Source organism: Schistocerca serialis, chromosome 11 (assembly GCF_023864345.2).
Source record: "Schistocerca serialis cubense isolate TAMUIC-IGC-003099 chromosome 11, iqSchSeri2.2, whole genome shotgun sequence".
Lineage (NCBI taxonomy): Eukaryota > Metazoa > Arthropoda > Insecta > Orthoptera > Acrididae > Schistocerca > Schistocerca serialis.
Genome location: NC_064648.1, coordinates 209,193,299 through 209,770,014, shown reverse-complemented (window position 1 = coordinate 209,770,014; position 576,716 = coordinate 209,193,299). Strand labels below are relative to the sequence as shown.

The following is a 576,716-nucleotide window of genomic DNA, read 5'->3' as shown; positions in this document are numbered from 1 at the left end:
GTAAGACTAGTATCGTCGAATCAAGCGAATGTGAATGATGTATTCTTTCGAGGAACAAGTCGATACGCTTCTCATTCACGGAGAATGCTGACGAAATTCAGTGAGACCTAGAGACTTACACGCGGAAAGATATCATCAATGTACTCACTCTATACCTCGTACATTTAAATATGTGTATGATAAATTGAGGACAAATGGATCTTTAACGCGTCGGAAACATATCCGTCAAAGGAAAGTTACTAACGAGAAAACGGAAATTTGTACTCTTGGCAGTGTGGTTCGAGATCCTTGAGTGAGTTCGCGTCAAATCGCAAGGTAATCCGTCATGAGCCAGAGTAATGTTGTTCGTGTTCTGCATCGCCATAAATATCATCCTTACCATATCAGTCTCCACCAAGAATTAACTGTTACTGGTTGTATGAGTCGCATTGCCTATGGGCTCCACTTCAGACTCAGAGGGATGACACATTTATTAATTTGATTTTATTTACTGACGAGGCTACATTCACGAACCACGGAAATGTTAATTTGCATGACATGCATTATAGGGCAACTGAAAATCCATGTTGGCTGCGTCAAGTTGCACACCAAAAACAGTGGTCGGTGAATGCATGGTGTGGGATTCTGGAGGACGGAATTATAGGCCCCTATTTAATCGAAGGAAATTTCAATGGTAGCAAGTACACGACATTCCCGCAAGAAACGTTAGGTCTGTTATTGGAAGAAATATTTTTAGGGACAAGTAACGGAATGTGGTATCAACACGATGGGTGTCCGGCACATGTCTAGAAATGAGTTGCAGAGACAATCCCCAAATCGTTGGGCTGGACGCGGAGGAGATGTGTCGTGGACGGCTCGTTCGCCAGACTTGACGCCTCTGGATTTTTTTCTTGTGGGGATTCGTAAAAGACATTATTTATAAAGACGGTCCAACGACACCTGAAGATATGCGAGAGAGAATTGTCAGAGCATGTGCTTCGGTAAGTGCCGATGTGACAAGGAATACCACTCAGTCCATGATAAGAAGATTGCAGCAATCCACTGATACCAATGGTCATCACTTGGAACACCTTCCGTAAATGGACGTTGATTCCACCTTTGTGACCTTCGTTGACCTTCAAAGACCTTGCTGTTACACATCATTGGATTCGTCTCGATAGCCGCTATCAGATAATAAGTACAAAACTGCAACATCCCATTTAAAAGAAAAGAAACCAAAGTTGACCTTCATATCTGTGACCGCACCTAGCAATAAAAAGCCAACGTCGTATTATGGCCCCCGTTGTCAAAAAAATGGTTCAAATGGCTCTGAGCACTATGGGACTTAAGATCTGTGGTCATCAGTCCCCTAGACTTAGAACTACTTAAACCTAACTAACCTAAGGACAGCACACACATCCATGCCCGAGGCAGGATTCGAACCTGCGACCGTAGCAGTCGCGCGGTTCCGGACTGAGCGCCTAGAACCGCGAGACCACCTCGGCCGGCCCCCCGTTGTCCCACGCAACATTTATGCCAGAAACTTTTCTGCTACTATCATATTTCCGGAGTTATTCTAGGTGGCAATATTGAGATGTATAGAAGGATGGCGATGTAGAAAAAGTTGGCTGTTGCCGATGGGCTCGGTACCACGCTTGATGAGGCGTACAAAAACTTCCCGAGTCTCCGAAGCCATGCCAAATGCGATGTACAAAAGTTCCATAGGAAGTGTGGAAGCGCATGTGGCTCTTCATCCACGTGGTTTGAATCTCACGCCACGATTTCCGTGCTACCTCAAGACGCCCCTGAAGCAGGGGCCGATAGCATGAATAACCGTGATGTGTACGGGAACAAAAATAAAAATAAAAAATTTTATTTTATTTCATTCCTTCTATTAAAGCACTACACACTCCTAGTGCCGTGAGGCTTATTGATGAATACTGAAACTTCTGTACGAATCACCAGTAGCTGAAAACCGAATTGTGATCGCCAGTCAGGTTGTAATTGGCGTACACTTTCTCACATTTTTCAGTTCGACTACCTAAATTTTCTGACGAATTCCGCTTACTTAAAAAAGGCATACACGCACGTACTCCGAATACTGTTGCTCTTTCCAACTTTATTTCTTGTGCGATGTAAAATCAAGAGCGCCGAACTCATTCCACTGCATCATGTTCGACCATTTTGTGGCAATAGTGTCCCCCCACGTAAACAGTGCTGGCCCGGAAACGTACTGCCGAAAACACTGCCGGGCTATAATGATTGATAACGTTGCAAAATGTGGCTGCAATTCGCGTTTTATGGTCCATTGAGCAAAAACATGTGCTGTACCATTGTACAGAGGCAAGCGAGTGTGCAGGGACTTAAATGGCTCTGAGCACTATGGAACTTGACATCTGAGGTCATCAGTCCTCTAGAGCTTAGAACTACCTAAACCTAACTAACCTAAGGACATCACACATACATCCTTGCCCAAGGCAGGATTCGAACCTACGACCGTAGCAGCAGCGCGGTTCCAGACTGAAGCGCCTAGAACCGCTCGGCCACAGCGGCCGGCGCAGCGACTTACCCCAGTTCACTATGTAAGTAGGCTGTTTAGGTTTTTATGTTGGTAACGCCACGTAGCGCTCTGTATGAAAATCACTGGCTGTGCTGTGTGCAGTCTGAGGCTGGTTGGACTCATTGTTGGAATATTCGCTATTGTAGCGTTGGGCAGTTGGCTGTTAACAGCGCGTAGCGTTGGGCAGTTGGAGGTGAACCGCTAGCAGTGGTGGATGTGGGGGGAGAGATGGCGGAGTTTTGAGAGCGGATGATCTGGACGTGTGTCGATCAGAGAGAGTAAATCTGTAATATTGGATATCATGGACTGATATATTACGACTTTTGAACACTATTAAGGTAAATACATTGTTTGTTCTTTATCAAAATCTTTCATTTGCTAACTATGCCTATCAGTAGTTAGTGACTTCAGTAGTTAGTTATTTAGCTGGCAGTATTGGCGCTCACTGTATTGCAGTAGTTCGAATAATGTAGATTTTTGTGAGGTAAGTGATTCATGAAAGGTATAGGTTATTGTTAGTCAGGGCCATTCTTTTGTAGGGATTATTAAAAGTCAGATTGCGCTGCGCTAAAAATATTGTGTGTCAGTTTAGTGATGATCAGAATAAGTAAAGAGAGAAATGTCTGATCCTGGCAGGGTCGCCATATCAAACATCCCCTTAGAAAAATTAGTCAATTACTGCGCTGATAAACCCCTTACGTTATTTGATTTTCAAACAGCTGAGCAGAACTGAACGTGCTCAGACATTTCTCTGTTTAGTTATTCCTTTTTTTTTTTTTTTTTTTTTTTTTTTTTTTAGCGCAACATAATTTGACTTTCAATAATCACTACAAAAGAATCGCTCTGACTATCAATAACCTATACCTTTCATGAATCACCTACCTCACAAAAATCTACATTATTCGAACTACTGCAATACAGTGAGCGCCAATACTGCCAGCTAAATAACTAACTACTGAAGTCACTAACTACTGATAGGCATAGTTAGCAAATGAAAGATTTTGATAAAGAACAAACAATGTATTTACCTTAATAGTGTTCAAAAGTCGTAATATATCAGTCCATGATATCCAATATTACAAATTTACTCTCTTTGATGGACACACGTCCAGATCATCCGCTCTCAAAACTCCGCCGTCTCTCCCCCCACATCCACCACTGCTGGCGGCTCACCTCAAACTGCGCAACACTACGCGCTGTTAACAGCCAACTGCCCAACACTACAATAGCGACTATTGCAACAATGCATACTAGCCACAGACTGCACACAGCACAGCCAGTGATTTTCATACAGAGCGCTACGTGGCGTTACCAACATAAAAACCTAAACAGCCTACTTACAACTACTACCAGCGTTAGTAACAATGTTAAGGTCTCACAATGACAAAATGAATACATTAGGCAAAATACATATGAAACTTTCTGGCAGATTAAAACTGTGTGACGGACTGAGACTCGAACTCGGGACCTTTCGCTTTCGCGGGCTAATGATCGGGACGGACGTCTCGTGACACCGGTGCAGGTTGTTCGTTGATGCGTTTACTCAGTTTTTTTATTACAGAGGGCAACTAAACCCTCTGACCGAACACGCTAACGCTAAGCTACCGTGCCGGCTAGCGTCTGAGCTACCCAAGCACGACTCACGCCTCGTCCTCACAGCTTTGCTTCCTGCAGTACCTCGTCTCCTACCTTCCAAACTTTACCTCGCAGGAGAGCTTCTGTGAAGTTTGGAAGGTAGGAGACGAGGTACTGCAAGAAGCAAAGCTGTGAGGACGGGGCGTGAGTCGTGCTTGGGTAGCTCAGTTGGTAGAGCACTTGCCCGCGAAAGGCAAAATCCTGACTTCGAGTCTCGGTCCAGCACACAATTTTAATCTGCCAGGGAGTTTCATATCAGTGCACACTCCGCTGCAGAGTGAAAATCTCATTCTGAAAATACATATGATCTTAAGAAAAAATAAGTGGCACTGAATGATAATACTACAAAGCTAAAAATTGTTCAGAATATGCAAAAGTATGTCGCAATAAAAAGTTAACGAGTCTCGTCTTGGTCAGAGCAATATTTTGGTCGAAATCTGCATTTCTTCGAAAAACTGAAGCCGCTTATATATTAGACTCAGAAATTGTAAATTCGTAGGTAACCTCAGTTTGATGCACGAAGGTGATTTGAAAAGTTCTCGGAACGGAATAGAAAAAAAGTACTTACATCACTGAAACTTTTTTATTTTTCTATGTAGTCTTCTTGTAGATTAAAGCACTTCGTCCAAAGATGTTCCAGTGCCTTGATCCCATCTCAAAAATGAGTTTCCTCCAGGCCTGCAAAATAGCTGTCAACTCCTGCTATCAGTGGTTCCTTTGGAGTGAATCTTCGTCCACGGAGAAAAATTTTCGGTTTTGGGAAGAGATGGAAGTCTGACGGAGCCGTATCAGGTGAATAAGGCGGGTGTGGCAACAAGTCATACCTTAGTTTGAGTGATTTTTGCCATGGCGACGCCACATGTGTGCGGGCGCGCATTGTCTTGATGGAAGATGACTTTCTTCCTTGTTAAACCTGGCCTTTATTGCGTATCTTTTATTGTAACTTGTCCAGCAGGTTAGCATAGTATTGTCCAGTAGTTGTTTGCCCAGTGGGGAGATAATCTACAAACAGAATCCCCTTCGCATCCCAGAACACCGTCTTTTCCCGCCGAAGGAATTGACTTTTCTTTGTTTGGTGGCGGAGAATCAGCATGCTTCCACTGTTTTGACTGCTGTTTTGTCTCTGGAGTAGAAATACTGCTCCAAAGTTTCGTCTGTGGTCACAAACCGGCGCAAAAAATCTTGTTCGTGTCTCCTAAAACGGGACAAACATTATTCCAAATCGTTCAAATGGCTCTGAGCACTATGGGACTTAACATCGATGGTCATCAGTCCCCTAGAACTTAGAACTACTTAAACCTAACTAACCTACGGACAGCACACACACCCAGCCATCACGAGGCAGAGAAAATCCCTGACCCCGCCGGGAATCGAACCCGGGAACCCGGGCGTGGGAAGCGAGAACGCTACCGCACGACCACGAGATGCGGGCATTATTCCAATATGTCGATTCTCGCGCGTTTTTGGTCCAACGTCAAGAGTCGCGGCACCCATCTTGCTGATATTTTTTTCATTTCTAATTCTTCAATTAAAATGTGATGTACAGTTTTAGGTGACATCTGGCAAGCGTGAGCAATTTCACGCACTTTCAATCGGCGATCCTCCATGACCGTTTTGTGCAGTTTTGCAGTCATTTCTGCAGTAGTGGGACATCTTGCACGACCAGTGCGCATATCATCATCTAAGTTCTCCCAACCAGATTTAAATTCATTTGACCACTTTGCAACAGTTTAATATGAAGGAGCAAAGTCCCCCAGTGTGTTCTGGAAATGGGCTCGAATGTCCTTTGCTTTCATACCTTTCTTTACGAAGTACTTAATCACTACTCGAATCTCCATTTTTTCCACCTTCGCAAATGAGTACGTGGGAACAACAACAGAGCCACGTCAACGCCACAACTCTCTTCCAAGAACACTGACGTGGCACATGTTTACAGGCAACAGTCCAATGAATATCACGTCAACAACTCGTTACGCTAGCGCTGACCTCTCGTGGTGATTCCGAGAACTTTCCAAACCACCTTCGTAAAAACATTAAATAGGTGACACCAATAAGCTACCTCTATTACCTTTCAATTTTTTAACTAAAAACCAAATTTGGAACAAGAATGTCCTTATTCATGATAGATTAAATATATTTGTAATAGAAAGTTCTAATTCCAGAAGTCGATTAGACTCGTACTATAATACACCTGTACCAAGTTTACAGAATGTATTGTAAATGATAATAATAATAATAATAATTACAAGGACTCATAAAAAAACCCAATTTAGACGTCATGTTCTACTGTCTGTACGAAAGCAAACTTAACTCTGTTTGCATAAAAATTAACAAGATGGTAAATAGTTAAACGACAGTGATATTAATTAATACGTGCTCGAGAAAGGGACCATTTAGATCTGCTTCCTGTGCCTATGGCAGATTGATTGCAGATGTTCCGTTTGGCGGTCCGATTGCCCATATTCAGAATGGTCCATTGATAGTGACCGGGCCAAATATCTGCCGGCCGCGGTGGTCTAGCGGTTCTAGGCGCTCAGCCCGGAACCGTGCGACTGCTGCGGTCGCAGGTTCGAATCCTGCCTCGGGCATGGATGTATGTGATGTCCTTAGGTTAGTTAGGTTTAACTAGTTCTAAGTTCTAGGGGACTAATGACCTCAGAAGTTGAGTCCCATAGTGCTCAGAGCCATTTGAACCATTTTTGAAGCCAAATATCTCACGAAATAGGCGTCAAACGAAAAAACTACAAAGAACGAAAATCGTCTAGCTTCAAGGGGGAAACCAAATGGCGCTATGGTTGGCCCGCTGGATGGCGCCGCTATAGGTCAAACGAATATCAACTGCTTTTTTTTTTTATATAGGAACCCCAATTTTTTATTACATATCCGTATAGTACGTAAAGAAATATGAATGTTTTAGTTGCAACACTTTCTCCGCTTTGTGATAGATGGCACTGTAATAGCCACAAAAATACGGCTCACAATTTTAGACGAACAGTTGGTAACAGGTAGGTTTTTAAATTAAAATACAGAACGTAGGTACGTTTGAAGATTTTATTTCAGTTGTTCCAGTGTGATACATGTACCTTTGTGAACTTATCATTTCTGAGAACGCATACTGTTACAGCGTGATTACCTGTAAATACCACATTAATGCAATAAATCCTCAAAATTATGTCCGTCAACCTCAATGCATTTGGCAATACGTGTAACGACATTCCTCTCAACAGCGAGTAGTTCGCCTTCCGTAACGTTCGCACATGCATTGACAATGCGCTGACGCATGTTGTCAGGCATTGTCGGTGGATCGCGATGGTAAATATCTTTCAACTTTCCCCACAGAAGGAAATCCGGGGACGTCAGATCCGGTGAACGTGCGGGCCACGGTATGGTGCTTCGACGACCAATCCACCTGTCATGAAATATGCTATTCAGTACCGCTTCAATCGCACGCGAGCTATGTGCCGGACATCCATCATGTTAGAAGTACATCGCCATTCTGTCATGCAGTGAAACATCTTGTAGTAACATCGGTAGAACATTACGTAGGAAATCAGCATACATTGCACCATTTAGATTGCCATCGATAAAATGGGGGCCAATTATCCTTCCTCCCATAAAGTCGCACCATACATTAACCCGCCAAGGTCGCTGATGTTCCACTTATCGCAGCCATCGTGGATTTTCCGTTGCCCAATAGCGCATGTTATTGCCGGTTTACGATACCGCTGTTGGCGAATGACGCTTCGTCGCTAAATAGAACGGGTGCAAAAAATCTGTCATCGTCCCGTAATTTCTCTTGTGCCCAGTGGCAGAACTGTACACGACATTCAAAGTCGTCGCCATGCAATTCCTGGTGCATAGAAATATGGTACGGGTGCAATCGATATTGATGTAGCATTCTCAAGACCTTCGTTTTTCAGATTCCTGATTCTCGGGCAATTTGTCTGCAACTGATGTGAGGATTAGCCGCGACAGCAGCTAAAACACCTACTTGGGGACCATCATTTGTTGCAGGTCGTGGTTGACGTTTCACACGTGGCTGAACACTTCCTGTTTCCTTAAATAACGCAACTATCTGGCGAACGGTCCGGACACTTGGATGGTGTCGTCCAGGATACCGAGCAGCATACATAGCACACGCCCGTTGGGCATTTTGATCACAATAGCCATACATCAACACGATATCGACCTTTTCCGCAATTGGTAAACGGTCCATTTTAACACGGGTAATGTATCACGAAGCAAATACCTTCCGCACTGGCGGAATGCTACGTGATACCACGTACTTCTACGTTTGTGACTATTACAGCGCCATCTATCACAAAGCTAAAGAAGTGGTTCAGCTAAAACATTCATATTTCTTTATTTACTACACGAATATGTAATAAAAATGGGGTTCCTATGTAAAAAAACGCAGTTGATATCCGTTTGACCTATGGCAGCGCCTTCTAGCTGGCAAAACATAGCGCCATCTGGTTTCCCCCTTCAAGCTGGACGAGTTTCGTTCTTTGTAGTTTTCTTGTTTGATGCTTATTTCGTGAGATATTTGGTCCTTTCACTATCAATAGACCACCCTGCATAAATACGGCCAGCGAGGCAGTTGTCAGAAATACTTCGTATCGAGATATCAATCTGCCCGTATAAGGTAAACGCCGCCATTCGCTGTGTCTCGGATGACGTCAGACCTAGACACCTATCAAAGACATGTTTTCGGTAAAGTAGAAAGTGAACTAGCAAGGACTGTACACCGTCCTGGATCGTTTATATTTCACGGAAGCTACTGTTCGTGTGCCGCGTGTAATGTTGACAAATCCGCGAGGCAAGTAGCGGGATTATTTTCCACTTTTCAAGGCGAGCGATTAACTTTCCGTGGTTAGAAGTCAGGGCGGTAGACCATTGTACTTGAAACTTCTCGTAGAGGTCGCCTCTTAACCGTTAATAATTCTGTTTCCGATAGAGATATTATTATCTTTATTAGGGATGCTATTATATTACGTGCTTCTGAACTTTTACTGAACTCGAATCCGTTGAAACTCAAAACTTTTATTTTTACACTTCCTGATTCCCGCTGAGTAAATAGCTAGTAGAAACATTTTCTTTCACTGAGCACGAAGAGTAATGCGGACTTGCAGACTGGAAATTATGGTCAGTACGTTCTCCTTCGCTTTCTGGGTGACCGCAAAAATAGTTTTCAGGCTCTTGCAAACGGCGAAGGTAGGTATCAAGCACGCACAGATGATTTAAGTATCTTTCTATAAATATGTAGCACAAGTATCGACCATTTAGATTGTTTACCGACTGCCCCAAACATTGTGAAGGTACCTTTAGCAGAATAAAAAACGCTCCTGCCACAGCACAAAAAAAGGCAGATATGTCCTGAGCAGAGTTAGGAATGTAAAAGTAGTGAACTAGCTTTTCAACTTTAATTGACAGATACATTTAAGTCAAAACATCCTGACATATTTGCGCCTTTTTACTTGTTACTAATAGCACTAATGTCATACAATACAATGCATAATGTCAAGTAAAGTAATACGGTAGATCTCATCTTGTCGTAGACCATGATACATCCCATCGTGGCATATTTACTACGGCTGACGAATCTTCTAAATTTTTTTTCATTGTGGTTCCCAGATTTTACTCTACCATAATTTTGACATTAGACTGCCATAGCTTGGAAACTGGCGTACGTTTTTTTTTTTTTTTGTTTTTTTTTTTTTTTTTTTTTTTTTTTTTCGGAAGACCACTGCTCCGCTACAGGTATTTTTATTGTCTTTCGAACTATGTTGCCTTTATCGTGGCAACGTATAAAGCTTTCACAAAACAACCGGACGACCAATAGGTACACTATCTGCCTACCAAGTTTGAACTGATTCGGACAAATGTGAAACATAAAGTGGAGCGCGTAAAACAGTCACAAATACCTGTTTCTCGCACGTAAAATCCGAATGAAAGTAGGTTACTGAAAGCTAGTTTTCAATTTTATTGTAAGAATACATTTTTTATGTATCCGATTTACTTTAAATCGTTTTCGTGCATCCAGTTCGCATAAGAACAATTTTTACGTGCTACAGTTATGTCAACTTTCAGCCATCGTATCTAGGGATGAAAAAATTTGGTTTTGCCTTTATCCATTTATTTACTTTCGTACAAAGTTCAAACCGACTCGTACAAGTTTAAAGAATACAAGTGGCGCGCTTCAAAAGCCTCGCACGTATTTACACGTCAAATCCGAACGGTGCGCATAAAAATCGTGCCATTAGCCGAGCATCAATTTCCGAGTAATTAAAATCTTTTGCGAAAGCAATTAATCGATTCGCACAATTTGCGTGGACGCCAGCTCCGGATCGTCTTTCAAAGCTCGTTGAATACACTGCCACATAGCTATAGAAAGACAGGTATTCGCATGGCTCTAAAAATGCCTGCTGTTTCGGGCTAAGCGAAAAACGTTTTACTCCAGGCACCCAGCTCAAATGGGAACCGAGCAGAAAGACACCCCCAAACCGCGATTTCGCGCGCAGCCCTCTCATATATATCTATTACAGCCCTTCCGCGCTATAATGACATTTTACGACATTGTTTGGCTACAGTAGTGTTGCCGTCAGCATTTCTGTCATATCGCTGCAATACATCGCAATATTGGGGTATGGGTGCGCAATATTGCTACCGGAATAGGCTACTGCAGGTACTTCCCGAGGTACTGCCGAGGTGGTGTTTGTGTTGTCCACCAAGGTAAATACAGGAACTAAAGCAAACTTAACTCTATTTGTAAAAAAAATTAAGAAGATTGTAAATTTTTAAAAGATCGACCTATTAATTACGTATCGACTTCATAGGAGATTTTTCAAGCGAAGAAAAGACTCCACCAGAAGTCTCCTTTCATGTCTTCTTCCTTCCACTCCACGGCCCGTCTTTAACACTGCAAAAACAAAAAAAAAAAAAAAAAAAAAAAAAGAAGGCTCTGACCACTATGCGACTTAACGTCTGAGGTCATCAGTCCCCTATAACTTAGAACTACTTAAACCTAACTAACCGAAGGACATCACACACATCCATGCCCGAGGCAGGATTCGAACCTGCGACCGTAACGGTCTCGCGGTTCCAGACTGAAGCGCCTAGAACCGCTCGGCCACACCGGCCGGCACTGCAGTAGCAGAAGCACGTCTTGCCCTCTCCAGAAGTGTTGCCTTTCGCGCTGGAGCCTCATTAAACCTTTACTGGAGCGCTACCATAATCATGCATTAATAAGTGATGGTACTGTTCCCCCATGGTACAGAAATCGGTTCAGATTGCTGTTGCAGAAGCAACGAAAAAAAGCATACATTTAAAAGAATGCAAAATCCCAAAGGCTGGCAACGTTTTGCAGGAGTTGGAAATAAAGCGCGTACTTCAATGCGAGATGCCTTTTAATAATTTCCACAACGAAACTCTGTCGCGGAATCTGTCAGAAACCCCAAAGAGATGCTGGTGACACATAAAGCACACCAGTGGCAAGACGCAATCGATACCTTCACTGCGAGATAACAACGGGAAAGTCACAGATGACAGTACCACTAAAGCAGAGTTTTCCCAAACACTTCCACCAAAGGCGACGAAGTAAATATTCTGAATTCCAATCAAGAACAACTGCCAAGATGAGAAACACAGAAGTAGATATCCTCGGTGCAGTAAAGCAGCTTAAATCAATAAAGGGAAGGCCTCTGGTCCAGATTGTATACCAGTCAGGTTCCTCTCAGAGTATGCTGATAAAATAGCTCCATATTTAGCAATTATATACAACTACTCGCTTACAGAAAGATCCGTACCTAAAGACTGGAAAATTGCTCAAGTCACACCAATACCTAAAAAGGGAAGTAGGACTAATCGCTTGAACGTCGATTTGGAGCAGGGTTTTGGAACATATACTGTGTTCGAACATTATGAATTACCTGGAAGAGAACGATTTATTGACACATATCACGGATTCAGAAAACATCGTTCTTGTGAAACACAACTAGCTCTTTATACTCATGAAGCAATGAGTGCTATCTACACGGGATGTCAAATTAATTCCACATTTTTAGATTTCCAGAAGGCTTTCGACACCGTTCCTCACAAGCGTCTTCTAACCAAACTGCGTGCCTACGGAGTATCGCCTCAGTTGTGCGACTGGATTCATGATTTCCTGTCAGAAAGGTCACAGTTCGCAGTAATAGACGGAAAGTCATCGAGTAAAACCGAAGTAATATCCGGCGTTCCCCAAGGAAGTTCTATAGGCGCTCTATTGTTACTGAACTATATTAACGACATAGGGGACAATCTGAGTAGCCGTCTTCGATTGTTTGCAGATGATGCTGTCATTTATGGTAAAGTCATCATATGATCAAAACAATTTGCAAAATGATTTAGATAACATATCTGTGTGGTGCGAAAAGCGGCAATTGACCCTGAATAAAGAAAAGTGTAAAGTTATTCACAAGAGTACTTAAAGAAATCCGTTACATTTCGATTTCGCGGTAAGTCACATAAATTCAACTAAAAAGTTAGGAATTACAGTTAATTACAAATAACCTAAACTGGAACTATCGCATGGATAATGTAGGTAGAGCCAACCAAAGACTGCGATTCATTGCCAGAAGAATTGGAAGGTGCAACAGGTATACAACAGGTATACTTAAGAGACTGCTTACACCACGCTTGTCCGCCCTATTCTCGAGTGTTGCTGTGCAGTGTGGGATCCGCATCAGGTGGGACTCACGGATGACATCGAAAAAGTACAAAGAAGGGCAGCTCGTTTCGTATTATCGCGAAGTAGGAGAGGTAGTGTCACAGAGATGATACGTGGATTGGAGTGGCAATCATTAAATCAAAGGCGTTTTTCGTTCCGACGGGATCTTCTCATGAAATTTCAATCACCAGTTTTCTCCTCCGGTTGCGAAAACATTCTGTTGCCACCCACGTACATAGGAAGAAATGATCATCACGATAAAATAACAGAAATCAGGGCTCGCACAGAGAAATTTAAGCGCTCGTTTTTCCCGCGCGCCGTTGGAGAGTGGAACGGTAGACAGACAGCTTGAAGGTGGTTCATTGTGAGAGGCACCCACATGCCTTGCTCATACTGTGGCATCAAGCAGTCAGGCCTGCAAGATAAGTGGTCTGCCAAGCGAGTGGATTCATTCTTATTTATCGAGTAACATGAACTCTAGTACTAACAATTAAGTTACAAGTTATCCTCCTGTATGAATATTACGCAACGGAAACGCACATCTGACTATTAGTAATTTACACAACTCTGACTGTTCACTACGCACTGGCAATACCACATTTTCTTTTTTTTTTAATTTTTTTTTATTTAACGGTTTTATCAACACGTGGCTATCGCACTGAATATGAGTGGCGCACACATTATAAATTCTGGGTATCATGACAACATACTATTCGAAGGAAAAGGCCACCAATATTTTTCTTTTCACTATCTTATTTATTCCGATAAATTCCATAACCTAAACACACAAATTCTATAACCTACAACAATAACACATGAGAAATTCCGCCCAGTGGGCATGGCTTTACATTGGTGATTCTCTATCTTATGGTCTCGTAATTATTTAATGCTACAGTGCACTTTCTGGACAGGATGGTGGATCTTTTTCTTTTTCTATATCTCACACTTCGACTCTCACAACCATCATCACGAAACTTTCCTCCAGACCGCGCGGTACAAAAGGAACACGCATAACCCACTACCTCTGAAACTACCTTGCTACTCTCCCATGCCAACCACACATGCTTAAATTACATGACTTACACCACACTGCAGCATGAAATACAAGACAGGGAATAGTCACAACATTATCACTTTCACCTTTCCCACTTCAATTAGTATTTATCCCAGTTTCACACGACACTGCCCCACTTCATAATTCTACTTTCCTACTATGAACTCTGGAGATATTTGCACGTCTTCCTGTGCAATGCAAGCCAAATGGCGTTGCTGGATAGACGGCTGACTCACCTTGTTTCTCTCTCAGAGTATTATAGTTTGAATCAAGCGTCACACGGAAACATATCACGCAAAGTAATATTAAGAACATATTCGTCACACACGCGAGTTCTCAACTGATACCATGGACGAGTACTTCTCTTTATCCTTTGTCTCATACACAGATTGAGACTCACACAGTACTCACCACGTGGAAGTACTCGTCTCTAATTTCAAGTCCTGCACACGCCATTTCTTAAATATTTCCAACTTATAGTACACACGCTAGTAATTCAGCTTAACTTAAGCACTCGGAAGTATTTCAACTTATTGCTACACGTGGTTTCATTGTGACCGTTGGTCATTTCCGAAGATTACTACAATCCCATTAATATTACCTGCCTGACATTTAATTCTCCCCACAAAAGTTCCTGAAATAGAGAAATTATTATTCTAAACTACTCTTAAGTATTTCACATGCATACCATGACTCCACTCTTTTGTCCTTACGGAGCACGCCTAAGACAGGTCTTACCAACACTAGATCCGGCGGCAGAGTGCCGAAACATGGCCGTTCTTCAGGTCCTCTCACACCTCTGCCGAAGTGGGGGAGCACCTTGCTACCATATTGGTCAGCCACATTTCAGGCGCTCAAAGCTCAGGTAAAATTTCATCTCTTTGGTCCCACCAAAGGTGACCCAAGTACCGTCTCAAAGATGATCATATATTCACATTCACTATCCGCAGTTAGCAGATGACCATACATTCATTCATTTCACAGATCTCACCAAACTGGATGTAGGGATTTATTTTGTGGGAGTGCACATGTGATCAATTAAATAAATAGCCATTCTTTCCCATGCTGGTATCCGGCTTCACTGTATTAATTGAAATTGAGTTATTATTAGAAAAAATGTGTTGTTCTGACAAAAATAATGAAGTATGTTGTACTTATTTTCAATGTCGGGCGGTACTGTACCCTTTCAATTGTACCCTCTGCCAGGCACTTACTTGTGAATAGCAGAGTAAGCATGTATTTGTAGATGCAGATGCCCTGTGTGTTGTCGTCCGTACACCCACACACTTGTCACTAAGAGTTCCGAAACAGTGTAACTATGACCGCTCACATCTGCCATGGCTACAGATTATAACTTGACTGCGAAAACATGTAGACATAGATTCCAACAACGGAGCCCAACAACTGTTAAGAAGTAACATAGCTATCAACACACACAACATTTTATACTCAACAGGGTTACGTGGGTTACAGAACGAGGGCTTTCATGATCGGATGACGTTGCTGCTAGTAAACATTTCGGGGTATGAGGCCGCTGTAGGTGTTCAGCGCAGACGAACCGTTAGGAGCAGAAGAGTTTCATGGTCCACGAGCTTATACCTCGAAAGGTTTATAGTTTTGTCTGGAGACATAGCCTATAAAATTAAAAAAAAATTATGGCAAGTGTTACATTACGTCATAGTGGACAGCCAATACCCTCTATTTTTATTGCCCATTTGTAAAAGAATGTATTAACGCAAATTTTTGTGCATACATGCAATACAGTGAATTCAAATTTACCCGTTCTTTTAAATATGGGCAACAGAAGTAGAGGGGACGGTTGCCCAGTATGACGTAATGTAACACTTTTCATAATGATTTTTTTCATATGCCCCCAGACACAATTGTATTTTATTATATGGATTTTCCTTATCTTTATGTTCAAAACATTTTTGTAGTTTAACCTATTCCTTCGGAATAACTAGAGGGCGTTGACCATCCGGTATGACGAACAGTAAGATTAGTTGCGTGGATCTGTAAAGATCGGCTTCAGTCGGACTACGTTCATCGTAAAGCCTAGTTTACACGACGACACTAGGTTTCAGGCAACTGCGCAATCGGCCTCTGCGCATGCGCGCCGCGCGTTTGCGCAACTCGTTGGTGAAACTAAACGCTTTCGGCGTGTTCCAACTTTGGGGACACCAGTTGCATGAGTGTTGAGGTTGTGTGTGTCCGTAGAGTGTAGACAAACTGAAATATGAAGTAGGGAATGGAAAACAATGTTCGCCTTTTGGATGTCTATGCTTTGCATAGCTGTGGGATTTGACTGATGCTGACTGCAAAAATAAGCAACTTACTGCTTGCGGTTGAGACCGTCATGTGCGATCATAACATAGGTGGTTTGACAATATCTGAGCTGCAGGGCAAAATTTATTGAATTAGGGGCACATATACAATTAAGAAAAATACAAGCAAGTGTAATTCTAGCTGTGGCAACGCTATCGTCCGAGTTGGCCAACTCTTTGTTACGGAATATTGTTGACAGGAGGGAAGGCTATACAGATTCAAGAAGCTGCGTTCTTTATTCGATATTCATCTGTTTAAAACGTCGCACCGCCGGCCGCGTTGGCCGTGCGGTTCTGGGCGCTTCAGTCCGGAACCGCGGGACTGCTACGGTCGCAGGTTCGAATCCTGCCTCTGGCATGGATGTGTGTGCTGTCCTTAGGTTAGTTAGGTTTAAGTAGTTCTAAGTTCTAGGGGACTGATGACCTAAGATGTTAAGTCCCATAGTGATCAGAGCCAAAACGTCGCACCAGTGCTTCACATTCAGATATGTTCGAATTTTGAAATATTGCCACTGTACAGATCTGTCTTAATGCGGCCTGCTTCGAATAATTATTGTTGCTAATGTTAATAATCATTACTGTTAAAGTTAATAATTATTGGTGTTAATGAAAAATCATCACCAACTGCTGCTGTTGTTGTGGTGGTCTGCAGTCCTGGGACTGGTCTGATGCAGCTCTCCATGCTGTTCTATCCTGTGCAAGCTTCTTCATCTCCCAGTACCTACTGCAACCTACATCCTTCTGAATCTGCTTAATGTATTCATCTCTTGGTCTCCCTCTACGATTTTACACTCCACGCTGCCCTCCAATACTAAATTAGTGATCCCTCGATGACTCAGAACATGTCCTACCAACCGATCCCTCCTTCTAATCATTTTGTGCCACAAACTTCTCTTCTCCCCAATCCTATTCAATACCTCCTCATTAGTTATGTGGTCTACCCATCTAATCTTCAGCATTCTTCTGTAGCACCACATTTCGAAAGCTTCTTTTCTCTTCTTGTCCAAACTATTTATCGTCCATGTTTCACTTCCATACATGCGTACACTCCATACTTACACTTTCAGAAACGACTTCCTGACACTTAAATCTATACTCGATGTTAACAAATTTCTCTTCTTCAGAAACGCTTTCCTTGCCATTGCCAGTCTACATTTTATATCGTCTCTACTTCGACCATCATCAGTTGTTTTGCTCCCCAAATAGCAAAACTCCTTTACTACTTTAAGTGTATCTTTTCCTAATCTAATTCCCTCAGCATCACCCGACTTAATTCGACTACATTCCATTTTCCTCGTTTTGCTTTTGTTGACGTTCATCTTATATCCTCCTCCAGCTACTGTCCATTCCATTCAGCTGCTCTTCCAGGTGCTTTGCTGTCTCTGACAGAATTACAATGTCATCGGCGAACCTCAAAGTTTTTATTTCCTCTCCATAGATTTTAATTCCTACTCCGAATTTTTGTTTCGTTTACAGATGATGGGTACGAAACTGACTGAAACGTTTCGACAAGACGACACCACCAATCGGCTGATAACCCGAGAAGAATTCATCATGGAATACGCCAAGAAAGACTGCAATTGATATATCGATATGAAAAAAATATTACTGTCGTCTCTCCAGAAATCAAAGGAAACATCGATATGTTGTCGGAAAAGAATATCGGCGTACCGGCCTATAAAAATGTTGGATGCACATTGTAAATATACTGCAGCTATTAGAGCTGTATATTTATTGTGTTATATTACTAGAGAAGGCCGAAATGCACGCTATAAGCTCACGCAGGCTGGCGTGAGGTCTGAAACAGGATACGTAATGAATGCTATAAGGAAAAGTACGTAGCTGCTGCAATACTTAACTTTAATCCATCATTGGTGTACATCGCTCTTGGCGATACAAGTTAGACTCTTTAGATACATGCAATACACTGTTAATGGCGCCTTGCTAGGTCGTAGCCATTGACTTAGCTGAAGGCTATGCTATCTATATTCTCGGCAAATGAGAGAGTCTTCGTCCGTGTAGTCGCTAGCAAAGTCGTCCGTACAACTGGGACGAGTGCTAGTCCGTATCTCGAGACCTGCCGTGTGGTGGCGCTCGGTCTGCGATCTCACAGTGGCGACACGCGGGTCCGACATGTACTAATGGACCGCGGCCGATTTAAAGGCTACCACCTGGCAAGTGTGGTGTCTGGCGGCGACACCACATATTGATTTATTATTAGTCGTTGTGTACATCAACTAGCAGCTTGCGTATTCCCCTCATAGCAAGAACTGAGAGGAATGCTATTCACGTTCACGCTTGGCGATGACCACTTTGCTAACAAAGGTAACTGCGTGGAAGTGGCACAATAAAAGGTGTCCGATGGATTCGCCGTTCGGATTCCTCACATATTTTCCGGAACAATTCGTGTCGACTTCCCTGGATTTTTCATTTCTGCAGACGCCGGCGACCTAGCAGTTGTAGAGGTGAAGCTAAACGCTGCGGTTTCTGTTGGTAGCGCCGAGCGCCGATAACGTCAGCATTTCCCGTCTCACGTCTCCGCCCGCCGTAAAGACTAGTCTTATCTTTTATAGTTTTGTTTATCACTTTCAACAACTGTTGTTTGAAGAATGCCGGTGTGAAGAAAAAGACTCGACATATTGAAAGGTGGCTACACTGAGTCACAGCCCCAGAGATTGCGCCAAAGATTATTATTCCGCCGCCTCCACTGGCGCAGTAGTTGTTCAGAGAATGTCGAGGGCAGTTGTAATTCAGAGGTTGCCGTGGGCAGTGCTTGTTGAGACTACGTCGTGTGCAGTTGTTGTTCTATTGGGCGAGAGAGTAGATGCTGTTCGGTTGGTGTAATGTATAGATGGAAGATGTTGCAATGATCACAGTGTATTTTTCGTCAATATGTATGGAGGTAACAAAAAAAAATTTATTTCACATTTCCTTAATGACAATGCCTCTTGGTCACAGGTTCAGTTAACAAACCATCTGGCTCGTGTTAGACTTGTAATTCTGGTTTCTATATGCAATTATAGTATTTCTGGTTTTTCAATTTGTTCATTGTAAATAGTGTTTAAAATATCTTGTCGTATTGAGGAAGAACCGAGCCAGATACATGTACGTTGTGTCACACTACCACACACAGAACAGTTACACTTGTGCTGTGTTGTTTCGTAGCTTTTATAGTTGCAAGGGACTTAATTAATCAACTGTGTTAACGGAAATTTCTAGTCATTCTTTATTTTTATTTTATGCAGTCAGATTGCGTACTAAAATTTTTTTCCTACTACTCAGGGCCAACCGGTTACGAGACTTCGTAACCGGACACACAGCTACTAAAATTATTGCATTTTAATTAAGCCCCCATGCAGTATTAAATCTCAAAAACTAGAAAGATTCATTCACACCGAGAAAGTAAAATTGTTCTACTACAGTTTCCAAAGGAGAACTTCAAATATTAACTGAAAATTCTAAAAAAAATATAAAATGAGAATATCGGTTCAAAAATGGTTGAAATGGCTCTGAGCACTATGGGACTTAACTGCTGAGGTCATCAGTCCCCTAGAACTTAGAACTACTTAAACCTAACTAACCTAAGGAGGTCACACACATCCACGCCCGAGGCAGGATTCGAACCTGCGACCGTAGCGGTCGCGCGGTTCCAGACTGTAGCGCCTAGAACCGCTCGGCCACAACGGCCGGCGAAAATATCGGCACTAGATTTTGCGGATTTGTTATCGATAAATAGCGTGCAAAAACGAGTCAGGTGTATATCGATTATTTTTTGAATAAGTATGTATATATGGATGTATCGAATTTTATCAATGTCCACTTCATCATACACAGGAAACGTACTGAGCCCATTTTCCCGCCTCACTTAGAAAAACTAAAGTCCTCTTATTCCACAAGATTTCGGGACTGCAGCCGGATCTCATCGACTTCTTTCCACGATATTTCGGCTGACAACCTTACAGCCATCTTCAGGCGAGTGTTTGACACTCTTCAAAACATTGCATGTTCACCGGCGGACAACGGTGCCCTCGGAGGCATCTCTATACAGGGTGGTCCATTGATCGTAACCGGGACAAATATCTCACGAAATAAACGTCAAACGAAAAAACTACAAAGAACGAAACTCGTCGAGCTTGAAGGGCAAAACCAGATGGCGCTATGCTTGGCCCGCTACATGGACTGGAAAGGGATGTTGTTGTTGTTGTTGTGGTCTTCAGTCCTGAGACTGGTCTGATGCAGCTCTCCATGCTACTCTATCCTGTGCAAGCTTTTTCATCTCCCAGTACCTACTGCAACCTACATCCTTCTGAATCTGCTTAGTGTATTCATCTCTTGGTCTCCCTCTACGATTTTTACCCTCCACACTGCCCTCCAATACTAAATTGGTGATCCCTTGATGCCTCAGAACATGTCCTATCAACCGATCCCTTCGTCTGGTCAAGTTGTGCCACAAACTTCTCTTCTCCCCAATCCTATTCAATACTTCCTCATTAGTTATGTGATCTACCCATCTAATCTTCAGCATTCTTCTGTAGCACCACATTTCGAAAGCTTCTATTCTCTTCTTGTCCAAACTATTTATCGTCCATGTTTCACTTCCATACATGGCTACACTCCATACAAATACTTTCAGAAATGACTTCCTGACACTTAAATCAATACTGGACGTTAACAAATTTCTCTTCTTCAGAAACGCTTTCTTTGCCATTGCCAGTCTACATTTTATATCCTCTCTACTTCGACCATCATCAGTTATTTTGCTCCCCAAATAGCAAAACTCCTTTACTACTTTAAGTGCCTCATTTCCTAATCTAATTCCCTCAGCATCACCCGACTTAATTAGACTACATTCCATTATCCTTGTTTTGCTTTTGTTGATTTTCATCTTATATCCTCCTTTCAAGTCACTGTCCATTCCGTTCAACTGCTCTTCCAAGTCCTTTGCTGTCTCTGACAGAATTACAATGTCATCGGCGAACTTCAAAGTTTTTACTTCTTCTCCATGAATTTTAATACCTACTCCGAATTTTTCTTTTGTTTCTGCTTGATCAATATACGGATTCAACAACATCGGGGAGAGGCTACAACCCTGTCTTACTCCCTTCCCAACCACTGCTTCCCTTTCATGTCCCTCGACTCTTATAACTGCCATCTGGTTTCTGTACAAATTGTAAATAGCCTTTCGCTCCCTGTATTTTACCCCTGCCACCTTTAGAATTTGAAAGAGAGTATTCCAGTCAACATTGTCAAAAGCTTTCCCTAAGTCTACAAATGCTAGAAACGTAGGTTTGCCTTTCCTTAATCTTTCTTCTAAGATAAGTCATGGGGTCAGTATTGCCTCACGTGTTCCAGTGTTTCTACGGAATCCAAAGTCCGCCCCGGTAGCTGAGTGGTCAGCGTGACAGACTGTCAATCCTAAGGGCCCGAGTTCGATTCCCGGCTGGGTCGGAGATTTTCTCCGCTCAGGGACTGGGTGTTGTGTTGTCCTAATCATCATCATTTCATCCCCATCGACACGCAGGTCGCCGAAGTGGCGTCAAATCGAAAGACCTGCACCAGGCGAACGGTCTACCCGATGGGAGGCCCCAGCCACACGACATTTCCATTTACGGAATCCAAACTGATCTTCCCCGAGGTTGGCTTCTACTAGTTTTTCCATTCGTCTGTAAAGAATTCGTGTTAGTATTTTGCAGCTGTGACTTATTAAACTGATAGTTCGGTAATTTTCACATCTGTCAACACCTGCTTTCTTTGGGATTGGAATTATTATAGTCTGAGGGTATTTCGCCTGTTTCATACATCTTGCTCACCAGATGGTAGAGTTTTGTCAGGACTGGCTCTCCCAAGGCGGTCAGTAGTTCCAATGGAATGTTGCCTACTCCGGGGGCCTTGTTTCGACTCAGGTCTTTCAGTGCTCTGTCAAACTCATCACGGAGTATCATATCTCCCATTTCATCTTCATCTACATCCTCTTCCATTTCCATAATATTGTCCTCAAGTACATCGCCCTTGTATAGACCCTCTAGGGATATCAACTGGGAAAGGGGTATCAACTGCGTTTTTTTAAATAGGAACTCACATTTTTTGTTACATATTCGCTTAGCAGGTAAAGAAACATGAATGTTTTAGTTGGACCACTTTTTTCCCTTTGTGATAGATGGCGCTGTAATGGTCACAAACATATGGCTCACAATTTTAGACCAACAGTTGGTAACAGGTAGGTTTTCTAAATTAAAATACAGAACGTAGCTACGTTTGAACATTTTATTTCGGTTGTTCCAATTTGACACGTGTACCTTTGTGAACTTATCATTTCAGAGAACAAATGTTGTTACAGCGTGGTTACCTGTAAATACCACATTAATGCAATAAATGCTCAAAATGATATCCGTCAACCTCAATGCATTTGGCAATACGTGTAACGACATTCCTCTCAACAGCGAGAAGTTCGCCTTCCGTAATGTTCGCACATGCATTGACAATGCGCTGACTCATGTTGTCAGGCGTTGTCGGTGGATCACGTTAGCAAATATCCTTCAACTTTCCCCACAGAAAGAAATCCGGGGACGTCAGATCCGGTGAACGTCCGGGCCACGGTATGGTGCTTCGATGACCAATCTACTTGTCACGAAATATGCTATTCAATACCGCTTCAACCGCACGCGAGCTATGTGCCGGACATCCATTATGTAGGAAGTACATCGCCGTTCGGTCATGCAGTGACACAACTTGTAGTAACATCGGTTGAAGATTACGTAGGAAATCAGCATACATTGCACCATTTAGATTGCCATCGATAAAATGGGGAACAATTATCCTTCCTCCCATAAAGTCGCACCATACATTAACCCGCTAAGGTAGCTGATGTTCCACTTGTCGCAGCCATCGTGGATTTTCCGTTGCCCAATAGTGCATATTGTTACCGGTTCACGTTAATGCTGTTGGCGAATGACGCTTAATCGTTAAACAGAACGGGTGCAAAAAATCTGTCATCGTCCCGTAATTTCTCTTGTGCCCAGTGGCAGAACTGTACACGACGTTCAAAGTCGTCGCCATGCAATTCCTGGTGCACAGAAATATGGTACGGGTGCAATCGATGTTGATGTAGCATTCTCAACACCGACGTTTTTGAGATTCCCGATTCTCGCGCAATTTGTCTGCTACGGATGTGCGGATTAGCCGCGACAGCAGCTAAAACACCTACTCGGGAATCATCATTTGTTGCAGGTCGTGGTTCACGTTTCACACTTGGCTGAACACGTCCTGTTTCCTTAAATAACGCAACTATCCGGCGGTCGGTCCGGACACTTCGATGATGTCGTCCAGGATACCGAGCAGCATACATAGCACACGCCCGTTGGCCATTTTGATCACAATAGCCGTACATCGACACGATATCGACCTTTTCCGCAATTGGTAAACGGTCCATTTTAACACGGGTAATGTACAACGAAGCAAATACCGTCCGCACTGGCGGAATGCTACGTGATACCACGTACTTATACGTTTGTGACTATTACAGCGCCATCTATCACGAAGCGAAAATAGTGGTCCAAGTAAAACATTCATATATCTTTACGTACTACACGAATATGTAGTAAAAAGGGGGTTCCTATTTTTAAAAAACGCAGTTCATATCCGTTTGGTCTATGGCAGCGCCATCTAGCTGGCCAACCGTAGCGCCATCTGGTTTCCCCCTTCAAGCTAGACGAGTTTCGTTCTTTGTCGTTTTATCGTTTGATGCTTATTTCTTGAGATATTTGGCCCGGTCATTATCAATGGACCACCATGTATAATATAGTTACCACGATGGAGTCAATGAGACACACAGCCAGAATAGCGTACAAACATGGCAGGTCGTTTCCCAGTCTCCTGGGGCTAGGTAAAGGTAAGCGGCAATGCTGCCCTCAGAATTCAGCTTCAGCTTCCTACAACCACGAGACACCTTCAAAACAAACCCAAGCTTTCTGCTATATGTTTATCCCTCGCCGAGAATAAGTTACTTTAGAAAAATCTCGAGAACTTTATTTTGAGTGATTGTCCACTACCAATATAAGTGCCTATAACCTATTAAAATTTCATTAACATCAGACAAATACATTCCAGGTTGTATAGTCTTAAAGCGAGCAGTTCCTAGTGAAGACACCCACAACCAGACAATCCTTGTTACAATAAAAAATAATATATATTTAGCTTTAGAACCAAATTTCTCCATATTGCTAACGCACAAGAAAAGAGGACAAATATTGGCATAACTCACTTTGCGATGGGCTTGTTGGTCCTTTGTAATTAAATCTTGAACTCGAGTCCCCATAGTAAAAATACCCGGTACTATTTCGTGGTTTAGTAAAAGACCTACAAATACTAAATGCCATTTACCTTTCATCGTATTAAAAATAACTGCTCGAAAAAAAAAATTGTCTTTGTGAAGTTTAGTTAGGGGGCTTATGTTATTGATTGCCAATCAGTCTAATAATAACATTAATAGTAATAATACTGTGCACAGAACAGTAATAGCCCTTACTTAATTACTGCTGAATCGTACTGTCAGTTCATTCATGCTTGTAAAGAGGCAATTTGGTTGGTTGGTTGAGTATTTTTTTTTTTTTTTGGGGGGGGGGGGGGGGGGGGGTGAGAGAGACCAAACAGCGAGGTTATCAGGCTTAACGGATTAGAAAGGATGGGGAAGCAAATCGGCCGTGGTCTTTCAAAGGAATCATCCCAGCATTTGCCTGAAGCCATTTAGGGAAATCACTGAAAACCTAAATCAGGGTGGCCGGACGCGGGTTTGAACCGCCGTCCTCCCGAATGCGAGTCCAGCGTGCTACCCACTGCGCCACCTCGGTCGAGGAGGCGATTTCTGGACTACTGCAGCTACTATCTACAACTGGAGAAGACATTTTCTTGAGATATTTAGTATTCGTGTATGTCTCACTTTTTGTCACCAGCGACGTACGGGACAGGGCACAACGTATGTGAGCAGTGGTTGGACTGTGGGAAGAACCTCCAACCTCCATCACATTAATGCTACTAACTGAGAAAAAGTAATTATGGGTAACTTGTATAATCAATACTGAAGTCTTACAAAATTGTGATAATTTAAATGATCTTTTCAAAATACACTCCTGGAAATTGAAATAAGAACACCGTGAATTCATTGTCCCAGGAAGGGGAAACTTTATTGACACATTCCTGGGGTCGGATACATCACATGATCACACTGACAGAACCACAGGCACATAGACACAGGCAACAGAGCATGCACAATGTCGGCACTAGTACAGTGTATATCCACCTTTCGCAGCAATGCAGGCTGCTATTCTCCCATGGAGACGATCGTAGAAATGCTGGATGTAGTCCTGTGGAACGGCTTGCCATGCCATTTCCACCTGGCGCCTCAGTTGGACCAGCGTTCGTGCTGGACGTGCAGACCGCGTGAGACGACGCTTCATCCAGTCCCAAACATGCTCAATGGGGGACAGATCCGGAGATCTTGCTGGCCAGGGTAGTTGACTTACACCTTCTAGAGCACGTTGGGTGGCACGGGATACATGCGGACGTGCATTGTCCTGTTGGAACAGCAAGTTCCCTTGCCGGTCTAGGAATGGTAGAACGATGGGTTCGATGACGGTTTGGATGTACCGTGCACTATTCAGTGTCCCCTCGACGATCACCAGTGGTGTACGGCAAGTGTAGGAGATCGCTCCCCACACCATGATGCCGGATGTTGGCCCTGTGTGCCTCGGTCGTATGCAGTCCTGATTGTGGCGCTCACCTGCACGGCGCCAAACACGCATACGTCCATCATTGGCACCAAGGCAGAAGCGACTCTCATCGCTGAAGACGACACGTCTCCATTCGTCCCTCCATTCACGCCTGTCGCGACACCACTGGAGGCGGGCTGCACGATGTTGGGGCGTGAGCGGAAGACGGCCTAACGGTGTGCGGGACCGTAGCCCAGCTTCATGGAGACGGTTGCGAATGGTCCTCGCCGATACCCCAGGAGCAACAGTGTCCCTAATTTGCTGGGAAGTGGCGGTGCGGTCCCCTACGGCACTGCGTAGGATCCTACGGTCTTGGCGTGCATCCGTGCGTCGCTGCGGTCCGGTCCCAGGTCGACGGGCACGTGCACCTTCCGCCGACCACTGGCGACAACATCGATGTACTGTGGAGACCTCACGCCCCACGTGTTGAGCAATTCGGCGGTACGTCCACCCGGCCTCCCGCATGCCCACTATACGCCCTCGCTCAATGTCCGTCAACTGCACATACGGTTCACGTCCACGCTGTCGCGGCATGCTACCAGTGTTAAAGACTGCGATGGAGCTCCGTATGCCACGGCAAACTGGCAGACACTGACGGCGGCGGTGCACAAATGTTGCGCAGCTGGCGCCATTCGACGGCCAACACCGCGGTTCCTGGTGTGTCCGCTGTGCCGTGCGTGTGATCATTGCTTGTACAGCCCTCTCGCAGTGTCCGGAGCAAGTATGGTGGGTCTGACACACCGGTGTCAATGTGTTCTTTTTTCCATTTCCAGGAGTGTAATTTGGTTTTGTGACTGTAACAGAATCGAATCGTTTATAGTTTTGACCCCGCAGAAAATTTCATTTTACCCCTCAGGGGGTAATTACCGACAGGTTGGGGACCACTGGCTTGCATTCTCAGTAAGGCAGGGAACCACGGCTCTAGACAGAGAGAGAGAGAGAGAGAGGCGCGGTTTTCGTTGCTCAGACGAGCAGCGCTGACTCCGAACTGAATGTCGTAATCCGTCCGGATGTTTATACGCACGCAGTTCGGTAAACGACCGTTGCGAACAAGCGTCGAATGTCTGGCCACAAGGAACGCCCTTCTCAGCGGCCGCCCACACAAAACTCTCTTATTTCCGCCTCTGCTCTTGGCGAAGCCTCTCTGCACACACACACACACACACACACACACACACACACACAGAGCGCGACACAGACGGGAAAGAATACGTAAATAAATCACGCTCGCTTCCCTGTCGCTATCGGGTGTCACGAGAAACCTTAAACCGGCGCAGAAGGCTGCATTAGACCGAGCACAAACAAACGCGCCCGGGAATATTGTCTACCAGTCCACTAGGACACTACCTTTTTAAATTTTTTTTTTCTTTTCTTCCTCTTTCTTCCCGGCAAACTCGCCAAACGTTTATTGCCCCGGTTCCTTTTTTTTTATCCTCCGAAAAATAATATAAATCACAAGCCGCCTAGTGGCTGCCTTAGGAAGGAGCAGGATGAGAAGAAAAAGTAACCAAAAGGAAAAAAGAAACGACCAACTTGCGGGACGGTTATACACTCGTCTTGTTTACAATTTGGCGCGCTTGTTGTGACAGATGCGCTTCGACGGCGCCATATACTTGTAGGTCGGGCCGGCAGATGGCAGGACGTTTCGGATACGGGATCTCCGTAGAGACGGCAGCACCGGCGCCAGCACTTACAATGCCCGCTGCATTTGCGTTCCGCTGAAATTAAGTTTGGCTAGTAAGCTTTCAGTGCTGCTATTTGCTAACTAAATGACAACACTTAAAGAACAATGAGGTGTTTACATATCCTCGATGAACTACATACATTTTTAGTCTACATTACTATACGCCTCAGCTTTTTTTTCTTCACGCTCTGTGCCATTTGCGGTATTACAGACCGACATATTTAAATAGCCATAAAAATCGCATTCAACAATTTCAGTGAAGCAGTTCAGTTTTTTTTGCAAAACGTTGCATTAATACCACCAATAACTATATTGAAATAAATTTTAAAGTTTATTTCTACGATAAAAACGCGCTTTAAAAGGAAACTGACAATGATGGTTCAAATGGATCTGAGCACTATGGGACTTAACTGCTGAGGTCATCAGTCCCCTAGCACTTAGAACTACTTAAACCTAACTAACCTAAGGACATCACACACATCCACACCCGAGGCAGGATTCGAACCTGCGACCGTAGCGGTCGCGCGGTTCCAGACTGTCGGCACGGTAGCTCAGCGTGCTCTCTGTAATAAAAAAAAACTGACAACGATCAACTTGAACGAATGTCTTGTGACGTCCAGACCAAACGCAACGAACTATATCAAACAAAAAAAAGACTGTAGCGCCTAGAACCGCTCGGACTGACAATGAACATAATATATTACATGACAGTGTCAATGCTATGAAAATGCTTTAAACGCATTCAATAATCTACTCATTAACTGGTACAAATGTTACTTCACGTTACATTTTCATCGTTTATTATACATGTAATGATAAAAACGTACTCTCATAAACGATTAAAAAAAATGAAAATTACACTAGTACTTTCTAGATTCTTTGTTTCCTTATTCGAGCTTTTCTTTGCACTCGCTGCTTTTTTTTTTTTTTTTTTTTTTTTTTTTTTTTTTTTTTTTTTGAGAATTCGAATTAGTTTGCGTTTCTCCAACTGTTCTACGACTTCTCTTATATTCTGCTACACGCAAAACAGTGAATGGGTGAACAAAGTTCACGGGTTATGTGATACTTGATAACTCGCTTTCTGTGTGTGGCATCACCAACGAGTTTGCATGTTTCTCCAAAAAATTAAAGCGGTTCACCTGAGTATCATCTTTGTAGGACAAACACATTTACCCCTCATACGTCCAACGTGTGGAAAAATAATCGGCCACCACCGGAAAAAGTTTCGACCTAATATATTTGTAGCAGAACCTTTAGCCAAAGATTCAGTCTCTACACTTCTGTTTTCATCACGTTCATCGCTCGTTTCATTCAAGGGATGGACGCGCGGTTTGAGGCGCCATGTCACGGTTTGCACGCCCCCCTCCCGCCGGAGGTTCGAATCCTCCTTCGAGCATGGGTGTATGTGTCGTTCTTAGCATAAGTTACTGTAAGTGGTGTGTAAGTCTAGGGACCGATGACCTCAGCAGTTTGGTCCCTTATGAATTCCCACACATTTGAACATTTTGAACATTCAAGGAATTCATACACAGGTGGCAAAACAAATTCGTCTTCATCTTCGCACTATTCCTGTTCTGATTTATATTTACTTTCAATTTCTTTCTCACTTTCACTTTGACTCTTTTTGAGCCAGCATCAATTCCTAAACTGTCCTCAAACCATTTTAAAACAGTACCATTAAGATCAGAGTTCGTAACACGAACAGTAGACAAAAAGATTTTGCTGCTGAATCTGTACTGTAAAAGGTGCTACCTCAGAGAGCGCTAGCACTAAACAGTCAGCAATAGTATTAAGTCCACGTCACGTCCAAGGGGCTACTGACAAAGGAAATCACGGCAACCTCGGGAAAGAACAACTAGACAATGCTGTAGTCTGCTACACCGTCCCTACGTGTTAGTGAAATGAAATGAAATGTCGTGTGGCTGGGGCCTCCCATCGGGTAGACCGTTCGCCTGGTGCAGGTCTTTCGATTTGACGCCACTTCGGCGACCTGCGCGTCGATGGGGATGAAATGATGATGATTAGGACAACACAACACCCAGTCCCTGAGTGAAGAAAATCTCCGACCCAGCCGGGAATCGAACCCGGGCCCTTTGGATTGACAGTCTGTCGCGCTGACCACTGAGCTACCGGGGCAGACTACGTGTTAGTTAGTAACAGAGTAAGAATATACGTTAGCGGTCTTTGAGAAGGCACCTGGGACGTTATGATCGTTTGACCGAACTTATAATGCTGTCATAACCTACTCATTAACTGGAACAATCTTACGTTAAAAGTAGGGTGTCCATTCGTCCCGTTTTTCCCGGGACAGGCTCGTTTTTTACCAAAATGTCCCGCTGTCCTGAAAGTTTTTTTGGGGACGCTCAAATGTCCCGTTTTTTTATGATTCCGCTTGGCTAGAGTACAGGGTGATTCAAAAAGAATACCACAACTTTAGGAATTTAAAACTCTGCAACGACAAAAGGCAGAGCTAAGCACTATCTGTCGGCGAATTAAGGGAGCTATAAAGTTTCATTTAGTTGTACATTTGTTCGCTCGAGGCGCTGTTGACTAGGCGTCAGCGTCAGTTGATGCTAAGATGGCGACCGCTCAACAGAAAGCTTTTTGTGTTATTGAGTACGGCAGAAGTGAATCGACGACAGTTGTTCAGCGTGCATTTCGAACGAAGTATGGTGTTAAACCTCCTGATAGGTGGTGTATTAAACGTTGGTATAAACAGTTTACAGAGAATGGGTGTTTGTGCAAAGGGAAAAGTTCTGAACGGCCGAGAACGAGTGATGAAAATGTAGCACGCATCCCGCAAGCATTTGTTCGCAGCCCAGGAAAATCGACTCGCAGAGCTAGCAGAGAGCTGCAAATTCCACAGTCAACTGTATGGAGAGTCCTACGAAAAAGGTTAGTTATGAAACCTGAACGTCAACTACCCGAGGCGATGGATCGGCCGCCAGGCAGCCCGTGACAGAGCACTTCATCACTGGCCTCCAAGAAGCCCTGATCCTACCCCCTGCGATTTTTTCTTATGGGGGTCTGTTAGGGATATGGTGTTTCGGCCACCTCTTCCAGCCACCATTGATGATTTGAAACGAGAAATAACAGCAGCTATCCAAACTGTTACGCCTGATATGCTACAGAGAGTGTGGAACGAGTTGGAGTATCGGGTTGATATTGCTCGAGTGTCTGGAGGGGGCCATGTTGAACATCTCTGAACTTGTTTTTAAGTGAAAAAAAAACCTTTTTAAATACTCTTTGTAATGATGTATAACAGAAGGTTATATTATGTTTCTTTCATTAAATACACATTTTTAAAGTTGTGGTATTCTTTTTGAATCACCCTGTATTTTACGCGACTGGTTGTTTGACTTTCTATTAACTGCGCAATTATTTACGCTAGGAAGCATGTGATGACTTTCAGCATACTCCAAACATGTACCGAACTGTCAAAAATCGGAAGTAATTTTTAAACGCACTATAGGTTACGAATAAGAACGAAGATTCTTCTCTTCTAAATCGATCCACTGAATCCGTCCTTTCGTTCCAGAGATATTCTACGCCAATGATACTTGCTCTGTGGCTTTCGTCACCACACCGTTAATGTTTTGCACTGTGCAATCACTGTTTCATTATGCCAAAACGAAAGTGTAATTTTAACAGCAATATAAAAAGCGAGTTTCCTTTTATCACTGGTAGTGGAGAAACCGTAGAATGTACGTTGTGCAGATCAAAATTTGATATTGGTCACGGTGGAAGGTCTGACATTGTGAATCACATTAAGACGAGGAAACATCGCATGAGTGATCAAACGAAAAGATCAAATAGTTCCGTGAGTGACTACTATGTAAACTTAAAATCAGTAGCAGAAATGGACAGGCAGTTGGCAGCACAAGAAGCTACGTTTGCATACCACAGTGCAACGTATAGTCATAGCTTTAAGTCAATGGACTGTACTGCAGCAGTTATTAAGAAACTTTTCAATCCTAAATTCACATGTGGACACACAAAATGTAATGCAATCATTTCAAATGTTATTGCACCGTATGCAGCTCAGCAGGTTTTAAATGAACTGGAAAGTGCTCGATTCATTTCTGTAATGACGGATACATCGAATCATCTGGATTTGAAGTTGGTTCCTCTGCTTATCAGATATTTTCACCCTGAAAATGGCATCACGGTGAAAGTGCTCGAATTGGTTAATTTAGCTGTAGAAACTTCAGACTTACTTCAGAATTATGTGCTGGGGGTTTTAAAGAAATATGATCTTGAGGGAGAGGTGATTGCAGTTTCTGCAGACAACACTAACACCAATTTTGGTGGTAAGCAGAGGAAAGGAAAAAACAATTTGTTCTATAAACTGCAACAGAACACAGTGAATAATATAGTAGGTGTTGGCTGTCCAGCACTTGTGGTGCACAATTCCTTACAGACTGGCTTAGATTGCCTACCCATCGACTGCCAATAAATAGTAAACAAAATCTATCACCATTTCCACATATATACAGTAAAGGTTGAATCTCTGAAGTCATTCTGTAAGTTTACTGTAGCAGAATACAAAACTGTACTTGGACACAGCAAGGCAAGGTGGCCATCTCTGCTACCGGCATTTGAAAGAATTGTAGAAATATTTCCTGCTTTGAAGTCATATTTCATTTCCCTTGATAAGTGTCCTGCTATCCGTAAACAATTCTTTGATAACCCTGTGTCTATTGTTCTCCAACATTTTCTTGTTAGCCAGCTAAAATCTTTCTCCTCAACAACTAAATGTATTGAGAAAGAAGAAATCACAATAGTGGACGTTTATCAAGAAATAAACAAATTATTGGGCAAATTACAATGTAGAAAATCTGAAAGATTTCTCACATCCTTTGTTCATGACATTCTAAGAAATCTGGAAGAAGAGGGTGAAATTACTGTAGAACAATTTCATATTTATGCTGACATCTTCTATGACTCTTGCATTGAGTATATTAAAGAATGGTGTTTACCATTTCTCACACCTTTTAAAGCATTTGACTGGGTTAATTCTGAAAAGGAGCAGCTACAGTGGAAGGATATTCAGGACTGTTGTGTTTTTGTTAAAAGTATTGTACCAAATTTTCCTGTTGATCAAGACGAACTGTTCGATGAATTTTCATGTGCACAGAACTTCAAAAAAAGTGAAGAAGGAGACAAAGAAAGTGCTAGTGCAACGCGGTGCAAAATATTTGCTTATTTCAAAAGTAAAAACATTAACATGAAAAACATGATTCATTTGGTGGAGTTTCGTCTGGCAATTCCTGGGTCAAATGCTGCAGTGGAACGTGTGTTTTCGTAAGTGAACTCTTTGTGGTCAGATGGAAAAAACAGAATGAAAGTTGAAACAGTGAGGACCTTGCTCATTGTCAAAACACACTTTAATGCTGTATCGTGTAGGCCTACTGACTTTTGTTATACAATTTCAAACGAAAATGCACTTCTTTATAAAGTACATAAAAGTGAAAAGAACGGTGATAGTGTGGCAGAATAATTGTAAAAAGTGATTTGAGATCATCTGAGTGTACGATGTAAAGATAAACTTGTATGTATATTAAATTTAGTGAATACAATATTTGTCCCGTTTTTTTTTTTTTTTTCTTCATTGTCCCAGGTTTTTCTCTAATTTGTTTTAAATTTCCCCTTTTTCAATGAAAATGAAATGGACACGCTAGTTAAACGTTTAACACAGTAACTCAAGCACTACAGTTACCTGCACTTGTTGTTGTGGTCTTCAGTCCTGAGACTGGTTTGATGCAGCTCTCCATGCTACTCTATCCTGTGCAAGCTTCTTCATCTCCCAGTACCTACTGCAACCTACATCCTTCTGAATCTGCTTGGTGTATTCATCTCTTGGTCTCCCTCTACGATTTTTACCCTCCATGCTGCCCTCCAATACTAAATTGGTGATCCCTTGATGCCTCAACACATGTCCTACCAACCGATCCCTTCTTCTAGTCAAGTTGTGCCACAAACTTCTCTTCTCCCCAATCCTATTCAATACCTCCTCATTAGTTATATGATCTACCCATCTAATCTTCAGCATTCTTCTGTAGCACCACATTTCGAAAGCTTCTATTCTCTTCTTGTCTAAACTATTTATCGTCCATATTTCACTTCCACACATGGCCACACTCCATACAAATACTTTCAGAAACGACTTCCTGACACTTGAATCTATATTCGATGTTAACAAATTTCTCTTATTCAGAAAGGTTTTCCTTGCCGTTGCCAGTCTACATTTTATATCCTCTGTACTTCGACCATCATCAGTTATTTTGCTCCCCAAATAGCAAAACTCCTTTACTACTTTAAGTGTATCTTTTCCTAGTCTAATTCCCTCAGCATCACCCGACCTAATTCGACTACATTCCATTATCCTCGTTTTGCTTTTGTTGATGTTCATCTTATATCCTCCCTTCAAGACACTATCCATTCCGTTCAACTGCTCTTCCAGGTCCTCTGCTGTCTCTGACAGAATAACAGGTTCATCGACGAACCTCAAAGTTTTTAATTCTCCTCCATGGATTTTAATTCCTACTCCGAATTTCCTTTTGTTTCCTTTACTGCTTGCTCAATATACGGATTGAATAACATCGGGGAGAGGCTACAACCCTGTCTCACTCCCTTCCCAACCACTGCTTCCCTTTCATGCCTCTCTACTCTTATAACTGCCATCTAGTTTCTGTACAAATTGTAAATAGCCTTTCTCTCCCTGTATTTTACCCCTGCCACCTTCAGAATTTGAAATAGAGTATTCCAGTCAACATTGTCAAAAGCTTTCTCCAAGTCTACAAATGCTAGAAACGTAGGTTTGCCTTTCCTTAATCTAGCTTCTAAGATAAGTCGTAGGGTCAGTTTTGCCTCACGTGTTCCAATATTTTTACGAAATCCAAACTAATCTTCCCCGAGGTCGGCTTCTACTAGTTTTTCCATTCGTCTGTAAAGAATTCGCGTCAGTATTTTGCAGCTGTGACTTATTAAACTGATAGTTCGGTAATTTTCACATCTGTCAACACCTGATTTCTTTGGGATTGGAATTATTATATTCTTCTTGAAGTCTGAGGGTATTTCGCCTGTCTCATACATCTTGTTCACCAGATGGTAGAGTTTTGTCAGGACTGGCTCTCCCAAGGCGGTCAGTAGTTCTAAGGGAATGTTGTCTACTCCCGGGGCCTTGTTTCGACTCAGGTCTTTCAGTGCTCTGTGAAACTCTTCAAGCAGAATCATATCCCCCCATTTCATCTTCATCTCCATCTACATCCTCTTCCATTTCCATAATATTGTCCTCAAGAGTATTGTCCTCAAGTATTGCCAAGTATCGTACCAGAATGCTTCGCAGCCATTGCGCATGCGCAAAGAGGTGCTGCACAGCGCTAATACCTTTGGCTGCCTTTAGTTTGGTATTTGTATTACTAGTGTGCTGTGATTCCAGATTGAAACTTGACGGCTATTAACACTTCAAAACTGAAAGGCAGAAAACTTGGTAGTCAGTCTCGGAAGATTGGAGATAACATTTTAATGTTTACTAGGATCGCCTGTGGTCGGAATTCGACCAACTGAGTCACTGGAGTAGATCTGTGATAAAAATTGTTACGCATCTTAGTGTTACATTCCATGTAAAACTGTGTCTGAACTTTTAGCCTCATAACCGACCCATAGCAAATGTCGCAGGTATCTGCGAGTATTCCTGAAGCAATTCTTTGTTTTCTCTTTAATTGTTCTATCATTTGAAGCGGGTCTTTTTGGTGTTAACGGCGGAAACTTAACTTTTCTCTTATTACCACATATACTACTGGCCATTAAAATTGCTACACCACGATGATGACGTACTACAGACGCGAAATTTAACCAACAGGAAGAAGATGCTGTGATATGCAAATGATTAGATTTTCAGAGCATTCACACAAGGTTGGCGCCGGCGGCGACACATACAACGTGCTGACATGAGGAAAGTTTCCAACCGATTTCTCATACACAAACAGCAGTTGACCGGCGTTGCCTGGTGAAACGTTATTGTGATGTCTCGTGTAAGGAGGAGAAATGCGTGTCATCACGTTTCTGACTTTGATAAAGGTCGGATTGTAGCCTATCGCGATTGCGGTTTATCGTATCGCCACATTGCTGCTCGCGTTGGTCGAGATCCAATGATTGTTAGCAGAATATGGAATCTGTGGGTTCAGGAGGGTAATACGGAACGCCGTGCTGGATCCCAACGGCCTCGTATCACTAGCAGTCGAGATGACAGGCATCTTATCCGCACGGCTGTAACCGTGGCTGCGGTTACCCCTGACGCTGCATCACAGACAGGAGCGCCTGCGATGGTGTACTCGACGACGAACCTGGGTGCACGAATGGCAAAACGTCATTTTTTCGGATGAATGCAGGTTCTGTTTACAGCATCACGATGGTCGCATCCGTGTTTGGCGACATCGCGGTGAACACACATTAGAAGCGTGTATTCGTCATCGCCAACTGGCGTATCACCCGGCGTGATGGTATGGGGTGCCATTGGTTACACGTCTCGGTCACCTCTTGTTCGCATAGACGGCACTTTGAACAGTGGACGTTACATTTCAGATGTGTTACGACACGTGGCTCTACCCTTCATTCGATTCCTGCGAAACCCTACATTTCAGCAGGATAATGCACGACCGTATGTTGCAGGTCCTGTACGGGCCTTTCTGGATACAGAAAATGTTCGACTGCTGCCCTGGCCAGCACGTTCTCCAGATCTCTCACCAATTGAAAACGGCTGGTCAATGGTGGCCGAGCAACTGGCTCGTCACAATACGCCAGTCACTACTCTCGACGAACTGTGGTATCGTGTAGAAGCTGTACCTGTACACGCCATCCAAACTCCGTTTGACTCAATGCCCAGGCGTATCAAGGCCGTTACTACGGGCAGAGGTGGTTGTTCTGGGTACTGATTTCTCAGGATCTATGCACCCAAACTGCGTGAAAATGTAATCACATGTCAGTTCTAGTATATTTGTCCAGTGAATACCCGTTATCATCTGCATTTCTTCTTGGTGTAGCAATTTTAATGGCCAGTGGTGTTTTATGAATTCCACTGCACCGCATAAAGTAACGTCAGATGCGAAATGTTTTGCACTACAAAATCTGCACTGTAAATTCAACAACCCACGACTACAACAGTCAAACCTATTTGAAATTACGTTCAGTGCACATTTCAATTTGTCTTTCAGAACAACAGTAGAATTAATATTATTCCTATTGTTACGTGTAAAAAAAAGTTCGTCTTTCAGTCCGACGCGCACCCTTATATATAATAAGGGAATTCGTAGCTATTCAAAATGAAGACACTGGAAATTAGAAACACTTCAAATCTTATGGTGACCGCGGCGGCGTTTACTCTTACACGAAAGTTAAGTGAAAAAAAGGCGCTAATAATGTTTGTTGTCCCCAACAGTTTTGCCATTACGTTTCGTTTCCACTGTTGACAGCATGAACGATTTAACAGTTGTGGCTTTTTAGCTGCCCAGTGTGTGTGTGTGTGTGTGTGTGTGTGTGTGTGTGTGTGTGTGTTAGTTACTGCGAATGAACTAACTGGACCAATGAAACATGAACGACCCTAGAATACGATCTCTCGAATCGCTGTTATTTTTTTGTCTCATTTTTACCATAGCACCTGATCGGCACGTAAGGCAGATTTTGGTAGCACTCCAGTTTTCGATGTACGCATATTGGAGATTTAAATGTGTAATAGAGAAGATATCAGCAGAGTTACGAATATAAAACAATTTACTTCAGTTTTATAACTCTCAACGGCTATGGACGCACATTTTTTGTCCTTTGTGCACATGTACGGCGAAGTATCTTCCAATTACGAGGGACGTTTCAAATATCCGTGCAGAAATAAAAACTAATTATGTGTTTGGTGTAAACCTTTTTTATTTTTCTACATAGTCTCCTCTTTGGACTTATACACTTCGTCCAACGCTGTTCTAATTTGTTGATCCCTTCCGAATAATAGGAATTGTCCAAGTCTGCAAAATAGCTATCAATTGCTGCAGTCAACTCCTCGTCTGAATAAAATCTTTGTCCCGCCAGGAATTTCTTCAAATCGGGGAACAAATACTAGCCTGAGAGAGGCAAGTCCGGAGAATAGGGGGGATGTGAAACGAGTTCGAATCTTATTTCCATTAATTTTGCGACCACAACTGCTGAGGTGTGTGCTGGTGCATTGTCGTGATGGAAAAAGAATTTTTTGCGGTCCAATCGCCGGCGTTTTTCTTGCAGCTCGGTTTCGAAAGGGTCCAATAACTATGAATAATATGGACCTGTAGTAGTTTTACCCTTTTCCAGATAGTCGATGGGGATTATCCCTTACGAATCCCAAAAGACAGTCGCCATAACGTTTCCGGCCGAAGGAATGGTCTTCGCCTTTATTTGGGCACATTCTCCCTTGTTAACCCATTGTTTAGATTGTTGTTTGGTCTCAGGAGTATAGTAATGTATCCATGTTTCATCCGCAATGACGAAACGACGCTTAAAGTCCTGCAGATTCTTCCTGAACAGCTACAAACCATCCTTGCAACACTTCACACGATTCCGTTTTTGGTCAAACATGAGCAATCGCGGAACCCATCTTGCGGGTAGCTTACTCATGTCCAAATGTTTATGCAAAATATTATATACCAGTTCATTCGAGATGCCCACAGCACTAGCAATCTCACACACCTTCACTCTTCTGTCACCCATCACCGTATCATGGATTTTATCAATGATTTCTGGAGTCGTAACCTCCACAGGGCTTCCAGAACGTTAAACATCACTTGTGCCCATATGGCCACTCCGAAAATTTGAAACCACTTATAAACTGTTCTAATCGAGAGTGCAGAGTCACCGTAATGTTTATCAAGCTTCTCTTTAGTCTCCTGAGGCGTTTTGCCACTCATAAAGTAATGTTTAATGACTAGACGAAATTCTTTTTCGTCCGTTTTTTGACAATCACTCGACTTCCTTGATTCACACAAATGATAAACACAAATAAATAGACCAATATGGCTGAAACATGGTGTGCGTTCTTTCCACAGAGTAAATATCTCTGGAGTGAGCATTGCATTCTGCGCATGTTGTCAACATTAAACCAGGACTGTCACATGTTTTCGGGACTTCGCTGTGCATGTGTGATTTCTGCAGCGTTTGAAGTTTATAATATCAAGAGTTTTTGTTGTGTTTCACCGTTTGTTGATAATGTAATAGCGGTGGTGAATTACTGTTGTTGCTACGGATGCAAAGAAAAATATGTGAAAGGAAGGATAGTAACTTTTCATGGGTACTATGTTTAAAAATTTCGAGACGCATTACAATTAAGGCTTGATTCTGTAGACCTCTTTTTCTACAATTTTATCACTATATAATAGATATTATGGCTCGTACAAAAGCTTACAAACAATCGCTTCCTCTCGTAAATTTGCTAGTAGAACAGGAAAGGGAATGGTTAGTTGTTTCAGAAAATACTATCCTCCATGCATTTATCAGTGACTTGTCGATTATGTATATAGATTTAAAAGACGGGAGACAGATTAATTCAATAGAGTGCGAGTCTGTAAATGTCTTCGTATAATATGTGTGTCCAAACCTTTTTTTGTACTATAAAGTTACAGTAGGAGACCATGTTAAGTGTGTCAAGGACATGGAGAATGACTGTGTGTGATTTGTATTTTAGTTTCCCAAAGGAAGAACAACGAGTAAATATGTGGCTCCAGAAAATAAGGAGTAATTTTGTCCCCACAAAATATTCCAAAGTATGTTCAAAAGACTTTGAAGAGGAATATTTAGACAGAGAAAAATTTGGATGTGTGTGGCTGAAGGTAGATACCATACCAACTACTTTTAATTTTCCACAGCACCTACTACCAGTTTCTGCATTCAGCTTAAATACATTTTCTGCACAAATCAAATACAAAACACAATAGTGTAGCTAATCAAAGTACACATTCATCTTCTTTATTGTATTTTGGCTTACATTTATTTTCTTCACCATTTCATTAAGAAGCGTAAAATATTACAAAACATGTCCCCAAACTCTTTGTGTCACTTTCCACTTCCGTTAATGATGTTATGTGGGATGACTGTTACGTGACCAACTGTATTTGCTTCACAGTACATTTATTCTCCGATCGCCTCCCCCCCCCCCCCCCCTTCTTACTCAGTCTACTATTTATTTAATAAACTGGGAACAAGTACGTAAAATGCGTTAAATAAACACTTCAAAGTGTCACCAGTAAGAAAAATGTGCTTTAGGTCGCAAAAACGAGAAAACAAATACGCAGAAATAGCAGAAAAAAGGACGAATTAGCAGGGATATAATCGCTAATGTGTGGCAAATTCGGTGTTTTTCGGACGCTTAGAAAAGTACTAGCGTACTGTCAAGTCATTTTGCAAGACTATCACTGCAAAAATGTACGTCAGGCTTTGTAATACTATAAACTACTGTATCATACCAAAAACTACCAAACATAGAGTGCATCTGAACTGTGACACCTATGGAAAAGAAGCAGAATGCAATATCACTTGCCCTTAAAAGTTACGTAGCTGTTTTATTCCCGGTATCGAATGGATACTGTTAAAATGTCTGCGCAACATATATAAATAATCCACGACACGTACGAAAAGAATCCATCTGTACTAGGGATGTCGTGACATTCTAAATATACAGGGCGCTATACGGTCAAACACACGACGTCCCGAGAACACGTGACCAGGCCGGCAATGTATGTTGACAACACAAAATCTGTTCCGCGCATGTGAATGCTCACTCCAGAGATATTTACTTTATGGTTCTTTCCAATGACCTCGATACGCGCCCGTGGTGCCATCTCTCGGACTTTGCACGGACTTTTCAAACGCCCCTCGTATATTCTTTCAGTGGCCTCTCAGTACAATTAATATCAAAAATCGGTACGTTAGTTTGCGTGTTCACGTATCAGTCCTCTCAGGGAAGCAGCATTTCGGTGCAGCAAATTCAACCGAGAGCCCAAGTAGCAACTGGCGTTTCGCGTGGCACTATTCAGAAAATTAAAAGGGAACACAGGCTATCCGAATCTGGCGGAGGGAGGACATTTGTAACTCCACATACAAGACGTAACCGCAAAACAATACAGACACTGATAGTTATGTCGAGGCCGTTGTCAGAAGAATTGCTAACAACTTTTATTTGACAGAAAAACTAGTGCCTACAGTGGAAGGAATTAAACAGAAGTTGAAAGAAGCTACAGACATTCAGTGTAGCAAAAGTAATGTTAAGCGGTTATTAAAGAATATAGGTGTCTGCCGGAAAAAAAGCAGGGTTGTACTGTTAGAGAGAAGCGACATCCGAGAAATAATAATTGCGCGTTTGAAGCAGATAAAAAAATGTAGGGAGGAAAACAGAGACATCGTTTACTTTGATGAAACTTTCACTTTTTGCATGGTACGTAAGTTGGAAATCATAGCGCGATAGCTGTCTTCTCAAGTCGGTATGAAACCGACACCTCCTGATAATAATTCGCGCATGCCGTGAAAATAGTTCTGTTCGTTAGGCGCTTGTCATCTGGAAGTCATACCAAGCCATGCGGGAGATTACCACAACCACAAGAAGCAACAAAATTATGCTAAGTGGTTGGTTCACAGAGAAGGTTATTCCCAATTAAAAGACTAAACAAAGGAACGCATCCCATTCTCGGATGACATGCTGAATCCTATTCTACCGGATGTGCGGGTTGCATATAGTCTGGGTCAGGCGCGGTTCGTAATTAAAGGCCAGGAGGCGGAACCACCCCAAAATGTATATTAAAAAATTGTCAGTAACGTAACATAGAATGTAAATTATCAGAATGCATTTTCGCGTGTTGCTCATACATGTTTAATTAATGGCGGTCAACGTTGTTGTGTGCGCCTTGTCACTGGAAATGCACATTTTTGTAATACCCAAGTGCAAATACGACAAATATGATGTGTAAATTTCCGTGGCTATTTCTCACGTAGCTCATAGTCTCACACAGCACAAGACCAGTGACGTCACGGAAACATCACTGTTTCGCCACAAACGCCACGTCACGTCGCGCGGGGTTACCGCGTAGTCTCACAGGAACTTAGCACAAATTTCGCCGGCCGCTGTGGCCGAGCGGTTCTAGGCGCTACAGCCTGGAACCACGTGACTGCTACGGTCGCAGGTTCGAATCCTGCCTCGGCCATGGCTGTGTGTGATGTCCTTAGGTTAGTTAGGTTTAAGTAGTTCTAAGTTCTAGGGGACTGATGACCACAGCAGTTAAGTCCCATAGTGCTCAGAGCCATTTGAACCATGTTACCACAAATTTCCAAAATTTTTCAAACGTCACAGTCTAAGCACACACAAAACACTGAACATTTGAAGTTCAGAAATGAAAATACCAAAAACATTAAGCATGCATCGAAGCCAACATACGCCGCATTAAAGATCTCTCCAAAACACGCCTTTTAATATGATTTGTGGTGGTAAACTGCCGGACAAAGAGATATTTTATATTCGAGTCATCTTTTGTTGTTATTTTATAGTTGATTTGGCAGTATGGAAACGACGAGGCGCGCCTGGTGTGGATAACTTGCGCGTCGTGAGTTGAACTCTAGCTGAGAACATCTTATTGCTTTCTACACTCCGCGCCAATGTCTGAAAGCGTGGGTGACGTCACGGAGATAACTGCCGTGGAGTACGGTGCAAGTGTATACGCGCTGAACAGAAAACATTGACCTTTAACCACTATCAGGTCGCACGCTTACTCCTTCCAGTTCTCCATGATCTTCAGAGGAGGACTGTGGTTATTTTTAAAAATATCTGGAATCCTATATATTTAAAAGAATATAGTTGTCAGGCCTTGATTCTTGTTGTTGTGGTCTTCAGTCCAGAGACTGGTTTGATGCAGATCTCCATGCTACCCTATTCTATGCAACCTTCTTCATCTCTCAGTACTTACTGCAACCTACATCCTTCTGAATCTGCTTAGTGTATTCATCTCTTAGTCTCCCTCTACGATTTTTACCCTCCACGCTGCCCTCCAATACTATATTGGTGATCCCTCGCTGTCTCAGAACATGTCCTACCAACTGGTCCCTACTTCTAATTAAGTTGTGCCACAAACTCCTCCCCAATTCTATACAATACCTCCTCATTAGTTATTTGATCTACCCATCTAATCTTCGCCATTGTTCTGTAGCACCACATTTAGAGGGCTTCTATTCTCTTCTTTTCTAAATTATTTATCGTCCATGTTTCACTTCCCTACATGGCTACACTCCATACAAATACTTTCAGAAACGACTTCCTGACGCTTAAATCTATACACGGTGTTAAAAAATTTCTCTTCTTCAGAAACGCTTTCCTTCCCATTGCCAGTCTATACTTTATATCCTCTCTACTTCGACCGTCATCAGTTTTTTTACTCCCCAAATAGCAAAACTCCTTCACTAGTTTAAGTGTCACATTTCATAATCTAATTCCCTCAGCATCGCCCGACTTAATTCGACTACATTCAATTATCCTCGTTTTGCTTTTGTTGATGTTCATCTTATATGCTCCTTTCAAGACGCTGTCCATTCCGTTCAACTGCTCTTCCAGGTCCTCTGCTGTCTCCGAAAGAATATCGCCGAACCTCAAAGTTTTTATTTATTTTCCACGGATTTTAATTCCTACTCACAGGCCACGATGACCGAGCGGTTCTAGGCGCTTCAGTCCGGAACCACGCGACTGCTACAGTCGCAGGTTCCTGCCCCGGGCACGGATGCGTGTGGTGTCCGTAGGTTAGTTAGGTTTAAGTAGTTCTAAGTTCTAGGAGACTGATGACCTCAGATGTTAAGCCCCATAATGCTCAGAGCCATTTGAATTCCTACTCCGAATTTTTCTTTTGTTTCCTTTACTGCTTGCTCAATATACAGATTGAACAACATCGGGGAGAGGATACAACCCTGTCTCACTCCCTTCCCAACCACTGCTTCCCTTTCATGTCCCTCGATTCTTCTAACTGCCATCTGGTTTCTGTACATATTGTAAATACCCTTTCGCTCCCTGTGTTTTACACCTGCCACTTTCAGAATTTGAAAGAGGGTATTTCAATCAACATTGTCAAAAGCTTTCTCTAAGTCTACAAATGCTAGAAATGTAGGTTTGCCTTTCCTTGATCTATTCTCTAAGGTGAGTCGTAGGGTCAGTATTGCCTCACATGTTCCAACATTTCTACGCAATCCAAATTGAACTTCCGCGAGGTCGGCTTCTACCATTTTTTCCATTCGTCTGTAAAGAATTCGCGTCAGTATTTTGCAGCTGTGACTTATTAAACTGATAGTTCGGTAATTTTCACATCTGTCAACACCTGCTTTCTTTGGGATTGGAATTATTATATTCTTCTTGAAGTCTGAGGGTATTTCGCCTGTCTCATACATCTCGCTCACCAGATGGTAGAGTTTTGTCAGGACTGGCTCTCCCAAGTCTGTCAGTAGTTCTAATGGAATGTTGTCCACTCCCGGTGCCTTGTTTCGACTTAGGTCTTTCAGTGCTCTGTGTGGTGGTATATCGAATAAAGTACCGATTTATCGACGGTAAAAATATGAAGTACTGTCCTATAAAAATATCGGCTGCCCATTGTAAATATACTGCCGATGTTAGAGCTGTGTATTTAAGTATTGATTTATTATTAGATATTCTGTACATCGAAAAGCTAGCAGCCTACCTGTTCCCTTAGAGCAATAATTGGAAGGAAAACGATGTACGTTCACAATTTGCGATAGCCACTTTGCTAAGAATGGTAACTGTATGTAAGTGTCGCAATAAAAGGTGTCCGATTGGCCCGTCGTTCGGTTTCATCACACATCGGATTTGTCCGGAACACAAGTCGATTTCCCTGTTTTTTTTTTTTTTCTGCAAATGCCAGCGACCTAGCATTTGTAGTGTAAAAATTGTGTGGTGAAGCTAAACGTCGCAGTTTTTGCTGGTAGCGCCGATTACGTCATCATTTCCCCTCACAGGTCTCCACCCACGTCATTATAGTGTTTTAGCCGGTTTTTTTGTTTCTGCCATTGGCTATTCTGTCCACCGTTGGGAAATGAGTTTGCAAATGTTTCGCCAGAGCACACTAGAGGACGCCTAACGTATCAGCACCAGGCGAGAATTTCACGAATGATTAGAGGAAAAAGGGCGAAATACGCCCGTTTACCTTAATGTCCTCGCTTTCTGACAGCGGATAACGTATATTATTAGAAAGTTTCATTTTGTAAGTGTATTATGCACTGGTTGAGTGAAGCATACCTTGAGTTCGATCACAATAGTGATAATGTTGGAACATGCGTTTAGCATGAAAGTGAAGGAATTTGGTGCCCCCAGATCCGACGTGAACACGAAATCAAGAACTAAAGTTCTCCCTTAACTTTAAATAGGGTTTCCTCGAGAAATGACTTTTCAAAACTACTTGCAACATAAAATAAAAACAGTGCAACATATTAGCGTCTATCTTTGACCTCCAAAAAGTAAACACTTTTCTTGGGGGCTTCTTCCTATAATTTACGAAATTTGCTAATATTAACTATTTTTTTGTAAAGTGAAACAAACCCCCATACACCGAACTCAAAGTTCGAGTTAACGCCATATCGTTAAATGTAAGGTAATTTCTTTGTGGTTTGGTATAAGCCCCCATAAATTTAATGTAGAATTGACTGATGTTATCCGGTTTTGATTTTAGATAACTCCTGAGGGGATACACTGCGCGCAGTCTGCGTACTTCAATCTCGCAGGCCCTCGATCAAACCATATTTACGGGCGCCATATTGTTTTCTTTGTTTTGTGTTCAAAATCCAAATTAAAGTAAAAGTATGATCAATCATAATCGCAAACAGATGCTTTGTACATATTGTCATTGTCTCAAAAAAAGTTTCCAAACTGTGTGTATTTTTTGCTCATTTGAATGAGAACCTGGTCTTCAGAGGAAAAGTAACGGAAAATGTACACATGTATGTAAAAATCATTACAGCCATATTTATTAATGTACAAATCTAAAATTTTGCATGCGTAAAGCAAAAAAGCTGGGTTTTGACAGAAATATAATAAAACATGCAGGATTAATATTTTGACAGAAATTTGAATTTTTTAATGTCTTTTTTGTAAAAAAGCCATAAATCAAATTCTGATCATGCAATTAATCTGAAAATTTTATTGTAGTGTCCTGAGAATGTTATAAGACCACTGAACTACAGTTATTAATTTATGGTACAAATCGTATCATTAATAGAGTTTTTAATTTTGTACATCTAAAATTAAGTTTTTTTCTACATACAATCATCTAAAAATCAGAATCTAATTCCAGGATCTCGTATTTTTTTAATTCCAGGGAAACAGCAACACATTGCGAACAGTTCTTGCCAATTTTATAGCATTAGCGCATATACGTTTTGAGAAATGGCTTCTAATAACGTAAAAATTGTAAAACAGAGAAAATGAGCTCCAAGGATTATCTTGTCACACTTCTACATGTAATAAGCTTACCTCAATTTTAAAATCCTCCATACTAATACTCTTCATCCTCCAGGTTCTCTTCTCTACTCTTCGAGTCTGCCTGGCGTGTATTTGCAGATAAGACAGTGATCTCGTCGAAGGTGTAAAATGCTTTTGCTGTAAACGCACCAGGATCTATACCAACTCTCTTCAGCACTTCAATTCTGCCATTATTTCCGTTATTGTAACATAAACCTGCATCATAGACACCCATTTTGAGTACTTCAAGTCCACAGAATGTTCTTTTTCAGCATGTCATCCAAATTACATTATTGATGCTTTCATTTGCATTTTGTGTCTTTCTGTCAAAACACTTTCTCAGTAAATTGGGGTTTGTAAGAAACCTGAATGTGGGCTTAATTGCATTCATGACAGGTTCTGGTAATGAGTGTTTATGTGAATACGTCTCATTTCGTATTTGGGACACAAATTGTGCATTAGTGTTTGGTCAGTGGACAGTTTGTGGAAACAAATTGCCCACACAGCACGCCTCATTGCCTCTAAATTATGTGTGTTTTGCCTGATAGTTCTCCCATAAAATAACTGAAGAGAATTAGTTTCAGAGTAAGCCTGCCTTTTCCTCCTAGTTGTTTTCCATTCTCAAGTACTTTTCTTCTCTTTCAGCAAGCGACGAAACCTACCACCAAGCCTCTTCTGGATGTGGCCAACACATTCCAGCTTTTCTATTGGTGTATTGTACGGAGAGAAGCTCAAGTCTAAATCCAGTGGAATCCATATGAACATCATTCATGCACCTGTACAATTCCCCTGTCCCAAGTTTCGATGCTGAAGCTCAGAGCTTATGTTCATTTCGAGCTGCTTCGTCTTTTTTGTGGTAAACCGATTTCCATGAAACCTCCGTTTCCTAAACACAGTATTTCTACCACCCATTATGGATAAATCTTTACTTACACGTAAAGGTTTGCGAATTCAACCTTCCACCTACTAATACGTGTTAGTATTGCCAAAACGTTAATAAACCACACGCAAGAAAGTTTTCCGGCAAAGATATAGATGTCAGCCAGAGATATAGAGGTCAGCTAAAGATATCGAAAGAAAATAGTCTCCACACTGACAAAAATTCCTCTGAAGCAAGCAGTTTCCCAAATGACGGAAAAGGTGGGAGTGGCTACCAGTGCAGAGTTAATCAGTTTAACAGTTTAAAGGCATTTCTAAAGCTGCAATCACGATAAAATTCACGCACAACATAGGTTAAACTGTGTAGATAAAGAAATATTATTTTTGAAAAACCTATTTTTTGGACCAAAATCCACTCTATCACCCCTTAAAACGGAAAAGAAAGAAAAAAAAGCACACGTTTCCAACATGTAAGGGGACTGGATACACGTCCTAATCTCCTTCTCTGCCCTGTCTCTGTTCACTTCCTCCTCCGTCTTTTCTTTGTCTGACTCTTCCTCCTCCTCCTCCCTCCCTCCCTCCCTCCCTCCCTCTCTCTCTCTCTCTCTCTCTCTCTCTCTCTCTCTCTCTCTCTCTCTCTCTCTCTCACACACACACACACACACACACACACACACACACACACACACACCTTGAGCGTTGTTTGTTGTTACTTCAAATTCAGACTCTGTAGAAGTATTCTTATCATAACTCGATAAGCCATGAATGCAAGTTTCCTGTTTGTATACTTTTTAATACGTAGTGACACATTGTTAGCAAACTCTGTCTGTTCGATTGTTTTAATAAGAGTGTTCTGCAAAAATTTGAAGTAAATAGATGTTGAACTTTTCAAGATTTTTGGTAATAACATTTTCCTTGTATATATTGCAAATTTATTTAAATATATTTGAAAATACGTTTGTAAAAGCACGTGCGTATTCAAACGCAACGTCGTGTCAAATTTTCGAAGCAATCGGTCAAGAACTTCTGGAGAATTAAGGCTGTGAACAAATGAACATTCACATTTTTATATAGATTTCCGCCATAATTATTAGATATACATTAATACTTTACACGTGGCGCTTTATTAGGTATATAAAAACGCGCGTCTATTCGAATACAATGTTGTGTCAAAATTTCGAAGCAACCGGTGAAGGCCTTTCCGCGTTTTAAGATTTTCATCAAACGAAAATTCACATATTTACTTACAATGAAACGCTAAAGAAACGTATGGGCATGCGTATTCAAATACAGGCATATGTAAACAGACAGAATACGGCGCTACGGACGGCAACGCCTATATAACACAACGAGTGTCTGGCGCAGTTGTTGGATCGGTTACTGCTGCTGCAATGGCAGTTTATGAAGATGCGAGTTTGAACGCGGTGTTACAGTCGGTGCACGAGCGATGGAGCACAGGATCTCCGAGGTAGCGATGAAGCGGGATTTTCCCGTATGTCCGTTTCACGAGTGTATCGTGACTATCAGGAATTCGGTAAAACATCAAATATCCGACATCGTTGCGGCCGGAAAAAGATCCTGCAAGAACGGGACCAACGACGAATCGTTCAACGTGACAGAAGCGCAACCCTTTCGCAGATTCCTGCAGATTTCATTGCTGGATCATCAAGAAGTGCCAGCGTGCGAACCATTCAACGAAACATCATCGATATGGGCTTTCGGAGCAGAAGGCCCACTCGTGTATCCTCGATCACTGCACAACAGAAAGCTGTACACTTCATCTGGACCCGTCAACACCGACGTTGGACTGTTGATGACTGGAAACATGTTGGCTGGTCGGACGAGTCTCGTTTCAAATTGTATCGAGCGGATGGACGCTACGGGTATGTAGACAACCTCATGAATCCGAGAACCTTGCATGTCAGCAGGGGACTCTTCAAGCTGGTGGAGGCTCTGTAATGGTGTGGGGCGTGTGCCGTTGGAGTAATATGGGACCCCTAATACCTGTAGATACGACTCTGACAGGTGACACGTACGTTAGCATCCTGTCTGATCACCTGCATCCATTCGTGTCCATTGTGCATTCCGACGGACTGGGGAAATTCCAGCAGGACAATGCGTCACCCCACACGTCCAGAATTGCTGCACAGTGGCTACAGGAATACTCTTTTGTGTTTACACTTTCGCAGGCCACCAAACCCCCCAGACATGAACGTTATTGAGCATATCTGGGATGCCTTTTAACGTGCTTTGCAGAAGAGATCTCCATCCCTCGTATTCTTACGGGTTTACAGGCAGTCTTGCAGCATTCATGGCGTCACTTCCCTGCAGCACTACTTCGGACATCAGTCGAGTCCCTGCCGCGTCGAGCTGCGGCACTTCTGAGTGCTCGCGGGGGCCCTGCGCGATATTAGGCAGGTGTACCAGTTTCTGTGGCTCTTCACTGTATATAGATTACTACCGCGAAAGTGACTAGCATATTTCTGAATGATTTTGCATGACATATACTACTACATTATTTAATTATATTCTGTGCGATGAATTCTAACAAGGGAACCTCCCCATCGCACCCCCCTCAGATTTAGTTATAAGTTGGCACAGTGGATAGGCCTTAATAAACTGAACACAGATCAATTGAGAAAACAGGAAGAAGTTGTGTGGAACTGTGAAAAAATAATCAAAATATACAAACTGAGTAGTCCATGGGCCACATAAGCAACATCATGGACCAAGCGTGCTTAGAAGCGCCGTGGTCCCGTGGTAGCGTGAGCAGCTACTGAATAAGAGATCCTTGGTTCAAGTCTTCCCTCGACTGAAAATTTTACTTTCTTTATTTTTGCATAGTTATTATCTGTCCGTTCGTTCATTGACATCTCTGTTCACTGTAATAAGTTTAGTGTCTGTGTTTTACGGCCGCACTGCAAACCCGTGCGATTAGTGGACGAAAGGACGTGCCTCTCCAATGGGAACCGAAAACTTTTGATCGTAAGGTCATAGGTCAACCGATTCCTCCACAGGAAAACACGTCTGATATATTCTATACGACACTGGTGACGGCATGTGCGTCACATGGCAGGAATATGTTGTCGACCCACCTAACTTGTACACTTGGCGAATGGGTAAAAAGATTCTTCTACCTTGCCTGATTTAGGTTTTCTTGTGGATGTGATAATCACTCCCAAAAAAGTGATGAAAACATAAGAGTTTGTCACATAAACTGAAAATAAAAAATTAAAATTTACACTTGATGGAAGAATTGAACCTAGGACCTTTCATTCCTCAGCTGCTCACGTTACCAAGAGACCACGGCGCTCCTGCGTTTCTATCGTCCTAATTGTTGCTTATCTTTCGTTGAACTACTCAGTTTGTATATTTTGCTTATTTTTTCACAGTTCTACACAACTTCTTCCTGTTTTCTCAATTGATCTGTGTTCAGTTTTTCAAGGCCTATCCACTGTGCCAACTTATAACTAAATCTGAGGGGGGTGAGATGGGGAGGTTCCCTTGTAAGAAAGTACCAACTTCATGGGGGCCGTGGACTGGGAGTTTTGATATTTTTAAAAATATCGGTAATCCGGTGTATCGATGTGTAAGAGTAGGCCATTGTCGTCTCTCGATATATCTAAATCAGTATCGATATACAGTCGGCGAAAAGGTCGAATTGTCGGCCTATAAAAGTATTGGCTGCAAATTGTTAATATACTACAGGTTTTAGACCAGTATATTTAAGATTTGTTTTGTTATTGAATATTCTGTACATCAACAAGGCAGCAGGTTGCCTACCCCCTTAGAACAAGAATTGAAAGGAAAAGAACGTGCGTTGATGCTTGGCGATAACAACATTGCTAACAGTGGTAACTAAAATGTAAACTTCCACGGCCGGAAATATCATGTCCATTATAATTATCCGGGCTGTTATGCCGTGGTCGGTTGATGAATTCTGTCTCAATTCCCAACGTTTCGTCTCCGACTGCGGGAGACATCTTCAAGGGGGTCCGTAGGTCGATGGGAGGTCCAACACACCCACTGGCTCGCTACTGACTGCCGCTAAATTCCGTGTCCGCGCGCTCCCGCGCCGCGGCGTGACGTCACGTGTTTTGAAAACGTCAGTGCAATTGGCCGCTGTCCGTCGCCGTCGATCGCCGTTGCCATCACCCAGTAGTGGACGGGTGGTACACACAACAGCTGATCGTTCCGTTTCTCCTCTTCTACAATTTCCCTTGTGATCTTCCAAACGTTCAGAAACAGTTCTTTTAGTGGTACCCACATAAACATCACCACAGCTGCATGGGATCCTATACACTACTGTTGCGGAGCATGCTTTCCAGCCAGGGAACCACGATATTCATTTCGAGGAGGCGCAAGTACTAGCGGCCACAAGCGGATATTACGAAAGGCTCTACAGGGAGGCAATCGAAATCACTAAGCACCCAAATAATTTCAACCGAAAGGAGGAGGGCGTCAAATTAAACGGTATATGGATGCCGGTGTTAAAGAAGATGTGTACCACTCGTCCACTACTGGGTGATGGCAACGGCGATCGACGGCGACGGACAGCGGCCAACTGCACTGACGTTTTCAAAACACGTGACGTCACGCCACGGCGCGGGAGCGCGCGGACACGGAATTTAGCGGCAGTCAGTAGCGAGCCAGCGGGTTTGTTGGACCTTCCATTGAGCTACGGACCCGCTTGAAGATGTCTCCCGCCTTCGGAGACGAAACGTTGGGAATTGAGACAAAATTCATCAACCGACCACGGCATAACAGCCCGGATAATTATTATGGATATAATGGACATGACGAGACAAAATTCATCAACCGACCACGGCATAACAGCCCGGATAATTATTATGGATATAATGGACACGGCAGTGGTAACTGCATGTAAGTGGCACAATAAAAGGTGGACGATGGGTGCGTCATTCGATTTCGTCATATTTCGGATTTGTCCGGGGTAGCGACAGGAAGGGCATCCGGCGACCCCTTAAAATTAACACACTAATTCCGGTTATCCGTAACAGCAGACCCCGCAAGTCGGGAATAATTGTTGGAAAGAGAGAGAGAGAGAGACAGACACAGTCCCTTTGACAGTTCAGGGCAGTCACTAAACCCGCCCAAAGATGTAAACAACCGTGCATGAGCAGCGCCTATTAGACAGAGGGGGTCCGACAGCCGATCAGTTCCAGTCATTCCGCCAGGAAGGAAGTACAAGGCTCGTATTGTCTGTAGTTGAACCGTGCCTAGACGGTCAATACCGCGGTTCGATCGCGTCCGCATTGTTACTTTGTGCCAGGAAGGGCTCTCAACAAGGGAAGTGTCCAGGCGTCTCGGAGTGAACCAAAGCGATGTTGTTCGGACATGGAGGAGATACAGAGAGACAGGAACTGTCGATGACATGCCTCGCTCAGGCAACCCGAGGGCTCCTACTGCAGTGGATGACCGCTGCCTACGGATTATGGCTCGGAGGAACCCTGACAGCAACGCCACCATGTTGAATAATGCTTCACATGCAGCCACAGGGCGTCGTGTTACGACTCAGACTGTACGCAATAGGCTGCACGATGCGCAACTTCATGTCAGACGTCTACGGCGACGTCCATCTTTACAACGACGACACCACGCAGCGCGGTACAGATGGGCCCAACAACATGGCTAATGGACCGCTCAGGATTGGCACCATGTTCTCTTTGCCGATGAGTCTCGCATATGCCTTCAACCAGACAATCGTCGGAGACGTGTTTGGAGGCAACCCGATCAGGCTGAACGCCTTAGACACACTGTCCAGCGAGTGCAGCAAGGTGCAGGTTCCCTGCTGTTTTAGGGCGACGTTATGTGGGGCCGACGTATGCCGCCGATGCTTGACTTGAGTGGCCAGCATGTTCTCCAGATCGAACATCCCTGGGATAGATTCAAAGGGCTGTTTATGGACTATGTGACCCACCAACCACTGTGAGGGATCTACGCCGAATAGCCGTTGAAAAGTGGAACAATCTGGACCAACAGTGCCTTGATGAACTTGAGGATAGTATGCCACGAATACAGGCATGCATCAATGCAAGAGGACGTGTTACTGGGTATTAGAGGTACCGGTGTGTACAGCAATCTGGACCACCACCTCCGAAGGTAACGCTGTATGGTGGTACAACAGGCGATTTGTGGTATTCATGAGCAATAAAAAGGGCGGAAATGATGTTTATATTGATGTCTATTCCATTTTCTGTACAGGTTCCGGAACTATCGGAACCGAGGTCATGGAAATTTTTTTTTTATGTGTAGATATCATCTCGAATACATGGTTTACTGGAAACCATCTGTTTGGAACAACTTCTAAACTGAATTAATGCTTCTACCGACGAAATGAGATTTTTCCATTGCTCTATAGTCCACGTTTTATGGTTTCGGTACCACATATTCCTGTCAAGGGCATTTGCATCGCTGGTGAGTGATTTTTGGCATTCCAGCGCGCCCTGCTTGTGGAGATGATTTTGTGTTGTTTTGGTGCTGACAGGATTCGCGAGTGCGACCTTCACCTCTGCAGTGACTTTTTACAGCTGTCGTCCCCTTATTTTTCGTCAGAGCCCTCTTCCTCAGAACTATCAATCCAATAAGTCACGGTTGCAAAATACTAACACGAATTGTTTACAGACGAATGGAAAACTGATAGAACTCGGGGAAGATCATTTTGGATTCCGTAGAAATGTTGGAGCACGTGAGGCAATACTGACCCTACGACTTACCTTAGAGAATAGGTTAAGGAAACGCAAACCTACGTTTCTAGCATTTGTAAACTTAGAGAAAGCTTTTGACAATGTTGATTGGAATACTCTCTTTCAGATTCTGAAATTGGCAGGGAAAAATACAGGGAGCGAAAGGCTATTTACAATTTGTACAGAAACCAGATGGCAGTTATAAGAGTCGAGGGGAAGCAGTGGATGGGAAGGTAGTGAGATAGGGTTCTATCCTATCCCCGATGTTAGTCACTCTGTATATTGAGCGACCAGTAACGGAAACAAAAGAAAAAAATTGCAGTAGGAATTAAAGTATAGGGAGAAGAAATAAAAACTTTGAGGTTTGCCTATGAGATTGTATTTCTGAGATTGAACGGAATGGACAGTGTCTTGAAAGGGGGATATACAGGGTGTTTCAAAAATGACCGGTATATTTGAAACGGCAATAAAAACTAAACGAGCAGCGATAGAAATACACCGTTTGTTGCAATATGCTTGGGACAACAGTACATTTTCAGGCGGACAAACTTTCGAAATTACAGTAGTTACAATTTTCAACAACAGATGGCGCTGCAAGTGATGTGAAAGGTATAGAAGACAACGCAGTCTGTGGGTGCGCCATTCTGTACGTCGTCTTTCTGCTGTAAGCGTGTGCTGTTCACAACGTGCAAGTGTGCTGTAGACAACATGGTTTATTCCTTAGAACAGAGGATTTTTCTGGTGTTGGAATTCCACTGCCTAGAACACAGTGTTGTTGCAACAAGACGAAGTTTTCAACGGAGGTTTAATGTAACCAAAGGACCGAAAAACGATACAATAAAGGATCTGTTTGAAAAATTTCAACGGACTGGGAACGTGACGGATGAACGTGCTGGAAAGGTAGGGCGACCGCGTACCGCAACCACAGAGGGCAACGCGCAGCTAGTGCAGCAGGTGATCCGACAGCGGCCTCGGGTTTCCGTTCGCCGTGTTGCAGCTGCGGTCCAAATGACGCCAACGTCCACGTATCGTCTCATGCGCCAGAGTTTACACCTCTATCCGTACAAAATTCAAATGCGGCAACCCCTCATCGCCGCTACCGTTGCTGCACGAGAGACATCCGCTAACGATATAGTGCACAGGATTGATGACGGCAATATGCATGTGGGCAGCATTTGGTTTACTGACGAAGCTTATTTTTACCTGGACGGCTTCGTCAATAAACAGAAGTGGCGCATATGGGGAACCGAAAAGCCCCACGTTGCCGTCCCATCGTCCCTGCATCCTCAAAAAGTACTGGTCTGGGCCGCCATTTCTTCCAAAGGAATCATTGGCCCATTTTTCAGATCCGAAACGATTACTGCATCACGCTATCTGGACATTCTTCGTGAATTTGTGGCGGTACAAACTGCCTTAGACGACACTGCGAACACCTCGTGGTTTATGCAAGATGGTGCCCGGCCACATCGCACGGCCGACGTTTTTAATTTCCTGAATGAATATTTCGATGATCGTGTGATTGCTTTGGGCTGTCCGAAACATACAGGAGGCGGCGTGGATTGGCCTTCCTATTCGCCAGACATGAACCCCTGTGACTTCTTTCTGTGGGGACACTTGAAAGACCAGGTGTACCGCCAGAATCCAGAAACAATTGAACAGCTGAAGCAGTACATGTCATCTGCATGTGAAGCCATTCCGCCAGACACGTTGTCAAAGGTTTCGGGTAATTTCATTCAGAGATACGCCATATTATTGCTGCGCATGGTGGATATGTGGAAAATATCGTACTATAGAGTTTCCCAGACCGCAGCGCCATCTGTTGTTGAAAATTGTAACTACTATAATTTCGAAAGTTTGTCTGCCTGAAAATGTACTGTTGTCCCAAGCATATTGCAACAAACGGTGTATTTCTATCGCTGCTCGTTTAGTTTTTATTGCCGTTTCAAATATACCGGTCATTTTTGAAACACCCTGTAAGACGAACATCAACAAAAGCAAAACTAGGAGAATGGAATATAGTCGAATTAAATCAGGTGATGCCGAGGGAATTATATTAGGAAATGAGATATTTAAAGTAGTAGATGAATTTTGCTATTTGGGGAACAAAATAACTGATGATGGTCGAAGCAGAGAGGATATAAAATGTAGACGAAAGCGTCTCTGAAGAAGAGAAATTTGTTAACATCGAGCATAGATTTTAATGTTAGGAAGTGTTTTCTGAAATGATTACTATGGAGTGTAGCCATGTATGGAAGTGAAAAATGGACGATAAGCAGTTTGGACAAGAAATTCTCGAAATGTGGTACTACAGAAGAATGCTGAAGATTAGATGGGTAGATCACGTAACTAATGACGAGGTACTGAATTGGGGGGGGGGGGGGGGGGAGAGGATTTTGTTGTACAATCTGACCAAAAGAAGGGACCGGTTGGTAGGACATGTTCTGAGGCATCAAGGGATCACCAGTTTAGTACTGGCAGGAAGCGTGTGGGGTAAAAATCGTAGAGGGAGACCAAGAGATGAATACACTAAGCAGATTCAGAAGGATGTAGGTTGCAGTAGGTACTGGGAGATGAAGAAGCTTGCACAGGATAGAGTAGCATGGAGAGCTGCATCAAACCAGTCTCAGGACTGAAGACCACTGAGCTGTGCTGCGGCTTGCGTTGGGGCCGTCGCTATGTTGGCATCGTTTAGTTGGTATAGTTACGGTTGACGTCTTATTTTTGTGTTCATTGGCGCCACTCCGTTTCCAAGCGTTGTCTGTCCGCTAGTGGCAGCAGCGGCGGTAAACGATATCTAGTAACGGCGGTATTATCTTTGGGGCGACGTTATGGTGTTTCCGGGAGGTGTAAGTCAGTAGTTCAGGTGGGGACGGACGCGTAGCCAGGTCCGTGCAGCGCGAGAACACGCTGGGACCACTGGCGGCACGCATGCGCTGGGCTGTAGTCGCGAGGGACACGGCCTCGTTGTCGACCGGACCCAGGAAGTTTAAGTTGACCGGGCCTTAATTCAAGTAGTGAAACCTCCACCATTGTGAGATCTCGCCATTTGCTTGCGTGCTGCTGGTCACAGTGTGGCCGAGACGAAGACCAGCGAGTGGAGCGTTTGGAGAAGGCGAACCTAATAGCCTTCCTCCTAATTATTAATTGTTGCATTCTATATGTTATTGTCTGTGAAGTTCAATCAGTGGTACTGCCTAGAGGCCGCTAACGCCCCAGATACCTGCCATGGGGGTCAGAGTGTGCCGCTGCTGTCCGGTAAGGCGAGTAGTTTTGACAGCTTTCTTGATTTGTGGCCCAGGCAGTGTGTGTGTGTGTGTGTGTGTGTGTGTGTGTGTGTGTGTGTGTTTCCTACTGTGGTAGTAGTGGTTCCTTCCTCCTTCCAGATGCTCTCAACACCGGAGTCTGAAGACGTAGTGCTGACTGACAGTTCCAGCTTGGGTGTGTTATTCCGTCGTTGCATTGGTCATCGGACGTTTGGTAGATTCGCCAAATGATTTTTGGTCATGTGTTTAACCTGCCACTAGTCTGAGTTACCATCTCGTGAAGTAAATGCAACACTTGGCTACCTGTCTCATCGCTTGCGAAGTTTTGAGGGATTTTCCCAGGTTGATCCTTGAAGCAATGTCTGCCCCCCCCTCCCCCCCCCCCCCTCCTTGGTCTGGTCACATTTGATGATTGCTTTTTTTAAAAAAATTAATAACTGTAATTTCAAGTTGAAGAAGTTAACTGGTTCTTAAAAGATTGCTATTCGGGCGTTCAGCCGTGAAACAGTTTTTAAATTATTGCTGTTGAGGCCTTCAGCCGAGAAATAGTTTGAATTTGTTGTCATTAAGGCCTTCAGCCGTGGGTGTTACGTGTCTTAAAATTTTAATTAGACGGTTGTATTCTAGCAGCGAGATTTTGATGATTGTTCTTTTAAAAATATTTTTACAACTGTAATAGCTGGTTGAAGTAGTTTAACTGGTTCTTAAGATTGCTATTCATGCCTTCAGCCAGCCGTGAAACAGTTTTCAATTGTCACCATTGGGGCCTTCAGCCGAGAAATAGTTTGAATCTGTTATCATTAAGGCCTTCAGCCGTGGAACACTCATTAATTCATTGTCACCTTTTATTGTTGTTGTTTCCAAATAAAGTGTACGTGATTGAAAAAATAAACTAGCCAACAGTAATTGATTACAGCCCCGTCCACAATCGCAACCCAATCCCGCCTTCTCAACCACAACAACAACATTACGAAAACATACAGTTTCAATGATACACCGCATTAAAGATCTGTCCAAAATGCGTCGTGTGTGTCTTGACGTACGAAACGTTCAGGAAGACGTAATGGATAATTTACGTGATCGAAGTATATTACGAGGGCGTGCTGAAAAGTACTGGCTCTGAATATTTCATCTTGTTCTCAATATCGGTTGAGGTGTTACACGTCACGCATATAACTCTGTTGACTATTCCACTTTGCTGACGCGAGCTGTAACCCTCTGCCCCTGGGGGGCTCCGAATTGCAGCGTGTAACTTGGCAGTGCATGAGAGAACATGCTGATGCGTGAGAAACACCCAGCTGTAATTGCGTTTCTAGCCGCAGAAGAATTCCTCCACACACGGAGCACCCTTTCCTTCAGTAGGACAATGCTTGACCACACAAGAGTGCTGCGGTAATCCCAACAATCCGAATCCTTCGGTCCACAGTCATCGATTGTCGTCCATACAGTCCGGAGTTGGCCGCAGGCGAGTTTCATTTGTTTCCAAAACTTGAAGAACGCCCTCGAGGAGAAATCGCACAAATCTAAGGGCCGTAAATTCGACTAAATACCTACGAGTTACAATTACGAGCAACTTAAATTGGAAAGACCACATAGACAATATTGTGGGGAAGTCGAAACAGACTGCGCTTTGTTGGCAGAACACTTAGAAGATGCGACAAACCCACTAAAGAGACAGCCTACATTACACGTGTCCGTCCTCTGCTGGAATATTGCTGCGCGGTATGGGATCCTTACCAGGTAGGATTGACGGAGGACATCGAAAAAGTGCAAGGAAGGGCAGCTCGTTTCGTGTTATCGCGCAATAGGGGTGAGAGCGTCACTGATATGATACGCGAGTTGGGGTGGCAGTCACTGAAACAAAGGCGGTTTTCTTTGCGGCGAGATATATTTACGAAATTTCAATCACCTACTTTCTCTTCCGGATGCGAAAATATTTTTGTTGACACCCATCTACGTAGTGAGAAATGATCATCACAATAAAATAAGAGAAATCAGAGCTCGAACGGAAAGGTTTAGGTGTTCCTTTTCCCCCACACTCCATTCGAGATTGGAATGGTAGAGAAGTAGTATGAAAATGGTTCGATGAACCCTCTGCCAGGCATTTAAGTGTGAATTGTAAAGTAACCATGCAGGTGTAGATGTAGAGGACTTCACTTTGATAGTGATGAAGCGGTGCAGCAGAGGTGAGGTTATGAATCCGTCAACAAAGTGAAACATTCTACAGTGACGGCGTCAACAAACAGGTCTCTCGTTGGGAGACTACATTGAGAAATAAATATGTAGACATGAGGAGTACAGATCTAGAAAGTTAATAATTTTTTTTATTTGAAAAGCATTAAGATTTTTCACATAAAATACACGCAGGCATTACTTTTCAGCACATCTTCGTATCCTTTTAATTAGGATGCGTGGGTAGGATTTGTATGTAAGTAAGTAATATTGAGTAATTAGCGAAATGAGTACACAATATGGATTGAGAGTAAGTCGAAGAGCCTGCCGCTGTGACAGAGCGGTTCTAGGCGCTTCAGTCCGGAACCGCGCTGCTGCTACGGTCGCAGGTTCGAACCCTGCCTCGGGCATGGATGTGTAGGATGTCCTTCGGTTAGTTAATTTAAGCAGTTCTAAGTCTAGGGGACTGATGACCTCAGATGTTAAGTCCCACAGTGCTTAGAGCCATTTGAACCATTTTAAGTGGAAGAAAGACGAAAGTAATGAGAAGTAGCAGAAATGAGAACAGCGAGAAACTTGACATCAGCATTGATGGTCACGAAATAGATTAAGTTAAGGAATTCTGCTACGTAGGCACTAAAATAACCAATGGCGAGCGGAGCAAGGAGGACATCAAAAGCAGACTAGCACTGGCAGAAAGGACATTACTGGCCAAGAGAACTCTACTAGTTCCAAACATGGGCCTTAATTCGAGGAAGAAATTTCTGAGAATGTACGTTTGGAGCACAGCACAGCATTGTACGGTAGTGAAACGTGTACTGTCGGAGAACCGGAAGAGAAGAGAATCGAAGCATTTGAGATGCAGTGCTATAGAACAATGTTCAAAATTAGGTGGAGTGATAAGGTAAGGAATGAGGAGGTTCTACACAGAATCGGAGAGGAAAGGAATATGTGGAAAACACTGATAAGGAGAAGGGTCAGGATGATAGGGCATCTGCTAAGACGTGAGGGAATGACTTCCATGGTACTAGAGGGAGCTGTAGAGGGCAAAAGCTGTAGGGGAAGACAGAGATTGGAATACGTCAAGCAAATAAATGAGGACGTAGGTTGCAAGTGCTACTCTGAGATGAAGAGGTTAGCACAGGAAAGGAATTCGTGGCTGGCAGCATCAAACCAGTCAGAAGACTGGAGACCCAAACAAAAAAGTATACTGGCACATCCAGTACTCTTGTCCAGTGAATTTTAGAAACGAAGTAACAAAGTTTCTGGTAGCTTTTAATAAAGGAAAGAACTTACATTACAGTGTCTTTTACTGCATTTGTACAAAATGTAACTCGTTAATTCGGTATAGAATAAGTTTAATATTTCGTCGTATTTGACTGATTTGCAATGGAAGAATGAAGGTGTTAGCTTTCAAATGTGTCCTCAGGGCACTGTGAACAGCGACCAAGACATCACACAAGAACACTGAAAATATATGAAGGCATTCGCAGATACGAGGGATGGAACTTAAATAGTGGCAATAATATTCACAACCGATACAAAATAGTTACGTGTTTGCTCCTGTTGCTGTCCTTCAAAGTAGTCACCGGCGTTGTGTAGAACCCGTTGCCCGCGATGTGGAAGGCGTAGCATACCGTTAGCACAGCCTGTTCTGTTGACGGTGCGAACGGAGCGGACTACTGCCCGTCGAATCTCTGCAACAGTTTTGAAGCGAATGCCACGAAGTGGTTCCTTCGGAATCAAATCAAAGTCGCAAGGACTCAAGTGTGGGGAGTATGGTGGACGGTACAGTACTTCCCAGTCCCATCGACCGAACAGAGCAGCCACAGCTTGCGCTGTATGCGCCTGCGCATTGTCGTGCAAAATGATGGGAGGGTTGCGCAGAAAGTGTCGCCGCTTCTTTCGCAAAGCTGGTCGCACATGATGCTCCAAAAACGAACAGTAATACTGTGCACTGACGGTCTGCCGTTGAGGAACGTAAAGTGTTAGGATAACACCGTCACAGTCGTACACGAGAATCACCATAACTTTAGACCGTTCCATTCGCACCATCAACATAACAGGCTCTGCTAACGGTATGCTACGCCTTCCACATTGCTGGCAACCTACACCACGCTGGTGACTACTTTGAAGGACAGTAACAGGTGCAAACATGTAACTCTTTTGTATCGTACTAAAATGTAAACTTTCACGGCCGGAAATATCATGTCCATTATAATTATCCGGGCTGTTATGCCGTGGTCGGTTGATGAATTCTGTGGTGATTCCCAACGTTTCGTCTCCGACTGCGGGAGACATCTTCAAGGGGGTCCGTAGCTCGATGGAAGGTCCAACACACCCACTGGCTCGCTACTGACTGCCGCTAAATTCCGTGTCCGCGCGCCCCCGCGCCGCGGCGTGACGTCACGTGTTTTGAAAACGTCAGTGCAGTTGGCCGCTGTCCGTCGCCGTCGATCGTCAACGGAACGGAAAGAATAGGGAGGATCTTGACGAAGCGGAATATTACCGTAATTTACAAGCCCACCAGGAAGATACAGGAATACCTTAGGCCTGCCGAGGACGCTCGCAAACCATTGGAAAAATCTGGAGTGTATAGGATCCCATGCAGCTGTGGTGATGTTTATGTGGGTACCACCAAAAGAACTGTTTCTAAACGTTTGGAAGTGCACAAGGGAAATTGTAGAAGAGGAGAAACGGAACGATCAGCTGTTCCGGAGCATGCTTTCCAGCCAGGGAACCACAATATTCGTTTCGGCTACGAGCGGATACTACGAAAGGCTCTACAGGGAGGCAATCGAAATCGCTAAACACCCAAATAATTTCAACCGAAAGGAGGAGGGCGTCAAATTAAACGGTATATGGATGCCGGTGTTAAAGAAGATGTGTACCACCCGCCCACTACTGGGTGATGGCAACGGCGATCGACGGCGACGGACAGCGGCCAATTGCACTGACGTTTCCAAAACACGTGACGTCACGCCGCGGCGCGGGGGCGCGCGGACACGGAACTTAGCGGCAGTCAGTAGCGAGCCAGTGGGTGTGTTGGACCTTCCATCGAGCTATGGACCCCCTTGAAGATGTCTCCCGCAGTCGGAGACGAAACGTTGGGAATCGACACAGAATTCGTCAACCGACCACGGCATAACAGCCCGGATAATTATAATGGACATCTTTTGTATCGGTTGTGAATATTATTGCCACTATATAAGTTCCAACCCTCGTACTGCGAATTTTTTATGTGAAAACTGTAATCTCCCTATCGAATTTAGTTTCTATCAATATTTCCATTTCCGTCGCGTCTTGACAACATTGCTGCAGGACTCTCAAAAGCACAACAGCAGACAGCAAGCAAGGAATGGCTAAGCTAGATTTGTATTTCTAAATAATATTTTAGACTGTTACATACCACGTGTGGTAATGCACAGTGATAATCAGTGGGGTGGGCAGAGTTAACTATTCCTATGAAATGATGTTCCAAGACAACGACTTAAAATGAAGTATACATTCAAAAAGAGTAAACCTTCGCGTGATCTTCAGACAAAACATAGGTCTGTATAATACTATGCTTAAGAAAGTGAACAATGATTTAGAAAGGGTACAATATTAACAGGATTTTTATAAAAAATCGAATAGCTTAATAGTTAATATGTTAATGCATGACTTAAGGAAGTGAGGTGGTCTTTCAGCTGTGAGCAATTAAGCCAAGTTAACTAGCTCCCAGTAATCGTTTCTAGAAAGTAGGTCGGCAGTGCTAAAGTTTTACCTCAAACTTCTTCTCTTCCAAAAGTTAACATTATTCGATATTTATATTCTCTTCGATTTCTAATATATACATCTTATTTATCCTTGCTGTTCTTTAAGATCAATCTTTCTTTATCTAAAAGATGTAATCACAAGACAAGACAGCTCTACCACATAGTCCATCACGTACCACACTTCAACTAAGAATTTATCAGACTGCGCGGAGGCAAAGACAGTGCAGCGACAACACCAAAGATTGTTTAACAATAACGTAACTAGCTATCTCTCTGACGTGCACATCGTTAACATATAACATAGAAAATCAAAATGACGTGTTCACCTTACAAAACTCCTGAAGTTTTTTAAAATAAGACATATTGAAGTATCATTCTACATCTTTTTCTTCGCGTCTACAAATTTATTTCTTAACATAGGCATCCTGGCGAAAAACAAATTTCGGTAATTTCCAAGAATGATGTCGCTGGGTCGAAACGGTACATATCAAACGTGCGATCGCGAATCGATCATGCGACTCCGGTGGCGGGCCTCGTTGTCAATTATTTGTGATCGTCATTTTTATCTGTTTGCCGTTGTTCCCGTAGTTGCTCTAAATTACATACCTCCGCGAATTATTCGCGAGTTACTAGGGAAACCCAGACGATTTATGTCGTTAGTGAGCGGGATGTGTGGTGTTCTTTATGCTTCTTCGGTGGATTCTCTCACATGGAAAAATCTAATTACATGTTTATCCAGCGTAGAAAATTGTTTCACTTTTTGTCGCAAATATTGAGTAATACCGGACGAGAAAAGAAGGGACTGTGTTGACTGTGGTGGTGCGAAGTGTGTAAAGCTTCGTAAGAACAGTTTCGGTGCTAAAATACCGTTACAATTTCATTGCGGACTGTGCGGAAAACGAACGAGATCAGGAAGAATACATGGTTCGACTCTTCCAAATTATCCATCCAGACCACGGTAATGGACTTTCACATGACGACAACACCGATGACGAGTAAGGTAAGTCGCCTCCTTTGCTATTACCAGTATTTTTGTAACGCTCTTCTTTTGTCGTTGCTGTAGGGACCACCGTAAACATACTCATAACGCCCGCCACCAGAGTCGCCTGATCGATTTACGATCGCACGTTCGATATGTATCGTTTGGACCCAGCGACTTCGATAGGCAATAATTCTTGGAAATTACCCAAATTTCGCCCAGCTGGAAACTAGTTTGTTGACGCTGTGAGTGTAGAAAGTTTGACGGAGCCACAACCCTCTGCTTGCATTGCGTCAACACTATGAAAGTGAAGGACTCGAAGGTGTTCCTTAAGTTTTCAGAACAGATGGAAATCGGATGGGGCCAAGCCGGGTCTGTGTAGAGGATGACGGATGACAAGTGAACCCAAGGGTCAAATTGTTGCAAATGTCGCAGCGCTCGTGTGCGATCTGGCATTGTTATGCTGAAGGAGAACGTGCTTATATCACTATACTGCGTCACATGTTATATCAACATAACAGTGTATTACCAATTATGGTATTACGATGCAGTTAATGTTACCCTCTGGGAGGATTTAAGTAAAATTGACTGTGAGTTGCCTAATGGGTTTGGCTTATCGAATCTGAATTCAGAACTACAGAAGAAACCAGAAAACTAAAGATAGAAATTTGGAAAATGTTTTAATTAACCAAATTTACTTAAATGGAATAGAAAACGGTCGCCAGCCTAATTAGGGATAGTAATATGAAACATTACTTTTACATAATACGAGGGCCGTTCAGAAAGTAACCTCCGGTTGATTTAAAAAAATACACCAAGTTAAATAAAAATATTTTAATATATACATCTTACAACTACATCTTTGCACTATTTTTCTGCATAGTCTCCATAGCGATTGAGGCACTTATCGTATCTCTTCACAAGCTTTGAAATTCCTTCTGCATAAAAATCACCCGCTTGTGCCTGGAGCCAGCCTGTGACCGCATCTTTGAGCTCTTCGTCGTCATCAAACCGTTGTGACCCGAGCCATTTCTTCAAATGCATGAAGAGGTGATAATCACTTGGCGCCAGGTCTGGGCTGTAAGGTGGATGGTTGATAACGTCCCACTTGAAGGACTCAAGAAGGGCCGTTGTTCTGCGAGCAGAGTGAGGACGGGCGTTATCGTGCAAAAAAACGATACCGGAAGTCAGCATACCACGGCGTTTGTTCTGTATAGCCCGTCGTAACTTTTTTATTGTTTCACAGTACACGTCTTGATTAATGGTCGTACCACGTTCCATGAATTCAACCAACAACACCCCTTTGGCATCCCAAAACACCGTTGCCATCAGTTTTCTGGCAGAAAAATCTTGCGAGGCTTTTCTTGGTTTGGTAGGCGAATTTGAATGTGCCCACATCTTTGATTGTTCTTTTGTCTCAGGGTTCACGTACTTAATCCAGGTTTCGTCACCGGTCACGATTCTGTTTAACAATGGTTCTCCTTCGTCCTCACAACGTGACAGAAAGTCTAATGCAGAGGCCATTCTTTGAGTTTTGTGGTGGTCGGTAAGAATTTTGGCACCCATCGTGCACAGAACTTACGGTAACCCAATCTTGCTGTCACTATCTCGTACAAGAGAGTCTTAGAAATCTGTGGAAAACCAGTAGACAACTCCGACATTGAGAAACGTCGATTTTCACGAACTTTTGCATCAACTGTCTGAACGAGTTCGTCAGTCACCAATGATGGTCTACCACTCCTCTCTTCATCATGAACGTTTTCTCGTCCACTTTTAAATAAACGTACCCATTCACGGACAACTCCTTCACTCATAACTCTTGGTCCGTACACGGCACAAAGCTCACGATGAATAGCTGCTGCAGAATATCCTTTGGCTGTAAAAAACCTTATGACAGCACGCACTTCACATTTGGCGGGGTTTTCTATTGCAGCACACATTTCAAACTGCCACAAAAACTAAACTAGCGCAGGTACGACGTTCACTCGACCACGGCTTGATGCCGACTGACCTGTTGAGTGCGTGAACGCACAGATGGCGTCGCTACTCCCCCCACAACCCGCACTGTGACCAATCGGAGGTTACTTTCTGAACCGCCCTCGTATGTATAGAGGTATGACAAAGGATAGCTACCATTACTTCTTTCCCAGAGAAGTGCAACGAACTCTACCATAACCAGTCAAGTGCTACAGTGATGCTAGCAGCTATAAATACTATATGCAAGTTCTCAACAGAAACCGTTAACGGCTTATTTCTTCTCAATAGTAATTACTTTCTTATATATGAATTATATGATCACAAAAAGTTATGAAAGTCAGTTCTAAACCAGAAATTGGACATGGAATTAATCCTATTTCAACAGTTACTCTCCAGATAGTACAAATATAATTAAAAGTGTCTTGCAATAGCATTTTTACACTCGTTAAGAAGTAATATTGTTTCTATTTTTATGGATAAGGACAATTACAGTAACTTTGTTTCATAGACAAAGACTTAGGTAGGAGCCCTCAAGCTGTATTTCCAAATTTTGTTACTCAAAGTACGCAAAACTATAGAATTTCTTCAAAATGCAATTAGTAAACTAATTGTTTCTCATATTAAGTAAACAAAAGTGAGGAACCTTAAACTGTCCATTACCATAAAGCAAACTAAACACACTTTTCTGAGACAAATTGTGAGATACAATTTTTATATTATTCTTTGACTAATTTTACCCACCTTAGAGGACTATTAAAACAGTTAATGTCAGTGATCTTTTATACAGGTCCTTAAGTATGACTTTAAATGCAGTTTTACTCTAACCAACCTCAAAATAACGTGCTTCCTTTTGTTATTAGCACAACCAGTAATTTTCACTGACAGAATTAAATACAGTTAATCTTTGAAGCACAAGTACTTTGAATTAAAAACAAATCAAACATTACAGAAGTTTTCATAAATGTAATACTAACTACCTCCCGTGATTTCAGTGAAACCCACAGTATTTCTACATATCTTATTGCATTCAGAATTAAGCAAATAATCAACCTTTTATTTACATTAGAGTCTAACACCCAGGATACACGGATGCCAGTATTTATGTGGAGTGGATCCTAAGAGGTATTATGAGAGGAACCAGATCAAGGATCGGACACAGATTTCACAGAATTTGCCTTATTGTTGCAAATTAAACAACACTTAAATGTACTGGTCCATTCTTTGAAATAAATCTGACCTCTTAGATTTGCTGAAGTGATGGCTCAATATTAGAGGCGAGTGCAGAGTGGCTACCTGGTCTATCCTCTGGATCTAATTGGCTGTATTGTCTTCTTCTTGGCGACGACGTTTCCAACATTAGAGCCTTTTCCATTAATATAGCACCATTTTATAGCCGTACACACATCTGAGGCCTTTCCCTATTACATCCAGGTACTGGATGCCACCCTCGGCGATTGCGCAGTTCACTCACTAGCTGCTCAGACCAGAACTGTCCACTAGCTAGCTGCCGACTGACTGGGCTGTCTCACTTGGCGCCCAGACTGAGCACCACATCCACCTTTTAGCCCGCGCCAACCACATTTTGGCTCGCGCCAGCTCACTTCCGTTACAAATGGGAAGTACTGTTGCTTTTCAATTTATACAATGCAAGTCCCTAGGTATGCACCTGCTTGTACATAGTTGTAAACAAACATATTTTTAAAAAACTTACTATTTAAATATATTAACTTGTCAACACAAAAGCCACATATTTATACAGGGTGTTACAAAAAGGTACGGCCAAACTTTCAGGAAACATTCCTCACACACAAATAAAGAAAATATTTTATGTGGACATTTGTCCGGAAAAGGTTAATTTCCATGTTAGAGCTCATTTTATTTTTGTCAGTATGTTCTGTACTTCCTCGATTCACCGCCAGTTGGCCCAATTGAAGGGAGGTAATGTTGACTTCGGTGCTTGTGTTGACATGCGACTCACTGAACTACAGTACTAGCATCAAGCACATCAGTACGTAGCATCAGCAGGTTAGTGTTCACCACGAACGTGGTTTTGCAGTCAGTGCAATGTTCACAAATGCGGAGTTGGCAGATGCCCATTTGATGTATGGATTAGCACGGGGCAATAGCCGTGGCGCGGTACGCTCGTATCGAGACAGATTTCCAGAACGAAGGTGTCCCGACAGGAAGACGTTCGAAGCAATTGATCGGCGTCCTAGGGAGCACGGAACATTCCAGCCTATGACTTGCGACTGGGGAAGACCTAGGACACCTGCAATGGACGAGGCAATACTTCGTGCAGTTGACGATAACCCTAATGTCAGCGTCAGAGAAGTTGTTGCTGTACAAGGTAACGTTGACCACGTCACTGTATGGAGAGTGCTACGGGAGAACCAGTTGTTTCCGTACCGTGTACAGCGTGTGCAGGCTCTATCGGCAGCTGATTGGCCTCCACGGGTACACTTCTGCGAATGGTTCATCCGACAATGTGTCAATCCTCATTTCAGTGCAAATGTTCTCTTTACGGATGAGGCTTCATTCCAACGTGATCAAATTGTAAATTTTCACAATCAACATGTGTGGGCTGACGAGAATCCGCACGAAATTGTGCAATCACGTCATCAACACAGATTTTCTGTGAACGTTTGGGCAGGCATTGTTGGTGATGTCTCGATTGGGCCCCATGTTCTTCCAACAAGCTCAATGGAGCACGTTATCACGGTTTCGTACGGGACACACTACCTGTGCTGCTATAACATGTGCCTTTACAAGTACGACACAACATGTGGTTCATGCACGATGGAGCTCCTGCACATTTCAGTCGAAGTGTTCGTACGCTTCTCGACAGCAGATTCGGTGACCGACGGATTGGTAGAGGCGGACCAATTCCGTGGCCTCCACGCTCTCCTGACCTCAACCCTCTCGACTTTCATTTATGGGAGCATTTGAAAGCTCTCGTCTACACAACCCCGGTACCAAATGTAGAGACTCTTCGTTCTCGTATTGTGGACGGCTGTGATACAATACGCCATTCTCCAGGGCTGCATCAGCGCATCAGGGATTCCATGCGACTGAGAGTGGATGCACGTATCCTCGCTAACGGAGGACATTTTGAACGTTTCCTGTAACAAAGTGTTTGAAGTCACGCTAGTACGTCCTGTTGCTGTATGTTTCCATTCCATGATTAATGCGATTTGAAGAGAAGTAATAAAATGAGCTCTGACTTTGAAAGTAAGCGTTTCTGGACACACGTCCACATAACATATTTTCTTTTTTTGTGTGTGAGGAATGTTTCCTGAAAGTTTGTCCGTACCTTTTTGTAACACCCTGTATAACATTTTCCTCCAATTAACACAAAGAATTTAAATAGTAAAGAGAAAACATTTTACACAATTTTCCATTCCACTACAATAGGTCAAAGACATTACATGGTGAAAATTCCTACTTGGCACTGATCAGAATTAATCAGTTCAAAATATTTGTAGTATTAATTATGGTGTTACATGTCCGCCACTTGTGGTCTCGCAGTAGCGTTCTAGCTTCCCGAACACCGGGTCCCGCGTTCGATTCCCGGCGGGGTCTGGGATTTTCACCTGCATCGAGATGACTGGGTGTTGTGTCGTCTTCATCATCATCATTCGCCCCATTACGGTCGGAGAAAGACAACTACAAACCACCTCCATTAGGACCTTGCCTACGCTCTGTAAAGGAGCATGGGACTTCATTGCCATTTCAAGGTGTTACATGCTCTATGTGTGGACGAACTCTTCCAATTCGTGCTTTGAGTTTTTTGGGATCTTGCAGTACCTGGCAGAGTTTGTGGTGGTGATTTTGGAATCCCAGGACACTGTCAGCATGAATTTGCCTGCTGATGGCGTGTTCTTGAACTTTTTTTTTGTCTTCACTGACCTCTTTTGGCGGAACTCCATTGATGGTGTCTTGTTTTTAACCCAACTGTTATCACCTGTCACAATCTCATTCAGGAACACATCAGCCTCAGACTCAATTCGCAGCAGAAGTTGTTGACAGATCACTTCTGTTTCGCACGGTTAGGAACGCATTGCAACACGCTGGTTCTCGCGCACCGACGTAGTAATGTTCCACACCGCCCTGTTACACGCTACAGTGCTGAGCCCCCTAGCGGCAGAAGGTTGCAACTTACGTCAACGAACTAGAAGAGTAGAGCTATTAATGTGCATGACATATAATACCTCGGCCGTTGGTGAGAAGAGCCAAGGGCCTGGCCGCACTGGTAACACCGTTTCCCGTCAGATCACCGTAGTTAAGCGCTGTCGGGCTGGGCTAGCACTTGGATGGGTGACCATCCGGTCTGCCGAGTGCTGTTGGCAAGCGGGGAGCACTCAACCCTGGTGAGGCAAACTGAGGAGCTACTTGACTGAGAAGTTGCAGCTCCGGTGTCGGAAACTGACATACGGCCGGGAGAGCGATGTGCTGACCACATGCCCCTCCGTATCCGCATCCCGTGACGCCTATGGGCTGAGGATGACATGGTGGTCGGACGTTACTGTTGGGCGTACCGAGGCTTCGCCAGACAAAATTTACTTCAGTTTTAGATATTAAGAACAAATTAAAGAAATAGAAGGCATCACTTTCCAGGCTACTTTGTTAGTTTTGAGGATGTGATACAAAATATTGTAGAAATGACAAGTAATCGCCATACGCTAGAAGACTACTGCACCTGTAATGTATCTGATTTTTTAATGCCGTTCAAAAATTTTCTTTCATTAACCGAAAGTCATTTAAGGTTGTATTTTCATTGGCGTGTGTTTGATGCCCCTGTATTGTTGCTGCACAAAATCCAGTTCAAATGCAATAGCTATGCTTTCTCTTCTGCTTATTGGATTATAGCTTCAATTCTGATGCCTTAAAGTGAATGGCGACACCATTGTACACTGTTGTTGTTGTTGTTGTTGTTGTTGTTGTTGTGGTCTTCAGTCCTGAGACTGGTTTGATGCAGCTCTCCATGCTACTCTATCCTGTGCAAGCTTCTTCATCTCCCAGTACTTACTGCAACCTACATCCTTCTGTATCTGCTTAGTGTATTCATCTCTTGGTCTCCCTCTACGATTTTTACCCTCCACTCTGTCCTCCAATGCTAAATTTGTGATCCCTTGATGCCTCAGAACATGTCCTACCAACCGATCCCTTCTTCTAGTCAAGTTGTGCTACAAACTCCTCTTCTCCCCAATTCAATTCAATACCTCCTCATTCGTTATGTGATCTACCCGTATAATCTTCAGCATTCTTCTATGTGATCAAAAGTGTCCTGACACCCGCAAAAACATAGGTTTTTCATATTAGGTGCATTGTGCTGCCACCTACTACAAGGTGCTCCATATCAGCGACCTCAGTAGTCATCAGACATCGTGAGAGAGCAGAATGTGGTCCTCCACGGAACTCAGGGTGTTCTAACGTGGTCAGGTGATTGGGTGTCACTTGTATCATATGTCTGTACGCGAGATTTCTAGACTCCTAAACATCCCTAGGTCCACTGTTTCCGATGTGATAGTGAATTGGAAACGTGAAGGGACACGTACTGCACAAAAGCATACAGGCCGACCTCGTCTGTTGACTGACAGAGACCCCGACAGTCGAAGAGGGTCGTAATGTGTAATAGATAGATATCTATCGAGATCGTCACACAGCAATTCCAAACTGCATCACGATCCACTGCAAGTACTATGACAGTTAGGCGGGAGGTGAGGAAACTTGGATTTCATGGTCGAGCGGCTGCTCATAAGCCACACATCACGCCAGTAAGTGCCAAATGACGCCTCGCTTGTTGTAAGGAGCGCAAAGAGTGGACGATTGAACAGTGGGAAAACGTTGTGTGCAGTGACAAATCGCGATACACAATGCGGCGATCCGATGGTAGGGTGTGGGTATGGCAAGTGCCCGGTGAACGTCATCTGGGAGCGTGTGTAGTGCCAACAGTAAAATTCGGAGGCGGTGGTATTACGGTGTGGTCGCGTTTTTCATGGAGGGGGCTCGCACCACTTTTTGTTTTGCGTGGCACTATCACAGCACAGACCTACATTGATGTCTCAAGCACCTTCTTGCTTCCAACTGTTGCAGAGCAATTCGGGGATGGCGACTGCATCTTTCAACACGATCGAGCACCTGTTCATAACGAATGGCGTGTGGCGGAGTGGTTACACGACAATAACACCCCTGTAATGGACTGGCCTGCATAGAGTCCTGACCTGAATCGCATAGAACACCTTTTCGATGTTTTGGAACGCAGGCCTCACCGATGTTGATACCTCTCCTCAGTGCAGCACTCCGTGAAGAATGGGCTGCCATTCCCCAAGAAACCTTCCAGCATCAGGCTAAACGTATGCCTGCGAGAGTGGGAGGCTGTCATCAAAGCTAAGGGTGGGCCAACACCATACTGAATTCCAGCAACGCCGATGAAGGGCGACACGAACTTGTAAGTCATTTTCAGCCAGGTGTCCGGATACTTTTGATCGCACAGTGTATGTTGGCATATTGAAAGCTGTACAACTAGAATCTTGACAGGAGCGTGTGAAGACAGCAAGACACGGCGCCGTGTGGCTTGCTGTGGCGTCATTCTAAAGTGCGCGTCATTTATGTTGGCGGCCGAGTTTAGGTTCGTTCTGCGCATCTGACGTCACAAAACACAGTCAGCCAATGAACAGAGAACGACGTTGCCAGATCTCGACTGCAGTGCATAGCATGGACGAGTGTCTTCAGTATTAGAAATGTTCAGTCATAAATAAAGTAATAGAACAAAAGCAATGTCTTGATAGCAGACTTTCTTTTATAGAAAGTTTGGAAAAAGCGTTCTTTATACCAATTGCTTCATATTCTATTAATTAATTAAACCAAACAAGCAATAAGACTCCTAATTCAGGCGATAGGAAGGAAAGGTGTTTGTATCAATCTGACGAACCGCTTTTTCGCACTAAAGAACAGCGGTAATTGTTTATTTCCTTTTGTACTTCGACGAAGCGTGAGTAATTCATAGTCATACAAAAAGTGTTTGTCAGTATTTTGCGTGACGTGTTAGAGTCCTCACTGTGTTCTGTAGGCAGATGGTCTGCGTTAGCGTAATGGTTAAGGTGTTGGAATTCTATGTGAGAGGTTATGAGTTCAAACCTTGTGCGGAACTTAATATTTTAATTATTTAAAAACAATATCGAAGTGCCTTACTTCATGAATTATATTCGTTTGAATGCAATTTTTTGAAATTTCTAGTGCTTTGTCTCTTCATTAACCCTTTCGCTGCTGCAGACACGTGCTCCCTGCATTCCGTGCTGTGCGCGATTTTGTCACTGCACTGCTCGCCTGTGCAGACACATGGTGTTCCCACTGCTTTGACACACTTATCATCCGATTTCACAAAAGCTGTTTGGCCCAAAAATTTGATTTTTACACGTCTTCTTGACTGATACTTCCCCCCATAAATGACTTAATTTTGTTTCGATGTTCAACGCAGTGATTATGCAGCATTAACTGTAGTAAACCATTGCACGAAATTTTGAAGAGTTTGCAGAGGTAGAAGTCCATAGCGTATACTTTCCGTATGGTCGATTTTAGTTGCCACAATGTTGAGAATGAAATGTGGACAAGATACCTAAATTACATATAAAATTTACTGTATAAAAATATCTCATTTAATTTAAGTACCACATAGGTGTCGTATGTAATATTGATAAATATTCCGTCTTTCGCGACTGTAATAAAAGTTTTATTTACACCGAACGCGTTTGGCTTTATTTTAAAGCACTTCAATCAATGAAAGGTATGGCACATACACAATGGTACTCATGTTCTGTTTCTTGTTTTTGTTCCACAGTCGCGGTTTCACCTACGGTACTGAAATATATTCCTCTTCTGCAACTGTAATAAGCGACTTATTTAGACCAGACGCGTTTCTCTCTTTTGAAGCATCTTCAGTGGACAGTATTTTGTCTCCTCCATTGTCAAGTCACCTTTCGTAGTTTTGTGCTGCGGTAACACAATATTCAACGTTTGTGTTGGCTGATCAGTGTTTTAGCAAATAAATGAGGTTTGTGTGTGCCACACACAAAAATTATATTTGGCATAGCTCAGAGCACTTCACTGATAGACGATATATTCAAGTCCTAATGTTTTTGTAAGTCCATAGTTTTGTTTAATGTATTTTGTCTACTTCCTTTTGATTCATTGAAGTGCTTTAAAATAAAGCCAAACGTGTTCAGTGTAAACAAAACTTTTGTTACAGTCGCGAAAGACGGAACATTTCTCAATATTACGTACGACACCTATGTGGTACTTAAATGAGATATTGTTACACAGTGAATTTTATATGAAATTTAGGTATCTTGTCCACATTTCATTCTCAACATTGTGGCAACTAAAATCGACCATACGGAAATATACGCTATGGACTTCTACCTCCGCAAACTCTTCAAAATTTCGTGCAATGGTTTACTACAGTTAATGCTGCATAATAACTGCGTTGAACATAGAAACAAAATTAAGTCATTTATGGGGGGAAGGTATCAGTCAAGAAGACATGTAAAAATCGAATTTTTGGACCAAATAGTTTTTGTGGAATCGAATGATAAGTGTGTCAAAGCAGTGGGAACACCGTGTGTCTGCACAGGCGAGCAGTGCAGTGATGACAAAATCGCGCACAGCACGGAATGCGGGGAGCACGTCTCTGTAGCAGCGAAAGGGTTAATGCGGCCGTGGTGGCTTTACTTCATGAACTGCGCGCTCCCCCCTAAACGTAAGCTTGCAAACTAGCTATACTATGGTGCTGCTTCTATTGACGCGTGCGTCGTGTGCAACTGACAACGCAGCACTCTCCCGCGTCTGGGCGGGCATGCGCGAACCGCCAAGATAAAAGAATTGAACTATAGTAGAATGTGGATACTCGGGGCCAGAGCTTCCCCTCCAACTGGGTACTCACAGGCACTGAGGTGCTGGTCGCTCCGCGCAACTCGTATCGCACGATTCACGCAGACTGAAATTTCGAGTCATCCGATTTGCCTCAAAAAATTTGCTTTATGTAGTTCAACAAAACTGCATCTGCCTCTGTAGTTAGTTTCTCACAGGGGAAAATCCGCATCGCACCCTCCCCCCGCCCTCGCCCCTCAGATTTAATGGTAAGACAGCCCAGTGCACAGAACATAAAAAACTGAACACAGATCAAGCATGAAAACACGCTTTTATCTGTGTCCAGTTTTTTATGTCCTTTGCACTGGGCCGTCTTACCACTAAATCTGATGGTGGTGCGCTAGGGAGTTTCCCTTGCCAGAATATCTTTTATTTTTCGCATAAAAAAAATACAAAGCACTGTTCTGTGATCCGATATGCTGTCCTTCTTATTCGAATTGGGGTTGTAAGAGGTCCGTGACTGAGGAATTCATTGCTAGCGCACTCGAGCAGATGAAATTTCGATGGATTGCTCACGCGCTGCCTGCGATATGTAAGCTGTAAGAGAATCTCAGACCAGAGAGCAGTGTTGTCAGCAGTAGGAACTGTGTAGCAATAGGAGTTTGTAGTTACTAGCAGTCTGGTGTATCGAGTTGGCTGGGCCGGTCGTGGGGAGCGATGGCGGTGCCTGAGCGATGTAGTATAATGTAAAAGCAGCGGCGCGCATATGTAATTTGTTACAACTAAATTCGTACTATTGTTATGTCAAGTCCCATGTAAATTTTTCAACAAAAATCTTTTAATAATAACCTTTTTTTATAAAATTAATTTTTGACAATCATTCATCTGAATTTAAAGAATTTACTAATTTCTCCAATCCATGGTCATCCTGATTATCGTAAAGAAAAATCAGTGGTTTCCTTTTATACATGACAAATCTATCGGCCAGCGTTGCACTGGACTGTGTCAGAAAAATTTCTTATAGGAGCAGAAATATGCGCGTTATCCGCCGACTTCATTGAGGTAAGAATTCTCAATTTATTCAGAATGATCATTCAGGGCCATGAGGCAGCACTGCTGACATCCAAAATTTACCAGTTTAAATTCACAGTCAATTATTGAAACGTTATAAGTGAGCCACAATTTTATCGAGAAATTAGTCACATTTTAATATTGATAGGTTACGAAATTTATCTGAAGGGAGGTTACAAGGTAACTATTCGTTAAAAAAGTTTTTTTTTCATCTTACAGCAAAGCGTGACAGCTTAATAATGCACTTGTTTTCTTTTCGTAGCTACTGTGACACTTCAGAGTAAAGTACAACACGATGCAATTTTTGAAAACTTTGCCGTCAACAATGCGGTAGGCCACCAGTTTACGCTTGTTGCCGTCATGCCATACACTCAGCATACGAAATGCAGCCGATAAATCAAAACTGTTTGATTCTGGAAGGAGATTCATACCTCTTTACGTTCACACCTGTGTGTGATGTACTTAGGTTAGTTAGGTTTAAGTAGTTCTAGGGGACTGATGACCTCAGATGTTAAGTCCCATAGTGCTCAGAGCCATTTTTTTTGACGTCCCAAGACACCCGTCCAAGTTCAGCGCTGATCCATTTATATATACGAGTGTCACTCCAAAAGAAATGCACACTGTTTTTTGTAAAAATACAGTTTTCATTCTGCATATTGAAAGTTTTACAGTGTGTAGATACATCCTTCCCGCTTGTTTTCAAACTTAGTTCAACCTGTTCCCGTGGGTGGCGCCATCACAGCATGTCTTCAAGATCGCTGGTACACTTGACGTTCGTCAGAAGCAACGTGCTGTCACAGAATTTCTGTGCTGTGAAAACGAGACAGTGGGAAACATCCACAAGAGGTTGAAAAAGGTGTACGGAGATGCTGCTGTCGATCGCAGTACAGTTAGTCGGTGGGCAAGCAGGTTACGTGATGAAAGCGGGCACGGCAATATTGAGGATTGTCCTCGCAGCGGCAGGCCTCGTACTGCACACACTCCAGACAATGTGCAGAGAGTTAACGAATTGGTGACTGCTGACAGACGCATCACAGTGAACGAATTGTCACGCTACGCTGGGATAGGGGAGGGAAGTGTTTGCAGAATACTGGAAGTGTTGGCGTTAAAAAAGGTTTGTGCTAGGTAGGTCCCTAGGATGTTGACAGTGGCTCACACAGAAACAAGAAAAACGGTATGCAGCGAACTTTTGGAACAGTACGAGAATGGTGGAGATGAATTTCTTGGAAGAATTGTGACAGGTGATGAAACGTGGCTCCGTCATTTTTCAGCAGAGACGAAGAGGCACTCAGTGGAGTGGCATCGTGCAAATTCACCCAAGAAAAAAAATTCAAAACCACACCTTCTGCTGGAAAAGTTATGACTACGGTGTTTTTCGATTCCGAAGGACTCTCGCTTGTGGAGATAATGCCAAGTGGAACCACCATAAATTCTGATGCGTATGTGACGACACTGAAGAAACTTCGAGCTCGACTGAGTCTTGTTCGACTACATCGGCAAAAGCAGGACGTTTTGCTGTTGCACGACAATGCACGGCCACATGTCAGTCAAAAAACCGTGGAAGCGATCAGAAAACTCGGATGGACAACACTGGAACACCCGCCTTACAGTCCTGACCTGGCTACGTGTGACTATCATCTCTTTGGGAAACTGAAAGACTCTCTCCGTAGAACGAGGTTTGAAGATGATGACTCCCTTGTGCACGCTGCCAAACAGTGGCTCCAACAGGTTGGTCCAGAATTTTACCGTGCGGGTATACAGGCGCTGGCTCCAAGATGGCGTAAGGCAGTTGAGAGGGATCGAAATCGTGTGGAGAAGTGAAAATATTGTTCCTAAAGGATGTATGTAGCCACTGTAAAACTTTCAAACATGTAGAATAAAAGATGGATTTTAAAAAAACTTAGTGTGCATTTATTTTGAAGTGATATGAGGTGGAGCCCCTCCACGCTGTCGTGTCCTGCCGGCCTCGGTGGTCGTGCGGTTCTAGGCGCTGCAGTCCGGAACCGCGGGACTGCTACGGTCGCAGGTTCGAATCCTGCCTCGGGCATGGATGTGTGTGATGTCCTTAGGTTAGTTAGGTTTAATTAGATCTAAGTTCCAGGGGACTGATGACCTAAGATGTTAAGTCCCATAGTGCTCAGAACCATTTGAACCATTTTTTTTTGTCGTGTCCTGACATAGGTGGGAGAGGGAGGAAGGAGTTGCTGGTCAGTCTGCGCTCCCGAGTGGTACAGAGCACGAGGCAGAAGGACAATTTACAGTGAAGGCGTTTGATTCTTTTGTTCTGCCTGAGCCAACACTGGTACAGGCATTTACTAGAAATGCAAGTGGTGAGACTCGGTAGGGAACTCGTTGTGGAGACTCTTGGACAAACAGGGTTTTAAAATAATTGTTTATTCCAGACAGGACTAACTAATACACTGGAGGCTAGTTCTAAGGTTAGAAAAAGCGTAAATAGCACTGTTACAACAGAAGCCAGTGCAGAAGTTCCAGGAGTGGATGCTAACCACAGTAGCAAACTCTAGCATCATCTTAAGGCAACAACTTACAAGGGAACCTCCCCATCGCACCCCCCTCAGATTTAGTTATAAGCTGGCAGAGTGGATAGGCCTTGAAAAACTGAACACAGATCAATCGAGAAAACAGGAAGAAGTTGTGTGGAACTATAAAAATATAAGCAAAATATACAAACTGAGTAGTCGACGCGAAGATAGGCAACATCATGGACATTCCGAGATAAGGAGCGCCGTGGTCCCGTGGTTAGCATGAGCAGCTGCGAAACGCGAGGTCCTCGGTTCAAGTCTCTCCTCAAGCGAAAAATTTTTCTTTATTTTAACAAAGTTATGATCTATCCATTCGTTCATTGACGTCTCTGTTCACTGTAATAAGTTTAGTGTCTGTGTTTTGCGGCCGCACCGCAAAACCGTGCGATTAGTAGACGAAAGGACGTGCCTCTCCAATGGGAACCGAAAACTTTTGATCGCAAGGTCATAGGTCAACCGATTCCTCCACAGGAAAACACGTCTGATATATTCTATACGACACTGGTGACGGGATGTGCGTCACATGACAGGAATATGTTGGCGACCCACCTAACTTGTACACTTGGCGAATGGGTAAAAAGATTCTTCTACGTTGCCCGATTTAGGTTTTCTTGTGGATGTGATAATTACTCCCAAAAAAGTGATGAAAACATAAGAGTTTGTCACATAAACTGCAACAAATGAATCCAAAAGTCTCACACTCGCACACTTTTCCCTGTGCTCTGTCAAAACATATGTTTCTTACGTTTTCAAATTTTTCCGTGTGTAGACCGTCAAATCCTGCATATGTCCAAGCAAATCTGAACGTGTCCTGGAATTTTGGAGAGCGAAGTTGATCATGTGTCAGTGCCTGAACTTTGATAATTGTCTGAAAATAAAAAATTAAACTTTTTACCCAAAGGAAGACTTGAACCAAGGACTCCTAGTTCCGCAGCTCCTCGCGCTAACCACGGGACCACGGCGCTCCTGCGCTCTGTCGGTCCTTGATGTTGCCTATCTTGCGCATGGACTACTCGGTTTGTATATTTTGTTTATTTTTTCATAGTTCCACACAACTTCTTCCTGTTTTCTCGATTGATCTGTGTTCAGTTTTTCAGGGTCTATCCACTGTGGCAACTTATAACTAAATATGAGGGGGGTGCGATGGGGAGGTTCCCTTGTTAGTTGCAAAACAAAACATACTGAATTTGACACTGTTCACTGAGGCACTCCAAGTGAGAGAGGAGACTAGGCTAGGCGCAAATTGAGAAGCGTGTAGCACGTGTGACGTGACACTAGACTACAGCGCGACACGCACGTGCCGCACGGGTCGCGCGGGTCCAGCGCATATTGCGACGCGTACAACATACATACTTCGCACGCGCCGACTGGCGACGCTCTGCGCTGACAGAACTGAAGCGCGCGCAACCTGTTATCTTCCTCAAACGATTTGACAGGAACTATTCACTGAAGTTATTTGATTTTTGCCTTACTTGTAGCGTTATATGTCACCTTCGTGGCGAAGTGCCCATGATCTCGCTAATGACCATTCTTAATTGTGATGTACACATTTTAGTAAGACACTACGCAATACTCAAAAAGTTCCCTACGAAAATTAGGGGTCGCTATGATTTTGCGTTTGGTGGGTATTACACCATATGTTGCTGTGTATGAAATTTAGCTAACATGCTGAATTTTTTTTTTTTACTTGGGAGGAGGTCTCTATCTGCCTCCGATCTCGAGAAAATGGATCCTGTGCAGCGCGCTCATTTCCGATCTCACGCCCGCAAGAATGAAATACTCGCAACATCTCTCATATCTCCTAAACCGCTCGAGATATCGAAACGAAAGTTTGGCAAATGATAGCGCACAAGGAAGAGAGTGTTTTGCCAATTCTTAAACATACGGAACTTTCTTATCTATGGCGATGTATCAGTACTTATACTTCCCTAATTATTTATTTCACTCCAGTGCTGTAATTTTTTAAGGGTTATCGACAGCTATAGTGCACATCATTTACGACGGTGGCCGAGTTTTGGTTCGTGAAAATCAGGCGCTTGTATTGACTATACGGGAGCTGGTGATGTAAAATTACATTTGTGATTGAGCCTCACTTGTACTGTGACAATTTAGAGGCGAAAACTGTGGTGGCTTCATTAGGTCTGGTTCTTTGCTGTGCAACTAAGGGAGTCAGTTATTTGGGCTAACTGAGTGAGCATCATTATGTTGGTCTAAGTGATACGTTCTCCACGTTTTGTCTATGGCCTTACGAATCGAAATCGTGGGGGAGTACACGTGTGAGTAATTTGCTATTATATTGATGGTTATGTTGTAAAGACTGTTCACTGGTGTGTTAAATCACGCGCTGATTTGTAGCCAATAAAATGGTTCAAATGGCTCTGAGCACTATGGGACTTAACATCTTAGGTCATCAGTCCCCTAGAACTTAGAACTACTTAAACCTAACTAACCTAAGGACATCACACACATCCATGCCCGAGGCAGGATTCGAACCTGCGACCGTAGCGGGCGCGCGGCTTCAGACTGTAGCGCCTAGAACCGCTCGGCCACACAGGTCGGCACTACCTCTTCACTCTGTGCTGTTCACGTGTTGTTGTTACTGGTGCTTTAAAGTAGTGACTGTTTCCTTGTGCTGTGAATCTGTTTTATGGACAAAGGACAATGGTTACCAGAGGATGTATTAACTCGCCAGATTGTTTCTGCCACCTTTGTGGTAACTATACCGTTAAGAAGCAACAAATAAACATTTCTGATTTTGTTGAAAAACTATATTTCGCCAAGTTTGGTATTAAGTTAGGCGATCAAGGTAAGCCTTGGGCCCCACACAAAGTTTGTTCAGTATGTGTGGAAGAACTGAGGCAATGGTTTCAATGTAAAAAGCAGTCCTCACGTTTTGGAATACCAGTGGTTTGGAGGGAGCCCAAAAATCATAGTGATGACTGCTGTTTTGTTCTTGCAACGTACTAGGTTTCAATCTGAAAAACAAAAAGGATATTTCTTACCCTAACGTTCAATCACCCATTCGCCCTGTTTCTCGTGTACCTGAAGTACCAATACCCTCTCCTCCAGATTGGTTGGCTGATATAGATGATCACGAGCCATTGGCTCAGCAAGGTGACAGTGAAGAAGACACAGATTGAAACTTCCTGGCAGATTAAAACTGTGTGCCCGACCGAGACTCGAACTCGGGACCTTTGCCTTTCGCGGGCAAGTGCTCTACCAACTGAGCTACCGAAGCACGACTCACGCCCGGTAGTCACAGCTTTACTTCTGCCAGCACTTGCCCGCGAAAGGCAAAGGTCCCGAGTTCGAGTCTCGGTCGGGCACACAGTTTTAATCTGCCAGGAAGTTTCATATCAGCGCACACTCCGCTGCAGAGTGAAAATCTCATATTGGAAACATCCCCCAGGCTGTGGCTAAGCCATGTCTCCGCAATATCCTTTCTTTCAGGAGTGCTAGTTCTGCAAGGTTCGCAGGAGAGCTTCTGTAAAGTTTGGAAGGTAGGAGACGAGGTACTGGCAGAAGTAAAGCTGTGAGTACCGGGCGTGAGTCGTGCCTCGGTAGCTCAGTTGGTAGAGCACTTGCCCGCGAAAGGCAAAGGTCCCGAGTTCGAGTCTCGGTCGGGCACACAGTTTTAATCTGCCAGGAAGTTTCATATCAGCGCACACTCCGCTGCAGAGTGAAAATCTCATTCTGAAGACACAGATTGCTACGATCCTGGCACAACCGGTCCTATTCCATTCTCACAATCTGAACTGAACGATTTAGTTAGAGACCTAGGCCTTTCTAAAGAATCGCCAGAGGTTTTAGGATCTAGATTGAAAGATAAACATATGTTGGCTCCGGATACATCCTTTTCTTGGTATCGATCGAGGGAAAAGGAGTCTGTATCTTTCTTCTCTCAAGAAGGTGACCTTGTGTTTTGCAATCATGTTCCTGCACTTATGGCACGTTTCAAAATAGAATATGCTCCTGATGAGTGGAGACTTTTTATTGATTCTTCAAAAAGAAGCCTTAAAGCAGTACTTCTACACAGTGGCAGTAAGTATGCTTCTGTACCAGATGGACACTCGGTTCACTTAAAAGAATGTTACGAAAACCTTGAAATGATTTTAAGCAAACTCTGTTATTGAGACCACAAATGGACACTAAGTTGTGATTTAAAAGTCATTTCAATGCTGCTCGGTCAACAAAGTGGCTACACAAAGTTCCCTTGCTTTCTCTGTGAATGGTACAGTAGAGACAGAAAGCAACACTACATTAAAAAAAACTTGGCCCTTGAGAAAACCTTACAGGTAGGGGTTAAAAATGTTGAGAGGAAAAGCCTTGTGGATCCCAAAAAGGTGTTACTTCCACCACTTCACATTAAGGGGCTCCGGAACGCCCTACACTTGCAATGTTAAAATAACGCTTATAAATTACATATTTCCTCACAAAGTATTTGAGGTAGGAAGTTGAACTTTTTACAGTTTATTTATTGGAATATGGGCTACAACTTAACACAGGGATTTTACAAAATTTTAGTTCAGTTATTAAAGATGATTTTTTTTCAATTGTAATGAAAATTCACAACATTTTTTTGCAATTTTTTATTTATATATTCAAAAATATACAGTTTTTTGGAAAAAGGCTGTGTTAAATTATGCAGAAAGTACTGTGTAACATTTATTGAAAGTTTGAAACAAATATGTTTGGAAGATGCTGAGAAAACATGTAATTAGCATGAGATAATAAAAGTTTTGGGAATCGAGCGACAAAGATTGGATTAACTTTTTAGTGCATTCCAGGTCCATAGGATGGATTATCTTCACCCTCTGCAAACTCCTCCTCCAGCTTCCTCTTGTTCCTCCTCCTGTTTACTCTTGCTTGTATTTCTAGACTTTTTACAGCCCTGTCTGCAGCCCGAAGGCGTTCCTTGTCTAAAGCAAGCATCGCTCGTACCATGTTAGAACCTATCTTCATTCCCATATTTCTAAATACCTTGCACCTTACAATGTTGCCATCACTGAAAGTCGCAACAGCATCATACACACCAAAGTGAAGTGTTTCTATTCCAACAAATACAGTCTTGGGGATTCTCGACCATATAACACTATTTACACTTTCATTGGGATTTTGAGTTTTTCCGTGAATACACTTTTTCAACAGTTCAGGTGCTGCTAAGTCTCTGAAAATAGGTTTTATCACATCCATTATTGCATGAGGCAGACTATGCTTATGAGTGTACACTTCACCAGTTAGCAATCCTTTGTTATATTTACACCAACTGTCTTCTTCTTTGGGACACAAGCTATGTTGGGGATTTTCATCGGTTGAAGAAGTATGAAAAAAAAAGAGCCCAAACAGCCTTCTTCATTTCGTCGACACTTTGTGTATTTTGCCTAATAGCAATTCCATAATAGTTCTGTATTTTGTCAATTACACTGTCAGTTAACCTTCCCTTCCCATCCAACCCTTTACCAACACTGAGTTTTTGTTTTTTGTACGAAGCTTTCAGTCGCCGAAGTCTTGTTCCCATTCGCTTCTGTACGTGTCCAATACACTCAAATTTCTGCACTACAACATCATCACCATAGGGCTTCAGTCCTTGAACATGTTTGAAACTTTTAGAATCACCGTCACCAAGGTAATTAACATATCGCACTTTATCACACGCCTCAGAACGCTGGAATATACTGGCAACACCAGCCACTTCCATTCCTCCACTACTGCCACTATAGTTAGCTTTGCAATTATTTTCATGTGTACCTTTATATTTTTGTGGACATCTACAATACTTTGATATTACTGCTACATCTAAAACTTTCCCTGTATACATACTGGTGGCAGATACTACACCATGAAGAGATGTGTGTCCCCGTTTATGCCAGGTACCATCGAACGCTGCAGTCAAATCTCTGTTACCATTATTTTCTATTACTGCCTCTTCCACAGCGTTCTTCATAGATTCTATACAGACATCTTCTACTTTAGACCCTATTAATTTATTATAGGTCGTAAACTTGGTTGGGGGATTTGGAAGATTCATAATGCCACAGAAAATTGCACCTGCAGTAGCACCCTTACCAACTGAACGCAAGGAATAAACAAATCTAATGTTGTGTTCGTAGATTTTGCTACCATTTTCTTCAGTTGCAGTTACTGCAACACTGTTCCAAAAGGTGGTCATGTATGAACACTTATCACATTTCAGTTGTATTTCACTAGCAAGTCCTACGTGCTTTATTATGGAGAGTTCCAGACCAACTTCACTACAATGAGTACATCTTACACAGTTTGAAAAAATTCCTTTGAGAACCGACATATCAAATATTTCATTCACATCCGATTCGCCCATAAAACATTCATGTACCTGATGAACACGGACGTTAATAATAACACCATTTGACAGCAGTTTAACAGGGCCACAGTGGGTCACGCCCATGTAGAACACATTTCAAAAAAAAATTAAAAATAGTTGTAGTCTTCGGAATTGAATAAATTATGTATCTATTAAAAGGTAATAGTCTGCAGATTCAGAAAACGCAAAAAAGTAAAAATTGAACTTTTCATGATTTTGAGCCTTTCCGGACTGGGACTGGGACTGATGAAACATTTGTTAAGGCATTCCCAAAAGAAGGAGAGTGTTTCAGACATCTTTGTGGACAGTTTCCTGGCTTATCCGAGGCAAAGCTACAGGAAGGAATCTCTGTCGGACCAGACATTAGAAAACTAATGACAGATCCCAGCTTTGTGGACAAAATGGAAACAAAAGGTAGCATGTACATCTTTTAAATTAGTTGTTACCGGTTTCCTAGGAAACAAAAGAGATCCAAACTACAAGACAATCGTCGCAGACATGGTCGACAACTTTAAGAAGCTGGGCTGTAACATGAGCACTCAGATCTTGACTACTTCCCTGCAAACCTTGGTGATGAAAGTGAAGAGCAGGGCGAAAGATTCCACCAAGACATCAAAGAAATGGAAAGAAGACGAACGTCAGCATGATGGCGGACTACTGCTGGATGATAAGAAGAGATGATCCTCAACGAGTCCACAGCCGCAAAAGCAATAAAAGAAGCTTCGACAGAAAGCGAAGGCGTTATTATAAGGACTTATGAGCTTAAAGAGAAATGGAAGTGTACAGGAAATGTAGTTTAGAACACGATTTATAAATAAAATAAAATTTTATAACGTTGGAAAAAATGTGATAAATTGCTTAAATTTTGTTGTTACACCCAAAAATACTCCCTTTCTTGTGAGAAAACCTGACGTGATAGGATTGCAATTTTGAAATCAGCGCTGAAAAGTGCGTAAAAGTCAGCTATCAAACTTCAAACAACTTTAAAAAATATTTTTTTGCAGACCTGTCTTATTTACGTATTTGGTACATAAAAATACAGTCGATGTATAACAAACCACCAAGCAGCCCTAGTCAATCTCAAACACTTCACTATAGGATGCCTCCTTTTAACCTAGAATCATGAAATTTGTCAAGAATTATGGGGATCAGGGCAAGTATTGGGAAAAATTCGAAAAATGTTAATTTGTGATTATATCGCCCAAAAAAACATTTTTTCCTCAATTGTTATCCGACTGTCTTCGCCTGTCTGTTAAGACCTAGTTTTTTCAGGAACGGGTAGACGTGTCAAATTGAAATATACGTCAGAGACTGACTTCTACAGTCTCCCGACGATGTAAAAAAAGTTAGGTTCAGCGTAAATGCAGTTAAAAGGTACAGCGCGGCGCGGTATAGCCGTGTGGTCAAGAGCGCATTGTCACGGTCCGCGCGGCTTCCCCCGTTGGAGGTTCGAGTCCTCCCTCGGGCATGGATGTGTGTGTTGTCCTTAGCGTAACTTAGTTTAAGTTAGTTGAAGTAGTGTATAAGCTTAGGGACCGATGACCTCAGCAGTTTGGTCCCATAAGACCTTACCACAAATTTATGTTACATGTTATGATACATGTTATGTTACATGTTATGATATTTTGCCAGTACCGATATCGATAACAGGCAAAAATCGTCGAAGAATTCCTATTGTAGATGAACTATCTGTCACAATATTAATACGAGAGCACGAAAATTGAAGTACCGATTTTTACACTACTGGCCATTAAAATTGCTACGCCACGAAGGTGACGCGAAATTTAACCGACAGGAAGAAGATGCTGTGATATGCAAATGATTAACTTTTCAGAGCATTCACACAAGGTTGGCGCCGGTGGTGACACCTACAACGTGCTGACATGAGGAAAGTTTCCAATCGATTCGTCATACTGAAACAGCAGTTGACCGGCGTTGCCTGGTGAAACGTTATTGTGATGTCTCGTGTGAGGAGAAATTCGTCCCACCACATTTCCGACTTTGATGAAGGTCGGATTGCAGCCTATCGCAATTGCGCTTGATCGTATCGCGACATTGCTGCTCGCGTCGGTCGAGATCAAATGACTGTTAGCAGAATATGGAATCGGTGGGTTCAGGAGGGTAACAAGGAACGCCGTGCTGGATCCCAACGGCCTCGTATCACTAGCAGTCGAGGTGACAGGCATCTTATCTGCACGGCTGTAACGGATCGTGCAGCCACGTCTCGATCCCTGAGTCGACAGATGGGGACGTTTGCAAGACAACAACCATCTGCACGAACAGTTCGACGACGTTTGGAGCAACATGGACTATCAGCTCGGAGACCGTGGATGCGGTTACCCTTGACGCTACATCACAGACAGGAGCGCCTGCGATGGTGCACTCGACGACGAACTTGGGTGCACGAATGACAAAACATCATTTTCTCGTATGAATCCAGGTTCTGTTTACAGCATCGTGATGGTCGCATCCGTGTTTACCGACATCGCGGTGAGTGCACACTGGAAGCGTGAATTCGTCATCGCCATACTGGCATATCACCCGGTGTGATGGTATGGGGTGCCATTGGTTACACGTCTCGGTCACCTCTTGTTCGCATTGACGGCACTTTGAACAGTGGACGTTACATTTCAGATGTGTTACGACCCGTGGCTCTACCCTTCATTCGATTCCTGCGAAACCCCACATTTCAGCAGGATAATGCACGAGCGCATGTTGGAGGTCCTGTACGGGCCTTTCTGGATACAGAAAATGTTCGACTGTTGCCCTGGCCGGCACATTCTCCAGATCTCCAACCACTTGAAACGTCTGGTCTATGGTGGCCGAGCAATTGGCTCGTCACAATACGCCAGTCACTACTCTTGATGAACTGTGGTATCGTGTTGAAGCTGCATAGGCAGCTGTACCTGTACACACCATCCAAGCTCTGTTTGACTCAATGCCCAGGCGTATCAAGGCCGTTATTATGGCCAGAGGTGGTTGTTCTGGGTACAGATTTCTCAGGATCTATGCACCCAAATTGCGTGAAAATGTAATCACATGTCAGTTCTGGTATAATATATTCGTCCAGTGAATACCCGTTTATCGTCTGCATTTCTTCTTGGTGTAGCAATTTTAATGGCCTGTAGTGTAATAGTAATTGTACAAGGAGGCAAATGATCCTCGTATCATTAGAAACGTACTTTGGCATAGATATAAAACTAAACTAAACTCGGCCCGAACAGGCCATGAAGGCCCAACGTTACCGACCGGCCGCCGTGTCATCCTCAGCCCACAGGGGTCACTGGATGCGGATATGGAGGAGCATGTGGTCAGCACACCGCTCTCTCGACTTAATGTCAGTTTCCGGGACCGGAGCCGCTACTTCTCAGTCAGGTAGCTCCTCAGTTTGCCTCACAAGGCTTGAGTGCAGCCCGCTTGCCAACAGCGCTCGGCAGACCAGATGGTCACCCATCCAAGTGCTAGCCCAGCCCGACAGCGCTTAACTTCAGTGATCTGACGGGAACCGTTGGCATTGACGTGCACAAAGGAAATGTGTGTAACCGTTAAGGTTGGTAAAACAAAGTAGAAGTTTTCACGTTCAAAACATTGATGTCATATACTCTACTATGCATTAAAATGTGCAATACCTGAAAATCGAAAATTGAAGAGCTACCAACCTCTGCCCTGCGTACCGGTCAAGTGCTATCGTATAAATGACACAAGACACTAACAACCATTCTAGGGGCTTTCTTGTTTATGTGGTTCATGTGTAGTAGAACACGCATGCCGGGCAGCTACAGTGCAAGAACTGCCAGGTCGATGATGTTGTCAGCAGTGAAAATCAACGTATCGTAGTAACTATGTCTGTGAACAACGTTGTATATTGGAGTCCTTATTTAGCTTACTTTTCTCTGATAGTAGCTGTGTGGTCATTTGCTGCCTTTACCAGATAATTTGATGTAACTTCCTAATTTTTAATTATTTCATTTTCAATAACTACGATTTCCCTTATTATGCGGAAAATATATTTGTTTTGGGGTATGCCTAGAAGGAGAATGCTAACAAAATGGCTCTGAGCACTATGGGACTCAACTGCTGAGGTCATTAGTCCCCTAGAACTTAGAACTAGTTAAACCTATCTAACCTAAGGACATCACAAACATCCATGCCCGAGGCAGGATTCGAACCTGCGACCGTAGCGGTCTTGCGGTTCCAGACTGCAGCGCCTTTAACCGCACGGCCACTTCGGCCGGCAGAATGCTAACAGATCAGAGTGAAAGACGCATATGTTTTATTTAACGATCATAGTATTAATACCCGAGCATCGGAAATTGAAGAACCGATTTTCAAAACTAATTACACAAAAAATCGTTCAAATGGCTCTGAGCACTATGGAACTTAACTTCTAAGGTCATCAGTCCTCTAGACCTTAGAACTACTTAAACCTAACTAACCTAAGGACATCACACACATCCACGCCCGAGGCAGGATTCGAACCTGCGACCGTAGTGTCGCGCGCTTCCAGACCGTAGCGCCTAGAACCGCTCGGCCACCCCGGCCGGCCTAATTACACAAAAAGGCCAACGAAACTTATATAATTGGAAAGGTACTTTGCGGTAGATGTTTGCCCCTAAGAAAAAAACTCATGTGTATACATAGTCATTAGGAGAGGTAAAAGGAAATAGTCACACATATGAAAAGTTTTCCTGCGTCTCTGACATTGCTACCAATTGCGTAGCATTCATCTCACGCTAGGTGGAGGTGAACCGTACGTCATAGTGACGTAACGCTACGTCACCCTGACGAAGGAACCATAACAACAACTAAAGAAAAAAAAGCGTAGCTATTTTTTAAAAAATCCGATTAACTGTGCATAAATCATGTGGATAGAAACGTGAAATAGGACGAAATTAAAGTGTATTTTTATAAAAGCCAATGGATTGTACAAAATTCTTCTGGGCAGAAACGTTAAACCGAGAAATTAATGTGGTTCCAAAGATAATTCCGAATGTTGCTGTACTTTTAATTTTGCCTTCATGTGTCAGATCAACTCAGAAAATTTTGGTCTTCAGAAATAAATTACTGCTGATGATTATAATGTACTGACCTGGTTATAACACACGTAATTATTTCCCTTCGTACCCTGTACGTTGTGAAAAAATGATATTTCGTGTATAATTGTTGCTTACATTTTAATATTTAAGCAGTATCAACTATAAAAAAATTACTTTCCTAGTAGTAGCCAAATGATGTTGAACACTGACTGTCGCAATGGATGAAGATAAATATAACATAAGAAAATAACCTCAACAGCCCTCTGTTTTTAGCAGCACGAAGTGATGTTTCATACGCGATGGTCGAATACCGTGTTTGTTTATTCTCTCAATAGACATGGTATAAATTTTGGTGGTGTTTGGCATGATTACAACAACTATTTCGATGTTGGCTAAGAGCCATACAAAAAGTAGCTGAAAATGGCGACAGCACTCACTGCTTTCATTCGCTTAAAATGCTGGTAAATGTGAATTGCATGTCATTGTTTTTTCACAGTATACAACGTATAAAGAAAAATAATGATGATGTGTATTATAAACATTTCAGTACATTATAATCATCAGCAACAATTTATCCGTGAGGAGCAAAAGTGTATGAGTTGATCTGCAGCATGAAGGCAAAATTAAAATTCCAGCAATATTCCGAATTATCTTTGGAACCACATTAATTTCTCGGTTTAACGCTTCTGCCCAGTAGAATTATGTGCCGGCAGCTGTGACCGAACGGTTCTAGGCGTTTCAGTCTGGAACCGCACGGCCTCTACAGTCGCAGGTTCGAATCCTGCCTCGGGCGTGGATGTGATGTCCTTAGGTTAGTTACCTTTAAGTAGTTCTAAGTTTAGGGGACTGATGACCACAGACGTTAAGTCCTATAGCGCTTAGAGCCGTTTGAACCATTTGAAGAATTACGCACAATCTATTGGCTTTTATAAAAACACGAAACACTTTAATTTCACTCTATTTCACGTTTCTAGCCACATGATTTATGCACTATTAATCGGATTTAAAAAAAAAAAATGATTAGACGCTATTTTTGACTTTCGTTATTGTTACGTTCCTTCGTTCAGACATCCATTACATTCAAGAAACACACAATAAAATCCAATATTTTTGGGATTACAGCTTAATAAGTAATTAAACTGGGATGAGCATACCACATAACTTCCGTCACTTCGTTCGTACACGTCTATTTACATTTAACTTTCACGTTATCGCTGCAACATCTATGGCACAACTGCAAAGACAGGTATACGTACTCGTGTAGTAGATCTAGGTTATTTACGTCAGCGTTACGTCGCTATGCCGTAAGGTTCTCCTCACTTAGCATGAGGTGAATTCTGCCTCCCGTAACTATTGGGTGCTGTGGTAGAAACGAACACGATAGCGACAACGTTTCGTGAAGTCGCATTCTAGGGATGTTCATGTTTGAGTGTTGCAGTTAGTTCGTTTGCTACATCATTTCTTCTGTCGACAGTGGAAAACGAAACGTAGTAACGAAGCCGTGGGGGACAACAAACGTTGTTTATTAGCGTCGTTTTTTCACTTAGTCTGGTAAGAGTAAACGGAACTATGCGTTAGTTAGTCGCCGTCACCACAATATTTAGAGTGTTTCTAATTTTCACCATCTTCATTTTGAGTACCTACAACATCCCTCATTACAAGGGAACTATATTTGTTTTAGGCTATGCGTCGAAGAAAAAGATTAACGTGTTGGGCTGAAAGACGAATGGCTAGAGATACACACAGTTTGTGTGAAGGGAATGTATTAGGTATACTGCAGATGTTGATAATGACAATTCTACTGTCGTTCTGCAAGATATATTTAAATCTATACTGAACATAATTACAAATAATTTTCAGAGATGTAACTGCGGTTTGATGAATTTGCAGTTCATATTACGTAGTGCAAATCATTTCGTATCTGAGGTGAAACAACGGCATTCATATCCTGTTGTCATGAGGGTAAAGTTAATTTGCCTCCATTAACACAAAATTTATTTTTCAACGCAGTGTATGGGAGACTCCCATCAAACACTCGAACAATTAAAGAGAAATCAAAGAATTATTTCAAGAATACGCGTACCTATAATGCAGCATTTGCCACGGATCAGTTCTGCGGCTAAAATTTCAGATGCTTTATGGCACATTACATTTGCCATCACACACCAGGTCCACTGACGAAATTGTTCGAATTTCGACCACAGACGATACTAGTTAGTATAAATAAGTTTGCACGTAACGCTTCATGCACGAGTGTTTCTTGAAATCCGAATGAGTGCGTGTAGCAATGTTCCCTACATCAGTTTCTTCCCAAAGTTACCTACACTACTGGCCACTAAAATTGCTACACTAAGAAGAAATGCAGACGATAAACAGGTATTCACTGGACAAATATATTATACCAGAACTGACATGTGATTACATTTTCACGCAAGTTGGGTGCATAGATCCTGAGAAATCAGTACCCAGAACAACCACCTCTGCCCGCAATAACGGCCTCGATACGCCTGGGCATTGAGTCAAACAGAGCTCGGATGGCGTGTACAGGTACAGCTGACCATGCAGCTTCAACACGATACCACAGTTCATCAAGAGTAGTGACTGGCGTATTGTGACGAGCCAGTTGCTCGGCCACCATTGACCAGACGTTTTCAATTGGTGAGAGATCTGGAGAATGTGCTGGCCAGGGCAGCAGTCGAACATTTTCTGTATCCAGAAAGGCCCGTACAGGACCTGCAGTATGCGGTCGTGCATCATCCTGCTGAAATGTAGGGTTTCGCAGGAATCGAATGAAGGGTAGAACCATGGGTCCTAACACATCTGAAACGTAACGTCCACTGTTCAAAGTGCCGTCAGTGCGAACAAGAGGTGACCGAGACGTGTAACCAATGGCACCCCATACCGTCACGCCCGGTGATATGCCAGTATGGCGATGACGAATACACGCTTCCAATGTGCGTTCACCGCGATGTCGCCAAACACGGATGCGACCATCATGATGCTGTAAGGAGAACCTGGATTCGTCTGAAAAAATGACGTTTTGCCATTCGTGCACCCGGGTTCGTCGTCGAGTACACCATCGCAGACGCTCTTGTCTGTGATGCAGGGCCAGCCGGTGTGGCCGTTCGGATGTAGGCGCTTCAGTCTTGAAACGCGTGACCGCTATGGTCTCAGGTTCGAATCCTGCCTCGGGCATGGATGTGTGTGATGTCCTTAGGTTAGTTAGGTTTAAGTAGTTGTAAGTTCTAGGAGACTGATGACCACAGAAGTTAAGTCCCATAGTGCGCAGTCATTTGACCCATTTTGTCATGCAGCGTCAAGGGTAACCGCAGCCACGGTCTCCGAGCTGATAGTCCGTGCTGCTGCAAACGTCGTCGAACTGTTCTTGCACATGGTTGTTGTCTTGCAAACGTCCCCATCTGTTGACTCAGGGATCGAGACATGGCTGCACGATCCGTTACAGCCGTGCGGATAAGATGCCTGTCATCTCGACTGCTAGTGATACGAGGCCGTTGGGATCCAGAACGGCGTTCCGTATTACCCTCCTGAACGCACCGATTCCATATTCTGCTAACAGTCATTGGATCTCGACCGACGCGAGCAGCAATGTCGCGATACGATAAACCGCAATCGCTATAGGCTACAATCCGATCTTTATCAAAGTCGGAAACGTGATGGTACGCATTTCTCCTCCTTACATGAGGAGAAATCGGTTGGAAACTTTCCTCATGTGAGCACGTTGTAGGTGTCGCTACCGGCGCCAGCCTTGTGTGAATGCTCTAATCATTTGCATATCACAGTATCTTCTTCCTGTCGGTTAAATTTCGCATCTGTAGCACATCATCTTCGTGGTGTAGCAATTGTAATGGCCAGTGGTGTATATTAATCTCTTTATTCGTTCACGTATGCAATTAACTTGAAAACTAACCAATCTAGAGTAAACCCGATAGGAAAACGAGCTGGGACTGTGAATAAACAAGTAGACACAGAGGAAACAACAGCGTGGATGGTGCTCCCGTAGGCGCTGAAGGTACTCGAGGGGTGGACGGTCGGGGCACACGCCCTCCGGTCCTCGCCCACAGGAAGGGCAAACGCCCCTTCATTCTGTGCTCTTTGGCGCCTGGGTTTTGTGTAGCCTCGCAAAGGTCAAGCAGCTGGTTGATTCATTCCGCACGAAGTTCAAAATTGAATTTCAACTGCCTAGGCCGCTTACGTAGTTCTTAGGGTCTAGAGTTTAAGGTAATGAAGACCTTTACAAAAAAATTCTTCGAAAATATGTCCCACTCCCTAAAACATAAGAAAGCTCTCCCGAAACTACGAGTAATTTTTCACGAGAACGGTATTTCAGTTCTTGTTATCTTTAATGTACACATAGTACACATTTCTGACTGAAGAGGGCTACCCAAACTGATCTGAATGCTGTGTTTATTGCTGATGGCTGCGCAAATGTCACGGTCACGGGTTGCCTTCATTAACCTGGAGCTGAATCTTATCTTTGTGTAGCGGAACTTCATGTACGAGGGTAATCCCAAAAGTAAGGTCTCCAGTTTTTTTTATAAGTACATAGACCTGTTTATTTCTAGAATGGTTTACAAGTGTAATGTGCTGCGAATACACAGAAAGATAGATCCTTTATCATTTAGCTACAAAATAGCAGGTCAGCAACTGGAAGCAGTTAATACCATAAATTATCTGGGAGTACGCATTAGGAGTGATTTAAAATGGAATTATCATATAAAGTTGATCGTCGGTAAAGCAGATGCCAGACTGAGATTCATTGGAAGAATCCTAAAGAAATGCAATCCGAAAACAAAGGAAGTAGGTTACAGTACGCTTGTTCGCCCACTGCTTGAATACTGCTCTGCAGTGTGGGATCCGTACCAGATAGGGTTGATAGAAGAGATAGAGAAGATCCAACGGAGAGCAGCGCGCTTCCTTACAGGATCATTTAGTAATCGCGAAAGCGTTACGGAGATGATAGATAAACTCCAGTGGAAGACTCTGCAGGAGAGACGCTCAGTAGCTCGGTACGGGCTTTTGTCAAAGTTTCGAGAACATACCTTCACCGAAGAGTCAAGCAGTATATTGCTCCCTCCTACGTATATCTCACGAAGAGACCATGAGGATAAAATCAGAGAGATTAGAGCCCACACAGAGGCATACCGACAATCCTTCTTTCCACGAACAATACGAGAATGGAATAGAAGGGAGAACCGATAGAGGTACTCAAGGTACCCTCCGCCACAAACCGTCATGTAGCTTGCGGTGTATGGATGTAGATGTAGATGTAGACATCAGTTTACAGCTTGAACATTTCGCTATTTTTCGACATAATCACCATTTCTGTCGATGCATTTTTGTAGACGCTGTGGCAGTTTTTGTATGCCCATGTCATACCAGCTCTGCGCCGTGCTGTTCAGAAAGTTATGAACCTCTTCTTTCACCTCGTCGTCGGAGCTGAATCTCTGGGACCACAATTAACGCTGACAGGTGCTGTGAGACTCTGAAAAAACTCAAACGGGCAATTCAGAACCGGAGAAGAGGAATGTTGAGCAAAGGCGTACGCGTTCTCCATGACAACGCTCGCCCACACATCGCTCGGCAAACCGTTGCCCTCCTGACTACAGTTTCAGTGGAACATGATCACCCACCCTACAGTCCTGACTTGGCGCCCAGTGACTATCACCTGTTCCCTAGGTTAAAAGAACATTTGGCCGGAATGTGATTCAGCTCCGAGGACGAGATGAGAGAAGAGGTTCATAACTTTCTGAACAGCATGGCGGCGAGCTGGTATGACGTGGGCATACAAAAACTGCCGCAGCGTCTACAAAAATGCATCGACAGAAATGGTGATTATGTCGAAAAATAGCTAAATGTTCAAGCTGTAAACTGATGTAAACCATTGTAGAAATAAACAGGTCTATGTACTTATTAAAAGAATAGGAGACCTTACTTTTGAGATTGCCCTGGTAGTTTCCTTGAGAAGCTCATATCCAACTAAAGCAGTTTACAAGTAGCTTCGTATTCGTATGTAACGTTCCTATCAGTGGACTGAATCTACCAATAACACGAAGACTGTTGTAAATATTTTTCACAGTCCTGGAGATGCAATTGCATTTATTAATGTACCAGTGTTGCACTAGAGTGGAGAATCAGCTGACAGGCTTTGTGATATAACCTAATTAGCTTACTGAGCAAGAGCTGTACTGTACCAGCGTTTATGTAATTTTTATCTTTGCATGAAATATTTTGAAATTTGGGCAAACTGTTTTGTAGTACATAGTCTCGCTAATAGAACTACGAAATTTTCTTGTTAAACACGTTCAGGTGAAGAAATTCGCAGTAACGTGTAAACATTGTTGTATAAATTCAAGAGTACTGATTGTTAAGGCTACTTTAGCACCATACAACAGTGTGAGTTTAGAATAAAGCAAATGAAAATAGTCATTGCTAATGACGATAAGTTTAAAAAGTAAAGCAAATTGTCCAGCCATATATATTTTTGTGAGAACTATAGCAAAGTAGGTGGCAGTATGTTTCTTTGATGCGATTTGTAAACTAATATATGTTTCAGAAAAGATATATCATATTACACGTATATCAAATGAGACATTCTAAATCAGATTGCTCAAATAAATAAATTTATTATTTTATCACATTCGATTTTCATGAAATTTTGTATAAATTCCACATATGAGCAGCCTAATATTTGGTATGAGAGTAGAAGAACGTTCTGGCAACACCGTTCTTTCCATAATTTTCTGGATAGCTACGTCTGAGCCAATGAAGATTGAAAGTTAGGCAGTATGATGCTGAAATGTAATATGTAATAAGGATTTGCAGGTTAAGTAGAAAGTTGAATTCCTTGTCTCGTCAACTTATTTTCACTCTCCTCCATAATCATTTAACAGTTCCAGTTTCCCGGATACAGGTAATAGGCCTCTTGCACTTTGTCGTGTCCAAATACACCTGTTCACAGAGAACATCATCCACTGCCCATCCACTAGATCAGCTTTAATCAAGTCCATCCATCGGGTTCGAGTTCTTCCTTGAGGTCTTTTCCCATCCACCTGTCTTTCCCAATTTATTTTGGCTGTTCTAGTTGGTTCCATTCTTATCCTTTCCTCACTTCCTCATTCCTTAACAGGTTCATCTTGGTCTTCTGGACGGTTGATCCAAGATATTTCATCTCTGATGCTTACAGTCTTGATGATTCTCTTTTTGTGAGGATACGTGTTTCAATACCATACGCCAATATTGGTATTGTAACACTTTTGATACTAAATGTAACTGGGTTTTCTCTTTTGATGCTAGTCAATTGTCAGGATGAGCATTACTGCAAAGGGCATTTGATTCTAAAGCTACAATGAAACAGCATTTTTACATAAGATAACTTTTATTGAAAGTTTTGTATAACTGTTTCTGTACTGGATGTTCTGGCTCGGAGAGCGGCAGCTGTGTCGTTTGCGAAGCCTTCTGCTGCGGCAGCGGCGGCGTCTGATTACGTGTGGTAGTGTGCATCTCGTGTTGCCGTCTCGCCCAGTTCACTGGAGACGCGCAGCGCAAGGTGGCCCGTTTAATTATTGAGAACGAGGTCGTGCATCGGATGGTGATACCTTGGATGTGGCGTCCCAGTGTTTCTCTTCTCTAAGCGGCCGCGTGTGTTGTGCGTCGGCCAGCGGAGCGGCGCGGCGGGGGAAGGCCAGTGTCCCGGACTCGAACAAAGGACTCCCACTTGCCAATCTTCGGCTGTCAGATCTTCATCCCAGCTCACAGGTGACTGCTGGTGTGAGGCCGTCTCCTTCCCGTCCTGACGAGTCACCCGGGTACATAAAAATCAGACTTCAAATACCTTCTGACTTCTGTCTTCGGGCGGCGAGGCTGCTGCTTGCTATTCCATTACAGCGGCGGACTTGGTGCTTCTGTGTACGATGTCGTCTCTTCCTGCATGACTTTCTTCAGCACCGACTGAACTGTACTGGAACTGAACTGAACTGAAAACTACTGTCGGGCCCACTGTGTCTCGTGTGTTTATTTACTTCAGTTCACTGGAAGTGAACGACTTCACGGTCATTGCCTCTTCTGTCACGTTGAAAAGCTTCTCAAAGAATTTTCTTAACGTCGGTCATTGGCTCTTGGAATGTAGGCGAGGGCCTTTGATCACATGTGAGAATTGAGAAACACGTGAGCCGGTCATTGCCTCTTCTGTCACGTTGAAAAGCTTCTCGAAGAATCTTCTTAACGTCGGTCATTGGCTCTTGGACTGTAGGCGAGGGCCTTTGATCACATGTGACAACTCAGAAACACGTGAGCCGGTCAGATGATGCCCTGACGGCTGAATTGACAGCATCCGCTTATGTGGAGAGGGGGATGGCTTCTCCTGAACTTGCTGGCTTCACGGTCATTGCCTCTTCCGCTCTGCCCACTGTTTGCCAGTATTAACTCTCTAAGCTAAACCAAGTTTTTCATTTATTTTCTCATTTCTACTTCACTTTGATTTCACTAATTTATTCACTTAAGTACCACTCAACAGTATGAAATAGCTATTAAACATCATCAGTTTGCCCAGTTTTGTAATTTAGTCATCCCATAAAAGTGATCTTACTTGTCGGTAGAAAGGAAAGTTGTGGTAAGGTCTTATAGGACCAAACTGCTGAGGCCATCGTTCCCTAAGCTTACACACTATTTAATCGAACTAATTTACGTTAAGGACGACACACACACACACACACACACACACACACACACACACACACACACACACACACATTCTCGAGGGAGGACTGGAACCTCCAACAGGGGGAGCCGCACAGACTGTGACAAGATGCCCTAGACCGTGTGGCTACCCCGCACAGCACTTGCCGGTAGAATTCAGGTCCTTTTTGCACCCTGTTGGTGATTTCATTTCTGACCAAATTACACTTCCAAGGTAAGGAAAACTGTCCACACCCTCTACTTGGTGGTCCCTTAGTTTTACACTTGCTGGTTGTCCATCTCTGTTGACTGCCATCACCACTGTCTTTGTCTTGCTGATGTTGAGCTTATATTTCTGGAACTCAGATTTCCATTCATCAAGTCTGATCTGTACGTCCTCTTCAGTTTCACCCCAAATCATGAGGTCATCAGCGAAGGCAAATACATTCACTTAACCTGACTTCTCCTTGACATTCTTCATAATAACAGTGATGAGTAGTATTGGGGATAGTGCTCTTCCTTGCTGAACTCCACTCTCGGTCTCAAACCATGACAATCGTCCTTCCCCAATTTGTACGCAGCTGTTACAGTCTTTGTACAACATCTGAATTTTTCTTATTAGTCCTTCAGGCACATTCTTTATCCTCAGCCAATCCCACATCTTCTATATCCAGGAATACAATGACCAGGTTCTTGCACCCAATACTTTTCGGTCAACAAGCGGGTGCTAAAAATTAGATCTATTGTTGATCTGTTACCGTACTTCTGAAGCCGTATTCTTCCTCCTCCAGCTGTGGTTCTATGATAGTTCTCAGTCTCTTTTCTATGATCTTCTCAAGTATTTTCTGCCCATGAGACAATGAAGTTATTCCTCTATAGTTCGTGGGTTTCCACTTGCTACCTTTCTTAAACAGGGGAATTATTACACCCTTGCTCCAAGCTGGAGGTATTTTGTTATCTCCCCATGTGGCATTGAGCACTCGGTGCAGCCATTGTATGCCTTGGATACCTGCTGCCTTTATCATGTCTGCGTTCACTTCATCTACACCTGAAGATTTTTCCTTTAGGCATAGATTTTAAGGCTGCCTCTGTTGCTGTCCAGGTGATGGGAGTTTCCTCATTGCGAGTGGGGATTTCCAGTTCTGTATTTGGCTCTTCAACTGATCTATTTAATAGGTGGTCAATATCGTTTTTCAGGACTTCTCTCATGTCACTTTCTGTTCTGACCAAATTTTCGCTCTCCCAAAGGAATGAAAAGAGTAATGGCCATTTGTAAATATTATTTATATTTAAAGGTATCTTAAATTACCAAAACGAGTCACAAATTTGTCAACTATTGTATTACTTTTTTATTTAAAAAAACCTTTACATATTTGTTGAGGCAGTCACAGTCGAAAAATAGTCAAATGGGCTTCAAATTATTTACATTTTTGGAAATTTAGATTATCATGCACAATTTGGCAATGTAAGCTTCTATTACTGCCGCATGTTGCGGTGTACAAATTGCAACCATATATTTATAGTTTTCTAATGAGAGCTGTATCAACATAAACAAACGTGTAACAACCAAAACACGCGAACAGTACACAAAAGACTACGGTAAGCTGACTTTACCACGCAATGAGGTACAAATCCGAGGTTAGCTGAACGCATCTATCCAATCGGCACCAAGACTTGCCGTCCTCTACTCCCTGGACACAAGTGCTGTTAGAGGTGGCAAAAAATAACGTAACTGATAGAAATAACCGGTTACTGAGAAGTAACGGTTACTGCGATAACCGTTCCTCTGATTCTGGCAGTTATTTCAATAACTGTTTAGTGTCAACAGTGCCTCGCGCCATCTGTTGACCGAAGATCGTACTGCGCATTTGGAGGCGTTCTATAGACCATGGGAATAACTGTGAGACTGCGCGCCATCTGTTGATAAGAACTGTGTACTATTTCGTGGGCCTTCGTTACTTTTAGCATAAACAATTAAATAAAGTTAATGTCCGAGCCGTGGCTGATAGGAGCTGCAGTACAGGCATTAACAAGTACGGTCGTTCCCTTAAGCCACCGCCTTACGTGTTAATTTAGCTTGGACGGGTAGTACAAGGAAAGTTACTAAGGAATTCGAGCGACTATGGAAATAACTGTCAGAGCCGGTATTCTCCTGTGGCAGTTATCGTTATTGGCTCGTAGTTCTAGTTCTCTGGTAGTTATCGGGCTACCACCACAGATAACCTGGAAGCTGGTAACGGAATAACTGTGTGTCTAGACGTTCCTGACTCGGTGACTCCAGTTAAAGGTCGTAGTTCCAGGTGATATTTCCAGAGAGGATAGTAACTGGAGCGAACAAATATTTTCGTACTGCTACGGAAATAGCCGCTGGCCATCACGAATGACAAATAACATGTCAGAAAGTATAACATAATACAGTGGAATATAATAATTATTATCCTCATCATTTGTCAGGAGATTGTCAAAATACGTGAATATATCACAGTAACTGCTAATATTTACAGAATTGGTACACTGACAAAATAAAACACAGTTACGTACTTTTAATAAATTTATCGTACACAGAATACCCGACCTTGACTGTTGCAACCAAGTGCTGTCAAAACTGAAATATAGCAGAATTTTTACCTAAGCTGGTCTATCAGTCTCTGTTACGATATTCATCTACAGAGTAGAAGGAGGGGTCACTGGAAGCGTCTGATTCCACCCGTCTGCTTCGACGTAAAGGTGTTGTGGTGTGTGAATGTCATTACGGCACGGTGTTTATGAGTTGGTTTTTGTGTGTGTGTGTGTGTGGGGGGGGGGGGGGGGGGGCTGTCGATCTACGTTGCAGTGCCGGAATTTGCTGGTGGTAATGAATTTTTTTTTTTTTTTTCTAGCTGTGTTGTTTTGTGTATTTATGAAGTATTGAATGTGATTTAATTTATGTAGGGATGATTGATTTGTGGACTTTTGGGATTGTGGTTTTATTTTTCGCAGTTGTAGGTGTTGGTTTTTTGGCATCAGTAGCTGTGGTGGACCTATATAGGTCACCGGATAATGACCGATTCCCATTTTCATAATTGTGTGTGTTGATGTTTTAGTATCGTCATCTGAGGTTGACCTATGTAGGTCAAAGGAAATGCCTGATTCCAATTTTCGTACTTTTAGTTGTGGGTATTGGTGTTTTGGTATGGTCACCTATAGTTGACCTATATTGTTCAAGGGAAGTGTCCGATTCCTGCAGATTTTTGTTGGTGTAGCAGAATGCTGTATTTTTTTTTTCTTTTTGTTCTTCATTTTGTGTTTTGGGATCATGGTGTGTTTTTTTTACTAGCTTGTCCTCACCCTAAAACCCCCAACTTCCCGCAGTTGTCCCATTGGTTTGATTGTATTTTTGGTGGGAAATGTTATTGTATTATTTATATGTATCTTCGTGTTTGTTGCCATGTGTATGTAGTGACGTCATAGACACACTTAAAATAGACATTTCCGGCATATTGATGATGGGTGGAATCAGACACTTATGTATCAAATAGTCATTCAAACACACTGTAAACCGTGCCTTATCTGAAACCAAGTTTTTAATGGTTGCTGACTTGCTGGCAGCTTATTGAAAATGCATGTTCCTGAATATTGGACCCCTTTTGGACCAAGGTAAGTAATTTTAGGTCTTTATGTAGATTGCTGTTCCCATTTCTAGTACTGATATTATGTATTAAGCTATTGGTTGGAAATACTTGTAACAAATTTCATTAAGGAATAAATATACTAGGAAGCAGTGGTTAGAATACAAAGTTCCTTGAACAGGTTCCTACATGATGTTCTTGAATTGATACCACAAACGATTTTTATTACACGCTTTTACATGCGAAAAACTTTTGCTACGTTTGATGAGTTACCACAGAATATGTTCCCTTATGAAATAATAGAATGAAAAAATGTGGTATGCCCTTTCCAACTGAATTTATTATCGAGTTGTAATCCCAGAAATGTAACACTGTCAACCTTTTCGATCTGCATGTCTTCATATGTTATAAACATGCTGTCGCTGGAGAAATCGAGCAGTTTGCAAATCTGACATAAAACTTGGATTAGCGTACTCACACTTTCCCCAATAGGACTAGCTTTTACAGCACAGGAGTAAACGAATCTGTCACATTACGTATATTTTTTGTTGTATTACAAGGCTGTACACTTTATTCTATTATGTGAGCAGCACAAGAAATTAAGCTTCGAATTTAACCTACAGTACTCAGTTTACATATTACTTCATACTTAAAAACGCACGTTGTTAACATTTTACTTAAACAGTGCTTTGGCGAAGTTCCGCGTACTTTCTGTCGCAGCTGCGAAGATAATATTTCTAATAGCGACCGATAACCTACAAACATATAATCTGAAACACTAATAATCGTTCTAACATCAACTAAAATGTACCCGGAGTTAATAAGCTGAGGTTATGACACGATTCATACGACATTCCTGCTATTTCACACTACTCGCAGTTATACTGATAACTAAACTGATGGATTCCAACTATGTCGTTATTTAACTGTCGGAGTTATCGGTATTCGCTAGTGAAAAATAACTTGGCAGTTATTAATAACCGTTAACGATAACGGTTATCAAAGAATAACTGGAACTGTGATAACGGTTACTCCAGAATAACCGTTTGGCCCACCTCTAAGTGCTGTGCATTGGGAGCGTCACTCGTCACTGTAGGGGCAAATCGGCCACCTTCGGCCTCCTTCGGCTGATCGGCCGATCAGCTGCCCAGCGTTGCAGCACATCGTAGCGGCTGTGATCACAGGCTAGCAAGCAGGCGGAAGAGGTGGCGAGAACGTACTGCAATCAGCGCCATCTGCACGCCAAGTAGTACAGCCATCGGCTCAAGAGATGGCGCTAGCAGCGGTATTCAGCCTCGGCACCAGGGACCCCCACACACTAGCGACAGATCGCAGCTGAGAGTCGCGAGCGATATTGCCCGCTATCAGCCGCCCGCCTCGACACCCCACACACGAGTAGTTAAACCAAGCAATTCCAATCAGTATTGCGAGAATCACCGAGTCTAGAAGCTATGGAAAGCTGACTGCTATGTTTAGTAGCAGTTGCAGATGATTTTCGTATCCGCACGAATACTTGCAAGCCATAGATCCACACATGTTATATAAATTACACAAATTCCTCCTAAACCATTGGATGGGTTTCAACCAAACTTGGTATACACATCCGTTACAGCCAGGCAACAATCGCTGTTGGTGTAAGAAGCACCTGCTTATCATAGTTCAAGAGATATGACGTCATAAGCAATGAGATCCGTGAAAAACTACCGCATCTTCCATGCCGCTTAAGTTTATTACTTCTTTCCTACTGTCATCTCGCAACAGTATCCAGATATGTCGTAGAATGTACCTACAAAATCAGATGACTGTATGACACACAGGTCAGGAGAGATGACGTCGTAAACACTGAGTGCATGAAAAACTCCCGCATCTTGCACGGCAAGCTAACTTTCGCAGGAGTGACACTTCCTAAAAAAAATTCTAATTCATGGACATAAGCTTCTCAGTCTCAAGAAATTTTATTACATTCGAACTGAGTATATGTTCAAGGATAGTGCAGCAAACCGAAGATTGTGATATTGGTCTGTAATTTTGCGGGTCCGTGCTTTTACTCTTCTTATACAGAGAGACTGACGACGATACGAAAATATTTTAATATGTTATTCTACAAGTAAAACTGAGGAAAAAATTTCAAATAAACGTAGGTCCGCAAATGTTTAGTTACAGAGTTAGGGCTAACAGAAGATTTTGCCCGAAATTTAGCCATTTCGCTAATACGAAGACATCGCAAAACTGTGCGACGTTAAAGTGAAGCACGATTTCCATTTATTTTGTTGTTATTGGTCTGGCCAATCTCATAAAACACGTCCCAGACGTGTATCTGCAGTAGTTTTCCAGAACATACAGAGAAGCAAAGATTAGTATACAACTAAATTTGTTTACTTTCCATTAAGAATGTAGATACGTTTACGTCACTGTTAGTGACTTGTTTCAGTCCTTTCCTAACATAGTTTATGAGGACAAAGTCAAATACACATGAGACATTACTTGCTCGCATTATGAATGCAACAGATGAAATTAAGAACAACACTGTGAAACTAAAACGAGCAACAAAATCTGTTTGTACACATGCAGCTAAATGCATTGAGCTCGGTGGAGAGATTGTAATGTGAAATTATGTGTACACTGTGCAACTTGCATAACACTGAGCTTTTTTTTTCAGTTTAACATGAATTCACGTGTGCAATGGTATTAATAAAAACAGATTATCTGACACTTTCATACATTTTCAGTCAACGTTATTACCATCAGTCTTCCAAAATTAAATTCTCTACTACTTGTGTTGAAAACTTTGTGCAATTGTGTGGAATTTAAAAAACAAATTGGGCGATGTCGTTAATAAATTTAAAATTTTTGGAAATTACTTCTTTGCTTCTGTGGATATTCTGGAAAACTACTGCAGGAACACGTTGGCTCTGCCGCTGCCGTAGCCGTTAGTCTCAGTCACTATCAGAGTTGGCGCCTGTCAGTTCACGTCACCGGCTACGAGAGTAGTGTTTATAGTGTGACGCTAATGTCGACTATGATTCGAGGAGCTTGTACCACAACACATGGACTCTCTTAAAGATGACTACCTTCCTGTATATGGAAATAAAGAACCCTGTTAATAGATGGGTGCAGTTGTATTGTAGTACCAGTCTGATCTGTACGTCCTCTTCAGTTTCACCCCAAATCATGAGGTCATCAGCGAAGGCAAATACATTCACTTAACCTGACTTCTGGTGAATGCCGGACATTTGCCACGCCGGACATTGGCCACACTCGCCCCTTCGCCAGGTAGCGAGCCCTCAGGTAAGGGACGCCCTTCCTCGCACTTCTTCTGTCCGCTTTCAAACCGCCGTCTCCACATCTTACTCGATACAACCAGTACGTAAGGGACCTTCTTCTTCGACATCTTGGCCAAATACAGAGCTTCTTTTCCGAAATCGAAATATTTATAACTTTTGGGAAACGAAAGCAATATCGACGATTATGTCAGTATGTAATTAGTTCTGCCAAGGGCTAATAGAAATCCTTGGGTAACAGAAGAAATATTGAATTTAATTGATGAAAGGAGAAAATATAAAAATGCAGTAAATGAAGCAGGCAAAAAGGAATACAAACGTCTCTAAAATGAGATCGACAGGAAGTGCAAAATGGCTAAGCAGCGATGGCTAGAGGACAAATGTAAGGATGTAGAGGCTTGTCTCACTAGGGGGAAGATAGATACTGCCTACAGGAAAATTAAAGAGACCTTTGGAGATAAGAGAACCACTTGTATGAACATCAAGAGCTCAGATGGCAACCCACTTCTAAGCAGAGAAGGGAAGGCAGAAAGGTGGAAGGAGTATATAGAGGGTTTATACAAGGGCAATGTACTTGAGTACAATATTATGGAAATGGAAGAGGATGTAGGTGAAGACGAAATGGGAGATAAGATACTGCGTGAAGAGTTTGACAGAGCGCTGAAAGACCTGAGTCGAAACAAGGCCCCGGGAGTAGACAACATTCCATTAGAACTACTGATGGCCTTGGGAGAGCCAGTCCTGACAAAACTCTACCATCTGGTGAGCAAGATGTATGAGACAGGCGAAATACCCTCCGACTTCAAGAAGAATATAATAATTCCAATCCCAAAGAAAGCAGGTGTTGACAGATGTGAAAATTACCGAACTATCAGTTTAATAAGTCACAGCTGCAAAATACTAACGCGAATTCTTTACAGACGAATGGAAAAACTGGTACAAACGGACCTCGGGGAAGATCAGTTTGGATTCCGTAGAAATGTTGGAACACGTGAGGCAATACTAACCTTACGACTTATCTTAGAAGAAAGATTAAGAAAAGGCAAACCTACGTTTCTAGCATTTGTAGACTTAGAGAAAGCTTTTGACAATGTTGACTGGAATACTCTCTTTCAAATTCTGAAGGTGGCAGGAGTAAAATACAGGGAGCGAAAGGCTATTTACAATTTGTACAGAAACCAGATGGCAGTTATAAGAGTCGAGGGGCATGAAAGGGAAGCAGTGGTTGGGAAGGGAGTGAGACAGGGTTGTAGCCTCTCCCCGATGTTATTCAATCTGTATATTGAGCAAGCAGTGAAGGAAACAAAAGAAAAATTCGGAGTAGGTATCAAAATTCATGGAGAAGAAATAAAAACCTTGAGGTTCGCCGATGACATTGTAATTGTGTCAGAGACAGCAAAGGACTTGGAAGAGCAGTTGAACGGAATGGATACTGTCTTGAAAGGAGGATATAAGATGAACATCAACAAAAGCAAAACGAGGATAATGGAATGTAGTGAACTTAAATCGGGTGATGCTGCGGGAATTAGATTAGGAAATGAGACACTTAAAGTAGTAAAGGAGTTTTGCTATTTGGGGAGCAAAATAACTGATGATGGTCGAAGTAGAGAGGATATAAAATGTAGACTGGCAATGGCAAGGAAATCGTTTTTGAAGAAGAGAAATTTGTTAATATCGAGTATAGATTTAAGTGTCAGGAAGTCGTTTCTGAAAGTATTTGTATGGAGTGTAGCCCTGTATGTAAGTGAAACATGGACTATAACTAGTTTGGACAAGAAGAGAATAGAAGCTTTCGAAATGTGGTGCTACAGAAGAATGCTGAAGATAAGGTGGGTAGATCACGTAACTAATGAGGTATTGAATAGGATTGGGGAGAAGAGAACTTTGTGGCACAACTTGACTAGAAGAAGGGATCAGTTGGTAGGACATGTTCTGAGGCATCAAGGGATTACAAATTTAGCATTGGAGGGCAGCGTGGTGGGCAAAAATCGTAGAGGGAGACCAAGAGATGAATAGACTAAGCAGATTCAGAAGGATGTAGGCTGCAGTAGGTACTGGGAGATGAAGAAGCTTGCACAGGATAGAGTAGCATGGAGAGCTGCATCAAACCAGTCTCAGGACTGAAGACCACAACAACAAGAAGTATAAATATAGATCCCTCTGTCTGTACGGTAGCTTCCTTTCACGCCTACCGATTGCGATAGAAACAGTCCATCGGCATGGGAGCAACAAGAAAGGAACGATGACACAAGAATACAAATGTACGCTAATCATTTCTTTTTTGTCACTGCATTTGTGCCTACTTTAATTACTACAACTGCATACCCAAAAGACAATAGGGAAAGAATAAATGGGTTTGTGAATGTTTGAAAAGAAGAACGACATACTCCATGTTAATTTACTCTCTGGAAACATCAGTTAATAAAGTGTAGCGGGACAATGTTCAAAACATGACTGAAAACGCGTTCACTAAATAGAGATAAGAACATCTATGATTGACATCTCATCTAAAGTCGACTTACAATTTTAAAATGTTAGAAACAAGGAAATGAAGTAATACAGAATGCTACGCTTGTAACGTACATTGTTGTTCTACATTGTTTAGCTCTGGTATTTACAGGGTCACAGAGAAAGCATCTTAGGTTCTGGAGGGAAAAGCAGTAAATGTAATTTTCTGCACTACAACAGAAACAAGGAGGACAACTTAAGGAAAAATAACGTAAGCTCACAATCGACTTTGATGCAGATAGTTCCTGTGACATAGTATGGGCAGAGGTTAAATTACGAGGGCAGTTCAATAAGTAATGCAACACATTTTTTTTCTCGGCCAATTTTGGTTTAAAAAACCGGAAATTTCTTGTGGAATATTTTCAAACATTCCCGCTTCGTCTCGTATAGTTTCATTGACTTCCGACAGGTGGCAGCGCTGTACGGAGCTGTTAAAATGGCGTCTGTAACGGATGTGCGTTGCAAACAACGGGCAGTGATCGAGTTTCTTTTGGCGGAAAACCAGGGCATCTCAGATATTCATAGGCGCTTACAGAATGTCTACGGTGATCTGGCAGTGGACAACAGCACGGTGAGTCGTTGGGCAAAGCGTGTGTCATCATCGCCGCAAGGTCAAGCAAGACTGTCTGATCTCCCGCGTGCGGGCCGGCCGTGCACAGCTGTGACTCCTGCAATGGCGGAGCGTGCGAACACACTCGTTCGAGATGATCGACGGATCACCATCAAACAACTCAGTGCTCAACTTGACATCTCTGTTGGTAGTGCTGTCACAATTGTTCACCAGTTGGGATATTCAAAGGTTTGCTCCCGCTGGGTCCCTCGTTGTCTAACCGAACACCATAAAGAGCAAAGGAGAACCATCTGTGCGGAATTGCTTGCTCGTCATGTGGCTGAGGGTGACAATTTCTTGTCAAAGATTGTTACAGGCGATGAAACATGGGTTCATCACTTCGAACCTGAAACAAAACGGCAATCAATGGAGTGGCGCCACACCCACTCCCCTACCAAGAAAAAGTTTAAAGCCATACCCTCAGCCGGTAAAGTCATGGTTACAGTCTTCTGGGACACTGAAGGGGTTATTCTGTTTGATGTCCTTTCCCATGGTCAAACGATCAGCTCTGAAGTGTATTGTGCTACTCTTCAGAAATTGAAGAAACGACTTCAGCGTGTTCGTAGGCACAAAAATCTGAATGAACTTCTCCTTCTTCGTGGCAACGCAAGACCTCACACAAGTCTTCGCACCCGAGAGGAGCTCACAAAACTTCAGTGGACTGTTCTTCCTCATGCACCCTACAGCCCCGATCTCGCACCGTCGGATTTCCATATGTTTGGCCCAATGAAGGACGCAATCCGTGGGAGGCACTACGCGGATGATGAAGAAGTTATTGATGCAGTACGACGTTGGCTCCGACATCGACCAGTGGAATGGTACCGTGCAGGCATACAGGCCCTCATTTCAAGGTGGCGTAAGGCCGTAGCATTGAATGGAGATTACGTTGAAAAATAGTGTTGTGTAGCTAAAAGATTGGGGAATAACCTGGTGTATTTCAATGCTGAATAAAACAACCCCTGTTGCAGAAAAAAAATGTGTTGCATTACTTATTGAACTGCCCTCGTATATTCGACAACCGGAATAAATTAATAACTGGCTCCTTTTACCGACCCACGGCCTGAGATAAAACAGTTGCTGAACAGTTCAAAGAAAACTCGAGTCTCACCACAAACAGGTACGCTACTCATACAATTATAGTTGGCAGTTACTTCAATCTACCTTCCGTATGTTGACAAAAATACGTTTTCAGACCCTACTGTAGATAGGAAACAACTTCCGTAATTGTTCTAAATGCTTTTTTTAAAATTATTTTTAACAATTAGTTCACGAGGCCATTCAAATTGTAAATGGTTACGAAAACACACTTGACCTCTCAGCCACAAATAAACCTGAGCATCACGACGGATACAGGGATTAGTGAACACGCAGTCGTAGCGAGGCTCAATTCCGCAACAAAGAAATTCACCAAAACTAAACGCAAAATATATCTATTTATAAAAGCAGCTAAAAATTCGGTTGACGTCTTTCTAAGAGATAGTCTCCAATCCTTCCAAACTATGTAAGTGAAGACCATATGTGGCTAAATTTCAAAGAAATAGTATCAACGGCACTCGAGATATTCATACCAAATAAATTAATAAGAGACGGAACTGATCCCCCATGGTACACAAAACACGACAGAAAGCTGTTGCAGGAGCACTGCAAAAGGCAAGTATAATTTAGACGAACGTAAAATCTCCAAGATTGGTGAAGTTTTACTGAGGCTCGAAATTTGGTGCGGATTTCAATGCGCGATGCATTTAATAGTTTTCACAACGAAACTCGCACAATAAATGTGGCGGAAAATCCAAAGAGATACTGGTCCCATGTTAAGTAAACCAGCGGAAAGGCTCGGTAAGTACCTTTACTGCGCGACAGCGACGGTAATGTTACTGATGACAGTGCCACGTAAGTGGAATTAGCAAATGCATTTTCCGAAATTCCTCCACCAAAGAAGACGAAGTAAATATTCTAGAATTCGAAATGAGAACAGTTGCAAACATAATTTAGAAGTAGATATCCCTGGTGTTGCAAAGCAACTGAAATTACACTGTCAGTGACAGAGGAAATGATCAAATATCTTTTCAAAAAGTCTCTAATGCATAAGAAAAGTAGGTCTAATACATTTGTTTCTGATGTTCTTTAGTAACAATTAATTTTCAGTAGCAAGCTCCTTGCTTTTACTGATCTATTTAAAGATAGTCAACAATTTAGTAAGAAATTTTAATTTTTAAAGGACTATATCTAAATGTACTTAAGTAGATTTAAACCTACTATAAATTTTTGCAGCTAAACTTAAATAAAAAATATTTGAGGTGCCAAAATTGTCAACATTAGTTTCAGATCAGTTTTGGGATGTCAATTTTAGGGGCAATTCAAAGGTTCAGTTCCCATTTTCTTTTACGAAAGCGTATACTATCAGTTTAATAAATCATGATATTTTAGGTGATAGCTGCGATTCTGAAGCTTCAGAAAACTATTTTAAAACTCACAATTATTTAATAGTATGGCCATAATATTGGAAGGTAGAAAAAAGTTATCTTAACGTGACAACAATAGGGATACTTTTGTGAGGCTTGAAACACTTTTTAATTTTTACATTAAAGGCTGATTCGCATCACACTTTGCATAGGCTTTGGACCGTGATCTAGCATTCTGGCGTGTGTAAAATCAGCCTAAACGCGCTGAACTAATGTACACTCTATTTACAATTACAACTTAATATTAGCTCCGATAATGCTGCTTCAATGTTTTAATAATTTTATCTGAGTAACGTGCAAGGACTCGGTGGTCTTCATAGTTTTTAATACATTATTTTTAACGTATTTTAGTCCAGTTTCTGAATATGGGCAATGGCTTTCAAGCAAGGCCTAATGTTGCCAGTCTCTTCATAATTCTTTACGATTCTCTCTATCCTGTCGTCCAGGTTCAAGTACTTCTTCTTCCTCTTCTTACCTTCAAGATTCATTTCCAATTTCATGTACATGCAGTTTGTAGGCTCTGCTTCCTTTTTCAAGCACTCCACCAAATAGTTGATTTTAGGGTGAGGGTTTGCAATAATACTATTTATTTTGTTGTGCCACCCTTCAACAGCATTCGTCGTTCGGTGCCTTTTTCCGTAACAGTCCCACATTTCTGTTGCGATATCCTCATTCTCTAGCCAGTTATCCACAAAGTAGTCCAAAAATTGAGAGAACCTTCCGTTATCAGGAGCTTCTGCATGAATCTCAATCCATCCATTGCTTACGTCCTCCGGTATTACAACTGCCAGCGCTGCACACATGCTGTCGTGAAGTCTTAAATCCTCGCTCTAGCGGTACTCCTCAGTTAGACCGAGAACACGAATTCTTCTCCATAAACTCTTCTTCATATGGAAATAGAATCCATTTATTTCAGTTGTGGGAAGAACTTGACGAATGGCCGATATCGCAGCTGCCTCAAAAGTCCACCTTTACTTGTTCACTCAGAGGCTGCCTGTTTTATCAGACGAAACAGACGAACGTACGTGTCTTTCTTCTTATTAGGGAGCAGTGCAAATACAGTAGGAAGAATGTTTGTTTCTTTAACAAGCCTCCTAAGTCTACGTGTATGGTGTGGTTCTGTGCAAACTGCTTGCTGCATCTCTTAAATGTTCCATCCATAAAAAAATGGGAACATGTTTTTAAACTTTCTTTCCTTTGCTTCCACTAAAAATCATTATTCTCACCTCTAATCTATCGTCTTCCAGAAGAAAACTACTGCCATCTCCCATTTTTAATAGATCTTCATGAAGATCAATTTCATAAGAGTTCTTACGCTCTTGTTGGTTCCCCCACTCTTGACTCCATCGACGACGCGTGGTTCTCTTCATAGATTCTGAATTAGGCATCTCTGTAACAAAGTCATAAACTTTATTATGTAGATCTCCCATTTCATCCGCGTATATCTCCGATAACTGTGTAGTTTCTTCTCGAGACCTTCTCTCGACCCTTTCCACTTGCTTTCTCACTTTCAGAGCTGCATCGTCAGGTGGTCCACAGAGATGTTCTAATACGTTCAACACTTCTCCGTTCCTCGAAAGCAGCTTTCCCTTGCAATGATCCGCTTTTCGGCGTAAGCACATCCATGTAACAACACCTTCTTTAGATTCCCTCTGTTTAAGATACGCGCAACCTTTGTAATGAGCAGGAGGCCGGCCCTTGTTCGTTGTAATAACTTCCATACTGATGGTCACGTTAGGAACTTCGAAAGCAAACTGGGCGGGCGGGTGAGGAGGAGAAGGAGGAGGAGGAGGAGGAGGAGGTGGGGGGGGGGGGGGGACAAGGGACCCAACCCTTCGGAGCAGGTAAAACCGTGGCAAATGTCCAGCGTGGCAACTGTCCGGACTTCGATACTGGTCACCAAAGAAAATCCTTTACCTTGATTCCTGTGGAACCGTACAAGATACCACAGTGGCAACGAGGACACAACAGGTTCAAAATCCGCGTCCAGTCATCCTAATATAGTTTTCCGTGTTTTCCCTAAATTGTTTAAGGCAAATGCCGGGATGATTCCTCCGAAAGGCTACGGCCGCTTTCCTTCTCGATACTTCCCTATTCCCAGCTTGTACTCCGTCTTTAATAACCTTCTTGTCGACGAGACGTTAAACACTAATTTCCTTCTCCTGCGGCCACAGTTTCTCGACGGTCTGCCACCCATCCTCCACGACAATGCTCGCCCACGTGTCGGCAGTGTTGTAGCCCAAAAACTGCACGAATACGGATGGCAAGTGTTGCCGTATCCTCCTTACAGCCTGGAGTCCACCAGACTTCGATTAGTTCCCGAAGTTGAAAAAACCTGTGCGTGGACGTCGCCATTTTTCTCTGGAAGAGCTTTCTACCACTGTTACACGAGTCATTCGGCGGACGAACAGAAGAACAGAGCTTTCGAGACATTGGGATTCAGTCATACATTAGCAGGAAGACTATATTGAAGGACTGTAAAGAGATATTTTTAAAAAACGTGTAAGTGGAAAAAAATAGTGTTCATTATTTATGAAATTCCCGTCTTATCAAAACTCGTCATTCTTGGTACGGTTGAGCAGTAGTAAAGTTAGCTTTGAAAAGCGCGCCGCAGCGCGTAGCGTGAAGCAGTCGCCTTCCGTTTTCTGGTGGTGGCGCGGTTGTCGCAATTGAAGGCTTCGGTAGCTCCCTCTAGCGGGAAAGGGGAAAGGTGGGCTGTTCGCGTGGGTTTAAGAATTGGCTGTAGAGATGGGCAAACTGAAACACGCAACTGTTTCGAAACAAATGAAACAGTACAATGTAATGTTCCGATGCGCTGTTTCGAAACAGTGAAACACTTTGTGTCTTGTAATCTAATAAACCTACACATTTTATCATCTTGAATGTCTACTGGATAAGTATGTCCATATAAACACAAATGAGGTGCGAGAGCGCTAATCATATCGCAGAAGGTATGAAACTATCACTTAGGCATCTTGGCAGTTTCGTATTTCCTGCAGCAAATGCGGTGCTTTCTTGTCGTGTGACTTTCATACTTTCCAATTGGCTGAGGACAGCCATAGCTGAAGGCAGAAGAACCACCACGAACGGAGCTGGAGGTGGGAGCAAAGTACAGAAACAACGGATATGCTACTGGGATTCCCACATTCCGTTAGTGTGGGTAATATACCCATCCTGCTAATTTCCATGCACACATAGGGAATCATTGTGGATAATAGGCACACTGACTATAGACTCACAAATAATGCCAAATAATTCGAATAAATAACAAACTGTAACAGAAAATTTTTTGTCTTTCAAGGTGTTTCGAACCGTTATTATAAATTCACCATGCTTCCCAGCCCTTCCCGTTCACCATTACACTATCAGTGATATGTCAAAGAGATTGCTTGCAATTATACCTACATCAAATTTATGTATATGTCTAATAACTGTCACTCTACGCCTTTTTTTATTCAAAATGTTGTAGGCTTACTTGCGTTTCTTAATACGATTACTGTACGTGAAAAGACAAGCGTATGTTATAAAAAAGTGTAATTTCATCGAATGATTTTCACATATTTATTATTTTGAATGTGAATAGTATGCGTTGTTTTATTGTTTGGTTAGTGTGTATAAAGCAGATGTTACGCCATTTCGGAATAGGACAGTCAGCTAGTCACGAAGCTTTATTTCCGGATATCTTAAGCTTCATGCTACTGATTGTCAAAAAGATTTCGACACTCTTGAAAGTGTTTCACGAAGTGGTATGTTGTGTTTCAGTACCTGTGCCGAGCCCGAATCTCGTCCGACACAGAGCGGAATGAAACATCACTGTTTCGATACAATTAGTCCGTTCCAAGCACAGGTGCACTGAAACAGCCTTATTTTGAAACAACGATACAGTTTCTGTGTCTGTCTGGCTCGAGATCGAATCTGGTCCCGTTATCCGAGACAGGGGCGGAATGAAACACCACTGTTTCGAAACAGTGAACCACAGCCGTTCCGAAACACTGAAACAGTTCCACGTATCGATACACTGTATCGGGCCGGCCGGTGTGGCCAAGCGGTTAAAGGCGCTACAGTCTGGAACCGCGTGACCGCTACGGTCGCAGGTTCGAATCCTGCCTCGGGCATGGATTCGTGTGATGTCCTTAGGTTAGTTAGGTTTAAGTAGTTCTAAGTTCTAGGGGACTGATGACCTTAGAAGTTAAGTCCCATAGTGCTCAGAACCAACCACACTGTATCGAAACATAGAAACAGTGGCCAAGTCTAATTGGCTGTGTGGGCTCTCTTGGAGAGCTGGCAGTCGGAGGCATCGAGAAGCGACTTCTCTGCCGGTGCTAGAGGGACAGCACGCAGACTGCGGCATCAGCGTAAGCGACGCGAGCAGCGGCTCCGTGGTATGGGGCGTTGACGTGCTCGTCGCGAAAGCAATCTTCCTGAACGCAAGGGGCCTAATCTGCAGTTCGGCCGTATGCTGTCGACCGGCGAGGAGGTTCTGGAAATCGGCGCGCCTTCCTGCGTCCGTAGAAACGGCTGGCAGCGGTCGGCTCGGCAGAGCATTTGGAGGCCCTTGCTTTGGATCAGTCCTGGGAGTCGTAACACACCAGAAGTTGAGTATTGATTGTTAACAGATTTTATGAAGTTTAATTGAATTCAATTTACTTATTCTTGTTAATTATACCAGCCGTATATTTTGGGGGTTTCTCGCCATTCATTCTCGTCTGCCCACCCGCGAGAAGGTGGTAATGTTAGAAAGGGTGGTCCATTTGTCCCCTTTTGAGGACGAAAGGGGGGGGGGGGGGGGGAATCAGAGTAAATCTGTCGTTCGGGTTGCTTCTTTCCCCTCCCAGCTTACCAACGGGTTTATTCGACTGTTAGCCTCTGCCATGTCTGTGAAAGTCTAAGGCACCGCATTCGAATCCTGCCTCAGGCATGGATGTGTGTGATGTCCTTAGGTTAGTTAGGTTTAAGTAGTTCTAAGTTCTAGGGAACTGATGACATCCGATGTTAAGTCCCACAGTGCTCAGCGCCATTTGAACCACTTTTTAAGGCACCAATGACTGTACTGTTTAAAATGCGAGGCACTAAGACCTGATCTATTCTCTCGCCTGCCATAACTAGTATTACTAGACTCACGTGTAAAAGGTACTCTAAGAAAGGAGAAAAATTCCTTTCGCCTCGTGGCAAGAACTAGTCAATTGCATAAAGAATTCCTGCTCATCTGGAAGCTGTACCTTACGTAAATTTGTGTTTATGTGTATTTGGCTATAATCAACTAAGGTTAATGTACGCCGTAGTGGATTTTTTTATATTGTTTCTAATCAGCAAAAACTGTTGTGTGTTTTTCAAATGGCTCTGAGCACTATGGGACTTAACTGCTGTGGTCATCAGTCCTCTAGAACTAAGAACTACTTAAACCTAACTAACCTAAGGACATCACACACAGCCATGCTCGAGGCAGGATTCGAACCTGCGTCTGAAGCGGTCGCGCGGTTCCAGACTGTAGCACCTTGAACCGCTCGGCCACTTCGGCCGGCGTGTGTTTTTCCAATTAAATACCTTTTAAGGCTTTTACTCAACCCGCTTATGTGTTTTATACAGGTAGTTGGTTATTAGTGTGTTTTCTTGCCATACAAAAGTTTGCCATTTCATTACGGGTGGAAATTGTAGCCTTGAAAGAAGAATGTTTTAAAAGTTCGCAAGCCCTACCTGGCGAGTGTTTGTGTTTGCCGTAAATTGTCAGAAATTTGTAAAATTTGTTTTTTATATACACTCCTGGTAATGGAAAAAAGAACACATTGACACCGGTGTGTCAGACCCACCATACTTGCTCCAGACACTGCGAGAGGGCTGTACAAGCAATGATCACACGCACGGCACAGCGGACACACCAGGAACCGCGGTGTTGGCCGTCGAATGGCGCTGGCTGCGCAGCATTTGTGCACCGCCGCCGTCAGTGTCAGCCAGTTTGCCGTGGCATACGGAGCTCCATCGCAGTCTTTAACACTGGTAGCATGCCGCGACAGCGTGGACGTGAACCGTATGTGCAGTTGACGGACTTTGAGCGAGGGCGTATAGTGGGCATGCGGGAGGCCGGGTGGACGTACCGCCGAATTGCTCAACACGTGGGGCGTGAGGTCTCCACAGTACATCGATGTTGTCGCCAGTGGTCGGCGGAAGGTGCACGTGCCCGTCGACCTGGGACCGGACCGCAGCGACGCACGGATGCACGCCAAGACCGTAGGATCCAACGCAGTGCCGTAGGGGACCGCACCGCCACTTCCCAGCAAATTAGGGACACTGTTGCTCCTGGGGTATCGGCGACGACCATTCGCAACCGTCTCCATGAAGCTGGGCTACGGTCCCGCACACCGTTAGGCCGTCTTCCGCTCACGCCCCAACATCGTGCAGCCCGCCTCGTGGTGTCGCGACAGGCGTGAATGGAGGGACGAATGGAGACGTGTCGTCTTCAGCGATGAGAGTCGCTTCTGCCTTGGTGCCAATGATGGTCGTATGCGTGTTTGGCGCCGTGCAGGTGAGCGCCACAATCAGGACTGCATACGACCGAGGCACACAGGGCCAACACCCGGCATCATGGTGTGGGGAGCGATCTCCTACACTGGCCGTACACCACTGGTGATCGTCGAGGGGACACTGAATAGTGCACGGTACATCCAAACCGTCATCGAACCCATCGTTCTACCATTCCTAGACCGGCAAGGGAACTTGCTGTTCCAACAGGACAATGCACGTCCGCATGTATCCCGTGCCACCCAACGTGCTCTAGAAGGTGTAAGTCAACTACCCTGGCCAGCAAGATCTCCGGATCTGTCCCCCATTGAGCATGTTTGGGACTGGATGAAGCGTCGTCTCACGCGGTCTGCACGTCCAGCACGAACGCTGGTCCAACTGAGGCGCCAGGTGGAAATGGCATGGCAAGCCGTTGCACAGGACTACATCCAGCATCTCTACGATCGTCTCCATGGGAGAATAGCAGCCTGCATTGCTGCGAAAGGTGGATATACACTGTACTAGTGCCGACATTGTGCATGCTCTGTTGCCTGTGTCTATGTGCCTGTGGTTCTGTCAGTGTGATCATGTGATGTATCTGACCCCAGGAATGTGTCAATAAAGTTTCCCCTTCCTGGGAAAATGAATTCACGGTGTTCTTATTTCAATTTCCAGGAGTGTATGTTTCAGAAAAGAGATATCATATTACACGTATATCAAATGAGACATTCTAAATAACATTGCTCCAATAAATAAATTTATTATTTTATCACTTTCGATTTTGATGAAATTTTGTATAAATTCCGTATATGAGCAGCCTAATATTTGGTATGAAAGTAGAAGAACGTTCTGGCAACACTGTTCTTTCCATAATTTTCTGGATAGCTAAGTCTGAGCCAATGAAGATTGAAAGTTAGGCAGTATGATGCTGAAATGTAATATGTAATAAGGATTTGCAGGTTAAATAGAAAGTTGAATTCCTTGCCTCGTCAACTGATTTTCACTCTCCTCCATAATCATTTAACAGTTCCAGTTTCCCGGATACAGGTAATGGGCCTCTTGCACTTTGTCGTGTCCAAATACACCTGTTCACAGAGATCAACATCCACTGCCCATCCACTAGATGAGCTTTAATCAAGTCCATCCATCGGGTTCGAGTTCTTCCTTGAGGCCTTTTCCCATCCACCTGTCTTTCCAAATTTATTTTGGCTGTTCTAGTTGGCTCCATTCTTATCCTTTCCTCACTTCCTCATTCCTTAACATGTTCATCTTGGTCTTCTGGACGGTGGATCTAAGATATTTCATTTCTGATGCTTACAGCCTTGATGATTCTCTTTTTGTGAGGATACGTGTTTCAATACCATACGCCAATATTGGTATTGTAACACTTTTGATACTAAATGTAACTGGGTTTTCTCTTTTGATGCTAGTCAATTGTCAGGATGAACATTACTGCAAAGTGCGTTTGATTCTAAAGCATTATGTCAGGGTGAAAATACTAAATTAATTAATTTTTTCTCTCTTAGCAACATGTGGGCAGGGTGGGTTGTTCCTTGGCTCGGGTATGAGGGAGAATGAAACAGCATTTTTACATAAGACAACTTTTATTGAAAGTTTTGTATAACTGTTTCCTTACTGGATGTTCTGGCTCGGAGAGCGGCAGCTGTGTCGTTTGCGAAGCCTTCTGCTGCGGCAGCGGCGGCGTCTGATTACGCGTGGCAGTGTGTATCTCGTGTCGCCGTCTCGCCCGGTTCACTGGAGATGCGCAGCGCGAGGTGGCCCATTTAATTATTGAGAACGAAGTCGTGCATCGGATGGTGATACCTTGGATGTGGCGTCCCAGTGTTTCTCTTCTCTAAGCGGCCGCGTGTGTTGTGCGTTGGCCAGCGGAGCGAAGCAGCGGGGGAAGGCCAGTGTCCCGGACTCGAACAACGGACTCCCGCTTGCCAATCTTCGGCCAGCTCACAGGTGACTGCTGGTGTGAGGCTGTGTCCTTCCCGTCCTGACAAGTCACCCGGGTACGTAAAAATCAGACTTCAAATACCTTCTGACTTCTGTCTTCTGGCGGCGAGGCTGCTGCTTGCTATTCCATTACAGCGGCGGACTTTGTGCTTCTGTGTACGATGTAGTCTCTTCCTGCATGACTGTCTTCAGCACCGACTGAACTGTACCGGAACTGAACTGAACTGAAAACTACTGTCAGGCCCACTGCGTCTCGTGTGTTTATTTACTTCAGTTCACTGGAGGTGAACGACTTCACGGTCATTGCCTCTTCTGTCACGTTGAAAAGCTTCTCAAAGAATTTTCTTAACGTCGGTCATTGGCTCTTGGAATGTAGGCGAGGGCCTTTGATCACATGTGACAATTAAGAAACACGTGAGCTGGTCATTGCCTCTTCTGTCACGTTGAAAAGCTTCTCAAAGAATTTTCTTAACGTCGGTCATTGGCTCTTGGAATGTAGGCGAGGACCTTTGATCACATGTGACAATTGAGGACCCGTGAGCCGGTCATTGCTTCTTCTGTCACGTTGAAAAGCTTCTCGAAGAATCTTCTTAACGTCGGTCATTGGCTCTTGGAATGTAGGCGAGGGCCTTTGATCACATGTGACAACTGAGAAACACGTGAGCCAGTCAGATGATGCCCTGACGGCTGAATTGACAGCATCCGCTTATGTGGAGAGGGGGATGGCTTCTCCTGAACTTGCTGACTTCACGGTCATTGCCTCTTCTGCTCTGCCCACTGTTTGCCAGTATGTAACTCTCTAAGCTAAACCAAGTTTTTCATTTATTTTCTCATTTCTACTTCACTTTGATTTCACTAATTTATTCACTTAAGTACCACTCAACAGTATGAAATAGCTATTAAACATCATCAGTTTGGCCAGTTTTGTAATTTAGTCATCCCATAAAAGTGATCTTACTTGTCGGTAGAAAGGAAAGTTGTGGTAAGGTCTTATAGGACCAAACTGCTGAGGCCATCGTTCCCTAAGCTTACATACTATTTAATCAATCTAATTTACGTTAAGGACGACATACACACACACACACACACACACACACACACACACACACACACACACACACACACACACACACACACACACACACACACACACACATTCTCGAGGGAGGACTCGAACCTCCAACAGGGGGAGCCGCACAGACTGTGACAAGATGCCCTAGACCGCGTGGCTACCCCGCACGGCACTTGTCGGTAGAATTCAGGTCCTTTTTGCACCCTGTTGGTGATTTCATTTCTGACCAAATTACACTTCCAAGGTAAGGAAAACTGTCCACACCCTCTACTTGGTGGTCCCTTAGTTTTACACTTGCTGGTTGTCCATCTCTGTTGACTGCCATCACCACTGTCTTTGTCTTGCTGATGTTGAGCTTATATTTCTGGAACTCAGATTTCCATTCATCAAGTCTGATCTGTACGTCCTCTTCAGTTTCACCCCAAATCATGAGGTCATCAGCGAAGGCAAATACATTCACTTAACCTGACTTCTCCTTGACATTCTTCATTATAACAGTGATGAGTAGTATTGGGGATAGTGCTCTTCCTTGCTGAACTCCACTCTCGGTCTCAAACCATGACAATCGTCCTTCCCCAATTTGTACGCAGCTGTTACAGTCTTTGTACAACATCTGAATTTTTCTTATTAGTCCTTCAGGCACATTCTTTTTCCTCAGCCAGTCGCACATCTTCTATATCCAGGAATACAATGACTAGGTTCTTGCCTTTCTCCCAATACTTTTCGATCAACAAGCGGGTGCTAAAAATTAGATCTATTGTTGATCTGTTACCGTACTTCTGAAGCCGTATTCTTCCTCCTCCAGCTGTGGTTCTATGATAGTTCTCAGTCTCTTTTTTATGATCTTCTCAAGTATTTTCTGCCCATGAGACAATAAAGTTATTTCTCTATAGTTGGTGGGTTTCCACTTGCTACCTTTCTTAAACAGGGGAATTATTAAACCCTTGCTCCAAGCTTGAGGTATTTTGTTATCTCCCCATGTGGCATTGAGCACTCGGTGCAGCCATTGTATGCCTTGGATACCTGCTGCCTTTATCATGTCTGTGTTCACTTCATCTACACCTGAAGATTTTTCCTTTAGGCATAGATTTTAAGGCTGCCTCTGTTGCTGTCCAGGTGATGGGAGTTTCCTCATTGCGAGTGGGGCTTTCCAGTTCTGTATTTGGCTCTTCAACTGATCTATTTAATAGGTGGTCAATATCGTTTTTCAGGACTTCTCTCATGTTCCTTTGTGTTCTAACCAAATTTTCGCTCAACCAAATTTTCGCTCTCCCAAAGAAATGAAAAGAGTAATGGCCATTTGTAAATATTATTTATATTTAAAGGTATCTTAAATTACCAAAACGAGTCACAAATTTGTCAACTATTGTATTACTTTTTTATTTAAAAAAACCTTTACATATTTGTTGAGACAGTCACAGTCGAAAATAGTCAAAAGGGCTTCAAATTATTTACATTTTTGGAAATTTAGATTATCGTGCACAATTCGGCAATGTAAGCTTCTATTACTGCCGCATGTTGCGGTGTACAAATTGCAACCATATATTTATAGTTTTCTAATGAGAGCTGTATTAACATAAACATACGTGTAACAACCAAAACACGCGAACAGTACACAAAAGACTACGGTAAGCTGACTTTACCACGCTATGAGGTACAAATCCGAGGTTAGCTGAACGCATCCATCCGATCGGCACCAAGACTTGCCGTCGTCCTCTACTCCCTGGACACAAGCGTTGTGCATTGGGAGCGTCACTCGTCACTGTAGGGGCAAATCGGCCACCTTCGGCCAGCCTTCGGCCTCCTTCGGCTGATCGGCCGATCAGCTGCCCAGCGTTGCAGCACATCGTAGCGGCTGTGATCACAGGCTAGCAAGCAGGCGGAAGAGGTGGCGAGAACGTACTGCAATCAGCGCCATCTGCACGCCAAGTAGTACAGCCATCGGCTCAAGAGATGGCGCTAGCAGCGGTATTCAGCCTCGGCACCAGGGACCCCCACAGTCCCACACACTGGCGACAGATCGCAGCTGAGAGTCGCGAGCGATATTGCCCGCTATCAGCCGCCCGCCTCGACACCCCACACACGAGTAGTTAAACCAAGCAATTCCAATCAGTATTGCGAGAATCACTGAGTCTAGATGCTATGGAAAACTGACTGCTATGTTTAGTAGCAGTTGCAGATGATTTTCGTATCCGCACGAATACTTGCAAGCCATAGATCCACACATGTTATATAAATTACACAAATTTCTCCTAAACCATTGGATGGATTTCAACCAAACTTGGTATACACATCCGTTACAGCCAGGCAACAATCGCTGTTGGTGTAAGAAGCACCTGCTTATCATAGTTCAAGAGATATGACGTCATAAGCAATGAGATCCGTGAAAAACTACCGCATCTTGCATGCCGCTTAAGTTTATTACTCCTTTCCTACTGTCATCTCGCAACAGTATCCAGATATGTCGTAGAATGTACCTACAAAATCAGATGACTGTATGACACACAGGTCAGGAGAGATGACGTCGTAAACACTGAGTGCATGAAAAACTCCCGCATCTTGCACGGCAAGCTAAGTTTCGCAGGAGTGACACTTCCTAAAAAAAATTCTGATTCATGGACATAAGCTTCTCAGTCTCAAGAAATGTTATTACATTCGAACTGAGTATATGTTCAAGGATAGTGCAGCAAACCGAAGTTTGTGATATAGGTCTGTAATTTTGCGGGTCCGTGCGTTTACTCTTCTTATACAGAGAGACTGACGACGATATGCAAATATTTTAATATGTTATTCTACAAGTAAAACTAAGGAAAAAATTTCAAATAAACGTAGGTCCGCAAATGTTTAGTTACAGAGTTACGGCTAACAGAAGATTTTGCCCGAAATTTAGCCACTTCGCTAATACGAAGACATCGCAAAACTGTGCGAGATTAAAGTAAAGCACGATTTCCATTTATTTTGTTGTTATTGGTCTGGCCAATCTCATAAAAACGCGTCCCAGACGTGTATCTGCAGTAGTTGTCCAGAACATACAGAGAAGCAAAGATTAGTATACAACTAAATTTGTTTACTTTCCATTAAGAATGTAGAAACGTTTACGTCACTGTTAGTGACTTGTTTCAGTCCTTTCCTAACATAGTTTATGTGGACAAAGTCAAATACACGTGAGACATTACTTGCTCGCATTATGAATGCAACAGATGAGATTAAGAACAACACTGTGAAACTGAAACGGGCAACAAAATCTGTTTGTACACATGCAGCTAAATGCATTGAAGTCGGTGGAGAGATTTTTGAACATTTATTGTGAATGTATTGTGAAATTATGTGTACACTGTGCAACTTGCATAACACTGAGCTTTTTTTTCCAGTTTAACATGAAATCACGTGTGCAATGTTGTTAATAAAAAAAGATTATCTGACACTTTCATACATTTTCAGTCAACGTTATTACCGTCATTTTTCCAAAATTAAATTCTCTACTACTTGTGCAATTGTGGTGAATCTAAAAAACAAATTGGGCGATGTCGTCAATAAATTTAAAATTTTTCTAAATTACTTCTTTGCTTCTGTGGATATTCTGGAAAACTACTGCAGGAACACGCTGGCTCAGCCGCTGCCGTAGCCGTCGTCTCAGTCACTATCAGAGTTGGCGCCTGTCGGTTCACATCACCGGCTACGAGAGTAGTGTTTATAGTGTGAGGCTAGTGTCGACTATGATTCGAAGAGCTTGTACCACAACACATGGACTCTCTTAAAGATGACTACCTTCCTGTATATGTAAATAAAGAACCCTGTTAATAGATGGGTGCAGTTGTATTGTAGTAAGATAATATTGGTGAATGCCGGACATTTGCCACGCCGGACTTTGCCACACTCGCCCCTTCGCCAGGTAGCTTGAGTAGCGATCCCTCAGGTAGGGGACGCCCTTCCTCGTACTACTTCTGTCCGCTTTCAAACCGCCGTCTCCACATCTTACTCGATACAACCAGTACGTAAGGGACCTTCTTCTTCGACATCTTGGCCAAATACAGAGCTTCTTTTCCGAAATCGAAATATTTATAACTTTTGGGAAACGAAAGCAATATCGACGATTATGTCAGTATGTAATTAGTTCTGCCAAGGGCTAATAGAAATCCTTGGGTAACAGAAGAAATATTGAATTTAATTGATGAAAGGAGAAAATATAAAAATGCAGTAAATGAAGCAGGCAAAAAGGAATACAAACGTCTCAAAAATAAGATCGACAGGAAGTGCAAAATGGCTACGCAGGGATGGCTAGAGGACAAATGCAAGGATGTAGAGGCTTGTCTCACTAGGGGTAAGATAGACACTGCCTACAGGAAAATTAAAGAGACCTTGGGAAGAAAAGAGAACCACTTGTATGAACATCAAGAGCTCAGATGGCAACCCACTTCTAAGCAGAGAAGGGAAGGCAGAAAGGTGGAAGGAGTATATAGAGGGTTTATACAAGGGCAATGTACTTGAGGACAATATTATGGAAATGGAAGAGGATGTAGGTGAAGACGAAATGGGAGATAAGATACTGTGTGAAGAGTTTGACAGAGCACTGAAAGGCCTGAGTCGAGACAAGGCCCCGGGAGTAGACAACATTCCATTAGAACTACTGATGGCCTTAGGGGAGCCAGTCCTGACAAAACTCTACCATCTGGTGAGCAAGATATATGAGACAGGCGAAATACCCTCAGACTTCAAGAAGAATATAATAATTCCAATCCCAAAGAAAGCAGGTGTTGACAGATGTGAAAATTACCGAACTATCAGTTTAATAAGTCACAGCTGCAAAATACTAACGCGAATTCTTTACAGACGAATGGAAAAACTGGTACAAACGGACCTCGGGGAAGATCACTTTGGATTCCGTAGAAATGTTGGAACACGTGAGGCAATACTAACCTTACGACTTATCTTAGAAGAAAGATTAAGAAAAGGCAAACCTACGTTTCTAGCATTTGTAGACTTAGAGAAAGCTTTTGACAATGTTGACTGGAATACTCTCTTTCAAATTCTGAAGGTGGCAGGAGTAAAATACAGGGAGCGAAAGGCTATTTACAATTTGTACAGAAACCAGATGGCAGTTATAAGAGTCGAGGGGCATGAAAGGGAAGCAGTGGTTGGGAAGGGAGTGAGACAGGGTTGTAGCCTCTCCCCGATGTTATTCAATCTGTATATTGAGCAAGCAGTGAAGGAAACAAAAGAAAAATTCGGAGTAGGTATCAAAATTCATGGAGAAGAAATAAAAACCTTGAGGTTCGCCGATGACATTGTAATTATGTCAGAGACAGCAAAGGACTTGGAAGAGCAGTTGAACGGAATGGATACTGTCTTGAAAGGAGGATATAAGATGAACATCAACAAAAGCAAAACGAGGATAATGGAATGTAGTCAACTTAAATCGGGTGATGCTGCGGGAATTAGATTAGGAAATGAGACACTTAAAGTAGTAAAGGAGTTTTGCTATTTGGGGAGCAAAATAACTGATGATGGTCGAAGTAGAGAGGATATAAAATGTAGACTGGCAATGGCAAGGAAATCGTTTTTGAAGAAGAGAAATTTGTTAATATCGAGTATAGATTTAAGTGTCAGGAAGTCGTTTCTGAAAGTATTTGTATGGAGTGTAGCCCTGTATGTAAGTGAAACATGGACTATAACTAGTTTGGACAAGAAGAGAATAGAAGCTTTCGAAATGTGGTGCTACAGAAGAATGCTGAAGATAAGGTGGGTAGATCACGTAACTAATGAGGTATTGAATAGGATTGGGGAGAAGAGAACTTTGTGGCACAACTTGACTAGAAGAAGGGATCAGTTGGTAGGACATGTTCTGAGGCATCAAGGGATTACAAATTTAGCATTGGAGGGCAGCGTGGTGGGCAAAAATCGTAGAGGGAGACCAAGAGATGAATAGACTAAGCAGATTCAGAAGGATGTAGGCTGCAGTAGGTACTGGGAGATGAAGAAGCTTGCACAGGATAGAGTAGCATGGAGAGCTGCATCAAACCAGTCTCAGGACTGAAGACCACAACAACAAGAAGTATAAATATAGATCCCTCTGTCTGTACGGTAGCTTCCTTTCACGCCTACCGATTGCGATAGAAACAGTCCATCGGCATGGGAGCAACAAGAAAGGAACGATGACACAAGAATACAAATGTACGCTAATCATTTCTTTTTTGTCACTGCATTTGTGCCTACTTTAATTACTACAACTGCATACCCAAAAGACAATAGGGAAAGAATAAATGGGTTTGTGAATGTTTGAAAAGAAGAACGACATACTCCATGTTAATTTACTCTCTGGAAACATCAGTTAATAAAGTGTAGCGGGACAATGTTCAAAACATGACTGAAAACGCGTTCACTAAATAGAGATAAGAACATCTATGATTGACATCTCATCTAAAGTCGACTTACAATTTTAAAATGTTAGAAACAAGGAAATGAAGTAATACAGAATGCTACGCTTGTAACGTACATTGTTGTTCTACATTGTTTAGCTCTGGTATTTACAGGGTCACAGAGAAAGCATCTTAGGTTCTGGAGGGAAAAGCAGTAAATGTAATTTTCTGCACTACAACAGAAACAAGGAGGACAACTTAAGGAAAAATAACGTAAGCTCACAATCGACTTTGATGCAGATAGTTCCTGTGACATAGTATGGGCAGAGGTTAAATTACGAGGGCAGTTCAATAAGTAATGCAACACATTTTTTTTCTCGGCCAATTTTGGTTTAAAAAACCGGAAATTTCTTGTGGAATATTTTCAAACATTCCCGCTTCGTCTCGTATAGTTTCATTGACTTCCGACAGGTGGCAGCGCTGTACGGAGCTGTTAAAATGGCGTCTGTAACGGATGTGCGTTGCAAACAACGGGCAGTGATCGAGTTTCTTTTGGCGGAAAACCAGGGCATCTCAGATATTCATAGGCGCTTACAGAATGTCTACGGTGATCTGGCAGTGGACAACAGCACGGTGAGTCGTTGGGCAAAGCGTGTGTCATCATCGCCGCAAGGTCAAGCAAGACTGTCTGATCTCCCGCGTGCGGGCCGGCCGTGCACAGCTGTGACTCCTGCAATGGCGGAGCGTGCGAACACACTCGTTCGAGATGATCGACGGATCACCATCAAACAACTCAGTGCTCAACTTGACATCTCTGTTGGTAGTGCTGTCACAATTGTTCACCAGTTGGGATATTCAAAGGTTTGCTCCCGCTGGGTCCCTCGTTGTCTAACCGAACACCATAAAGAGCAAAGGAGATCCATCTGTGCGGAATTGCTTGCTCGTCATGTGGCTGAGGGTGACAATTTCTTGTCAAAGATTGTTACAGGCGATGAAACATGGGTTCATCACTTCGAACCTGAAACAAAACGGCAATCAATGGAGTGGCGCCACACCCACTCCCCTACCAAGAAAAAGTTTAAAGCCATACCCTCAGCCGGTAAAGTCATGGTTACAGTCTTCTGGGACACTGAAGGGGTTATTCTGTTTGATGTCCTTTCCCATGGTCAAACGATCAGCTCTGAAGTGTATTGTGCTACTCTTCAGAAATTGAAGAAACGACTTCAGCGTGTTCGTAGGCACAAAAATCTGAACGAACTTCTCCTTCTTCATGACAACGCAAGACCTCACACAAGTCTTCGCACCTGAGAGGAGCTCACAAAACTTCAGTGGACTGTTCTTCCTCATGCACCCTACAGCCCCGATCTCGCACCATCGGATTTCCATATGTTTGGCCCAATGAAGGACGCAATCCGTGGGAGGCACTACGCGGATGATGAAGAAGTTATTGATGCAGTACGACGTTGGCTCAGACATCGACCAGTGGAATGGTACCGTGCAGGCATACAGGCCCTCATTTCAAGGCGGCGTAAGGCCGTAGCATTGAATGGAGATTACGTTGATAAATAGTGTTGTGTAGCTAAAAGATTGGGGAATAACCTGGTGTATTTCAATGCTGAATAAAACAACCCCTGTTGCAGAAAAAAAAGTGTTGCATTACTTATTGAACTGCCCTCGTATATTCGACAACCGGAATAAATTAATAACTGGCTCCTTTTACCGACCCACGGCCTGAGATAAAACAGTTGCTGAACAGTTCAAAGAAAACTCGAGTCTCACCACAAACAGGTACGCTACTCATACAATTATAGTTGGCAGTTACTTCAATCTACCTTCCGTATGTTGACAAAAATACGTTTTCAGACCCTACTGTAGATAGGAAACAACTTCCGTAATTGTTCTAAATGCTTTTTTTAAAATTATTTTTAACAATTAGTTCACGAGGCCATTCAAATTGTAAATGGTTACGAAAACACACTTGACCTCTCAGCCACAAATAAACCTGAGCATCACGACGGATACAGGGATTAGTGAACACGCAGTCGTAGCGAGGCTCAATTCCGCAACAAAGAAATTCACCAAAACTAAACGCAAAATATATCTATTTATAAAAGCAGCTAAAAATTCGGTTGACGTCTTTCTAAGAGATAGTCTCCAATCCTTCCAAACTATGTAAGTGAAGACCATATGTGGCTAAATTTCAAAGAAATAGTATCAACGGCACTCGAGATATTCATACCAAATAAATTAATAAGAGACGGAACTGATCCCCCATGGTACACAAAACACGACAGAAAGCTGTTGCAGGAGCACTGCAAAAGGCAAGTATAATTTAGACGAACGTAAAATCTCCAAGATTGGTGAAGTTTTACTGAGGCTCGAAATTTGGTGCGGATTTCAATGCGAGATGCATTTAATAGTTTTCACAACGAAACTCGCACAATAAATGTGGCGGAAAATCCAAAGAGATACTGGTCCCATGTTAAGTAAACCAGCGGAAAGGCTCGGTAAGTACCTTTACTGCGCGACAGCGACGGTAATGTTACTGATGACAGTGCCACGTAAGTGGAATTAGCAAATGCATTTTCCGAAATTCCTCCACCAAAGAAGACGAAGTAAATATTCTAGAATTCGAAATGAGAACAGTTGCAAACATAATTTAGAAGTAGATATCCCTGGTGTTGCAAAGCAACTGAAATTACACTGTCAGTGACAGAGGAAATGATCAAATATCTTTTCAAAAAGTCTCTAATGTATAAGAAAAGTAGGTCTAATACATTTGTTTCTGATGTTCTTTAGTAACAATTAATTTTCAGTAGCAAGCTCCTTGCTTTTACTGATCTATTTAAAGATAGTCAACAATTTAGTAAGAAATTTTAATTTTTAAAGGACTATATCTAAATGTACTTAAGTAGATTTAAACCTACTATAAATTTTTGCAGCTAAACTTAAATAAAAAATATTTGAGGTGCCAAAATTGTCAACATTAGTTTCAGATCAGTTTTGGGATGTCAATTTTAGGGGCAATTCAAAGGTTCAGTTCCCATTTTCTTTTACGAAAGCGTATACTATCAGTTTAATAAATCATGATATTTTAGGTGATAGCTGCGATTCTGAAGCTTCAGAAAACTATTTTAAAACTCACAATTATTTAATAGTATGGCCATAATATTGGAAGGTAGAAAAAAGTTATCTTAACGTGACAACAATAGGGATACTTTTGTGAGGCTTGAAACACTTTTTAATTTTTACATTAAAGGCTGATTCGCATCACACTTTGCACAGGCTTTGGACCGTGATCTAGCATTCTGGCGTGTGTAAAATCAGCCTAAACGCGCTGAACTAATGTACACTCTATTTACAATTACAACTTAATATTAGCTCCGATAATGCTGCTTCAATGTTTTAATAATTTTATCTGAGTAACGTGCAAGGACTCGGTGGTCTTCATAGTTTTTAATACATTATTTTTAACGTATTTTAGTCCAGTTTCTGAATATGGGCAATGGCTTTCAAGCAAGGCCTAATGTTGCCAGTCTCTTCATAATTCTTTACGATTCTCTCTATCCTGTCGTCCAGGTTCAAGTACTTCTTCTTCCTCTTCTTACCTTCAAGATTCATTTCCAATTTCATGTACATGCAGTTTGTAGGCTCTGCTTCCTTTTTCAAGCACTCCACCAAATAGTTGATTTTAGGGTGAGGGTTTGCAATAATACTATTTATTTTGTTGTGCCACCCTTCAACAGCATTCGTCGTTCGGTGCCTTTTTCCGTAACAGTCCCACATTTCTGTTGCGATATCCTCATTCTCTAGCCAGTTATCCACAAAGTAGTCCAAAAATTGAGAGAACCTTCCGTTATCAGGAGCTTCTGCATGAATCTCAATCCATCCATTGCTTACGTCCTCCGGTATTACAACTGCCAGCGCTGCACACATGCTGTCGTGAAGTCTTAAATCCTCGCTCTAGCGGTACTCCTCAGTTAGACCGAGAACACGAATTCTTCTCCATAAACTCTTCTTCATATGGAAATAGAATCCATATATTTCAGTTGTGGGAAGAACTTGACGAATGGCCGATATCGCAGCTGCCTCAAAGTCCACCTTTACTTGTTCACTCAGAGGCTGCCTGTTTTATCAGACGAAACAGACGAACGTACGTGTCTTTCTTCTTATTAGGGAGCAGTGCAAATACAGTAGGAAGAATGTTTGTTTCTTTAACAAGCCTCCTAAGTCTACGTGTATGGTGTGGTTCTGTGCAAACTGCTTGCTGCATCTCTTAAATGTTCCATCCATAAAAAAATGGGAACATGTTTTTAAACTTTCTTTCCTTTGCTTCCACTAAAAATCATTATTCTCACCTCTAATCTATCGTCTTCCAGAAGAAAACTACTGCCATCTCCCATTTTTAATAGATCTTCATGAAGATCAATTTCATAAGAGTTCTTACGCTCTTGTTGGTTCCCCCACTCTTGACTCCATCGACGACGCGTGGTTCTCTTCATAGATTCTGAATTAGGCATCTCTGTAACAAAGTCATAAACTTTATTATGTAGATCTCCCATTTCATCCGCGTATATCTCCGATAACTGTGTAGTTTCTTCTCGAGACCTTCTCTCGACCCTTTCCACTTGCTTTCTCACTTTCAGAGCTGCATCGTCAGGTGGTCCACAGAGATGTTCTAATACGTTCAACACTTCTCCGTTCCTCGAAAGCAGCTTTCCCTTGCAATGATCCGCTTTTCGGCGTAAGCACATCCATGTAACAACACCTTCTTTAGATTCCCTCTGTTTAAGATACGCGCAACCTTTGTAATGAGCAGGAGGCCGGCCCTTGTTCGTTGTAATAACTTCCATACTGATGGTCACGTTAGGAACTTCGAAAGCAAACTGGGCGGGCGGGTGAGGAGGAGAAGGAGGAGGAGGAGGAGGAGGAGGAGGAGGTGGGGGGGGGGGGACAAGGGACCCAACCCTTCGGAGCAGGTAAAACCGTGGCAAATGTCCAGCGTGGCAACTGTCCGGACTTCGATACTGGTCACCAAAGAAAATCCTTTACCTTGTTTCCTGTGGAACCGTACAAGATACCACAGTGGCAACGAGGACACAACAGGTTCAAAATCCGCGTCCAGTCATCCTAATATAGTTTTCCGTGTTTTCCCTAAATTGTTTAAGGCAAATGCCGGGATGTTTCCTCCGAAAGGCTACGGCCGCTTTCCTTCTCGATACTTCCCTATTCCCAGCTTGTACTCCGTCTTTAATAACCTCCTTGTCGACGAGACGTTAAACACTAATTTCCTTCTCCTGCGGCCACAGTTTCTCGACGGTCTGCCACCCATCCTCCACGACAATGCTCGCCCACGTGTCGGCAGTGTTGTAGCCCAAAAACTGCACGAATACGGATGGCAAGTGTTGCCGTATCCTCCTTACAGCCTGGAGTCCACCAGACTTCGATTAGTTCCCGAAGTTGAAAAAACCTGTGCGTGGACGTCGCCATTTTTCTCTGGAAGAGCTTTCTACCACTGTTACACGAGTCATTCGGCGGACGAACAGAAGAACAGAGCTTTCGAGACATTGGGATTCAGTCATACATTAGCAGGAAGACTATATTGAAGGACTGTAAAGAGATATTTTTAAAAAACGTGTAAGTGGAAAAAAATAGTGTTCATTATTTATGAAATTCCCGTCTTATCAAAACTCGTCATTCTTGGTACGGTTGAGCAGTAGTAAAGTTAGCTTTGAAAAGCGCGCCGCAGCGCGTAGCGTGAAGCAGTCGCCTTCCGTTTTCTGGTGGTGGCGCGGTTGTCGCAATTGAAGGCTTCGGTAGCTCCCTCTAGCGGGAAAGGGGAAAGGTGGGCTGTTCGCGTGGGTTTAAGAATTGGCTGTAGAGATGGGCAAACTGAAACACGCAACTGTTTCGAAACAAATGAAACAGTACAATGTAATGTTCCGATGCGCTGTTTCGAAACAGTGAAACACTTTGTGTCTTGTAATCTAATAAACCTACACATTTTATCATCTTGAATGTCTACTGGATAAGTATGTCCATATAAACACAAATGAGGTGCGAGAGCGCTAATCATGTCGCAGAAAGTATGAAACTATCACTTAGGCATCTTGGCAGTTTCGTATTTCCTGCAGCAAATGCGGTGCTTTCTTGTCGTGTGACTTTCATACTTTCCAATTGGCTGAGGACAGCCATAGCTGAAGGCGGAAGAACCACCACGAACGGAGCTGGAGGTGGGAGCAAAGTACAGAAACAACGGATATGCTACTGGGATTCCCACATTCCGTTAGTGTGGGTAATATACCCATCCTGCTAATTTCCATGCACACATAGGGAATCATTGTGGATAATAGGCACACTGACTATAGACTCACAAATAATGCCAAATAATTCGAATAAATAACAAACTGTAACAGAAAATTTTTTGTCTTTCAAGGTGTTTCGAACCGTTATTATAAATTCACCATGCTTCCCAGCCCTTCCCGTTCACCATTACACTATCAGTGATATGTCAAAGAGATTGCTTGCAATTATACCTACATCAAATTTATGTATATGTCTAATAACTGTCACTCTACGCCTTTTTTTATTCAAAATGTTGTAGGCTTACTTGCGTTTCTTAATACGATTACTGTACGTGAAAAGACAAGCGTATGTTATAAAAAAGTGTAATTTCATCGAATGATTTTCACATATTTATTATTTTGAATGTGAATAGTATGCGTTGTTTTATTGTTTGGTTAGTGTGTATAAAGCAGATGTTACGCCATTTCGGAATAGGACAGTCAGCTAGAAACGAAGCTTTATTTCCGGATATCTTAAGCTTCATGCTATTGCTTGTCAAAAAGATTTCGACACTCTTGAAAGTGTTTCACGAAGTGGTATGTTGTGTTTCAGTACCTGTGCCGAGCCCGAATCTCGTCCGACACAGAGCGGAATGAAACATCACTGTTTCGATACAATTAGTCCGTTCCAAGCACAGGTGCACTGAAACAGCCTTATTTTGAAACAACGATACAGTTTCTGTGTCTGTCTGGCTCGAGATCGAATCTGGTCCCGTTATCCGAGACAGGGGCGGAATGAAACACCACTGTTTCGAAACAGTGAACCACAGCCGTTCCGAAACACAGAAACAGTTCCACGTATCGATACACTGTATCGAAACATAGAAATTAGAAACAGTGGCCAAGTCTAATTGGCTGTGTGGGCTCTCGTGGAGAGCTGGCAGTCGGAGGCATCGAGAAGCGACTTCTCTGCCGGTGCTAGAGGGACAGCACGCAGACCGCGGCATCAGCGTAAGTGACGCGAGCAGCGGCTCCGTGGTATGGGGCATTGACTGCTCGTCGCGAAAGCAATCTTCCTGAGCGTGGGCCGGCGACGGGGCTTATCTGCAGTTCGGCCGTATGTTGTCGACCGGCGAGGAGGTTCTGGAAATCGGCGCGCCTTCCTGCGTCCGTAGAAACGGCTGGCGGCGGTCGGCTCGGCAGAGCATTTGGAGGCGCTGCGTTGGTTCAGTCCTGGGAGTCGTAACACACCAGAAGTTGAGTATTGATTGTTAACAGATTTTATGAAACTTCCTGGCAGATTAAAACTGTGTGCCCGACCGAGACTCGAACTCGGGACCTTTGCCTTTCGCGGGCAAATGCTCTACTTGCCCGCGAAAGGCAAAGGTCCCGAGTTCGAGTCTCGGTCGGGCACACAGTTTTAATCTGCCAGGAAGTTTCATATCAGCGCACACTCCGCTACAGAGTGAAAATCTCATTCTGGAGATTTTATGAAGTTTAATTGAATTCAATTTACTTATTCTTGTTAATTATACCAGCCGTATATTTTGGGGGTTTCTCGCCATTCATTCTCGTCTGCCCACCCGCGAGAAGGTGGTAATGTTAGAAAGGGTGGTCCATTTGTCCCCTTTTGAGGACGAAAGGGGGGGGGGGGGTGGAGTCAGAGTAAATCTGTCGTTAGGATTGCTTCTTTCCCCTCCCAGCTTACCAACGGGTTTATTCGACTGTTAGCCTCTGCCATGTCTGTGAAAGTCTAAGGCACCGCGTTCGAATCCTGCCTCAGGCATGGATGTGTGTGATGTCCTTAGGTTAGTTAGGTTAAAGTAGTTCTAAGTTCTAGGGGACTGATGACCTAAGATGTTAAGTCCCATAGTGCTCAGAGCCATTTGAACCATTTTTTATTACGGGCACAGGTTCGAATCCTGCATCGGGCATCGATGTGTGTGATGTTCTTAGTTAGGTTTAAGTAGTTCTAAGTCTAGGGGACTGATGACCTCAGATGTTAAGTCCCATAGTGCTCAGAGCCATTTGAACCATTTTTTATTACGGGCACAGGATCGAATCCTGCATCGGGCATCGATGTGTGTGGTGTCCTTGGGTTAGTTAGGTTTAAGTAGTTCTAAGTTCTAAGGGACTGATGACATCCGATGTTAAGTCCCACAGTGCTCAGCGCCATTTGAACCACTTTTTAAGGCACCAATGACTGTACTGTTTAAAATGCAAGGCACTAAGACCTGATCCATTCTCTCTAGAAAGAAGAAAAATTCCTTTCGCCTCGTGGCAAGAACTAGTCAATTGCATAACGAATTCCTGCTCATCTGGAAGCTGTAACTTACGTAAATTTGTGTTTATGTATATTTGGCTATAATCAACTAAGGTTAATGTACGCCGTAGTGGATTTTTTTATATTGTTTCTAATCAGCAAAAACTGTTGTGTGTTTTTCAAATGGCTCTGAGCACTATGGGACTTAACTTCTGTGGTCATCAGTCCTCTAGAACTTAGAACTACTTAAACCTAACTAACCTAAGGACATCACACACAGCCATGCTCGATGCAGGATTCGAACCTGCGACCGAAGCGGTCGCGCGGTTCCAGACTGTAGCACCTTGAACCGCTCGGCCACTTCGGCCGGCGTGTGTTTTTCCAATTAAATACCTTTTAAGGCTTTTACTCAACCCGCTTATGTGTTTTATACAGGTAGTTGGTTATTAGTGTGTTTTCTTGCCATACAAAAGTTTGCCATTTCATTACGGGTAGAAATTGTTGCCTTGAAAGAAGAATGTTTTAAAAGTTCGCAAACCCTACCTGGCGAGTGTGTTTGTTTGCCGTAAATTGTCAGAAATTTGTAAAATTTGTTTTTTATATACACTCCTGGTAATGGAAAAAAGAACACATTGACACCAGTGTGTCAGACCCACCATACTTGCTCCGGACACTGCGAGAGGGCTGTACAAGCAATGATCACACGCACGGCACAGCGGACACACCAGGAACCGCGGTGTTGGCCGTCGAATGGCGCTAGCTGCGCAGCATTTGTGCACCGCCGCCGTCAGTGTCAGCCAGTTTGCCGTGGCATACGGAGCTCCATCGCAGTCTTTAACACTGGTAGCATGCCGCGACAGCGTGGACGTGAACCGTATTTGCAGTTGACGGACTTTGAGCGAGGGCGTATAGTGGGCATGCGGGAGGCCGGGTGGACGTACCGCCGAATTGCTCAACACGTGGGGCGTGAGGTCTCCACAGTACATCGATGTTGTCGCCAGTGGTCGGCGGAAGGTGCACGTGCCCGTCGACCTGGGACCGGACCGCAGCGACGCACGGATGCACACCAAGACCGTAGGATCCTACGCAGTGCCGTAGGGGACCGCACCGCCACTTCGCAGCAAATTAGGGACACTGTTGCTCCTGGGGTATCGGCGAGGACCATTCGCAACCGTCTCCATGAAGCTGGGCTACGGTCCCGCACACCGTTAGGCCGTCTTCCGCTCACGCCCCAACATCGTGCAGCCCGCCTCCAGTGGTGTCGCGACAGGCGTGAATGAAGGGACGAATGGAGACGTGTCGTCTTCAGCGATGAGAGTCGCTTCTGCCTTGGTGCCAATGATGGTCGTATGCGTGTTTGGCGCCGTGCAGGTGAGCGCCACAATCAGGACTGCATACGACCGAGGCACACAGGGCCAACACCCGCCATCATGGTGTGGGGAGCGATCTCCTACACTGGCCGTACACCACTGGTGATCGTCGAGGGGACACTGAATAGTGCACGGTACATCCAAACCGTCATCGAACCCATCGTTCTACCATTACTAGACCGGCAAGGGAACTTGCTGTTCCAACAGGACAATGCACGTCCGCATGTATCCTGTGCCACCCAACGTGCTCTAGAAGGTGTAAGTCAACTACCCTGGCCAGCAAGATCTCCGGATCTGTCCCCCATTGAGCATGTTTGGGACTGGATGAAGCGTCGTCTCACGCGGTCTGCACGTCCAGCACGAACGCTGGTCCAACTGAGGCGCCAGGTGGAAATGGCATGGCAAGCCGTTCCACAGGACTACATCCAGCATCTCTACGATCGTCTCCATGGGAGAATAGCAGCCTGGATTGCTGCGAAAGGTGGATATACACTGTACTAGTGCCGACATTGTGCATGCTCTGTTGCCTGTGTCTATGTGCCTGTGGTTCTGTCAGTGTGATCATGTGATGTATCTGACCCCAGGAATGTGTCAATAAAGTTTCCCCTTCCTGGGACAATGAATTCACGGTGTTCTTATTTCAATTTCCAGGAGTGTATTTTGGAAATATTAATGTTATTAACTGTCAGTGTCCCCTGGTGTGCATGGCTCATGCGTTTCTATTTTGAGAACTTTTGTAAACAGGATTATCTTTACATGTTGCAGACAAGTTAGATTCTGCGCCATTTAATGAATCGAGTGAAATTCACCTGTAATTTAGCTGACCTTGAAATATTATACAGCGTCGCGTTGGATACGTCAAATTGCTTTGCCTCTACTTGCGTAAAATTTTTTAGAATAATTTAATAATTCAAAAGTCCTTTCCTATCGTAAATTGTGACTTATTTGTTAAATGATTGTATTTTTTTAAAATATCGTTAAGTCTTGCACCAAATTTGAATAAACAGTGTTACTGATAATTGTGTGTAATTTCACCAGTTATTCTTTGGCACCTACTTCCACTTTACATTTTGTGTACTGATTGAGATTAATAACCTTTGGTGAACCAATAGTAATTTTACGGTTCAACGGTTTTTAGAGTAGCAAGATAGCAGGTTCGCGTCCTGCTAGGTCTAAAAAAAATGGTTTCTAAAAGGTTCTGGGACTACCTTATTAAGTTAATAGAAGTATGGTCTGTATAGTGTCCCATTTCCTTATCGGAAATGAGCATTCAGCGTGTGTGTGAGTATTTGTTAGTAATTACGTGTATTGGCCGACAGTAGTCGACCAACGATTGTGTACCTATTTTAAATGTACTACACGATCTGTGCACGTAGGTTTCTGCACGAATGTTGAATCGGGTTGTGGTAGATTCTGAATTGTGAAGAGAGAGAGAGAGAGAGAGAGAGAGAGAGAGAGAGAGAGAGAGAGAGAGAGATATGAAATACAAAGTTGCCATCACCAGATTGCTGGTGAGCCTGCAGTCAGTTCAAGACAGATTAGGGCTCGTACAAGAGAGATTAGGGCTCGTACAGAGGCATATAGGCAGTCATTTTTCCCTCGTTCTGTTTGGAAGTGGAACAGGGAGAGAAGATGGTAGTTGTGGTGCGAGGTACCCTCCGCCACGCACCGTGTGGTGGATTGCGGAGTGTGTATGTAGATGTAGTAGATCATCTATTCATTTTATTAATCAAGAAGTCAATTTTGACGTTGTGCGGATCCTGTACGAAGTTAGCTGTAGCACGTCCGATACTGTTTCACATCGCTGCAGGGCTGTCCACCCTCGCTATCTGGGCCCGCACTGCACTTTGCGGAGTCCCTCCGACCATAAATTAGTCTCTGTTTACAACAGTTCCTGCTGACTCGCCTGGAGATTCTGTGGAGCATTGTAGGCTGGATTAGAAACTAAATCTAATGTTCGTAATAACAGGCAACACACTACGAGATAATTCATCTGTAATATTCGATATCTTTGAAATTATGAGAGTGGTCTGTCATTGTCAACGATTTAAAAATTAAGCATGAAATAATCAAATGCGAATAAATATTCAAAACACGCTGATCCTGCGGTGAAACAAACTGGCACTCGGAGTAAAAAGCATAGACAAGACTGATACATTTCCAAAAGAATCAAAAGGGATGTTAGTGTCAGCAATACACAAAGCATAAAAGAAAATTTACGACCTAGTTGTTTTAAGACGTTTCTTCGGCAAACAAAAATGGTTGCAGTAACGTACGTCTTTACCCACAAATGTGACGTTTTTCGTAATCTTGTTATAACAAATTTTACCAATATCGACGCGCTTTTTTTTTTTTTTTTTTTTTTTTTTTTTTTTTTTTTTTTTTTTTTTTTTTTGGGAATAGCATTTATTCATTGTTCGTAAGATAAATGAGCTGCTGCTTTAATTCCTTAATTCGTCTGCTGGAATCCTTTGCAATTACGGGCTAACTCCTGAAACTAGACTGAAGAGCCAAAGAAAGTCGCACACCTGTCTAATATCGTATGGCACCTTCGCGAGCACACAGAAGTGCTGCAACACAACGTGGCGTGGACTCGACTAATCTCTGAAGTAGTGCTGGAGGCAACTGGCACCATGAATCCTGCAGGGCTGTCCATAAATCCGTAAGCGTACAACGGGGTGGAAATCTGTTCTGAACAGCACGCTGCAAGGCATCTCAGATATACTCAGTAATGTTCACGTCTGGGGAGTTTGGTGGCCAGCGGAAGTGTTTGAACTCAGAAGAGTGTTCCTGGAGCCACTCTGGAGCAATTGTGGACGTGTCGCCTGTCGCATTGTCCTAATGGAATTGGCCAAGTCTTCGCAGTGCACAATGCACACGAATGGATGCAGGTGACCAGACAGGATCCTTACGTACGTCTCACCTGTTAGAGTCGTATCTAGACCTATCAGGGGTCCCATATCACTCCAACTGCAAACGCCCCACACCATTACAGAGCCTCCAGCAGCTTGAACAGTCCCCTGCTGAAATGGGGGGTCCGTGGATCCTTGACGTTGTCTCCATACCCGACACGTCCATCCCCTCGACACAATTTGAAACGAGACTCGGCCGACCAGGCAACATGTTTCCAGTCATCAACAGTCCGATGTCAGTGTTGATGGGCCCAGGCGAGGCGTAAAGCTTTGCGTCGTGCAGTGACTGAGGTTACACGAGTGGTCCTTCGGCTCCAAAAGCCCATATCGATGATGTTTCGTCCAATGGTTACCACGCTGACACTTGTTGACGATCCACCAATGAAACCTGCGGAAGGGTTGCGCTTCTGTCACGTTGAACGATTCTCTTCACTCGTCGTTGGTCCCGTTCTTGCAGGATCTTTTCCCTGCCACTGCGATGTCGGAGATTTGATGTTTTACAGGATTCCTGATATTCACGGTACAGTTGTGAAATGGACGTACGGGAAAATCCCCATTCATCGCTACCTCGAAGATGCTGTGTCCCATCGCCCTTGCGCCGACTATAACAACACGTTCAAACACAGTTAAATCTTGATAGTCTGCCATTGTAGCAACAGTAACCGATCTAACAACTGCGCCAGACACTTGATGCCTTAAATAGGCATTGCCGGCCGCAGCGCTCCATCCTGCCTCTTTACACATATATGTATTTGAATGCGCATGCCTATACCACTTTCTCTAGCCATTCAGTGTAGTTTCCAGATTTTGTAATGATGATGATAATGTCCCATACTCTTTGACAGAGCGTAGGGGACGATGCGGGAGACCCGCACCGCCGTACTGGGCAAGGTCCTAGCGGAGGTGGTTTGCCATTGCCTTCCTCCGACCGTAATGAGGATGAATGATGATGATGACACAACAACACCCAGTCATCTCGAGGCAGCTGAAAGTCCATGACCCCGGCCGGCCGCCGGTGGCCGAGCGGCTCTAGGCGCTTCAGTCTGGTTCGAATCCTGCCTCGGGCATGGATGTGTGTGATGTCCTTAGTTTAGTTAGGTTTAAGTAGTTCTAAGTTCCAGGGGACTGATGACCTGAGATGTCAAGTATCATAGTGCTCAGAGCCATTTGAACCATTTGAATCCCTGACCCCGCCGGGAATCGAACCCGGGACCCCGTGCTCGGGAAGCGAAAATGCAACCGCGAGATCACGAGCTGTGGACACAGTTTGTAAAAATAAGCTTATTTTGTTGGGGTGCATTAGTGACCACTGTTGAATATGCAGGGTGGCCCATTGATCGTGACCGAGCCAGATATCTCACGAAATAGGCGTCAAACGAAGAAACTACAAACAACGAAACTCGTCTAGCTTGAAGGGGGAAACCAGATGGCGCTACGGTTGGCCTGCTAGATGGCGCTGCCATAGGTCAAACGGATAACAACTGCGTTTTTCTTTAAATAGGAGCCCCAATTTTTTATTACATATTCGTGTAGCACGCAAAGATATATGAATGTTTTAGTTGGACCACTTTTTTCACTTTGTGATAGACGGCGTTGTAATAGTCACAAACGTATAAGTACGTGGTATCACGTAACATTCCGCCAGTGGGGACGGTATTTGCTTCGTGATACATTACCCGTGTTAAAATGGACCGTTTATGAATTGCGGAAAAGGTTGATATCGTGTTGATGTATGGCTATTGTGATCAAAATGGCCAACGGGCGTGTGCTATGTATGCTGCTCGGTATCCTGGACAACATCCAAGTGTCCGGACCGTTCGCCGGATAGTTACGTTATTTAAAGAAACAGGAAGTGTTCAACCACATGTGAAACGTCAACTACGACCTGCAACAAATGATGATGCCCAAGTAGGTGTTTTAGCTGCTGTCGCAGCTAATCCGCACATCAGTAGCAGACAAATTGCGCAAGAATCGGCAATCTCATAAACGTCGGTATTGAGAATGCTACATCAACATCGATTGCATCCGTACCATATTTCTATGCACCAGAAATTGCATGGCGACGACTTTGAACGTCGTGTACAGTTCTGCCACTGGGCACAAGACAAATTACGGGACGATGACAGATTTTTTGCACGCGTTCTATTTAGTGACGAAGCATCATTCACCAACAGCGGTAACGTAAACCGACATAATGTGCACTATTGGGCAACGGAAAATCCACGACGGCTGCGACAAGTGGAACATCAGCGACTTTGGCGGGTTAGTGTATGGTGCGGCATTATGGGAGGAAGGATAATTGGCCCCCATTTTATCGATAACAATCTAAATGGTGCAATGTATGCTGATTTCCTACGTAATGTTCTACCGATGTTACCACAAGATGTTGCACTCCATGACAGAATGGCGATGTACTTCCAACATGGTGAATGTCCGGCACATAGCTCGCGTGCGGTTGAAGCTGTATTGAATAGCATATTTCCTGACAGGTGGATTGGTCGTCGAAGCACCATACCGTGGCCCGCACGTTCACCGGATCTGACGTCCCCGGATTTCTTTCTGTGGGGAAAGTTGAAGGATATTTGCTATCGTGATCCACCGACAACGCCTGACAACATGCGTCAGCGCATTGTCAATGCATGTGCGAACATTACGGAAGGCGAACTACTAGCTGTTGATAGGAATGTCGTTACATGTATTGCCAAATGCATTGGGGTTGACGGACATCATTTTGAGCATTTATTGCATTAATGTGGTACTTACAGGTAATCACGCTGTAACATCATGCGTTCTCAGAAATGATAAGTTCACGAAGGTACATGTATCACACTGGAACAACCGAAATAAAATGTTCAAACGTACCTACGTTCTGTATTTTTATTTAAAAACCTACCTGTTACCAACTGTTCGTGTAAAATTGTGAGCCATACGTTTGTGACTATTACAGCGCCATCTATCACAAAGCGAAAAAAGTGGTCCAACTAAAACATTCATATTTCTTTACGTACTAAATGAATATGTAATAAAAATGGGGGTTCCTATTTAAAAAAACGCAGTTGATATCCGTTCGACCTATGTTGTCAGGCGTTGTCGGTGGATTACGATAGCAAATGTCCTTCAACTTTCCCCACAGAAAGAAATCCGGTGAACGTGCGGGCCACGGTATTGTGCTTCGACGACCAATCCACCTGTCACGAAATATGCTATTCAGTACCGCTTCACCCGCACGCGAGCTATCTGCCGGACATCCACCACGTTGGAATTACATCGCCATTCTGTCATGCAGTAAAACATCTTGTAGTAACATCGGTAGAACATACACCTATGTGCGGATGGATGTGTGTGTGTGTGTGTGTGTGTGTGTGTGTGTGTGAGAGAGTGTATACCTGTCCTTTTTTCCCCCTAAGGTAAGTCTTTCCGCTCCCGGGATTAGAATGACTCCTTACCCTCTCCCTTAAAACCCACATCCTTTCGTCTTTCCCTCTCCTTCCCTCGTTCCTGACGAAGCAGCCATTGGTTGCGAAAGCTAGAATTTTGTGTGTATGTATGTGTCTGTTTGTGTTTCTATCGACCTGCCAGCGCTTTCGTATGGTAAGTCACATCATCTTTGTTTATATATATATATATATATATATATATATATATATATATATATATATATATATATATATAAAATAGGGGAAACATTCCACGTGGGAAAAATATATTTGAAAACAAAGATGATGTGACTTACCATACGAAAGCGCTGGCAGGACGATAGAAACACAAACAGACACATGCATACACACAAAATTCTAGCTTTCGCAACCAATGGTTGCTTCGTCAGGAAAGAGGGAAGGAGAGGGAAAGACGAAAGGATGTGGGTTTTAAGGGAGAGAGTAAGGAGCCATTCCAATCCCGGGAGCGGAAAGACTTACCTTAGGGGGGAAAAAGGACAGGTATACACTCGCATACACACACATATCCATCCGCACATACACAGACACAAGCAGATATTTGTAAAGGCCAGGCAAAATGATATTTCCAGCAGAGAGTACGAGTGTAGGACAGTAAATCTTTGACAAGGGCTGTTTGGTTGAATCTGGGAGTGGGGCTGAAGGTGAGGCCTTTGGATAGGACAGAGGTTTCGGATTGGGAGAGAGGTTTGGAGGAAAGGTTAACTACTGAATTGGGGTGTTGTGGTTCCAGATTGCGTTGATTGGAATTTTGAGGTTTTGGAGGGAGTGGAGCTGGAAGTGGGAGATTGAGTGGATGGGAGAGACTGGGTTTGTGTGCAATGAGAGGAGGTTGAGGTTTGCTGGAAAGCTTGTGAAGGGTGAGTGAGTTGCCTTTCCGGAGGTGGGAAACCAGGAGATTGGATAATTTTTTGAGGTGGAGGGTGGCATGCTGTTCTAATTTGCAGTTGGTCTGTAGGAGGATACTTTGAACAGCCGGCGTGGATGCGGGAGAGGAAAGATTGAGGACTTTTATTAAGGATAAGAGTTGACGGGTGTGTTCATTGGCTGAGTTGATGTGTAGGTGAAGGATTAGGTGGGTGAGGACAATGGATTGTTCAGTTTGGAACTGGTATGGGGACTGATGGAAAGAAGGGTTGCAGCCAGAGATGGGGACTTTAAGTGTGAGGCCTTTGGGGGTAATGCCAAATGTCAGACAAGCCTGAGAAAATAAAACACGGGAGCGTAATCTGGCTAGGGCGAAGGCATGTTTGCGGAGGGAATGTAAATAAAACGTAATGGGGTCGTTGTGGGGGTGTTGTGAGAGTGACATGGTATTAGAAGGTGGAAAGTGTAACATGAGGCTGAAATGAAAATGAAAAAAATATATATATGGGGAGAGATAAAGGTGAACTAGAAAGCAACTGGAGATCTGGTGTGAAAAAAGGCGAAAAAGTGTTGGTTGTGTTGATCCTGTGGTGAACTTGGGTTGGTAGACAACGATGTGCATAAAGGTTAGGTGGTTGTGTTGCCGCCAAAACACGTTAAAGGGTGGAGAAATTCGGGAAAATTTCGAAAAAACTACGTGTAAATGTATTAAAAGGAGTGGTTTTGTGGTGGCAGATTATGAGAATGAGGCTAACAATTGTCTGACGAAGAAATAATGACGTTAAAACCTGTGGGAAGCGGCTAAAAATGATCAATGATGTGTGAAAAAATGGAAATAAAGCGAAAGTTATTAGAACTAGCCGAAATGGTTGTTTAATAGGTGAAAGGAACTGTTTGTGAACTAGAAACGGTGTATTTTATAGCGGCGGTAATGTTGAAAGCGGAAAAAAACAATTTTTTTGGTTATGGTTTGGAAGTAGGTTACGTATTATTACGTATTATTGAGTATATATCGGCGGGATAAAATTGTATAGTAAATTACGCTAAAAAGGAGAAGGTGAACACAAAGTGAAACTACTGGCAGAACACAGAAAGAGAAAATAAGACGACAGAAAAGATTTCGAAATGCAACAGTGACAATAATAAACGTGATTTGGGTTCATATTAATGATATGAATATAATAGGGAAACATTCCACGTGGGAAAAATATATTTAAAAACAAAGATGATGTGACTTACCACACAGTCTAATATAATTAGACTGTGACTTACCATACGAAAGCGCTGGCAAGTCGATAGAAAAACAGACGGACACATAAATACACACATTTACAAATGTCTGCTTGTGACTGTGTATGTGCGGATGGATATGTGTGTGTGTGTGTGTGCGCGAGTGTATACCTGTCCTTTTTTCCCCCTAAGGTAAGTCTTTCGGCTCCCGGGATTGGAATGACTCCTTACCCTCTCCCTTAAAACCCACATCCTTTCGTCTTTCCCCTCTCCTTCCCTCTTTCCTGAAGAAGTAACCATTGGTTGCGAAAGCTAGAATTTTGTGTGTATGTATGTGTCTGTTTGTGTTTCTATCGACCTGCCAGCGCTTTCGTATGGTAAGTCACATATATATGAGAGAGACAGACTCTGATAGGCCTGTTTAGCCAAAAACTTTGTTTACAGTCTTTCTGTTGCACCTATCTATAGCTCAGCATTTCTGCTACATGGTGAGTAGCAGTTATCCTTTTTATAATATTGTCATCATTTCATCCTGGATTTTCCATCGTTTGGTAGAGAACTTTTAGCTGTTTATGAGTGTGTGAAGCAATTCCTCACACTAGTAGAAGCCAGACCACTAAGAGTCTATACTGATCACAGACCTATTGTCTCTGCATTTCGGAATGTGAGTTACATGTGTTCCACACATTAGTGTAGGCACAATGAAGATTAGATTAGATTAGATTAGTATTTCGTTTCATAGATCCGTGCTGAGGAGATCCTCATGGATGTGGAACACGTCATTTTTTTTTTTTTTTAAGCTGAAATAACAATACTAATAGGATGAATATATACATCATTTGTTTCTATTAAAAAATTCGTCGATGCAGTAGAAGGAGTTGGCCACTAGTAAGTCTTTCAGGCTCCTTTTAAACTGATCTTTATTTGTAACTAAATTTTTTATGTTTGCTGGCAAATTGTTGAAGATGAGTGTTCCTGAGTAGTGGACCCCTTTTTGAACTAAAGTAAGTGCTTTTAAGTCCTTGTGCAGATCATTTTTGTTCCTGGTATTGTATGTATGAACTGAGCTGTTTGTTGGAAAAAGAGATATATTATTTAGGACAAATTTCATTAAGGGGTAAATATACTGAGAGGCAGTTGTTAGTATACCCAGTTCTTTCAAGAGGTTTCTACAGGACATCAGGTAATTCACAACGGACAATCATGATTTTAAAGGTGCAGATAATGTGGTCTCCAATCAGCAGCTTGGTGAATGTTTTGATCTGTACTGACTTCACGAAAGCTCAAGTGGCAGCTCATTAACTACAACTAGTACCGAATGATACTTCCTCGGCATTAACCCACAGCAGGTTGGGATACCGGGTGGCTACAAAAAAATGTGGTGCGACATCTCACAACACTGGCCGAGACCCTACGTCTCGTCACCATTTCGAAAGACAGCTCTCGACTGCGTACGTAACCTGTTAAATCCAGGGGCCAATGGCACGGTAACATTACTTACTAACCAATTCATTTAGCCGTAGCCTCTGGTCCCCACATTGCAAATTGGGATGCCACGTACCTGCCTTAGTTGGTCAGCTCCCTGAATTGCTGGCAAGCTTGAGCCACATTGACCATGAGTTACCATCTGGTCAGCAATAGTACGGTCGAGATGTGACATGTTGAAGGCTGCTTGGATACAAGCACCCTCTCTGGTCATATGAACAGCATATAAAACCGACCTCGGAACATCAGCCGTGGTGACAGTTGATGGTGAGCTTTTAAGAATTCCAGCAGGCTTCCCCATTCTGGCACCACTACCAAATGATTTGCAGCTATCTCAGTTGCTGCAACAACTTATGAGACATATCTGCAACATCCAATGGCCCCCAGCTTCATGCCATGGCCTTGCAACTTCCACACACTAGCCCTTCTCTGGGTTTGTGTTGTAGGGATCACAGTAGTGAGTACTATAGAACAGTAAATGCAACAGTATGTCCATAGAGGCTTAAGCCTTCATGGGTTGTACAGGCACCTTATGAGGACAGCACACCTAAAAGTACATCCACTGACGCGCAGTGCATTACCACACCCATTTGCTCTGTCGACACACGGATCCTACTCACCGGGCATGCCCACATCACCTACTGGACACCCTTCATGGCCAGCCATCCAGATGAGAAGCAGCTGTGTAGTGAAGTTCAAATACCCCTTCATCCCCAGTGCTCTGCAGTTAAGGAGGGTGGGGGGATGGGCGGCTCTGTGGCAGTAAGACAATTAATTAATCGAGTGTCATTAATGAAGTATCTTTTTTTTCTGTTTTTGTTTCGTTTTTAGAATATTCGCCTTGTACATTTTGTTTGTGATAAGTAAAAGCAGTTTCAGTGTGTCTGAAATTAGTGTATGTCTTTGTATGTAGGTTATAGTGTCCCTGCAGATGTAACCCAAGTACATACATTTTACTTTTTTTTCTTTTCTGCTTCCTGTTCCACACATAATACATATAACATGCATTTATGAAATATCCAAATTACTGCCCCAGTCTTATTTGTTATCAGGCTGGAACATAGCTAAGTAAAATTCCTGCACTTGCTGTAATGCCTTTCCTTGTACAAATACTATTTTTTTTATGTAAAACATTCTCAGTTTTCTTGTCATGTCAATTTGGGATAAAATGCCTTTAAGATGATATTCTCGAAACTATTGTCAGTATCACTGCCCGTTACAGAGATCCAGAGGTTTGAAGTTACCGTACTTATACAGAAAATAGCAAAAAGCACTGTGGGCCGAATTACCTTAATAACTAACCATAGCAAATAGCTCAAATTTTAACTGCACCTTCTTTCGACATTCATCGAGAAACACCTATTTCCTATTTTCGAGAACCTGTATCCGTTATCAAGATACACCTGAAAAACCATAATTTTTTGTGCCAAATGTATCATTGTGAGGCTGACCATTTCTGTACTGCCTGTTCATGATGAATCATCAAAATTTGTATTGTACATTCTTAAGATGATGATCTCAAATAACATTGAAACAATTTTTTGATATCTTCAGCTATTACCAAGATCCTGAGGTTCCAATTTACCACAGTTATGCATGTAAAATATGCATGTTATATCCCATCTGAGTAGTTTTAAGACATAGAGAACACATTGCAATGGTTATAGGGTTATCGCATGGATTCTGGGGTCCTATATTTTCAGTCAGTATTTTTACACTACTAAAACTTGATGTTGTAATGGCTGTGTAATGAACACTTCAAGCCTATACAAATATGCCCCAAGTGGTACTGCAATGACAAAAAGTGGGCTGAAAAGGGTCTTACCACGTCTTAAAGAACTGCAAAAAATTATTATTTAAGACTGCAAAACCTTATGTTATGCATACTTATATGATGTTTATATGTGTCAAAGTATATAAATGAAGTGTCAAAAATTTACTCACCTATAGAAGTTGTATATAAGCAGCACACACTGCTGTAGCAGGGAAAAGGAGAGAACCAGCAGAAAAATGCTCCTGTTGAAGCATATAAAAATCGAATGTTTCCTCTTTAAAACAGACTGACAGAACAGTTAGGAAACACCTGCCTCAATCCTCATTCCACATTCCTCGTTGTTCTGTGTCTCTTAAAGAACAACATACCTGCTTTTTTTGTGCTCCAACAGGAGCACTTTTCTGCTGGTTGCTGATATGCTCAGCCATTCTTACATTACCTTTTCCAAAACTTTTGACAAGAAGTTAATAGTGAAACAAACTGATATTATTGTGTGTCCTAATACCTTTCCGAAGGAAATGTCTAACAATGGTATAATTCAGGATCTCTGGACAGATGCCATGTGAAAGTAATGCATTAAATATATGGATAAGTACAGTAAATATATCAGAAGAACATGATTTTATATGTTGCTTGATTATTATCAACTCCATTAGATTTTTCACTTTTAAGGGAATTAGAGATTGTTAAAGAGGCTTGCTATATGTTTGGTGTAATAGAACATTTGGTCGTTATCTTCAATAGCTAGTTCTGTGATATACTTTCCTATTATACCTTCCATGCCCCATATTGTTATGATTTTATTTTCGGAATTATTAATCCTTGGCATGACGTGGAGGCACTTCGAATTTTTTATCGTTCTATTTAATGAAGAAGAATATTTCCTGTAACATGAAAGCAGCTGCTCATCTGTGTTTATCTTGACCATTAGGTATAGTTCTCTCTTTCTGTATCATGATACTTTAATGCAATCTCTCATTCACATTTTTTGATACACCACTAGTGCCAGACTCACATTTTTCATCTGGAAAGAGCTGTTAAGAGCACAAGCAAATTTATTTAGAAATACATTATATTTATAATTTACACCCCCACTGCTTCATATACCTCATCCCAGCTGATGCTTTCAAAGCTGTCTGTCTGAGTTTGTTAACTAGCCTAATGTTTATCATAATTAACATGTGATTTGTAGTTGGCATGACTAATTTATTTATTTCCCAGAGTCAGAAGCATAGGCCACTAAAAATTTACAATTTTAGATACACAGCCCAAAAAAAAATCACAACACCGAGGAGGAGCTGGGCGTCATAAACAAAAATTGATTGGTGTGTTGCTACAACTGAAGGATGATGTCCATTCAAATTTTGCAGCAGTTCCATAATGATACTATAAGGGTGCCAATCAGGTTTTCTTTAAATACATTCTGTAAAGGTCATGAGTGTTAGTTACCTTTGAGATGGTGTGCTAAGTTGATGTTAGTGAAGAATACCTTTAAAATGATAGATACCATTATCAGCACCTCGCTGAGTTTGAACAAAGTTGTGCAATAGGGCTACGAGAAGCTGGCTGTTCCTTCTGCAATACTGCAGAAAGACTTGGCAGGAATGTAGTCGTTGTACATGATTGCTGGCAGTGATGGTCACGGATCCGAACAGTCACAAGAGGACCGTGCTCCGAATGGCCGTGTGTCACACTGAACCTATATTTGGAGTTACAGCCTGGGATGCAATTTCGTATGACAGCAGGAACACTTTAATGGTTATCCCATGCACTCTGAATGCAAATTTGTATATCACTCTGGTGTTTCACCTGTTGTGCTGCCATTCATGAATAGCACTCCAGGAGGAGCTTTCCAAAAGGATAACTCTCACCCACATATCACTGTTGTAACTCAACATGCTCTACAGAATCAGCAAGTTACCTCGGTCTGCTCGATCACCAGATGTGTATCCAGTCATCGAACGATGACTCCAGCATCGTGTACAAACACCGTTAAGTGTCCCTGTATTGACCGGCCTAGTGCAGCAGGCATAGAGCTCCAACACATAAAATGACTTCTGGCATCAATACAGCACAATTCATGCACATTTGCATGCTTGCATTCAACAGTCTGGTGGTTACACCGATTATTAATGTACCAGAATTTCACATTTGTAATGGCTTACCTCGCACTTAGATCAACTTGTGATCTTGCAATATTGATCACTTAAATATGTTACCTATTACTGTAATTTGATTAGTCTAAATTAATTATTTTTTGATGTTGCAATTTTTTTCCATCCATGTAGAGTGAATTTACACATACACAAAATTGGGGCAATATTAAACAGAGGTTAAATGTTTTGGTGTCTGTACTTCTCCATGTTTACAGTTTTGACCCTTGTAAGTATCCCAATTTTATTAGATTGTTCTTAGAGTTGCCAATGCCCATTTGTAACCTGATCAGTGATCACCATGTGGTCTTGTGTGTGTTGTGTCCAGCTGGTGAGCATTCTACTGGCTTTGCCCCTTATGTACTTATCTCTGATGCCCACAATTTTTCACTGACTTCCTAGGCCGATGTATTTAGTGCAAATGCTGACTGTGAAAAGCTCATCCTATGTCATGGTGGAGTATGTCCTTGTAGTTGGTATAATCAATTTTCTTCCTTTTGGCATTTACAGCTACTTTCCAGCATATTTCAGGAGGAGCAATACCTGCCACGCAGCACAGTTCATCAACAGGTGGTGGTTTCAGGCATCCAGTAACTACCTTTTCAGTTTCATTAAGGGCTACATCTACTTGAACGGGATATCTGTGAATATAGAAGGAATATCTGGAACCAAAAAGGAATTGCTCCAAAGCCAATGTCAATAATACCAGTGTGGTATCTTATGCCCCCAGGAGACTCGTAGGGACACAAATCTAAGATCAAAGGTACAACGCATCAGTCTTGTAATAGACAGAACCCATCAGGAATATCATAGTGGAGTATTTGCTAAACATGCCTTATTGATGCTATCTACAGCATCTACTGGGGAAACTAGTACTGAAACCTTGAATGATGAGCTAAATGACTATTATGAAAAAGATAGATGGCTACTCACCATATAGTGGAGAGGTTGAGTCTCAGATAGGTGCAAGAAAAAGACTGCTAAACAAATAAGCTTTTGAACCAAAGGTCTTCTTCAGAATTAGACAACATACACGCACACACACACATTCACGTAAACATCAGTCATACACATGTGACCACTATTTTGGCTGCCAAGGCCAGTTACGTTTGCATGAATGTGTTCAAAAGGCCTACTGGCTAAAAGCTTATTTGTTCAGCAGTCTTTTTCTTGTACCTGCCTGAGACTCAACATTTCCTTTATGTGGTAAGTAGCAAGCTATTCTTTTCATAATAGTCATTGTTTCATCTTGGATTTTCCGTTGTTTGAACTAAATGACTGTGTAGTCAACTCAATATACAAACCACCTAGTGCACCATTAACCACTAACATGGTCTGATAACCCATTTGTTGGCTACATCCTCATACACAAAAATATTTGTTATTCAGGTGCTAGTTTCATATGGGAAAGTACACATCTAAAATTACACAGTATGTGTTATGTGAAGTTTGTGTGTCATGCTTTTGTTGAGACATCCTGAAAAAATTAATGCTGAAGTCACCACAAATTATCATTTGTCTTCTTTTGTCAGACAGATGACATAACAGTGTTTCAAATTTTTGTAAGGGCTTCTGAAAATTTCCTACTGATAACCTGTAAATTGTGTTGTTGAGCAGTATGACTTTACATGCATGTACACATTTTTCTGTGTAGAAATACTTGTGCCTGTAGTTCTGAATTTGTGATCATTTCTTACATGACAACTCTTCCTGTCTCTCTATTGTTTCTGCAAGAGAAAACAGCTAATTTGCAATCTTCACCATTTAAAATTTCTGTTCCTATATTTATATGGTGCTCAGACATGCAAAGTACAGGACAATTCAGAAAGAATGCCACAATTTTGAAAATCAAGAAGAAAAGGAGATCTACGCTCTTTCTTTCATCTATGGTAGGAAGCTCTTAAGTTTCATTTGGTCGCTAAGAGGACTATTGGCCATGTAACCTTCATTTCTGTTGTTAGTGCAAAGATGGTGACTGCTCAACAAAATGCATTTTGTGTTATCGAGTATGGCAGAAATGAATCGGTGACAGTTGTTCAACACACATTTCAACCAAGTATGGGGCTGAACCTCCTGATAGGTGGTGTATCGTATGTTGGTATAGGACAATTCACAAAGAAAGGATGTTTGTGCAAAGGTGAAAGTTCCAAACAGCCATGCACGAGCGAAGAAAATGTTGGCCACACTCAGGAAGAATTTGCTCACAGTCCAGCAAAATTGGCTGTCCAAGCTCCCAGAGAGCTGCAAATTCCGCAATCAACCATTTGGTGAGTCCTACAGAAAAGGTTAGTAATGAAACCTTATCGTCTACAATTGGTTTGAGCCCTTTCCGAAGGTGATAAGGTGAAAAGAAATGAGCTCTGCAAGTCTGTCTGTGAGCAAATGGAAATAGATGACCAGTTCATTTCAAAGCTAGTGTTTAGTCATGAAGCAACATGTCAAGTTTTTGGTCCTTTCCTCTTCAAAGGTGCAACTGTAACTGGGAAAATCCATTTGGAAATGTTGCAGAATTGGCTGTTCCCTCATATCAAAGAAGAAGCACATCAATTCATATTTCAGGAGGATGGGGCCAACCCCACTGGCATTTATCTGTCCATGCCTATTTGAACGATTAGTCGCCAGGCAGCCCCATGACAGAGCACTTCATCACTGGCCTTCAAGAAGACCTGACCTCAGCCCCTGTGATTTATTTTTATGTAGTTACGTCAAAGATACAGTGTTTGACCACCTCTACCAGCTAATATTGAGGAACTAAAAGAAGGAATAACTGCAGCTATCCAAACTGTTACACCGGAGATACTACAGAGAGTGTGGAATGATTTCGAGTATCGGATTGATGCCACTCAAGAGTCTGTAGAGTGTCATATTGAACATTTATGAACTTGTTTGTCATGTACTCTTCACATTGGTTAATTACCCAAGGTTCCATCATGTTTCTTTGATTAAATACAGTTTTCAAGGTTCTGGTATCCTTTTTGAGTCACCCTGTACTCAACCTGAATTTCCTGTTCCTAGTTTGTTTAGGTGAATGATATGAGTATTAACTTTTGCTTTTAAGTCACCAACACCTTGATAAATTATACTAAATGTACTTCAAATTTCCTCATTCTTGCAGTATTTGGGACTTCAGTTATTCCAATCTTTTTCTGTATTAACCTAAAACAGGTGCCCTTCTCACACCAAATATTACAGGGGTTTTAACTTTTACTGCAGCTGTTGGCCTACACCCCTCCCATGATATTTACCTAGCAGCAAGACTTTTGTTTTCCCATCTGACTTCACCTACCTGATGTAACAGATCATCTTTATTATTCAGTCTGTCACTGAATGAGCTTCTTTGCCCCTGCCTCTAGTTCTGCCTGAAAGACACAATTTCTAGTCTCCATTTTAGCATTTTTCTGTCTCTATTGCAAATCCTACATGCCCATAGAAGAGCTTTACCGCTAGTCTACTGTATTAACACATATGAAAACACAAGTTACAGTTCCCACAGAACACCCACCCTCTCACCAACGTGCAGCTAAATTCGCATTCCTAATTTATGGCAGAACAGTTTTTAAAGTGAAACTAATATTAAGGAATTAACAAAATTTAAATTGAACTTTAAATTAAGACACAATGATAACAAAAGGACTCCTCTTGAGTGTACTGGTATGTACGCAACTCTTTCCTTTCTCTTATGGATAACTGTTATAAACTGCACAAAAACAAATTTTCATCATCATCTATTTCTACAGTTTCCAGCATGTGGCTGGGTCTGCTTGGAACATGAGCTTCTCCATATTTTCCTGTTCCAGTCCTCTTCACACAGGCATTCACTCCAATGTTCCACCTGTCACTCAGTCTTCCTCTAGGCTCCTAGCCTCCTGCTGTCATTTCATAAGCCTGTCTTAGTATCCTGCTAACTACAATTCTTTTAACACATCCATGCCTCATAGTCCTGTCTTTTCTATGGTCCCTTGCACTCCATTTCTCTCACTGTCTAATTCCTTACTCCAAGCATTCTTGTTAGTTCTATCCTACTTCTCTTAAATTTCATCCCACAAGCCTGTATCCTGTTCATTTTCCTCTTCTTCATTACCCACCTTTCCAAGGCATATGTGAGTACTGGAGCAAGAACTAATTTTAATTGACTAAAAGATAGTCCACACCTCTATACGAATTCAGATGTATTTCTTAATGTGCAACATGACCAAATTATGCCAAGTGACATGACCAACTGGGTGCAGAATAAACTGCTGTTTCCTACTGATAATGAAATTAGTACAGATAAACCTTCAGTAAAGTGACTACTATGTGTACAAAAGAAAACTTGCAATGAATAACATATAAAATAACACACAAAACAAGAACTTGTATTGGTCACTCGCAAAACACAAAGAAAAACATTGCTTCTACTCCATAGAGAACTACTGAAAGTATATTGGTATTGTGTGTGTGTGTGATACAGTGAGAGAACATGTTAACTATAAATGCATACAGGAAAAAATGTAACTTAAAAAAATCATGTAAATGGTCAGCATCGAGCCATATTTTTCACTGAGAAAGTTCACTATAATTTTAAAATTGGATTATTACACACCATACTGAGAAGTTACAATTATGATCACACACCAGTTAGCATCCTTCTTAGAAATTATTCCTACCATTAGTAACATTTACTGGAAGTCAGAACCATTTCATTCATTGTGACATAATAGGTTTTGTGAGGCACAGCTTCCATGGGCTAGTCCCACAAAGGACTGCTCAGCTTATTTTTCACTACTCTGTTTAAAAAATGGTTTGAAGCCTGGCAGTTCAACGTCTGAGCAGTTGCTGAGGAAGTTTTTTAATAATAATTTGTTTCCTTATAGATAGCACTACTGATTTTTGTGTAGCTACATTCTGGATCACTTTATGTACTAGGAAGTTATAGTTTGATGATATTATGTAATTTGAAATGGATCATACAAATTAGATACCATCACTAAAACAGCTGAATGGATTTCTACCATGTTTCATAGTTGTCTAGTACTGACCTTAGTATAACATGTTTACTGTTATTTACTCATTACAAATTATGGTGACATTGATAGCATGTATAATGTTTGCACATGAATTCAAGTGTTTATAAAAATGTAACAATATCAGTTCCAGTAAAATGGAGAGAGACAGAAGTATACAGTGCAAAACTGAGATCTTTTTTCTTAAACACATTAGGATACTGAATTTTGCATGGTGTGTAGGGTAGCTTGGACCAGAGGTGAACCGTAGCAATGGTGAATGAGTCTGCAAATGTGTTTATTGTGCATATCGACACATTTAGGGAACTAGATAAGTGGGAACTTTTGTCTCAGTTATGAGACCATAGATACTTGATTTGTGGTCTGGGGTACTGCGGGCCTTGTACACTGAGGATGATGAGGCAGACTTGTCTTTTAAATGTCTGGTCATAACAATTGAAACTGGGAGCATCAGGCACTGACATTGCCTGACAGGTCAATGTTTCATACACAATGCATTAATACACAATAAGTTCTAACTGGCTTGACTTTTGACAGGGGGTTTTGGCATAACTAGTGACTGCTCCTGTTTCAGTTTCACATCCAGTGGAAAGCAGAGAGGCAAGTATCCCTGCAAGTGGCAGCAATATTTTGTGCCCAGCTGAGTTACTCATCCAAAGTTACACCCGAGTTTTTGCATCTTCTGAACTGGGATTGAGATGCTGTCAAGAACACGGGGACTTTGTTTATGGAATTCTGGGATAATTAATTTCTGACAAGGTATCATTAAATGACTTGGGATTTCTTAGCAGTTAGTTTTATGTCAGATTTACATGTATTCAGAAAAGTTGTTGCACACTTTATACATTTATTAAGGATTTTTACTGTTCCTTGTGCATGTGGAATGTGGAGGGGATGACTGCTCATATGCCCCTGTGTGAGCATGTTCTTGTCAACTTGCATAAGTTTCAATAGGCGGTGGATGCTATAAATCACTCTCTCCTCAAGAAGGTTTGGAAAGAGACAGTACAAAAATTTTAGAATGTGATGTCAGTACTAGTTCTAATGTAAGGATCAGAGACTTGGACTCTAAATCGCCAGTCAATGGAGGATTGAAGAAGCAGAGATGAGACTCCTAAATTCGCTTGTTACAAAGCTATGTGAGAAAATGAATAATGAGATTAGAATTGAACTGGGTGTCAAAAGTATATGTTACAAAATAAAGAAGTGCAGAAAGAAATGCATGAACACATTCAAAGGATGTCATATGAATGAATACCTAAATTAATATACAACATACACCTAAGGAAAAAGGAATGCTGGGGAAGATCAGTTGTAGTCTCCTTGCAACTGAATAGCCAGGAATGCATAAACCAAAACTGGATATGACTATAAGCTTTTTAATTTCTTTTAGAATGACGACAAGGTTATTAGAGATGGAGCTCAAGCTCAGCCTACATATGAGAAAGGAAGTGGGCCATCACTCCCAAAGGAACCATCATGGCATTTCCCTGGAGTGATTTAGGGAAATCATGGAAAAGATAAATCAGGATGGCCGGATGGGGATCTGAACTGTCCTCACAAATGCAAATCCAGTGTGCTAACCACAGCACCACCTCACACTGAAAAATCCTAATAGATTTGTCTTACTTCTTAAGTACCAGTATTGCAGATCTAGGGTGCACTTGCATAGCAGAATGCTTTTTTGTTTTTGAAGCTACAATGTACAAGCATTGTGAGTCTTGTTCATGTACTGAAATTTGAATACGGTTGCCAACATTTGATGTGAGTAGTATACGCTTACCGACAATAATTTGCCATGTCTGTCTGTCTGAACACACTAATCTACAAAATAGTAGATCAATTTTCACAGGGTTTTCTCAGGTAGCTTCAGTATAGCTTGAGGAGCTGTGTTGCTTTATTTCATCAAAATCTGATCAAAGAAAAAATTGTATTGTGATTTAATGTCTTATCTAAAACTGTCATAACTGCCTGATTCTCTGTTTGAATGTGAAAGTAACTCTGTCTGTTACTTTTTCACAACCAAGACACTGAACTGATTTCAGTGAAATTTGGTATGGAGAATACTTGAGGCCTGGGAAAGAAAGTGTGTAATACAGCATACTTATTGATTTTAGGAATTAGGGAAAATATTTACTCTTTGAAAAAGCTAGTTGCTCTTTAACTTTTCATCTTTATCAATTTTGTAAAATGTGCAGATGCAAGCTCCTGTCCGTGCCCCTGTGTCGCACTGCTCAGCAGCTATGCTGCACATGCCAATGCACTGTGCGATGGGACAGCTTGGGAAGGGTGAGAGCAGGGTGAGCATCATGAACAGTACTTACCTGAACAGGCAGACAGGTGAGAGCAACTGATGTTATTGCACATACAGTAGTTTACTAACTCCCCCTCACTCATCATAACAAAGCTACTGATATGCAAATGTAGCTGTGGCTAACAGTAAGTCTAAAATAAAGTTTCAACTCTGATGAGGATTAAAAAAGAAATTACATACAGTTTCCATTCAGATGACTTTTTTTTACTTGGTTAATTACAAACATTTACAATTAACTCTGAACAACAAGTGAAATTTAATTATAAATTAAAAACATTTTTGGGAGGTTGCTTAACTATCCCAGTATATCTTAAGTCATTTGTTAGGATCTCAACAAACCAAGCGCAGGCACATGACATATTAAATGCAAAACACTAAAGAAGACTGCAGAAACTGAAGCACATAATAATATTTGTAGAAACCATTCCTGTTACATATTAAATATCAGTGGAAAAAGTAGAAAGCACAATGGTGACAAACACACTTTCGCAAAAAAAGAGAATATCTAAAGGAACCCTCAAGCACTGAAAATATATCTGAGACAATCAGTGATATACTCTCCAATATTTGAAAGACAGTTGTAATATACTGACATGAAAACATGAACACAAACACATTACTTGTTTCATTAAGAAAGAATACAAACAGGGGTGGCTGTTCAGTTATATCATCATCCCAAACTTTATTACACTGTTCTTTTTTTCTTTTTCTTTTTTTTTTAGTTTTAGCACTAGGAAAAACCACAACTTCATTTGGCCACTGGGATTCTAACAAGACAAATTTAATACTTAAGAAATTCACTTTTATTGCAGGAACTCTTGTTTTTCTTTTTTTTTGTAGTAAATACACTTATACATTTCTTTTCTTAGTATACATGGTGTTAGGGGGCTACAACATCACTGAAACCAATATTTTAAGTGTACACTTAAAAACTTTGTATAGAAGTTGCATTATGCTTCAGGATTTAATTTTTGCTTTTATTATCACCTGATACATGGAAGCATTTTCTTTTCCCGAGGGAAACTGCGAACTACTAGTTTTAATGTTGTTCACTGCAGGTACCTAATACCCTTTATGGTCTGAACAAAGCGCATTTGTTAGTCAGTATATCCTACTCCAAAAATAAGGCAACAAAAATATTCACAGGAAAGTTCCTCTTATGCTTGGTCAGCAGGAGGAATTAATTTGTTTCACAATTTTATTCATCAGCTCAAGCAAGTTGCAACTTTCATTTTCACTGTAAGAAGTACCTGCACTGAAATGGTTTACTTTATACTCAGTGTAAAGAAATCACTGCAGTCTACCGATCAAAGATAGGTCCAACGCAATTCCAAATTAAGTACATTGTGATAATAGTGACAAACTAACCTGAACAAAATACAAGCAAAAATGTTGATTAACTATACCCACATACAGCATTCAATGTAGAAGAGAAACATGATTAAAAATAAGACAAAAAAATTTTCAGTGTTCCAAAATAAATAAATAAAAGCTGTTCATGTATAACAAAAAAGGTGAGACCAGAAAATTATTTGGGACATCCTTTCATTTGTGATCACATGCACATGGAATAAAAATTAGTACATTTCTGCAATGGCAAGAAACATGTATGTTCTGAAATAGTTGTGAATTGCTACTGGAGTAAAATAGGGTCACACTTTCATGTATAGAGCAGTTTATGGTTATTGAGCAAATGTTCTCATAGTATCCATGATCCTCACAATCAAATTCCATAAAGTAAGATCAGTGCGGAGTAACTGCAGATCCCTTTACCATAAGTTCTATGTTCACTATTTTTAATCAAATGCTTCACATAAGATACAAAGTATACCTCCGAAATTGATATTAAAACACGATTACACACAGTTTATGCTCTCTCAGGAGGTGAAACCTACAGAAATAGTTTCTTTTTCAAATCCTTTCAAACAAAATATGAAAGGTCACTGAAATAATTACATAAAAAGAGCGGTCAGATCTAATTTGGTGTATTAGGTGTTGTGTTTAATTCAAAACACATTTTGATAAATGGCAGTTTATGTAACTCTCTTCCTTTACTTTTAAATATTTAAACTAGATGAGAACTTACGTTCTTATGTCACTGACACACTTGTGGAATGCCACAACTTTTCAGTTTCTGAGAAATCCTGACAAAGGACACACCCATGCGACACATTTGCTCACAAATGATGTGGTAAGGCAAGTTCCTCAATTACATTTTCAATAACTGATGGCAGCTGTCATCAGTTCAGTTTCATACTAGAGTCTTTTTTCAGAATATAAGCTCACTGAGCCTTCCCATATTTTTATGTCCACTTGAGCAACATGAAAAAGATGTGTACTTTTATAGCCGGTTACAAGAGAAACGAACAAAACTTTATGACAGATGGAATACACTTATGAGACCTCAGATTACAACAATACAAAAATTAAGCATGTTTAAATTTATTTGTGTCTATGGCTTTGTCCTGCAGCCCTGATAATATATACATAATGACTAAATGTATTTTCAACCATAACCTACAAGACATTGTTATAAGTTTAAGGATAATAATCGATTTATTTCATAACATCCTATGGCCATGGGCATCCTACTTTCAACACAATCACCTTAGCCTGGAGAGCAATTTACTTCCAGCATCCCACCAGAATCTGCATGAAATCACTTAAGTACAATTCATATCATATTCTTCTGCCATAGCAAAATCACTTCATACAATTTCTTTCAGTAATAACACTTATTTTTTTCCTCATCTTTGGTTATAATTTCATCACACAATATTTACAATGGAAAGAAGTAGGGAGTGGAATGGGATGGGATGAGGAGTGTGAAGTCAACAATTCATTTGTTGTCCCAGTTTCCTGACTGCCAGTTTTTATCGTAATCCCCTGCAATTATTTTGTGGATTGTAGCAACTATAACACCCTGAACATAGTTAAATAGTTGCCTTACATATCACTTGACTGAAGGACTACCAATAGTAAATATTACATCATCTTACACAGAAAGAAACATGAGATAGTTGGCACAGTTCTATTTTACAGCCCTCCACCCATAATCAGGCATAACAGTTTCTTATATGGTACAGAGGTTCTAACATTTTTTGGTATTAAATCTTAATGTAAAATAAAGCAGATATTTTCCTGTCTTTCCAGGTGATATATTTCTTACAAACTGCAAGCTAAACATGATGATAAATATACAGATAAAACTTCAGAGAGAATGTCAGGAAAAGAGCGATAGAAAGTGAGAGATGCCTATAATTATTATATTCATTAATTTAATATAGAGATGTACAAACATCTGAAATTTATGAGTTTCATTAAGGTGAGGCCTCCATTCACAAAATGACTCTTAATTAACAGTTGATAGTACCACAGATACTGAACTACAGAAATGGTGTTCACCAATTTACGTATTTACATCTTTGCAAAAAAGTGAAATGCCAATCCAGAGATTCTTCATGTACTGTAACAATTACTCGCTGATACATTACAAGCACAGAAATTATCAACTAATAACAGTCTCATGATTTACAATTCTATCTGGGGTCACTATGCTCATTTCTGCCACGTGCTTCTTAATACATTGATCTGAAAAAAACCTCCTATAGATACTGGTATTTAGTACTGCAATGGTGGCTTACATTTGGAAGAAGAATGATGCATACAACAGTGGTGAGAGAGCGTGAATTTGGTCTGCACAAAGCTTTATTAAGGTGACAGGCTGGTCTGCAACATTTTATTGGCCACAATCAAATCATAATATGACACAGTCAGTAGTAGTAGTCAGTAGCGACTTCTGGACAGACACATGTATTTGCATGTTTCAGAAGCTCATTTGATGATATTCTTCACACCAAGGGTTGTAATGTGCCACTGAAATGAGGTAAAGTGAATGCATGAAGGCAATTTGAAATAATGCATGAAGGTTACTACTTCTCACTGTTGTGACAGTGGAGGGGAAGCAAGAAAATGAAACCAGTTGCAGGTTCACAGCACTCACCTGTTAACAGCTAATACGTGACACACAGATGATTTAGTACTGTAAGAAGACAATTAACAAAAGCACAAAATCAACAAGACAATCACTTTGCCAACAGGATATGAATCTCCAGCCTAAAATATCCTCAGAAATGACCACATAAAAATAGCCATAGTCCTCAAATTTCTTTTACAGATATTTTCTCTTCCTCACAGAATTCAATAGCAAAAACACAACCCACAGTAGTTGTGAACACCCTGAGTAGAAAATACAACAATGAAAACTAAGAAATAGTATACAAGAAACAGTCAGTTTTCCACTATGCTGTAGAATTTCAAAAGCTCAACATCTTACCACTGTAAAGTGCAACACTATAGCTATTCAGCCATCACATACTTGGAATAATCTGTTAATGTAAACAAAGATAGTGTTGTAACCATAATTACGAATTTGCAATGCTTATGCTCTTTTTTTTAAAAAAAATGATAAACATATGAGAGAAAGCAGAACTGTGACAGAGATTGTAGGGTAGTACTGGGGGTGGGTAGGAGTGGAGAAAGTAGGATTTTGGAATGTAGTAGATGCCTTAAGAACAAGTATGATGAACCCACCATGCACAATTGACTCAAAGACACTTTAAAAAAAGGTTCTTACAGAAACCTAACAATAAAACAGAGATACAAAACAATTTGTCAATTCTGGGGTTGGTCAATCTTCTTGAATTATTCCCAACACATATCATTTTGGCTGCTTCTTATTCATTTATAAAGCAGTGCTTGAATACAGATAACATCACTGACCAGTTCTCAGCTTTCCTCTGTTCAAAGGGAATAACTGTAACAAAATCATTATGGCGCAAAATTAACTTTCCCTGAGTCTGTATATGCCAAGTATACAGTCGAGAAAGTGGCTGTCGTCATAAATAATGAAATGATAATAATAAGAGTAAAAATTGTATCACTTATAAAGTGAGTGCAACACACTCTTTTCAAAGTGGAAAATGTTAATAGCATCTCCAGTGCTGTTAATACTTGGTATGCATAACGAGAGAATGTGTTTATGGTTGTTTAACAGTTGGTGCAAGAAAGACAAACTAACTGCTCTACAAGCTTTTTACATTCTGTCACCAGAAATAAAACTAAGCTTCATAGAACTGGTTACTTTTTCATCAGCATTAGTTCAACTGACCATGATAGCTTCTACACATATGATAGCCTGTCAGGGATGGGATATGTTGGCTTCTTCACATTGTGTGCGATAAACTACATTAAATGAAGTAGCTTTGAATAAGGCAGCACAGACCTGTCTTACTATAGTAGTAAATTCATAGCCTGCAGACTATAATGTATTTCTCACACTGATGCTCCAAATGTGTGGCTGAGACAATAATAATACTATTTCATTTTTATGGAGGAAGATTTTCAAATACTTTGATGATAAAAGTAGGAAGGGCTTATTTCTAGAAAACCTACAGTAATGTATTATGATTTTACAAATGACAAGAGTTCTTCTACCTGGCTTTATGATGTTACTTTTTAAAAGGAAATGAATATGTGTATGGGTATTCTGCACGCTCCTTTAGAAAGTTATTATTGCTTCTGCTGGAATGTGAATGTGTAAAGAGTCCTGATCTGTGACTAGTATAATATGTGCTTGCCAACATACATGGCAGGAAACTTGGAAATCAAGATTATAATTGGTTGGCAATTCAAGTTACAAACTATTAAAAAGGTATAAAAAAGGATAGACTATATGGTTCAGGTAATCCACTTATAGAATTCAAGATGGTGGTGATGTTTACTATAATGCACAAAATTAACTGAGACTCAGAGGCATGAATCATGTTACTGACCAGTTAAAAAGACTGGAACAGAAATTTCATCAAAACTAAGAACCAAAGGAAAATTAACTTGGGAAAATTTTGAATCTATTCCACTCATCGCGACAGGTGGTCCTTATCACCCTGGGATCTGAGTGGCCTGCACAAGTCCACTGAATGTACTGGAACTGTAACTCCTGCATGTAACTATTGACCAGCCACACTGCATTTGTGTGTGTTAGGGAAAAAGAAATGAACAAGATGAAAACTGGAATAGGAAATATGGAAAAATAGCACTTGATGCAGATTTAAAATGTTACCAGTTGCTCCAAGTAAAGACTTGTTGAAAACAACAATCATATACATGCTCTAATACATGATTACCTATGGCTGGTGTTTACTCTTTGTTAATGGAGGACTGTTATGTGGCAGAGGATGATTTCACTCCTATTGTTCCCCATGAACAGCAGAGGAGAACAAATATTCAATCAGGCTTCTTAGCCATAGTGCTGCACTTTCTCCATTCTATTACCTACTGTTACACATGCATTTATTTTTCATGGGTGGTAACACTAGAAATCAAGTCAGGAGGCAGCTCCAGACAGTCCCTGAGGGGTCACAGGATGTCTGTCTCGTATATTTTGCCGGTCATCGCAGGAGTCGTTGTCGTGGCTGGGGCAGCTGTCGACGGCACAGTGTCTGATGTGGAAGCTGGAGGTTTCTCCTGCTGCTGCTGCTGCTGCTGTTGTTGTTGTTGGACACTGGTCCTGGGCTGTGGGACTGGTGTGGCAGCAGATGGAGGAGCTGAGGCGAGGTGTGTGAGTGACCCAGACATGGTGGCGAGGCCGGCCCCAAGGCCCATCTTCGCGAGGAGGTTGCTCTCACTGCCTGTCTTCTTCAGGAGGAGGAGGTCAGGTGTAGCACCACCTGCAGGCGGCACGACGGCCAAGGTTGCTGCACCACCCCTCTGCAGCTGCTGCAGGCGGGCGTACTGTTCCTGCAGAGCTCGCTGCTTCCTGAGCAGCTCCTGGTGACGTTGCTCCAACAGTTCCTTCCTCCCTCGTGCCGCTACAGCTGCTGCCGCCACTTGCTGGGCTGTCTGTGGCTGCTGTGGAGTTGACTGCTGGGAGATGAGACCCTCCTGTGAGTTTACTGACTCGCAGCTGGAGCTGTTGCTGGCAGGATCGAAGCGCTGCCTACCGTCGGTGGATGACGAGAGGTCCATTCCGGAATCTGGTGCCAGGGACAGGGCAGTGCCACTCCCACCTCGTGCGGGTTCCCTGAGGCTGCCCCGCCCAGGCGCACCCCTTCTCAGTGTACCTGCCGACCCTGCACTGCCGTGCTGGGCCCTCGGTGGCAGCGAGGGGCTGGTGGGCGATGCCAGAGGTGACCGTGACGATGTTCGTGGAGGAGGAGGGGGCGGAACGCGCCTGCCAGCGAGCTGCGAGAGCAGCTCCGCATTGCGTTCAGGGACGGGTGGCTTTGGAGAGACGGGAGGTGGGCGCTGTTGCTGCTGTGACGAATCTGTAAGCGCGCCTCCCATGCCCCCGGCAGATACCTGCAGCCGTGAGACGAGGCCAGACTGGCCGCTTCCATCACCTGCACTGTCGGAGCTGCTCGGATAGGAGTGTAGTCGGCGGAGCCCTACGCCGCCTGGTGTGGACGTCAGGGAGGTGCTGGAATCGACACTACCCTTGCGTCCGGTCTCGCCGAGGCTCGAGGAGCCCACTCCTGTAGGAGGGGGCGGGCGAGCAAATGTCTGCAGTTCGTCTAGCAGAGCGTCGAGTGCGTTCTCCGGACGGGCGCGAGAGGCGTCGTCCCCGATGGCACGTCCGCCGCCGACGGTGGCCGCCATGACACCGCGCGCTGGAACGGTGCAGGCCTGCTCGTGTCGAGGGAGGAGGAGTGTGAGCAGGAGGTGGCAGTTTGTGTTATCATGGAGAATGAGGCGATGGACAGGAGTAAAGGAGATTTTGTGAAATTGTCAAATTGAAAAGTTTGTCGGAGAAGGATTTACAGTAAATTGTAAGGGATAGGATGGGCAAAGAAGAATAGAAATAATATCAGGTTTGATTCAAGAGTGATGCAACAAATAAAAAATAGCGATTCAGTTCAGAAATAGTAAGTGGACAAAAGTTGAGAAGTTCATATTTGCAGTTTGACACAGATGATGTGAAATAGTGTGAATTGAGCATGCAGAAATAAAATAAAAAGTGACAACACTTATAGAAGAGTTATGTATTGTGAACAAAATATTTGGCAATAAAAGGTTCATATTATATCAAAGAATCAGAAGATTGCAGCATGGATGAAGCAGACCATGACAAAATGTGGCCACATAAAGGCGTGCGCAACGAAATTGTGATAATTTCAGCAAATGACCCCGTCAATTCCATTGAGCAATTGCCATCAAAGGCCAGATGAGGTTACATGTTAGTTTGTATACATATATATTTATATATTATTCAGGCCAGTATAGAGAAATGGACAGAAATTTCATTTGCATAAAGTTTTAACAGTTATAAAAATTTAAAGATTGCCATTATACAAGTATATAAAGACAATTGACATTAATTCCAGCACCCGAAATTGAGCAATCAGATGCACCATTTTTGGTAAACCAGGCATCAATTGGTTTCACATAATAAGACATTAAGAAATGGACGTCCATCATGCAACAGATAGGGCCCAAATCAATTCCCAATTGAGCAACCACATATAATGATAATGTAATTGAAACAGTTCAACAACATCAGTTTCATGAAGAAAGAGATCAAACATGATGCAAAATTGTACAGCAGAAATGAAGTTGTAAAAGACAAAGTCATATTTTAATGATATTAATTTTTCCGCATTTAATTAAAATTTGTGCATAAAGTAATAGAAATTTGCAACACATTTTTTCAGTAGGGAGTTAGATAGCGAATTACGTGACAAAATGTGATTCACGACGTAAAGTGATACGAGAATATCAGAGTCGAGTTAAATTTTGAGACAAAAGGGTGATAGATGATTGTCAGTATGATTAGTGAGGCAATATTCATAGTAATATATTCATATGTATATATAGGGATAAAAATTTTCATTTGTCAAAATGTGCAATAAATTACAAGTCATTGACATAAATTATAGTGAGAAAGAGGGATTTGAATCAATAGTGACAACGGTAATGAATAACTCAAAGTTTGAAGGGTGCACCAAAACGAGCAGTCAATTTTGGAGGTGTGAAAAGGTGTCAATAAAGACCAGATTGTGGAAAAGAATAGATTAGAAGGGGAATTGAAAAAAATTGGGATGAATTAAAGTTACACCACAGTCCACCGTATAGACAATTATTGGTAGCGGTGATGGTGATGGCACCAACATTCGTCAGCAGACGAATCGTCATTGCCGTCATCACAGAAATCGGCGTCACCATCAAAATGACGGTGGTTCCCATCGACGTAAGGTGTCGACGGGACAGACCGTCGTCAGAGAGGCGGGGGGGTCGGTGACAGTGGGGTGGCCCACCCATCACGGTAGCGGTCGAGGGTGAGTCGCACGTGGTGGTCACAGCATTCAGCACAGTGGGGAGTCGCATCACCCGGCCACCAGTAGTGGCAGTCGGCGGATGGAGGGGGGTACACAGGGCCAGAAGGGCCAGGGGGCCACGGCCCGCACGCCCAACCACACCGCCCGCAGGGAGAGTGCAGTGATGGGTGTGGCACAAGAATGAAAGGTGCGTGGGAAGACAGATTTCCCAGTGCAGTGACAAGGGCGGGTCGATAAACGTGGATGTCGGTGCCATTTGGCGACAGTGAGTCCAGTGATTTAGTGTGGCGGATAAAGTTAGCAGACACATAATGAAATTGTGGAAGGCAAAAAATAAAAAGAATGTCCAAATCAAAATTAATGTTCAAATGAAGTTTTCAATACCAAACAAAGAAGACAGAGGTAATGAAGTAAGTTTAATACAGAGTTTAGAAGAAGGTTCCAAATAAGAAAAGCAATTCACACAGTAACACGGAAATATTTATTGGTATCATGAGTATTTGCAGTGGAGACAGGAAATGGAAGGAAAGTGAGAAAAAGAAGAGAGAAAAAGAAAATTATAAGATTAGCTGTGTAGGGGAAGTGTAAATTCATTTTTTTCTCTAAAAAGAAATGTACTTTTCCAAACTGATACCTCACAACATATGCTATCCATTGTGATACACACAAAAATTATTCAATTCAAAATTACTATTGATTATTAATCAATTTGCATTTTTTCAGAAGTAAGACATTTCTATTTCCCTAAAACAAACTGTGCAGAAATATTTCCAATACCTCAGGCAGTTTTTTAATGAAGTGGTAATTTTTCTGCCAATAAAAATGCCACACCTATACAAATATAACCAATTTTGTTTGAAAAGAGAGAAAAAAGCAAAATGAAATTTTCAGTAATACCAAGCACAAAGTATCAGAGAAATTATGAGTGCAATGACTAGAAAAACATTACAGTCAAGTTCATGCCATAACGTAAAATATGTATACGTAATATCTATCATGCCAGTCTGTATAGAAAAGAATGGTGTATTCAGTGGGTTCTCATTCATTTTCTGTCCCAATATGTTTACACTTTAGCAACTTGAATTTGCCATTTTTGTGATTTTTATTTTAGGTGGACTGTTACTGTTACTGACATGTATTCTTACCTCTAGGAGTCACTGAGAAGCGGTAAGTATGAGCTGAATCTCAATAATAGGCAGTATGATTGATCAATTAACATCTTACTGGGAAAAACTGTTGAAGAATCTGGTTCTGGAGCACTCCAGCTGCATGCATTAATGTGTACCATAAACTAGGTCCTGGAATATGACAACTCCATATTTCATGTCGAAAATACATCAGTAGCTCTTCCATCTATCATTTCAAGTGACGACTAATGAATTTCTTTGATGGTTTGCTTGTTCAATCATGTCAGCACCTACCATTCTTGTAGAAGAACCACTGTCTCTCCCTGACTCTCATGTGTTGACAAAAATAATTGAGTGATTTATTGTTCTGTTTACAGACATTGCATTCTCCTTTCACAAGTAAGTATTATTACAGATTTTACATTTTACTGCTCATTACTGGGGTTCACACATTTAACCACTTGGACATACTGTGTGACATTAAAGTTGTTGATCTGGCATTATATGTTTATCTTTCGATGGCCTTTTTTCTCTTACTCTTTTCTTTCTGCTGTCCATTATCTCCATATTCTACATTCATATATGCACTTTGCATCTTCTCGTTCTTTCTGATCTTGCTGATAAGGGAAGAAGGAACCCGCTGCTATCACATTTGGTGACAAATTATGGGCACTTTTATGCACCACAGTACCTTATGCATCTCTCCCTTCCTCCTCCTCCCAGCAAGAGGAATTACACAGTGTTCTGTCTGTAAACTTATTTACCTTACTTTGTATTTTATTACTAGCTGTGTAGTTTGCAGAAGAGTATAAATCTGTGAGTTTGCTCATTGCCACGAGGAGAAAAAAGTTTCAACGTCCTGTGAAATGTGGCCCCCTTTTTCTGACACTGTAACATGAAAAGCTGAATTTATTTTATATGAGGTTATTCAGAAAGAAAGATCATACTCCAAAATTTTATTTTGTGCAAACTAGAGCATTAAATACAAAATACCAACATCACTGTCCAGAGAAAGGTTAAAAGCTTTGAATCTTCTGCCTATATGATCTACGCTCGTTTCTTGGAAAACTAAGAGGGCATTATAGAAATGATGCTTTATTGTGTCGAAAGTTTGAAACTGTGAGTAAACAGTTAAGTCACAATGTCTTTCCTGACTCCAGGTTCGCAGCTACCTTGTATAACAACTTTCTGATTACTCTGAAAATTTGTTGAAAATGGTAGTGCATGCAAACCGAAAAAGTATAAGTTGTGCATCTAGATTGATTTCATCCTATTAATGGACACTTGTATTATTGGGCTCAAATTGGAAGTTGCTTGTTTGATTTCCTATGGTGTAAAAAATTTGTATCACCATAATTTGGATGGAAAGGTGTTGGTTTACACTTATGATCACCGGACTTTTTGCCTGTATCCTAAGTTAACTTCCAAACTTGTTCACAGTGTCCTATGGAGTGAGGGGAATGTGAGATTGTTGGTGGAGATCTGTCAATGGAATGGGAATGTTAAGCTCAGTGGCGTTCCTTGGTGCTTTTCAAGCAGGGTAGGCCTCTCCCTTCTTCCACTACCACCACCATCATCATCATAAACATCAACAACAAACATCAAACTAAATGCATTCATTATATTGTAAGGGACTGTAACCACAGTAAATATAGTATTATTTATTCTGTATTTGGTTATTATTTTTTAACACAGATTCTGAACGGTCATCAATGTTAGGTCTGTGATGGGAGATAGAATAATATAGAGTAGTTGAAACAATAAGAGAAGCATATCACTGGCCCCTGAAAACGGGTCATAGAGAAGCAGTGTCCGAGCTGCCCGTTAATGGAAGACAAGAAGTCTTAACAGAGGTTTGCAACCATAATGCACTTGTTTGTCTAGATCACACTCTATTACTTCAACGTGTTTCAGCAGACTGCCATAATCAGATCAAAACAAAATCATGACACTATATTACATTGAATAGTGTACAATTGTACTGAGTATGACTGATGTACTATTTGGTGTAATATGATGTACAGATTCTTCAAGTTCTGATCTGACAATGGCAGCCTGCTGTTTAAATAAATGAAGGTGTGATAAAAATGGACAATTCTTGTAGAAGTGCCTGTGTTCATAATACTGCATTTTGAACCTCGGTGCTGTGCAATCACTGAAAGGTTAGGCTTGTATGCCTATCTTACCTATCTTACACTCTGAAATGCAATGCTGTGAATTCATGGAAAACAGTTGTGCTTGTAAGTCTGTCTGATGAAAGGATTAATATTTGAACGTTTAATAATGGCTATAGCACAGGAGAACAACTGTCAAATTATAAAACAAAATTGCACATCTGAGTAGAGACAGATAAGCAAGAATACCAATGTGGGAGTTTTAGTAGAACTTCACTGCACACACGCCATGGGATTTTATTGTGAAACTGTGTTGAGCACTGGATGATGAACAAATTAATAAAATAATGTTGACAAGCCTAGGTGTTAATGTTCCAGTATTAGAAACTTCACTATCCCAGCCATTACTCATTTTTCAATGGGTACCCTGATGTCATGGAAGAACCATTGATTCGATGTGGAGGAGGAGGAGTAGGAGGAACATATTGGTGTGTCACCAATACATGTGAGGTGAGGTGTGTCACAAGACATATAATGTCTTCTAATCTTCCATAGATTAAAAATCTAGAACATAAAAAATCTGTTCCTTTCAAGAGTCTTACATAACAAATTTGTATCTCATAGTTGTTCTATAGCAAAAAAATCACATATAAAGCTGTCCTCAAAGTTTGAAACATACTTTGGTGTGGTTCTTATCCTGGAGTCTGAGTGATCTGACCTTCCTTGTTAATCTTCCTCAACAAATCCCTCTCTAATTCCCAATGAATGAACTATTAGTTCTGAAAGCTAGGATAGGGTACATATTTTTGTGTTTCCTATTGGCAGTATTGACACATTTCTCGCAAAGGTAAGTAATGGTCAGTACTTCTGCCTGATAATGTAATATATTAATTGATTTAGCTGTTGAGCATATACAAGCAGCCTAGCGCATATGTGGTAAAATATAAATGACCATTTTGATATGTGCTGCGTCACACAAAATTATAATCTTTAATGCACAAAATGTACAACTGCTCAGCTTCCAGCATTATTTCTATCTTTAGTCATTACTGAGAAATAACATTTGAAAGTCTAGTCTTTCTTTTTGAATATCCCTCTGTTTCTATGCTGGTTTCAACTGGTTACTTCCTGTATGTTACCTTAGTTATCCAGCAGATACTAGAAACATGAGGAAGTGAAGAGCATTTTTGAAACCTGTTTGATAAGTATTGAATACATAATATTTCATTTATCTCATAAAAACTGTACTCATCATATACAAAAATGCAAAATAGTGGGTAGCTGCACAAGAACTCCCATTTGTAGACGAATTTACACTGGTATATTAAAACAATTACCTCAGATGTCTTGTGAAGATGCGAGGGCTGCCAGTTATTTAGTTCTTGCTGCCCGAGGTAAATGCCTGCTCACCTTTGATGCCTACACCAAGAAAACAGCTGTTGAAAAGATAGTTCAGATGTCTGTATTGTGCATGTTCATGTTTCACCTCCCTTTAATTTGGTGCAGCAAGCTGTTCACTGCAAGCTCGTAGCTTACAATTCTCATATTGTATTAACCTGGGGTCTACAGAGTATATTGCGGTGAATACCAACCCGAATCTACATTCTACATTTATGTATACATGGTGCAAGCCACTGTAGAGTGTGTAGTGGAAATTACTTTGTGCCAATATTAGCCACTTTCTGCACTAATAAATTTGTGTATTTGTGACAAAATTGCCTCCTTTCTTCTGAAGAGGCCCACTTACTTTCCTGAGCTTCTCTGTTACAATTATGTATGGGCTGTAGTAATCTGAATATTTTCACTGTTTGCTGTCATGCCTACTTGATAAGGAATCCAAGTCGCAGATCAACATTTAAGAATTGGTAACTCTAGTGTCTCATATGGTAATTCCTTTATAGAAATATCAGTTCTTAGCATTACCCCTGATTATCTGAGCAGTGTCATGAGCTTCCAGATGTTGATCACAAACCATGTAATCAGATACTAAAAGGTTCTCTTTCTTTGCATTGTTCACACTCATTCTAAAATGGAGCCTGTTTTTTCGTCTTGTACTGGAATGCTTTGATATGAATTTTAAAGTGAGTTTAGCCTTTAAAGAGTTAAGTCCTTTTTGGAAGCATTTGGAATGAAAGGCATTTTTAACTAGGGCATATCACTGGGAGTAATTTGCAAAGGAAAAACTACATATCCACATGAAAAGTCCAACTGGTCAATAATATAAAGCTGAACAAACTGAAGATAAAAATCATCATCTTGGTAGTGAAACAAAATGATTAATTTGCAGTGTTGCTCAATGTTCAACAGCAGAAAGTTCATTTTTAGTTTTTTGTTTGAATGTACTGAATTAATTATATATTTCTATACTCATCTAGTTGTACTTCTTAGAGGGCACTTCCACAGCTTCCAATGTTCCTCAGAAAGAAGTGTACAGCCATATCCTGCCTTTGGTTCCAGTATATTGTAACCATCAAGGCATTTGAAAAGTCCTACACTGGAGACAATATCACAGTATTTGTCCATAGACACCTTTGTGAATATTTAAAAATATTCCAGATATGACGGGCATAAGTCGTGCCAAATAAAGACAAGCCATATTATGCATCTTCAAACTTTACAACAGAAATCTGACCCCCCCCCCCCCCCCCAATATGAAGCATAATTTATTGGATTTATTTAAGATCAGTGAATGTCAGGCCTTTTTAGCAGATTCTGTGAAAAACAAATCCAGTTTTCCATAAATTTGGTGTACAAGTCAGCTTTTGATATGGATGTGCTATGTATCTACACTTTATAAGCCGAGTTCTTCATATCTTTAACTGTTCTGCGCATTCTGTATCTGAAGCTGAAGTTAAGAATTCCCTGGTACCTGCCTTATGAATATGGAGGACAACCTAATACCAATTTCCTGGCTTTACCATCTACAGGTTCAATCTGCGTCTGTTGGGTTCACATCCAGAATCCTTGGAATGAGATCTCCACACACTACACTTTCTGAGTGCTTTATGGATGTACCTCCTGTACTGTATCCCAGATTCAAATACCTCTTGTACCACAGAAAAGAAAGATGATAAAAATGTCATATGGGTAACTCGCCCTCATGAACTGTTGTTAAATTGGCAGTCCTCAATAAATGCATAACATTTAATCTGCTTTCTCAACATCATTCCTCATAATAAGCTTTTTAATGTTCATCCATTTTATATAATTGTTCAGAATGCTCTTCTTCTAACATCCATGAGTAGTTTGTGGATTTCCCTCTGAGCATTATCATAAGACTGATCTCTCATTTCCCCCTTGCATACAGTGTCCAGAAAACAGCTTTACATCAACCACTTGAATTGTTTCTGAAATGCCTGTTGCAAATTAATGTTGTTCATACTTAAGTCAGTGCAGTTCACAGTGGCATACAGCCATAAGGTTGATATGAAATATAGCCTGTGGAAAACTAACTTATTGTAATCATGTTACAGGAAAGTTCTTGTGGAATGTAAATACTTTAAGATTAAGGGATACCACTCATCGAAAAGCAGAAAGACAGAATTGTCAATAGGCTAGGCACACACAAAAGAAAAAAAATTGCTATCTTTCAAAGTTATTCTTTGACAAGCTATAGTAAAATGCAAGCTTGCTCGCACGCACGCGCCCACACACACACACACACACACACACACACACACACACACACACACACACACACACACACGCGCGCGTGCGCAAAACCTATTTATGCGCCTACACTCTAGCAGGCACCATGATGTAAGTGCACAGGCACTGAGTGTGTGTTTGTGTTGTAGAGTAACTTGTCAGAAGATAACTCCAAAATCTAGCACGTTTTCATTCTCTTGTGTGTGCCCAACAACAACTCAACACTTCCACTTTTCAGAGAGTGGTCTCCGTTAATCCTGGAGTACTTACTGTAATTAGGTTTCTTCAATTTTCTGGGTCTAGTAATATTTCCTACATATTTTCTAATTAAAATTTTTTACAAAGAACTCCTGGCACTTATGACATCAATAGCTTCATGCTGTTATAGAAATTCACATTTCACTTTTGAACTCACACACAGTTTAAACATTTGGTACAGGTAACCCATCATTTCCTGAGTTAACTGATCTTTCAGGTACATTAGTAGTACCAATTTGTGAGCTGGAGGAAGATGTGTTTCACATAGTAACAAAATGCTATCTTGTAATGAAGCACTATCTGTGACTGGTGTTTGAATTCAGACTAAGTGCTTTTGTGCAAGTAGAATGAGAATACCGAGTTTTTGTTAAATGTAACATGCTGGGTACAGAACAGCCACAAAAAAGAACAGAATTAGCAAGGCTTGCTCCACAACTGTAGTAAAGACACTAAAACTGTTTAATCAGGGAGAATGGGCCTAGAAAACCAGAACAAAAACAGGAAGCAACAAAAATAAGGGAAAGTAAACTTGAACATGCACAAAACAAACTCTACTGTTACACTACAACAATTATAAAGGAAAACATTAGCTGCAGTCATAAAGACAGTCATCACTACACCCTATTGAACATGCTGAAAAAAAAAAAAAGACAAGCAGAGAAAAAATTGAGAACACAAAATTCAAACAACAAGTACGTGATTTCATGGTAAAACTCAATAAACAGCATTTACAACAACAATTAACTATGAGGAGTTAAGGTTAAAATTACATCAAATCATAAAATAAATAATGCGTTTCTAAATTGTAAGTAATTAAAAATCTTGCCTTTGCACTATTAAAAAGTGGGAATACAGATTCTATAATATGATAGACTGAATGGTAGCACACGTACAGCTTTTGGATGAGATGAAAAACAACAGCCATTAAGCCACTCTCTCTTTTTTCTATTTGCAATAGTTCACATAAGTTATATGCCAGTGTAACAATTCAAACTATTACTCAAAGGTTTACATAAAACATAAGAATCTATACTTTCCTTTCAATGCAGAGGAAAAAACGCTTTTCTCACCCTCTTTTTACTCTGTATTCAAAATTCCTCCTTCAGAAACTCTTCTGAACAAGGACAATATGAATTATATTAAAAAAGTTCAACTTTGAAACTTATAAACATTTACCTTTGACAATTGTCTATAGATTAGATTGGTATTTCAAAACAACCTTATAAAGTAATATTTGTGGAATATATTTTAGACAAATGGATTATTACTTACCTATCACATGAACATTTGAAGAGTGCAAAAAGAATTTTGTACAACTAACTTTGGAAGCAAAGGCAAACTACCTTTAATGTCACCGCATTATGGTGCAGTCAATGGCACCAAACTTTTCGTCAGGTATCAGCCAATAAGAATGACTGGCTGCTTAGTCACTGTACATCCAACTGCTTTGATCAGTAGTTGGCAGAATGAATACTTCCACATTTCTGATTATTGTACTTCAGCTTTTATGCTTTTATAATAATAATAATAATTATTATTATTATTATTATTATTCATATCCAATCACTGGTGAACTCAGATAACACTGTCATTTCAAGCTCAAAAACATTTACATACTTTCAGATAACTTCTCTCTGAAATAACATTTAGCCTAAAATTAACCAACATGAATGAGCAAGTGATGATATTTTTCGATACATTATTGAATCAAGTGCACATACTTGTCCATTGGCAAGTTTTCATGTTGAAATAATAACTACTTATATTCTTTGCCATTCGTAAAATAAATAATATGTTTCAAGTAAATCACTTTTTAATTTTGAGTATGGAACATTGCTGCACTTAAATTAAAATTAGAAGTTCTACTCTGTTTACTAGAACACTAACTCCAGGAAAAATGTGAAGTGTACTCTTACTTAGAAATTTTTTTCCTACAAAAACTGTTCACGATCTATCTGCTGCCACAATGTAATTTGAATCAGTTGATTGCACTTAGGCTGTACACATGCATGATACTGTGAGTCTCTGGGCAATGTCCATTGTTGACCAAATCTCTGATTTCGGTGCCACTGTGACAGCATTATTACGGTATTGTGTGCAATCTTACAGTATTTTCAGCAGTTTCAGATAAGCATCCATGCTTATTGATAGTGTTAAGAAATATTTTATTGTACTGTCAATTTAACCATCTCCATAACCATTGTGGTTATTGAATGAATGCAATCTTACTGGGAAGCAGCAGACATTTGACAGTGTAGGGAGGAATTATCACTAAGAGAATTTGGTCAACAAGAGGAGGAGAGATGACAAAATAACTTTTCTGTATGCCAGACTGTTACACAAATGTTCTTGTGTGGTGCAGTATGAATAGTATGATTTGTAGGCTCTCAATATTTTCTTCTTCAGTATATGAGAGGGGGGGGGGGGGGGAGGAGAAATTTCAAACATTTTATGGACTGAAGACAGTCTGGGGCATTAAGCATCATGTACTTTAAGAGAAAAACATCACTGATATTCATCTTCTCTAGAATTACAAAACACATTTTATATTTGTCAATTGTTACTTTCCAGAGAATGAAAACCAATCGACAGGACGCAACAGGGATTTCACTAACAGCAGGACTGGGATACTGAACTGAATATGTTTTTCCACGAGACACATTGTACACAAGCAAGTGCCTGGTCTGATGCTTATCCCTCACTTCTGGAAGGCATTTGACACAGTTCTTCATTGTCACCAAATGAACACAATACAAGCTTTCTTGATATCAAAATAGACTTGTTATTGGAGTCAAGAGTTTCTAGCATTTTAACTCAACAGACTGTCCTTAAGAGCAATTTCAGGAATAATCCAATGTAGTGTTGTAGGAACATCACTCTTCAAGATATGAATGATGTGACAGATAATGTCGGAAGCTTTATGAGGCTGTTTACAGATGTTCCTGTCCTACATAGGAAAGTTGCACTGCTAAATGTAGGCAGATGTGCCAAGGATCAACACTTTATTCAGGATCGGCAATTGACTCTCATCATAAATAGGTGTAATGTACTGTACATAAAAAACACAATTATCTATTACTACTGTATTATCTGACTGGCAATAACTCACTGGAAACAGCAACAGTAGTAAAATATCTGGGAGTGACTGGACTGACTGACAAGTGGGAATGAATGCATAAACCAGGTTGTAAGAAAAACTACTAGAATGCATAAAAAAAAGTTGTAAGAAAAACAGCTACCCGACTGAGACCCAGTAAAGAAGTCCTAAGAAAATGTAATTCATGCATGAAACAGGTAGCTTACAGTAAATACCCTTCAAGTGTTCCCTGAATACTTCTTATCAGTCTGGGACCTTTAGCAGGCAGGATTAACAGGAGACAGTGTGGAATGTAGCCACATTTTGCACTTCCACATGTTTCTGTCAAAATGTCATTTGGCCAAGTAATTTTCAACAGAATCTAAGCCCATTTATGTGTAAGCTAATTTAGCATTGTCCTATGTGCCTTCCCCCCTGCTTCCACATTTTCTATGGTGTGACATGTCTGGTGCCATGGAGAGCAATTCACAAAGGGTGCATCATACTAGATATTGGGTATAAGGAAGATATCGGTTATAGGTGGCACCAACATTCCATTGCAATGTAAGCACACATCCTTAGTACTCACAATTTAAGCAACAAATCGAGGAGAAACAAATGCAGTTGACCAAATATATGTTGAAGAGTAAATCCCCAATGTGACTGAATGGGAGTCAGTGTCGAACTATCAATCCATTGTCTTGAGTTTCTGTTCTTAATCCATCCTAATGTTTTTGTCACCTATGCATGCTTTTGCTTACAGCAATTCTTTGTATGTGCGTGAGGAATGCTAAGTTGCAATGTGATTCATAATTCATGTTTAAGTGGAGGTTCCTTAATAACTGACTAGGGTGACTATTATGAAGTTGGAGAAAGGCACAGGCTTAGTAAAACACCAAAATAACCTCCATGTTGTGACTGTTTTATCTTTTACACTTCTTTATGACAGAGGTGGATTTAGAGAGATATATGAGTACATACAGAAATACATCAACGTGGAAAATAAGTTTTGTAAAGTTGGCATCATGTCTCCACAGTTAAATGTATAGGAAATGTCTGCTGACTTAAATTTACATTGGGCTTGCTTTTAATTTTCTCCTGACCCAAACAATATAATTAATTTTGTTACTCCACTTAAAATATTTTTTTCCAAAATTAATTGTTTGCCCATTGTAAATAGGCAAAGATCTGTCTTAATTTCAGTGTCAAACATACAGAACATAACTGTATCATCCCATACAAAAATGCCTCTCAATTACAAGAATTTTAAAAATACAACTGTATGTTTCACATTGTATTAAGGTTTATCATACTTACTTTTTCACATGAACCCTTTCACTGTAATTATACAAAATCTTAATTTTCTCATTGCTGTTGTCCCCTGATATTTAGCATATGAACATTAACAATTGCACCAAGTATATCTGATGAACACCAATCTGCAACATTCACATACTGTACTGCATTGCAGATGTTGTCAAATTACTAAAATGTGTTACTGCTTACAAAATTGATGCACAGATTTAGTAGCAAACTCTTGCAATTTTGATTTCCATTGCATTCACAAGAAAGAATTTTTTTATGATTATTTTTCATAATGCGGGGGCACAGTCATAATTAGGGCCCGGATTTTAATGACAAGTCATATTTTTTTCTGAACTATAGGCTGAACTTTAGAACAATTTATACACAAATCTAGGCATTTTAGTGTCGAAAAATGTATTTTGATTGTGCATATAAAGTCATATTTCAACAAATTTTAGTAATAGGTCATATTGCGGCTAACTTTTAATATAATAGGTCATATTTCCGTCAACTTTTGCCACAAATGCAACTATCGTTTTTCTCGTATCTTACAGGACACACGAATAAGAAAATGAATATGTTGCTCATGAGACAATATTTAACATAATATTATGAAAGATAAACAGATAAATTAGTACACAGCTTTATTTCTCAGGACTGTAGCAGAATCGGTGTACCACAACAGTTGTTTTGCGAACATAAAACATTGTTGCACAGAGTCAACAATACGCTCTCTGAGCCAACAAAGGCGGCTTCTGCCGTAATAATCATCGCAGTCGCACAGGTGTTCCCAGTAACCAGTTTGAATACAGCCTTTGCCTTGTTCAACATGCCTAAAGCAAAGTGCTCCGACAGTGTGAAGTTGCGAGAGAAGTTCTTTAGTGCTGATGGGAAAATATTATTTTGTAAACTGTGTGAAGTTAAAGTTAGTGCAGAAAAATCCTACTACACTTTAATGTGCAACAACACTGTAATACCGCTAACCACAGCAGATGTGTGAGATGAAGTGCTGAAAATAACATGATGCAAACGCTGTTATTTGAATAGACAGGTCAATCGTCAACCGTGCAATCATTCTGCAAAGATTTGTGTGAGATGGTGTCCTGCAACATCCCTTTGAAAAGCTGAAGAATCCACGCTTCAGACGGTTCTTGGAGAAGTACACAACACATCCAGTTCCAGATGAATCTACACTGAGAAAGAACTATTTATCCGTATGCTACAATGATGTGCTCAACAAATACGAATTACTATTGCTGAGCAAAAGATCTGGCTGTCGATAAATGAAACAATGGATATTAGTGGGCGATATATTGCAAATGTTGTTGTTGGTGTTCTAAAAGTTGATGGCCCTGGAGATATGTTCCTACTAACATGTGAAGCTCTCGATAGAGTAAACAATTCGCCAATTGCTATTTTGTTTGACAACTTTCTGAAGCTACTGTGGCCGGATGGCATGAAAAGAGACAATGTTTTGCTGCTTGTAAAAGATGGTGCTTCATATATGGCTAAAGCAGCCAAAGGGCTTCAGATTCTCTACCCCAGTATGGTGTACACCACTTGCCTTGCACATATGTTGCACAGAGTTGCCGAAGAGGTGCGATCAAATTACCCTGACGTGGACAAATTAATTTCCTGTGGCAAGAAAATCTATGTGAAAGCTCCGCTACGGGTGCAGAAATTCAAGGAACAAGCACCTCCAACGCCCCTCCCACTTAAACCTGTTCTTACACGATGGGGTTCTTGGCTTAATGCTGCTGAGTATTACTGCACCAACTACACCCAAACAAAGACAATCTTCTGTGAGCTTGATAGCGATGAATCAAGTGCTATCAAAATTGTGAAAGAAGTTTGTACAGACTGGAAGCTGTTGGCACTCAGCTATGTGAAGCCCTGAGTATTGTGCAACATATGAAGAGTGAGTTGGGTTGAACTCGTGGTCATATGGCTGACAAACTGAAAACCGAATTGCAAAGTGTTCTCCAACGGAAGCAACATTTGAAGATACTGAAACAAAGCTGACCTCTAGTGACCTGGGTGCCTTCAAATACACTCCACTGACGTCTTGTGAAGTGGAGACGAGCTTTTCCAGGTACAAAACTATCCTCAGTGACAACCGTAGATCTTTGACAATGGAAAACCTGAAAATGCATTTTTGTGATCCAGTGCAACTTTGCAGATACTGAAGGTTGACATACGGTACTAAATAATGTGAAATGCTGTAAATACTATATAGAAATAAAAACACTGTTTTACTGTTTCAATAGATGAACTTTTCACTGTACTTTGTGTTTAGAAAATAAAACATTCAGACATTCAAAAAAATAGGTGCAAATTAGCCACAAACCCTACAGAAAGAAAGAACTATACTTACAATATTTTGAGAAGTGAATTTTGTATTACTTGATGGTGAATAAAAAATTAAATAAACAAACAAGAATGCTTTAAATAAACTTCTATTAAGTCATATTTTAGTTTTTATGGTCATATTTATGTAAGTTTTAGGTCATAAATGCTACATATTTCACTGTTTTTTAGCTAATTAAAATCCGGGCCCTAGTCATAATATATTTATTTAAAGTCAGTAATGCCATTAGACTGTTTTTTATTTGCAGTGTTACATTTACACTTACACGATCATGATTTCGGCTTCAAAGTGCCATTATCAAGTGTTTTAAGTGTTATACAGTGCCTAAGATGGCATACTGTCGTATTTAAAATACACTATTAGACACATTGTCTAAGGGTCGATATTTCTGGTAAAGCCTAGTGCTCTGCTTCACTCGGGTCAAGATGGTATACTCAGTCAGACTTGAGTCAAGATGGTATATTCAGTGATGAAACAAAGCAGTAGGCTTTACCAGAAATATTGGCGCTTAGGCAATGTGTCTAATAGTGTATTTTAAATATGACAGTATGCCATCTTAGGCACTGTATAACACTTAAAACACTTGATAATAGCACTTTGAAGCCGAAATTATGATCGTGTAAGTGTAAATATAACACTGCAAATAAACAACAGTCTAATGGCGGGTACTGACTTCAAAGGAATTTTTTTATGCTTCTATTACTATTATCTCAGGTTCAAAATAAAGAATTTAATTTTGCATTGTGATAGTCTACAATGCAGGTAAAGTCAGAATCCTACTCACCTTAAAGGAGAAACGTTAAGAAACGTTAACTTGCAGACAGGCACAATTAAAGGACACTTACACAAATCTTTTGGTCATAGCCTTCATGAGCAAAAGAGAAACATACACCACACAAGCAAGCACACATGACTGCCAACTCCAGCAATTCGGGCCAGAATGCAGCTGTTACATGGGATGGAAGCAGCAGTCTGCAGGGGGCACAGAAGGAGAAAGGATAGTAGTGTACGGGTGCGGAGTGGGGGGGGGGGGGGGGGGAGGGGGGGGGGTGGGAGGGTCACTGCCTGGTGGAGTGTACAGGGGCTATAATGTCAACAGGTGCAGTGTCAGGAGCTTGTGGGGCAGGGAGATGGAGCAAAAAGAAGTGAAAAAGGAGAGGAGTGGGAAAAGGTGGGCAGATACACTGATAAAGAGCAGCAAACAAAGAGGGTGAGAGATGAAAATGGGGAGGAGATGATAGGTCAGATAGGGTGCAAACTGCTGTGTCGAGGTTGTGGGGACAGTATTTCACCATAGGTTGAGGCCGGGATAGTTACGGGAATGGACAATGTGTTGTAAGGATAACTCCTATTTGTGCAGTTCAAAAAAGCTGTTGGCCAGCTGGTTGGTAGTCATACCAATATAAAAAGCTATGCAATGTTCACAGCATAGCTGGTAAATGACATGGCTGCTTTCACAGGTGGTCCACACCCTGATGGGTCAGGATAAACCTGTGACAGGACTAGAATAGGAAATGCTGTCCACCAGGATGTATGGCCACTGCCAAACTGTGGCAAGAGCAAAATAGACCACCCTATGGCACAACATGCAGCTCAATATACACATGCTTGAGTTTAATGACAGCTTAAATAACAAAGCCCTCTGGACTCTCCCCTTCACCACGAGCTTTTCTATACTGCTCAGATGGGAGTTATGCTTACAACACATGTTCCACTCCCACAATTACCCTGGCCTCAAACTAAAGTAACATACTACCCGCACAACCTTGGGATTGGGAGTGATTTAGGGCTGTACTAGGATACTGTGGAGTTTGGGTGGGCGACAGAACAGAACAGAAGGATATCGAGTAGGATGTCCCTCATTTCAGGGTATGAGTAATCGGAGTCCTGGCAAAGGATGTGGTTTAGTTGCTGCGGTCCAGTATGGTACTGGGTGATGAAGGGAGCACTTATTTGTGTCTAATTCTTGGGGGTGGTGGAAGAATTGGTGATGCGAGGCGAAATGGCATGGAAGATCTGTATGGGGGCTAGGTCTGGGGAATAGTGCCTGTTTATAAGGCATTAGTGAGACTCTCAGCATACTGAGCAAGGCAGTTCGTATCGGGTGGACAGGCTGTAAGGGAGGGGTGACAGCTGTGAAAGGGGTGACAGCTGTTGAAATGCAGCTTTTCGGCAGCTATCATACGTTTCACACAAGAAAATCCCTCTCATACAGCCCAGCCACCCAGGGACAGCAAATCTGCAGTGACAAGAACTACCTTTCTCAGTGTGCTGGGGCTCTCAGCAAGACCTTCACAGACAGACATTATCATCCAGACTTAGCCCGCAAACGTATTTCCTGTGCCGTTTCCCCTCACACCCTCAATCCTACCACTACCCCCGCAGAACCAGTCACAAAGAAGTGCACTCTTCATCACCAGTATCATCCTGGAATGGAACAACTGATCCACATCCTTTGCCAAGGCTTTGATTAGCAATCATCATTCCCTGAAATGAGGGACATCCCACCAGATATCCTTCCCAATCCTACTGAAGTTGTATTCCATCTCTCACCCAAACTCCAGAACATCCTAGTCCAGCCCTATGTCACTCCCAATCCCAACCCCTAGTCACAAGGATCATAATATCCCTGTAGAAGACCCAGGTGCAAGACCTGCACAATCTACCCACCCAGGACTTCCTGTTCCAGTGCTGTCACAGTTAATTGTCCCCATCAGGGTCCGTGTCACCAGTGACATTTACCTACACTGCTGCAGTCACTGTACACCTTTTCATAGTGGTATGACTACCAACCAGCTGTCCACCAGGATGAACGGCTACTGCCAAACGGTGGCAAGAGCAAAATAGACTACCCTATGGCACAACATGCAGCTGAACACAAACATGCTTGATTTCAATGACTGCTTCTATAACCAAGCCATCTGGATCCTCCCCTCCACCACCAGCTTTTCTGAACTGCTCAGATTGGAGTCATCCTTACAACGCGTGCTCCTATCCCGTAATTATCCCAGCCTCAACCTAAGGTAACATATTACGCACTTAACCTCCACACAACAGTTTCGACCCCTCTTTGTTTGCCGCACTCTGGCAATGCACTCTCCCATCTTTCCCTGCTCCTCTCCTTTTTCGCTTCTTTTTTCTCCACCTCCCAGACCCCTACCTCCTGATGCTATGGCTTTTGGGATTCTAATCCCTGTACACAACACCAGCAGTGTTCCTCCCCCCCCCCCCCCCCCCCTCCCCATCCACTGCTATCCCTTCCTCTTCCCCATCCCCTCCGGACTGTTGCTTCCATCACATGTGACAGCTGCATTCTGAGCCAAGTTGCCGTTGCCGGAGTTGGCAGTCGTGTGCTTGCTTGTGTGTACGAATGGCATGTGTTTCTCTTTTGCTGATGAAGGCTGTGACTGAAAGGTTTGTGTAAGTGTCTTTTAATTGTGCCTGGCTGCAAGTTAATACTTCTTTACAATAAGTAGCAATCTATCTTTTCCTACGCTACTGACATTCCTACCTGGAGTCTCAATTGTTTGATATCACTGTAATAATCTCGTAAACAGCCGGCCAGAGTGGCCGAGCAGTTCTAGGCACTACAGTCTGGAACAGCGAGGACCGCTACGGGCTACGGTCGCAGGTTAGAATCCTGCCTTGGGCATGGATGTGTGTGATGTCCTTAGATTAGTTAGGTTTAAGTAGTTCTAAGTTCTAGGGGACTGATGACCTCAGCAGTTACGTCCCATAGTGCTCAGAGCCATTTGAACCATTTTTTCTCGTAAACAGGGTATATTTCTAACAAACATAAACTTTTTAGCTGACTCATCCATGAAATGATTACTTATCCAGTGTGTGTGTGTGTGTGTGTGTGTGTGTGTGTGTGTGTGTGTGTGTGTGGTTGGAGGGGGGGTTGGGGTAAAACAAGTCAAGAAGTTCCTATCCAAGCACTAACCCATCAGCTACAACTGCACTGCCAATGGAAATGAGAGAGTCTACCCGTCAAAAGTGTTTTAATTCTCATACTACAAGAAGACACCTTACAACTCTTTCAACTTCATCAATCCTAAACACACCCTTGCCAGTAAACTTACCTGTAGTGGCAAGTGTCAAATGCAATGAACTACACTGAATATTTATTTGGATTATTGTTCTTTAACATCTGGATGCATAACATTAACATGCTGATGCCAATAAACCATTTTATGAGATATGAACAATCAATGCTAGTTGCAACCAACAATACTGACTTACACTAAATAGCAGTGTTCATTAACAACTGTGTCACACAGTCACACGAAAACAATTTCTTAAAAAGCAAACCACTACAGAATGTGACATTTTTAAAGGCCAGAAAACCAAATAGATATTTTTTATATAAAAATAACTTTCCTTACCTCAAAAATGCAGAAGTAAAGTGAACCTTCAAAGCTTATTTACAATCACAGTCACTGGTTATAAATATTTACAAATAATGTATCCAAATTCTGAAAGTCTACCCGAGACTTAGTAACTCATGTATCACTCATCTGATAATGTAAGACCATAACACTACTGTACATCGATAACATTTCATTCTTTTCAGGATTAATATGCAGCAATGAAACATTGGATGAAAAACAGAACTGGAACCCCAAAACACATGCAAAATATTAGGATTTTGTTACAAATGAATGGGATTCTTGAGTTAAGCACCAGGTAATTGTGTACTTGAGATATTAATTCTGACAGGTACTAAATACAACCAGTCAAGGAGTTGATTTCTTGCAACCAGTTCTGTCTTTACACAAGGAGAAATTTATGTACATGGAGGATATTATGCCACAAAAACTTGAGTACTATGTACATACAAACATCAGAACAATTCAAACACAGACTGCATAATTTTAAAATTATGTTAAGGAAAAAAAGTCAAGCAAAGAAGTACCCAAAAGGCAGAAAACATAAACCAAATAGCGAAATAGCGATGCGGTTGGAAAAAAAAAGATAGAAACACAGCAAAGGAGAAAAACAAATTTGGGATGACTAAACATTTCCCTTCCCTTTGATATCAAATTTAGGACAGAGGATTGAGACAGGTGGCATCCACATCACAAAAGGCTAAAAATCAAATAAATGATTGTGATATGCAGTATCAGCTACTTTCATTTCATTAAATTTTTATTAAAACAAAAACTTAAAACTCAAGATGAAGATGGCAACTAGGTGGAAAACGTTTGACTTAACCATTCCACAGCAGTCAGTACAGTTGACAAAAGAAATTTATGAAACAAATACACGAATAAGACAGCCACAGAAATAAAAATGGAGAGGAAAAAGGGCACAGCTAGCTGGCAAACAGCATTTCTGAACTGAAGAAAACCGACTTATTCAAACAATATAAGTCATCATAAATAAATGATAAAAAAGCTTTTCTTATTTCCTTATCTGTTTCCTTTTATCCAAGATCCCCATATCAAACACAGCATTAGCAATACAGGAAAGGATACACACAACCACAGACAGATATGTATATATGTAACATTTATATAACATATTTAAACATTCCACACAGGTATCACTGCTAATCTAATAATATTCAGTTTATGCCTTAGACTCTAAAAAGTCAAAATGCAAGCAGTGAGCATTCACAAACCAAATCAACAATGCAAACCAAGATTCAACACCATCTCTTCCCAATACACTCACTGAAACTACATGTTCCACTAAAATATTGACCTCATCTAAATTCACTCATGTAATTATCAAAAAAACTGTGAAGCTGACAAATTCAAATGTTATCCATTTGTGGCAATATTTAACATGCAGACCCACCCTCCACTTTTTTTTACTGTATTCTCGAATATATAAACCAGTAAAAGATTGTAGCCATGACAGGGAGTGTAGAATCACATTTCTTTCACTTGAAAAAATGTTAATTACTGGCAGTAATAAGGCAAACTTATGTAGTTAAAGCCACAGGCCACTGCTGTCCACCATACATTTTGTTCAGAAAATTCCCAAGCAAGTGTCAACATACTATCACTCTATTATGGTACTCTATGAATTTCAAAAATCGCAAACTTATGCCAATAGCAAATATGGCGCATTGCTGCCTACATATATTACTACACCTTTTTCCTCCATGCTCAAAGTATGGTATGCACACCCAACATCTGTATCTAAAACAAATTTTAGGTTTGTGCCACAGTCTAGGCTTACATTAGATTCTCAACGTGTGCATTTACACAGAAATATTAGTGTGTCACAAGGTGCTCACACTTTCGATTAAGATAAACTATGTAACTTTCAACACTGACAAGCATATACAAGCCAAAGCTTTGTTGGTTGGCATTTGCTCCCCTCCAGTGTTACGAAGAAAATCTTTGATTCAGCTACACATTACATAAAGGTGGGAATGAAAAAACCTAACAATAACACAATGCACACAAAACTTCAATCAAACTGTTTTAGTGCCAATGAGACATCAAAATGCACTTAGTGATTGCAACAATTGGTATGTCCTCAAATGCAGTCTCAATCATATATAAAACATGCTACATGGAATCTGAAATGCTTGAGAAGGGCAAAGAAAAGGGATATCCAATGCATGGTGAATGGCACACAGCACATTTATGATCCATTTCAAACACTGCTTAAGAAATGTACTAAGAATAAAAGGGATGAAGTTGTTCAAGTTCCTCATCCATGTCTCCAAGAACATGCAGGCTTGACATGCTCAAACAGACACACTTACCATACATCAGAACTGTAAGCCGTTTGTGTGTGGAGTTGAAATAATATCCTTGTGCATGTGCTTAAGAGCAGTTTCAAACTGGCAATAGCCACAATGTGACACAGAAACTACTTAGATAGAGCATAACTTACTTTCCAGAACTGACTACAGTGTGAGGTTCTCCCTGCTCTCACAACAGGTAAATTACCCTTAACCTGAGTGAGGTCTGAAAGATGTTTCCTTCTCCCCAAACTGATCCCTTTTTTCCTGCATGAGAAAGAAACGTAAACTTCTGAATGCTTTGAATATCCCCCCATCCCCCTGGTTGTTTCTTGAGGGGACCTACATATGAACAGGTAGCATTTTCACTCAAATTTTCAGACTGCATTACTCTTTATGTGTTGTGGTTTTATGACATGAGGTAAAGTAGTATTACAAACTTATTAATTACTGCAGCAATTTGTCTACAAGATGAATTTTGAAGCCACATTTAGCTTTTGGTACAACTATCATGCATCTAGTATCATTCAAATGGAGGCAGGCTCCTCTCAATATCCATAGAATTATGCTATGCCCCACATAACACAGTTTGGAGTGTACTAAAAATCACTGCTGATGATACCTATAAAGAAAGTAATGACTAGGTGAAAATTTCTTTTGTTACTTCCCAAGACATATTTCAAACTATAAAATATTAGACATAAAATAATTTCATGAATGCTGAGAGAAGTCTGTCACAGTCTGAGTGATATTAAGACACCCCAGATAATGCTACCAAAAACTTAATGCATATTCTTCTCATACACGAACTATTGTAGTAATTAAACTTTGACAGATAAAGAAATACACCTTATAACAATGCTTTACCTAATGCCACTCACTGTTAACATAAAATCGTAACATCCAAAGTATTTTAGATCAAGAGTAATGAACTTTGAAAGTAGGGGATGAAAATGCTACATGTTCACATGCAGATTCGCTTAAGTGTTTCTATTGGATTTTGCCTTATGCAGTAAGTGTTGGCTGCCCATTTTGTCTCATTGTAATTTAATTGTAGTGTTTTGAAGTATAATGAAACATGGCCATATAGATTAAGCCAAGTTGAAGCACCCACTCTTAAGGATATTCTGACAAGTGTCTATAATTATCTTTTGGGAAAAGGCTGCACCATATAATTTTCATCCTCAAAAGCTGTACTGAAATGAAAATTGCTTTACAGAATGTGACAACTATAAAGTTACAAAGAAACACAATGGCTGGCAAGTATTTAGGAGGTGAAATACCAGTGCTACCAATGGGCACATTTAAAAACGAAACCTGTCAGGTCAGTTAGTTCCTTCCTTCCTAAAAACAGGTGAGTTCCTCTCAACCTGGGGTCTTTTTTAACCTTCCCCAAAATAACCCTCTTTTCTCCTTGGGGAAAGAACTGGTAGTTTTGAAAGCTTTCACTTTTAAATTTGTCTATTGACAGAATTTTAACTTCTGAGAGTACTGACCAACAATTCTGGCTCTCAAAGTGATATTTTTTTGCATAGATGGTGAGAAACCCAAAACAATTCAACCCATGTACACCAACAACACACATTTTAGGTGGTCTGAACAATTTCAACTAGTAAAATAAGCCTTATAAATATTCATTCATTTTTTAATATATGTGGAATTGCAGAAGTTTGATTTTGACACCTACACTTTGAAGGTGCTTATAAGTATGGAGCAGGTGATGCCACTGTTTTAAACACATTTTTTTGTAACTGTGTTTAATACTGTCTCAATGGAGAAAGAAAACCGAATGGATGGCCAGTATACACCACAAGGGCCGGCCGGTGTGGCCGTGCGGTTAAAGGCGCTTCAGTCTGGAACCGCGTGACCGCTGCGGTCGCAGGTTCGAATCCTGCCTCGGGCATGGATGTGTGTGATGTCCTTAGGTTAGTTAGGTTTAATCAGTTCTAAGTTCTAGGCGACTGATGACCTTAGAAGTTGAGTCGCATAGTGCTCAGAGCCATTTTTGAACACCACAAGGAATGTTCCTTCCTCAGAGAAAAGAAGAATACGTTGGGGAGGTTGGAAAGGAGCGTCACATTCCTCAGACCACCAGATAAGATGGGACTACATCTTATGAGGTAGAGGGAGTCAAAGATCTTTGTGTCACCTGTATGCTGCTGATAAAGTTGCTAGAGTTTTTATGAAATGACAAAATTTTCATCATACATCTGGGAGGTACATGATGTCCAATTTTTCCGTTATGAATACTTCGCCACATATGCCTATCTCAAGTGGTTTTATAGCACACATGCCATTATCAACTGTGGAATACACTTGACACTGTATCCTTTACAGTTAACTGGTGGAAATGCTGCCCTTTCATAAACACAATATCAGTTAAGAGCTAACCACAGTGAAGAATGAAAACATTTTTATTTTTGAATCACATATTGCAGCTGTAGTTCCTTACTGGTACTGACTGCAACTGGGACAGGCATTTCTGCACAAAATTTTTCGATTTTATAACCTATTCTTGAAACAGAATTTATAATGGAGACCTGACTGTCATCGGTCTCAAAAGCAACAGACTCATTTCAGTTTTGTCTCTCTTATTACGCAAGTAAAATACACGTATTCCCCTACCAAGTCCCTCCCATTTATCCACCAAAAAATATGTTGATTCAAAAGCTGAAATCTATTTCCAATGCATACTTTTATCTTATGTTTCATTTTGTTGTTAATACTGCTATCAACCTCTGCTACTTGTCTTTGTGGCCATACAGTTATGAGTAGAGTAGAACTAAATAAACACAGTGGTGGCAAAGTCCTGTTCTTGAATCTTCAAACTGGTGAAGATATGTGTCAAGTAGTATAAAACAAACTTGAGATTTATTACTCACTGGCTGCACACTATTCTGTCACAAAATAACTCTAAATATCAAAAAACTGATGCCAAAAAGCAAAGAATCCATCTCTTCCTGAAGTTGCAAAAATGTGGTGCTGTCACATGTTTTGGATATCCCTCATGCATTAAACTATAATTTTTTAAAAAGGAAAAGAAAAGAGCATGAACAGATACTTTAGCACAAGGCAGTATGAAAAAAAGCAAAAAAACAGCAAAAACAATGATAAACTTGGGTATTTTTGATACAGGCAGGGGTTTGAAGTAACTTGGGCAAAAGAATCACTAAGCACTGCAGAGACATGCTTTCAAGATTTAGACCCCCAAACAAAACAAAAAAAAAAAAAAAATAAATAAATAAATAAATAAATAAAATATATGAAAATTACAAGAACTGCAACTTCCCTCCTTAGAGTAAGGCTTTTTTTCCTTATTTTTCATTAACTGTCTTTTTTGTCAATAACTGAGAATGCTGTTCTGCATAGATATATATACTTTTGCAGAAATATTGTAAAATGTAGTATTTTAATTACCCTCAGCATCCTTATTCAATTTACAAAAATAAAGAAACCGGTGCAAAAATATAATCCTAAGTATTCAAGAACATTTTCAATAAAAATTTTCTATCTATATGATTGTGTTGCTATGAAATTATATATTTTTAGTAAATACACCAATCTGATGATGGCCATCTGTAACAGAGGCCAGAACAGTGGTCTATGTAACAAATTGAAGCACAATCACATACCTAGAAAAGTTTTAATGAAGAAAAAAACAGATATGAAAGCCTACATTCACACATTTAAAGAACAATCTGAAACTGACGACTATACGAGTTACTATGTTAACTATTGTATGTCTCCTTTCATGTATACTTTTGTTGTTACTTTGTTAGTAGAAATGATAGCTAATTGTGTGAAGAAAATCTCATACACTGCTATCATTCACAAAAACATCATTCTGAAAAAAATCTAGAATTTTTTTGGTAACAATCATGACTTTATTCTTAGGGATGGATTTTCTTTCTTATGAACAGAAAATGTACCGGAAGAAAATAGTTTTGTAATCTAATACAGGAAGGACTGTTAAATTTATAGAAATCTTCATTTTACTGGCAGCCTGAGACGTAAATGTGGCACTGTATCAGTTGTAATGAAAAACAGTTGTGATGCCACAAAATGTTACTGGCAATACGCTTCTATTTTTCCACTGTTTCCCAAATGTTCCATTTGTTACACACCAAATTTTCATGTAGGTGTTTAAAATGACGTCTCTCATAAAAGTTGATATTTTTGTTTCAAATACAGAGTGTAACAAAAAGACATGGCCAAATGTTCAAGGTACAGTCATCACACATAGAAGAAGAAAATATGCTTGATGAACACAAGTCCAGAAATGGTTTATTTTGTGTTAAAATTTATTTCCTATAACTATTCAGAGTAATTTAACCAGGTGAAATACAGAACATATTAGCATATCACATGAAACTCTTTCTTGCATGGAGTGTTCAAACAGCCCTCTTGGTTGCATCTGGTTAAGTGTTTTGCCAAAGTGTTTTACATCATTTTCATCAAAGGTAATGTTCATTAGTGACCTCCTTCATTGCTTATGTTCATAAGTGACTCACTTCATTGTCTTAACTTACATGTAGCATCAACTGTTTACTAGTGTCCATAAAGGACTTGGTTTCTACTACAGTGCAATGGAAGTGTACACAGTGTGGAGTTGTCAGATGCTCCATTTATGTATGGATTAGTATTCTCTTAGAGGATGTTCCTTTAAAGTGCGGCAAACTATTACATGAACAAAGGATCCTCTTGTCATGCCAAAGGTAATGACTGTCAGCTTTAAAATAACAGATTCTGTGACAGATGGATCGGAAGATGTGGATCAATTTCCTGGCCCCTATGTTTTCTGGACTTAGACTCAACAGACTTTATTTGTAAGGGTGTTTGAAAGTTTGTGAGCATTGAACTCCATTAGAAGATGCAGAGAATCTTCAAGCTTGTTTTGTGGAAGTCTGTGAAACCATATGCAAAACTCTAGGGATACAACAGTAAATCTGGGATTCTGTGTGATGGTGGGTTGATGCACATATCAATGTTAATAGAAATAATTTTGAACATTTCATGTAAGAGAGAGTTCCATATGGTGTGCTGATATGTCCTGTTCCTAGATATTTTGCATGATTAGTGTACTATAAACACATGCACAAAGTTAGTTCTAACAACGAAATAAAGTGTTTCCGGACTGATATGCATATAACATATTTTGTTCTACGATGTTTGAACAATGTGTCTTGAAAGTCTGCCACACATTTCTGTCACACCCCATAAACTGTACAATGAACAAAAAAGTGAGTTTCATTAGGTAGCTTTTGTATATGGGAAGCTTTTATATATTAGAACACTTACTTGGCTGTAATGTGCAGTCCCAAAAGGGGGAAATGTGAATAGCATACCACAGAAATGAAACTAAAGTTGGAGAAGTTAAGAGAAAAAGTCACTGTAATCAAGTGCAGTATAGTTATTCAACAAATATAGATGGTACTACTAGTAGATGTAAAGAAAAATCAATTTACAGTAACTGAAAAGATGAAACTGCACCAACAAACTAAAAAGCTAAAGTTTTATAAGTCCCTTAGAATTCTTAAGTATTACAAATGCCTTGTGTTTCTTACTATTTTAAGAACCAATATTATCCTTTGCCAACAGCAGTGGTCCACCCCCCCCCCCCCTCCCCCCACCAAACTCATCAATTATTCTTCCTTAAATTTTACTTTTTACCCCTTCATAAGAAATAAAACAGCATGCAGAAATACTCTGAGACAGAAACTGCAATGCCAAATGATGGAGGAGTCTTGTAAGCATGCATTAACTTGAGTCAAGTGTATTAACGTCCCAAAATACAACATAGCCTCAAAAGAGCTAGTTAGGGTTTTTTTTCACACATTCATTCACACCAAGACAATTTTTAGTTACTAGTAGGATTTATTGGCTGGGAAACCGTGGACCTTGTTCAATAAGATTTAATGGTTGTGAACATTTACGGTTCTTGAAAATACTCCATCAGTCCCATGGCTGTAAGGCTTTTGCAGGAAAAACACAACAACATCACATATTTCTGGAGACTTCCTGTTTTCTGTTCTCTGGTCCCACAGACAGTATTTGCTCAAAATGAGTGAACAAAATATGAGCAGAAAAATGTGTTTCTGGATTTTACCTCTGTAGAACTTAATATGGCAAGAAGTCCATATGAAAAGTGTATGCGAAATATAACAGTAAAAAAATAACGTTAATTTTTTTTATTGCTACTACTTTTAGAATCTGCTAGGTTGGAAGATTTTCTTTAATAATCGATCATCCTCTTGGTGCTATATTTAGTTCACTCATGAATCTGAGTTCAAATAAAATGCAGTCTTGCAATGCGGGTAAAAGTTTTTTGGAAAAAAAAAAGATCACTACATATTTGACATACCCAATTAGACAACTGTTGCACCTCAAGAGTCATGTGCCGCATCAGTTTGTATATCATATTTGCCAAGCCCATTTTTTGTAAATTGTCTGCTGTGTTTGAATGGCAGATATGAATAAAAGGAACACATTTTGTGCACAACAGGGCCACCAAGACGTAAACAAAACAAAAGCATTTGTTGAACAGAACAGCGAAAGTGGTTTTTAGAAGGTCACTGTACAAAAACAAATAAAGTATAAAGTAATCTTGCTCAGTACTATCAATGATGCAATACAAGCCAGTTCCATTATTTTAAATGGCTATTTTATATCAGAAGATTTTATGTGAAAGAAACATCAGTGTCCTGCTATTCATTTTTTTAATTTTTTTAAGTGCAGCATATTTCCAATGAGTAAAAAACCTTACTTTAAGGTGAGGAAAGAGACCATAAATAATTTAAAAGCCTTTATATCTTTAAAACTCCAGAAATTAGAATGAAATAAAATTACAATTCTTCAAGGAAGGAAAAGAAAACTGCATGACTCAGGCCACTCGTGTGTTGGGATAAAAAACAATGTTGTTTATTTACTGTGTTATGGTTGCATCATATACTACAGAAACAACTTCCTATCATATTAGCAGTGAGTTCGCCTGGTTGAATATTTATGACATTAAAACTACACAGGGTTGAAATAAAATGCCTGTTCTAGCTTCTCCTGCCTTCATGTTACAAAGCCATTTGGTCTGCATTGACCTGTACATCAAACTTGGAACAGTGTCTAGCAAAAAATATTCACACAGACTATGTTGCTCAGAGACTGAAACTAACACTATTATATGATACAAACAAAGAGGATATTCACTATCCATCTTTTTCATATTATAGAAACATTCACAAAAAAGCTCTGTCGTTTGCCAGCAAAATGAAAGCAGGAACAGCAAAAAGTTAAAGTCAGTGGTAAATATAACTTGTACTGAAACAGTATTTCCTTTAGTTGTCACCCCCCCCCCTCTCCCCACACAGATTTATTTGCCTGATATGCTGCAATTTAAATGCTTACACAACTTAATAGTTTCTTTGTAAGAATTGTATAAACCTCACTTAATGCTGACATGAATTATCTATTTGTCTAGGAATCATAGATATTGAGAAAACTTTTGAGTCAATTTCAATATAATCTCTACTGACAGCCCTCAAGAAACAGGGCACTGACTGAACAAATTTTTGCCTACTGAAGAATATACACATCAATCCTATAGCTTCTACCACACTTTATCGCTATAGCAGGAAATTCAGAATTGAAAGAGGAATCAGATAAATATATTATATATCACCGAAAGTATCCCAGCAGTCCTAGAGTAAGTTTTTAAAGTATTAAACTGGGTAAAATGAAGGATACCAGACTAATGGTACATATCTGAAGCACATTCATTTTGTTGGCAACAGTGTGATTATTGCCCCTAGTGCACACGAACTTTTGACAACATATGGAAGAATTTAATAGGGCGGGCCCGAAAGTAACTCTGAAAATGAATTACAATTAATATTAAAATTATGTAGAATGGACAGATTCAATCGAGAATTGTACATGTTAACAATGTGGTAACACAATTTGTTGATTAGGTTTTTGTATTTAGCAGATGAACAAGATGACCAGATTACCTAAAAAAGAAAGAAAAAAGATAAAAATCGCTTGGAATGCTTTTGGGAAACTACATGGATTCTCAATGTCAAACTTCCAATGTGTGTGAAAAATCTTAGGATTGTTGTGTAAAAACAGACTTGGGCCGAGCATTAGAAACAAAATTTTCCCAAAGAACCAAAACTAAAAACTTAATCTTGAAGGCAAGTGGTGGTACTGGGGGCAGTCTCCATTCTCCAGAAATACAACTATGATTTTATGTGCTGCCATTTCATATGAATGGCACACATTACCAGATGTTTATTTGAGACATTTCCACGCAGCTACTGGAGACTGTACCATTTGTTGTCTGTGGAAGGATACAGTTTCAATGTAAAATTGCAGCATTATGTTTTGATAGAAGCACCTGAACAACTCTTAAACTCCAACTGTTGAAACGTAACTTGGAGTCCTGTCCCACTCCTATTCTAGAATTTACATGAAGTTGTCGATGCATGAACATCAGTACAAAGAGAAAAGGTACTCAATGGTAGCTGCCTGTAACTTTGAACACTGAAGATACATGGATATTTGGGAAAGGTGAACAAAAATTTATGCCATCATAATTCATGCACTAGGACTGGTGGCCATCACTTTGAACAGCCACTACAAGCTTAAGTTGTTTATGTTAATAAAAAACTAAATATTCATTTCTGACCATTCAATTAGTCTCTCAAAGTACTCAGTATATGGTAAAGTAGTGAGAGTGACTCAATAGAAGTGCCAGACTATGGATCCAAAGGTCTCTGTTTCTATCCCTGGTCAGTGCTACAATTTTTGTCTACCACTTACATTTTCTTTCACATCTGGCAATGATTGTCAAGGTGAAAAATTATGAACTGCACTGTGATTTGAAGTCCACATAAAACTGTAGGTCCCCCTAAAAGGGGCTAGGAAAGACAGTCCAAAGGTCGGGCATAATCAATGGCAAAAAAATTCCAGTAGCACCATGCCCCATGCCTTGTCTACATATACATGACTATTCTGCAGTTCGCAACTAAGTGCCTGCCAGAGTGTTTATCAAACCACCTTCAAACTATTTCTCTACCATTCCAATCTTGAATAGCACAATGGGAAAAATGAACACTTACATCTTTCCGCACAATTTCTGATTTCTCTTACTTTAACAGTATGGTCATTTCTCCCAGTGTAGGCGAGTGCCGATAAACTATTTTCTCATTTGGAGGAAAAAGTAGGTGATTGAAATTTTGTCAAAAGATTTCTTGGCAACAAAACATCTCTGTTTTAATGATTGCCACCCCAACTAGCGCACCATATCTGCAACGCTCTCTCACCTTTTTCGTGATAATGAGCTGCCCTTCTTTGCACATTTTTGATTTACTCTGTCAATCCCATCTGATGCGGATCCCATACCGTGCAGCAACACTCTAGAAAAAGGGTGGACAAGTCTCTTTGACAGACCTAAGTGTTCTGGCAGTAAAACACAGTCTTTGTTTCATTTTACCCACAACATTATCTAGCAGGATTCATTTAGTATGTGAGTGGATGACTTCACACATTTCATTATTTAGAGTCAATTACCACTTTTCACAGCATACAGATACATATCTAAATCATTATGCAAGTGCTTCTGATGAGTTATAACAGTGGCATCTGCAAATAATCTAAGAGGGCTGCTCAGATTGCCTCCTAAATTCTCTATATAAATTAGAAACAGCAGAGGGCCTGTAACACTTCCCTGGGCAATGCCAGATGTCACTTCCATTTTACTTGATGATTTTCTATCAATTACAATGAACTGTGACCTTTCTGTCACGAAATCAAGAATCCAGATACTCTACAGGCATGCAATATGATTAGAAGATTTTGCTCCTGTGGGGATCCACAGCCTCAAAGAGTTTAATATATGAATACACTGTCCATTGTAGGCTGTATCATGCTTTCTTAAGATTGTGCTATTAGCTAATTTTGGCCTTGAGCCATTATCAAGCACCTTAGTATCACCTTGTTTTGCAGACACTTCTTATTAAACTGTATACATTCATTCACATTTAACAGTTTTATCGAAACACATTAGTATTTAATGACATTATCCAATACCATAATAGGCAGAGTCATGAAGATTTTGTGTCGGCGGCGAGGATCCACAGCCTCTAAGCATTTAATAACGACTCATGACCCAAATTAGATATTAGCACAATTTTAATAAAGTACAATACAGCCCACAACAGACAATCTATTATTTTATTATTATGACTAGAAATCATGTGTGAAGAATGGTGTCAAAAATTTTCTGGAAATCTAAGAAATATGGAATCAATTTGAGATATCGTGACACAAACACTCATTATTTCACAAGAACAACATTTCCTGAATATGTGCTGACTATTCGTCAACAGAGCATTTTCTTCGAGATAATTCATAATATTCCAACACAGTATATGATGCAATCTCGTACTGTAAATTAGCATCAGTGATATAGGTCACTGGATTGCTGCTATTTCCTTTCTTGAGTATTGGTGTGATCTGTGCAACTTTCCAGTCTTTAGGTATATATCTCTTGTCAGGCAAGTGGTTGCATATAACTGCAAAGCATGGCGCTATTGTTTCCTTGTACACTGAAAGGAGCGTAATTGGTATACAATCTGAAGTGGAGGACTTGCCCTTACTAAGTGATCTAAGCTGTTTCACTGAATTGAAGATACATACTTATAAAGTTCTCTTGTTGGCAGTTGTTCTTGATTCAAATTCTGCAACATTTACTTTGTATTCTTTGATTAAGGAATTTCAGAAAACTGAGTTTAGTAACTCCACTTTAGTGGCACTGTCACTGGTAACATTACTGTTGCTTTTGCGCAGTGAAGGTACCATGTATCGCCATTAGCTTACTCTATATATCACCAGAATCTCTTTAGATTTTCAGCCAGATTTTGAGATAGAGTTATGTTGTAGAAACTACTAAAAGCCCATTGCATTGAAGACTGCACTAAATTTTGAGTTTCAGTAAAACCCTGCAAGTCTTGGAGATTTTGTGTTATTTTAACTTTGTCATGCATTTTTCATTATTTACCAATAGCGTTCTCACCTGTTTTTTGTACCGTGAAGAATCAGTATCATCTCTTGTTAATATGGTGTGTATGGGTTTGTGAACCTATATATACTCCACTGCTGCCAATAATATCAAATTTAAGCCACATATGGTCTATGCTTACATCTTTAGTCTGGAAGGAGTGAAGACTGTATCTAATGAAAGTGTCAAGTGAATTTATATCTGCTTTTTAAATAGATATATTTTGAGTTGATTTTTCATGGATTTGGATGTTATGGAATTCAGTCTTGGTATAACATATTTGTGGTCACTAATCCTTGTATTCGTCATGATACTATCTATCTGCTCAGGATTATTTGTTGCTAAGATGGTAAGTATGTTTTTGCAACAATATCCAATTAGAATGGGCTCCTAAAAATTGTTTAAAATAATTTTTGAAGAGAATATTCAGTACAATTTCAGATGATGTTTTATGCCTATCATCAACTTTAAACACGTATTCTCACCAAGATATCAAGGATAGATTGATAGTAAAGTTCAAATAACCCGCCGGGAAGATGACAGCATAAATATCTGAGTAATTTTAACCCTAAAGTTTGGCACACCTTGTATGTGCAGTCACAACATGTCACCACAACTGACATGTTTTCTGTCAGAATATTTCTACAGGCACCATTGATGAGTTCAGTAGTGTCATGAGTGAAGGGACTCAGCCTATCACAGAGATCACCCAGCTGCAACCTATGCCCTCGTTTATTGTCATTACTGTGAATGGGAATTATAAAGGGAACTTTAGCTCTAATACAGAAACCAGTGAAAAAAGGGACATTGTCCTTATGAACACTGTAGGAATTTGATTGCTGTGGCACAACCTGCAACAGGGCAGTTCTAATCATATAACAGTCCTCACTGCAAGGCACACAAAAGGAGACTAAATTTCAGTGGCTTCCAGCATACGACAGAACATTTCAAACTTGGGCCATCTACGAATATGGCCTAAGACATATTGTTTGAACCAGTAATCTCTGCAGGATAAAGGTACCAAGATCAGCGACAGAATAATCTGGCAAAACTGTTTGCAAGGTTATGCTGCCACTCATGTCAGTTATCAAGAGAATAGATGAGTGAAGTTTTTTTTAAAAAGGTTACAAACAAAGCTGTAATTGTAATTCTTGAAATTTTCATGGCAGACAGAATACTCCATCATTCCTTGGGCATGCATCCAGGACATCACTATTTTCTTTTCTTATATTTTTGCTGAGAGCTTGCTCGTCACTGACAATGTGAGTTGCTGACTGTCTCCTAAGGTTGACAACAATTTCTGCCATCACTGAATCAGAACATACCAGAAAGGCTTTTTTGATTAAGAAATACTTTAACAATAGGAGAGAAAGTTCACTCACATTATTAGTTACATGTCCTGTGTCTTTGGAACTTTATAAGTGTCAATGATAATAGGAATGGAGCATCACTATCTGAAGCTGGCAATATAAGTTCAAGCAACCAAATGTGTATTCTGTAGAGTCAAAAAACTTGAATAAGTGAAGCTCAGCAGGCACCATTTACATGTGGTACATGTTCTTGATGACTACCGTCCCAGTGCATGAAATAAAGCACAAGGAGTATATCATTAATTCCAGAAAGCTCAGTGTGAATTTTCACAGTGGTAATAAATATGTATGTAGCAAAGGACTAGTAATTTAGAAATCAAGAGACAGTAGTTCTATCTCAGACAAGAGACAGCAATTTCTGTGAATAGTAGCTTGTTTGAAAGAGCAACATAATAAACAGCACAGCAAAACAAAATTTGGATTTCAGGGTCTAGTGAAACACTAGTGTAATGTTTTCAGAAAGAGGAAAAAATTTAAGATATTGGATACAGGAGGGAACTGCCCCCCCCCCCTCCCAATACCTGACTATACAATTCATTCCATGAATAGCTTGTAGAGTCTATAATATAAGGTAAAAAAAAGGTAACTGTATGAATTACGTTACAGTGGTTTAGTTGCTGAGTACACATCCATTAACAGAATATCCACATTTAGGTTTCTTATTGATTTCATGTTCCTTGACACTGAAGTCATTTCTTTCTCCACATTTACTGTGTATGTGTTACCTCTATATGACAGAGTTGAACTGAGGTGAAAAAATGCAACACAGACACATACACACACACAAACACACAGAGAAAGAGAAAAAAAGAGAGAGAAAAAGAGAGAATTGGGAGAGGAGGGGTGGGGGAGCAGAGGAGGGGAAGGGGGGCAACCTTCTGAACCAGTGGTAGTGGAAGAATATATATCAACATTGCAGCTTCCCGAACAGTATGTGCAACGAGAAGTGATAAAACAAACAATGGAGTTCTCTGGGAAAAAGATGTATAGTGTGATGAACCAACTTGGGACCAAAAACAGTAATTAAGACAGTAGCAAAACACTGAAGGTGTATTACATTATGCATATTATACCAGCAGTACATAATTACTGTTGTGCAATATGCATAATTTGTTATTATTAAATTTCCCTACAACAATGACTTACCCAACAAACTTAATTCCTGGTTTCTTTCTGTAGTTTTATCAACATGAGGTAAACCAAAATTTCCAGAAGCAAACTAAATAACTTTTAGATATGAACAATGACGAATGCAAAGTAAACCAGCTGGCTACAGTATCAGATGTGTGTATTATTGCAAACAAAGAAGGTTAATTAATCGGTTTTAATGGCTATTGAGGAAATATATTCTGAAATGGGGCATTATGAGATGGATATTAACGACATGACAGTGTACTTTTTTTGTTGGCTTCAATGAGGGCATGACATATCACTCGATTACAAGGCCACAAATTCTAGCAGTAATCAACAAATTTCAAAAGACCTGATGTAAGCTGTGCTTGTTACGAAACTATTATGCATGATACAAGAACATCGTACGTGAAACTCAATAATAATGAAAAAATGTACTAGAAAACACTTCAGACATCTGTAAAATAAACTGGCTATGATAGCACACAACATATCTTTTTGTAATATGAATGCTATACAGTTATAAAAACAAATCACTATTTCAGTACAAGAGATTCCACGGACAATACAATTACTGGCAAATAATTCCACTTTGTTTTTGCAGTTAAAAAAAAATGTTGGTTTTGAAGCACCACACTTTCTAATGGTACACACAACACAACAATAATAATCATAATGCAAAATGAATTTTAGATTCACGGAGCTTCACTGACTTAAAAGCACAAAGCACCGTTCCACATCACCAGCAAGTTTCTGATGGAAGTCACGTGGGATGAGAGCTTTCACTAAGTCATACATCAACACACATCAATTTAAACTATATGACTGTGTTACTGAGACCAACCCTTGAAATCATGCGTAGCAGGAATGTTATACATATGTCAGCTAGCCTTCATTATAAAATCTGTATGTAATGTCATTTTTATGTTAGTATAGGTAAGTTTAAGTGTTCTCAATAAAGTACACCGATCTTGAAAGATACAGTGAGAAGCATTAAGCAACAGAGTGGCCTTAAGCATCAAGCAGCCTTTTCCATCCTCAAAATGTCTTTTCACAAAAAACGGAAATAATAAATAATATAATACTGGTTATGGATTCAAAAAAGTAAAAGAAAGTCAACAACTCACATTGGAGCCCAAGCGAGAATTTAAAGTGGAGGAATATATATATATATATATATATATATGTATATCATTATGTATATAATAATAACAATAATAATAAAATTTGAGCTAACACAATCAAAAGAATGTAACAGACAACCAATCAACCAATAATATTATATATATATATATAATAAGATAAATCTGAGAAACAAAGCAAGCATTAAGAAATGTTGAATAATTGCTTTTTTTACTCATGAATTGTAATTGCTTCTTTGAAGTTGGTACTCCACTTCCAGTTATACTGAATGGAAGAGACAAAACAGAAAGAAAAAACAAAAGTTGCAAGTCAGTAAAACTTGACCATCTGACAAGCACAAGTTTCTTTTTTTCTTTGTTCTGTTTAAAATAAAAGCTGGATACGCCTGGAAAAACACAAAGATACCTATACAGTGGCCACAATATGCAATTCTGGATCGCTATGCTTGCTAAGTTATATATTTCCAAAATTCCGTATATCAAAATTCTTGATTTTAGAATTTGATGTCAATGAAACACAACTTTAAAGATCACAATTTGCGCACCATTCAAATAATGCAAACTTTTATTTTTCACAGGACAATACTAACTACAACGACCTGAGTTCCTATATCACAATGCCTCATTGCAACATCATTGCTACTGTGGCCACAGTAAATGAAAAACTGAGAATAATGACTGGGACACATTTGGCAAGGAGGAAACTACAATGGAGAGTACAACGACACTATTAGACAATCTGCAAATGCACATCAAAATCCTTGGCCTTGTCAAAAGAGTAGCAAGACACAGTTCTGTACTTTTTGAGTAGCAGCAAAATATGTGGGCAATTAAGTGATTAAGATGAGTATGGCAGATCATACTCCACATCACACTCAAACATCAATACACGAAATTAATAACATAAAATCATGCTGTATGACTGCTTATAGAAAAAAAAGTTAATGTACAATACAGTAGTTTACTTGTTAATCATTCTAAGATATTCAGAAAGTAAAAGCTGCTAAAAGGGATTATATAATAAGCTAAAACTGGCAGTTACTTCCTTAACTTTACAAATTACTGAAATGGGGAGAAAAGTTTACTTCATATGCACAAACAACTGCCAAATGTGTCCTCAGGCCTTTCATCCTTCCACCTCATACAAAAAAACTGTATTTCAAAGCACCATTTGATGGAATCACACTTTCAGTTTTCTCAAATCAGTTGTAGTCAAGACAGGGGATAACCATTGTAGTAATACAAATTGGCACTATACAGCAAGGTATTGCTGCAAATATTTTTCACATGGTCTCTCAAAAAAATTGTGCATTCACCAATCTGTCCTGTTCCTACAATGACTAGCATTAACATTCCAAAGGGCAACATGGCATACACAGCCCTTTCCCATAATTTAACAAGATGATCTGAATTTTTCTCACAGCATTACTGAATAATTAGACTGGTACAGTTGCTTCTAACCCATACTCAAATCATACCTGTTTGACGATGACTTCAGTCATTTTGTGTGTGTGTGTGTGTGTGTGTGTGTGTGTGTGTGTGTGTGTGTGTGTCATGCAATGGTCAGCACACTGTCTGTCATAGTTTTCACTGAGAAACAGCATTATGATTGCAAACTGACATGTTCCACATCAGAGTGAGACATAACAGTAATGATTCATGTAAAATTCAAGTAATAAATTAACTAACAGAACTTTTGTGACAGACCCAAAAAGCTAGATGTGCTACAGTCCTTAACTCAAGGAAAAGTGCTCCTCTCCCAGCAAGTTAGATTGTTAGCCAAAAATGATAAATGGAATCTGTTGTTTTCAAACAATACAAGAAAAACACAGTATTTCATAATCCACTTTTGTTGTTTGTGAAACTTCAGAACAATTTTGGGGTTGGAACATCAAGAACACACAGGACTAGAAGCTGGAAATCAGAGGACTGACGGGATAAAGTATGGTGAGAGGAAGTATGATATAAATCTCTTACTTAAAATAATCACAGTGTAATGTTCGATCAACAATCACAAGAAATGCGAAAAGAGTGCTACCTCTCTCCAGTAAGAGATAAATAGAAACTTGTGACCTGAGGAATCATTATGGTCTCATGTCATCAAATAAACATTTCAACACGGTCAGTTACACAACCAAGAATCTAGAAAGAAACACAAGCACGACTAGCAGAACTTAGCACATTACAGTATGATGGCTTGTAATGCACAAGTAATTACACAGCAACTTTGAATTCCTGTGATCATAGCATTCCACCCATATGCTCTTTGTGTATGGTAAGATGTCACTGTACCCACTGGAGTGCTGTGATTTTTGAGGTGAAACCAGTACACTTATCCAGCTACAGGTGATGTGAATGACGCATCAAGTTCCCCTTGAGCAACAGATTTTCAAATTAAATTATACTCACTCTAGCAACAGAAAATCCGGAATGGAAGTTCACCATATAGAGGAGACACTGAGCAGCAGAGAGGTACACTGAAACGTTATCCCAGATCGTAGTACCAAATGCAGCATATGGTCAACAAAAACATGATTTTCAATATTTCACATGATTATTGACTGAATTTAAAAATGCAGTCATAATCTACTAATTAAGAGGTATTATACATTAAAAGTTTAACAAGGTAAGAAAAGTATTACAGTTAGAAACAGTATGTTTGTCTTGAGGTAGTGTAACTGACAGCAAATTTGACAATGGGAACACTAAGTGGCTTCCCACAAAGTTAACACAGATACCTTTATGACACCTTTCCTCGCTGGTATCTCCCACAAAATGATGAAAGGGAAGAAGTGTATCACTCACTACATTTTTGCTGTTCGTGCAGTCAGACTTCAACATCAAGCATGATGCTTAATTTATGACTTCTTTACTACTAACTCTATTGATAAAACTCTTTGTATACAGTATCTACATAATCACTTAATGTACCTGTAAAATTATATCATTGTATAACATATAGTTCAGAATATATGATATCATAAACATTGGAGTGCATGAAGAACTTAGCTTTTGCTTAAAAAGGAGTGCAAATTACCCCGTTTATATTCATTCTCTGTGTCAAAATGAGAGCTCTTAGTGACTTACAACAAACTTTACGCATGATTTATAACCTTTCCTAAACTTTTTCTCACTTACATGCTGAAAGGCAAAATTTACTACATTTGTAAAGTAATAAGATGTGTGAAACTGTTTTATACGTGGGACTTCAATTCCTTAAAGAACTGGGGGTTTACTGGTTATAAGCTATGGAGTAGAGTTCTTTTTCAGATGTAGAAAAGCACATGCACACACTCATACACATTTCAGTTGTACAGTTATGAAAGTATATGCACATTTTTCTACAGGTGAAGAAAAACTCTGTTTAATAGCTTATAATATCAGTCCTCTACGTGGTTTGTAGAGATATGTTCTATTTCATTTTGTTATTATGCTAAACTTTAAGATTGTAACTTGTGCCCATAGTACCATGATTATATCACATACTCACTTTTCATAGGAAGGCCAGCACAGCGTGTATATTCCTTGCACAAAATTGGATAACATCTTAATGGGCAATGGACACAGGTTCCAGTCATAACAGGTGCGACCCTTCCATCCAGAGGTCTGAGTTACCTGCCCTTCCTTTTTAACCTCCTCCAATCTATCCCTCTCTTCTCCCTCAAGAAAGAAGAACTATTAGATTTATACCAGTAAACCCCCGAGTCCTTAAAAAATTGAACTCCTATGTATAAAACATCTTCAAGCATTTGATTACTTTACAAACATGTTAATGTGCTAAATATTTGTCTTTAAGCATGTGAGCGGGAAGTAGTTTCAAAAAGGTTTGAAATTATGCTTAACGTTTGTTGGAAGTCCCTAATTGTTCTTATTACGACACACTGGATGAATATAAACAGGGTAATTTGCTCTCCATTTTAAGCAAATGCTAGTTTTTCACACATCTCAATGTTTACAATGTCATAGCTCTTGAACTACATGTTATGCTGAACTACATGTTATGCTATCATATAATTTTCCAGGTACATTCAGTCATATTTATAGATACTGTGTATTTTGAGCAGAGTAAGCAGTAAAGATGTACTAAATTAAAATGTCGTGCCCGATGCTGAAGTTTGAAGAGTGAAAATAAAATGAACAATAAATTTTGTTTTTGTTTTTTCCTTTCATCATTTTGTTGGGACGAGCAGAAGGTTCTCAGAAAAAAAAGTTTCTTAAAAATTTGTAACTGTGTATAAACTTTGTTGGGAGTTACTAAGTGCACTCATTCTCAAATACTGCATGAATGGGGTCTGTGTATTTGCATGCCGCCAGTCATGCTGCCTCCATACAAACACGCAGTTTCTAACTGTAATGCTTGTCCCATTGTGTTCAACTTTTAACATAAGATTATCCTCTTAATGAGTAGATTATAACATCATTTTAATTTTTAAATTTGGTCAATAATTACACCAAATACTGAAAATTGAATTTTTATTGCTCTATGCTGCAACTGCTACCAGGTTATGGGAAAACATTTTAGGAATATAGATGTGTCTATCAGCAGTAATCATATTTTTCTTGAAGATACATACTGGCTAGCAATTCTGTCTCACAAGTTACAGTTTTCTCAAGAGAATGTTCCTTTTGATATACACAAGATCATTATTAATATGTCATGACTAATGAAAATCTGTGCCTAAATAGGAATAGAAACCTGATTTTGAGCATTCTGTAAGCAGTTACCTTAACCATTACACTATCTACAAATATTCCGATGGCCCCTAGACAGAAACATCGGTGACAATGAAAGTAAGTGAGGCTGAGAGTTGTGCCCGAATAATCTTAAAATGGTATTAATGGGTATTACACAACAATCTGCCACAAACTGAACAGGTCTAGTACAACTGCCACATTGCATTAGAATGGGTGGAACTAACAGAATTAGCAGACACATTATCGGTGCACGGATATATGCAGTATTTCTAAACTCCCATGAATCTGTGCATTATAATAGACAGCAATAATGCACATGTGCAAAAGGGATTACTCTGAGTGTGCTTTATGCTTATTATTGTTCACTGTTTACTGTTATTCGTGACATCAGTAGTCAGCTGCTCACATCAGGCTTTTGTATTGGATCTTTCGCTTTTTTTCAATGAGTAAATTTTGTAAATGCAGTAATTAAACAAATACAATATTTTTTAATGGTAGACTTTCTGTTAGTGTCATTGCACTTGCAACAAGCATTATTCATACTGATTTCTTTGTATTCTAAAAATGGAATGCAACAAGCAAGACCTGCAATTTCAAATCCAGGCTCCCATATGACCCACTGTATCGTAATAAGGTACCTCAAAAGTAATTTATTTTTGAGTAAATATGCCTACAAATTTACTTGTGTGATTTTTTATTTGTATACACAGTGTCTTAATTGAAAAAACTTCATGTTTGATTTGATTACATTTTTTGCTTTACTTCAGTATGCCAAGGAGATCACAAACTGTATAATCAAATGGTTCAATTCCTACTTCTGACTTGGTGAAACTGCTTCCCACATGACTGTGTGACTTGAGAATATTCCTTCTCGTATCACTGACAACAGTTTGTCAAAACAAGTCATGTCCATCCCTCATGAAGTTCCAAAATTTCCACAGATCTTCGGATCTCAGATCTTTCATTAATAGGGAGTTCTCTGCCTTTGTCCCAACCAGAGTCAAGCCTAACTACGTCCCACTTTTCATTGTCACTGGTGTTTTGCTTTTCTCTTAATGGTTATGGTAACTGTGCAGGCAATAGCTGCCAAGATAACTGCATCCTCCAGGAGCAAAATGCTGTATAAATGCAAATTTAGTTAAAAATATGCCTGAGCAAGCTAGTGTCATGATATAAAGGCAAAGTTGAGTCCATACTTCAGTACCATAATAACATAATTCCATGATAGCTAAGAACATTGGGCTCTTACATGAATGACCCATTGATTTTACATTGCTCAAACTTCCTAGCAGGCTAAAACTGTGTGCCAGACTGAGATTCAAACTCGGGACCTTGCATGCTGGTGATAAGGATGAACTCTTCTGAGTTGAGTTACCCAAGCAAGGCTCACAACCCTTCATTACAGTATTACTTAAGCTCTCATGTGAGCTGTGAGGAAAGGTTGTGAGTCGTACTTGGATAGCTCAGGGGTACTGCTGCAAAAGTATACACCTTAGTGCATCATGTAACATGGGCTGAATAGCTGCAATACCAAGGGGGTGTGGCACACTTTATGCCCAGCTATTGAAAATATTATAGTCACGTACTTTACATTTTAAATTTTTCAAAAAAATATTTTGTTGTTTTTAATGAAGTCTTTCACCAGATTCCATGCATCTTTTAAGTTTTTCAGTCAAGTTTAACCCAAAAATTTGTATGACTTTTCTCAATGAATGAGATATTCTATATTTTCGGGTTCAGGAAAAAACTTACACATCAATACCTCTACAAGAAGTATGTTGAGAGTAAATGTCAACAACAACTAAAGATATTTTTTTATCTTTTTTAAATTTTTTTCTGTGTAGTACACATTACTGAAAGTATGTTGGTACTGCTGAGGCTGCGCTAAAATATATTTTCAAGTTCTGGACCACACTTACAATTCAGTACCTCTTTAAAAAGTATGTTGTTAATTTAAGTCAGCAACAAGCAACAATATTAAAAAAAATTTAAGGTAAGCATAAACTCCCCCCCCACCTCCCCCCCATGACCATTACTGAAAATGTGTTAGTAGTGTGAGGGTTGGTGATTAGAGGTAGCTGCTCACTTAAAGCAGAAAATCTGGGTTTGAGTCGTCGTCCAGACAAAGTTGGATAAATAATGATGTATTACACTACACATTCAGCTTTTTGGCCTGTTTTCATTTATATCATTTCATGTCATGTCATTGATTGCCCGCCTGCTTAGCTGGGTGGTAATGTGCTTGCCACCAATACAGCGGGCCCAGGTTTGATTCCCAGGCAGGTGGGACATTTTCTCCATTCGTGGACTGGGTGTTGTCTTGTCCTCATCATCATTTCATCCTTATCACCAGCATGCAAGTCACCCAATGTGGTGTAGACTGCAATAAGACTTGCACTTGGTAGCTGAACTTCCCCAGATGGGGCCTCCTGGCCAACAGTGCCATACACTCACTTCCATTTTTTATGTCATTGAGTCTTCACTGATTTCATCCCCAATGATCCAGTGAACCCCTGCTATGTTGTTGTTGTTGTTGTGGTCTTCAGTCCTGAGACTGGTTTGATGAAGCTCTCCAAGCTACTCTATCCTGTGCAAGCTACTTCATCTCCCAGTAGCTACTGCAACCTACATCCTTCTGAATCTGCTTAGTGTATTCATCTCTTGGTCTCCCTCTACGATTTTTACCCTCCACGCTGCCCTCCAGCACTAAATTGGTGATCCCTTGATGTCTCAGGACATGTCCTACCAACCGATCCCTTCTTCTAGTCAAGTTGTGCCACAAACTTTTCTTCTCCCCAATCCTATTCAATACCTCCTCATTAGTTATGTGATCTACCCATCTAATCTTCAGCATTCTTCTGTAGCACCAAATTTCGAAAGCTTCTATTCTCTTCTTGTCCAAACTATTTATCGTCCATGTTTCACTTCCATACATGGCTACATTCCATACAAATACTTTCAGAAATGACTTCCTGACACTTAAATCTATATTCGATGTTAACAAATTTCTCTTCTTCAGAAACGCCTTCCGTGCCATTGCCAGTCTACACTTTATATCCTCTCTACTTCAACCATCATCAGTTATTTTGCTCCCCAAATAACAAAACTCCTTTACTACTTTAAGTGTCTCATTTCCTAATCTAATTCCCTCAGCAGCACCTGACTTAATTCGACTACATTCCATTATCCTTGTTTTGCTTTTGTTGATGTTCATCTTATATCCTCCTTTCAAGACACTGTCCGTTCCATTCAACTGCTCGTTCAGGTCCTTTGCTGTCTCTGACAGAATTACAATGTCATCGGCAAACCTCAAAGTTTTTATTACTTCTCCATGGATTTTAATACCTACTCCGAATTTTTCTTTTGTTTCCTTCACTGCTTGCTCAATAAAAAGATTGAATAACATCGGGGAAAGGCTACAACCCTGTTTCACTCCCTTCCCAACCACTGCTTCCCTTTCATGTCCCTCGACTCTTATAACTGCCATCTAGTTTCTGTACAAATTGTAAATAGCCTTTTGCTCCCTGTATTTTACCCCTGTCACCCTCAGAATTTGAAAGAGAGTAATCCAGTCAACATTGTCAAATGCTTTCTCTACATCTACAAATGCTAGAAACATAGGTTTGACTTTCCTTAATCTAGCTTCTAAGATAAGTCGTAGGGTCTGTATTGCCTCATGTGTTCCAATATTTCTACGGAATCCAAACTGATCTTCCCAGAGGTCAGCTTCTACTAGTTTTTCCATTAACATCTTAATAACCTGCTAAGGCAGCACAAAATGCCTCAAAGGTTTCTCAAGCAACACCAGCTAGTTTTATCTCAAATCCACAATCAGAACTTAGTTCTGAATATTACATTTTTACTAAATAGGGCATAATAATCATATGGAAGCACTTGTGATTGGTATATTTGCTAAAAAATTTAGTTCTTATCTGTCACAATCATGTTTATATTATTATATGACCAATTTCAACTATTTAATGGTGTACTTCCAAGTGTTCATCTGATGTTTCGACAACTAACCCAGTCACCTTCATCAGGTGCTGTGAGTTGCACTGTTAAAAGTATTCATTGCCTGGACTCCACCTGGACTGCGAACTATTCTTGGTCTCACCCTGCTATTTGTAGCTAATTGTGAGCTCAACCCCTGATACCCTTTACAGCCTCTGATGCTTGTTCGTTTTTTGGAGGTCGCATTGCCATTCTTTATACAGTTACCTGTTTTGGTGGATGTGATAGTAGGTGTGATCTTAATAACCTCAAGCTTTATTTAAATTGAAGCCCCATCCCTGCTTATCAGGTTTTCTGACAGCTTTATTTCGATAGACTCATTAATTACGCTATCCCAGAAACTTTGCATTTGCACCACAATACTAGTTTCACAACCTCATGAAAAGATGACAGTGACAATGGCTGCTTCTACCAGCTGATGTATAATTTAACTCATTCTACATTCCTGAACACCCTCTTTCATTATGAGAATTATGGAACACAAGGTACGAGTGAATGAATGAAGCCACATAATATTGAACTTTTCAGAAATTCTCGACTGGTATGTCTATTAACAGTGTGTGTGTGTGTGTGTGTGTGTGTGTGTGTGTGTGTGTGTGTGCGCGCGCGCGTGCGCACACGCGTATGTGTGCTTGTTATATCCCCAAACATCTGGACATTTAATCTATGAATGAATAAGTGAAACACATTTTTTGAGGAAGAACACACTGCATAGTGTGAAGAAAAACTTCTTTTTTTAAAGAAAGAAACTGAAATGTCATACTTATTTCATAACACTGTAAGAAAGTTGCCACTACAATGGTTATCCTTCAAGTATTTTTATTCAGTCTGATTAGTCAGAAGATACCTATTCAGTGAGTATAAAACAATACTTAATTGGCTTTGATTGCTGATTAAATTCATGAGGATGGAGGTAGTAGTTAAATTAAATTTTTATAAGATATTACATTAAGTTTTTTTTTTTCCTTTTTTCATTTCTATATATTACGGAAGAAAATAATTAAAGGGACTTAAATAATTTACAATTTATAATTCATGCCACACATAATGATACTGTTTTTACTTTCAAATACACACAATGGTTCATACACATTACAAAATTATCCTGCTTTAGTGTTGCATACGAAATATTAATTTGGTAGCATGAATCACAAATATTACAGGGAGAATCACAAAACAGGGAAGAGACATTCTGATCTCATTAGTGGAGAAGGTCATTAATACTGTATTATAAAAAGCCTAGTGCTAGAGGAAGTGGACTTATTTTACGTAATATTTATCATTATTTATTGCTGGTGTAATCTAGAAGTGGGTATGCAGTATGTACATCATGAAGAAAAATTAAAAATAAATTCACACAGATAGTTCAATCCAGAAAGAGAACAGAGAGAGAAAGGGGATATATTTAGGAAAACACATACATACAGATCTCTGAGATGCAAGAGATGCCCTTCTAATATTGACTACACACTTAGCAGTCACTCAGTATGGGAAAGGCAATTTTGCATTCAAGGGATTTAACAAACGCAGCACAGAGCAGGTAGTTGTACAAAAGACTTAACTAAAGAGGTAAGAGTTTGTAGCACAATATCTTATACAGGGAGAACTGTAAAGTAACAATTTACTCACAGCGACTGAACTTTCATATTTTTTTCTGAAACTGTTTCCTCAGTCACACTGTAGGACAAAATTTGTTCTTGTTATTTTCAGTCTTTTGTTTCCTGTCTCAAATTTCTCTGCAACAAATGTCACGTCTGTGTACAGATTAATGGAAAAGGTTGGGTGTGCTCTTGTTTTGTGACTTTTAAGTGAAATATATTTGTGGTGGCAGCAGAAGAGGTGTACTACCACAGGTGTATAATAAATGTCACCAGCTTCACAAGATTCCTGGTGTCATTATTTTTTAACATCCACTTACAGTTAAATCATTTTTCAAATTATACTCTGAATACTGATTCCCACAATCGAGTATACAATTCAAACTTTTAACATAATCCATTTTCTTACTTATTAGGCATCAAATGAAATGAAACAGGGTTTCAGGACTTTTTAAATAAATGTTTCAACCTGTTTAAGACCCTACATTAAGTTCTGAGCTTGGAGCTGTTGTGATAATAGACTTAAAAAAATTATTAAATAAAACAGCACTCTGACAATAAATGTATTTAGGAACTGCTGTGTTACTCCACAAGGTATACAAAATAAGTTAGCACGTAAACTAAAAAGTTACCTGGTGATGAATGGGAAGCTTTTGGAATTAAGAGATGAAAACAAAACCAGCAAATGAGAAATTTTTAAAACTAACTGGCAATTCTATGTATTTGATTTACAATATTAATGATCAAACAGTTTCATCATGTCAAAATCTAAAATGACGTTTATTTTAATAATTAAGCTCAAAAAAGTATAATGTTTTGTTAGTTGAACAACAAAACTTAGGTGATGGAAATCTCACGATTCTCATTCAGATAATAATGTTTAAATTTTTTTAGTCTCTACTATTTTTGGTAGTTATACCCCATATCAAGAGGGATGGCACAGAGGATTTATTAATATTAGCAAAGGAAACATATCCCCAATATCAATCTATGATTTTAATACCCTCTACAAATAACAGAGTGTAGACTGCTTAATAACTTTTTATTACATTTACAGTGTGCTCAATTTCTTGTGCAAAGATGCCAAAAGCTGAAACCTTGAATAATATATCTAAAAAATCTATATGCCATCTGTATGGAATTATTCATAAAGGTGCAATACTTAGCACACAAGACTCATCGTTCTGCTGGTGTCGACTGAAATCATTCTCCAGCTAACCAGCTTTAGGTTTATCTGTGGTGCCCTTATCAAGGAAAATGCCAGGATGGTTCCTTTGAAAAGGAAATGTCTGATTTTCTTGTCACTTGTGAGAGGTTTTTCACTCTAAACTATCCATTCCAGTAATATTCTGAGTAATGTAGGCAATTACACTGTACTGTGGCATTGGTATTTGTATCTTTCAACGCTTGCCTAAGTGAGTAAGGATTAAGCCACAAATTAAAAAGACTTGGGGTCAATTCTTAGTTACTCCTAAGGTTTTTTGCCACTTCTTTTTTCTTCGTTCATCTCTGCCAAGTAAAAATTTCAATTTGCTCTATGGTTTGTAGTTCACATTAAACAGTAGGTTTTCCTATAACAACCTAAGTGACTTAGTTCAAATGCTGGAGAAAGACAAGGGCATACAACCTCCGATAGAACTGAGCACAGTGGTATTCAAAGCTTCGGTTACATTCAGCGCATCTTACTTTTCAACAGCCATCACCCTTCTTTAAAACTTGTTTCAACAGTACATTGAGGCATCACTGTTTGTGTGCAATAAATCTCAGAAGATTTCCTGTAGCAACATTTTGCTGAATATCTTTATTGCTTGGATATCAGTTGCCTCCAATAGGATTCTCAGGGTAGAAAGAAGGGAAATCACTGTGTCACAGTTTAAAGGTGCAAGAAAGACTGTCGACAGGAAAAGGAATCTCATGTTTTAACATCTCGTTGATGATGAGGTCATTACTGGCAGAAAGACTGTAAAGTATCTCATCCAATAAGCCACAATTATGCATGTGTGGAATAATTTACAAGGCATGTAGTGGTATTCATCTCTTCAGATCATTGCAGAGGAATTTTCACGATAGGCAATTCACAGCTGATAGATTTCAGGACACCATCATCATATGGTAACAGAAGTTTTTTCAATGCAGACAGCATTAAACACTGATTCAGAAATGAAGCAGAGTAGGACCAAGGCCCCCACCCCCACCCTTTTTTTGTGCTTATGTTCCAACTTGTGATCTATTAACCATATGACTGTGAAATCTGTCCTTGCTCCACATAATGCCATTTCTTGCTTTAAAGGGAGCAATCTGCTTTTGCCACTTCATCACATTAGCTGTGTAAAACTCCTCCTTTATGTAAGGTTACCAGACAAAAAGTTAGTTATATATCGTGAGATAGAGCAGGGGGAAGAGTGGAAATGCTTGGAGGGAAGTGTAAATTGAAGTTCAGTGTGGCTTTGGAGGTTGTAAAATGATGTGTAAATATACTGGTGAGTTGTACAGTGATGTGGTAGAACTGAGAAATCCAGTTTCAGAAAAAATTTCAAAAACTGATTTATTTAAGCTTCAAAATTGCCTAAAATTTGGCATTTTTGATTCTGCGGGATAGACCAGAGTATAATCGTTGCACAGATTATTTCCTCTCACATATGGTAAGCTCAATTTACACACAAGCAGTGAAATCGTTGGTTTAAATCTGCAAGTGTAAAACCTATGTCACAAAAGAATGTTACCCATAAAATTCCACATCATTATCACTGAGACCCTGCAAATGCACAAAGAGATGCCATAAACCACATAATATGGAATACACATACCAAGATCTGATAAGCTACAAGACAGCATGAGGTTTTCTGAAAAGGATAAAAGTACTACTAGCAATAATATTATAAGCAATAATTTTCTTTTGAAAGAATTAGGTGTTAAATGTGATACGAAGTTAGTATCCATCATGATTCCACTTGGGGAAGTGCATAAAAATTTTAGATTAGTAGCATCTTCATGCTGTTTTAGACGATGTTCACAGAAACGTGAGGGGAAAAAGCGTGTGCCAGCACACAGGCTGCTGCTCTGGAATAGCATCTAACAGGCCACAGAGCTTAATGTCCAGTCTGATGGGGCTGATCATTATCGAACTACGGAGAGTTTTGGAAGTTAACCAAGATGCTGGTGAAATAGGGTGATTAGGAATTTTACATCACTGCCGCTTCTCCCCTTTTTGGCCAACCACTGGCTATGAAATCTCTTTTTTACGATCAGTAGTCAAACTGCCTACCTTCAAGTGATTAACCATCACTCTGGTAGGCATTAACAGTCTCATCTATGGAAGTGGGTAATTTATGGTTATTCTAGCACTACTAGAGGGGCGAAGAAAAATTTATACAGTTGTAACTCCTGACATGATTATTTACATAGTTGTAATACAAAAATTTCTTTACCAAAATTTTGTCCAGTACATATTTTTGGCATCATGTGGTCACTAAAGGGCAGTGCTTTAATAATGTATCAAAAGAAGATACTTGTACACGTGATTACAGTGTTGACATACTGGCATTCTTTGACAAACTGAAAATTAGCTGAAGTGCACATTGCCAGAACTAGGGGTTTCTTAATTCTCCAACTGAATGTAATGCACTAACAGCAGGAAAGTACCTTGTAATCTTAGTTGGACTGTAGCAGGAGAAGTGGTTTTATGCAACATACTTGAAATATATGGGGATATGTGTAGGAGAAGTATCAGTCAACAGAGAAAAACAAGAGTAAGCGAGATAGGCACAAAAGGTCATGATTTTTTATTTTTTATTTTATTTTGTGAGACAGATATAACTGAAGTAGCGGTAAGTGATGCTGAGAATAAACAGGAAATCACAGAGTAGGGAATTGCATGGTAAAAGGACAAGGTGAATGCTGAAGACAGAATACATATTTAAAAGCAAAATAATAACCACAATTCTTCTCTCATTTCTGCATTAGAACACCTCGCAAAAAGAAAAGATTACAATTTTAGAATAATTGGATGATTTATTTAAGAGAAAGAGCTTCACAAATTGAGAAGGTCAATAGTGAGTTGGTCCATCTCTGCCCCTATACTAGCAGTTATTTGACTCGGCATCAATTGAAAGGATAGAGTTGCCGTATGTCCTCCTGAGGGATATCGTGCCAAATTCTATCCAACTGGCGTGTCAGATTGTCAAAATCCCAAGATGGTTAGAGGACCCTGCCCATGACGCTCCAAACATTCTCAACTGGGAAGAGATCTGGTGACCTTGCTGGCCGAGGTAGGGTTTGACAAGCATGAAGACAAGCAGTAGAAGCTCTCGGCATATGCGGCTGGACGTTGCCTCACTAACGTGTAAGCCCAAGAAAGCTTTCTATGAAGGACAACAAAACTGGACGTAAAATATCATCAATATATTGCAAGTGTGATGACAATAAAAGGGGTCTTGCTATGAAAAGTAATGGCACTCCAGACAAGTCAGTCCTAGTTGTCAGGCCGTATGGCAGGCAACAATCAGGTTGGTATCCCATTGCTGTCCAGTACACGTCCATACATACTCTTCGGCTAGAGTTTTCATGAACTGGATGAGAACTGTTTTCAGTGACGAGTCCTCCTTCAAAATGTGTCCTGGTGAACAGTGAAGCTGTGTGTGGAGACACCCAGAAAGCAGTGGGGTACCATCCTGTCTGTCACCCACCATGTGACCTGACAGCCAGAAGTGAAGGTTTGGGGTGCCATTTATTTTCATAGCACAGTCTCTATGGTTTTCATCCGCTACCTTGGGCAGCACGGCCACTGGATCTCTCCCCAATCGAGAATGTTCTGAACATTATGGACAGGGTCCTCCAACCACTTCAGGATTCTGACTATCCAACGTGCCAACTGGACAGAATTTGCCACAATATCCCTCAGGAGGTCATCCGACGACTCTATCGATACATCTCAAGCTGAGTAACTACTTGCATAAGGGCCAGAAATGGATCAACGTGTTATTGACTTGCTTAATTTGTGAAGCTCTTTCTCAAATCGAATAAATCAACCAATTTTTCTGAAATCATAATAGTAATCATTTGCTTGTCTGAACATGTACATCACTTTTATTGATTTCCATCCCATTCAGGTAATTCCTTCATGGTGCGTCTTTTTTTATTCTTATTTTTTCAAGAGTGTATGAAGTTATGACAAGTGTATGTTCTTTACAAGACTATCTGCAATTAAGGTATATGGATTAAAAGCTAGATACTATACCACACAGATGAAAATTAGTGAATGGAAACAAATACACCTACATCTCGATTTGAAATCTCTACCTCAAACATTTTAGCCTGACACACTACTCACTACACTACGTGACCACCATTGTCATGCTGTACAAGATGAAGGACCTCGTTGTGCATGTGATTACAATAATGCACAATTGCCATTTTTGATGTCCAGGTGCACAAGATGAGAAAATGTATATATTCCTTCAGCCTTTATATTAACATCATAATGCAAAAATAGCAATCAACGGGCTTAGCTTTTGAAAGTGAAAACAGGTAAACAACGAATGAGTCATTTGTAGCATTCTCTGAACATACAGTGGCCAACAGCTGATAGCACATCAGTCAAAATAATTTCATAAACAGGCGTATCTACCCTGTGAACTCTCCAGCCAAAATACAGAATGAAATGATGTAAATCCACATATAATTTACATCAAAGGAAGAGCTATTTAGAATGAACATCTGTCGGTTACAGCTTAAGAAATTCTGTTTACAAATAGAATTATGCAGTATGACCATAAATCAAATGGCATGTAAAAAGGTTACTACAAGGAAACTCATATATTTCACAAAACTAACACAAATTAGTGCCACAACCACATCATTTAAATAAGAAATTGTAACATATTCAGTTTCGGCCATTGCTACTGCAATATTAACTGCAAACTTCCTGTGAAGAAGGACTGATAGGATAACACGAAACCTAAGAATGAGTGCCATTTGAAGTGAATAAGATTTTGCTGAAGAACAAAGGTGAAACAAAATCAGCAGACCAGTAAACATATTTTGAGTGCATCATTGGTGAAATAAAAAATCATAGAAGGGAAGAGGATGAAGAGTGAGATACTGCCAAATAAAAGATACCTTACAGACCAGAAGAGGAAGTGATTCATTTTGTTCATTATTAAGTACAATTTCCAAGATTACTTTATACTTATTTGTGGGTGTCATTAACTATCCTAGTGTACTATACTATGGCATAAGGCTCTTATCATTATTTGCCTCTTCCTTCCCTGTTCCTTTTCCAGATGACTGAGTAAAAATTGTTAAAATCAACATTATCTCTTATCCTTGTATGACTTACACAATGGGGACAGTAACACTGTTTTTTAATCTTACTCAGAATAATGGTTCTAGAAATTTAACCAGCAACTTTTTGCATGATCATATTGTATAAAAAATTTGAGTATATTTACCAAACATTTCCATGACACTCCAATGTGGATTCAACATGACACTTAGAATATTATATTCACATTTGTACTCTGAAAATTACCGTTAAGTATGTGGCAGAAGGGATTTTTTTAATGCAGTGTAGAAAGAATAACTGTTTATTTGCCTTTATGTGAGTGTGAGTATTTATAAGCCTAATTTTATCTTGTCACAGTGGAAACAACACACAAGGAGCTGAAGAATTTACTTAGGTTGAATCTTAAAAACGTTGTTTGCAGAATTTCTTGACCAGGAGATAGGAAAGGTACAATCAAGCTTTCAGGACACGTTGCTCACATATAGTAGATGAGAAGTCTTATACAGAGAGTGCTTTTATTTCCATGTTAGGAAATATTTTCTACAACTCTTCACTGTGCATCAATTATGAGGAACGCATAAGAACGCTCTTTTTTATATGAGATGTTCAAAGTGCTCACCAGTAGCATTGATATGACCATTAACCCACTGTCACAATGAATCCCAGATGTGCTGTGTTGCATGTTGTTTTGTAGCCTTCTACAATGCAATTCTTGGGGGTTTAAGTGTGGAGAATGTGGAGACCATGGGACTGGCCCATCCTGTCAACAGACAAACTTACAAGGCACCCTTATAGAGTAATCTACATCACACGCTTGTAGATGTGCCGTTATCAGAATGACCAAACATGTACTTCATGCCAAATGAAACTCCTTGTTATTTACGTTTTAATGTTTGTTCTTCTTTTTCTTCTCCTTCTACTACTTCAAGTGCCTTGTCCTCCAAGAACACTGGTGATCGATAGCAAGACCTGCATTCATGCTGAAGTTTTCTCTGGGGAATAAGTATGAGGTGGTTTCCTGTTGCCTTCCTTTGAGACTGCTTGTACCATTATGACTACACTCTCAAATGTGTATTACACCACTGTATCAGCTGATGAGATCTACACTCGTGCCAATGTGCACTAATACTGATGCTGATGCTCTCCATCATCATGGATTATAGTGGCATTGCCTCCACTGAGGGACCATATCCCTCCCTAAACACTCACCTGCCCAATGCTGTTGCCCGTCTAAGGTTGTCAGGAAATATCCTACTATCAAACACCTAAATAACAGGATTAATGTGGATGGGCCAGATCCATAGCCCCACATTCTCTAGACCTGAAACACCCCAGACTTTTACTTAAGGAGGCATTCCGGAGCTCTCATGTATCGAATTGCAGTGCAAGAGGCACAGTGTCCTTTTGCCCATATTATGAATGGCTGCAAAACCAAACACAATACTTCCGGGATACATCAGTGTTTCCAGAGTTCAGTGATACATGTATCGGTACTAACAGAGAGCTTTTTAAATATTTCATCTAAGAAAAGAGTTTCACATGGTGTGATGGGCCATTCTGTTCTTGTGTGTTTCCTTTGAGTAATATATTAAGAAGTTAGTCTATAAGCCTGTGATCTTTTCAACTGCCTTTCTACATACAAATCCAATTCCTCCTATTACTTCAACCAAATTTAGAGCAGCTACATTTGAGCATTTTTAGTGTGATTTCTTTATAAAACAATCTCTTTCCTACACAACCTACAGTTGGAAAAGACATGAATATCCTTGCCAGTATCAAAACTGAAAGTGATATTTTCTACTTAAAAGGGTGAATGCATGTCAAGATGACGTATGATGAACAATGGGGAACATGCATAAAGCATACATTAAAGGAAAACCATTAGGTAGTGGAAGCATTGTAAAGGCATGTGGACTCTTCTATTTTTATTCTTTACAATGATTAAATTCGTATAGAAGACATACTTAATTAATTTCCTTTCCTGGTGGTTATTTTCATCCACAAAAAACTGATCCTCTCTTCCCCTACCTGAAAGAGTGTAGCCTCTTTCAGCAGCATAATATGCCTTCAATGAAAATTTTCCAGATACGTGACTGTATCATGTTAAACAGACCAATATTTTGGCAAGCACTGCAAATGGCCTTCAGCAGGGTGGGGTGGGTGGTTATTACTGAATGAGTGGCAAATTCAGACTTAACATATTATTATTTTATCTCACTCCGGAAGTCAACTTGTGAGGAACGTCAGTGACTCTATTGTTGATTGGTTGGTGATTGGTTGGCAAGAGTGGGGAGGTGGAGAGACTGATGCCCTTAACTAACAACAGTTTTTAATTTTATTTTAATTCTTTTGGCCAGTTTGATAAATCAAAGGCATAACAGTATAGTGAGGTAGTACTGTTCCCATATAGCCTGGTGCTGGCTGAGACAACACAGTGGGTCATGTGTCTTCAGCCACTATTTTTAATGCCATGTCTGACAGGGCAGCCTTGCAAGCACTGCTGACAGCCTAGATGACGGAAGTCTTATTTGTCATGATGACTTATTTTGGTAGGCAGTTTCAAAGTCTCAATCTCATCTCATCTCATCTCTCTTTTCCTGAAGATTCACCGTCAGTCCAAAAATTTCCAAGACTGATTTTGTTCCTGGCGTATAAGTGACGTCTGTGCAGTAACTACATTGGCAGCTTGAACTAACAACTGTAAGCAATAGATGTGCAACTGACCAGCCAGTAGTGAGCCAACAATGTTACATAGCGGATGCGTGACCATAGTGGGTTAACACAGCGTCTCAAATCACCAAGAAACGACATCTATAAATCAAGTGTTCCAGACATTCTTCAGAATCTTTTGAAGAAGAGAAAAGTGTGTGAGAGGTTTGTCCCCCTCCTCCCGTGATATACACCTGTTGTTACTTGACTGAAATGCAAAATGCAGAACTCTTTTCTGGAAATATTCATCACATGTGACAAGACTTGATGTTAGCAATATGAACATATCACAAAACAACAAAGTGCAGAAATTCAAATGAAGGGTCAACACTTTGACAATAATTGACATTTGAGTCAGTGTGATGTGCTAGTTGAACAACGTTCCAAAGAAGGACTTTTCTAACAGTTTCACATGGTTGTATCAATGTTCTGTGTGCTGTATTCCAAGGCGACAGGGGGAGGAGGGGGGGGGGGGGGGGGAATATGTAGAAAACCTGGAGCATCAGAACCATAGTCTTAACTTTTCCCTCTTTTTTTATTAATCCAACACAAAAACTTTTTGTACTGATGGTGAAAGTGACTATCTAACTATTATGCTGTTTTCTTGGAAATGTTTGGTGTGATGTCCTGCACACATCCTTCTCTCTGACAGGGAGCTTTCTGTTTAGACTCATTTTAAATTACTTTGAGTTTTATTTAGCTGACTGATTAAGGTTTCATTTGGAGCCCATATTTTTGTTATTATATCTGCTGTTACTAAAGCAGAGATATAAACAACCAACTGTAGACTTTTCAGTGCAAATCTGTGTTGAGTTTTTGTAAAAAAGTGGAATCATGTCTTTCAACATGCAACCACATGAGAGACAAAATGACTGAAATCATCAGGACAGGCAAAAAATAATTGTTAAGTGCCATTTTATTAAAGTGAAAAATTTTTTAATTCAATTCTTTTAAATATATGACTAGTATATGTAAAATCAAAACTGTATACTATTACAGAAGAGCACTGAAGATGCCTTTTGTGTAAAGGCAAAACACGAAGTTTTTTATTTATATACAAATGGTCTAACCAAATATTAATGGGAAATATCCTCATCTCCATAACATTATTGTGGTAAACACGTATACTGTAATATGTGACATGTCTGAATAAAATAAGCATTCTCTATAGTTTCAAATGGATTTCACTGCTTGTGTATTATTTGTATTGTAATTGCCAAATCTGAATCTTGTTCACTAAGTTTAGCTTCTGATTCACTGCAAATATGCACACAGAGGAATTACACTGTACCTAACTAAATAGGGAGAGAAAGAATGAAACAAGAAGAGAGCAAAGAGGGAAAATGGCGTTAATCAAAATATTCACTATGGAAGCACATTTGAGCAAACAAAATGTTTCCTTCATCATTGCTACCAACACAGCAGCAGTTCCCATAAAACCTGATAGGGAGTGGGTATCGGCTGATTACTTAATGAGTCCTTACAAAATAAACCAAATGGAAAACACACACATACTGTAAGAATCACCACAAAATCAGATAACCAGAGCACGTGAAAACTAAGAAAACCAGAGGATACATAAAATCTGCATATATTTATTAATGGTTCTACCAGTTATCTATATTATAGTGAACATAAAACCTTTGAGTTGGCTCTACCATACACATCCCTAGAGAGTTTCCAGCCTGATTACATCAACTTTTGCTATCTATTTCATCCTTCACGCTGCAATGAAATATCTAGCAAAAAAATATTGATTCAAACTATATGAGAAGGTGATAATTGATTATTATTATTATTATTATTATTATTAGAGAGAGAGAGAGAGAGAGAGAGAAGGAAAAGGTCAATATTAATTTGCAGAAAATTTATGAGTGTTGCATACACAAATATAATAGGTCATAAAATTGGACTAGTTTCATAGTTCCCCTTCTTCTATCATGGATTGTATAGAAAAATAGAAAGGGAGAAACTCTGTTGTAATACTTGACTTCTCTTTGTTCAATATCCTTGTCCATATAGCTGTATTCTTTGAAAGTTTATTAATTAACTAGTAATCGACTTCCAAATACTTAAATCCCGTATAATGACAGTCAAGAACCCAAACCTGCACAGCTCACAAGACTGCAGCAACCTTTGGCCAATGACTGCTGACACGCCGTTCAGTGTGGCATCTGGATTATGAATAGTAGTTTACCAAAACAGATACAAGTACCTGCACAGTAAGATAAACTCATCATACTGTTTTATCAGTTCATATACTATTTATCAAATTGTGGAGCAAAATGTATCTGCATTGTGATGAACTTGTGTTCATCATGATCAGTGTAGTTCGCCTATACACAACTGTTTTCTCTAGCTTTGGTTGAAAACTTCTTGTGAATATTCATACCATAACTGTTGAAGACAGTAATTTGCTGAAACTAGTAATAAGAACATTGTTGTACTAATTAATGATCCAGAGTAAATAATAATAATAATAATAATGTTAAAAAAGTTACTGAAGAAAATATCGATCACATGATTTCCAAGTGACACTATGATGATCCATGACCTCCAACTGACACTGTGATGATTCTTGTGGGGTCATTTGAAGCATATCATTCTTGACTGGAGAGACAATTAGGTACGCCCTATTCAAAGAAACCAATTCCAGCATTTGCCTTTCAGTAGTTTATGGGAAACCATGGAAACCCAAATCCAGATGGTCGGACAGACCTGAACTGCTGCCTTCTTGTATGTGAGTTATCAGGTCCACATGATTTAATCCACATATAATGAACTTTTTTTTTGAATTTACACAAAAATGTAAAACCTGCTTGAAATATGTAGATAAAGATTAGTAGTTGATGCAGGATGGCTTTTGTATTATTCAACATATTAATTTTTTTAACATTGCCATTTCAGCTGTTATAAATAACTTTTAAGATACCTCACTACTGAAAATGACTGTAACTAAAGAATTGTTAATCACCAGCTCTTGGTGATCGAAACTTGACTTTTTCAAGTGCTGAGTCCAAGTTCTCAGTCAGACTACATCAAAAGGAAGTGACGCAGTATTATATTGGTACCCATGTGTTAAAAGTCCAATATCAAAATGATCAGACACAGTCAGGCAATAAGAAACTAAAACAGTGGTGCATACCTATGAGGGAGACCTACATGCAAGACTTATCCTAAGCACCCGTGCAGTGCATCCTATACAAATCCTGTTATATTCTATCAAGGCAGTCATACACTAGACCGACAAAGGCCAATGAACAACAACCAACTGCCTCATTGGCTGAGATTTGCTTAATGTGTATGTGTAGCAAATCAGAACCAACAAAGCAGTTGGGCTCAGTTGCAGTTCAGACTGCCAGTGGTAACATCAATGCCGGATAGAATGTCCACTGATTCAGTAGTCATTTGCTGCGCCTGTTGCATGGATGTGTGTTTATTGCGTCTAAAAATACTGAAGTATAGAGTGGAATATGGAGACAGCACTGAAGCTGATAATTTTATCATGAATGGGAATGTTTACCGGACCCTAAAAACTGCAAATATAAAAACAAATTGAAGAGATCAGGTTCTTGGAAGGAAACAAGTGAGCTGTTAGAAAATGATGCGAACGATGTGGAAAAGAAAACGGAATCTTTATGGATATCTTTTTACAGCAAGTACATCTCTCCTAAAAGAAATTTTAGGGTTTATGTAATGCAATAACAATTCAATATCTGCAGATCTCATTTGCAAAAAATTATGAAATAGCCCATATTCCAATTTAGCCTTAAGGTAAGACACAAATTTTGTCCCACCATGCTGCTCCTTACTTTTTAAAAGAGTGGTAATCCACGAGCATCGTTTCTTCCTCTATTTCTTCATCTGATGATCAGCTTCTTGAAGTAAATGGCAGCTAAATGCTCTCCTTCCCTCATAATATCATCTGGTGAAACTGTTATTAAAACGCTACTTTATAACAATAACAAAATGACAGCAACCTCAACAAGCCATCAGAATCAACTGAGATTCCACGTGGTTGAATCCCCTGATCCCAACCCCTTCGTTGGTGAAGGTGACAGGCCAAATGCCAATGCGTCGGCAACCATTTTTGCCAAAGTCCACTGGCTGTTGTTTGTTTGACTTTGTTGGGCTAGTGTGTGCCCACCTTCAGAGGCAGGGCCACATTGTGAAAGCAGCCACATCATATACTGATTCTACAATAACTTCAACACAGCCTTTCGTGTCGGCACAATGACTGATCAGCTGCTCACTTCAATGAATGGCCACCGCCAAACGGCAGCCTAGAGCAGAGTTGACCAACCTGTGGCAGGACATGCCGCTGAGCACAATGTGATTTATTTCAATGGTGTTTCCCAACCAGTGTAATTTCAATCGCTCACCCAGACTTGCTCCTCCTAGTCTACTCCTCTGTGTCATCATGTTCTACACATGACAACCCCTGTCTGCACCAGAGCAAGCTCACCAGTGCAACATTACTGTCCTGTGCACCTGCTACCCCCCCCCCCCCCCACTCTCAACTTCTTCTCCTATCACCCACACAACGACTGCAGTCAGCTGCAGGGCAGGTACAACTTAGTTGGTCAGGTGGTCAGGATTATACAGTAATGCTTGTGCACACATATATATTTGTATTCTGTGTTACTTATTTCTGGAGACTTGCATCATCAGACAACTTAGAAAAGTTTTCAATCTTTCTTGAAGTTTCCCGTCATATTTCAGGAATGTATCTGAAGTAATATTTTCCTATTCCAATATTTCAGCTGATAATCTTACAGCCATTTTCAAGATGGATTGCTGGCAGAATTTAGTAATGTGTGTGTGTCAGTGGTAACGCTGCCAGAACAAAAGCACCAGATGTTGACAAAACATTATGTCTCTCGGAGGAAAGAAAAGTCAGTACAGAGTCAGCAAATCCACAGGCTTGTGAATTATGTGATCAATCATTACAGTGTATGGCATTTGTTGAAAGACAGTGAAAACTGAGAGCAGTAATTCCTCTGAGAGAGCAGATATCAAACAAATGATTTTCAAGATTTGTCAAGCTGGAAATCCATGTCTTGGTTAAGCATGTTGTCTGCTAATTGCATTTCCACAACTTCCTTGATAACTGGAACTCAATAGGATGATGTTGACATCAGTATCTTGATTTTCCCTTAATCCTTGGAATGAACAGCTACTATGTTCAGCAATTGCAGATTTGTTGAACTGTATGAGTCTGAAGTGACGCTGGTGTTCGGTGCACTCAAAAAGTCTGCGGTGGCTGAACATTGTAATTTCACTATGCATTTCATGGATTCCTGGCTACATACTCATCCTATTCTGGTAGACAACTTCTCAACTGAGAAACCACTCATTTCACATCTGCACTCTCAGATCAACTATTGTTCTGAGTCTCTGCTGGCTAATGTTTCAATGCATGTCATCCGTTTTAATAATCAAACACATAATTTGTAAGCACTGTGTGTTTGCTGACTCTGCACTTCCTTTCTTTTACTCTTAGGCACACAATGTTTTATCTACAAGTGGCACTCTTGTTGCTGACAGTGTTATCTCTGGCGCAACTAACCTTGAAAATGGCGGTAAGGTTATCAGCCAAAATATTGGAAGAAAAAATAATACTAACTTGGATGTACCCATGAAAGATTATGCAATAGCTTTCAGTCTTGCTTATGATCCTATCAGCCGCTCAATGCCTCAAGTACACAGTGGGCTGCAATATTTACTTTTTGCATTATTTATACTCAACAATAGTTTTCATTAACATATTTAAACTGAACAATAAGTCATATTAAAAATAAAACATGGGAGATTAGGGTAATTGTGCATGTGGATGAATAACATCATTCAAGCCACAATATAGTAGCCTCAGATGAGGCTACTACATCAGAAATAAAAGAATTACGCACAGAAGCTATTAGTACAATGCAAAAAGTAAATAAGTATATTTGCAAAGAAAATGTGACAACTATAAAAACTGTGACAACAGTTTGTGTAAAACAGATAGAAAATACAAAACAGGATTGATTACGCAAACATGTTGTGGAGTTTTAGCAGATATGAGTAGCTGTTGGACTGAAGTAATTCCAAAAGCTGTAATTTTGAGTGGTAGGGCTGAAGATGGAATTGTGTGGGGGCAGGGGGTGGGGTGGAATGGAAGGAGGGAATTAACATCTTGTTGACATGAACATCTTTAGGGCAACATACTAGCTGAGTAAAACAAAAATGGGGCAAGACACTCTGAAAACCTTGAGGATTTTGGGATGGAGATTTAAATCCTACTACTTCCCTTCCTCCCCCTTCAAAAGTACAAGATGATAGAAGGGCAGGAGGAAGGAGAGAGAGAATCCGAATTTTCTTGTTAAAGTGAAAAAAATGGATTTATCAGGTTTGATTCCATAGGTAAATTGTACTCAGCCTCTGAGATGAATATTCCAGTTGGGACTATGTGCACATACAAGAGTTTGTAATGTTTTAAATTACATTTACTGCACTGGAGATTGTCACACACTGGCCAAAATCTGGATATGCAATAAATATCACTTGAGACTGATTGCTGTATAATCTTTACTGCTTGGAATAAAATAGACGTCTCATTCATAACTACTGAGACTACTCATTTCTTCAAAAGCTTCCTGGAAATACTATAAATTTTAATACTGACTAGTGTTATTCAAGAGTTGCCCCATTAAGCTAGGCACAGTCATTACAAAGATAACCATTCAGATCATGGGCTGATAGCACATGATGATTACAATACATTGATAGGATAGGCTAGTTTTGTGAATATCTCTTTGGTGGTTAGTTCCTCGTAGTTTAGGGTAAATATGAGGTAGCTTAGCTGAATTGGTGTTGTGCATGTGTGTTGTAGGCACTGTTGCTGGATAGATAGACAAGCTGTTCGAAGCTGTGACAAGTTAAATAATAAATGCTACAATTAAATAGAGTGCATGGTCACAATGGAGATGGTGGCTGACAAGAGGACTGGCAATGTCGGTAAACAAAGACAATTTTGGTAAAAAATCTTTTCTACTTATGAATTGATTTGCAGCTTTCTTTCAGTGAGGCATTCTGATTCTTGTAATGATGAGTGTCTGAAGATAGCAGCTGATCAAAATTATGAATGTGGTAGAGCAGAAATATTCTCTTAAATTGCCATCAGCATCTTTTACACAATTTTGATCCCCCAAAACAAAATTTTATTTGGTGTTAACACTACATCTTTCATCTTGACAAAAGGATGAAAGTCTGGAAACATAATTAAAATATAATTATTGCTAAATTGTGGTGATGATGGTATCTTCTGTCATCAACGCTCCCTGTCACAGTGGGGCAAAAAGCTGTTTATTTATTCCTACAAGCAATCTTAGATCTTATAATGAAGTTTTAAAAAAATCATTACTCAATAAAGATGCTCTAGCTGAACTCCCACTTGAATGCCTAAATAAGCGAAGATCAGGCTGGAAACTCAACCTTCAGATTTCCTGAATTAGAAAACCTTTCTAGTCAACAAACAGCAGATTCAGAATGGAAGTAGCACTTCTTGTTGCATAGAGCATGTACCCTCTGGTTTTCAATCTGATAAGACAGTTTTCTCGATGGGCTCCAGGTGTTAATGAATTACACTTCACTTTTGCATACACTTTATTTTAGCATACTGCCTATCTCATGCTTCTTTTCCTTGCAGAGCTCATGTTATTTGTCTGCAAGGTGTGGACTGAAAAAGAAGCTGTCTGCTTGAGATTAATGTTCCTCTTTGTAAGGGCTTTACACATTGGAAATGTGAAATACAGATAAATTTTGCACTTAAAAATGCCTCAAGTTTGGACAACAAAAAGTAACGTATAGTGGGAAGATTAATAATAGACTTAAGAACCAAAAAAAACATTGTGTGAAATGTGGTTTAATAAGCTAGAAAAAAAAAGTGAAACTTTACCCAATACTGCCATTCAGAAGGCATGTATTTTACTTTACTTTTGGACACTTCTTCAATTTTAGAGATATATGGTGGTAAGGCCACTACAGGCATAGGAAGAATGGGTCTGATAAGGATTTTCCAAAAACAGATACAGAAAAGAGCATACAGAAGTAGAAGAGAGAAACCTACAAAGAGAAACACTGAAGCAGAAAGCCAAGATACTACAGTAAAAAGAAGTACAGGTAATAGAACAAAATACAGTAAGAAGAAAGAGAAGCCACACAGTTTTACAAAGACAATACATATCAATAGGAATAGGCTAGAAGCAACACTCAGAATGATTAATAAGTATATACACCAACAGAGGAGGCTGTAAGATAGAAATAGTGAAGTGATGGAAAGTGTTACTGGAGAGTGCAGTGGAGTCTGTCATTTCAGCTGCCAGAATTCTGTTGTCCCTTTCAGCTTTGATCCACTTAGCAGTCATAGCTCTAGGCGCAGTGGTGAAATACAGAACTTAACAAATTAAATAAACTATCACTCAGAGGATAAAATGTCACTACTCTTTCCTGTTCATATCAATGAAATCTATATTAAAGAAAAATGTATGATGGTACAACCGCTTTTTAATTTAAACAAATAAATGCATTTCGTAAACAGTCTGCTGTTGGAAAATGCCTACAATTTTTGGCACATGCGATGTTCACAGTCCCTATAAGTGGTTCTTTTTTTGCACTCTTTGAAAGCTGAGATCCATGTCAGAGCATCTCCTTGTTAGTCTCAGCGTCCTCTGCATGCACCACTGTCATTTGCTTTAATGCCAACTCAAGCCTGTTCCACCAAAAACTGTTTACTTGTCAAACCAGGTACCAACTCTTCTGTGGGGCTTTCCTTGTCTAACAGAATTTCATCTTCACAGTGGCCTCAGTGTTCACTTCTGAGAAATGGTGACGGCTCATGGCATGTTGATAAAGGCTGGCATGACTCAATGTCTTACAGACAGGTCCAGGAAGCTACCCACTCTTTTTCTGTCAACACAATGAGCAAAGATACATATCCATATTTTTTCCTAATATCACCTTGAATTAAACATTAACATGGAACATGTTAAGTTGTTATTATATATTTAAATTTTTCTACATAATCTGATCATACTAAAAACTTACCATCTCATTACAGAAACACGCCAGTCATGACGACACAGATTCTGGTGTAATTTTCTCAAAATGTACCATAGACACATTTGACCACAGAGGCATGAATATATAATATTAACTTATATCCTTCTACTGGCAACAGAACTTAGAAGATGCTGAATAGAATGTGTAACAACAAATTAGATGGTGCGTAAGCTACAGTGCTGAGTGTACTCTATTACCCTCACTCGCATTTGATGAAGACAATTAGATTAATAGATTAATCATCACAGCGTTATGCACAAAAATGGAGTCATCAGTTTGTACCATACTGGGAAAAAGGTCACAAATCAAATATTCTGCATCGACGCCAGGGCCCGATGGTGCCCCTATTGGATTCTGTTCCTGAATTAGCCTCATTTTAATCATGATATGTTGTAGATCCCTTGGATAAAAAAAACTGCCCGATAGTTGAAAGAAAGCAGTATCGTCAGATTAAAAGTCTGTGGCTGACTTTTGGTGCTACAGTGTTGCTACATCATCTACCTCTCAGTTAAAGGTGACACAAAACACAGTGGGTCCCTTCACAAGTGCTGAAATGCTGTTCATGTAACATGGAGCAGTGTTGGCAGCTGCTGCCATCAGGTATGGAAGGAACACAAGATGCACTGTCCACAGCTGATTTATGATCAATGACTGAACTGTGTCAGACAATGTGTTTTGTAGCCCTGAATTTACACTTGTGTCCTAACCTAACCAGAACCTCTTGATGTGCAATGTATTCGAGAAAATGGTGGTCAGCAACCTGCGGCAGAATTATTAATCGTGCCTGCTTTGCTCATGGCAATTACAGCTGACCTGTATGGACATTTCAGCATTAAAAGTTAACTGTAGCATCTCGCTTTTGCAACATGAGCTGACACAATACCGGCTGATGAGCAGTCCTGCTTAGAACTCACCTATAGGTTATAGGCAACACTAGCAGATTCCAAACAAAAAAACAATGATACGAAGAAACATAAGAGCAAATAAAAATCAATACAATGATGAAAGTGATGCAACGGAAGATTAAAATAAAAAATTACACTGAAACCAATTAATTGAAAATAATAATTAAAAAAAAATTAAAATATAATCACCCAATGAGATTGATAGCACACCCTTCTGCACAACAGACTGTAACTATACCATAGCACTACGGAAGACCTTTACTTTGTACTTTTATGCGCTTTTATTTATAAAACCAGTTGCAATGATCATTTGCTGCCTTCAAAAAGCTTGGTTTTATGCCGTATTGTATGAAGTTGGTCTACTGTTGGCTGATATCTGAACATAATAACTGAACATGTGAAGCCAAATCATGTCTTGTGCTAAAGAATCCAGTAGCCTTTGGCAAGTGGTACAAAATGTGCATATTTTGTTACTGTCGTTTTGTTTACGTGGATTCCACTGTGTTTATCATGCTGAATTTTTACGACCTGACAGACAATATTAACAGTAAACTCGGATTTTTTGCGGATGGTGGTAGTTACATAAAATGAAGTACTGTCTGAAGGAAGCTGGACAAATATTCAACCAGCTCTTGATAAATTTTCAATGTGGGATAAAGATGCGCTACTTGCTTTAAATGTCCAGAAATGCAAGATTGTGCACTTCACTAAATGAGAAAATATCACGTCCTATGAAAACACTATCAATGACTTGCAACTGAAACCACTCAACTTATACAAACTGGGTATAACATTTTGTAGGGATACGAAACGGAATTATCACATAGGGCAGTGGGTGGCAGACTTTATTCATTAGCAGCACATTGGGAAATTGCCGTCAGTCTACAAAGGAGCTTGCTTACAAAAATACATCCTGAAATATTGCATAATTGTGAGAGACCCATGTGAAACAGCACTAACAGAGTATACTGAATGTATACAAATTAAGGGCAGCACATATGGTCACTGTTGACTCATGGGAGAGCACTGTGGAGATGCTGAGAAACCTGAACTTGCAGATACTTGAAGACTTATACCAACCATCCTGTGAAAGCCTACTTTTAGTATTTGTTATGTGCAGAAATTTCTGGGAAAATTTTTAAAGGTGCTGAGGAAGGGAGAACGAGGCACCTGGTATCATATTTTTCAGTCTTTTAAACAGGAGCATATTTGCCTTCTTTGTGCTCCAATAGATGTATTTTTCCACTAGGCCACATCTATATTGTGGTAGAGGGTATTCCTTATCATCATAGTCTAATTTTATGATCACAACCTCGACAGGATAGATAACAAAAGGCTGAAGAATATTCATTATTTGTGCTTTGAAACATGGTTCTTGAAGTTTTCTATGTATGTTCTCACAAGATGTATAGGACATTTTTCACAATATATATAGGGAATTTTTCTGTTAGTGTCAGTCAATTAAGACTTTTCAACAATTCTGTTACACTTTCTCACCAGTCAAACATGCCTGTGATCATTTGCTCTACCCCTTTGTGTACATGCCTCATATCACCTGTTATTTTGTCCTGACATGCATCCCATACACTTCAAATTCATGAAATATAAGTATTTTGCATGTCTGCCACTTGCTTTGGCTATGACTGAGCCTACATGGTCAACCAATTTACATCTGTACACATTGTTACTCCCAAACATTTCTGTGACATGACCGATTCCAATCAGGACTCATTTATCCCGCAGCTAAAGGATACAAACCTTTTACATTTCTTTAAGTCCACAACTTTGCATTTTTCTATGTCAAAATACATGGTCTCTATACCAAGGTGATATTTTATTGAGAAATATTTAGATATTATGCAACTTTTATCAAACAGAATTTCCTCTTACATGACCGTTTCAATTACCAAAAGGCCTGACAGTGCAACTAACACTATGTGCCAAGCTATTAATGTATAACATAAACAGTGAAGGTCCTATCATTCCAGTATCTGTAGATGACTCTCCATCTGGGATACCATGCTGTATCCTGTCTGTCAGGAAAAGCTGTTGATCTGGCAGCCTGGACAGTTTCACTTCCAGCTGTATCAGTTGATACTATATGCTATGTGGCAACACACTGATCTGAATCGTATACAACCTCCACTGCACCAACCAATAAGTTTAAGGAGAAAGACACAGAAGGAGACAAAAATTATGAAGGAGGTAAGTGTGCAAAGGACAGAGCTAGAAGAGAAAGAGACAGAGATAGAGAGAAATGGAGACTGACAGATGAAAGAGTATTTGGGTTCTACAAATGGTGAAATCACTACCAATACACTTAGTCTACTGCAACATCTACTCAACTATGGCAGCTTCTCTCGCCGATCTGTCCCTTACCTTCCCGTGCGCTGGTGGTGTGATAGGAGTGTCCGAGTCAGCACCGCCTCCCCCAGGAGTCGGAGAGAGCCGTGAGTCTGGCGTCGTAGATGGGGGGAGGCGCTGCTCTTGTACAGAGGCCAGCCTACAACAAAATGTGACAGATCAGGTCTGTGGCATACAGGTCACCCAGCTAATCTAACTTTAGTTCCTGATTTTTTTTAAAAATGTCCAATTTTTTCTGTGGTCTATGTGCTACTTAAGTATTGTTGCCTCAGCAAAGTAAGTTTGTTCCCAGAGCTGCTGGACAAAAATTTGTCAGCTGGGCACTCAATGAGCAACAGATGGAGAGCTAGGGGGAGGGTAATCTGCTGCCTGCTTGCTGCCAGAAAGTTTTGGAGTTCTCTCTTGTACATGCACCCAGCTAATGAGGACATATCTCCTTTCTGACTCCTTAATAAACCCAGATATTAGATGGGCAAAGTTAGAGTTCTATGGGGATCACTAGAGATGGATACAAATATTATCTACAGAGTAACACTAATGTTGGCTGTAACATACGGCCACTTGGAAAGCACAGATGCTTTGTTAACATCTGAAGGGCTAAATATGACAAAATGCCTTGTTCCTACTTTTCCGCACAATTAGATGTGCCTCCTACTTACATCCTAGCAAGTTTTGCCTTATCTCTGAGTCACACCTGTTTCACTTGCATTAACCATTGCCAAGTATGCAATTAATGAAAACTGCAACAAAATAATGTGAAGGCTGTTCTAGAACACTCTGTCCTTTTGAACCTTCTCTCCACATTAGGACTCATCTTTGTTGTACTGGATAGCAAAAGATTTCCAGTTATGTGTATCACACTGAATATTGCCACAGAAATTATTCCCAATGATGACTTCTACATAAATATGAGTGCAGCAACGAGACTGCAGCTATGGAAAGAATTCACACACTTAAATGACTCTTACATTTGTTTAGTTAAAATGAATAATTTTATGTACACTGGAATAATTTATATACACAGAATTATTAAAGAGTGAGAACAAGCACACAAATTTAGTCTGCCATATACTGCCTTAAAAAGAAGGACATCTACCAAATCTGATGTGCAATGTCTAGAAGAGGAAATGTAAAAAACATACAATAATTTAGGGTAACTCATCAATCTACGCTGAATTTTGCCTTTGAATTGCTTGTGGTATGAATTGGGAATGTCTTACAGTAACCTTTTCAAAGAACTTACTTGTTGCAGATAATACATATCTCTTTGAAATCACTGGCTCTGATCATGAAAGCAATACTAGAAATATGTATAATTTACACAAATATTTAAAATCACTTACTTTAGTGCAGAAAGATCTCCATTATTAATTGCCAAGCAGTTTCAATAATTTGACAGCAATTGCAGACATTTACATGTTTGTATAAATTATGATGTTTTGTATCAATTTATAAAGTAAAATATGTTTTAAAAAATCTACTCACTAAGTGGTGGCAGTAGAACACACATGAAAGTTAATGAAATTTGCAAGCTTTTAGAGCCAATGGCTCCTTCTTCTTGTGAAAGAGTCATAAGAGAGGAAAGAGGGATGAAGGATGAAGGAAAAGAACTGGCAAGGTTTAGAAAATAGGAGAATTACAGAGAAGTCACACAGAACTCCAGGTTAGGGAAGACTTACCAGATAGGATGAGAAGAAAAGGCTGATTGTTGGGGACTGCATGAAACAAGATTCAAAAACCTGAGAGCTTAAAGGTGAACGATAGAGTAATAAGCAATCATCAATCATCAGTAATCTCTGTCTTCCTTATTACCCAGCTAACCTGTCTTCCACCTATAAGCTCTCAGCTTTTCAAATATTGTTTGGTGCAGTCCTTCCTTCTCATCCCGTCTGGTAAGTCTTCTCTGATCTGGGGTTCAGGATGACATTTCTGTAATTCTCGCCATTTCCTAAGCCTTGGCGGTCTTTTCTTTCACCCTTCTCCCCTCCCTTACAATCCTTCTGGCAGGAGGAGGATCCCCTGGCTCCGAAAGCTTGTGGATATTTCATGTGTGTTCTCCTGCCGCTGCTTGGTGAGTAGCTTTTTTATCCCCCTAATTACATTACATTTTCAAAAACTGACAACTCTCATTAAAATATGTTTAAGAGTTTTTTTTCTGGTTCCACATCCTCCAGCAGTTTCACTGAGGGTTTTTGGAAGGAATATTAGCATATCAGTTCTTTCGTAGATTACGAATACATACAAGGTGTGTCCAAAAAGTCATGAAATATATTTTCTGCTGCACCACTATAGGTTGCAGCATGCAGTTGGACCAGTTGGATTAGGTCGGGGTGACCCCCAGCTTTACAGCACACTGAAAGCCAGTCTGCTCCAAACAACAGTAGCATCAGCATCATTGAATAAGTGGACCTCATGTTCATGAATTTTTGAATTTTGACCACTGACTGAGTGTTCAGTTTTTAGCTGACACTCGGAACAGTCCAAAAAGTTCCATGTTCAATGTTGTTATGGAGGAGTTGCACATGAGCAATTACACCAAGCTGGTGCCAAAAATTCTGTTAGACAAACACAAGGTCAATCAAGTGTTGATCGCAAGTGAACTAGTGGAACGTATGGACACTGAAATGGGTTATTTGGACAATGTTATTACTGGTGATGAGACTTCGACTTTTTCATATGACCCGGAAACAAAGTAGCAAAGTTCAGAATGGCACGCTCAGTATCCCCAAAACCCAAGAAGGCGAGAATGAGCAAATCTTTTTCAACAGCAATGGTGTGGTCCTGATCTAACACTGAATACAATATAGTCTAAATTTCAACAATGCTTTTTTCAGCATGGATGTTGTCAGTGAGTAAGACACCAACATCAGACTTTATAACAGGCAACAGTTCCAAGGACTGAATGCAGAGTGCAAATATGGAGTAGTAAGTTGTTAAAAATTAAAAAAATTCCAAAATATATTACTCAAACCAAATAGATGCTAACTTTATTATAGGTCTTGACTCTGGGGTTAAAGTTGATATACTGTTTATTTTTTCAAGAGCCTTTTAAGTCCGAATGACAGCAACATTTCTTTGTTTCCAGTGTCATTCATAAGTAATTCAAAAAGAACTTAATGAAACATCCTTATTTACTACTTACCTAACAGGTCTTAATGTTACGTGAAAATGGCAGTGGGAAACACATCAGTTACCTTTTGAGCGTGACCAGGGTGCCGGTGAGTTTTTTGCAGCGTCGGAGTGCACTTTCTAATCTTTCTGGTTCTTCCTTAAGGAACCTATGGGCAGGAAATTTCAGTATGATCGTGACTGAAAAGACATGGAAATCGAAACAGTTACAATTAAAACCATAGACCTTCTCCTCACAGACTTCACACTGCATCCACTAGCTTCCACTTCTGTTAATAGGTTTGGCGATAACCAAACCTAATGTTAACACACTTCCTTTCTTTTCTTTCAGATGCAATCTAAGAACATAGTTTTAATCGAGACTGGTTTCAGCCATACAGTGACCATATTCAGAATTTACAATGGATTTTTAAATCAAATTAGATAAATTGTCAATATATTAAAAAAATTGTGAACTTTCGGCATTTGGCTTTCTTGATGTCTGTTTCTGTTAATACAGAAATTAAGCATTTTCTTTTCATGCCGCTTCTTATTTAAATCCAGCTCCTTATCAAGATGATCACTCACACTCCATACATTTGAAACTTAATGCAATTTTGGTTTGTTCATTTCATGATGAACATTTATGAGCCATTTGGTTTGTTTACTGTATACATTTTAGAAAATCACACTACAGTTACAACAATTTTGAAGCCAATAAAGATTATAATACCGAAATTATATGTCTACGAATGAACAGTTACAAGTTTCATGCAGCTCAAATTACCAATTCATTCCTCACGAACTCTTCCACTAAATAATAGCATCCTGTTATTGGTGCCCCTTGTAACTTTCTTTCTGGTTGATCTTGTATCATCTGTACTATTTTGTTCCCTTTTAATTTAATATAAATCTTCATTCCACATATTGAGGCACCTAGATACTAGATATTGAGGCACTTAGGCATACTGTTTATGAGTCAGTCAATGGGAATCATAAAGTTTTCTTTCTCTCTTGTGTTTATCTGAACACAATGATTTGCTCCAAAACAAATAATTACTGTGTGGTGCACAAGAAGATTGTATTTTTATAAACATACAAAGAGTAGACATAAAGTTGTAATTATCAGTACCTAAAATAAAGTTATGCAATTAATTTTTTGTTTATTTGTTAAGTACATGTTGCAGGTTTGCAACCCACTGAAATCTCCATGCCACAGTACCATAGCATGCAGCAGTAAGAGCCAAAAGAATATGGCACAGCCCACTGAAAAAGGGGTCTATTGTGCAATAATTCATTTTTGATAGCAGTGGAAATGTTGCAGCAGTGTCAGGCCAATTAAATTGACTTCCCGAGTTAGTCTCACTTATTGAAGGCAATAACGTCCATGTAGTATTAGGAGCAGAAACCTGGCTAAAACCAGAAGAGAACAGCGGGAATATGTTAAATTCAGATTGGAATATATATCCAGGATAGTATAGTCGACAATGGTGGTAGCATATTTATTGCCATAAAGAAGTCAGTAATATCTACTGAGATTATTACAGATTCTAAACCTGAAATAATGTGCATGAAGATAAGCATCAAAGGTGGGCCAAACGTGGCTTTTCACATACTTCATGAGCTGTGGTGGCAACACATTTCAGAGGAAACTTGTAAACTAAAGCAGATAATTTTTCTGAACAAGCTATTGTTACTGGGGAGTCTTCAGTGTGACGGAACCAGTCATGATTAATAATACGTTCTATGATGTGTCTAAAAGAAAAGTGTTTACCTGCCATTCATTTTACTCTATAGACAGAATGTCGTTACTATCATAAGTGCCTAGTTTATACAGTTCCTGCAGCACTACTTTCACACACCTCCAGGTGTGTATTAGGCTCATTAGTCACTTCTGTAGCAGCAGTCTTCTAATCAGAAGATAACAGAAATTTTTAATATCCCCCAGCCATTCACAAAGATTCGTTTTTCTCCCATTGTAGTGTTTATGAGACCAAATTTCACCACGTTCTCCACATGCAACCATGACACCAGATACAGTAGCTCGAGATACCCCCACAGATTTGCAATTGCTGTCATGCAAACAAGGCCTAAATACAGCATTGGAAATTTCCCCTTGTCAAAGGGCTTTCAAGTCTGACGTAGCAGGAACTCGATGATAACAGATGTACTGGCATCTCAGATTATTGGCAAAACTGGTATACAAGAAAGAAAATGGAAAAGACAATACCAGTGCACTACACATAAGTCAGAAGGAAAGCTCCTGTAACCCCCACATTTATAGCCGTGTATTCACATATTTTTTCCCAATCCCCACATTTCTTCTATGTACCAGCACTGGTAAACAAATGCGACATCATGTACTTGTATGCACATATGTTTACATATAAAAAAGTTACCCATAATATATGCCCAGCATTTTCTAATGGCTTAAAAATATCTTCAAATGGATCTTAGTAACACTGACACGAATAACTCAACAAAAATGAAACCTCAAAAAACAAAATGACCTATCAATAGGATGTGATGCTATTGCAATCAATCCAAGTGATTTTGTATCTTTTTATTGATAGTAGTTGACATGCGAATTCACTGTAATCAGTGTCAAACAAGTGCAGACTGAGGGACTTGTTCTGGAAGCAGTTGTACAAGGGATAGTCAGTAACGTCTCCTACTTTTTCACTCCTTTATTAAGTTGATAATGTAGTAATCATGAATTTGGCACAGTTAGCCTAATATTCTTCTATAGGCCACTCCAGCAACAGTGTTCTACATCAACAGATGGAAGCACTAGAAAATGGCTGACACTGACAAACATGTAAGACTGTTCCGTGTTTGAATTCCTTACTGCAGAATGTGAAACATCCACACATTCATGAATTCATGAAAGACTGCAGATGGTGTATGGAGATGATACGGTGGACCATTAAACAGGGAGTTTGTTGCTGTAGAGAAGCTGGAGGGCAAACACAGTTGGCTGATGCAAAATGGATCAGCCGGTGAGCAAGACCAGTGACTTCACACAGCACCCAATGTGTCGACAACATCATCCATGATGACTGCTGGTTAACAACAGATTAATTGTATTACCACTTGTTCACTAGTAAAGGCAATGTGATGGCCATTATTGAAAAACTAGGCTATTGCAACATCTGTGCACGCTGGGTACCAAAAATGTTGATCGAACAGTATACAGAAGCAAGGAAAACAGTTGCATCGAATCTGTTACAGCACTGCAATGTGAACTGTAACTAGAGATGAGTCTTAGGTTCATTTTTATGAACCTGGATCCCAGGGGCAATCAATGGAATGGCATCACAAAACATCACTGACAATAAAAACATTCAAAACAAAACATTCCACTACGAAGGTTATGGCTACATTCTTTTGGGATACAGAGAGTGTGTTTGTGGTTGATTTTGTGGGGACAGATTTCACAATAAACTCTATTCAATATGCAAAAATGCTTAAGAAGCTGAAAGCATATCTTCAGGGAGTCTATCCATCAAAAGTAATGGCAGCTGCTCTTCTTTTGCACGACAATGCACAACCACACACCTGTCACTCCACAAATGGCGAAACTACATAAACTGCTTCATCTACCATGCAGCCTTGACCTCGTACTATTGGTCTTCCATATGTTTGGCCCACTCAAAAAAGCTCATCACCTTGAAGATGCAAAGACCCTGCAAAATGCAGTGTGCCAATGGCTGAGGAAGCAGGACAATGATTTTTATCGCACAGGTATAATGCTTTTGTTTCAATGTGGGGGGGAATGGGGAAAGAGAGAGAGAAGTGAATTACTTTGTAAGAAAGTACCCGTAACTAACTTAGAAAAAAAATCACATAAATTTTGCTGAAGTTTAAAGCTTGAGAAAAGGCATGTTGAGTACTGGACAGTGAATAATGTTCACAAGGAGTTCAAAAAAACAACACATTATTTCAAATAAGTAAAATGCATTTGGGAGCATTGAATGTTCTCAAAATTTAACAGTTATTAGTGAATATCATTTGCTGATATGATGACACTAAAGAAAAGAGTGTCACAGTAAGAATAGCATCCTTAGTGCTGATTCACCCTAAAAATAAATGTTCTACACACATTCCAAGTGAGTTCAGGACACTGAACTTAGTCATTATCTTGTCACCAAGTATTCATGGTCAGGGCAATTTCAAAAGGAACAGAACACCGTTCTAATGCAAGAATACAGTACTTGTTTTGACAGGCAGGAGTTTGAAACTGGATTAATACCTATGTGGTCCCAAATTCTTTTTGGTCAGAGTTGCCCCTCAGTCTGCAAGATCCGGGCAGTTGCAGAGGGTGGGCTTACTGGTAGTTGGGAGCTCCAACGTCAGGCGCGTAATGGGGCCCCTTAGGGAAATGGCAGCAAGAGAGGGGAAGAAAACCAATGTGCACTCCATGTGCATACCGGGGGGAGTCATTCCAGATGTGGAAAGGGTCCTTCCGGATGCCATGAAGGGTACGGGGTGCACCCATCTGCAGGTGGTCGCTCATGTCGGCACCAATGATGTGTGTCGCTATGGATCGGAGGAAATCCTCTCTGGCTTCCGGCGGCTATCTGTTTTGGTGAAGACTGCCAGTCTCGCTAACGGGATGAAAGCAGAGCTCACCATCTGCAGCATCGTCGACAGGACTGACTGCGGACCTTTGGTACAGAGCCGAGTGGAGGGTCTGAATCAGAGGCTGAGACGGTTCTGCGACCGTGTGGGCTCCAGATTCCTCGAGTTGCGCCATAGGGTGGTGGGGTTTCGGGTTCCGCTGGATAGGTCAGGAGTCCACTACACGCAACATGCGGCTACACGGGTAGCAGGGGTTGTGTGGCGTGGGCTGGGCGGTTTTTTAGGTTAGATGGCCTTGGGCAAGTACAGAAAGGGCAACAGCCTCAACGGGTGCGGGGCAAAGTCAGGACATGCGGGGACCAAGCAGCAATCGGTATTGTAATTGTCAACTGTCGAAGCTGCGTTGGTAAAGTACCGGAACTTCAAGCGCTGATAGACAGCACCGAAGCTGAAATCGTTATAGGTACAGAAAGCTGGCTTAAGCCAGAGATAAATTCTGCCGGTGTTTAGAAAGGATAGATTGCATGCAACCGGTGGTGGAGTGTTCGTCGCTGTTAGTAGTAGTTTATCCTGTAGTGAAGTAGAAGTGGATAGTTCCTGTGAATTATTATGAGTGGAGGTTACACTAAACAACCGAACTAGGTTAATAATTGGCTCCTTTTACCAACCTCCCGACTCAGCAGCATTAGTGGCAGAACAACTGAGAGAAAATTTGGAATACATTTCACATAAATTTTCTCAGCATGTTATAGTCTTAGGTGGAAATTTCAATTTACCAGATATAGACTGGGACACTCAGATGTTTAGGACGGGTGGTAGGGACAGAGCATCGAGTGACATTATACTGAGTGCACTATCCGAAAATTACCTCGAGCAATTAAACAGAGAACCGACTCGTGGAGATAACATCTTGGACCTACTGATAACAAACAGACCCGAACTTTTCGACTCTGTAGTATGCACAGAACAGGGAATCAGTGATCATAAGGCCGTTGCAGCATCCCTGAATATGGAAGTTAATAGGAATATAAAAAAAGGGAGGAAGGTTTATCTGTTTAGCAAGAGTAATAGAAGGCAGATTTCAGACTACCTAACAGATCAAAACGAAAATTTCTGTTCCGACACTGACAATGTTGAGTGTTTATGGAAAAAGTTCAAGGCAATCGTAAAATGCGTTTTAGACAGGTACGTGCCGAGTAAAACTGTGAAGGACAGGAAAAACCCACCGTGGTACAACAACAAAGTTAGGAAACTACTGCGAAAGCAAAGAGAGCTCCACTCCAAGTTTAAACGCAGCCAAAACCTCTCAGACAAACAGAAGCTAAACGATGTCAAAGTTAGCGTAAGGAGGGCTATGCGTGAAGCGTTCAGTGAATTCGAAAGTAAAATTCTATGTACCGACTTGACAGAAAATCCTAGGAAGTTCTGGTCTTATGTTAAATCAGTAAGTGGCTCGAAACAGCATATCCAGACACTACGGGATGATGATGGCATTGAAACAGAGGATGACACGCGTAAAGCTGAAATACTAAACACCTTTTTCCAAAGCTGTTTCACAGAGGAAGACCGCACTGCAGTTCCATCTCTAAATCCTCGCACAAACGAAAAAATGGCTGACATCGAAATAAATGTCCAAGGAATAGAAAAGCAACTGGAATCACTCAATAGAGGAAAGTCCACTGGACCTGACGGGATACAAATTCGATTCTACACAGAGTACGCGAAAGAACTTGCCCCCCTTCTAACAGCCGTGTACCGCAAGTCTCTAGAGGAACGGAGGGTTCCAAATGATTGGAAAAGAGCACAGATAGTCCCAGTCTTCAAGAAGGGTCGTCGAGCAGATGCGCAAAACTATAGACCTATATCTCTTACGTCGATCTCTTGTAGAATTTTAGAACATGTTTTTTGCTCGCGTATCATGTCATTTCTGGAAACCCAGAATCTACTATGTAGGAATCAACATGGATTCCGGAAACAGCGATCGTGTGAGATCCAGCTCGCCTTATTTGTTCATGAGACCCAGAAATTATTAGATACAGGCTCCCAGGTAGATGCTATCTTTCTTGACTTCCGGAAGGCGTTCGATACAGTTCCGCACTGTCACCTGATAAACAAAGTAAGAGCCTACGGAATATCAGACCAGCTGTGTGGCTGGATTGAAGAGTTTTTAGCAAACAGAACACAGCATGTTGTTATCAATGGAGAGACGTCTACAGAAGTTAAAGTAATCTCTGGCGTGCCACAGGGGAGTGTTATGGGACCATTGCTTTTCACAATATATATAAATGACTTAGTAGATAGTGTCGGAAGTTCCATGCGGCTTTTCGTGGATGATGCTGTAGTATACAGAGAAGTTGCAGCATTAGAAAATTGTAGCGAAATGCAGGAAGATCTGCAGCGGATAGGCACTTGGTGCAGGGAGTGGCAACTGACCCTTAACATAGACAAATGTAATGTATTGCGAATACATAGAAAGAAGGATCCTTTATTGTATGATTATATGATAGCGGAACAAACACTGGTAGCAGTTACTTCTTAAAATATCTGGGAGTATGCATGCGGAACGATTTGAAGTGGAATGATCATATAAAATTAATTGTTGGTAAGGCGGGTACCAGGTTGAGATTCATTGGGAGAGTGCTTAGAAAATGTAGTCCATCAACAAAGGAGGTGGCTTACAAAACACTCGTTCGACCTATACTTGAGTATTGCTCATCAGTGTGGGATCCGTACCAGATCGGTCTGACGGAGGAGATAGAGAAGATCCAAAGAAGAGCGGCGCGTTTCGTCACAGGGTTATTTGGTAACCGTGATAGCGTTACGGATATGTTTAATAAACTCAAGTGGCAGACTCTGCAAGAGAGGCGCTCTGCATCGCGGTGTAGCTTGCTCGCCAGGTTTCGAGAGGGTGCGTTTCTGGATGAGGTATCGAATATATTGCTTCCCCCTACTTATACCTCCCGAGGAGATCACGAATGTAAAATTAGAGAGATTAGAGCGCGCACGGAGGCTTTCAGACAGTCGTTCTTCCCGCGAACCATACGCGACTGGAACAGGAAAGGGAGGTAATGACAGTGGCACGTAAAGTGCCCTCCGCCACACACCGTTGGGTGGCTTGCGGAGTATCAATGTAGATGTAGATGTAGATGAATGTCTTGCAGCACAAAGCCTGATTTACATACCAACCTACAATCAGGAATAAAGGTGGCACAGCACAGGTGAGTCTCCATGTGTGGGACGAGCGTCTCTGATATGAAGTGTATCGCCACTTGGCATGTCTCTCACAGTGCATGCATGGCGCTGAAATTAGATGTTGTCACCGCGAAGGGAAGATCCGAACTGAGGATGAGGTTAGGGCTACAGTAGCTTAGCTAGGTCTGGTGCTACTCTCTAGGTCCTAGCAGTCAGTGATCGTATCAGATGGATGTTTAGCCGCACAGCAGAATTGAGACCTTTAGGTGGAAATAGGTGCATGAAGACAGAAACTCACTCTGTTGGCAGATGACTGTAGTGAGCTAAGCATGTAGCAGTCAGTGATCATATCAGATGGATGTTCAGTTGCACAGCAGAATTGAGACCTTTAGGTGGAAATAGGTGCATGAAGACAGAAGCTCACTGTGTTAGCAGATGACTGTAGTGAGCTAAGCATGTATAGAACTGGGCCGAACTGCTCAGACTGATGTGAGGTGAATGGCCATCACTATTACTGGCAATGTTTGATGCTAGCAGACATCTTTGTCTGGGAATTTTTTCTTTGGCAGTACTCATTTTTTCTGCCACTGCTAGTCTGCTTTTTACACCAATCTTGCTTCGCTCATCCCATATTAATTTGCTTCCAAGGTAAGAGAATTTATTAACTTTGTCTACTTTGTGGCTCCCAAATTTGATGGTAAGTTTCCCCACAGGTGTCAGTTCTGATATTTCTCATTGCTTTTGCCTTTCTTCAGTTTACTCTCAATCCATATTCTGTGCTCAGCAGACTGTTTATCCATCCAATATGCCATGTATATTTCCTCACATCGACTGAGGATAACAATGTCATCAGTGAATCTTATCATTGGTATTATTTCACTGTGAAGTGTAACCCCAGTCCCAAATCTTTCTTTTATTATCATTATCACTGCTTCTTTGCTGTACAGATTGAAAAACATGGAAGAAAGAATGCATTCCTGTCCTACACACTTTTAACCCTAGCATTTTGTTCTTAGCCTTCCATGATTAGTGTTCTTTCTTGATTATTGTACATTACCGTATATTACCTGTCTTTCCCTGTATCTTACACTTCTTTTTTTTTTTTCTGAGAATTTTGAACATTTTATACCATTTTAAATCAACACATCCTATGAAGATATTTCAGTTTCCCTTAAGTCTTCTTGCAATGCCAGAACTGCCTCGCTGGTGTCTCTAGCTTTCCTAAAGCCAAACTTATAGTCAGCTAAGAGAGTCTCAACTTTCTTTTCCATTCTTCTGTGTTAGAAGTGTATTAAAAATATTCCTTATCCTTTCTTGTTTGGCACAGGCATGACTCTCCAGTCTCTAACCTAAAAAAATGACCTAAGGAAGCAGAAAAAGACAGCAGTCATAGAATAATTTTGGAAACAAATGTTTAGCTGGGGTTTTGATGAGGCGCATTAAATAAATGGTACTAAAAAATGTTGGATAAGTTTTTCAAGTTCAAGGATGACTCTACCCTGAAATGAATTCTTTTTCTTTCATGGAAGAAAAATGAAGTCTTAAAGCCAGGTTGTTGGCGTATTTAACTAAACACTGCTTCTACAGCTCAGAGGAACTTCTCAGCAGGCAACCCATATGAATATTTAGGGATTTCTTAAAAACTGTTTAACATTTCGCAGTAATTCTATAAATTTTCCAGGAATAAACTGTGTAGAGCCTATGAATTTCAGACACATACTGACTGACACTATGCACTGAAATATAAATCTAAAATGTTTCATGTTATTTAACATGATCCATCATATCATTTCCCGACTTGCGTATCCTATGTCTCAGTGTACCTTGAATGAAAAATGAAGAATGAGGATCAATAAAATATGATAAAACAGTCCTCTCACTGAAGTCAATTTAGGTGAGTTTGATAATAAAAGTTTTAAAAAAGAATTTAAGTGCAATTCCCTGTATTAATTTTTTTCCAACAGCACAAAAATCATATGTTATTGTTACTAAAAACCAGATCATATTCATATAAGGATACTCACTTTTCTTCCCTGACAACTTTCTCCATCTCAGATGACAAAAGGCTCTTCATTCCCTCCTGTAGACTTGGGAAACGCACTTTGAGGTCTGCAACAGTCTTACTGGAAATATATCAAAAAAATCATTATTAACTTCATACTGGTGTCCTTTCTTCCCCTGTAGAAAGGAGAAATAAATAACTCGGTAATGTGACATATTGTTGGTTGGATATTGGTCCAATATTTTAATAAATGATTACAGTTTCAGGTACAAAACTGTATATTGACAAGGAAACATCATGCTGGTTACAGACCTTTAGGTGAAATTGGAAAGGCCAAGTTGCACAGACCCAGGTCAGCAAATACATGGAATCCTAAAGTGGATACATACACAGAGTACCCACATCATTTTTAAGTAAATTTTCAAAATTATGCATAAAACTTCAGGACAAACAAGTAAAAACCAGGACACAGAATTATTGTTCATATAGGTATAATAATAATTTATTTTCGTGTGACTTAGTGTACCAGTGATGGAAGATTAACAGCAGTACTGCATTTACAATTTAGTTGTAAATATAAACATACATTTCACACATTTTACATTGAAGCCTATGGCACTGACTCATAGCATGTAACTGTCCTACAAGTACACTTTTATTAAGTAGCAAGTCTATACGAGGGAGGCTAACAGGTGTAAATTTTATCATTGCATGTTACCTATTGCACATTGTTGTGTGGATCATGACATGCTGACAAATTACATAACTTTGTGTGATGTTGTTTGACAATGCCCAAAGGGACAAAATTTGCTGACCAGCTATTAAATAAATAAATAACAAACAGAAAAATGACTTCCTTCAAGAACAGTGTGTATACTAGGCAGCCCTACTATCAATACGTAATTGGTTAGTTGGGTGTTAAGGGGCTGAAAAGGAAGGTCATCAGTCCTCTGTCAAGAGGTAGTTCATCTGGAGTTAGCGATGTCCACCAGAAATGTGACTGAATGATGAACGTGTGTAGATGTGGTAATATTGAAGCACTGAAGGCACTATAGATGACAGAGCCGAGAAATAATTTATGGAGAAGATTGGGCTGGTAAATAGATTACAGCAGATGAGAGTCCTCCCAGGCCTTGTCTATGGCAAGAAAATCCCCACCTCACACCCCAACCCAATTAAGGGCAGAGACGGTTACAGAATAAAGAATGCCGTCTATTCAGGAGATTGGTAACAGTAAAACTGAGAAGCCTAAAAACATAAAGAACATCAGTCGGACTGACAATAATGAAAGAAAGTCAGAGAAATAACCAACATAGTAGGCAGGTGGGGGCCAGTCATTTGACAACTGGTGCTCTGAAAGCAATGGGGGCTGTTCCTCTCATGGGAATCCAACCCCAAATCCATTATAAGCAAAGCATTAAAAAGGGAAGCAGCACCTACTATTTAACACAGCGCTCCCTCTAAAATGGAAAATAGGGTGCAGCAGAAAAAGGAGTAGACCACATCTAAAAGCAATTAAAACAGTGTAAAAAAGGGATTTCAGGGACATCTGGCAAAGCAAGTAGGGTTGAGGGTCCACCCAAACCCAGTATGCAGTGGAACCCCAACCACTCCACACCCACTTTGAAGATAGTTTAAAGCATTGTATATGGGAATAAAAACCACTTTCATGGAAAAATGGAGAATATGTCCAACTGCCCATAAGTCCACAATCAATGTTAAGAGGCAAAGAATCCAGAAAACCACGCTTAGCTCGGAGAGCCAGAAAGAGAGACCATTCCATCAGGATGTGAGCTACTGTCTGCAGGGCACTGCAGCCATAACGTAGGGGTGGTTCATTACATAAAGTAACACTATGGGTTAATCTGGTATGAGAAATGTAGAGGCGATACATGGCAGTAGATTCCTTCCAGGAAGGATTATCTCTAAACGTAAGTTGTCCATTTTAAGTATATTTAGGTCACCCTTTAGTTTCCTAAGGTAACATGAAATGATTTGCAAAATCTTGAGTGATATTTGTCTGCATGTTTGGTTTTGATTAAGTAAGTAGTAAGCTGAGTGTGAACTACGTATTCCAATGTTCTGTGAGTGTTAGATAACCATTGCTACATGCAAGAGACTAACCTTGATTTACTGAGAATAAGAGCCATATTCTCAACATCAGACATGTTGACCCGTGTCTTCCGGTTGATCACATTACCCCTCAGTTCTTCAACTGTGCTCTCCAGCTCCCTAAAATAAATGTAAACTTAAAACAATATTATTTCAACTAAACTGCAATACTAACATTAATTTAGTGGTGAACCTGACAGACCCATAGCAGATCGATTTTTTGGGAGAAAAAAGCTTGCTTCTCATTTGTTTTTTCTTTGGTTCCACATCAATAAAATTTTCTCTAAAAATAGACGTGCTCGGAAATTTCAAAAGATATAGACTGAATTACTGTTATAATTAACAAAGACACATTTTTGCCTTTGGGAATTTCTGATGTCAGTGCAACAATTTGTCTCTATAACTGCCTGGTGTTCCCAATGATAGGATTAACATGTTTTCTCTCCTTTCGTAGTTCTACACGATTATGACTGTTTTCCAAGTTTCAATGATCTCGCGTATTGACAGCAATGTGAGATAATTGCCATAATTTTTCTCTTCATGAATTTGCAAATTCTATCATTTTTGTTGATATAAAAGGAAGAACAGTTCCTAGAAAAACTAATGTTTTCATTAAGTAGAAATGTCCTGTAGCTAGTCAGTCAATACAGCTGCCACTTGTTTCTATTAAACATTCTGAATTTCCTCAACACAATATTCAGAAATTCACATTCAAGCCACCAATGGAAACTTGTTTGTGTTGTAGACATGCTTCTTGCAGTCTTCACAACATGTTTGCTTTTTGTTAAGGACTCTGTTCACACTGGCAACAAGTAATTCTCATAGTATATCAGAATCAGCAGCTATCTTGTGATTGGGACAACATACTGGCACATAGTGCTGTGCTATTAATGCTCAAAGGTTTGAACAAACAAAGAGAAGGACAGGAGGAGCCATACTACCAAAGAAGTGGCGGGGATAACCTGCTACTGAAGCCAAATATGGAAGATGGCATAGGTTTCAGTAACTTCATTATGATTTAATTCAACAACTTTGATGAAATTATGCTACCACCATTTGTTTCAAAGAAAGACATAAATATCTGCAAAGAAATTGCAGTGAACCAAAGATTTATCATTACACTTTGTTTTCTGCTAAGAGAAAAGCCATTCAGGGGTGTATATTTATTTCACATTTAAAAAAAAAAAAACAATGTCTTAAATACTATGTGAAGTTTTTAGAACACCAAATGCCTGAAGGATTAGGAAAAGGTATAGGCAACTGAAAAAAAAGAAGAAGAAGAAGAACGCAGAATTCATGGAATTTTTAGTTGAAATTACACTACCATGTTGTCATGATGTTTCGTAAATGGTGTCCACGCCACTCCTCCACTTCCTTCGCCTAGTGTTGGTACAGTGCTACTAGCAAACAGATTTTCTTCTCAACACAGTTTGTTGCTTCTGTTGAACACAGCAACAATTTTCTGCACCAACTACTGTTTTCTTTTTTTTTTTTTTTACTATTTCTGTTCATCTTAAAGTGCCATAGACAATCCTCTGATTCAAACAAAGATGCCATTTTGATAATTCCTTGCTATTTCATTTTTGTATTGGATGCTAAAGAATCTCAATGAAATTATTACTCAAAGTATGATGAGTGCAGCAAAATGCAGTAGCTGGCCAGAAACATTCTTTCTCTTGATCTGTGCTGAGACTGCCACAGACAACTGTTTCTAGAAACATTGTACAGGGTGTATACGCGGAGAAGGAAACAAAATTCCCGGATCTCCTGGTTAAAAATACACTTCTTCTGTGTTAAGTGACAGTATACTTTCCCTAGGAACTGTAAAACTTATCAATCCTTTGAATGGTTAAGGTTTTATACACTGGCGTAGAACTTCCCGGGACATTAGGAAACAAACCTCAGGAAAAAAAAATGTGTTTTGGAAAGATCTTTGATATGCAGCAACATGTATGCTGCGTATTTTCATATTACTTAAGTACATAGTCGAATTCCGCCAAACACAGAACATTAGTTTCTTAAGTATTGAAATCAAGATTGAGATGGGCTTTTGAAAGCCAATCATAGCTCGTGTCACGTGATCTCGCCAGCCAATGATAGCAGATATTTGCCGCATTTACATGGGGCTCCAGCTCCCAAAACCAGATTTCATAAACTGATTTCCCAATACCACTTTGGGCGATCATGTAAAAACTTGAAAATCAATTCCAGAAATCTGCTTCTGGTTGTTGGTTTTCCAATTCTGCAATCAATTTTCACTCTCTTGTAAACACAGCCAGTATTTAAACATGCTCGGGCTGTCAGGTTTCGTCTTCTTTTTAAAAATTTTCGGCTAATACTGGTGGAGTGGCTTTTTTAAAGTGGTTTCCAAAATTTGGTTTTCGTCTTTCAGAAAATGTGTCACAAGTAAACGTAGTGATTCAGAGCACAGGACACACAATGTAATCAGCCTATAGCAATATCACTGCTAAGTAGCACGCACACACACACACACACACACACACACACACACACACACACACACACAAAAATAGGAAAAGTCAATGGTTTTAATTATGTAAACAGTGTTGCTACAAGAAAAGCTAAGCTTTCACATATAATATTTGTGTTTTATGTGTGTGTTACACTTCGATAAATCACACAAATGAGCCAGTAAAATTTTAAGCACCGACATAAATGTCTGGTCTTCCGGGTTTGAAATTCTTCTAAGTGACTAGCCCTCACAGTGTTAAGCTTTAAATGAGATTCAAACACTCTGTCATTTAAGAAATTCAAAGTACGTTCACACACATAACATAATTCACATTGTGTAAAATAAAATGTACTTTGAAAGTAATGCTTTTCAAACCACCAATTACAATATTTTCCCACGATTGTCAGAATACATCATTTCAGCAGTTGTCAGAGAGCCCTAAAAAACGGTGTTACTGTACACGCGCAGCTACGATGATGAAGGTAGCCCATATGTTCATACATATAAAGCTTTATGAGATCTTACATTACATCATAAACGAAACAGGACATCAGAGGATACTCCAACAGCATCGGAATTTCGTAAACTATACTAAAATGCATGATTCGGCTTAAAGGGTACATTCGTATGTCCAGATTAACAAAGAAGTAGGCCCCAACCTGATATTAAGCTTTTTGGGTGTTGTTTTTGGGATGCAATTTTTTTTTTTTTTTTTGAGTATTAGTATTGTTATTATCTAATGTTTAGTTCTTTATTATGGCATAATGCCATACATCCCAGAAGATAAAAACATGCACTTGAAATTCTGCAAACAGTTGACAATAGCAAATACTGTTTCAAATAAATTGACTGCCTCTGTGGAAAAGATTTTAATTAAAATCATTTTTTTATCAAATCAACAAAATAACTACATTGTTCTGCAAGGCAAGTAATGCCCGACTTCCAAAATCCTGGAAAAAAATGAAATCAGAAAACTGAAACTAATAACATATTTTAGCTTTCCATATTTATGTGAATGTATTTTAATCCACTTTATAGCTCCTGGCCACAGAAATACGTTTTGCTTTCATTTGGCTTGAGAGCTGTAAATGAAGAGGAAACAACAAAATCACCAAATGTAAACACGGTTCATGTGGAGACTACTACTCACCCCACTACAACTCAAGACTGCTCTGTGCATGTGCGAGTCTGGCAACTTGGGTGCGCCAGAAAATGTTTTCCGGTTAGCATCTGGCTGTCTGCTGCTACTGCTGATACAGCTAAGAACCGCACTTCCAGCAGCCACAAGTGGAAGAAGGTACTGCTCATACACGACACTACTGCTCACATGTGCATACGCCCACTGGTACCTACTCAAACTAACCTAATGTAAACCGTTTGTGACGTCACGCTTGCTGAAAGCAGTTTGTTGTTACAAAGTATTGCATAGTCTTCGTCCTAAAGCCTTTGATACATTTTGCTGTTGGCAGCCGCTTGTGTGTGCACTGTGTTTTGTTGTCCTAAATGGTGCATTTACTCTGTAACTTAGGTTTTATTTTGTTTTTTCCCTCGTTTATGTTTCATTGCTGCAGTAATATTTTGCAGTAGTGGGCTAAAGTAAAATTCATTGTTATAGTATCAGTTCTTACCAGTCAAAACCACAAAAATTTAACTGAAAACTAAAACAATGAAAATTCCAAGATTTATCCCAGATTTCCCAGTTGTCCTGGGGCGTATACACCCTGCTGTAAGAAACATGCCACAACTCAGTGTGTAGGTAGCTTCAGATAAACATTTTGTCCCAATGAATTGCTAAGGTGCTGGGAGGCAACGGAGCACTTAATGAGTCAGAGATGATCACGAACTTGTTCAGTCCAAGAAAAGAAGCAGGAGTCCACTGAACTGGAGAGATTACGTGATACCCATGATTTGGAAACATACACTCCTGGAAATGGAAAAAAGAACACATTGACACCGGTGTGTCAGACCCACCATACTTGCTCCGGACACTGCGAGAGGGCTGTACAAGCAATGATCACACGCACGGCACAGCGGACACACCAGGAACCGCGGTGTTGGCCGTCGAATGGCGCTAGCTGCGCAGCATTTGTGCACCGCCGCCGTCAGTGTCAGCCAGTTTGCCGTGGCATACGGAGCTCCATCGCAGTCTTTAACACTGGTAGCATGCCGCGACAGCGTGGACGTGAATCGTATGTGCAGTTGACGGACTTTGACCGAGGGCGTATAGTGGGCATGCGGGAGGCCGGATGGACGTAACGCCGAATTGCTCAACACGTGGGGCGTGAGGTCTCCACAGTACATCGATGTTGTCGCCAGTGGTCGGCGGAAGTTGCACGTGCCCGGCGACCTGGGACCGGACCGCAGCGGCGCACGGATGCACGCCAAGACCGTAGGATCCTACGCAGTGCCGTAGGGGACCGCACCGCCACTTCCCAGCAAATTAGGGACACTGTTGCTCCTGGGGTATCGGCGAGGACCATTCGCAACCGTCTCCATGAAGCTGGGCTACGGTCCCGCACACCGTTAGGCCGTCTTCCGCTCACGCCCCAACATCGTGCAGCCCGCCTCCAGTGGTGTCGCGACAGGCGTGAATGGAGGGACGAATGGAGACGTGTCGTCTTCAGCGATGAGAGTCGCTTCTGCCTTGGTGCCAATGATGGTCGTATGCGTGTTTGGCGCCGTGCAGGTGAGCGCCACAATCGGGACTGCATACGACCGAGGCACACAGGGCCAACACTCGGCATCATGGTGTGGGGAGCGATCTCCTACACTGGCCGTACACCACTGGTGATCGTCGAGGGGACACTGAATAGTGCACGGTACATCCAAACCGTCATCGAACCCATCGTTGTACCATTCCTAGACCGGCAAGGGAACTTGCTGTTCCAACAGGACAATGCACGTCCGCATGTATCCCGTGCCACCCAACGTGCTCTAGAAGGTGTAAGTCAACTACCCTGGCCAGCAAGATCTCCGGATCTGTCCCCCATTGAGCATGTTTGGGACTGGAAGAAGCGTCGTCTCACGCGGTCTGCACGTCCAGCACGAACGCTGGTCCAACTGAGGCGCCAGGTGGAAATGGCATGGCAAGCCGTTCCACAGGACTACATCCAGGATCTCTACGATCGTCTCCATGGGAGAATAGCAGCCTGCATTGCTGCGAAAGGTGGATATACACTGTACTAGTGCCGACATTGTGCATGCTCTGTTGCCTGTGTCTATGTGCCTGTGGTTCTGTCAGTGTGATCATGTGATGTATCTGACCCCAGGAATGTGTCAATAAAGTTTCCCCTTCCTGGGACAATGAATTCACGGTGTTCTTATTTCAATTTCCAGGAGTGTATTAAATGCTAAAAGATGTTGCGTGGAATCTGCTGAAAAGGATGTGTGGTGAATAGTTAATCAAAGTAATCTTCAGATACAGTGTTATTGCATGAGGTAGACCAAAAGCATTTTGATCTTATATCTAATTCCAACCATCAGACCGCCAGTTTCAACTATGCTCAGGTATCCACAAGGAATGGCAACTCACGTAAGGTCTTTCTCAAGACGCAGCATCTCCTGCTTGTAGAGGTCCTCTTCCCTACTAAGACGCAGCTTCTCAGCATCACCACCTGCTGCCCAAACTTCTTCCCCACCTGACAACAGCATTGCTCTGCCAAAAAAAGGAGATAATTTTATTGCTCTGGCACAAGAAACAAGAGGATATGTTATGCATACAACAACACCACTTGCCACAGAAACCACTGTAACAAAGAAAGAGGAGAGCAATTTCAATATAAATCACACTTTTCAATTAACTGAAGCTTTCAATAGCACTTCATAAACACAAACCCAAACTGTCACTTTTCAATGTAACCTAGCCCTCCGACTATGTTACAAATCATTGTCTCGTATCTTAAGATTTTGTATTCACATTTGTTGGTTTTGCCAACTTACAATCAAATTGTCAATTTTCAACTTAACTACATATTGACTTATGCTGCAGATCAGTCTGCCGCCACAACTTAGATCCCAAAACAATATAGACACAAAAAGATATAGTCACTTTTATTTTCACACACATCACATTCTGACATGGCAAAGCCTCCATTCAGTATCAGTAGCTTCAGCTGAGCCACATTTTCATAAAAATACAAACAACAGAAGGATTCAGTCGCACTTTAATTTTGCTTTTTAATACTATAAACACTTTAATTTTGCTTATTAATACTAAACCAATCAGTCTAACCACAGTCCACAATAATGAATGTTCTCTGTGGCAATCAAAAGTTGTCCTGGAAGCAATTAATTTTAGGAGTGCAATGTGAATCAGCTCTTGGTCCAATGTTTTCTTGCATGCCAATATATCTTGTCAGTTCTATTAAATCATCTTTAGGCAGGTCAGTGACCTCCAGCTTCACTCAAGTACCTGACCAGAAGATATCAATACTGCCTTTGTTCACAATAGGAAATCACAAGTAATTTTAGTATCCCATCTAAAATAAATTACCCGATTGCGCAAAAAAACTGCCTCCCATTCTTGTCAACGGTATCACAACAGCACATTGGAAAATAGTGAAGAACTTGAGTGTATTCACTGGGCAGGTAACACCTTCACCACGTGCAGGAAGAATTCCCTTCCCTTCCCTACATTCCCTTCAGAAGTTTGGGAACATTTTTCCGCAGGATGTGAAAAATGAAGTTGTGCACTCACTCATTCTTCCATGGTTGTGATGTAAACCAACACAGTACACATAGTGTAAACTCTAAACAGTTAAAAGTAACAACAAATGTTTGTGTGAATTACACTGCAACATTATCATCTGATTAAAATTACTGGAGCAAGAGCTCAATGTCATTCTCAAACTGTTTGTTGTCATCAGACTGCCACAGCAATTGGTCAGATCAACTTCAATTCCTTCTCCGACTTTTTTCCTTCATTTATTGGAATCCTGAATCATGAGTCATCCCCTGTTATTTCACATTTCATTGGTCATGATAACCACACCAAAAAGAACACACACATAACAACGGTAATGGAATATGCATATTTCACACACAGCACAAAACGCAATTCGACATCACATATGCAATTGTTATCATCATCATTATAGAGATAATCCTATGTTAAGTAAGCTATATTAGATAAGCTTCGTAAGATCGTAAGACATTGCATGAGGTTGAACTTTTTGAAGGTAGCAAATCATTATTGCGATTAGTTCTGGATAGTGACGAATATAGTGGCCTGGTGTAGTGGTCAAGATATTTGCCTCTCGTGCTGGTGATTGTGGTTTCGAATCTCATCAGACACTTTCAAATTTTTTATTTTTTGTCTTATCAAAATGATTGATTACTATTTTTATTCAGTGAATTGGCTTAAATGTATTTTTTTATTTCTAATACTTTGCCGAGTCATTTTTATCATCATACGGACTTTTTTATTTGTCCTTATTTTTTCTTCCTGTAATTCTTTTTCACTTGGAATCCTTCTGTGTCATCTATAACCTGTAGCCAAGTGCCGAACAGGGCTGTTCATTGGTTATTAAAGTGGCAGCACATGTAGCCCATGTGAGGAGAGTTTCAGGTAATTAATGAAAGTGAGAACCTTTTATCGCTGGATCTGAAATTTTTGTCTTGTGTTTGCTTGTGGAGGTTAGCTTTAACAGTGAGCATTATTAACAGTCATGCTGCAGATTGCTGACCATCGTTTTCTCTGATACATTGCACATCACTAGGTTTTGGTTAGGCTAGTGTGAATTTCAATTCAGGGCTTCAAAATGTGTCACCCGCCACAGTTCAGTCACTGGTCACTGAAGTTCAGCTGCTGACAGAGCATCTCACTATCTCATCATACCTCGCTTCTAGCACTGATCCGCATTACACATTTTAAGCAATAGCAATTATGAAGTGATCCACCACATATAAGTGTCACTTATAACCGAGCAGTAGATGTAGCTGACGTAGCAACACTGTACTGGCAAGTGATAGAAATCAACTAACAAGTAATTATAATCAGGCTATAGTCTAATCATTTCAGTACTTCATACAGCCAGACCAGTTAATATAGCAATACACTACCTGTATTTTACTAGCTCCCTCAGTGCACGTGTACCCCAGTATCTCACATGAGAGATTAAGTACCTATAACCTCATGGTTATCACAACATGACATCTCACATACCTACTGCCCATGTTTCAGTTGCATGTTCTGCCCATCTGTGCCCGTGGGTGCCAAGCTGTCACTCTGTGGACACTTAACCGGAAACAGACTGGTCTAATTTATAAATCAGTGCTAGGCATTCATTTGCATAAAGGAACTGAAGAACATTTTTTCAATAATTGCTCAATTTTTCAAAATACAAAAAATATACTTCAATCTGGATTTGGATTTTCCCCAAATAGTAACCAAGTGGCCTCTCCTCTACCAGATTCTCTCAAAAAACTTGAGGCGTCTCAGCCAGAAATTGGTACATATTAAATTGATTTATTTTGTGACTCCTGTACCAGTCAAAATAAAAATAGAGTAATGATGACCACACCAATGAGGAAAGCAGAAAATTTAATAAGCTGGTAATTTATTTCAATAGAATGAACAAGGATATATCACTGCTTGTGTGTGTGTGTTGTCTAATTCCAATGAAGTGCTTTTTGGCCAGTCTGTTCCTGTTTTCCATTCCTCCTAAGAGAATGTACGGAAAATGGCTCATTCTTCTTAGCTGTCCATAAATAGGAGAAGAGAGAGGAAGAATCAATACAGACTGATTTCACCAATAAAAGCTGTTCAATCCACACCTTATCTTGATGAAAGTGTCCCGGATCGTCTCACGCACTGAATGGGCCTGTGCTTGGGACATGCGTCTCAGGTTGCGCACCTCCTGGCGGAGGTCCTTTGCTTTCTTCTGCAATCCACGTAACTGGTTGTACATCTCTGGCGTCAGCTGCAGGTCGGCTGTGGCAGTAAAATGCAAGTTATATATCACCTTGAAACATCAAGAGATAATGTTACAGCAGGCATTAATATGATCAGCAGAAAAGACAATCTGCAGCAGACACTGATATTATCAGCAGAAGAGCAAAACCCCAAACATTAAAGCCTACTTTAAAAATATTCAAACAGGCTCTAGGAAAAATTTAGGCCTCTCATATATTTACTTCATAGTCTGCTCTTGTGTATTAAGTTCCCATGATAATTTGCAAGATCCATCTGATGTTTTTGGGGATATGTAATCCTCTTCTTTTTCTTCATGGAGTCAGCTTGTTATTCTGGAATTGGCAACTTTAATCATATAAGATAGCAGATGCCGTTCCTGTCATCACCCCCTGCCCTTCCCCTTCCTGCACAGAAATTTTGTACCCCCAACTGCCTGTGTCTTAATGTTTTCAGAATGTTTGTGAGTCATGTAACAGAAATGGGACATAGCAGCCTGGCATTCACCTAATCAGAGAAACGGCCTAAAAACCACATCTAGGACGGCCAGCATACTGGCCCTCGTTGGTTCAGTGCAGTGAGTGCTCATTCCAGTTAGCAAAAATATTGTCTATACTGAGGTCAAATTTGAATGTGACAATGAAGTTATCAGGTTATACATAACAGGTCTAGGTGAAATCAAGTCCCCCCCCCCCCCTCCCCCCCAGCTACCCAATTCCATTGTGACAGTTTTAGGGTCATTCAAAGAAAGTCTATAGTCAGTAATCAGTCAGTTATCTGGTTCCGAGATACATGAATGGCCTGGAGACTTCTTAAGTAATATAACACAGTGCGTTGTCCTCGACAGTGAGTGTTCATCAGAGACACGGTATTATCATGACTGCCCAGTGAAATCGGACCACTATTACATTCAATATACATAAATGATATGGTGGACAGGGTGGGCAGTAATCTGCAGCTGTTTGTTAATGGCACAGAGGTGAAAGGGAAGGTTTATTGTTAAGTGACTGTAGAAGGAGGCAATACAGCTCACGACAAAATTTCTAGCTGGTGTGATGAATGGCAGCTAGCTCTGAATGTGGAAAAATGTAAGACAATGCCAACAAGTAGAAAGAACAAACCTGTAATGTTCAGATACAGAATTATTAGTGTCCTGCTGGACACAGTCAAGTTGTTTCTGGCCGTAACATTGCAAAGCGACATGAAATGCAATGAGTGGTTCTTTATTACAAGAATTTTAGGAAAGAGTGGTTCACCTGTAAACTGTTCGAGTGTTTGGGGTCCGTCCCAAGCTGGACTGAAGGAAGACATCAAAGCATCTCAGAAGTGGGCTGCTACATTTGTTACTGGTAGGTTCGAACAACACGTAAGTGTTACAGTGAACTCAAATGGAGGGAAGGCAACATTCTTTTCACAGAACACTATTGAAAAATTTAAAGAAACGGCATTTGGAGCTGACTGCAGAACGATTCTACTGCCACCAACATACATTTTGTATAAGGACCATGAAGATAAGATAAGAGAACTTAGGGCTCTGGCCTTCAGACAATTGTTTTTCTCTGGTTCTCTTTGCAAGAGGAAGAGGAAAGGGAATGACTAGTAGTGGTACAGAGTAACCTACACCATGCACTGTATGGTGGCTTAAGGAGTATGTATGCAGATGTAGATGTTAATCCACCAGGCGAATTCGATCCGGAGCTGACGCACATCCCCAAACCCTGGAGCAAGGTGTTAACGTGCAAGGCTATCCAGGTAGGTTTTACAAAAATGTAATTGCATACGAGGTGCTAATGCAGTTTATTCTACAACATGATTCCACTGTCTAGAGTCCTTATCAAATAAGGACGACAACAAACGTTGAACGAACACAGAGACACATTGCTAGTCATAACAGGGCAATATAGGAAATGAGAAAGCATAACAAAAATGTGCAGCAAAATTAACTGGGAGAAAGGTAGGTGTTCTCTCTACATCCTGTAAGATAAATTCAGAGAGGTAGTAACCCGTGGCATTGCCTGAAGATCGAGGTACCATGACAAAGTAAAAAATATGAGAGACGTCGGATAGACACGACCTCAAGAATTTCTTTACATTACAGTTGCTTGAGACTGACTTACGTCACAGCGGAGTGCTGCTCAGGCCCACTCTGCAGTCATCACCAAAGACAACGGCAGCTTGTAAGGTAACAGGGGATAACATGGAGCTCTTTCAAGTAGTTCATAATTTGAATTTAAAGCACAGCAGCAGAGATAGTATGCTGGGCAAAGCAGACCGGAAAGTACTTGTTTTGTGTTTTGATGGGCATTGTAGTTCCGTTGCATAGTGTTTTGGTTTTCTTTTAATTGCAATGAATTATACAAGTGTGGTGATAAATGTGTAAAATTATATAATGTATTTGGATTTAAGTATTTAAATATTATAAAATATTGTAAATGAATTGTGGCCATGTTTAGGGAATATTTTGACTAATGTGGTGTCATGTGACCCGACTCAGGACTGTGGATATGAGCGGGAAAATAGGGTCTTTGTTCGTTGTCCGTTGTGGTGGCATGTTGGGAGCGGAAAAGTGCCGCGAGTGCAAGCATGGACGCCAGTGTATGCAAAGGAACAAAGTGAAAGTGTGTGGGTGTGAGACAAACAGTGTATGAATTGCACCGATTATTATTTGTGAACTTAAAAATGCATGGCCACAAAGTTAAAGTGTTTCTTTTGAATAAATAAGTTTCACTCTGAATGTGTATAATTCAATTCACTGCTGTTAAAAAGCTAGCCAATATCAGACTCAATAATAGGGGCACAAATGCAACCGTTCACTACCAACCCCCTTTGCAGATGAGCCACGTGAAAAATAGGTAGTAAACGAGCCCGAGTTCAGTTGCAATTGGAGGCTCGTCCGCGTTAGGACTTTCTTCTCTATTCTATAGTATTTCGAAATCGGGTGTCCGTCCGATGGTTAGAATTTGAACAGTCAGTGTGGGGGCTCTGAGCTAAATCAGTGCATTAGCAGTAGCGGAGTGTTTGTGCTGGACGAGATACGCGTTGCCCCTTGGATACGCCGATATAAGGCCGCCATGATTGTGAGGCAGTCATTTACACAGTCTGATGAGTTGACCACGTGTTGCCACGGGTAAAACCGCCGTTCGTGCTGTGTCTACGTGTTCCCGCGGGTAAAACAGTCGTCCGTGCCGTGTCCACGTGTCGCCGCGGGAAAAAACCGTCGTCTGTGCCGTGCCCGTGTGTTGCTACGGGTAAAGCAGTCGAAGCTGTTGTATCCATGTGCTGCTATGATCAATGCCGTCGTCCGTGCCACCGACAAACAATGCTGCCAGCGGCCCACGCAACGTGTTCTCGATCCTGATCGAGTTTGCTGCATGTCCACGCCGCCGACTACGATTCATTGCATAGCTGTACTGCGGAGCTCACTGCAGACATTGCGTAACACGAGGATATAAAAGATAAATACAGCCAGCAGCTACATTGCAAAATTGTGCCCTTTCATTAGCCATGGCCGAGGAGATGTGTGAATCTCAAAGTGAAGGCGAATCAGTGGATGTTAGGAGTAACTGTAGTAGCCCTAGCATGCCAAAAGAAATAGGCTTGATGCCAGGAAGTGACCTGAGTACATTTTTTGTAAAACTTACTAGTAAATTAGGAGAAATAGACTCAAAAATAGGGAATATAAAAACTGCAATATTTGGAGAAATGGATTCGAAAATAGGGGATATGGAATAGAGGCTAAGTGATACAATAAAGACAGTGAGTGAAAAATTTGATGTCTATCGGAAATAGTATGGAGAATTGTGGAAAAGGTGAGGAGAGGGTTATTCAGTGTGATGTAAAGGCTAATATGAGCGGTGTATTTGACAATGTGGGAAATGCTGGTCAATTACCTACTGATACTGTTACGGTGCTTGTGGGTGCAGGTGTTAACTGTGGTAGTGATAATGACTTCAATGTGGATATGGAAATGTGTAATGATATGGAGAATGTTGCTGTAGGTTGCCCAGAAGATAAAATTGAAACCTATGTTTCTTAACTGATGAGGATGCAAGCCTGAAAGATGTTAATTGTGAATGGTTAGGAAAGGAGGAGGCTGATTGTAATTTGAGTGATTGGGTGTCCTATGCAAAATTACACAATGCTTTGATGCCTGAAGAATGGGGTAAAATAAAATTTAAAATTGCCAGAAAATTGGAAGAATTAAGTGAAGAAGAGAATGTTGAGTTTGCTATTAAGGATCTGTTTGAAGGGGATACTGATGTATGTTTTGGAGAAAGATCTAAAGATATTTGCATTATGCAAGAGGAAAGCAGGTGTGAAGTAGAAAGAGATTTATTACAAGAATCAGGGCTGAACAGAGTAGAAACAGAGGTGATACAGCCAATAACTGATATAAATGTGGGAAGAATTACAGATATTGCATTATTAGACTCTGGCTCAAGTTTATCTGCAATTTCTGAATCTTTCTGGCAGCAAATTGAAGGTTTAGGATTAATAGAATTACCAGTTACAGGAGTCAAAATTAAGACAGCAACTGGGACATGTAGCAAGCCCATCAGCAGAGAAGTATTACTGGAAAAAATAGCTAGTAAACGAGCCCGTGTTCAGTTGCTAGCTTCTCACTACAGAGCCAGCAGTGCAAGAGTTGTATTGTACAGAACTATGTATCAAGCTCATAGTCTGTTGTACAATGAGACAACAGACTCTTATTCTGTACTGTATCAAGTGATAAATTAGTGTTCAGTGCCATATACCTAGACAGTCCGGTGGACATGGATTGTTTCAAAGTATTTCATCTTGTTCAAATTGTAATTACGTGATCAATTATTTTCAATGTTTTGAAGTATCCGCTCGGCCTCCTTCAGATTTAAATCTAAGAATCCACCAGAGTGCCAATGATTTATTTATTTATTTTTTCATCTGGCACAATGTAATTGAGGGAAACTGCGCACTAATTCTGTTACCACCATCATAAATCACACATAGATCATGAAAATGAGAACAGAGAAATGATGCTGCATAGAGAGGCATACACCATCTGGTCAGTACCTGGACACACCTATGTAATGCGGAACTGACAACTAGATGCTTCTATAAATGGAGGCTGGGACTATTGTGTTGTCAGTAGACAAGCAGTAATAGTCAAATGGTTCCATCAGGAGAACTCAGGGACTTTAAACATGGACTAGTCATTGGATCTCATCTGAGAAACAAATTCATTAGATACATTTAAACACTTCTAAAGCTGCCCAAGTCAACTGTCGGTAATGTGACAGTGAAGTGGAAACATTACGGAACAACTACACCTAAACTGAGACCAGGTAGACCTCATGCACTGAGGGGTGGGGACCGTCAAGCACTGTGGAAGGGATCACTCCTGTCTGTGGGGAGCTAACAAGAATGGGATATAATAGTCGAGTAGCTCCCCATAAACCACGTACTTCTGTAGTCAGTGCTAAGTGACACTTACACTGATGTAAAGCGTGACACCACTTGATAGTGGAGGACTGGAAAAGTGTGATTTGGGTTGATAGATCATAGATAGAGAATGTTACCTGCCATCATGCGTAGTGCTAACAGTGAAGCACGGACAAGCTGGTGTTACGATATTAGGGTGTTGTACCCTTATTGCGCTTAAGGAAATATTAAATGAACAGGTTTCACAGCACTGTGTACTGCTCACAGTTGACAAATAGTTAGGGATAATGTCTGTTTGTACAAGCATGACAATGAACCCTATCATAAAGGAGCACCTCTGAAGCAATGGTTTGTGGACAATAAGATTCCTGAAATGAACTAGCCTGCCCAGAGTATCGACCTAAGCCAATGGAACACTTTTGATACAAGTTAAAATATCGACTTTGCTCCAGACTTGTGTGCAACATCCCTACCATTTCTGTTTTGACCCTTGACGAAGGATGGACTGCCTTTCCTCCACATATATTCACTCATCCCACTGTAAGATTTCCCAGCCACATATATTCACTCATTTCACTGAAAGATTTCCCAGCAGAGTACAAGCCATTGTAAAATGAAGAACAGATACACTATTTATTAATGTCCTCTAATAGGTGTCCAGATACTTTTGATAAGACAGTGTATTTCGAGAATGATGGGAGACCTCAAGGGGATCCTCCTTTTAATGTGTTACTGTTTGTCATTATTATATCTATTTTTGTCTCCCTTTGTTTCAAAATAAAAGGATTCCTGTCATCCAGGGGTCCAAATGATCTGTCCTTCCTGTTTAACCTTTCCCAATCTCTCCCCCTCTCCTCCTCCCAACAAGGAAACTACTGGTTCTGAAAGCTAGGAACAGGGTTCATTCCTGGGTCCATTCCTGTTCTTACCATACATACGTAAAAGTCCTCCCAATGACTTTATAGGCCTGTTCAAAAACTGCAATGTTAGTACTGTACTACATTTGGTAATAGCTGAAGCGGATACTAGAGAGGAAAGTAAAGTATCTGCTTCACAAAATTTGGCATCCCCACCAACTATAATCACCTACTGTCACATCTTTTCCTTGTACTCAGTTGACAGGATTCTTAGGCCATCAGCAAAGTAGTGTTTATGCCTCAGCACCCACCTGCCTTTCTTTGAGACTCAATACTACCTCACCAGTGAATATGAGCGGCCCACAGAGGTTGCAGTTGAACATACAAGCACAATGTTGTCTCATAAAGCATGCTGTGTTGTCCCACAACACATCAGTCAGAAGTATAGTGGGGTGGACACGCAGACAAGAAAAAAAAATTCCCGAGTTTCCCATTTAAAAATACACTCTTTTGTGGGTTAAAAACATTTTTTTCCATGTTAAATGACAATATACAATACTGGCTATTAAAATTGCTACACCAACAAGATGACATGCTACAGACGCGAAATTTAACCGACAAGAAGAAGATGCTGTGATATGCAAATGATTAGCTTTTCAAAGCATTCACACAAGGTTGGCGCCAGTGGTGACACCTACAACGGCTTACATGAGGAAAGTTTCCAACCGATTTCTCAAACACAAATAGCAGTTGATTGGCATTGCTTAGTGAAATGTTGTTGTGATGCCTCATGTAAGGAGGAGAAATACGTACCATCATGTTTCCGACTTTGGTAAAGGTCGGATTGCAACCTATCGCAATTGCGGTTTATCGTATCATGACATTGCTGCTCGCATTGGTCGAGATCCAAAGACAGTTAGCAGAATATGGAATTGGTGGGTTCAGGGGGGTAATACGGAACCCCGTGCTGGATCCCAACGGCCTCGTATCACTAGCAGCCGAGATGACAGGCATCTTATCCACATGGCTGTAACGCATCATGCAGCCAAGTCTCGATCCCACAGTCAACAGATGGGGACGTTTGCAAGACAACAACCATCTGCACGAACAGTTCGACGACGTTTGCAGCAGCACGGACTATCAGCTCAGAGACCACGTCTGTGGTTACCCTTGACGCTGCATCACAGACAGTAGCGCCCGCGATGGTGTACTCGACGATGAACCTGGGTGCACGAATGCTAAAACGTCATTTTTTTGGATGAATCCAGGTTCTGTTTAGAGCATCATGATGGTCGCATCCGTGTTTGGCGACATCACGGTAAACGCACATTGGAAGCGTGTATTCGTCATCGCCAAACTGTCGTATCACCCGGTATGATGGTATGGGGTGCCATTGGTTACACATCTCGGTCACCTCTTGTTCGCATTGACGGCACTTTGAACAGTGGACGTTACATTTCAGACGTGTTATGACCCGTGGCTCTACCCTTCATTCGATCCCTGCAAAACCCTACATTTCAGCAGGATAATGACCGACCGCATGTTGCAGGTCCTGTACGGGCCTTTCTGGATACAGAAAATGTTTGACTGCTGCCCTGGCCACCACATTCTCCAGATCTCTCACCAATTGAAAACGTCTGATCAATGGTGGTCACGCAACTGGTTCGTCACAATACGCCAGTCACTACTCTCGATGAACTGTAGTATCACGTTGAAGCTGCATGGGCAGCTGTACCTGCACAGGCCATCCAAGCTCTATTTGACTCAGTGCCCAGACGTATCAAGGCCGTTAGTATGGCCAGAAGTGGTTGTTCTGGGTACTGATTTCTCAGGATCTATGCACCCAAATTGCGTGAAAATGTAATCACATGTCAGTTCTAATATAATATATTTGTCCAATGAATACCCATTAATCATCTGCATTTCTTCTTGGTGTAGCAATTTTAATGGCAAGTAGTGTGCTATCCCTCAGACCTGTTGAAACTTTTCAATCCTTAGAATTGTAAAGATTTTATATGCCGATGTAGAACTTCTTAACACTTTAGGAAACAAAAAATGTGCTATGGAAAGATCTTTGCTGTGTGGCAAGATTTAAGCTGCGTATTTTTGTATAATGAAAGTATAAACACGAAATCGTTTTTTAGTGTATGTTACCCTTTAAGATCCTATATTCTTTTCCTCAATCTATTAGAAATGTAAATAGTTGTGACATCACTCTCATTGAATGCAGTTTGTTGTTAGAAAGTATTACATAGTCTTTGTTTTAAATTGATTGACACATTTTGCTGTCAGTAGATGGTTGTGTGTGCAATGTGTTCTGTTGTTGTAAGTGATGCATTTTCTTTGCAACTTAAGTTTTATTCAGTGTTATTCTCTCATTTATCTTTCATTGCTGCAGTACTATTCTGCAGAAGAGGGATAAAGCAAAATCCTTTGATAGAGTATCAGTTCTTAGTTACTGCTGCAGTATTATTCTGCAGTGGCAGACTAAAGTAAAGTTCTTTGCTACAGTAACACCCAGAATTCTTAAAAATTCCTGCGATTTTCCCCGATTTTTTTCGGATGAAAAAATTCCTGCATTTTTCCAGGGAGTATATATGATCCATTGATTTACTATGATGAGGTGCTGGGGAAAATGCTTCTCACTTGTGCAGATGAGAAAATGTTGGACAGATAATCTGATGTTCCTCTTTCAGCCATTACTTTTGTTACTCCACAGTACAATCAAGGGCCCAAAGCTCGACTACGGGGTGTTCCAAACCTTTAAGGCCAAAATTATAATCACTGTTGAAGATCTTAAACCAAGTATTCTGTAATTACACTCCTGGAAATTGAAATAAGAACACCGTGAATTCATTGTCCCAGGAAGGGGAAACTTTATTGACACATTCCTGGGGTCAGATACATCACATGATCACACTGACAGAACCACAGGCACATAGACACAGGCAACAAAGCATGCACAATGTCGGCACTAGTACAGTGTATATCCACCTTTCGCAGCAATGCAGGCTGCTATTCTCCCATGGAGACGATCGTAGAGATGCTGGATGTAGTCCTGTGGAACGGCTTGCCATGCCATTTCCACCTGGCGCCTCAGTTGGACCAGCGTTCGTGCTGGACGTGCAGACCGCGTGAGACGACGCTTCATCCAGTCCCAAACATGCTCAATGGGGGACTGATCCGGAGATCTTGCTGGCCAGGATAGTTGACTTACACCTTCTAGAGCACGTTGGGTGGCACGGGATACATGCGGACGTGCATTGTCCTGTTGGAACAGCAAGTTCCCTTGCCGGTCTAGGAATGGTAGAACGATGGGTTCGATGACGGTTTGGATGTACCGTGCACTATTCAGTGTCCCCTCGACGATCACCAGTGGTGTACGGCCAGTGTAGGAGATCGCTCCCCACACCATGATGCCGGGTGTTGGCCCTGTGTGCCTCGGTCGTATGCAGTCCTGATTGTGGCGCTCACCTGCACGGCGCCAAACACGCATACGACCATCATTGGCACCAAGGCAGAAGCGACTCTCATCGCTGAAGACGACACGTCTCCATTCGTCCCTCCATTCACGCCTGTCGCGTCACCACTGGAGGCGGGCTGCACGATGTTGGGGCGTGAGCGGAAGACGGCCTAACGGTGTGCGGGACCGTAGCCCAGCTTCATGGAGACGGTTGCGAATGGTCCTCGCCGATACCCCAGGAGCAACAGTGTCCCTAATTTGCTGGGAAGTGGCGGTGCGGTCCCCTACGGCACTGCGTAGGATCCTACGGTCTTGGCGTGCATCCGTGCGTCGCTGCGGTCCGGTCCCAGGTCGACGGGCACATGCACCTTCCGCCGACCACTGGCGACAACATCGATGTACTGTGGAGACCTCACGCCCCACGTGTTGAGCAATTCGGCGGTACGTCCACCCGGCCTCCCGCATGCCCACTATACGCCCTCGCTCAAAGTCCGTCAACTGCACATACGGTTCACGTCCACGCTGTCGCGGCATGCTACCAGTGTTAAAGACTGCGATGGAGCTCCGTATGCCACGGCAAACTGGCTGACACTGACGGCGGCGGTGCACAAATGCTGCGCAGCTAGCGCCATTCGACGGCCAACACCGCGGTTCCTGGTGTGTCCGCTGTGCCGTGCGTGTGATCATTGCTTGTACAGCCCTCTCGCAGTGTCCGGAGCAAGTATGGTGGGTCTGACACACCGGTGTAATGTGTTCTTTTTCCATTTCCAGGAGTGTAAAAATGGAATATACAATACAATGTGACTTCTACAGTATTAATTTATTTTTTAACCAATTTTTGGTTTATGAGGCCATAATCCAATTTTAATCGACTACTGTCATCCAAAAAAGGTACAATATTCATGAACAACATTGCAAAAATCTTACACATCATCAAGAGTGAGATATGAACACAAAGTAAATGTAATATTTGACAGTATAGTGGTATTGCAATTAACACATTAAACAGTAAATAAACATCAAGGGAACGAGGAAAACATTAACATGAAACCTTGCACAAACAGTGCCTGTATACCAATTTAAATTAAACTGAATTAAATTAAGAATTGGGGAGAAGAGGAGTTTGTGGCACATCTTGACCAGAAGAAGGGATCGGTTGGTAGGACATGTTCTGAGGCATCAATGGATTACCAATTTAGTACTGGAGGGCAGTGTGGAGGGTAAAAATTGTAGAGGGAGACCAAGAGAAGAATACACTAAGCAGATTCAGAAGGATGTAGGTTGCAGTAGGTACTGGGAGATGAAGAAGCTTGCACAGGATAGAGTAGCATGGAGAGCTGCATCAAACCAGTCTCAGGACTGAAGACCACAACAACAACAACAACAACGACAAATTAAGAACTATAATAAATAAAATTGGTGCAAGACAAGAGTACTGAAGAATATCTTGAATAAGTACAAGTGGAAGATGGATCAATATGTCTTATGTACAGAAGATGTACATACTGTGAAACATCAGAATATGGATAGCACATAGACAATCACAACAAGATAAATAATTACAGGAAAAAATTGAGGAACAAATGGAAGAGATGGTATGGGAGTATTGGAAAACTTTGAAGATCAAATGATGTATAGAATGGTGGAAGTACTGAGCCGTTTTTGGTCATTTAATAATAAATCAGGACTGTGGGCCGGCTGTCTGTTGATTTCTACGGCTTCCAACAGATTAAGTTTTTGGTCTTTGTTTGCCCAGTGGAGGTCATTGGACTTGCCAGTAGCTATGGCCATCATTCTCTATATGCTTAGAAAATGTACTTCTACAACTTCCAGCTCCATTCATGCTCAGTAGAAGAGCATTTGAGCATTCAATGTCTGCCACATACAGAATAATGCTACAACCTCTTCAAAGGGCATACCTACTGTTAAACAATTCTGAACATTTAACTGAAGGATTTTTCACATATCAGGCATTGTGAGAGTCATTTTCCAAACATTCAACCATATTTGAGGCAAAAATATTCAATAAACTTAATGATAATACTGCTCACTTCCTGTGAAATTTTAACAGATTTTTTAAAAAAAACAAAAGGTACATGAGACCCACATATAAGTGATCACATAAATTATGGTTGATATTTGATGGAAGTGATCACTTGTGCAACATTTCACAATTAAGTATAACAATAAACACTTCTTAGCTATTACAAGAAAAATTTACATATTTGAGATAAATGGGTAGCATCTATTACTTGTCACAAGAACTATACCTATCCACACACACACACACACACACACACACACACACACACACACAAGCTGATTACCCGGTGTTGCCTGGTTGTGTGTTTATTCCAATCTTCTGTTAGTCCATCTCCTCCTGCCCCCACTCTCTGTACATCTCTGCCTACTCCTCTCACTGCTCATCTCTTGGTCCCTTCCCTCTCTGTCAATCTGTTCCTTCCCCACTACCCACCTGCTATTCCCCCCTCTGTCCATTTCCTCCTTCCCACTCTCTGCCTGTCCATATCCACCTCCTCCCTTCTCTCTCCACATTATCACACTCACCTCAGTATGAGGCTGATGCTTCTTACACCTAGTATTTCATCCCAGATTGTAACTAATATGTATACCAAATATGATTTAAATCATTCCAAGGGTTAAGATGAGCTTTGTACCCATGGTTTTGCTTGCACACAAGCATCAAATGTATTTTACACATATTTAAGGTACTTCATATGTACTTATACACATATTTCACTTGTATGTCTAGCGAATTTTGCCCTACAGTTTCATTTTCATGCAGCGCAATGTTTATGATGTCATACCTCGTGGTCTATGGCTGTACAATGATATAATTTTGCAAACACATCCAGCGGTATATGTAGCTATTGTCAGGAAAATGTACTGAGAATAGAATTACTACCAAAAAAGTAATAAATCAAAACGTCAAGCACAATGTGACAGTTTTTTCTCGCATCTCAGTATTTCACATCGTATCTCCTGAACTGTGTGTCGTACAATGGTACATATTTGTATGTACATTCAACAGCAAGTTGTATACTGCCTGCAAAAACTTTGCATGTAGAGGGAGTAGTTAATCGTCTTGCACGATGTGGTATTTTTTCACACATTTAGTGTTTATGACATATCTCCAGAACTAAGCTTCATACAATTAAATAATTTTTCTGGTACATTCTGTAGTATATGTGAATACTGTCTGCAAAATGTGTCACATATACAGTTAGTAGTAAAGAAGTATTAAGTTAAAATGTTATGCTCCATTTGGCAGTTTTACTGCACGAACAGCGAAATGAAGTATGAAATAAAATTTTCTCTTTTCATCATCTTATGGAGGTTGTAATTTTCAAATAACGTGTAAAGTCTGTTGCAACTCTCTGCATCTCTAAGTGCTCTCATTCTCCAGTACCATTGGCTACACCACTTTTTCACCCCCACCTCTTTTGATAGGTGGGTGGTTCTTGCCCGACAGTGATTCTTTTCACTTAGTAAATGATGTGTGTACTAAGTTTGGCTGAAATTGGTCCAGTGGTTTAGGAGGAGATACGGAACATACGTATATAAGCATATATATATTATATATATATAATTTTTCCCACGTGGAATGTTTCCCTCTATATATATATATATATATATATATATATATATATATATATATATATATAGCCAATTTTATAAGTTGTATGCTTCAGAACTATTAAGCATTTCCAAAAAAAAAATTAAAAAAGGAAAGGCAGCAACAAACAAGAAAAGGTACAGATGACAAACAAATAAATATAGTAATATTATTCCCAAATTGGATCACAAATTGCAGGAAAAGTTCGAAGCAATGAGCACGATAAGAAAGCCTGTCCTCCTCTTTGTGTGTTTGTGTGTGTGTGTGTGTGTGTGTGTGTGTGTGTGTGTGCGCGCGCGCGCTTGAAGCCCCATTTTCATCAGTGCGAACAGGAATAAATGTAAGTGGACAAACATTTAGAAAACAATGCACCAGTATACATTATTACTAACGTCTGTCAGTGAGCAAATGATTGCAGTGGAAGGAATGGAAGAGAACCTGACAGAATAAGCATCAAAGCATGCGAACAATGTATTGCTGTTTTTCTTATGCTTATGTCACCAGCATATAGGTTTCATTCGATACCACATTATAGTGCCGTGCAGGTAAGAAGGTAAGTGGTGAGGCAATGCACAGTCTCAAGTAATAGTGTACCACATAATGCTACAACCCACAGTATCATTTGCCACATCATCCTGCAGCATGGCCTTTGGAGTGCATGTAGAACATGTAACTTTGATTTTTATCTTAGTTTAAATATGGTGAGGTTACTAGTCACTATAGGGTTCATTATCAGTGGCACAAAGCGAACACAACACGTATTACATTAAGAAGTTTTATAGTGATATATTTCCAAGCATATAAACTGCTTTAGGTGTAGTCAGAAGCAGTGGCTCGGTGTAACGCTTATCCCAGCATTGCCAGTCACCACAGAAGTCATCAGTTGAAGCATGAGACCTGCGATAAAATCAGAAAGCACATCGGTGCCACCACAAAGTATTTTCCATCCCTCTCTGTGCAGAACACAATAATGCAGTCCTCGTCTTGCATGCACATTACTACAGTATGTTGTGATGCAACATTATGATATTCAGATGGGATTATTTTGTATCATTTGATTTACAGTTCCAAGCTTCCTTATCCTTGTTCCAAGACTACACGTATGTTGGTAGACAACTTTGCCGCCTGCTCACTGCAACTGTGTGGAAAGCTGCGAATCAGGGCACTACCTAACAATAATGTCAGTCCAAGAAAGGCATCGCTTATACTTTGGTTCTTAACAATGTAACAGTTAGACTAACTTCTGAACTTGCGCCTTTTTGTTGTTGTCTTCAGTCCTGAGGCTGGTTTGATGCAGCTCTCCATGCTACTCTATCCTGTGCAAGCTTCTTCATCTCTCAGTACTTACTGCAACCTACATCCTTCTGAATCTGCTTAGTGTATTCATCTCTTGGTCTCCCTCTACGATTTTTACCCTCCATGCTGCCCTCCAATGCTAAATTCGTGATCCCTTGATGCCTCAGAACATGTCCTACCAACCGATCCCTTCTTCTGGTCAAGTTGTGCCACAAACTCCTCTTCTCCCCAATTCTATTCAATACCTCCTCATTAGTTATGTGATCTACCCATCTAATCTTCAGCATTCTTCTGTAGCACCACATTTCGAAAGCTTCTATTCTCTTCTTGTCCAAACTATTTATCGCCGTGTTTCACTTCCATACATGGCTACACTCCATACAAATACTTTCAGAAACGACTTCCTGACACTTAAATCTATACTCGATGTTAACAAATTTATGGTCTTCAGAAATGCTTTCCTTGCCATTGCCAGTCTACATTTTATATCCTCTCTACTTCGACCATCATCAGTTATTTTGCTCCCCAAATAGCAAAACTCCTTTACTATTTTAAGTGTCTCATTTCCTAATCTAATTCCCTCAGCATCACCCGACTTAATTCGACTACATTCCATTTTCCTCGTTTTGCTTTTGTTGATGTTCATCTTATATCCTCCTTTCAAGACACTGTCCATTCCGTTCAACTGCTCTTCCAGGTCCTTTGCTGTCTCTGACAGAATTACAATGTCATCAGCGAACCTCAAAGTTTTTATTTCTTCTCCATGGACTTTAATACCTACTCCAAATTTTTCTTTTGTTTCCTTTACTGCTTGCTCAATATATGGATTGAATAGCATCAGGGACAGGCTACAACCCTGTCTCACTCCCTTCCCAACCGCTGCTTCCCTTTCATGCCCCTCGATTCTTATAACTGCCATCTGGTTTCTTTACAAATTGTAAATAGCCTTTCGCTCCCTGTGTTATACCCCTGCCACCTTCAGAATTTGAAAGAGAGTATTCCAGTCAACATTGTCAAAAGCTTTCTCTATGTCCACAAATGCTAGAAATGTAGGTTTGCCTTTCCTTAATCTATTTTCTAAGATAAGTTGTAGGGTCAGTATTGCCTCACGTGTTCCAACATTTGTGCAGAATCCAAACTGATCTTCGCCGAGGTCGGCTTCTACCAGTTTTTCCATTCGTCTGTAAAGAATTCGCGTTAGTGTTTTGCAGCTGTGACTTATTAAACTGATAGTTCGGTAATTTTCACATCTGTCAACACCTGCTTTCTTTGGGATTGGAATTATTATATTCTTCTTGAAGTCTGAGGGTATTTCGCCTGTCTCATACATCTTGCTCACCAGATGATAAGAGTTTTGTCAGGACTGGCTCTCCCAAGACCGTCAGTAGTTCCAATGGAATGTTGTCTACTCCCGGGGCCTTGTTTCGACTCAGGTCTTTCAGTGCTCTGTCAAACTCTTCACGCAGTATCGTATCTCCCATTTCATCTTCATCTACATCCTCTTCCATTTTTTTTACTTTGTCCTATGTGAAGCAAGCAAGCAATACATTTATCTTGTTCAAATGTCAAACTGAGGAAGCTAACCATCATTTGCACTCTCACTCTTCTCGACCCCTTACCACCTGCTTAATGTGCTGCAGAGCCCTTGAATCCCACAACCGCTTGTGATATCTCTATTCACTGATTAGCAACACTGCATTGAAGGGCACTCCATTTCTCACACATTTCAGTTTTAATACCAAGGGAAGTTTATGTGAGAAAATAAAAATAAATAAATAAGTAGACTGTGTGTTTCCTTTAAAAGCAGACTTTGGAAAATAAATTAAACCACAGCAGCACAGTGTTACATGAAATAACAGTCAATTAAATTGTACACTATAAAATATCTTAATTACTTTACACTGATCAATGTGTCTTCAGAGGAGTGACATGTATCTGAAACTCCAGGGCATCTTTAATTTCTCCTGTGTAATACGAGGCATATTCGAAAAGTAATGGTCGTTTGATATAAGTTGTCACCTCAGAACAATGTTGTACAAATGCAGTGCCATCTACTGACTGTTTACATTCACTGGAATGTGGATGAAGGCAACAACAATGCCTACAAAACTGTTGCTGCCCCCAGTTTTGGTGTTGTACCACTGGCTTTTTTTTTTTTTTTTAATGAGGTGACACCAAAGTTTGAAGGTATTTTTGCATAAGGATATGGCACACAGCTCTTCAAACACTGTCTCACATCAACTTACTATCAATGGGACAACAAATTCCCTCAGGAAAATGACAGTGTGGCTGTGGGGAACCCACTTCATGCAGTTATAGTGAATTTCTATTCGAAAAATTTGAAGAACTAGTCCTTCAGATGACCAAGTAAGCTGTTCGTGACAGTTCTACCGTGTATCAAGGGAAAAACCCTGAATTCATTAATTTTTAAATGATGTTAATTCTAATATAAAGCTTAATACATAGTAAAATATGGAAAATGAGAAAGAATGTCATATTTCACTTCCGGATGTACTTGTACTCAGAAAACTTGGTGGAACTTTAGGGAACAAAGTTTGCAGTAAGTCCACTCATACAAATAGATACAATACCTTCACAAAAATTCAACTCACAAAAGAGAAGTGGTCCAAAAATCAGTGGATCAGGCTAAAAGATTTTGTGAATGACAGTACATGGAGAAAGAAATTGTTAGTTTAAGAACTACTTTCAGAAGAAATGGATACTCTGACAAAGAGATAAACAGAGCACTACATCCTAAATGGTTTCAAACTTCTAGTGAAAAAGAACCAATTAAAGGGAAAGTGTTCCTTCAATTCATAAAAGGAGCGCAGATCACGACAGCAGAAAACTAGGAAGAAAAGAGCACTGTGTAAGTACACAAAAAATTGCATGGATATTCAACACTGTAAAAGACCTACGCCCATCGCTTGCCACAACAAGAGTATATGAAGACCCTTGCACATGCGGTCAAGTTATGCCAGGTGTCCCTCCTTAGAGTTGTCATGTGCATTTTCTCTGGTGTTTCGACAAATATTTGCAATTTTGTTTTTGCATTATGTAGCTGGAGTCAGCCCAAACATTTACTACTTGTTACATCTTTCATGTGATGCATGGTGTCAACACAAAGCGTCGGTTTGTTTCCCCTTGCAAACGAAATTATTTTTAAATCGGAATTTTATGTGCTCACTCGACAGAGCACTCGAAAACTAATCTAGTCTGATGTTTGTTTTATTGATATGTATTAATGGGGACAGTAAAACATGAAGAATAAGCAGCTGCTCAATAGCACTGCATGCTTGGTGGCAGCAGTTAGTGCAGGCCATGGGGACGCTGTTGCAGCTTGGGTACTGGTTATTCTTCAAGTTTTACTGTCCTTGTCAATATGTATCGATAAAATGTCTCCAGGGGACTCGCACCTAGTGAGTACGTGGCTGGCAACCACGTGACTCCGAGCTGAGCCCTGGCATTGATTCCACTTACTTATGCCAGGCTCCTCACTTTTATCTTTCCTGTCTGGCCATCCTCAGCCAACTCTTGTTTTTTCCAACCCTGATGCTACTAGTTTTCGAGGGCTAGGGGTCTTTCTTTTCCCAATCCTATACTTCCTCTGGTACCAGGCAGCAGCAGGCACCAGTATCGAATTGATGCACAGAGCAAATGATGCTTCAGATGGATCAAGATCGAAGACTCATGGGCGAAACCAACCATAGTCTGGTTCTTCGGCCATGATACTGCAACGTGGAAAGGAAATGGAAAGACTACCACATTACTATATTTCCTGAACGTTGGAAGACGGAGGATAATGATGGCATTTCCTGGAGTAAAATATTCCGGGGATAATCTAATCCCCCATTCGGGTCTCCGGTGGGGAGTATTTCAGGTGGTATCATCAAAAGAGATGAACATTTTAATTTCAGGATTGGAACATGGAACGTGAGGACACTTCAAAGAGCAGGAAAACTGGAAAATCTGAAGAGAGAAATGGACAAATGTGAAGTGAACATAATGGGTTTAAGTGAAGTGAGGTGGACAGATAGTGGTGAAATAGTATCAGGTAATTACACAATGTTTTGTTCTGGTGGTAAAAGTTTTGAACGTGGTGTAGCAATAGTGATGGGAAATGAATTAGTGCAAAGTGTGAATAAAGTCATATGTCATAGTGACCATTTAATGCTTGTGAAAATAAGTACAAAACCAGTAGACATTCTAATAGTCCAAGTGTACATGCCAACATCAGATCACGATGACGAAGAAGCGAAGAAAATGTATGATGAAATAGAAGACATCATTCAGTCCGAAGGAACAGGAAAAGTAAATACCAGAATCATGGGTGACTGGAATAGTGTGGTTGGACAAGGCAATGAAGCAAACATTGTTGGACAGTATGGATTAGCAAAAAGAAACAACAGAGGAGGAATGCTAGTGGAATTCTGTCACCGAAATAATTTGGTAGTGATGAACGCTTGGTTCAAGAAAAGGAAAAGTAAACTGTACACATGGAAGAGCCCAGGAGATATGAACAGATATCAGATAGACTACATACTCGTCAAACAGAGGTTTAGGGGCAGTGTGAAGGACCCCAAGACTATGCCAGCTGCCAACATCAACTCGGATCACAACCTTTTGGTTGCAGATATCAGCACAAGGCTGAAGAAGATCCAACAGCATGGGAGGGGAAAACAGAGATGGGACTTGGAAAAGCTAAGAGAGAAAAACATGGCAGTAAGAGAATCGCTAGAGAAAAAATTTAACAAAGTGAGACACAAAAATACAAGTGCAAATGCGGAAGATCAGTTGCAAAATGTTAAAATGGTTTTGTTAAATACTCTGAAGAGTGAAGTTGGGAGGGAAACAAAGAGTGTGAGAAAACCCTGGATCACCCATGAGATGCTGGAGAAGATGGAGGAAAGTGTAAAAATGTTAATGAAGAAGAATACAGAACACTTAACAAGGCTCTCAAGGGGGAAACAGACAAGGCGAAGGAAAAGTACTTAGAAGAAATGTGTGACGAAATAAAAGAACAACAAAGAAGAAGAAGGTACGACCTCATGTACCAGAAAACAAAGGAACTGGGAGGAAGAGAGAACAAAAGTGTGAGGACGTTCGGAATAGAAGATTCTAGAGGACAAGTAGTGACTGAACAAGTGGAAGTGCTGAAAACATGGGAAGAATATATAAGGAAACTATATGATACAGAACATCACCCAGATGACATCGACGTAGAGCCAGAGGAAGCTGTTGATGAAGATGAAAAAGGGCCCAGTATACTGACAAGGGAAGTAGAGAAGGCGATAAAGGACATGAAGAGTAGGAAAGCTACAGGGGATGACGGGAAACCAGTGGATTTGCTTAAAGAAATCGGAAATGAAAGTTTGAAAGTTCTGACACAACTCATAAACAAAATCTAAAATCTATGAAACTGGAGAACGGTCTGAAGACTTTTTGGATGTCACAGTGGTTACTCTTGAGAAGAAAAAGCAAGCCAAGAAGTGTAGTGATTATAGAACAATTAGTCTGATATCGCATGTGGCAAAGATCATTGCAAGAATACTAAATAGACAGTTGGAAAACAAAATTGAAGAAGTGATAGGAGAAGAACATTTGGCTTCAGGAAAGGAAAAGGAACCAGAGACACCATTGGCATGATGAGGATATTGTCAGAGAGAGTTTTGGCTGTTAACAAAGAAGTTAGCGCTTGTTTTATAGACTGGCAGAAGGCCTTCGACAGAGTCAATTAGAATATATTGATGAACATCCTTAAGGAAATACGAATCAACTGGAGAGATTGGAGACTTATAAGGAACTTGTACCTAGGACAAAGGGTAAAGGTACGACCGAACTATTGAGAAACGAAGTGTGAGGAAATAGGAAGGGGAGTGAGACAAGGATGTTGTCTGTCGCCAAACCTCTTCAACCTGTATGGAGAAATGCTGGAAAGGATGCAGAAACTTCAAAGTAGGAGGACGTCTCATCAACACCACAAGTATGCAGACGACCTGGTCGTGCTTGCTAAAAATCAGAGACAGCTGCAACACATGATGAACAATTTGGTGGAAACGAGAAGAAAATACACATGGAAAGCAACATAAAAAAATCAAAAGTGATGCGCATATCAAAACATGAGAAACATTTGAAGATAACTGTTGACAATCAGGAACTGGAAAATGTGATTCAGTTCAAGTACTTGGGAAGTTTTATCACAAAGGATGCCCACTGCACCAACGAAATCCGAGCACGAATCACCATAGCCAAAGCTGCTTTCAAGAAGAAGAGGACTCTGCTGACCAGCAAGCTGAGTTTGGCATTGAGAAAAAAACTGATAAAGTGCTACATTTGGAGCATTTCACTGTATAGAGCTGAGTCATGGACCATGAGAAAGAAGGAGAAAAAATACTTAGAGAGCTTTGAAATGTGGTGCTGGAGGAGAATGGGAAAAATCAAGTGGACAGATCACATAAAAAATGATGATTTACTGCAAAGAGTAGGAGAGAAGTATTCTGCGTACAATTCTTCAGAGAAAGGCCAACTGGATTGGACATGTACTTAGACACAAGGGACTCATACATGATGTCATTGAAGGGACTCTGAGGAAACGCAGGACGATGAAAAAGAAGAATTCAACGTCTGGACGACATGAAAGATGGAAGGAGATACAACAGACTGAAGGAAGAAGCTGAGGACAGGGAACAGTGGAATCCGAAATTCTCCGTACGAAGACATGGAGCTGCCACTAGGCAGAATACTACATAATGACATCGACAAAACAAACATTGCACTAGATAATCTGGGACTGCTCTTATCAAATGGGCACATAAAATTCCACTTCCAAAAAAATTCTGCTTGCAACAGGAAACTAACCAACACTTTCCTTCAACATTGTGTGTCATATGAAAGGTATGTTAAGCACTATTTGTTTGGGCTGACTCCAACTAAAAAATCCAAAAACGAAATTGGAAATTTTTGATGAAACACCAGAGAAAGTGTGCCTAACTACTCATAGGAGAGAGACCACGAACACAGGAAGCACAAAATGAAGCATCAATGCCCGACTTAAGGAACACAGAACAATTGTCATCTGGGAAACATGGATAAATTGGCAGTATTAGATTATGCACTGGAGCCAGAGAACCATCAAACGTGTTTCTCCTGTATTATGGTTGTAACAAGATCAATTATCCTATCACTATGCTAGGATGTACAGAGAGGCTACAGAAATACAAAAATAGGAAAGAAAAAGGAATGAAATTAGACAAGTCATGGGCCTTAGAGCTAAACAAAGCAAACACCTTCATAACACACATCGGCATGACCCGACTGTTGCACAGATACACATAAACAGTTCCACCTCTGGAGGTTGTTTATATCTAACATTGCTATCTTGAGCTTTCACGGGCTTTGATAATATCGTTACTATTAGGAGAGGAAACGTTAGGCACAGAAATATCCTTTGATCATGGCCTAATGTTTGTTGTTGTTATGGTCTTCAGTCTGAAGACTGGTTTGATGCAGCTCTCCATGCTACTCTATCCTGTGCAAGCTTCTTCATCTCCCAGTACCTACTGCAGCCTACATCCTTCTGAATCTGCTTAGTGTATTCATCTCTTGGCCTCCCTCTTCAATTTTTACCCTCCACGCTGCCCTCCAATCCTAAACTGGTGATCCCTTGATGCCTCAGAACATGTCCTACCAACCGATCCCTTCTTCTTGTCAAGTTGTGCCACAAATTTCTCTTCTCCCCAATTCTATTCAATACCTCCTCATTAGTTACGTGATCTATCCATCTAATCTTCAGCATTCTCCTGTAGCACCACATTTCGAAAGCTTCTATTCTCTTTTTGTCTAAACTATTTATTGTCCACGTTTCTCTTCCATACATGGCTACACTCCATACAAATACTTTCAGAAAAGACTTCCTGACACTTAAATCTATACTCGATGTTAACAAATTTCTCTTCTTCAGAAACTTACATTTCTTATTTACATGGGGAATATGCATGTGTAAGAAATGTTTTTCTAGTGCTGATTGTGTGAACGAAGGTATTTTGTAACGGTTTTAAATAACCTATAAGACATATAAAGCACAAGTATTGAAGTTTATTTTAAAAGCTGTGTGGGACTATAAGCAGGAGAACATGAAAATTTCTGTATATTGCCCACAATACAATTAGTGAAATAGAGTAATGTCATTCAGAGAGGTGAGAAATCACTTTCCGGACTTCAGAAGAATAGAAAAGAAAACATGACATATAAACAAATAAAATTATTTTATTTCCCAACGCTGCTAAACATTATGAATCAGGATAATCTTCTTGGCATTGCCAGTCTACATTTTATATCCTCTCTGCTTCGACCATCATCAGTTATTTTGCTCCCCAAATAGCAAAACTCCTTTACTACTTTAAGTGTCTTATTTCCTAATCTAATTCCCGCAGCATCACTTGATTTTAATTTGACTACATTCCATTATCCTCGTTTTGCTTTTGTTGATGTTCATCTTATATGCTCCTTTCAAGACACTGTCCAATCCATTCAGCTGCTCTTCCAGGTCCTTTCCTCTGTCTGACAGAATTACAAAGTCATCAGCCAACCTCAAAGTTTTAATTTCTTCTACATGGATTTTAATTTTCTTTTGTTTCCTTTACTGCTTGCTCAATGTACAGATTAAATAACATCGGGGATAGGCTACAACCCTGTCTCACTCCCTTCCCACCCCACTGCTTCCCTTTCATGCCCCTCGACCCTTATAACTGCTATCTGGTTTCTGAAAGAATTGTAAATAGCCATTTGCTCCCTGTATTTTACCCCTGCCATCTTCAGAATTTGAAAGAGAGTATTCCAGTCGACATTGTCAAAAGCTTTCTCTAAGTCTACAAATGCTATAAACGTAGGTTTGCCTTTCCTTAATCTATTTTCTAACCTCACGTGTTCCAACATTTCTACGGAATCCAAACTGATCTTCCCCGAGGTTAGCTTCTACCAGTTTTTCCATTCATCTGTAAAGAATTCATGTTAGTATTTTGCAGCCGTGGGTTATTAAACTGATAGTTCGGTAATTTTCACATCTGTCAACACCTGCTTTCATTGGGATTGGGATTTCACCTGTCTCATACATCTTGCTCACCAGATGGTAGAGTTTTGTCAGGGCTGGCTCTCCCAAGGCTATCAGTATTTCTAATACTATTTGTATCGACTTAGGTCTTTCAGTGTTCTGTCAAACTCTTCACGCAGTATCATATCTCCCATTTCATCTTCATCTACATCCTCTTCCATTTTCATAATATTGTCCTCAAGAACGTCGCCCTTGTATAGACCCTCTATATACTCCTTCCACCTTTCTGCTTTCCTTTCTTTGCTTAGAACTGGGTTTCCATCTCAGCTCTTGATATTCATGCAAGTGGCTCTCTTTTCTCCAAAGGTCTCTTTAATTTTCCTGTAGGCAGTATCTATCTTACCCCTAGTGATATACGCCTCTACATCCTTACATTTGTCCCTCTAGCCATCCCTGCTTAGCCATTTTGCACTTCTGTCGATCTCATTTTTGAGACGTTTGTATTCCTTTTTGTCTGCTTATTTACTGTATTTTTATATTTTCTGCTTTCATCAATTAAATTCAATATTTCTTCTGTTACCCAAGGATTTCTACTAGTCCTTGTATTTTTACCTACTTGATCTTCGGCTGCCGTCATTACTTCATCCCTCAAAGCTACCCATTCTTCCTCTACTGTATTTCTTTCCCCCATTCCTGTCAGTTGTTCCCTTATGTTCTCCCTGAAACTCTGTACAACCTCTAGTTTAGTCAGTTTATCCAGGTCCCATCTCCTTAAATTCCCACCTTTTTGCAGTTTCTTTAGTTTTATTCTACAGTTCATAACCGATAGATTGTGGTCAGAGTCCACATCTGCCCCTGGAAATGTCTTACAATTTAAAACCTGGTTCCTAAATCTCTGTCTTACAATTGTATAATCTATCTGAAACCTGTCAGTATCTCCAGGCTTCTTCCATGTATACAACCTTCTTTTACGATTCTTGAACTAAGTGTTAGCTATGATTAAGTTATGCTCTGTGCACAATTCTACCGGGCGGCTTCCTCTTTCATTCCTTACCCGCATTCCATATTCACCTACTACGTTTACTTCTCTTCCTTTTCCTAATATCGAATTCCAGTCACCCATGACTATTAAATTTTCGTCTCCCCTTCACCATCTGAATAATTTCTTTTATTTCATCATACATTTCATCATACGTCTCATGTTTATAAAACAAAATGCACCTAGGATGCAAGCTGTGATTTAATTCTTGGATGCAAAAGTATCTACAGCTGCTGAAATACATCAGGAGTTGCAACTTGTTTATGAGCCTACAGTAACAAGGGAAGAAAAATTACTAGGCAATGGTGTCAATCTTTCAATAGCACCTGTACAAATGTTCCTGACGGCCCGTGTCCAGAACAATGAAATCATACAAGTGGACCACAACCTTGGATCTGTATATAAATCAATACTTACTGCTCCAGCTTATGAATTCTTTATACTAGACACACTCACAACTGTCACAGATCAGCTGGGATTTTGTAATTTGTGAGCAATGTGGGAACCAAAAATGCGTACTGATCAACACAGTGAGCAGAGGATACAAGCAAATAAATATTTCTGAACTACTATAAACAAGACAGAGATGATTTTGTTTCACACATTTACATTATTATAGGTGGCAATGCATTAAGCCTGTTAAACCACTGCTGAATCAAAACAACATTCAGTGTGTTATCATCATTCAGCTTCCACAAAAGCGAAAAAATCCAAGCTAGTCAAAACATGATGGCCACCATTTTCTAGGTTGCAAAGTGTGATGTTTTGATTGACATCATAGAGCATGGGTCAATTACAAATTATGTGTACTGTGAAATGCTTGCTAAACTGAGACATGCCATCCAAAACCAACTATGGGGGCAGCTTTTGTCCGAGATAATCCCCCTCTCAACTATGTGTGTCTATACACTGCCCACTGCCACATGTATCAAATGTAAGATGCAACATTTCTCTTGGCAACTTTCTGATGACCTAATCCACAGTCCTGACCTAGCACTCCGTGACTATTATGTCTCCTTGCATTTGAAACAATGGCTTGGTGGACAATAGTCAAATGGTTCAGTTCTCTGGTGGAGAACTTCCAACATCACAAAAAGCATTTAGAAGTGAATGGTAATTAAGTTGAAAATGAAATTGCATGTTTGTAGAAAACTAAAGCTGCCAACAACAGTGATTCATAGCAAACATATTTTTCATGATCAAACTGCCCAGTTACTTTTTTGAATACACCTCACAGATTTCTCTTATGGTAAGTCAAGTGTTAAATAACATACTCTTTGGGTGGGATATGTGTATTACAATAGATGTATAACACAAAAATTGTTTATGCATCTTACCTAATGTCCAAACAACATTAATTTTGCTACAGATAGCTATTAAACGTAGGATAAGTCTTAATAAAATAATGGAAACCCCAGGTTGGAATAGCAACAATATAAGTAAAGGATAGATGGCTACTTATCGTAAAGATAACATGTTAAGTTGCAGGCAGGTACAACAAAAAGAAACTTTTTTAACAAAGGCTTTGGCCAAAAGCTAATGCGTAAGTTTCTTTTCACTGTGCCTGTCTGCAACTTAATGTGTCATCTTTGCAGTAAGTAGGAATCTATCTTTTCCTTACAATGAGTTTTAATAATATCTTCAGAATGAGTGCTTGTAGAATATTTACTTACAGCTGATTCTGTAGCACCTTATGTAGTAATCATGCACAAATAATGGAGAGAGGACTGGGATAATTACAGCATGTACAGAATCTTATGTTCAATTCCTTTCTCCATGCTCCATTCATGAATGGAAGAGGCGTAAATCCAATAAAACTGGAATATAATAAATAAATCTCTCTCTCCCATGCACTTCGAAGCAACTAGAGTCAGTGCTGCCAATGGTTCAAAAAATCAGAAACTGATATATACCAGCATTTCTTCGGTGCAGAGAGTTTTTTGGTACAATGGAACACAAAGAGTGCAATGGTTCTCTTTATCTCTGTCAGAGGAACAGTTTCACCAATGGAAAGAAAACAGTTTCATCAGTGATTACTGCTGACTATTCCTATTATTATGCATTAACTGATAAGGACAATGCTGCCACATCAGATACATGTCATATGACCACTGAATGGCAAGTTATTTTGAGGACAAAGGAAACAAAATCTTTTGAACTTGGCAAGTTCGAAGTATTTTGACGTTATCTATTAACAATTACTTATCATGAAGATAAATGATGTTCAAACATGTAATAAACCTTGTAGGCTTCGTACCTACTACTAGCAGCTTATGAAAAGGATACTATCAAACAATGAGAATAAGAGTTCGCATAAATGTGGTTCTCATAACAGGTTTAGATGCCTTGCTCGACTTGAAATTGATGAAAGAGAAGCAAATGCAATTATATATGTTTAAGTTCTATATTTATGCAATTACTACTGTAGTTACATGGACATTTGGACTTGAATAGGGATATTTGTTGTGTGCGGCATTGTTGTGACAAAAGTATGATTGGCGACATAGTGCACAGCATAAATGTAGATGTAGAGACAACACAAACCTCTATAGACATGCCGACCATCATACTGGCCAGGAGACAATGAAACCGGTTTTGGTGGAGGGGCTGGTTTATGTCGATCTCTCTCTGTAATCAAAATGAACACCACATCTATTTGTATTTGCATCTATACAGTGTCAAATTTCTACAACAGACAGGTACTGCAACTGCATCTAACTTAAATCATTTTTGATGAGAATACTTTGTGCTATTTACTATTCTGGCTACTGTGGCAGACATTTTCATAGAAATTCTAACAGTTGTGACAACACTAGTTTCAAGCAGGCAACGACCACAAAAGAAACTATCCAATTCTACGCTCTACGTAAATAGGATTGAACAGTGTGAAAATCATGTTTCACAGTTGCACCAACAACTGATGAAAGCTAAAATAACACACCCTCACTCCATTCGTAACACAAACTAGTGTGATGCTCGAAGCATGACCATCTACTATGTTCTGCTGATATGGCATTCTTCCACATGTCTACTATCAATATACTTACATATACCAAGATGCTGAACACTATGGACCTTTGAACTGCATAAAAGTTACGTAGATCAACACATAAAACTAAAACGCCTAAACAGATATCAAACCATTCATAGCAGTTACATTCCCTTATAAAAAACACATGTTGATCTTCACTATGGCATGGATAAAAACGTCCTTGGAAGATCCTACAGTGATGTACATTTCGGTGATGTTCATTTTAAGAACTTCAATCACCCTTTTAAGGTTCGTATAAATGAATAGCCAAAGTGAAGTGCAAACTGCTTAGCACAATGAGATGCAATCAGTAGACCTACACGCTTTTACATTTTGTTACTGTACATCTCTGCATTGATTGGGTACAAGAGAATGAAATTACCCACAAAACCTGTATTTTTCATACTGGCAGCTCACAACTGTTCCTAATACCTGAGTAGTGCCTGTTGGTTACTGCAATATTCCTGTGAGGCTGAAAAGTGATGTTCCCATGATCGCTATTACTGTAATGAAATTGTGATACACTTTAACTTGGTGATAAATAATCTACTGCGGCTAAAGGCACTACGCAAAATAAACTTATGAAATTACGAAATATTTTACAAACTGCTACTTGATGCAACTAATGAAATAGGCGTTTTTCACATGCATATTTGTATAGATGCAGACACTGCTTCGCTGGCCTAGCAAACTGTAATGTCTGCAGCTTTCGAAACACGTTTATATTTTCTTCTAATCTACGGATGCATTGGTTTCATTTACTCGAGCCGAACAAGTTTTCCATATAGGTTAACATCCATAATGGCAAACTCATATGCGATTCAGTTTCTAATGCTTTTTTACAATAATTCAGGTGCTGGAATACATTCATAATTGACATTAACTCAATCATATTTAATGGCTACATAACGGGTTAACTTTTGCGAAAATAAAAAAAAATCAGAAACAATGTACAATACGAATGCAACAATGGAAATTACGAAATTACAAAAAAAATATATATATATATCTGGAAGTACATAAATCCATTCTACTCGAATAGCATCAAGGCAATATAATACATAACAATGAAAGAACAACAATGAAATACTTAATTTACGGAAAATTTCGAGCTTTTCCCCTTTCTAAATTTGCCTTTACCTTGTGAAGACATTCTAGGAAGCGTTGACGATTTAATGGCTGGTTTAGTTGGTTTCGAATCCGCTGCATTTTGAGAAAATTAGCAAACAAAACCGTTAGTTCCAACAATGCGATAGACATTTGCGCACACAAGACAAATGAAAGATTAAATATCTGACGTTAAAACAAAGTTTAAAATCAGTTGTAAATAGACTACAGAAAATTAGCAAAATAGTTCTAAATAGTGCTACGTATTCCAGAACCGTTAAAATTGAGTAATTAATTAAGAAGAACCCTTGGCCAAAGGTTATATTAATATTCTTCGTACAAAAAATTAAGTCTACGAATTAGCAGTAAGCAAAAGATGGAAAAAGATATGCCAATATTCTCGTAAATGTTTATTACGAACTAAAATACATTAATATTAGTTATAGTGTAATAACTACAACAGTATTGTTTTAATAATAAAAGTTTATGGTATAGCAAAGCTGTCACCAACGTTTTCCGTAACAAATTTTAGACTACTGTTTAATAAGACAATCGAAGTAGAAAAGACGAACAATTCGAAATGCAATTACGCGTGTCGCGTAGGAAAAAACTTAAATTTGGTAAGCTACTGTTTTAAATATACTATGTTTGAGTTAATTACACCACATCCCTGAGGACTAAATGAAAATAATACCTTTTTCCATCGCCTATGTCTGGGGGTTCTTGGTCGGAGATATTTCTTGGCTGAAGCCATTCTATCCCACTTAATATAAGAAAATGTAGGACGCGACCCAAGACAAATTAATTCTCGGAGCCACAGAAATTTGCTGTGTACTCCGGATTCGGGCGCGGTTGCCGAATCGAAATGAATTGATGTAACGCATGAGCGTTGATCAGTGACGTAATGGTAATGAATGCTGTGGCGTCACTTTGATGCTTATTATGAATTCTAGCTACATCTATATAATCTGCAACCCACCGTGAAGTGCATGGCAGACAGAACGTCCCATTGTACCAGTTTAATGTTACATTCACGTACGGTTTGGAGCGTGGGAAGAATGATTGTTTGACTAGCTTTGGCGTGCAGTAGTTATTTTATTCTTATCCTCACGATCCCAATGTAAGCGATACAGAGGGGGGTTGTCGTATATTCATAGCGTATTCATTTTAAGCCGGTTCTTGAAACTTTGTTAATAGACTTTTTCGGGACAGTTTACGGCTATCTTCAAGAATCTTCCAGTTCAATTCTTTCAGTATACCTGTGACAACTCTCCTACGGAGTAAACAAATCTGTGGCCACTCGTGCTGCTCTTCTCTGTATGTTTGCCTATAGCTTGGTTAATCTTTATATTTTATTATTTTCGAAAGAAATTACCTACCTACCTACCATTCTGTAAAGCGTTCTAACATACTAACCAACAACATAAATTGATTTTTATATATTTTTCTCAACATTATTATTTTTTTTCTGGTAACTTGTTATACCCTTCGTTTAATAATTTGTGTTTTTCCATTACCATAAAAGTTGTTGCACTTAAGATGAAGTGAGTCTTAACTGGTGAAGTGGTCCTATATATCCCTCAAAAGCCATCTAAGGGTATTTAGCTAGTACTAGGCTCCACATTGTGTAATCCAGACCTTCCTCATGTGGAGTTATTCTGTTCATTCATGAGAAGAGGTGAAATGAAGGTGAGTTGAAAATAGAGAGTGTTTCGTGATTTCAGTGGAAATGTTGAACAGTACGTTTTCACGCAATGAGAATACCAAAAACCATTTTGAAAGATTCTGAAAATTAAAGCACAGTGTAAAACTTTGTTACTTTTCATGCATATTGTGACAATAGTTGTTTGTAATAGCATTCAGATAATTTTTTGTAACAATCAACTCTTGCTGAGAACGTGATTTCTGTAATATGGAACAACAGAATCCACTTAAAAAATTAGATATTATTATTATCATCATAGCACTGGGGTAGTGCACCACTCTGATGTTGCAGAGTTTGTCAGCCGCATTGCGTATTCCTCCTAGCACATAGCAGAAGCTGTCTTTTCCTGTATGTGAACAGAGTGCTCAAACAAGCTGTTATTGTACCAGAAAAGTTGAGTGGTCATATATTCCCTTGGTTCATTTTTCATTTTTACTTTTTCTTTGGTTTCATGGTCCAACCATCTAAGCAAAATCAACTTTCACATGGTACATGTTACTATGTGCATCGCTAACCAATTTTCCCATAAACATTTCCACGGACTCACTTTCTCACTGCACATAATTAAAAACATCTAAATTCTAGAACACTTTATGTACCAGTAACTGTAATAATAATAATAATAATAATAATAATACTGAAGTATGGCTATCCTCAATGTTTTACTAATCTAGTTCCTCTTGGGATTACTTTCATTACTGTTTTAGTTTGCTTCCAGCTTGCAAACTGCTTCAGTTGTCAAAGTAATCATTTGGGAGGTTTGAGATCAGAGGGACCCCACCCCTTCTGCAGAGTGCTACTTTTTATTTTTCAGGCATACAGCAAAGCATGCATCAATGCAAATATCCATCCTATACCGTAGTGCTTTGCTACATTCAGTTGATAATTACTTCAGAATTGACAGCTATGAAGAAATTCAGAATTGACAGCTATGAAGAAAATAGTGGAGAGAGATTTACATGAGAGGCATGTCATTAAGCCACGCATTTATCCAATTACACGGGACATGTTACTTCACAGTTGCCTATCACAGTGAAACTACAATAATGTCCCACTAGCTATCTGGTATGGCTGTTTGCTTTGATTTTCTTTGTTACCTGCTTTGATTTTCTTTGTTCTTGTTTTTTATGCATAGGATTATGTGCTGTTACTATTGTTTGTAGGTGTGTTATGTCAGGTTTGAACAGTATCATGTGTAAGTTCATTAAGTATTGTAAGTGGAAAATGTAATCTGACCTTGCATTCTCGGCTATGAGATTGCTGTAAAAAATTGGCTTGACTACACTGGTTGCAGTGTAACTGCAAAGATATACGCAAGAGGGTGCTATGTTGAAAATTTTTGATTATTTGTACGAATATATTCAGTAAATGATTTTTTATGAATTTGGTCTCATTACTTATGGAACGCACCTCGGATGTCAGGGTACAATTGTTGCTGGCTGCTCAATGCAACTGAGTGGAAGTTGCAGAGCAGGACACTGACTGCTGAAGAATAATTTCAGCTGTAGAAAGATTAACACTTACGTGCTGGTTTTTAACAACTGGAGACAAATGCCCTACTCTTAACTACTCCGGGCGCTGATAACCTCGTTGTTGTGCGCCCTAAAACACTAATCATCATCATCATTATCATCATCTTAACTACTCATTTTGCTTTTCACCTTTTCCTGAGCTTTGGCCTCCTTTCTCACTCCCCAGTTTGAATGCAAAAAATGCTAACCAGCACAGATTCCAAAAATATACATCGTATGAAACACAACTTACAATTTTCCACATGACATCATGAAAGCCATGGATCTTGGGAGTCATGTAGATGCAAAATTTTGTGACTTCCGAAAAGCATATCATTCAGCATCACACCCACGCTTATTGTCAAAAGTATGACTGTATGGAGCACCACACAAAATTTTTGACTGTATTGAGGATTTCTTGGTAGGGAGCATACAGGATGTTATTTTCGATGGAGAGTCACAGACAAATGTAAATAAGTAACTTCAGGTTGCCTTACGGATATGTGTTGAGACACTTGCTGTTCATATGGTAGATTAATGACTTTACAGACAATTTAATAATAACCGTAGACTTTTTGTAAGTGGTGTGGTTATCTGTAATGAAGTACTGCTTGAAAAAAGGATGAACAAGTAATCCATCAGATCTTGATAAGATTACAAAGTGACACCAAGATTGACAACTTGTTTTAAATGTTCAGAAATGGTAAATTGTGTACTTCACAAAACAAAAAAATGTAATTTCCTCTGACATCAAAGAGCCACAATTGAAATTCATAAACTTAAACAAATACCTGGCTGTAACAGTTTGTAGGAATATGAAAAGGAAGGATCACATAGGCTCAGTTCCAGGTAAAGGCAGTGCCTGACTTATCATTCATTCATAGGATACTAGGGAAACGCAGTCAATCTACAAAGGAGATCGCTTATAAAATATACATCTGACCCATCCTAGAATTTGCTCAAATGTATGGGACCTGTACCAAATAGGACTAATCGGGGATATTGAATGTACACAAAGAAGGCCAGCGCATTTGTTTAACCAACTGGAGAATGCCATGGAGACATTGAAAAATTTGAAGTGGCAGACACTTGAAGATAAGAAACCAACTACTCCACGAAAGTCTGTTTTCATTGTTTAAAGAAACAGCATTGCATCATGATTCTAGGAATGCACTGCAAACCCCTATATATCAGTCTTTTGGGGATTGTGAGTACAATATTAGAGTATTTCCAGTATGCAGAGAGACATTTAAACTATCATTCTTCCTGCACTCAATATGTGAATAGATTGGGATGAAGCCCTACTGACTGGCGCAATGAGAAGTACATCCACCATGCATATCATATTGGTTAGCAAAGTATGAATGTGGATGTTAACCAAACATGACCAGATGTTGCTCATTTGAGTTTGCCTACCCATTTACATCTGAAAGAATGCTTGTTCACCTGAATTTTGTTCCCTGGTGTTCATTTCAGTATAAACACAGTTTGTAGCCTATTTATATTACTGTGCATGCAAGAAGCAAATTAATACATTTATATGAAATAGATGCAATGGACATCTATAGATCTTACCATCGAGGAATAATATTGGTGACAGCTATTATACAAAACTCACAGATGTGGGGCCTTTGATTCAACAAAATTGTAGCAAGAATAATGAAGAAATTTCTGACTGTACTCACCAGAATGTTGTGGTGAATGCTGCTTCGGGGAATTCATGTCGGGTGGTTCATCGGAGAAGGACACAGACTTCTCAAAAGACACGGATTTGTCTGCAGGAGCACAAGAAATGGAGGGGAGTGACCCCAGGTGTTAGTACATTGACAACACAGACAACACAAAAAGGATGACGAGAGGCATGACAAAGGACTGAAGTCCAAAAGCAAGCAAAGTAAGCAGATGCAAAGCGCAAGCAGAACGTTCTCGACATTCCAGTGGAATACAGTTACCTGTGCACTACATCTTTCACATCTGAGATTAGAAATACGCAGGTGGTACCACTATTTTATCTGTTCTTGTTCCACAGTTTCCAAATTTCTTTATTTGCAATTTAACTTCTCTCTACATGCCAATGCCTCCTTTCACATTGCATCTAGGAAATGCCATGGGACTCTCTTAAAGTTATTACTATAAATGTCAATTTATGACATGCCTTTGGAGTCCCCATATAAATTTGATTTTGTGCCCATTTTTCATGCAGAACTTTGTACTGGCACTGCACAGCAAATTTTCAAATTATTTATAATAAATTTAATGGACACCAAGGACATTTACTGCATGCCACATGGAAGTCTCGCTGTGGCCCAAGAGACAAGTTACATAGTATCAAAACTGTTTGAACAGATATGGGGACAGCGGCAGGGCATCATCTTCTGACTGTGAGAACCTTTCCTATGCATACTGTCATCTCTTACAGGTATAAGAAACTTTCCTTTTTCTATGTTTCTCAAGTGACATGTTCCAAAACATAGTGAGAGGTCATGGACACGATCCAGTGTCAAAAAACTACTAAATCTTATATCCCTTCCTTTGTTGTAGACATTAGTGGTAGATTTACTCTAGCAAAAAACCTAATTTCTATATTACTCTCACTTACAAGTAAAATTGCTCCCTTCTAAATACTCAGATTGTTTGAGTGCATGGCTAGTCTATTCTAGTCATAAATGCATGATTTAAAAGAAGATATGTTTTCATGACCTCTATAGCATAGTGACCATATTTTGTATCTTATGTGCAGATGCTGTTAACTGTAATACTGAACTCTGGAAACTGTATGTCCGTGTCTGTTGTCTATGAGAATAAGAGGGTTTTCATTTAACTTTTCCATAGATGAAACCCAGTTGGAAATCATATAGGCATTAATTTGTATATAGCACTGCCATTTTATAGCTTCAAGCTACAGAAAAAGTTTCCATGCAGTTTGAACAAAAATGTAGATGACAAAAATGCACAGTTAAGCTTTAAACCATGAGCAACATAATATTTAGTGACATGTGACAGACTGCTTAGCTCACATAAAGAAAACTGACAGAACATGGTCAGAGATATTTTGAAGGGACTGGAGTTGGAACTTATATAACAGAGACGATTACACATACTTGGAAGATGAGGTTACACTTTAGGCGGTGTAAATGTCTCACAGTATACATTAGATTTGTCATTACCTTAGACCATATAAAATATGAGAATGTCTGCTAATGTTATTTAATACATGCTTTCAGTTCTTCACCAAGTATCTTACCGAATATTATATCACAATAGGCTGACAAAGAGCAAAATGGTCAAGTACCTGTTACTAAGTCTTCCATGAGGGTCATATTATAGCTGCCATTCTGCAGTATTGTGTAACAGTGTTACACAGATGGTATACTGTAACACGATCATTTCCGTTCAAGAACTTTTAATATACCACAAAAATGTTCACTCATATTTATCGGTTCCTAACCAACTTGTAACCTCTGTACCAGTACAATTTGGCTTACAGGGAAAGGTTTTCTGTAGAGCTCTGCTCAAACTCTTCACTATGCAATGTGCATTGGATTTTACAACCAAAATGCCATCCTTCAAAATGTTGTACGATACATCACTTTTGAGGAAAATTCTTATGAGGTATGCGATGTGGCAGCGCTGTGGGATGGAGAGCTATGTATAGCTAAGGCAAATTATTTTTTAAAAAATGTTAACAGTTGACATCACTTTGCGTACAGAACACATATGTTTAACATTAACAGTTTTGAGAGCGTTCATCTAGGCAGGATAGCCACTGGTGCTGATACATTACAAAAGATACCATCTCACGTTTTTCGACTTTTGAAACTACTATCACAGTGCAGATGGCATACCGTGACACGGGGGAATGTCGAGGCATAGTGATCCGACAACATCCCGAAAGGCATATGGCTGATGACTTGCCCAACATGTTAACCTCCTCTGGGATTACATCAACTTGTGGCGAGACTCATGTAACTAGGTGAAGACACAGCCTTGCACCATCGCCAGTGCATTCCACCGCTGCCAGACAGCAAAACAACTCGGCCCAAAAGACATTATCAATAGACAGGCACGATGATGACCCAGGAGGGAAGAGTTTGTCAACAGAACTCATTAGCCTGCATATTGTGTCAAAGAGCCTCTGCCAGGCAGCTGCCGGCCACACTCCTTGGGATCCAAGGTTTGACGTCACTGGGCTTTTCGTGGGATCCTGGGAATGCAGCAGGCCATCGGTAGGCCATGCCTACCAGACGAGTGCACATATCTGTGTCTCCTGTAGCTCAATACTTCAATATAGAATTGTACTGAAACCCGTCTTGCTGGAACCACCCTCACCTCTGATGGACTTCTTCGCTTGCCAATCAGACTCGAAATGGCTTCGTGGGGGAGCAGCTACTCCACCCCGAAAGACCAAAGAGACACTCCCCCTCCCTTCAACAACAGTCTGTGCGAATGGCCTATTAAAATATGTACTGGTGCCCATAGAAACCATTTTGAACAACAGTTCATGGAAATACTTTCATTCTAAGAGGATACACTGCCCTAGTTACAGTAATATTGAACTTTTATGTGTATAATTTTTTATGTACCACAACCAAAGAGTGATGAATAGTAAGCTTAAGTTCAATAATAAATTCAATTCACATGTAGTAGTAAGGTAAACTTAAGAAATAAATAACAATCATTGGTACTGGCTCAGTTCAAACTCTGACATTTTAGTGGTTGGAACTAATTCAGTGATGAGAACAAGCTGACTTGGTGTGCGCAACTCCTGAGACAAGTGTAAATCACGCTCTCCATCTTAGAGTGTTACCACATTGCACATTTGCCAGACTTTTCTCATAAACAATGGATCATTCAGCATTTTGCAGGAGTATTTTTATTTTAAAATCTAATGCTGTATCTGACAGTTGAAGAGTTCATGTGTTAATTTCGGAACATCCTGTATGTATTTGGGAATACCTGAATGAACATTTGGGAATACCTGAATGAAACTGCAGTCAAAGAAAAAAGATGTTCTACTTACCAGATGGTAAAGTGTCCCCCCTCCCCTGCCACACACACACACACACACACACACACACACACACACACACACACACACACACACAGAGAGAGAGAGAGAGAGAGAGAGAGAGAGAGAGAGAGAGAGAGAGAGAGAGAGAGAGAGAGATATATGCGACACTAATGTGAGACCATTGTTGATGGGACATTAAATGTTACATTTACTTGCTTCTTTTATAACTTTTGAGTTTCCAGTAACATAATTTTCTTTATCTCATGAATAATATGAAAAGCTTGGAGTGAATGGAACTATTGAGGGCTTAAATAGGAATGCCACAAAAATTGTGGGTCAAGAAAGGCTGAGCGGAGTAGCCCGAGAATAAATTAGTTATAAAAGCCACTTTTCTATGTGATGTAAGCTAAGTAGAGACTTTTCCCCAATCTTCAGTGGAAATCAGACTAAATATATATGTAGAATGCATTAGGGGAGACAAGAAAACGAGTGAAGAAAAAATTCAGTGCCCATGATAAGAAATAAAGAACAGATGCACAAAACATGGAAGAGTCCATCACCCATTAAACTACACAAGAAAACATTAATTACAACACAATATTGGGATAAATGAGGGAAAGATGGGTCTGAAGGAATGATTAGTGGCTTATAGAGTCCCTTATTTCCACTGTTGTTGTGCTGGAACTCTGAGGAGACTGACTTATGGGATACATCCCTGTAAAAATGTTGTTAATGGAAAAGAATTAGTTAATTCACACACAAAAACAAAAGAGTGAGCCATATTTCACTATTTCCCCAGCCATTACTTGTCAAAAGCCATGTAAAAATACTAATCCCTCTGGCATGCACAAATCAGAATGGCATCACTGTAATGAGTAGATAATACATACAACAGCAAAACTTTTCTAATAAAAAAATTAGTTTTAATTTTTGCTAGTTATTTGAAATGTTGCATCTGTCAAAACATTTTATATGTACATTTAATTTAGCACATCCACATGCCTTTTTTACAGTATTAAGTGTGTTCAGGAAGTAATAACTGCAGAATGTAATGCCACACTGGTCTTATCTAGGACACTAGGCTTTCTGTTCACACGGGCCGACTTTGTGGTGATACACTCCTGGAAATGGAAAAAAAGAACACATTGACACCGGTGTGTCAGACCCACCATACTTGCTCCGGACACTGCGAGAGGGCTGTACAAGCAATGATCACACGCACGGCACAGCGGACACACCAGGAACCGCGGTGTTGGCCGTCGAATGGCGCTAGCTGCGCAGCATTTGTGCACCGCCGCCGTCAGTGTCAGCCAGTTTGCCGTGGCATACGGAGCTCCATCGCAGTCTTTAACACTGGTAGCATGCCGCGACAGCGTGGACGTGAACCGTATGTGCAGTTGACGGACTTTGAGCGAGGGCGTATAGTGGGCATGCGGGAGGCCGGGTGGACGTACCGCCGAATTGCTCAACACGTGGGGCGTGAGGTCTCCACAGTACATCGATGTTGTCGCCAGTGGTCGGCGGAAGGTGCACGTGCCCGTCGACCTGGGACCGGACCGCAGCGACGCACGGATGCACGCCAAGACCGTAGGATCCTACACAGTGCCGTAGGGGACCGCACCGCCACTTCCCAGCAAATTAGGGACACTGTTGCTCCTGGGGTATCGGTGAGGACCATTCGCAACCGTCTCCATGAAGCTGGGCTACGGTCCCGCACACCGTTAGGCCGTCTTCCGCTCACGCCCCAACATCGTGCAGCCCGCCTCCAGTGGTGTCGCGACAGGCGTGAATGGAGGGACGAATGGAGACGTGTCGTCTTCAGCGATGAGAGTCGCTTCTGCCTTGGTGCCAATGATGGTCATATGCGTGTTTGGCGCCGTGCAGGTGAGCGCCACAATCAGGACTGCATACGACCGAGGCACACAGGGCCAACACCCGGCATCATGGTGTGGGGAGCGATCTCCTACACTGGCCGTACACCACTGGTGATCATCGAGAGGACACTGAATAGTGCACGGTACATCCAAACCGTCATCGAACCCATCGTTCTACCATTCCTAGACCGGCAAGGGAACTTGCTGTTCCAACAGGACAATGCACGTCCGCATGTATCCCGTGCCACCCAACGTGCTCTAGAAGGTGTAAGTCAACTACCCTGGCCAGCAAGATCTCCGGATCTGTCCCCCATTGAGCATGTTTGGGACTGGATGAAGCGTCGTCTCACGCGGTCTGCACGTCCAGCACGAACGCTGGTCCATCTGAGGCGCCAGGTGGAAATGGCATGGCAAGCCGTTCCACAGGACTACATCCAGCATCTCTACGATCGTCTCCATGGGAGAATAGCAGCCTGCATTGCTGCGAAAGGTGGATATACACTGTACTAGTGCCGACATTGTGCATGCTCTGTTGCCTGTGTCTATGTGCCTGTGGTTCTGTCAGTGTGATCATGTGATGTATCTGACCCCAGGAATGTGTCAATAAAGTTTCCCCTTCCTGGGACAATGAATTCACGGTGTTCTTATTTCAATTTCCAGGAGTGTATTATTTTCCCTCTCTTCTGCAGATACATCACTAAACATATTTCACTTGTCTCACTGGACAAAGCTCTACACTGATGATAGCCAGCTGAGTTGATGTTTGAATTAAACTACTGCATTGGACTATCTTCTAGTTCACTGAAACACATTAGGCCTCCACTCTTTTTTGTTTATCTTTGCAGTCATCTTGGCCTTCAGTTTTAAAATGTTTTGATATGGCAGTTACTGAATCAATGAATGGAAGGTGAGATATGTTGCAATAAATCTGATTATTGCACTTTATTTATCTATTGTGTGCTCCAGTTCCATGTTTGGTGATATAAATACATTGAGGGGTGTATATATATATATATATATATATATATATATATATATATATATATATATATATATATATAAAAAACAAAGATGATGTGACTTACCAAACGAAAGTGCTGGCACGTCGATAGACACACAAACAAACACAAACATACACACAAAATTCAAGCTTTCGCAACAGACTGTTGCCTCATCAGGAAAGAGCGAAGGAGAGGGAAAGACGAAAGGATGTGGGTTTTAAGGGAGAGGGTAAGGAGTCATTCCAATCCCGGGAGCGGAAAGACTTACTTTAGGGGGAAAAAAGGACAGGTATACACTCGCACACACACTCATATCCATCCGCACATACACAGACGCAAGCAGACATTTTAAAACCCACATCCTTTCGTCTTTCCCTCTCCTTCCCTCTTTCCTGATGAGGCAACAGTTTGTTGCGAAAGCTTGAATTTTGTGTGTATGTTTGTGTTTGTTTGTGTGTCTATCGACGTGCCAGCGCTTTTGTTTGGTAAGTCACATCATCTTTGTTTTTAGGTATATTTTTCCCATGTGGAATGTTTCCCTCTATTAATATATGAAGCCAATGGCTACACTTCTGATTATAACTGCGTCTGCTGTGACAATTAAGTCCACAACTCTTAGACTGCATAAGAAATGTGGAACAACAGGTGGCACAAGGAAGAATTACAGAAACACCCTTCTAGGATTGTAAGAAATGGAATGAGAAAATCTTAATTTTGCGATTTTGATGGTAAGAATGTTAATAATTATAGAGATAAGAACGTAAATAATTTCAGAGACAGCCACATCTTATGTAGCAGTATTTCAGCTGGCTTATACCATCAGTTTGGCAAGAATGCCATTGAACTCGATTTTCGGTTGGAAAGCAGGAGTGGGGAGGTGATATTGACGTATGTTATGGACTGAAGCTTTCTCTTATGCACTATATAACTTTCTGAACACACTTGCTTTTTAATTTTACGTAACTGTATTAATATATACATTTAAACCACTACAGAGTACAAATGTACCTTTAAAATTAAATTAATATCACCACAAACATCTTTTTAGTGTATGCACATTTCAGAAATAGAGAAGCTATTGCAATCTCTAAAAAATGAAAGTGAAAATTAGAGCTACAGACTAAGCTAAAGGCAGAAAACACAATTTCACATTACAGAAATGTAAGATGACCTCTTAACCAGCAGCAACACATGAACGGATATTCTGAGTCTAAAGACTAAATAGAGAAAGATTCAATGAATAAGGAGTGCAGGGCAAGAGAGAGTGTTGGCAATGGTATTGCTACAAGTCAATTCACTATTTACATTACTTCCACCTATTAACACACTTGCTGAAAATCTCCCAATATGGATATCCCTTCTTTAATCATTACCCTCTACTATTCCATTTGTTTGTTTTTCAGTTTTTTCTGGAATTTAAGAATGGAATAAGTGAAGACAACCACTCACCATGAAGGATGAGGCACTGAAAATGAATAACCAAATAAACCAGAAGTTTAACATGTAGCTTGACGTACAAACAGGCATTCTTCTTCAAATGGCAAGGCGTATGCGCTTGTGCGTGCGTGCGCGCCGACGCACCCACCCACCCTCCCACCCACCCACCCACCCACCCACACACACACACACACATTCCAGACCACAGTGCTTCAATGAAGTATCTGAGTGTAGTTTTGTGTGCCTTATGTATAGGATTGTCTTTACTCATTTCATCTCTTTTATTCCACCCAAGAGTTCTCATTATAATATTAAAGATCAGAATTTAATTATTATTTTAATTTTACCCTTTTTACTGAACAAGAGGTTGTAGTTCTACCAAGATTACACACAATGGAATTTTGGGAGATCATACTCTCATCATCAGCCAAAACCAATAGAATGCTCTCACAAACACAAGATGAATAAAACTGAATGAAATCTAGCATAATATCTTATGGTGTGACAGGATTGATATTATTCACTCTTATTCATGTAGTTTGAATTTTTTGAATGATTGCACACTGCTTGTAACCATCAATTTTAGGTTTATAAAAAATTGATTGTGACAGGTGGTATGGAATCATTCAAGAAATTCTTAACATCTATAGATCCCAAGTTCAAATAAAACCATTCTGTAAGTTTGTAAGATTCTTGTACAAGTTTTGCCTGGTGGTGGGAGCATGACCTCTCAAAATGTATGTAATTACATGATTAGTATCACTGAACATTGTGGCTGAAGCCGACAGATAACTTAAAAAAATATATAATAATGATTATGTTCAGTTTTCCAGTAAGGTTAACTAATATGACATCCTCTGGTCTGCAGCCCACAAGGTCTGTCTAAAAGGTGCCACATTTTCAGAAGATTACTCCTTGTTCATCTTCTAAGTTGGAGGTGTATGAGAAAAGTTCTAGTTCTGATAACTGGCAAAGTCCCATGTGTTGCTGCTTATTGTTCAGGAGATGAAATCAGTCTTTTTATCTGTCACTGTAATAATTTATTTGTGTAAAATGAAGAATTATGGAATGAAACCTTGTAGCTTATTATTATTTGACATGCCCTGCCCAGCTTTTTAATATAGAGAAAAGGAAATGCCAGAACTACAAATATCAATACTATCACTAACAGAAACACATAACTAACTATTCTATTGTAAGTTCTAATAAATGTTTTCTAATGTCTAAATCATAAACAAAAATATTTCACAACTTCTTTTGCAGTTCAGCACTTATTCGCAAAACTTGGTAAATAGACCTGGGTAAGGTTTTTTTAGAAATTTTATTTTGAAAGTTTAAGTTTCTTTGTTTAATTTGTATTTGCATTAAACCATGTATCTTAGTCCCTGAAAATTAAAGGAAAAGAAAGTTACACAGATACAAGAAGAATATTGATAAATAAAAGTTCATCTCAGAATTTCTGTAAAGAAAAAAAAAATACATCCATGCATTGTAGGAATGTTCTTCCGCAATGTGAATTTGCAGGAAAAGCAAGACATCCACTTAAAAATGTTTAATTTGACAAATGAAATATGCATACGCGCAAACCGCATCTTCATGCAGGAAAAAAATGCAGAAAACAATCTTCCAAACAAACGAACACATTTTGTGCAACTTTCATGGTGCTTGTATTATGAACCTAATGTTTTCCCTTAGAAATGACAGTCACTTGTTTCTCAGTCTTATTAATGCAACAGAAATCCTTGCCCATACCCTCACCCCCAACCTCCCTCAATCCACCAAGCTGCTGACAATATGGGGTCCATATTACATTATAAGGTAGATACATTTCAAATTTGCTGCGAATTGTCTCCAGAATTGTGACAAACCTAGGCAGTTTATGACAAAGGTCACATTTTAGTAAACTGTGTTTCATCTACCATCAACATGTTAGGCTTGGGCAAACTGTGCCTGCACAGGTGCTCTAAACAACATAAGAACCCACTGTTTTTCTCCAATACTTATATATTCTGGAACATAGGTAAGGAAACAAGAGCAGGTGAATGAGGATGGAGGGGGGAGGGTGTGGGGTGGGGAATGGAGGGAGGGGGAGGGGCAAGTATCACAGCACTGCTTCAACACTACCCCCTTTTCCTCATGAAACACATTTCTATATAAGGCATTACTAATAAATATACTCATCCAAGATTACAAAAGAAAGGAAATGAAGAGTAGTAGCTTGCTTTTTCAACTTCAGCTGTAGTGTATGATAGTAAATTCGTTGCCCCATATCAACTGCTAATGCCACAAATTTTCTTTTGGCGTAAGTATTGTTTATGTTGAACATTCACGAGAGGTTAAAACACTGGACGAGGACTCTCCAAAAATGAGAGATTTCAGTACAACAAGCAGGGACACAGTGGAACTCACATTGTCAAATTTCTTCACTGTAACAAGGACTAGTTCTGAAGGATTAGCTAGAGAGACTTTTCAGAGAAAAATAAAATAGTTGTTGAAACAAAACTTCTGGCGATACTGTTACCAGGGCAACTTACTGATCACTTGCCCTCTTTGGTTTTCTTCATTTTATAGGATTTTTAGGTGGTGCCCAGACATCAGTTTCTTAAAGTATTATGATACAATTAAAAATACTCTTCGAATAATTGTTGCTGAAGATTTTAATATTACCAAGTGCTGTAAGTACAAAACATTTCAAGCTTATTGATGTTGTTGTTGTTGTGGTCTTCAGTCCTGAGACTGGTTTGATGCAGCTCTCCATGCTACTCTATCCTGTGCAAGCTTCTTCATCTCCCAGTACCTACTGCAACCTACATCCTTCTGAATCTGCTTGGTGTTTTCATCTCTTGGTCTCCCTCTACAATTTTTACCCTCCACGCTGCCCTTGATGCCTCAGAACATGTCCTACCAACCGATCCCTTCTTCTAGTCAAGTTGTGCCACAAACTTCTCTTCTCCACAATCCTATTCAACACCTCCTCATTAGTTACGTTATCTACCCATCTAATCTTCAGCATTCTTCTGTAGCACCACATTTCGAAAGCTTCTATTCTCTTCTTGTCTAAACTATTTATCGTCCGTGTTTCACTTCCATACATGGCTACACTCCATACAAATACTTTCAGAAAGGACTTCCTGACACTTAAATCTATACTCGATGTTAACAAATTTCTCTTCTTCAGAAACGCTTTCCTTCCCATCGCCAGTCTACATTTTATATCCTCTCTACTTCAACCATCATCAGTTATTTTGCTCCCCAAATAGCTAAACTCCTTTACTACTTTAAGTGTCTCATTTCCTAATCTAATACACTCAGCTTATTGATATAATTGTGGTAACTGAATATGTACTGTGAAAGTCTTGTAATTGTGAAGACAGTGGTTTGATTGTTGCTAGAAGAAACTTTCTTTACTTTCATTTGAATCTCACATTCAAATAAAATCTTCTTGGTTTTCAAGAGGCGTCAGTTTGAATAAAATACACGAGCTTTCGATCACTATCAGTTCCACCACCATTGTCATCAGGAGTAAAAACTATTGACTGCCATAGCTGGCATGGTTTTCCACATATATAGCTATGATTGCAGCCTCTGGCAACTAGCAGAGAGAGTCAAAAATTATGTGTGCACGAATTGGGCAGTTCGTAGCATATCCAGCCCACTGTGGCCTGAGTGACACCAAGTAATGTGAGGCGCCAGTGCCACATTTGAAACTGCTGCTCCTGTTTCCCTACAATCATCAACCATCTGTCTTTGCTTGATTTTGATATCAGATACGTCTGGGGGTTCAAGCTGTGCCAATACATGGCGTACAGGTCACGGTAAACAGTGTTGCAGTCACAGACACCTTTATTGCTTCTGTGCGGTCGCATATTCACGTGACACCGTACCTGTATTCGTCCACGGATGGGTACTTAGGTTGCTGCTTAGACCCTCGATTGCGAATTCTAATCTGAGCTCCAGACTGACTGTCAACCGCCGACAAGTCACCTCTTCAGACCTCAATGCCCACTGCTGCCACTACCTGTCAGACAGTGCCTGCCTTCGCCAGGGTCATCAGCTGATGGATGTCCGTCAGTCACTACTGAAGACCGAACTTGCATTTTGACAGCCGATGAGTTCGCAGCCATGTGGTACAGTGCTGCCTACGACCATCAGCACCTCCCGACTCTTCACCACTACTGACGATTGTGGACTTCGTCACAGGGGGCACCTGCTACGCAATGTCACAGACGGACCTTTCAGTTCTACTCGGGTGTGGACCTTTGTCTTCTAGAGCTGTATTATTGAGTTTAGTTCATGGTCAATAAACAAACAGTTGTTACTGCAATGTGTGATTTCCATCACTACCTGTTACACCGCTTGGCTGGAGGGTATAACATTTATTAAACAATATATTTCAGTATTTGTCTTAAACATTTCTATTTATTAGTATTTATGGAATTTAAATAAAAGTAAAAAAGGTGTCACTAGGAAGATTTTCCAATTACAAGACTTTTATGATACTCATTCAGTTATCAGCAATTATACTGGGAACTCGAAATTTTTGTACTTAACATTGCTTTGAAATAGTTTGATCTCCAAAGACAATTCTTTTAGGCTTTTTGATAACTGTATTGTACTGCTTTAGGAAATTGATGTCTGGGCACTGATGTTCAGATTCAATACCAATGAAGAAAATCAAAGTGGGCCAGCGAACAAGATCGCATTGTAATTGCAGCAGTTATTGTGGGAAAAGATCATTACATACAATAATACTGATGAACCTTACTGGGAGAAAGTGTTTTTCTACATACGTCTTGTCATCGCTAGTGATTTCCTAATTAGTGACAGCGAAACAGAAGGCTCAGAGAGCGGTTTCATCTTGGAATCAACTGTAGCAGTAACTCCATCTTTTATTTATCTCAATCAGCACTAGACCCAAATCAAAAGTGTAGTGAGATAATGTTTTGCGGCCAACAAACTTGAGTTCATCTGTTTCTGCATCTACATGGATGCTCTGCAAACCACATTTAAGTGCGTGGCAGAGGGAGTTTATGATTGCTCATCTGTTACAAATGCCCTTCAGCCATCTACTGGTCAGCAGCAAACAATTCATATTAGGGAAATTGAAGCCTGTCGGTTCATCCCTCCCCCCTGCTTGCTCTCCCCATCCTCCCACCTCCCTCCCACACACACTTTTTGTTTCTTTTCTTCACAAGAACTGTGTGACGAGACTGACTGTGACTGTCATTTTACACTTCTGCATAACAGGAAAGCTGCACAAAATGTGCCGACTTCTAGGAAAGCTCGGAGGCATTTCCTAGCAAAATTTCTCCTAACCTTTTCCTAGTTTTGGCGGCTTCGTATCACTCCTTAGGTAAGAATCATCTGAAATGACAACAACATGGAAAACGGTTAACACTTTCAGAGCAGCAGAAGTTAAAACTCGAGAAACTGAGAGTAACTGGAAGTAAGGACATGATTGAGAGGTTCCTAGTGCACATGAACAGCTATTACTGATGCATCAGAATTACCTGTTGCTGACTGAATTGAGAAATATATTCTCTTCTCAGCACTGGAGAAGATACTATAGCATAGTTGCAAAGTTACAGTTTAAAATGATAGAAGGAAAAGATTAAATAAAGAATAGTAGTAAGTTCAGAGGATTTAAAAGGATCACACACTGTAACCTAATAAAAACAGTAAAGAATAACTTAAATGTATCTACTTCACAAAAACAATAGAAGATAACACAATAAAAGCCATACGGACAAAGTACGAAAAACAACAACACAGTTCTCTGTGATGACAAAGACAGATAAAAATTGGGTTTTCCCAGTCCTCTGCAGAAGTAGTGAGCCCCACTTCGGGTGTTTATTTCCTGCTTTTCTTGCATTAACATGAATCCTGGCCTTAAGTAACAACTTTGGAATGTGGCTCACAGTTTTGTGCAATCTCTTTTGATGCTACAATACCACTTTAACAGTTTGTGTGTCAGTGCCACTGCTTATTTCTTCAAGAATACAAATAATGGAAGCTGTACAGGTAATTCACTGTATAGTTGAGGCATTGGGTGCTTGACAGCCATATAAAAATTTAAAACATTGCTAAGCATAGAAGCAATGTCCTTTTGAGCTAGTAAACAAAACATGCACACACACTTGATTGGTTTCATTGTCCCGGTTGACTGCAATATCCATGAAAAGCTGGTTTTCCCGAACCTCTGACACCTGCACTGACCAGCTTGATTGTGGTGAGGGGTTTTGCTGAGTAAAGAGGGAGAGGGTTGGAGGAAAGAGTTCTTGGGAAGGAATTTCTCCAAAACCTCAGGAAATTTTTTCTGTCTTGTTTATGTGCCTGTGGGTCACTCAACTTTTCAGGGAGTGATCACCTACACTTCTTCCATTATTTGTATTCCACCCAGAAATTTCCTGTATCATATTAAATTTGAAAGCTCTTATCACAAGGGTGAGTAGATCCCATTCCAGATCTTAACACAAACATGCCTGTAAATCTTGACATTAGTAACTAGTCAAGTTAGCCACTAGCCCATGAAGGCTCAATGAGACAGAATAATGCTATAAATGAAGAGCCAAACACTAGGGAGCAGAAAAATAAAAACATACAGAAAACATGACAACAGGGAATTTGTTAGTTAAGCAAGGAAAGAAACAAGTTTGCACATGAAGTTACACATGAGGATCTATTGCTTTGTGAGATTTGAATGTCTCACAGCAGGAATGCCATTTGGTTCCTATGGGACACCTCATAGATCTGAGCATGCATGAAACAGCTCAGCTTTCACATTCTTCTTGGGTTTCCAGACATTTCTTGTTTAAAAATATACAGAACTCCAAAATAAATCACTGCCATTGTTGCACACATGCAAGAGTACAACTGTCAGCCTAAACTAATAATATTTCAAGCTACACTTTCTAAGTGAAAACATAGCAGCAAGAACCTATCGGAAACCCAAGGGTACTGAAAAATAGCCATTATCCATCTTGATTGCAACAAAGAGCTTCAGAATTTTTTAATGTTAAAATCATTTTGCCATCTTTGGCTTCCTACATTTTTTGAAATGGATGTTTATTTATTCACTTTTACATTATCAGCTAATTTTGGCATGCACCCATTATCAGGTGATTAAAATATGAAAGCTCCATCTACGCATCACCGTCATTGGAATAACATGGAATTGCAAACAAATTTCAAGTACTGCATCGTTGACAACATAAATTGAGCCATCACTGTAGTGAATATGGCTAGCACACATTGTGTTAGTGACAAAAAAGTGATAAATGGTCACTTTTCCTTATATACACTCCTATCTTACTCCAGTGGTGTGAAGTGTGAATGGAGCATTGCATTTTTAGTTCTTGATCATGATGATGCATTGAAATCGCTTGATAGGCACAGCTAACTATTAAAGAAATATTACTTTTAAACTTTCCAAACAGTTGAAAGTGGTAAAACAGCTTCAAAAAGTTTTATCTTTAGAACTATGTGTCTGTGCTGGAAATAGCACATGAAAATATGCTCACGTAATTGAGCACGTCAGAAATGAAGCGAATGATGTGCTATCTCAAACAATCAAAATACAGTGTGCTGTTTCCAGTATAAGGTTATACATATGTCTGAAAATAATAATACCATTCCAGGATTGGTAATTCTTGTACACATTGTTGCACTCAACATAAATAGAAGAGTAATAATGAATGCAGTTTCTGCACTCTCTATCTTGCTATATTATTGTTTGCCAAACACTTGATATGTGGAGAAAAATCTTAATGTCCATCTGTTACAATGTCATGTGCTTTTTGACTTGCAAGGGGATATTGGCAAGAATCAGTTTTGAGCATCTCCAAATATTGAACAGAACAATTTGTTTTAAATGTATCCATGGCCTCTACAAAGTTGTTAAGTGGAATCGCTTTTGTTTTCTTTGTTTATCTGTAGTAATTAAATGTCTGTATGAGCTACGCAAGCAGCTGCCATTTTCAAGAGATCAGTATGTGCATGTAACTCAGAAACATGCATACGTAATGTGCTAGGTGCATCTGCACTTAGATGTATCAGGTTTCCACACATATTCTGAAGCTGATTTAATAGTAAACATTGCACTCCATAACGTATAACCAGATGTTGGTGAAGTAACATTCATACAAGTCAGCCTTGGGGAAGATCAGCTCGGATTCAGGCAAAATTTTGGAATACATGTAACGGTACTGACTGTATAACTTATATTAGGAGATAGACCGAAGAAAGGCAGACCTGCATTTATAGCATTTGTAGACATAGAAAACGTTTTTGCCAGTGTTAACTGGAGTACGTTCTTTGACACTTTGAAGTTTTCAGAGATAAAATACATGGAGCAAGAGGTTATCTGCAACCTGTACAGAAAACAGACTGCAGATATAAGAATCAAAGGATATTAAGTGGAATAAGACAATGTTGTTGTCTATTTCCCACGATATTCAAAATGTACACTGCGTGAGTAGTACACTGGACTGAGGAGAGGTTTGGGAAAGGAATTAAAGGTTAGGGAGAAGAAATAAAAACTTAAAGGTTTCCCAATGACACTGATTCTCTCAGAGGCTGCAAAGGGCTTGGAAGCTGAATGGTGTGAATGATGTCTTGAAAAAGAGTTTAGAAAACAAACACCAGCATAAGTGAAAGGAGTACAATGGGATGCAGTCAAATCAGGTGATACTGAAAGAATTAGGAAATGAGATACTAACAGCAGTAGATGAGTTTTGTTACCTGGATAGCAAAGTAACTGACAATGGCAAAAGTAAAGCGTACAAAATTCCCACTGGCAACAGAAAGAAGCTTTTGTAAAAAAAGGAAATATATTGACATCCAACATGAATTTAAGTGTGATCCGAGGCTTTCCTGGCACTTCTATAATTCCATGCTGCTTCTATAATTCCCGGGTGAACAAACCCGACTGTCTAAAGTTGACAATATCTCAACAGGCAACTGTTCTGCCATCATCAGGTGGTGCTGACAGCCTCGCAATATTTGTACCTGGCAGCCCAGAGTGCAAACGTTGCTGGAGCCACACTGTGCTCGATGGTGAGGCTGCATGTAACTGCGATGGCGAAGGGAAGAGGCTCAGTTGCCACCTCCCCTCCAACCCTGTCGCATCTCACTCCCAGGTTTCACATTTTGCATTGATGGAGCCTGGTATTGTCGCCTACGCCTTACTCAATTGGAAGCCATTGTCCCTGTTGGTAAAATTACCAGTCACACCCATTTCAACTGCTTCTTTGAAAACGCAGTCCCACAATTTATCGGTGGTAGGCACAATTTCGTTTGTTGGTAATTCATTATATGTCCATTTTCAGTGCAGTGTGCTGCTGTTGTAGACTTGTTGGGCTGCAATAAGCAGGTGTTTTCTATACACCGATCTTCAATTACACAGACTGTTTGTCCAGTATAAGTTTTTTCACATTCACACAGAACTTAGTGCAACCCTGCATTTTTGGGATCTGGGTCATCCGTCCCTAATGAAGGCTCTTACTTTTCCTGGTGGGTGGGAAACTGGCATTATGTGGTGTTTTCGTAGCAGTCTGGCAGTGGTTTCTACATACTCTGCAAGCCACCTAATGGTGTGTGGCGGAGGGTACCTTTGGTACCACTATCTGATCCCTCCAATTCTGTTCCACTCGTGAATAGTGTGTGGGAAGAACGATTGTCGGTAAGCCTCTGAATGGCTCTAATTTCTCGAATTCTCACATCGTGGTCATTACGCGAGATGTATGTGGGAAGAAGTAATATGTTGTCTGACCAAAATTTCACATCATCTCTCTTGTAAAGTCTGCCAGTCGAGTTTGTTTAGCATCTCCATCACATTCTCTCACCATCTAAACGATCCCGTGATCAAACGCGCTGCTCTTCGCTGGATCTTCTCTCTCTCCTCTATCAGTCCTACTTTACAGGGATCCCACACAGATGGACAATACTCAATAATCGGATGAACAAGCACCTTATAAGCCACTTCTTTCGTGGATGAGTTACATTTCCTTAAGATTCTTCCAATGAATCTGAGTCTTGTGTCTGCTTTTCCAACTATCTGTTTTATATGGTCATTCCACGTAAGGTCGCTTTGGATAGTTACGCCTAGATATTTTATGGCTTTCATGCCATTTGATGGCAATATATCATCAGAAATTGGCATACAACTGTGAAAACAGCAGTTCTCTGCCTCCCAAGTCTGCAATAGCAGAACACTGTACTGAAAATGAGCATAAGATGTATTACACAAGTCGTTGCTGCCAATGATAAAATAAACCAGCAATTGAAATTGGTGCAACTGAAAATTTAACCAACAGGGACTTTGTCTTCCAACTGAGCAAGGCACAGGAGCCAATACTAAGCAAAACGTGACACTTGGATGTGAGGTGTGACAGGGGTGGAGTGCAGAAGGCAACTGAGATTCTCCTCTCCACTGTCGCAGCTGCACATAGCTCTGCCAGCGAGCACGGTGCAGTGTCAGCGGGGTCTGAACTATGGACCGACAGATATAAGTACTGAAAGCCCACAATGATTGTCCACCAAAATATTGTGGATTTTTGACAACTGGACCCAGCAGTACCCCTGAGAACTATGGAAGCACAAATTTAAGTCCTAGGAAATCTTGTCTGAAAGTATTTGGAGGGTAATCTCATATGGAAGTGAATCGTGGACGATAAACAGTGCAGACAAGAGGAGAGTAGAAGCTTCTGAAATGTTATGTTACAGAATAGAGATGGACAAACTCGTTCATCTTTGGGAACTAGTTCACTGGTGAACGATCTTTTTTGAGAACCATACATTTTTACTCATTCACTGTTCATTTGTGCAGGGTATATGATTCTTATGAAAAATTGAAAATTAGTAGAATAGGTGACTGAAGATGGAAGGTGCCAAGAGGGGCACTTGTCTCCCCCCTGGAGTACAGAACTTTTATTCATTACAGAATTCTCACACACTTGTAGAAGTAATTTTCGTGATTCTGCAGAACCTCTCGTTTAGTCAACTGTAGTGTTAGGTGGCTGATCACAGTGAAATAATATGAGTACAGACTGCTCGCCAACCGTTGACCACTATGAGCAGAATAGATAAACATGTAATAATTAGGAAGTAAAGAAATAACAAATAAGCTAATGCAAACAACAACTTCAAAGCAATAGATGACGATTGGTGTGCGACAGTGACCAGTTGAGTACTCGGGGCTGATTTTTGTGCGCCACCCTGTACCAGTGAAAAAATATTATAGAAGTCACCACATTCTCTTTACAAAATGTGACACCAGACACTCGATTATGGAGCACGGGCTTCGTTCAGTTGTAAATCGGTCCGCCTTCCATAACAATGAACTTGCTGTTTTACCTTGGATCAAAAAAAGGCAGAAAATGACCACTAGTGTGTGCCACGCCGACTTCCTTTGCATGTGTAATAACATGCCTTTTTATAGGTATGTCTTCTGCCGTTTATCAAAACAGTGAAGTAAGCTGATATGCCCTTTTGTTACCTGAAAATATGTATATATTACATACCTTGTAATTTTTGTAATTATAAGATACATTTTAATTACCGGTCGTGGACGCTGAATACAATATGAAAAGAACCAGAAGTTCAGAGTACAAAAAATGTTTGAAATATATCTATAATGGGCGTGTGCAGTCAACAAAACAAACAACTACTCAATATTGAACTAACTAGGAGCAGTCAGCAGTGGACGAGGGAGACCGAGACCGAGACATAGATGGGAATGGGACCGAGGCTGGAATGAGGCCGGCTGACTTGCCATTGCGGGAACGAGACCGACCATTTCCTGTTCCCGGGAACTATAAGTAGAAAGCCACGACCAAAGTGAGTTATGAAAGACTGTTCCTTAGAATTTGTTCCTCACTCCTTCCGTTCATCTTGGTGAACCGTTCCCTCGGACCCATTCATTTGCGAATGATCCATCTCTATTACAGAAGAGTACTGGAGATTAGATGGGTAGCTTGAGTAACTAGAAGAAGGGGGCAGGGGGGAGGGTGCTTTATGCCATAAGTAGACAAGTGGAAGGGATAGACTGATAGGGCAGATCCTACTAATGAAGGGAAATGTGAGTGGGAAGGGAGAGGGGGAGGGGCATTGTGGAGGGAGAGACCTATGCTTGACTGCAGTAAGTCACAACATCACTCTTTACTTCTAAATCAGCTTCTGAACATGCATGGGCTGATATTTGTGTACAGATGCAAATATAAGGCTGCAGCTACAGTGGCACCAATATGAGTGGATTCCACCAATGACTATGGGTAGCGCTGATATGAGCGGATAGCGCCAACGACTGACATTGGCTGAAAATGGCCAGTATTTTCAAATCAGTTCAGCACTACATGTGTGGTTACACTGCAGCTGATCTCATCATCAGTATGTACGGGCTACGGACAACAATCAATTAAATTCAAATCAGTTTTTCCTCTTTGGTCAGATTGACCAATGTTCTCACACACAAGCTGTGAGAAACTGGTGAGTTTAGTCCAAGAAACAGTGAGTTTGTGGCATCGTGTGGATGAAAAATATCACAATTGGAATATAGTTCATAATCTATGGACTGAAATTGCAAGTTTATTGGAAACCACAAATAGGGAAAATCTTTATTGGAAATTTTAGGTGTGAATTTTATAAATCCAAAAAATAATTTGTGCAAGTGACAAGGGTGGCGTATATTATGCTAATAATTACTGTTGTTGTTGTGGTCTTCAGTCCAGAGACCGGTTTGATGCAGCATTCCATGCAACTCTATCCTGTGCAAGCTTCTTCATCTCCCAGTACCTACTGCAACCTACATCCTTCTGAATCCGCTTAGTCTCCCTCTATGATTTTTACCCTCCACACTGCTTTCCAATACTAAATTGGTGATCCCTTGATGCCTCAGAACATGTCCTACCAAACAATCCCTTCTTCTAGTCAAGTTGTGCTACAAATCTCTCTTCTCCCCAATTCTTTTCAATACCTCATCATTAGTTATGTGATCTACCCATCACTTACTGTAGTGGATCTATTTTGGGTTTCGATAGGTGGGTGTTAGCTGTCTACATATTATTGTAACTGCTTATCAGTATTTTTATGCCAGTATAGTGGTGATTCTCTTATACAAAGTGGTTTGCAACTGTCGTGCATGTGTTTCCACTTTTCAGTGTTTCACCTGTCTTGTACAGGTGTGCTGAATGACAGTCATTGAAGGTTGATTGACGTATGGATGCACAACTTCAAATATATACAGAAAACCAATTTTTAACCTTCCTTTTCAAGGTCACAACAAATCTTGAGTACGTAAAAAAACGTTTCTCCCTTCATCTCATATATTTGTAAAACTCATCTGGCTGTACCAATAACTGAGGAGTGTACAGTACTTGCCATGTTGTTTCTGAGACACATCAGCTCATTCACATGCATTTGGCATCTTTTTAATATCAAGAGCCACCGTGTGGCACTCTTCTCCAAGCACAGAAGCACTGCGACACCTATCTTACCCTAGGAGGTCAAAATCTAACCTACTTCATACGTGGAATAAGTTCTAATCTAATCTTCTTGACTCTGCCAGCAACTGCTGAAGGGGATCGGACACACTGTGATCAAGCAGTGGGATTATTTTATTAGGTGACCTCTGGTGATAGTGTCTGGCAGCTGTTGTTGGCGGCTCTTTGAAAGGAGCCTAACTTAGGAACTACAAGCATATTTGTGTGTTACTTGCACATATTAATCTCTTTAGGGACCTTGGGATTCTTTCCACACACATGCCAATACATTTACTCCCTAATGGCATTTGTGGTTAATAACATGAGTGAATTTAGGATGCACTGTGCAGTTTAGAAATACAGAACTATCAGTGTGGTGCTGGGGCACATACATAGCTTAGAACCACATCCATTCTGCTGCATCATAAAGCACCAGAAATGCAAGGAATAACAGGGATTAAAAAGAATGAATTTACTGTAATGACACAATGCATTTTGGAAACATCATGCTGTCATTTTTCCTCATCCAAATATGTTGTATTTTCTGCTAGCATGACAATTACCTCAGTGCAATTTTGTATTTGAGATAAGTGGCAGCACTAAGATACTTTTGATCCAAAAAGAACATGTGTGTTGTTTTAAATGTTTGTTTCTGATACTGCAGAGCAAAATGTCTGCGCTTGTATGTCAATATTATTTACTAATGTGAGCCTAATGCCATACATACACAAAACAAGAACAAAACTATATAACCCAGTAGTTCGTAAACAGCACAGAGGTATTATTTTGTGTATAGAATTTTCAACAATATACTTTTAACTTTGTGCTGTTTGCTTATCTGTTGCACTCACATTCTACACTAATATACAGGATGATTCAAAAGTTTGTACATATGCTGAAGTAGCAAATGGTGATGTAAAAAGGAACACAAATACTCAACTAAGAATGTATACATTAGGTCACTGGTAGTAAACCTTGTCCCTACTGTCCAGTAGTGGGCATTCCAGTTTTTATGGTGAGTGGTGGGGGTTTTAAAAATATTTTCATTAGGTTTCCATAACATTTCGAAATAAACTACTTGGTAAGTTATTATTATTATATGCCTTAGCTTACTGTAACTCTGCTTTATAAATTTTACAGTGTAAAGTTACTTCCCTCCTTTATAAATCAGTATTACTGTGGAACTGGTGAGCAGTTAGAAAATCTTACTATTATAAGGACACAAAAGTGGACAGTAGGTTTAGGTCATGTCAGGAACACACTCTGTTTAAATCATCATATTTGCGTGTTTTTGCTTGTCTTGCATATGTAAAAGAACAAGTTGAGTTCAGTAACAGACTGACATTAAACCAGATGCTGTAAAGCAAAATCAACCAAAGATGACAGTTAAAACTTTGAAAAGTGTCATACGGTATGATTAAAAACCTTTCGTGAATTGTTGGAGATATTAATTTTTTGATACCCTTGCTTGCTTTTACTCAATTACTTGCATGTATCAGGTGTATTCACTTAGCTGTTTATTTTTATCATCATCATCATCATCATCACACTGGCATAGTAATTTAAGGCATGTCAAATCAAGCGCATAATGCTGATCAGTTACTACAAGTTGGCAACTGTAAAACATCTTTCAAAAGTCAAATACACACATCAAAATATACAAAGGACCAAATCAGTTCAGCAAAGTGTGTTCCCTGATGTTCTCTTGGTATTACTTTACATTGTAGGCTGTCTGTTCCTACTCAAATGTTCTCATACTTTGACAGCACTAATGGGTACTTTGATTTCTGTACAAACTTACGAGCCACCCTGTATGTCCATAAACAGAAATTCTTCTAAGTCATTTGCATGTGACATACACGTGTCTGTGAAAACAGCTTTTATTGTTTCAGAGAACAAATGCTATTCTGCTACCACTTAGAACTGGAGATGATAGACTGCACAGATTCTGTCTTTGTGGAAAATGTTAACAGCACATGAAGAAAGAAAAGTGCCAGGTCGGCAAAATACATCAACAGTAGAGTCTGAAGCAGTCGCTTTGCACTTATTTATTGTTTGTAATTAAAAAGAGTACATGACATCAAAAGAGAAATAAGAAGGGAAAAGGGAAGCCCATTTCATTGTTGGTGACTTACAACATGCAGCATAGATGAGTGTGTTGAGCAGGTGACAGGCACGTAAACAGTACTGAATACTGATTAACTTTCTGTGGCTGGGGTGCACAGTCAAGTAAAATATTTTAAAGGACATTGTCACCTTTGACTACAAATATTTATTCATAAAATGTACTACTGAAATGTATGACTACTGTCTATTGGAGTTTTCTGAAAATTGTTGTTCAGCAGATGTCAAATTTAAAAAAAATATCTGACATGTATATACGTACATGTATATGTGATGGATATTTATTGGTAACAAATCTTGGTAACACTTAATACCCAGCATACAACAAGCATACACTGATTAGCCAAAACATTATGACCACTGACCACGACTATGTTGGATGCCACCTTGTGGCATTGCAGGCGTGTGACAGAGGCATGTGAGTGGAGCAGACATGGATGGGGGATCATCCTAGAGGAGATACAGGCTACAGATGGGGAAATCCATTGGGAGTGACTCTGACAAAGGGCAGATTACACAGGCCAACGATGGAATAACTTTTTTGCTGAAAATACCTTATTCTTTGTTTTTTAGGGTGGGAAATCCAAATATGATACTTAAAATCTGTATCGCCCACCATTTAAGCAGTTTTTTAAAGAATTTAACAGCTTTTATATAGTTAAAATAATGTCAAAAGGAGGGGTAATGAATCTATACCTGTTGGACATTCTGTACATATGAAAGGAAGCTATGAAAACCTAGAAGTAGTGCTAAATAAAATAGGCTGTTCCGCTCATGGTTGGATGATATGTGGCAATCTAAAACTAACATGCATGCTCCTTGGTCAGCAATGTGGCTTTACCAAATTTCCATGTTTCTCGCATGAATGGGACAGTAGGGCTAGGGATCAAAACTGGTGCAGAAAGAACTGGCCTGCGAAGGAGTCTTTAAAACCTGGTGAGAACATTCTATGCAAAAACCTTGTAGATCTTACCACCTCTACATATAAAGTTAGGCCTAATGAAACAGTTTGTAAAGGCTTTGCCTAAAGTTGGACCACATTTCAAGTATCTGTGCCAAAAGTTTCCACGTCTTTCAAAAGCTAAACTACAATAAGGTGTTTTTATCGGACCTGACATTAGATAATTGATGTTTGATGTTAACTTTGAATCTACAGTGCCCTTAAATGAGAAAGAAGCATGGGTATCATTCAAGCAAGTTGTTACAAAGTTCTTAGGACATGAAAAAGACCCAGAATATGTTTCTATTATAGCTACAATGTTAAAGAAGTTTAAACTTTAGGATGCTTAATGAGCCTGAAAGTTTACTTTTTGAACAGTCACCTTGATTACTTCCCAGACAATATGGAAGATGTTAGTGAGGAGCAAGGAGAGCATTTTCACCAGGACATTAAAGTGATGGAAAAACGCTACAAAGGCCGCTGTAACACCATCATGACGGCGGACTACTGTTGGTCACTTCACCGAGAAGTTCAGCAAGTGACTCATTGTAGAAAAAGCTACACAAGAAGCTTCAAAGAAAAAGGAGAAAGAAAATACAAACCAACTCCAGCTGACAAGTAAAATCTCTATTTACACATATCATTGTTTTAAGTAGCTTACTGTAAATACAAACCATGCTTATGTTGTAACAAAGCGTTTCATTAACTTCCCTGTTTACCGTATAGCATAAGATTTTTATACTATATAGTAAAAAGCATATTGCTCGAAAACTGTGGGTGATACAAAAAGACTAAGGTTAGATTTGGATGCAGCTTATAACAATCTATAAAGAACAGCTATCAAAGTAAAAAAAAGTTTTTAATTATTACGCAGAGCCAGTGAATGAGTATTTTGAAAACGGTGAATCTGGTCGAATGTTCACATGGTGCTGTCATGAGCATCTAGAGAAAAAGGTAGAAGAACAGTGAAACTACCACTAGGCACTAAATGGTTGGATGTCCACAACTCTTCACAGAATGTGGGGTTTGGAGGCTTGACTGCTGTAAAACAGGATAGGTGGTAAGCTGTGGAATCTCTGCCTAAAGAGCAGATACTGGTGCATGCACCAGTGTTTCAGAGCACACCGTTCATCATGCATTGTTGAACACGGACCACCACAGCAGACCATCCTATGTTTTCACATGTTGACCCAACAACATCTTCAGTTACGATTACAGTGGAGGACCATCAGCATTCGACTGTCAATCAATGGTAATATGTCAGCCCTTTGAGCAAATCACATTTTTGCAGCACTAGGTCGACAGTTGTCTCCACAAACGCCATCATTGAGGCGAACAGCAGCTCAAAATGTGCAGCATGCCACAGACGCAAGCTGCTGGGAGCATTACGATGCTATGGGAGACATTCTCTTGCTCTTGCACGGGACCTATGGTGGTAATCAAAGACATGCTGAGAGCTGCAGACCACCTGCATCCCTTCACGCTCGATATCTTCCTCGATGGCGATGTCATCTTTAAGCAGTATAACCATTCGTGTCTTACGGTAATCAAGAAACGTCCTATAGTGGTTTGAGCATTACAGTGAACTCAAGTTGATGCTGCAGTGACCAAATATGCCTGATGTAAATTCCTGTGGAACCATAACAGCGTACACAAATCAGGACCCTTTATTTAAGAGAATCATGTGACTTATGCATAGACATCTAGTGCCACATATCTCCAAAAAGCTACCAACAAACTGTCGGATTCCTGATATGCAGAATCAGTGATGTATTTTGTTCCAAAGACGGACAAACAAGCTATTAAGTGGGTGGTTATAATGCTTTGGCTCATCATAGTGTATACCTGTCACATATTTTTTTGAAAGTTCGGCGTCCCTTGAAACACAATTTTCACAGTACTCCAATTGATAATGGGCAAAACTGCAGTGTCGGTAGTGTGCTTTTTGAATAAATAGCTTTTATGTCAAAAGGTGACCACAATGTCCTTCAAAAAATACTGAATCGCAGCTAACCTTTGGAACTATGTACTTCCACCATACATTTTTAATAAAAATAAATAAATAGCTATATTGCATTAGTAGGACTGCAGTGCCAGGTAGGTGCATATTTGTGTTTTCTTCCCCTTTTTTTTGTCTCCTCTCTCTGACTGTTTGGGTCCAAGGAAACACACTGTTTGATGGCTGCAGGTCCAGTCTTGTTTTTGTGCCGACCTGCCATTCAAAGCCTCACTCATTACTTACGTCATTACATTTAGTACTGCAGTGATTTGTATTTCACCGACAACTTTACAGTATCATATTAACTTACTACACGGGTTGCTGAAAACCACTGTTCTAAGTAGCTCAAATATGACGACAATCCAGGTTTCTGTGACAGTGGTTTAACTGTTCTACCTAAAGGTTATTGACACTGCAGTGAACTAATTCCTCTTGCTGAGGATCACATTATATCCCCCCCCCCCCCCCCAAACCCCATTTCTGTAATTTGTCATCACAGAGAAGCGCAGTAGACAGCAACGGGAACAACACATACTGCACAACCACAACAGTGACAAAAACAACAGCACATCAACAGTAACAACAACAACAACAAGAGTACTGGTAGTAAGAAACAACGGTCAGCCGCGACCTGTTTGGTTCTTTTTTTTTATGGGCACCAACCTGGGATTGAGGCAGAGCTGGAACTTGAGTGCTTATCGTACTCGTCCGCAGCTTGTCGGGGGAGCAAAGGCACCAAGTTAACACACGGCATGAGCAGCAGAGAGCAAGAGACAGAGAAGGAAAAGGAAACATGAGAACAAGCGGCCCAGCCAGGGGAGCGCCGCCACTGTCAACGCCACCCCGGCAGGGCGAACCGTGCACAGAAGTGTCAGTTTTTGGAGCCGAGATCTGTCCGGAGCACAACTGGGAAATGTTGTACTCGTGATCTAATATCACAATTTTTTCTCGAGTATTATGCTGTCTTCACTACTGCACTACCAGATTTCTTCCGTAGTTTGTAAACAGAGGTGACTGGGGGATGGAAGCCGACAAATTAGCTTCTTTTTGCCCAATCATTTTGGTATTTCCAATTTTCATTCCACTGAATAAACATTCCACAAGAGCCAGACAGCTGGTCCCTCGAATTTTCCTACGTCCTTTAAAAAGTGCATCACTCAAAGATAACCGAGCTGCCATTTTCTGTGAGTCACTAAATTAGGGATTTACAAACTTACAGGGCCTGAATAAGATTGCAATTACATCTCATTTCTTTAAGAACAAAGACATATTATCTGTCTATAGTGTCAGTGATTTATTTTTATTTGATGACTGTTGTTTATGGGATAATTTAAGGGTGGATCCAGTAGTGGAAACAGTCTTCAATAGATTAAGTGTATTACTTCTGCAAGAAATTGATGATCCAAATGAGCAAAAAGAGAGATATAGTAGTCATATTGAAGCAGTAGTATTAACAATGGTTTTGAGAATGTCATTTTGTACTTTTGGCCATACGTGGTTTTATTCTGCTATTAACTGGAAAGGACCCACTTTACTTGGTCTTTTTCCCATCTGTTTTCCAAATTTGGAAAAGTCAAATTAATCATTTCATTTGTATAGCATCTAACTTAATTCGGAGTATGTTCTTATAAACTACATTTCATGTTTTGCTTTTATGTGGAAAGAAGGCTAGTTTTGTGGTTTTCCAACACACTACGTATAGCTGTCCTTGTGGAAAGTGTGAATATCTTAAATTCTCTTAACAACATTGGAATGTTATTTATAGTCATCCTGTACACTAATGTCACCAGAAACTGGAGATTTTAGCCAGTTAATGTTAAGTTAGTTGAAATGGGTGGAATTTGTGTCGTGAATACTGACTTTGCTTTGTCTTTTACAGTTAATATTCTTGCTTTTATGATGATGTTTAGAAACCTTTTTGGTGAGGACATACTGGGAACATTGAACTAATTAAGAATTCTGTTGGGAAATTTATCTTTCATCTTAGTTCATCAATATACTAATGGAATTAAATATTTTTTCTTCCCTTGCTATCATATTCTATATCAATTAACTAGGCAAACACTGTTTTTGGCTTGTTTCACAAATTTTATTATTGTTATTGCACAACCTAGGTTTTGGATTATGAGCCCATTTTCAAGTACATTACTGATTCCCAAAGATGATAATGCGAAGATAAACATGACAATAAGGCAAAGATAGTCATCTCAACTTCTTCATATATCAATCCATGGCTTAATGTAAAATTACTTCAGTAACCATTTTTGAACAAATTACATATGGAATTACACAATTCAGAAATTACACTAACATGACTAAACATGCCTGGGAATAAACTTATGCATTAGCTAACAACTTTTTATCTACTGATGGATTGAGGCCCAAAATTTTACTTCTATCCTAGAGCTGTAACATCATCTAAAAAGAGGCAAATAATTGAATTGGGTTTGCTCATTTAATAACAGGTGTGAGAATGTACACATCTGTTTTTTTTTTTTTTTTTTTTTTTAATTTCTAAAATTTCTAACTGGCTTAGTTTAGCCCCCTTTTCCTTTGTGTGTAAGACTTGTGCATCTATTATGTATTTGTGATTATTGTTAAGGCAATGTTTGGCAGACCCAGTTCAATTATCCACCTCTTTTAGATGATATCACAACTCCAGGATAGAAGTAAAGCTATTAGCCTTAATCCTTCGTAGATAAAAAGTTGTTGGCTAATGCGTAAGTTTATTCCCAGGTATGTTTAATCATGTTAGTGTAATTTCTGAATTGTGTAATTCCATATGTAATTTGTTAAAAAATGGTCACTGAAGTAATTTTACGTTCAGCCATGGATTGATATATTAAGAACTTTTGCCTCATCATCATGTTTATCTTTCCATTATCATCTTTGGGAATCAATAACGTATTTGAAAATTGACTTGTAACCCGAAACCTATGTTGTGCAGTAACAATAATAAAATTTGTGAAACAAGGCAAAAAATAGTGTTTGTTTAGTTAATTGACAATATTTCCACCAAGAACCCACAGCTGATTATCTGTGATTTGTGTGTTAAACTACACCATTTTTGTTGTGGAAATTGTTCACTCATACAACCATTCTTTGTTTATGTAGTTTGTCTCTATAGACAGAGTTTTGATGAGCTGTTTGCACAACTCGTTGCTCAAGATGATTTTGTGAGAGTGCAGATGAATGTGAAGCATGCCATTTTGAAGTTCATGTTCTAGAACATTTGTTAGCATTCAAATATATTCCTAAAAGCTTGAGAACATTATGGAACAACCTTGAATCTTTTTCCTCTGAAACATGGATTGATGTGAAAGAGACAGAAGATGTCCTGGTGACCAACACGATACGGTGGCCACCACTTTAAACACTCATATCTGCTCAACCACAGTAACTATTGTGCAAGATGTGCGGGGGGAGAGGGGGGGGGGGGGGGGAGAGAGAGAGAGAAGGGGAGAGAGAAGCAACGCTAGCATCTGACACAAAAACCAGAAATTGGCAGCATGTGGTATTGAAAGCAGTGCCCATTTCACCCACAACAACATAGATATGAGTTATAAGAAATGGTATGATATGAGTTATAAGAAATGGTACCATTGCAGGGGCGTATCCCACATTATAGTAATGGTTAAAAACCATTCAAAAGCTGAGATCGCACAAAATATTTTTTGTTTATTCAAGACAACAACTTTCAACAATCTTCGCTGTCATCTTCAGGTCTTAAACATTTTTTTGTAGTAAAACACATTCATTTTACACTGACCTCATGCACAAGATGTCAAGTGGATAAAACTCAGCACATTATAAATGGGACAGAGGGGTGTCTCTTCCATAAGACAGAAGAACACCACCCAAATAATTGCGAAGAAGTAGGAGCGGTAGGAACCTTAAAGATCCTCCTGTGGAATATAGAAGGTCTAAAACGTGCAATAAACATAGCTCCAAGAGATTTTCTACAAGGATGTGATACTGCAATCATATCAGAAACATTTTTAACCAAAAACTGGCAACACCCAGAATTTTACTGCACTCATCTCCATGCAAGCAAGGTGACAAAGGAAGATCCAGTGGAGAAATAACTGTACTCATAAAACTGGAATTAACACCAATAACAGCAACTGTCATACACAAACATACACTCCTCACATAGACAAAACACATTACAATGGTATCAGCAAAATAATATCAGCATACTTCCAACTGAACAAAACAGCCATTGATATAATAGATGAAACAGACCAGCTGATCACTCAGATCAAGCATAATAAACCACCAATTATTTCTAGGGACTTAAACTGCAGAAAGGATATACAAAACTATAAAGCAAAAATAATGGTGGAAAAGTTGCAGGAAGAAGGCTTTATCCTAAACAATCCCACCCACATATATTTCCCACAATGGCAGAAGCACAACAGACATTGCATCTATAGCGATACCAACTAGGGGCAGCATATCACCTCTATGGACTGCAGACCACACACCACTTCGGAAACATATCCGTCTGGAAATAAATATCCAGTGAGCATGGTGGAAAGTCCAAAAAAAACAGGAAGGGCCACATAGACATTGGGAAAGTAGAAATAAAATCAGACAACATAAAACAAATATACATGCTAATAGACAATTCAAGACTAGAGAAATCAACAGAAGTGATAGGAGAACTCCTAAGACAAGCCGGTAATCCCAGGTACAAAAGAAGAGGGAAAAAATGGTTCCACACAGAGTATTACAGTCTAAAATGGTACATGTACAACAAAACTCCAAAAGAAAAGCAGAGAACATTCTGGGCAAGTGAAGGAAAGAAACTAGTGGATGAAGCCCTAAAAGACCCATATATTGCACTACATTGCAGAAAACGAGCTGAAATGCCATTACACAAGTATGAAAATATGGGAGGTGCACTTTGACAACATACTGAACAAGGAAGGACTAAATGGGAGACTAGAGGGCAGACAGTATACATGCCACAAACAACTATGGAATGGGTCCCCATTGGCTATAGAAGAGCTCAAAGACGCCATTAACAGCACCAAGAACAATAAAAAGCTGCAGGCCCTGACAGAATTTGTAACAAATATGTAAAAGACACTGCCCTACAATAAGTGCATAGAAACAGCCTCCATTCCAGAACAGTGGAAACAGTCAATAGTACAAGTGCTATACAAAGGGAGGGAGACCCCAAGAACCCTAGCAGATACCTTTCAAAGTGTTGGCAAAAATAATAACAGGAAGAATAAAGTAAACAATCAACAAACACTTCACCAAAAGCCAGATGGGATACAGGAAAGAAAGATCAACTCTGACTGCAATAGAATTCCTGCTAAAGAGTGTATAGGAAGCCCTTGAAGACCGAGAAAAGTTTTCTGTAGTATTTATAGACTTCTAAAAGCCTTTGACTTTATAAACAGAAAATTAGTGACCAAACACTAGAGAAAACCCTAAGAGAAAACAACATACGGACACGAATCATAAGTGCAATGCTGCGAGGGAACAAAATAAGGATCTCGGACAACAATTCTCTCTATCAGAGCCAATACTCCAATCAAATGGTGTACTTCAGGGAGACCCATCGAGTCCTTGCAATGGAAGAAATTGAAAGAATATCTCGAAGGGAGAGGTAACTGCATATGCACATGCAGGCGATATTGTAATAGATACAGAGGACATTGCAAAGTTACAAGAAGCTAAACAATGTGGAAAATTAGTGTGTCGAACATGCTTTGAAATAAATGCAGTGAAAACGGAAATGATGATACTCCGAAATGGAGCAATAGCACCTGCATCAGCCAAGATCTTCATATGAGAGAGAAAACTGACAATCATTCCAGACTGCAAGTACCTAGGGGTCAAATAGAAACAACTGCAAAATGTCTCACAAAATATGTAACAGAGAAAGCAGTGCAAGCAATAATGGCAATCTATGAAATACCATACATTAGATCCCACAGCCTGCAGATAGTGATGGCAACTATTCAGACCCAAAATCTTCCCAATACTTACATATGGCATAGAAATTATCAGACCACATCTTACATTGAAAAACCTAATGACACTAGAAAGAGTAAAGGCAACTTATATAAAGAAAGCAATAGGAGTGCCCAAAACAACACGATCCAGACTTGTATACCTGCTAGCGAGGGAACCTTTCCTCATTGAAGACCTATGGGCAAACCTGATGCTACCCAGCACAGCTGCTTCAGAAAGTCTACTTAAAACATTGAAGGAAAAAAGGGAAGACATGCCTCCAGAATTCTACATTACAGGTGCCATGATTGACTGAACATGGACTAAGGAAAACTTCAAAATGAGATGCAAGATCATCAGAATGGCAGTTCATGGTTTCCACCACCTTATTTGCAGAAACACCTCACATACTGAACCAAATGCAATGTGTAAGTGTAAACTGTGTCATCAAATATGCAAACATTGCCATATAGAACTCTGTACCAAAAGGACGCAGTCAATAAGAGACTACGCAAATCACAATATGTAAAATTTCTGATTTCGTGTATTATTATCATTGTACTTTGAACTTGTATGCCTATTTAGCTGCAATACACTTATTATTATAATTATTATTCTTATTATTATTATCTGCTTGTACAGCCTCATTGCACCACTTTACTCAATCATTTCCTGGTCCTCTTCTTCAGTAAGTGCAACTGCGGTGGAACAAAATAAGGATCTCGGACAACCTCTACCTAAGCCATGTCCATATACATATCGCTCACAGATGCTTGTTACATGATACATGAGCAATATGTATGTGGGCGTGCTCTTTTGGACAATATGCTGTGTGTTTTTAAATATTTTAACGATCACAAATGTTTATAATGTACTGAGCTTTATCCCTCCTCCCATAAACCATGGACCTTGCCGTTGGTGGGGAGGCTTGCGTGCCTCAACGATACAGATAGCCGTACCGTAGGTGCAACCACAACGGAGGGGTATCTGTTGAGAGGCCAGACAAACGTGTGGTTCCTGAAGAGGGGCAGCAGCCTTTTCAGTAGTTGCAGGGGCAACAGTCTGGATGACCTGGCCTTGTAACATTAACCAAAACGGCCTTCCTGTTGTGGTACTGCGAACAGCTGAAAGCAAGGGGAAACTACAGCCGTAATTTTTCCCGAGGGCATGCAGCTTTACTGTACGGGGAATACAAACGTCTCAAAAATGAGATCGACAGGAAGTGCAAAATGGCTAAGCAGGCATGGCTAGAGGACAAATGTAAGGATGTAGAGGCTTATCTCACTAGGGATAAGATAGATACAGCCTACAGGAAAATTAAAGAGACCTTTGGAGAAAAGAGAGCCACTTGTATGAATATCAAGAGCTCAGATGGAAACGCAGTTCCAAGCAAAGAGGGGAAAGCAGAAAGATGGAAGGAGTATATAGAGGGTCTATACAAGGGCGATGTACTTGAGGACAATATTATGGAAATGGAAGAGGATGTAGATGAAGATGAAATGGGAGATACGACACTGCGTGAAGAGTTTGACAGAGCACTGAAAGACCTGAGTCGAAACAAGGCCCTGGAAGTAGACAACATTCCATTAGAACTACTGACAGCCTTGGGAGAGCCAGTCCTGACAAAACTCTACCATCTGGTGAGCAAGATGTATGAGACAGGCGAAATACCCTCAGACTTCAAGAAGAATATAATAATTCCAATCCCAAAGAAAGCAGGTATTGACAGATGTGAAAATTACCGAACTATCAGTTTAATAAGTCACAGCTGCAAAATACTAACGCGAATTCTTTACAGACGAATGGAAAAACTGGTAGAAGCCGACCTCGGGGAAGATCAGTTTGGATTCCGTAGAAATATTGGAACACGGGGAGCAATCCTGACCCTACGACTTATCTTAGAAGAAAGATTAAGGAAAGGCAAACCTACATTTCTAGCATTTGTAGACTTAGAGAAAGCTTTTGACAATGTTGACTGGAATACTCTCTTTCAAATTCTGAAGGTGGCAGGAGTAAGATACAGGGAGCGAAAGGCTATTTACAATTTGTACAGAAACCAGGTGGCAGTTATAAGAGTCGAGGGGCATGAAAGGGAAGCAGTGGTTGGGAAGGGAGTGAGACAGGGTTGTAGCCTGTCCCCGATGTTATTCAATCTGTATATTGAGCAAGCAGTAAAGGAAACAAAAGAAAAATTTGGAGTAGGTATTAAAATCGATGGAGAAGAAATAAAAACTCTGAGGTTCGCCGATGACATTGTAATTCTGTCAGAGACAGCAAAGGACTTGGAAGAGCAGTTGAACGGAATGGACAGTATCTTGAAAGGAGGGTATAAGATGAACATCAACAAAAGCAAAACGAGGATAATGGAATGTAGTCGAATTAAGTCGGGTGATGCTGAGGGAATTAGATTAGGAAATGAGACGCTTAATGTAGTAAAGGAGTTTTGCTATTTGGGGAGCAAAATAACTGATGATGGTCGAAGTAGAGAGGATATAAAATGTAGACTGGCAATGGCAAGGAAAGCGTTTCTGAAGAAGAGAAATTTGTTAACATCGAGTATAGATTTAAGTGTCAGGAAGTCGTTTTTGAAAGTATTTGTATGGAGTGTAGCCATGTATGGAAGTGAAACATGGACAATAAATAATTTGGACAAGAAGAGAATAGAAGCTTTCGAAATGTGGTGCTACAGAAGAATGTTGAAGATTAGGTGGGTAGATCACGTAACTAATGATGAGGATAGGATTGGGGAGAAGAGAAGTTTGTGGCACAACTTGACTAGAAGAAGGGATCGGTTGGTAGGACATGTCCTGAGGCATCAAGGGATCACTAATTTAGTATTGGAGAGCTGCATCAAACCAGTCTCAGGACTGAAGACCACAACAACAACAACGAGCTTTATCCATTTAACATCTTGTGCATAAGGTGAGCATTAAATGGATATGTTTTACTACAAAAAAATGTTTAAGACTTGAAGATGACAGGTAAGACTATTGAAACCGGTTATCTTGAATAAAAAAAAAAGAAAGGAAAAAAGAAAATCTCAGTGGAGAAAGAGCCATTAGCATGGGAAAAGATTTTAAAATATTGATTCCATTACACACAACTTGCAGGTGTGAAAGATTTTCAACTAATGGAGCCTTACACATGGAACTTAATTAATTTGGAGCATAACGTTTGATGTGCCATGGCTGATACCAGACTGAATATAAAAAAAGATTGTTAGAAATTAAGTGTACACATCATCTTATTAGTTCATTACTTCTTGGTTTAATTAAAACCTACAAATACAAATTAAATGAATTTTTTGAATGTTAATTAAGTAAAATTTATCTTTTGTTATTTTAAAAATAAGAGTGTTAATTTCTTTCCAATCTATGATTTAGTTTGGTGGGAAATTTTGTTAATGTTATTGGCTGACGTATTGTGTTATGCTGGGTCTCAGAAAGGTTGGGAACCAGCATGTTATACTGAGTAACAAACAAATAGAGCAATCTTAATAGACATGTGACCAGCATCAGCTCCATTATTACTCCTCATTCTGCTTAGGAAATCGAGTGGCCAAATATTATGTGAAACCCCATTTCAGATAAAGTTTAGTCCTTATAATAGCTTTACAGATATTTTGCCCACAGAAAAAAACGGCTCAGTAGCTAGAAGGAACAGATTTGTCCTGGATTATCATAGTGGTTATATCTGCCTATAAGGTTCGAATTGAATACTTGTGCATTGGAATTCGATTTGTTCCTGCTGATTCACACTATGCTTCGTTAGCGTCAAACTGACAGGACACTTCTGTGCACGTATATTTCACTATGATAAGATCTTGTGAATGACAGAAATGGGAAACAGTATAGCCACAAAAAACAACAAAAGGGGATGTTCTGAGAAAGCATATAAAGACTGGATCATCAGGTTGATGCACAATTTATATACAAGTTACTCTCACAGTACTTAGTCTGTGAAAAAACAACTGGGAGAATAATTGTAGAAAGACAGTTGTATGTACATAGCATAAATGATAGCCAATATGGTAAACTTTTAGCATGTTCTTACAGTGTTCCTGAAATGCAATATCTAGTTCAAAAGAGTAACCAAAAGAAACAAGTGCATTTTATACAAATTACAGGAAATGAATCATTTGTGGTAAAACAATATTACCTTATACTAATAGTAGTTTTAGAAAGTCAGAATATACAAATAGATTAAACCAAAAGAAAAGATAACATACTGTCAAAGAGGCCTAATAATTACCATAAATATTCACTCTTATATAGCATTTTTGGTATTAGCACATATTAGTGTGAATGTTTTACATTTCTGTGTTCTTATTTACAAAACTATCAAGGAAATCATTTTAATATACACTACAGTCTGCTAATCACTATGAAGAAAGTAAAATACAGTAATAAATTCAGTTATTAATTTCTTTAAGCTCTTTTGTCATAACTACATTTAAATTTGTGACTTTCACTAGTTTCTTTTTGTCACTTTCATCTCAGTTATTATTATTATTGTAAAGTTATTTTCTTTATAATTTAACTGGTGGTAAAACAGCCTTTGTCATGCAATATTTAGTGTTTTAAAACATGCCAAATCACTAAATATTTTATTTTATGACTGTAGTCATTTAATACTGCTGATTGCTTTCCTTCATACACAAAAATAGTTTGAGCTTGATTGTAAGACAAATAGAGTGGCAAATAAAATCATAAATTTGGATTAGAAAATGCTCTGTTGTTGTTTGTCACTGTTTATGTGTTATACAATACAGAAGTAATTTGTTTAACTTATTTTTCTTCTTCACCATGACAGCATATTCTGCACTTTGATAAAATTGGAAAATTGTGTGCCTTATTTACAGTGCTTCTTGTTTGGGAGTCTTGATATATATGAAGTAGCAAATCCATTTTGCAATTATTAAATTATTCCATGCTACTGGGCTATGGCAAAACGAATTTCTTTCACACCCTCCTCATTCTGATTCAAACTATTGGTGTGTTTAATAATCTCTTTCACCCCTTTGTACAGCCTATCATAGTAATTGCTTATGGGAGCCAGGACATGAATCTTACCACATCAAATCTGATAGTCTCCTGGTTGCAAAGCATGTTCCACTACAGCTAATTTATCTGTTTCTCCCCTCCTTTAGTTGCCTTTGTGTTCTTCTAATAATTTTCCTCGAGTTTTTTTGTATAAAACTTTGCATCTCTCCAAGAAATTCATTTGACCACTGCACAATAGCCCAGACTATTTTAATAAATGTGACATTTCTGGCAATGAAAATTTACATTTTGCAAGTTCATTTTAAACACAAACCACTGGCCTGGTGCCCTTCATTTCTGTCCTAAGAGTAAAAGTTTGTCATCTTTCCCACAGCCTCCCTCATCACCCTTACACCTATTTCTTGTACTGACTTGTAATTGTCATTACAGTTAACTTTTCAATTTTGTAGCTATAATTACTGTTGTTTTTACTGCGGGTAACATATCAGTATCATTTGTACCACTCAGGTCCAAGAATAAAGGTCACATTACAAAGATCTCTATTAATGGCCATTAGAGAAAACAGTTCTTAAATGAGGCATCTACTGGTGTTGCCAGTGGATTTGAAGTAGTCCTTTGCCTGTTGCTTTTATCTGAAACTGGAATGGCAAAGAAAAAGGCAAAATAATAATTCCTGCTTTATGCATCAACATGAATTGAACTTGGCACTTACTCTGGCCCAATGTGTATCTGTACTGTACATAGACTCCAATTTAATGTGGTTTATGTGTAGCTTTCCATTTAACAAAAGGCAATTTCACATCTCAGTTATTAAAACAATTTACATAATTACACACACTCATTCCACAAGGATTTCTTTTAGCTTTGACAATCATCACACGTTTCACCAGCATGTGGTATGTCCACCACGTTACTGATTGAATGATGTATTGCATGTAGCAGAAGTAATTCACAGCCATTTCTCCACTGAATGTTTATCTCCAGGTATCTTAGTATTGTCACCGCATTATTGGCCATTATGTTAATGGCAGGCAGGCCTGCCACAGTTGTGGAACTTTTCATCACTGTTTTTCTTGTGTGTCATTTGCTTGTTAATCTGTACAGAAATGCAAAATGTGTTTGATTTACTTACCTTTAACCAAAGTTGCATTTAGCATTTCTGGGAAGAATGTACAGTGCTACATTTCTCTGCATTTTGCAACAATATATCACAACTTTTTCAAAAAGGTTGTCATGGAGTGATACAAACACTTTTTTTCTGCAACTACTGCCAGTCTTAAGATGAGCTTATGGAGGACATATCATACTGACAATATTGGGTGAAAACAGTGAACTCTGTGACATCTGATGTGTTATTGTATAATACTGGTTCCATGTCCATAAAAGGATAGAAATCGGCAGTGTGATAACACATAGCCAATACTAGTTAACCAGCTGACTGACAGTAACATGATACTAAGAATTTCTAACTGTGAAGGGTGTACTTTATGATCAAAACAATCTGTCAGACTAGCTGGGCATTAAGTAATACATTCATTCATAGTACAAATATGTTGGATTTGTCAGTTTCTTCATGTATATCAGCTACATATAATCACTTCTGTATCCCTAGACAAACATGGAATCTGATTTATACGATAGCACATCAAACATCATAGTATTTTTCTTTATCATCACATAGTGTTAGCGAGCAAATGGTATTGTCGCTAGAGCTTGTTACAAAATAAATTATTATTGTTGTTAAAAAGAAGCTTTGACTGATGCCCATTACAATTGAGTGAAATGTTGTGGTGGTTAAGGCTGCTCCAACACATGGAGGGCCAGTTATTCAAAGCCCTGTCTCACTATGCACATTCAGGTTTTATATGGTTCCACTCAATCATGTAAGGTAAACAACAGGATAGTTCCAGAATGAAATTTCATTCTGCAGCGGCATGAGCACTAATATGGAACTTCCTGGCAGATTAAAACTGTGTCCTGGACTGAGACTTGAACTCAAGACCTTTATCTTTCATGGGCAAATGCTCTACAGACTGAGCTACCCAAACACAACTCACAACCAGCCCTCACAGCTTAACTTCAGACAGTACCTCATCTCCTACCTTCCAAGCTTCACAGCAGTTCTCCTGCAAATGTTGGTAGCTTTGCACTCCTGGAAGAGGTGTTGGTGAAAGTAAAGCTGTGAGAACAGGCCGTCAGTCATGCTTGGGTAACTCAGTTGGTAAGAATTTGCCGATGATAAGCAATGGTCACGAGTTCAAGTTTATCTGCCAGGAAGTTTCAGACCGGTACAGTTGCACTGAAAGGGATATAGCCTATTTCCTTTCCCAGTCTGAGCATGTGCTCCATCTCACGACCTCATTGCCAACCGATGATTAAACTCCAATCTCTCTTTTTGTCCTTCTTTATGTCAGATTTAAATATATTTGAGCTGCGGAAGACAGGTTATGAAAACCTTTCTCCTTCCTCAGAAAACTTACAAGAAAGGAAGGCTGGGGTTTAATGCCCTGTCAACGACAAGGTCCCTAGAGATGGTGCACACACAAAGATTGCAGAAGTGAATTAGCCATGACTTTTTCAAACAAACCACGTCAACAAAACTTCCTGGCGGATTAAAACTGTGTGCCGGACCAAGACTCGAACTCGGGACCTTTGCCTTTCGCGGGCAAGTGCTCTAACAACTGAGTTACCCAAGCACGACTCACGCCCCGTCCTCGCAGCTTTACTTCTGCCAGTACCTCGTCTCCTACCTTCCAAACTTTACAGAAGCTCTCCTGCGAACCTCGCTACAGGAGAGCTTCTGTAAAGTTTGGAAGGTAGGAGACGATGTACTGGCAGAAGTAAAGCTGTGAGGACGGGGCGTGAGTCGTGCTTGGGTAGCTCAGTTGGTAGAGCACTTGCCCGCGAAAGGCAAAGGTCCCGAGTTTGAGTCTCGGTGTGGCACACAGTTTTAATCTGCCATGAAGTTTCATATCAGCGCACACTCCACTGTAGAGTGAAAATTTCATTCTCTTAAAACCACCTCAACATTTGCCTTTGTGATTTAGTGAAATCTCGAAAACATAATTCTGGATGGCTGTGTGAGGATTTGAACCACTCCTGTGAATGTGGCTCTTGTGTCTTAATGCAGCACTCACTTGGTTATAACCCCCTCACCTGCTTCCTATTATCTTCAAATTTGTTAGAGTTATTTGATACAGACACAGAACATTAATGTCCATTATGTAAAATAGGTGAGGAAACTAATAAAAATAATTGCAATTTTTTTGAGGGGTCACCTTCTCAATTAGGCTATTTGGACACAACTCCCCAGACTACCATCCTGAATTCCATTGTCACTGATGTTTCCCTCTACAAAATCTATTCCCAAAGTGGCACTATTTCCACATACCCCTTGGGAAACCCTCTGGTAGATGAATGACATGTCTGAATAGACAGGAACAAGGCTAGTTGTTTCATTGTTTATTTTTATTGTAGCCAGATCAGTATTGGGGTACATGCTCATTTTCAGCAGTCCTACAAATATACAGTACATAATACTATATGCTATGACACGTGTTCACAATTTTGCATTAGGCTGCCTCAGAACTTGCATATAATTTATTATTTCCCTCATAGAATTTCTGCAGAATTTTTTTCTTCGATTTTCAACTGGTTATCAGCACGTCTTTATTGTGTTACAGATGAAGCAGGCTACTTTACAATACAAGCAATGTATTTTGTCATCAGTGATATGTAGTTCATGAGGTTACTTCATTTCTTGACGAGTTCTCTACGCAGGACGACATTTGTGAAAGTTTTTATAAAATTCTTTTTTTGTAGGTCTATTTGTTCATGTAGAATATTATTCAGATCTTTTTTCATGTGAGCAATGATTTCTATTTCTTCAAGGCTGCTGAGATATCTGCCTCTGTGTGTAAAATCAGCTGGCTCTGCGATATGTCAGTCATTTCATGATTTTACATACACTTTACTATTAATAACTGAAACAATCGAAGTAATTAAATAACATGCATCCCCTAAATAACAGAAAATAATGTTCATGAACCTACAATGCTGACATCTTTGATGACAAAACACATCACTGGTGATATAAAGGACGCTACCTCATCTCGTGTGTGAGATGCATGTGCATGAATGTGTGTGTGTATCTGTTGTCTATTTCAGAACAAGGCCTTCTGGCCAAAAGCTTGTGTGTTTAGTAGTCTTTTTGTTTGCCTGTCTGAGAGTCAACATCTCCACTACGCAGTGAATAGCAATCTATCCTTTTCATAATATTGCCATTTTTCACTCCTGGATTTTCCCTCGTTTGATTTTGACACTATCTCATTTGTAACACAATAAGGATGCACTGAAACCCAGTAAAAATTGAAGTAAAACTGCCCCATCCCCAAAGCAATCTAACACAAAATTACGAGATGTCTTGCAGCATATTCTATTATGTATTATATATACACTCCTGGAAATGGAAAAAAGAACACATTGACACCGGTGTGTCAGACCCACCATACTTGCTCCGGACACTGCGAGAGGGCTGTACAAGCAATGATCACACGCACGGCACAGCGGACACACCAGGAACCGCGGTGTTGGCCGTCGAATGGCGCTAGCAGTGCAGCATTTGTGCACCGCCGCCATCAGTGTCAGCCAGTTTGCCGTGGCATACGGAGCTCCATCGCAGTCTTTAACACTGGTAGCATGCCGCGACAGTGTGGATGTGAACCGTATGTGCAGTTGACGGACTTTGAGCGAGGGCGTATAGTGGGCATGCGGGAGGCCGGGTGGATGTACCGCCGAATTGCTCAACACGTGGGGCGTGAGGTCTCCACAGTACATCGATGTTGTCGCCAGTGGTCGGCGGAAGGTGCACGTGCCCGTTGACCTGGGACCGGACCGCAGCGACGCACGGATGCACGCCAAGACCGTAGGATCCTACGCAGTGCCGTAGGGGACCGCACCGCCACTTCCCAGCAAATTAGGGACACTGTTGCTCCTGGGGTATCGGCGAGGACCATTCGCAACCGTCTCCATGAAGCTGGGTTACGGTCCCGCACACCGTTAGGCTGTCTTCCACTCACGCCCCAACATCGTGCAGCCCGCCTCCAGTGGTGTCGCGACAGGCGTGAATGGAGGGACGAATGGAGACGTGTCGTCTTCAGCGATGAGAGTCACTTCTGCCTTGGTGCCAATGATGGTCGTATGCGTGTTTGGCGCCGTGCAGGTGAGCGCCACAATCAGGACTGCATACGACCGAGGCACACAGGGCCAACACCCGGCATCATGGTGTGGGGAGCGATCTCCTACACCGGCCGTACACCACTGGTGATCGTCGAGGGGACACTGAATAGTGCACGGTACATCCAAACCGTCATCGAACCCATCGTTCTACCATTCCTAGACCGGCAAGGGAACTTGCTGTTCCAACAGGACAATGCACGTCCGCATGTATCCCGTGCCACCCAACGTGCTCTAGAAGGTGTAAGTCAACTACCCTGGCCAGCAAGATCTCCGGATCTGTCCCCCATTGAGCATGTTTGGGACTGGATGAAGCGTCGTCTCACGCTGTCTGCACGTCCAGCACGAACGCTGGTCCAACTGAGGCGCCAGGTGGAAATGGCATGGCAAGCCGTTCCACAGGACTACATCCAGCATCTCTACGATCGTCTCCATGGGAGAATAGCAGCCTGCATTGCTGCGAAAGGTGGATATACACTGTACTAGTGCCGACATTGTGCATGCTCTGTTGCCTGTGTCTATGTGCCTGTGGTTCTGTCAGTGTGATCATGTGATGTATCTGACCCCAGGAATGTGTCAATAAAGTTTCCCCTTCCTGGGACAACGAATTCACGGTGTTCTTATTTCAATTTCCAGGAGTGTAGTTTATTGTCTATTATTTCTGGGACTGCTGAAGATGGACCTGTAGCCTGGTACTGGAGCAGCCTAAATAAAAATAAACAATAAAAGGAACAGCTTTGTCTGTGTACACGCAAACGTGTCATTTATCAACTTCATAAGGGCTTCAGGACACTGTGAATACAAGACCTCTGGTAGTAGTGTTTGGAAATTATTGGTGACAATAAAAGTTTGAGTCAGACATGATGGTGTGCTCAGGAAGCCTGCTTGTAAAAAGCAAGAAATTTCATTTCGAGTCCAGGTCTCGCACAAGTTTTCATTTATGATGACACACAACAGGAATAATCATAAAGGTTACGCCCTTGCTATTTCAACTGTATAGAGACTAAATTTGTTTGAAATACTTTCTTAAATCTATCTATAAATGTGACACGGAATACATCAGACCATCAGTAACGTTGTCATCTACATTACTGGAACAGTATTTCTTGTTAAACATAATGCTAGCAATTATCACAAAAACCTTAGAGACTAATTGTCTGCTTCACACAGAGTGGATATTACAGTACACTTTCAGGTACTGTCTCCTTGTACTCTTATGCCAACTATCTGCTTACCATTCCTGTATCCACCAGAGCTCGTGTCCCTGCCTCCAGCTTGTGAGGCCGTGGAGGCAGCAGACGTCCCTGCGGAGACGGCATTCGATCCTGCACCCGTGCCGGACTGCACGCCCGTTCCTACTGCGTAGTCCCGTGGTGCGGGTGTGGGTCCCCCTGCCGAGGTGCTCCCCACAGCTGTCGGAGTCTGCGTCAGCGCCTTCTGAACTAGGCCTGTCAGGTTTGCCAGCTGCCGCTCCATGTGCTCCACTCGGATCCTGTGCCAGCCGTGAAACCGTATTAGGGACTGATGAAGGGTCTCTACGTAAGGTCCTGTTCTCCTATCACAGGTATGCTCAGCGACCGAGAATGACCTACAGTATGTCGCACGTGTCAATATCTGTTAAGAATTGTAAGAGATCGAGCTATACGGCCACTGTGCACAATATGTCTGCACAGTTCCAATTCTGCCAGTACCTCACTCCTACTGTCTACAACATCTCTCCTTCATCTTTGCCTTCCTCATCTTCACAACAAGCAAGTCCATTTCAACCTGGGCTCTGAGTAACCTGCCCTTCCTTTTCAACCTTCCCCAACCTATTCCTCTCCCCTCCCAGGGGAAGGAACTAATAGTTCTGAGAGCTAAGACGTGTCATCACTTTCATTTATAATGATTTGCAGCAGTACTACACATTTTACCTTCCGAAAAAAATTACTGGCCAGTAAATCTGTCTCATAATTTATTAGTTTTCTCAACTGAATTTTCTTTTCATACACATACCACTGTATGTGTAATTTTAAGAGCTTTCAAATGCTGAACAAATTATTATGGCCTGTTAATGATGCAATTAAAAAAAACATATACTTGCTTCAGTACAAGGTGTTTGATTATTGTCGGTAAAAATGAAAGGGATGAGTAGAAAACAATGAAACAAACAAATCATCCTAATAAGCGTAAGTCCAGAAACCGATGGTTTACTCGATACAATATATTACAAATGAGTATGTGAACACCTTGTAACAGAGTCCCCAAGGAAACTGCAGATATATTCTTGGAGGACAAGCACATTACAGGTGTTCCATGTGACCACCATTTGTGTAAAGGCAGCCTTCAGCAGGCCGCCTCATTGATGCCTGTACATGCTCAAAAGTCCCTGGAATGTCCTAAATGCATTGACAAGCATCCACAGTGCCTTGCTGGAGTTCATTGACACTCTCAATAGGAGTGGTATACACCAAAGCTTTTAATATCCCCACACAAAAAAGCTCCACAGCTTCAAATTGGGGGAGGGGGAGGGGGGGGGGGGGCACCATATTGACAAACCCCAAACATTACACAAGTTGCCAAAACAATATTTCTAGTACTTATTTGTCCAGAATAATGATAAAATCAAATGAGGACAATGTATCACTTTGTACTTTATGCTTCACACGTAATTTTTTGAAATAAATGTAGCCTTAGATATTAACAGGGTTGTAACATTGCACGACTACAGTTGTGCGTACATTGTATTAGGAAAACCATTGGTTTCTAGACCTTTGTTTATTAGTATTATTTGCTAGTTTCAGAGTCCTCTACTTGTCCGTTTTGTTTGTGCCTATGATAGTCAAACAAACTTTATACTGAAAAAACAAAGATGATGTGACTTACCATACGAAAGCGCTGGCAGGTCGATAGAAAAACAAACAAACACATACATACACACAAAATTCTAGCTTTCGCAAGCAATGGTTGCTTCGTCAGGAAAGAGGGAAGGAGAGGGAAAGACGAAAGGATGTGGGTTTTAAGGGAGAGGGTAAGGAGTCATTCCAATCCCGGGAGTGGAAAGACTTACCTTAGGGGGAAAAAAGGACAGGTATACACTCGCACACACACACACACACACACATATCCATCCGCAGTTGTGTCCGTGTATGTGTGGATGGATATGTGTGTGTGTGCGAGTGTATACCTGTCCTTTTTTCCCCCTAAGGTAAGTCTTTCCGCTCCCGGGATTGGAATGACTCCTTACCCTCTCCCTTAAAATCCACATCCTTTCGTCTTTCCCTCTCCTTCCCTCTTTCCTGACGAAGCAACCATTGGTTGTGAAAGCTAGAATTTTGTGTGTATGTATATGTTTGTTTGTTTTTCTATCGACCTGCCAGCGCTTTCGAATGGTAAGTCACATCATCATTGTTTTTAAATATATTTTTCCCACGTGGAATGTTTCCCTATTATATTCAAACTTTATACTGATTGATAAAAGTTGATAGTATTAATCATATAATAAAATTGTGTGTCCCACAGCTCACTATTAGTTCCCAAAAACCTAATTCCATTATCTTGAACAATTCAGGAAGTAAGAGAGATGTTCTGTCATGTGTTCAAGTGACCCTCTATGGTAGGTTGTTCCAGCTCAAGTGTCAAGCTCCAGTTAACAATGCAACCATCTTTTCTCTCTAACCTCTTTTAAGTTGTGCATTATATGATACACTCCAGTTAACAATGCAACCATCTTTTCTCTCTAACCTCTTTTAAGTTGTGCATTATATGATACACATACATGGAATGATATGATACACAGTTCTTTAGTGACTGTATTTCTTAGAAAACCAGTGCATGGTAGTTATTTGTGATTTCTACAAATATCTGCAGCATTAGCTCTAAATCAGAAGACTGTCTGTTTTAGAGACACTTTTCTTCCTTAATCAGCTCCAACGTCTATTTCTTTATCTAGTTGACATTCTAGAGATTCCAGGCCTGTTTCTAGCTGTGGTAATTTTTGTTGTGACTCAGTTTTGGATTTTAAAACAATTTTCCAGTATTCCACTTAAAGTTTAGAATGTATTTCTAGGTGTTACAGTCTATAACTGAAAATATGAAATGTTTATTGCATTAGCACATAATGTCTTAGGGAGTGATGCGTTATCTTCCTGAGATGAGAATTATTGCATTCAATACAAACTAATATGCAAATTTATGTATTGAGGATAATACTATTTTAAGGACAATTTTTCACAACACAAAATTATATGACACACAATGACCATGTTACCTCTGTAAAACAGTTCCTTTGAGCTGTAAAGCTCCAAACTCTTTCAGTAAAATAGGTACTATGGTGTAAAGAAAATTACACTGTCCTATTAAAGACTACATTGTAACAACTGTGCAAACTTTTGTGTAATTTTGTAATTTATACTACAGCAGAGATGTTTAATAATTATAGTGGTGCATGCTAGTTATACCCAAAAAGTTAATGTTGGAGTTAGAAAAAGTTGTTGTAAACAAGAATTTCATGCTAACTGTGGTAAGCATTACAAGAAGTTTCCTTGCAATTGTGATAGCTTCCAAAGTATCATACACTAACTTCTTTCTAACAGGGACATTTAACCACAAAAATAATGAAACTCACAAATTATTTGTAAATTCTGCAAAATACTAATTGCATTCAAATTCCTGTTATCCAGAACTCACTTAAAAGCTTAATTCTCATTTCACTGTTGTAATACTGAGCATGCCTAACGTCTCAAAATGCTATAAATTAGCATGCAGTTTACTTTTTTATCCATTATTACATGTTCTGTTAATAGCACAGACATTCTATATCAGCACTACATGCACAACGCAACATCTTCATGTTGCAGGCAAACTTCATTTTGAATCTATGTATTTGCTGTGGTGTTCCTTCTCGGACTCCTTGCCACATTTGAAACTTGCTACATGTTAGTGGTTTGAGAGATTTGTAGGTAAGCTGTTAACATCAGAGGAATATGTTGTACACAATATTAGGCAGCGGCATACATAAGAAATTGTTTTCAATAGCTGTCAATATTCCTAAATAAAAACTTTTGAGAATCATTCTTACACCACATTTGAAATATTTTGCTCAAAATAACATTAATTATGGAGCCACATCTTTCATGAAAACAAAAATAACTATAAAGTCTAGAATGACCAATAGACACTTAAATACACTGAATGTACCAGCAGCATCACAAGAAAGCTGATACTTGATATCACATTTACAAAAATTAGACCGCGCAAGGAAAACAGAACAGAAAAATAGAATGAAACATAATGATGGACAAAGGTATTTCAATTATATTTATAACCAGTGTTCATTAAGTATTATTTGCTACTTCTAAAACAGTTCTAGTAACTTGCAATGATCGGCAGATCACAGAAGCAAATCACATGAAGTTTTTAGGCCTAAATCTTGATAAAAAAAATTAAATTGGAAGGCACATCTAGGCTACTTGGCAAATAAATGCAATAGCTTAGCATCAGCAATTTGTATTTTGTCAGGTGCCACTAATATTGTCACCAGAAATATACTGCATCACTTTATGTTTGTGAGCTCTTGATTTTTATGTAAAAAAAAAAAAGCAACATATATTTGAAACATTCATTTCTAGTCCAATTACTGCACTAGCCACAGAGACAATTTTAAATTTCCTATGCACCATTTAAAACTCCATGCTCAGACATCACAGTATATGAGGTTAAAAACTTGGAATAAATGAAAAGTTGGAGAGAGGTTTGCTACCACCGCATATTGACATGGAGTTCAAAAAGAAGTTCCTGAAATTGTATATTTGAGGTACAGCATTGGTTACGAATGAAATATGGGTCATAAGAAAAAGAGAGAACAAACTGGAAGTAATTGAAATGTTCTGTGAGTAGATGATAAAAATAAAGTGAAAATTTGCAAAATTAAGAAGAAATAATAAATGTTGTAATACAAGTGCTGCAAAGACAATTTTACTCTGAAATGTCATGCTGTTTTGATGTACACGTTTTTAAGCTTGTCATTGGCTTGAAGCCTCTCTCCGAAACTTGGAGCAAATGGTTTCTACTCTCTTTCTTTTAATTCACTCCTAAAGCTTTATTTACAATTGTACTTAAGTATATATTCCAGATTTCCTCACTTGTACCACTGAGCAAACGACTGGGAACATAAACTGTTCTGCTTAAAGGATATGTTTGTCTAAACTTTCATTAATTACACAGCACTTGATTTCAGGGTTATTATTATATAACTTGTCTACATAGTTAGTGAATTGCATTAAACAAATATGTCAAAACATGTATTTTGTAGCAGCAAGTGATCAGTCAAACACAGATAGAAGTATTACGACAATTATCTCTGTCATATTCAACGAGGCCAGTTTTTGTTACAGGGCTCTTTATATAACAGAAGTAAAGGCTAATGTCATTTCACAATTACTAAAATAAAAAAAATAGGGAAAATCTGATCCATTGAAATTTAAACTACAAGTTATGGGATGATACTATCCCTAAGCATGAATAAGTTGGTGTCGGTGCCAAAATATCTTGTGTGCAGCACTCATCTGCCAACACAAGTGCCTCTTAAGAAGCGGACAAAAAGCAGTAATTAAAACCCCTATTCAATATTAGAGTCGGTGATAAAAATAAAGACAGTGGTTTGAAACATTCATTTCGACTTCCTTTATATACACATTGTTGGTTCTCTCTTTTGGGCAGATGTTTTTCAGTTATTAAGAGAGAAGATGAATAGTGTAAATGCAATTTATGATTGATGAGCTAACAGTTGCGAGAATATGAAGTGTAACTATTTATAGAAATCGAAGTTATCTGCCAGTCTTTGAGAGTGCTTGGTCAAATAAGATGGAAAAAATAACCAAATGATGTTGCTTTGTTTGAAAGAATTGTAGACAAATCTTTCAATGATATTGTGTGTGTGTGTGTGTGTGTGTGTGTGTGTGTATGATGGCGGCAGGTGTGCACAAATTATCTTAGTGTGACTAAAATCGCCATTAAACGAGATTTTCATACTGTGTCTTCAAAATTGTGACTAATAAGCTTCTCTTCACCAAGAGCTGAATTAATAAAAAGTTCACTGGTTTCTGGTAAACAGTAAACATCTGCAGCATTAATGCAAGTGTGGGCTGTGGTATATTGGACAGATACAACAGTATGTTTCACACCACTGCTTGGAGCACACCACGTATGTGTGCCTCAGAGAGCAGTGCTGTGCAGCACCAGTAGATTTTCGGGCATCACAGTAAAGGAAGTAATTAAATAAGTGCTAGTAATGGCCTCGTAAGCAGAGATGAAGTGTGGTTATTGAGTTATGCTTCAGGTCTATTACTGGCACAGTCCACTGCAAATGTCCCCTCCACAGCTGAGAGATGTGTGAGGTGAACTCAGACTGGTCATCCTGAGTCTCGAGGCCAGCTGTGCCACCCTCTCACCCTCCATCTACCTGCCCATCTCACTGGACCGGAATTGATCACCATGAAGCGTAACCCGTATAAAGTCATTGAGGACGTTGTTTTGACATTTTGTCAGAAGTTTATGGAAGTGATACTGATTGAAATACCTTGATATTTTGACAAACACAACCAACTAGAAACACAAGGGATTTCTATTAATTGAGACAAGTTGCTTAGTTTTGTGAAGGTTCTGAAGAAAAAAGTATGCAGTGTAAGCCCAAGTAAAAGATTAAAACAGGCAGACATTAAGAGGAAAAAGTGTGAGTGTGAGGTGGTGGGGATAATGAAAATGGGCTACGAAGGGCTCAACTGCCTATAACTGAATGACAGAGCTTCTTACTGTTCCACGGAGATAGTAGAGAAAGAGAAAACAAACCATGAAGTGTCATCTGATCAGTGCGAATACAACTGTCGTGAAGTTGAAAAAGAGAAAGAACGCACAGATGGACAGTTCCCTAGCAAGCTCATCAGGTACTTTGGTGTCTCAACATCTTTTGATCAATAATTGTCAGAGATGGTGACACATTTCACTTTATGCCTTGTAGTGTAAAAATGCAATTGTTTCAGCCAAATTTCACAAACCATAAAACAAAACATTGTGTGGTGTAGAAGTTTTAACCAAGAATTAATTACGATTTTAAATAATGAGATCTGTGAAATAAAGAAATACTCCTGCTGTTCATTTGAGGTCATCACATGTAAGAATATGCAGAGCACAGCTGTGGAAGACCAATGGTGCAAACCTTGCAAAACATATGCCAACACAATGATGACATTACTATAAATGCATGGTACCTTGCATGAACTATTCCAGACAAGAAAGTTTTGTACACATGAGTGCTGCAGTTCCTGATTTTTGAGAAGAAATTGAAATAAAGAAACATTTCTGAATCAGTGTCTTCTGTGTATGGCTGATCCTCACAGCTGTTCAATTTCATTTTTGAGAAAGTTGTACGAAAATGGCAAAAAGAAAAGTTGTCTTCATTGAGCAGTATTTGCTAAAAACATTGCAATCCTTTACAGTAACAGACAATCAGTAATGCTGTTCATAGTAAAACTTTATGAAATAGTGGCAACAATCAGAATACCAAATTTAAACTTAGAATGTTCATTACATGGAAGGTACCAGATTGGGGTTTAACAATCAAATGTTAACAAGTGGATTTAGGAAATCCTGTCTTCAAGTGTTTAGGTGAGGTTACTGAACTGGCAGGGCTAAATCAGGTACTAACAAAGAAAGAACTGGTAAACTACAAAGGGCATATACACTTAGTGGGGACAATTGAACAAGAAATCTCTATCACAACAGCCAAAACTATGACAGTCTAACACAGTTATTAAAACTGAAACAATTTAAACATCTGAAACTATATTAATTAGTGACAGGTTTCAAAAATTGTAAGAAATCTTATCAAATTGAAGACAAGATAATCAATCATAAAACTGGAATTACAATTTTGTTGTCTATCTTTCAAGATAGAACGGCAGAAATTCATGAATACTCAAAGGAAATTGGCACCATTTCGTACCAATAGCATAACTCCTGTGAAATATGACACTCCCTTGATTCCTTCGTACACAAAATCCATCTGCATCATCTAAGCAATTTTGAACAATAATTTTCAATAATCCCATGTCTTGCTGAATCAAAGCACCGGCTAATAAGATATACAGGATGAGACAAAAGTCTGGACCCATATAAAAGATGAATTATGTGAGGATTCATAATGACATCTGGTATGGGGTGTCTATAGGTAGGGGCGCAACTTATAGGAGCTATGGCAACAGCGGCGGCCATCTTGAAATCCATCATCTTGTATTTGGGTTATGTGTTTCAAATGGAAAGGGGGTCATGTGGCACATCATTTTGAACTTCATGTGAAATCTGTTTTAAGACATCTTTATTTGTGTAGGAGTTATGACCTGTTAAGAGTCTGAAATTGCAAGGAGGTAATTGATTCTCATTTACTGTTTCAGGTGATACACAATGGCACTTACACCACAGGAATGCATTGAAATTGTGTTGTAGAGTGATGGATTAAGTATCAGAGTGATTGCTGATGACTTCAGTACCCAGCTTCCTGAGAGAAATGACATGTCACATGTGACGGTATCCAAGTTATTGGGCAGATTTCGTGTAACAGGTTTGGTGGTGGACAAGACATGCAGTGGATGTCCAAGAACAACAACTGACGAGGAGAATGAGCTGTGGATCTAGGAATCCAAACTTCACACAACAGGTGTTGTTCAGTCATGAAGCTAGTTTTTACATGCAAGGAGAAGTAAATAAACAGAATCATTGTTACTGGTCAGATGCGAACCCCTCATGTTTGGATCCCTGTGAAGGTTCTAGTGGTGAAAAAGTGCTAGTTTGGTGTGGGATTTGATAAACAAGAACTGTGAGTCTGGAATTTGTTGATGGAACCTTGAATGGGGAGAGGTATCTTGACATGCTCCGTGATTATGTGGTTCCAATGCTGTTGACAGTGTGATTTCCCAATCTTCTTCCAACAAGACAGTTGGACCTGTACACTATGCTACTAAAGTCTGACAGTTATTGGATAACAGCTGGATAGGTAGGAGGAGGGGGGAGGGGGGGGGGACCTATCAAATGGCGACTGTGGTCCCATGATCGTACGCATCTTGACTTTTATCTGTGGGAACATTTTAACCGAATTATGTACGAGATAAAATGTAGCCCAGCTTTGCTGGCATACAGGTGACGCATGTGCCTCTTTTTGACTCATAGATCCTGTGATGTGTGCAGTAGGACTGGCAAAAAAGACTGATTGTGTGTCTTATGTAAGGAGGTCATATTGGGCATATGCTGTAATGTCGACTCTGACAAGTATCCTAAACTTTAAACAGGTCGTAATTCCTACACAAATAAATAGCTTGAGACAGATTTCACATGCGTACTCCTGACAAAGAGGCCATTCAAAATGGTGTGTCACATGACCCCTTCCCATTTGAGACACGCCACCCAGGTCCAAGATGGCGGATTTCAAGATGGCTGCTGCTGTCACCATAGCTGCTAGATGTTGCACCTCCACTTACAGACACCCCGTACTAGACGCCATTGTGATTCCTCAATTTTTTCATCTTTTATGGGGGTATACCCAGACACTTACCTCACCATGTAGTGCAACAGTTGAAAAGAATCAGACAAAGAAGAAACAACCTGACAACAACCAGTAAGATGAAATTAAAAGAAAATTTGATGGAAAGAACTTGAATATTTAAATGTATTGGAGAATTTAACTTGAAAGACATTACTTTTGATAAATCATGGGCAAAATAGCCCATGTACATATACATAAAGAAACATGAAACTTTTTTGTTGAACCAGACAGAACAAAGATATCAGAAGCTGTACAGATTCTTTTGGTCCATCCTGTTTTAGGAAATGAAAATGACACATTATAAACATTTGAAGAACAGAAAAAAGGTGAACAAATTTATGCAGTTTTATCAAATCTTTGATAAACTGTTATTAAGTCTTGTCTCAAGTTATGCTAATATAAAGAGAGATGGAGTAAAAGCCATTTTACAGCAAGCCATGAGAAATAGTGGTACATATGTTTACATTGTTTGGCATGTATTATATGGGGTGAGTCACCTAACCTATTAATCAAAAATATTTGCAGACTTAACGAAGATATTAAAACATGGCTCCTTGACAGTGTATAAAGTGCAACAAATGGGGTTTTAGCTATGCAGTCAATGTTCCTAGCTTACAGGGCTATTACAAATGATTGAAGTGATTTCATAAATTCACTGTAGCTGCATTCATTGACATATGGTCACGACACACTACAGATACGTAGAAAAACTCATAAAGTTTTGTTCGGCTGAAGCCGCACTTCAGGTTTCTGCCGCCAGAGCGCTCGAGAGCGCAGTGAGACAAAATGGCGACAGGAGCCGAGAAAGCGTATGTCGTGTTTGAAATGCACTCAAATCAGTCAGTCATAACAGTGCAACGACACTTCAGGATGAAGTTCAACAAAGATCCACCAACTGCTAACTCCATTCAGCGATGGTATGTGCAGTTTAAAGCTTCTGGATGCCTCTGTAAGGGGAAATCAATGGGTCGGCCTGCAGTGAGCGAAGAAACGGTTGAACGCGTGCGGGCAAGTTTCACGCGTAGCCCGCAGAAGTCGACGAATAAAGCAAGCAGGGAGCTAAACGTACCACAGCCGACGGTTTGGAAAATCTCACGGAAAAGACTAAAGCAGAAGCCTTACCGTTTACAATAGCTACAAGCCCTGACACCCGATGACAAAGTCAAACGCGTTGAATTTTCGGCGCGGTTGCAACAGCCCATGGAAGAGGATGCGTTCAGTGCGAAACTTGTTTTCAGTGATGAAGCAACATTTTTTCTTAATGGTGAAGTGAACAGACACAATGTGTGAATCTGGGTGGTAGAGAATCCTCACGCATTCATGCAGCAAATTCGCAATTCACCAAAAGTTAACGTGTTTTGTGCAATCCCACGGTTTAGAGTTTACGGCCCCTTTTTCTTCTGCGAAAAAAACGTTACAGGACACGTGTATCTGGACATGCTGGAAAATTGGCTCATGCCACAACTGGAGACCGACAGCGCCGACTTCATCTTTCAACAGGATGGTGCTCCACCGCACTTCCATCATGATGTTCGGCATTTCTTAAACAGGAGATTGAAAAACCGATGGATCGGTCGTGGTGGAGATCATGATCAGCAATTCATGTCATGGCTCTCCCGACTTAGCCCCATGCGATTTCTTTCTGTGGGGTTATGTGAAAGATTCAGTGTTTAAACCTCCTCTACCAAGAAATGTGCCAGAACTGCGAGCTCGCATCAACGATGCTTTCGAACTCATTGATGGGGACATGCTGCGCCGAGTGTGGGAGGAACTTGATTATCGGCTTGATGTCTGCCGAATCACTAAAGGGGCACATATCGAACATTTGTGCATGCCTAAAAAAAACTTTTTGAGCTTTTGTATGTGTGTGCAAAGCATTGTGAAAATATCTCAAACAATAAAGTTATTGTAGAGCTGTGAAATCGCTTCAATCATTTGTAATAACCCTGTATTTGTGAGCTCTGATATACTGAAACAGGCATGTGTATTTTTTTAACAGATTGAGGCTTTTTTTTATGATGAACAACATTGTGTTGTGAGACAGTGTCTGCCATATTCTTTTTTAAAAATGTTTGATAAAATCGTACAGTTGTTATGCTGCATTGCCGGTTTCAGTTCTACTTACATCCATTTTCAGGTTTAGTACCACCATGTTATAGTAGTGGTAGCAAAACGATCTAAAAGTGATTGTTATGATAACAGATACGGGTAATGAGGTGTAATAATTTTATACATTTTTTGGTGTGAAAAGTGTTTTAAGAATGTGCTGTCACCGCCAGACACCACACTTGCTAGGTGGTAGCCTTTAAATCGGCCGCGGTCCGTTACTATACGTCGGACCCGCGTGTCGCCACTATCAGTGATTGCAGACCGAGCGCCGCCACACGGCAGGTCTAGAGAGACTTCCTAGCACTCGCCCAGTTGTACAGCCGACTTTGCTAGCGATGGTTCACTGACAAAATACGCTCTCATTTGCCGAGACAATAGTTAGCATAGCCTTCAGCTACGTCATTTGCTACGACCTAGCAAGGCACCATTATCAGTTACGATTGATATTGATTCATGTACCGTCAGACCGACGTTCACCATTAATGGATTAAAGTTAAGTATTCCACCAGCTACATCCGTTTTTCTAAATTATAATTTCCTTGTCCTGTTCCAGACCTCACGCCAGCCTGCGTGAGCTAAAACCTTTCGGCCTCCTTCTAGTAACACGGTGTTGGCTCTCATGCCAACCAAACAAAGAATACAAATTTTAGCAAAATTTAAGAGCCCTTGAAGGGAGAACTATGATGGTATGATGATTGTTATTATTTACAGTAAAACTTTATGCAAAAAGTGGGGTTGAGTAGTACGGTGCTAAATATTAAGGAAGTGACTGTATACACAGAACAAGTCTGTTGCATTACCCATTGTTTGTGTTGAAATAGACATAAATCAACACTATGCCAGCCATTCTGACCTTCATTCCTGTGCAAAATTTTCCCCTGCAAATCATAACAAGTATACTGGAATCACTTTTTCTTTCACAGTATGTAATCTCTATTGTTGCAGGGTCCACTTGTTTGGTTGTTTTCCGCCATAACTATGTGTGAGGGATACCTGTTGAGTGTCGTCCTTGGTCTTGTCTGACCATCATCTTGGGAGGCCACAGGATTCACATTCTCCTGCATTGTAATGGATGGTGGTTTTTGTCAGTGAGTTGTCATAAGCTTTTGTGATAAGTCCATACAATCTGAGGTATGTTTTTTATCATGTGTTGGTGATTATAATCACTCCCATTTGTTGCCATACATGTCTGCTTTTCCTACAGACCTGGCTTGTGACTCCCATGAACCAATGCAACATTTCTCATTTTCTGTCAACACAGAGCTTGTTTACAATTTGTTTTTGCTGCCAAACATTCTGAGGGATCTATAGTGAGAGAATACATCAGCTCAAAAAAGTATATTGTATACTGGAATATATAAAAATTACATATCCCTGTATGTGCACCGTAATGTCTTATACAGAGATAAATGCTTCAAAAGATTTCATCAACACTTATGTGCAATTTTTCATTAGTCTTGTACTCATGTTAAGCAATATGGGGCTTGATTATTCCCCATAATGAACTGTTTGGCATGGTAAAGTCTGGGCTTCATGTTGCTCATTTTCATAGGGGCGGGAGATGTTACCGAATCACACCCAATCCAGCACCGCCTTGAAATTGTTCACTGAAGAAACTACACATCTGAATAGCAAAGTCTGCTGGAACTCCTTCCTGCTGTGGCCACAAATGATCCACGATTCGTTTTGTCTTCGACCTCAGGTATTAACCACATTTACAACTTGTCCAAATAAGAATTTCCATTGTCCGAACAGTTACTGTGATGACATCCCAGCTCATATCGTAACAAGAGGTGGGCTCCTTTCCAACTCTTGCACATAATGGGGATTTTATTAAACCAGAGAAAAAAATTGCTGCCATAGGAATTGTGAATTAGCACTTATTTATAAGCAAATGACACTCTAGAGAGAGGCTAGGCATATGGAAATTGTGTCAACAAAGGGTTGACTGAGTGATGAAGGCTGATGTTTTCTCTCACATTTTTGGAAGTCCATTATGTGGCCCATTTTTATTAGATGGAGCCTTCCCGGGGCTACCTCTGTGTGCCATTATCCCTGTCGTCATCTGTGAATGTTCGTGCACCTCATTTCAGCCATGGCTTCACAACTGAAAAGACACTATATTTACAACAGCGCTTTTCATCGATTTCAAATAGAGGACATCAATAATACGACTATTTTCCCTAACTGTACAAAGCAAGAGCGTTAGGGGGCCTACTTGGACATTTATGGGTTACCCCATTACAATTAATGCTAATATGAAATTTACTATTTGTTCCACATTTAAAGGATCTTTAAAAACTTAATTTAAGATTTAAATTGAAAGGTAAATAACTCCAGTAGTTTCATCAGAACATGTTTTTTAATAACATCTTCTGGTGGGAGATTGTATGTTATTTTTTGTATAGCATGAATTGCATCTGTTGTACTGAGGCCCTTGACAACACCACTCCTGTGTAAATGTTGTACCACTACATCCTTCTTTTTAACAACTCTCAAATGCTGTTCAAACTGTAACAGATTTTATTAAATGTGTTACATACTTGCATCTACAAATCAATAGTTAAAAACAGTCGAACTTATGAGTTGTAGTGCACTCTAAACAAAATCATTAAAAATTGCACCTAGATGAGGGAAGTAGACAAGTTCTGAAGAGTGCAAGCAATGTGTTTCAAACTGCGATTGGTGTTGCCCAAAAGGCGGCTGATAACACTGATTGGTCCAATATTGGTTACTGATTTTGCAAATATTTTAAATTAATGGCACAGGTGACTCACCTTGTAAGTTACTTATAAATGTAATACCTAGCTTGTGTTCTGACAGGATTTATAAGTTATTTGATATACACTAACATACCACATAAATTACAACTCAATGCAGTTGAGTAAGTATCCACCCACTACCAACAACTGCAAAAGCCTTATTTCCCATTCCACTCCCTCCCTCTTTTCTGTGTTCTTGGTGCTGGATAATATTATAATAATCTAACACAATGCAATTATTGTCCAAGTTTATTTATAACAGTTCATATCACATTACCTCCTTGTTTTGTTCATCTTTTGTAAGAGGAATCTGTCCCCAATGTGCAAAACTACTTATAATTCACATTTGACTCATAGAAATCTGTACAAAAAACTTTTTACTCTTAGTGATACAAATTAATATCATATTGAATTAAAAACATACTTTAAATTATAGCACTCCAACAGAGATTCTTTCTTTATAAACTTTGTCTTCTAAGACTTGGTAGTGAGCAGAGATAACCATATAGCTAAAATGTTGAGCAGTAGACAGGCATTTAAATAGGACTGAAATTGATAATTTCAGTATTATTTATGTACCTGTTGACTGCTTAATGGCTCAGCTGTATGGTAAGTGGTTACCTTTACTCCTTCCATTTTTTATATTCTCCCAAGAACTTCCGTCATATTAATGAGACTACGCAGTATGTTTAGCTACCATGTGGTATCGCATTATGTAAGATTTTCTATTGATATTTTGAAATTTTGTTAGGAAAGCTGATTGCTTGTGCTTGTTTGGTTTTGATTTTATCTTTGTTATTACAGTTTTTATCATTAGTTAGTTTTAGCAAGTATTTTAATGCATTTATAAAGAGACTGAAAGAAACTTTTAGCTTTTGGCATAGGATAATAAAACAATGCTTAATATAAATGCATCAGCTCTTTCTTGTTTATTTGTTGTAGTATACAGGACAAACACTATATAATAATAAATTTGTGCTTATTATTACATTTAGATTATACAAACTTAGACATAATGTGATTTAAATTTTAATTACTGTGATATTCCTTATCTCGCTGTAACTATTTTGACTAATCTACAAATGCATTCCTACAGCTCACATTCTCTTGCATTTCAAAACTATTTGCATGTATTTATTTACTGATTTTTTATTTATTTCTCTTTCCATGCCTCTACTGCACCTAAGAACATGCAGGTAAGTCACTTCAGACTATGACAATACCATTGGCCATGTGATATATTGCCTAACAAAGAATTATGCTAACCTACCCTTGCATCAACAGCCTGAACCAACAGTGTTATGCTGATGCTCTGGTGAACTGAACAAATGGCATATGAAAAATTTGTTTATCAGTTGATATGGAGCCACTATTTTCTCAGAGCTGTGCTGGAAACCAGACTTGAAGAGCTAGATTCTCAAATCTAATGTTGGTACACAGGTAGGCTAAAAGCAGAGTAACTACAAGATACAGCACTACACATGCATTTGATTAGAGCTAGCAAGATGGTCATCAGGGAAGTGGAAACAGTGGAGCAAAGAGAGAAGGTTTCAGGTATGATTAGGAACAGATCCGTCATTTGCTTATGAGCGTGATATCTTCTGTGAGGGTGTGACTGTTATGGCAGCAGACTGTCATACATACACTTGACTTTTTTTCAGGTTTGGAGGCACTCTAGAGGTGTGGTGTGCAATTCTGAAGGTTACGGATACACTTATCTGTGAAAGCTAGTAGTGGAAATTTGGCAGTAGATTTTTATTTATGAATGGCAAGGTATTTAGACATTGGAATTAGTGGTCAACTGTGTACTTTACAGTAACTGTTTCTGCACCTTCTATTTGAGGGAGATGGATTTGTAAGTATTTTGCAAAAATTCTCTTGTGGAAAGGTTGCCACAGAAACGTAATTGCCTATGCTTTCTGGTGGACAGATGTCTGGAAACAGCAATGACACTATGTTGCACATTTTGCTCCTCCGTAGCTGGTTGCTTTTTGAGACGGGGGTGCTTCAACCACTGTAACCTCCTATTTGCTTTAAAAAAAATGGCAAATCCAGAACATTTTCACTACTGACCTGCAAAATACACCCTATCCTGAAAAAATCTAGTCTTCAATGTACAATGATAATGCTGCATCTATTTTTATGTTAATTGTTCACTCTCCTACAACTCAGCATCTTGTTCTCTGATCTTTATTTTTGAACAGTCATTACGGAAAAAACTGTAATTTTTAATAGCAAACAATGTAAAGCAATCAGTAAAAAACTAATTTTAGGTGTGTCAAAAACCTTTGTACTGAAAATATCATTTGAGAGCCTGATGATTCATGAAAAAGGTGCAGTAAAGTTTCTAGAACGTGAGTAAATAAGACAGGCAAACTGACAACTTATGCCAGTCAAGAATTACCATCATGTGTTTAGCAAGAGAAAACAGATGAGTCTTGTTATCAAAAGTTCGGTTATCAACTGTGACAAGAAGATATTTCAGGTTAACATTGCTTTCTCATATTTTTCGAGGGAAATGGTTGAGCCGAAATCTAAGGAAATGGTCCAACCTGATTGGGGTTTTTGATTCATTTGCTACAGCTACACTATGTGATCAAAAGTATCCAGACATGGCTGAAAATGACTTAGAAGTTCATGGCACCCTCCATCGGTAACGCTGAAATTCAGTATGGTGTTGTCCCACCCTTAGCCTTGATGACAGCTTCCACTCTTGCAGGCATATGTTCAATCAGGTGCTGGAAGGTTTCTTGGGGAATTGCAGCCCATTCTTTACGGAGTGCTGCACTGAGTAGAGGTATCATGTCGGTCGGTGAGGTCTGTCACGAAGTCAGCATTCCAAAACATCCCAAAGGTGTTCTACAGGATTCAGGTCAGGACTCCGTGCAGGCCAGTCCATTACAGGGATGTTATTGTCGTGTAACCACTCTGCCACAGGCCATGCATTATGAGCAGGTGCTCGATCGTGTTGAAAGATTCAGCCGCCATCCCCGAATTGCTCTTCAACAGTGGGAAGCAAGAAGGTGCTTAAAACATCAATGTGGGCCTGTGCTGTGATATTGCCACACAAAACAATGGGGGGGTGCAAGCCCCTCCATGAAAAACACCATAACACCACCACCTCCATATTTTACTGTTGACGCTACGCACACTGGCAGATGATGTTCACCAGGCATTCGCCATACCCACACCCTGCCATCGGATCGCCACATTGTGTACCGTGATTCGTCACTCCAGGCAGTGTTTTTCCGCTGTTCAATCATCCAATGTTTGCTTTCCTTACACCAAGCGAAGGATCGTTTGGCATTTACCGGTGTTATGTGTGGCTTATGAGCAGCCTCTCGACCACGAAATCCAAGTATTCTCATCTCCCACCTAACTGTGGCAGTACTTGCAGTTGATCCTGATGCAGTTTGGAATTCCTGTGTGATGGTCTGGCTAGATGTCTGCCTGTCACGCATTATGACCCTCTTCAATTGTCGGCAGTCTCTGTCGGTCAACAGACGAGGTCGGCCTGTAAGCTTTTGTGCTGTACTCTACACTCATGACTGATCACTACTGAGGTCGCTGATATGGAGTACCTGGCAGTAGGTGGCAGCATGATGCACCTAATATGAAAAACCTATGTTTTTGGGTGTGTCCAGATACTTCTGATTGCATAGTGTATATCTATCGTCTTGTTTCCCAAAACTAAAATAGCATAATTCTTGTGTAGAAGATGACTAATTGCAACTTCTAGAAGAGAACTGATTGCAAATTGAGGAGCAGTATGACATGAACAATGAAGAGGACACTGTCCTCTTACGTGAAATCTTGTTGTCTTATGCCTAACCTTCAGTTGGACTGCCACTTGTAACATGTGCAAGAAAATATAAATCTTTCATAATGATATTTCGCACATGCAGTGCCACATAACAATAGGAGCATAATTAATCAGTACCAGTGACTAAAGTAGTAGCACCATTTCCCAGTTTCACTACATTTCCAAGTGGAAAAAGCATAACAAATCTCATACTACCCTAAGCTGGCAGAATTTGGGCTGCGATGTGGAATGGCCCGAGATTTGGAACATTTCCTGGCCAGTCATTCAAAATGTTTAATTGAAAACATTACTTGTCTATGCTCTTCTATTAAATGGGTACTGAGTGAAGTTGAAAAATTAATTTAGCCAGCTTGTAGTGCCTTATGTCGCAGTGTTCTTGATTAAAAATTGATACAGATATGGGCTTAACTCAGTGCCAGAGTCAAGGTTGTGACTGTTCAGTTTCTCCTGGTGTAGACGATGAAAAATTAGTTCACAGATGTATTGGCAGAGGTCTCTGACAAACTACCACAATATTTTGGCAAATAAAAAAATTGTCATCAGTGCACATGACATCAAGATCTGAATGTACACTCGTCCTCAAAGTTCTCATCATAAATTTTGTCATTTACTTTGCTCCAGAACTATTCAGTCAAGGAAGACTAAAAGTTTAAGGTATTAAGATGAAGCCCATCCAGAAGAAAATCTCATGTTTGTTAGGCTTTTGTTGATTATTAGTGTGCAAAGGATGTTTCGTTGTGGGTATCAGAGTCCAGTACCAGATGTCAATAGAGTATCAGTGTGGCACCAGCAGTTCTTGGGCAATCGAAACATGTAAAACACATGAGGAAGACAGTTTGCTGCTAATGATCAGGTAAAAGGTTCCCACCTGCAGACTCTAAGGAAGTCAGTTTGATAGGCTGCATTGGAACTTCAGTGCTTTAAACATGAGTGTGTTATGTCATCAAAACCCAGCTGTGGCTGACTGTTTACAAAATGCAGGTTCTGCAGGATGTGCTGAATGCGGGTCCTGCAGAATCAGCTGCCAATTGACAAGCCACAGTGATACAACCCCGCATACGGTGTTATCACCTGGAATGAAACATTGTAGCCTCTGACAAGGGACGCTTAGTAGTAATAACTTCCATATCTAGGTTTCAAGGCACCAATGTTACACTCAGAAACAAATGTGGGACAGCAGCAACAGAGAAGGCCAACAAGATGTGAACACTGACAGTACATGCCTTACCTCCTAGATATGGCCCATTCCATTGTAAGAATCACATAGCTACATTAAGTGTATTGCTTTGCACCACTTCAGATTCCAACATGTCTTCAATAACAACACTTGTCTTTCATGTGATTACAGTGTTCGCAAGTCAGCATTTTCTACCAGTCTTTTGCACTGCTGAGTTGCAAAGAATTGTGCCACGAAGTCAGGAGTTCACAGTTTTGTACTTCCCTCCCTCTGCCCCCCGCCCCGCTCCCTGTATACCTTTTTCTGTGAACTGTTCATTTTATATGCCTGCATATGACACAGTGTATTTAATACAATGGTACATAGTAAGGGATCTCCTTGACCCAAATTGTGTAACTGGTTGTCTGTACCCACATAATTGTATTGTTAATTTTGAAAAACTTTTAGTCTTTCAATATGCTTTTCTGAGATGTTTGAATATGGTTTCGTGGATAAAACTAAACAGTAATGCAAAATTGGCATATATGGGCTACTGAAAATGGCTGTTCAATCAAAACTGTTTTAGCCACTGAAATATTTGACTGTAATAAACCTTATTACTAAAAAATGTTAAATATTCAGTCAGCTGAGTAACAATATTGTTCTTCCAAAACATAAAAAAAATGTTGTGGCTGAAGACCCACATACAATCAAAATGATCTGTAGAGATATTTTTGCACACTCTAATAGGTGACTCAAATACACCCCCATCTTTTTGTAGCCTCCACAGTATGTGAACTGGATAATCCTAATAATTCAAGGAGCATAAGATTTGTTGTTATTTCAGCTGGATTTAGGGTAGTAGTGCATGAAGATGCAGTCATACGGTTCAGGAATGTACTCTTTTTTTAACGTAAAGTCATCATAAAAATTTTAATTATCCTCTAAAAAAAATAATATTGTGTACTTATTTTTTTGTTTGTCTGTGGGTGGATAACACACACTGAAAACCCACGTCACAGTATAGCACAACACTAGAAAAGCCAAAACAAAATTTGCAAGCCCATTCATAAAATGGTATTTTGTATTAGTAACAGCCTGAATGCCGTAGCTGTCAGGCCAATCAAGACCGTTAAAGAAATCATTTGACACAGCTGCTATAATCTAATGCTTCTGAAAACAAATTACCATTTTAGAACAGACTGTGTCATTTGTTTCGGTCAGGTGCTGATCCAGGAAGGGAGAGGGGGCCGGACTATGACCTTTCCTTTTACACCTACAAAATACCATTTTAGGAGAAGTGTTTATATTTTTATATACCACTGATAAGTCAAAATATTATGACCACCGCACTCACCGCCATGTTGAATGCTGCCTGGTGGGGTCAGAGACATGCGATGTGGTAACAAAAGTATGTCAGCGGAGCAGACACGGACGGGGGACCACCCTAGTGGGCTGCAAATGGGGAAATCCATTGAGATTTTATTTATTTATTCATATGGCTAGCCCCCCCTCCCCCGTCGGGCAGACCGTTCGCCGGGTCCCGGTCTTTCAATTTGACGCCACTTCGGCGACCTACAGTTGATGAGGGTGATAAGATGATGATGAGGACGGCACAATACCCAGTCCCTGGCTGGAGAAAATTCCCCAACCCAGCCGGAAATCAAACCCAGGCCCAGAGGATTCACAATCTGTCACGCTGACCATTCAGCTACCGGGGGGCAGACATCCATTGAGATAAGCGACTTTGATAAAGGACAGATTGTTACTAGGCAGAGCCAGCGAACGAGTATCTCGAAAACTGCTAAGCTGGTCGAATGTTCACATGCTACTGTCATGAGCTTCTACGGAAAGAGGTAGAAGGACAGTGCAGCCACCACCAGGTGCTAAATGGTTCAACGTCCACGGCGCTTCACAGAACGTCGGGTTCGGAGGCTTGTCTGCTCTGTAAAGATGGTGACCCATGGCATCTCTGCTGAAAGAGCACAATGCTGGTGCACGTATAAATGAACATCGTACATTGTTGAATTGGAGCTCCACAGCAGATTACCTGTACGCGTCCACAAAATGATGTCATCAGTTACGACTGCAGTTGGCACGGGACTATCGGGATCCGATCGTCGATCGATGTAAACGTGTCGACTCTTCGGGTGAATCACATTTTTGCTACACTAGGTCGATGGTCGTCTACACAAACACCATCATTGAGGTGAACGGTGGCTCGAAACGTGCAGCGCACCACGGACGCAGACTGGTGGGAGCAGTATTATGCTATTGGAAACATTCTCCTCCATTTGCATGGGACCTTTGGTAGTAACATAAGACACGCTGATAGCTGCGAACCACGTGCATCCCTTCATGCTCAATGTCTTCCCCAACGGCGGTGCCATTTTTCAGCAATACAACTGTCCTTATCTCGTTGCCAGAACTGTGCTACAGTGGTTTGAGGAGCATTACAGTGCACTCACGTTGATGTCTCGGCGACTAAATTTGCCTGTGTAACCCATCTGGGTTGCTATCGGCCACCATCACCGCATATGCAAATCAGCGGCCAGTTATTCACGCGAGTTACATGACCTGTGCATAGACATCTAATGCCATATACCTACACTAACTTACCGGCAAACTGTCGGATCTGTTATATGCAGAATCAGTGATGTGTTTTGTTCCAAAGACGGACAAACAAGCTATTAAGCAGGTGGTCACAATGTTCTGGCTCATCAGTGTATATTACGAGGTGTGGCTAGAAAAAAACCGGACTAGTAGTGGTGAAACAATAAAACGAATGCAATAAGGCTGAAAGTCGCGTGGCCTGTCACGTGACTCTCGCTCCACCTACTGCTCGAGTTTCATCTGCCTCCTGCACTCAGTCTGCCCGTGGCGTCTGTTTTAAGTAGTTGACGTTTTGTCTGTGCGTCGGAAAATGTTGAGTGTACGGAAAGAACAGCGTGTTAACATCAAATTTTGTTTCAAACTAGGAAAATCTGCAAGTGAAACTTTTGTAATGTTACGACAAGTGTACGGCGATGATTGTTTACCGCGAACACAAGTGTTTGAGTGGTTTAAACGATTTAAAGATGGCCGCGAAGACACCAGTGATGACACTCGCACTGGCAGACCATTGTCAGCAAAAACTGATGCAAACATTGAAAAAATCGATAAACTTGTTCCTTGTGAACTCCTGTTAACTCAGACACTGCTCTGATTGTTAAACGGCGATCTTGTCGAACAAGTTTACCGATTTTTTCAATGTTTGCATCAGTTTTTGCTGACAATGGTCTGCCAGTGCGAGTGTCATCACTGGTGTCTTCGCGGCCATCTTTAAATCGTTTAAACCACTCAAACACTTGTGTTCGCGGTAAACAATCATCGCCGTACACTTGTCGTAACATTACAAACGTTTCACTTGCAGATTTTCCTAGTTTGAAACAAAATTTGATGTTAACACGCTGTTCTTTCTGTACACTCAACATTTTCCGACGCACAGACAAAACGTCAACTACTTAAAACAGCCGCCACGGGGAGACTGAGTGCAGGAGGCAGATGAAACTCGAGCAGTAGGCGGAGCGAGAGTCACGTGACAGGCCACGCGACTTTCAGCCTTATTGCATTCGTTTTATTGTTTCACCAGTACTAGTCCGGTTTTTTTCTAGCCGCACCTCGTATGAGGGGTGTTCAAAAAGAAACGAGCCAGCGCCTGGAGCGCGCAAACCAGTGACAGGAGGGTAGTATCGTGGCATGTGTAACGAGGTGAGGTTCCGACCAGAGCGTGGAAGCTCGCGACCGGTCGCTAGAGGGCATGTCTGCACGTCACGTGACTATACAGAGCTGCCAGCAGCGTGCATCAATCATCCAACGCTGCCAGTCGCACTGCAAACAGTGACATGGAGGCATCAAAAGAAGAGCGAAGAGGTGTTGATCGTTTTCTGACAGCGGAAGGAGTGTGAGGAACAGGCATTAATCGACGAATGTCGCAAGTGGATAGTGAACACTGCATGTCCCGTGCAAGGGTCAAGGCGCGGCACAAGTGCTTCAGGGAAGGACGGGTGTCGTTAGCCAATGATGCATAGTCCGGAGCACCACAGTGCATTACCGATGACATCGTGCAGCTGGCGGATGCACTCATTACCCAGGACTGCCGAGTGACAGTGAAAGCCGTAGCCGCCGTCGTCGGATTGAGCGTCACAAATGTTCACACCATCATGAAGGAATGGCCAGCCGGAGTGGCCATGCGGTTCTAGGCGCTACAGTCTGGAGCCGAGCGAGCGCTCTGGTCGCAGGTTCGAATCCTGCCTCGGGCATGGATGTGTGTGATGTCCTTTGGTTAGTTAGGTTTAATTAGTTGTAAGTTCTAGGCGACTGGTGACCTCAGAAGTTAAGTCACATAGTGCTCAGAGCCATTTTGAACCATCACGAAGGAATGACTGCACGTGTGCAAAATGTGTGTCCAGTGGGGGCCCCACAGTCTTCAACCACACCAGGAAGCATGTCGAATGGCCTGCTGTCTTGCTCATCTGCACCGCTATGCTCAGGAAGGGAAGGCACTCCTGGCACGAGTGGTGGCTGGAGACGACTCACGGTGTCATCACCTCGAACCAGAATCGAAACGACAAAGTCTCCAGTGGAAGCATTCAGGGTCACCACCACAAAAAAAAATGCCAAGGCCATCCAGACGAGTGCAGGAAAGGTTATGCTGACGTTCCTCTTTGACCGAGATGCCCCCCTTCTGATTCACTTCCTGCAGTGCTGATAACAGTGAATGCCCGGCGTTACTCGCAAACCTTGACCACCCTTCGCCAAGTGGTCAAATCAAAACGACCAGGCAATCTCACCCGTGGGGTCATTCTGCTCCATGATAATGTAAAATCTCATACAACAAATGCAGTAGCGGCACTCCTGCAGAAATTCAAATGGGAAGTTGTCAGCCACCCCCTCATACAGTCCAGACCGCTCTCTCCCTGTGATTACGCCATTTTTGGTCCCCTTAAAAAGGCTCTGAGGGCCAAACGATTCTCCTCGGACGACGACGTGCAGCTGTGCTTGCGGAACTGGTTAACATCGCAGCACTGGAAATTTTATGAGACAGCCATTCACTGCCTTGTGTCACAGTGGGACACGTGTCTCAACAGCCAGGGTCAGTACTTCTAAAATACAGGTACTGGTTTCTCTAATTATGTTCCTGCCTCGTTTCTTTTTGAAAGCCCCTTATAATTTTCATATTTCACTGTTAACTTTCAGAGAATTTAAGCATGTGAAAACCAAGGGTTTTGAAAAATTGCACGAAATTCTAGAACTGACACGCTATGATTAGCACAGGATAATTTTCAGCTATATGCTTGTGTCAATGAGACTGCAGTCTGGTGACACAACCAAAATGGGCAGGAGGAAACGAATGGCACTTAATGGCGTGAGATAGTATGTGGTTTTACTACAGTAATTATGAAATATTGTCAAATTTAAGAAGAATAGAGCCCATTTACCGGTATGAAACTGCAACCCCCTCTGGTCTGGATTCATGCCATGGTTCGGTTGGGAAGGATGTCATAAACCTGTTTTATCCTGAGGCAAACTGGTCCCTGACAAGCCGTTTACTGGCACTGGAATAGAGTTTACGTCACAGCTCGTCCTACACATGTTTTGTTCGGACAGATTTGTGAATTTTGCTGGACATTGCGATACCGCAGCATCACAGACCGTTCATAGACACACATGCAATATACGAACGAGCATTATCCTCTTGGAAATCAATAATACTGTTGCATGAGGGGTAACACATGTGGACCTAGAATGTCTGTGTCATGCCGTTAGAGATCCCTCATTGACTACCAACCGTGATCCAAGTAATACCCAATGACGCTAGGAGAAACATCGCTTGTGCCTCACCAAAACATTGTAAGCAAGAGGCTTCTCCCCGCGTCGCCGTAACATGCTCATCAGAGGTGGTATACGACCGCGATTCGTTTCTGAACAATGCATCGCCATTCATCAGCAGCCCATGTTTCTTGGTAACAGCACCACGCCAAACACAGTCGTTTGCAGCTAGGGTGTCCATTTAATTATCATTTCATTCTAGCAAAGCTGCATAGTCATCAGCGGTATCTGTTCATTCGGGAACTGATACTACCGTCATATTTAGTTAAAATATGGTTTCCAGGCCATTGACCTTCTTGTGCGAATGCACTCGCTATGCCCGAACTAGTACGGGACTTGGTAGATTAATCTGCCACGAGTAATGAGTATGACGGGCAAACATCTATTAGGCGCACTACGAACGTAGTGGTGTGAACATGTTGGGAGTTTGGGTCTCACGGGGAGCGTGCCAGGGATAAGTCCCTGCAGACGCACTATCCTCTGTGCCCGCGGTGGCTCAGATGGATAGAGCATCTGCCATGTAAGCAAGAGATCCCGGGTTCGAGTCCCGGTCGGGGCACACATTTTCAACATGTCCTCAATGAAGTATATGAACGCCTGTTTGCAGCTAGGGTGTCCACTTAATAATCATTACAGTCGTTTGTGTTATGGTGTTAACGGCAGCCCACGCGTGAGGCAGCAATTTCGTAGTCTGGCTGTTATTAGTCTCCGATCACTGGTTGGGATGACACAGAATGTTGTAGAGTCCGTTACTTGTTCTCGGGTGGCAGGCGCGGACATCAGTTGGTGTACAATATGAGGATCCTCCACTGTGGTGTTCAGACAAGATCGACCGCAATCTTGACAAGGAATATGCCTGCTCTCACATCCCACGCAGTGCAACATCAGGCTACTGTCACAATATTTGACGCTGCTCACGCTCCTTATATACCCTACCTGGCGTGGCAACAACACTAAATCCGAACAACATAAATGCTCTCTGGTGGCCTGTCATGAAGAATTGAAGTTCAAATCATTGACATACCCGCTGATGTTGTGTACGTGTACAAAGTTACAGTCACATCCGACCACGTCTTTGGGTGCTTCACTTTTTTTTTGACAATCTGTGTATATTCGAGGGGTGAGAGAGAGGGGGGGGGGGGGGAGGGTGAGAAACAGTAACAAACTATGAATCCCAGAACAGAGCCTGGATTCACTCCTGAATCTAGCGGCTACCACACTGTGGCGGGGGTTTTCAGTGTGTACCAGACCTGTAGACATGTACCTACAAACGAGCAAACGAAAATAACTACGTAACTTTATTTTTTGCGGTGGCAGTTAAAGCTTCGTACCAGTTTCGTGTATTGGGATGTGCTGGGTTCTCCTCTGTTTATCAGAATAACAGGAAGACAGCCATTTCTTATGAGCAGAGCAGGACGCGCCATATCCCAAATCAGTAAACTAGTACATTATGCTCTACGTACACTCATACTATATGTTTTTGTATTCGCATTTTTTGCTTGGTGGGAAGGTTATACGTTGAAGCATGTCGCCATTAAATAATTTAAGCAAATTTACTAAATACTACGACAGGTAAGCGCTCTTTGTAAAACCTGCTAATGAAAAAAAAGTTATAATACTCATCGTCGTTTTAGTAGGGCTTCGGGATGATGGTGCGTGGAGGGAGGGCCGGGGAAGGATAAATCGTAGAGGTGAGAGCGGTTAGTATCCCCTGCTACGGCATGCTGAGCAAGGCAGCTACGGGCGGATGCAGTCCCTCGCCACTACTGAGGGGGCGTGGCTGTGGTTACCGAGTGGCATCGTAGGGGACGACGGCAGCGGCCGGGGGCGGAGGCGGGAACGGCCCCCGGGGGGCGGCACCCGGCGGGCCGCCCCCTCTGCCCCCGGCGGCGGACAGCTTCACGCCGTACAGGCTGTACGAATCATCCAGCAGCTCCGTGTCGCTGCAAAACACACCACACACGCTGCTACAGCTGCCAACGAGTTACCCCGTGTCGAGACTGGCTGCAAACCCACTGACGAGACCACTGTTTACCATCATTTTATACGTCTTTCGTCGTTCCTTAGTCGCTAAAGAGTCCTGTGCCATTGTTGTATGAGAGACGTCGACGGATAGGTTCAGCCGTCTGATCGGAAGGGTTTGCTTCTATGGATGGTCGATTATGAGTAAGGGACGATTAATTACCTTTCCAGTTACTTAAACGACTCGATTAATTATATCCTAATAATCGATTACTCGATTAGTTGTTAAGTTACGGCTTTAAATTTAGTTCTAGAAAGCATTTCCCTAAATAGTTGTGTCATTTAAATTTCTTGCAAACAACGTTTACTTATTTCCTTCTAGTACTGTCAATTCGGGGGTTTGCACCACTAGTACCGATCGAAAGCCGGGGTATAATTTACAACGGAACTAACGAGAATTAGTGAAACGGAGACGTTCACGTTCAAACTCACTTGTTACGTTATTTGTATCCGAATTGGCACACAAACACCACAGGACTTCGCCTGCTACTCAAGAGTCATTACTGTTTGATCGTCGATGTTGGCAGCAATCGTAAACAAAACACATCGACACTAAATGTCCTGTGCCGACGTTATGACGAAAAAAAAAGTGCTAGGGAATGGTCCGTCTTCTTTCCGCAATCAAGCTATAAACAAAAGAGGAAAAATTGAAAGAATTAATCGTAAGGATAATCCATTATGAAAAATAAATTGACGTGAAACCAACATCGGTATATCCGCAATCGATACCAGAATAATTACTATTTAATTGCAATCAATTGCCTATCTGTGTTTCTTTCCTCTGTGCACTATAGCCTTTTTTCACTTTGTTTGTGACAGCTATATCGTTAAGTTTATCTGTCGAGTGTCCATAGTTATAACGATGATCTGAAATGAGGTAAGTGAACACACTTAATTCAAAGACAGTATTCTGTTATATAGTTTCATATGGAAACGACTGGTTGCTTAGACGAAGGTCCGAAGATTATAAAATATTGTTCGAAACTAATCGTATCATCAATAAATGTACAAGTGAGATGGTAAGAAAAGAATAAGTCTTAAATTTCAACATGTTTGCGAAACTTCTTGCGGCGAGTATAACTGAAATGGTGGTAGTTCAAAGTTTATTGCTTTTTTTAAACACAGAGCGGTGTAAACAATAACAAATGTCAATGAAGATTTTTGTGACGCCGCGTTGTGTACAGTTTAATACAATTTCCTTATAATGAAAACAGCCATATGATTATTTTCTGTTGCAACAAAACTTATGAGAATTTAACTCTTGGAATTAAACTGAATACTAAACGTCAAAGTTTTCAAACTATTTTAACATCTTGAGTTTTCATTTTCGAAAATAAGTGGAAGAATTCTAGGGGTTATGTTATAAAGTACGCATGATTTTTTAAAATATATGTTTCAAGAAGTTAAACCCGTTGCCAGAATTCCCATAGCAAAAGGCATATGGAAGCAAACTGAAATAAGTATACACGAAATAACTTTACGAAAACACTAGAGTGTGCTAGCGACATGAATCAGTCTGCATCGTGAAATGGCAGGTTTTATTCTCGGATGTGGTGTTCGAATACTCGGCGTCAGTTCTCGAGTATATGTTCGAATCGAGAACTTCCGGGTTCTTGGACGGTCGGACACTATAGTATAGCATTAATGACAGCTATTCGCTGAAGGTTCCTTCGATTCGAATAAATTGTTTAATCTGATGTCAAATCCGACGGTTCACGTGCAACACACGTTTATACAAGTGATCGATCTGCGACGGACGTGACATGGAATCAAACTCCTGGAGACATCAGACAGATACCAATTAACACTACCTCTCGCCTTGATAAAGATGCCAATTGGGCGAAGAGAGTCCATAAGTTTCCTCAGGCAGATGAAGACATTCCCTCATGATTTGATCCTGCAGAGCTACAAAGCATGACGCTGATTGCTACATTTCATCCGCTGTTCCAAATAGTCCCAGACTTCTCTCTATGGGACTGAGATATGATGAGTTAGGGGGGGTAGTCGAGGTGCCCCGAGAACATGCCTTGGAAAAGACGAGTGCCTACAGCATACTACCATGAAGACGTAAAAGAAAGGTCGGCGAGAATGTTCAAAGAAACATCCTGGTTCGCATTCACGATAACGAGGGGAACCAAGTCACGGTATGAAAAACACGTAAAAACATCAAGGAACCATCTCCATCGGTTTAAATGCCTCAGTGGGCCGTCGGTGACAGAGAGCCTTACATCGTTTGAAAGGAGGCAAAATCGCGGCTCGTCAAATTACACTACTCGCCTTCCACTCAGCCACTGTCCAGATTCGACATTGTTTGGTCCACTAGAGACATCAACTTTTATTTGCCGCAGTGAGCAATAAGCTTTTATGAGGTACCAGACTCTAAATGTCCATAGTAATCGGTTCCAGAGTTCGCGTGAAAACTGGTATAATGATTCATACCGCTAGCACACTCGAGTGTTTTCGTAAGTTATTTCATGTATACTTATTTCAGTTTGCTTCCATATGCCTTTTACTATGGGAATTCTGGCAACGGGTTTAACTTCTTGAAACATATATTTTAAAAAATCATGCGTACTTTATAACATAACCCCTAGAATCCTTCCACTAATTTTCGCAAATGCGTATGAAAACTCAATATGTTAAAATAGTTTTAAATAAGTCCTGATGAAAACTTTGACGTTTAGTATTCAGTTTAATTCTAAAAGTTAAATTCTCATAAGTTCTGTTGTAACAGAAAATAATTATATGGCTGTTTTCATTATAAGGAAATTGTATTAAACTGTACATTTGAAATTAGCATTAACTGTAATGGGAGCATCCATAAATTACGTTGCATTTTTTTTTGTTTTTAGGAAAGGGGGAGGGGGAAAATGGTAACTACAGCCGCTAATAATAAGACGTGACTGACGAGGAGAAAGAGGTGACTTAAAACGCGGCGTCACAAAAATCTTCATTGACATTTGTTATTGTTTACAACGCTCTGTGTTTAAAAAAAAGCAAAAATCTTTGAACTACCACTGTTTCAGTTATATTCGCCGCAAGAAGTTCCGCAAACATGTTGAAATGTAAGATTTATCCTTTTCTTACCGTCTCACTTGTACAATTATTGCTATGATGTGATTAGTTTCCAACAATATTTTATAATCTTCGGACCTTCGTCTAAGCAACCAGTCGTTTCCATATGAAACTATATATCAGAATACTGTCTTTGAATTACATGTGTTCACTTACCTCATTTCAAAACATCATTATTCAATAACAGCAGCAATTCGTGTCAACTTTTAAAGCGATTGTCATTGACAAGGCTCGACATTCCTCTCCGGTCCCTGCCGGTTAGGATGTTTTTACGATCACTGTTGTTACACCGTGTTACATGGGTGCCAGTGGAACATCATCCTTTGTAGACACGTTGGGCAGTCCGCGTTGATACTCATACAAATCTGCCAACTGCATTAACGATATGGTCATGGGCGCGAGAATATCTCGTTTCTGTTATTTTGTTACATCTTCACGTCGACCATGTTACTGTGCTGATTTGGCACTGCAAACACACCACTTCAGTGCCTTGACTTATGACAACGGTGTAGCGTTACGTGACTTCCTGATACCAGCTCCACACTATCTACAAAGAAGGTGACTAATACAGGGTGTTTCTTATTACAAAGTATTATTTCGTTCAAACTATCGATCGCTGCGCCTCTTCTCGGGTATTGGAGAAACGAAATCACAATCTAGTTTATATTAACAACCGCTAGGTGTCAGTTGTCTTCTGTTTTGCTTGGTAACGGCCATAGTTTAAAATGGCTATTCCGCAGCAGAAATCATTTTGTGTTCTCGAGTTTGCGAAGTGCAATTACGTGATTACAGTGCAAATACGTTTCAGGTTTAGGTACCAAATTGATCCTCCGAATGGGTGGAACATTCGCAGATGGTATCGACAGTTTCTAGATACAGGGTGTTTCAAAAATGACCGGTATATTTGAAACGGCAATAAAAACTAAACGAGCAGCGATAGAAATACACCGTTTGTTGCAATATGCTTGGGACAACAGTACATTTTCAGGCAGACAAACTTTCGAAATTACAGTAGTTACAATTTTCAACAACAGATGGCGCTGCGGTCTGGGAAAATCTATAGTACGATATTTTCCACATATCCACCATGCGTAGCAATAATATGGCGTAGTCTCTGAATGAAATTACCCGAAACCTTTGAAAACGTGTCTGGCGGAATGGCTTCACATGCAGATGAGATGTACTGCTTCAGCTGTTCAATTGTTTCTGCATTCTGGCGGTACACCTGGTCTTTCAAGTGTCCCCACAAAAAGAAGTCACAGGGGTTCATGTCTGGCGAATAGGGAGGCCAATCCACGCCGCCTCCTGTATGTTTCGGATAGCCCAAAGCAATCACACGATCATCGAAATATTCATTCAGGAAATTAAAGACGTCGGCCGTGCGATGTGGCCGGGCACCATCTTGCATAAACCACGAGGTGTTCGCAGTGTCGTCTAAGGCAGTTTGTACCGCCACAAATTCACGAAGAATGTCCAGATAGCGTGATGCAGTAATCGTTTCGGATCTGAAAAATGGGCCAATGATTCCTTTGGAAGAAATGGCGGCCCAGACCAGTACTTTTTTAGGATGCAGGGACGATGGGACTGCAACATGGGGCTTTTCGGTTCCCCATATGCGCCAGTTCTGTTCATTGACGAAGCCGTCCAGGTAAAAATAAGCTTCGTCAGTAAACCAAATGCTGCCCACATGCATATCGCCGTCATCAATCCTGTGCACTATATCGTTAGCGAATGTCTCTCGTGCAGCAATGGTAGCGGCGCTGAGGGGTTGCCGCGTTTGAATTTTGTACGGATAGAGGTGTAAACTGTGGCGCATGAGACGATACGTGGACGTTGGCGTCATTTGGACCGCAGCTGCAACACGGCGAACGGAAACCCGAGGCCGCTGTTGGATCACCTGCTGCACTAGCTGCACGTTGCCCTCTGTGGTTGCCATACGCGGTTGCCCTACCTTTCCAGCACGTTCATCCGTCACGTTCCCAGTCCGTTGAAATTTTTCAAACAGATCCTTTATTGTATCGCTTTTCGGTCCTTTGGTTACATTACACCTCCGTTGAAAACTTCGTCTGGTTGCAACAACACTGTGTTCTAGGCGGTGGAATTCCAACACCAGAAAAATCCTCTGTTCTAAGGAATAAACCATGTTGTCTACAGCACACTTGCACGTTGTGAACAGCACACGCTTACAGCAGAAAGACGACGTACAGAATGGCGCACCCACAGACTGCGTTGTCTTCTATATCTTTCACATCACTTGCAGCACCATCTGTTGTTGAAAATTGTAACTACTGTAATTTCGAAAGTTTGTCCGCCTGAAAATGTACTGTTGTCCCAAGTATATTGCAACAAACGGTGTATTTCTATCGCTGCTCGTTTAGTTTTTATTGCCGTTTCAAATATACCAGTCATTTTTGAAACACCCTGTACAGGATGTGTATGTAAAGGAAAGAGTTCTGGCCGCACTCGTGTTCGTGAAGAAAATGTTGCACGAATTCAAACTGCTTTCCGACGTAGTCCTTCAAAATCAACTCCTCGTGCCAGTGGGGAGTTACAACTGCCTAAAACAACAATTTGGCGTGTTTTGAGACGTCGGTTGGTTATGAAGCCGCACAAGTTACACAGCTGTTACAAGCTCTGCGTCCTGATGACAAACGCAAACGTGTGGCACTTTATGACGAGATTCTTGATGCTATTGACTATAACACTTTCGCACAATGCGAAATTAGAGCGTATTTTGCTTCTTAATTTTCGGCTTGCAGTTGGAGTGCGGGAATTACATTGTGTATTCACATAGGCACTATTTGTAAAAGGATAGGCTTAGTTCAACGTTTTAACCACACATTAATTTGTAGTATTTTTTTTAACCACACGTTAATTTGCACGATACGTTCGAAACTGAAACACAGAGCTTCAGAACTGCTTGTTAAGAGTACAGATAACAAGACAGAAAAGAGTTTACGTGAATTACTGTGGCTATCATTTACTACGTTTGCACGCGGCACAATTTACCGAAGACGAAAATAGAATTTCGGGTACCGTTTTCCGCAGTCGCTTCTTCATATTAAAGCCTGAATTACTTTTGCAAATCCGGTCAAATATACGTTTTCCAATCGACTTACTGTATTACACGAATGGCCTCTGGTATTCGGCTGTTCTGGTTTCCGATCTAATCAACACGGTATCTGTTTCTCTGTAGTTCAGTATGGAGTATGGATAACTTCTTCCTCGATCTAATATTTCTTCTGTTTCGCTGCACAAAACAGTCACTCCGCCTTGTTAGCCGATATTTTTTAAAAAATAAAACGGAACAGACAATGTAAACACGTTTCAAAAACGATGAAGCGTTTACATGGAAGCAAAAATCGGCTATGGATCATTAAATCCGATAGCTGAGACTGCATTTTTAAAATCGACAATGGTGTGTTTACATGGCGAACCAGAAGCGGTATTGGGTATCTGTTTTGGGAACTCGAAGTAAGCGTAGTAAGTGACGTTCAGAGAAACTACACATACACAAAGATTTCATTAACTGCATTTTTAAGCACTAAAATGAAGTTTTCAAAACAGTAGCCTAATAAGTCGAGGCCAACGCATTACAAACTGTATGTTGAAACACAACAGGTTATGAAAGTAGTGACACATAAAGTACAGAAAAAGTAAAAGTATGAAAACTGATGTTGGCGAGTTATCGCTGAAACTAGTTCAGGGATAACAAAGTGTTTGCATTAAGGCGTGCCTACAAATCTTCCATTATTCTTCTACTGACACGAATCAATCAGAAGAGCTGAAATCTACAAAGTACACTGTTTTGTAACAGAAAAAGATTGTGTGTCATTTAATGTTTTCTTGCTTTGGTTGTGGGCCATAGTATCCGACAGGAAACAGCACGAAACAAGAGGTAACCTAAAAACCCTAAAACCATTATTTTCTGATTAATTATTTTCCTGCTGCTCACAGTATGAAGCTATAATATTAAAAATATGCATTTCAACGTTGTAGCTCATTTTAACATTTATTTAAATTGTATGCATCCCTCTAATGCAGTTCACAACAGCAGATAGGCACCGAAAGATTGGAAAGCTCTTGTCATTGAGCACAATATGGCGCCACACTAATTTTGGTCGACTGTATCGAATGGGCATTTAAGATTTCAGTTTTAAAAAATGCTTGTAACGAGAAACAAATACGTTTTCGGTTGATCCTTGTTATTCTGTGGAACTCTCGAAGAGCAGTATTTATTTGGAGTTAATTCCGTTTACTCATGGCAAACACGAAATTCCGGATATCTATCGAACTAGACAAAATGTGGCTGAGAACTATTAGTAGCGAGACTCTGTGTATCATAATTCTTAGCGACAATTGAGACAGAAATACCTGATAACAGTTGCAAAATCGTTCTAGTAAACACGGATCTGCAAACGAGGTATTTGCAAGGTAAGTGTGAATGTGTGGTTACTATCCGCTAGAGATTTGTGTGTGAAATATTGACCTAGGTAGAACGAATGTATTTGAAATGTATACTTTTCGATCAAGTCTTCATTTAATTGCGCTCAAATTTCACCAGTTTCCCGTCTTTGGGGAATGTGGTATATCCATGATGGGCACATATTTCCTAATACAAGACGACATCTGAGGCGCCAAGATGGATAAGTCGAGCAGGGCCTGTACCTTGGCCTCCGAGATCAGCTGACCCCAATCCTCTGGGTTTTTCTGTTTCGGAACGTCTGAATTATTCAGGTGTATAGCACTGCCGCTTTTACGGTTGAAGACCTGGAGCAGCGAATTTTACAGTCTTGTCGAGATTGACGAGCAGGTGTTCGAGAGAATTCGTAACTACCTGCGAGAACGAGTGCAGTACTGCATCCGAATGCGAGGATGACACACGGAACACCTTCTTTAACAGGGACGAGTGCACAGTAAATCATAATTGCTGAAGTATTGTTGTATTTCTTGTTAATGTAGACCATGGGGCAACGGCCTTGCCGCAGTGGATACACCGGTGCCCGTGAGATCACCGAAGTTAAGCGCTGTCGGGCGTGGTCGGCGCTTGGATGGGTGACCATCCGGTCTACCGAGCATTGTTGGCAAGCGGGGTGAACTCAGCCCTTGTGAGGCAAACTGAGGAGCTGCTTGACTGAGAAATAGCGGCTCCGGTCTCGGAAACAGACATACGGGCTGATCAAACCCAGGTACTGCCTCAGTAATACAAGGCATTAGGTGGCAAGTTGTTGGGGCATTCTGGAGCCATTCTCTTCTGCAACAGTTGATGTCAGACCCAGTAAGGCTGTCGAGAGCAAGAGGAGGGTATCTTGAACGAAGGCTCTTGGTACTCAGATCAGGTATATCCATGTGTACCGGTAGTTCAGGGTTTGGTTCGATCTTGTTGTATTCCCTGACCATGGCTGCTTCTCGTCGCATTTTTGGGGGTAATATATGACTCAGGGCAACGGCCTTGCCGCAGTGGATACACCGGTTCCCGCCATGCGCTGTTGCCATTTTTCGGGGTGCACTCAGCCTCGTGACGCCAATTGAGGAGCCACTCGACCGAATAGTAGCGGCTTCGGTCAAGAATATCATCATAACGACCGGGAGAGCGGTGTGCTGACCCCACGCCCCTCCTATCCACGTCCTCCACTGAGGATGACACGGCGGCCGGATGGTCCCGGTAGGCCACCCGTGGCCTGAAGACGGAGTTAATGTAGACCATGGGTGAAATTCGATCCTAGCTGGATGAGAACCTGATCGAAAAGTTTACAGATTTTTACTAATGAGAACGATTGTTCATATATAAGTTACAGCAGGGTCCTAACCGCACATTGACGATTATCACGTTTGAGGACCGTTATTAACTAGAACCTCTTTTGTGGCTGTTATCGTAAACCGGGTTATTCATAACGACCTCCGATGTTTCAGTAGCCAACTGCACGAAAACTACAAGCCGTACAGAAAAATCAGTGGACAGAGTGTCTTTCCGTTTCGATTCGTAATAAACCACACGGCGTAACTGCACTAGGGGTAAAGTACGTCAGAAAATGTAGAGAAATCATCAGCTCCATGTTGTCACATCGAATTAGTTAGCGCCTGTAGATAGGCGACGCAGTGAATAGATTTACAAAAGTGGGCTGCTGTCATGCCTTCCTAGGCAATTCGTGTCAGCAGCTTCAATGACCTGCAAGCAGATATTGACGTTTGCAGTGCCACAAACAGTGCCCCTACTCAGCACCTGTAACGTGAATTAAAAACTTTTCTGTATGATTTGTAGTTTTCGCGCAGGCATATTCTGAAGCCCCAGAGTAACTCGTTGCCATTTTCGCTCTTACTTACGATACACACTATTTTTTAACAGAAGCGCCTTATAACACAAGTCAGGCTGTCAGCTTTTCGTACTGTTCATGTATCTAGTTGTAAGGAAGTAGAAGTGAGTTACATACCTGGCTTCCTCGTCGATGACGGGCGTGATGGAGCCGGATCTCGGGGCGTACTGGCTGTAGTAGGGGTCTTCGTAGGCGGAGGCGCCGGCGGGGGCGTACGGCGGCGCGTAAGCCCTCGAGGGACCGCCCCGCTCGGGCGAAGACATGTAGCCGCTCTCGGTGTGCAGGCGGTCTGTGGCGAGAGCAAGGCCGGCACCGGGGAACACGGCGCTTCCGTCAGTACACACAAGAGGGGCGTGCGCGCACGTACACTAACACATGCTCCAGCTACACTCTACAGCTACATGTATGCCCCGCAAGCCACCTACCACTTTGACTTCCCCCCTTTTCCGTTCCAGTCGCGAATAGTGTGTCGAAAGAACCACCATTGTTAAGCCTCCGGTACGGAACAACCACATGATGTTGTACAACAACAGAGGGACTCTTCAAAATTTAATGTGTTCTGAGCAGTTTCACGGGAAAAGATGTGTGGCCCATTTTTCTATGCCGAGAACACTGTTACAGATAGCACATATCTCGATATCCTTGATAACTTTCTTTTCCCAAAGTTGGAGACTAATTCGAACGACTTCATTTACTAATAGGATGGAGCACCTAATGGTGTGTAACACTTTGACTTCCTTCTTTTCCGTGCCAGTCGCGAATGTGTCGAAAGGACGACCATTGTTAAGCCTCCGCATGAGCTCGAATTTTACTTCCATAGTCTTTCCACGAGAGAAAGTGGGAGGAAGCAATACAGGATGCATCAAAAAGAATCATCCGGTTTTAAAAAAAATCATGACTATTATTCACCACCTACGACATAGTCGCGTATACAAACAGGATCCAATACTGTCAAATTTTTTTTAAAATTTTTTTTTAATTCCAGTCTTTGATCACAATCTCAATTCTTTAGACGATGACCGCTTTCAGTCCGTAATGACCATCCTCAGATCTACAATATACAAATATATACACCTAGTGAGCAGTGTGTCTTTCAACACAAAACAGCAATACGTATCACAATATGCTATCATACATCCAGGGAAATTTACAGATAAAATACGGTAAAACGTATATTTTTTTTTACACCATGTCCTAAAGTGTTAAGGCCATATTCGTCTTTTAATGTATCACAATTGGTTTCCATGATAGTTATCAATTTTAAAGGTCTGCTACATGTATTTTATATAATGTGTTTTTTATCAGATTATGTCTGTTACGTTAATGATGACTTCATCTAAGCCCACAGTAGCGACATCTAGGGAGGATGTAGGAAAACACGCCGGCCGGTGTGGCCGAGCGGTTCTATGCGCTTCAGTCGGGAACCGCGCGACCGCTACACTCGCAGGTTCGAATCCTGCCTCGGGCATGGATGTGTGTGATGTCCTTAGGTTAGTTAGGTTTAAGTAGTTCTAAGTTCTACGGGACTGATGACCTCAGATGTTAAGTCCCATAGTGCTCAGAGCCATTTGAACCATAGGCAAACAGATTTCTGGTAGCTACTGTTACTTCAGTAGCCAGTTGCAATAATGACTGTGTGATCGATGCGGCCTATTCTACACCTTATTTTAGATCTATATGACGATGCTATGCTGATTATACTTATATGTTTGGACGATGCTTCAAATGGCTCTGAGCACTATGGGACTTAAAATCTGTGGTCATCAGTCCCCTAAAACTTAGAACTACTTAAACCTAACTAACCTAAGGACATCACACACCTCCAAGCCCGAGGCAGGATTCGAACCTGCGACCGTAGCGGTCACGCGATTTTGACGATGCCAATATGGCCTTAGCACTTTAGGACACGGTGTGAAAAAGGTACGTTTTACCGTATTTTATCTGTACATTTCCCTGGTTGTATGATAGTATATTGTGATACGTATTGCTATTTTATGTTGAAAGACACACTGCTCACTAGGTGTATATATCTGTAGATTGTAGATCTGAGGATCGTCATTACGGACTGAAACCGGTCATCGTCTAAAGAATTGAGATTGTGATCAAAGACTGGAACAAAAAACACACAACTATTATGTTACTTGAGATATGTGCGTGAACAGTGTATTGTTGGAAGGAGCAAACTCTCGAGTTTTACGTGGTTCGCGCTTGGAAGCAGCAGTGTGCGCCCACTTCAGTTCTAGTAAAATGGTGTAGGGACAACAGAAAGCGTTTTGTATTCTACGTTTTGCGCAGAGTGGGTCAATAATAACTGTTCGGCGTGACTTTCGTACTAGGTATGGTGTGGATTCTCCGCCGCGCGGGGTAGCAACGCGGTCTGAGGCGCCTTGCCACGGTTCACGCGGCTCCCCCCGTCGGAGGTTCGAGTCCTCCCTCGGGCATGGGTGTGTGTGTTGCCCTTAGCGTCAGTTAGACTACGTACTTTCTAAGCCGAGGGACCGATGACCTCAGCAGTTTGAAGGAAACTACCACCACCCACCCTGTGAATCCTCCTACAGCGCAGAGCATTAGACGACGGCATGAACAATGTCGAGAAACAGATTGCTTGTGTAAAGGAAAATCGCCGGGGCCGTCCCCGAGTGTCTGACACAGACGTCGAACGCATCCGCCGTACTTTCACAAGCACTCTGTCTTCAGGCCACAAGTGGACCATCCGACCGCCGTGTCATCCTGACAGGGGAACCTCCCCATCGCACCCCCCTCAGATTTAGTTATAAGTTGGCACAGGGATAGGCCTTGAAAAACTGAACACAGATCAATCGAGAAAACAGGAAGAAGTTGTGTGGAACTATGAAAAAAATAAGCAAAATATACAAACTGAGTAGTTTATGCACAAGATAGGCAACATCAAGGATAGTGTGAGCTCAGGAGCGCCGTGGTCCCGTGGTTAGCGCGGGTTCAAGTCTTCCCTCGAGCAAAAAATTTAATTTTTTTATTTTCAGACAATTATCAAAGTTCAGGCACTCACACATAATCAACTTCGCTCTCCAAAATTCCAGGACATGTTCAGATTTGCTTGGGCATATGCAGGATTTGACGGTCTACACACGGAAACATTTGAAAACGTAAAAAACATATGTTTTGACAGAGCACAGGGAAAACTGTGCGACTGTGAAACTCTTGCATTCATTTGTTGCAGTTTATGTGACAAACTCGTATGTTTTGATCACTTTTTTGGGAGTGATTATCACATCCACAAGAAAACCTAAATTGGGCAAGGTAGAAGAATTGTTTTACCCATTCGCCAGGTGTGCAAGTTAGGTGGGTCGACAACATATTCCTGTCATGTGACGCACATGCCGTCACCAGTGTCGTATAGAATATATCAGACGTGTTTTCCTGTGTTGACCTATGACCTTGCGATCAATTATTTTCGGTTCCTACTGGAGAGGCACGTACTTTCGTCTACTAATCGCACGGTTTTGCGGTGCGGACGCAAAACACAGACACTAAACTTATGACAGTGAACGGAGACGTTAATGAATGAACGGACAGATCGTAACTCTGCGAAAATAAAGAAAGTAAAATTTTCACTCGAGGGAAGACTCGAACCAAGAACCTCTCGTTCTGCAGCTGCTCACTCTAACCACGGGACCACGGCGCTCCTCGGCTCTCAAAGTCCTTGTTGTTGCATATCTTAGACATGGACTACTCGGTTTGTATATTTTGCTTATTTTTTTCATAGTTCCACACAACTTCTTCCTGTTTTCTCGATTGATCTGTGTTCAGTTTTTGAAGGCCTATCCACTGTGTCAATTTATAACTAAATCTGAGGGGGGTGCGATGGGGAGGTTCCCTTGGCAGTTGAGGATGCGGATAGGAGGAGCATGTGGTCAGCACACCGCTCTCTCGGTCGTTATGATGGTTTTCTTTGACCAGAGCCGCTACTATTCGGTAGAGTAGCTCCTCATTTGGCATCACGAGGCTGAGTGCACCCCGAAAAATGGCAACAGCGCACGGCGGCTGGATGGTCACCCATCCAAGTGCCGGCCACGCCCGGGAGCGCTTAAGTTCGGCGATCTCACGGGAACCGGTGTATCCACTGTGGCTAGGCCGTTGCCACTTTCACAAGGAATCGACAGAAATCCGTTCGCCGTGCAGATCGACAACATGCCACCGATGTCTGTCTCGCGTATGTTGACGTTTACACATGAAACCGTACAAAATTCGCAAGCTCTTCGTGGGGGTGGCAAACAACAACTTGTGGAGTTCTATAATTTCGTTCTCGGCAATATGGGGGATAACGGTTATCTTCCACGCTTAATGTTTAACGACGAGGCAACATTCTATTTAAATGGAAAGAGAACCGTAAAAATGTGAGAATATGAGTGCGGAACAACCACATGAGGTTGTACAACAGGAGAGGCACTCTCCAATATGTAATGTGTTCTGTGCAGTTTCACGGGAAAAGATGTATGGTCCATTTTTCTATGCCGAGAACACTGTTACAGGGAGCACATATCTCGATATCCTTGAGAACTTTCTTTTCTCAAAGTTTGATTCGAACGACTTCATTTACCAACAGGATGGGGCACCGCCACACTGGCATCTGAAGTTGCGAGGATTTTTATATCAAAGGATTACTGAACGATGGATCGGTCGCACTGGACCAAATGATTCAGCGTTACACTGCTGGCCTGCAAGGTCACCGGACCTGAGTGTATGTCATTAATTCTTGTGGGGGCTTATAAAAGACTCTGTTTATGTGCGTCCGTATCAGCAATAATGAATGAACTGTGACACCGCATAACAGCAGCTGTGGAAGCTGTAACTCGAGACATGCTCGCTGCAGTGTGGGAATAATTTGAATACCACATTGAAATATGCCGTCCATCTCAAGGCAGGGGGGAGTGCATTGAACACCTATGAAAAGGTATGGAAAAACCTTTTTGAGTTTCCCGTTCATCAAACAATAAAATTCACTGTATATATTTATTAGTTTCAGAAATATAGACGTGCCAAATTGGATGATTCTTTTTGACACAACCTGTATATAGGTTGTCTCTTTTAGGAACGCGCGCTTACCGAATTTACATTAGTAAACGTCTCTGCGATGCACAATACCCCATTGTAGCTGCTGTCACTGGAGTTCCATGAACATCTCCGTGAGGATTTCGCACTTACTAACGATCCTATTATGAAATGCGCTGCTCTTCTTCGGATCTTCCCTATTTCCTCTAACGAAAGGACCTTACAGACTCATCTTCTTTGATTTCCTTCATACTTAATAGAATACGAAGGACACCAGTTTCGTAAAGCAGTATGATGCAGTTCTCAAAGAACTAGAAAAATGACCTTTAAAAATTAGTCTTCCGACCGCTGTTAACTGCAAAACATTTCAAATTTGCTAGACGAACGCGTAAGGTAAATAGTAAACGCTAAGTCATTGGTTCGAACATCGTTAGTACCAATTCTTATTACTTTTATGTAAATTCGATGTTTATTTGCAAATGGAAATGTTGATTAACATATACTGAATCATAATTTTCTAATAAAAATAACATCTATTTTTAATTACTAATCGCATTAAAATGCGAGTATTCACAATAAATTAAAATTTGGTACAAAAATATGAAACATCACACCGAACATAAAATACTTTTTTATGTGCAGAGATTGACGAGTATTATTGATGGATTAACTTTCCATTTGACTATAAGGCATTTCAAATATCTATCAGATTTTATTTCCTTGCAATTAGTAATTAAAAATAGGAATCTGATATGAAGACCTCGGCTGCAAACAGTGGTAAAGGATAGTGGATGAGAAACAGAGTTATTGTATGTAAAACATGCTAAGTGATGTGCTTTATTCATATTAGATGACAGTTCCACGACAAGCCCAGATTTTTTAGCTCCGATTTCAGATTCTCACAGTGGGAAATTTGTCACTATATCCTCATGTAAACAGTGGTAACTGCCGAAAACACGGTTGCTAATAATAGAAAAACATGGTGTTCGTGTGAGGAAAATGCTTTCCAGGGGGGATTTGCTCGAATCTGAGGATAATGTGGATAACTGCGACTCAGATAAAGATTCTGAATATGTCGCTGAACGTAAATGCGCTTCAGAAGTTGTTGTTGATGGTGAGGTAAATGCGAATATTTATTTAAGGGATTAAACAATGTAGAGACCCAAACGAAAGTTTACGTCGTACTGTGGTGGTAGAAATGTTAAGAGTCATCCTCAAAATCGTTTAACGGCTGCATTAAGGCGAGAATGAAGTTACTTTTACATTCTGCTCAATCACAAAATAATTTCTGTGCTTTTTAGTCTTTATTATTTTTATTGATGAATCCTTAAGAATAAAATTTTGAATGAAATTTACGATTTTAAAAACATATCACTGGTCTGGAAACATTTGAAAACAGTGACTCATCACAATTAATTTACTTGAAATATCTTACTGTACAATTTCTCAAAACAACCACCTTCACCTTACCATTTTTTACAGCCGTTGTCTTTACATTCATATTACAAAATTATGATTCGGTATTTGTTAATTTACCATTTCCATCTGTTAGGAAGCGTGGAATTTAAACAAGAGTAAAAGACAAGTTGGTACCAACAAGATTTGAACCAACGACTTTACGATCACTGGACTTCAAAGCTACATTTCATCTACTGGCGACTGTGTTAAAAAATAAGTCAAATGTGTTACAGTTAACAGTACTGGTTTAAGAAACAGAGGTTCGGAAACTGAGTGAATCCTGTAAGAATGAAGAAAATTAAAGAAGACCAGTCCGTATTATTGCCTTGTAAAATCCCAGTTGGTACTTGCTCCAGGCTGTTGAGCAATGCTAACGAGGGTTTAGTAAACTACATCCGCCGTGGGTGGATTATATTTCCTGAGGATTCTACCACAGAATCCCAGTCTTCCATCTACCAGTCACGATTAGTTTTATGTGGCTGTACGCATGTAGTTATTTTAAACTCTCGACAGCTGGTTGTAAATACCCAATCAGAGTACGACAGGTAAATGACGTGAAACTTCCTGGCAGATTCAAACTGTGTGCCGGACCGAGACTCGAACTTAGGACCTTTGTCTTTCACGGACAAGTGCTCTAATCGACTGAGCTGCCCAAGCACGACTCACGACCTGTCCTCACAGCTTCAATTCTCCTCTCCTCTCCTCTCCTCTCCTACCTTGTAAACGTTGCAATTAATTTCAGTTTAATCCAATTATAACCACGCAAAATGCAATTATTCGACGAAACGAAAAAGAACGAATAATTCTTCCTTGTCAACCTTTTCGTAACAACATGAACCAGCATTTACTCATGTTTTGTCGGCGCAAAGTATGTCCTCGAATTAATGTCTTTCGCTTGTAAAAATGTACATCGCAGTTTTGCCACATCTACGCCCTCCACAACTTTTCACGGCCCTAAATTGAGGCTCTTGAGAACGAGTGTCATTGACGATGCCATGACCTCAACAAGATCGGAGGCGCTCAATTCGCTAACAAGCTCATCTTAAACAGGGAATCTGTATATGTGACACGGAATCTCGTCTTGTGCGAAAGGATCGAGATTTGGTGAGGGCTTGAAAATTTCCTTTCTCGCTTGCCTTCTTTTCTTGTATATGCATCATGACTGCTGTTCATGTAACTGCTACCGAAATTCATAGTAAAATGTCCAGCATTTTCCATTTGTCTTTCACAGTATTCCCTCACATAGCACACGAATTTACCAGATTATCTGGCTTTCTTTCTTGTTCAAAAAAAAAAAAAATGGTTCAAATGGTTCTGAGCACTATGGGACTCAACTGCTGAGGTCATTAGTCCCCTAGAACTTAGAACTAGTTAAACCTAACTAACCTAAGGACATCACAAACATCCATGCCCGAGGCAGGATTCGAACCTGCGACCGTAGCGGTCTTGCGGTTCCAGACTGCAGCGCCTAGAACCGCACGGCCACTTCGGCCGGCTTCTTTGTTGTTCCGTCCAGTAAAGATCGCTCCATCTGTTGCCTTCCCTGTTCCTGCTATAAACGAACTGGTGTTCGGACAATATTTCGGCTTTAAATTTCCTAATAAGCTAATTCCAGAATGTTATACTTAAATACAATTTGCAATAAACTGATCTCATTTATTTGTTAAACTAATGAATCACATTTCATTAAATCATATTACTAAAGTACCTTAAATAGTAAATTAAAAATATTGAATTAATACTTATTAATAGCAAAATAACTGACTTGATGCAAAATATATTACAGTTCATGATTCTGAGATAGCAAAAGTGTTTTAAGAATTCATGCACTTAGGTACAGTAAAATTTGGAAACAATATAGGCAAAAATAGGACACATTTGTGCACTGAAACAAAGACAATAAAATTCAGAAGCCGTGCTATTTACAGGAAAATATTGCAAAAAACCACATAAATAAAGCTCACGTTACATGAAACAAGTAACATGCAGGAGAACATTGAAAGCATATAAAACTGTGTTAATTGTTGCATTTGTTTTGGCAAATGTTTAACTTGCATCTCACGGTAGCAGATCGGAACCGTAAAGAAATAACGAAAACAGATTTCAAGCCGACAGTAAATTTGTAGTGTCTTTGAATAAGCGCTAATGATTAAAGCACAGTCATTTGTGAAAATTGCAACTCCAAAAAAGTAATCGTCTCAATAAAATGCAAGTTCCTCGTCAAAGTATTCGAGTAGAGAAAATCTTGACTTTACATGCCACACTGGTGTGACGGTGTAAACACAGGCTATAGTTTAAATATGTAATACCGGGACCTAAGGCTTCGTTGGTACTTATCCCGGTGGGCATGACACGAAAATTATCTCACAGAGAGCGAGAAACAGCCGTCGTGAACTGACCTTGTGGTTCAGTGCGGGTCATACAGTAGCTTTCTAAGTGCTGAAAGTTTTCTCAATGACGCAGAACTGATTACTGTTCTAGTAAAGAGCGTTTTGTGGTACGTATATCATTACTGACAATGAAGCGACAGGAAATACTGGAAAAGACAACCATTCCGGATGCTACAACTATTGTTTGTTAACACCACCAATCAGTAGTAGTCCTCATAGTCTTTACCACTTTGTGCCAAAAAAGCATAAATCAAATACAGTCCTGCTCCTGAGATTCCATTTTGAGCTACCATTTCGATAAATGTGTGCGCGATGCTTATTAAAGCGACATTGCCGCGATTCAAAATTTACTGAGAATTTCCAAGTATGGCTATTGCATAACTGAATATTGTTTTTATAAGGTTTTCCTCCAGCCATCCCTTCGATTTAATCTAAAAAAAAAACCGCTCTATTAAAAACACTTTCTTCCACTTTGCGTGGGAGTACAAGAATTAGTATGTTTCATCACAGTAACATCAGTCTGGACACAGTAAGGTGATGAAATATGTAGAAAATCCTCTTTACGTATGTGTAATTTGAGTACTAATCGAATGGACATTACAGTTTTATTTGAAATTATGCGTCTAGCTGGTATTTTCTAAAAGCCCATTAAGGAATGTGAATACACAGCTAATAATGGATCATAGCTGAGGTGTATAGGAAGTTACAGTTTCAAAAGGCCTTTGGGTATGTGTAGAAGATTATTCAGCTTACCTGAATTTATTGAACATAAGCTTTACATCTACATCTATACTCCACGAGTTACCTTATGGTGTGTAGCGAAGAGTATTTTGTGCAACACTTGTTCTAGTCGAATATAGTGCGCGAGAAGAATGATTGCTGTTAAGTCTCCGCGTTTGCTCGAATCTCTCTAATTTTACCTTATTGGTGTTTTCGTGTGATTATGCGGATTGAAAAGTCCGTGCAAAAATAAAAACTACTGTGTTTGGGGTAAAGCTTTCTTATTTTTCGACATAGTCTCTTTTTAGGCTTAAACACTTCGTTCAACGCTGTTCTAATTTGTTGATCCCTTCCGAATAATAAGAATTGTCCAAGTCTGCAAAATAGCTATTAGTTACTGCAATCACCGCCTCATCTGAGTAAAATCTTCGTCCCGCCAACCATTTCTTCAAATTGGGGAACAAATGGTAGTCCGAGGGAGTCAAGTCTGGAGAATAGGGGGATGTGAAACGAGTTGGAATCCTAATTCCATTAATTTTGCGACCACAACTGCTGAGGTGTGTGCTGGTGCATTCTCGTGATGGAAAAGGACTTTTTTTGTATACAATCGTCGGGTTTTTTCTTGCAGCTCGGTTTTCAAACGGTCTAATAACGATAAATAATATTCACCTGCAATAGTTTTACCCTTTTCCAGATAGTCGATGAGGATTATCCCTTGCGAATCCTAAAAGACAGTCGCCGTAATCTTTCCGGCTGAAGGAATGGTCTTAGCTTTTTTGGTGCACATTCTCCGTCCGTAACCCATTGTTTAGATTGTTATTTGGCCTCAGGAGTATAGTAATGTATCCATGTTTCATCCCCAGTGACAAAACGACGCTTAAAGTCCTGCGGATTCTTCCTGAACAGCTGCAAACCATCCTTCCAACACTTCACACGATTCCGTTTTTGGTCAAGGGTGAGCAATCGCGGAACCCATCTTGCGGATAGCTTTCTCATGTCCAAATGTTTATGCAAAATATTACGTACCCGTTCATTCGAGATGCCCACAGCACTAGCAATCTCACGCACCTTAACTCTTCTGTCATCCATCACCATATTGACATTTTATCAATGATTTTGGGGGCGCAACCTCCACAGGGCGTCCAGAACGTTCAGCATCACTTGTGCCCATATGGCCACTCCGAAAATTTTGAAACCACTTACAGAACTGTTCTAATCGAAGGTGCAGAGTGACCCTAATGTTTATCAAGCTTCTCTTTAGTCTGCTGACGCGTTTTGCTTTTCAAAAAAAATGGTTCAAATGGCTCTGAGCACTATGGGACTTAACAGCTATGGTCATCAGTCCCCTAGAACTTAGAACTACTTAAACCTAACTAACCTAAGGACAGCACACAACACCCAGCCATCACGAGGCAGAGAAAATCCCTGACCCCGTCAGGAATCGAACCCGGGAACCCGGGCGTGGGAAGCGAGAACGCTACCGCACGACCACGAGATGCGGGCCTGCTTTTCATAAAGCAATGTTTAATCACCACACGGAACTCTTTTTCGTCCATTTTTTGACAATCACTCACTTCCTTGATTCACACGAATGCCTCGTACTGGTTTTCTCTTTTACGAACGCATGTTCTCGGTACTTTAATAGCAAACCACACCGTCATATACACCACATCTCATGTAGCGTCTGCTCCTGGAGCTGGGCGTATATCTCAGTGACGCTTTCGCGCGTACTACACGAATCTGTGACGAAACGCGCTGCTCTTCCTTGGATCTTTCTATTCCATCTACCAATCCTATCTGAAATGTGTTTCCGACTAACTAGCTGTATTCAAGTATCAGTCGAACGAAGGCTCCGTACGTTACCTCCTTCAAGTGTTGACTATACTCTGAGGACTCTTCCAAAATGAATTTCGGTCTGGCATCTGCCTTTCCTACGATTAGTTTTATGTTGTCGTTTAAATTGCTCCGTACGCATACTGCCAGATGTTTAATGGACGCGACTGTTTTGAGTGATTCCTCGGCAGTCTTGCAATCATACAATAATAGGTCTTTCCTGCTCTTCATGCGCAATGAGTTACATCCGTTTGTGTCGAGGTTCAAGTGCCAATCGCTGCACCAAGCGTTGGTCCTCTGCAGGTCTTGCTGCATTTCGCTACAGTTTTCTACCGTTGCGACTTTTCCATTTAAAACAGAATTAACCGCGAGCAGCTCCATGGAGATTCCGAGGTTATTGACAGTCAGCTGCCTCCAACCACCGGCTTGACGCAACACGCAACGCTTTCAAATGCGTGCAAGATTTTCATACTCTCTCGCTGTCTTCGCGCCAACCACTACAGAAACAATGAGCAAACCATTAGTGCTACAGAAAAAAATGAGCAGGACTTTTTTTGCAGCAAATTTAATGCAGTTAAACTTTTTAACAGGATACGTTTTTGCTAGAGGCCGTGGTTTTCCAATTCAAGAAAAACATACGAAAGTGACCTTCAAACGCGTTTTTCTCTGGTAACTCAAAAACGGCCTCCAGCGAAAACTTATCTAATTAAATTTCCTACAAAAATGTCCAATTCATTTTTTTCTATAGAACTAATATTTGTACGTAGCTAACGAGAGAATAAGAAAATTTTACACTTGGTTTTTAAATGCATTTCAGATTGCATAAAAACTATCACTAGAGCCAGTTGAATCGCCTGATATACACGGCGTAAATTTTAAATTGACGCACCAAAATAACTCGAAAAATAAGCTTCACACGAAAAAATAGGTAGAATCCAAAGTTGATTATTTTCGAGGGGAACATCTGCTGGTGCCAAAATTAGCCCGCCACCCCAGCCCCCTGGGGGTAGGGCGGGAGGCAAGTTTAAAATTTAAAATGGGAACTCCCATTTTTTTAGTGCAGAATCAGATTCTATATAAGAAACTACCTACATTTTGTCTTAGACATTTGTTTTGATTCTTGGTAGTTGGCACTGTAATTCAAGAAAATCCATGTTCGAATGTTTGTGTGGAAAATGGTTATGGATAAATAAAAAATACTTATTTACTTCGTTAATTTTGATTCGCTAAAACTAAAACTCTCCCTCTCTCCCTATACGGTGGGGTTTGAGAGAGAGGAATTAGAGTTTTACAAATACCGAATTAATTTCTTCCACAGAGTCGGATAAGTTTTGTTTGTTTCGTGGTCATGAGGTCACACAACTTTTAATTATCAAACTAACTAACTAACGAAACATCCTACTTACAATCGAGTGAACTCATTTTCTATTTATCCGTAACCATTTCCCACGCAAAAATGAGAACATGGATTTTCTTGAACTGCAGCGCCAACTACCAAGAATCAAAACAAATGTTTAAGACAAAATGTACGTAGCTTTTTATGTAGAATCTGATTCTGCAATAAAAAATGGGGGGTTCCCATTTGAAATTTTAAAGTTGCCTAATTTTAGCACCAGCGGATGTCCCCTTCGAAAATAATCAACTTTGGATTCTACACATTTTTTTCGTGTGAAGCTTATTTTTCGAGTTATTCTGGTTTGTCAACTTAAAATTTACACCTTGTATATAGACTGAAGGAAAAAAAGTCGCAACACCGAGAAGGAGTTGTGCGATATAAAAGAAAGTTGGTAACCATGTTTTTACATCTGAAAGATGATGTCTGTTCAAATTTCGTGCCAATTAAATAAGAGCGGCGCCACTAGCGCCCCTATGAGGAAGCAAATCAGATTTGCTTTAAATACCCGCTGTAACGTACGTGAGCGTTAGTTACCTTTGAGATTGGGCGTGGTGAGATGATGTTAGTCAAGAATCCCTTTAGGGCGACAAAGATGCCGGTATCAACACATCAGTGAGTTTGATCGAGGTCATGTAATAGGGCTACGAGAAGTTAGGTGTTCCTTCTGCAATATTGCAGAAAGACTTGGTAGCCATTGTACATGATTGCCCTCAGCGGTGGTCACGAGAATGTACAGTCGCAAGGAGACCAGGCTCTGGAGAGGCCATGTGGCACTACCGACAGGGAAGACCATCGTGTTCGGCGTGTTGCTCTGCCGCATCGTACTGCACCTGCAGCACCTATCTGAGCAGCAGTTGCCACCACAGTGGCACAACCAACTGTTACAAATCGGTTGCTTCCAGGACTGCTCCAAGCCAAACGCCCTGTAGCATACGAGGTGCATTCAAGTTCTAAGGCCTCCGATTTTTTTTCTCCGGACTGGAAAGAGATAGAAACATGCACATTGTTTTAAAATGAGGCCGCGTTCATTGTCAATACATCCCAGAGATGGCAGCACCGTACGGCAGATGGAATTTTACCGCCAGCGGCGAGAATGAGAACTGTTTTAAATACTTAAAATGGCGACGTTTTCCTTACTTGAACAGCGTGCAATCATTCGTTTTCTGAATTTGCGTGGTGTGAAACCAATTGAAATTCATCGACAGTTGAAGGAGACATGTGGTGACGGAGTTATGGATGTGTCGAAAGTGCGTTCGTGGGTGCGACAGTTTAATGAAGGCAGAACATCGTGTGACAACAAACCGAAACAACTTCGGGCTCGCACAAGCCAGTCTGACGACATGATCGGGAAAGTGGAGAGAATTGTTTTGGGGGATCGCCGAATGACTGTTGAACAGATCGCCTCCAGAGTTGGCTTTTCTGTGGGTTCTGTGCACACAATCCTGCATGACGACCTGAAAATGCGAAAAGTGTCATCCAGGTGGGTGCCACGAATGCTGACGGACGACCACACGGCTGCCCGTGTGGCACGTTGCCAAGCAATGTTGACGCGCGACGACAGCACGAATCGGACTTTCTTTTCGTCGATTGTGACAATGGATGAGACGTGGATGCCATTTTTCAATCCAGAAACAAAGCGCCAGTCAGCTCAATGGAAGCACACAGATTCACCGGGACCAAAAAAATTTCGGGTAACTGCCAGTGCTGAAAAAATGATGGTGTCCGTGTTCTGGGACAGCGAGGGTGTAATCCTTACCCATTGCGTTCCAAAGGGCACTACGGTAACAGGTGCATCCTACGAAAGTGTTTTAAAGAACAAATTCCTTCCTGCACTGCAACAAAAACGTCCGGGAAGGGCTGCGCGTGTGCTGTTGCACCCAGACAACGCACCTGCACATCGAGCTAACGTTACGCAACAGTTTCTTCATGATAACAACTTTGAAGTGATTCCTCGTGTTCCCTACTCACCTGACCTGGCTCCTAGTGACTTTTGGCTTTTTCCAACAATGAAAGACACTCTCCGTGGCCGCACATTCACCAGCCATGCTGCTATTGCCTCATCGATTTTCCAGTGGTCAAAACAGACTCCTAAAGAAGCCTTCGCCGTTGCCGTGGAATCATGGCGTCAGCGTTGTGAAAAATGTGTACGTCTGCAGGGCGATTACGTCGAGAAGTAACGCCAGTTTCATCGATTTCGGGTGAGTAGTTAATTAGAAAAAAAATCGGAGGCCTTAGAACTTGAATGCACCTCGTACATTCCACTGACCCCAAACCACAGCCATTTGCGACTTCAGTGATCTCAAGCGAGAGCTCGTTGCAGGGCAGGGTGGAAGCCTGTCGTGTTTTCTGATGAAAGGCTGGTTCTGCCTCAGTGCCAGTGATGGCCCTGTATTGGTTAGAATCAGTCCAGTTGAGGGCCTGCAACCAGCCTGTTAGCATGCTAGACACACTGGACCTACACCTGGAGTTATGGTCTGGGGCCCGATTTTGTATGACAATGTGAGCACTCTCGTGGTTATCCCATGCATCCTGACTGCAAACTGGTACGTGAAACTGGTGATTCGACCTGTTGTGTTGCCACTCGTGAAGTTGTCGAATCTTTTAAGTGGGAGTTGTTTCCTCATCCGCCGTACAGTCCCGACCTGGCACCGAGCGACTTCCACTTATTCCCAGCAATGAAGAAGTGGTTGGCTATGCAGCGTTTTGATGACGACGCACAGCTTCAAAAAAGAGGTAACCACGTGGTTGAAGGCGCAGGCGGCCGAATTTTACGACGAAGGAATTTCCAAGCTCGTCCATCGCTATGATAAGTGCCTTAATTTAAATGGCAACTATGTAGAAAAGTAGTATTTAAGTGTGGCTTTCATCTGTATATAATAAAAAAAAATTCCAATACTTTATTTATTTTTAATTCCAAAACGTAATGTACTTTGTGGATAGCCCTCGTATCTCAGTTGTAACCCATCATGGTCTACAGTGTGTTGACATGTTGCCCGGGCCTGTTGGATCACCAGATAGAGCGGGTATGGGACATCATTGTACGAGGTGCATTCAAGTTCTAAGGCCTCCGATTTTTTTTCTAATTAACTACTCACCCGAAATCGATGAAACTGGCGTTACTTCTCGACGTAATCGCCCTGCAGACGTACACATTTTTCACAACGCTGACGCCATGATTCCACGGCAACGGCGAAGGCTTCTTTAGGAGTCTGTTTTGACCACTGGAAAATCACTGAGGTAATAGCAGCACGGCTGGTGAATGTGCGGCCAGGGAGAGTGTCTTTCATTGTTGGAAAAAGCCAAAAGTCACTAGGAGCCAGGTCAGGTGAGTAGGGAACATGAGGAATCACTTCAAAGCTGTTATCACGAAGAAACTGTTGCGTAACGTTAGCTCGATGTGCGGGTGCGTTGTCTCGGTGAAACAGCACACGCGCAGCCCTTCCCGGACGTTTTTGTTGCAGTGCAGGAAGGAATTTGTTCTTCAAAACATTTTCGTAGGATGCACCTGTTACCGTAATGCCCTTTGGAACGCAATGGGTAAGGATTACGCCCTCGCTGTCCCAGAACATGGACACCATCATTTTTTCAGCACTGGCGGTTACCCGAAATTTTTTTGGTGGCGGTGAATCTGTGTGCTTCCATTGACCTGACTGGCGCTTTGTTTCTGGATTGAAAAATGGCATCCACGTCTCATCCATTGTCACAATCGACGAAAAGAAAGTCCCACCCGTGCTGTCGTTGCGCGTCAACATCGCTCGGCAACGTGCCACACGGGCAGCCGTGTGGTCGTCCGTCAGCATTCGTGGCACCCACCTGGATGACACTTTTCGCATTTTCAGGTCGTCATGCAGGATTGTGTGCACAGAACCCACAGAAAAGCCAACTCTGGAGGCGATCTGTTCAACAGTCATTCGGCGATCCCCCAAAACAATTCTCTCCACTTTCTCGATCGTGTCGTCAGACCGGCTTGTGTGAGCCCGAGGTTGTTTCGGTTTGTTGTCACACGATGTTCTGCCTTCATTAAACTGTCGCACCTACGAACGCACTTTCGACACATCCATAACTCCGTCACCACATGTCTCCTTCAACTGTCGATGAATTTCAATTCGTTCCACACCACGCAAATTCAGAAAACGAATGATTGCACGCTGTTCAAGTAAGGAAAACGTCGCCATTTTAAGTATTTAAAACAGTTCTCATTCTCGCCACTGGCGGTAAAATTCCATCTGCCGTACGGTGCTGCCATCTCTGAGACGTATTGACAATGAATGCGGCCACATTTTAAAACAATGTGCATGTTTCTATCTCTTTCCAGTCCGGAGAAAAAAAATCGGAGGCCTTAGAACTTGAATGCACCTCGTACGATAACTCCAGCATCATCTGCAAGCAGCATTAACTGTCCCTGTATTGACGGAGTAAGTGAAACAGGCACAGAACTCCATCCCACAAACTAACATTCAGCACCTATACAACACCGTGCATGCACGTTTGTACGAGGCGTCTGTTTTAAGTAAGGTCCGTTTGAACATAAGTACACAACGAAACGTTATTTAACAAAGTAAGTTTATTTTCAGAAAGTACATACTTCACTCTATTTTTCGACATAGTTGCCAAGTTTGTTTATTATTTTGTATTATACCTCTCAACCAATTTTAAAATACCCTCTTCATAAAAACTTGCTGCCTGCTCCGATAATCAAGAGTTCTCTGCTCTTTTCACGTCGTCGTCATCAGTGTAACAGTTGCTACTGAGGTGTTGTTTGAGGTGGAGGTACAGATGGTAATCGCTCGGCGCAATATCAGGACTGTAGGGTAGGTGGTCCTAAACTTCCCAGACAATTCCCTTCGTCAGCGTGCCGCCTCTTTTGTTTTGAATAGCTCTGCGTAGCTTTCTCAGGGTTTGGCAGTATGTTTCTGCATTGATAGTGGTTCCTCGTTGCACCAAGTCAACCGACAAAACACCATGCCTAATCCCTAAACACAGACGCCATGATTTTGCCCTGGGACAGAGTCTGTTTGGCCTTCACCTTTACAGGCGAGTGTATGTGTCTCCATTCCACGCTCTGTTGCTTCGATTCGGGCGAGCCGGCCGCGGTGGCCGTGCGGTTCTGGCGCTGCAGTCCGGAACCGCGGGACTGCTACGGTCGCAGGTTCGAATCTTGTCTCGGGCATGGGTGTGTGTGATGTCCTTAGGTTAGTTAGGTTTAAGTAGTTCTACGTTCTAGGGGACTTATGACCTAAGATGTTGAGTCCCATAGTGCTCAGAGCCATTTGAACCATTTGATTCGGGCGTGATATGCGAAACCCACGTTTCGTCTCCAGTTACGATCTGACTCAACAAGCTGTCACCTTCTTCGTGATAACGAGTCAAGAACTTCACCACACACTCAAAACTATGGTTTTTGTGGTCCTCTGTTAGGAGTTTCAGGACCCGACGGCAGCACATTTCCCTAAACTTCAGGTGTTCAGAAACAATGTTGTAAAGCACTGATCTCAACCCGATAGTAAATTCGTCTGAGACACCTGATGTTGTGGAGCTCCTGTTTTTAAGAATCCTCTTCGGTAGGACGACGGTTCAGTCCTGCGTCCGGCCATCCTAATTTAGGTTTTCCGTGATTTCCCTAAATCGCTTCAGGCAAATGCCGGGATGGTTCCTTTGAAAGGGCACGGCCGGTTTCCTTGCCCATCCTTCCCTCACCCGAGCTTGCGCTCCCTCTCTAATGACCTCGTTGTCGACGGAACGTTAACCACTAATCTCTTCCTCTTCCTCCTCCTCCTCCTCCTCCTCCTCAAGAATCCTCGCTTCAACTGAAGCCACCAAATCAGCCGTAATCAAAAAAGGGTGACCGGAGCGGTCCTCATCATGGACGTTGTCACGGCCACCTTTGAATTCTGGTACCCACCTACGCGCTTTGCTGTCACTCATAACAGTATCACCCTACACTTCACAAATCTGTCGATGAATTTCTGCAGCAGACAGGTCCTTTGCTCACAAAAACCGTATCACTGAGCGAATCTCACACGCGGCGGGCGAGTTGCTGGTCTTAAACATTTTGAAAGCACAGAACAGAACCGTACAGGTTAGCTAATAGCTGAAGCTGAGCACAGTTGTTCCCGAGGCATGCTGCTACACAACGCACGCGCTCGTTGCGGTATGCGCGCGAACTACTAGTGTCTACAACAAAACGGACCTTACTTAAAAAACATGCCTCTTATGTTTGCATCCAACTTCCTGGCGACTACACTGGTTATTAATGTGCCAGCGTTATACATCTGCAATGCCTTATCTCGCACTTACATTATCTTGTAATGTTGCAGTGTTAAACACCTATATTTAAAATCTACTCCAGAAATTTCATTACTCTACATTAATTATTTTTAGGTGTTGCGAATTTTTTTTTTTTTCCATCGGCGTATACTGTGAACTGTAATGGTTCCACAACATTTCCTTGGGGGGACGTCAGACGTTACTTTTACGTCTCCTTTAAGAAAGACTTGCTCTATTCTATTTGGGAAGAACACTACAATTCAAAGCTTAGCTTATTTTCCGTACGCAATATTTTGTTTATTGTTGTTGTTGTTGTTGTGGTCTTCAGTCCTAAGACTGGTTTGATGCAGCTCTCCATGCTACTCTATCCTGTGCAAGCTTCTTCATCTCCCAGTACATACTGCAACCTACATCCTTCTGAATCTGCTTAGTGTATTCATCTCTTGGTCTCCCTCTACGATTTTTACCCTCCACGGTGCCCTCCAATGCTAAATTTGTGATCCCTTGATGCCTCAAAACATGTCCTACCAACCGATCCCTTCTTCTAGTCAAGTTGTGCCACAAACTTCTGTTCTCTCCAATCCTATTCAATACGTCCTCATTAGTTACGTGATCTACCCACCTAATCTTCAGCATTCTTCTGTAGCACCACATTTCGAAAGCTTCTATTCTCTTCTTGTCCAAACTATTTATCGTCCATGTTTCACTTCCATACATGGCTACACTCCATACAAATACTTTCAGAAACGACTTCCTCACTTAAATCTATTCTCGATGTTAACAAATTTCTCTTCTCCAGAAACGCTTTCCTTGCCATTGCCAGTCTACATTTTATATCCTCTCTACTTCGACCATCATCAGTTATTTTGCTCCTCAAATAGCAAAACTCCTTTACTACTTTAAGTGTCTCATTTCCTACTCTAATTCCCGCACCATCACCCAATTTAATTCGACTACATTCCATTATCCTCGTTTTGCTTTCGCTGATATTCATCTTATATCCTCCTTTCAAGACACTATACATTCCATTCAACTGCTCTTCCAAGTCCTTTGCTGCCTCTGACAGAATTACAATGTCATCGGCAAACCTTAAAGTTTTCATTTCTTCTCCATGGATTTTAATACCTACTCCGAATTTTTCTTTTGTTTCCTTTACTCCTTGCTCAATATACAGATTGAATAACATCGGGGAGAGGCTACAACCCTGTCTCACTCCCTTCCCAACCACTGCTTCACTTTCATGTCCCTCGACTCTTAAAACTGCCATCTGGTTTCTGTACAAATTGTAAATAGCCTTTCGCTCCCGGTATTTTACCCCTGCCACCTTTAGAATTTGAAAGAGAGTATTCCAGTCAACATTGTCAAAAGCTTTCTCTAAGTCTACAAATGCTAGAAATGTAGATTTGCCTTTCCTTAATTTATTTTCTAAGATAAGTCGTAGGCTCAGTATTGCCTCACGTGTTCCAACATTTCTGCGGAATCCAAACTGACCTTCGCCGAGGTCGGCTTCTACCAGTTTTTCCATTCGTCTGCAAAGAATTCGCGTTAGTATTTTGCAGCTGTGACTTATCAAACTGATAGTTCGGTAATTTTCACATCTGTCAACAACTGCTTTCGTTGGGATTGGAATTATTATATTCTTCTTGACGTCTGAGGGTATTTCGCCTGTCTCATACATCTTGCTCACCAGGTGGTAGAGTTTTGTCAGAACTGGCTCTCCCAAGGCCGTCAGTAGTTCTAAAGGAATGTTGGCTACTCCCGGGGCCTTGTTTTGACTCAAGTTTCAACGTCTTTCTCCTACAAGTGCTCACCTATGCTATTACCGCAGTCAATTAAAGCAAAGTAAACGGCCCTACTCGTGGCTACACGAGTGGACTCAAGCGTCTCTGCACTAATAACCTATGCTGCATAGACACGTTGTTTTGGGGGTCCCCATACAGCCGCGGATCCCGGAGGGGAGGGGGTGGGTATGTGCCCCAAAAAAGTTCTTAGCTCTGACATAATAAAATCTTTGTTCGTGTAAATTTGGAATTTCAACCTAGTGAAACTTTGAAATCTCAGGAATATACAGGCTGAATCAGAAATCTACAGACAAAATTTCTGAGGCTGTGCATGGAGATTTTTTTGAGTAGTTCAGTGTAAGATATCTGTGATCTCCGGTGAATCGTTACGGAATAATTGTATTTCGTTTGATTTCTTGCCTTCATTTATATTTGCTTTTTTATTGCAACGAACGATCTGCATAACGCTGTGAATGTCGACGGCAGGCGCTGTGCGTCTTCTTTAGAAACACTTGATCCATCCTATTACAGTACAGCCAACTTGACTCTTCGAGCTAAAGACTGGATTCAGTACCGCTCGGTTCCGACGTTTTTCCGGCTGAGTCAGATGTTCGTTAAAGTGTGTGCAGAGCAGTACGGCTAAGCTTACCATCGTATTTTACGGACTATAAGACGCTACAGACTATAAGACGCACCCTAAATTTCAATTTTTTTTTTTAAAAAGCAGGCTAGCATTTTCATTATCAGACTGGAAAGCGAGACTAAAAGAAATTCTTAGTTTATAAAACCGAAGTGATCTTTAAAATCCCTCAAAACCATTATCTAAACTCTCTTCTTCTTCCTCTTCATCGTCATCGCTGTTCTCTTCATATATACACTATGTGACCAGAAGTATCCGGACACCCCCAAAAACATACGTTTTTCATATTAGGTGCATTGTGCTGCCACCTGCTCCCAGCTACTCCATATCAGCGACCTCAGTAGTCATCAGACATCGTGAGAGAGCAGAATGGGGCGCTCCGAGGAACTCACGGACTTCGAACTTGGTCAGGTGATTGGGTGTCACTCGTGTCATACGTCTGTACGCGGGATTTCCACACTCCTACACATCCCTAGCTCCACAGTTTCCGATGTGATAGTGAAGGGACACGTACAGCACAAAAGCGTACATGCCGACCTCGTCTGTTGACTGACAGAGACCGCCGATAGTTGAAGAGGGTCGTACTGTGTAATAGGCGGACATCTATCCAGACTATTACACAGGAATTCCAAACTGCATCCCGCCGGAGGTTCGAGTCCTCCGTCTGGCATGGTTGTGTATGTTGTTCTTAGCACAAGTTAGTTTAAGTAGTGTGTAAGACTAGGGACGGATGACCTGCAGTTTGGTCCCTTAGGAATTCACACACATTTGAGCATTTGAAGTTATTTCCCATAAATCAAGGTAATTATGGTAACAAACTCAATAAATCACAGTTACATCATGACTCTGTAACGAGCCAACAGAGACCGCGGCCCCCTCACACCACGATACTCAGACAACATCCCTGAACAAACTCCAAAATTTTGGTGGTGGAGTTCTGGTTCACACTGTATAGGCGCTACCCTGACAGGAGCTGTGGTAGAACGGATCTTTCGGGGCGAAAAATGCAGCAGAAGAAGTTGTTTATTGTCACATAGGATGGACAATTCGTCACGCAGAATGCATTCAGATAGACGCAGTTGACTATAAACGAATACTGACGGAGGTTTGTAGGCAGTTTCAAGGTCTAGGAACAGGAAGACGAACTGTCAACGTTTGTGTTGTTGGCGTAGAAGTTGAACGTCTGCGCGAAGGCTGAGAGTCCGCAGCTCGAGGTCGTGCGGTAGCGTTCTCGCTTCCCACGCCCGGGTTCCCAGGTTCGATTCCCGGCGGGGTCAGGGATTTTTCTCTGCCTCGTGATGACTGGGTGTTGTGTGATGTCCTTAGGTTAGGTAGGTTTCAGTAGTTCTAAGTTCTAGGGGACTGATGACCATAGATGTTAAGTCCCATAGTGCTCAGAGCCATCTGAACCATTTGAAGGCTGAGAAGGAAGGGGATTAGGGTACAACGTCCCGTCGATGACGAGATTACTAGAGACGATAACAAGCTCGTATAGGAGAAGTACGTCACCAGAGTCCTTTTAAAAGGAACTATTTGGGAATTTTCCTTAAGCGATTAAAGGGAAACCCAGGGAACTGTAGGCCTAAATGTGGGTAGCCAGACGGGCATATGAACTGCCGTCCTTCCGAATACGAGTCTAGTGCCTAACCACTACGCCACATAGCTCGAAGTAAAAATTGGGACGGCCGGTCAAAGCCAGTTCTATCTTCGAGTGAAAAAAAGAAACAAGTGGTTTAGTGGATCTGATCTTGTAAGGACGATAAGTAATTAGTTTTCAGGCCAGAAACTGCAGTACAGTGGTGCATTTGCCGCCGTTAGGAGCCATTAAATGTTGGCGGAACTCTCAGCCCGGTACCCTTTCACTTTGCAGAACAATGTGGGACACCGAAATACCAAGGCCCTGAAATCTTGCCGATCTGCTTCCATAGAGTTGTCCCCAGTGCGAGACGGCGATGGGTTTGCGAGTTTCACTGTCAGACTTTGTCTTCTCTCTCTCTCTCTCTCTCTCTCTCTCTCTCTCTCTCTCTCAGAGTGTGTGTGTGTGTGTGTGTGTGTGTGTGTGTGTGTGTGTGTGTGTGTGTGTGTACGCTCGCGCGCACGATACAGTATTAGAAAAAGTTTTACAATTTAACCGCCTGATGCGTCACATTGATCTCAAACTGCTCCTGGAGTGTAGTCTGAAATGTACCGTGATTGGAACATTTTCTAAGCTTTCAGGACTTGCTAACTACGTAATACATTCGTTCATGAATAATTCAAAAATGTACGGTTCGGGTATATTTTATTTGGCAAATCCAGATTTCGGCTAGTGCCTGGCCATTATCAATACACTATTTTTTGAGCAGTATTCAAAGAATTGTGACCGACGCCGGAATAACAGGGAACTCACATGCACTGAGACTAAAAACTAGTGCGCTGATAATCGGTAGGCACTAGCCGAAATCTGGATTTGCCAAATAAAACCTGTGAAAAAAAAGGACGACTGACTGCTGCGCTCTATAATTTATAAACCATATCACAGTCGCTGAGTGCACCCACGTTCCTCAAGGAAGGTAACCTGATGGTCTTTTATTTATTTTGGTGTGACAGATCTGCCCTAACAGTATGTAACAGTGTGTGTGTGTGTGTGTGTGTGTGTGTGTGTGTGCGCGTGTGTGTGCGCGTGTGTGAATTCCTCAGGGACCGAACCGCTTCGGTCCCTAGACTCACACACTACTTAAACTAACTTATGCTAAGAACAACACACACGCCCATGCCCGAGGGAGGACTCGAACATCCGGCGGGAGGGGCCGGGCAGTCCGTGGCATGGCGCCTCGAACCGCGCGGCCAGTCCGCGCGGCGTTTGTAACAGTATACCTACCATCCGTCATACGGCTTTTATGGCATGTGCGAATTACATAACAGTTGAGACTTGTTATTCAGCGACTTTAAAACACAGGGACGAACGTCGTTTGACATTTACCTGCGTGATGTGTGGCTTATTAGCAGCAGCTCGACCGTGAAGTCCAAGTTTTCTCACCTCCCACCTAATTGTCATAGTACTGGTAGTGGATCTTTATGCAGTTTGGAATTCCTGTATGATGGTCTGGATAGATGTCTGCCTATTAATATTACGACCCTCTTTAACTGTGGGCAGTCTCTGTCAGTCAACGGACGAGGCCTGTACGCTTTTGCCGGCCGTGGTGGCCGAGCGGTTCTAGGCGCTTCAGTCCGGAACCGCGCGACTGCTACAGTCGCAGGTTCGATTCCTGGCTTGGGCATAGATGTGTGTTATGTCTTTACGATAGTTAGGTCTAAGTTCTAGGGGACTGATGACCACAGATGTTAAGTCCCATAGTGCTCAGAGCCATTTGAACAATTTTTGTACGCTTTTGTGCTGTACGTGTCTCTTCACGTTTCCATTTCACTATCACATCGGAAACAGTGGACCTAGGGATGTTTAGGAGTGTGGGAATCTCGCGTACAGACGTATGACACAAGTGACACCCAATCAGCTGACCACGTTCGTGAGTTCGCGGAGCGCCCGAATATGCTCTATCACGATGTCTAATGACTGCTGAGGTCGCTGATATGGAGTACCCGGCAGTAGGCGGCAGCACAATGCACCTAATATGAAGAGAGTATGTTTTGGGGCGTGTCCGGATACTTCTGAGCACATACTGTATATCTAGTAACATAACACTGGACATGTGTAAAACATGAAGAGGCGAAATATCATCAATGTATTTGGAACATATCGTGGAATTTCTCGTTTTTTTATGTTATTTAAGGTCTACTAATAGCCTACGTGTGATAGTGTATACATGTAAGTGTGTTTTTGCCAACTACACGCAAGTAATATTTTTATTTTAGTATGCTCGTGCCTGCTGGCAATCGGTTTGGATGTAGTACTTTGTCTTCCTTCTAACATACAGGGTGATTTTGCTAAATGGGGACAAATTGCAAGAAAAGATGTCCGAGAGGATAAGAAGCAACTGGCCAGAATGCCTCTTGAAGGTGCAGATAAAATATCTTTGGCTCCAGGTTTCACTGGCTGAAGCACACATGAGAACACCCCAGGGGAATGGGAATGTTCTGAGTGTGCCATTGTTTTAGTTCCACACACAAGACAGCAGTGAGCTGCTATAGTCATTTAGTAGCTATGTCACACTCCGTATCATCAGACACACGTCTTCCAGCATGGGAGACAGGGTCACCTGCGGGAAATGCAGACAGATGTACCTCGACTGTGAAGCGATGTGGGAGTATCGGTGTCCCATGAGGTGGTTGCCAATGACCCCTACCCACACACTGGGGCTAAACCAGTGCTGATGGTTCGCTGCCACTGTATTTTGTGGATTTTCCACAGCCCACGGGTGAAGGTTGACGATACCGCTCGTCATCTGTGAATAGCGAAGATGATAGAAATGCTAGGGCCATGGTGGCCTGTGTGACGAAACAGCGACAAACCGACTTTGTGGAGAAAAGTCTGTAGTTAATAACGCCTGCATGCATAGTACATAATATGGATAGTGGAGAATGTCCCACACGGTCATCTGGCTTACTACATGTTGGTGGATCACCTGCCTAGTGCCAAAACAGGGACCACACTCAAAGATCTTTCATCTCTAAGTTCAAGAGGGTGTTACCTCCCCTGGAATGCAGTTCTGACTTTGTGTCCATATCACCTTTTTTGATTCTTATCCTCAGAGGCATCGTTTCCTGCAGTTTGTCCCCAATTAGCAAAATTAAACAAAATCACCCATTTTATGCCACAAGGTACGCTTGAAAATGGCCATATGTTGAATTTGGCCAATAGTGGTAAATAGAGCAAAATATATAGTCTCAATGGAATTACATCTTTTGAATTAAACGCAAGCAGAGGAGGCGCAAATTGTTCGCGTTTCATCCTTAAAGCCGCTCGTTACTGTAGCTAATTGGACCTGGTGTCACTAACTGCTGGATTAAAATTGTGCATCACACAAGGGTAGGAACAAATGCAAGATAGAAGCCAACAATATTATGATGGAACGAATGACAACCACAAGTGTTAGTAAAAACGGGGTAACGTGAGAAACACCAAGAAAACAACATGTGAGCAGACAACTGGAAAGCAAACCTAGCCAGGAACAAGACATACATGACAAACATTACATGTTAATAAAAGAGGAGCAACACCAAGAAAAACACACTGAGAAAAGCTCTGGTTGCCAAGGGTGTTCAAGCTTTCTCACACGGACAGTCCACCACCTGTGTTGGATTGTGTATGATATTTAGCAAGCAAAAGTGGGTAGTTTCAGAGTGTCACCGGAGCAAATTGGAGAGAGCTGGAGGGTATCGATTAAACTTTAAACGTAATTGACACGTTACTGCCATGTTTAATTGGTGTTAATGGAATTTCAATGCATTAAGCTGTCATGAAGACAACTTCTAGATCTGTACGTCATGCATGAGCTCAAATTAATCTGATTTTTACCGTATGGGTATTTCGCGATATGTGTCTGGGATAAGTACGCGGCCTGACTATATGATCTCAGAATGATGCACAATGGCTCCATTGTAGCGTCTGCCACTGGATTTTGTTGAGCTTTTCCTTGATTCTCTCGCGATAACCAAACGAACCCTTGACGAAATGTGCCGTTGGTTTTTGGATCTTCTAACTCTCACCAATTAGCTCTACTAACTGAAGGTCCCAGACTGATTGTCAATACTCATAGACCAAATGATGCTGTTAGCACCTAGCAGATCTTTAAACTAAACTAAACTCTGCCTGAACAGGTCGTGAAGACCCAACGGTACCGACCGACCGCCATGTCATCCTCAGCCCACAGACATCACTACATGCAGACATGGAGCGGCATGTGGTCAGCGCAGCACTTTCCCAGCCATATGTCAGTTTATGAGGCTGCACACTACTTCTCGATCAAATAGCTCCTCAGTTTTCCTCAGGAGCTCTGACTGCGCCCCGCTTGCCAACAGCGCTCGGCAGACCAGATGGTCACCCATCCAAGTGCAGCCCAGCCTGACAGTGAGGTGAACAATATTTCCTTAGCATTCTCCCTATCAGTCTTTGTGGAGACTACTTTTTCCATCAACTTTCAACTTTATGCTGCTCCAGACCCACATTGTTTTATAGCAAATGGTTGTAACTGTTTCCAGTATTTTATCACTTGAGTGTAATCAAACAATAATGGATCTTCCCACGTATCTGTGCTCATTTAACGCTGCTATGGATGAAACTTAATAACTTTGAAGTATACTGCTATTGTTTGTTGTTTTGATGGAAATCCAACTGTTTCAAGTCCTGTGTTCCATTTCCCTGGAGGCTGTGATTAGAGAGAGAACACACTCCATACAGTGAATCAAATAGCCACCATTCTCATTCTGGAATATTGTAATATGTGCACCACCATCTACTTAAACTCACCTCTAGTCTACCGACTCGACTGGGAGGTGGTAGTAACTGGACACTCTTCACTGTCTGTGAGCTTACGAAGCAGTTTACAAATTAAGTGCAGTATCCATCTGCGAGGTCCACACTCCACTAATTGAAATCACAGCCAGAAATCCAGATAGATCAGTTCACACATATCAAGTCTCACACTTGTTCATGTGGTGTTCCACTGCTACATTTGGATTTATCTGGAGTAGGTGCACAAGATTAGCAATAGGACAAAAATAGCACCGTTGCATGTTGCCAGCTTATTCAGTAACATTATTATACAATTCACGCTAAGTTTCTCGAAATGGTCTCCTAGTCATTATTGCGAATTGGAGATTTGGAGTGCAATAAGATACATTTGTCTGGCATCATTTTATTGGCTTCCACTATGTCATAACTCTGTTTTGAGCTGATATACAGCATTGATCTTTGATCATACCGTCTGTGAGCTACCATTATTAGGCTGGTTCTTTGCTGGAATGTCCTTATATGCATTCTGGGGTTCCTCCAAACGCTCTTCTTAACACATTCCAAGAGTGTCCTCCAGATACTGTGTTTTGATAAGGCCATATATGAGCTATATGTAGTAGAGTTGACTGAAGTAATTCCTCTAGTATATTCTGGTTGATTCTTCTGAAGTCCCCACATTTACCATGCCATCTGAGAGGCAATGTTTTTGTGCCACACTCCAAGTACTCTGGATGGAACATACCATCTGAAAGCCAATATTTTGGGGGCATGTTCCAAAGCCATTTTAGAAAGGCCCTCTCAATTACTCTCACTGAATCATGCTATCTAAAAAACAATCATCTGATGCAATGCTTCAAACACTTTCTTGGAGGGTCCCCCAAGTATCATGGAAGGATCATACAGTCTACAAGCTGGCACTAATAAAGTTGTATGGGAAGTCTGAAGGACCAAACATTCTGGTATGGTCCTCACATGGATTGTACCATCTGAAAGGTAACAGATTCTGGAAGGATCCCTCAAGTACTTTGGGTCAATTATGAGAAATAGCAATGGTATAGGTGACTGGCGAAAGTTCTTCAGGACTTTATATTAGGAGCCTCTCAAGTACTCTAGGTGGCTCATGCAATCTTTAAGCAAGCAGCAAAGCAGACTGTTTGGTGACGTTTATCAAATACCTGTTGGTAGGTCCCTCCCAAGCACCCTGATTGTATCATGGAATCTGCAAACCGACAGTAAAAATGTCTGGTGATATGACCCAACTCCAATCTGGGAACTCTACGTTGAGCATGACCTGGGCATTCTTATCTGTGGTGAACTGTCCTGAGGGCGAAAAGCAGCATTAGGATGTGAGTTAGGGCCAGCGTGAGGGGTGAATAAAACGAGCATACAGGGGTGTGCGCAGGGACACAGGGCAGCTGCTTCAAGGAGTGGCCGACACTGGCCCGAGACTGACCTGCCGTCGGAGAATAGACTGCGTCACGTGGGGATGGCAGGGGCAAGAAGGGGCCATAGAGCCTGTCTGGGGGCACAGGGGGCCCGCCCCCCACCCCCGGCTTGCCAGCAGGGGACAGGGGGGACCCCAGGGGGTTGTGCTGGTATGTGCGCACTGGTTTGGGAGGGGGCACACCGCCTGGCCCGCCACCTTCAAACACAACACCAATATCTATCAGCATGCACCGCCACCACTTGACAACACTCCCAGATACACCAAGGTTTTTCGTTAAAACAGCTTTACGTTCTGCCAATGACACACAAGGTCTCTGAGAAGTCCCTGTACCTCTCTTGACAACTTCATATAAATATTTGTCCCATATTCACAAGAGCAGCTGAACTTCAAGTACCACAGTAAACAATGCATGAGTACATTTAAAAAGGTTTGAAGATGTTTAGACCAATGCATGTGAAAAAAATTATCTAAGACATGGAGATGTGGGTTAAAGACTTGTGTGCTTTGTTGCCTCTAATGCCAAGTCTCCCTCAAGTGTGCAAGATGTGACTGTTCGTGTGGGGAGAATATGGTTTTCTGGTCTAAGGAAAATCCCCATTATGTGCACAAGCTGGGCTGGGAGGAAGCCACATCAGATTGTAGGAATGACCAAGCAGTCATCACAGTACCTGTTCAGGACTTTTTTTTGAGGGATACATGAACAGAAATACTTCCACATGTTGCAAACATGATTAATACCTCAGGCTGAGGACAAGAGAATCACAGATCAAGTATGGTTACAGTAAGACAGAGCTCCAATATACTTTGCTACAGGTGCACGAGTTCCCCAATGAACTATTTGGAATACACATGGTTCAGCAACATCTCCAGCTCCATCTAAGAGGCAACAATGAAGCACAGACCTTACAACAGTGGACAACTTGTTATGAGGGATAATCAAGTCCCTTGTGACCAATGTCAGTACAAGACTAATGAAGAATGGTTACAGAAGTGTTGAAGTTTTTTGAAGCATAACTCCTGAATACTCGATAAGATGTCAAGGATAACATGGGGGCACACAAGTCTCAGTGTAAGGCACATATACATTCGCTGGATACATAGTTTTCATATGCAGGTACTTCAATTTAAATATATTGTTTCGACCAAGGAGTACAGGGAATTCTCAGAAACACTAAACATAGACTACTGGGTAAATCCATATGGCATGAATCCTGACTTGTGTACAGACTTCACCAGAGGCTTCGTTACAGAGACAACAACTGTTAGCATGTATCATCACCACCACCACCAAATGTCAGTATTCCCAGACACACCAAGGTTTCTGTTAAGAAAACAGCTGTGCCTATTGATGGAGAAAACGTTTTCTGGTCACCAAGTAATACACTATTGGGTAATTCGAAACAGTATGAACTTTTACTCTTGGAAGAAACACCAACACCCAGTTTATTACAATAATAGGAAACACAATATCTGCAGTGTGTGTGTGTGTGTGTGTGTGTGTGTGTGTGTGTGTGTGCGTGTGTGTAATCAAGACTTTTATGTTTTCTTATATGAACCAACAATTCAAAAATATACCATGGCTTATATCTATCATGAAACTACTGTTCTGGAATTATTTCTCTAACAGTTTCTGAAGATTACAGCACGGTTGGTGCACTGAAAGACAAAATAGCAGAAACTCTGAAGAAAGTGGCAGCATAATTTCCATGCTACATCATATACACATCAGACAAAATATTAGTGACCCCAAGGATCAATCACTCAAGCTAATGCCATGTAACACAGCCTCTTGCCTTGATTGTGGCCTCAGTTGGGCGAGAAAAAAAGTCCACATCATACTTCAGGTATGTCGTACCCATCTGAGGCCAGTTATAATGGACACATTGACTGCTACATTTTACCTGCTATTCCAAATAATATGAAACATTTTACATTGGGTTAACATTGGGTGATTTAGCACACCAGTTGAGGTGTGATAAAGCGGTCTAGTATTAGTCAAATCAGGAGTGTATACATGCAATGTATACGTACCCTGTGAACTTGGTTGCTGTAACATTGAAAAATGAGGTAGCCGCTGCCTACTCATCATGAGGATGTAGGAGAAAGGGCAACACTTCGTCACCAACCATATTAAAATAAACATTCTGGTACATGTTCTAAAATGTGAAAGGGCCATGGTACAAAAAATGCACCATCGGCCTCAACTATAACCTTCCCACACTGTGGGTTCAGTGTCTCATTGGGATGTCGGTCATTTCCACACCATGCATCATTTGAAAAAAAAGAGGCAAAATGGCGATTAATCAGACCACATTACACGCCTCCGGTTTGTGTGTTATTTGGCTCATTGGAAACGTGCATCTTCATGTGATGCTGTGAGCAATGACCATATTTCCTTATTACTACTTAAAAAAAGGCATGCATTTATATTATCACATATTACTTGTATTCTTACTAGTCTTCCTTCCTGAATATTATTCTATAGCAACTACAAAACTAGTCCTCTGTCTGGCCCCTTTTCTTTTAATGTATAACTTTCCTTTTGTATTCATTATGTGTCAGTTACTTTAAAATTGGAACTCGGTGATTAATTTTTTCTAGAAGGACCATGTGAATACCTAATAGTTTTTTTTCCAAAATAATATGTGTAAATTCATTTCATAGTAAGTATTGAAGATCCCAAGCCAATTCAAAATGTCCATTGGATGGAGTTTCCTACCCAGTGTTTGGTCAGTATTGATATAGACATACATTCACTGACAGCAGAAATACCTGAAGGATTTGTGACTGATTTTCATCGACAAGATATGACACAAATCTCTGGCAATCGTCAGATAGAAATTTTATATGGTCACTGATCTTGTGCTGTGTTACATGGCAATGAGTGGTACATTTCCTTTAGACATGCTGGACAGTCTTCATTTATACAGCAACAAATCGAGCAATTTCATTCATGGTATTATCAGGGGTAAGTCGAAACAATAATAGCTGCTTTCTGCCATTGTCTCAAGTCGACCCATTTTATTGCACTGATTCCATACACCCAGAATTTATGTCAGCAGTGGAGGGTCACATGACTGCCTAGTATTGTTTCTACACCATCTGCAGCGCTTCAAAGCGACAAGTTTGCTCTTTCTAAAGGGGGTGATCAATATTTTGTCTGGCGAGCGTATGTTAAATGGCATAGTAAAACGACAGTGAAGAAATCGAGATGTGTATGATACAAGTGAAGCACAGAATTTAATCTGCAACTCGAAGGTCATAGAATCTATTGTGAATACATGTGCATATCAAGCGAAAGACAACTTCTCTGAGAACTAAAGATTAAAGATGCAAAGTTTAAGAAGTTGGAACTCTGATTAGACAACATCAACCCAATCCCCAAGCTTCACTGATCCAACAAATACCAAAGGATGTGCAAACCATTGACAGCAAGCTGTTCAGACATAATGTATTTGCCAAGTCTGTATTCAACAATGTTTCAGATCAGCTGTTGCCTCGCCTGAGAATACACTGCTCCTTAGTATTTTCTCCTGATAATGCAGTATCTTCCATTACATTTAAATCACATTCCATCATATTTACACAGAAATAATGATAATTGTGAAAGCAATTTTTCAATGCAGCATGGTCATTTTTGAAGTGTTGCCTATTAGGTGCAAATATAATGTGGAAATGTCCCTGACAGTGACAGAGATCTTTTGAAAGAAACAACAGTAACAGCATCTGTTTACCTTTATATATAAAACTGAGACCCAGCTGTCAATTCTGTTACATTGTTTCATCATTCCAAATCTACTAAAAGAATTGAATCCAATTTCTAAAAGTCCACTGCAAAATAATGACCTTGACATATTCTCATTAGACGAGGCAAACCCTTTGATATTTCAAAGCCAAAATGAGCTTTGTAAAGAATATCGAAAAAGTTATTACGGCATATAAAAAGTAAGAATCATGCAAAGAAGCAAGAACAAAAGAGTACAAAAAATTTGTTTTTAAAATATAAAATAGAATTTTTGAAAAGAAATACAAATATGATAAGAAAAAGCTGCATCAATATTTGCTGTGTGTATTTGTTCTGTTTACCATAACGTTGCAATTCAACGAAACAACTTCTCAGGGCTGAAACCAAAAACAGAAGAAAAACAGAAAAAGTATAAAGAAATCATCTGCACTAGTAACAAAGCCACTACCAACTCATAGTAAACATCTGACATCACATGTCATACAAGTTTGAAATGAGCTGCAATTCAGTTCAATAAACCAAAACGTCTAGAAACAAAATGAATCCATTTTTTTGCTCATTGCTATCTTTCTTAACATGCTGGAATCACTTGTAAGTACTAAATAATTATTCACTAAATAATCCAATTTTTACTTTTTGTGCTGTCCACCTCTATTCCTGTCACCATATTTCCTTATTACTACTTTAAAAAAGGCATGCATTTATATTATCACATATTACTTGTATTCTTACTAGTCTTCCTTCCTGAATATTATTCTATAGCAACTACAAAACTAGTCCTCTGCCTGGCCCCTTTTCTTTTAATGTATAACTTTCCTTTTGTATTCATTATGTGTCAGTTACTTTAAAATTGGAACTTGGTGATTAATTTTTTCTAGAAGGACCATGTGAATACCTAATAGCTTTTTTCCAAAATAATGTGTGTATATTCATTTCATGAGTAAGTATTGAAGATCCCAAGCCAAAATGTTTTCAGTTTTTACTTTTTGAGCGTCTGTGCGTTGTATTATCTAGAGTGATCAATAGTTTTTATAGTAACATCATTGTTCTATTTTCACTCTATTGGGGTATATGTTAGTTTGCTGTTCACCTGTAATTTTCACAAATTTACTCGTTTAAATTTATCATAGGTTATCACAGATATACATATTGATGTCTCTGTTGTAGCCCTCAATTTTTTCTAGCATTTGCTTGAAACCCAGGTGTGCAAGTTGTGCTTGAAAATATATGTTAACAATTACATCATGTGTCAGTTTAGACTACAGTTGCTGGAACTTGTCATTTGACACTAGTTTTATCTTGCTGTCTCAAAGTGCCAAGAAGTTTCGGTGTGGGAATGTTAGAGAAGACCAACAAGTTATGCTACCATCAGAGGTGAAAGTCAGAAAGAATGGGTCAGTATATAAATGAAGATTATCTTAGCCAAATTACTTTTTAGTTTTCATTTTGTTTCTTTTCTCCTCTTTCATGTGTGAAATGGTGTCAAGCTATCTAAGATACCAGCTAGTGTTGATTGTGATGATGTGACACAATCGTTTTACTGGCTTGGAAGTACCACAGCCCATACATATACATTGTTTATTACTCTGCTGTTTCTGTCATTCCATGTTTTTACTTTATAAGTTTCCATTGTTTAGTTGTTTCCAACATCAATTAACGAAACTTACAGATATATTTCTTAAAAAATAAAGAAAGAACATATCCGGTTTCCTGACTTGCTTCTCTTGTCCAATTTCTACACATGAGAGAACAGTGTTGATTTTCATGAAGCTATAAGTTCAGTTTATTTCTCTAGAAGTTACCTATACAAATATATATTAGTTACTCTATTCCTTCAGTTTGTTGTTTCACTCAATCTGTGTTTTTTTAATTTCAGTTTCATGGCTAAGATGTTCCTTACATCAGTAATGGAAGTCACTCAAATGTATATAAAGAAATAAAAGTTATCCTATAATGAATCCTTGTTAGTTCCCATTGTATTTTTCTTGTCCAATTTATAACTGTGAGATGGTGTCAGACCATCTGAGGTACCAAACAGTATTGATCTTGATTAAGTGAGAGGTTCATTTTACATCTCTGAATCTAGCCTCAATACATAACATTTACTTATTTATTGGCATTTCTTGTTCACATCATTGTGTGTTTCTACTGTTCCAGTTTTTATTCTTAAGCTATTTCCTACATTATATAATAGTTCTCATTTAATATGTTTCAAAAAATGAAAGCGATCTTAAAATGAACAGTTAGTTGCTTTTGTTCCATTGATAGGTCGGGGACATTCCCAAATGACCTGACGAACACGTTGTTAACAGTGATGATGCAGGATGCCCATTTTACTACATCTGAACGTTGGTTCATATATTTATTCGTTCATTTAAATAGACTGAAGAATTCGCCATGTTGGTCATACTTTGATTTATTTGAATAGATTACCAATACAGCTTTTGGCCATGCTCACATCTGTAAAAGGGGAATAAAAACATATGGGTATGACAGTTTGTGGACCAAGACCATGAACATGATACATACACAGGAAAAGAAGTGAGCTGATTACGTTAGAAAGACTGCTGATGCACATAACACAAAGTTACAAATTAAATTGTTTTAGTTATATCTGGAATATTTATACAGTTGTTAGCAGTTAAGATTGGTGCCATCAGCATTGGCGGAAGGGAAAAAGTAAACATTTAATATTTTACTAAGAGTAATTAAATGTCAAAAAATGCAGTGAAAGCCTAGAGTAATACATATCCTGATTTGGTATGATCTTTGTTTCAGTAGAGTGATATTAAATAAGATGCAATGGTGAAATACTGAGAGTAACAGAGAAGCATCATTTAATTATACCGAAAAATTTGTGTGTTAAAAGTAGTATTATTATGCATCTTGTCAACAAGTTCAGTTTATGAATTGATGTATTGTGCATCACTGATTCATTTAAGATAGATGGCATACTAATTTTTCATGTGAAATAATAGGTTCGGATTTATGTTCCTCAAATTGTGAAATATTTTGTTTTTATGTCTCTCTTATTGATCAAGGGTAATCTATTCGAACAAATCAAAATTCTGCGAATTCCACAGCTAATTCCAATTTTAAGGCAACTGGCCTCCTGTAAAAATTCAAGCGCTTTAATTTCATTTATTATTTTCTCTGTTTGTTAATTCTGTATTTCTTATTGTTCCTGTTGGTTTCTTGCAACAAATAGTAGTTCTTGTACTGGGGTATTTTTTAAAAAATAGAAATAATCCTAGAGTTTATCCTTGGGGAACCTATTTTCTTTCTGCCAGTGCTACTGATGCCAGGGTAAAGAAGTGATGTGGGCTCGCGACTTTGGAGGCAGATCACACACTGACCTGCAGCCTTGGGCCCCACGACTGCAGGGGAGTAGGTGCGTAGCAGGGCCCCACCCCTGGGCAGCGTGGCTGCTCCCCCGGGGGCGGTGGATGGGCCGGGCGGGTACGAGTGTGTCATGTAGTAGGCCCCTGCGCCGGAACTCTTGCTGCTCGCCTGCACAGTAGAAGAAACACAACGTCAGGTTCAACTACACTGCCTTGCTGACACACACGCATCAAGACTCTGGCTGAAACAGGAATGATAAAATTACACTACTGGCCATTAAAATTGCTACAGCAAGAAGAAATGCAGATGATAAACGGATATTCATTGGACAAATATATTATACTAGAACTGACATGTGATTACATTTTCACGCAATTTGGGTGAGATCAGTACCCAGAACAACCACCTCTGGTCGTAATAATGGCCTTGATACGCCTGGGCATTGAGCCAAACAGAGCTTGGATGGCGTGTACAGGTACAGCTGCCCATGCAGCTTCAACACGATACCACAGTTCATCAAGAGTAGCGACTGGCGTATTGTGATGAACCAGTTGCTCGGCCACCATTGACCAGACTTTTTCTGTCGGTGAGAGATCTGGAGAATGTGTTGGCCAGGGCAGCAGTCGAACATTTTCTGTATCCAGAAAAGTCCGTACAGGACCTGCAACATGCGGTCGTGCATTGTCCTGCTGAAATGTAGGGTTTCGCAGGGATCGAATGAAGGGTAGAGCCATGGGTCGTAACACATCCGAAATGTAACGTCCACTGTTCAAAGTGCCGTCGATGCGAACAAGAGGTGACCGACACGTGTAACCAATGGCACCCCATACCATCACGCCGGGTGATACGCCAGTATGGCGATGACGAATACACGCTTCCAATGTGCGTTCACCGCGATGTCGCCAAACACGGATGCGACCATTATTATGCTGTAAACAGAACCTGGATTCATCCGAAAAAATGACGTTTTGCCATTCGTGCACCTGGTTTCGTCGTCGAGTACACCATCGCAGGCGCTCCTGTCTGTGATGCAGCGTCAAGAGTAACCGCAGCCATGGTCTCTGCTGCTGCAAACGTCGTCGAACTGTTCGTGCAGATGGTTGTTGCTTGTAAAGGTCCACATCTGTTGACTCAGGGATCGAGACGTGGCTGCACGATCCGTTACACCATGCGGATAAGATGCCTGTCATCTCGACTGCTAGTGATACGAGGCCGTTGGGATCCAGCACGGCGTCCCGTATTACCCTCCCGAACCCACCGATTCCATATTCTGCTAACAGTCATTGGATCTCGACGAACGCGAGCAGCAATGTGGCGATACGATAAACCGCAATCGCGATAGGCTACAATCCGACCTTTATCAAAGTCGGAAACGTGATGGTACGCATTTCTCCTCCTTACACGAGGCATCACAACAACGTTTCACCAGGCAACGCCGGTCAGCTGCTGTTTGTGTATGAGAAATCGGTTGGAAACTTTCCTCATGTGAGCACGTTGTATGTGTCGCCAACGGCGCCAACCTTGTGTGAATGCTCTGAAAAGCTAAGCATTTGCATATCACAGCTTCTTCTTCCTGTCGGTTAAATTTCGCGTCTGTAGCACGTCATCTTCGTGGTGTAGCAATTTTAATGGCCAGTAGTGTAAATTATCTAACCAATTTGGACAGTAATCGTTATAGCCTCTAGGAAACTAAAATTGTGTATTTGTGAGTGGAGTTTTACACTTGAGAATATCTCGCGCGTTTTCTATTAAGGCTGTTCCAGAAACAATATTTTCTCTCGTTAAATGTATACGTAGCTAACATAGTTTTTGAGCTTTCATATACATTTTTAGAAACAGAAAAATTTAGAGCTGTTAACAGTATTTCAGCGCTGTTTCAGAAGGGAATAAAGATAAATAAAGAATATTAATCTTTCCTTTGTAAAACCGTTTTCGATTGTTGGGAAACCACTCGTTGCTAAACATAACGGTTAATTCTGAGAATTACAGACATCTCTTGTACTCGTTCTGCAGACTATATGTAATAAGATGCAGCCGAATGTGCAGTGCAGTTAGCTGGCACATTTAATTTGAACGGTCTAACGATTTTTGACGACTAAGAGTTTGTGAAGTGTATGAGCGAACTTCCCGCTTCTCTTATACGAGTCGCTTTGCTTGATGTACACAGCCGATCTTCTTCTCTGGACACCCGGTCTCTGGAATCTCTATAAACTTCTCCTCCGAAAAATGATGCTAGTGACAGTAACATATAGACTCTATCTCTACTTGCGAAATAATTAGGTACTCGAAGAATACTTTTCAACAACTATCGGTATATTTGAGCTTCACAAAGAACAAAATTGACACTTCGCACATAAACATTAGACTTCTTGTAAGTCTCTCGTATCGTCTCATACTAGAAACAAATTTAAGTACATTTAGGAAAGAGTTGGCTTAACAACCATTTTTCCGTATACCTTCACTAGAACTTCCAAGGATCGCCCGACGAATACTTGACGGTGCCGTTTTTGATTTCATGATTTCACACACGCACACACAAACATGTGACGCGCAGTAGGTAGGATTCTAGCATTATGAATGTTAGCCGCGCGTGACGTATGCCGCAGTGCTATACCGAAATGAAACTCAGTGAAATACAAGTTATTAACTTATTCAATATTCATTTTCACTTACAAATTTTCACATTAAATATTGAAAGTGTCCCCACTGTTGTTGAATACACAATTCAATTCGTCTAATCAGGTTTCCAAACACAAGCTGTAATATTTCTTCTGTAACAGAAGCAGTGAAGGTGGATATCGCAGTTTTCAATTCATTGATGGATTCTGGACGGTTTTTATAGACAGTTGCTTTCGCTGCACCCCAGAGGAAAAAGTCAGGTGGTGTTAAGGTCAGGCGATCTTGGAGGCCAAAGTCCCTGTCAAATTATGCGATCACCAAAAACATCAGCAAGGAGTGACATTGAAACGCGAGCTGTATGAGCGGTTGCACCATCTTGTTGAAAATAGCCGTTCAGTATTTCACTTAACACATGTTCTCCTATGAATGGGTAAAGAATATCACTGCAATGTCGTTGTGCGTTTATTGTTTCGTTGAAAAATATGGGACCCACAATCCGGCGTATAGAAATTGCAATCCAAACTCCTATTTTCACACAATGAATTGTTTCCTCATGAATACACAATGGATTTGCAGTACTCCACGTACGATAATTTTGCGAGTTCACGTATCCGGATAAATGAAACCTCGTCTCATCAGTGAAAAACGTTTCATTAAGAATATGCCTTCCATTTTGTTGAACGAAATTTTTGAACCATTGCCAATAATGCAGTTTCGTGCCATGATCAGTATTTTTCTTGTTCTTGCTCGACTGTCACTTTGTATGGGAAAAGCTCTAATTTTTTCCTTACAGCTGTGTGGGACGTTCCGACACTAACATAGATTTCCTGGTCGAGTTTTCTTACTGACTTGTTCGGACTCGTGGACATTTTATCGGAAATATCGAGTAGTTTATCCTCAGACAAAACGCTAGGACGACCACTTCTCGGTGCATCTCTCACTGAACCCGTACTTCGAAATTTGTTAGTCAAATCTCGCACAGTATCGCGATGTGGGAGTGTTGTCTCCGGGAAACCTGAATCAAATGTTTGACGAACTGAAATTGTGTATTTACCGCCAGCTTTGAACACTTGTTCGACTAAAAACACACGATCTTCAGTAGTTAGCGTTTTAAAGTGAGAAAAACGAAACTAACGAACAAAGGAACTAAACTTAAACGTTGACTTCAACACATAACGACACACACACCAACGATACTACTGACGCTGGCTGAGATAAAGGAAACAGTGGAATGTTGGGAGAGTCCACTTGAAGGGAAGCAACCCAGGCAGGCGAACAATCATACGGCACGCGCGGCTAACAGTCATACTGTACTGCGGAGAGGCTTTTTGAACACCCCGTATAAGTTAGTGTCAGTTACCAGAATGAGATTTTCACTCTGCAGCGGAGTGTGCGCTGATATGAAACTTCCTGGCAGATTAAAACTGTGTGCCCGACCGAGACTCGAACTCGGGACCTTTGCCTTTCGCGGGCAAGTGCTCTACCAACTGAGCTACCGAAGCACGACTCACGCCCGGTACTCACAGCTTTACTTCTGCCAGTATCTCGTCTCCTACCTTCCAAACTTTACAGAAGCTCTCCTCCGAACCTTGCAGAACTAGCACCCCTGAAAGAAAGGATACTGCGGAGACATGGCTTAGCCACAGCCTGGGGGATGTTTCCAGAATGAGATTTTCACTCTGCAGCGGAGTGTGCGCTGATATGAAACTTCCTGGCAGATACTGCAATGTTCGCAGGAGACCTTCTGTAAAGTTTGGAAGGTAGGAGACGAGATACTGTCGGAAGTAAGGCTGTGAAACCGGGCGTGAGTCGTGCTTCGGTAGCTCAGCTGGTAGAGCACTTGTCCGCGAAAGGCAAAGGTCCCGACTTCGAGTCTCGGTCGGGCACACAGTTTTAATCTGCCAGGAAGTTTCTTTAGAGTCAGTTAGTTTAAGTAGTGTGTAAGTCTAGGGACCGATGACCTCCGCAGTTTGGTCGCATAGGAGTTGACATGTATTTGAACACGGATAGACTGCAAATCACACTTAAGTGCTTGGTAGAGGGTTCATCCAACGACCTTCACAATAAAAAACGAACACGTATACACCTCTGTGCGAGCTCTTATTTTCCTCATTGTATTATGATGATCGTTCTCTCTATGTAGCTCGGCGTCAACAAAATATTTTCGCATTCGGAGTAGAAAGTTGGTGATTGAAATTTCGTGAGAAGATCCTATCGCAAAGAAAAACGCCAGTGATTTAGTGAAGTCCACCCCGAATCCTGTATCATGTCCGTGACACTTTCTCATTTCGCGATAATACAAAACGTGCTGCCCTTCTGTGAACTTTCTCTTTGTACTCCACTAATCCTATCTGGTAAGGATGCCAAACAGCGCAGCAGTACTCCAAAAGAGAGCAGACAAGCATAGTGTAGGCAGTCTCCTTAGTAGGTCTGTTATATTTTCTAAGTGTCCTGCCAATAAAACGCAGTGTTTGGTTAGCCTTCCCCACAACATTTTCTGTGTGTTCTTTCCAGTTTATGTTGGGGAACTTAAATGGGAATCCTTGGAAGAAGAACGACATAGTTTACTCCGAAATCCTGGTAGGTAAAGGTACAGTCAGTTCTACAAGAAAGTGTACCCCATAATTTTAAATGTAACGTCCGCAGCGACGTCTCTTGTAGTCGTCTCGAATGTGTACTCAATGCGCTTTTGCATAGTGTATGAAAAAAAAAAATGAAATGATCGTATGGCATAGATCGCCGAAGGCCCCATTCGGGAAACTTTGGTCGCCGGGTTGCAAGTATTATTTCAGGTGACGCAACGTAGGGTGACTTGCGTGTCGGTGATGAAATGTTGGTGAGGACAACACAACACCCAGTCCACGAGGGGAGAAAATCTCCAATCCAGCCGCGAATCGAACCCGTGCCAGCTGCAGGGTAGGAAAACAAGTTACCGACTCAGCTAAGTAGGCGGACACAGTGTATACACTCCTGGAAATGGAAAAAAGAACACATTGACACCGGTGTGTCAGACCCACCATACTTGCTCCGGACACTGCGAGAGGGCTGTACAAGCAATGATCACACGCACGGCACAGCGGACACACCAGGAACCGCGGTGTTGGCCGTCGAATGGCGCTAGCTGCGCAGCATTTGTGCACCGCCGCCGTCAGTGTCAGCCAGTTTGCCGTGGCATACGGAGCTCCATCGCAGTCTTTAACACTGGTAGCATGCCGCGACAGCATGGACGTGAACCGTATGTGCCGTTGACGGACTTTGAGCGAGGGCGTATAGTGGGCATGCGGGAGGCCGGGTGGACGTACCGCCGAATTGCTCAACACGTGGGGCGTGAGGTCTCCACAGTACATCGATGTTGTCGCCAGTGGTCGGCGGGAGGTGCACGTGCCCGTCGACCTGGGACCGGACCGCAGCGACGCACGGATGCACGCCAAGACCGTAGGATCCTACGCAGTGCCGTAGGGGACCCCACCGCCACTTCCCAACAAATTACGGACACTGTTGCTCCTGGGGTATCGGCGAGGACCATTCGCAACCGTCTCCATGAAGCTGGGCTACGGTCCCGCACACCGTTAGGCCGTCTTCCGCTCACGCCCCAACATCGTGCAGCCCGCCTCCAGTGGTGTCGCGACAGGCGTGAATGGAGGGACGAATGGAGACGTGTCGTCTTCAGCGATGAGAGTCGCTTCTGCCTTGGTGCCAATGATGGTCGTATGCGTGTTTGGCGCCGTGCAGGTGAGCGCCACAATCAGGACTGCATACGACCGAGGCACACAGGGCCAACACCCGGCATCATGGTGTGGGGAGCGATCTCCTACACTGGCCGTACACCACTGGTGATCGTCGAGGGGACACTGAATAGTGCACGGTACATCCAAACCGTCATCGAACCCATCGTTCTACCATTCCTAGACCGGCAAGAGAACTTGCTGTTCCAACAGGTCAATGCACGTCCGCATGTATCCCGTGCCACCCAACGTGCTCTAGAAGGTGTAAGTCAACTACCCTGGCCAGCAAGATCTCCGGATCTGTCCCCCATTGAGCATGTTTGGGACTGGATGAAGCGTCGTCTCACGCGGTCTGCACGTCCAGCACGAACGCTGGTCCAACTGAGGCGCCAGGTGGAAATGGCATGGCAAGCCGTTCCACAGGACTACATCCAGCATCTCTACGATCGTCTCCATGGGAGAATAGCAGCCTGCATTGCTGCGAAAGGTGGATATACACTGTACTAGTGCCGACATTGTGCATGCTCTGTTGCCTGTGTCTATGTGCCTGTGGTTCTGTCAGTGTGATCATGTGATGTATCTGACCCCAGGAATGTGTCAATAAAGTTTCCCCTTCCTGGGACAATGAATTCACGGTGTTCTTATTTCAATTTCCAAGAGTGTAGATAAACAGTGTGAGAGTTGAAGGTTTCGTTTTGTAGGTTGCAGTTTAAAATGAGTGCAAAATATCTGAAGCGTCACGAGGTAGTGCAAAAATGTGCAATATTTATCAAAAACGCCTTCCGAGTTCCGTTAAGATGATGTTTGGTTCGAACAAGGCAAACTGGCTGCTTCAAGAGGATAACGATCTGAAACATCGCAGCCGTCTGTGTACAGCGTGGAAACAAGACAACGGGATGTCCACGATGGATTGGCCTGCAATGTCTCCGGAAGCAAATCCGACTCAAATGTTTGATCATGTATTAAGACGAAGCTTAAAGGAAGACAATATACAGGGTGTTAGAAAAAGGTACGGCCAAACTTTCAGGAAACATTCCTCACACACAAATAAAGAAAAGATGTTATGTGATGTTGACTTCTGTGCTTGTGTTGACATGCGACTCATTGCTCTACAGTACTAGCATCAAGCACATCAGTACGTAGCATCAACAGGTTAGTGTTCATCACGAACGTGGTTTTGCAGTCAGTGCAATGTTTACAAATGCCGAGTTGGCAGATGTCCATTTGATGTATGGATTAGCACGGGGCAATAGCCGTGGCGCGGTACGTTTGTATCGAGACAGATTTCCACAACGAAGGTGTCCCGACAGGAAGACGTTCGAAGCAATTGATTGGCGTCTTAGGGAGCACGGAACATTCCAGCCTATGACTCGCGACTGGGGAAGACCTAGAACGACGAGGACACCTGCAATGGACGAGGCAATTATTCGTGCAGTTGACGATAACCCTAATGTCAGCGTCAGAGAAGTTGCTGCTGTACAAGGTACCGTTGACCACGTCACTGTATGGAGAGTGCTACGGGAGAACCAGTTGTTTCCGTACCACGTACAGCGTGTGCAGGCACTATCGGCAGCTGATTGGCCTCCACGGGTACACTGCTGCGAATGGTTCATTCAACAATGTGTCAATCCTCATTTCAGTGCAAATGTTCTCTTTATGGATGAGGCTTCATTCCGACGTGACCAAATTGTAAATTTTCACAATCCACATGTGTGGGCTGACGAGAATCCGCACGAAATTGTACAATCACGTCATCGACACAGATTTTCTGTGAACGTTTGGGCAGGCATTGTTGGTGATGTCTCGATTGGGCCCCATGTTTCTCCACCTACGCTCAGTGGAGCACGTTATCACGATTTCATACGGGATACTCTACCTGTGCTGCTAGAACATGTGCCTTTACAAATACGACACAACATGCGGTTCGTGCACGATGGAGCTCCTGCACATTTCAGTCGAAGTGTTCGTACGCTTCTCAACAACAGATTCGGTGACCGACGAATTGGTAGAGGCGGACCAATTCCGTGGCCTCCTCGCTCTCCTGACCTCAACCCTCTTGACTTTCATTTATGGGGGCATTTGAAAGCTCTTGTATACGCAACCACGGTACCAAATGTAGAGACTCTTCGCGCTCGTATTGTGGACGGTTGTGATACAATACGCCATTCTCCAGGACTGCATCAGCGCATCAGGGATTCCATGCGATTTGAACATTTCCTGTAACAAAGTGTTTGAAGTCACGCTGGTACGTTCTGTTGCTGTGTGTTTCCATTCCATGATTAATGTGATTTGAAGAGAAGTAATAAAATGAGCTCTAACATGGAAAGTAAGCGTTTCCAGACGCATGTCCACATAACATATTTTCTTTCTTTGTGTGTGAGGAATGTTTCTCAAAAGTTTGGCCGTACCTTTTTGTAACACCCTGTATACTTTGAAGCAGCTGTTATATAAAGTCAGAGCAATATGGAGATCGCTAACGAGAGAATGTGCAGGAAATCTCGTGAAAAATTTTCGTACAAACATATATTTATAATAAAACCAAACTAAACTCCGTCCGAAGAGGCCTTGGAAGGCCCATCGGTACTGACCGGCCGCCGTGTCATCCTCAGCCGACAGGCGTCACTGGATGCGGATACGGAGGGTTGTGTGGTCAGCACACCGCTCTCCCGGCCGTATGTCAGTTTACGAGACCGGAGCCGCTACTTCTCAATCAAGTAGCTCCTCAGTTTGCCTCACAAGGGCAGACCGAATGGTCACCCATCCAAGTGCTAGCCCAGCCCGACAGCGCTTAACTTCGGTGATCTGACGGGAACCGGTGTTACCACTGCGGCAAGGCCGTTTTTCATATTTTTATAATAGTGACTTTTATTTCACACAGATAGCGGTGTACGCTTTCCTGTCGAACTGACTGTACATAAGGATCAAGAGAATAAGACAAGAGAGATGATGCATGTACAGAGGTAGAAAGTCAATCATTTTTCTCTCGCTCAGTGCACGAAAGAAATAGGAAAGAAAAACGATAATATTGGTACGAAGTACCCTCCGTCGTGCACTGTACACTGGGCTCCGGTGTTAAAAGAAGCCGGCCGGAGTGGCCGAGCGGTTCTAGGCGCTACAGTCCGGAGCCGCGCGACCGCTACGGTCGCAGGTTCGAATCCTGCCTCGGGCATGGATGTGTGTGATGTCCTTAGGTTAGTTAGGTTTAAGTAGTTCTAAGTTCTAGGGGACTGATGACCTCAGAATTTAAGTCCCATAGTGCTCAGAGCCATTTGAACCATTTTGTTAAAAGAAAATATTTCATATTTTAGTTGATGTTGGTATGGACCAAAGCAAGAAAAAAATTCAATAAACATGGGCTCTAAAATGTGTACCTGAGGAACTATGAGCACTTGTTTAAGAGAGGAGATGTGTTTCACACTAACGAAGATGAACAAGTGCTCTTAGCTCTTAAGATATACGTTTTAGAGCCCATGTTTTCTGGAATGTTTATGTTGTTTTGGTCCATACTCTCAGTAAATAAGATACTTTTTTGTGCAGCTTGTATTTGTACGTACATGAAGAACATGGCAGCATGCCACACGTTAACATAAACATCCTTTGAGTGTGGAATGATAATCAGAGCAAGATACACAGGCGGTAGCTTATCGGATGATGTTGATAATATTTGGTTTGGCTGGCTCTGAGCACTATGGGACTTGTTCTACAAGTAAAACTAAAGAAAAAAATTCGAATAAACATAGGTCCGCAAATGTTTAGTTACAGAATTATGGCTAACAGAAGATTTTGCCTGAAATATTAGCAAAAAAAAAATGGTTCAAATGGCTCTGAGCACTATGGGACTCCACAGCTGAGGTCATCAGTCCCCTAGTACTTAGAACTACTTAAACCAAACTAACCTAAGGACATCACACACATCCATGCCCGAGGCAGGATTCGAACCTGCGACCGTAGCGGTACATAGGGATCAATAAGACTGAAGCGGCTAGAACCGCTCGGCCACAATATTTGGTTTGTGAGGAGCTCAACTGGGCGGTCATCAGCGCTCGTACAAAGTCCCAATTTTTACACATTCCAATCTAATCACTGTCAAGAATGATGATGATGAAATGATGAGGACAACACAAACACCCAGCCCCCGGGCAGAGAAAATCCCCAACCCTGTCGGCAATCGAACCCGGGGCCCCGTGATCCAGAGGCAGCAACCACGAGCTGCGGACTAGCTTATCGGAGATTCCACAAAAAATTTGAGTTTCCGAAGTCAACAGTGCCTACCGTGGATGTTTTGACGCGCATAGACCACCAAACAGAACGATTACAGATGTTTGACGTCACCTCCCCTCCGCAGATCCACACGGCAGAAATCAGCAGCCAGGTTCAGTGCTCAGAGGCCAAACTTCTGTATACCGACAATAATGAGACCGTAGGGGACATTAGCAACGACTGCCTATAGGAGAAAGTTGGCCAGCCTGCTAGCTGCTGGGTACGCGTTCTGTGGACAACTTCCGTACCTTGATGTAATGGGAGGAAGTACACTTCTAGTACTTGTGTGCTCTGAGAAACTAGCTAAACCAGCACAGTACGAATTAATATATTTATGGGGAAATAATTCCTTCTTCTTTCCATACATGCCAGCTAAGGACCATTTTCAGGTTCCTAAGTTAGTTTTAAATCTTCCGAAATTTTCCCGCTATTCACTATTTTTGCTTTCGTCTCTTCTGCTGCAAATTTACTTCCCCGTCTTGTTTAAATTGAAAACCACCTCACTTCTTAATTTTGTTTCTAAATTTTGTCCTTGATTATTTATGCCAACTTCTTCTAGACCTTCATGTACTTTCACAAACCTTGCAATTTTTCAACACGTACTCATTTCCCTGTCGGTCTTCAGATGTGCTTATACAAAGTCTGTCTTCTTTTCCTGATTTCATCTGTACTTTTTTCTACGTGTTTGCTTCTGCCAGTGACGTTTCATCACTGTTCTGTTTTCCAGTATACCTTCTTCACAATCATTGATTTCTTTTCCTGACTTCTTAATTTTTTTTTAATTATTTCTGATGCGTATGTGCTTACCTGAAGATGATGGCACAAAGAGAAATTCGTGGCGGCCTGCGTCAAACCAGGAACTCCTTTGCCCTCACGCGAGTGTTACGGAAATGCTTCAGGAACTCGGGTGGGAGTCTCTAGAGGAAAGGAGGCGTTCCTTTCGTGGATCGCTACTGAGGAAATTTAGAGAACCAGCATCTGAGGCTGACTGCAGTACAATTTTACTGCCGCCAACTTACATTTCGCGGAAAGACCCCAAAGATAAGATGAGAGAGATTAGGGCTCGTACAGAGGCATATAGGCAGTCATTTTCCCCCCGTTCTGTTCGGGAGTGCAGCAGGGAGAGAAGATGCTAGTTGTGGTACGAGGTATCCTCCGCCACGCACCGTATGGTGGATTGTGGAGTATGTATGTAGATGTAGATGTAGGCCAGACAGTACCGACCGACCGCCGTGTCATCCTCAGCTCTTAGGCGTCACTGGATGCGGATATGGAGGAGTATGTGTTCAGCCAACTGCCCTACCAGCCACCGCCAGCTGCCACTTCTCAGTCAAACAGCTCCTCATAAGGGCTGAATGCAGCCCGCATGCCAACAGCATTCGGCAGCCCGCGCAGTCATTCATCCAAGTGCCGGCCAATCCAGACAATGCTCGAATTCGCTGAACTGACGGGAACCGGTGTTACTATCGCAGCAAGGCCACTGGCAAAGCAGACACAAAACTGAAGAAAAGCAAAATAATATTGAGGTTTCTACCACTCGTGAGCATTCAAATGTGAGTAAAGATTCTTAAATATACGAGGGTCACTCCAAAAGAAATGCGCACTATTTTTTTCAAAATCCATCTTTTATTCTACATGTTGGAAAGTTTTACAGTGTGTAGATGCATCCTTTAGGAACAATATTTTCATTTCCCCATATAATTTCCATCCCTCTCAAGTGCCTTACGCCATCTTGGAACCAACCTGTTAGAGCCACTGTTTGGCAGCGTGCACAAGGGAGTCATCATCTTCAAACCTTGTTCCACGAAGAGAGTCTTTCAGTTTCCCATAGAGATGATAGTCACACGGAGCCAGGTCAGGACTGTAAGGTGGGTGTTTCAGTGTTGTCCATCCGAGTTTTGTGATCGCTTCCACGGTTTTTTGACTGACATGTTGCCGTGCATTGTCGTGCAACAGCAAAACATCCTGCTTTTGCCGATGTGGTCGGACACGACTCAGTCGAGCTTGAAGTTTCTTCAGTGTCGTCACATATGCATCAGAATTTATGGTGGTTTCACTTGGCACGATTTCCGCAAGCAAGAGTCCTTCGGAATCGAAAAACATCGTAGCCATAACTTTTCCAGCAGAACGTGTGGTTTTGAATTTTTTTTTCCTTGGGTGAATTTGCACGATACCACTCCATTGACTGCCTCTTCATCTCTGGTGAAAAATGATGGAGCCACGTTTCATCACCTGTCACAGTTCTTCCGAGAAATTCATCTCCACCCTTCTCGTACTGTTCCAAAAGTTCGCTGCCTGCTGTTTTTCTTGTTTCTTTGTGAGCCACTGTCAACATCCTGGGAACCCACCTAGTACAAACCCTTTTTAACGCCAACACTTATAGTATTCTGTAAACATTTCCTTCCCCTATCCCAACGTAGCATGAGAATTCGCTCACTGTGATGCGTCTGTCAGCAGTCACCAATTCGTTAACTCTCCGCACATTGTCTGGAGTGTGTGCAGTACGAGGCCTGCCGCTGCGAGGACAATCCTCAATATTGCCGTGCCCGCTTTCATAACGTAACCTGCTTGCCCACCGACTAACTGTACTGCGATCGACAGCAGCATCTCCGTACACCTTTTTCAACCTCTTGTGGACGTTTCCCACTGTCTCCTTTTCACAGCACAGGAATTCTATGACAGCACGTTGCTTCTGACGAACGTCAAGTGTAGCAGCCATCTTGAAGACATGCTGTGACGGCGCCACTCACGAGAACAGGTTGAACTAAATTTGAAAACAAGCGGGAAGGATGTATCTACAGACGGTAAAATTTTCACAAATGCAGAATGAAAACTGTATTTTTATAAAAATAGTGTGCATTTCTTTTGGAGTGGCCCTGGTACATTCTGACGAAAGAAGTGAAAAACCCAGAAGACAAGCTCAGATGCCAATGTAACTCCGTATGTGTACACACCATCTGTGGGTATGGCAGATAGAAAGGTCAACCCCACGCAGTGTTGCTCGTGGCATTTAGTGTTTTTAACTTGCCTGGTAGGCAAGAGGCGTGTACAGCGTCAGATGTTACGTGACGAAAAAAAGACTCGGAGATGTCGCGGACACGTATGAGATAGTGTTATCAGCAGCAGACAGACTCTGGAAGGGGCTTCATTTTAGGCCTCAGTTTGGTCAGCTAGTCGAATAGTGCAATATTCAGATTTGTAGGGCACTCGGATCTGACAGTGGTCCAATGTTGGACAGTGTGGGAAAGTGAGGGCAGGCAAACTCATCATCAGTGTTCTGGTCGATCATGTCTGACCACCACAAGGAGGGATCGCCGTGTTGCACACCAAGAACATCGTAGCCTCTTCACATCTGCAGCTACCATTGGAGAACAAGTAATGGTCTCCTGTATGATCCCACAGTATTGGGTGGAGGCTAGCAGTAGACAGAGTGTGGAATTACCACCGCATCTGTAGGTTGCCATTGACTCTAAACACAACCAACTGCGTTCCATGTGGTGTCATGACTGGGAAGCGTGGACTGCTGATGAATGGCGTCGCACTGTGGTCAGCGATGAATCGAGGTTGGTTCTGAACCATCTCAGATGACTATCGTCGGGGCGTACTGGGGAGAGGTCTGATTCTTCCAAAGTTTTGGAAGAACACATTGGTGTTACTCCAGACACCATGGTATGGAGAGCTATTGGATATGATCTCAGGTCACGGCTGGTAGTGACTGAGGGAACTCTGACGGAATATCGGTAAGTGACGGGCATGCTGTGTATAAAGTGTTACCTCTCATGTGCCAGTAGCGCGTTCCCATCTGTCAACAGAAGAACGTTCGTCTACACATGGCACGAGTCTCTAGAACTATCTGCGTGATGTTCAGGTACTCCTGTGCACGTAAGATCCCCAGATCTGGCTCCAAAAGAACACGGGTGGGACCAGCTCGAATCTCAATTCCGCCCCACTGGATAAGATACACCATGTGATCAAAAGTATCCGGACACATGGCTGAAAATGACTTACAAGTTCGTGGCGCTCTCCATTGGTAACGCTGAAATTCAGTATGGTGTTGGCCCACCCTTAGCCTTGATGACAGCTTCCACTCTCGCAGGCATACGTTCATTGTGGTGCTGCAAGGTTTCTTGGGGAATCTCAGCCCATTTTTCACGGAGTGCTGCACTGAGGAGAGGTATCGATGTCGATCAGTGAGGCCTGGCACGAAGTCGGCGTTCAAAAACATCCCAAAGGTGTTCTATAGGTTTCAGGTCAGGACTCTGTGCAGGCCAGTCCATTACAGGGGTGTTATTATCTGTGATCAATCCGCCACCGGCCGTGCATTATGAACAGGTGGTCGATCGTGTTGAAAGGTGCAGTTGTCATTCCCGAATTGCTCTTCAACAGTGGAAAGCAAGGAGGTGATTAAAACATCAATGTAGGCCTGTGCTGTGATAGTGCCACGCCGAACAACAAGGGGTGCAAGCCCCCTCCATAAAAAGCAAGACCACACCATAACACCACCGCCTCGGAATTTTACTGCTGGCACTACACACGCTGGCAGATGACGTCAACCGGTCATTCGCCGAACCCACACCCTGTCATCGGATCGCCACATTGTGTACCGTGATTCGTCATTCCACAGAACGTTTTTCCACTGTTGAATCGTCCAATGTTTACGTTTCTTTCACCAAGCGAAGTGTCGTTTGGCACTTACCAGCATGATGTGTGGCTTATGTGCAGCCGCTCTATCATGAAGTCCAAGTTTTCTCACCTCTCACCTAACTGTCATAGTACTTGCAGTGGATTCTGACGCAGTTTGTAATTCCTGTGTGATGGTCTGGACAGACGTCTGCCTAGTACACATTACGACTCTCTTCAACTGTCGGCGGTCTCTGTGAGTCAACAGAGGAGGTCGGCCTGTACGCTTTTGTGCTGTACGTCCACCTTCACGTTTCCACTTCACTATCACATCGGAAACAGTAGACCTAGGGATGTTTAGGAGTGTGGAAATCTCGCTTACAGACGTATGACACAAGTGACACCCAATCACCTGACCACGTTCGAAGTCCGTGAGTTCTGCGGAGCGCCCCATTCTGCTCTCTCAAGATGTCTAATGACTAATGAGGTCGCTGATACGGAGTACCTGGTAGTAGGTGGCAGCACAACATGAAAAACGTATGTTTTTGGGGGTGTCCGGATACTTTTGATCACATAGTGTATCAAGGACAGTCACAACAGTTGTGAACCTGCCTCAGGAGAGGATACGGCGACTTTATGACACCTTCACAACCCAATCAAAAAAATGGCTCTGAGCACTATGGGACTTAACTGCTACAGTCATCAGTCCCCTAGAACTTAGAACTACTTAAACCTAACTAACCTAAGGACAGCACACAACACCCAGCCATCACGAGGCAAAGAAAATCCCTGACCCCGCCGGGAATCGAACCCGGGAACCCGGGCGTGGGAAGCGAGAACGCTACCGCACGACCACGAGATGCGGGCACACAACCCAATCAATGCATACATCCAGGTCAGAAGGTGTGCAACGTCATACTGGTAGTGGGGTCATCACTGAAATAATATCACAAGCGCTATCAACCAACGAAGTTTCATTTCATTTTGTCGTCCTCTTCTTGATGTTTTCATTTTATGTCAGGCACTGTACTTTATCCTACAGTGATAGCTATGTAGCTTAATAGATCCATATTATGCAAACCACCGTGAAGGAAACGGCAGTGAAACTTAGCACTGAAGCACATGTTAGGGTTTCTTCCCGTTCCAATCGCTTTTGGAGCGCGTGAAGAATGATTGCTTAAATGCGTCTGTGCGCGCTGTACTTATTCTGATCTTCCTGACTCAAGTATAGTTCTTGTAACATCCAAAGGAGGTTTTCGCGAGTTAGTTGATATCAGTCTTCGTGCCTGCCAGGTTAGTTCCTTCAGGATCTTCGTGACACCGTCCCATGTGTCAAACGAACTTGTCAGCATCCGTGCTGGTCTCTGTAGCCGTTCAATATCCCCTGTTAGTTCTGTTTGGTACAGGACACCACATCTGAGCAGTGGTCTTGGATCGGTCGCACGAATGTTTTGTAAGACGAGTTTTGTATATTGATTGAATTTTCCTAGTATTCTGCCAATGAACCAATTCTGCTCCCTGATTCACCTAACATTGAGCCTATGAGATAATTCCATTTCATTCCACATCAATTGTTACACCTGCTTATTTGTACGAGTTAACTGATTCCAACTGCAACACACTGATAGTATAGTCATAAACTAAAATGACTTTTCTTCTGTGTAGTACATACGTTTACATTTCCGAACATTTAAGACAAGTTTCCACACTTTGAAATCTTATCATTATCTGGATATTTGTGTAATTTTTGCAGAAGTACTTCTTTATAGATAACCACCTGCGAAAAGTCTGAGGTCACTGTTAGTATTGTCTGCAAGATCCCTGATACACGACACGAACACCAAGGGTCGCACCTCTCTTCTCTGGGGCAAGCCTGGAGTTAACTTCTACATCAGTTGATGACTCTCCATAAGATAATATGCTGCATCCTTCCTCAATGCAGTCAAAAATTTCGTTTGATACCCCATGTGATCGTACGCTTTATGATGTTACGAACGCAACATGTAGGGAAAATTTGAAGCATCACTGTGCAAAATCTCGTCATCTATCATAAACAAAATTGAGAGAAAGCGTGTTTGTTAGCGATTCGAAAGATGATGTTCGGTTCCAACACTGAATAAAAAAGATTGGGAATGAGGAGACTTGGGTATCGTTCAACCGAGCTGTTGCGCAGTAAAAAGAAATCGCGTTAAATGTGTTGTACGAAACATGTTGGAAAATTTAAACAAGTTAGGATGTTTGCAGAATGAGGTTTTCATTCTGTAGCGGAGTGTGCGTTGTTATGAAACTTCCTGGCAGATTAAAACTGTGTGCCGGACCGAGACTCGAACTCGGCACCTTTGCCTTTCGCGGGCAAGTGTTTCGTTGTTTGAACAGTCACCTTGATTTTTTTTACCTTAACATTTGTCGTCTCAGTCGAGATAAAATCGACCGTTATCACCAAGACGTCGGAGTAGTGTTTCGACGCTACTAGGGCCGTTGCGACAGCACGGTGATGGCTGACTGACTAGAGTTGCTCACTTCACAAAGACATGCGGCAGACCGTGCTTAAGAAAACAGTATCAGATACTTCAAGGACAAGAGAGGAAGAAAATGTTGGAAGTCAGTGATCACACAATTTCGTTGTAATAAAGCGATTTTTTCGTGTTTATGCTTCGAGAAAAGCTTTGTTGAAATTGAAAATTTAAATTAGTTTTCCTTTCAGTTGCGTGTGTTTTTCTAATTGTATAGTTTTTAACGACGTCACAGGGTGGAAAAGTGTACGTGATAGGAAAAGACGAGTCAGATATATACTCAGTGCCCCAAAAAGTATGAGATTCAGAGATATTTTCCCTCCACCCCCTCCCCCCCCCCCCCCCCCCCCCACACACAAAAAAAAACCGCTAACGAAAATTTTTCTCGTTGGTTTCTGTCATTTTTGTGTCGGTTCTTATGCGTTTTGTGAATCTGAACAATGTATGCAGCATAAAAAAAAACATGCAGACATGGGGTTGTGTGTTAAAGGCAATAACATGAAGACAACAGTGGCGATGCTTTGGTGGAAAACACTGACGATAATATGATGACTCTACAAAGAAATGTATGTCTCTCTCTCGCTCCACACTGACAACAAATCTCTCTCTCTCTCTCTCTCTCTCTCTCTACCTATATCTCTCTCTCTCTCTCTCTCTCTCTTACCCTCTCTCTTGTTCCAAGTTTCCTGGATGCTTGGCCCTGAGAAGAGCTTTTGATGTGTTTACGAGCCATTTCCTCTCGGTTATGTACTTCTCGTATAGCCAGGAGGTCTAGAAAGATTGTCTGGCTGCCAGTTTTGTAGCCTTCTTAGCACCACCCGGGGGTCACGTGTGGGACAAACAGCTGCCAAGGTGAGAACAAGAAACAACCTCATCCCTTAACTCTGCGGAACCACCTGGGGATCAACGGCAACAACTCTGAGGACGTCTGCGCTGAGCCTGGTATACTCTGCGGCAGAGTGCTGTGCACCAGCGTGGCCAAACACTAGCCACGTGAACAAAATCGATGTCGAACTTAACAGCACCATGCGCATTATTTCAGGAACCGTTAGGTCTACCCCTAACACACGGCTGTCTGTCCTGAATCATATAAGCACTCCGTCTTCAGGCCACGAGTGGCCTACCGGGACCATCCGACCGCCGTGTCATCCTCAGTGGAGGATGCGGATAGGAGGGGCGTGTCAGCACACCGCTCTCCCGGTCGTTGCGATGGTGTTCTTGACTGAAGCCGCTCCTATTCAGTCGAGTAGCTCCTCAATTGGCATCACGAGGCTGAGTGCACCCCGAAAAATGGCAACAGCGCATGGCGGCCTGGATGGTCACCCATCAAAGTGCCGACCACGCCCGACAGCTATTTACTTCGGTGATCTCACGGGAACCGGTGTATGCACTGCGGCAAGGCCGTTGCGCTGAGTCATATATTACCCCCAAAAATACGACGAGAAGCAGCCATGGTCAGGGAATACAACAAGATCGAAGCAAACACTGAACTACCGGTACACATGGATATACCTGATCTGAGTACCAAGAGCCTTCGTTCAAGACATCCTCCTCTTGCTCTCGACAACCTCATTTGGTCTGACATCAACTCTTGGAGAAGAGAATGGCTGCAGAATGCCCCAACAGCTTGCCACCTAATGCCTTGTATTACCGAGGCAGTACCTGGGTTTGATCAGCCCCGCAAGATCTGTTTAACTCTGAACCGACTAACGACTGGGCATGGAAGATGTGCTGACTCACTCTTCAAATGGGGACTGCTACCTTCGCCAGCATGTGACTGCGGCGCGCCTAAGCAGACCATCCGACACATCAGAGAAGAACGCAGTGCTAGAGCGTTCAGTGGCGACTTTGAAGAATTCATCGTGACATCCCAAAGATCCATCGAATATACCAGGTGATCCAAAAGTCAGTATACATTTGAAAACTGAATAAATCACGGAATAATGTAGATAGAGAGGTACAAATTGACACACTTGCTTCGAATGACATGTGGTTTTATTAGAACCAAAAAAAAGTTAAAAAATGTCCGACAGATGGCGCTTCATCTGATCAGAATAGCAATAAGTAGCATAACAAAGTAAGACAAAGCGAAGACGATGTTCTTTACAGGAAATGCTCAATATGTCCACCATCATTCCTCAAGAATAGCTGTAGTCGTGAAATAATGTTGTGAACAGCACTGTAAATCATGTCCGGAGTTATGGTGAGGCGTTGGCGTCGGATGTTGTCTTTCAGCATCCCTAGAGATGTCGGTCGATCACGATACACTTGCGACTTCAAGTAACCCCAAAGCCAATAATCGCACGGACTGAGGTCTGGGGACCTGGGAGGCCAAGCGTGACGAAAGTGGCGGCTGAGCACACGATCGTCACCAAATGACGCGCGCAAGAGATCTTTCACGCGTCTAACAATATGGGGTGGTTCTAATAAAACCCCATCTCATTCCAAGCATGTGGGTGAATTTTTACCTCTCTATCTATATTATTCAGTGGTTTATTAAGTTTTCAAATTGATACTGACTTTTTGATCACCCGGTATACGACTAGATGTTTGTCTGTGAATATATGAACTTTTATGTAATGTAGAATAACGTGATCCAATACTGAAATGTACTTAAATGCCGTACGCTAAATAAATAAATAAACCCTCTCTCTCTCTCTCTCTCTCTCTCTCTCTCTCTCTCTCTCTCTCTCTCTCTCTCTCTCCCCCCCCCCCCCCATCTCCTCTCCCTGACACACACACAGCACCTAGCTAGCAGCCTCCTATCACAGATACAGACGAACTCCCCCGTTTCCAGGACGTTCCCCGTTCTCTCCGTCTCCAGCCGTGACCTACGTAGGGGCGTAATTAAACAGACGACTGGTTGCCACGCCCTGTCCGCAGACCTCATCACGCCGTAAAGCTAACGGCCTGCTGGTCTGCTTTCTGCTTTCACGGCGCAGCCCATTCCCCAGGTCAGCCCATTACTTCTCTTCTATTTGCCTATCGACGGCGACGGATGCCCCGCTAGATCTCCTCTATATGGGATTAGCCACACTCAATGCTGGGGAGCGGAACGTTGGAGCAGGGAATTAGGCTGGAGACAGGGGCAGTAGAAACAATCTTTCCCGGCCGCTGAAACTACAACGGGACCAATTTTTTAATTTACGCATTTACTTCACGTGTGTAGTTTCGCGACTTCTAGCCCTGTCTTACATCAAACCAGACACTCTTAGTGTTTCAACATAAAAAGAATCATCCGATTTGGCTCGTCTATATTTCTGAAACTACTAAACATATACAATGAATTTTGTTTTTTGAGAAACGGGAAACTGAAAAAGCTTTTTATTTTATATTTCTGAAACTACTAAACATATACAATGAATTTTGTTTTTTGAGAAACGGGAAACTGAAAAAGCTTTTTATTTTATACCCGTTCTTAGGTGTTCAATATGCCACCATTGAGATGCACGGCATATATCAATGCGGTATTCAAGTTGTTCCCACACTGCAGCGAGCATGTCTCGAGTTACAGCTTCCACAGCTGCTGTTATGCGATTCCTCAGTTCATTCTTTGTTGTTGGTAAGGCCGGTATTACACTATCAAATTTCTTTGTCAAGTATCTTTGTCAAAAATCTTTGTCAAAGATATTTGATGGTGTAATAGGAACTTTGTCAAATGTCGTCAAATATTTGATCAAATCTAGGGCCTCGCTGTAGATTTGATCAAAGAAGTCGTTTGTCTTCTGTTCACTGCAATGTGACATGTTACCGCATGGAGCGCTAGCATCGCTGCAGCGTTCTGTCGTCTGTAGTGTTTTAATAAACATCGCCGGTAAATACAACTGGTGTGTGCCGACAACTACAAAATTAATAGAGATGTATGAAGCTGATGAGGCGCTTTACAACGTGAGACACCCTGAGTACAAAAATAGATTAAGAAGATTGGAGACCTATCCTGACCTAACCTAACATAACCCTCTTCCTGTAGCAAGGAATCGGAGTGTTACAGTGAGCCTGTATTGTGCAGATATAGCAGTTCTTAAGTGAATATTGTGCTTTGTGATATGAGGATACACCTCACTGAGCACATACAGAAATGTATGCTCATCCATTGTTAAGTAATTGATGTACGACTTGACGTCTTCCACTGTAAGCTCACGTAACAAGTTTTGTTGAATGCTTTTATCGTATCGTCATAAAACCCTCGGCTTCATCCGGATTAGATTAGTTTTTCGTTCCATAGATCCGTGCTGAGGAGATCCTCGTGTATGTGGAACATGTCAATTTTTTTTAAGCTGAAATAACAATACTAATAGTATGAATAAATAAAATGCACCATTTGTTTCTTTTAAAAATTTCGTCAATGGGGTAGAAGGAGTTGGCCACTAGTGAGTCTTTCAGGCTCCTTTAAAACTGATCTTTATTTGGAACTAAATTTTTTAAGTTTGCTGGCAAATTATTGAAGATGAGTGTTCCTGAGTAGTGGACCCCTTTTTGAACTGAAGTAAGTGCCTTTAAGTCCTTGTGCAGATCATTTTTGTTCCTGGCAGCCTATTGTATGTATGAACTGAGCTGTTTGTTGGAAAAAGAGATATATTATTTAGGACAAATTTCATTAAGGAGTAAATATACTGAGAGGCAGTGGTTAGCATACCCAGTTCTTTGAAGAGGTTTGTGCAGGAGGTCCGTGAATTTACTCCACAAATAATACGTATTACACGCTTTTGGACTCTGAAAACCTTTGTTTGACTTGAAGACTTAACCCAAAATATTATGCCATATGACATTATGGAATGAAAGTAGGCAAAGTGTGCAAGCTTTTTCATTTTTATGTTATCTATGTCTGCTAACACTCGAATTGCAAATACAGATTTGTTATTAAGGCGTTTCTGCAGTTCTGTGGTGTGCTCCTCCCAACTGAATTTATTATGAAGTTGTAATCCCAGGAATTTAAGACTGTCAACCTCGTATGTATGTTTCCTTTTTTTCCCGCCACTTCTTTTCCGCATGTGCACACAATGCAATTGCGGTACGTAGAACTGCTGGGGTTAATAACAAGTTGTTGTCAGCCATCTTGAACTTTGACGAAAAATTTGATGACAGTGTAATACCCCTTCTAGCGCTACGGCAAAGATCTTTGTCAAATATATTTGACGGAATATTTCATCACATCTTTGATCAAATCTTTGACAAAGAAATTTGATGTGTAATACCGACCTAACCGACGCACGTAAGTAGAGTCTTTTATAAACCCCCCACAAGAAATAATTACATACAGTCAGGTCCGGTGACCTTGGGGGCCAGTAATGTAAGGCTGACTCATTTGGTCCAGAGCGACCGATCCGTCGTTCAGTAATCCTCTGATTTAAAAATTCCCGGACTTCCACAGGGCAGTGTTGCGGTGCCCCATCCTGTTGGTAAATGGAGTCGTCCGAATCAGTCTCCAACTGTGAGGAAAGAAAGTTCCAAAGCATACCGAGGTACGTGCTTCCTGTAACAGTGTTCTCGGCAAAGGAAAATGGACCGTACAGCTCTTCCCGTGAAACAGCGCAAAACACATTAAATTTTGGAGGGTCCTTTCATGTTGTACAACTTCGTTCAGCTTTCCCTTTAAATAGAATGTTGCCTTGTCACTTAACACTAAGCGTGGAAGAAAACTGTCATCCCCCCCCCCACCCCCCGCCCCTTGCCAAGAATGAAGTTACAGAACTCCACACATTGTTGTTTGTCACCTTCACGAAGAGCTTGCAGTAGATGAATTTCGTGTTCTTGCATGTGTAAATGTAGATGTAACACAAGCCAGACGGACATCGTGTGCACGCTGAGCTGTCGAGCTGCACGGCGATCGGATTTCTGCGGACTCGTCGTGAAACTGTGGCGGATGCGTTGGACGTCTGTGTCAGACACTCGGGGACGGCCCGGCGATTTGCCTTTACACATCGTCTGATGCTCTGTGCTGTAGGAGGATCCACACCATACCTAGTACGAAAGTCACGATGAATAGTTATTACTGACCCGCACCGGACAAAACTTAGGACACAAAACGCTCTCTGTTGTCCCGACACCATTTTTACTAGAACTGAAGTGGGCCCACACTGCTGCTACCTAGCGGGAATCATGTAAAGCTCGAGAATTTGCTCTTTCCAACAGTACATTTGTCACGCACATCAGCTCATACAACATAACAGATGTGATTTCTTTTAAAAATCGGATGATTCTTTTTCATACACCCGGTATAATGATAATAATAGAGTAACTGTAGTGACCTCCATAGATTTTAGAAAGGCTTATGATTCAATTATATCATCATATAATACTTATCATTAAATAATTCTATATTATTAGAATTAAGGAAAAGTGTATAGTACTGTACGACCTTCTTTATAAACTCAGAAGAGGGAAGTATTTTTTTGAAATTCAGTAAATAAATAAAGTGAATAATGGAATCTTACTGACACCACCTTCAAAGTGAAGTTGATGGGTGAGATTTCTGACGCTTTAGAAATCAAGTCGGGAGTCAGGCAAGAACTTGGACTCTAGCCTGTGTTTTTTAACTGTCTGCTAGAGAACGTGATCTACGAGTGGCGAAAAGGAGTGAGCGACAAAGGTGCCGGAAATGTAGTCAGGCCTGACAATGGAAACACGAATTTGACGGTTGACTGCCTGGTCTTTGCTGATGACCTGACTTTTTTTGCTTATTCGCGACATACCGCTGCAAAACAAATCAGTGAACTGAAGACTCATGAAGAAATGGTGGGACTCCAGATCTAAAAAAGAACTTACTACAAATAGCAGGTTACCGTATTAGAAATAAAAAGAGGAACACGAAACGGCCGGAAGATTTTAAATACCTAGCAGAGAGAATAGATGTCAATAACGCGGAGAGGGACATTTTCACATCATGGACGAGGAGAATGCGTATCAAGTAATCTAAAGTCTCTCGAAGAACAAGTCAATGACACTTAACGTTAAGATGCGACATTACTGCACAATAGTACGACCGGAGGCCATATACAGGGTGTTACAAAAAGGTACGGCCAAACTTTCAGGAAACATTCCTCACACACAAACAAAGAAAAGATGTTATGTGGACATGTGTCCGGAAACGCTTACTTTTCATGTTAGAGATCATTTTAGTTTCGTCAGTGTGTACTGTACTTTCTCGATTCACCGCCAATTGGCCCAATTGAAGGAAGGTAATGTTGACTTCGGTGCTTGTGTTGACATGCGACTCATTGCTCTACAGTACTAGCATCAAGCACATCTGTACGTAACATCAACAGGTTAGTGTTCATCACGAACGTGGTTTTGCAGTCAATGCAATGTTGACAAATGCGGAGTTGGCAGATGCCCATTTGATGTACGGATTAGCACGGGGCAATAGCCGTGGCGCGGTACGTTTGTATCGAGACAGATTTCCAGAACGAAGGTCTCCCGACAGGAAGAAGTTCGAAGCAATTGATCGGCGTCTTAGGAAGCACGGAACACTCCAGCCTACGACTCGCGACTGGGGAAGACCTAGAACGACGAGGACACCTGCAATGGACGAGGCAATTCTTCGTGCAGTTGACGATAACCCTAATGTCAGCGTCAGAGAAGTTGCTGCTGTACAAGGTAACGTTGACCACGTCACTGTATGGAGAGTGCTACGGGAGAACCAGTTGTTTCCGTACCGTGTACAGCGTGTGCAGGCACTATCAGCAGCTGATTGGCCTCCACGGATACACTTCTGCAAATGGTTCATCCGACAATGTGTCAATCCTCATTTCAGTGCAAATGTTCTCTTTACGGATGAGGCTTCATTCCGACGTGATCAAATTGTAAATTTTCACAATCAACATGTGTGGGCTGACGAGAATCCGCACGCAATTGTGCAATCACGTCATCAGCACAGATTTTCTGTGAACGTTTGGGCAGGCATTGTTGGTGATGTCTCGATTGGGCCCCATGTTCTTCCACCTACGATCAATGGAGCACGTTATCACGATTTCATAAGGCGATACTACCTGTGCTGCTAGAACGTGTGTCTTTACAAGTACGACACAACATGTGGTTCGTGCACGATGGGGCTCCTGCACATTTCAGTCGAAGTGTTCGTACGCTTCTCAACAACAGATTCGGTGACCGACGGATTGGTAGAGGCGGACTAATTCCGTGGCCTCCACGCTCTCCTGACCTCAACCCTCTCGACTTTCATTTATGGTGGCATTTGAAAGCTCTCGTCTACGCAACCCCGGTACCAAATGTAGAGACTCTTCGTGCTCGTATTGTGGACGGCTGTGATACAATACGCCATTCTCCAGGGCTGCATCAGCGCATCAGGGATTCCGTGCGACGGAGGGTGGATGCACGGATCCTCGCTAACGGAGGACGTTTTGAACATTTCCTGTAACAAAGTGTTTGAAGCCACGCTGGTACGTTCTGTTGCTGTGTGTTTCCATTCTATGATTAATGTGATTTGAAGAGAATTAATAAAATGAGGTTAACATGGAAAGTAAGCGTTTCCGGACACATGTCCACATAACATTTTTTCTTTCTTTGTGTGTGAGGAATGTTTCCTGAAAGTTTGGCCGTACCTTTTTGTAACACCCTGTATGTCGCAGAATGCCTCGCTATGAATAGAAATGGTCTGATCGAGAAGTTAGAAGCGAAAGGAAGACAGACCACGAGTAGAATTGCGGGTCCATCTTCTTCTCGTCACTAGCGCTTACCCTGTGTAGCACCGGGTCTGCTTTTTCGGGATTTGGCAAATTCTATTTTTATTGTTCGACTTTTGTGTCCCGAACCCCTTCCTGACCATAAAGTCGTCATGACTGACTAAGGGTGGGAGGCTGTGAGTGCCATTTGACTGTGAATTCGTGTAAACTTTTTTCTATGTGTGATCGTATTTTAACTGTTTGGATATCGTGCTAGCTGGCAGGAGGCCGCGGCTACACGTCATCACAGATTTCGTCCAAATTTATGGTATATGCGGTTTTTGGTCAGAAATGAAAGTGACAGGAGCTCCATATGGCCACCCAAGCGTTTAGAAGAAACAGCCTTTTTTAGCGCGCACGGACAAGGCACGAGTCCTCTATGTTAGCGTTGTTTCTAGCCATCCGTTGGCGCAGCGGAAAGAGTAGACACTCGTAACATAAGGGTCGTGGGTTCTAGTCCCCGTACTGACCACCTTTTATCTGCAGTTTTTACGTTACTTACACTACAAATAAATCGGAATAATGCTCAATATATTGTTCAAAAATGGCTCTGAGCACTATGGGACTTAACATCTGTGGTCATCAGTCCCCTAGAACTTAGAACTACTTAAACCTAACTAACCTAAGGACATCACACAACACCCAGTCATCACGAGGCAGAGAAAATCCCTGACCCCGCAGGGAATCGAACCCGGGAACCCGGGCGCGGGAAGCGAGAACGCTACCGCACGACCACTAGCTGCGGACCAATATATTGTACTTATTAAGATTTTCATAAAAGGAATTAAAAGGAAAGGCAACGGAAAAACTGTATTGTAAATAAATTTTCAGTTAGATATTATAAGGTGTACACGAGAACTTCGTACATAAATTATACAGTTTGGTTATTTTACAGTTCATGATTTACATGTGCTTGAGTCTTATTCACTGTGAAAACGGGGGAAGCAGTCATAATCTCGGCATGTTGCAGAAGTTAAAAACACCGCGTTTTTACAATTACTTGTTTGGTTTCAAAATCTCTATAGAAAAACAAACTTGGCTTACATCCATAAAAGGTTCTCTCTCATCGCACTATTTGGCTGCAAAGCACGCATAAACCATGGCGAGGATAGCGATGTACAATGGAATGTATTTTGACGCCCTCTTCCCGCTATGCGATTTATTTTTCTCTCTCGATAAGGGAAGTTATGAAGCTTCTTGATCAAATCCTTTACCTGACGGCAAAAATAGACAATGCAGTGTTGCACAAGAGGAGTGCATTTGAGGGGCATCACTTCAGTGCTACTGGAAGGAAGTCGTCCTCCGTCTCGAAAAATCTGGTCGTATAATTTTGGATTTAAAATATAAAGAAATGACCGGAATTGGCAGCTACTAGGCTTTGATTAAATTAATGGGGAAAGTTGAAAATTTTTGATGGACTGCAATTCGAACCCGGGTCTTCTGCTTAGCAGACACACAAGCTGATTACTGCGCCATCCGGACACAGTGATCATCGCAACTACACGGACTACCCTAGCACGCCTCCCGTCGGACCCACATTCCGAACTTATCCACACACTACTGATGTAGTGCTCCTTGCCCGTTATCCTCATAGCTCGCGGCATTTCGCCGACTCCCATAAGAGTTCCAGCCGGCTATGGATCTGCACTGCAGTGATCAACTGGTCGTCCTCATCTAAATTATATATGTGCTGTCTGTTGTTGCGGACATGTCCGAAAGAACACTCCACATACATAATTTTGGATTTGTTTGTATCTCCCACGAGTCACTTACGAGAAGGGTCTCGCCCGATCCGCACTACAACCACTATTTCTTCTGAACGCTTTCGCTATTTGGACTTCCCACGCCCGGCATAGAGCATAAATTTGGACGAAATCGGTGATTACGAATAGGCGTTGTCCTCTCGTGAGTCGGAATTTGAGGATCAGACCACCGTTAGCCTAAAAACCACACAGGCTAACCTGTTTACCTGCCCCCTATCGTCAGTCCGCCACGCGGATTCGATACGGGTCAAGTTCGGCCGCCAGTTTCGTAAGCCATCGCTCTACGCTATAAGAGCAGGTCGAAGAAAATCCTCGGTCCATTCAAAAGAAAAGGTGAATTGAGGAGAAACACAATTACAGATTGTAAAACACTGAAAATTGCCGGCCGCTGTGACCGAGCGGATCTAGGCGCTTCAGTCCGGAACCGCGCTGCTGCTACGGTCGCAGGTTCGAATCCTGCCTCGGGCATGGATGTGTGTGACGTCCTTAGGTGAGTTAGGTTTAAGTAGTTCTAAGTGTAGGGGACTGATGACCTCAAATGTTAAGTCCCATAGTGCTCAGAGCCATTTGAACCATTTGAACACTGAAAATTAAATTCTGAAATAGGAAGAAAATCTGAGCCACGTAGAAAATTATGATTGAATGCAACAAAGTAATCATGAAAAATGTCGAGTTCAAAGCGGAGAAACGGAAATAAATTTTAAAAATACCACAGTATTTCCTTTCGTGACAGTGGTCAATCTGTTATTTAGAAGGATCGCAGACAATCATTGCTAAAACTGCGCCAGAATATTGTGTGAGCGGAAAAAATAAATAAATAAATATCCCGACAAATGAGTGTAAGAATCGCGCTCTGATGGACCTATACAAACATAATTATAGGTTCTTATGAATAAGTATGCGTGTATGAAATGTTTGACATACATCACGGCCAACCCTGCGGTACGACATAAATTTCAGTGTCATACTTCCATTCGTAAAAATCGTAGAGGGAGACCAAGAGATGAATACACTAAGCAGATTCAGAAGGATGTAGGTTGCAGTAGGTACTGGGAGATGAAGAAGCTTGCACAGGATCGAGTAGCATGGAGAGCTGCATCAAACCAGTCTCAGGACTGAAGACCACAACAACAACAACTTCCATTCGTTCCTGAGATAAAGGGGTCTTAACAAACACCGCAGAAGAACAGTAAATGGCAAAAGAATATTTTTTATTAGCTATAAATAAGTATTAAGAATTTTCGTTTTTTTCGTTTACTTGTACTGTAAAGCCCTATTTCATGGCAAATTTCGTGATTCTACGTTAACGGGAAATGCCCTATGCGTTCTGATAGTGAGTTTGCGAGTAACAAAACGTGTGACATACAGGATGACAATTACTGAAATACATGAAAAAAACGTAAATTAGATAAAATGTACGGAGTGTACACACTTTATTCAGCATGTGAACGTCACTACAGATATTCGGATTTAGGTTATGACATGTCTGATATGCCTGCCATCATTAGCGATGATGTGGAGCAGACGAATAGCGAAATTGTGCATGACCCGCTGAAATGTTGGAACATCGATGTTGTCGGTGACCTCCTGAACAGCAATGGTTTTGGGGTTATTACTGTACGGCTTGTCTTCAATATAGCCCCACAAAAAGGAGTCGCACGTGTTCAGATCCAGAGACTGTGGCGGCCAATCGAGGCCCATGCCAGTGGCCTCTGGGTTCCCAAGAACCGGAATGCGGTCCCCAAAGTGCTCCTCCAGGACATCCAAACACTCTCCTGCTTCGATGGGGTCGAGCTCCATCTTTCACGAACCACATCTTGTCGAAATCAGGGTCACTTTGGATAATAGGGATGAAATCACCATCCAAAACCTTCACGTACCGTTCGGTAGTCACCGTGCCAGCAAGGAATATCGCACCGATTATTACGTGACTGGACACTCCACACCACACAGTCACCCGTTGAAGGTGAAGAGACTTCTCGAACGCGAACTGCGGGTTCTCAGTCCCCAAAATGCGACAATTTTGCTCACTGACGAACCAGCCTGAAAGTGGGCTTCTTTGCTAAACCAAACAAAATGCGCATACTAACACCCATCATGCCCGGCGGCCAACCCTGCGGTATGAACGTCCTGAAGCAAACCGTTCAGAAGTTATGACGATTTTATTTCACTGTCACCCTGTACCACGAACTGCGTTCATTACAACTAACTTTCCACTCAACTTTAAAGGCTCCAATTTGCGGTATGACTGTCAATAAATCACAAGGGTGAACATTCCAATGTTTAGTACAAAGTCTATACCTTCCAGGTTACAAGATGGGCAAGTCCTGACAGCGCCCACTGCCTTCTTTCCCTTTCCTCTGTCCTCGCATGAAGAAACCACTGCTTTGCAGGTTTTCCCAGAAACGCGACGAGGAAATTTTGGAAGTGTACCGTTTCCTGAACAACCATATTCTCCACCAGGCCATGCACCGTTGGCGAATATACAGGGTGTTACAAAAAGGTACGGCCAAACTTTCAGGAAACATTCCTCACACACAAATAAAGAAAAGATGTTATATGGACATGGGTCCGGAAACGCTTAATTTCCATGTTAGAGCTCATTTTAGTTCTTCCACCTACGCTCAATGGAGCACCTTATCATGATTTCATACGGGATACTCTACCTGTGCTGCTCGAACATGTACCTTTAGAAGTACGACACAACATGTGGTTCATGCACGATGGAGCTCCCGCACATTTCAGTCCAAGTGTTCGTACGCTTCTCAACAACAGATTCGGTGATCGATGGATTGGTAGAGGCGGACCAATTCCATGGCCTCCACGCTCTCCTGACCTCAACCCTCTTGACTTTCATTTGTGGTGGCATTTGAAAGCTCTCGTCTACGCAACCCCGGTACTAAATGTAGAGACTCTTCGTGCTCGTATTGTGAATGGCTGTGATACAATACGCCATTCTCCAGGGCTGCATCAGCGCATCAGGGATTCCGTGCGACGGAGGGTGGATGCACGTATCCTCGCTAACAGAGGACATTTTGAACATTTCCTGTAACAAAGTGTTTGAAGTCACGCTGGTACGTTCTGTTGCTGTGTGTTTCCATTCCATGATTAATGTGATTTGAAGAGAAGTAATAAAATGAGCTCTAACATGGAAAGTAAGCGTTTCCGGACACATGTTCTTTGTGTGTGAGGAATCTTTCCTGAAAGTTTGGCCGTACCTTTTTGTAACACCCTGTATGTCGCGTTGAAGACTGAATATGTAAAAGCGACACCAGACTTCATGGTTGCAGCCTGACATTTTTCTATGTTACAACTAAAACTTTACGACCACCACTCGTATTATTACTTCCTGTTTTCTTCTTGCAGCGAGTATTGAGAAGTCAGTGAAACCAGATCCCCAGACCGTTGGGACATCGGCTCGCACTGCCCGCTGAGTCATGCGGACTCGGCCAAACTCAACCGGCGCTTGCGCATCACGCTGACTGTACACGTGTGGCGATGAGTTGGGGGGGAGGAAAGAGGGGGAGGCATTTCCTCTCTGCTACCGTTCTGTCTCCTCCAGCAACCAGATTCTGTGGACAGTTGCGTGACTGGTGCAATTCCCTGTCGATAGCCACTGATTTGCAAATCGAATTACCGTGCCTCTGTATTGTCATGACGACGCTTTCCATACTTGTGCGCGTGTACTTGAACTTACGTTGTTGTTACTTTGTAACGCCGGAAATGCATATCCTCCTATTTCCATCTATTGTACTATTATTTTTTTTCCTTGTTTTGTTATCTCAAGATATGACATTTCTGTCTCTTTATATATTGTAATTGTTTACTGTTTGTATATATATATATTTATGCACTTATGTCGATGTATAATTGGTTTGCTTCGTAAATATTACTTGTATTTTTACGCTGGGTCTTGACTAGGGAAAACTGCTATCGAACGATTACATCGATGGGTCGTGTGAAGAATCCAAGTGTGTAGGATCTTTGGTAGTGTTAACTCTGCCGCGTGGAGCGCGGGCAGAACAAGAGGGAGTCTGGCTGGAGTAGCGAGTGGAGCAGGTGTGTTGTGTGACGCTCCCGCGAGTTGCCGCGCTTTCGGGGTTTGGCAGCATGTAATTGCGCTCGACTCGCGATGATAGTTTCTGACATGGTGTCGCGGACGGGAAGCATTAGCTGGCGCACATCAAGAGCCCGTTTCGCCTGGTGACCGTGTCGAGAAGGAGGCGCGCCAACATCCAGCTTCTGCAACAGCGACGGCCGACAATGAGTGACTGTCGCCACCTCCTCGATCGACGGCTTCAAACCTTCAATCAACCAACAAGGAAGACTAAAAGCACGTAAAGTTTCAGAACTGTATGGCAGACCTCAGCTTTTAAAATTGTTGCATCACAACATTACAGCAACTTAGCATGAACCTTTGTTGCTCATTGTCCCAATTGCATTACCAAGCAGGGTCCCTTCCTTTTCCGAAATGAACCCGAAATTCAAACGCCAGCATAATTCCATTTCACTGCTTTAATTTCAAAGTTCAATTTAAGTATTCATAGCTGGCTACAATAGTTAGATTACACAAGCACAAATTAAGACTGCGAGTTTTGTTACCATATTTTAGCTTACCTGTGACTGCAGCTGAGCTTGGTACGTACTAAATTTTACTATTGTTAATTGTTCAGAATCGTTTAATTCAAGTTCAAAGTTAAATCTCTTCTTTCTAAATTGCGTAGATTCAAGTAGCTTTAGAAATGATTGTTGAGGTAGTCCAAGACTAACTGTATTTCGATGTGCTTCAGAAAGAAAGCTCACTATTAACTTCAGTCACTAAATTAACTTTAGATTTTCCGGTTTCATTAATTCTTTTGCTAAATTAAGTGTAGCGAAATTTATTACTTCTGACAAACTTTCAGTTTTCACACTACACGTGTCAACCTTCAGTTGCCACGCTTCTAGTGCTAATTATATGTGTAATAACCTTTCTTTTTCAGTTATTATAGTAATTGTCCATAGGACTGGCGACCGTAATTTCCCCCAAATCTCAAATATCTAATTACCGCTAGTTGATTGTTAACGTAACGGCCGCACATTTACTTTCTTTATTAACTTTATCCCTATTTCAAAATTAATTTCCACCAGTTTCACTTGCATTTTTCCTTTCATTTAGATGTAACCCTTTCCTCCCTCTTTACCGACAGGTTAACTTCGGTGACGATTGCTTTTCCCAAATTACCATTAGGTACACGCGGTTTCATTTTTCACTGTCATTAAGGTCGATAAGAGAGGGGGAGGTTACAACTTGAATTACCGTACTGGTCCAAATACACTGAAGCGCCAAAGAAACTGGTACAGGCATGCGTATTCAAGTCCAGAGATACGTAAACAGGCAGAATACGGCGTTGCGGTCGGCAACGCCTGTATAAACCAACAAGTGTCTGGCGCAGTTGTTAGATCGCTTACTGCTGCTAGAATGGCAGGTTATCAAGATTTAAGTGAGTTTGAAGGTGCTGTTATAGAAGACGCACGAGCCATGCGACACAGCATCTCCGAGGTACCGATGAGGTGGTGATTTTCCCGTACGACCATTTCACGAGTGCACCGTGAATATCAGGCACCCTTTAAAATAGTAAATCTCCGACATCGCTGCTGGCGCAAAAATATTCTGCAAGAACTGGACCGACGACGACTGGAGAGAGTCGCTCAACTTGACAGAACTGTAACCCTCCCGCAAATTGCTGAAGTTTTCAATGCTGGGCCATCAACAAGTGTGAGCGTGCTAATCATTCAACAAAACATGTTTGATATGGGCTTTCTGAGCCGAAGGCCCACTCGTGTACCCTTGATGACTGCACGACACAAAGCTTTACGCCTCGCCTGGGACCGTCAACACCGACATCGGACTGTTGATGACTGGAAACATGTTGCCTGGTCGGACGAATCTCATTTCAAATTGTATCGAGCGGATGGTTGTGTACGGCTATGGAGACAGCCTCACGAATCCATGAACCCTGCTTATAAGCAGGCGACTCTTCAAGCTGGCGAAGGCTCTGTAATGGTGTGGGGCGTGTGCAGCTAAAGTGATATGGGATCCCTGATACGTCTAGACTCTGACAGGTGACACGTATTTAAGCATCCTGTCTGATCACCTGCATCCATTCATGTCCATTGTGCATTCCGAAGGAATTGGGCAATTCCAGCAGGACAATGCGACACCGGACACGTCCAGAATTGCTACAGAGTCACTCCAGGCACACTCTTCTGAGTTTAAACACTTCCGCTGTCCACCAAACTCGCCAGACATGAACATTATTGATGAGAAGAGATCTCCACCCCCTCGTGCTCTTACGGATTTATGGACAGCGCTGAAGGATTCATGGTGTCGGTTCCCTCGAGCACTACTTGAGACATTGGTCGAGTCCATGCCACGTCGTGTTGCGGCACTTCTGCGTGCTCGCGGGGAACCTACACGATATTAGGCAGTTTGTTTGGATCTTCAGTGTATAAGCCGTAAAACTCTAGTGCTCTGTTCTCAGTTGCTGCTTTGAGGACAGACCTAGCAGTTATAATGGAAAAGCGACTTCCAATATTGCAGGTACTCGATGTTTTCGTAAATGGGGCATCGTCTTCCAAAGTACAATTCCGTTTGGCGTTTAGAAAGAAATCATGCTCTCACTGCATCTGGCAAGATTATAAAGGTGTCATTCAGTCCGATGCTTGAGTGGATTCCGTTTGCCTTGTTCACAACGTCGCCGAACTCTACCATCAGAGAGCTTCTACGAGTGATGCGCGTCCTATGCCCCGTATGACAGGGAGGACAACGTACAGCTCGACGTACTTTTGGAGGAGAAGTACAGAAATACTGGCAGTCATGAAACGATTACTTGTGGTGGTGTTAACAGTGACATCAGTGAACACTGCGGTTAGAACGCTGGTATTTCTGTGTAATGTATCTACATTACAAACTAAAAGATTAAGAATGACCGTATTGCGACCAGTGTTTATTAACGGGTGATGTGACATATTTTTTCTTTTAAATTTAGGGTATGGCTTATATTCGGGTGCGGCTTGTGTAACGGACAGTCAAATGAAAACGTGACAAGATGGAAAAAAAGTACGTTAACATTATTATTTCAAAAGTAATAACCATGACTGTTAATACATTTGTCCAATGTGAGACAAGATGGTCGTTGCCTTCATGGAAAAATGTTTGCGATTGCCTACGGAGACCATGATGGTACCGAAGCTTGAACCTCTTCGTGCGAAGCAACTCAACAGCCACGAATGTCTTCCTTCAAAGCTCCAAAAATAAATCGCGTGAGGAGGGATAGGACTGTATGTAGGATGTGCAAGAGCTTCCCAGCGAAACTTCAGCAGCATACTTCACACAACCTGTGGGCCTGCAACATTCGAGTACGCTGCTGAAGTTTCGCTGGGAAGCCCTTACAAATCCTACATTCAGTCCCACAGTTTGCAGATTCAGGCCATTTAATGACATGGAACTAAAAACTCCACATACGCGTTGTATTATGAATGCAAAGATGGCGAGAGGCTGTATTTTCGAGCAGCATCGATGATTATTAATTATCGGCATTTACTGTGTGTGTGTGTGTGTGTGGAGAGAGGGGGTTGTATGGGCGCACGACGGCGAGGTCTTCAGCACCCGCTCAGTAACAGATTGAGACGGGTGTCAAGGAAAGACTCTGAACAGTAAGATAAAACAGAACGTAAGACACAGGTAACAAGCTTGGAAAAATATGTGCCTACCCACACCGAAGCGTGGGACGAAGCATGCCGCCAGCAGTAAAACATGGACAACCCAGGAAGAAAATGGTAGAGGGAGGTAAAACAATATAGGAGACGGTAGTGGCTGGCTGACCGCAAGGAAAAAGGGAGGAGCCAGCCACTGTGCAATACACTAAAACCTCCAGCCTGAAAGTTTAGGCCAGAGTCCAGACACACCATAAAACTTTAAAACCCTAGACACACACGTCTCTAAACGCAGGGCAGATCCCCCTGTGACCACACATTAATAGATCGCTATAACAGAATGGAAAATACAAGGCGTATTCAAAAGACAACTTTTTTTGTTGAAAGAATTTCATTTACTCGTTTGCGTCAATGTTAGTCCCTTCAAAGTAGTCCTCCATTAGCTATTATACACTTTCGCCTGCGCCTTTTCCAATCCATAGCACGCCTCTGGAAATCGATCTTTGAGATAACTTTTATTTCTCTCATCAATGCGTACTTGATTTCATCTACACTTGCAAAACAACGGCTCCAAAAGCTTGTCTCTATTTTTGGGAACAGAAGAAAGTATAATGGTGTCACCGATGACGGCTACGGAGGCTGGGGCACCATTAAAATAAGAAATTTTGCGAAAACTTCACAAACAATCTAAAAAGTATGAGCAGGTGCATTGCCTGATGTACAATCCACGAATTGTTTGGCCACAAATCAGTATTTCTTTTCCAATTGCTTCCCGCAAACGGTGTTCAGTCTGTTAAGTAGTAATCCCTACTGGTCGTTCGACCTTGCAGGGAGAACTCACTGTGAACCATGCCATTCAAATCCAAGAGCGCAGTGAGCGTAACCTTGACATTTGACGGCGCTTCGCGAATGACACCTTTCGGTAGTTCTGCATCCTTACTGACCTAATCTAGTAACCTGTGAGCAAACTTGCGTTCGTGGCTATTTTTGTTCGAAGTTTAACAGTTTTACAATAGATTTTATTACCACCTGAAAAGAAAATTATGGCTTGAACCGACTGATAGGCCGACATGATCAGCGAATTCTCTGGTGATTCGGCGATGGTTCATAATCATTTCCTTCACGTTTTCCACAATTTCATCGCTATAGCACTCGTAAACTATCACTTTACTCGTAGAAGACTTTAAAACTAAGCTCAGTCCGAACAAGCCTTGGAAGGCCCAACGGTACCGACCGGCCGCCGTGTCATCCTCACCCCACAGACGTCACTGGATGCGGATACGGAGGAGCATGTGGTCAGCACACCACTCTCCCGACAGTATGTCAGTTTCCGAGACCGGAGCCGCTACTTCTCAGTCAAGTAGCTCCTCAGTTTGCCTCACAAGGGCTGAGTGCACCCCGCTTGCCAACAGGGCTCGGTATCCATGTGCTGGCCCAGCCCGACAGCGCTTAACTTCGGTGATCTGACGGGAACAGGTGTTACCACTGCGGCAAGGCCATTGGCCGTAGAAGACTCACGAAAAACAATATTTATTTTTATTCGTTCTTATAGCAAAATTTAATACAAATTCTTTTATCAATTGCCGGCCGCGGTGGTTTCGCGGTTAAGGCGCTCAGTCCGGAACCGCGCGACTGCTACGGTCGCGGTTCGAATCCTGCCGCGGGCATGGATGTGTGTGATGTCCTTAGGTTAGTTAGGTTTAAGTAGTTCTAAGTTCTAGGGGACTGATGACCACAGTGCTCAGGGCCATTTTTTTTATCAATTTTTATACAAAATAAATAATCGCTGATCCTGAAACACATGTGACTTTAATCATAGTTGGCAGCAGACCAAATATGCAATATGAGTAATATCGTGCATATACTTTCGGGATTTTTTACCAGCTGTATGTATACATACATATACAAACGCGTGAATCAGACTCATACAACACTCGAAATTACAATTATCCCGCAGCTTTTTTAACACACAACGTACTCTGGTTAGCCGCGCGGGATTAGCCAAGCGGTCTTAGGCGCTGCGGTCATGGACTGTGCGGCTGGTCCCGGCGGAGGTTCGAGTCCTCCCTCGGGCATGGGTGTGTGTGTTTGTCCTTAGGATAGTTTCGGTTAAGTAGTGTGTAAGCCTAGGGACTGATGACCTTAGCAGTTAAGTCTCGTAAGATTTCACACACACCCACGTACTCTGGTTACAAATTTACTCCCCGAAGAGAAGTCACAGTTCAGTCATGTACTCCCACCTGCAATTCTACATTTCCCGAAAACCACTATGCAGCGCGTGGCGGGTGACAGAACATAATTCTGGAATGTACCCTTATATGGAAGCGAAACGTGGACGATAAACAGTTCAGACAAGAGATCAATAGAAGCTTTTGAAAGGTGGTATCACAAAAGTATGCTCAAAATAAGGTCGGTAGATCGGTTAGCTAATGATAAAATACTGATAAGAATAGAGGAGGAAACAAATTTATGGAAGTACATGACTGACGGGAAGGTTCTGTCTATAGTAGGCTTACAGATCCCGAGGATTGAAGAAAACGTTAATTTGGTTCAAAATGGTTCAAGTGGCTCTGAGCACTATGGGACTTAACATCTGAAGCCATCAGTCCCCTCGAGTCTGAACTACTTAAAGCTAACTAACCTAAGGACATCACATAAAACAATGCGCTAGGCAGGATTCGAACCCGCGGCCGTAGCGGCCGCGCGGTTCCAGACTGAAGCGCCTAGAACCGATCGGCCCCAACGGCCGGCCGTTAATTTGGTAATGAAGGGAAATGTGTGAGGTAAAAATTATAGAGGGAGACCAAGGTTTCACTAGCAAGGAGGCTGAAGTGGATGTAGGCTGCAGTTACAGGTAAACAGGTACAGTGTAAGAAACAAATAACTCGATAGATAAATTTAAGTAAGATGGGGAGTCGTTCATGTGACGAGTTTAGTAGTGGACCAAGCACTGAACCTTGTGGTATGTCGTCCGTAGCTTCTCTCCAGTAGGAAAGACACTCTTTAGACACCTCGTATAAAACGGTAGTGTAGATGCAGAAGAGAATGCAAGTGGTCAGCTGTGGTGGGGGCGTGGCCACGGCGCGGGGGTGAGGGGGGGGGGAGGCAGGCAGAGTGATACAGGAAAGGGGGGACAGCTTCCAGGCGTGTCCGCGTTGCTTTCTCCAGTCGCGGGTCCGGCGTCTGAAGACAAGCAGGCGGAGCAGCGGCGCTGGAGAAGAGGAATTCTGCCGCCGGCTTGTAGTACTGAACTGAGGTGAGTCGGAAAGGAAGGCTCCAGCGGACTAGTTAGCGGCACACTCTTGCTTATATTAGCGACCATCTTCCTCCCTGTCACTCTCTACACACTAAGGGGCATCATTCCGATTCAGACGAATATTGTTTACTTTTTCTGCGGAGTACGACTCCTAAAACGTGCATGTTAACAGCTAAGTTTAGACCTATCGTCTCCAGAACACCACAATTACACTTCCGATTGAAATACAAAAATTATTGGTCCCAAATTATGTTTTGTTTACACCGGTAATGAACATCACAGAATATATTATCCAGCAAAACTATTATTTTTTTTCTTTTGCCTGCAGTACGAAGAAAGTTATCAGTTCCCAAATTGTGTGAAATATGTGCCCTTTAACAAAGGCTTCAAATATCTGTTTTTATATACACCAAAAATTTAAGCGTCCATTCCATTATAAACATAGGTGTTTAAAAATGAGGTATTCGAGAACAAGTTCTATTATGTGTCTGGTGCGCAGTGAGTATACAAACAATATACACGGTTTATCGTAATTAATACCGAAAACTGGTACCGATAAAAGAATACGATAATAGTAGGAACAACATTCCATTAAACTCCGGATTCTTTAAATAAACGAGCTACCATCAGTAAAAGAGCTTGTAACATCTGATTAAATTCAAAATAAGGTATCTGCTAAAGAGAGAAAAGGTTTAGAAAACTGCAAATTATGTTTACAGTTTATTGGAAGCGCTCTCATTATCAAACACTGCGTGATTCGCGCTGAATTTTAAGCAAAAGCCAATTTTTCACTCATTTAAGTGTTTATGGTGTCATATCTCCTGAACCATGCGTCATGTAATGATATAATTCATGTGGTATATTTAGTTGTGCATGTGGATACAGTATGCAAAATGTGTTGCGAATAGACTAATAGTACGGAAGCAATCAGTTAAACGTGATGCCGGTTGTTGAAGGTTTACTGCCTGAACAGCGAAGCGAGAAACAATTTCGTACGGGTTTGAAATTATGTGTAATGTTTGTCGGATCGCTGTGCCTCTTATTCTCAAATACTGGCTAACATTGAGTGATCAGATTTTCAAGATCAAAATATGGGACCAAAATTAGTAGACGAAATGAAACGACATTTTATGGACACTTTTGTTAACTCTATATCTGTAGAGTAGTTTTGAGCTCAGCTATTTGATTTATAATGTTACTTATAATCCGTCTTGATTGCAATTTTTTTTTATTCATATGACCGGTTTCGGTTCATTCAGAACCATCTTCAGATCTGATATTTCAGTTACAGGAGTAACCCGTCCAAATCCAGCATGTGAAAGTTGCTGGATTTGGACGGGTTACTCCTGTAACTGAAATATCAGATCTGAAGATGGTTCTGAATGAACCGAAACCGGTCATATGAATAAAAAAATTTTTGCAATCAAGACGGATTGTAGGTAACATTATACAATCACTGACTGCTGCTATCCCATCAGACATTATGTTTGTTTTTGCAAAATATTTGATTTATGCTAGAACCAAATAGATCATCATATTATTTTCTTAAAATCAGCACTAAAAACTATCCAAATACCTTGCATTACTAATCGAGTAAATATTTTGTTTTATTGTTGCCAAAGGCAAACACAAAATATCACTTTAATATAACGATGTCTTTAACTAGCTTAGGTTACTTATTTTTCAATTTCAATTGACCTGGAACTTTCGCCGCGGGTATTTTCTGAAAAATCTTTTTTATATTCTGCAGAAGAATGTATGTCTTTTCTAACGGAATTTTATAGAAATGAACACTTGAGTATACTGAAAATGAATCTTGGTTAATATTATCTTCTTAACTGCTTCGACACTAAATCTCCTCTTTTCCTTAATTCATAAATCGTTTTGATCGAGAACACTCTTTCTGCAGTAGCATTAGTACAATAATGAACTGCGAATTGTTGCAGCAGTTATCTTGAGTTATAAGGAAGTTGAAAACGATAGATCTCATTCGCTGTGGTGTAATCAAAGTGTATTTTTGTTATACTTTGCGTATGACCACATTTGCTCTTCAGTTCGTTATGCTACATGTTACTAAAAAACACACCATTTCAAAATATACGGGACGTTTCTAATTAACCGTCCCGTCCACGAAAGGTCGTTCAATGAGAAACGGGACAATGTATATCCCGTACATGTTTTGCCGGGACAACGGGACATTTAAGCTAAATAAGGAACGATCATATAAATTACGGGACTTCTGGTCACCCTAGGCTAATATGAAGGCCTTATTTCAGTTGTGGTACAAGTCCATTTTTGTTCATTTTGAGGTACAGAGTCCTAAAGTTAAATGTGCGCTGAAAAACCTGCAGTTGAGATACCAGAAATATTCAGGCATATGGCTTCTTCCTAGAGATGAACCTTTCTTTCTGTTTGTTTGGATCATTAATTCAGATGCATTATAGACGGAAAAGTGGAGGTAACGGACTTGTACCACTATTGAAATAAGCCCTTCATATAATCCATGTACTTGCGGGCTGTCAGTTACATGAGTCAAAACAAAGAACACATCTGGAGATACCGTTTCTAGCGAGCTGTTTGATTTTGGGCGAACGGCCTGACTGGTTAACTCTAAAGCGTATGAACTCGGAAACTGCAAAACGAAGCGAATTTTTTTCTTAATAACTGTTTCCCAGCACAACTTACCTCGCAACACCGTTACCAGGTTTTCAGGCTGTTTCGACCATCCTGTAGATGGATTCGCAAAAGACCTGTTTGCGAGGTAACTACGAAAAATATGCGGGTCGCCACTGATTTCAGTGCGAAATGCTGCCCTAGTCAGTAGACGAGTAAATATTATCATCTTACGCCCATGTAATTGGTCTCAACGGGAGAACCTGCGCATTTTGCTGTCGTCGTCTGACGAGCCGATACGATCGAACTTGGACGGTCGAACAGAGACTGTACCTTGTCCGAGATCAGCTGACCTAAATCGTCTGGGGTCAAATCATAAGTGAAGTTTACAGCACCCCCGTCGATACGGTTGATGAACTGGACCAGCGAACTGTACAGTTTTGTCGAGATTTCGGAAGAGGTTTTTGAGAGAATCTTTGACTCACTGTAAAACACGAATGCAGGTGGTTGGTTGATTCGGGGAAGAGGACCGAACAGCGACGTTCAAATGGTTCAAATGGCTCTAAGCACTATGGGACTTAACATCTGCCGGCCAGAGAGGCCGAGCGGTTCTAGGCGCTCCAGTCCGGAACCAAGCGGCTACTACGGTCGCAGGTTCGAATCCTGCCCCGGGCATGGACGTGTGTGATGTCCTTAGGTTAGTTAGGTTTAAGTGGTTCTAAGTTGTAGGGGACTGATGACCTCAGATGTTAAGTCCCATAGTGCTCAAGGTAATTTGAACCATCTGACGATTTGACACACGTGCTAATTGTGGTTGAGCATTGTCCTGTTGAAAAATGGCACCACCGTACAATCACATGAGAGGTGTTATATGAGAAAACCGCGCGACTGCTACAGTCGCAGGTTCGAATCCTGCCTCGGGCATGGATGTGTGTGATGTCCTTAGGTTAGTTAGGTTTAAATAGTTCTGAAGTTCTAGGAGACCGATGACCTCAGAAGTTAAGTCCTATAGTGCTCAGAGCCATTTGAACCATTTTTTGAACTTAACATCTCACGTCATCAGTCCCCTAGAACTTAGAACTACTTAAACCTAAGGACATCACACACATCCATGCCCGAGGCAGCATTCGAACCTGCGACCGTAGCGGTCGCGCGGTTCCAGACTGAAGCGCCTAGAACCGCTCGGCCACACCGGCCGCCCGTCTCTTGTAACTGCTCTCTGTTGTTGTGGACATGGGAGAGCATCTGGTGAAAAATTTAACAACGAAATTCCCCAAACAGCCTTGCAATTGAGATGTTATTTTCGCTACCAGTGTCGGCATTTCATTACGGCCTCTTCGGGCCCCATATGCACCTCTCAAAAACGATCGATATTGGCATACTGGGGCGATATGTTTCTTGATGTCGTGAATTCGTAGTTCAGGTGCTTCTTTCGAAGACTTTGCAGCCAAGTCTTCAAATGGCCCCAGTTTTCCAATACCGATTGTTTTGAGAGGTCCACATGGGGCCTGAAGATGACATAACGAATTGCTGAAACTGGTAACGAACATAGAATAAAATAACACTTCAATTGCACGGCCTTTTGGAGGATTCCATTGTTAAATAATTAAAAGCTTGTAACTGCTGTCTGGCTTCTGTAGAAGATGTAGATAATCCTTTACGCCCTGTATTTTATCCCTGCTAACTTCAAAATGAGAGAGAGTACTCCATTTAACATTGTCGAAAGTTTCCCCTAAATCTACTAATGCTACAAACTTAGTTTACCTTTCTTGTCTATAAGATACGTCGTAAGGTCAATAGTACTTCACAGTTTCCTACATTTCCCCATTTCCCCGCAACCCAGATATATCTTCTTCAATTACTGAAATGATTCTTTTTTATTTTTTTATTTACACGTCAAGTCCGTAGGACCAAATTGAGCAGCAAATCTCCAAGATCATGGAACGTGTCAGTCCATGAAATTACAACATAAAAGTAATAACAGATAAAAATAAAATGTTTATGAACCCGAAAAAAGTCAGTCCATAAGTTTAAGTAAACGCAGTCAACACTAAAATAAGAATCAGCTTAATTTTTCAAGGAATTCCTCGACAGAATAGAAGGAGTGACCCATGAGGAAACTCTTCAGTTTCGATTTGAAAGCGCGATATATATATATATATATATATATATATATATATATATATATATATATATATATATATATATATATATTATTATTCACGTTTGGGCCCTACTGGACCACGCGAAGTACAATCACGGGGCATTCAGTTATTTTCTTTTAGACTTTCTCTCTGCCCAAATTGTTTTCATTCTCTCAGAATGAGCTCTTTTCCTTTCATCAGACCATGTGGTTCCAGTTTTCTTTGGTTTTTCAGCTTGACCAACTACCCAGTCATGAATTTTTTGCCCAAATAATTTTCTGTCTTGAATTTCATCTTGTTTTATATCTGCCTCTTTCATGTCCTCTTTTATAGCAGCAATCCATTTTATTGTCTCAAATTTAGCTTTACTTCGATTTTCGTAGAATTCCACTACTTGTTTAGTTAGTCTGGTAGCATCCATTCTTTTAATATGCCCATAAAATTTTAATCTGCGTTTTTTCATATCCGAATATATGCTGGTGTATTGTTGAATTTCACTATTTGCTCTTAGCCTGTATGTTCCTTCTTCAGTATATTTTGGACCTAGAATTTTTCTGATTACTTTTCTTTCTCTTTTTTGGATTTCTTGAATGTCCTTTTTTCTGTTTAAAATTAGCGTTTCAGCCCCATAAAGGCACTCTGGTTTTATGACCGTGTTGTAATGTCTCAATTTAGAGTACCTCGAGGGACATTTTTTGTTGTAGATGTCTTTTGTAAGTCTAAAAGCTGTCTCCATCTTTTGACAACGAATTTCATTTCCAATTTTTTCTAGACCAGTCTCTGAGATTGTTTCACCTAAATATTTGAATTGCGAAACTCTTTTGATTTTTCCATACTTAGTTTCCAAAAGTTTGGGTGCCAGTTTGTTGCTAGTCATATACTGTGTTTTTTCAAATGAGATTTGGAGACCTACTCTTTCTGCTGTTTCTTTAAGAATTTCTATTTGTTTCTGAGCAATTTGGATGTCCTGCGTTAGAATAACCAAGTCGTCTGCAAAGGCCAAACAGTCTATTCGAATATTTGTTCGTCCTAATTTCACTGGTTGGTCAATTTTGAACTCCAATTTTCGTTCGCGCCACTCTTGTATTACTTTTTCTAGAACGCAGTTAAATAGCAACGGAGAGAGTCCATCACCTTGCCTCACGCCTGTTTTTATTTCAAAGGATTCTGAAATTTCTCCTCTGAACTTTACTTTTGATTTTGTACCAGTTAGCGTGTCTCTGATAATTGCCGTGGTTTTAGGATCCAGGCCTTGTTCTTTCACAATTTGGAAAAGAGATTCACGATCCACTGAGTCATAAGCCTTTCTAAAATCTACAAAGGTACAAACTAGTTTTTTATTGTAAATTTTTTGATGTCTGAGAATTAGTTTGAGGACTAAAATCTGTTCTGGGCAAGATCTATTTGGCCTGAAACCTGCTTGATATTCGCCAATTTTCCATTCAAGTTGTTGTTGTGCTCGGTTCAGAAGACATTGAGAGAGGATTTTGTATGTGACTGGAAGAAGAGAAATTCCTCTGTAATTATTAACATCAGTTTTGTCTCCCTTCTTATGAAGTGGGTGAATCAAGGCGGTTTTCCATTCATCAGGAATTTTTTCAGTTTGCCAAATGTTTTGCATGATTGAAGTAATTTCTTTAACGGTTTTTGGACCAGCTGCCTTTAAAAGTTCTGCAACAATTCCATCTTCACCTATATATATATATATATATATATATATATATATATATATATATATAGAGAGAGAGAGAGAGAGAGAGAGAGAGAGAGAGAGAGAGAGAGGGGCCAATGTCAAAATACCCGGACACTGGAACAGGAGTCGACAAGAGGTCCGTGGACTCACACCACTTGTTGTCCGAAGAGCCCGTTTCTGAGACAAAAATTTCCATTTAGAATGGGAAGAGCTACCCCAAAATATAATACCATACGACATAAGCGAATGAAAATAAGCAAAGTAGACTAATTTTCGTGTAGAGCGATCATTCACTTCTGATAACGTTGGAGTACTAAAAATGGCAGTATTAAGTCTTTTAACAATATCCTGAACGTGGGCTTTCCACGACAGCTTACTATCTATCTGAACACCTAGAGATCTGAACTGTTCATTTTCACTAATCATATGCCCATTCCGTGAAATTAAAACGTCAGGTTGTTGAATTGTGTGTTAGAGACTGTAAAAACTGAGTCTTACTGTGATTTAGCTTTAGTTTATTTTCCACAAGCCACGAACTTATTGCATGAACTACATTATTTGATACTGTTTCAATATTACACACAAGATCCTTCACTACCAAGCTAGTGTCATCGGCAAACAGAAATATTTTATAGAGTCACCTGTAATACTAGAAGGCATATCATTTATATAAGTATACCCGTGGATATCTGCATGTACATGTATACTGCAGAAGTCACATCGTGGTGCGTGGCGGAGGGTACTTTGCGCACCACACTCACTTCCTCTCTTTCCCGTCTCAGCCGCAAATAGTGTGCAGTTAGAACGATTGCCGGTAAGCCTCCGTGTGGGCTCGGAAACCTCTGATTATATCTTCATGGTCTTTTCGCGAGATATACGTAGAAGGAAACAATTATTTGTTGACTCTTCGAGGGAGGTGCGCTCTGGGAACTTTCAACAGTAAACCAAAATGTGATGCAGAACCCTCCCTTGAAGGGTCTGCCACTGGAATTCGTTGATCATCTCTGTGACGCTTTCGTGATTACTAAATGAACCTGTAACGAAACGTGCTGCTATTCTTTGGATCTTCTCAGTTTCCTCGATCAGTCCTGTCTGGTAAGGATCCCATACTGTCGGGCAGTATTCAAGTATTGGTCGAAGAACCGCTATCTAAGCTACCTTCTTCGTCGATGGACTGCATTTCCTGAGGTTCCTCCAGGGATTCTCAGTCTGGCATCTGCCTTTCCTGCGATCAGTTCGTTCCACTTTAAGTCGCTCCGCACACATACTACTAGATACCAGCACAGGCTTATATGCGCAAAATAGTTATCACAGCAGATATATCGCCGCAGACCACCAGGGATGAAGGTACAAGAACACGCCCACACACGACTGCTCGAAGGTCTTTCACGAAAGTGTGGTAGATGAGAAGTGGTTGCCTGTGGCGGGCGATGCCGTTCCCGCCACGGCAGGAAAGTGTGTGGGTCTCACAGTGGCAGCAGCTAATGTCTCGAATGTTCTTTGCACGTCGCCAGGACAAAGCAAATCGTCATAAAAGGAAGGCAGTAGAACGGCTTTTGGGCGACGGTCGCCTGCGGCCTGCGACCACAATACGATGACCTGGTTATCACAACGACGGCGTGAGAAAGCGGAATTTGTGGCAGGCTCCTTTGTCACGTAGTTGGGGGCCCGGATAAAAAGTGGCTAATTCAGTGTCGTAGACGTAGGGGGAGAGAGAGAGAGAGAGAGAGAGAGAGAGAGAGAGAGAGAGAGAATCATAATTCTCAGCGCGGCTCAACACACGCATAGACATCGCTCAAGCTGTCCACGCGAGCTCTTCGGCCTACAGGCGCGTGTGAACCTCAATTTCTCCCTCTCTTCCGGGTCACGTCTGACACGGACACGCTCAAAAGCGCTGCCCACTGGCGTACGTCAACGTCACCTTGTAACCTCCCCCCTCACTTATCGACCTTAATGACAGTGAAAAATGAAACCGCGTGTACCTAATGGGAGTTTTGGAAAAGCAATCGTCACCGAAGTTAACCTGTCGGTAAAGAGGGAGGAAAGAGTTACATCTAAATGAAAGGAAAAATGCAAATGAAACTGGTGGAAATTAATTTTGAAAAGGGGTAAAGTTAATAAAGAAAGTAAATGTGCGGCCGTTACGTTAACAATTAACTAGCGGTAATTAGATATTTGAGATTTGGGGGAAATCACGGTCGCCAGTCCTAAGGACAATTACTATAGTAACTGAAAAAGAAAGGTTATTACACATATAATTAACACTAGAAGCGTGGCAACTGAAGGTTGACACGTGTAGTGTGAAAACTGAAAGTCTGTCAGAAGTAATAAATTTCGCTACACTCTGACTTAATTTAGCAAAAGAATTAATAACACCGGAAAATCGAAAGTTAATTTAGTGACTGAAGTTAATAGTGAGCTTTCTTTCTGAAGCACATCGAAATCCAGTAAAATACGGTTAGTCTTGGACTACCTCAACAATCATTTCAAAAGCTACTTGAATCTACGCAATTTAGAAAGAAGAGATTTAACTTTGAACTTGAATTAAATGATTCTGAACAATTAACAATAGTAAAATTTAGTACGTACCAAGCTGAGCTGCAGTCACAGGTAAGCTAAAATACGATAACAAAACTCGCACTCTTAATTTGTGCTTGTGTAATCTGAATATTGAAGCCAGCTATGAATACCTTTGAGATTAAAGCAGTGAAATGATGTTACTTTAATGCTGGCATCTGAATTTCAACGACACTCGGGTTCATTCCGGAAAAGGAAGGGACCTTGCTTGGTAATGCAATTGGGACAATGAGCAACAAAGGTTCATGCTAAGTTGCTGTAATTTTGCGAGGCAAATGGAACAAGATTAAAAGCTGAGGTCTGCCATACAGTTCTGAAACTTTACGTGCTTTTAGTCTTCCTTGTTGGTTGATTGAAGGTTTGAAGCCGTCGATCGAAGAGGTGGCGACAGTCACTCATTGTCGGCCGTCGCTGTTGCAGAAGCTGGATGTTGGCGCGCCTTCTTCTCGACACGGTCACCAGGCGAAACGGGCTCTTGATGTGCGCCAGCTAATGCTTCCCGTCCGCGACACCATGTCAGAAACTATCATCGCGAGTCGAGCGCAATTACATGCTGCCAAACCCCGAAAGCGCGGCAACTCGCGGGAGCGTCACACAACACCTGCTCCACTCGCTACTCCCGCCAGACTCCCTCTGCTCAGCCCGCGCTCCACGCGGCAGAGTTAACACTACCAAAGATCCTACACACTTTGATTCTTCACACGACCTATCGACGTAATCGTTCGATAGCAGTTTTCCCTAGGCAAGACCCAGCGTAAAAATACAAATAATATTTACGTAACAAACCAATTATACATCGACATGAGTGCATAAATATATATATACAAACAGTAAAACAATTACAATATATAAAGAGACAGAAATGTCATATCTTGAGGTAACAAAACAAGGAAAAAAAATAATAGTACAATAGATGGAAATAGGAGGATATGCATTTCCGGCGTTACACGTGCCCCACATTGTCTGAGGATGTTCGTGTAACGTAAACAGACTCAGAAAATGTCCCAAAAAAGAAACAGCGGAAATGCATATGCTCAAAACATCAACAAAATTTAGCATTCGTCTAATTAACCATAAATAAATTTTTTAGACCATAATAATTGAGTGGAGACACTCCTAATCTTATTCCATTATGTCATCTTGATCAAAATAAAACTGGTTGACAACATATTAAAATTCATAGAAAAAATAGAAAATGGTTTAGCTATTCCAAAATCATTAAAATTCGTAACACTATGAGGAATGGAATACTATTTGCAAAATTGATCAGAGTACATGGTCATAAAAAACAGGTATATCAAAATACGCAAACTAATAATTAATTACATAGAATACACATATTTATGTAACCTTTTCATAATTAATATTCTCGTCATGTCCAATTAACGCTAAACAAGAAAATAATATACAGCAGATAAAATAAAACATAAATATTGACAGCAGAATCCTTTCACATCAGCTGTCCGGGAAGAAAAGCAACTCCACATTCCGTACTTGCGAGTACAAAGGATGCCGGCAGCGGCACAAGAGCCAACAGCGGCACAAGAGCCGACAGCGGCTCGCCTCGCCAGTATTGTTGCGCCCGCGTGTGCGGCACGCTTGATCTCACTCGCCCTTATGACGGCGTTTCCAGAACGTCCGTTTCACTGAATTCTTTAGGAAAAACTCACTCCCGAGTAATCTCAGGGAGTCCCTTAATACTATCACAGTGGATAACTCAACACTGTCCATCATCACACGCATGTACTAGCCTGAAACTTAAAACAGCGTCTAAGTACATCGGCAATGACTAGTAAATCACATATTTATGAAATCTTACAGCTATTTACAAAATCATATTTACATTCCTTAATCTACTGTGACTCAGCTGAAAACTTAAACTAGCAGCTTGGATTTTTCAGTTGATTAGATCATGATTAAATTGATTAAAATTAAATTGATTAATCAAAATTAATTACTTATTAATTACAACTTCTTTAATGACCTCTAGGTCAGGCAAAAGCATCGCCACATGGCACATTCTTAAATCTTACACTCTATATCTACATACTGTGCAAATTACCCTATCTGTGGTACTAATCAATCCTTGGTTGGTACAATTTCAAGTCTACAATATTCCGTAAGCATTTGTGTGAGGTATACCAATGACTTTATATGGTCCATTATAAACAAACTTAAATTTAGAGATTTCATTGTCTATCTCGCTCGATTTCTCATGAGCTTTTACAAGTACTAAGTCTCCGATTGCAAACTTAGCAAAACGCGCTTTAGCGTCATGACGACGTATGCGAGCATCAGTTCTTAGCTTCATTATTTCTGGCAAACGATCTTTTTTCACACCAATACTAATGTCAATCCGTGGAGGGAATTTGATTATCTCTTCCACTAAACTTTTACTTCTGTCAATGCCGAAATTCCTCACGTCACGGCAGTTCAAATTCATTCCTACATCAATGTCATCCGGCCAGTTAACAATGTGTATAGGCTGGTATTGCCTATGCACACAGTCTCCTGCCTCGTCAAAACTAACTACTATTGTTTTATCTTGTGACATACATGTCAAAGTTTTGCTTTCGCAATTAATCACTGCACGGTACTTTAATAGCCAATCTAACCCGATAATTACTCCCGTAGTCAAGTCTGGCACGACGACAAACTCTTGTTCAAATCGTGCCCCACATATCTCGAAGTTGACAAAAATCTGTTTTGTGACCGGTTTACTGGCCTTCCCAGTAGCACCGATAATTTTCACTCCTGTTACTGGCATAACTACGATGCCAGGTCTGTCTTTCAGTAACTCAAATATTTTCCCAGATACAGCACTCAATTCTGCACCGGTGTCAATCAACACGTTTAGTTGTAGGTCGTGCATATTAACAGACACTACTATCTGTCTACACTTGTCCTCGACTGTTTCTTTATTTTCCCACAGTAAATCCTCGTCTATATCCAGGTCATTCCAGAAAAAAACCATCCGGCTTTGATCCTAAATCCGGTTTATCTGGCGGCTTTTTCAGCCTCTGTTCACATACAGTTTTAATTTCAACACGTCTGTCCTGAGGCTTAGTCTGTAGCTTCGCCTCCAATACCGAAACCTTTTCCTGTAACTCGTCAACTAGTGAGTGTTGCTTTGCTATCGATTCACTAATTGTCACCTTCGTTGATTCCTCTTTGGTCAGATTGATCTCATCTGCCAATCTACCTGGAGGAATGTGCCCAGTCGCATCTGAAATTACTTCCTCTGGATCTGCGCAACCCACACTGCTACCGTCTGACCGCATAACGTCAGCTCTAACCTCATACACGCTGAAATCTATGTGCTTTTCTACCAATTGTGTCCGGCTATCACTAAAATTTTCGTAATCTTTCCCCTTAATACTCTCGCAATGTTTAAACTGGAGGTTTGCGTCGGATGGGTCGGCTACTTCTACCACTATAACTTTCGGTAAAGTCTGCCGGTTAGGGCCAGAACTTTCCGTTACTCCTTCAACATCTAACTCCTGCGGGACGAAACACGACGAATCTTGCTCGTGCTGCCCATTAACATCAACTATTTCTGGTAAAGTCTGCCGGTTAGGGCCAGAACTTTCAATCACTTCACAAATACTATCTTCCTGTGGGACGAGACGCGGCAAATACTGCACGCGCTCCCCATAAACACTTCTCCCATACAGACCCCTATAATCTCTTAGTTCGTCGTATAAGCGACCGAACTGCCTTAACCAGACCTCATCCCTCTCTGCATCCCCTCGCTCAATGACGGACGTTTTATCCGACATCTGATCTTCTCTCAACAATTGCGAATCATTCTTAAACTCAATCTCCAGTTCCGCTGTGGGTATTACAGCTGCCACTTTATAATCGATTTCCGGAACACTACTTAAATTGTTCTCTCTGACAGTGAAGGTATTTTCTACTGCCGTGTATACAGCTGATCTACTACTTGTGGGCGCACTCCTTTCTCTTAACACTGGCACACTTTCCCGCCGTTGATTATTCCATACGGAATTTTCATAACGGCGACACCTGGGTTTTCTCTTGTTATTGGGCCGCCAAAATTTCTCCACGCCCGCTCGGCCCCTCACCGGCGCGGCTAATGGTTTCCCTGTCTCGTCCCAGCAGATACGCTCCCCGGATACTGCTGAGGCGGCTGGTCACACCCTCTGGCGTTATTACTATTCTGCGCAGCCCGTATCACGCTAGTATGATACTGGTTTCCGTCATTCCTGTTATTATTTGCATTGTACCGATTGTTATTACGGTCCGAACCATTATTGTTATTGCTGCCGTGGTTGCGGTATGCATTATTCCCATGCTTATCGTTGTTGTGGTTCCCGCTGTTGTTACCACGGCCTCTGCCACTGTCGCGATTATTGCGCCAATTGTCCTCGTCCTCCACTCTTTCCAGGAAATCATTGATTGTCCTGTAATTGCTTCCTACGTATCGTTTTGTATCATCTGGAAGCTTCTTGTAGAGTTCCCAGACTATTTCGGATTCCGAGCGGCGGTCACGCAAATATTCCAACTTGCGGATCCAGCCCTCACAAAACTCCCTCATCGAACCGCGCGAATTCGCATCGAAAGGCCTCGATACGACAAATTCGCGCCAGACACTTTGCTGTTTTTGCTCTGACCAGTATTCAGCCAGAAACAAATTTTTAAACTCGTCAAAAGTCATCGTAATGTTGAGGTTTAGGCCCCAACGCTTGGCATCACCAGCCAACACATCAATAACCGCATTAATTTTTCTCTCATTAGTCCATGATCTGGGTAAAACTCTTTCACAATTTTTAATGAAATCCGTCGCGTGTATACCGCCTTTTTTCAAGGGGTCGAACCGCTCCTCTTTCGTCAACAATTCCGAACTATGTGCACAGATTGGCACATAGCTCTGTTTTTCGTCAAGTTTCTTTTCTAATTCCGACACTCTCGTAATTACTTGGCAAGTGGTTGTCGCAAGCGTTTCCACTTCCCTCTTTTTCTCTTCGCAGGTATTAGCCTGCTCCCTCACTTTAGTGTCTACTTCGGACACTAAAGCCTTTAAAGTTTCCACCTTCTGTTGATCCTCTTTTTTCACTAATTGAATTTGTTCCGTCACCTTATTCTCGATGATCGGAGCAACTGCTTCTCCTACACTTTTCTCGATTCTGCTAATTTCGGAATCAAAACGAGTATTTATGCTCGCAATTTCCGCCTGAACGCCTATCATTTCCTGTTTAAGATTACCGATTTCGGTATTAATTACAACAATATCTTCTTTGATTTTATCAACTTTTGTATTAACAACTCCAACATTGTTGTTAACAACATTAATAGCTTTGTTCTGATTGTCTAGCTTTCGTTCAATCTTTTCAGACTGAGCTTCTTGCTTGGCAGACAGAGCTATAATTTCTGCCGATTGACTCTTGATTTCATTAATCAAAACATTCAATAAATCAGTTAAATTCCCGGAGACTACCGGTTTTACTTCCGTAGCTGGTTCCTCTATACATGTTCCCCCGTATTCACCATCAAGGGGTACAGATTTATTTTCGCTTCCGATTCCGAAACATTTTCTAAAGTTTGGAATTCCATTTCTGCTCTTTGTTGCGTTTCGGCGGTCGCGTCTTTCATGCTAGCCGCCTGCCCCTGAACAATGGGAACCGCCGTGCGCGTTTCCCACTGTTCGACCGATTGTTCCGTATCCAAGTCTACCAAATTTTGGTAATTGTTGCCTTCACTCATTTTAATAATTTTCAATATAAATGACAAATCTCAAATGTAATTAGGATTACTCCCACTACTTATTCTCGCTGACGTAACGGCCTGTACGTAACCAGTACTTTGTTACGAGATTTGCACAATGCAAAATTCGTGTCCAGAACAACCTCAAATCCGAAGATTGTCCTGTCACCAGGTCGCCACGTGTAACCTCCCCCCTCACTTATCGACCTTAATGACAGTGAAAAATGAAACCGCGTGTACCTAATGGGAGTTTTGGAAAAGCAATCGTCACCGAAGTTAACCTGTCAGTAAAGAGGGAGGAAAGGGTTACATCTAAATGAAAGGAAATGTGCTAATGAAACTGGTGGAAATTAATTTTGAAAAGGGGTAAAGTTAATAAAGAAAGTAAATGTGCGGCCGTTACGTTAACAATTAACTAGCGGTAATTAGATATTTGAGATTTGGGGGAAATCACGGTCGCCAGTCCTAAGGACAATTACTATAGTAACTGAAAAAGAAAGGTTATTACACATATAATTAACACTAGAAGCGTGGCAACTGAAGGTTGACACGTGTAGTGTGAAAACTGAAAGTCTGTCAGAAGTAATAAATTTCGCTACACTCTGACTTAATTTAGCAAAAGAATTAATAACACCGGAAAATCGAAAGTTAATTTAGTGACTGAAGTTAATAGTGAGCTTTCTTTCTGAAGCACATCGAAATCCAGTAAAATACGGTTAGTCTTGGACTACCTCAACAATCATTTCAAAAGCTACTTGAATCTACGCAATTTAGAAAGAAGAGATTTAACTTTGAACTTGAATTAAATGATTCTGAACAATTAACAATAGTAAAATTTAGTACGTACCAAGCTGAGCTGCAGTCACAGGTAAGCTAAAATACGATAACAAAACTCGCACTCTTAATTTGTGCTTGTGTAATCTGAATATTGAAGCCAGCTATGAATACCTTTGAGATTAAAGCAGTGAAATGATGTTACTTTAATGCTGGCATCTGAATTTCAACGACACTCGGGTTCATTCCGGAAAAGGAAGGGACCTTGCTTGGTAATGCAATTGGGACAATGAGCAACAAAGGTTCATGCTAAGTTGCTGTAATTTTGCGAGGCAAATGGAACAAGATTAAAAGCTGAGGTCTGCCATACAGTTCTGAAACTTTACGTGCTTTTAGTCTTCCTTGTTGGTTGATTGAAGGTTTGAAGCCGTCGATCGAAGAGGTGGCGACAGTCACTCATTGTCGGCCGTCGCTGTTGCAGAAGCTGGATGTTGGCGCGCCTTCTTCTCGACACGGTCACCAGGCGAAACGGGCTCTTGATGTGCGCCAGCTAATGCTTCCCGTCCGCGACACCATGTCAGAAACTATCATCGCGAGTCGAGCGCAATTACATGCTGCCAAACCCCGAAAGCGCGGCAACTCGCGGGAGCGTCACACAACACCTGCTCCACTCGCTACTCCCGCCAGACTCTCTCTGCTCAGCCCGCGCTCCACGCGGCAGAGTTAACACTACCAAAGATCCTACACACTTTGATTCTTCACACGACCTATCGACGTAATCGTTCGATAGCAGTTTTCCCTAGGCAAGACCCAGCGTAAAAATACAAATAATATTTACGTAACAAACCAATTATACATCGACATGAGTGCATAAATATATATATACAAACAGTAAAACAATTACAATATATAAAGAGACAGAAATGTCATATCTTGAGGTAACAAAACAAGGAAAAAAAATAATAGTACAATAGATGGAAATAGGAGGATATGCATTTCCGGCGTTACAACCTTTAGCTGAAAACGCTCCGCAGTCACGTTTCTTGAGTGGACAAGCACTCAACATTAGAAGTGACGTCGGTTGCATGGACGGCAACGGGCGAAAGGGGTTTGAGGGGGGTTGGACGTCAAACGGGCCAGCTTGGAGCAGGAGAGACAACACAGGAGATTTTAATTTCTCCTGTGTATACTTTTACAAATAAATTCATAAAACTTTGTCAGCATGGCCAGGAAGGATTCAGGATTCAGACTCATTGCAGTGGAAATTCAAAAACATAACAAAATAAATTTTTCTTACATGTGAAATTTCATCGTTTTTTGACTTGCTATTGGCTGCATGTGATGCTGTAGGTACACTCTCTGAATAAGTTAGAGAGATTCTTCGATGAATTTTGCACAGGATACAAACCATACTTACAGGTGTATGAAAGTCTAGAATTTTTCAAATGTATTAAAAACTGTGGTAAAAACAGAGATGATTAACTATAAAATTTGATCATTTTGATTTGCAGCTCCTTGTGTTGGCCATGTTTGCAATTAAAATTGTCGGATATGAGGCCCGCCAGTTATGCAAAACACCGTTTTTTCTCAGTATCCAAACATGTTTCGACACCACTGTGCCATCATCAGTGGGTTTTCGTTTTTATTTATTCTTTACATTTGGTGTGCACGAATTTTCTGGATCCCTTGTGTGTTAATTACTACAGGTAGCTTGTCATGTTTTCGTGTGCCAAGCACTTCCATTCTTCGCATCATGCTGAGTTGTTGTGATGCACACGTAACTATAACAAATATTTTCCACAAATGACATAGTGAAATACTTTTCACTTCACCAAAACCACAATGACACTGAGTTTTGGTGAAATGAAAAGTGTTTTACTACGTTATTTATGAAAAAACTGTGTTTTGCATAACTGGCGGACCTCACATCCAACAATAATAAAATTTGAGTTTTTTCTAAACATTAAGTTTAAAATGTAACAGCTCATTCAATTTTTTCATACATTAAATAAACTCTAGAGTTTCATACATCTGTATGTTTGGTTTGTATGCTGTCCAAAGCCGGCCGAAGTGGCCGAGCGGTTCTAGGCGCTTCAGTCTGGAACAGCGCGACCGCTACGGTCGCAGGTTCGAATCCTGACTCGGGCATGGATGTTTGTGATGTCCTTAGGTTAGTTAGGTTTAAGTAGTTCTGAGTTCTAGGGGACTGATGACCTCAGAAGTTAAGTCCCATAGTGCTCAGAGCCATTTGAACTGTTTCTTTTGCTGTCCAAAGTTCATCGAAGACTCTCTGTTACTTACACGAAAAGCGTACCTATAGCAACAAATGCAACCAATAGTAAGTGAGAAAAAGGTGAAATTACAAATGAAAAAAAAATTATTTTGTTATGTTTTTGAACTTCCACTTTTATGAGTGTGAAACTTGAATCCTCCCTGGTCGTGCTGACAGAGTTTTATGAATTTATACTGATAACAGACGAACCGTCCTGCAGCGTGAAGTGAGTAACAGCGTATTATGGACACGGTGCTATAGCAAGCGACATTCCGTTTAACGGTAAAAGTTACACACAGTGGACATCCACAACCCCAAGCCCTCCTCTTGCATTCTCCGTAGTGTACGCAAGGTAAATGTACATAATATGAATCAAAATACTCGTCGGAGGCTTGTCAATTACTTGTTTTAGATTTTCTAAATATACCTAGCAATTTCAGGTTTTATGGCGAAAAGCATTGGGAAAATGTCCATTCGTGGCCAGGACAAATCTACTAGTATCAAACATACCGGTAGGCCTTAATTTGAGGAAGAAATTTCTGATAAAGAGCAGCTTTGTAAGGTAGTGAAATATGGACTGTGGGAAAGCCGGAACAGAAGAGAATCGAAGCAGTTGAGATGTGGTGCTACAGACAATACTTGAAAATTAGGTGGACTGACAAGGTAAGGAATTAGAAGGTCCTGCGCAGAATCGGAGGAGAGAAATATGTGAAAAACACTGATAAGGAGAAGGGACAGGATGATAGGACCTATTAAGACATCAGGGAATGACTTCCATGGTACTAGAGGGAGCTGTAGAGGGCACAAACTGTAGAGAACGACAGAGTGGAATACATCCTGGGAATAACTGAGGATGTAGGTTGCTAGCGCTACTCTGAGATGAAGAGGTTTTGTACGGCGAATTGCTGCTTTGGGCTCAACCATTCCTTTCTTTTCCTTATGTTAGCATAAAGCACCATTTTTCGTCACCAGTGACGATACAGCATAGGAATGGTCGGTGTTGTTGATGAGCCAATTGATGACGAGTAAGGAGAAATACCCATCTGGCCACCCACTGACTTTTGTGATTTTGGCTTACAGCGTGTGGTACCCACACACCCTATTTCTGAACCTTCCCTATCGCAAGCAAATGTCGCACGACGGTGGAATAATCACAGTTCATTACACTTCTCGACTACACGGACATGGATCACTGTGGATCAACGCGTTTAAACGAACCTGATCAAACGCCGGAGGTCTTCCTGTTTAGATTAGATTAGATTTACTTTCATTCCAATTGATCCGTAGTGAAGAGGTCCTCCAGGATGTAGCACATGTCAGAAAAACAACAATACATGACAAATATTTAAAACTCAAACTGATGAGCTAATGTACCATTCCACGGGTCTCAAGTGGAATGATCGTCATTTTTTAATGAACGCTATCTGAAATAATCATTTTACAAATACTAATTCATTGAATTTAAAATAAAAAAGTTTTTTTTATTTATTTATAAGGTAATAAACGTGTAATACAACTACTATAATACTTATTTACAATGAACACATTACTGCACTGAAATGGTGCAGAAGTTTTATTCTACTCATATACACTCCTGGAAATTGAAATAAGAACACCGTGAATTCATTGTCCCAGGAAGGGGAAACTTTATTGACACATTCCCGGGGTCAGATACAGCACATGATCACACTGACAGAACCACAGGCACATAGACACAGGCAACAGAGCATGCACAATGTCGGCACTAGTACAGTGTATATCCACCTTTCGCAGCAATGCAGGCTGCTATTCTCCCATGGAGACGATCGTAGAGATGCTGGATGTAGTCCTGTGGAACGGCTTGCCATGCCATTTCCACATGGCGCCTCAGTTGGACCAGCGTTCGTGCTGGACGTGCAGACCGCGTGAGACGACGCTTCATCCAGTCCCAAACACGCTCAATGGGGGACAGATCCGGAGATCTTGCTGGCCAGGGTAGTTGACTTACACCTTCTAGAGCACGTTGGGTGGCACGGGATACATGAGGACGTGCATTGTCCTGTTGGAACAGCAAGTTCCCTTGCCGGTCTAGGAATGGTAGAACGATGGGTTCGATGACGGTTTGGATGTACCGTGCACTATTCAGTGTCCCCTCGACGTTCACCAGTGGTGTACGGCCAGTGTAGGAGATCGCTCCCCACACCATGATGCCGGGTGTTGGCCCTGTGTGCCTCGGTCGTATGCAATCCTGATTGTGGCGCTCACCTGCACGGCGCCAAACACGCATACGACCATCATTGGCACCAAGGCAGAAGCGACTCTCATCGCTGAAGACGACACGTCTCCATTCGTCCCACCATTCACGCCTGTCGCGACACCACTGGAGGCGGGCTGCACGATGTTGGGGCGTCAGCGGAAGACGGCCTAACGGTGTGCGGGACCGTAGCCCAGCTTCATGGAGACGGTTGCGAATGGTCCTCGCCGATACCCCAGGAGCAACAGTGTCCCTAATTTGCTGGGAAGTGGCGGTGCGGTCCCCTACGGCACTGCGTAGGATCCTACGGTCTTGGCGTGCATCCGTGTGTCGCTGCGGTCCGGTCCCAGGTCGACGGGCACGTGCACCTTCCGCCGACCACTGGCGACAACATCGATGTACTGTGGAGACCTCACGCCCCACGTGTTGAGCAATTCGGCGGTACGTCCACCCGGCCTCCCGCATGCCCACTATACGTCCTCGCTCAAAGTCCGTCAACTGCACATACGGTTCACGTCCACGCTGTCGCGGCATGCTACCAGTGTTAAAGACTGCGATGGAGCTCCGTATGCCACGGCAAACTGGCTGACACTGACGGCGGCGGTGCACAAATGCTGCGCAGCTAGCGCCATTCGACGGCCAACACCGCGGTTCCTGGTGTGTCCGCTGTGCCGTGCGTGTGATCATTGCTTGTACAGCCCTCTCGCAGTGTCCGGAGCAAGTATGGTGGGTCTGACACACCGGTGTCAATGTGTTCTTTTTTCCATTTCCAGGAGTGTATGTATACACACAAATCAGTTGGTTCTACTGAGAAATTCATCAATGGAGTAGAAGGAGTTGGCCACCAATAAATCCTTTAGGCTTCTCTTAAACTGAATTTCATTGGTTGTTAAGCTTTTTATGGCTGCTGGCAAGTTATTGAAAATGTGTGTTCCCGAATATGGTTCAAATGGCTCTGAGCACTATGGGAATTAACATCTATGGTCATCAGTCCCCTAGAACTTAGAACTACTTAAACCTAACTAACCCAAGCACATCACACAACACCCAGTCATCACGAGGCAGAGAAAATCCCTGACCCCGCCGGGAATCGAACCCGGGCGCGGGAAGCGAGAACGCTACCGCACGACCACGAGCTGCGGACAAGGGTTCCCGAATAATGCACACCTTTTTGTACAAGACTAAGTGACTTTAAATCCTTGTGAAGATTATTCTTATTTCTAGTATTGAGCCCATGAATTGAGCTGTTGGTTTGAAAAAGTGATATATTTTTAATGACAAATTTCATTAAGTAATAAATATATTTGAGGCAGTAGTTAGTACCCCTAGTTCCCTAAACAGGCTTCTGCAGGATGTTCTTGAGTTCACACCACATATAACTCTTACTGCACGTGGAGCTCACTAATGCCAAAACGATCCGCCTTAGAACAAGAGCCGGCCGCTGTGGACGAGCGGTTCTAGGCGCTTCAGTGCGGAACCGCGCGACCGCTGCGTTGGCAGGTTCGAATCCTGCCTCGGGAATCGATGTGTGTGGTGTCCTTAGGTTAGTTAGGTTTAAGTAGTTCTAAGTTCTACGGGACTGATGACCTCAGAGGTTACGTCCCATAGTGCATAGAGCCATTTGAACCATTTTTTACAACGAGAAAACCACTTAGTTGCCGTGCTCTGCCCGTTGGCGTTATCCCGATACATGCCGTAAATGTTTCTGCCTGCCTCTGCTGCTGTCGCCCCTCTGTTGAACTCAAACACAAGAATATGTCGGAAATGTTCCGAATTCTCCACTTCGCACTTTCTGCATTTTCTAGCGTTCAGAGCTCCGATCACTAACTCTAAATGACAATATGTAAACCCAATTAGCAACAGTAAATTATAAATGAAAAATGAAAATCGGTAATTGAACCCATAGCAACCGAAATGCCAACATGCAAAACAGAAACGCTACGCACTTACGCACCAACCTAACAACTGCCGATAAACGACCCGGAGACTGACCTTTTTTTATATCTACACCTACATGGTTGCTCTGCAATTCACACTTAAGTGCCTGGCAGAGGGTTCTCCGAACCACAATCACACTACTTCTCTACCATTCCACTCTCGAATGGCGCGTGTGAAAAAGGAACACCTAAATCTTTCCGTTCGAGCTCTGGTTTCTCTTATTTTATTATGATGATCATTTCTCCCTACGTAGGTGGGTGTCAACTAAATATTTTCGCATTCGGAAGAGAAAGTTGGTGAATAAAATTTCGTAAATAGATCTCGCCGCTAAGAAGATCGCCTTTGTTTCAGTGACTTCCACCCCAACTCGCGTATCATATCCAGTGACACTCTCACCCGTAATGTTCGATAACACGAAACGGGCTGCCCTTCTTTGCACTTTTTCGGCGTCCTCCGTCAATCCTACCTGGTAAGGATCCCACACCGCGCAGCAATATTCCAGCAGAGGACGGACACGTGTAATGTAGGCTGTCTCTTTAGTGGGTCTGTTGCATCTTCTAAGTGTTCTGCCAAAAAAGCGCAGTCTTTGTTTCGCCTTCCCCACAATATTATCTATGTGGTCTTTCCAATTTAAGTTGCACGTAATTGTAATTCCTAGATATTTAGTCGCATTGACATACCTTGGATTTGCGGGATTTATCGTACATCCAAAATTTATCGGATTTCTTTTAGTACCCATGTGGTTGACCTCGCAGTTTTTTTAATGGAACTACTTATATAATTTTTCTGTGATATCGGAATCAGGCTTCCAAGAGAACTTCAACGACATAACAATTATGGACCTTGATCAAATAATCTAAATATGACAGCGCCGCAAAGTATTGTCCCACCGTCATGAGAAGAGGTCCCGTAAATGTCTGACCTGTTATACGAGACGTAAGGAAACACATGTGAGGTCAGAAAGACGCTATCGTAGGCACGAATTACCCTATCCTACGTTAGTCAAGTTTATTAGCAGATGTAGAGTCGGTAGACGAGAAACGAGTTAGGTCACGTGACGGCCTGTTGTGGAACGAACGTCGCGCTCCAATACCTCCGTTGCGCGAAGTGTTATTCGAAGCTACTACACGTGCCATTTCTCACCGCCTTGGTACTCACGTTGCAGGAGAAATTGTGCAACTCTTTCACCACACGTTGCGTCCCGTCAGAACGGGAAACACAGTTCAGACCCGAAAATGCGACTCAATTACAATCACTGATGAATGTGGGGTCTCACATTTTCCATGTCGGGCATGGTAGCCTTGTGATAAGCACGTACCTAGAATTCCAGAGGTCAGGGCATCGATTCCTGGTCGGAAGAAGGAAATTTTAGGTCTACGTTTTATCTAGTTTTCGCCTCTCAACGATGTGGGGACTCACGATGAACGGCCCGTGCTTCTCCTACCAAGTTGGGCCGCAGGTCCGCTTTCCCCTAAACTATTACTGCCCTAGGTTACCGACACGGAAGTCACCGATGTGGCGTCCATTTGAAAGACATGTACGCAGCCATTAGGGCACACTAAATGATTATTATTATTATTTTCCATTCTTTCTGAAATTGTGATTGTTACTGACATCGATGAACGGCAGATGGCGGGTTGACTTGTAAAACTTTCGTAAAAACATACTGGCTGCGATGATGATCCAGTAAAAGCCGAAACCACTTAACCTTCATAAATCCACGAAATGCGACAGAGACGTCCATGAACGAAGGTCTATTTCTAAAATACAAAGGTAAGTCAATTATTACCCGCAATTTATATTTTTCAAAAATGTTCAAATGTGTGTGAAATCTTACGGGACTTAACTGCTAAGGTCATCAGTCCCTAGGCTTACACACTACTTAACCTAAATTACCCTAAGGACAAACACACACACAGCCATGCCCGAGGGAGGACTCGAACCTCCGCCGGGACCAGCCGCACAGTCCATGACTGCAGCGCCTTAGACAGTTATATTTTTGTTTATTTTGGTAGTACTGTCGTGTTACGTTGACGACAGATGCTTTGTTCATTTGTTGTTACATCTTTGCAATTTTGAAGCTGCTAGGTTAGTTTTGTGATCGCTACCGTGCTGTTAATCATGGCCGCTCCGCTGTCTGTTTGCACCAAAGAAGAGCAACGTCCAGTGATCCGTTTTTTGTGGTCGGAAGGCGTACCAGGGGCCGAAGTTCATCGAAGACTTTCGGTACAGTACGGGAACAGTGTTTTGCCACAACGGGGTGTCTACGAATACATTGAAAAATTCCGAAATGGTCGCACAAGTGTTACGCACGATGAAGGAGCCGGACGACCGTTTACCGCCACAAATGAAGAAACCGTTGAGCGTTCACGTGAAATGATTCTCATACACAGACTATTAACTATTGACGAAGAGGCACATCGTCTTCAAATTAATCACGGTTCTGCCTACGAAATCATCCACAAAAGACTTGGGTTTCATAAAGTTTGTGGAAGACAGGTCCCAAAGCAACTCACACAGTTGCATAAACAAACGCGCTTGGGGAGGTGCAAAAAAATATTTGGATCACTATGGTAACGAATGGGTCAACTTCTTAGACAGGATCAGTACTGATGACGGAACATGGATCCATCATTACGAGCCGGAGAGAAAACGGCGGAGTATGGAATGGAAACATCCAAATTCGCCGGGCAAGAAAAAGTTCAAGATCCAACCGTCCGCAGGATAACTTATGCTTACGGTTTTTTGGGACGCCCAAGGTCCAGTACTGGAACATTTTAGGGAAAGGGGCACAACAATGAACAGTCTACGTTACAGTGAGATGCTTACTGCCAGGCTAAAGCCTGCAATTCGAAACAAACGTCGAGGATTGTTGTCAAAAGGCGTTGTTGCCCGTCCGCATACTGCTGCCCACACTGCTGAAACGCTCCAGAAACTCAAATTTGAAATTCTGGATCATCCCCCATATAGTTCCGGTGTTACCCCTTCCGGCTATCACTTGTTTCGTCCACTCAAACAGGCATTAAGGAGCCGTCGATTTGTCTCGGACGAAGCAGTGAAAGAGGCGGTGCATTTCTGGCTCGCAGCTCAACCGAGAACCTTCTTTTATGAAGGCATCAGGAAGCTTGTACAACGATGGACCAAGTGCGTTGAAACGCAAGGCGACTATGTCGAAAAATGATATTCTTGTAAAGTTTCCTATTTGATTACATTAAATATTATGACTACTTTGCGGATAATAATCGACTTTACCTCGTAGATCGAGGGCTCCAGTGTGACAATGAAAGCTCGTTACGAAACAGATTCTCATTCGCTGATTATGCATTGACATGAGCTACATGCAACGCTTTAAAATTTGTGGCGGGCCGGGACTCCAAACCGAATTTCAAGAAATGGTTCAAATGGCTCTGAGCACTATGGGACTTAACATCTGAGGTCATCAGTCCCCTAGAACTTAGAACTACTTAAAACTAACTAACCTAAGGACATCACACACATCCATGCGCGAGGCAGGATTCGAACCTGCGACCGTAGCAGTCGCGCGGTTCCAGACTGAAGCGCCTAGAACCGCTCGGCCACAGCGGCCGACGCACGTTTGCACACTTGCATTCAACACTGTGGCGATTACACCGGCTACTGATGTGCCAGCATTTCACATTTCCAATGGCTTATCTCTAGCTCGCGTTAACCTGTGTTCCTGCAGTGTCAATCATTTCAATACGTTACATAGACAAATGCATTCTCGAAATTTCGTTACTCTACATTAATTATTTTTTTTTTTTTTGTGTTGCGATTTTCTTCCGTTACTGTATTTCGTAATGTTTACCACAGTTGCAATCTTTGGACTGTCTTCACAGTACAGTTGTAAGCGTATTGTCATATCGCTGGCTTAGTTGAGGAGTATCTTTGCGGGCAGCCGCGTCTGTTGAGTCGAACACGGGACACGGAACTGTTATGTTGTGTTGTGGGTAGCTCTGCATATGAGAGCCATTGTTAGGAACGAAGTTGAAGTGTTGCTACAAGTGCTATTACAGTAAAGTTATGAGATATGGAAATGATTCAGAGGAAAGTGCGTCAAGAAGTAATTAAAAAATTAGCAGTGCCGCCGATAACGTATTTGTGTATCCTCTCGTTGCGAGTCGTACCGTACAGTATCAATTATCCGCGCCGTGTTCGGTCTCTCAGAAAGAACTAATGTGAATCACTAAAATTAGTTACCATAAAGGAGTACAAAAAAGTGCGAGTGTCTTGTAGCGAGGGTGAGGACGTGCTTTCGATCATCGCGTTTCCGCATCATCAACAATCAGCCGCGCCGAGACGGTTACGCGTAAGCTCGTCCTAGTGATTTTTGTGGACAGATAATCATCTAGAAGTTGGCATGTAAGCAGAGCAACCGATTTCCTATCGTCTCAGCATATACAGGGTGTTACAAAAAGGTACGGCCAAACTTTCAGGAAACATTCCTCACACACAAAGAAAGAAAATTTATTATGTGGACATGTGTCCGGAAACGCTTACTTTCCATGTTAGAGCTCATTTTACTACTTCTCTTCAAATCACATTAATCATGGAATGTAAACACACAGCAACAGAACGTACCAGCGTGACTTCAAACACTTTGTTACAGGAAATGTTCAAAATGTCCTCCGTTAGCGAGGATACATGCATCCACCCTCCGTCGCATGGAATCCCTGATGCGCTGATGCAGCCCTGGAGAATGGCGTATTGTATCACAGCCGTCCACAATACGAGCACGAAGAGTCTCTACATTTGGTACCGGGGTTGCGTAGACGAGAGCTTTTTGAAATGCCCCCATAAATGAAAGTCAAGAGGGTTGAGGTCAGGAGAGCGTGGAGGCCACGGAATTGGTCCGCCTCTGCCAATCCGTCGGTCACCGAATCTGTTGTTGAGAAGCTTACGAACACTTCGACTGAAATGTGCAGGAGCTCCATCGTGCATGAACCACATGTTATGTCGTACTTGTAAAGGCACATGTTCTAGCAGCACAGGTAGAGTATCCCGTATGAAATCATGATAACGTGCTCCATTGAGCGTAGGTGGAAGAACATGGGGCCCAATCGAGACATCACCAACAATGCCTGCCGAAACGCTCACAGAAAATCTGTGTCGATGACGTGATTGCACAATTGCGTGCGAATTCTCGTCAGCCCACACATGTTGATTGTGAAAATTTACAATTTCATCACGTTGGAATGAAGCCTCATCCGTAAAGAGAACATTTACACTGAAATGAGGATTGACACATTGTCGGATGAACCATTCGCAGAAGTGTACCCGTGGAGGCCAATCAGCTGCCGATAGTGCCTGCACACGCTGTACACGGTACGGAAACAACTGGTTCTCCCATAGCACTCTCCATACAGTGACGTGGTCAACGTTACCTTGTACAGCAGCAACTTCTCCGACGCCGACATTAGGGTTATCGTCAACTGCACGAAGAATTGCCTCGTCCATTGCAGGTGTCCTCGTCTTTCTAGGTCTTCCACAGTCGCGAGTCATAGGCTGGAATGTTCCGCGCTTCCTAAGACGCCAATCAATTGCTTCGAACTTCTACCTGTCGGGACACCTTCGTTCTGGAAATCTGTCTCGATACAAACGTACCGCGCCACGGCTATTGCCCCGTGCTAATCCGTACATCAAATGGGCATCTGCCAACTCCGCATTTGTAAACATTGCACTGACTGCAAAACCACGTTCGTGATGAACACTAACCTGTTGATGCTACGTACTGATGTGCTTGATGCTAGTACTGTAGAGGAATGAGTCGGATATCAACACAAGCACCGAAGTCAACATTACCTTCCTTCAATTGGGCCAACTGTCTGTGAATCGAGGAAGTACAGTACATACTGACGAAACTAAAATGAGCTGTAACATGGAAATCAAGCGTTTCCGGACACATGTCCACGTAACATCTTTTCTTTATTTGTGTGTGAGGAATGTTTCCTGATAGTTTGGCCGTACCTTTTTGGTTCAAATGGCTCTGAGCACTATGGGACTTAACATCTACGGTCATCAGTCCCCTAGAACTTAGAACTACTTAAACCTAACTAAGCTAAGGACATCACACACATCCATGCCCGAGGCAGGATTCGAACCTGCGACCGCAGCAGTCGCGCGGCTCCTGACTGAGCGCCTAGAACCGCTAGACCACCGCGGCCGGCCGTACCTTTATGTAACACCCTGTAGATGTTCATGCCAGACGTAGGACTGTGTTGTGTTTTAACGTTGAGTGGCTCCCCTAAACCCGCTTGCGTATTTAGTTAGATAATTTCAGGCAAGCCAGCAACAGTGTGGAGCAGAACAGTACGACCGTCGCGCGAGTACCAGGTACGTGGTGTGGACAGGGCGCACGGTCCACAAGCAGTTTAAGGGTCCTCCACCCATATGTACTCCCGGGCGTGTTACACAATGTCCTTCAGATATGCGTCCAAGTCTGAAGGACTGCACGAACACAGACACTGTAATCATCAACGAGGAAAGCTGGTGACCGCGACTGAGCCGGATTTCCCTGGGACGTCAGCAGCGCGCGCGTGTGTGTTTTCAGCTGCTCGGAATCCGGAGAGATTTGGGAGTGACCGGCGTGACGTCAGAGGCGGTTAATATACTGCGAGCACGGACCTGGTGTGGGGAGCCGACAGACCGAGGCCGGACCTCCGCCGATCGGGTGAACTTTCACCGCGGCCATCCCAGGTCACCGCACGCAACGGACCGCCCCGTCCAGTGTTTTTATCGCACCCGGATTCCGGTGCGCCAACCGCCGCACTTTCGCTGTAAGAGCATCGCCTACGCGCCTGTTGCCGACAGGACGCGTACCGACAACTTGGTCACAATGCGTCCCACCTCCTCCGTCAGTTTTGGCGAGGTGAAAATGTGCTGTTAAAACGATGCCCGAACGCGTGCGAACGAGATGCAGTGTGTCTGTCTCCAAAACAGTTTACCGGCGCAAAAAAAAAGAAAAAAAAATATGGCTCTGAGCATTATAAGTTCTGTGGTAATCAGTCCCCTAGAACTTAGAACTACTTAAACCTAACTAACCTAAGGACATCACATACATCCATGCCCGAGGCAGGATTCGAACCTGCGACCGCAGCGGCCGCGTGGTTCCAGACTGTAGCGCCTAGAACCGCTCGGCCACTCCGGCCGGCTTACCGGCGCATAAATTGTTCCATGGAATTTCAGGTCAACCTCCAGGTATCGGTAACTTGCTACCACTACGTTTCTGTGCACAGTCTTATCATCATCTTCACCTGTCCATTCCGGTAGCTGAGTAGTCAGCGCGACAGAATGTCAATCCTAAGGGGCCGGCCGCTGTGGCCGAGCGGTTCTAGGCGCTTCAGTCGGGAACCGCGCGACTGCTAAGGTCGCAGGTTCGAATCCAGCCTCGGGCATGAATGTGTGTGACGTCTTTAGGTTAGCTAGGTTTAATTAGTTCTAAATTCTAGGGGACTGATGACCTCCGCTCTTAAGTTCCACAGTGCTCGGAGCCATATTTGAATCCTAAGCGCCCGTGTTAGATTCCCGGCTTGAGTGAGACTGGTCTCCCAGATGCACCGGCCTCTTGAGATTAATGGCGACCGCCACGGAACTTGGCGCACCATTCCACAACTGTGGCTTTTGACAGACATGTCCATACACATTCTTCATTCTCCAATGGATATCTACCAGTGGTTTGTCCTTCAGCAGCCAAGAAAATAATAACGGCATATCGGTCTTGTTTGGACGCATTTGGTAATACCGTCACCATAGTTACGTTTCTGCATTTACTCCTTGAAAGTCGGAAAGACGCGAATACCACACTAATTCTTTGTCTACATGTCGATGCTTATAAACACATATCGGAGATGCGGTACGTTCCATATATGCTGCAGCAGGGCACTCAAATGGAAATTTTTTGAATGCCCCTGGTACATACACGATCTGTCAGACACGGCCACTTGCACTATAAGACTGTTGAATGACGTTGCTGTTGTGTACAGAAAAGTGTCGCCGCTATAAAAATTGCAAAACGACTTGAGAAAATTTTGGCTTGCTGTAATGAGTGGCAGCTCTCTCTCTCTCTCTCTCTCTCTCTCTCTCTCTCTCTCTCTCTCTGTCTCTCTCTCTCTCTTCCCAACGAATAAGATAAAAAAGACGTAAATAGGAGAAAAATTGTAGTGAATCATGGACAGCGCGCAAAAACCGGAAAAGAAGAGAATTGAAGCGTATGAGATGTGCATGGGCAGATGTTGAAAATTAGATGGACTGATAAGGTAAGTGATGAGAAGGCTCTCCGCAAAATGAGCGAGGAGAGAAACTTGTGAAAACATTGACAGGAAGAAAGGTCACGATGATCACACATGTGCTAAGGTATCAAGAAGCAAAAAGGTAAAGTTCCGCGCTCTGGTCAAAACAGGTCCGACCGACCGCCGCGTCATTCTCTGCAAAATGGCGTCATCGGATGCGGGATGGAGGGACATGGGGTGATTTCTTGACCTCGGATCCGCTACTACTCGGTTGAGTAGTTCCTCAGTTGGCATAACGAGGCTGAGTGTACAGCCGTTCTGTATACCCACAAAGGTAAAACCCTGGCAGTACCGGGAATCGAGCCCGGGTCCTCTGCATGGCAATCGCACATACTGACCACTCTGTTACAGGGTTGGACTATGTAGATTAGAGCGGCTCTTCTTTGGAACCTTTTAATTTTTCTTGGTCAACCATCCAGTTTTGTTCCAGTCCGTGTGAAGAGGAGCTGAGTGAAGATTGGGCTGAGTGGGATAACGGGAAGGGTTGCTACAGAGCCTTCAAAAGCGGAAAACCCATAAAGGTAAAACCATGAATTTCGCAAAATATTGCTTCTGGATGACAAACTCAAGCATTACTTTCTCTTGTCAGAAGAGATCGTATTGGCTAGGTATATGACAGGCCTGTGACACCAAGATAGGTGTAGAGAAGGCAGAGGAAGTGGAGACGTTCTCTTTTACGACCCAAGCCGGTACACCCAGCAGTCTTTCATTTTCGAGAGAAGGTAGCAGTGGTAGCAAGGACAATGTCTTCGTCCTTCGGTTCGTTTGCAGAAGAAGATTTTTTTACTCAGGAATTACTGCCACGAGGTAATTCGAAGCAAACTGCCCTCTATCAGACAAAGATTACAAGCTTCCTTCTACAATTTGCAGGAGTATAAATTAAATGTTCATCGCTGAGACACGATACCTATATAGGAAGTGACGGTTTACTGGGAAAAGGCACTAATTCTTAGACAGCATCTGATTAACTGAATAGCAAAATTGGAACTTTCGTAAAAATGAAGGCAACCACGAAACATGCTTGCAGGTCATCGGACGCTGATAAGCGAAGGCAAACAGATTTTGTTCAAAACTTTGTGGCATTTTTGATATAGTGTACCCTAATACATTAAATGTCATTACTACTGAAGAAGGTAAACACTTCTTGATCAACCAAAAGTTGAAAGGGCGGCTACGGATCATGCATAGAGCTGACTACTACATACTTGACGTAGAGAGAATAACATACGATCGAGCATTGGCAGCTAGGAAGACGCGAGAGCGAAGCGAATATGAAATTCATCAGTTTGCTAGGTCATTTATTTATGAATTCGTAACATTCCAAACTAAGAGAAAAGAAACACACATTACGCATTCAGTGCTATTAATTTCACTCATACTTTGGCCGTTTAGCTCGCTATGGTTCAGATCTTTCCAGTCACTTTCTTCTCAGATTGACTTGCCGAGCTGGAAACGTCAGATTGCAGTAGCCTCGAATTAAAGTTACTTGATCTCCAGGAAGCTCCAGCAACATCAGCTGATAACACTGTCTCAGAAATTTCAGAGCCACACGTAAAAAAAAGAGAAGCGAACGTCAAGCAGCAGTGATTTTTAACTTTCTTTTCGCGTACCAGACGCAATCCATCAAGCAAGGTGGGCGACGAAAGCCATTTATTGCTTGAAAAGTCTGTGTAGCGTAATGAATTTATATTATCACCGCAAGAAGAGAATGCCATGTGTGATGTTCGTATTTTCCTTGTCAGTGTATGTGGAAACGTAGTTCTTTGCCCATTCTGCAGTCATATAGATTGTAGAATTCTATCGAAACTTCATAAATAGAGGAAAGTGCCCTAAAGTGGACTACCCTCCGAAAGCGGACCCACTGGTTTCTTAGCTCTGCGTTCTCCTGAACTCTACTGGGAGTAAGTATAAACAGCAGTTTAGGCTTCTGCCGTTCTGCCGCCGATGTTCTCACGCGCGAAACATGGACTGTGAGAAATGGTAAGTTTAGTCCAAGGAAGAAGCAGTTTCTGGCATCCTGAGGACAAAAAACAAAATAATTGAGTTATAGCTCGGAATCTAGGGACTTAAATAGCAGCGTTATTCGAAACCACAAGTGGGCAAAACACTTGTCGGAAAAGTTTAGGCGTAAATTATAACCTGAAATTTTTCCATGTGAGAGGGGTGGTGTACCTTATGCTTAAAGTTACTGTAGAGGAGCTTTTTTGGGTTGTGGCAGATGGTCTTTGGCTGTCTATAAATGGCTCAAATGGCTCTGAGCACTATGGGACTCAACTGCTGAGGTCATTAGTCCCCTAGAACTTAGAACTAGTTAAACCTAACTAACCTAAGGACATCACAAACAACCATGCCCGAGGCAGGATTAGAACCTGCGACCGTAGCGGTCTTGCGGTTCCAGACTGCAGCGCCTTTAACCGCACGGCCACTTCGGCCGGCTGTCTATAAATTATTGCTACTGCCTAGTGGTGTTCTCATGCCAGTAAGATGGCGAAATTCTGTTATACGATGAAGTTTTGCAGTTGTGGTGTATGTATTTCCACTTTTCATGATGTGGGTGTTCAGCGTATCTTATTATAATATTTATGTTTGTCTTTCACGCGTATACTGAATGACAGTCATTGAGATTCTAATGGCGCATATATGTTTTGCTGAAATTATTTGAAGCCGAGCATGGTGTTCGCAATCTTGTTTTTCAGTGTCGCCATGAATCATCTAGAGTGTGTAATACTCGTAGAATATTTCTCTGTTCGCCTTATATGTTTGTGGAACTTGTCTGGTTATTCCAGTAACTGAAGGAAGAGTTTACAGTACTCGCCACGTTCATTTCGAGACAGATAAAGGTTATTCATATGCATTCGCCGTGTGGCACAAGCCATGACGCAGCACTGGCCTCCAAGCACAGAAGCGTCGTGCCATCAATACCGCCCACGCAGACTCAAATCTAACCTCCTTTACAGCACAGACTAGTTGAGAACCTGGCGTTGCCCGTGTATGTGTTTATTCCAGTCTTCTGTTAGTCCATCTCTTCACCCATCCCTTGCCTTTCCTCCGTTTCTTCCTTCCCTGTCTCTCTATCCATCTCTTGTTCCTCCCTTCTTTCTCCAACTCTTCCTTGCCCTCTCTCTATCCATCTCCTCCTCCTCCCTCTCTTTATCCTTCTTTTCCCTCCTCACCCTATCCATCTCAATCCTCCTCTCTCTATCCATCTCCTCTTTCCCCACTCTCTGTCCGTCTCTTCTTTTGGCAACTTCTCTCAATCTTTTCCTTCCCTCTCTCTCTTCCATCTCTTCCTTGCCCCTTTCTCTATCCATCTCTTCCTTTCTCTTGTCACTGTCCATCTCCTCCTCTTACTTTTCTCTGACTATCTCTTGCTCTCCCCCTCCCTGTCCATCTCCTGCACCCCCTCTCTGTACATCTCCTCCTTTCCTCTCTCTATCCGTCTCCTACTTTCCTATCCATCCCCTTGACACGCCCTCTAAACCCGCTGGACATAAAGGTGATTAGGATTGTGGGAAGGGCCAAATGAGGTGGCGGCCAGTTTCACTTCAAAATTCTATTTTATTGTAATTTAATAACACATTTAAACCAAAATGGCATATAACCGAACCTTTACAACTATGAATTTCAAAATCTAATTCTTTCACGGCTGAAGGCCTCCAAACAAGAAATCTTAAAAATCAACAAGATAAATTTCAATTGACTGAAGACACACAGTTAAAATTGCAAATTATATATATAAATAATCACAGGTAGGCTGAAAGCCTCAAGGCAAAAGTAGATAGAACAAACTTATACAAGGTGCAATACAAATGGCTGAAGACCACAATTAAATTTCAAAATTTTAAAATATATTACCATAATCTTTTAAGGCAGAAGGCCGCAATGTATTCGCTTAAGGGGAAATTTTGAGAATAAGGCTTTAAGCGGCTGAAGGCCCACAGTTGATTTTCCAAAAAATCAAAGAGCACCTTAACCTTTAAGTTTTAAGTGTCTGACAGCGCACTAAATGAAAAGATAGCACAACAACAGTAACTTTCAACAAAATATCCACTTGGCAGAATTCAAACACACTTAAACGGGCTGAAGGCCCTTGATTTACATAAAACACAATAATTTTTTCTTTTAAAGCATTGGCTATAATACACTCCTGGAAATTGAAATAAGAACACCGTGAATTCATTGTCCCAGGAAGGGGAAACTTTATTGACACATTCCTGGGGTCAGATACATCACATGATCACACTGACAGAACCACAGGCACATAGACACAGGCAACAGAGCATGCACAATGTCGGTACTAGTACAGTGTATATCCACCTTTCGCAGCAATGCAGGCTGCTATTCTCCCATGGAGACGATCGTAGAGATGCTGGATGTAGTCCTGTGGAACGGCTTGCCATGCCATTTCCACCTGGCGCCTCAGTTGGACCAGCGTTCATGTTGGACGTGCAGACCGCGTGAGACGACGCTTCATCCAGTCCCAAACATGCTCAATGGGGGACAGATCCGGAGATCTTGCTGGCCAGGGTAGTTGACTTACACCTTCTAGAGCACGTTGGGTGGCACGGGATACATGCGGACGTGCATTGTCCTGTTGGAACAGCAAGTTCCCTTGCCGGTCTAGGAATGGTAGAACGATGGGTTCGATGACGGTTTGGATGTACCGTGCACTATTCAGTGTCCCCTCGACGATCACCAGTGGTGTACGGCCAGTGTAGGAGATCGCTCCCCACACCATGATGCCGGGTGTTGGCCCTGTGTGCCTCGGTCGTATGCAGTCCTGATTGTGGCGCTCACCTGCACGGCGCCAAACACGCATACGACCATCATTGGCACCAAGGCAGAAGCGACTCTCATCGCTGAAGACGACACGTCTCCATTCGTCCCTCCATTCACGCCTGTCGCGACACCACTGGAGGCGGGCTGCACGATGTTGGGGCGTGAGCGGAAGACGGCCTAACGGTGTGCGGGACCGTAGCCCAGCTTCATGGAGACGGTTGCGAATGGTCCTCGCCGATACCCCAGGAGCAACAGTGTCCCTAATTTGCTGGGAAGTGGCGGTGCGGTCCCCTACGGCACTGCGTAGGATCCTACGGTCTTGGCGTGCATCCGTGCGTCGCTGCGGTCCGGTCCCAGGTCGACGGGCACGTGCACCTTCCGCCGACCACTGGCGACAACATCGATGTACTGTGGAGACCTCACGCCCCACGTGTTGAGCAATTCGGCGGTACGTCCACCCGGCCTCCCGCATGCACACTATACGCCCTCGCTCAAAGTCCGTCAACTGCACATACGGTTCACGTCCACGCTGTCGCGGCATGCTACCAGTGTTAAAGACTGCGATGGAGCTCCGTATGCCACGGCAAACTGGCTGACACTGACGGCGGCGGTGCACAAATGCTGCGCAGCTAGCGCCATTCGACGGCCAACACCGCGGTTCCTGGTGTGTCCGCTGTGCCGTGCGTGTGATCATTGCTTGTACAGCCCTCTCGCAGTGTCCGGAGGAAGTATGGTGGGTCTGACACACCGGTGTCAATGTGTTCTTTTTTCCATTTCCAGGAGTGTAGATTACCAACAAACCATTGAACACCCATGAAAAGGACAATATAGACAGTGGCACTCAGACGCCTACACGGGGACGGGGAGGGGGGGGGGGGGCGGCTACCCTCGAAACTTCACTTAGGTGAGAAAGGTGGTGGGCCCAACTACACTTGATCCGTCGGTAACCTAACCAAGAGACAGTCACGGACCGACCGACCAAACGAATTGCTAGCAACCAATCGCTACATGAAAACTCAAAGACCAAACTGTTATGGATGTGATTATCCACAATGAAATATGTATTAAGCTGTCAAAACTATACACCATGTTGGGTAGTGACAACAAGTGAGGAAAGGACACTGCCTGCAATTACGTTAGTGGCCAGGGCACGTAACCGGAACACTAACGGCCACAACGCAGAAAATTCCGCTGGTACACTTAAATTTGAAATAAGGTAATATAGTTAACTCTACCAAAATACAAGACTGCCTGAATTTATGTCAGTGACCAGGGCAGGTACCAGAACACTAACGGCCTCAAGGCTGAAAACTCCGCTGGTGCACTCGAATTGTGAAGCAATATAGTTAATTCCACCGCATGGTGGCTCCATTCCACCATTACAAACACTCGGTGTTGCTCATAGGAAAAGCTCCCCCAACAGCGAACCACCGAAACGCCTCAACATGAACGGACATGGCTTGGGTATTTAAGACACTACTCAACTTTGACGTCCTGGGTCAATGAGCCAAGAAGCGGGTAGCGGTCGGACAGCTTCACACACGCTCCCACACTGCGCAGGGACTGCCAGCTGACCCAGCCGACTGCACCGCACGGAGATGTCCTCCCTGGTTCGCACCAACCGACCGACTGCCCGCACACATCCTAGTCGGAAACTACAGGGTGTTTCAAAAATGACCGGTATATTTGAAACGGCAATAAAAACTAAACGAGCAGCGATAGAAATACACCGTTTGTTGCAATATGCTTGGGACAACAGTACATTTTCAGGCAGACAAACTTTCGAAATTACAGTAGTTACAATTTTCAACAACAGATAGCGCTGCGGTCTGGGAAACTCTATAGTACGATATTTTCCACATATCCACCATGCGTAGCAATAATATGGCGTAGTCTCTGAATGAAATTACCCGAAACCTTTGACAACGTGTCTGGCGGAATGGCTTCACATGCAGATGAGATGTACTGCTTCAGCTGTTCAATTGTTTCTGGATTCTGGCGGTACACCTGGTCTTTCAAGTGTCGCCACAGAAAGAAGTCACAGGGGTTCATGCCTGGCGAATAGGGAGGCCAATCCACGCCGCCTCCTGTATGTTTCGGATAGCCCAAAGCAATCACACGATCATCGAAATATTCATTAAGGAAATTAAAGACGTCGGCCGTTCGATGTGGCCGGGCACCATCTTGCATAAACCACGAGGTGTTTGCAGTGTCGTCTAAGGCAGTTTGTACCGCCACAAATTCACGAAGAATGTCCAGATAGCGTGATGCAGTAATCGTTTCGGATCTGAAAAATGGGCCAATGATTCCTCTGGAAGAAATGGCGGCCCAGACCAGTACTTTTTTAGGATGCAGGGACGATGGGACTGCAACATGGGGCTTTTCGGTTCCCCATATGCGCCAGTCCTGTTTATTGACGAAGCCGTCCAGGTAAAAATAAGCTTCGTCAGTAAACCAAATGCTGCCCACATGCATATCGCCGTCATCAATCCTGTGCACTATATCGTTAGCGAATGTCTCTCGTGCAGCAATGGTAGCGGCGCTGAGGGGTTGCCGCGTTTGAATTTTGTATGGATAGAGGTGTAAACTCTGGCGCATGAGACGATACGTGGACGTTGGCGTCATTTGGACCGCAGCTGCAACACGGCGAACGGAAACCCAAGGCCGCTGTCGGATCACCTGCTGCACTAGCTGCGCGTTGCCCTCTGTGGTTGCCGTATGCGGTCGCCCTACCTCTCCGGCACGTTCATCCGTCACGTTCCCAGTCCGTTGAAATTTTTCAAACAGATCCTTTATTGTATCGCTTTTCGGTCCTTTGGTTACATTACACCTCCGTTGAAAACTTCGTCTGGTTGCAACAACACTGTGTTCTAGGCGGTGGAATTCCAACACCAGAAAAATCCTCTGTTCTAAGGAATAAACCATGTTGTCTACAGCACACTTGCACGTTGTGAACAGCACACGCTTACAGCAGAAAGACGACGTACAGAATGGCGCACCCACAGATTGCGTTGTCTTCTATATCTTTCACATCACTTGCAGCGTCATCTGTTGTTGAAAATTGTAACTACTGTAATTTCGAAAGTTTGTCCGCCTGAAAATGTACTGTTGTCCCAAGCATATTGCAACAAACGGTGTATTTCTATCGCTGCTCGTTTAGTTTTTATTGCCGTTTCAAATATACCGGTCATTTTTTAAACACCCTGTATATGCACAAGACCAAAGATGGTCACAGTGCAAATATCGATACACACTGCTGCTGATACACGTAGAAGGAGGAAGAACCACGGCATAACCGCAACAACGGCGGGAAACCAAATGCATATAGACAGCCAGGTTCAAGGAAACGCATAGTTTGGAGTGAGCACGGCTAAATCCTCCTTTTGCCTCTCACTGTCTAACTCCTCCTCTTTCGTTTCTCTGACCACTTCTTCCACTCCCCTTTCTCTATCCATCTTCTCCACTTCCCATCCATTTCCCCCTCCTACAACATGTTTACATGTTCTCCTCCCCCTCCTTTCTCCGCCAGCCCCTTTCTACCTCCATACTAACACCTTCACCTCAATGGGAGGTTGCTGATTCTTATTCCCACAGTATTTCTTTCTATGTGTGTATCAGGTCTCGAAATCGGTCCAGGGGTTTACGAGAAGCTTTTTACCCGCGGCTTTGGCTGCATACGCACATTTAACATACTGGGTGATCAAAAAGTCAGTATAAATTTGAAAACTGAATAAATCACGGAATAATGTAGATAGAGAGGTACAAATTGACACACATGTTTCGAATGACCTGGGGTTTTATTGGAACCAAAAAAATACAAAAGTTCACAAAATTTCCGACAGATGGCGCTTCATCTGATCAGAATAGCAATAATTAGCATAACAAAGCAAAGATGATGTTCTTTACAGGAAATGCTCAATATGTCCACCATCATTCCTCAACAATAGCTGTAGTCGAGGAATAATGTTGTGAACAGCACTGTAAAGCACGTCCGGAGTTATGGTGAGGCATTGGCGTCGGATGTTGTCTTTCAGCATCCCTAGAGATGTCGGTCGATCACGATACACTTGCGACTGCAGGTAACCCCAAAGCCAGTAATCGCACGGACTGAGGTCTGGGGACCTGGGAGGCCAAGCGTGACGAAAGTGGCGGCTGAGCACACGATCATCACCAAACGACGAGCACAAGAGATCTTTCACGCGTCTAGCAATATGGGGTGGAGCGCCATCCTGCATAAACATCGTACTTTCCAGCAGATGTTTATCACCCAGGCTGGGGATGATGCGATTCTGTAACATTACAGTTTTTATACACGATTGTCATGCGCAGTCACTGACGTTTTGCTGTTCAGCGCCATCTGTCGGACATTTTGTGAACTTAGTTTTTTTTTTGTTCTAATAAAACCTCATGTCATTCCAAGCAGCATGTGTGTCAATTTGCACCTCTCTGTCTACATTATTCCGTGGTTTATTAAGTTTTCAAATTTATACTTACTTTTTGATCACCCAGTATTTCCCACACATTTATACAGATATTATCACCTGTATCTCTAGCGAATTTTACTCTACAGCTTAGTCTTCACGCGAGTCGATGTTAATGATGTCATGTCTTCTGAATTATATGTTGTGCAATGATATAACTTTGCAGTTATATCCAATGGTATATGTGAATACTTTCTGCGAAGTATGTTGCGAATAGGGTTATGGTTCAAATGGCTCTGAGCACTATGGGACTCAACTGCTGAGGTTATTAGTCCCCTAGAACTTAGAACTAGTTAAACCTAACTAACCTAAGGACATCACAAACATCCATGCCCGAGGCAGGATTCGAACCTGCGACCGCAGCGGTCTTGCGGTTCCAGACTGCAGCGCCTTTAACCGCACGGCCACTTCGGCCGGCGAATAGGGTTAGTAGCAAAGAATTAATAAGTTAAAACAGCAGCAGTTTTTCATTCACTGAACTCTACGCTCATTCAGCGGCATATGGGAACTGTGTCTGCAAAGTATGTTAGTAGTAAAGTAGTAATAAATTAAAAGAATGTACTAAGCGAAAAGCTTTTTTGTCCTTCCTCATTTTGTGAGGGGTCTCAGAGAGGAAAAAATCTCGTAAAGGTTTGAGTTTTATGTGTAAACTCACTTTTATAATACAGTTCTGTTAGGTCTGCTTGTCTGAAATTCCAGACTGCAATGCTATCTCGTAGCGAGAACCAGCTTTAAAATTCTTGGAGTTTCAGCAAGAACCGTGCAGAAAGTCAAAGTGCCGCCTCCAGTGTCACTCGTCGGAAAATGGCGGTGGAGCAGTGAGGCAACATCAAGTTTTTCTGAGTCCTCCAGCGTCTGTCGACTTCGACCCGAATACGGAGAGGCAGGTTCTTGGTTGCTCTTTCGTAAATACACCCCAGTCGACAAAGCGAAGACTGTGCACGAGTTCTCGGCCAGCGATTGGATGAGAGTCCTGGGTCACCCGTCGCATTTGCCGGATTTGACCCCAGTCGCCTTCTGGTTCTTCCTCAAAATTCGCAATGAAAGAACACAGTTCCGACACAGTTAAGAACATGCAAGAAAATTTTGCGGTACTAAATGCAATTTCAAAAAAGAACAACAGTGACTGCATCAAAATTCTTTTAAAATGAATTCAAAGGTGTCGATTCACGGGCAGACTATTTTGAATAAATACAATGATTTTGTGATCCTAATACATGGCTTTCATTTTTCATAGCAACAGAAGTAACGGAACTGGGATACACAGTGTATGGAAGAACTGTTGATATTTTTTAAAGTACAAGGAATCGATGTATCGATATTTACGAAAACCATAATTTTCGGCGCTCGACATATGTAATATATCGACTGAGAGAATATAGACGTACCAGCCAAAAAATATCGGCTTCAAATTGTAAACATACTGCCAATTTTAGAGCTGCATATTTAAGTATAGATTTATTGTTAGATATTCTGTACACCAACAAGTTAGCGGCCTGCTTAGCCCCTTAAGAGCAGGAATTGAAAGGAAAACGATGTACGTTCACGCTTGGCGATAACCACTCTTCTAAGAATGGTAACTGCAGGTAAGCGGCACAATAAAAGGTGTCCGATGGGTCCTTTGTTCGGTTTCGTCACATATCGGATTTTTCTGGAACGCCTCATGCCGACTTCCCTGTTTTTTTTTTTTTTTTTTATTTCTGCAAACGCCAGCAACCTAACAGCTGTAGCGTCAAAATCGCGTGGTGAAGTTAAACGTTGCAGTTTCTGCTGGTAGCGCCGAGCGCCGATTACGTCAGCTTTTTCCATCTCACGTCTCCGCCCACTGCAAAGACAAATCTAGTCATTCAGGTTTTTGTTCATCAGTTTCAGCAACTGTTTTTGAAGAATGCCGATATGATGAAATAGCAACTATCTGCCCCTTATTCTTTTTAACGCAACTGGTGTGCTGTTTCTTCACACCAGATGTCTTGTTATTCCATTCACAACGCCACACGCCAGTGCAAAAAAATTGTTCAAATGGCTCTCAGCACTATGGGACTTAACACTTGAGGTCATCAGTCCCCTAGAACTTAGAACTACTTAAACCTAACGAACCTAAGGACATCACACACATCCACGCCCGAGGCAGGATTCGAACCTGCGACAGTAGCGATCGCACGGTTCCAGACTGTAGCGCCTAGAACCACTCGGCCACTCTTGCCGACACGCCAGTGCAATCCGAAGTCTTCTTTTCTGCCACATATACTTGCTTCACACAAAAAGAAAGACTGGACATGATGAAAGCTCAAAACGCCGGCCGGAGTGGCCGTGCGGTTCTAGGCGCTACAGTCAGGTTCTAATCATGCCTCGGGATAGGATGTGTGTGATGTCCTTAGGTTAGTTAGGTTTAATTAGGTCTAAGTTCTAGGCGACTGATGACCACAGAAGTTAAGTCGCATAGTGCTCAGAGCCAGTCTGTAAGCTCAAAACGTAGTAAGACTGCTTCACACAGTGAAAGTAAAATTAGGTTCTACTACAATTTCGCCACACGGAGCGGCCGCGCTGTTTAAAGCGTTCTATCACGGACTGCGTGGCCCCTCCCACCGAAGGTTCGATTCCTCCCTTGGGCATGGGTGTGTGTGTTCTTCTTAGCATAAGGTAGTTCAAGTTAGTTTAAGTAGTGTGTAAGTCTAGGGACCGATGACATCAGCAGTTTGGTCCCTTAGGAATTCGCACACATTTGGACTACAATTTCAAAAGGACAACATATATCCATCGAAAATAGCGAAAAAATATAATATAAAGGATATCGGCGCGACACATTACCATTTCGATATCGACATAACGGTTAAAATACATCGCCGACTATATCGAAAGACTTTGGAAAATGTACCGATAGATCGATATTTGCTTGTTTTGACAACAGCCCTAGAGTATGCATTGTAACCTAATCTCCTTGATCCAGCCGGAAACTGATGAAGGAGTTCGCACGTGCTGTGAGCAAGCCATCGTTGGTGCCACTGTGTTAAAGCTACTACGACTCCAGCATTCTCGCGGAGCGCGATCTGGTTGACATCAGAGGCGTGATCAGGGAAGCGGGAATACGGTTTCCAGGAAAGAATGCACCAGGGCGCGGACTGCGTCTGCTTTCTACAGCTTGTAGACACTGTACTGCGCGTTTTAATGTCCCGCTCTTTCCGGCTTCCGTGCGGAAACGCCGCTACGGTGTCTGGTTGACGTCAGCCGTACCGCACTGTTGTTTAATGTCAGGATTCGAGACTTCCTTGCGGTCAAAAATTCAATACGTCGTTCTTAAAAGAAAGGAATCGTCAGATGTAAAGATAATTTCAGGAATGGTTCGACGAAGCGAGATAGGACTGACGTTTACGGTAAATAACAATGTTTGAGTGGGTAGCGACAGAAGCACCACGGAGCGCTCTGCAGAAGATGCGGTTATCTGTAAGACAACTTAGCAACGCCTAAACTGCAAAAGACCTGAAGACGATTGGTGATGGTGTAGGGACCTGCAGCTGACCTTGATTACGGCAGCACAAGGGGAGGTCTCCAGAGGTGGGATCGACTTTTCGAAACCATCTACACTATGTGATCAAAAGTATCCGGACAAGTGGCTGAAAATGACTTACAAGTTCGTGGTGCCCTCCATCGGTAATGCTGCAATTCAATATGGTGTTGGCCCACCCTTAGCCTTGATGACAGCCTCAACTCTCGCAGGCAAACGTTCAATCAGGTGCTGGAAGGTTTCTTGGGGAATGGCAGCCCATTCTTCACGGAGTGCTGCACTGAGGAGAGTCATCGATGTCGGTCGGTGAGGCCTGGCACGAAATGGGCGTTCAAAAACATCCCAAAGGTGTTCTATAGGATTCAGGTCAGGACTCTGTGGAGGCCAGTCCATTACAGGGATGTTATTGTCGTGTAACCACTCCGCCACAGGCCGTCCATTATGAACAGGTGGTCGATAGTGTTGGAAGATGCAATCGCCATCCCCGAATTGCTCTTCAACAGTGGGAAGCAAGAAGGTGCTTAAAACATCAATGTAGTCCTGTGCTGTGACAGTGCCATGCAAAACAACAAGGGGTGCAAACCCCCTCCATGAAAAACACGACCAAACCATAACACCACCGCCTCCGAATTCTACTGTTGCCACTACACACGCTGGCAGATGACGTTCGCCGGCCATTCGCCATACCCACACACTGCCTTTGGATCGCCACATCGTATACCGCTCCACACAACGTTTTCCCACTCTTCAATCGACCAATGTTTACGCTCCTTGCACCAACCAAGGAGTCGTTTGGCATTTACCGGCGTGATGTGTGGCTTATGATCAGCTGACCGACCATGAAATCCAAGTTTTCTCATCTGCCGCCTAACTGTCATAGTACGTGCAGTGGATCCTGATGCAGTCTGGAATTCCTGTGTGATGGTCTGGACGGATCTCTGCCTATTACACATTATACGACCCTCTTCAACTATCGCCGGTCTCTGTCAGTCAACAGACGAGGTCGGCCTGTACGCTTTTGTGCTGTACGTGTCCCTTCACGTTTCCACTTCACTATCATATCGGAAACAATGGACCTAGGGATGTTTAGGAGTGTGGAAATCTCGCGTACAGACGTATGACACAAGTCACACCCAATCACCTGACCACATTCGAAGTTCTTGAGTTCCGCGGAGCGCCCCATTCCGTCCTCTCACGATGTCTTAACGACTACCAAGGTCGCTGATATGGAGTACCTGGCAGTAGGTGGCAGCACAATGCACCTAATATGAAAAACATTTGTTTTTAGGTGGGTCCGGATACTGTTGATCACATAGTGTATATGGTGACGAAGATTAGGGTCGGAGGTATTATACCCTGCAATTATTCACCCTGGTGGGCATCGTTTGCGAGTAATTAATGAAAAAAATTCGGACTTTTGCGTGATTCTCTACATCTTTGAAAAAGTACATCTACATCTACATTTATACTACGCAAGCCACTCAACGGTGTGTGGCGGAGGGCACTTTACGTGCCACTGTCATTACCTCCCTTTCCTGTTCCAGTCGCGTATGGTTCGCGGGAAGAACGACTGTCTGAAAGCCTCCGCGCGCGCTCGAATCTCTCTAATTTTACATTCGTGATCTCCTCGGGAGGTATAAGTAGGGGGAACCAATATATTCGATACCTCATCCAGAAACGCACCCTCTCGAAACCTGGACAGCAAGCTACACCGCGATGCAGAGCGCCTCTCTTGCAGAGTCTGCCACTTGAGTTTGTTAAACATCTCCGTAACGCTATCACGGTTACCAAATAACCCTGTGACGAAACGCGCCGCTCTTCTTTGGATCTTCTCTATCTCCTCCGTCAACCCGATCTGGTACGGATCCCACACTGATGAGCAATACTCAAGTATAGGTCGAACGAGTAATGTTCTACAAATTGGCTGCGTGCGTTGTGGTTATAGTATTGTCCTTATTCGGAAAAGTCTGTTGGTTCGAATCTCCTGAAATGCCTTCAAATCTTTTATTTTTAAATATTTATCGAAATGATTTTCTTTACTATTTTTATTACTTAATTGGTTTAAATGTATTTTTTTATTTCTACTCTTCTGCCACGTCATTTAATCACCATGTTAACTTTTGTGGCTGCTCTAATTTTTAATTCTCATCATTTTCCAGTTGGAATCTTTGTGCAAGTGAAGTAAATTATTGAAGTATTTTTTTATCTACCATAAAATTTAAACATTTGAAAATGCCAATCTATCGGTTAAAAAACAAAAGACGAAATAACCTATTTATACAGATTATGGAGTGATGTCAAAAATGTAATTTTTGTGAGAAGACGTACATTTTCTTCAACGGTAATCATCATACAAGTATTTAAAAAATAAATGCGTACTGCACAATGGACAAAATAACGCAGATGAAGATTTAAATGAAAGAAGGGATTATTAAGCACAGCGAAATTCAAGGAACACGACGAATGTAAATAATGAATGCAATAACATGGACGAAAATATAGGATGATGAAACGCTAGAAATTAAGTCGATGTTAACACACAGTAATCGCTGAAATTACATGCGCAAAAATTCCGACTGGATAACTGATGATGAGAATCAAAAGCTAAAGCAACTGAAAAAGTTAACACGGTGATTAAAATGACGTGACAAGATAACAGACATGAAAAAAAATTACATTTAAACCAATTAACTGTATAAAAATGATTATGAACATCATTTCGAAAAAGATTTGAAAGCACCTAGCGAGGTTCGAACCCAGAACCTCTTTCATATGAGACAAGTGTTATAGCAATTACTACGCTACGCAACTAGTTTGCAAAATGCTATTATTTTAAAGTTGTAGAGCATCACGTAAAATTACTTGCAAACGATGGCTCACCAGCGATCACTTCACGAACATCTTCTGCCAATGATGGTTGAAGCGATCGCTGTAGCAAAAATCTACTAATACCAGTACCGCGGGCCCCTGTTTTGATCAGACCCGAGGTGGAATCTTCCTACACGTTGGTCATGCGCCTGGAGATGGCGTAGTGAATTGCTGAAACTGGTTGCCAAATAAAATAAGGTTGGAAACTAGACGGCTGAAAGGCCTTTAATTTGACATCGTACATCGAACAGCCGAGTCTCGCAACCATCTCTAAAAAAGATGGACATACAGAGACACTCATTCGAGGTGATCGACAGATCACAATCAAACACCTCACTGCACAGCTGTACGTCTCTGTTCGTAGTGGTGACACTTGATTGGACTGTTCTTCCTCGTCCACCCTCCAGCCAGGGTCTCTCACCTTCCATCTGCTTGGCCCAATGAAGAATGCACTCCGTGGCAAGCTGTACATGAATGATGGGGAGGTTACTGGTGTAGCAAGACGTTGGTTCCGATGTCGACCAGTAGAATGGTACCAAGCGGGCATTGAGGTCCTCCCAGTAAGGTGACGTTAGACCTTCGCATTGAATGGAGATTGTGTTGAAAAACAGAGCTTTGTAGCCAATAGACCAGGTAATAATACGGGGTGCTGGAATCCTGAATAAAAATAACCTACTTTTAGGGGAAAAAAGTGTTGCATTATCCTATTCAACGCCCCTCGCAGATCGCAGATCGTGGTCTAGTGGCAAGCGTTGCTGCCTCTGGCTCCCGCGGTCCCGGGTTCGATTCCCGGCCGGGTTGGGGATTTTCTCTGCCCGGGGACTTGGTGTTTGTGTTGTCCTCATCATTTCATCACCATCATCATTTGTGACAGTGGCTAGATTGGATTGGGTAAAAAAAATTGGACTGTGTAAAAAGTGGGACTTTGTACAGGCGCTGATGACTGCGCAATTGAGAGCCCTACAAACCAAACATCATCATCAACGCGCCTCGTTGAGATTTCTATAGGAAGTTGTAAGGTGTCAAGCAAATCCAACACCTTCCATGTAAATCCTGACATGATAGCAAATCCGGCAGTATGTCACATAGCTCCGAATAAATCCTGACATTAAACCAAAGTAATACAATCAACGAGTGAGCAAATGGAATACCACAGACTAACACAAGAATGCCTAAATGCATATCATACCTTCCCACCGTGAGACAGACGCAGTTCCGAGGGGAGAAACGAGAACAGAAGCCGAGAGCAGAACCGTGTTAAGCTAGAAGGCTCTACGATAAGGGACGGACACCCACGTCGCCAGCCCACCGCCAGGACCACCCCCCAGCCCATGTTAAAAGATAGAGTCCTCCAGCCCATGTTAAAAGATAGAACCCTCCAGAAGAACAGTATAGATCTTACGATAACACTAAAAGGACCACACCAGCTGCAAGTTTTAGCGTGAGACTTTTTCGCGTCTCTGTTACGTTGCAAACGTTAGAAACATTGCCCCACCACGAAAAGTATAACGTTTCTCATTGGATAGACAGAATTTTTGTAGGCGGAGCTTAAGGTTAACATTGAGACCCTGATTGGTCAGATGAAAACACAGCCGGATAGTTTTTTTTTAAATCAGTTTCGGTAAATTGTAGTAAGGGTTAGGAGAGAGTTGCTTCCGAGACGGCGAGCTGTGTGGAGCTGCACCGCCCGCCGCCCCCTGACACTGCCTGAACACCGACAAGGTAATGAACTCACGCGATGCCGCCATAAGGCTTCACTCAGAGCTGCAGAAGTCTCATCTGTTACACCCCCTTTTTACGTAATACTAGTGTCGATCGTCAATTAAAGCTCATGGTATTCACATTTGCTACTAGAAGTTAAAATCTGAAATGCGATGATTTTTCTGTTATATAATTATTGAGAAGCCACATCAGCCACTGTAATTTACAACAAGTTAGATAAGTAATTAAAGATAATTGAGGGTCACTGTAGACCATTTTGATAGTTTTCTCTTTTATGAAACTTAAATCTAGATTATAGATGTGATATGGCATAGGTCATCCTTCGATCCATTGTAGAACTTGGAAACCCATTCAGAGAATATTCGTTCACAATTTTGTTGAACGCAGTTGCTTTTTATCATCCTGTATTAAAATATTTCCTTTTATCAATAGTGCAATTTATAAACAATGTTTTGTGAGTAGAATAAAATTTCCAATGGTAAACTGAACTGCTTTTTCGACGTTATTTTACCAGCTAACTAAAAATAGGAAAGCCTTGAACCCCTTCCACTAAATTTAGTTAGTATTAAGATTCTTTTACAGGGAGCGCAGTGGAGCTGACGCTGAAATCATTAAGTATTTGGTTATATCATCGCTAGTCTCACTGAACTCTTCTGAACTCTACATGTCATGTGTTGTCTGGCGCCTCCTTACCAGCAACAGGTCCCAGGTTCAAACTAGTCAATTCCCTAAAAAACACGCTCAGAGCGTCGTTGCGCGAAAGTGGTAGGGAGACACGACTTAGAACAAACAGACACCACGCAGAATGTTAGAAAGTTTACACTTTCCGAGTGAAAAACGGTCAAGAAGCTTGACTGTGTTACCGCGACCTTAAACGCCTCAGGGTGGAAGCTTGCACGCCACATTAATTCGCTTAATGCCCGGGTCTGAGCTGAAACGCACGCATACTGACCACCTGAACAGTTAAAAACCGCTTAGAAACCAGTGGTGCTCCAATTCCTAGACGGCACAGAACGAGTAATGGCAGTTCTCTCCAGCAATTAGCGGCCTCGCAGGACAATTGGCCATTCGGCGAAAGCGAAAGAAACGCCTTATTTACAGGATAACCGCTTCCTGTTGGGAAAAGCATTCTCTCGTTTTGTCGCCCGCAATGAGGAAACCAGTGTGCGAATCAGGAAGCACGGGTTTGCACAGGGCAGGCGAGTGGCTATTCCGATTATGCGACTCCGCGTAGAAAGTGCGCCCCCGACGTGTCGGACGAGCCGCGGCAAGGGCTGGCCGCTGCATTTGGTCCGAGAACCGCGTCCCGCCTGTTTCTCCGGCCAAGCTGATGAGCAGAAAAACACCGCTCTCTTCTTAAGTGGCCCCTTCACTGCTGACAACCAATTAGTTAATGGCCACGGCTAACTTTCCTCTGGTCGTCAGTAACTTGCCCCGTACAATCCGACGAGCATCAGTTAGACTATAATCTGATAAAAAGTTTTCATATTGTTAAACAGGTAGCCTTTCCACATCAGAAAATCTACAGGCAACTCAACCGCTATCTCGGAGCCTATTAGCGTTGTACGTTACCTATCTTCCAGGGCAGACAAAATACATACAGCAAAAAAAAAAAAAAAAAAAAAAAAAAAAAAAAAAAAAAAAAAAACTTTTGCATCATCTCGGTTCCAAGAGTTCCGCAACCTGTACAGAAAATTGGAATAGAGATCAACATAAACATCATTTCCGCCTGTTTTATTGCACATGAGCACTACCCATTGCATGTTGTACCACCATACATCGAGACCTTCAGAGGTGGTGGTTCAGATTGCTGCACACACTGGTACCTCTAATACCCGGTAGCACGTCCTCTTGCATTGGTGCATACCTGTATTCGTCGTGGCATACTATCCACAAGTTCATCAAGGCACTATTGGTCCAGATTGTCCCACTCCTCGACGGCGATTTGTCGTGGATCCGTCAGAGTGGTTGGTGGGTCACGTCGTACATAAACAGCCCTTTTCAATCTATGCCAGGCATGTTCGATAGGGTTCATGTCTGGAGAACGTGCTGGCCACTCTAGTCAAGGGATGTCTTTATCCTGAAGAAAGTCATTCACACGATGTGCACGATTGGGGCGGGAATAGTCGTCCGTGAAGACGAATGCCTCGCCACTATGCTGCCGATACGGTTGCACTATCGGTCGGAGGATGGCATTCACGTATCGTACAGCCGTTACGGCGCCTCCCATGACCACCAGCGGCGTACGTCGGCACCACATAATGCCACCCCAAAACAGCAGGGAACCTCCACCTTGCTACACTCGCTGGCCAGCGTGTCTAGGCATATTATCTAATGTACATTCATATGGCGTATAAAGTGACATTTGTGACTGGACTGAGGACTTTTTGATAGAGAGGACACTGCATATTATCTTTGATGGAATGTCATCCTGAGATGTAGAAGTAACTTCAAGTGTGCCCCAAGGAAGTGTGTTGGGACCCTTGCCGGCTGCGGTGGCCGAGCGGTTCTAGGCGCTAGAGTCTGGAATCGCGCGACCGCTACGGTCGCAGGTTCGAATCCCGGCTCGGGCATGCATGTGTGTGATGTCCTTAGGTTAGTTAGGTTTAAGTAGTTCTAAGTTCTAGGAGACTGATGACCTCAGATGTTAAGTCCCATAGTGCTCGGAGCCATTTTTTTTTCTTTTTCTTTTAAAGTTACGTACCTGCTGGAACAGCGACGGAGTGCTGAACTACAAATTGCTTCCCCGAGGTGTAACCACAGCTACTGACGTTTATTGTCAACAAGCGAGACGCCTCCCACACGCAGTCGGAGAACAACGACCAGGAAGACTGCGTGAGTGACGCTACTCCAAGATAACGCCCGCCCAGATTCTGCTAGACTGACAAAAAACAGTACACAGGAGCTGGGGTTAGGAAGTCATTCCGCACCCACCTGATCTTGCGCACTCACAGTTTCACCTTTTCCGTTCTCTGTCGAACTACTTTCGAGGAACTTCCTTTCCGGATGAAAGTGCGCCCCGAACATGGCTCGACAAGTTCTTCGCCTCAAAATACGCGTTTCTATAGTCGCGGAACCGAAAAGCTACGCCAGCGTTGGCAGACTGTTGTAAATACGAGGTGCATTCAAGATCTAAGGCCTCCGATTTTTTTTCTCCGGACTGGAAACAGATAGAAACATGTGCATTGTTTTAAAATGAGGCCGCGTTCATTGTCAATAAGTCCCAGAGATGGCAGCACCGTACAGCAGATGGAATTTTACCGCCAGCGGCGAGAATGAGAACTGTTTTAAATACTTAAAATGGCGACGTTTTCCTTACTTGAACAGCGTGCAATCATTCGTTTTATGAATTTGCGTGGTGTGAAATCAATTGAAATTCATCAACAGTTGAAGGAGACATGTGGTGACGGAGTTACGGATGTGTCGAAAGTGCGTTCGTGGCTGCGACAGTTTAATGAAGGCTGAACATCGTGTGACAATAAACCGAAACAACCTCGGGCTCACACAAGCCAGTCTGACGACACGATCGAGAAAGTGCAGAGAATTGATTTGGGGGATCCCCGAATGACTGTTGAACAGATTGCTTCCAGAGTTGGCATTTCTGTGGGTTCTGTGCACACAATCCTGCATGACGACCTGAAAATGCGAAAAGTGTCATCCAGGTGGGTGCCACGAATGCTGACGGACGACCACACGGCTGCCCGTGTGGCACGTTGCCGAGCAATGTTGACGCGCAACGACAGCACGAATGGGACTTTCTTTTCGTCGGTTGTGACAGTGGATGAGACGTGGATGCCATTTTTCAATCCAGAAACAAAGCGCCAGTCAGCTCAATCGAAGCACACAGATTCACCGCCACCAAAAAAATTTCGGGTAACCGCCAGTCCTGAAAAAATGATGGTGTCCGTGTTCTGGGACAGCGAGGGCGTAATCCTTAGCCATTGCGTTCCAAAGGGCACAACGGTAACAGGTGCATCCTACGAAAATATTTTGAAGAACAAATTCCTTCCTGCACTGCAACAAAAACGTCCGGGAAGGGCTGCGCGTGTGCTGTTTCACCGAGACAACGCACCCGCACATCGAGCTAACGTTACGCAACAGTCTCTTCGTGATAACAACTTTGAAGTGATTCCTCATGCTCCCTACTCACCTGACCTGGCTCCTAGTGACTTTTGGCTTTTTCCAACAATGAAAGACACTTTCCGTAGCCGCACATTCACCAGCCGTGCTGCTATTGCCTCGGCGATTTTCCAGTGGTCAAAACAGACTCCTAAAGAAGCCTTCGCCGCTGCCACGGAATCATGGCGTCAGCGTTGTGAAAAATGTGTACGTCTGCAGGGCGATTACGTCGAGAAGTAACGCCAGTTTCATCGATTTCGGGTGAGTAGTTAATTAGAAAATAAAATCGGAGGCCTTAGAACTTGAATGCACCTCGTAGTGAACGAGACTGTATTCTCCATGACAGAAGTGTCTGTTAGGTGTACCTTCTGTGTTTATTAAACTTATGCAATAACGCTACGAACTTATGCAGCAGCCCAGTAATGACGCGCATGTCCACTAACTGAGGCTTGGTGTGCTCTCTTAATCTGCTGGAGAAACACCTACCTGTTTGCCGCACATCCACCACATTCAAGTCTACAGTTTCCAGACCGCGTAAATAGTTTTGTTTTGTGGGTGGCGTGCCTCACTAGTTTCCCTACCTTGTTCTACCTGCGGAACCCGAGAAGCAAAGCCGTTCCAGTAAGCACTGGGGTGCAAACGAGCCGTTTGCCAAATAATTGTTTTCGAGCTCATGATCACTTCCACAACATTCATTCGCCGTAGATGTGTATGGATCCACGTTCCGTCCGAATAAGGCACTGGCTACTTTAATCCTGATGCTCCATTTCCTCGTAAAAATCGATTTGCCCCCTTTTTCTTAAAAATGCCTTCGCGTTCGCACATGATCACTTGTTTTATTCTGGCCCGCTTTGAAGGGAAATCCCGTGGATGGCACATGGTCTTTAAGTCGAATTCTGTCAGAAAAAAGCTGTTATGTTTCCGCAAACTTGTTATTTCCCCGTATTGTAAACAATCAGTAAATCCCGTACTCTTTAAAAGTCTCGAACTCCTATGCAAAAAAAGGTTCAAACGCCTGATTAGTTAACTAATGAGTTAAGGTGCTAAATACTTGTACACTATGTCATCAAAAGTATCCGGCTACCTGACTGAAAATGACTTACAAGTTCGTGGCGCACTCCATAGGTAATGCTGGAATTCAGTATGGTGTTGGCCCACCCTTAGCCCCGATGACAGCCTCCTCTCTCCAAGGCATACGTTCAGTCAGGTGCTGGAAGGTGTCTCGGGGAATGGCGGCCCATTCTTCACGGAGTGCTGCACTGAGGAGAGGAATCGATGTCGCTCGGTGAGACCTGGCACGAAATCGGCGTTCCAAAACATCCCAACGGTGTTCTATAGGATTCAGGTCAGGACCCTGTGCAGGCCAGTCCATTACAGGCATATTATTGTCGTGTAACCACTCCGCCACAGATGCAGTCACCATCCCCGAATTGCTGTTCAACAGTGGCAAGCAAGAATGTGCTTAAGACGTGAATGTAGGCCTGTGCTGTGATAGTGCTACGCAATACAACAAGGGGTGCAAGCCCCTCCATGAAAAACACGACCACACCATAACAGCACCGCCTCCGAATTTTACTGTTGGCACTACACACGCTGGCAGATGACGTTGACCGTGTATTCGTCACACCCACACCCAGCCATCGGATCGTCACATTGTGTACCGTGATTCGTCACTCCACACAACGTTTTTCCACTGTTCGATCCTCCAATGTTGACGCTCCTTACACCAAGCGAGGTGTCTTTTGGCATTTACCGGCATGATGTATGGCTTATGAGCAGCCGCTCGACCGTGAAATCCAAGTTTTCTCACCTCCCGCCTTACTGTCAAAGTGTTTGCAGTGGATCCCGATGCAGTCTGGAATTCTTGTGTGATAGTCTGGATAGATGTCTGCCTATTACACATTACGACCCTCTTCAACTGTCGGCAGTCTCTGTCAGCCAAGAGACGAGGTCGGCCTGTAAGCTTTTGTGCTGTACGTGTCCCTTCACGTTTCCACTTCACTAAGGGATGTTTAGGAGTGTGGAAATCTCGCTTACAGACGTTATGACACAAGCGACATCCAATCAGCTGACCACGTTCGAAGTCCATGATTTCCGCAGAGCACACCATTCTGCTCTCTCACGATGTCTATTGACTACTCAGGCCGCTGATATGAAGTACCTGGCAGTGGGTGGCAGCACAATGCAACTAATATGAAAAATGTAGTTTTGGGGGTGTCCGAATACTTTTGATCATACAGCGTATCTGGCGTTAAGTATCTAATTGAACAATAATTCAGGAAAGGTTTGAAACAAAGCTTCAAGTTTGCTGAAAGTCGCAAAGTACTCTCATTATGAGACACTCGATGAATGTCGTAGGCTGAGTAATTTTCTCTCCGTTTTAAGCACAGGCATCTAAATGTTTATTTCGTGATATCTCCTGAACTGTGTGTCGTGTAATGATATAATGTAACAGGTCCTTTCAGCTGTGTAAGAGGATATTGGCTGCAACGTGTGTTGCGAATAGAGTCGATAGTGGGGAAGTAATGAATTAAAACGTCACGATTGGTGCCTAAGTTTGACTGCGTGAGCAGAGAATACGTAGTAAGCGATAATTTTTTTTCTCCTTTCATAATTTTGTCGGAGGTGTCAGAGAGAAAGAAGTTTCGTAAAGATTTGAAATTATGTGTGAAGTTTGTTGGAGGTCTCCAAGTGCTGTCATTCTCAAATTCTGGATGAATGGATTCGGGGTATTTCCGTAGAGTCGGTTACGCTGCCTCAAGAGAAACACACAGTTTAATTACTGCAATATTTGTCTTACTGTGCTGAAGATAAGGTTATAGCTGATAATGAGTAGACTATGACAGCATTTTAACTTTTTAAATCTGGTCAATAATTAGACGAAATTGTGAAAAGCAAAATTTTTTGTTGGCCCTGGAAACCGTTAAGATAGGCAAAATGCGACTGTTACTGGGTTACGAGTTAGTAGCTTAGAAATACAGTATACGGGGTGATTTGTTCCACCGTGTGCAAACACTAAGGATTGATCGATGGGAGAATACGAAAGAAAAAAGCATGAACGTATGTCCGGAAATGGCTGGTTTCCGTGCTAAGGCCCCCCGTCGGGTAGACCGTTCGCCTGGTGCAGGTCTTTCGATTTGACGCCACTTCGGCGACCTGCGCGTCGATGGGGATGAAATGATGATGATCAGGACAACACAACACCCAGTCCCTGAGCGGAGAAAATCTCCGACCCAGCCGGGAATCGAACCCGGGCCCTTAGGACCGACATTCCGCCACGCTGACCACTCAGCTACCGGGGCCAAGAGACCGTTTATTTATTCATAAATTGTTACAGAGACTGCGGTATAGCACACGCTCTACCATGCCGTCACAGTTACATGCGTGCTGTCTCACACATTCACATCGGCCGGGTTGCATCCGAACAGTGTCAAAGGCTGCTCCAGTACCTCCACACCTGGAATGGGCTCTGCATAGGTTTGAGACGGCTTCATAACTAGAAATCACACGGGTTGAGATCCGGTGAACGAGCAGGCCATGCAACTGGATTGATCGACCAGGGAACACACGACTGAGATGCGTCAGGATGTTAACGACGAATTGGGCCGGAGCACCATCGTGTAGCAGCCACATAACCCTTCGAATCATTAACAGCAATTCTTCCAGCAGGGGAGGCAAAGTCACCGGCAAGAAACACCGATAGTTCCGGTCTGTTAGGCGACGTGCAAGCAAGACTGGTCCCGAAATACGGTCACCAATTATCCTGGCTCACACAATCGAGCTACACCAATGCTGATGATTCGCTGTCACCATACCGGGGGGTTTCTCCATACTGTCCCACAGATGACTGTTACCAAAGTTGAAGATACTACTCCGTGTAAAGGTCGCCTCATCTGTGAATGATACAAATCCCGCAATCGTGGTTGCTTGCTGAAGAAACCAGTGACAAAGCTGCTCCCGATGTGGAAAGTCTGTCGCTTGTAAGCCTTGCACACTCTCGTTTAATGAACAAAGTAAGAGCATATGGACTATCAGACCAATTGTGTGATTGGATTGAGGAGTTCCTAGATAACAGGACGCAGCATGTCATTCTCAATGGAGAGAAGTCTTCCGAAGTAAGAGTGATTTCAGGTGTGCCGCAGGGGAGTGTCGTAGGACCGTTGCTATTCACAATATACATAAATGACCTTGTGGATGACATCAGAAGTTCACTGAGGCTTTTTGCGGATGATGCTGTGGTATATCGAGAGGTTGTAACAATGGAAAATTGTACTGAAATGCAGGAGGATCTGCAGCGAATTGACGCATGGTGCAGGGAATGGCAATTGAATCTCAATGTAGACAAGTGTAATGTGCTGCGAATACACAGAAAGATAGATCCTTTATCATTTAGCTACAAAATAGCAGGTCAGCAACTGGAAGCAGTTAATACCATAAATTATCTGGGAGTACGCATTAGGAGTGATTTAAAATGGAATGATCATATAAAGTTGATCGTCGGTGAAGCAGATGCCAGACTGAGATTCATTGGAAGAATCCTAAGGAAATGCAATCAGAAAACAAAGGAAGTAGGTTACAGTACGCTTGTTTGCCCACTGCTCGAATACTGCTCAGCAGTGTGGGATCCGTACCAGATAGGGTTGATAGACTCTGCAGGAGAGACGCTCAGTAGCTCGGTACGTGCTTTTGTTGAAATTTCGAGAACATACCTTCACCGAGCAGTCAAGCAGTATATTGCTCGCTGCTACGTACATCTCGCGAAGAGACCGTGAGGATAAAATCAGAGAGATTAGAGCCCACACAGAGGCATACCGACAATCCTTCTTTCCACGAACAATACGAGACTGGAATAGAAGGGAGAAGCGATAGAGGTACTCAAGGTACCCTCCGCCACACACTGTCAGGTGGCTTGCGGAGTATGGATGTAGATGTAGAAGTGATAAGAGTGGTTGCAACTATCATGGAGGATGCTCCACACGCTCGTCTGACTTACCCTTTACTGGCGGGCCAACTACCTGCTACTGACACGGCGGTCGCCTTCCACAGTGTTCATCGCATCTTCCTCCAAGTGTGGTGTGCGAAGATTTCGGGGACATCCTTCACGACTTCGTGCTACCTGAAACGACCCTCTCTCAGAGAATCGTCGAAACACTGTTGAAAACAATGAATGCTGTGGTTGTTGTCAGCGGGGGTAGGTCTCCTGATACAACCTGTTGCTATTTGCCTTTCCGTAAGTAAACACCACGGCGGCAAGCTCTCGATTCGAAAACGAAACCATTGTGTACGAGGTGCATTCAAGTTCTAAGGCCTCCGATTTTTTTTCCAATTAACTACTCATCCGAAATCGATGAAACTGGCGTTACTTCTCGACGTAATCGCCCTGCAGACGTACACATTTTTCGCAACGCTGACGCCATGATTCCATGGCAGCGGCGAAGGCTTCTTTACCAGTCTGTTTTGACCACTGGAAAATCGCTGAGGCAATAGCAGCACGGCTGGTGAATGTGCGGCCACGGAGAGTGTCTTTCATTGTTGGAAAAAGCCGAAAGTCACTAGGAGCCAGGTCAGGTGAGTAGGGAGCATGAGGAATCACTTCAAAGTTGTTATCACGAAGAAACTGTTGCGTAACGTTAGCTCGATGTGCGGGTGCGTTGTCTCGGTGAAACAGCACACGCGCAGCCCTTCCCGGGCGTTTTTGTTGCAGTGCAGGAAGGAATTTGTTCTTCAAAACATTTTCGTAGGATGCACCTGTTACCGTAGTGCCCTTTGGAACGCAATGGCTAAGGATTACGCCCTCGCTGTCCCAGAACATGGACACCGTCATTTTTTCAGCACTGGCGGTTACCCGAAATTTTTTTGGTGGCGGTGAATCTGTGGGCTTCCATTGAGCTGACTGGCGCTTTGTATCTGGATTGAAAAATGGCATCCACGTCTCATCCATTGTCACAACCGACGAAAAGAAAGTCCCATTCGTGCTGTCGTTGCGCGTCAACATTGCTCGGCAACGTGCCACACGGGCAGCCGTGTGGTCGTCTGTCAGCATTCGTGGCACCCACCTGGATGACACTTTTCGCATTTTCAGGTCGTCACGCAGGATTGTGTGCACAGAACCCACAGAAATGCCAACTCTGGAGACGATCTATTCAACAGTCATTTGGCGATCCCCCAAAACAATTCTCTGCACTTTCTCGATCGTGTCGTGAGACCGGCTTGTGCGAGCCCGAGGTTGTTTCGGTTTGTTGCCACACGATGTTCTGCCTTCATTAAACTGTCACACCCACGAACGCACTTTCGACACATCCGTAACTCCGTCACCACATGTCTCCTTCAACTGTCGATGAATTTCAATTGGTTTCAGACCACGCAAATTCAGAAAACGAATGATTGGACGCTGTTCAAGTAAGGAAAACGTCGCCATTTTAAGTATTTAAAACAGTTCTCATTCTCGCCACTGGCGGTAAAATTCCATCTGCCGTACGGTGGTGCCATCTCTGGGATGTATTGACAATGAACGCGGCCTCATTTTAAAACAATGCGCATGTTTCTATCTCTTTCCAGTCTGGAGAAAAAAAATCGGAGGCCTTAGAACTTGAATGGACCTCGTACAATGCTACATCACATCCACTACGTGGTGAGTCAGCAAGGGAAGTGAATCGGACACAACATTACCAATGACTGTGGCAGGAGAGGGCGCTAGGGCATGACATATGAGGAACTGTACCAGCCTCTAGGAGGAGACCATGCATACTGTAACACTGGCTGCATGGTACAGCGCGTATTAGACTGGAGCCTCTGTAACGAAGTACGATTGAATAAATGGTCTCTAGCATGGAAACCATGCATTTCCAGACATAAGTTCATTTGACATTTTGTTACATATGCTCTCACCGGTCAGTCCCTAGAGTTTGTACAGGGTGGAAAAAATCATCCTGTAGATAAACCCAGAAAATTACTGGTAAATAACAAAGTAACAATATCGAGAACGGAATATTTACTGTTTAAAGTTTGCTTGTAGGTGGCTGAATCCAACTCTGTTCAATGCTATGTCACTCCTGTTCCAATTTGCACGTTATCGACGTGTTCAACTTTGACATTTTGTTCGTACGTTTCGTTGCCTTTTCCTTCTGCACAGTCACACAATCCTTGTCCTCATAGTCAATAAAATTTAATGACGTCCACAGCCCACGAAGACATTTCCCACGATCATTTTCCACTCTCGCACCGTGTGCTGACAGCGCGCGACACTTTCTACTGGGACACAATTGCACTTTTTTATTGTTTATTTATTTCTATGTATTAATGATGACTAATTGAAACCCTCAGCTGCCGACAGGTGTTGTTGACATACCTCGATGTGGACAGCTGAGAATGTGTGCCCCGACCGGGACTCGAACCCGGGATCTCCTGCTTACACGGCAGACGCTCTATCCATCTGAGCCACCGAGGACACAGATGAATAGGGCGACTGCAGGGACTTATCCCTTGCACGCTTCCCGTGAGACTCTACGTATTAGGTTTCGAATTATCCCCATTCTAGCCATCTCAGTGCTGGAAAGACGATATGCTATCACATTGGAGACAATTTTCTTGTCACTTACGACAATACGATCGCAATGTCGATACAACACCCAGTCCCCAACAGAAGAAAATCTCCGATCCTGTCTGGTAATCGAACCCGGGCCCCGTCGGCTAGCAATCTGCCGCTCTGAACGCGCTTATGTCACCAAGTTAGTACCCGTTAAGGCCGCGTTCATGGTAAGCGCCGTCAAATGCTGTCTATAGCATTGAGCGATAGACAACAACCTTATCTCGTAAACACAGTTCCAGACTGTGAGTACTCACGGCACGTGGACCAAACGAAAATAAAGTAAACGCGACGCAAACCGGGAAAGTGTGAATTTCTTTGGTCTTTTAACAGTCGTGACATCACAAAACCCGAGTGCCTTTCTATGAGCGTAATCGTGACGCCGTGTGCCTGCAACTGTACTTTTTCCTTTACGGCGCCTGGAGACGACACAAAGAAATAACAGCGGGGGAAGAGAAACGTCAGATATACGGTCTTCTTATGCGAAAGTCAGCGGTTTCCAACACGGTGTAGAAGAAGAAAAGTCTGATGCAAGCCGAGCGATCACGCTGCCCACGTGCGCAAATGGCGCGCGTTTTATCTCAATCGTGATCCAACTCGCAGGAGCTGCAAACAGTCGCCCACCTCCTGTTATAATGGCGCTAAATTTCATGCGATGTTGGTCATTATTACAGAAGAAATTACGTACAGCTCGTTGAAATTGACATATGACATAGTTCCAGAATGAGATTTTCACTCTGCAGCGGAGTGTGCGCTGATATAAAACTTCCTGGCAGAACTAAATGACCGGGCGTGAGTCGTGCTTCGGTAGCTCAGATGGTAGAGCACTTGCCCGCGAAAGGCAAAGGTCTCGAGTTCGAGTCTCGGTCGGGCACACAGTTTTAATCTGCCAGGAAGTTTGATATGACATAGTTCTTTATCATACACTGAAGAGCCAGAGAAACTGATACACCTGCCTAATATCGTGTAAGGCCCCGGCGAGCAGGCAGAAGTGCCGCAACACGACGTGGCATGGACTCGACTACTGTCTGAAGTAGTGCTGGGGCGAAGCTGGGGCTGTCCATAACTCCACAAGACTACGAGCGGGTGGAGATCTCTTCTGAACAGCACGTTGCAAGGCATCCCGGATATGCTCAATAATGATCCTGTCTGGGGAGTTTGGTGGCCAGCGGAAGTGTTTAAAGTCAGGACAGTGTTCGTGGAGCCACTCTGTAGCAGTTCCGGACGTGTGAGCTGTCGCATTGCCCTGCTGGAATTGCCCAAGTGCCGCCCGCGGTAGCCGAGCGGTTCTAGGTGCTTCAGTACGGAACCGCAGACTGCTACGGTCGCAGGTTCGAATCCTGCCTCGGGCATGGATGTGTTGATGTTCTTAGGTTGGTTAGGTTTAAGTAGTTCTAAGTTCTAGCGGACTGATGACCTCTGATATTTAGTCCCATAGTGCTTAGAGCCATTTGAACGATTTTTGAACCCTCTGCCAAGCACTTAAATGTGAACTGAAGAGTAACCAATTAGATGTAGATTTAGATGTCTTCATATTTTTATCCAATCCCTGAATTACTCGGAAGCCTATTCAAAGTTCCAAAAATCAGTGTCAAATGTGAGTCTACGTAAGCACTGCAACACCTCACGTGCCACTCTCACGGGGATCGTCAGCACACAAGCGCCAAGAGGCGTTTTAAACAATTACGTGAATGGAAAGGAAAGAAACGTTAATACCATGTACAATGGGACGCACCCTAGGCTATGCATTTCACAGTGTTTTGCAGAGTATAAATGTAGGCCGTAGACGCACACGGAGGCGGAAATGCAGTTCATTGCCAGAATGCCACCGTCATCACCACCGCCGCCGTCATCAAGAGTCACTCGACAATCAATGATAGCCATCTGCACGTATTACAGAGCAAAAACATAAGGAACGTGAGAAATTATTTGTAGAATATTTACCAAAATAGGCTGTCGTTCCCCAAAGCCGAAACAATGTTGTTGTTGTTGTTGTTGTCTTCATTCCAGCGACTGGTTTGATGCAGCTCTCCAGGCTACTCTATCCTGTGCAAGCTTCTTCATCCCCCAGTACCTGCTGCAACCTACAGCCTTCTGAAACTGCTTAGTGTATTCATCTCTTGGTCTCCCTCCAATGCCTAAATTGGTGATCCCTTGATGCCTCAGAACATGTCCTACCAACCGATCCCTTCTTCTAGTCAAGTTGTGCCACAAGCTCCTCTTCTCCCCAATTCTATTCAGTACCTCCTCATTAGTTATGTGATCCCTTGATGCCTCAGAACATGTCCTACCAACCGATCCCTTCTTCTAGTCAAGTTGTACTACAAACTCGTCTTCTCCCCAATTCTATTCAATACCTCCTCATTAGTTATGTGATCCCTTGATGCCTCAGAACATGTCCTACCAACCGATCCCTTCTTCTAGTCAAGTTGTGCCACAAACTCCTCTTCTCCACAATTCTATTCAATACCTCCTCATTAGTTATGTGATCCCTTGATGCCTCAGAACATGTCCTACCAACCGATCCCTTCTTCTAGTCAAGTTGTGCCACAAACTCCTCTTCTCCCCAATTCTATTCAATACCTCCTCATTAGTTATGTGATCCCTTGATGCCTCAGAACATGTCCTACCAACCGATCCCTTCTTCTAGTCAAGTTGTGCCACAAACTCCTCTTCTCCCCAATTCTATTCAATACCTCCTCATTAGTTATGTGATCTACCCATCCAATCTTCAGCATTCTTCTATAGCACCACATTTCAAAAGCTTCTATTCTCGTCTTGTCCAAACTATTTATCGTCCATATTTCACTTCCATACATGGCTACACTCCATACAAATACTTTCAGAAACGACTTCCTGACACTTCAATCTATACTCGATGTTAACAAATTTCTCTTCTTCAGAAACGCTTTCCTTGCCATTTCCAGTTTACATTTTATATACTCTCTACTTCGACCATAATCAGTTATTTTGCTCCCTAAACAGCGAAACTAATTTACTACTTTAAGCGTCTCATTTCCTAATCTAATACCCTATGCTATAATTGTTCTAATTTGAAAGGAAAGAGACAGACGAAACACACAGTAACCAGTCATTCCTTTCCGGAAATTACCACAGTATGACACTAAAATCACCACGAACCGCTTAAAGAAAGAAAAAAAAAACCATTGCATTTGACAATCACGTAAAGGAAATTTAGGACTGTGACTGACGCCCGAACAACAGGGAACCAACATGCACTGAGACTATGAAATAGTGCATTGATAATGGCTAACCTGTCTGCGTACTATACACACTGGACCTACACCTAGAGTTACGGTCTGGAGTGCCATTTCGTATGACAGCAGGAATACTCTCGTCGTAATTCCACTACAATTTTGTACACCGATCTGCTGATTCCACCTGATGTGCTACGATTCATGAATAGCATTTCAGGGGAAGTTTTCCAACAGGATAACGCTCGTCCACATACGCTGCTGTAACCCAGGGTGCTCTACAGATAGTCGACGTGTTGCCTTGGCCTACAGTCTCCAGCCGAGCATGTATGGGACATCCTCGGACGAAAACTCCAGCGTCATCCACGAACAACATTAACCGTCCCTGTACGACCGACCAAGTGCGACATGCACGGAACTCCATCCCACAAACCGACATCCGGCATCTACATCTACATCTACATCTACATGATTACTCTGCAATTCACATTTAAGTGCTTGGCAGAGGGTTCATCGAACCACAATCATACTGTCTCTCTACCATTCCACTCCCAAACAGCGCGCGGGAAAATCGAACAGCTAAACCTTTCTGTTCGAGCTCTGATTTCTCTTATTTTATTTTGATGATCATTCCTACCTATGTAGGTTGGGCTCAACAAAATATTTTCACATTCGGAAGAGAAAGTTGGTGACTGAAATTTCGTAAATAGATCTCGCCGCGATGAAAAACGTCTTTGCTTTAATGACTTCCATCCCAACTCCCGTATCATATCTGCCACACTCTCTCCCCTATTACGTGATAATACAAAACGAGCTGCCCTTTTTTGCACCCTTTCGATGTCCTCCGTCAATCCCACCTGGTAAGGATCCCACACCGCGCAGCAATATTCTAACAGAGGAAGAACGAGTGTAGTGTAAGCTGTCTCTTTAGTGGACTTGTTGCATCTTCCAAGTGTCCTGCCAATGAAACGCAACCTTTGGCTCGCCTTCCCCACAATATTATCTATGTGGTCTTTCCAACTGAAGTTGTTCGTAATTTTAACACCCAGGTACTTAGTTGAATTGACAGCCTTGAGAATTGTACTATTTATCGAGTAATCCACACATCACATGAGGACATTAAGCTCAGTAACCCACTTCTTGGTGGCAGAGACAAGTACGATAAGTGTCAGCACAGGTTTTCACTCTCCCCCTCCTTTCAACATCATACAACACAAACACGACACCACACTATTCACACGCAACCCTTTTAATTACCTACAGTCACAACACAGGTCTTACACACAACGAGTAAAAGGGGCAACTGTGTGCAGAGGAATAAAAACTTTCCTGATCAGGAAGATTCCTTGGGATTTCCCAGCCAACAATACAATATGAACACTTTTTCCATTGAGTGAGGCAAGACTAGAGAAACAATAAAGCAATGTCATTTACAAGATGGTCACTGTGGTTACTATTTGTGTGGCAATTACAACACAACGCATGCACCTTTGCATTCAACATTCTGACGGTTACACTGGTTATTAATGTACCAGCATTTCATATTATCTCGCGCTTATATTAACCTGTGATCTTACAATGTTAATCACCTAAATATGGTACCTAGACAAATGTATTCCCGAAACATTAATTATTTGTTTGGTGTTGCGACTTTTTTCCGACAGTGTATTTCAGCTGGAGCCTAATTTCTGCACAAGTTATACGAGGGTCACTCCAAAAGAAATGCACACTATTTTTTTTAATCCATCTTTTATTCTACATGTTTGAAAGTTTTACAGTGTGTAGATACATCCTTTAGGAACAATATTTTCATTTCTCAACATAATTTCCATCCCTCACAACTGCCTTACGCCATCTTGGAACAGCGCCTGTATACCCGCACGGTAAAATTCTGGATCAACCTGTTGGAGCCACTTTTTGGCAGCGTGCACAAGGGAGCCATCATCTTCAAACCTTGTTCCACGAAGAGAGTCTTTCAGTTTCCCAAAGGGTCACACGGAGCCAGGTCAGGACTGTAAGGCAGGTGTTTCAGTGTTGTCCATCCGAGTTTTGTGATCGCTTCCACGGTTTCTTGACTGACATGTGGCCGTGCATTGTCGTGCAACAGCAAAACATCCTGCTTTTGCCGATGTCGTCGAACACAACTCAGCCGAGCTCGAAGTTTCTTCAGTGTCGTCACATACGCATCAGAATTTATGGTGGTTCCACTTGGCACGATGTCCTCAAGCAAGAGTCCTTCGAAATCGAAAAACACCGTAGCCATAAATTTTCCAGCAGAAGGTGTGGTTTTGAATTTTTTTTTTCTCTGGTCAATTTGCAAGATGCGACTCCATTGATTTCCTCTTCGTCTGTGGTGAAAAAAGATGTAGCTATGTTTCGTCACCTGTCATAATTCTTCCAAGAAATTCATCTCCACCATTCTCGTACTGTTCCAAAAGTTCGCTGCATACAGTTTTTCTTGTTTCTTTGTGAGCCACTGTCAACATCCTGGGAACCCACCTGGCACAAACCTTTTTTCACGCCAAACTTTCAGTATTCTGCAAACACTTCCTTCCCCTCCCCCAACGTAGCGTGACAATTCGTTCACTGTTATGCGTCTGTCAGCAGTCACCAGTTCGTTAACTCTCTGCACATTGTCTGGAGTGTGTGCAGTACGAGGCCTGCCGCTGCGAGGACAATCCGCAATATTGCCGTGCCCGCTTTCATCACGTAACCTGCTCGCCCGCCGAGTAACTGTACCTCGATCGACAGCAGCATCTCCGTACACCTCTTTCAACCTCTTGTGGACGTTTCCCACTGTGTCATCTTCACAGCACAGGAATTGTGTGACAGCACGTTGCTTCTGACGAACGTCAAGTGTAGCAGCCATCTTGAAGACATGCTGTGACGGCGCCACTCACGGGAACAGGTAGAACTAAGTTTGAAAACAAGCGGGAAGGATGCATCTACACACTGTGAAACTTTCACACGTGCAGAATGAAAACTGTATTTTTACAAAAATAGTGTGCATTTCTTTTGAGTGACCCTTGTACATAACCTTTCGCTCCTTGTTTTCATCCCTGTTAACGGTAATGTTAAAGAGTGCAATCCAGTCAACATGGTGGGACGCATTCTGTGAATTTACAAACACTATAGACGTAGATTTGTCTTTCTTCTGCCTGTCTTCTATGATAAGTCGTAGGGTCAGTACTGCCTCGCGTGTTCGTACGTTTCCCCGAGATCGGCTTCTGCCAGTCTTTCTAATTTTCAGTAAAGGTTATAAGTTGATGTTTTATCGGCTACCGCTTCCGTGATCGGCCTCTCTAAAACCACAGAAGGCGAGCGTATTTCACGCGCCAGAAGTTCCAGCGCGGCTGCACTCTAAACCGCATTCCCGCCTTGCCGACTTTAAGACGTTAATGACCGGCCAAGGGACACAACTAGGAGCTGTTTTTCCCTATCGCGCCGCTGAGGACGTCCTTTCTCTAGGATAGAACCACGCCGCCGTTTCAACTCGGCGTTTCACTCTCGGGGCCCAACCCCCATTAGGAGCAGGAGAAAACTATTGGTCTTCTAACCTCAACTACCTCACTCATCGCATCACCTGGTAATTACACTCTCTTCAGCGTCATTTTTGCGACTACTTGTAGCCAGTGCTCAGCAGGTGGTAAATCCTTTGCGTTAAAACCGTCTAAATCTCCTACATTAACAATTTTTTATAATTTTCGATCAGTTTCGATCATAAATCATGTTTAGGTCGACAAATATTAGCAACATAGCACGGGAGAATGGTTCCTTGACATCAGGAGTACAGACAGGACACTAAATCCAGTGTACTACACATAAAAGCGCTTGCATAGCTCTGTAGCCCATTTAGTCAGTCGGAAATAACAGAAACTGTTACGATTACATCTTTTGTCGGTTCTAAGAAGCCTTCTCTGTGTCTCAGTAAGTCGTCCAGTTAACATCATACCTTGCCACCACAACTCACTTCTAATGAATACTACCTTCTTTCCTCCCTGTATAAGAGTCTCCACTAACTATCTACATCTACATGATTACTCTGCTATTCACAATAAAGTGCCTGGCAGAGGGTTCAATGAACCACCTTCATGCTGTCTCTCTACCGTTCCACTCTCGAACGGCACGCGGGAAAAACGAACACTTAAATTCTTCCGTGCGAGCCCTGATTTCTCTTATTTCATCGTGATGATCATTTCTCCCTATGTAGGGGGGTGGAAACAGTATGTTTTCGCAACCGGAGGAGAAAACTGGTGATTGAAATTTCATGAGAACATCCCGTCGCGACGAAAAACGCCTTTGTTTTAATGATCGCCACTCCAATTCACGTATCATGTCTGCGACATTATCTCACCTACTTCGCGAATAATACGAAACGAGCTGCCCTTCTTTGTACTTTTTCGATGTCATCCGTCAGTCCCACCTGATGCGGAACCCCCCCCCCCCCCCCCCCCCCCCCCCCCCGCACAGCAGTACTCCAGAATAGGGCGGACAAGCGTGGTGTAAGCAGTCTCTTTAGTAGACCTGTTGCACCTTCTAAGTGTTCTGCCAATGAATCGCAGTCTTTACTTTGCTCTACCCACAATATTATCTGTGTGATCGTTCCAATTTAGGTTATTTGTGATTGTAATTCCTAAGTATTTAGTTGAATTTACAGCCTTCAGATTAGTGTGACTTGTCGCGTAATCGAAATACGGATAATTTCTTTTAGTAATCATGTGAATATCTTCATACTTTCCTTTATTCTGAGTCAATTGCCACTTTTCGCACCAAACAGATATCGTATCTAAATCATTTTGCAATCCGTTTTGATCATCTGATGACTTTACAAGGCGGTAAATGACAGCATCATCTGCAAACAATCTAAGACGGCTACTCAGATTGTCTCCTATGTCGTTAATATAGATCAGGAACAATAGAGGGCCTGTAACACTTCCTTGATGAACACCGGATATCACTTCTGTTTTACTCGATGACTCTCCGTCTATTACCACGAACTGTGACCTTTCTGACAGGAAATCACGAATCCAGTCGCACAACTGAGGCGATACTCCGTAGGCACGCAGTTTGGTTAGAAGACGCTTGTGAGGAACGGTGTCGAAAGCCTTCTGGAAATCTAAAAATATGGAATGAATTTGACATACCCTGTCGATAGCACTTATTACTTCATGAGTATAAACAGCTAGTTGTGTTCCACAATAACAATATTTTCTGAAACTGTGCTGACTATGTGTCAATAAATCGTTTACTTTGAGGTACTTCATAATGTTCTAATACAGTATATGTTCCAAATCCCTGTCGAAAAAATTTCACCGATATGTAATGAATGGAGATAATGTAGATAAAACCGATGAAACATGAAACCTTATTGGAAAGTAATGCTCAGAAATGTTGGCCCTGCATTGCTGAGACGACCGAATAAGGCGTACGATACGGGAAGTTGTTGTCACACTAGACCCATCCGTTTTATCGTCTCCATCACATCTTAGGCGACCTGTGCGTTTAGCGCAACAATGCTCTACCTCACTGCACCAGAATTGGATGAGATCACTCCACAGATATGTGAACATTTTCATCACGACAATGGGGCACCCCACCCTAACGCACTACAGATGCGCTAGAGTGGTATGTGGACCACCTCACAGACATGGGAATACTTCCACCTCGACAATACATCACCCATCGCATCAAAATTGAGTGAGAATGGTGGGAGGACAAGTCCACAGATATGGGGGTACCTTCATCACGACAATGCACCACCCCATCACATCACAGTTAGATAGATGTGGTGGCCACTCTACAGATCAGCATGACAAAGAACTGACCCATTGCACCATAATCGGGTCAGAATGGTGTGTGGGCTTGGATACGAGCTACCTTCACCATGATAGTGCATCATCAAAGTGCACCAGAACTGACCCATAATGGTGGGGGGACCTCTCCATAGATATGGTAATTCCTTCAGCATGACAATGCATCACCCCATCACACTGGTATTCAGTCATAACAGTGTTGGAACCACTCCATAGGCAGGCACATAGGTTCGACACGACAATGAATCATCGCATTGCACTATAACTGAGTCAGAATGGTGTTTCATAACTTCATGGACATGGGGTGCCTTCAGCACGACAATGCACCACCCCATCGCACCAGAATTGAATCAGTATAATGAGGGGATTCGTTCAAGTTCGAAATGGGGACGTCAGTCGTTGTGGCCGAGCGGTTCTAGGCGCTTCAGTCTGGAACCGCGCGACTGCTACGGTCGCAGGTTCGAATCCTGCCTTGGGCATGGATGTGTGTGATGTGTTAGTTAGGTTTAAGTAGTTCTAAGTCTTGGGGACTGATGACCTCAGATGTTAAGTCCCATAGTGCTCAGAGCCATTTGAATCATTTTCGAAATAGCGATGATACTCTGTGGACAGTGTCTACATGGGGTGGGATGGCGACCCTGGTAGGTCTGCAGCCGTCCATCACCAGCGAACAGAACATGGAGCTACTGTCCTGCTGTTTTCATCCCATTGTTCCGCCTACTGTATCCATATCTTCAGCGCAACGCTGAACCACCTCATTGCTCCAGAACTGTGTCAGAACGGCGTAAGGGACTGTGCGCGGAGATGAGGATACCATCTGTGAATTTCCCTTCGTCACCATTTTGAGAAGTGACTCGCAGTTTTGCAAGTCAGACCGCCAACTCGCCGACGCTTGGTCTCCAATTACGTCAGGCGCTGCCCTCGGCCGGGTAGAAAGAGAGAAGGAAAGGGAGGAGCGGATTCTTTACGGTACGGAGACATTTGCATAATTGGGACGGCTAGAGAGGCGTCATTACTGGACCCGGAAGGAGTGCCGGAGGCTCCAGCGAACGAAAAGGAAACGGGCGAAGAAAAAAATAGGGATCTCTGGCCAGCGGACACATTATGTAAGGAGAGTAAGAGGAGAGCGGGGCGCACATTAAGATGTTAGCGTGTCACTGCGGGCTGGCCCACGTTGCGTCACGGCGCGGCCATTTGCAATTCGAGCAGCCGGCGAGGCGTGCGCGACCAAAGGATTCGGGAAGCGGCGGACTGTGAACGCCTGGTTGGGCCACCGGATCCAGACTCCAGTGGCGGCCAGGTTGGCCAACCCGTGAGCTCCCTGGGAGGGGGGCGAGTTTCCAGCACTTGGTACACTCCCGGAGGGACGTTCTATTTACCTCAACCACGCGCTGTTACACAGCTTGTAACGGTTTGAAGATTGTCGTACCCATCCAGGGTCGTATTTAGGCTAAGCCTGCAGAACAGTTCGCAGCAGGAGAAATTTTTCAATAACTGACTTGCAAAAATATAGATGCTTTTTCGAATAAGTTTCACCATTATTGCGAACGGCTTTGCCGCAGTGGTAACACCGATTCCCGTCAGATCACCGGAGTTAAGCGCTGTCGGGCTGGGCTAGCACTTGGATGGGTGACCGTCCGGTCTGCCGAGCACTGTTGGCAAGCGGGGCGCACTCAGCCCCTGTGAGGCAAACTGAGGAGCTACTTGACTGAGAAGTAGCGGCTCCGGTCTCGTAAACAGACATACGGCCGTGAGAGCGGTGTGCTGACCACATGCCCCTCCATATCCACGTCCAGTGACGCCTATGGGCTGAGGATGACACGGCGGCCGGTCGATACCGTTGGCCTTCATGGCCTGTTCGGGAGGAGCTTGGTTTTTTTACCATTATTATTTTTCTGGGACCGTCTACGACAGAACTCCGATTTCTTTGAATTCAAGATTTGCTTGCGAGTGACCCTCTCTTCTGTCCAAGGGGTTTCGCATCTTAATTTTGCTTACTCATTTCGGAGTAGCCCGGTCGCAACTGCTGTTACGGGAAAGGTCCCTGACACAGGCGTCTGACTGTTTGATTTGTCGGTGTTGGAAGTCTACTCTGGTGTCTCAGTCAACTTGTTCCCTTCCATTCATCTGAGGCGACTGTAGAATCGTACACGTCTTTGGCGGACTGAGCCGGTAAATTTATTCTCTTTGTCATAGACTTCCTTGTCCCACTTTCTTGTCCCATCGTTTTTGGTGGATGCCATCCTTGTAATTGCATCTCATGACTGATTCTGCGCTCTTTTTTCTCCTTTATTTGATTTTAGGAATAAGGTTTCGGCTACATACGTAACAACTGGCTTCAGAACCCTTTCACAGCGATGTGAAAGACTATTTTTTATACTGCAGATCGTGTGAGGCGTTAGCTGGAGTATTTCAAGTTTATGTCCTTTGGACATTCCTTGTCCAGTCCGTTTTTCATAATGATCTCACTGAGGAACTTAAATTTTTCCACTCTGCTGATGTCTCTATACGTCCAGAGTTCTGAGGGGGTACGTTTCATATTATAAAAAAGACATGAAATGAATATCTTACGATGGTTTGAGACTAGATTTCCGACTATACGTGTGGGGCCTGAAGATGGCATCAATGTAATGCCGAAACATAACAAGTTCATAAAATAAATTCCTACAATACATACGGCTGTTGGTAAATTACTGCATCAAGAAAAAAAGATTTATGACTAATTCGACACTTCCCAAGTGCCTAGGACTGTATCATGCATCCCTGTGTAAAGTGGTTTTCTGTAGTTGTCAGATGAAGATCTTACCAATACCAACTGTTTTCAAGTGTCCACTAAAGTCTTCTGGCACTGCTCCTTGTTTGCTGAGAACCAATGCGACTACTTTCACTGGGTTACGCCAAAGGTGCTGTAGTTCGATTTTCAAGTCCTCGAATCTGGAAAATTTTTCAAGTTGTTTCTTGTCTATTCTGTTATCACCTGGGATGGCAATGCGACTGCTCCATTTTCCAGCAGAACCGTGATGTCTGGTCTACTGCATTCCAGCATTCCATCAGTCTGGAGTCGGAAGTCCCACTGTAAATGGACATATTCATTTTCGACAGTTCCTTCAGGCTTTTGGTCCCATGAGTTCGCCAGCAGGTGGTAATTTTGGCATTAAGTTCCAGTGGATGATTCGTACCACATCATTGCTGCTCTGCTTGTAATATGAGAGAACTTTTTGCAGCAGCTCAAGATACGATCAATTGTTTCAACAAAAAAAATGGTTCAAATGGCTCTGAGCACTATGGGACTTAACTTCTGAGGTCATCAGTCCCCTACAACTTAGAACTACTTAAACCTAACTAACCTAAGGACACCACACACATCCACGCCCGAGGCAGGATTCGAACCTGCGACCTTAGCAGTCGCGCGGTTCCGGACTGAAGCGCCTAGAACCGCTCGGCCAATCAATTGTTTCGTCGGCTTCTTTGCAGTGCCTACGCTTTGGTTCTTTTGCTGATTTACCGACTCTACCTTCGATAGTTCTCATGACTTTTTCCTATGTAGCAACAGTCAATCTTCTTCTTTAGAGTCTCATCGATCAATCGAATACAGGTCTTTTCTTTCTCTATTTCGCCTTCAATCTTCTCCAAATAATGTCCATGCAACGCTTTATTGCGCAGGCTGTCAGTCCAGAATTGTAGTACAGCTTTCCGGTATCGAATCTTGGTTTGCTGCATCTCTGGAAGATCTCTGTTGTTGACTTCGTCAAAGCCTGTTCTCACACAGTCTGCCAATGCATGTTTCTCTTCTTGAACTGTCTGCCCCATTTGCAAGAGTCCTCTTCCTCTGGGCTAGTACAGTCTGTCAACGTGACTGCGACAGTGAAGAGCGTGCTGAATTGTCACGAGTTTTCTTGTTTTTCTGTCAAGTCTATCCGGCTCAACTTATTAAATTCCATTCCACCTAGTGCAGTACTCAACATCCTGGCACTGCTATTGCTTTTCCGTTCCTGTACCGTTCCACATCACTTATACAGCTGTTTGTGGGTGAAAAGTATCTGATGTTCTGCCGAGCATTTGCGCTGACTGTACGGTCAGTTACACTAGCTCAAGGTCTTTCCTAACTAGTGTTGCCCACTTTCTCCCTGGAGACAGTGCTAAAGGTCCTTTGCGTGAGTGCCCAGTTCTCCATCCTGAGTATACGACCACAGAAGATCAGTCTGTTCTTTCTCATTGGTTCCGTAATACCCCCTAGATGTTAGTAGAGTTCTTTGTTGTGTCTCATTCCGTATATGTCATCTTCCAGTCTAATGATTAGCTCCATACTTGATTCATATACAACCGTTCGCTCGACGAAAGATCCGTACCCAAAGACTGGAAAGTTGCACAGGTCACACCAATATTGAAGAAAGGTAGCAGTAGTAATCCACTTAGTTACAGGCCCATATCGTTATCGTCGATATGCGGCAGGATTTTAGAACATATATTGTATTTGAACATTAGGAACTACCTCAAAGTAAACTGTCTATTGACACACAGTCAACATGGGTTTAGAAAAACATCGTTCCTCTGAAACACAATTAGCTCTTTATTCGCATGAAGCGTTGAGTGCTATTGACAAGGGATTTCAGATCGATTCCGTATTTCTGGATTTCCGGAAGGCTTTTGACACTGTACCACACAAGCGGCTCGCAGTGAAATTGCGTGCTTATGGAAAATCGTCTCAGTTATGTGACTGGATTTGTGATTTCCTGTCAGAGAGGTCACAGTTCGTAGTAAATGACGGAAAGTCATCGAGTACAACAGAAGTGATTTTTGGGTTTCCCCAAGGTAGTGTTATAGGCCCCTTGCTGTTCCTTATCTATATAAACGATTTGGGAGACAATCTGAGCAGCCGTCTTCGGCTATTTGCAGAAGACGCTGTCGTTTATCGACTAATAAAGTTATCAGAGGATCAAAACAAACTGCAAAACGAGTTAGAAAAAATATCTGAATGGTGCGAAAAGTGGCAGTTGACCCTCAATAACGAAACGTGTGAGGTCATCCACAGGAGTGCTAAAAGGAACTCGTTAAACTTCGGTTACACGATAAATCAGTCTAATCTAAAAGCCGTAAATTCAACTAAACACCAAGGACTTACAATTACGAACAACTTAAATTGGAAGGAACACATAGAAACTGTTGTGGGGGAGGCTAACCAAAGACTCCGTTTAATTGGCAGAACACACAGAAAATCTAACAGATCTACTAAGGAGACTGCCTACACTACGCTTATCCGTCCTCTTTTAGAATACTGCTGCGCGGTGTGGGATCCTTACCAGATAGGACTGACGGAGTACATCGAGAAAGTACAAAGAAAGGCAACACGTTTTGTATTGTCGCGAAATATGGGAGAAAGTGTCACAGATATGTTACAGGATTTGGGCTGGACATCATTAAAAAAAAGGCGTTTTTAGTTGCGACGGAATCTTCTCACGAAATTCCAATCACCAACTTTCTGCTCCGAGTGCGAAAATATTTTGTTGACACCGACCTACATAGGGAGGAACGATGAGCGAGATAAATTAAGGGAAATCAGAGCTCGTACGGAAAGATACAGGTGTGAGTGGATTTGGGGAGAAAAGAAATTTATTGCGCAACTTGACCATAAGAAGGGATCGGTTGTCAGGACAGATCCAGAGGCATCAAGGATTGGTCAGCAGCACAACCTTTCAAAAGTTTCAATTCTCTTTTTGTCTAAACTGCTTACTGTGTACGTTTCACTTCCATATAAAGTTATATTCCAGACAAATACCTTCAGAAAAGACTTTCTAAAACTTAAATTTGAAGTCGGTGTTAGTAATTTTCTCTCTTTAACAAACGCTTTGCTTGCTATTACCAGTCTGCATTTTATGTCCTACCTACTTCGACCTTTATTAGTTTTTTATCTCCACAAACAGAAAAACGTATCTACTACTTATAGCGTCTGATTTCCTAACCTTATCCCCTCAGCATCATCTAATTTAATTCGACTAAATTTCATCATCGATGTTTAACTTTAGTCTATGTTCATGTTGCCACGTCTTTTCAAGACACCGTTCACTCCGTTCAACTGAAGTTCTTAGTCCTCTCTGCCAGAATTTCAATGTCATCGCCAAATCTCAAAGTTTTTATTTGGTCTTCCGGAACTTTAATTCCCATTCCAAATTTCACTTTGGTCTTCTTTACTGCTTGCTCAGAGTATAGACTAAATGATATCAGGAATCTTCAACTATAGCTTCCGTTTCACGTCCTTGGGCTCTTACAAGTGCAGTCTTGTCTCTCTAATAGTTGTAAATAATCTTTCGCTCCCTGTATTTTATCCTCGCGACCTACAAAATTTCGAATAGTGTAGTCCAGCCAACGCTGACATACATGCGGTATTTACAGTGACACACAATGAGAAGCGTATCGAATCGTAATACCAGCTTTGTCGCCATTGTATCTTTGCGGCCCCAGACATGACGTCGTAAACACCACGGTGGTGAAAGCATTCCGCTGCACTTAGGGAAAATTATTATGACGAGGACAATACCAAGGTAGCAACGAGGATGATGATGATTATTATGAGGTTGAGTATGATAGTGAAGGCTACGACGATGATGACGACGTCAACAATGGCAACGGCATTGATGATGACAGTGACAACACTGACGACAATAGTGTCGACGTTCACGAATGTAATCTCTTCCAGAATTGTGTTTAAAAGGGGAAACCTTGGCGACGCTTGTCTTCTGCTTCCATTACGTATTCCCATCGCTAAGGTAGAGAGGAGTTCATATCCCAGTTATGTGACATACTCTCAAACCACCGTGCGGTGCGTGGCGGAGGGTACCCTCTACCACTACATGTCATTCCCCATTATTCAACTCGCAAATAGAGCGAGGGCAAAATGACGTCTCTATACCTCCGTATGAGCCGTAATTTCTCGGGTCTTCGTGGTACTTACGCGAAATATATTTTGGCGGGAGTGAGATCGTTCTGCAGTAGCGTCACGTGCCGGAACTCTACATTTTCTCGACAGTGTTCCTCGAAAATAAAGTCGCATTCCCTCCATGGATTCCCATTTCAGTTCCCGAAGCATCTCAGTAACAGTTACGTGTTGTTCGAACCTGTCGGTAACAAATCTAGTAGCCCGCCTCTGAACTGCTTCGATGCCTTCCTTCAATCTCACCTGATGCGGATCCCAAACACTTGAGCAGAACTCAAGAATAGGTCGCACCAGCGTCCTGTAAGCGATCTCCTTTACAGGTGAACCACTCTTTCCTAAAATTCTTCCAATACACAGAAGTCGACCATCCTCAGATGCTCGTTCCGTTTCATATCGCTTCGCAACGTTACGCCCACATATTTCAGCGAGGTGACTGTGTCAAGCAGGACACTGCCACTGCTGTTCCGAACATTAGGGGTTTGTTTCTCGTACTCATCCGCATTAACTTAAGTTTTTCAACATTTAGAGCCACCTGCCATTCATCACAATAACTGGAAATTTTGTCAAAGTCGGCCGGCCGCAGTGGCCTTCCGGTTCTAGGCACTTCAGTCCGGAACCGTGCGACTGCTACGGTCGCACGTTCGAATCCTGCCTCGGGCATGGATGTGTGTGATGTCCTTAGGTCAGTTAGGTTTAAGTAGTCCTAAGTTCTAGGGGACTAATGACCTCAGATGTTAAGTCCCATAGTGCTCAGAGCCATTTGAACCATTTTTTGTCTAAGTCGTCTCGTATCTTCCTGCAGTCATTCATCTTCGACACCTTCTCGTTCACCACCGTATCATCGACAAACAACCGCAGACTGCTGCCCTTTTTATCCACCGAATCATTCATGTATACAGAGAACAACAGCGGTCCTACCACACTTCCCTGGGTCACTCTTGAAGGTACCCTTGACTCTGATGAACACTCGCCATCGAGGACAACATACTGAATCCTATTATTTAAGAAGTGTTCTAGCAAACTCACATATCTTTGAACTTATTCCACATGCTCATACCTTCGTTAACAACCTCCAATGGGCACCGTGTCGAAGGCTAGAAACATGGAATCTACCTGTTGCCCGTCATCCATAGTTCTCAGAGTATCATGTCAGAAAAGGGCGAACTGAGCTTCGCACGAGCGATGGTTTCTAAAACCATGCTGATTCGTGGACATGATAATGGGGGCAATGAAGTTGGCGATGAGTATGTCGACGACGACGATGATGACGATGACGATGACGATGATGATGACGATGACGACAAAATCGTCGATAGTCAGGACAATGATAATGATCAAGTCTTCTCGGGTTATCAGCCGAGTCGACTGACAACGGAAGACGACTTCGTCATCGAAATCCGCCGAAAAAGCCTGCGTTCCCATATAACGGTGGTAATGACAATGACATGCATGCTGATAACAATTTGACAATCATGAAGATGACAGTGATACGGGTGATGATGGTGATGTAGAATATAACGCTGCTGTGTAGATGGTGAATATGACGGCGACAATGATGCTAGAGGTGCCGGCCGCTGTGACCGAGCAGTTCTAGGTGCTTCAGTCCGGAACCACGCAAATGCTACGGTCGCAGGTTCGAATCCTGCCGCGGGCATGGATGTTTGTGATGTCCTTAGGTTAGTCAGGTTTAAGTACTTCTAAGTCTAGGGAACTGACGACCTCATATGTTAAGTCCCATAGTACTTAGAGCCATTTGAACCATTTTTTAATGTTATTGGTGGCAGTTAATAATAATGACCGTGAGTATGATAATGATGATGTAGAAGACGACAACGACGACGACAACGATGATGATGATGATGATGACGACGATCAATGAGGACGACAATGAAAAGGGGCTGTAGGCGCAGGAGGCATACGCCGGTGGCAGGAGGTCTTGGCTTCAAAGCCGTTCGTGGCCCCACTTTCATCGGCGCCCCAGATCCAGGAAGGTCCGTCTCGTCTGTGCTCGGAGATGACTGGCCGCCGACTGGTTTCTCCCTACAGGTTAAAGGTTTATCGGGACGGTTTTCCCTTTTATTTCGCCGCAACGTACCGGAAGTTTACAGCCTTCCGTCTAGACTGTCACCGTGGAACCATATAGTGGTAACTCGTATAGCCCTCTGAATGCACTCCTAGAAGCTGTCAGCCTGTAGCTGAAACTCATCGACCCTTCCCTCTCTGCCAGCACAACTCCTCCTATTGCAGACTCGTCAACAGCTACCACTTGCCTATATCCAGCCTCACATTGTCGCTTTCACATCATCTGATGCTGAAATATTCCCCGTCTTTTGCTTCTCTATGGACGGTGTGACATTCTCACATTCCCTACCCATCTCTGTCTGACGCACACACACACACACACACACACACACATACTTCTAACACCTAGTGGGATGGTATGAAGAGCGTATACATCTCGTGGCAGAAGTCCAACAACAATGGCAAAAATAGTAGTACAGTTGTTACGTGTATTACATACTGGAATGAATTAAATACACCGAAATTAAATAGATGGATTGTTCGAGACGAAATCAGTGAAGAAGATAAGACACGAAGTAACATCAGATTTAAAGATACTGGAACGGAAATAATATGTTGACTCTTGGCAATTCGTAACAGACCGAGATGTAATACCTAAGTGCCTCCATTTGCACTGTAGCAGCAGATTGTGTCTCACCACTTCACAACAAGACACTGCAGTTATAATATTTCCAACAAATTGGGGTCTCCAGGTGATGTTACCCCAGAACAGAACACATACGAGGCGTGTTTTTTCAAGTAAGCACTATTTTGAAATTAAAAAAAGACGTGCTAATATATCTCAGTAATTTTATTTTTACATGAAAGCCTGTACCTTAATCTACGCACTGGCGCCATTACAGCCTGTTTCTTCCTTGTTTACGTTGTGTACTGAGTGTTTAAGATGCCTCCGATAATCGTGAGTCCCGCCGACTGTGAAGTACGGCCTGTTATAAGATTTCTTAGTGCTAAGGGCCTAAAAGCGATCGATATTCATCGTGAGATCTGTGCAGTGTACGGAGAAAACATTATGAGTGATGGAATGGAAAGAAAGTGGATGAGAGTATTTAAAGGTGGCCGTACAAATGTGCACGAAGAACAACGGAGTGGGCGTCCTTCGGTCGTTAATGAGAGTTTGGTGCAGGAAGTGGACAATAAGGTGAGAGAAAACAGACGCTTTACGATTTCCTCCTTGCGGGATGACTTTCCTAATCTTTCTCGTAGTGTTTTGTACGGCATTGTGACCGAGCACTTGAATTTCCGAAAATTGCGCGCACGTTGGCTACCGAAAATGTTGACGGATGTGCACAAAACGAAACGTTCAGACAGTGCATTGACTTTCCTTGAGCGGTACCACAACGACGGTGACGATTTCTTAAGCCAAATTGTTACGGGCGATGAAACGTGGGTGGCCTACGTCACACCAGAATCAAAGCAACAGTCCGTAGAAGTTGAGCAAGGACATCGTTTTGCTGCAAGACAATGCCCGTCCGCATGTGGCGAATCAGACCAAAGATCTCATCACATCTTTTCGATTGGAAACTCTACATCATCCTCCGTACAGCCCCGATCTTGCGCCTAGTGACTACCACCTGTTCCTGCACTTGAAGAAACACCTGGGCGGTCAGCGTCTTCAAGGCGATGACGAAGTCAAAACAGTGGTGATGCAGTGGTTAACAAGTCAGGCGGCAGACTTCTATGAGGAGAGCATTCAAAAACTGGTACAACGTTATGACAAGTGCCTCAGTATTGACGGAAATTATGTAGAAAAGTAGATTAAGGTACAGGCTTTCATGTGGAAATAAAATTATTGAGATATCTTAGCACGTCTTTCTTTTTAATTTCAAAACGGTACTTACTTAAAAAACACGCATGCCTCAAATTCTTCTCTTTTGATGAGAAGCTGTACGGAATTACAATGAAACTCAGTAAGGCTTTTATCGCATCAGATTAAAAGAGTTGGTGGTTTATGGGTTTCAAAAATGATTCAAATGGCTCTGAGCACTATGGGACTCAACTTCTGAGGTCATCAGTCCCCTAGAACTTAGAACTACTTAAACCTAACTAACCTAAGGACATCACACACATCCATGCCCGAGGCAGGATCCGAACCTGCGACCGTAGCGGTCACGCGGGTCCAGACTGTAGCGCCTAGAACCGCACGGCCACCCCGGCCGGCGGTGGTTTATGGGGACACTAGGTCTTTTGTATTAGAATATAAACATATTCCGCCAGAAAAAATCGGAATCAGAGTTCCACAATGATGCATAATCATGCGTATGTCTCTCAGGCTCCCACAAATCATCTGTCAGTCTCTATATTAGTCCTTTATTAGTCTCTCAGTGAGCAAGGGATATTGTTAACAAAGATATCACAAGCCAAAGGACGCATTGCTGGATGCATAGCACAGTCTGTTTTGCTCCCAGATGGCTGACCGCAACCGAGTAGTCTCTAGCGCCACGCCCTCAGACTTAGGTGAAGAACGCGGTGCGTGCCATAATCCGACTTCCCAGGAACCTCGCTCACCGGAGGTGGAGTCAGAATAACACGTGCCAGTGTTTACTCGATCGCTTATGAAAAAGGGTCGTTCAAAGTTTTCGAAGTAGTTTATGTACCTTTTAATTGCCCGGTATCTTCGTTTCCGACCAAATGTCGGCTCAATGACCGAGCGAGGTGGCGCAGTAATTAGCACGCTGGACTCGCATTCGGGAGGACGACGGTTCAATCCCGTCTCCGGCCATCCTGATTTAGGTTTTCCGTGACTTCCCTAAATCGTTTCAGACAAATGCCGGGATGGTTCCTTTGAAAGGGCACGGCCGATTGCGCTCCGTCTCTAATGACCTCGTTGTCGACGGGACGTTAAACACTAACCACCACAACAACCACCACCACCTCGGCTCAATGGTTAACATTGCGCTTTTTTAGCTTTGCCTCCCGTGTTGGAAACCCGATTACTGTTTTTATTTATTTATTTATTTAGTTATTGTTTTTATTTATCTACGCACGTTCGTAAAAGATTGCTACACGAACCTTTCATATGAAATTAGGAGATACATGGGCATTGTATTAATGTTAAACCTACAACTGGATTTCAGAATAAGTATGATTATATTTCTTATTCACAATAAGTCTCATTACATATATTATATAAAACATGTGTGTGTGATGTTGATGGGTTACAATATTTTTCCATTCTCATTATCTGATATGTCATCCTCGTATCAATTGTTATATTACTTCTTGTATTGTAATTGGGCATTCCCTTGGATGATACTGCCGCGCGGGATTAGCCGAGCGGTCTTGGGCGCTGCAGTCATGGACTGTGCGGCTGGTCCCGGCGGAGGTTCGAGTCCTCCCTCGGGCATGGGTGTGTGTGTTAAGTAGTGTCTAAGCTTAGGGACTGATGACCTTAGCAGTTAAATCCCATAAAATTTCACACAGATTTGAACATTTTTTGGATGATACCGATCGTAGGCACATTCGAAACGTAGATATTCGGAACACCGCCAGCGAAGGGAGGTTCGCCACTGTGACATTTCTTCAAATGAATATCACTCGGTACAGAAACTTCGTTAATATTAATAACGATATTGCGCTTGGTAACAATTTCGCGGCAAACCACGCATAACGTTTCACTGGGACTTGCAATTGATTGTGAATCAAGATACACTTCAGGAATTTCATGGAAAACAAAAGCGTACAGGCCGACCTCGTCTGTTGACTGACAGAGACCGCCGTAATGTGTATGAGGCAGACACCTATCCAGAACATCACACAGGAATTCCAGACTTCATCAGGATCCACTGCAAATACTATGACAGGCGGGAGGTGAGAAAACTTAGGTTTCATGGTCGAGCGGCTGCTCATAAGCCACACATCACGCCGGTAAATCCCAAATGACGCCTCGCTTGGTGTAAGGAGCGTAAGCATTAGGCGATTGAACAGTGGAAAAACGTTGCGTGGAGTGACGAATCACGGTACACGATGTGGCGATTCGATGGTAGGGTCTGGGTATGGCGAATGCCCGGTCAACGTCATCGGGCCGGCCGAAGTGGCCGAGCGGTTCTGGGCGCTACAGTCTGGAACCGCGCGACCGTTACGGTCGCAGGTTCGAATCCTGTCTCGGGCGTGGATGTGTGTGATGTCCTTAGGTTAGTTAGGTTTAAGTACTTCTAAGTTCTATGGGACTGATGACCTTAGAAGCTAAGTCCGATAGTCCTCAGAGCCATTTGAGCCATTTGAATGTCATCTGCCAGCGTGTGTAGTGCCTACAGTAAAATTCGGAAGCGGTGGTGTTATGGTGTGGCCGTGTTTTTCATGGAGGAGGCTTGCACGCCTTGTTGTTTTGCGTGGCACTATCACAGTCCAGCCCTACATTGATGTTTTAAGCACCTTCTTGTTTCCCACTGTTGAAGACCAATTCGGGGATGGAGATTGCAGCATCCAAGAACACGATGGTAATGCACGGCCTGTGGCGGAGTGGTTACACGACAATAGCATCCCTGTAATGGACTGGCCTGCACAGAGTCCTGACCTGAATCCTATAGAACACCTTTGGGATGTTTTGGAACACCGACTTGGTGCCAGGTCTCACCGACCGACATCGATACCTCTCCTCAGTGCAGCACTCCTTGAAGAATGGGCTGCCATTCCCCAAGAAACCTCCCAGCACCTGATTGAACGTAAGCCTGCGACAGTGCAAGCTGTCACCAAGACTATGGCTGGGACAACACCATATTGAATTCCAGCATTGTTGATGGAGGGTGCCACGAACTTGGAAGTGTTTTTCAGCCAGGTGTCCGGATACGTCTGATCACATAGAGTAACTCTGTTTAATAAAGCGACTACTTGTGAAAGACATGATGTAAGCTTTTTTCCGTGCGGCTCTAACGTAGTGACGGTGAGACGTTTGCAGTCGGCGAGTGTGTACAGACCTGCTGTAAGGAGACAGCGCTGCCTCAGGCCGCGCCAGGCTCCCCTCCGACCTTGCCCCCGGCGCCGCCGAGGTGTCACGTAGAAAGCCGCCTGTTTACACTGCCGTAGGCGGGCGCCAACTGCCGCGGTACACGCCGTGTGGCGCATATTGCGCTGGCTGCAGTCGCCACTGCTATACCAGACCTGTTCAAAGATATCGGTCGAGCTGTGGTCCTTCTACCGCGTTTCCACTTCACAGTCGCGCCACCAGCAGCCGAGTTGGACAGCTTCAGAAGCATTACAGTGTCCCCGATGGATCTGTTACTCAGGTGACACCCAATGTCTAGGCCACGCTCCAAGTCGACGGGCTCTCCTCAAAGGCCCATCTCTACTGCCAACGCTATACTCCTCGCCTTCTTTTACGCTCGCAGGCCGCTCTGTCGTAGAACGTAATGGATAATTCCACGTTAAAAAGGAGTGTCCGCAGACTTTTGATTCAAATGGCTCTGAGCACTATGGAACTTAACATCTGAGGTCATCAGTCCCCTAGAACTTAGAACTACTTAAATCTAACTAACCTAAGGACACCACACACATCCATGCCCGAGGCAGGATTCCAACCTGCGACCGTAGCGGTCGCTCGGTTCCAGACTGTAGCGCCTAGCCGGCCGCGGTGGTCTAGCGGTTCTAGGCGCTCAGTCCGGAGCCGTGCGACCGCTACGGTCGCAGGTTCGAATCCTGCCTCGGGCATGGATGTGTGTGATGTCCTTAGGTTAGTTAGGTTTAAGTAGTTCTAAGTTCTAGGGGACTGATGACCATAGATGTTCAGTCCCATAGTGCTCAGAGCCATTTGAACCATTTTTTGTAGCGCCTAGAACCGCACGGTCACTCCGGCCGGCCATTGCTTCGTCCGAGGCAAATCGACGGCCCCTTAATGCCTGTTTGAGTGGCCCAAAGAAGTGATAGAAGGGGCAAGATCGGGACTATACGGAGGATGATCCAGTACTTCAAATTTGAGTTCCTGGAGTGTTTCAGCAGTGTGGGCAGCAGTATGCGGACGGGCTTTGTCTTGCAACAACACAACACCTTTTGACGGCAATCCTGGGCGTTTGCTTCGAACTGCAGGCTTTAGCCTGCCAGTAAGCATCTCACTGTAGCGTACAATGTTTCTTGTTGTGCCCCTTTCCCCATATTGTTCCAGTACTGGACCCTGTCCGTCTCAAAAAACCGTAAGTATCATTTTTCCAGCGGACGGTTGGGCCTTGACTTTTTCTTGCACGGCGAATTTGGGATGTTTCAATTCCATACTCTTCCGTTTACTCTCCGGCTCGTAATGATGGATCCGTGTTTCGTCATCAGTAACGATCCTGTCTGAGAAGTTGTCCCCTTCGTTCCCATAGCGATCCAAATGTTTCTTGTAGATGTCCAACCGCGTTTGTTTATGCAACTGTGTGAGTTGTTTTGGGACCCATGTTGCACAAAGTTTATAAAAAATGGAAATGTCGTGTGGCTAGGGCCTCCCGTCGGGTAGACCGTTCGCCTTATGAAACCCAAGTCTGTTGTGGATGATTTCGTAGGCAGAACCGTGACTAATTTGCAGGCGATGTGCCACTTCGTCAGTAGTTAATCGTCTGTGTAAGAGAATCATTTCACGTGAACGCTCCATGGTTTCGTCATTTGTGGCGGTAAACGGAAGCCGGTCGCTGTGGCCGAGCGGTTCTAGGCGCTTCAGTCCGGAACTGCGCTGCTGCTACGGTCGCAGGTTCGAATCCTGCTCGGGCATCGATGTGTGTGATGTCCTAAGGTTAGTTAGGTTTCAATAGTTTTAAGTTCTAGGTAACTGATGACCTCAGATGTTAAGTGCCATAGTGCTCAGAGCCATCTCAACCACTTCTGTACATTCTTCATTTGCTGCAAGGAAACAAGGTGACGAGCCTCATTACCAGGAAGCCATGATGCAGGTTTTGTTTACTTTAGTCCATAAGGTGGCTCTGTTGTGTCGTATTTACGTCATCCCATGCTATGAATCAACGACATACCCTTCATCACTCTGTGCTCTTGAAAGACGTACAGCACAATACGATGGAGGAGTACCGGTACAGTATTTCCCGGTCGCTGCATTGGAAGGTGAAGTCCTACTCCATGGCCTGTAAGGCCACCTCATCTGATTACCCTCCATTATTTTCTATGGCGATATCGTAAGTCCTTGTGTATGAGTTCTCTGTGGACACGAAGGTGGAATTAGTTGCCAGAATTACAGCTGTCTCAGAAGTGATTTGAAACACATCAGCGATATTTCTCACGATGCGTCAGAATCTCGTTCGCCGGTGTCATGCTTTCATTGAGGTTGATGGCCATCAGTTTCAGCACATTTCGTGAGATGCAGTATAAATGGTACGTTGATTGTGTCAATGAAGGTCTTTACAGTTTACTAATGTAAATAAAAAAGTACACAGTAATGTGAGTTTATTCCTATTATCTCCTTAAGGTGGCTTCTCCGACGCCAGGTTTCCTACCTCAAATTGTACAGTGGAGCATCCTCTGTGCCCTGTTAAATTTTTGAGGGCTCTTGCGAAAATACCCTGTATGTTGAAATAACGCTGTCCTTATTCGTCTACTAATTGTGTGTCTGGTGAATCAAATACAAAAGAAATAACAACAATAAATGGATGAAAAAATTATTTGAAATTATTTTCCGTCGAATTCCTGTAGTGTGTCTCCATTCATAATCAATCGCAAGCGCCAGTTTTTGAAAAAGTCATCCATTACGCGTGCTTTGTTTCGAAATTATTGGCAATGTGTGAACTCTTGAACAGTGCTGCCTAGTGAGATTCATGCGAAGAACTGTCGCTGTGGCAAACATGGTTTCGTGTGATGCTCTGTTCGGAATTTCTGTACTTCGAATGTTTCTACGAAAGGTATCTTCGAAGAGAGTGCCCCACATCTGGAAGAACAGACATAAGAGTAAAATGTAAGAATAAAGAATTGACGTAAGGATGAAACACAAGAACACGAGAATTGAAGAAGATTGTTACCACTGCAAATACCAACACGCACATATGTTGTACGCTACTGGCCACCAAAATTTTGAAGTTGTAAAGGGACTTCATGGACACCCTGCATTAGTCTAACTTCTGCGATACAGCTTTACAATATTGTTGCTCGCTTGCAATCGATTCAGATACAAAATTATATATGACGCCTAGCAGTGTTACTACACTACTGGCCATTAAAATTGCTACACCACAAAGATGACGTGCTAACAGACGCGAACTTTAACCGACAGGAACAAGATGCTATGATATGCAAATGATTAGGTTTTCAGAGCATTCATACAAGGTTGGCGCCGGTGGCGACACCTACAACGTGCTGACATGAGGAAAGTTTCCAACCGATTTCTCATACACAAACAGCAGTTGACCGGCGTTGCCTGGTGAAACATTGTTGTGATGCCTCGTGTAAGGAGGAGAAATGCGTACCATCACGTTTCCGACTTTGATAAAGGTCGGATTGTAGCGTATCGCGATTGCGGTTTATCGTATCGCGACATTGCTGCTCCAGTTAGTCGACATCCAATGACTGTTATCAGAATGTGGAATCGGTGGGTTCAGGAGAGTAATACGGAACGCCGTGCTGGATCCCAACGGCCTCGTATCACTAGCAGTCGAGATGACAGGCATCTTATCCGCACAGCTGTAAAGGATCGTGCAGCCACGCCTCGATCCCTGAGTCAACAGATGGGGAAGTTTGCAAGACAACAACCATCTGCACGAACAGTTCGACGACGTTTGCAGCAGCACGGACTATCAGCGCGGAGACCGTGGCTGCGGTTACCCTTGACGCTGCATCACAGACAGGAGCGCCTGCGATGGTGTACTCAACGACGAACCTGGGTGCAAGAATGGCAAAACGTCATTTTTTCGGATGAATCCAGGATCTGTTTACAGCATCGTGATTGTCGCACCCGTGTTTGCCGACATCGCGGTGAACGCACATTGGAAGTGTGTATTCGTCATCGCCATACTGGCGTATCACCCGGCGTGACGGTATGGGGTGCCACTGGTTACACGTCTCGGTCACCTCTTGTTCGCATTGACAGCACTTTGAACAGTGGACGTTGGATTTTAAATGTGCTACGATCCGTGGCTCTACCCTTCATTCGATCCCTGCGAAACCCTACATTTCAGCAGGATAATGCACGACTGCATGTTGCAGGTCCTGTACAGGCCTTTCTGGATACAGAAAATGTTCGACTGCTGCCCTGGCCAGCACATTCTCCAGATCTCTCACCAATTGAAAACGTCTGGTCAATGGTGGGCGAGCAACTGGCTCGTCACAATACGCCAGTCACTACTCCTGGTGAACTGTGGTATCGTGTTGAAGCTGCATGGGCAGCTGTACCTGTACACGCCATCCAAGCTCTGTTTGATTCAATGCCCAGGGGTATCAAGGCCGTTATTCGGCCAGAGGTGGTTGTTCTGGGCACTGATTTCTCAGGATCTATACATCCAATTTGCGTGATAATATACTCACATGTTAGTTCTAGTATAATATATTTGTCCAATGAATACCCGTTTATCATCTGCATTTCTTCTTGGTGTAGCAATTCTAATGGCCAATTGTGTATAATAAATGTATGACAGTTATTGTGAAATTCAGTTATAATTTTACAATTAATGTAACGCCCTTGTATGCCCTAACTTGATAAGAAACATGCCTTTAGTAATCTTCTACAGACATGGATAGATAAGTGAAAAAGAAATAAAGAGAAGGTAAATAAAAACAATAATCGGATTTCGAACACGGGACAGAGAATTGAGAGGCAGCGACGCCAGCCACTGTGGCACCAGCTGCACTGAGCTGAGCGCCCGTTAAAACACATCAAAATTACGACGAAAATTTTGATGGTCGTTTTCTCAGAAACAACCGAGTAACTCCGGATACGCGGAGACACGTGTTCGCTTATTCTGACTTCCACTGAGCGAAGTTTTTGGGAAATCGGGTTACGGCTCCAGCCGCGTTCTGCTCGTAAGTTGGGGCCAGAAGGAGACTCAAACCCGCGACCTTCTGGATCGCGGACGTGCCCCGTGAGGTCGTGGGAACCGCTGAGTCGAGCGCTCCACGCCGCTGCTGGAACAATAGCTGGAGACGGGGCGAGGTGGCTTCCCAAATGTCGGAGCAGCCTTGTGTTGTCCAAGCACCTGGAGACAGACCGGGCGCCGTGGGAAAGGCGCGCCATCTGCAGAACGGGCGCAGGAACGCCACCTACCGTCAGCGGCGCAGCTACGGTGACTGCCGACAGCCGCAAAATTCGACTTTGTAGCTCTTCACTGATGTCGAACTCTACCAATCTCTTTAACCTTCAACCCGCCACTCCTCCCCCCTCCACTGTCCGTTTGTTACACTTGAATGCGTCAATGAAGCAAAACTAATTTCAAGCCTGGAACACTACTTTCAAGTCTGAAATTAGAATGGGAATTGTCATCGAAAGACAACTCGTTCGCCTGAGCCCTATCAATATGTCCCACGTCACCCATGAGAGGACTTCCCTGTTAGCGGCCTCTATCCTAACAAGGTTGTATACATGGAAGAGGCCTGGAGATACTGGACGGTTTCAGACAGAATATACACTCCTGGAAATTGAAATAAGAACACCGTGAATTCATTGTCCCAGGAAGGGGAAACTTTATTGACACATTCCTGGGGTCAGATACATCACATGATCACACTGACAGAACCACAGGCACATAGACACAGGCAACAGAGCATGCACAATGTCGGCACTAGTACAGTGTGTATCCACCTTTCGCAGCAATGCAGGCTGCTATTCTCCCATGGAGACGATCGTAGAGATGCTGGATGTAGTCCTGTGGAACGGCTTGCCATGCCATTTCCACCTGGCGCCTCAGTTGGACCAGCGTTCGTGCTGGACGTGCAGACCGCGTGAGACGACGCTTCATCCAGTCCCAAACATGCTCAATGGGGGACAGATCCGGAGATCTTGCTGGCCAGGGTAGTTGACTTACACCTTCTAGAGCACGTTGGGTGGCACGGGATACATGCGGACGTGCATTGTCCTGTTGGAACAGCAAGTTCCCTTGCCGGTCTAGGAATGGTAGAACGATGGGTTCTATGACGGTTTGGATGTACCGTGCACTATTCAGTGTCCCCTCGACGATCACCAGTGGTGTACGGCCAGTGTAGGAGATCGCTCCCCACACCATGATGCCGGGTGTTGGCCCTGTGTGCCTCGGTCGTATGCAGTCCTGATTGTGGCGCTCACCTGCACGGCGCCAAACACGCATACGACCATCATTGGCACCAAGGCAGAAGCGACTCTCATCGCTGAAGACGACACGTCTCCATTCGTCCCTCCATTCACGCCTGTCGCGACACCACTGGAGGCGGGCTGCACGATGTTGGGGCGTGAGCGGAAGACGGCCTAACGGTGTGCGGGACCGTAGCCCAGCTTCATGGAGACGGTTGCGAATGGTCCTCGCCGATACCCCAGGAGCAACAGTGTCCCTAATTTGCTGGGAAGTGGCGGTGCGGTCCCCTACGGCACTGCGTAGGAACCTACGGTCTTGGCGTGCATCCGTGCGTCGCTACGGTCCGGTCCCAGGTCGACGGGCACGTGCACCTTCCGCCGACCACTGGCGACAACATCGATGTACTGTGGAGACCTCACGCCCCACGTGTTGAGCAATTCGGCGGTACGTCCACCCGGCCTCCCGCATGCCCACTATACGCCCTCGCTCAAAGTCCGTCAACTGCACATACGGTTCACGTCCACGCTGTCGCGGCATGCTACCAGTGTTAAAGACTGCGATGGAGCTCCGTATGCCACGGCAAACTGGCTGACACTGACGGCGGCGGTGCACAAACGCTGCGCTGCTAGCGCCATTCGACGGCCAACACAGCGGTTCCTGGTGTGTCCGCTGTGCCGTGCGTGTGATCATTGCTTGTACAGCCCTCTCGCAGTGTCCGGAGCAAGTATGGTGGGTCTGACACACCGGTGTCAATGTGTTCTTTTTTCCATTTCCAGAAGTGTATAATGGTAAGACAGAGATTTAGGAACCAGGTTTTAAATTGTAAGATATTTCCAGGGGCAGATGTGGACTCTGACCACAATCTATTGGTTACGAACTGTAGATTAAAACTGAAGAAACTGCAAAAAGGTGGGATTGTAAGGAGATGGGACCTGGATAAACTGACAGAACCGGAGGTTGCAGAGTGTTTCAGGGAGTGTATTAGGGAAAGATTGACAAGAATGGGGGAAAGAAATACAGTGGAAGAAGAATGGGTAGCTCTGAGGGATGAAGTAGGGAAAGCAGCAGAGGATCAAGTAGGTAAAATGACGAGGGCTAGTAGAAATCCTTGGGTAACAGAAGATATATTGAATTTAATTGATGAAAGGAGAAAATATAAAAATGCAGTAAATGAAGCAGGCAAAAAGGAATACAAACGTCTCAAAAATGAGATCGACAGGAAGTGCAAAATGGCTAAGCAGGGATGGCTAGAGGACAAATGTAAGGATGTAGAGGCTTATCTCACTGGGGGTAAGATAGATACTGCCTACAGGAAAATTAAAGAGACCTTTGGAGATAAGAGAACCACTTGTATGAATACCAAGAGCGTTGATGGAAACCCAGTTCTAAGCAAAGAAGGGAAGGCAGAAAGGTGGAAGGAGTATATAGAGGGTCTATACAAGGGCGATGTACTTGAGGACAATATTATGGAAATGGAAGAGGATGTAGATGTAGATGAAATGGGAGATACGATACTGCGTGAAGAGTTTGACAGAGCACTGAAAGACCTGACTCGAAACAAGGCCCAGGGAGTAGACAACATTCCATTGGAACTACTGACGGCCTTGGGAGAGCCAGTCCTGACAAAAGTCTAACATCTGGTGAGCAAGATGTTTGAGACAGGCGAAATATCATCAGACTTCAAGAAGAATATAATAATTCCAATCCCAAAGAAAGCAGGTGTTGACAGATGTGAAAATTACCGAACTATCAGTTTAATAAGTCACAGCTGCAAAATACTAACACGAATTCTTTACAGACGAATGGAAAAACTAGTAGAAGCCAACCTTGGGGAAGATCAGTTTGGATTCCGTAGAAATGTTGGAACACATGAGGCAATACTGACCCTATGATTTATCTTAGAAAATAAAATAAGGAAAGGCAAACCTACGTTTCTAGCATTTGTAGACTTAGAGAAAGCTTTTGACAATGTTAACTGGAATACTCTCTTTCAAATTCTGAAGGTGGCAGGGGTAAATTACAGGGAGCGAAGGCTATTTACAGTTTGTACAGAAACCAGGTGGCAGTTATAAGAGTCGAGGGGCATGAAAGGGAAGCAGTGGTTGGGAAGGGAGTGAGACAGGGCTGTAGCCTCTCCCCGATGGTATTCAATCTGTATATTGAGCAAGCAGGGAAGGAAACAAAAGAAAAATTCGGAGTAGAAATTAAAATCCATGGAGAAGAAATTAAAACTTGGCCGATGACATAGCAATTCTGTCAGAGACAGTAAAGGACCTGGAAGAGCAGCTGAACGGAATGGACAGTATCTTGAAAGGAGGATATAAGATGAACATCAACAAAAGCAAAATGAGGATAATGGAATGTAGTCGAATTGAGCCGGGTAATGCTGAGGGAATTAGATTAGGAAATGAGACACTTAAAGTAGTAAAGGAGTTTTGCTATTTGGGGAGCAAAATAACTGATGATGGTCGATGTAGAGAGGCAGACTGGCAATGGCAAGGAAAGCGTTTCTGAAGAAGAAAAATTTGTTAACATCGAGTATAGATTTAAGTATCAGGAAGTCGTTTCTGAAACTATTTGTATGGAGTGTAGCTATGTATGGAAGTGAAACATGGACGATTAATAGTTTAGACAAAAGACAATAGAAGCTTTCGAAACGTGCTGCTACAGAAGAATGCTGAAGATTAGATGGGTAGATCACGTAACTAATGAGGGGGTATTGAATAGAATTGGGGAGAAGAGGAGTTTGTGGCACAACTTGACTAGAAGAAGTGATCGGTTGGCAGGACATGTTCTGAGGCATCAAGGGATCACCAATTTAGCATTGGAGGGCAGCGTGGAGGGTAGGAATCTTAGAGGCAGAAGAAGAGGTGAATACACTAAGCAATTCAGAAGGATGTAGGTTGCAGTAGGTACTGGGAGATGAAGAAGCTTGCACAGGATAGAGTAGCATGGAGAGCTGCACCAAACCAGTCTCAGGACTGAAGACCACAACAACATCACTGTTTAAAACATTGACCTTTCCTCCCCAAAGACCTTGTATGTAAGCATTGCATATGGTAGAAATGAGAAGTCACTGTCACAAAACAGTTATTCACAAGGAGAGAGAGAGAGAGAGAGAGAGAGAGAGAGAGAGAGAGAGACGGGTGTGTGATAGCTCAGCCGCGTAACCACTTTCGCCCGTGACCGGCTACACGAGTTGTCTGTTGCGCTTGGTCCTTGGCCGTGACTGCCAGCCTGTGCACAGGAGAAAGGCTAGAGGGAGGGGACGAGGTACCCCCACCACCAGCTACGTCCCCCCCCTCCCCCCCCCCTTAATCACAGCTCAGATGCAGCCAGACAAGTGCCGCTTCTTCACGGCGACGCGGCCGCTTCTGTGTGTCAAGGTCAGCACCACCAAGCCGGTATCACCACAGCAATGACACCCGTCTGCTACGTCCCGTTGCGGTCGCGACGAAGACTGGTAACTTCCACTAGTACAGCTACAGCTCCGGCCTGTCCGCCTTTCCCAGAGCTTATTATCTTCTAAGAGAGAACGCACAACTAAATACGACCCATTCCAAGCTAACAAAGCTAAGTGCAACTGAATATGGGAATATACCGTAATGATATACACATGTCCGTCTCTTACGTTTATCTTCGTGGGCCGAGTCAGTGCAACGAACTCTGTCACACAATCCGCCCCTCCCCACTAGGACTGTTAACATTTTTAAAAATATTGCGAACCCAATATCTCGATATTTAAAAATATCATTATCCAGCCTCTACAGGGTGTTACAAAACGGTACGGCAAACTTTCAGGAAACATTCCTCACACACAAAGAAAGAAAATATGTTATGTGGACATGTGTCCGGAAACGCTTACTTTCCATGTTAGAGCTCATTTTATTACTTCTCTTCAACTCACATTAATCATGGAATGGAAACACACAGCAACAGAACGTACCAGCGTGACTTCAAACACTTTGTTGCAGGGAATGTTCAAAATGTGCTCCGTTAGCGAGGACACTTGCATCCACCCTCCGTCGCACGGAATCCCTGATGCGCTGATGCAGCCCTGGAGAATGGCGTATTGTATCACGGCCGTCCACAATACGAGCACGAAGAGTCTCTACATTTGGTACCGGGGTTGCGTAGACAAGAGCTTTCAAATGCCCCCATAAATGAAAGTCAAGAGGGTTGAGGTCAGGAGAGCGTGGAGGCCACGGAATTGGTCCGCCTCTACCAATCCATCGGTCAATGAATCTGTTGTTGAGAAGCGTACGAACACTTCGACTGAAATGTGCAGGAGCTCCATCGTGCATGAACCGCATGTTGTGTCGTACTTGTAAAGGCACATGTTCTAGCAGCACAGGTAGAGTATCCCGTATGAAATCGTGATAACGTGCTCCATTGATCGTAGGTCGAAGAACGTGGGGCCCAATCGAGACATCACCGACAATGCCTGCCCAAACGTTCACAGAAAATCTGTGTTGATGACGTGATTGCACAAATTGGGTGCGGATTCTCGTCAGCCCACACGTGTTGATTGTGAAAATTTACAATTTGATCAAGTTGGAATGAAGCCTCATCCGTAAAGAGAACATTTGCGCTGAAATCAGGATTGACACATTGTTGCACAAACTATTCGCAGAAGTGTACCCGTGGAGGCCAATCAGCTGCTGATAGTGCCTGCACACGCTGTACACGGCACGGAAACAACTGATTCTCCTGTAGCACTCTCCATACAGTGACGTGGTCAACGTTACCTTGTACAGCAGCAACTTCTCTGACGCTGACATTAGGGTTATCGTCAACTGCACGAAGAATTGCCTCGTCCATTGCAGGTGTCCTCGTCGTTCTAGGTCTTCCCCAGTTGCGAGTCATAGGCTGGAATGTTCCGTGCTCCCTAAGACGCCGATCAATTGCTTCGAACGTCTTCCTGTCGGGACACCTTCGTTCTGGAAATCTGTCTCGATACAAACGTACCGCGCCACGGCTATTGCCCCGTGCTAAACCTCTTTTCTTTATTTGTGTGTGAGGAATGTTTCCTGAAAGTTTGGCCGTACATTTTTGTAACACCCTGTATATTGAACAGAATTGGAGGCAACACATTTTCCTGGGGAAGTGGATAATATGGTGGATCTACGTGTTGCACGTTATGTTGTGTTGTGAAAAGCTGATTTTATTTAAGTTTGTCGCCTTTTCCAATGTTATGTCGAAATTTTACCACAATTGCTATTTTCACCATTCAAATTTTTTTTTTTTTTTATCAGTCTACTGACTGGTTTGATGCGGCCCGCCACGAATTCCTTTCCTGTGCTAACCTCTTCATCTCAGAGTAGCACTTGCAACCTACGTCCTCAATTATTTGCTTGACGTATTCCAATCTCTGTCTTCCTCTACAGTTTTTGCCCTCTACAGCTCCCTCTAGTACCATGGAAGTCATTCCCTCATGTCTTAGCAGATTTATTATCATCCTGTCCCTTCTCCTTATCAGTGTTTTCCACATATTCCTTTCCTCTCCGATTCTGCGTAGAACCTCCTCATTCCTTACCTTATCAGTCCACCTAATTTTCAACATTTGTCTATAGCACCACATCTCAAATGCCTCGAATCTCTTCTGTTCCGGTTTTCCCACAGTCCATGTTTCACTAACGTACAATGCTGTACTCCAGACGTACATCCTCAGAAATTTCTTCCTCAAATTAAGGCCGTCATTGGTTATTTTACTGCCTAGGTAGCAGAATTCCTTAACTTCATTGACTTCGTGACCATCAATCCTCATGTTAAGTTTCTCACTGTTCTCATTTGTACTACTTCTCATTACCTTCGTCTTTCTCCGATTTACTCTCAAACCATACTGTGTACTCATTAGACTGTTCATTCCCTTCAGCAGATCATTTAATTCTTCTTCACTTTCACTCAGGATAGCAATGTCATCAGCGAATCGTATCATTGATATCCTTTCACCTTGCATTTTAATTCCACTCCTGAACCTTTCTTTTATTTCCATCATTGCTTCCTCGATGTACAGATTGAAGAGTAGGGGCGAAAGGCTACAGCCTTGTCTTACGCCCTTCTTAATACGAGCACTTCGTTCTTGATCGTCCACTCTTATTATTCCCTCTAGGTTGTTATAGATATTGTATATGACCCGTCTCTCCCTATAGCTTACCCCTACTTTTTTTCAGAATCTCGAACAGCTTGCACCATTTTATATTGTCGAACGCTTTTTCCAGGTCGACAAATCCTATGAAAGTGTCTTGATTTTTCTGTAGCCTTGCTTCCGTTATTAGCCGTAACGTCAGAATTGCCTCTCTCGTCCCTTTACTTTTCCTAAAGCCAAACTGATCGTCACCTAGCACATTCTCAATTTTCTTTTCCATTCTTCAGTATATTATTCTTGTAAGCAGCTTCGATGCATGAGCTGTTAAGCTGATTGTGCGATAATTCTCGCACTTGTCAGCTCTTGCCGTCTTCGGAATTGTGTGGATGATGCTTTTCCGAAAGTCAGACTCATATATTCTACACACCAAAGTGAATAGTCGTTTTGTTGCCACTTCCCCCAATGATTTTAGAAATTCTGATGGAATGTTATCCATCCCTTCTGCCTTATTTGTAAGTCCTCCAAAGCTCTTTTAAATTTCGATTCTAATACTGGATCCCCTATCTCTTCTAAATCGACTCCTGTTTCTTCTTCTATCACATCAGACAAATCTTCACCCTCATAGAGGCTTTCAATGTATTCTTTCCACCTATCTGCTCTCTCCTCTGCATTTAACAGTGGAATTCCCGTTGTACTCTTAATGTTACCACCGTTGCTTTTAATGTCACCAAAGGTTGTTTTGACTTTCCTGTATGCTGAGTCTGTCCTTCCGACAATCATATCTTTTTCGATGTCTTCACATTTTTCCTGCAGCCATTTCGTGTTAGCTTCCCTGCACTTCCTATTTATTTTATTCCTCAGAGACTTGTATTTCTGTATTCCTGATTTTCCCGGAACATGTTTGTATTTCCTCCTTTCATCAATCAACTGAAGTATTTCTTCTGTTACCCATGGTTTCTTCGCAGCTACCTTCTTTGTACCTATGTTTTCCTTCCCAACTTCTGTGATGGCCCTTTTTAGAGATGTCCATTCCTCTTCAACTGTACTGCCTACTGCGCTATTCCTTATTGCTGTATCTATAGCGTTAGAGAACTTCAAACGTATCTCGTTCCTTAGTACTTCCGTATCCAACTTCTTTGCGTATTGATTCTTCCTGACTAATGTCTTGAACTTCAGCCTACTCTTCATCACTACTATATTGTGATCTGAGTCTATATCTGCTCCTGGGTACGCCTTACAATCCAGTATCTGATTTCGGAATCTCTGTCTGACCATGATGTAATCTAATTGAAATCTTCCCGTATCTCCTGGCCTTTTCCAAGTATACCTCCTCCTCTTGTGATTCGTGAACGGGGTATTCGCTGTTACTAGCTGAAACTTGTTACAGAACTCAATTAGTCTTTCTCCTCTTTCATTCCTAGTCCCAAGCCCATATTCTCCTGTAACCTTTTCTTCTACTCCTTCCCCTACAACTGCATTCCAGTCGCCCAATGACTATTACATTTTCGTCCCCCTTTACATACTGCATTACCCTTTCAATGTCCTCATACACTTTCTCTATCTGTTCATCTTCAGCTTGCGACGTCGGCATGTATACCTGAACTATCGTTGTCGGTGTTGGTCTGCTGTCGATTCTGATTAGAACAACCCGGTCACTGAACTGTTCACAGTAACACACCCTCTGCCCTACCTTCCTATTCATAACGAATCCTACACCTGTTATACCATTTTCTGCTGCTGTTGATATTACCCGATACTCATCTGACCAGAAATCATTCAAATATCACCATTTAAAGTGGTCTGTGATCATCAATTAATATCGACTAGAAGTCCGCCCCCGGTAGCTGAGTGGCCAACGCGACGGAATGTCAATCCTAAGGGCCCGGGTTCGATTCCCGGCTGGGTCGGAGATTTTCTCCGCTCAGGCACTGGATGTTGTGTTGTTCTAATCATCATCATTTCATCCCCAGCGACGCGAAAGTCGCCGGAGTGGCGTCAAATCGAAAGACTTGCACCTGACGAACGGTCTACCCGACGGGAGGCCCTCGTCACACGCCATTTATTTTATTTTATCGACTAGAAGGTATACAAAACGGATTTGCCTCAGTTACAACACTGGTTTCCGTCTCATCACGAAAGTTAAGCGCTGTCGGGGTGGACTAACAGTTGGATGGGTGACCGTCCAGTCTGCCGAGCGCTGTTGGCAAGCGGGGTGCACTGAGCCCTTGTGAGGCAAACTGAGGAGCTACTTGGCTGAGAAGTAGCGGCTCCGGTCTCGGAAACTGATATTCGGCCGGGTGAGCGGTGTGCTGACCACATGCTCTTCCGTATCCGCATCAGTGAAGCCTGTGGTTGAGGATGACACGGCGGCCGGTCGGTATCGTCGGGGCCTGCTCAGGCGGAGTTTAGTGCCGTTTTAGAAGGGATACAAGATTACGTAAGAACAGTGGCAATATCAACGGCATTAGGACGTATGAACGATTGCCAAAAATCCGGGAAGTAGTGTGAGAACGGTAATATGGCAGGCGGAGAAATGATTTGGTCGATATATTCTACATTATTTCTCCAGTCTGTGTTTAAACCTGCAGACATCTTCCGTGTGTATAATGAGAACGTCCTGGACACGATGTTCCCGAAGTGGTTCCCCCACCCTTCCTCCTTTCGCTGCCCACTCCAGAAAGAAACAGGCTGAAACCACTCCAACACGTGACCGGCGTCAGCTGTGCGTTGTCAAGGTTACGTGGTACTGCTTGGTAGCTGCTCCCCGAGCTCTTTACTCCGGATACGAGGCCGAGAGTCCCCGTTGGACGCCAGTGTTTCTGGGTCAAGCGGCCCAAACTGGAGGAGCTGGGAAGCGAGCAATGAGTCCGGCACCACGGCGCCAGCTTTCGGGGGCACGGAGACATCCAACTCGAACATACTGGCTGCGTCGCAACCGTGAAAAGGTGCTCACAAGCTTGATTTAAAAAAAAAAAAAAGAAGAACAATAACTGACCAACACATCTACATCTACTTTGATCCTCCGCAAATCACACTTAAGTGTGTGGCAGAGGGCTCATCGAACCTCTTATAATTCCCTATTATTCCTCTCTAGAACAGCGAGCAGAAGAAGCGAACACCTATACCTTTCAGTGCGAGCTCTGATTTCAAAAATGGTTCAAATGGCTCTGAGCACTATGGGACTCAACTTCTGAGGTCATCAGTCCCCTAGAATTTAGAACTCCTTAAACCTAACTAACCCAAGGACGTCACACACATCCATGCCAGAGGTAGGATTCGAACCTGCGACCGTAGCGGTCGCGCGGACTGTAGCGCCTAGAACCGCTCGGCCACCCTGGCCGGCCGCTCTGATTTCCATTATTTTAGTATGATGATCGTTCTACGTAGGTCAGCGTCAGCAAAATATTTCCGCATTCTCAGGAGCAAGTTGGTGATAGAAATTTCGCGAGAAGATCCCGCCGCAACGAAAGACGCCTTTGTTTTACTAATGTCCAGTCCAAATCCTGTATCATTTCACTCTCTGCCCTGTTTCGCGATTATATAAAACGTGCTGCCTTTCTTTGATTTTTTTTCGATGTACTCCGTCAGTCCTATCTGGTAAAGATCCCACACCGCGCAGCAGTATTCTAAAAGAGGACGGACAACGTAGTGTAGGCAGTCTCCTTAGTAGGCCTGTTACATTTTCTAAGTGTCCTGCCAATAAAACGCAGTTTTGGTTAGCCTTCCCCTCAACATTTTCTATGTGTTCCTTCCAATTTAGCTTCAGACTGGAACCGCGCGATCGCTACGGTCGCAGGTTCGAATCCTGCCTCTGGCATGGATGTGTGTGATGTCCTTAGGTTAGTTAGGTTTAAGTAGTTCTAAGTTCAAGGGGACTGATGACCACAGATGTTAAGTCCCATAGTGCTCCGAGCCATTTGAACCACTTTTTTGCACACGCCCCACACCATTACAGCACCTCCATTAGCTTGAACAGTCACCTGCTGACATGCAAGGTTGTCGGATTCATGAGGTTGTCTCCATACCCGTACACGTCCATCCGCTCGATACGATTTGGAACGAGACTCGTCCCACGAGGCAACATGTTTCCAGTCACCAACGGTCTAATGTCTGTGTTGACTGGCCCAGGCGAGGTGTAAAAATTTTTATCGTGCAGTCATCAAGGGGTATACGAGTGGACCTTCGGCTCCGAAAGCCCATATCGACGATGTTTTGTTGAACAGTTCGCACTCTGACACTTGTTGACGGCCCAACATTGAAATCTGCAGCAATTTGCAGAAGGGTTGCACTTCTGCCACGTTGAACGATTCCCTTCAGTCGTCGTTGGTCCCGTTCTTGCAGGATCGCCGCAGCGATGTCGGAGATTTGATGTTTTACAGGACTGCTGATATTCACGGTACACTCGTGAAATGGTCGTACAGGCAAATACCCACTTGATCGCTACCTCGGAGATGCAGTGTCGCATCGCTCGTGCGCCGACCGTAACACCACGTTCAAACTGACTTAAATCTTGGTAACCCGCCATTGTAGCAGCAGTAACCGGTCTAACTACTGCGCCAGACACTTGTTGCCTTATACAGGCGTTGCCGACCGCAGCGCCGTATTCTGTCTGTATACACATCTCTGTATTTGAATACGCATTCCTGTACCAGTTTCTTTGGCGCTTCAGTGTAATTTCTTTACGGTCGCTGTATCAAGAGTGGTGTCTCTTCTGTCAGACGTATCTATATATATACCTCAAAACGACGGTATTAGTTTGCCCACTCCAGGAATCCAGTTTGCGACAAAATTCGTTAGCAACAAGGTATCGTTTGAGAATGTTCTCACAGTATGTTTTGAAATCCGAATTTTCCAATTTTCCGGATTTGGATAAGTGACGTAAACTTTTTTTAAGGAGTCAGTTAAATAATTGACTTATACCTCGAGGACCAAACTAATCATTAATTTATCACAGTATAAGTTCAGTAACGAAACATTAGGGCCGGCCGCCGGGGCCAAGCGGTTCTAGGCGCTTCAGTCCGGAACTGCGCTGCTGCTACGGTCGCAGGTTCGAATCCTGCCTCGGGCATGGATGTGTGTGATGTCCTTAGGTTAGATAGGTTTAAGTAGTTCTAAGTTCTAGGGGACTGATGACCTCAGATGTTGTCCCATAGTGCTTAGAGCCATTTGAACCAGTTTTGAAACTTTAGGCAGCAATTTCCCAGTGGATGTGTTTTATTTTTATTTATTTATTTTTTAACGTATAGTAACAATTGCGACAAAGGTTCGATTTCTCCTGAGGTACAGCGTTCGCCGAATACTGCTCTTCGTAGCAATCTTACTCCGAATCGTTTTCGTACAACGAAGCTTAAGATTTTATCTCTTTACTAATCCAAGTAGTTTGAGAAATTTATTTGCCAAACTTGTTATTTTTCCTTATTGATTTACATGCGTCATTAACCTACCGTGACAACCACTTTCGATACGGGAAAAATATAAACGGAAAAAAATAATATTGCAGGATGCATCCGGGAACCGAACACACATTTTCTGCTTCCCATTCAGATGCCTTGTTTGCTACGCCAGCAGGACTTCCGCTGAACAATGGTTATACGTTAATTGGCAGTGTAAAAAGTTTCCTCTCTCGATTTCTAGGAAAATATATGTTTTGGGGGCACCAAATGTGAAGGTGAAAAATGCTCAGTATCAACTGTTTATCGATATCGTCTATTTCGAGTCGAGTCGAGTACGCATCATGAACTTCAGGGGTGGTTCAAATGGCTCTCAGCACTATGGGACTTAACATCTGTGGTCATCAGTCCCCTAGAACTTAGAACTAATTAAACCTAAGGACATCACACACATCCATTCCCGAGGCAGGATTCGAACCTGCGACCGTAGCAGTCGCGCGGTTCCGGACTGAGCGCCTAGAACCGCTAGACCACCGCGGTCGGCTTTAGGGGTGGTTTTCTCAACAATAGGGGATTGTTGAGACAAAATATCAGTGTATTTCGTTCTACGCTGTACATAAGCGACCTACACAATACAAGCGGAGGTGGTTGTCCGAGTCTCGAGGCGTTCCCCTTGTGAGTTAGGAAGAAAGCTACGAGTTAATACGCAGGTTCTTCCGACCGCAACAGGAACCTGGAGTTTTAAACTTTCACGGCCGAACTGCTGGTTAGTCGCGTCACCGCAAGGAAAGGCCGAGGTTTCGAGACACGAAAGACAAACAGGGAGAGCTCCGCTAATGAAAACTGCAGCTAGCCAGCAGACTAGCGAACTGGCCACCTCGCAAATCAGCTTCCCTTGCGGACCTGTTCCCTGAAGATCCAATTTCACCTGCTGTCTGTCTTTTCTGTCTTCCACCGACTTCATCTGGCTGGAATCAGCGCAACATTCACTTTGAGATCATTACAACCTCTGTGTAGTCCTAATTGTAGTGGCTGGAACAATGGAAATCGTGCCTTGGACAGCACAGCACTATTAACCTCCATCTCGACCCACAGTAAATTAAACAGTTGCGCCCTAATGGATCATCATCAGCAATGATCTCTCTAAAACGCTCTTACGGGCAGCACCTGTACGGGACCTGTTGGCAGTAAACACAAACCCGTTTTCTCCTCGTCCATTACTAATGGCAGTAATCTGTCGGGAATTCAGAATCAGCTGCCCCAGCTTAAAGACATACTTTCACCTTCCAGTTAGTGATTACACTCTTCATGGAGTGCTGCTAGAGAACGATTTTCGTTACTGTAATTTGGAAAAGAAAATTGAGGATGTGTTAGATGACGATCAGTTTCGCTTCAGGAAAGATAAAGGCACGAGAGAGGCAATTCTGAAGTTGCAGTTGATAATGCAAGCAAGACTAAAGAAAAATGAGGACACGTTCATACGATCTGTCGACCTGGAAAAACCGTTCGATAATGTAATTTGGTGCAAGATCTTCGAAGTTCTGAGAAAATTAGGGGGTTAGCTATAGGGAGAGATGGGTAATACACAATACGTACAGGAACCAAGAGTGGACGACCAAGAACGAAGTGCTCGGATTAAAAAAGCTGTAAGACGGGGATGTAGTCTTTCACCCCTACTGTTCATTCGGTACACTCAATAAGCAATGATGGAAATAAAAGCAGGTTCCAGAGTGAATTAAAATTCAAGGTGGAAGGATATCAATGATATGATTTGATGATGACATTGCTATCCTCGGCGAAAGTGAAGAAGAATTACAGGATGTGCTGAATGGGATGAACAATTCAATGACTATAGAATGTAGTTTGAGAGTAAATCGAAGAAAGACGAAAGTAATGAGAGGTAGCTGAAATAAGAACAGCGAGAAACTTAACAGCTGGATTGATGGTCACGAAATTGATGAAGTTAAGCAGTTCTGCTACCTAGGCAGCAAAATAATCAATGACGGATGCAACAAGGAGGACATCAAAAGCAGTCTAGCACTGACAAAAAGGGCATTCCTGGCCAAAATAAGTCTATTAGTAACAAACGTAGGCTTCAATTTGAGGAAGAAATTTCTGAGAATGCACGTTTGGAGCACAGGATGGTAGTGAAACATGTTGTTGTGGTCTTCAGTCCTAAGACTGGTTTGATGCAGCTCTCCATGCTGCTCTATCCTGTGCAAGCTTCATCATCTCCCAGTACCTACTGCAACCTACATTCTTCTGAATCTGCTTAGTGTATTCATCTCTTGGTCTCCCTCTACGATTTTTACCCTCCACGCTACCCTCCAATACTAAATTTGTGATCCCTTGATGCCTCAAAACATGTCCTACCAACCGATCCCTTCTTCTAGTCAAGTTGTGCCACCAACTTCTCTTCTCCCCAATCCTATTCAATACCTCCTCATTAGTTACGTGATCTACCCACCTTATCTTCAGCATTCTTCTGTAGCACCACATTTCGAAAGCTTCTATTCTCTTCTTGTCCAAACTAGTTATCGTCCATGTTTCACTTCCATACATGGCTACACTCCATACAAATACTTTCAGAAACGACTTCCTGACACTTAAATCTACACTCGACGTTAACAAATTTCTCTTCTTCAGAAACGATTTCCTTGCCATTGCCAGTCTACATTTTATATCCTCTCTAATTCGACCATCATCAGTTATTTTACTCCCTAAATAGCAAAACTCCTTTACTACTTTAAGTGTGTCATTTCCTAATCTAATTCCCTCAGCATCACCCGATTTAATTTGACTACATTCCATTATCCTCGTTTTGCTTTTGTTGATGTTCATCTTATATCCTCCTTTCAAGACACTGTCCATTCCGTTCAACTGCTCTTCCAAGTCCTTTGCTGTCTCTGACAGAATTACAATGTCATCGGCGAACCTCAAAGTTTTTACGTCTTCTCCATGAATTTTAATACCTACTCCGAATTTTTCTTTTGTTTCCTTTACTGCTTGCTCAATATACAGATTGAATAACATCGGGGAGAGGCTACAACCCTGTCTCACTCCTTTCCCAAGTACTGCTTCCCTTTCATGCCCCTCTACTCTTATAACTGCCATCTGGTTTCTGTACAAATTGTAAATAGCCTTTCGCTCCCTGTATTTTACCCCTGCCACCTTCAGAATTTGATAGAGAGTATTCCAGTTAACATTGACAAAAGCTTTCTCTAAGTCTACAAATGCTAGAAACGTAGGTTTGCCTTTTCTTAATCTTTCTTCTAAGATAAGTCGTAAGGTTAGTATTGCCTCACGTGTTCCAACATTTCTACGGAATCCAAACTGATCTTCCCCGAGGTCCGCTTCTACCAGTTTTTCCATTCGTCTGTAAAGAATTCGCGTTAGTATTTTGCAGCTGTGACTTACATGGACTGTGGGAAATCCGAAACAGGAGAGAATCGAAGCATTTGAGATGTGGTACTACAGACGGATATTGAAAATTATTTGGACTGATAAGGTACAAAATGAGGAGGCTGAGCGTAGAATGTGAGACGAAAAGAATATGTGGAAAACACTGATAAGGAGAAGGGACAGGATGGTAGGACATCTGTTAACACATGAGGGAATGACTTCCATGACATTATGAGGAGAAGGCGTTCGCGCCTTACATTGTATAAAGCTATTGATAATATAGATATTACTACGAAGAGCGGAGTAGGTGCGTAAGTTATTTTTCATGGTACTGCAGTGTTTTTTGGATGCGTACTGCATTGTACACTTACTAATGCTGATGCTAGTGCACATGGTAATGGTTGGGGTTACTGTGGCTCTAGTACATGGTGGTAAACTGGAGACTGCATCAGGGCTGGAGACTTTTAACAGCCGAGAAGTTTTTACTTATCGTACATTTCAGATATGTGAAGTGTATAACAGAGATCCTGATACTGTGGGTTAAAGGCGCACTGAATTGTACCAAGTTTGAAGTTGTTGGTGATGTGACGCATTACTATAGAAACTAAAGTAACGCGGCATAACTAGTCTGTGTCAAAATCAGTGTGTCCGAGATGGAAGAGCCAATATTCATGGTTATGGCAGGAACGATAATTAGAAGCAAAGAGTCTAGTAGACATGATCTCTAAAATACATACATTACGAGCTATGGGCACTTGTTGATCTTCGCCAGTGTGAAACACTTCTCTTCCACTGAACAACTGCTTACAGCTCCTAAGTTATGCATTTTGGAGCCCATGTTTACTGGATAACTTTTTTTTATCGTTATGGTCCATCCTATCTGCTCTTAAAATATGGAAAGAAACGATCTTGCAGTAGAAGAGATTTGTTTCACAGTATCGAATATGAAGACCTGCTCATAGCTCATAAGGTATGCATTTTCGAGCCCATGTTTCCCAGATATTTTTACTTCGAATGATCGTCCCTGTCATATCCCTGAAAAGTGCCATTTCTCCTGGAACACCCTGTATTTATCCTGGAATTAGTTTTGCTGGTAGTGATTCGGCCCGTACACACGCTGCTGCAATAGCAGAAATCGTTACTGGAACATCTGATCACACGCTCCATGTTCCACACTGGTGATCAATCAAAGAACATCATCATCATCATCTTGGACAGTTTCCAGCCACTGGCTGGGTCTGTCGGGAACACAAGCCTCTCCATCGTGTTCTGTCTTTCCACCATTCCCCCTCTTCCACCTTCGTCCAGTTCTCTCCTCTTCTCATCACACATTCCTTCACTCCCTTCACCCATCTATCTCTTGGTCTTCCTCTGGGCCTCTTCCCCTCCAGTTGCAGATCAAACATCCTCTTTGGAATTCTTCCCTCATCCATTCTCTTCATGTGTCCATACCACTGCAGTCTTGATTTTTCTATCCCGTCCTGTACTGGTTCCTCCTTTAGTCTTTCCCTCACATACACATTTCGCAATCTGTCTCGTCTTGTTACACTCAACCTGCTCCTCTGGAACTTCATTTCACTAGCCTGTATTCTACTATCAAAGAACAGATGACTGTTAAACAGTAAAACTGCCAAGCAGCCTTCTTGTCTTACGTCAATTTTTATTTGAAACGGCTGAGATACTTCTCCGATAAATTTGACTTTAGATATCATATTTGTTAGTGCCACGAATTATCTTTCCTAATTCTGGTTTAACACGATATTTTCTAATCCTTTTACCTATTGTTTCTCTATATACACAATTAATTGCTTGCTTTATATCAATAAGTGATACTATTAGTGGTCACCTGCTTAAATTTCCCGGTAAATTATTCATTTTAAGGTCAGAATCCGTTCTGCGTAGGATCTTCCATTCCAAAAGCCACCGTGATATCCATCCAGTTGTTTGTTTCATGTTTCTTCGATTCTATTCAGGACACTTTTTAATAATTTTGTGTACGCCACTGGCAGAAGTAACTCTCCTTCCAAACTGTTGACATTTTCTTTGTCTCCTCTTTCTTAAAAAAACTTTTACTTATATTTAATTTTAATTTTTGTTCTGTCAAGTAAGCAACCAGTTTGTATCCATGTTACTAAAAGGTTAAAACAGTCATCCAATCCCAGTTGCAAGTCGCCTATCTAAAGGCTTCCAGGGCCAACAACAATTTAATTTTCAATACTTTTTATAATGATTGAAGAATTTGAATCTTTAAAATGCTGTCATAATCTGATCATTAACAGCTGTAATATTTCGTGGAAGACTTGACAGACTATAATACTACAAGTATCGAAGTTGGCAAGCCTGTGCGTGTTGAGGCAACGAAACTCAAGGCGTGCAAATTACCGAGACTGTTTTCACCCACTATTAGAGAATCACAGCAAACTTTATAGATAACCAACAAACTTTATAGATATCCAACAAACTTTATAGATAACCAACAAACGTTATACCTAATTTCAAACCCTTACAAAACTTTTTTCTCGCTTACATCCCCACAAAATGATGACAGGAAAAAATTGTACTGCACGCAAAATTTTCAATGTCTACACAGTAGACTTCAGCATGAGGCAAGGCGTTTTAATTTATTACTTTCATTATTGATTCTACTCGGAACACATTTTCCAGACAGTATCCACGTGTACCACTGAATGACCCTGCAGAATTATATCGTTGTACGACACATAGTTCAGGAAATGTTACTTCATCAAGACGGAGATTCGTGAAAAAGTAGAGTTTAGTCTAAAGCTGCTTTATACACTACCAGAAAAAAAATTAGTACACCTGTGAGGAAGACGTCGATTTTCATCCAATGACGGCATGTGCCACCTGGCGGGTAGTAAATCTAGTGATAATGGTTTGAACGTCGTCCGGCAACAGATACTGTAGTGGCATAGCTAACAGGGCGCCACCTGTGTCCACCTTTTGACAGTGAATGCTCACACCCAGAAGCCTCAGTGCGGTGCAGACGTGTGAAGCGAGCAGGCAGCCATTCCAACAAGGCGCGCTCGTGCTTCCTACAGCCAAGTGAGCGAGTTTGAAAGGGGTCAAATTGTGGCTTTCCGAGTGGCGGGATGGTCCTCTCGGAGAACAAGCACACAAGTTGGACGTGCTGCGTCAGTTCTGCAACGATGCTGGTATCAGTGGTCACGTGAACATTCTCACACTCCTAGGCGATATTCTTGACGTCCACGCAGCACAGACGCCCGCCAGGATTGTCGTACCCAGTACGTTGTCCTCGATGGTGAGTGTTCATCGGAGGTGAGGGTATCATCTGAAGTGCCCCAGGGAAGTGTGGTAGGTCCGCTGTTGTTTTCTGTCTACATAAATGATCTTTTGGATAGGGTGGATAGCAATGTGCGGCTGTTTGCTGATGATGCTGTGGTGTACGGGAAGGTGTCGTCGTTGAGTGACTGTAGGAGGATACAAGATGACTTGGACAGGATTTGTGATTGGTGTAAAGAATGGCAGCTAACTCTAAATATAGATAAATGTAAATTAATGCAGATGAATAGGAAAAAGAGTCCTGTAATGTCTGAATACTCCATTAGTAGTGTAGCGTTTGACACAGTCACGCCGATTAAATATTTGGGCGTAACATTGCAGAGCGATATGAAGTGGGACAAGCATGTAATGGCAGTTGTGGGGAAGGCGGATAGTCGTCTTCGGTTCGTTGGTAGAATTTTGGGAAGATGTGGTTCATATGAAAAGGAGACCGCTTATAAAACACTAATACGACCTATTCTGGAGTACTGCTCGAGCGTTTGGGATCCCTATCAGGTCGGATTGAGGGAGGACATAGAAGTAATTCAGAGGCGGGCTGCTAGATTTGTTACTGGTAGGTTTGATCATCATGCGAGTGACGCAAATGCTTCAGGAACACGGGTGGGAGTCTGTAGAGGAATCGCTACTGAGGAAATTTAGAGAACCAGCATTTGAGGCTGACTGCAATACAGTTTTACTGCCGCCAACTTACATTTCGCGGAAATACCACAAAGATAGGAGAGATTAGGGCTCGTACAGAGGCATACAGGCAGTCATTTTTCCCTTGTTCTGTTTGGGAGTGGAACAGGGAGAGAAGATGCTAGTTGTGGTACGAGGTACCCTCCACCACGCACCGTATGGTGGATTGCGGAGTATGTATGTAGATGTAGATGTAGATGTACTGGAAGGCCAGCAGCGCCGGACCGTACAGCTAGTGCAGCACAGGTAAGAGGGCTGTGAGCCCAGACGTGTCAACGTGAACTGCTGAGAACCTGTCATTAGCTGTGGGGACTACCGGCACGCACACCTGTAGCCCGTCTTCCAGACAGGCCACAGCATCGACGTGCACGGCTCGACTGGTGACGTGAGAGAATCACTTGAACATGGAATGGTGCACTGCAGTCTTCAGTGATGAAAGGAAATTCTGCCTGCACGCACGTGACAGTCGTTTGCATGTACAACGTAGACCTGGTGAGTGCTGTTTCATAGAGCGCAGTGGTCCAAGACACACTGGCAGCATCCCAGGCCTAATGGTCTGCGGTGCAACGAACTACAACTCTCGTTCACTTTTGGTGTTTCTGGAGGGGACGCTAACCGACAGTTGCAGAATATTGTTATACCTATTCTTTTACCATTCTTGCAACAAGATGATGTTCCAACAGGATAATGCTCGACCACCACTGCCCGTGGAATTGAACTTGCTGTGCAAAAATGGTTCAAATGGCTCTGAGCACTATGGGACTCAACATCTTAGGTCATAAGTCCCCTAGAACTTAGAACTACTTAAACCTAACTAACCTAAGGACATCACACACACCGATGCCCGAGGCAGGATTCGAACCTGCGACCGTAGCAGTCCCGCGGTTCCGGACTGCAGCGCCAGAACCGCACGACCACCGCGGCCGGCACTTGCTGTGCAGAACGTGCAGCAACTTCCCTGGCCAGCACCATCTCGATATGTGTCTCCAATCGAGCACCTGTGGGATATGATGTGACTCGTCTGCCAACAACTGTTACAGAACTACGTGAACAGGTAGACAAGGCGTGGCATAACGTGTCCCGGGACAGTACTCACCATCTGAACGATCGACTGGATGCCAGAGACAGCATCTGCATTGCCGCCAGTGAAAGCTACACCACACAGGCCTACTAATATAAGTTTTCAGCAAGGGTCGATACCTGCTGCCTCAGAATCGCTTATGCCACTGATCTGTAAATGTAATCATTTCATGTACTCCATATGCACTGTTGCAACAATCAATCTTGAGTAAGTTGGAAACCTCTAAAAGGGTGTATTAATTTTTTTCTCGCAGTGTAGATGGCAGTTCGATTCTTTAAGGAACCGGGATTGAAGGGAGAGAGGAGGGATGTTACTGGTTTGTGTTTCAGCGTTACATCTAGTATGTACTACAAGTACTTCAAAAAGGCTACAGAGCTGAGACTGTGGCACCGCTGAAGTATACAATGGAATATTATGGTTTGTATGGAGGTTGTGTTCCCATACCACAGATGGCAATAGGAACTGATACCACAGACATCAGTGAGAGCTCGCCGCAATCCGCAACGACGTATGGGAGGCGCTCCATCAGACCACGCCTCCCAGGTCAGCACAGCAGCGCCCTCATGCTGATGCCAATACAGTGTCGAGCTAGCAAGACCTCAGCCTCTGTTTGTTACCCCTTCTGAAGGACTCAGTTAAAGTTTTTGATCGACTTGTTCATTTAAATGTGGAACATTGTACTGCACGAGAAGTTTGTTAATCTGCACTTCAAGTCATTCCTTAGTAGTCAATAACAGGTGTAACTTACCAGCAAAGATCTGAGGCCAGCTAAAGCTTTTATTTGTGTATGTAATAAAGGGAGCTATTTGAGGCGTTCAGATTAGCAATGCAACACATTTTTCCTGGTTTTATTCAGGGTTCCAATACACCATATTATTCTCCACTCCTTCGGCTACAAAACCCTATTTTTCAGCATAATTTCCGTTCAGTGTGACAGCCTTACGGCACCTTGCTGGGACGGCCTCTATGCCCGCATGGTACCACTCCGCTGGTCGACGTCGGAACCGACGCCTTTCTGCACCAACCACCTCTCTCGTAACGCGCAAACAATTTCGCAGACATGGTCCTTCCTGGCTGTTAATGGTCTTCTACTAGGCGGCGAAGAACCCAACGGGCACACATCTCCGAGTAACCCAACAGGCGTCCTGTTGAGCAGCGAGGTGTCTGACTGTGATCCATCGATCACCTTGAATGAGAGTGTCCACACGTTCCAACACTGCCGGAGCCACAGCCGTGTGCGGCGGGTCGCCACGCTGTAGACCGGAGTGGTTTGCGTGACCTTTTTGTGATGAGGTTATTAAACCTCTGTTCAGTGCTATGGCTTACTAGCAGGGTATCTCTGCCCGCATGGTAGCATTCTGCTGCTCGACGTCGGAGCCAGCGTCTTGTTATGTCAATAATGTTGTCACGATCAGCCTCGCAACGCGAAAGCAATTCCGCACAGGTAGTCCTTTGTTGCTCTTTACGGTCTCCTGTTAGGCGGCCAGGAACCCAATGGGCAGACACCTTTGAGTACCCCAGCTGGTGTATCAGCACTACCAACAGAGACGTGTAGATGAGCAGCGAGGTGTTTGATTCGGATCCGTCGATCACCGCGAATGAGAGTGTCCGGATGTTCCAACATCATAGCAATCAAAGCTCTGTGCGGCCGGCCGGCACGCCGAAGATCGGACCTTGTTGCTATGATGTCAGACCCCTAGCCCAACGACTCACTGTGCTTTTGTTTACTGACATGTCTCCGTATACATTCTGCAGCGCCTATGAACATTTGCGGTTCTCTGTTTTTCCGCCAAAATAACTGAATGACAGCGCATTGCTTGCAACGCACCTACGTTACAGACGCCACTTCCAAGGCTATCGCCTATCGGAACATCATGAAACTATAGCGGCTGAAGCGCGAATATTGGACTGTGTCCCACAACAAACTGGCACGTTTTACAGAAGCTGGCCGAGAAAAAAAATGTGTTTCGTTACTTAGTGAACGCCCCTCGTAGTTTGATGTGCCACCTCATCGAGAGATGGGAGAAGCCACTGTTGAGGCCAGGCTGCTGTAGTTTCGTCTCGTCACAACAGGTAAGAGGCGTTTTTTTGAAGTAAGTGCCGTTTTGAAATTTAAAAAAGACGCGTTAAGATATCTCAATAATTTTCTTTTTACATGAAAGCCTGTACCTTCATCTACGCACTGACGCCATTACAGTCTGATTCTTCCTTGTTTACGTTGTGTACTGACAAGGGAACCTCCCCATCGCAACCCCCTCAGATTTAGTTATAATTTGCAACAGTGGATAGGCCTTGAAAAACTGTACACAGATCAGTCGAGAAAACAGGAAGAAGTTGTGTGGAACTATGAAAAAATAAGCAAAATATACAAACTGAGTAGTCCATGCGCAAGATAGGCAACATCAAGGATAATCTCAGCTCCGAAGCGCCGTGGTCCCGTGGTTAGCGTGAGCAGCTGCGGAGTGGAAGGTCCTTGGTTCAAGTCTACCCTTGAGCGAAAAGTTTACTTACTTTCTTTTTGCAGGTTATGATCTGTCCGTTCGTTCATTCACGTCTCTATTCACTGTAATAAGTTTAGGGCCTGTGTTTTGCGACGGCACCGCAAAACCGTGCGATTAGTAGACGAAAGGATACTGGCGACGGCATGTGCGTCACATGACAGGAATATGTTGTCGACCCACCTAACTTGCACACTTGGCGTATGGGTAAAAAGATTCTTCTACCTTGCCCAATTTAGGTTTTCTTGTGGATGTGATAATCACTCCCAAAAAAGTGATGAAAACATAAGAGTGTGTCACATAAACTGCAACAAATGAATGCAACAGTTTCACAGTCGCACAGTTTTCCCTGTGCTCTGTCAAAACATTTGTTTTTAACGTTTTCAAATTTTTCCCTGTGTAGACCGTCAAATCCTGCATATGTCCAAGCAAATCTGAACACGTCCTGGAATTTTGGAGAGCGAAATTGATTATGTGTGAGTGCCTGAACTCTGATAACTGTCTGAAAATAAAAATTAAAACTTTTTACTGGAGAGAAGACTTGAACCAAGGACCTCTATTTTTTTTTTTTTTTTTTTTAATCTCATTTTGTTCGTTTTAGTTCGTTGCAATTGTTCGTGGCGGACGCCCCATGACACCCGTTCAAGTTCAGTGTTGAGCCGTTGACTCAGTTTTTTTTATTACAGAGGGCAGCTAACCCTCCGACCGAACACGCTGAGCTACCGTGCCGGCTGTCCTCTAGGTCCGTAGCTATTCACGCTAACCACGAGACCACGGTGCTGCTGGGCTCACACTGTCCTTGATGTTGCATATGTTGCCCACGGACTACTCAGTTTGTATATTTTGCTTATTTTTTCATAGTTCCACACAACTTCTTCCTGTTTTCTCGATTGATTTGTGTTCAGTTTTTCAAGGCCTATCCACTGTGCCAACTTATAACTAAATCTGAGGGGGGTGCGATGGGGAGGTTCCCTTGTGAGTGTTTAAGATGCCTCCGATAATCTTGCGACTGTGAAGTACGGCCTGTTGGTAAGATTTCTTAGTGCTAAAGGCCTAAAAGCGATCGATATTCATCGTGAGATCTGTGCAGTTTACGGAGAAAACATTATGAGTGATGGAATGATAAGAAAGTGGGTGAGAGCATTTGAAGATGGCCGCACAAATGTGCACGATGAACAACGGAGTGGGCGTCCTTCGGTCGTTTATGGAAGTTTGGTGCAGGAAGTGGACAATAAGGTGCGAGAAAACAGGCGCTCTACGATTTCCTCCTTGCGGGATGACTTTCCTAATGTTTCTCGCAGTGTTTTGTACGGCATTGTGACCGAGCACTTGAATTTCCGAAAATTGTGCGCACGTTGCGTACCGAAAATGTTGACGGATGTGCACAAAACGAAACGTTCAGACAGTGCACTGACTTTCCTTGACCGGTACCACAACGACGGTGACGGTTTGTCGAGCCAAAATGTTGCGGGCGATGAAACGTGGGTGGCCTACGTCACACCAGAATCAAAGCAACAGTCCGTGCAAGTTGAGCAAGGGCATCGTTTTGCTGCAAGACAATGGCCGTCCGCATGTGGCGAATCAGACCAAAGATCTCATCACATCTTTTCGATGAGAAACTCGAGATCATCCTCCGTACAGCCCCGACCTTGCGCCCAGTCACTACCATCTGTTCCTGCACTTGAAGAAACACCTGGGCGGTCAGCGTCTTCGAGGCGATGACGAAGTCAAAACAGTGGTGATGCAGTGGTTAGCAAGTCAGGCGGCAGACTTCTATGAGGAGGCTATTTAAAAAGTGGTAAAACGTTATGGCAAGTGCCCCATGTAAAAATAAAATTATTGAGATATCTCAGCACGTCTTTTTTGAATTTCAAAACGCCTCGTATTTTAATCTAAGTCGCAACAGCCAGTGCAGTAGAGTGGTATCGTTGAGAAAAAGTCTTGTGGCCCATTACGAAAAGCCAGCGCTATGCGGACAGCGACGCAAGGTCCCGAGCGAAACTTTCCGACTTACGAAAGGTAGAAACCGACTCTCCTGTGTCTGAAATAGGGACATTATCGGAAAAACAGGCGAAACCCGACGGAACGAACAACTGCTCACCTCTTCAGCTCCGTTACTCTCTACAGCAGAGGTTCCCCGACTTTTTGACTTCTTACCACTGCTACTGCTCGGCATTTTTGAAAATTTTGGCGTACAACTATAGCTCGTTCACTTTGAAACGAGTCCTGAAGCGGGGAGGGATGCGGAATGGTGAGTGACAATATCGCAGGGGTGGGGAACAGTAGAAGGTGGGGGCTGGGAGAGAGGGCGAATAGTTTTCGCCATCTCGTTCAGTGATCACAACACACACACAGTTTTTGCGTCGGATATATATATATATATACTCCTGGAAATTGAAATAAGAACACCGTGAATTCATTGTCCCAGGAAGGGGCAACTTTATTGACACATTCCTGGGGTCAGATACATCACATGATCACACTGACAGAACCACAGGCACATAGACACAGGCAACAGAGCATGCACAATGTCGGCACTATTACAGTGTATATCCACCTTTCGCAGCAATGCAGGCTGCTATTCTCCCATGGAGACGATCGTAGAGATGCTGGATGTAGTCCTGTGGAACGGCTTGCCATGCCATTTCCACCTGGAGCCTCAGTTGGACCAGCGTTCGTGCTGGACGTGCAGACCGCGTGAGACGACGCTTCATCCATTCCCAAACATGCTCAATGGGGGACAGATCCGGAGATCTTGCTGGCCAGGGTAGTTGACTTACACCTTCTACAGCACGTTGGGTGGCACGGGATACATGCGGACGTGCATTGTCCTGTTGGAACAGCAAGTTCCCTTGCCGGTCTAAGAATGGTAGAACGATGGGTTTGATGACGCTTTGGATGTACCGTGCACTATTCAGTGTCCCCTCGACGATCACCAGTGGTGTACGGCCAGTGTAGGAGATCGCTCCCCACACCATGATGCCGGGTGTTGGCCCTGTGTGCCTCGGTCGTATGCAGTCCTGATTGTGGCGCTCACCTGCACGGCGCCAAACACGCATACGACCATCATTGACACCAAGGCAGAAGCGACTCTCATCGCTGAAGATGACACGTCTCCATTCGTCCCTCCATTCACGCCTGTCGCGACACCATTGGAGGTGGGCTGCACGATGTTGGGGCGTGAGCGGAAGACGGCCTAACGGTGTGCGGGACCGTAGCCCAGCTTCATGGAGACGGTTGCGAATGGTCCTCGCCGATACCCCAGGAGCAACAGTGTCCCTAATTTGCTGGGAAGTGGCGGTGCGGTCCCCTACGGCACTGCGTAGGATCCTACGGTCTTGGCGTGCATCCGTGCGTCGCTGCTGTCCGGTCCCAGGTCGACGGGCACGTGCACCTTCCGCCGACCACTGGCGACAACATCGATGTACTGTGGAGACCTCACGCCCCACGTGTTGAGCAATTCGGCGGTACGTCCACCCGGCCTCCCGCATGCCCACTATACGCCCTCGCTCAAAGTCCGTCGACTGCACATACGGTTCACGTCCACGCTGTCGCGGCATGCTGCCAGTGTTAAAGACTGCGATGGAGCTCCGTATGCCACGGCAAACTGGCTGACACTGACTGCGGCGGTGCACAAATGCTGCGCAGCTAGCGCCATTCGACGGCCAACACCGCGGTTCCTGGTGTGTCCGCTGTGCCGTGCGTGTGATCATTGCTTGTACAGCCCTCTCGCAGTGTCCGGAGCAAGTATGGTGGGTCTGACACACCGGTGTCAATGTGTTCTTTTTTCCATTTCCAGGAGTGTATATATATGAGTATAAAGACAATTTTTCTAAAAATACCGATATGTATCGGCGATACTTTTGTAATTGATATATCGATATCGAAATGGCAATACCGAGTGCCGATATTTTTATTTTATATTTTTGTCGCAATTTTCGGTAAATATTTCAAGTTGTTCTTCTGTAATTACAGTACAACATAATTTTACTCTCATTGTGTGAAAGAGTCTTACTACTTTTTGAGCTTTCATCACGTCCAGTCTTTCTTTTCGACTGTGTGAAGCAAGTATAGGTGGCACAAAGAACAAGTCCCGATGTACTGGCGGGTGGCAGCGTGAATGAAATAACAAGATCTCCGATGTGGAGAATGAAATGAAATGAAATGAAATGTCGTGTGGCTAGGGCCTCCCGTCGGATAGACCGTTCGCCTGCTGCAAGTCTTTCGAGGTGACGCCACTTCGGCGACCTGCGCGTCGATGGGGAGGAAATGATGATGATTAGGACAACACAACACCCAGTCCCTGAGCGGAGAAAATCTCCGACCCAGCCGGGAATCGAACCCGGGCCCTTAGGATTGACATGCCGTAACGCTGGCCACTCAGCTACCGTGGGCGGACGATGTGGAGAAAAAGAATGCCAGTTGCGTTAAAAACTTTTAACGCAACTAGTGTGCTATTTCTTCACGTCGACATTCTTCAAAAACGGTCGCTGAAACTGATGAACAGAAATCTAAATGACAAAGACTGGTCTTTGCTGTGGGCGGAGACGTGTGAGGGGAAATGTTGACGTAATCGGCGCTCGGCGCTACCAACAGAAACTGCAACGTTTAACTCAACCACACAATTTTGATACTAGAACTCCTAGGTCGCTGGCGTTGGTAGAAATGAGAAAACAGGGAAGTCGAGATGAAATGTTCCGAGACGAATGCGTAATGTGACGAAACCAAACGACGGACCCATCGGATACCTTTCATTGTGACACTTACACACAGTTGCCATTGTTAGCAAAGTGGCTATCACCAGGCGTGAACACGCACCGTTTTCCTTTCAATTCTTGCTCTAAGGGGGATAGACGGGCTGCTAGCTTGTTGACGTACAGAATATCTAATAATAAATCAATCATTAAATATATAGCTGTAAAAGTGGCAGTATATCTACAACGTGCAGCCGATATTTTTTTGTCCGGTACGTCGATACCTTTCCCGTCGTTTTCGATAGCTTTTTCGATATATCGATAGCGGACTATGTCTGCATTTTAAATATCGATATATCGAACTCCCGAAATTTTTCAAAATGTCAACAGTCCTACTATGTCTGGAAGAAATCTCAGATATACATGTAATAAGAATTTGTAGGAAGTACTTTTTTACAAAGGCGTTCACATTCACATGATGTGCTTATTTGATGCATAGTCTATGAAATTAAATTAAGCCGGTTCTGGCACAAATATTCAACGAGTAAGAGTGGAATGACATTTTTTCAAATGTATTAAACTTTAACAGTATCTTTCATCAAACTTGTGATCAGGTGTTGTGTTGGTTTAGGTTTTTTAACTGCCTCCTTGGAGACGGCGGATTGCTGGCTTAAAAATCGCTTCATAGTTCCCTTAAAACACAATCACGTGTAAGTGACACAGTCAAGTTTAACTTCACATCACAATTATAGTAAAATAATTCTCATTTATTCTTCAGCCTCAGCTGCACATTTTCCAGAACAGAACATGTTTCGATTACTCCGGACCACGTGTTAAGACGTTGTGTCAGCAACCCGTCTCGTCTCTTCAGAATCTAAAAGAGAACTGTACACTACGATACGAGGTTCTGAATACTGTATACTCTGATAACGTTCTGAATACACAAGACGGCTTGCCGCTCGTACTAGTATCAAAGATACGTGATAACTGGGAATTTTTTTAGTATGTGTGTTTAGTGCATAGCATTGCTGTATGGAAGCGAATTCTGTGCGGGGGCAAAATCGGAAGAGAAGCGTCTCAAACTGTACCCCGCACGCTTTGTCTGATTTGTCTTCTCACAGTTTCCCGAAGGAAAAGTCCAACCGCACGACCGCCACAGCTCTGTCTTCTATTTGTTTTCTTTCAACTTTCCACATTACAGATAATGACGTCTTGTACGTCACCTGCCAGCAGTCGCAGCGTTGACACTAATTTGGACTTTCTCTACGAAAGGGAAACGAACGAGAGAAGCGTAAAGACTGTGGCTTATTAAGTGAAAACGTTACTTGGTGAGGTGTCCCTCAGGGTTGCGTATTACGACCATGCTCCTGTATCACGTAAATTAATGACTTTGCTCAAATTGTACGTTAAGAGATGAGAAAAAAAGAATGTAGTTTGCAAATTACTACTATTAGGAAGTGACGTTAAGCGTGCTTACGATAATGCTTTCACTATGCTGTACGCAGTAGCTCATTCGCATTCTGTTTTCTTATTCATTATTAAAGGTACAACTGCATTAGCAGTATCTGATTTTGTGTTAATAACCCTGTGCTCATCTGATCGAAAGTCCTGTTCTTTCTGCCACCGCACTTACCTCATTCACGCTATATCTAAATTCAACCAATCCATTTTCCTTTCTAAATTCTCTAACCTACCTACCCAATTAAGAGATCTAACATTCCACAGTTAGGCCCCGCAGAATAGCAGTCTTCTTTCTTTCTTTTTTTTCTTTTTTTAACTAGTCACTATCCTGAGATCCGAATGGGGAAGTATTTTGCCCCTGTTATATTTTTTCCTTGACGGCGCCTTCATTATTAAACCATACAGTACAAATTGGTGATGTGATAGATGACGATTAGTTTGGCTTTAGGAAAGGTAAAGGTACCAGAGAGGCAATTCTCACGTCACAGTTGATAAACGGAAGCAAGACTAAAGAAAAATGAAGACACGTTCACAGGATTTGTCGATCTGGAAAAAGCGTTCGACAATGTAAAATGGAGCAGGATGTTCGAAATTCTGAGAAAAATAGGGGTAAACGGGAAACATACAATATGTACAAGAACCAAGAGGGAATAATAAGAGTGTACGAGCAACAACGAAGTGATAGGATTAAAACGGTGTAAGACAATGATGTAGTCTTTCGCCCCTACTGTTCAATCTGTACATCGAAGAATCAATGATGGAAATAAAAGAAAGGTCCAGGAGTGGAATTAAAACTCAAGATGAAAGGATATCAATGAGACGATTCGCTGATGATATTGTTATTCTGAGTGAAAGTGAAGAAGAATTACACGATCTGTTGAATCGAATGAACAGTATATTGCCTCAAGAATATGGATTGAAAGTAAATCGAAGAAGGACGAACGTAATGAGAAGTAGCAGAAATTACAACAGCGAGAAACTTAACATCAGAATTGGTGGGCACGAAGTAGATGAAGTTAAGGAATTCTGCTACCTAGCCAGCAAAATAACGAATGACGGACGGAGCAAGGAGGACATGAAAAGCAGACTAGCAATGGCAGAAAGGACATTCCTGGCTAGGAGAAGTGTGCTAGTATCAAAGATAGGTCTTAATTTCAGGAAGAAATTTCTGAGAATGTAGGTTTGGAGCACAGCATTGTATGGTAGTGAAACATGGACTGTAGGGAAACCGGAAGAGGAGAGAGTCGAAGCATTTGAGATGTTGTGTTAGAGACGAATGTTGAAAATTAGGTGGACTGAGGTTCTGCACAGAACCGGAGAGAAAAGGAACATTTGTGGAAATCACTGACAAGGAGAAGTGACCGAACGATGGGACATCTATCTAAGTCTGCAGGCTTTCGTGGCCATTGTCACTGAAGTTAAAATCTTCTGGGTTATTAGGCCGTGTCATGTTTCTTCTCAAATGATCGACATTTCGACCCCTCTGCTGGGAAGTGCCTCAGGATCTTCTGGTGTCCAGTACTGATAGAACACTAGCGGTAGTGGACACCAGAAGATCCTGAGGCACTTCCCAGCAGAGGGGTCGAAATGTCGATCATTTGAGAAGAAACATGACACGACCTAATAACCCAGAAGATTTTAACTTCGATGGGACATCTGTTAGGACACTAGGGAATGACTTCCATGATACTAGAGGGAGCTGTAGAGGGCAGAAACTGTAGAGGAAGACGGATACTAGAATACATCCAGAAGGAGACTGCCGACACTACCCTTGTCCGCCCTCTTTTAGAATACTGCTGCGCGGTGTGGGATCCTTACCAGGCAGGAATGACTGAGTACATCGAAAAAAGAAGGTTCAAATGGCTCTGACCTCTATGGGACTTAACATCTGAGGTCATCAGTCCCCTAGAACTTGGAACTACTTAAAGCTAACTAACCTAAGGTCATCACACACATCCATGCCCGAGGCAGGATTCGAACCTGCGACCGTAGTAGTCGCGCGGTTCCGGACTGACGCGCCAAAAGCGCTGGGCCACCGCGGCCGGCGAAAAAAGAAAGGCAGCACGTTTTGTACCATCACAATATAGGGAAGAGAGTGACACTGAAATGATACAGAATTTGTGGTGGACACCATTAAATTTAAGGCTTTTTTCATTGCGGCGAAATCTTCTCTCGAAATTCCAATGACCAGGTTTCTCCTCCGAAAGTAAAAATATTCTGTTGACACCGACCTACATAGGGAGAAATGATCACCATGATTAAATAATGAACATCGAAGCTAGTACAGAAAGATATACGTGTTCTTTCTTTTCGCGTGCTGTACGAGATTGAAATAATGCAGAGTAGTGAAGGTGGTTCGATGAACCCTCTGCCAGGCAGTTAAATGTGATTTGCACGGTGTCCACGTAGATGCAGACAAAGGATGCAAATTCTACTCGATGATGAAGATGTTGCGCAGGAGAGGAATTCGTGGTGGGTCGCATGAAACCAGCCAGAAGACTGATGACTCGAAAAAAAGAAAAGCAGAACAGATGTACATAGCTGCATAACCTCTGGAAAAATCACAGCTGTAGTTTCCTCTTGCTTTCAGCTACTTGCAGCACCAACACATCAAGGACATGTTAGCTAATACTACTAATAGAAGGCCATGTGAGTCAATAATGTAGACTGCTGACCCTGAAACTACGGAAAACCCAGCTGCCTCTTTTCAGGTCCAGAGATACCCCTTGTGTTGTTGTAGTTACGGTAGGGCCATCCGTCTATCTGTGTCGGCACGGTCCTGACTTTACAAGAGGTCGCGTAAAAATTATACCAACATAACTAATATTGGTGCAGTCAAATTTCGTAAATTAGAAATTTACACACTTGAAGAATTATGTATCGGTGTATAATAAATTAATAAAGAATCGACACAAAACTACATTTATCTCTTTATCTACAGACACATTCCGCAAGAAATTGTGCAGCGCATGGCAGAGGGTACTTTTGCCAATGCTAGCCATTATGTTTTCTGTTCCTCACGAAACTGGAGCGAAGAAAAATCCATTGGCCCTGTGGCTCTGTGCAAACAGTTAACTAATGTTTTCGGGAGCGCTGCGCGGGGTCAACTTTGAAGAACAAAGAAGCGTTCTGTTTTAATTGTTAAAGACCATTCAACTCCCAAGACCGCACAAAGTATTGTTATTCAAGACAACCGGTTTCAACAGTCATACCTGTGATCTTCAGGGCTTTCCTTCACTGCTAGGCGGAACACAATTTTGTGCGATTTTGGCTTTTGAATGGTTTATAACAACTAAAACAGATCGCCCCTGAATACTCTCGTAATGAGAAAATTTAATCAAATCGTTCCCCGCTAGGCACTGAGGGAAAGACCTCAAGATGATAGCTTAGACAGCTGAAACAGGTTGTCTTAAATAATAAATATTTTGTGCGATCTTGGCTTCTGAATGGCTTTTAACAAAATGCCAAACGGCGATAGCAACACACATCGCGAAATATCGCAAAAGCTAACAAAAAGCGGTATCGAAGACATCAGCTGAGCTGTATAGCTCAGCTTAAAACGCCGACACCAATATAGAAAGCCAAAAGGCGATAAATGTGCAAAAATCTAAAAGGTTGATTCCAGCACGCAACCTATTATCGTTCGTTCAAAAACACCGGTTTCGTGTATAGTATATGTTACAGAGGGCTGCTAACAAAAATAGTACGTTATCATAACTTTAAAGGAGAGACGGGGTCCAGATCTCTTCAAGTCACGTACTGCGCCTGATTGGCCGCCCCAAATTATGACGACGACACCTCGGCATACAGCCGTCGCATGACCGCTCAGGCGAACCCTGCGTCAAACTCGTATTGACACGACATACATAAGAAACCAGTATTCACCGATTACACACCACGTCTGTAAAAAATTAACAGTCAACTTTTGATGTTCCATCTCCCCGCCACAACATACGACAATTAATTATTCATGAAGTATCCAGTCTGCAAAAATTACAGTGCGAGATCAGGGACCAACAAAACAAAATAATAACAGAAGATAATGATGCAGAGAAATAGTACAAAGGATTAACGTGTTGTACCAGCGTAACACACAAACTGAGTCTCGATCTCTAAGAAGCAAATCGGAAGCTGTGAAAAAAATTTATTTCCGAAAGGAAAAAAAATGGTTCAAATGGCTCTGAGCACTATTGGACTTAACAGCTGTGGTCATCAGTCCCCTAGAACGTAGAACTACTTAAAGCTAACTAACCTAAGGACATCACACACATCCATGCCCGAGGCAGGATTCGAACCTGCGACCGTAGCAGTCGCGTGGTTCCGGACTGAGCGCCTATAACCGCTAGACCACCGCGGCCGGCTTCCGAAAGGAAAACGTATTTTATGTATAACCTGAGTTTTTATAAATTGTAATGACTGTTTCCGCTCGTTCTTAGGAGAACCAAGGGTAATGTTTAATCTATGACCGAATAGCAGCCTTTACCTCGGTAAGGGATGACGTCACCTACCACGCCACTGCTAGAAGCAGACAGTTGGTACCGAAGTAATGCCTGTTCTCCAAATTTCCCCATACGAAACGTTCAATAAATAGATGCGATGCTGTTGTAACTGAAGTAGTTACCTGATTTGAAGCTATAAAAGAACCAAGACCGGTAATCACGAGGAAACTGCATTTTGAATCTGTCTGTGAATAAAGTTTCTGTCAAACCTGAAGATTATTGTCGAATATCCCCAGCACACAGCTTCCGCCTGCATAAAATTATTTGTTACGTACGTCATAAGCTTTTCCTGTTTTGGTCAAGTTTTTTATTCATTTTTTACTTCAGTAGTGTATGCGTATGGCAGGTAAATTTCGTGACTGTCAGCCGAAAGTAAACAAGCTATTCAGATCCACTTGGCGTTTGCCGCGGTACTGGTGAGAACTTTTTGGTGAAAGTTGTGGATAGGAGAGCGACAAAAAGAAAATGGTAAGCGAGGCGCAGCGGGAAATGATTGTTTCCCGAGCTGGCTGGGAAAACAGGAAACGCGCCAAATTAACGTCAGGCTTTCGAAGAGACAGTGGGCACATCTGTGGGAGCAAAAGAGAAAGAGAAAGAGAGAGAAGCGAGGAAGGTTAAAAGTGACGGCGATAGCAGCTGTACTATGTGGGTACGTGGTAGCGTAGATGACGAATGGGGGTCATCTTCCTCACTTTTGGAAGGTCGGTCTGTTGTTATCTAAGAAAGTAACTTACTATCGACCTCTCGTCGATCCCATAATCCACCAGACCACTCAATCAATTCATCTGTTCGTCCACCCATCCATCCATCCACCCATCTAGTTAGCTACGAACATCCTTACAGCCAAATTAAGATGGTTTGTCGTCGGATAGATGGACATACTTATAGGTGTAGTAGCTGACAGATCGGGCATTGCCCGGGTATTCGTTTTGCCCATTATCTATTATAAACGAAAGAAAATGAACTGTGTTTGTAGTCTAATGCAGAAAAAAACTGATTTCCATGTATTCGTGAAAACACCTTTCAAATTATGAAACATCCGTACCATAGTCGTACATGCATTACCTGCAAAAATATGTAACATCATCCGGGACAGTTTGTGTATGCTGGGTGCACCTGCTTCTGCTTCTACATGTACATCTACATTCATGCTCCGCAAGCCACCCAACGGTGTGTGGCGGAGGGCACTTTACGTGCCACTGTCATTACATCCCTTTCCTGTTCCACTCGCGTATGGTTCGCGGTAAGAACGACTGCCGGAAAGCCTCCGTGCGCGCTCGAATCTGTCTAATTTTACATCCGTGATCTCCTCGGGAGGCATAAGTAGGGGGAAGCGATATATTCGATACCTCATCCAGAAACGCACCCTCTCGAAACCTGGACAGCAAGCTACATCGCGATGCAGAGCGCCTCCCTTGCAGAGTCTGCCACTCGAGTTTGCTAAACATCTCCGTAACCCTGTGACGAATCGCGCCGCTCTTCTCTGGATCTACTCTATCTCCTCTGTCAACCTGACCTGGTACGGATCCCACATGATGAGCAATACTCAAGTATAGGCCGAACAAGTGTTTTGTAAGCCACCTCCTTTGTCGATGGACTCTCCTAACGAATCTCAACCTGGCACCCGCCTTACCAACAATTGATTTTATATGATCATTCCACTTCATATCGTACCGCACGCATACTCCCAGATATTTTACTGAAGTAACTGCTACCAGTGTTTGTTCCGCTATCATATTATCATACAATAAAGGAACCTTCTTTCTATGTATTCGCAATACATTACATTTGTCTATGTTAAGGGCCAGTTGCCACTCCCTACACCAAGTGCCTATCCGCTGCAGATCTTCCTGCATTTCGCTACAGTTTTCTAATGCTGCAACTTCTCTGTATACAACAGCATCATCCGCGAAAAGCCGCACGGAACTTCCCACACTATCTACTAGGTCATTTATATATATTGTGAAAAGCAATGGTCCCATAACACTCCCCTGTGGCACGCCAGAGGTTACTTTAACGTCTGTAGACGTCTCTCCATTGAGAACAACATGCTGTGTTCTGTTTGCTAAAAACTCTTCAATCCAGCCACACAGCTGGTCTGATATTCCGTAGGCTCTTACTTTGTTTATCAGGCGACATTGCGGAACTGTATCGAAAGCCTTCCGGAAGTCGAGGAAAATGGCATCTACCTGGGAACCTGTATCTAATATTTTCTGGGTCTCATGAACAAATAAAGCGAGTTGGGTCTCACACGATCGCTGTTTCCGGAATCCATGTTGATTCCTACATAGTAGACTCTGGGTTTCCAGAAATGACATGATACGCGAGCAAAAAACATGTTCTAAAATTCTACAACAGATCGACGTCAGAGATATAGGCCTATAGTTTTGCGCATCTGCTCGACGACCCTTCTTGCTTGGCATGTCTACAACGCCATTTTGTAAACGTCTCAAAGGCAACTCCTCTTCATAGATCTGTTGACAGTTATAGTTCTCGTTTGCACTTCGTAATTGAAAGCAGCCAAAAACGGCTGGCAGGCGTCAGGGATTTCCGTAAGTCGACTGTAGTAAAGAATAAATGTATTAAAACTTCATCGACGATGCGTCATTTATTCACGCATCTCAGTATCTGCGACGTCATATCCTCCCAACTGCGTGTCGCACTACGGCATATTTGTGTAGATACATTCAGTGGCATACTGTCTGCAAAATGTGTTGCGAACAGAGTTAGCAGGAAAGAAATAATAAACCTAAACCAGATGCAAGATAAAGGCAATTTTTCAGTGATCTCGTTGATATCATATCTCCATCACGATGATAGGCGATTCTTAGTCACAGCGATTGTTGCCTGATGGTAACGGATACGTGTTGAAATCGGTCCAGTGGTTCAGCAGGAGATGTGAAACAAAGGGACACAACACACATCCACGCATCCATTTTTATAACTTTGACGTCGGTCTCTCGAAGAATTACGGAGTACGTTCTTAGTCCACGTTTTCTGACTCTTTTCGGGAACATAAAATATCCTCCTCAAAACGTCTGCAAACTGCGACCCTGCGAAACTCTGTTCGTCCGTGAGATTCAGACCGCCGTTGCCATTTTGCTTCACTTCACGATTTGATACAATTCGTCACTGTTCTTTAGTGAACGAAGGGACGCGAACGGGGCGGTACAAGAAAGGGCATCCGGCGACCCTTTAAATTAACCACGGTATTTCCGTTCATAACTATGGCGAATCAGCCTAGATGTGGGGCAAAGGAAAAAGCGAAAGAAGATGGCAATCAAGTGCTGATATCTTTCCATGTGACCTCTGATTTCCCTTATTTTATTATGATGGTCGTTTCCCCCTTGAAGATTAGGTGCGTAGTTCATGTAACTAATGAGGAGGTATTGAATAGAATTGGGGAGAAGAGGAGTTTGTGGCACAACTTGACTAGAAGAAGGGATCGGTCAGTAGGACATGTTCTGAGGCATCAAGGGATCACAAATTTAGCATTGGAGGGCAGCGTGGAGGGTAAAAATCGTAGAGGGAGACCAAGAGATGAATACACTAAGCAGATTCAGAAGGATGTAGGTTGCAGTAAGTACTGGGAGATGAAGAAGCTTGCACAGGATATAGTAGCATGGAGAGCTGCATCAAACCAGTCTCAGGACTGAAGACCACAACAACAACAACAACGTTTCCCCCTATGCGAGTCCACGTCAATAAACTATCTTTGCATTCAGAAGAGGAAGTTGGTCATTGAAATATTGAGGCAAGATTCCGCGCAACCAAAAGCGCTTTTGTTATAATCATGTCCATCCCAAATTCTGTATCATGTCTCACCCTATTTCGCGATAATACAAAAGGAGCTGCTCGTCTTTGAATTTTATCGACGTTCTCCGTCAGTCCTATCTGGTAAGGATCCCACACCGCGCAGCAGTATTCTAAAAAGAGGACGGACAAGCGTAGTGTAGGCAGTCTCCTTAGTAGGTCTGTTGCAGTTTCTAAGTGTCCTGCCAATAAAACCCAGTCTTTGGTTAGCCTTCTCCACAACATTTCCTATGTTTTCTTTCGGATTTAAGTTGTTCGTAATTGTAATTCCTAGGTATTTAGTTAAATTTATGGACTTTAAATTTCACTGAATTATCATGTAACCGAAGTTTAACGAGTTCCTTTTAGCACTCATGTGGATAACCTCACACTTCGGATTATTTTGGCTCAATTGTCAATTTTTGCACGATACAGATATTTTTTCTACATCGTTTTGCAATTTGTTTTCATCTTCTGATGACTTTACTAGACGATAAACGACAGCATCGTCTGCAAACAATCTAAGACGGCTGCTCAGATTGTCTCCTAAATCGTTTATATAGATAACGAACAGCAAAAGGCCTATAACACTATCTCGTAGAACGTCAGAAATCACTTCTGTTTTACTCGATGACTTGGTGAATTACTACGAACTGTGACCTCTCTGACGGTAAATCACAAAACCAGGCACGTAACTGAGACGATATTCCATAAGTACGCAATTTCACTACAAGTCGCTTGTCTTGCAGAATGTCACAAACCTTCTGGAAATCCAGGCAACGGCCTTGCCGCAGTGGATACACCGGTTCCCGTGAGATCACCGAAGTTAAGCGCTGTCGGGCGTGGCCGGCTCGTGGATGGGTGACCATCCAGCCGCCATGCGCTGTTGCCATTTTTCGGGGTGCACTCAGCCTCGTGATGCCAATTGAGGAGCTACTCGACCGAATAGTAGCGGCTTCGGTCAAAGAAAACCATCATAACGACCGGGAGAGCGGTGTGCTGACCCCACGCCCCCCCTATCCGCATCCTCCTCTGAGGATGACACGGCGGTCGGATGATCCCGATTGGCCACTTGTGGCCTGTAGAGGGAGTGGTTTTCTGGAAATCCAGAAATACGGAATCAATTTGAAATACCGTCAATAGCAGTCAACACTTAGTGTGTGTAAAGAGCTAGTTGTGTTTCAAAAGAACGATGTTGTCCAAATCAGTGTTGACCGTGTAACAATAGACGTTTCTCTTCGACGTAATTCGAAGTGTTCGAAGGCAATATATGTTCCAAAATCCTGCTGCCTATCGACGTTAATGATAAGGGTCCACAGTGTAAAGGATTACTCCTACCTTTCTTGAATGCTGGTGTGACTTGTCAACTTCCCAGACTTACTGCACAAACATTTAACAAGGTGCATACTTCCGACTTGGCCACGCGGGGTAACCGCGCGGTCTTGGGCGCCTTTGCCACGGTTCTGTGTGTGTGTGTGTGGCACATACTCCCGACTTCGCTGCGCGGGGTAACCACGCGGTCTTAGGAGCCTTACCACGGTTCGCGCGGCTCCCCCCTCCCCTCCCACGTCGGACGTTCGAGTCCTCCCTCGGGCGTGTGTGTGTGTGTGTGTGTGTGTGTGTGTGTGTGTGTGTGGCGCATACTCCCGTCTTCACCGCGCGGGGTTACCACGCGGTCTTAGGAGCCTTACCACGGTTCGCGCGGCTCCCCCCCCCCCTCCCACCTCGGACGTTCGAGTCCTCCCTCGGGCGTGTCTCTGTGTGTGTGTGTGTGTGTGTGTGTGTGTGTGTGTGTGTCGCATACTCCCGACTTCGCTGCGCGGGATAACCGAGCGGTCTTAGGAGCCTTACCACGGTTCGGTGTGTGTGTGTGTGTGTGTGTGTGTGTGTGTGTGTGTGTGGCGCATACTCCCGTCTTCACCGCGCGGGGTAACCACGCGGTCTTAGGAGCCTTACCACGGTTCGCGCGGCTCCCCCCCCCCCCACCCCCGTCGGACGTTCGAGTCCTCCCTAGGGTGTGTGTGTGTGTGTGTGTGTGTGTGTGTGTGTGTGTGTGTGTGTGGCGCATACTCCCGACTTCGCTGCGCGGGATAACCGAGCGGTCTTAGGAGCCTTACCACGGTTCGGTGTGTGTGTGTGTGTGTGTGTGTGTGTGTGTGTGTGTGTGTGTGTGGCGCATACTCCCGTCTTCACCGCGCGGGGTAACCACGCGGTCTTAGGAGCCTTACCACGGTTCGCGCGGCTCCCCCCCCCCCCCCCACCCACGTCGGACGTTCGAGTCCTCCCTAGGGTGTGTGTGTGTGTGTGTGTGTGTGTGTGTGTGTGTGTGTGTGTGTGTGTGGCGCATACTCCCGACTTCGCTGTGCGCGATAACCGCGCGGTCTTAGGAGCCTTACCACGGTTCGCGCGGCTCCCCCCCCTCCCACGTCTGACGTTCGGGTCCTCCCTCGGGCGTGTGTGTGTGTGTGTGTGTGTGTGTGTGTGTGTGTGTGTGTGTGTGTGTGTGTGTGTGCTTTCCTTAGCGTAAGTTAGTTTACGTTAGATTAAGTAATGTGTCAGCCTAGGGACCGACGACGTCAGCAGTTTGGTCCCATAGGAACTTACCACCGCTTCCGACTTCTGGCAACAATTCGCGTTTTAAATGAAATCACGTATATAAGCAAACCAGAGTGTGGCGTGTCGTCCCGACGGCCTTGTAGCTACTGTACACAGACACACACACACACACACAGATTCTGTAGTACGGTCCCCTGCCGGCAGTATTTCATCCTCGCTCCGGCGGGCAATTTTCCGGCGCTTTTCTCTCGGTACGTGCTACGCCGCGCCAGCCTGTGCGCCCTCTATCGCCAGCGGTTGCGCTCTGCTTCCCCACCGGCACCACGGCCAGGAAACTTTTCGCCGCTTCCCGTTTCCTGCCTGCCCTGTCCGCCGAAAGAACAACGCCGGTTCGCAACTCCGCGCGCGCCAGTCATTGCATCCCAATACGGGGCAAACACGCCCGCTCTGTGTCGAAAACGGGAATCAAAGTAGCCTGCCGTTGCCAAAGTGCTGTCTGTTTCCACGTACGTGTATCGCGATGCACGGGGACAAATACACAGGTTCCATGCGGCTTTTCGCGGACGATGCTGTAGTATACAGAGAAGTTGCAGAATTAGAAAATTGCAGCGAAATGCAGGAAGATCTGCAGCGG

At 42.1% G+C, this 576,716-nt stretch overlaps 1 protein-coding gene and 2 non-coding genes across 3 annotated transcripts; 1 reads left to right on the top strand and 2 right to left on the bottom strand.

Annotated features, from left to right (window-relative positions):
* The first annotated feature begins 81,983 nt into the window (after positions 1-81,983).
* On the top strand, positions 81,984-82,058 carry Trnas-cga (transfer RNA serine (anticodon CGA)). Its single transcript has one exon. It is a non-coding gene; the product is annotated as a tRNA-Ser (tRNA).
* Positions 82,059-158,145: 76,087 nt separating this feature from the next.
* Positions 158,146-409,121, bottom strand: LOC126426708 (coiled-coil domain-containing protein AGAP005037-like). The gene is made up of 15 exons (XM_050088630.1): positions 408,972-409,121; positions 401,877-402,065; positions 372,634-372,805; positions 336,047-336,303; positions 305,382-305,429; positions 292,428-292,517; positions 287,560-287,622; positions 285,933-286,016; positions 258,494-258,650; positions 255,252-255,374; positions 249,259-249,366; positions 247,157-247,255; positions 237,446-237,529; positions 234,267-234,390; positions 158,146-165,646 (listed from the first exon to the last, which is right to left on the bottom strand). Exons 1-15 carry the CDS (start codon positions 409,087-409,089, stop codon positions 164,381-164,383), a joined length of 2,982 nt encoding a protein of 993 aa, XP_049944587.1. The 5' UTR covers positions 409,090-409,121; the 3' UTR covers positions 158,146-164,380.
* A 98,086-nt stretch (positions 409,122-507,207) lies between these two features.
* Trnat-ugu (transfer RNA threonine (anticodon UGU)) lies at positions 507,208-507,281 on the bottom strand. Its single transcript has one exon. It is a non-coding gene; the product is annotated as a tRNA-Thr (tRNA).
* Between the last annotated feature and the right edge of the window lie 69,435 nt (positions 507,282-576,716).

Bases quoted from the DNA above. Each gene is read 5' to 3' on its own strand.
- LOC126426708 (XM_050088630.1), bottom strand. From the start codon at position 409,089: ATGACACACTCGTACCCGCCCGGCCCATCCACCGCCCCCGGGGGAGCA. The intron at 305,430-336,046 runs GTAAGCAGATAG...TTGTCATTTCAG, and splicing joins CTCTGGTGGATACAGGAATG to ATGATTCTTACCTAAGGAGT. The intron at 286,017-287,559 runs GTAAAGGCAAAT...TTTTGATTACAG, and splicing joins TCCTAGAATGTCTTCACAAG to AGAGAGATCGACATAAACCA.